The sequence below is a fragment of the Lathamus discolor genome, chromosome 2 (genome assembly GCF_037157495.1).
Source record: "Lathamus discolor isolate bLatDis1 chromosome 2, bLatDis1.hap1, whole genome shotgun sequence".
Classification (NCBI taxonomy): domain Eukaryota; kingdom Metazoa; phylum Chordata; class Aves; order Psittaciformes; family Psittacidae; genus Lathamus; species Lathamus discolor.
This window is the reverse complement of record NC_088885.1, coordinates 35,161,158-35,737,873: the sequence shown is the minus strand read 5'-3', so window position 1 is coordinate 35,737,873 and position 576,716 is coordinate 35,161,158. Positions and strand designations below refer to the sequence as shown.

At 39.1% G+C, this 576,716-nt stretch overlaps 10 protein-coding genes and 5 long non-coding RNA genes across 31 annotated transcripts; 8 read left to right on the top strand and 7 right to left on the bottom strand.

Annotated features, from left to right (window-relative positions):
* The first annotated feature begins 94,700 nt into the window (after positions 1–94,700).
* On the top strand, positions 94,701–205,778 carry AKAP9 (A-kinase anchoring protein 9). 7 transcript variants are annotated; one of them, XM_065666391.1, is made up of 50 exons: positions 94,701–94,902; positions 118,320–118,571; positions 126,884–126,928; positions 134,371–134,538; positions 137,009–137,164; positions 138,076–138,273; positions 139,155–141,599; positions 143,052–143,265; positions 144,035–144,114; positions 145,763–145,901; positions 146,501–146,622; positions 148,548–148,653; positions 149,026–149,224; positions 152,877–152,973; positions 153,642–153,734; positions 154,963–155,328; positions 156,289–156,513; positions 158,106–158,246; positions 158,802–158,905; positions 159,620–159,825; positions 166,487–166,698; positions 171,603–171,765; positions 174,979–175,191; positions 176,168–176,206; positions 177,405–177,637; positions 179,628–179,747; positions 182,451–182,627; positions 182,737–182,841; positions 183,244–183,396; positions 183,640–183,819; positions 186,028–187,098; positions 188,149–188,289; positions 188,677–189,174; positions 189,571–189,634; positions 190,364–190,482; positions 190,888–191,079; positions 191,816–192,004; positions 192,630–192,774; positions 193,499–193,718; positions 194,725–194,875; positions 195,722–196,390; positions 198,062–198,267; positions 199,099–199,207; positions 200,047–200,232; positions 200,843–200,983; positions 201,365–201,597; positions 202,489–202,574; positions 203,333–203,453; positions 204,211–204,350; positions 205,180–205,778. In XM_065666391.1, exons 1-50 carry the CDS (start codon positions 94,855–94,857, stop codon positions 205,221–205,223), a joined length of 11,724 nt encoding a protein of 3,907 aa, XP_065522463.1. In that variant the 5' UTR covers positions 94,701–94,854; the 3' UTR covers positions 205,224–205,778. The 7 variants fall into 7 exon arrangements, with proteins under 7 accessions (XP_065522463.1, XP_065522462.1, XP_065522459.1 ...); XM_065666390.1 differs by having other exon boundaries at positions 200,783–200,983; positions 203,333–203,408; XM_065666387.1 differs by having other exon boundaries at positions 200,783–200,983.
* Positions 205,779–206,078: 300 nt separating this feature from the next.
* On the bottom strand, positions 206,079–217,687 carry LOC136007912 (lanosterol 14-alpha demethylase). Its single transcript, XM_065666395.1, has 10 exons — positions 217,443–217,687; positions 216,590–216,688; positions 215,395–215,571; positions 211,773–211,899; positions 210,448–210,622; positions 210,006–210,125; positions 209,384–209,579; positions 208,700–208,795; positions 207,850–208,018; positions 206,079–207,180 (listed from the first exon to the last, which is right to left on the bottom strand). The coding sequence occupies exons 1-10, from the start codon at positions 217,593–217,595 to the stop codon at positions 207,002–207,004; spliced, it is 1,491 nt and encodes a 496-aa protein (XP_065522467.1). The 5' UTR covers positions 217,596–217,687; the 3' UTR covers positions 206,079–207,001.
* A 943-nt stretch (positions 217,688–218,630) lies between these two features.
* KRIT1 (KRIT1 ankyrin repeat containing) lies at positions 218,631–241,004 on the bottom strand. Of its 2 annotated transcripts, none has more exons than XM_065666383.1 (18): positions 240,932–241,004; positions 239,813–239,886; positions 238,753–238,871; positions 238,134–238,293; positions 236,688–236,780; positions 235,687–235,816; positions 233,451–233,694; positions 233,049–233,164; positions 232,477–232,620; positions 231,237–231,393; positions 230,859–230,966; positions 229,155–229,311; positions 225,661–225,812; positions 224,850–225,016; positions 222,659–222,746; positions 221,249–221,455; positions 220,831–220,947; positions 218,631–220,355 (listed from the first exon to the last, which is right to left on the bottom strand). In XM_065666383.1, exons 3-18 carry the CDS (start codon positions 238,852–238,854, stop codon positions 220,287–220,289), a joined length of 2,211 nt encoding a protein of 736 aa, XP_065522455.1. In that variant the 5' UTR covers positions 238,855–238,871; positions 239,813–239,886; positions 240,932–241,004; the 3' UTR covers positions 218,631–220,286. The 2 variants fall into 2 exon arrangements, with proteins under 2 accessions (XP_065522455.1, XP_065522456.1); XM_065666384.1 differs by lacking the exon at positions 240,932–241,004 and adding an exon at positions 240,700–240,905.
* Positions 241,005–241,423: 419 nt separating this feature from the next.
* On the top strand, positions 241,424–336,944 carry ANKIB1 (ankyrin repeat and IBR domain containing 1). 3 transcript variants are annotated; one of them, XM_065666380.1, is made up of 20 exons: positions 241,424–241,613; positions 277,270–277,535; positions 295,507–295,807; positions 298,208–298,390; positions 305,813–305,930; positions 309,335–309,543; positions 311,812–311,900; positions 313,149–313,293; positions 314,684–314,850; positions 320,281–320,369; positions 321,369–321,499; positions 324,460–324,594; positions 325,752–325,838; positions 325,968–326,034; positions 326,438–326,583; positions 327,424–327,602; positions 328,158–328,209; positions 331,540–331,633; positions 333,261–333,394; positions 333,738–336,944. In XM_065666380.1, the coding sequence occupies exons 2-20, from the start codon at positions 277,348–277,350 to the stop codon at positions 334,488–334,490; spliced, it is 3,267 nt and encodes a 1,088-aa protein (XP_065522452.1). In that variant the 5' UTR covers positions 241,424–241,613; positions 277,270–277,347; the 3' UTR covers positions 334,491–336,944. The 3 variants fall into 3 exon arrangements, with proteins under 3 accessions (XP_065522452.1, XP_065522454.1, XP_065522451.1); XM_065666382.1 differs by having other exon boundaries at positions 331,522–331,633; positions 333,261–333,304; XM_065666379.1 differs by having other exon boundaries at positions 331,522–331,633.
* Positions 299,496–301,902, top strand: LOC136007910 (uncharacterized). Its single transcript, XR_010609905.1, has 2 exons — positions 299,496–299,549; positions 301,309–301,902. It is a non-coding gene; the product is annotated as an uncharacterized LOC136007910 (long non-coding RNA).
* LOC136007909 (uncharacterized) lies at positions 335,932–342,176 on the bottom strand. Its single transcript, XR_010609904.1, has 2 exons — positions 340,734–342,176; positions 335,932–339,264 (listed from the first exon to the last, which is right to left on the bottom strand). It is a non-coding gene; the product is annotated as an uncharacterized LOC136007909 (long non-coding RNA).
* A 255-nt stretch (positions 342,177–342,431) lies between these two features.
* GATAD1 (GATA zinc finger domain containing 1) lies at positions 342,432–346,257 on the top strand. 2 transcript variants are annotated; one of them, XM_065666385.1, is made up of 5 exons: positions 342,432–342,723; positions 342,852–342,977; positions 343,459–343,518; positions 344,979–345,162; positions 345,903–346,257. In XM_065666385.1, exons 1-5 carry the CDS (start codon positions 342,526–342,528, stop codon positions 346,091–346,093), a joined length of 759 nt encoding a protein of 252 aa, XP_065522457.1. In that variant the 5' UTR covers positions 342,432–342,525; the 3' UTR covers positions 346,094–346,257. The 2 variants fall into 2 exon arrangements, with proteins under 2 accessions (XP_065522457.1, XP_065522458.1); XM_065666386.1 differs by lacking the exon at positions 343,459–343,518.
* Positions 346,258–358,736: 12,479 nt separating this feature from the next.
* Positions 358,737–386,033, bottom strand: PEX1 (peroxisomal biogenesis factor 1). 5 transcript variants are annotated; one of them, XM_065666370.1, is made up of 24 exons: positions 385,799–386,033; positions 383,395–383,538; positions 380,397–380,480; positions 380,025–380,139; positions 379,169–379,935; positions 377,549–377,668; positions 375,903–376,026; positions 375,524–375,633; positions 374,069–374,169; positions 373,646–373,778; positions 371,287–371,383; positions 370,602–370,772; positions 369,583–369,737; positions 368,137–368,326; positions 367,777–367,943; positions 366,824–366,958; positions 366,184–366,248; positions 365,243–365,385; positions 365,062–365,165; positions 364,008–364,184; positions 362,251–362,481; positions 360,535–360,744; positions 360,078–360,208; positions 358,737–359,142 (listed from the first exon to the last, which is right to left on the bottom strand). In XM_065666370.1, exons 1-24 carry the CDS (start codon positions 385,925–385,927, stop codon positions 359,058–359,060), a joined length of 3,888 nt encoding a protein of 1,295 aa, XP_065522442.1. In that variant the 5' UTR covers positions 385,928–386,033; the 3' UTR covers positions 358,737–359,057. The 5 variants fall into 5 exon arrangements, with proteins under 5 accessions (XP_065522442.1, XP_065522443.1, XP_065522446.1 ...); XM_065666371.1 differs by having other exon boundaries at positions 360,544–360,744; XM_065666374.1 differs by lacking the exon at positions 385,799–386,033 and adding an exon at positions 385,346–385,762.
* A 130-nt stretch (positions 386,034–386,163) lies between these two features.
* RBM48 (RNA binding motif protein 48) lies at positions 386,164–391,053 on the top strand. Its single transcript, XM_065666376.1, has 5 exons — positions 386,164–386,362; positions 387,065–387,255; positions 387,384–387,529; positions 388,511–389,046; positions 390,660–391,053. The coding sequence occupies exons 1-5, from the start codon at positions 386,168–386,170 to the stop codon at positions 390,744–390,746; spliced, it is 1,155 nt and encodes a 384-aa protein (XP_065522448.1). The 5' UTR covers positions 386,164–386,167; the 3' UTR covers positions 390,747–391,053.
* CLXN (calaxin) lies at positions 390,980–398,626 on the bottom strand. Its single transcript, XM_065666378.1, has 6 exons — positions 398,535–398,626; positions 398,083–398,238; positions 396,514–396,618; positions 394,900–395,051; positions 392,652–392,756; positions 390,980–391,191 (listed from the first exon to the last, which is right to left on the bottom strand). Exons 1-6 carry the CDS (start codon positions 398,623–398,625, stop codon positions 391,147–391,149), a joined length of 654 nt encoding a protein of 217 aa, XP_065522450.1. The 5' UTR covers position 398,626; the 3' UTR covers positions 390,980–391,146.
* Positions 398,627–399,194: 568 nt separating this feature from the next.
* Positions 399,195–415,942, bottom strand: FAM133B (family with sequence similarity 133 member B). Its single transcript, XM_065666377.1, has 11 exons — positions 415,636–415,942; positions 411,811–411,908; positions 409,896–409,974; positions 407,638–407,712; positions 407,432–407,464; positions 406,985–407,050; positions 406,305–406,400; positions 405,042–405,089; positions 403,431–403,526; positions 402,889–402,933; positions 399,195–401,302 (listed from the first exon to the last, which is right to left on the bottom strand). The coding sequence occupies exons 1-11, from the start codon at positions 415,657–415,659 to the stop codon at positions 401,216–401,218; spliced, it is 747 nt and encodes a 248-aa protein (XP_065522449.1). The 5' UTR covers positions 415,660–415,942; the 3' UTR covers positions 399,195–401,215.
* A 3,188-nt stretch (positions 415,943–419,130) lies between these two features.
* CDK6 (cyclin dependent kinase 6) lies at positions 419,131–559,022 on the bottom strand. Of its 2 annotated transcripts, none has more exons than XM_065666368.1 (8): positions 558,812–559,022; positions 556,259–556,750; positions 528,709–528,844; positions 499,740–499,907; positions 463,084–463,193; positions 438,361–438,411; positions 434,344–434,479; positions 419,131–432,678 (listed from the first exon to the last, which is right to left on the bottom strand). In XM_065666368.1, the coding sequence occupies exons 2-8, from the start codon at positions 556,708–556,710 to the stop codon at positions 432,532–432,534; spliced, it is 1,200 nt and encodes a 399-aa protein (XP_065522440.1). In that variant the 5' UTR covers positions 556,711–556,750; positions 558,812–559,022; the 3' UTR covers positions 419,131–432,531. The 2 variants fall into 2 exon arrangements, with proteins under 2 accessions (XP_065522440.1, XP_065522441.1); XM_065666369.1 differs by lacking the exon at positions 558,812–559,022 and adding an exon at positions 558,703–558,783.
* On the top strand, positions 516,426–524,476 carry LOC136007898 (uncharacterized). Of its 2 annotated transcripts, XR_010609901.1 has the most exons (4): positions 516,426–516,578; positions 516,857–516,981; positions 523,611–523,661; positions 523,950–524,476. It is a non-coding gene; the product is annotated as an uncharacterized LOC136007898 (long non-coding RNA). The 2 variants fall into 2 exon arrangements; XR_010609900.1 differs by lacking the exon at positions 523,611–523,661.
* On the top strand, positions 524,484–528,705 carry LOC136007900 (uncharacterized). Its single transcript, XR_010609903.1, has 2 exons — positions 524,484–525,432; positions 527,737–528,705. It is a non-coding gene; the product is annotated as an uncharacterized LOC136007900 (long non-coding RNA).
* Positions 558,362–560,471, top strand: LOC136007899 (uncharacterized). The gene is made up of 2 exons (XR_010609902.1): positions 558,362–558,912; positions 559,825–560,471. It is a non-coding gene; the product is annotated as an uncharacterized LOC136007899 (long non-coding RNA).
* The last annotated feature ends 16,245 nt before the right edge of the window (positions 560,472–576,716 follow it).

The following is a 576,716-nucleotide window of genomic DNA, read 5'->3' as shown; positions in this document are numbered from 1 at the left end:
TGAATTAGTGAAGGAGCAAAGATGTCTCATTGGTACTGAATGGAAATATTTTAGCTGTTGCAAGCAAATTGGAAAAAAGTTTAGCCATTCACTACATTTTGAAGAACTGCAAAACATCCACCCAAAGCTTCTGGAAATTTATCTAAAGCATCTCAGAACGTGAATTGAAGGAAATAGTAAGAAAAAATGTCTTTCTGTAGTTTCCAGCATTTCCTGACATCCTCTAGACCAGCACTGCCCAAAAAAATACCTGTGGTATTTTGGTAATTCCACTTTTGCTCCCACAGATTCCAAGAAGTGCCAACATGTGAGAAAATTTAAAATTAAACACTATTCCTAACCTCAAAAATGTTCATATTTGGCTCACTTGAGCTTCAGGGAAAAGCTCAAGTTAAACGGTATTTTCCATTAAGTATATTGTTCATCTCTGCTTACAACTCCTGTACACCTATTGTAACAATCCCGATGCACTTTGTACCAGCTGAACTTCTGGCACTGATATTTTATACTATTCGAATAAACACATTATGTTTCCCCAATTCATTTTCTAAAAAGGAGGGTATATAGTACAAATCTACCTCTCTTATGGAGGTAGTGATTTTTACTTGGAGACGACCATCAGGTCCCTATCCCTGTCTCAAGCCTAACAACTGCAAAGATCTGTACAATTTAAAAGTCTAGCAATAGATAGTAAATAATTTTGGCTGCAGAAGATACTGACTGAAATCCACTAGTTACGTGTAAGTGTCATATGTTTATTAGGAGGCTTCTGAAATCAATTTGGGCTCCAAGTTCTGCATGTTCAGGACAAAAAGCCTCATCTGACATCATGATGCCATCAACTGCCATTGAGAGTAGGTGGAGACTGGCTGAATGTGGAGCAATTGGAAAGCCTCTTCCATGAGATAGCATTGATGCCAGGGTAGAATACAAGAAAGGTGCCCTAGAGAAAACATTAGCCATTAGTGATCTCCAGTTTAGGTTATTCTGTGACAGCACACAAAGCACAGCAGTGAACCACTTGACACTGATACAAAAAAAATCAATAATTTTATACCAGCTTATAACCCCAACATCATTGTCACTAAAAAAAAATCTTTGAAATAGCAGACAGGTAGACACCTTAGAAGATTAAAGAGACAAGGAGTATTTACTTAAGCAAAGTAAGACAGACATATGTAACATAACGAATGATACCAGCAATGCCAAATGGGCTGTCTTGTTTACTCTTCTTTATTTACCTTGGGCCATAGCACAAGAACAAAAAGGTAACCAATGAAATGTTAAAAGGTAAAACAATGAACACAGATAAAAGCAAATGCTTTTTGTAAAAACATTTTGCACGTCTCTAGCACTTTCCCTTGAATGATTTCAAATCACTTCAATGAAGTTAGGCCTCAGATTCACATTTGAGAAGATTAATACACAAGTAGGTAAATTCCAAAGACTATACAGGAAGTTTGTACGGTAGATGAGAGGTGACCCCATTTTCTTTTATTCTCACCTCCTGCAGACAATTTAGAATTGAACTATAGAGACATTACAGGATACTGTTGAAGTAAATGACATAGAACTTTTCTGTGTCTATCTATTTAAGAACTTCAGATGAAGAATAAGTCACAAGGTACTACTCGGTACACATCCTTGTGCTAGCTTCTACATGATTTTAATCACATGTGTACCATAGAAAAGAGGTAGGGAGTCCACTAAGGAAAGAAACCCAAAGGGACCGATCCTATGAGATTAAGTACTTTACAACAGCCGCCATAAATTAAAGCTGTGTGATTCAATCACAAAAAAGATTCAGTAGGCATTTCTACAGCTATCAATAAATACAGTAAATACAGCCTGTAACACTGTAGAAGAGTGAGGCTAAAAATGAGCCATCATGGATCCTCTGAGTTAAAGGTAAAAGATCTCAGTCTCAGCTGCTTCTTTTTTTTTCCCAAATACTAAAATAAATAAATAAATAAATAAATAGATAGATAACCAAAAGAAAAAAAAAACCACACACACAAAAAAGAGAGATTGAGCAATTTTTATCTTGTGGAAGCAAAAAAGCAGTCTGGAAATAATTTCAGCTTTTGGTGACACAACATATTTTTCAATCCCAATTTATAACAAGTACCGTTCTTACTGGTAAAAAAGCTACTAAGGAAGAAATTAAAGTGTGTAATTAATGTTACAACATTACATTAACACATAAATAATTTCTCTGGCAGGTCATACAATTCACATGCATATTTTATTAAACTGTAAGAAATAATTTTCTGTGTGACCCTGATCTTCCTGCATGCTTTGAAGTTTGAAAGGCAGCAGTATAGCCTATAAGTTTAAAGAAATTTAGAAAGAATTGTGAAGTTAAAAGGTACTTTTGATGTTTGTTCTTTCTCTTCTATCACAAGGGCATTCAATACAGAAGAAGTAGGAAACATTAATGCCTAAGAAATTTCCATGGTGATTGTGCTAATTTAACTCTTTCTAATCACTTAATATAAAAGGCTAGAGAGAGCTATTCGTTTCGAAGGGGTTCGAAGACGGCACTAGGAATCTCCTCTTTTGTTGCCCACAAATTCTCCTCTTACTGTCCTTGCACACATTGCTGGGAGTTTCCTTTTGCGCTGAGAATAGGTACCTTTGCTTGTCAAATATCACAGCAACTTTTCACAGAATCACAGAATCACAGAATCCCAAGGGCTGGAAGGGACCTAAAAAGATCATCTAGTCCAACCCCCCTGCAAGAGCAGGGTAACCTACAGTACATCACACAGGAACTTGTCCAGGCGGGCCTTGAATATCTCCAGTGTAGGAGACTCCACAACCCCCCTGGGCAGCCTGTTCCAGTGCTCTGTCACTCTTACAGTAAAGAAGTTCTTCCTGATGTTAACGTGGAACTTCCTATGCTCCAGTTTACACCCATTGCCCCTTGTCCTATCACTGGATATCACTGAAAAAAGCCTAGCTCCATCATCCTGACACCTACCCTTTACATATTTGTAAACATTGATGAGGTCACCCCTCAGTCTCCTCTTCTCCAAGCTAAAGAGACCCAGCTCCCTCAGCCTCTCCTCATAAGGGAGATGTTCCACTCCCTTAATCATCTTTGTGGCTCTGCGCTGGACTCCTTCAAGCAATTCCCTGTCCTTCTTGAACAGAGGGGCCCAGAACTGGACGCAATATTCCAGATGCGGCCTCACCAAGGCTGAGTAGAGGGGGAGGAGAACCTCTCTTGACCTACTAACCACTCCCTTTCTAATGCACCCTAAGATGCCATTTGCCTTCTTGGCCACAAGAGCACATTGCTGGCTCATGGTCATCCTCCTATCCACCAGGACCCCCAGGTCCCTTTCCCCTTCACTACTTTCCAGCAGGTCAACCCCCAACCTGTACTGGTACATGGGGTTGTTCTTCCCCAGATGCAAGACTCTACACTTGCCCTTGTTAAATTTCATCAAGTTTCTCCCCGCCCAACTCTCCAGCCTGTCCAGGTCTCGCTGAATGGCAGCACAGTCCTCTGGTGTGTCAGCCACTCCTCCCAGTTTTGTGTCATCAGCGAACTTGCTGAGGGTGCACTCAGTTCCCTCATCCAGGTCATTGATGAAAATATTAAACAGCACCGGTCCCAGCACCGACCCCTGGGGAACTCCACTAGTCACAGACCTCCAGCTAGATTCTGCGCCATTGACCACAACTCTCTGCCTTCTTCCTTTAACCAGTTCTCGATCCACCTCACTACTTGATCGTCAAGCCCACACTTCCTTAGCTTATCTATGAGGATGCTGTGGGAGACAGTATCAAATGCCTTACTGAAATCAAGAAAAACTACATCTACCGCTCTACCATCATCCCTCCACCTAGTCACTTCCTCATAGAAGGCTATAAGGTTGGTCATACATGACTTCCCCCTCATAAAACCATGTTGGCTGTTCTTAATGACCCCCTCATCCTTGATATGCCTAGTGATGGAGTCAAGAATAAGTTGTTCCATCACCTTTCCAGGGATGGAGGTAAGGCTGACCGGTCTATAATTACCCGGGTCCTCCTTCTTGCCCTTCTTATAGATTGGTGTGACCTTTGCCATCCGCCAATCCTCAGGCACCTCGCCCGTTTCCCACGACTTACCAAAGATGATGGAAAGTGGCCTAGCAATGACCTCCGCCAGCTCCCTCAGCACCCGTGGGTGCATTCCATCCGGACCCATCGATTTACAGATGTCCAGTTTGCATAGCTGATCCCTAACCCAATCCTCATCTACCAAAGCAAACTCCTCCTTTGTCCTGACTCCTTCTGGGGCTATAGAAATCCGGGGCCCTCGGGGAGAGTCTGCAGGAGTAAAGACAGAGGCAAAGAAGGCATTCAGCACCTCTGCCTTCTTTATATCCTCTGTCTCCAGGGTACCCACTTCGTTCAGCAGTGGGCCTATATTGCCTCTTGTTTTAGTTTTATTTGCTATGTATTTGAAGAAGCCCTTTCTATTGTCTTTAACCCGACTAGCAAGATTGAGTTCCAAGGAGGCCTTAGCTGTCCTAATTGCCTCCCTACATCCTCTAACAACTGTCCTATATTCCTCCCAAGCGGCCAGCCCCTCCTTCCATAATCCATAGATTCTCCCAAGGCCAGATTCGGAGAATACCCCATTGCCCTAAGAGGCATTACCAGTACCTCTGATTACACAAAAAAAAGCATAAGATTGCCAGACAACCTCCACTCCTTTGTCCAAAGAGCCTCCTTATCCCCATCATCCAAAAGACTGCATCCACAATCATGTTGGGCTGCAATGGGACAAATGTGTGAAGCGTAACAGTGACGTGGTGGTCAGTCAAATTTTTAGTATCTTTCTTTCAAAGAGGCTGAAAGTTGAATACTGGCTGATAAATGAGACCAGGCTGGCTGTGCTATGAATACCTTCCCTTTGTCTTACTCATTCCCCCAACTCTTCAAGTCTTGTAGGAGCTGACCCCATCCTCTGGCATATAACTGAGGAAAAAGGTAATGTAAGTAGTAAATGAACACCAGTGCTGCTGAAGTTCACAGGAATTTCCCAAAGGACAGACACTGATTTTACGACTGGTAAATTTGTGTCCATTCTGAATATTTCTCACCAGTAGCATCAGCAGGTGAAAATGCACCATAGAGTAAATGCCTTGATGGAAATATTTCATCATTAAGTGTGGCAATGCCAAAGCTTTGTAGCTAACACTTGACTTTTTTGGTGGTTATTCTTGGAAGCATCCTGAGTTTGAACTGAGAAGGCAAACGCAGCTAGCAAAGAAAAATGTTTCAAGGGGGGATTGCAGAGAGCAAAAGGTTAGAAAAGGAATAAAAAATGCCTCAGCAAAGGTTATAAACCCAGCTCTACTCTGTCTCCTGAGCACAAATGTTTCAAGCAGCCCCACCCACCCTGTATAATCAAGTGCAATTGTCCATTAAAATTGCAGAATCAGGACTTTAAAGGGTCATGGGTTATTCCTCTCTGCGCTGAACTCTATCTAGTACTTAAAGACAATAAGAAACATACCCACAGGCACTCGAAATAATCCCTACATGTATGTCACGTGAAACACCATGAGGTTGTGAAAAAGCACATTTAAATCAATTATCGGTAATAATTTCATAAAGCAGATTTCTCAGAAGTATCGATTTAAATTCCTGCTAAACTGTTAAGTAAAATTACCTGCCCACCAAAGATGAGGCTTTAAGTCTCCCACTTGGTGCAACAGTCTCTGTTTGCCAGCTGTATTGTAATAACTGAAAAGTTAACATCTCTGACTTCATAATTATTTGAATTTTAATGAACAAAATGAATTAAATCTTTCAGCTTAGCTGCTTACGCTGTGAAGCAGCCTGAGTTCCTGAAAGATAAGAAATGGATTGTGCTTATTCAACAGCTTTTCTCTGTGGAGACAGAGGGAGGAAAAGAAGCCAGGTTTCTGTGGAATTTAAACTCATTATTAAAAAAAACATGATAATGGTAATTATGAATATGAGCTGTAGAATTAATTAGTGAGTTGGAGAGCAGCTCTGAAATGAGGTCTTCTACCATGTCCAGGGACAGCGTGCTTTGTTAAACACTGGCCTGTCTGGATATCCCAGCGCACATACACACATGCACATATATATACACTTTTACACATACATATATATATATATATACACATCAGAATATAATAACCTTGTAATCACACTGGTCCAAAAATACAGTTGAAAGAGCATGAAAGAACATATAATTTCTTCCAGCTTTCATTCCTTTTCCTTGTTGCTGAAGCTTTTATCACCCTCGCTGGTATCTACATTTCACACAGAAAATATTCAACATCTTTTAAGTTTTTCCATTTCTCTCAGAATGAAAGGGACTGTGGTATGTCGGTGCAATTTGCCAATAACACTAGCAAACTAAATGGTAGATAAGTAGATGATGAAGCTGGCTCATTTCCAGGCTGTAAATTCATTGTCAGCAAGGCAGATCTTCTAGCCAAAAGAATCAGATCTTCTGCGAGCAACAAAAGAGAGAAAGCTATGAATATTTCTATGAATCCACTTCCCTTTTTAAATTCTGCCTTCTGAAATTAAAACAGGCACAGGTGTATCATATACATACATACAGACAGACATGAAAACACGTGGAAAGGCTGACTCTCTTCAGCCACATGAATGCTGTTCAGCATGGAAATTTACAACTCTAAGTGGGGGATCAGCAACTGCTTAGGGATTTAACCTCATTTCCATGCAAAAATTCCAATCAGAGATTAAATAAGGAGTTATTGATGAGCTAGATACATTTGCAGATGTTTCTATCCAATATTGCTCTTCTGCATTATGCTTTTTCATGTTAAACAGCAGAAGCAATGTTTTAAACAATAGGAAATGTAAGTCTCTGCAATCGTGTCTTTAGACTATGCACACCGCAGTTTTTTGAGTGAGGATTAAGATGTTTTTTGTTGCCTTTTTCCCTATCAAATATTTTTCTCCCTGTGAGATTTTTAGCATGCTAAACACTGCAAAATGCCCTTATTCCCCAGAACTATTAAATAGTCTTGGAAGGGTAAAAGAGCCTCTCTGTCACATACCTTTAAGTTTGAATATTTTGTTTTCCTGTGTAATTTCAATTTCGCTGTGAATCAGAACCATCTACAGTAAACAGAAAGCAGAACTGGAGTTTGCTGATATTATGGTCTGCCAAGAACAGAAGCTGTTATTGCAAGTCTGAAGAATTTTATACCTCTCTGATAGCTTGTATACCATCAGAATCTTATTAAACTGCTTGTGCCTGACCTGGAGCCTGGAGCCTAAGCCTTTATATGTGGGAACTTTAATGCCAATGACAAAATAGACTTTAATGAACCACAGCTTCAAAAAGAAATAATATCAAATTCGAATGACTTCTTGGGAAGGATTTTACTATCAGCAGTGATTAACAAAATAAATAATATGCCATCAAACCATCATGATCTGCTACATTTGCTTGTTTCAGCCTCAAGTTTGGCTGCCTGACCAGTCTTCGAGCTTCTTCATCCCAAAAAAGTGTGCCACAGCCCGAAGCCTGTTCAGCTCACTGTGCAAAATACAGTAGGAGGTCGGCATTAGAGCTACCTGGCAGAACTGGCGTCGTATATACAATAAAATTATCCAAAATGTGCAGATTAATGTACAAGAGAAAACAGAGCTGCGAAACACGGGGTTACATGGCAGAACTACAGATACAGAATTGTTGCTGCCCCTATTGCAGAAAATGTTCAGCCATTCCGTAGTTAAGGTAACACCAAACCTGTAATTTGTACTTATATTAATGTCAGTGTATTATCCTGATCTGCCTGAAAAAGACAGGTAATTTTATAAACAGAATCAGGAGATTTCCTAGCCCATACATCTTTTTCAAAGTTGGATCTACAATCCTTAAGCTATTTCAGATAGAACAGTTGTCTAGTATTTAAATGACTTTCTGCAAGAAAGAATATATTTGTAAAGCTAAAGAAGATCAATCAAATATGTGTAACAGATCATTAAATAATCAACTTGATTTAAAATCCTGACATTTGTCTATCAATCGTAATTTTGCCTCCTTTTGTCAACAAACTACTTGCTATTTACTCCCTGGAGGTTTCCATAATTCATACTCCAGCTGCATTTAAAGATGACAGGCAACAATTTTTCAGAGTCATTATTAATGACAATAGACAACACAGACATTCTGATTTTTTCAAGCTGTTTGGAGTCCTAGACATTGATATCAACAAATCAGAAACCAGCTTGGATGAGCTTTCACCAAGATCAAAAGAGAAATGGTCACTGATGTTGTCGGAGGATACCTATGTGTATGTGTGTGCTCACACATACACACAAACACATCCTGCATACAGGCACGCGTATGTGGATTATTGTTGGTGGACTGACACTGACAACGTAACTAATTTCTATAGCTGCCACACAGCTGTGGTACTCCTTAGCCTCAAGAAATGTCACCAGATCATTTAAGATCATCAAGGGAACTGGACTGTAGAAGCATTGTTTTGGGCTGTGCATTTCCACCCATCATAGTGCCCCTAGTCATGGACACTGAGGGCCATGGCGGCAGTGGGGACCCACAGACAACTTCATGCAGCAATCTCCCATCCACATCTTCAGACAGTCATATAAAAAGGAGAAAAGACTATGCATAATAGCTAGCAGGGCTGAAACAATTTTGACCTGGGAGCAGTAAGCTCCCAGCATGTCCATGTTAGAAATGACCAGCTACAATGTTGTTAGACTTTCAAATAGAAAAAAACCTTTTTAGTCTGATAATTTTCATGCCCTTGAGCACTTTGTTTTCTAATCACTATTTGCAAATAAAGACTTTCAGTGTGTTCTCACCTGTAGCTTATACTGCTGCTATTATGATGCCACAGCAAAGTAACACAGACTTGATTTTTAATCATTGCTCAGTTTTGGCTTTGTGTGAAGTGCAGATGTAAATTGTTTTGTAGTCCTGATATTCTGTGGGTATGCAACATATCCCTTCCACGCTTTCTAATGATAATCAGTTCCATTTACAAGTCCAAATATTGCTGTTATAGATTCTCCTACTGCACACACACACACACACACATCAGAAAAGCAAGCTGTGGTTCTGCCTCCTGCATCCCCAGCAGCAGCAGCAGGAGGGGATTAAGCCGCCCTCCCAGGGCCCCATATCTGTGGTCAGCAGGCAGGAGCCAGGGCTGAGCACGGGGAGTGTCAGAGGCAGCAGAAGGGGTGCCAGCCGGCCTCCCGGCGCGCTCAGCTGCCTCCCCTGGATGGGGCAGCCAGGCACCAGGAGTAGGTGAAGACCAGATGGCACCCTGCGTGAAGAGGGAGGCAGGAGGGAGCCACTGAGCAGACTGGGCGAGGACAAGCAGCAAAGGAGCGTTTTGGAGCACTCGGTTATCTTGGTAAATCTGGGCACTGTTTTAAGCCTTAATCCATTCCTGATTATAGTCAATGAAAGCATAGATGTGCTAGTGACAGGAAAACAACAGGACAACAAGAACAAAAACAACAGGAAAACAAAACTCTAACACAGGCAGCTTTTGGTTGGATAATAAGCATCCTGTAATCACAACTTAATTCACAGACTGACTGCCAACACCAGAGTCAGAATTCAGCTTGTGTGCTACAAGTTTGGAGCCTTTGCCTTCCAGACCAAACCCATATTTTTGTCAGTAAAGCAAGCAGATTGGACTTAAATGCAATGACAGGATTATATTATTGAGAAAGAAGGTACAATTTCTGCATAGCTACTTGCAGCCACAGTTCATTTTCTCCACGCATTGCTGCAAGCTGATTACCACAGTGTCTCAGGAGGCAACATACAAGCCACTGGATAATCAAAGTTTTAGATAAAGAACATTTAATTTTCAATTTGACGATATAGGAATAAACTCTGTGGCCCAGAAAATGGGTTGCAGGGACTCAGTGAATCCTGACAGGCAGACTTACATTTTCAAAGTGGCTGATGGAGAACATCTGACTATTCCTTCCCAGATACTTACATACAACATACCCTATACCATCGACTTCTGTCAGAGGCTCTAGTGACTCTTTACTGTTGTACTTTATTGCGAAAATGGGCATTAAAACCCCCGCCTGGTCAGAGCAGTATAATCCTGATTTACATGCTATTTGTTCTCTTTAATATCTTTTCTTTCCAAACGTGATCCTTTCTGAAATGTTGTTTCCAATACCAGGTTTACCTCCTCAGGAAGACAGAGTGCCCTGGAGTGTTTAGGTGAAGCGTGCCATGGTGCTGCACGCTGGAGCTGAGCTGCGTGGAGCCGGCTGATACAGCCTTCTGCCGTTCACATGGGTGTTTGCTGAATTATGCGACCACCCACAGAATGGCAAGATGCTTTTGAACAAGAAAAAGCACCTCTCCCTGCTACATGGCTTTACATTTGGATTTCCTGTGTAATTACGATTTAGCTGCGAATCAAAACCATCATCAGAAAACAGAAAGCAGACCTAGGGTTTCTGATCTGTTATGTTGTGCCAGGAGTGAGAGCTCTTCTTGCATGTCTGAAGAGAGCTGTAGTCCTGCAGCCTCACATACGAATCTTGTTAAATTGCTTGTGACCAAGTGGAGAGCCAAAGCTGATTTCATGCAAAGTCTCCAACGTTAACCTAAGACAGTCTCTTCAGCAGCAAGTGTGGTGGCTCTGTTGTGGTACCAGCACTGAGACTGTCACTAAGGTCTTCAAAATACCTTCCCTACATTACAGGGTAGCTAAACAGTTCCTGTGAAAATTCACTTTATCTATAACTCAGCAGGGAAGCACTTAGCCCAGGAGCCTTAACTTGTCCCTGTTAACCCAAAAGCACCCAGTGCAGTTTGTCTCAGTCACTTTGTGTTTTAGCACACTGTATGTGAGACACCCTGCCCTCATCCTGGAGCTTCATTATTTATTAAACCAGGAGAAGAACAAAGCTCCCCGTGGTTTGCAGCCCTGCTTCCCACCTTAGCTGGGGGGCAGCTTGCCTTCCTGCTCCTGCTGCTCCACAAACACTGTAAAAACATCCCTTAGACCCTACAGCTCGGATCTGATTCATTCCTGTAGCGCTCTCCCCTTGGGAAGCAAGGTTTTTGCTACCTCTCATTTTTGCAGATGCAGCAAGGTGATCTCCCCAACAATCTGTATGAGAAAGATAGAAAATACACATGCTTATTTCTTCTTTCTTCTGCAACACACACTGCTTTTCAAATTCCTCTTTTCCTCCAGAAGCACAATTCAGGTAGAACCCCATTTCCCACAATACTTCCCAATGCCAGGGGACCGATGCCAATTCACCAATTCCTATTAAATAACTTCCTCCTGACACTTTGCCAGCCATGTTTCCCTCTAAAAGCCTCCAGCTGCACAGATGGACAAATTTCACATGGGGAGGTCTCGATGGGCACGGAAAGAAGAGATAAAGATGAAACGTTTCCCATTCTGCAGGTATCTGGTCCTTTCTTTCATGAAAAGGTGTGTCTGCAGGGAATCTAACAGAAGACCTTGCATCCAAAACATGCCATCACCTCTTTTCCATTCCCTTCTGGGCAAGTCACTCCATATCTCTATCTTAAGAAGTTGTTTACCCTTTCTTGCCCCAACTTCACAGCAGTTCCGCATTACAGCACTGATGCTGCAATTCTGGAGCAACTTTACAGTGAAGTTCCATCAGATTAAAAGACAAATAAGCATGAAAATATTAATTGGGGCATCTTTTACCAAGGAATAATAGAAGAGTTATTAAAAAATGATCCAGCGCTAAGCTGCGCATGAAGTCCTTTTTCTGTGGTGTTCTGGAAAGTATCTAGGATTGTTATGAAATTCAAATGAATCAGTTTCTCTTCTTGCTACAAGACAGATGGATGTTAAGGGACAATTAACCTGGACCTCTTTGCACAAAGGTGTGCCAACAAATCATGTTACAGCACAGACTGAATGACCCAAAAATTATTTTTTTGCTCTGAGAATTAATTCTGAACCTATCTGCCCACAATGAAGTACCATGAAGAAAGAAATCTGGGGGGTTAGGGCAGTGTTATTATTATTTCTGCATCAGTCTGTGTAGGTTGTAACGTCTGAAAATCTATGTCTAGCACAACACGCACTCTCACAGAAGCATTTCCTTGTTCTGTATTACTTGCTTGGGAATAAAGTACAAGAGTCTTGTATGGATTACCAAACCAGACTATTTTATCAGCTTCACAGATGTTAAAACATACAAGGTGCACTTAACACCACTGCAGAATGCCACCATATAAATGTTTTTCACTTAAACAGTATATTGACCTTTTTCTGGGTATATCGAAAGTACTGCATTTTCTCCATTTTGTTTAGAAGCAGAAATAATACTGTACGACATCCAAGTGTGAAGGTGCAGAGGCTGAGGATGCCCAGCACAGAAGCCAGGAATGTGACTATTTACATAAGATGTGTCAGTATTTCAGGCGTCCCTCTCGCTTTCCAAAGTAGATATGGCTGTATCCTATATAAACGTGACATCTTGTTGCTAGTGTGGTGAGAGTCACAATGTATGGGTGATACAATGTAGGTAAACCAAAAGGGTCTAGCTGTCTGATTACTACTGAATTATTACCACAGGTTAAGAAGTTGTACGGAATACATGTGATAAAGAATATACTCTTGGAAGCATACACTTGATCTTTGCAATACCAGCAAATGGACTGTATAGAACAGTAAAATGCATGTGTTTCCTCTGGTGCTGAAAACTGGTTTACCTCTAGCTCTGGGTGAACCTGTAATGGTGGAGAAATAATACTTTGGCATGAAGTAAAAAAATACATCCTCCAATCTGGATTAAATGGAAAATTTGGTCTGAAAATTAAATACAGATACGGAAATGAGTGGCTTTGGTCCAGGGCTGGTTTTCAGACACAACTGGCAATACTGAGATGGCAGTAATCTGTAAAGTAATAGAACGTCCAAAATGAATTTTCACTACAAATTGTTCACCTGGAATCCTGACAACTGCATTTTATTAAATCATGTCCCAGTACTGTGATGATTTTTAAACAGAATTGCAAGGTTTTGGAAAATTTTCCGGTTTTTTTCTGAGAACTATTTGTATATGTCTGTGTCCTTCCCATCAGGTATTCTATGATTCTATGACCTCCAAGCCTCTACCGAGTTCAATGGCTGTCAAACACATTTAAAAGTAACATTCACGAGATTCATAGTTTCAGTCCTCTACAGTTGTCATTTTTCTTTTTATTCCTGCAAATGTTTTCCTTTTTAGTACTTTTCTATTTTTCTTAACATCAGCTATACCCACCAACACATATTTCCACAGTTCATTTGCTTGTTAATTCAAAATACTTCCTTTAAAGTTTTACATTTCCTATATTTCTACTTTATTCAGTATTCCTGCTCTTGTCATTTTAGCTCTCAATATACCTTGTTTGTCATTAGTTTTAGAGTATCTTTATATATAATTACTCTATTTGCTACAGTCAGTCTAATTGTTTATTGCTAAATAAATTTCTTTTTTTTTCGGCAGTTATTTCTACAGAAAATACAAAATTTCCACAATTTCTGTTCTTTGTTTCTGCAGGACCTCCTATGCTTCTAAGAACTTTTTCTCGACATATAAAATCTCTTCATCTTCTGTCTACCTATGTCTCTTTTGGTTTCTTTTCTAATTAGAATTATACAACCTGCGACAGGAAAACATAGAGAACATTTTTCAACATACAGAAACTCTTCATGACCTCTTAGCACAGACTCCAGGAGTTCTTTTGCAGTGTGAGGCTATGCTGAATTTAGAGCCCAGTCATATGCTCAAGAAATAAAAAAGATACTGTTTTCAGTCTGTGCGCTCTTGCTGTTGGCCATAAGGAACTGTCTGCCATAGGCCTGCCAGTGTAGTTACATTGTGAGTTTCTCAAAGTCTTCTGTAATCCTGCCAAATTAAGAAATTTTATGCCATGTGAAGATTTTCTCAGGTTTCCATTCCCTTTTCCAAATGATTAAAAAATGGTTTTAATCAAGATGACCTCATTACAGGCAAAACGCAGAGGTCATTAACTTCATTTTGTTGAAAAGGGACCGTGTTTCTGATCTTTCTCATTTTAGCCAGTTTCTAAGATACAATAGAAATATGCTTCTCATTTTACGATTCTTTTTATTTTCCTAGAAATTTATGAGTGATCTTATTAAAAGACCGGGAAAGTCCACATAAGAGACATTCATCAGTTTTCTTTTATCCTGCTGAAGGAGCAGTAGCACATAATTGCACACAAGTGCAATTGACTTTGCTACAACTATGCTGAAAGTCACATTTTTTACATCTTTTCAGTGATTTATAAACATGTCTTGCTATTTATTTGGGAATTATATGAGCCTCCTGCAATAAACTTGATGATTTCACAAACCCTTTTATGGCTGGTGGAACCAACACAAACGCAAACTCCTGCATGCAGCTGGGGAAGGACAATCCCATGTGCCAGTACAGACTTGGGGCTGGGAAACAGCTTTGCAGAAAAGGACCTGGATGTCCTGGCAGACACCAGGCTGAACATAAACCACCAAGCACCCTTGCAACAAAGAAGACTAAACCACATACTGGGATGCATTAGAAGAATTAGAGCCATCAGGACAAGGGAACTATTTCCCAGTGTTCAGAACTGATGACACCACATCTGGAATATTGTGTCTAGTCCCAAGTACAAGAAAGACTATTGACAAACTGGATTGAGTCTAGTGGATGGCCACCCAGATGGCCAGAGGGCTAGAGTTCAAGGTTCAAGAAGAGAGCCTGAGAAGGCAAGGTTTTGTTTTTCATCAAAAGGGCTGGCTAAAGAAGATATTATTGCTGTTTTCAGCTGCATGGTGGAAGGGTATAGAGGGCATAGGGTACATAGACACAACAGTGAAAGGATAAGGTGCAATGGATAAAATCTGCACCAAAAGAAATTCTCATAGCTATGAGGTGTCACCTGACACTACCCAACACTGCGGGGACAAGCTGGTTCTTTTAAGGATCCTTGGTAGAATGAGAACTAGCTACAGGGTTCTATTATACTTAGAGAGTTATTATTATAGAAAGATTTTAGCAATCAGCATAGCTTATCATTACACAGAATTTCTAGAAATTAGCTAGAAATTCCTGTATTTCCTTTTACCTAAAATTTCAGTTTCCTAGACTTTTTGGTCACCTGGACCCTCTGCAGTTCAGGTCAAATTCTTAATAATCAGTATATGGTACAAAAATCACAATACAGACTCTGACTTTAAAAGGTAAACAAGTCACTCACTGAGCCTGTCAGAGGAAGAGTGATGTATGATGATGAGAGTGTTCCCCTTTCCTTCTCCTTCACAATTTGGGCACTTCCTTGTATCACACTGGGAAACACAAAGGCCTTAGCAGTCCAGCTGCTCTTAGATCCACTCCAAAAGCTTTTTTGACAAACTGATGCTTCTCAGTTTGGGAGTTTGGTGTTTACCATTTCCCTTAGTGGATTCTGAAGAGGCTGCCAGACAGTCAATACATTGCAGGAGACAGCATGCTGCAGGTGGTAATGCCTCCTTAATGATACTTATCTCTTCCTCTTCATTGTCTCCTGAATACTTGCTGCTCTCACTTTGACATAATGGTGATGCTCCCAGAATACATCGGCCTTAACATGAACAAGAGCTGAGTGAGCAGACAGAGGACACAGCCCTGACCACTGGTGGATCATATGCTGTTAACCTTTCCCTGCTCCATAATGGGTGTCACAATATGTTGGCATCACTGCTGCACCATGTGTCAGGAGTAAGGGGCACAAAAAGGGGAACAAAAATCACTGTGAACACTAAGTTGTCTGGAGATGCTGTGGGATCTCCCTTCTTTGAGATATTTGACACCCAGCTGAACATGGTGCTAAGCAGCCCACTCTAATTTCAGAATTGCCCTCTGAACTGAAGGGCTGCACCAGAAGTCCCTTCCAACTGAGATTATTTCATCATTTTCCAGTCCTAAGTAAAAAAATAATTTTAATGAGTTTTTAATTTCAGTGCTGTGGCAGCTACAGCAGTGCCTTTTCCCCTCATCCTACTTCACAGAATCAACATGTCTTAAATGCCTAAGAGGATGATAGCTCCCACATTATTTTGCTGATAAGGAAGGCAGCAAGAATGCTTTGATTGCTTTGATAACAGTTCACAGGCTTCCTGCCTTTGATTAAAAAAATAAATGTTTCCTGTTACTCATTTTCTCCTCTCAAACTTGTTTGCATCTTTCTTGTTTTCCAGAACATACTGTTGTCTTTCACCACTTAGGCCCCTTTCTATGGACTGCTGCTCCATCTTCCAAAGCCACCTGAATAACCAGCACTGCAATTTTATCATGGAAGGGGTCAAGTTTTTCCCTCTTGCTTTCTTCTCTGTTTAGGGATAGGTATGTCTTCTGCTACTTTGACATACTCTGCTTAGAGCACTTAAAGCCTATTCAGGAAACTTGCATTTACCCACTTATAGAATATTTTTAATAATGTGTTCTTTTTCCCTTATTCCCCCATGCTACTTTTCAAAGTCAATATAACACAAACATAGCACATGTTTGGTTTTGTTTGGGTTTTGGGTTTTAGTGTTTTTTGTAATTTGATTCTGTGAAGGAATATGCATTATCATAGAGCAAGCCGCTATTCCCAATATGATGCTACAAAAGATCAAAAAATTCCATTCCCATTTTAGTAGTGGGTTTTTTCCCATTAACATTACTGCTCCTTATTTCTGTAGTACTGAGCTTTTAAGAATATATCCACTCTCCTTGAGCAGCTGTACCTTAAATAACTTCTCTTCACCTCTCTCTGGTACAACATTGACTCTTCAATGTGATCCATGACAGCCATTCTTCCTGTTTATATCCATTTGCTATCCAGAGTCAGAAGTAACTGTGTCACCTTGACCCTGGTGCAATCATTTCCCTTGCCATTCTAGCACAAAATGGTTCCTCACAATGCACTTCCTGCTACATTTCTGACAGCAGAGGGAAATAAACCCTTGTCCCAGGAAAGGGATGACTCTCCACTCCTAATTGTCAGAATACCACACTGCAAAGGGACATGCAATGTCTCCTTACATTAGATGTTGTCAGTCCTCAATCACTTCTCCCTCCATTTCATTTCATTCTGGAAGCTGAATCATTATCCTAATCTCCTCAGCACTCCCAGAAGATCAAGGTGGTAGTGTTTGCCAGGGTAACCAGTGTTGGGGGGTTATGTGGCGCATGTATGTGTTATTATAACATGTTTACTGCAGACTCAGCCTCCAAATGGAAAGAAATTAATTTCCATGCAGCAAAATGAGCCACTGAGCTTGGTGGTAAATTACAGAACAGACATAAATAAATTTGTTTCTTAAACCTCTTGTGAAGACTTGAATGTCATCATTTTTCTTTCACCTTCCTCTTATTAAGTGTAATTATAATCTAACTCATTTGAAGATTTCTTCTTTTTCAAATCTGAATAGCTGTATCAGTTGGTCTAGCAAAAGACACTGGATCTGTCTATGAAACCTATGCAGGTATAGCAATACAGCTGTATTCATGTAGCAGAAAACTATAACATTTATAAATGGCTGGAGACAGCCCAAGATTACAAAATTCACATCCAGAATGGAATTTGTCCTAGATTTGGGTGGTTTCATACGGGATTTATGGCCTGGTGTGTTTCTCATACAAAGGGCTTATCAAATTCAGCAGTTGCGTATGATTTTTTTTTCTTCAGAGTAATGTCTGTCAGCAAACAATTCATCATAATAGATTTGTTTGGAAAAATTACCCTTTCATTTTCCTCCACAGACAGTTTATTTAGATTGTCTCAGACAGGAATAAGTTTGCTAACTGTAGCTGTTCAATATGATTGCAAGTACCTTAACAGAAGACATAACTTAGTATAGAAATTGTATCCAGATTGCAAACAGATAACTGTTTCATCCCAAACTAGCAGCATTTTGTTAATGGGTTTCAGTAATGAACCTCAAGTTGTATTCCTTAAACACTTTTTTTTTCCACTCTAGTTATATGTAATCCTGGGTTTAAATTCATGAAATGGTCAAAAATAAATGTTCACTTCATTCGCTTAACTTTACTGCTTAACAGAAGAACCCAGAGGGGTTTTGCAACAAGACAAATACTTCCATTTCTTCTTTAGACTTCATCTCACATTTGGCATCACATCAGTGCTTTTTAAAAGATGAATATTGCGGTCAAATGTCTTCTCACTGGAGAAAAATGTTTCCTCAGAAAAATCCCAAAGAGGACAAGAAAGGTCATTTACTGGGTGTAAATATCCAGAAGAGATTAAAAAAAATACAAAAAAACAATTTTATTTTTTTTTTTTTTTTAGTTGGAGCATTAATAGTATTTTTCAGAAAAAGACACGTGTTTTCCACAATGCGTGTGCTTTACTTCACTTAGTGCAGTGTGGTAACGCTGAAACCAAATCTTAGTCCTGACTGATGATGTTTGAACAGAGCAAAAGACATCATCTGTCAAAGTCGAATCTATCATGCCTTTTACTATATTTTATAGCTGGCTTTTATTCAACAAATAATCCAAAACATGCACAAAGAAAAGCTGGGAGCCAGCATCATGAAATACGACCTATTTTCAAGAAATGTTTCAGAATACCATTTTCAGTTTTCCCATGTCAATGATTGATTGCTTGTTATTGCCTATGTGACTAATGATAAGCATGATGAGTTGACACAAAATTTCACACTACTTACAGCTTGCATTGCTTGTTTTGTCACTCAGAAATATCCCTGCTTAATGTACCACTCACATAATAATTTATTTGCAGCGCATAATAGTAGACTTAAAAGCAGACATTCCAGACAATTATTCTTTTTAGTGATAAGTCAAGGTTATTTTACTTGATCCAAAATAAAGTATTTCCTTGCTCAGAAATGATATATATGTGACCTGACCTAGAGCATACCAAGTCAGACAGCTGAATGATGCAAAGCAGACAATGGAGCCTACACATGCGTTTGCAAAGAAAAAGCTACATAAAGACAAAAATCACAAAAGACAAAGATTTTTAAGATCTTTCTTGCCAGTCCTTAATTTTCTGCACTGTTTTCCCAATTAATGTAACAGAAAGCATCCTTCACTGAGTTTTCCAAGTGAGAATGCACTTGACTTCAGTGTATATCTGTATATATAGTTACTATGTTCATATATTGCCTCAAAACCTCTCACATGTAAGGCAATTGATACTTAAATTCTGTTTAATCATTAATAAAAGCATCATATGCAGGATCTAGGTGGAGACTATTTTAGCTGCAGCTGGCCAGATCACAACTACAGTATAGAAGCCTGTTGAGGCATTGTACTTCAAGGGAAATTTAGACAAATAGGAGACAGCCAGGAAAAGAATACAAATAAAACAATTAGAAAGTATGACTTTTGTGGAATGTTTAGAAGAATCTTGTCTCTTTTGGCTAAGAAAAAAGAGGACTATGAGAAGCATGAGAATAGCCTTCCAAGAAGACAACTGCTCTCCAAGTGCAGAAGGGGCAGAACCAGAACAAATCAGTCGATTTTGCTGTAAAAAAAAAAAATAAAAGAGGTGACGGAAAACTTTCTAAGTTACAAAAGCAGGCAATCACTGCATGAGAGAAAACAGGAAGGTGATGGTATCTGCTTTCTGGACATTCCTTAAGGGAAAAACCCCACAAGTTATTCAGGGATAAATATCTTGACTCTGTGCAGCAGGTTGGAGTAGGTCATTTCAGTCAATGGTGTTAAGCTAAGACTGCCATGCACTTATTGAAGCTATCCAGAAGAAGCACTGGTGTAAGTCCGGTTTAGGTAAAAAAGGTAAGAGTGGCTGTGCCTCGCCAGACCTGAAGCCTACCCTCCACCATGTCCTACACCCAGACACAGTCAACTGTGACCCCTGGACAGACATTTAAGTGCCAGACGAACTGTCTGTGTCCTTAGTGCACTGACAGACCTGACTTAACCCTGCCCAGCCTTTAGCCCCCCACCCCTTCCCAGCCCTACCCACAGTCCAGGACCCCGTATTAGCCTCCTGGGGCCATCAGTCCCTGCCCCCTGTGATGCCACATCAGGGCTGATCTCCAGCTCCCTACTCAGCCATGAGCCTCGCTGAGGTCCCATCCCTAGTCCACAGCCTCCTGACACGAGCATGAAATAGTGGCACTTTCCCAGACCACTTCTTCAGGATCCAAGCATTTTTGTCTCAAAGACTTGTTCTTCCATGAGCAATCATGGAGTCACAGAACTGGGAATAAAGAACAGAGCTTGCACTCGAAGGGGATGAGACCTTTGGGAGGCAGCAGCTAAATATTTGTAAGTTAGGATTGATTACAGGCTAAACATGAGGCCTCTGTACAATGCTGCATCCAAAGGGCTCTTTGAGCCCTGGATAAATTAAAAAGAACAGCTGGGAGCAAAGAAATCATTCTGCCTTTATGGGTAGCTCTGGCAAGATCAGTTCTGGAATATCAAGTTCATTTCTGGTATCTACATTAGAAAAAGGGTGTTGAAACTTGGAGATGTTACAAAGAAAAGCCACAAAAATAACTCGAGACTTTAAATGAATACCTGATTGAGAATGTTTTAAAGAAGTCCATCTCTTTGGCTCATCAAAAGAAAGATGCAGGAGTTACCTGACACTATTCTTTAAGTACTTACCAGACATTAATAATGTGCTCCTTAGCTTACCGAAGAAAAAGGGATCAAAGACCAACAGTTGAAACAGAACTAGGAAGAGGAAACGTATCTTAAGAGCTATGGGTGATTACTCCTTGGAAAAAGCTGCCAAGAAGAATGAAGGATTCTCCATTTCTTGGTGTCTGAAAATCAAAAAAGAAAGCTTTTCTATAAAATAAACCCAGGCGAACAAAGATACTTACTGAAGGACTAAATGGGTACAATTCCGCATTTAAATTACACATTCTTTCAAAATATGAATTTATTTGGCCTGAACTTGTGCAGTTCTCTGTAGGCAGCAGTCCACAAATAATGTTTTCCAATTCCTTTATTTGTACTTCAACTGCAAAAAGATCTCGATCAGATTTAAGACACAATAGAAAGAGCTGGTAAAGAAACAGAATATGTTAAATATACCTGTTAAACATGTTTCTAAGCCAGGATTGCAACTAGTTATCAAAAGCAAATTTCCTATATCTTTGGCTTACATCAAATGTCAAACTTTTTAGCTTAGGAAAAAGTGATACCAAGTTGTCCCATTTATAATTTGTAATTCTGAAACCCTTTCATTGACATCTGTGTAGAAAAGAAATCTCTAGAGATATATCAGGCAGACATATCTGATAATCCTTTCCACTCTGGCTGTGTTTCCCCTAATGCAGCTAAAGCCAGTCCAGATGGAGGGCTGGAAGCTTTTTTTTGATTGAGCAACCTTTCCCTCCCTTTGATATAGCTTGTCATATCGTGATGAATGCAGTGGCAGCCTTCTCTGAAATAAGTCACTGGGAGACATCTGGGGTCAGCAGAAAGAGCTCAGCCACACATTTCATTCACTAGATGTAAGAATTTCACCATTTCTACAGGCAGCTGGGAAAAACTAGTAGTTTCTGAGTTTAGTTTACCTTCTCATGGTCATTTAACTATCAAGTTTACAGCATGGTGTGAGTTGTAAGCAACATGAATAGTGTGGAGATACTGGGCAGGGTCAGGCAGCCCCTAACAGACCCCTCAACAGCATTAACAGTATTAACCTCCCCTCTGATCTTGACCCAAAGAATGTGCGCAGACACGTCTCTGCTCTCACACTGGAGCTCTGTGCAGAAAAAAAGCTCCTTTATATGGAGCATAAATTTCCCTCCTCTTCCCTGCCTACCCTTTCCAAACATCCTGCACTCATCCATGACAGTGACACCTTGCTACCCACATCCCAGCTGTAGGGCTCCAAACTTTCCAAAACGTCCAAGGGACAGAGGTGTGATAATAAATATTGGCATCATTTACAGGTCATTTTTTCTGAAGAAAAAGGATACACTCTAGAACCATAAAGGCTTTTTGTTTCTTTTGAAAGAAAAACAAAAATAGAGTAACAGTACAGTTGCACTGAAGTGCAAACTGTGTATCTCTTTTTCTGCAAGCTCCTTATGAACTGTATGTAAAATAGCAGTGATCTGAAGCTGCAAAGTGTGTGTGCACATAAAGCTTTGTTATATGAGTGATCAAGCTGGTAAAATTATTCAATATTTTTATTAAATTATAACATACTTATCTTTTATTCCACTCTGAGAAAAATGTCAATGTTAATTTACATTAATATTGTTTAATTATGATCTAATCCATATACATCCAACAAGTGAATTTCCAAAAACATTACTGAAAACTTTACCCAAATTCTTTGTTGTCTTTCCCCCCCTTGTTAATCTCATCCTAAATGTCTGTTGTTCATTGAATAAAAGAAGAGAGAAGGGACAAAAAGAAGTCCAGTATTTGCTACATAAAAGTTAAGGGTTTAATTTTGGCTGGGATTCCTCTCAAATTTCAAACAAGTTATGAATATCTGGGTACCATGGAAAGTCTGGTGATGTCATTAATCTTTCAAAAATGTTATAATCCTAAACAAAATGTGTATGTTTGGTATATGTGTTGTGTATGAATGAAGACCACTTCTGAGGATCCAAATATGGCTATGAATTTCTGATTTTTCCCATTATTGTTTCAGTCTTCAGGAGTCCCTGGCAGTCTTTCTTCTGTTGTGTTCTTTCTTCTGTTATGTTTAAGCTTTAGTAACTGCTAGTCATGCAGCTATTTTTACTCCCTGTTTGGTTTATTCTTACCAACATTTTTATGTGACATTTTGTAATCCAACACAACTTTTTTCCCTAATGAGATTTTACCGAAAATGAGCATAAAACACAAGAACTGTAGCTTTGCACATCCAGCCGCTCCCTCCCATCCACAAAGAGCAGTACAGACAGATGTCAATATTACCCAAACACAAATCTGGTGGATTCCATGTGCTATGACAATTCTTAAAAACACTGTTAACCCTCTAGCTCTGTGACCATGCTTGAGATATGTGGGCCATCATGTCTTAAAATCAAGAGATCACCCATGAAGTGAGTGGCACTGGGAATAAACTAAGCAGTCTTGGTTTTTAGCCAATGGTTAAATTCTCCTCTGGTGCAACTAACTCCATTATTTGTTCCTTTACAAAAATCAAGATGGCTAAGTGAAATGCAGACTTCCTAGAAGTGTTGTTCACTGTGAGCTGATAAAAAAGTTAACAAACACATCTTTAATTATAAAAACTGTTTGCTGTGAGAGTTGTTCTTGCACAACAGCTCAATTCCCAGTCAGTACCTCACATGTATATTAAAATCCTTACCAATTTTAGAAGTCAAAATGATTTATGTCAATTTTGGTTTGGGTGGCAACAAATTATGACTTCACTCAAACAGAATACATTTCCTGCTGCTATCTCTTAAAGACTGCTTGCAGTGTTTAACTATCAACTGCTAGCATCACAAAGACTGGAAGGTGACCAATGGAATGTGCGAAGCGAGATTAGAATGAATTTTTGACGTGTGTTTTCATTTCATAAACTCCAGTCTGTGCAGCCACAAGTTTGTCATTTGTTATGTGTTTTTTTTTTCAAAGGCAGTTTTGTCTTATCTGATGTTGAAACTCTTCCATGAAGCTTTGAATGCTGAGGCATATGAAAGAGAAATCAGTCGGAAATTTGTTCATGTCTACCTCTGTGCTTGACATTTCTCCACTGATAAGGTACAGCTAAATATTGACTTTTAAGTTAAGTTCAGATTAGCTGTCTGGTCCATGAGCATTGATTGTAAACCATTATCTTTTCCCCATTTATGGGCCCCAGTGCTCTAACACAAAAAGATGGAAAGAGAAAAAAGAAAGACAGAAAACAGAAAATGGAATGTAATGGAAAAATCTGTAATTGGCTGTAAAGATGCCATTAAATTTTACTGGGAAAAAATAGAAATGCTATTGATGTTTACCTTCAAAAAGATATCTTTTTTTTTTATCCTAACAGTCACCCCATTCAACTCAGTTTTGACTCACTCAAGGGAAATGTCAAACCAAGATTGACACGAGGACACAAAGCTGGGAAAGATACAAAAGATTCTTCTATTGCTAATTAAGTAAATACAAAATCTGACATTAAATAAGCACTATTAAATGCATTGCTTCATAGGGGCTTAGTGGTACTGCCAATTGTATTTCACTATATTACCTTTCACTGAGGTTGCCCAGAGAAGTTGTGGATGTCCTGTCACTGGAAGTGTTCGAGGTCAGGTTGGATGGGGCTTTGAACAGCCTGGTCTAATGGAAAATGTCCCTGCCCTTGGCAGGGGGGGTTGGAACTAGATGACCTTTAATGTCCCTTCCAACCCAAACCATTCTATGATTCTATGGCTCTATGGTTATCCCACCCCCCATCCCAATCCAGTAGAATAGTTTATGTCAAAATAAGAGCAGATAAGAGAGCAGGATGATGCAACTTTTTCAATTTTTGAACAGCATTTGACAAATTCCCTCCCAAGAGACCATAGATGAAACTAAGAGATCATGCAGTAAAAAGCAAAGTATGCTTATAGATAAGGAATTGGCTAGGAGAAAGAAAACAAATGGGAGAAATGAGCAGGAAAATTTCAGCTTGGTGAAAGTCAATCAATGGGGAGCCCTGTGATTCCACTCCAGAGAGGTGGCACAGAAGGGACATAGCAAGAGAGCTTGTTACTTCAGCTGCCTAGGGATGTGCCTTTGCATGTCGCAGCCAGCTGGAAAAGATTAGGGCAGCCCACAGGGCTCACACACACATGTATTTATTCTGAAGGAGCTATTGCACACTCACTTCACACATTCAGTTAATCCCATCTAATTTGCAAGTGTAGACAAGTATTTAACTTCACTGGGGCTGAAGCTGGAACAGTATCCTAGCTGCCCTGAGCAGGGGAGATGCTTGCTACCCTTAGGTGCGAGGAGGAGGGGAGGGAAAGAGCGATAGGTCTGGGTCAGGGACACAGTCAGCATTAATGCTGACAAAAGCTTTGCCTATTCCTCCAAGACTATAACTGGCCTGACCTGAGCTAATAGTGTCAGCTAATTAGAGCATACATACTGGATTTTATAACTTGAACCCTGCTGGGCAGTGCAGACAAAGAGTTAAATTTGTAATTTTAGTTCCAGCACATCCCATTTCTGTGTGACCTTAAATCAATAAAGGAGATTCTCCCCATAGGTGAAAAGAAGCTGCCCTCAGAGGGGCAGAACTGGCTGATGAATGGACCACGTGTAAAGAGCTCCTTTGATGCTCAGCAGACACCGTAGACTTTAAGGATCCTTTCTGCCGTGAACTACGCTAGCAGTGCATAGTCTTGAATCAGGAACTCCAGGTGTTATCTTGTGTTCCCCCTTCTTCACTCTGCCTGGTTACACAGTTCACATTTCACGTTCTATGCCTGTGAGTTCATTGCAAAAATGATAGTTTAGTTACATTAATTAAATTAAACACTTTACATGGCTTGCTTGTAAATTCAAATACTAGCAGCCTCTAAAAGATGACTCATTTAGAGGCATGATTTTCTCTTGCGAATTTTGATTCAGAGCAGTAAAGTGAAGGGAACCTCAGAATTACAGCGTTGTAGGCTTCATCACATCATTTGGTAGAGCAGAGAATACTGCTGGAGCCACTAGAACCTCAACCTCAAGCACAACGAAAATGTGTGATAGGAATGTATAGCTTGGATATGGTACAGCAAGTATTGTTACAAATACCTCATGTGACATAACATGCAAACACAATGAAAATACAAAAACCAGGTGTGTGTCTTTGCATTTTATTCAAGGACTCTGCTCTTTAGATTTTCTTAATTGCAAGCACACCACATCTTCCACAGAAAGAGCTTGCAATATTTCAGTTTTAATGACTGCCTTTTCAATTACTATAGCATGAATGTCAGCAAAAATACCCAACTTGAAAAATAACTGATTACCTAAAGTCCTTTCTCGCACTTAAAACCAAATGTTGCACCTGTGCCAAGTTTCAGATCAATGCATATTTAAAAACTAAATTCTAAATCCTTAGAAAGATATTCACAACAGCAATGCTGATAGGCTCTCATCTGCACCTACAATCTCAGAAATGAATGCTCTGATCTCATCACATACCACAGGTCCAGGGTTTGGGCTAAGTCAATCCGTAGGTGGGAAACCTCAGTGGAGTTTTAGTATTAATTAGTATTAATGACTTAAAGTCTATTTATCCTGCAAATTTTGCTAAGGTTGCAGTACAGTTCATTACTTTCAGAAAGCAGGAATAGCATTTTAACAGTGCTCCTGAAAAAGAATGCAGAACTGTCAATCTCTAACTGCAGTCATTCTGTGCAACTAGAAATAAGCAGCATAATTAGAATAAGCTGGGGATCTCTTATGGCAATAGGAACCTGTGAAAAGATGTGTTGATACTGAAAGACATTCCTCATTCTGCTCTGATTACCCACATTATGCAAAGCCTTTTTTAAGCAGTTGGTCCCTGCTGGTACAGTGCTCATGCTTGCATATGGCTGGGAATAGTGACTTTATACCCCAGAAAGCTTCTACAGTTCTCCCCAGATGATGAAATGTGATGGGACTTGTCAGGTCTCCTGAGCATAGAGAGGGAGATAAATCTCCCTCTAGATAGAAAAGGATGGCAGAATTACTAGTATGCAAGTGACTCAGCCAGCATCCTGCCTGGAAAACAATGAACTGTATCAATGTGGCATCCTCTTATCATTATCTATCCCTGGCTGGGTCAATAATCCTGAAATCACAGCATCACCAAAGCCAAGTGAGCAAATATTGTGTGTAGATAAGATGTCGAATTGAAGTGGAGATCAAATTAAGTCCACAGATCTGTGGAAGCCAAAAAGCATAGATTCTTCTATGCATGAAAATTAAGTGTGAGAGGATGCACACAAAACCCCTGCAAAACACACATTCTCTTTAATGAAATTGGTCTCAAATATTTTTACAGGGCTAGATAAGACATGAGGAATGGTTCTTCACCAGAATCATCTGAAAAACTCTGCATACCACATGATCCGCAGTCCCTCTTTCATAGCTGCTGAACCTGTTTTAGAGGGAAATTAGTGAGCCTTCTGCTATCTTAGATGGAAGTGCACATGGCACTTGACTGGCATTCACTTCGCTACTACTTAACGTGTTCAAAAGACAAGTATTTGGTCAAAGCTGGCCAGCTAGACTCCCTCTGCACACAGAGAAAAAGAACCAAGGGCAGCTCAGTTCTTTATAGGACAGATATCAACATAAATTGGAAGAATATTCTTGGGAAAGCACTTAAACCCCTACATTGCTTATAAAAAGATCCTAAATCATTACGCTGACTAGAAATGTGAAGTTTATGTAGCTAAAATAAGATTAAATAAATCCCATGCTAGATGGTTGTTGTAGACATTGTAATGGCTCTCCTCTGTTGACCCTACTGGATGCCATGTTGATCCGGAAAGTGCTCTAATTGCAGTCTGTGCCTATAGCAATAGAGCTGTAGACCTTTATTTTCCTTAAACCTATTCCTTTAGGAAGGAGAGAGGGGATGGAAAGAGAGAGAGAAGAAAGAAAAAGAAAAGGAAGTAAGAAAGGGTTGATGGAATAATTTCACGTATTTCCCTTTTTCTAGGGTGGATAGAAGTCTTTACTGCTTTAGGTCTCTCCGGTTTCCCTTTCATCTCTTATTTCCTGTTCTCCTAGAGAGGAAAGGTCAGAAAATGTGGCCTGAACCTGGAATGAAACTAAATTATATTACTTCATTTCATATCTATTTTAAATGGTTGCATTTTGCACAAATCAGAATGCAATAAACTTTTAGCTGTATTTTTAAAAATCCATGAAAAAATTACCATTTTTCAAGCACCCTGTTAGTTGACTGATGATTTCAATTACCTTTCCTCTGTGACCACTAAAAGCTCAGTCAAGGGCTTGCTGATGGTAACAGAAATCTTTCAGGTTGTCACAAAAAGGCTTTTCAACCAAACCCTAAAGGCATTATTTTTATCAGTATTTGTCAAGTTCAGCTCAAAATATTAAAATTAAATGAGAGAACTCCAGGTCTTCAAGGCACTGACGTGAATAAATACCAGAAAATTAAACCAAATTCAGTCATGTCTCCAGCAATTCCACTCAAGCCAGTGGCATTTCAAAGGTTTCAGATAAAGAGAGAATTCGTCCCAGTCACTGTTTTGCAGTCAATTTACACTCAGAGTTCATTGACTTCAGTGGAAATTCCACCATGATAACCATGACAGAGCTGGGAATTAACTTAACCGGGTACAGTTAAGATATAAAGAGCTAATGAAGCATGCAGGAATCAGTTCAATATGTGGAATATTCTCTCAGGACTGCTGGTTAGATAATAATTTAAGTAGATTAAGAGTTATAAACAGGATTCTTCTTTGTCTCTATTTTCTAATTAAATAATGACTAATCTATACTAGGACCATAGTGACCTACAAAATCAATCAAAAGACAATTTAAAGAACATATAAAATTCTCAAGATGTTTTCCCACCAAAAGCGCTTGCCCTTTTGCTATACTTTAGATTTGAAAAATGCAGGACAATCTTGTTCAGAAATATGTGGAGCACTCAAACATATATTTGCTCTCACTTCTCATTTAGTGATGGTCAATATATTGATATACACATTTCAGATTTGTCAGCAATTACTATAGATAATTCACATTACATATATACACACAAAATTAATACAGTCTTGAGAAAACCTTTTTTTTCAATTTCTTTGAAGATAAAAAAACCCTGAGTTTTGGAGCACAACAAACAGCATGGAAAATAATGTGAGGGACTGTTACACTGCCTCCCAGCACTGGCTCCAGACAGTTCTTTGGCAGCTGGGGAATTATTCTTAATTGTGTTCTGGCCACTTCACCCCATTCTGACATGTAATAGCCTTTGACTTAAATAAGAACCTGGACCATCATATCTAACTGAGTTATTATCAGTGATAGCAGTGGAGATGAATCACCTCTGGTAGAACTGCATTGGTGGAAATCTGTGTACATTGTAACTCAGGATTTAAAATATTGTCTTGTATCCCCAAAAGGGCAAGATGCTGGACAGCATTCAGGAGATGGATGACGGATGTTTTCCTGTTTCCAGGCACTCACAAAGAGCCTAGCAGTTCTTTCATGCCTTAATCCCACAGGCAGTCCTAACTCAGAATTTCCAAAGCCTTGCCATCACAGTGAGATGTGGAATGATTATGCAGTTATCTAAATGGAGTGCCATCAAATGCAGGGATGTTCAGAGAACTGGAAAAGAGCCACTGTAAAGAGCAAAACAAAATTATTGAAGCAGAAAAAGCCACCAAATGCAGAAATAATTCAGTTGTAATAATATGTTATCTAAATATATTGAGGTTGATGGTAACAAATACTGTCGTAAGAACTGAGGTGACATTCAACCCATCACAGAATTAAAAAAAAAAACGCAGTCAGAAAGAATCAAGAATCATGACAGATAAGGAACAGAACAAACAGAACGAAGTACTGCTAATCCTTGTTAGGGTAAACAGCCACAGCCTTTTATGATCTCACTGCCAGACACTGCTTTTAAGGAAAATTATGTCTTCTATATCTGATTTTTTCCCATATTTTGTGCGACCAGCATTACAGCTTTCCAATCTCTGCCTTCTCCACTACCTGCCTTCTGTTTATGTGATGATTAAGGACTACCTAAGGAGCAGAGATTTCCATTGTGGCAGCTACAGGTCAGGAACTGGACAATTGTAACACCAGTCATCCAAAAAAGTAAAATTGCTCTCTTGTGCTCATTCAGTATGCTGTAGGCTATAGGCAGCCCATGTCAGACTGCGTGCATAGTCTGAGTTGGGAACAGAGTGAGAAACTAAAACCCTAAACTTACCTGGAAATGCCAACCAAATTGCATACAATGAAAAGGGATGCATGTGTAGCATCACCAGTTGAACCTTCTGTGCTTGTTGCCCTTTATCACGGTATCACCATTTTCCATTCCCATGTTGTTTCATGCAATTGTTCAAGACCATGTTTATAATCACAATGACAACATTTTACCCTTCCCTCAGGACAGATGGGCTGCTGACTCCCGCAGGACGCTAACTGCTATAATCCAGGAAACGCTTAGAGACCACCGTGCTGGCAGAGAAAAAAATCCCCATTCTGTAGAAGCATTCCACATCGTGAATGAACTGCAGGCAGAAAGCTCAGCATCACTGTGAGCCATTTGAAAAGCCATTTGAAGAACTAAGTAGACCTAAGTTTTACCTCTTCTAGCTTTGGGAACAGCTCTGAAAGATGGACTAATCTACTTTCACCTATCATATAGATCCAAAAAGTTGCAGTGACAAATAGGAATGGCAACAGAAGAGGTGGTGTAAGCAGGGATGACTGAGATCTGTCATCCATAGTGTTAGCTGGTTTCTGGTTACAACTTCTTGTTTTGGATCAATAGCTACTTGAAAGAAAACCTGACATGCTTCTGATCTTAGAAGTCCTTACTTTTTTCCTGGAATGAAACCAAAAGCAAAGGTCTAATCCTTGTTATTTAACTGACAGATGGCTATCATTTTGGACATATACAAATAACTTTTCTGAAAAGCAGGTGCCTCAGATATGCATGTCAACTGTTCTTGCAAAGTCCCTTCATCTCCTACACTTTGTGTCTCATAGAAGCCTCCCATCTCTCAAAAACTAAACCATTTTGTACATGGTGGTGTTCAGATCTTTCAAGGCTGATAATTTTCCTTTTTCATTTGCAATTAATTGGCTAAGCAGTAGTTTTGTAATTGTCACATAAAAGTAAAGCCATTTTAGTAAATGCCTAAATGCATTTAGCGTGCATTTTAGTGCACCCTTTTCATTATTATTTAGGATTTAAAATAGTTTAAAAAGTTTCTTACATTACAAAATTCTGATGATGCCACTTGTGAAAGAATTATGGGCATTTGCCTATCTTTATCTGGGACGAATTCACTGTCGCACTTAAGTTCACAAAATAGTGCAAGTAGCACTGCACCCAGTGACACACTTTGTGCAGGAGGAAAACGGCTACTGGTGATCCCAGGACAGCTCTGTTCCTTGTTCTTTATGTACTTCTTTTAGAGGTTTTAAAATAAAAATAAATAAATATTAATTAATTAATTAATTAATTAATAAAACCCCAACAACTTTCATTGAAAAACTTTGTTGAAAGAATTAGTTAAACATTGGGCAACCATGTATTAAATATAAATGGCAACTAAATGAACTGTTTTTTCCAGTTGTATGGTGCCATGGAACCGTTACAGCAGGATATTTCTGCTATGTTCTCTCTTCCTCCCAAGTGACTTCAGAGTTGATTTTTCCATGGTTATTCTTTTTCTATTCTTCATTATTATTTTTTAAATGCAGTTCTTACCTCTTTCTCTGTTTTATGAATGCAAGAGGGAAAAATATGTATTTGCCTTAAAGAACATTTGCCTCATTTTTAATGTACGTTACAGCAAAAGAACCTTTATTAACACTCCATTATCTTAACTGAAAGAGGTCCAGGATACCATAGGTAATGGAAAAATCTAGGAAACATAAGTGCTAGTTAACCACAGATCCAAATTAAGTGTAACTTGGCCAGTGCTGACACAGAGCTCATGAGCTTGTCCTGATCAAGTTGAGAACTCATACAACCCACATCAAAAATGTCCCTGCATGATAGAATCATAGAATGGTTTGGATTGGAAAGGGCCTTAAGGTCATCTAGTTCCAACCCCCTGCCATGGGCAGGGACACTTCACACTAGACCAAGTTACCCAAGGCTTGAACACCGCCAGGGATGGAGCACTCACAGCCTCCCTGGGCAACCCATTCCAGTGCCTCACTACCCTAACAGGAAAGAACTTCTTCCTTATATCTAACCTGACCTTCCCCTGTTTAAATCCCCTACCACTTGTCCTGTCATTACAGTTCCTGATGAAGAGTCCCTCTCCAGCATAGGCCCCCTTCAGATACCGGAAGGCTGCTATGAGGTCTCCACTCAGCCTTCTCTTCTGCAGGCTGAACAGCCCCAACTTTCTTAGCCTATCTTCATACGGGAGGTGCTCTAGTCCCCTGATCATCCTCGTGGCCCTCCTCTGGACTTGCTTCAACAGTTCCATGCCTTTCTTGTGTTGAGGACATCAGAACTGTACAAAGTACTCCAGATGTGCTCTCACGTGAGCAGAGGAGCAGGATCATATTCTCTGTGCCTTAGGTAAGTACCACACTGCTCTCAAAAAGCCTAGGCAGTAGGCAAAAGAAATATGTTGTATAAGCCAGTAGGCATTTCAAGGATGTATCAGTGGTACATGCTTTGCTAAGTGCATCGAGTTGCATGTATTTTCATTAATTCATTATGGTTGATCTAGTTATATAAACAGGAAATGGCAACAGATTAGCTCCCGGAGAGTGTTTCATATGGGATTACGTTTAATGCTGAAATTCCCATAAATTCTTAACTTTTGAAATACTGATAACACTGTACATACTGTGCACTTTTTTGAACACTTGGGCAGTGGATTCCCAGCAACACACTCAGAGCCCTAATAATCAAGATTGAGTTTAGAGAAGCTTAATTTTCATGCTATTAATCTCTCCAGTGGTAAGAGTAATTATTCAGTATTCACCAAGAAGCAATCCCATAACATGCACAGGGTGCCAGTATGTTAGCATGGTTTGAATGACCACATAGTGAGAAGAAATGTTTCCCTTTCACCAGCAAATTATTATGCAGGTCCTTAAAAAGAGTGCAAATTGTATTAGCTAGATGTAAAATTCTCTCTGTTATAGGGATCATGTCATTTCTCTTTACCCCATATGACCTCCAAAGCTTCCTACCTTCTTTAGCATCACCTTTAAGATCTCCCTTCCAAGACTACCTTTCCTTTTATGATTTCTTTTTTTTTTTTTTTTACTGCACACCTTTGTGCAACACTACATTCTTCTAAGGACTTTTACCATTTTACCTATTTCTTATTCCTCTTGTCTCAACTGAAGCCTTTTTAAACCTGTGTATTGAGGCTTTTTAAGCCTCATGTATTGCACAGCCCCCTTCAGTTGGGAAGGCAGAAAGGCAGTATTTAAATAAGGAAGGCACCGCTGAACATTAACTAATGATTTGTCTTTGTGTTGAAGCCATTTCAATTTCCAAGAAGGAAAGATACCTCTTTTTGCTGTGATTTTTCTTTGAAAAGATGCATCCTTTAACCAATTAATACCTCACATTGAAAAAGATGCAAAACAGTGAAAGACTAAAATGGTCTCTTAGAGGACATGCCCTATATCTGTAAGTGACTAAACCCACAACCTAAAGGTTGTATGTGTCTACCTTATCAACCACATATCTCATTGTCTCTTATATTTGTTTACTTCTGCAGTCTCCTGTCATGTATTTTGACCTTCCTGAAGATAAAAATAATCTATTTTTACTGTATCTAGAACATCCTGATTCATGATTCATGATTCAGGCTGTAGAAACCTCTGTCATACTTTTCAGAACAAAATAAGTATTAGATTTGGAAAATTTTTCAACACGAGAGCAGTCTATACTGGTTTTACAATTTGCTCTCTGCACCTGATAGGCAAGTGCCTGGATACTCTGACTTGGATATTTGTTCAGCTACTGTGCGTTTTAGAAGTTGGCTAATGCATGAAGCTTAGATACCATAGCCACATCCAGTCAGTGCTAACTGCCTTGGGGATCTTTTCACTCCTTTTGCCACATAACATAAACAGACAACTATGGTGCCTGGAGCAGAGGCTATCTGATTGCCTCTTCCTTGCCAAATCCTTCTAAATCTTCCTATTTCTAATTACTATTCCACCATTTATCTCAGTTTATTCTCCAGCTGGATCACCTCTCTCCATGTAAACTTTGACTATTTCTGATTCTTCTTCCCCTTGCGCACTCTCAACTCACTCTCCACCAGCTCCTTCAATTCAAAGTTTATCAGAAATGTCAAGTCCTCCAGGTCAGGCAAACATATTTCCTCATCAAAGAGGAATTAACTCATGGATTCTGTGTACCTGGGCTCTCCTCTTGATATTTTAAGGGCACAACATAATGAATAAGTCTATGAATCACATTTGGAAGATGCCAAATTCCTGCTGTACAAGCATTCTTATGTGCCTGAGGGTACTATTATATTTGCTTCAGGGTTTATGGTGATGGTGAGGAGCCAGGTTTTAAAAAAGGAATTATTAGCTGCAATGAGTCTGCCACCTTTGAGGTGAATGAGTGATCCTATAGAAGTCAGTACCACATGCACATTTTCTGGCTTCCCGGTATCCTCCAAAGGGAGCCAGACTCTGTGTCTCCCTTACCAAACAATGCAGTCTAGGATAATATAGTGTGAAAGGAGGGCTCATGGCATGCTCTGAGGAACCAAACCACCACAGCTGTAAATATTATCTTTGAGTCATACAAGCACACATCATACTCAGTGTAGGTGTGTCCTCTGGCTCTGAAGGCTGCTCTGTCCTCTGAGAGTGCTCAGAGTTATGTTAATTCCTTGTACTATGGCTATTACTAAGAAATATTTGTCCGGTTTAAAGTGATATTGTGTGAACTAGAATCACTCATTTTGATCTCCAGAAAAGAAAATGGTTGTGTTGATGCATCTTTACACTGCGAATTTCTCTCTGTATCTGCTGGGAAACACGTCTCCTTGGGCAGGCACTGCCTCAGGCTATGCACTGACCAGAGGAGCTGTTAGAGATGACTGCTGTCAGTAGCTCTCTCCATGCTTTACACCAGTTTATCATATGAGGAGGGCAGGTCCTGGTAATCTGCATCTCAGTGAAGTTATGGGAAAACCTCTGGACCCAGTTTCCGTTTTCAGAAGACAACTGCTCCCTCTGTCCCCCAGGCTGGACTGGCTATCATCCTCCTTTCTCCTGAATCCCCCTGATCTTAACCCTTCCTTGTCCACCACCCCATTATTTATGTCACTTCATCCCTCAGTAGCCTGCCTCTTTTAGTTCTCTCCACATAAACTTTGACTCTTCACTAGACCTCAAAATCTTTAGGCACAGTGTGTATGCAGCTGTGTTCATGGTCAGATCCAAGCTCTGCCTTACAGGCAGTAAGTGAACGTTAATGTGTAAGCAATGAGGAAACCATTGAGTATGACCTTGAATCCCAAACTAACATGACAGTATAAACACAGTCCCAGTTACTGCTCATATGCTCTCTGCCTGTCTGAACAATCTCTCTTTTTCTCTTAGGCTCCCCCATGCCCCCTCACCAAACTTTCATTGCTTCCTCCACCATTCCTCACTTTCACTGTGTGATTGGAGACCTTTTAAGCAAGTTGAATAGAGGTATTCAAACAGTGCAGAAAGGCCACTAAAAAGCACCTGGTCCTGAATGGCTTCACATACACCCATGCTATAATGAAGCTCAGAGTCTGTATTTGGATACCCAGAGGCCTCTGAATTTTTTTAATTAATTGGTCAGTGATTCCTTAAAATTATTTTAGTACAGTCCTTAGTACTCACCTGTGTAAGAGAATTGTGAGTGTCTGTCCATAGTGTCATGATACTGCCCAGTCATCTTCCTATTTGAAAAATCAAAAGTCTAATTATCACAGGTTCCCAAAAATGTTGACACAGGAGACATTTGCACACTCACCTATAGCAGAGGCAGAGTTAGAACCCAGAAGATGCCTCAAATCCTGCTTCACTTCCTTATGGATGGTAGAGGAAAGCACTATCATACTAAATTAAATCATACATAATTAAATAGTGACGGTTTTGTGTCCTGTTTTGCCTTCATAAAAGGTCACCAAATTTCAGCATATTCCCCAGCCATTGCTGTCACTCTTCATTCTGATAATTGTTTTACAGGCAGGAAATCCCATGATTTATTAGATTACTTTTTAATGAACATATACTAACAACTAACAATAAATGAAACTAGAGAAGGCAAGAAGTAGCCATAATCACAGCTATCAATTCAGTCTAAAAGTGCCAGTCCTGATGCTAATTTAATTTGAGATTTAAGAAGATTACACACACTGTATTGTATTATATTAATTTCCATTTCCACTGCCTCATCAGTCAGCTAGCATTGGACAGATGGCATCATAACCAAAATATTTTCCTTGTCCCTTATGCATATTTCCTTGAGTAATTCATTTTAGCATGCTATGGCATGTCTGTAAAAAACAAAAATCATGATGTCAAAAATCACAGTCTTAGGATTGTAGAAAACCGGTCTCAGTTAGGTCTTATATACAGACATATAAATTTCTTTTCCTATGGTCTGTCAAAAAATTACTTTTCAATATCTAGTTCTCAGCAACAACAACAAAAATAAGCTTTATGTCATTGTCTTCCAATAGCCCTCATAAATCTGATTTTCCTGATGGACTACATGTCCTACTTGAGGAAGCAGCAAGAGCTGGCATATTATGGAATAAATAAACTGAGCAATAGAGAATGACAGACCAATAAGAAACCCAACTAGAAATTGTATGGAGTCCCAAACTGCATATTTGAGTTTTGATTTTTGAACAATTTTTATGTTTCAGGTCCCACAGCATCCTCATAGATAAGCTAAGGAAGTGTGGGCTTGACGATCAAGTAGTGAGGTGGATCGAGAACTGGTTGAAAGGAAGAAGGCAGAGAGTTGTGGTCAATGGCGCAGAATCTAGCTGGAGGTCTGTGACTAGTGGAGTTCCTCAGGGGTCGGTGCTGGGACCGGTGCTGTTTAATATTTTCATCAATGACCTGGATGAGGGAACTGAGTGCACCCTCAGCAAGTTTGCTGATGACACAAAACTGGGAGGAGTGGCTGACACACCAGAGGACTGTGCTGCCATTCAGCGAGACCTGGACAGGCTGGAGAGTTGGGCGGGGAGAAACTTGATGAAATTTAACAAGGGCAAGTGTAGAGTCTTGCATCTGGGGAAGAACAACCCCATGTACCAGTACAGGTTGGGGGTTGACCTGCTGGAAAGTAGTGAAGGGGAAAGGGACCTGGGGGTCCTGGTGGATAGGAGGATGACCATGAGCCAGCAATGTGCTCTTGTGGCCAAGAAGGCAAATGGCATCTTAGGGTGCATTAGAAAGGGAGTGGTTAGTAGGTCAAGAGAGGTTCTCCTCCCCCTCTATTCAGCCTTGGTGAGGCCGCATCTGGAATATTGTGTCCAGTTCTGGGCCCCTCAATTCAAGAAGGACAGGGAATTGCTTGAAGGAGTCCAGCGCAGAGCCACAAAGATGATTAAGGGAGTGGAACATCTCCCTTATGAGGAGAGGCTGAGGGAGCTGGGTCTCTTTAGCTTGGAGAAGAGGAGACTGAGGGGTGACCTCATCAATGTTTACAAATATGTAAAGGGTAGGTGTCAGGATGATGGAGCTAGGCTTTTTTCAGTGATATCCAGTGATAGGACAAGGGGCAATGGGTGTAAACTGGAGCATAGGAAGTTCCACGTTAACATCAGGAAGAACTTCTTTACTGTAAGAGTGACAGAGCACTGGAACAGGTTGCCCAGGGGGGTTGTGGAGTCTCCTACACTGGAGATATTCAAGGCCCACCTGGACAAGTTCCTGTGTGATGTACTGTAGGTTACCCTGCTCTTGCAGGGGGGTTGGACTAGATGATCTTTTTAGGTCCCTTCCAACCCTTGGGATTCTGTGATTCTGTGATTCTGTGATTCAGGTCAAAACTTTTGCTTTCCCCTTTTACCCAAATGTTGGTGTTTTCCAGTGAGCCCTAATCCCTTCTTGATATCCTGACTTTTGCTACAAACACCTCATGATTTCTTTGTGCATGATTTCTTTCTATTTTAAACTTTCTTTAATTATATAAGAAATGCTGTAATGTTTCTAGTCACTCAGCCATTCTGTCACAGACAGGGATTATGCTAACTGTTGCTTTCAAAGTTCAATAATTCCAGTAGGCTTGCAATTCTTTTTCCTGGCCACCTGTGGCAAAAAGGAAGTGTAACCAGCCATTCAAAATAAAGAATCTTTTAGCATTTAGATTAGGGTAATGTGCCACCCTTTTTACAAGCTACAGAACGCAGAGCAAACATGTTCTAACTGTACTGTGGTTTAGCAGGTACACAAAAGAACCAGAACTAATCCTAGTTCTGGTAAAGTCCAAGAATACCAGGAACAACAAACTAACGTAGTATTGGCCATGGCAGGTGGCCCACTGGATTAAGTGATACAAGTGAATTCCTTATTGAAAAGGAAAAGAAGAGGCAAGAAAGCATAATCAATATTCGGGAATGTACTGGGAGGAGGAGAAAGACATCTTGCATTTTAGAGAATGAATTGGAGGGAATAAGAAGTAGGCAGGAAAGAAGAATAGGATGAGGAGACAGGCAGAGATTTATAAAATGAGAGATCTATAAAGTTTATGTAAGTGATTCTCAGATTTCAGTTGCTAGAACACCATGTCTGCAGCAAAAAACTCCCAAGAGTGTTCAACATCAAGCAGTTGGTATGGAAACTGAGATACGTATAACTTCAGAACACCACTGAGTCAGAGCAAGGTCTCTGTCAGCACAGTATCCTGCATCTGACAGTGATTAATACCAGTTCCTTAGAGGAAAAGCAGAAGAAAAACAACAGGTACAATGTGACCTCTACCTAGTATGTACTCCCTGCAAGGAGTTGCTTGGAAGGAAGGACTCCTGAGATGGAGGAAAGTTAGTAGTCATGGATGGTCTGTACCTAATTCCCTTGTTAAATAGACTGCATTTGTCTATCCATAACACAGTTTCATATTTTCATTCTGAATTGCAAAAGAATATACACAGGTTTAAATTTTATAACTTTCTGTCTAAAAATGTCAGGGGGATCAGCCTCTATGCTTCATGAATATCAACTTTTTAGTCCATATTACCACAAGTAGGAGACCTTCCAAAAATCGCAGCTCAGATGGAGGCTTCCAGAACATTTGCACCATAAGAAGGTTCAGATTTGGTACCCCTCCTTTGCCTAACAACACACAACTTCCAGTCTGGGCATGGAACCTTCTTCTCCTCTGGATTCATGCCTGGCTTGCTTCTTTGCCTAAGCAAGCTCAAAATCTTCTGACTCATACTCACACTAGCCAACTCCCTCTTCAGTCCCTACATGACAGATAAAATGGCCAGGTGACTGGAAGTGCTCAGATATGAAGAGGCAAGTGTTGTATCAAGGAAGGAAATGAATACATAGATTTATCTCTTTAACAAGTCATTCCTGCTATAGAAATAGCTAAATTGAGCCTAGAACGGGAGCATGTAGGGAGATAACAATCTCTTCTGATTATACTTTTCCTGGTGAACCTCAATTTCACTGGTGAACCTATACATACACACTACACTACAATATACCTGTAATAAGAACATCCCAAACCCGTCAGTCTTCACCAGCACCCTCACAATGTGCTTGGGAAGGATATGGCATCTGGATGAGTTCAGCCTCCCTACACTGCTGCCAGCAGAGTGCTGTTGGGTTCAGCACTCTAGAGTACTTCAGAGCTGACTCTAAAAAGAGCCAGCTTCAACTCCCAACCACTTGTCTGGGCAAAAAGCAAAGTGAAGAGTCAACTAAAACTGGATCACAAGCTCCAAGTTAATCACAGTTTCCTGCTAAGTTACCTCTACTGCTAGTCTGCTGCAGGACACCTTTGCATATTAGCTGGCTATTCAAAGTCAATGATTGAAGATCTAGTGAAAATTGAAAGAGTAGAATAATTGAAAACCATTCTGAAACTGTATTTTTTCTTCCAAGTCAGGTGGTTTTTTCTATACTTTCAGCCATCAATTTTAACATGCCAGCAAGCCTGACTCTGTGAGCAAGCTTCATCACCTCCTTCAATCAGTGCCTTTAAAACATCATAGCTCACCTTGGATTGTCTACTGCAATTCCTAGATAGGCTGATTTCCAATAGTGTCAAACAGACAACCTAAGCAGCAGGCTCCTCTCTTTACTTTTTTACGACTCCAGTGAAAAATTTGTCTTTCTTCCTACGCTGAGCTTGAGGCTGTTAGACAGCTGAATGCTACACCAACCAGCATGACTTCCAGAACCTCATGGCGAGTCATTTATGTCTGAGTGATTGTTTCAAAGCAAACAGTGCTGTAAGTGAGTGGTGCCCAGGCTCCCCACAAAGGCAGGCCACAGGACCTAACTCTATGATTCTGCAGGCACACATGTGCAGCACACACAGAAAAGCCTGCATGTCTACAAAGAGTCATATTAATGGCACATACCACTATCAGCTAAGTTGGCTACACACAACAGGAGTCTTCTCCCCAACATGTGGAGCATTTCACCTTGCCATGACTCACTCCTGACTGATGTCATTGTGAAGGCACCTCCATATAAGCAGGGAATCATTATGGACCCAGTGAATAGCACTGGCATGCTGGTCCCCATTACCACACTTCTGAGGCTCACAGCCTCTCCTGCTCCCCAGTCATGCAGCTTCACACACATCTACAGACTGTATTTGGACATATGCCTTAACTACAGTAAGTACCTCCACTTTCACCAGTGTGAGAATTGAGACTAAGTGAATGATCATGTTCTTGTAGAATTAGCTTTTTGAACACAGATATATTCCCTCATTTTCCTGAGATCCATCACATCCCACTTAGAAAAGACCTGCAAATCAGAAGGTTCTCTTCCCGTTACAGCTAGGAATGCCAAGGGATATGCATAGTAGTCAATACTAAAAGCAACCAAAGCACAGAGGTTTTAGATCCTGAGCATCTGCAAGCCACATAGACTACAAATATAATTTCTCATTTCTCCTTAGAAGTTTGACTTTACCATGTGTCTGTACATAATTAAACACTCCTGATTTCAAATACCACAGTATAATAATCATTAGCCTGTGCTAGATTTCTTTTATAGTAACCACCCTCAGATTTGGATACCATTCTGAAAACTGGTAAAACAGTTTCAGCTATCTTTACAAATACAGTGAGAGGAAAAATGAAATGACATTTACAAGGGAGAATTTCCTTTCCAATAATTCCAGGACAGGCTATTCTTATGGCAGGGATTATAATACAAATAAGAAATGGTATAGACTTAACCCATTTTCATTACAGTCTTAAGACTGCAATTTTGTGGTTGTAATCTAATGTCATGCCTTTGCTATTAGTAGATTTTCTCCAGAGTCCAGACAGAAATAGATGTGTTCAGAAAGACCTCAGGAATATCCTGTTTTTCTGGCACCAATTTGACATACAATTCTTATTAGATTGGTGCCTCTTTTTTAGTAATGATGGGGGGGGGCTGTTCTAGAATTAAATATACTTTACCTTCAAAAGAAATGCTGTTACCTTTGTTTCAAGTGATGCAGAAGTGGCCTTTAGACCCCATTGCCAGAATCAACATTCTGTAATTCATATCTTGACGTTTACTTTGTGATATGGCGATCATCTACCTACAAGTCTGATATTCAAATTTAACAGCGAGGAAAGGAGTGCACCCTGATGTCCTCTCTATTCTTCATATCCAAAATCAGCAGCAAGGCTCCCTGTGATTTCAATGAAAGCAAGACTGGGTCATCAGAACATCAACTTTTGGGCACAGGAAACAGGTCTGTCCCTGCAGTCTGAATGGTGCCAAACACAACAATCATGCCAAGTAAACACAAAACACTAACAGCAATGAGGAAACCACATACAAGTGTTATGGATTTTGCCTGGTATATTTAATAAAACAATATATTTCCACAGATTTAAGGCTGTCTCCAAAACAACCCAAAATAAGGCAGCCCATGTCAGAGGGAGCACTGGAAGGTCACCCTGCTTTAAGAAAGCACAATGTCTCTCTCAGACAGCCCCTGTGTATGGAGTGCCAACCGATTTCCCCTATATGCCCATCCTGCTGCTGTATGGAACCACAGTGTACCTGCTCTCTGCCCTCCCATATTGCCCCCAGCAGGGCAATGGAAAAGGAGCGAGACTGGAACAAAGCCTGCACCTCATAGATGTACAGCCCAATCTTCCTCAAGCACCCAAGCAAATTTTCAAATAAGGTGGAAGTGCAGAGTATCTGTTCACTGCAAGACAGAGTTTTACCCCTTGCTAATGTAATTCTGGGCAGGATTTTTTGTTGTGTTGTTTTTCTCTTTTCAAGCCAGTAGCAGATGGCTCACCAGCCTGATTTCATCTGGCAATTCCTCTGCTCCTGTATTGCCTTCATGGACTACTCCATAGCCACAGTATGGGGCAGTTTCAGAGCTTTCTGATGCATAATTGTCACAGCTCTTCAGAATCATGAAGTGAGATACTGACAACAGCAAGCTATTTCAAGTTCTGGGCTTATTTCTATCCAAGGTTTTCTTCTACATTCAATTTCCTCCTAAGCTGTGAACCATTCAAACTGCACTTTTTATATAGCTGAAAGCAGATTTGATTAATATGATTTCTTTGTGAAAATCTGAGAAGATTAAGGAGCAGTGATGCAGAGACCATATGCCCTTTCTCAACATGATATTCTCTAACATTATACAGAGGGCTGCAGATCCTTCCAGTCATTATATTCTTCCCACTAGTGTTATCCAAATAGAGAAAAAAATCTATCATCGGGCAAGAATTTAATTTTTTCATATTGTAGTTTCAATCTCATGTGCAGGTCAACAAATCTGCAGCTGTGTATCGATTTCATTCTGTAAGTAGGCAGGAAAGGCCACGTTTCAAGGGAGCATTTGCAGATTGTTTTTCCTTTGTGTTATGGGATCTTTTTGTGATGGTCCCTTAGAAAAAAATTAGGATTGACCAGATGACTTCTATGCTCAGTGAAGCAAAATGCCAAATAAATATGTTTACGAGCACATCAGTTAACTGTTCTTTCTCTGTGTGTCCCAGAGTGTTACTAACCATGGAAACAGTTTCTAAAATCAGTGGGGGGGAAAAATCAGTTTGGTATTGATTGTATATGGTTTCTCATCTGTCTTATGACCTTTTCCATCATATGTAATTAGAAATTGAAAGGTCTTAGCTGCATGCTTGCAATACCTGCAGAATACAAATGGGAGGTTTAGTTCAGTGCTGAGATACAATGAAGGCACATGTTCCACAGGTTCTAAGATAAGGCAGTGCCAGTATTTGGTCCTCAAAATCAGAAATACAGCAGACCATACCAGCACTTTCAAGCTGATGCAGGATAGTATCAGTAGGTCTCTTAATTGTAGTACTGCAATATCTTGAATTGAATTGCACATTACACATCATAGAGGATGCAATGGTTTGCAGCCACGTACAGCACAGGAACACATAAAACTTGTCAATTGTATGATACAATCTTTGCTACTTGATGCTGCAGGGATGTTTCTACGTGAAACAGTCAACGTGATTTGCTAACCAGTGTTTAAGGAGATTATTATGATGACTGTTTCTAGAAGCATATATATGAGTCCCTTGTGGTGGGTCAAGCTACTGTTTCTGAAAGTCTAAAAGCTTAAGCAGCCATATTGACCATGGGCTTTTTGTAAGGTTAGTGCAATAGCATTTCTGATTTTGACATCTACACATCTTTGCTTTTGCTTGGGTTTAGAAGGTTTGCATGAATGACATTGTGAACTGACCCTGACTCCATATATACATAAGGAATTATACCCCAAAAACATATGCCTTTCCCAATGTGAAAAGCAGAGATGTTGGTTGTAGGATCACCTTAGAAAAAATAAATGCATTTCACTTTCAGATGCAGCTCTATTTCCATTTTAATGTAAAAATATTCTAGCAAAGTACCAGAAAAGTTGTTATTGAAAATCACTGTTTTGAGGTGGATGCTTTTTTCCTGCATGGGGTGGACTAGTAGATCAGCAGGATGTGTTCCTTGACTCACTATTTGTAGCTCTTTCACAAAATTGCTTAAGAAACTGACTAAGGACAGGTAAAACAGATCTTCAGTATTTAGGATGCTGCATTAGCTCAGATGATAAATAGCTGCCAACATCTTAGGTTGGTTGCTGGTATCTGCATTTCCAAGTTGCCCATACTGAACAGGAAACAACTAACATTGGCACAGACCTAGAGGAGAAGCCATTGCAGAGTCCACAGAATGGGTGGCTGAAGAGGTTGATACAATCTTTGGGACTGTCATCCCCTTTAGAAACGTTTTCCCATAATCTGCATGAGTCCCTGGACTATAGGAGTATGACATCTGACTGGCGGTATCTGCCTACCCTGTGGCTTTCATACACATATAAAACTCACTTTTTAAACCAGCTGGCATTCCTTCCTGATTTCAGGTATCTGCTCAAACCTCGGTGGACTCCGATTAAGCAGTTTGCAAAATGAATATCTCTCCCACTCATTCAGACTATTTCAACTCCAACAAACACCTTTGGTTTCTGGCTTTTAAGCAGGCCCTGTTTCTGTGCTGGAACAGCTTTATTGAGACACCATAAATAAGAGATTTGCACATTTAGTGGCATGCAATTGCCCTGGTTGTGAATTACTGCAATAGAATTTGTAAATTATTTCACAACAGAGTATATACAGGTAGTATTCTAGACAAAGCTCTTCAAATTGTTTTGACCAGAAATATGACTGTATAGAAAAACAATAATAGAAGTATCAGATTGTCAGCAAAGAACACATTTTCAGTAAGGATGAAACATACAGGAATGGTGATTCATCTCATCTATAAAAAAAAAAAATCCCCCGGGAAAACAGCAAAAACCCAAAAACCTGAGTTAGTGGTGTTTGTAAAGCCCCAGTCTTCTTACAGAGGAAAAAATGTTTAGATGGTTTGCCTGCAAAAGACATGATACAATGCCACCTTCTGGTTAAAAATGTGAAATAAAATATACCAGCGTTTTTATCTACTCTTGCATGTGCTTACTAGCCCATTTTGTGTATGATTTCACAATAACCATACCATCAGTTTCTTGGGCCAGTTTCTTTGGCACACCGTAGTATATCCACTACTGAACTTTCTGGATCAGTACAGCCTGGACCAAATGCAGAGGCTTCCTGCTCAACAATTAAAGTTCAGTGCAGGTTTGCATCTTAAGATGAGAATCTCCATTTCATATGCTAGCAACGGGTTTTTGGCTTCCAATTTTAAGATATTTTTGACAGACTATCTGAATTTTTAATGTTTCCTTGTTCAAAGGTGTAATAACTTTGGCAGCAAAACTGTTTTAGGTCTTCATGAATTTTCTCTTGAGAGCCTCGTGTTATTTGGAGTCATAGAGCTACAAACTCTTAACTCTGCAACATGTACAGAAATCTTCATAACAGCTTGGAGATAAGAAAGATTTAAATATTTTCCAGTTTAACCAAAGTAAGAATCAGGGGGCCTATAGGGATGCTGGGGAGGGACTCTTCGTCAGGGTCTGTAGTGACAGGACAAGGGGTAATGGGTTAAAACTTAAACAGGGGAAGTTTAGATTGGATATAAGGAGGAAATTCTTTCCTGTTAGGGTGGTGAGGCACTGGAATGGGTTGCCCAGGGAGGTTGTGAGTGCTCCATCCCTGGCAGTGTTCAAGGCCAGGTTGGATGAAGCCTTGTGTGGGATGGTTTAGTGTGAGGTGTCCCTGCCCGTGGCAGGGGGGTTGGAACTAGATGATCTTGAGGTCCTTTCCAACCCTAACTATTCTATGATTCTATGATTCTATGAAATCAGCATCTCTTTTAAGATACATTCAGTATCTAACTCCTCCAGTCCTTTCAAACTGCAAAGTGCTTTAAAATAGCGACAGGATCAAGGTAAGGATAGTACTACTGGTTACTGAAGTTAATAGTTGGAAGAGACACGAGACACACATAGGTATACACACACGAGCATCCCCATATGAAATTTCTCCAAGACCCTTCCATCCAGAAGCAGAGTTTGGCCACTGCCTTCCACTTTTGAAGAAATTCTAGGACTAACTTCAACATTCTGAAATCTTCCCTAAAACCTCCAGCTATTCCAGGATAATTTATAAGGAGGTCACCTCACTTGTGTATCAGTTCAGGGTCCCATCCCTTCACTCCCATGCTGCATGGCCCCAAGCACACCATGGTCCCCAGAAATCCTCTCTACAGAGACAAGCAAAGAGAGAAGCCCAAAGGGCATTTGAGCAAGAAGAGTAGGGTGGGTGGTATTTCCCACTTCTGTTTCACCAGCTCATTTCAGAATCTCATTTGCCTTATCCATACTCTCTGAATGCACTAAGTGAAGGAGAAAGAGGGAGAGGTGTGTAGGGAAAGGCAGCTGCTACTGCTCCAGAAGAGTAGCACAGGGAAGCTTCATGAAAGCACCAGTATGACCCAGCCCACAGTTACTGCAACATATTTCTACAGCTTTAGACTTACAAATATCAGAATTGCCCCTGATGGGTATTAAATACCTGAACATGAATCTGTGCTCTTTATATGATATGAGAATAAAGCTGATCAATGGAGAGAATTATAGTATTATAAAACTACAGCAATGAGGACACTGTGACAATTATTGTCTATTTATTCAACTGATTTTCCTGGAGGAATTTTAATGAGGATTTCACACTCCATAACCACATGCTTTAGATTCTGTCAGTAAAAATGTTAAATGCTTCTGTTAAAGTAACGTGACACTGCTTTTACTGCACTGCTCCTTGTAGGGGAATGATATTTTAGCAAGACGAGAGCATGACCACTTTTTATTCAGACATCCTGGGAATGTTTTCAATTACTTTATGTTGTGGCTGAATCCCTCAGTATGCCACTGAACCCAGAGAAAAATGACAATGCCAACCATATAGTGGAACGGTTGTGCAAATTCCTTCAGCTTTCCACGTGTAAGTTCCCCCTGTGCTCTCCATGTAGCTGGCAGCAACATTGTGCGTAATGCACAAGGAATGCTTATGGTAGGATTAAAAGTGGCAAAACGCATCAATTCTATACAGGAAGTTCCAAAGTTAAACTAATTTATTTGCAATTATGGCCACCACATGTTATTGATTGTCATGATTACAGAAAAATTAAGCTTTTATTTCCCAATGCTTAGATTTAACCTCATGACTACAAGAGTGGGATCTGAATAAAAACAGGATCAATTAGGAGCCTGGAAACTCAGTTTATATTCTTGACTCAACCACTGCTCGACACCATGACATTCACGGCCTTAATTTTTCTGTGCTTCTCTTCCACTCTTGTCTTGCAGATTTTAAGTAACGTTTCAGAAAAAATTGTCTCATTATGTGTTTCTACTGTGCCTTGTTTAATGAGGTGCCAAATTCGCTGAAGCCTCTAAGTTTAACTATACTATACATAATAACATAATAACCCATAATGCACAGAAATCATCCTTCACAAACTGAAAATTAGAGTTTGTTATTCCAGATTGCCATTACTTTCCTGTGCTGCTGACATGGGCTGCTCTGCAGTTGTTCACCGACATATCCCAGAATTTGCAGACAAAATGGTAGTGTTTAAAATGCAATATGTGAAAATATATTTCCGGTGACCTGCACTAAATCATTCATTGCTGTGGTCATTAAATATTTCCACGTATATGGCATGGCTTGCTTTTTCTGCTTGGAAGTTTAAGGCAAATAATCACAAAAAAATGTAAGTAGAGCTGTGTGACCTCCTTGAACACAACAATATATATTTAGTTTTAAGCAATTAGTGTTTCCATAGATGCTTATGCCAGACCACTGCAACTCACAGCTCTGTGACACACAATGAAATTTCAAGTCGGAGCTTTATATTCCTTCTTGGTGTAATTCTACAGCATTTTATGAGATTACACCAGAAATTAATATAGCCCAGCAGCAGAAAATTACTGTCCTTCACTTTGGGTTTGGAAATGTGCTTGTGAAGGGAAAATGTCTTTCATATTGCAGACTTTAATGTCTCTCAGTTATGGTAACCAAAGTCTTGATCACACAGACATTTCATGTGAATGGCTCTTCCTCATTCAGTTAGTGCCACTGATGCCAACTGGATAACTGGGTAAACACAAGGGAATAAAACCTGCAAGATTTCTCCACATCAGAAGTTGACCACATTAAAAAAAAATATCCTATCAGGGAAGCATCGCAAACTAAAACAGGTGGGGGTGCTTGGTCGGAGAGAATCCTCCCCACTGAAAAAAGGAGAAAAACAAAAGTGAAAATTCTGAATTTTAGTAAGGGCTGAAAGGGAAATCACAGTGACCAATGGTGAAGCAATTAAAAATGCAGTGACTACAAAAAGCAAAAAGTGTCAAAGTAGGTGATAATAAAATATGGCAATTTGCATTTAGAGCAATTATGAGTGAGTCTAAAACTAAGAGTAAACTTCCTCGTGTAAACTATAATAGTGGTTAAGAGGCTTTACATGCATCCAAACTCTCCAAATCTATCTATCTCTAGAAGCTGTGATTTCTTTAGTGGACCCTCAGCACCCTGGCAAAGGTTGATAAACAATAAAGTTCAGTCTGTGTGAACACCTAGCGCAAATATAGACACACATCACAGAAAGCAGCATAGAATTGGGATCTTTCAATTATAAATTGTTTTGGACAGATATAGATTGTGTCTACTTTCCTATGGGATGCAGCTGTCACTCTGTCAGCACAATAAAATGGCAGTTATGGTTTTAGGTATTGGTGATCTAGGCAGACACCTTCAGCCTTTACTACAAGGAAAATGCACGTTGCTACATTCCCATGTATGGCATAGCAGAGGCCAATGAACCAGCCCTCTCTGTAGCTCTAATCACAATGACCACATTCATGCATGCATGTGAACAAGCTATGGGATGAAGCACTGCCCTGCCCACAGAGAGGGTGCAAAACACCCTTCTGGCCTAAGCATGACCCCAGGGATAGGGTGTTGGAGACTGGAGTGGAGCCACCCTGTTTGGAGTGGGAAGAGAGTGGGTGCAGTGTGTGCAATGCCACATGTCTTGGGGTGAAAGGATGGGGTTTGGCCTGTTTGGTGTACTAGCCAAGGGGTTTTCTGTAAGTGAAAAGCATCTCTAATTAGCAATAGCAACATGCCAGCAGTAAACCGGCATAGTATCCAGCCTACAGCAGTGAGTGACTGACATGTGGTGCTCCAAAGGGAAGTGGAAAAAGGGGCTCAGCTCAGCCAGAAGTACCAAGCACTGCATAGTGGGAAGAAATAATAATGTCTATGGGGACTGATGTGTTCCTTGGGCTCATGCCACCTCACAGTCCTCCTAGATATCTAGCTAGGAGAAAAGGGACGACAGCTCTGGCTCATGGGGATACACTCTCTCATGGGGAAGGTGCCTTGCCTCGCAGTTCTCCCTCAAATCAACTTGCAAATTAGCATGTGGGGAGCTCACTCCTCTGCATGGCCAAGTGAGATTAGAGGCAGCATTTCATTTGTGCAGTCCTTTTGGCAAGCACTCACTGAATGATTACTCAAAAAGTCAGTTATTCTGCTGTTAAAATAAACTGCCTTTAAAAAAAAGAAAAAAAAGACCAACAAAGCAATTTTTTCTATGAAAAAAGCCATTAAACAAATTTTGGTTTAAAAGAATTTATCAGCACTGAAGGACTCAAAGAAAGAGAAGAATTAGGGAAACCTAAAAAAGAAAAAGAAGAGAGGGTGGAAAAAAAGAGAAACTGATTTCTTCTGAATGCTTTCCTTAAGCTGAGGAAGACAAAATGGTCATGAAGAAGAAAGGGAAAATGTGGTATCTGCGTTTATCAGCATTAAGCACCTAAAACAAGAAGTTTCAATAACTGCAAATTTAAATTTTTGAACTTGTCCTTTCTATCCTTTCTCATTGATATTCATGAGGCAGTAACCATTATTTGCAAAGATAAAAACCAGTATTTACTCTTGCTGGAAAAGGCAGCTATAATTTGTTATGAATGCATTCAATTTAGTGTGAAGCACTTTGTAAAACTTTCATAACATAACCCAAAACAGAGCTAGACAAACAAGTAGGCTTTTTTGGTTCAATCACTAAAGAAAAAGGAAAACAAAATGTAATCAGTTGAGTTTGAATCAAAACAGACATTGTATGGTTTTGGAAAAATGAGGGATTTTTTTTTTTTTTTGGATCAAGCTAATCTATAATGATTTTTGCTTTCATTTTAAAACATTCCCTTTTTACAGTGGGCCATTATTAGATACTAAAAAGAAGCTATTTTGCAAATGTCAAAAGCAAGCATTCTAAACATTCTAAAATGTAACTTCTTTTCTTCAGAAAATTCAAGAACTAATGCTTCTTTTTTTTGTGTAACATCTGTTTTACTCTTTATTCAGCTGAATTTATCTGCAGATGATTCATATTCACAGTTTAGTCCTCTAAAAAATACTGGGTTTACTGTTGAGGCAAAACATTTCACACAATTTCAGTAAAAACTAGGCGCTACTTCCTATTTGTTTGGAATTCAATTCTGCACCTGAAGATTCAGGATGTATTTTGAAAATTACTGTTTATTTGCTTGGATTGGCTTAAATTCCCTCGGTTGAGCAGAACCAGGCCAAGTTCCAGTAGGTCCTGGAGTGAATTCTGTGTTTTGCTGGACACTTCTGAATGCCTTTCCGATGGGTCTCATGCTGAGTGCTATAATCTCTCAGCAGGTGAGAACGACTCTACCAGTCAGGACTGCTGGCTCTGAAAGGCCCCAAACACAGGACAAGTTCATCCAGAGCTTCTCCTAATACAGACAAAATGGAAATTTACCACCCCAAATTTCAGGATTCAGAGCTGGACTACACCTATCATCAGAGGGGATCTTATGAGAAGTCAGCCCTTATGACTGCTGGTAGAGTGGGGAAAACAGGGGAAAGACTGCTGCTGGGAATGGGCATCCTGTCCCTGACAGCAGTAGAAGCTCCAGGCACCTCAATAGAAGTGAATATGAGTTTTCAAGCTGTGGCAGAGGGAATGTAGGCATATACATATAAGGATGATCACAAGTCATACTAAATGACCATTTGGTTCAGCATCTTGTCTCTAGCAGTGTCCAAGAGAGGCTGGGGAAACATGCAAATGAAGACAAACACTCAGTAATGTTCCCCTGGCTTGCAGTACTCCGTGAGCTCCAAGATTTTCTGAGCCAGAAATGGTTTCTTTGTGCCTTACAGCCAGTAATGGATTCTTCTTTTGTGTATTTATGTAATTCCTTTTGAAGCCATGTGAACTTCTGGCATCCTTAGAATCCTGTGCTAATGCCTGCAAATTTTAACTCTCTTTTCTGTGAAAAAGCCCCCTTTTGCTTGTCACCTCTGCTACTCCATGTCCCTATTTGTGCTACCTCTCTTTTGCTACTCATGATTTCTATTCCCTCCTCCCTTTTTTTTCTATTCTCCTCCTCTCTTTTCCTACACAGGATACCAAGTTTATGTAGTCAATCCTCATCTGGAAGCTATTTCATAACTTTGAGCATGCAGTCACCCTTTTCTAGTTCTGCTTTATCCTTTTTGAGATGTAGGAGACAGGACCACATGCAGCCCTCAAGACATATCCACCTCACAGACTTATGAAGTGCTATATTGATGGATTCTGTTTTGTTTTCTATTCCTCTCTTAATAATTCCAGAGTCAACTCCAGGTGCATCAGTTTACATCTTCCAACACTGAATTATATCTGCCATTTTATCACCCACCCAGCACCTTAAGATGCCTTCAAAACTATTCTGAATTGTTAGTTCTGTTTAAAAAAGCTGAGTCACCTCATTTTGTTGAGTCCCTTAACCAGACATGTGTGTGTTTGAAAGCATAGAGCTCAGCAACGATCTCTGTAGATTTCCACGTGTGCATCAATCAGAAAGGCCAATAAATTCCCCTTTTGGTTTCTTTTTTACCTCCAAAGTTGCTATTTAAACATGCTAGGGCCCTTCATTTTGTGCCACACCACTTAATTTCCTTAAAAACATTTGATGAAAACCTCCTCAAAATCCTTCTGGAAAACCCAGTAGAAGGCATCAACAGGATTTTCTCATCCAGTGCTTGTTGACTCCTTTGAGGAAATCCACATTTTAAAGAATAATTCCCTATGTAAACACAATACTTGTGTCCTACTCAGTAAATCATATTGCATTTGTCCTGTTGCATATGTTCATTGGTTCTGTTCTTTATTGTAAAAATCACATTTATTCATTGTTCATTGTTCTTTTCTTTAGCTACGATCAATTTACTAAATGTGGAGGTCACATTTACTAAGATTTATATATCCTCAACTCCCCTACTAGGTCTTTTTGGGGTTTTTTTTCAAAATTGTGTCTTTTTCTTTTCAGAAGCAAGGGGAAAATTTTAGAAGACTATGCCATGATAATAGCTCACTCAGTTCATAGCTAACTTCCTATGTAACTCTTACCTGAGCACCACATGCTCTAGCTGATCTGTTACTATTTCTAGTTAAAAACAGCCTCAAACTACTGCTAACTCATTATCCATTTTCTTCAAAGACCCTTTTTTTTACCAACATTTCAGTTTATAACAGATCTTCTGAGATGTCCCACTTAAAAATACTCAGGAGCAAGAATCCACTTAGCCTCCCACAGTGAATATGGCTTTAAATAACTAATTTAATGTTTACGCTTTTTTAGCTGGATCATCTATTGTTCCCTGCACACTGGCTCATGTGTGTGAAAAAGCATTTCTAATCTCTTTAGCAAAAAGTGCAAGGATGGTCACTCCATTAACTAAATCAGCTATGATACTATCCCATCTGTGCTATTGTTTTAAATTAACACAGGAGAAAAAAGGGATGTATAAGATATTAATTAAAAATTATTATTTATTTCTTAATGTCTAATGATGATTGTGATTATAGTAATCTTGAGTTCACAGCATTTATTTCCATCACATTACAGCTGTTGACATAGACACCAGAGAAAGCTTGAGTCCAGTCCAACCTGCAATGGAATATCCAGGGAGGATTTGTGGAGTGGATACCCAGTGCACTCTTCTCATTGTCCTTCCCCTCTTTCTTCTTTGAAGAGATTACTGACAATTACTGCATTTTCTAGTTAAGCAAAACTCTTCATTTTATCTTCTTCACCTTCCCCAAATCAGCTGTGAACTCTGAATCCATTTGTTTCATTTACAAAATATGACATCAGTATAAACATTCCCTGTCTCAAGCAAGCTCAGTTTAAGATTTTGAATGGGGTAAAAGGATAGATTAGATACTGCTGAACCTAACTTTGAAGTTGCCATATATAAGTTAAACATTAGTGAAGTCAGAATCCTTCATTTGAAGCAGGGGTTGATAAGTAAAGCAAAAAGGAGTAACAAAGATCAGATTTGAATATGTGATGTTTACACATACTGCTTAGACAAGAGTGTTTCCTGCCACTCAGAGCCAAAGGCATTTCCCTCCTCATCGAGGTTCTCACAGGAAAGAAACTTGGCAGTGTGAGCTAGAACGATGCACTTCCTAATCAGAACGTTTTGAGTAATGAGCCTACAGTGGTCAGAGCCCACTTCCCATGCAGAGGCCAGACAGTGACAGGTACTGGCATTCTGTTTGACAGCTATAGCGTCTATAGAGTTTAGCCATAGAAATGACTCATCATACCTTCCGTCAAAAGCAAGACTAACATATAACAGTGCAGCAAAAAAGTAGCTGTCAACGCGTGGCACATGCGGCTGTGCAACTCACTGTCCTCTTACACACAAATGAATAGCTCTTGTGTGAGAGTGGGGGAAGGTCTTTTCCATTGTGGGTCAAAGTCAATCCCAAATTATGTCATTTATTTTAAGGTCTAAGTTTTGGCTAAAATTCAAGAGCAAGTGAAAATATTTTTGGCATAAAACCTTTCAATGGGAAATGGTCATCTATCTACAGAATAAGTTTCACTTATTTTCATTTTTAAAGAAAACCTTAGAAGAAAGTATTGACTGTCAACATATTTTTAATTATTTTCACCATATCTCTTTATGTCAAACTTGGAATTCATTTATGGTTAAAGTATTAAAAAGAAAAAAACAATACCTATAAGGTCAGAATTGAAAGTATGCATAGCGAACATATGCAACATTTCAGCTAGTGCACTCTGATTACCCATTGAACTATTGTTTCTGTTTAAAAAATGCATTTTTATTTCCCATTCCGCTTTTAGACAAGAAGACTCTTTCAAACAGGGAAAATTCTCACAATTGATTCTCCTCACAACTCCAACTAAAACATTAGTTCAGGATTGTCCACTGCCCTTTCATATCTTTGGCCACAGATTAACATGATGTAGAGCAGAGGACATTTTTATACTTGCAGCTTTTTGAGGGGTAGGAAACACACAAACCCTTATAAAAGAATCCTGAAGCCAAATCTTGAAATTATACACACTGAAGCATTGCATTATTGTGTATACACAGCAATCTGGTATATAACTTTAAATTTAGGAGCCCAAACCTGACCCTGTTGAACTGGATGGAAATTTTCCTACAAGGTTCAGTAAGACTTAGACTTGGCCTCAAATTTCTACATAGAAGTTGCATTGATTTGAGGGTTTGCATTAGCAACATATTTTTATCAAAGTTTCCTATCTCACCTGCATCACCCCGCTGCTGCCCCTGCTGTTACCATGCTGCCCCGTTGCTCACGCCACGATATTGGTTCCCTCTGAAACTGAGATTTGAGTTTAGGATTTTACTGGCAACTTTCAAGTTTCTTCAAGCCTTGACCCCTCTGTTCTTGCATAACCTGGTCCACATTTTTATTCCTTTTCGTAACCTACTTTCTGCTTCTCATTTGTCTCTGGTCTCCCATTACTTTTCAAGTTGACTGTTTCAAAATATGGTGCTTTAGCACAGCTGACCCCAGTGTGGTGGAACTCAGTTCCTCTTGATATCTACAGATTCGGGAGCTAAATTCTCCCCCTCTATCTCTCCAAGATTTCGATGGCCTGTCTCATAGCGTACAAAGTGTGGTCAGGCCATGTGATACAGCTTTCATTCCCCCCAGACCTCCTCCCTCTTCAATTTTTTAAAGTTAAGGGCAGGCTGTGTAAAAGAATCAGAGCTCACAGCAGAATAATTGGAGTCATGTGAGACTCACACAAAGGTCACATAGGTTAGTACTGTTGAGGAATCTCTGATGAGGCAGCGGCTAGGAGGGATTTGTGAGCCAAGACAAAATTTCTCCTTTGTGTCATTTATGGGACAATTTTAAACAAATCATAATAGAAACAAACCCCTTTTGCTGTTGTCGTGGTTTAAACCAAGCCACACAGCTCCTTTTCATAACGTTCATGAGTGCTGTGTGCAATATTGGACATTCAAGTTTCCTGTCCTCTTGGTTTTCTGAAATGCATTTTTAGATGTTGTTACAGCCTAACTCTGCTACTGAGAGCTTTCTTCCCACATAAATAACCTTGAAGACACCTCAAGTATGTTTAAGAATTAATTCCTTCTTGAACTCACTGTCTTTTAAAAGAGCATGCTTTGATTTTGAGACAAATATTAATTAAGTGGGAAAATGATAGTTTCAACACTGTATTAATTTAGCTTAGAAAACCACCCTTTTTTTTACTTGTATAATTTTGTATTTCAGAAAACTCTGGAAACAGTTGCACTGCTCAAACGTTTCTCAAACTGTAAGAAGAAAAATGTCCTTTCTTATTTTTCTTGTATACCATAATTTTTTCATTAGTGTTCCAGGTTAGTTTCATCTTGATTATGAATTTTATGACCATAATAACTAGTCACAGCATGTTTCTCTACAAAGCTAGTTTCTTCTTGCAAATCATTGCTTGCATTACAGCAGATTCTTGAACCAGGACTCCAGTATGGCTCGCACTGAAGAGGGACTGAACAAAATTCTTCTCCAGGATTTGTTCGTAATTCTCTTGATTATTCTTTTTCATTAAGGCAAGTCTTAAAAATTCATAAGGACCAATTCCTAAGTGCATCCTGAATGTGCTACTTCTGCCCTTACCAAAGCGTGCAGTTTTCTATATTTTTGACCAAACTCCATAGAGAGAAGATCCTAATCTAGGTCAGGAATGAAGGGTATATATTGTGGGGCTAAATTTCTTTGGGCAGGAAATGGAGACCCTGGTGTGACTGAAGAACCTGACCAGACTGGCTTGGGGTTTTGTAAAAACAAACAAACAAAAAAAAGAATATATTTGTGCTCCGACCTTAACTTCTCTTAGAAATAACAGCGTGTTTCTCCTAATGTCAGTGGACACTTCTCACCTGATGCCAGCTTGTCATCATATAAATCAACTTGAGGAGTCATGCAGTAGACAAATAAAACCTGCATTCAGATTCCTGGTAACTCTGAAATTAATATAAAGCAACCAATAGTAGTCTCTATTTTGCAAAAACAGAATTCAAACCTCTGTTTCAGCATTTTCTGGAACTCAAGCAATATAGCACTTTCAAGGGTATATTTGGAAAATCAGCACTTTCTTGTCATATATACAGTTCACCTTTCCAGCTGTGCAGTGCCTTGACTTGTGTGCACCATTTCATTGCAGTCAAAAGTCCACAGTGATACAACAAAGCCCAAACTTGCATTGAACTTTATCAATTCATAAAGTCTCATAAGCTCAGGTGATTTGGACCTTTCAAAGAACAGTTTGGTTAAGCTCTGCCTTGGAAAGAACAAAGACTTGATAAATGTTTATCTCTTCATACCACACTTCCCTCCCAAACTGACTGCCATGTCATCAAAAATGAGTAGAAATCCAAATGGGTAGAATTCAGAATTGACTATATCTAAAACATGTGGGTTTTCCCTAAAGAGAATGAATCTTCACCAGGCCCTCACAGGAGGCCTTTACTTTACAGGCACATTTAAGCAGCGCTTCCAAAATACTTTTTCTGCATACTTTACAGGCCTCTTCAGTTATGCAGGCTCACTGAGTTTACTAAGTAGCAAATATATGAGTTGTAAACATTCCTCAGGAGCGCAGCATCCCACAGCATAAAGAATGGCTCCAGGAATTCTTTTTCCACACTCTTTTCCAGATCTTCTGATGTGTAACAGATGGTTGTTATTTCTCTTCTTGGTTTCTATTCCTTTTATCTTTACCCAAAGTATTTCACCACCGCATATTTGTACTGTCAAATTGCACCATGGTGGAATTATGCATGCTTCTGGAATGTGGGATCATCTCTTCACTTTTCTGCCCTTACTAACACTTCCAGATAAATCCTTACTTTTGCTGACATTCCACCTCTGAGAATCATCTTACAAATGCCATTCTTTGTCATTCTCCATAAATAACAATCTCCATAGTATAGAATAATTTTCAGTTCTACTGTTTGTTTGATTGTTTGGTTTTTATTCCTTACTTCTCATTTATAGCAAAACATCTGAATACAAAAATACTTAAAATACACTGGTCTTTATCAGAAAGCACCTCAATCTGCACAAAAGGTATGAACGCACAGAACTTCCATATTCATGTCACCACCAGGTTTATCATTAGTTTGATACCTAGTTTTCTTCCTCTGAACATAGTCTTGTAGTGCTAAAAAGTCTTCAGACACATTTTTCAGACTTTAATTTCTCTCTTTACAGAACTGTGGCTCTCTCCTAGGGAAAACTATCCCGTCCATCATCTTCATAAGGGCTCTTCAAACAGATGCCTTTCAATTATTACCATGTAGTCTGATGCAGATTTTAAAATTAATAGTATTATGGAAAAAATTTAATGAAATCTGAGACATATTCCTAAACCCTGTAATGAAAGCATCGGCTGGCACTCTGTTATTTAAATAGTTGGTCTCCATTTAAACTACTCTATTATACTGATGCACAATTTATCATTGGACTCATTTGTTCAGCCTGGCTATGATCGATTTCACAAATTTCATCATTATTCAAATAGATCTTCCAGTGCATACATGCTTTATTGTAGTCTTATCATAACTGTTAAATAAGCTAATGTATTTCAGCATGAATATTCTCTGTCATTTGCAACTACACTACAAGTCCATTCATTCTGAGCAATAAAGCCAGAAACATGTTATTCAGATCTTACATTCTTCTGAAGATAACATGTTTATCAAAATTGTTATGGTTTTTGTTTGTGGGATGAGGTTAAAGAAATTACACATTCACTTTAGAAAATATATTTCTTCAGAATGCTTTACCCCACTTCTGGTCCCAAGAGCTATGCCTTCAATGTGCTTGAAAAGCTTTCTATATTTGCAACAGGAGCGTGAGTTTTAATTTGAACAAAACAGGTATTACAGAAGAAGCTGGATATAAAAGCAGCAAGAAGCCTTTGAGGTTCAAGAGGCCTTTATTATCTTCCTAAGGGGCCTGTTCAGCTCTGGCACAAAAAGTAATTTATACACATCTAGTCCTCTTTATTTTCATAGGAATAATTATTTCTTCCTGTTACAGTTTTCCTTCTGTTGCCACTTTCTCCCTAGTGCAGTTTAACCTCTTTGTAATATACAGTTACAAAACATTGCTTGCAACATTAATTTCAAAGAGGTATTTCAACCTTCTTTGAAGGTGGCTTTAGTTCAGTATATGCAGTATTTCTCCTGCGTTAAGATTTCTTCCAAATTTAGTTAGCTATTTTTATCAAAGATGAATGGAATTGCTGACAGTACCAGAAGCAGAAAAGACAGGGTCTCACAAATGTGAAAAGGAACAGATCACAGATGACAGCCTGAGCTGTGGGTTACTGTAATTTGTACACACTCCTTTTAGAACTTACCTAATATGCATCAGGACATCCTTGCTACTCTACTTCTACAGTTCAAATGTCAATCTAGCTAGCAAAATAAAGGGTCAAGGTGGCAGCTAAAAAAAAGCCTACAGAAATGGTCTTATGTCAAAGAATTGATGTGAAGATTAGATTAAAAATCTACACTTTTGCAAGATAGATAGATGGATTCATTTGTGCAGGTGACTAATTTCTTGGTTGAAGCTGAGAAGCTGAGAGTAGAATGCAGTGCGTGGCAATTCCTACATTAGATGGCCTCCTAACCAATTCACACAGGGACATGGAACTATAGAAAATGGGAATTTATTATTTTTTTCCAAAGTTTTGAGACTTTTGACCTCAGCTCAGGTTTGCAAAAAGAAGCTAGACATATTCTCTATCTTACACTTTCTTCAACAGCACACAATCCTTCTGTAATTTAAAATTCTCTCATTACTTTGATACTGATAGAAAAAGAATATGATCTACTTTCCTTTTTCTCTAAAAAGCTGGTTTAGATCAGCTGCACAGAAACCAAATCATAAAAATGTGGTTTTGTCAGTTTTGTGCAAGTAGACAGGACTTAAAGACATGTGGGGTTAAAGGCTGAAACACTTCCAATTCATCATCCAGCTCTAGTTCTCAGGTATTCGGCTGTTCAATTTTGGAAGCACAAGACAGCAATTATATGTGGAAATTGAGAAATTAGAACTCTTATCAAGCCTGAGTATTTGTATAAGGGCACAATTTTGGAAAAAAAAGATAAATCCAGATTCAAGGAATGTAAGGGGACATACAAGGACCAAAATATGGTTTAAGAGTGTATCTGCCAAAGACAGAATCTGTTTAATGTTTGATGACCAGAACCCCTGTACGTGCATGTGGGAGGCAGTGGTTCTAAAAAATAAGTCCTTAAATAGATAAGAAATTCTCCATATCTTTATGGGTAGCTGAATTTTTTCTTTGAATATCCACTATTCCTGAGCATTTCCAAGAATTGTCATTATTTGGCTCCATAATGATAGAAAGCGAGTGAAAAGCACTGAGCTAAACGTCCCACGAACATGTATAATGAGTACTTAAGCTGTGAAAACTGTGTTCACCGCAAACAAATGCTAGGTTTTATTAAACTTACAATCATAATCTTGATATGAGGTTGATTTTCAGGAGGACAATTACATTTTGCACTTACAAGAAACTGATGCAATTTTCCGATTAAAAATTTGCACAGGCCTATTATTCCAGGACTAATCTTCCTTCCAAAAATGAAAAGCAGAAGAAGGGTTCAGCTATTAATCAGGAGCTTGAAACTAACCATTTTTACATTTCATCTTCTTCTAGTGTCAGCTCTTACTCTTCTTTTGATCAATAGGTGAAACTAACTTAAGAAGTTTGCCCCCTTCCCAGCTATCAGGAATGACCACCACCACAAATGAATCATCTACAGATTACAGCTCAAGCAGATTTAAAGCCAATAGCCCTGCTAAGCCAGGGCCTCTCTGCATCTTCAGTTCACAGAAACCTCAATTCTGCTCAGAAAAAATGTAGTCAGTTCAGGACAAGACCTTACAAGTTCATCCAGCAACGCATGCTGAAAACCAACAAGCTCTTTCTAAAGACAGATAGACACGTAGATAATTACAAGCTAATTGTTTTTCTACTAATCTACAAAACACCTGCCATGGCCATGTGGAATACAGGACTACGGCAATCCTTTTAATAGGATGTGAAGAAAAAACAGTCTTTTGATTCATTTTACCCAACTGAAGGACTTTCCTTTGGCTCAAAGAATTTTCTTTCAGTTGAGAATTTTAAGACTTGACTCCCACTTTCTGGAAACTAAACTCATGCACAAAACTCGAAAAGTTTGCTTGCAGTGATTGGAAGCCAGTGTCCATATTTTGTCTCATACACTGTCTGTGCAATCTGGGAATCACAGATGTTGCCCCTGGCTTTCTTTTTCATTGTGAATGCCACTCTATTGAAAAAGTAAAGACAAAAAATGTTGCTACAGTGATACGGAGACAGCAAAGTGAATTAAGTAGAAATAAGTACATTAAATCTATTTAAAAAGTCACTGTACATAGCTGACTAGGAAGAGCTGGCATTGGTCATCAGAAAGAATTTAAAGTAAGTTCCACAAAGAAAACCTGTGCATGTTTACAAAAAACAAAAAAAAAAACCAAGCAAAAACAAAAAACAAAAAAGAAAGGAAAAAAACAACAAAAAACCACTACATTATTCTTTATTTGAAATAAATTTATACATTAGAAACAGCATTCACTTAGGAGTGGGGCTATGCATTGCTTTTGTATCAGCTCTAAGTCCTAATGCAGTAGTTCTACAATCAAAAACTCCTCTGCCAGTGTTACTTCATTTGTTCAGAACATCTGCCTAAGGAATACCATCAAAAGAAGAGATTTGACAATATTAACTCTGACTCCATTACACAAATTATACCAGCAAAAACTTTTTCATTTCCTGCTCTCCTGAAGAATGAAGGTTTCCTCTAGAAAGGAAAATGAGCCAAGTATTTGTCAAGTATTCAACCATGTCACAATGAAGCATGGGACAATTTTCAGTCTTCAGAGAAGGGGCAGATTAGGCTGCTGTTAGCCTCTTATCAAAGTTTCTACTGACCGTCCTACTACAGAACATGTCCCCAACCATATGTACTGCACAATGTAAATTCAGGGGCAGAAGTAGCATTCTGCAAGAGGAAACAAAATTCCAGTACAATTCTGAATGAAGCAAATTCAAGTAGTAATACTACTAGATTAGAACAGCAGTAACTGGAACATAGGTGAAAACTTAAGAACAGTTTGGACACTTATCCATCTAGACTCCTCTAAAGCAACTTGCTGTGAATGTAGCATGATATTCTAAATGTATGTTAAAAAGATGGGGGGGAACTCTTTTTGCTTCTTACCATGTTTTCTCAGCTTCATATTTCACTATGGTTATTCAAGGCCCAGTGAAAGCAAAGACAAAGAAAAGGTAAAAAAAAAAAAACAAAAACCAGTCACCAAAAGAATATTTATTTTAGTCCTCTTGAGTAGCCTTAGTTGTTGTTATGTCAATATTTATTCTGTGTACATAATATAACAGCACTATAGGCCAGATTTTTGAAATGTGTCTCAACTCAGTGTCTAGTTATGTGAAGTGAAATCTCTTGCATGTGGCATCAGTCAGACTCAACCAGAGCACAGGAGTTGTGTTTAAAAGATATTACTTGTTAACACAAAATGTAGCTGACAGACATGCATGACTGAGGCATATATGACTGAAGATCATACTAGGTCTCCGAAAATTTCATTTTCACTAAATTTGTAGTAATTCTTTCTCATGCTGTCTGAAGAGTGTTGTAATTGCTCCTTTGTAATTAGCTAGATTTAATGTTGAATGTATCTGGTAGTTTAGATATTTTTATCTTTCAGAGCTCTACATTCAGGACAAAGTCAATGCTGTGGATCCTTCAGCTGTACTGGAAATCTACAGCTCATGAAACACAATTTTGCTTCCTGTATTAAACTTCACCTCTGTTATTGATTCTTTTGATACCCACCCTCCTTAAGGATAAGACTAAATTGCTTGTAGACTTCATTATAAAATTATAAATTGAGGGCAAAAAAAAATCAATGCTAGATACCTCTAAGCAATTAATATGTCACTAACAAACAAATTTTCCCACTTTCCTATGTGTTATTTGATCATTTTGTAAGAGAAACAGAAAAATTAGGTTTAAAAATCTGAAAGCAAAATATACTCCTTTATTTCTGGGGAAGAGAATCCACAAATTTAAATCATTAAACTATAATTATACTTAGAACAGTGGAAGGATTTGCAGAAAAAATATCAGGTTGAGATTAAGTCAATAAAATTAATCACTCGTAACCCTGAAGGAGCAAAAAGGGTTGAAAAATGCTACAAAATTGAAAGCTACCATGAGCAAAGGGACTTGGGGAATTCATTTTAATTCACTGCAGCCAAGTTCAAATACAAGCTGTTCTTTGTTATTCAACCTGAGGTATTATTTTTCATACAGATGCTCACATCTGACCAAGCCATAATCACACAGTATAGAGTTTTCTTTATCTGATCGTAGAAATTTCCTGGTTTAGCTATATATTAACAATGAACTGCATATGGATGAGGTTGTGTCACAGGGTAGACTATATTCTGCTCACCCAACCACATCTATCAGTGTAGTAAGTGCCTCAAAGCTGCGGCTTGAGCAATTGCTAGTAAAGTTGGCCTTAAGTCATTACTCTCTCCCTTACATGAGCCTAACAGGCATTATATATCTTTGAATTCTTTGCTTTTCCAGCAGAGCAGACAGCTCTCCTGCAGTTGCCTAAGAGAAGGCTATGAATTGCAATAAAACTTTCTCTCTCATCTGTGTTTAATGATTGACTGTGCTGTCTAAAATAGTACTTCTCAACCCCCAGGGTATGTTCTACCCATGAGAAACTGCAAACAGCAAATGCAACCATATTCACTCCGAGGATCCACATGCTATGATGATGGGTGGAGACTTCTTAGTAGAAATTATCTAAGAAATGAGGTGTGAATTTAAAGGGTTAAGAAGGACATAGGAAAGGTTGTGTAAAGGACACGTGATCAACCACCTAAGAATTAATTTGTAATTCAGAAAAAAAATGATGGTGCTTTTGGATCTGAAGTGACCTGATCCATCTGCTCTGAAAATCAAGGTTTGTGTACTGTGGGACTGTGCACTATGGATGAATTTCAATTTGGCTGCAGAGATTTAGGTCCTTCCTCTAGCCCCAAGAAAATCAATTAATGAGGTTTCTTTTTGCTTCAGCGTATTGTATTAGATATCTGATTTTACAGCTATGAAAGTGGGGACATCTGTATTTGAAGACTTTGAAGTAATGGAGAAAATTGCTTAATACATGATGTAAAGTAACACTTCCAAGTGAAACCAACCAAAGTTTAAAGAGTTTTTTCAAGAAATGCTTTGCAAAAATACCAGCTCAGGAACAATTTATGTTACCAGAAATAGTGAAGTAGGGGGTGCATGAAAAAGTATATATGTCATTGCCCATTCATAAGCATAATCAAACACCATATCCAGTATTTGCAGCAAAAAAGTTTCAGTGAAAACATAATCTATAATAGCACAACTCCATGTTATTGGCCTGACATGGCTTTCTTTCCAGAATATTGGCAAGAATTAGCTGAAACCTTTGTTTATTTACAAGATTTCCACTGAAGCTAGTTTAAATAGATTTTTTTAAAAGATTTCCAGAAACATACAGCAGCCATCTGCAGGCAAGTTTATTTCTGAAAAGGCATTTATAAATTTACATCCAACATAAATAAAGAGCTGTTAGGCAATTAAGCTGGCAAACATGCATTTTTCAGACAGAAAATAAACATTTGTTTCCAGCCAGTTGATGTACAAGTACCACAATTTAAAATTTGAAAACATAACTTTCTGTTCACAATGTGAAGACTGAATTTCTGCTTGAAAAACAGAATGTGTAAGTGTCCTTGACTGTGGACTTTTTTATTCTTATCAATATGGAAGGTGCTAACCTTCTACATGATTTGAAAAGCAATCTTTACTCACATCTCCCTCTTATTCTTACCCCATATACAAGACCACCTCAATTTTTCCAGGCAAATGGCCATTTCAAGTCAAAGGGAATTATGCTTAACAAGCCTTAAAGGACTTCAGGAGTAAAAGTAATTCCTGGAATTAATTTCTTATCACCTAGGGATATAGGTGGAAATTGAATTTTGGTTTAGGCTGCCAATTCTTAGGTGGAGAGCACCGAAGAATAATATAGCTTTGCTTCTTTCCAAGCCCCTGTTTTCAGCACGTCCCTCAGCTATTATCTTTGCCCTGAAATATTTTACCCTTGTTTCTATCCCCACCAATGTTTCCTATCTTTTATACTCTTCATCTTTGAAGAACATCCAGCTATGCCTTTAGATATACAAGACCTAAAATAGTGTAAGGATATTTATTTAGCTGATGGTCTGTTAAGATATCTTTGGAATAGGCTAGGCAGAAACTATTTGGCTTTAAAATATCAGATGTAACATATGTGCAGCTCCCTGTCAGGAAAATTGTAAATTTTTGTGATAGAAAAGTTGGGAAAGAAAAGAATGAGATACAAGCCATACTGTTTTCTAGGGTCTTGATCCAACAGTTAGTCAGAAGATGACTTTCCACACCTCTGTGAAGCCCCACTAGCATTATTAATAGGAAACTGCATTGATGCATGTATAATCATTAGTCTTAGAATTACACAGGCTCGTGCACTCTTCTGGGAATATAAAATGAGTGACTAATGAGGAATGTGACACAAGGGTGTTAATTCTGTAGTTCATCTGTCTAAAACTGCATTTCTTATGCACAGGAAAAATGAAATGTGGTATGTATGCTGGGCTTGCAAAAGCAAAAGAAAGATAACACAGTTCTTCTGCATATGTTTTTCTTTGAAATAATACCTATAGATTGCTGCTGTGCTCAAAGCCACTAAAGCTTGAAAGAAAAGAAGTATTATAATTTGTTTTAACAGTAGAATTTAGGTGTGGTTCCCCAACCTGCTCATGGAATAAAAATGTGTTTGGAAGGAGTTAGCTAATGCTTTCTGAGCTGTGCTGCACCACTCCCTAAAATCTCTAACAGCATTAGCAGCTAGTCCACATTATTCCACTCTCTATAGTATTAACTTACACTCACATTAATATTTATATCATCTGTGGTATTTACCTAATTTTACTTTACAGATTCTTTTAGATAAAGAATTGGATAGAGGGGGATAGGTCCATTAGTGTCTGATCCATACAGTGATCTAGATGCACCCTCTGGCTATACAAGTCCCTATACAGCTGCTGAGTGCCAGAATCCAGGAAGGTAAATCAGAATAAACATCTTTCTACTCTTGCCCAGTATCTTACACATTTACCCTCAAAAGTCAAAATTGTCCACCATCAGGAGGAGGAGTATGTGCTAGCCAGGTCTGGGTTTATGTGGTCAGACATTTTTATATTCTTAATGTTACCTACATTTTCATAGTACTCATCACAGCCTCAGATAAGGGTCATGACCCCTTGTGCTATATACTGTACAAACACAGAATAAAGTTCCTGTCCCAAAGTATTTAGTAATGCAAAAGATAGAACAGACACACTTTGTCAGAAAGGGTCACAGAGATACCAAAACAGTAAGAGTCTATTTGTTGACTAGATAGACAATGAAATCAGCAAATCTGTTTCAAAGGTTGTCTAACTTATGCTCTCCATTCCCTGTAACATGTTCAGAGAGATGCTGACTAACTGTGATGCTGAAATTGATGTGCACTGTTGACTGAATTTGCACCCCTTGCCTCTGGTTAACAAGAGTTCTTTGCACCATGGAAAACATAAGCTATGTACATCTGTTTGGAAAAGAACAGCAGTTGCTGGGTGGAATTGAAAAACCTGTCTTAAACCACATACGCTGTGACACAAAGGCTTCCTGCTACAGAAACACCCCCAGAGAGGCCTGAGAGTGTTCACACACAGTCCTACCTCCTCAGAGTTCTGCAAAGAAAGATGACAGAAGGCACTACTCCAGCCCAGAGACTAAGATAACTTTGTTCTACCTATGAATTACAGTAATACATCCCAACCTCCAGTCCCCACTTCATTGTCCTCAAAAAACAGTTTGCTCCATCTTTGTGCAAGCCTTAAAATCACACACATGCACACAGCTCTTCTTTCCCTTTAAATCATGTTCCTTATGACAGACAGAGTGGATTTAACCTATATGTCAAAAGATTTTCATGGGAGCTCAGAAACAAAATTATGTGCAGAAAAGACAGTTTCTAGGTAGATCCATGTAATATCTTGAATATCTAGCTCTCAAGCATCTAAATCCTCACTGTAAACCATAGCAAAGTCAAGCTAAGAACAGTCCCCTGATGCTCCAGCATTCCTTATAACTGATTTTCTATATAGATTGCAGAAAAGGGACTAGAGTGTCCATGTGCTTCTTCCTTGTTAAATAAGACTTAAAGTACTACTACCTCCTGAATACACACAAAATCAGGCAAAACCTTCCATGTCTTAAAGAGTGATTAAAGAAAAAAAATCTGGAAAGTTACCTACAAAATAGAAAAAACTAAAAGAAAATGTTGGGGGAAAAAAGGAAGGGGAAAAGAAATAGTAGAAAAAGAAGAAAAGAGGAAAGAAATAGGAAAAAAAAAGAAATAAAAAGAAATAGAAAAAACAGAAAAATAAGGAAAAGAGTAAAAAGAAAAAAAAAAAGAAAAAAGAAAGGAACACCATATTTTAAGCTTTAAATTTTGCATTCCTTAAGAATCCTTCTTATTTAAACCAGACTTTGGAAACCTTGCTGTAGTTTCAGACTGTAAAGCAACAATTCGCAATGCTAAAGATATTTCCTTTGGAGTACTAATCCAGAATGTCCTTCTTTTTTTCTTGATTTAAGAATATTTTAATTGGAAAGATTGTATTTTTTTTTAGTTCACTTAAGCAAGCAGTTTTCTTCTCAAACATCTAGCTTTCTGTTAGTACTGTTAACTACTTCATCTTCCTTCCTATGCACATACACGTCATGTCTGGAGCAGAGCAAAATAAGAACCACATGTTTCATATAAACAGTTAGATGCTTTGCATATAGATGGTGGTTAGCTGGAACAACTACAAAGGAATAAAACAGAAGGAAACAGTAGGTGGAAGACTCAGCATTTTAGTAAGAAAGCAGGAACCTAACCAATTAATCATTAATATGGAAAAAAGTGGACAGCAATAGGAGGTAGAAAAGATTTTGTTAAGCTTTCATTTGAGGTAAGCCTCCCCCCACCACAGTTTGAGTCTTATTTACAATACATGTTCAGGGCAACACTCTGCCTTGATGGAACCAGTGTCAAATCCTAAACACTCATTTTCCAAGGATATAACTAAGAAGAGAATTTGTCCTTTCATCATTCCATAAGTTTGCTGAATTTATTGTTTACATTTCAATTGTTCAAAATTAAAGCCAACAGTGTAAATCAGGATTTTGATCTTAATTGCATCCTGTAAAATGCAGAGTAACTCTACTAAAATAAACAGTGATTCTTAATTCTGTTAAGTAAATGTCAGTAGAGTTACATAGATTTATCATGGTGTAACTCAGATCAAAAGCTAACTTAGTCAAAAGCAGTATTGGAGTGTGTAAAGCCAGACTTGTCAAGCTTCATACTGCACACACAAGACATGCATCTGGCTCCATCCTGCCCTCTTCAGTGCGGTGCTTCAGTCTCAGGCGACCACACAACAACTCCTCAGCTTCCCTACAGCTCCAGGATCCAACATCAGATACATGCTTTTAGACTGCCAGTAAATTATTTGGCAGATGGGATCCTGGATGGGGAACGAGGGTGGAGCATGTTCTGAGGCTGGGAGTAGTTGCTGTTGAAGGAGCTCTCACCCTCTGAGTCCTGCAGGTAGGCAGCAGCTCCTCAGCTGCAGCTTCACACCACTGCCTCTTCCCCATGGTGTTGCAAGCCCCACATTTCCTTTAAAACCAAAGCACTAATGTAGGAGCAAATCTGAGCTCTTAATGTTGATAATAAAAACATTCAAAGAAAATTACTTCAGTGATCTTCATTACAGTGAAATGTTCGATAAACAGAACCACAGGTAAGATGCCTTCATAGTAAGAAATTTTGCATTTTCTTAACATTTTACAGAACATTATAGTTCATAACTGTTGACTTTTCCATGGTGATCACCAGGGCAATGCAGTGGATAGTCTCTGTGAAATGTATTTTCCTCCTAAGAAGAAAACTAAACACTGAACACAACTAAACAGCTAAGGCATATCCTTTTTTGTCTCGGTTAGCAGTCACACCTCGGCCGAACAAATAAGAGACAAATGAAAACCAAAATGTTCTGAGAAGGGCAATCCTGGTACATTACATACATTTACAGCAGCTTTTTCAAGGACTTTTTGTAATGAAGCATAAAAAAGAATGTTGCATTCTGATTTTTTTTCAATATCTACTTGATTAGTGAATATCCCATTGTTGATTAAATTACTAAGCAAAATATTGCTTTATAGCTAAACCAGACTACATAACAATAGTTGTCCCTAGTTACAGTCATACTTTTCAATTTCATTTGCAGAGATAGATTTGCTACTCTGAGATTATTTCCTACAAATAGGAAGGGGAAAAAAAAAAAAAAAAAAAGAAAAGAAAAGAAAAAAGAGATTAAGGATTTGTCTTGCTCCAGGCAACAAAGAGGTTAAGAGCCAGATTCTGCCTCCCTTTTGCCAAGCCTGGGAAGAGTGGGGGCTGGGAAACAGGGCAGGGGTGGAAGCACAGTGAACTTCAGTTACTCTTTTATCTCCGTCTGTTTCATTCATTATCTTCATCACCACAAGTGAAATTGTCTTTTAAAGATAATTAGGAAGCAGTTAAGTTTAGAGCAGCCCTGTGGCTGTCCTAAAACAAATGGTTGGAAAAAGAATGGTAGAAAATAGCCTCATTTTTTCCCTACATGGAAGCACATGGGACTTAATGAAAAATATATAGAATTAGGACCAGAGAAAGTTGAAGATTTCCCAGCTCCTAGTTCTGTCTGAAACCCTTTATTTCTCATCTAGACATAGAGGTACTTCAGAGCTTCATTTAAACTAAAAGCTCTAATGGGAATCTCTACCAGGTAAGGGTATAGGTCCTTGGTCTAAAACTCAGGAGATAGAAATCACTGAAATTCAGCAATGACCTACTTTCCAGTTCACAGTCAATACGGTAAACTAGATTGAAAAAAATATTTGAAGCTAAATCATAATGAGCCCTTATTGGATATTCCTGGAAAAAAAAATAAATGCAACTTTTGGGGGAAAACACATTGTTCAACTTTTTTTCGTTTCAGGGCTCTTACCACCCTTGAAGAAAAACTAAAAGGAAAAGCTTCATGATGATGAAAAGATACATGTCATGCAGTCTGCATCTTACTGATGCTAACCTAATTCATCAACAGCCTGCAAAATATGTGCCTTGACAAAACAAAGCAGATGTGCTCTTAATCCTCCTGAAGTGAACTATGGGATGTGTATCCTCAATCATCCAGGATGGTTTCTCTGGTGCCCTTATGTCTCTTGGTAAAGGCTGAACAGCGTATTTGTCATGGAATCAGACCTTCACTTGAGATTTGTGTACTTTCTAGTCCTTTGATCATACGTCTCATATTTTACCTTAACTGAACCTTCATGGACTTTTGAAGATAATCATTGCTTTCCATTTTTCATCAGAGAGAGCTACTGGGGTGAGCAATCCTCCCTCGCTGCAAATACTCCTCTTGAAATGTAGGAAGCTACTTGCACAGCCTACTGAGAGGCAAATAACATACAGTAAGTGCCAGATATAGGCTTTTTTCAAGTAACAGTTGTTAAATCTTTGCTACTTCTTGTTGATTGGACGCTTGATTAATCTTTCACTGTTCAGATCCAAGAGAGGTGAGAAAACACCTTTAATGCCAAAAATGGAAATAAGCAGGGTTTATTATACCTTGTTTATGACCAAGATACCATGGCTTTTGTAACACAGAGAGTGTGCAGGGTATGCAGAGGGAAGTCACTGAGCTTTGCCTGGCACTCGCTCCAGCATTGTGTATACAGCAGGCTAAGGCAGTATCAGACCATTTTTGTGACAGGGAAGATGCTTTTGCCAGTTTTCAGTGATTTGGGGTTGGGTTTTTTTTTTTCCTGCTTCATCAGCTTGCAAATAAGAGAAAGCCATCTTTGTTAATGAATCCAGATGTCCCACCCAAATGTCTGAAAACACCAAAACAGAATACCCCTTTCATTTAAATGCATATCATGGTTTAAAGCCAGCTGGTAACTCACAACCAAGCAGCCATTCGCTCACATCCCCACACCCTTTCCTCTCTCTGGGTGAGATGGGGAGAAGAATTGAAAGAATGTAAACCCCACAGGTTGAGATAACAGTTTAATAACTAAAGTATGGTAAAATACTACCACTAGTAGTAATAATAATAATAATGACAAGGAAATAACAAAGGGAGAGAATATAAAACTAGAAGGGGAAAGATAAAAAAAAAACAAACCCACAAGTGATGCACAATACAATTGCTCACCACTCACCGACCAATACCCAGCCCAACCTGAGCAGCAATAGGTCCCTTCTGGGTAACTGTCCCCAGTTTATATACTGGGCAAGATGTGCTGTGGTATGCAATACACCTTTGGCTTTATTAAGGAAGCACAAGACTGGACAGCAGGTCAGTGCAGTCAGCAGAGAACCTCATTACTGTGAAGAAAGTATGAGCTAGGGTCAAAACCACAGTCCTAGCACTTCTATCATCAATTTTCTCCTGGACTAGTGTGTTCTTTATCCTTGTCTATTCTGCAGATTCATGAGAACAAGAAAAGAAATACATGTTCAGGTTATTCTGCACTGCAACAAACCCAGACTGATATTTAACTCTAAGTTCCACCAAAGCCAGCACACAGTCATTCAGAAATTCAGAGGTCTATAATGGTGCATTTTCTTGGTACACATAGTGTCCTTGGCAAAACAGTATGTGTAATATTCAGTATAGCAACCTCTTACTTTGCCTGAGAAAGTGTAGCTTTTGTTTGAATATAATATCCTTTGCAAGGTATTTAGAACTGTTGCATTGGATTGATCACAGGACAAACACTGTATCATCACACGTAAGTCCTTTGCTCCTAGGAATAAAAAAAACACAGGGCAAATGACTACTCATTAATATCACACAATGAGATGGGCAGAGCTCTGAAATACAGGTCTCTTGCCACCCAGATCCATGCTGTAACACAACAGTTCCTACAGATTACTTAACTTTTCCATGGTTCATTCTCCCCGAAAATAAAATTATATGATATAATACTCTTTCATCCGTGACACTGATATAAGAGGAGTGCTGATACAGCATACAAATATTCATAGCATACTTTGAAAATGCAAGCTACTATGTAGGAAATCAGAAAAAATATTAATGGTTTACTGCCTGTTTATATAGCAAGAACAAAAACATGGAATAAAACCACTACAGGCATATTCCACAGAGGTGGTACCATAGGAGTCTTCCAAAGCCCAGCCCAACCCAACTCAGTAGAGACAATATGATGAAACAGTTCTGTGGCACTCTGCAACTCCACAACTTTTCTGAACTTGACCCTAATGAAGTAGTTTAGATGTTTACCACAGTTTGACAACATTCTTTATGTAGCTAAAATGTTCAGTGACAAAAGACAGTGTTTTATTGTGCTAACTAGAGAAAATGGATTGGTTTGTACCAAACTGGCCTGTGATTCAGGAGATCTGGATCCAGCTGCCAGCTCCACCACAGATTCCCACAGGACCTGGAGCTAGTCAAGTGTCTTTCCATTCCTCAGCTCCCCATATGTAGCTAGTTCAGCAGAAAAGTTGCTGGAATTGACAAAGACATTATTGGATAAAATTCTACAGTAGGTATTTTAGATTGCATATGATTATCAGGGCATAAGTGATATAAGATCTATGGCTCTGTCTTCCAAAGTCTATTCATCCATTCAGTTTTGCAAAGTTAAAAATTTCAGCTGGATCTATTCAACATTTTTTTGAGCAGACAACTTTTTTCTCTCACTTAGCTGCCAATGTTCTGTAATTAGACAACATTTTATTCTCAAAGCTTTGTCATGTTTTCATTGCCATGTTTTTACAAACTAACAGATGAGATAAATGAAGGCTCAGCTCTCTACGGTTTAAGAAAAAAGAAAAATGCAGTTAAAAACTTCTTAAGAACTAGGCAGAGAAACAGCAAGAGAGATGATTATCTAGTGGTTACTTTCATGAAGTGGTCTTGAAGGATAAATATATATAAGGAAAAGAAAAAAAAGTTCTCTTTTCCCTCAACTGGTTCATTTGTTTTATGAAATAATGATGCTCCATTCTTCTCATCCTCTTTAAATTCCATATATAACCTTCCAAGTCAATTACATGGTACAGACAATGTCAAGGAAACATAATCTTACAGTTTATGCATAAGCCATGATGAATATGACAACTCCAGTGAAGTTATAAAATCATTTAATAGTCATTAAAAACAAAATTTAAGTTTCATTTTTTTTATGAGTTGCCAGAAATTACAGTAAAGCATGTTTTCACCTAAACAGCATTTCTGGTTAGCCATATATTAAATATACTGTCAGACTTTTAATTTAGGTACTCACTGGATTTTGTAATTCAGCGTTGGTGTTCAGACTGATAGTTAGTGTTGCACTTTCCCCATCTAGCTGCAAACAGCAGAAAAGACAGCTAGACAAAGAACTATCCATATAAAAAGCAGTACAAATCTGATTCAACTAAAAGGTAGAATTTACTTTTTCTTTTTACAGAAATAAAGTTCAAGACATTGTGAGTTGTGATCTTTCAGTATTGATTGATAACCCACTTAGAGCATATTCTCTTTTACTTCACCAATCCAGCTGTGGTGCTCCTGTGTTTTACAGAAAAGCTATGTCAGAAAAGTGTTCTTAAAGGTGTGCAGTCAAATACTGAGCAGCTGAGAAATGTAAAAACTAAAATTCTCTAGAGAACTCAGCCCTTTAGTATGCGTGCACTATGTTTCAGACTTTCATCAATACAATCACACACTATCTTCCCCTATGGAAAACCAAATCAAATACAGATAGATCAACAACCTGTTCATCTCAATTCTCATCTGCTTACACAGCAACACTCCCCATGTCCTCTGTGTGCCTCCTTGAGAACTGCATAGTCCTTGCCCCTAGCACACAGAAGAAGGCTCCTCAGCCTATTTCAGTAAGATTTTTATTTCCAGAAAATGCTTCTTGCTAAGAAAGAATTCAAGAGAGCTGCTCTTTCCTTTCCCTTTTCCCATTTGTTCTCACTGTCACCCAAAGAGAATGAAATAATATATAGCAGGGAGAAAGGACCATAGAGCAAAGCAGAACTCAAGAATGAGCATGTTTAGGATGCCTGCAGGAACAGGTCTTGACATGTACAAGGGGCTCAAGAGTAATGGGCATGCTGGCAGTAAGCCATGGGACAAAACAACTGTGTTTGTACAAACTGGTAATATATTTACTTCTGCCTAGTAAAAGGTTATAAATGGTTTGCTGTGCTTTTGTAGCACATTATTTGTCATTTATAGATGGTATAAAGAATAAATCATCCACAGTGAAACAAAATACTGGGGGGGCGGGCAGGGGGAGCAGGGAAGACCCCTACAAGTGCATGGACATTTCTCTAGCAGAGCTATTCTCTTCCTTATCTCAAAATTAGGAGGGGAACACAAGATGTCCCAGTAACACTAGACAGAATTAATATTTTAGAAATTATCTCAGCCAGTCATAAAGGGCATAAGCCAATAAATAATAATTTCATAGAATCACAGAATGGTTTGGGTTGGAAGGGACATTAAAGATCATCCAGTTCCAACCCCCTGCCATAGGCAGGGACACCTTCCACTAGACCAGATTGTCCAAAGCCCTGTCCAGCCTGGCCTTGAACACTGCCAGGGATGGGGTAACCACAGCTTCTCTGGCAACCTGTGCCAGTGTCTCACCATCCTCACAGTAAAAAATTTATTCCTAATAACTAATCTAAATCTCCCCTCTGTCAGCCATTTCCCTTTCTCCTGTCACTACACACCCTTGTAAAGTCCCTCTCCAGGTTTCTTGTAGGCCCCCTTAAAGTACTAGAAGGCTGCTCTGAAGTGTCCATGAAGCCTTCTCTTCTCCTGGATGAACAACCGCAGCTCTCTCAGCCTGACCATCTATTGAGCAAATTACGAAGTTTGCAATCAGATTTAACCAATCTTTTATATTTGTCTAATGCAATCATACATGGTACTAGTAAGTGTCAAAAGACAGGATGTGGGCTGGCAGCGTTATAGAAAAACTTACACAAATTTGATAGAAATTCAAGTTTCATTGTACAGTTACATATTGGAACCAGAACCCAGAGCCTCACTAAGCTATGCACATCACTAGATACTGCAATTAAAATATAGTAAAGGGAAAAAGGTGCCTTTTCATTCCTTCATCTTGTCAAGCTCTGTTGAGTCATGACAATGGAAAGCTTCATCAGGATTGACAAGAGAAGTCTAAGGAATCTGCTCCAATAACCATTTATGTTACTACAGTTCTGAAGTCTCTCTCATTATTTAATCCTCAGCCTAAGACAACTCAAAGTAAAGCAACTTGTCACATCACTATCTTTCAAGTTAGCAGAATAAATTCCAAAGACCTGCTTTCTACAGAAAGATTTCAGTTAAGAAACTGTAAATATCTAGTTTCAAATCACAATTTATTAAATAAAATTTAATAATACTAGAAGTATATTTTTGATACATAAAATTACCTTTTGTGAAAGAACATAGGTAACTTAATGTACTGCTCCTATCAAAAAGCACCGATTTCTTTTAAAACTTTTTACTGAAAATAAAAGAGGTCTAAATTTAAGATGGACCCAGCAGTTAACCAGGAGCTTTATGCCACTGTGCTTTCAAGAAAGCAACCAATCAGGAAGCAAAATGACTTTAGGGAATCTATTCAGAAACTTGATGGCAGAAAAAAACAGCTTGTTGACAGTAAGAAAAAGCAGAGACATACTGTAGAAACCACATCTCAAGAAGTTCCCTTAAATGTGACAGTGGGTGTAGTCTGATGGTATACACAAGTGAGGGAGAGCAGAGAAGCATGTAATCAGGGAAAAAGATTAAGACTATAAACCAGTAACTTGCAATGAGTTCCACATAAAGCCTGAAGAGTGAACAGAACACCCACTGCTGTTCTCATTTGGGAAAGTTTCACCAATAAGAAGAATAAAGAGCTCACAATTTTATTATTTAATATCATCTTTTTTAAAAATCTGCAATTAGTTTCTTTGTTAATAATGGTGGTTGCAATACTGAGCCACATTGGCTTACTTACTCATACCGGGCCATGAAAGTCAGCTGAGCAGGTCCTGTATCAGGAGTGAATTTGTACTGTTGCTAATGAACAGGCGTCTGTGACAGCCTCATTTCCCCTTGTGTGTGAAAATCTTGCAAGACCATACTCTTTTAATACTGATTCCTGCTTCAAACCAGTCCTGAAAATTCCTTCTTCTACAATCCCTGTGCTGAACTATTCAATAGTGAACCCTGTATTTTCTCTTTTAAATGTGGATTTCAGAAGCTTAACAGGAAAATGGAACTCAACAAGAACCATATCTTTTATATACCTCTATTAGCTCCCCATCCTATTCCCTCCCTATTATTGCTTTTTTCCATAACATACTGAGTCATATCGAGTCAACTCAGGTTCCAAATTCTTTGGGACAGTGCTCCCATTTTTGTGAAATAGCTGCTCTGTTTTAGGAAGTTGTACTAAAAATCATATGAGTCTGTCTAACAAAGTGCACACCCAATCCTCTCAGCTAAAGGTGCCATTCCTCCCTGGGAAGCCGTGCAGACTGATACAACTTGATTAAATTTGTCACCAGCGAGCTCCAAGAAGGTAAAATAATAGTCTGCAGCTTCTTTTAGGGTCAGGGTTAAAGGGAAAACAGCCGTGGGAGACATTACTGTGGGAATCTGTTACAGGCAGCCTGATCAAGGAGAACCTGTGGATGAAGCACTCTACAGACAGATAGGAAAAGCCTCACGCTCACAGGCCCTTGTTCTCATGGGGGATTTCAACCACCCTGACATCTGTTGGAACAGTGGCACTGCACGGCACAAGCAATCCAGGAGGTTCCTCAATTGTGTGGAAGACAACTTCCTTCTGCAAGTAATAGAGGAGCTGACAAGGAGAGGTGCCATGCTTGACCTTGTGCTCACCAACAGGGAAGGGCTTGCTGAGAATGTGGTACTCCAGGGTAGCCTTGGATGCAGCGATCACGAGATGGTCGAATTTGAGATACCCAGGAGAGTGAGAAGAGCGTGCAGCAAGATCACTGCCCTGGACTTCAAAAGAGCAGACTTTGGCCTCTTCAGGAGCCTGCTTAGTAAGGTTCCATGGGATATAGCCCTGGAGGGCAGGGGGGCCAAGACTCTTGGTTGATATTCAAGGATCACCTGCTCCAAGCTCAGGAGTGCTGCATCCCAACTAGAAGGAAGTGCAGCAGAAGGGGCAGGAGACCTCCTTGGATGGATAAGGAGCTGCTGAGGAAAATTCAAAGGAAAAAAGAGGATTATATAAAATGGAAGCAAGGACAGGTGGCCTGGGTAGAGTACAGGGATGTTGTCCGGGAAGCTAGGGACCAGGTTAGGAAGGCTAAGGCCCAGTTAGAATTAAACCTAGCCAGGGATGTTAAGGATAACAGGAAGGGATTCTACAGGTATGTAGCAAACAAAAAACAGACAAGGGACAAAATAGGCCCCCTGAGGAAGCTTTTGGGAGAACTGGCTACGCAGGATTTGGAGAAGGCTGAGGTTCTGAATGACTTCTTCGCCTCGGTCTTCACTGGCAAAGGCTCTGACTGCACCACCCAGTTCTTAGAAAGTAGATGCAGGGGCTGTGAGAATGAAGACCCTGGGCCCACTGTAGGAGAGGATCTGGTTCGTGACCATCTTCAAAATCTGAACGCACACAAGTCCGTGGGACCTGATGGAATCCATCCGCGGGTCCTGAAGGAGCTGGCGAATGAAGTTGCTAAGCCACTGGCCATCGTATTTGAAAAATCATGGCAGTCAGGTGAAGTTCCCAATGACTGGAAAAAGGGAAATATAACCCCCATTTTCAAGAAGGGGAAAATGGAAGACCCGGGGAATTACAGACCAGTCAGTCTCACCTCTGTGCCTGGTAAAATCTTGGAGCACATTCTCCTGGACAACATGCTAAGGCACATGAAGAACAACAACGTGCTTGGTGACAGCCAGCATGGCTTCACTAGGGGGAAATCCTGCCTGACCAATTTGGTGGCCTTCTATGATGGGGCTGCAGAATTGATGGATAAGGGTAAAGCAGTTGACGTCATCTACCTGGACTTGTGCAAAGCGTTTGACACTGTCCCACACGACATCCTTCTCTCTAAATTGGAGAGATATCAATTTGATGGATGGACCACTCAGTGGATAAAGAACTGGCTGGCTGGCTGCACACAAAGAGTTGTGGTCAATGGCTCGATGTCAGGCTGGAGACCGGTAACGTGTGGTGCCCCTCAGGGATCGGTGTTGGAACCGGTCTTGTTTAACATCTTCGTTGCTGACATGGACAGTGGGATTAAGTGCGCCCTCAGCAAGTTTGCCGATGACACCAAGCTGTGCGGCCCGGTTGATACGCTGGAGGGAAGGGATGCCATCCAGAGGGACCCTGACACGCTTGTGAGGTGGGCTGATGCCAACCTTATGAAGTTCAACCACGACAAGTGCAGGGTCCTACACCTGGGTTGGAGCAATCCCAGGCACAGCTCCAGGTTGGGCAAAGAAGAGATTCAGAGCGGCCCTGCAGAGAAGGACTTGGGGGTGCTGGTCAATGAGAAAATGAACATGAGCCAGCAGTGTGCACTCGCAGCCCAGAAAGCCAACCGTATCCTGTACGGGCTGCATCAAAAGGAGCGTGACCAGCAGGTCGAAGGAGGTGATCCTGCCCCTCTGCTCTTGTGAGACCTCACCTGGAGTATTGTGTGCAGTTCTGGTGTCCTCAACATAAAAAGGACATGGAACTGTTGGAACAAGTCCAGAGGAGGGCCACGAGGATGATCAGGGGACTGGAGCACCTCCTGTATGAAGACAGGCTGAGAAAGTTGGGGCTGTTCAGCCTGGAGAAGAGAAGGCTGCGTGGGGACCTCATAGCAGCCTTCCAGTACCTGAAGGGGGCCTACAGGGATGCTGGGGAGGGACTCTTTGTCAGGGACTGTAGTGACAGGACAAGGTGTAATGGGTTGAAACTTAAACAGGGAAAGTTTAGATTGGATATAAGGAGGAAATTCTTTCCTGTTAGGGTGATGAGGCACTGGAATGGGTTGCCCAGGGAGGTTGTGAGTGCTCCATCCCTGGCAGTGTTCAAGGCCAGGTTGGATGAAGCCTTGTGTTGGATGGTTTAGTGAGAGGTGTCCCTGTCCATGGCAGGGGGGTTGGAACTAGATGATCTTGAGGTCCTTTCCAACCCTAACCATTCTATGATTCTATGCTTCTTTTACAGCTATAATAGAATTCCAGCTGGTGGCAATTCTCCTCCTGTTCCGGGTTTCTTCCAAGTGAAACAACATTTTATTAAACAAATAACTTTAAGGGCGCATATGACATATACAAAAATAAATGTCTAAGGCATCAAAAGCCTAAAGCAACTTTTATTTTGACTGTGAAAGAAAGTTGTAAAATTTCTTTTTGGCTTTGCATACAAAAGAACCATTGTGAGGCTTTTAGCAGCACTTTCTCTATCCCCCTTTATCTCAGAAAACTAGCATTAATTATTAAAAGTATTTTTTAAATACCATAAACATAGGATTTGTGTGCCAATGTTTCAGCTCTATTAACATGAAACATTTTGAATTCCTTTTGCCCTCAAACCTTTAGTCATCTGTGACAGAAGCCACTGACTAAAGCCTTTTGCTTGTTTTGCCCTGGCTCCCAGTACCTCTGCTAATCTAGAACCCTTTTAATGCATTCTTTTGGACAGCAATTTGCAGGCAAGCTCCTCAAGGGAAGTGAGATCTGGATCTCCCCTGCTGTTGCAACTACTTTTTAAAGGACCTCTCTCAGATAAAGAAGTTCTATCTTATCTTAAACTAAGCTCTTACTCTTTTCTATGATTATTCTTTTCTAAGGTTTATTTGTAAGTAGTAAGTTCTCAGTTGGCATACTGTATCTGGCTCTCTTCTCAAATTTTATTACAGCCTGTGTCAGGGAGAAGCTGACTGTGCATTCATTTGACTGGAAATCAGGGATATTGCTTTCTACAAGAATTCTGCTCTCAAAATCTTACAGCAATAGCTATGTGCTCAGCAAATCTATTATTTGGTGACATGGAGATGTGTTGCTTTCTGACAAACAACCAAGTCATTTTTTATTTATATTATCACTCTTTCTAATGTGGGGAGGGGAAAGAAAAATGAAATCATAATTTCCCTTCTGAGGGAGTTATTTAATTACCACTCATGCCTCTCTTTGCAGTAAATTGGATCTTTCTGAATAGCTAAACCTATATCCAGGACCTTCTGGTAGCAGAGGGGATTTCTACTGCTATACTGTTCAACAGCCTCTTACAAAATGCAGAGAACTCTGGTAGGATACTGAGGTCACTCTCATCTCTCAATTTAACTCCACCTTTATAATTTCTATATTCTAGCACAGAATAGGATTCTCATTTCCGTTGAGAAAAATTTCTTTGTAAGGAAACTTCTAAAAGCTCATATGGACTACAAATTCTAATGCTATTACCACACTGGGAGCTCTGTGCCAACTCTTACCTTTCTCTCAGTTCCAGCTCCAAAGCTTTTTTCAGTGAAAGACACAATGGCTGATCAAAACCAAACGGGTACCTATGTTAGGTCTTTTCCCAGGAATTATGTAATTCTTCATATTTCAATATATTTGTATTTTGTATATAATTCTTGAAAAAAACATCCACTGGGCAGCTTATATTCTGTGTGACTTGGGTGATTCACTTTATCTCATCTGTTCTCTAACACCTGGAGATACCTTTTCTGCAAAACCATCTATTACCAATAACTAACAATGTGGTTTTATTTAGAAGTGCCATATATGCACAAGGACTACGAAGATGCACAATAAAGTCCATGGAACCTCCTCAGTGGTACTCAGTCAAACACAACTGCAGAAAAAAAATCTCTTGTATTTTTTAGGTTTTGGTGCACCAGGCTGGGAAGAACTCTATTTTTACTGACAACTTCTATAGAGATTTTTACATAGAAGGACCTCAACCTTCAAACATGTCTGCTAGCAAAGGTCTAGAACATATGAAAGCAGTTTGGCAACTCTTAGAATTTAGTAAGAATTACTATCTTGCAAGCCAGTTATGTCAGTTCTCCTAGAGAGTATTTGGTTACTTATCTTTCACAGTAAGAAACACCTCTGTCAAATAGTACATGGAGCTGACAGAAGTTTGGCTGATGAACTTCCTTTACAACTCCAGAAAAAAATCAGTGCTATACCCAACTCTTTTCAAGCTGTTTGCTGTAAGAAAGGAAATATTTTTATAAGAATATATTGCGTAGAGGAAACATAGAGGAAACACTCTGCCACTATCATGGGTAGGCTTTTGCTCTGAATTATCTCCAAGTCCAGATGTTTTCTTCAAAACCCTTTGCTTCAGAAACCATAGAAAATTTCCCTCTTGAAATTCATTCTCTGTAGAAAAGGAACACTGCCACTTACCATCTCTGGCTGGCTGGTTTCGACCTTTCTGGCTGTAATATAGGCAAAGCATTCTGCAATAAAAGAAGGAGATTTTTGTTGTGTTTTAATTCTTCTCCATGATTCTGAGACAAAGTGGGCTTAACAATCTGGACCTATATAGATCATTCTCATGATTTATCTTGTGTCTTCTTTAACAACCATATAATTCCTACTCTGTTGCCTCTTTCTCCCATATCACAGCATGTTTTCCTCGGGTGTGCCAGAAACATACTGCCATTCTTCGTTCCAGTCCTTAAAATAGATGTCATCCTAGTAACATTGAAGAGTTTATATCTGTGCTATCTATAGTCACATGGGGTAGAGAAGACAGTAAGGAAAAACGTTCCTATGTTTGGCTTTCAGAATAATTTTTATTTTTCAGAGGAGGTTGGGTTATTCCACTGAAAAAGTTCTATAATGATAAAATATAGTAGGAGAAACCATTCAGGGGCTAGCAACCACCATTTACTAGCTCTGATAAAAATTAAGAGAACTTTACTAGAAATAAAAACTAAAAAGCTTTACCAATCCAAAGTTAGATTGGGTTGCACAGGGCTCTGCCTAGCCAGATAACGAAAATCTGCAAAGAGGATAATATCACAGCCTCTCTGGGCAGTTGTGATGCTTAGCTATTCTTCCTTTTCATGTCTAATAAGAAATTCTCTTGTTGGCTTCTGTCCTTTCACTGTGTATCTCAGAGGAAACTCTGGCTCCATGTTCCTCTGACCCCTATTTAGGGAGTAGTTAGGCTCCCCATCATTCTGTCTTTCCTTCTCCAGGCTAAACAAATGCAGTTCCCTTAGCATCTCCTCATTTGTCAGATGTTCCAGCTCCCTGAATGTCTCAGTGGTTCTACATTGAATTCTCCCTTTTATCAACATCTCAACTTCACTCATAGTCTCAAAACAGTCATATTACCAGTCAAGTATTCATTTTTGTCTTATTACAAGAAAGATACTGAGGTGCTGGATCAGGTCCAAGGAAGGGCAAAGAAGCTGGTGAAGTGTCTAGAGCACAAGTCTTACAAGAGGTGGGTAAGAGAACTGGGGCTGTTTAGCCTGGAGAAGAGAAGGCTCAGGGGGGACCTACAGCTTTCTACAGCTACTTGAAAGGAGGTTGTAGTGAGATGGTTATCAGTCTCTTCTAAATAACAAGCTACAGAACAAGAGGAAATGGCCTCAGATGGAGCCAAGGAGATCCGGTATTAAGAAAAAAAATCTTCACTGAAAGAATTGTCAAGCATTGGAACAAGGTGCCCAGGGAAATGGTTGAGTCACCATCCCTGGAAGTATTTAAAAGACATGTAGATGTGGTGCTTAGTGACACAGTCCAAAGGTGGATTGGTGGTGCTAGGTTAATGGTTGGACTTGATGATCAGGATCTTTTCCAACATAAATAATTCTATGATGGCTTGAGCAGCATTCAGATGACAAAATGAGTCAGGATATATTAGCATCTATGAGATACGTATTTTTATTTTACAATCAAAAGCATCTCATGGGTGATCTTTTCTTACCAGGAAAGTCGTGATTGCTTTGAAGCATACTGTGAACTTTGTATTTCATATGTAGACCAATTAGTTGGAATACAATAAAGGATTACATATTATGATCTACTGCTAACCTTCCAATATAATGACTTTACCCTTTCTAGTAACCAATGGTCAGTTGTTTGGGTCTTTCTTCATTTAAGAGCTACTATTGCTGTATTTTGCCTTCATAAAATTTCTGCTTTCACATACACACTAATAACAGGGAAGTTAGGATTTTTTATTTTTGTCCTCTTTGTTTCTTAAATAAAGAAAATGCATATTCCTTAATGAAAGTTTTGGCCTGGGGTGGAACTTGCCATTATTTGTAATTTATCATTTAATTAAAATATAACTTCTAACAACTAAGCCATCTTTCAAACATATCTCCAATTATTGTCCCAGTGATTTATTATATTAATTCTCTCCCATTGGTAAAAAGGAAGTAATTGCTGTTCTACTCAAGCATGTTTCATTCCAATTTTTACTCCCTATGAATGTGTTACAGTTCTTCTGTTGGCAGTGAGAGAAATTCTCTATAAAAGCAGCATTTACTGCAGTTTCTCTCAGAGCCAAGGAATACATATGCAGCTTGACATTTTGGAGTATCTGTTTTCAAGCATTCATCTACAGTAGTTATTAGAGCTATTGCTCTTACTATTTTACACTGCCTTAAACGTGAAGCTTATGCTGACTTCTCTTGGTAACTTTTATGTTACCATCAAGTAAAAAAATGGCTTTGCATAAAAATAAATGTTGATATGGACAAAAAGCCTTCATGCAGTCACCGCAGGTTTCCAGGATCTTCACTTTTTTAGTTACTGGAAAACAAAACTAAGAGAAATAAAATAAGTCTCCTTAAATTACTGGAGGGCCTTCTTAATTTCATTATGCACCAACTGCAAACATAGATTACTTTCAATTTTAGAAACAAACAATTTATTCATTTCTGAGGGATGTGCATCTGTTTTCTCATATCTCACCTGTCTTCTTAAATAGTAACAGCTAGACAAAAAAAAAGAAAAAAAGAACATTTTTGCACTCTGATTTCTTGTTGTAAAGAAGGACCAAAATTCTAATCATAACATCTTCTGAACCAAATTTAAGACAAAAAGGAATCTCAAGTTCTTGCTAAAAGACAAACACAACCTGCCTCAACATTTCTTCTTTACAGGAATTACGATCAAGCCTTTCAGGTAACCCTCCTCTCCCAAGGCATTCACAACAAGAGGAAATAGAAAAACAATGCCTTTCTTGTTAACTAGAAATTAAAATTATATCTAGAAAGACTAAATATTCAGTAACAAAAGTAAATTGAAAAACCTGTATGCACACAAGTTACTGGATTAGATTTTGTCTAGATTTCTGAGCAAAGACATGCTTTTAGACTACATGCCGTAGTGTGTAAAAAGGAGGAGAAAACAACTTACTTTTACTTACCCCTTTTTTATACTTCAGGGGCATCATGTTACTTTTTTTGTTTGTGATAGGGACCTTCTTAAAGTATTTAACAGACTAGTCTGATCTGCCATAAAGACTGTAGTCTTTGATGTATCTGCCCCCGAGACACTGGGGCAATAGACACATCTTCTTATACCTCTTTCATTCATTCATTACAGTCTGTGCCATTACTGATTCTATTCAAATCCTCAGCAAAGCACAACTAATACACCTCTAGGGGTCCTACACCTTCACAACAGGTCAAGCATCAGAACTCTCTCATAATGACTGCAGAGAATTCCAGTACTGATATCAGAACATTTCTTTACAGCTGTTTACTGGGGGGAGAACAGGACTTTTTCAAAGCAATATAGAAAAGCCTCATTTTAAAGCTTTTTTTTAGTTACAAAATCTGCTCAAGGAATTCTCTCACACAGTAAGTTCTCATAAATAACATCTATATCTAATTAATTAACATACAATGTTTTCATTTTAGCTTCAAATCTTTTAACTAGAGCAAGATTGCCATTTTTATAAAGTTCAGTTATAATCAAGGTCTCGAGTTCTTTGATCCAGCTGCTTAATGCACTTGTTACATAGAATATGAGTTTGTCGTTATATATTTAATGTAGATTTATGGCTGTATGAGATTAACTATTTTATTGTTAAAGTTTCTGGATGAAACAAAAAGAACTTGCAGATAGTTGAGAATAAGTCTATCCACATGTCTTCCAATACAATCAATAGAAGGTAGTTTCTCCTTGATGCCAGTAAGACTCTTTCAATGTGCTCATTAGATAAGTTTCAAATACCAGACACACAACCAGGGACAGCAGTTGTCATTTTCTCTCTTTGAAAGATATCTAGGGAAACTAAGTGCTGTTACTTTCTGGTCCACAGGAGGACAAAGACATTTCTAGAAATGGTCTTTAAAAAACAACTTGATTTTCACTGCATACAGGCAACCTCACAAAGCTGGTATGTAATGTACCAGTTCTACTCTGTTTCAAAATACTTATGGTGTTCTGTTCAATTTGTCACAAATATTTTTAGACATCAACTCAAGAAAGCAAAAGATGGTATTCTTTTCTGCACATTACTGTTACTATGAAAATGAAGAAAGGACTCTGGGCAACTTGCCAGTATCCTTTTAATTTTCACAACACCATGATAATATTTTTCCCAATGTTTTTCAAGAAACTCATAGGATGACCCATGGCTAATGTTAGATGATGATAGTAATGAGCAGATTGCTAGCTCATCTGGTCTTCAGAAATTGCTTCAGGCCCTGCTTGTGTTAAATCTCCTAAGAGCACCCTGTTGCCTTACTATTTCAACATCCACTCACACACAAGCCACATTGCTCTTCATTAACTCTGTACCACCACTACTTTATTATTTTCTTTCTGAAGCCACAGAAAGCACCACTTTGAATACAACCCCCACTGAAAATCCAATAGATAGAAATCATTTGTATTAGAGAAGCAAAGTGTTCTTCATATGTATCAAACATTCGACTGCCTTGGGATTCAGAAGCTGTATATACTCCTACTGCTCTTCTTGCGTGGTTCTTCACTGGAAGCAAGGAAAAAGAAAAACCTTACAGTACAACCAACTTGAATGGATGGAGTATGGTTTTACACAGCATTCTCGTTTGGTGACAACGGAGGTTTTCTCAGTAAAAATGGTATATCACAACACCAAATTCTGGTACACAATACCTTTGTTTCATGGTTACAAAGAAATTATGTATTTTATTTTGTAACTCAGCAATTAACTGTTTTACAAAATCTTATTATTGCAATAAATTAAAAATTTCCTGAGCTGTAAAAAAGCACACTTTTCGGGGTTCCTTTTCACTGTTTTGAAGGAATTTTTATTGTAGGATTTGCTATTTAAGCGTAATGTGTCATTTCTTGGGCTTTTAAGTAAAGTTGGTTGTTTAAAAATCACGTTTTTTAGTTTTCCAGCATGGTCACACAACTCAGGAAATGACGTCATACTCCTAGTGCCAAAAATCAGCTTGGAAGTCCTAAATCTCAGCACACTTTCTCAGCCAGTGACGCAAGCAGCCTGCTGAAGTGAATGAAACCTTTGTCTCCAACCAGGATCTTTCATGGTTCTTTTAAGAACTCTAGAAGGCCTAGCTCCTGAATATGCTCACAAAGTAAGCTTGAAAAGATAAAAATCTCTAAAGTGACAAAATAGGTTTCAGAATAGGATTCAGACCTCTCAGGATTAACTGCTGACAACATCCCTGTGTTTTAAATAGCAACTTATTTTTACTTAAAAAAACAGCCAACAAAAACCACACATACACACACACCCCAACCAAAACAAAACAAAACCACACCCAACCCCCCCCCCCAAACACTATTTAAAATCTGATCCCTCATTTTGAAACAATTAACAACAAACATGCTGATTCTGAACAGCAAATATGCCACGCAGTAAGTAATACCAACAGGAACACTGAGAGGCTGCTTCTTTCCCTAAGTCATATCAATAATTCAGGAAACACTTCAGCTGATAATTCACAAACCACAGCACAGTAATGTAAATGTAGCCACCTATATATGAGTATAATTAATGGAGAGAAAAATTAGAGTCCAATCCAGGTGACTATCCAGTAGGTGTTTAGGGAAAAGCTGTTCACTCTCCAGTATCTATTCATGTTTTTGCAAGTAACTCTTGCAGCATGAGATGGGGAGAGACCAAAAGCTATGCTGCCACCAAAGCAGCACCTCAGGCCACCTGTAAAAAAACCCACCAAGTCATCTTTCATTTCTTCTACAAGTCTTCTCCCCATCCCCAAAATTGTATCAAGCTGGACTCAATTCAGAACAGCTATCAATAATGCTTATGACACTGAATCTTCACACTGTTTTGCCAGCTAAGTGAATTCAGACTAAAAAGCCTTAACAGTCCAGTGACAACGCTTCAAGTGCATGAAACAACTTTAAACAGCAGACCCATACATACATAAATCCTTGTGTATCCACTACTGAAAATAAAACAAATTATTCACAACATCCAGACCACATTGCATAAATCACTGACGAGTCACCACGCTTTTTTAATCAACAGTGAGTGCAGTGTGGGCTACTCGTGTTTGTAAGCTCTTAGCATGTTTCAGTGAAGGTCCTCAACAATACAGTATCAGTGTCTACAGAGCTAAATTTGTGGCACTGCAAGAACATGGAAGTGCCACACATCAACTCCAGCTCTACAACAGCTGAAGAGCCTGTGGGGAGCCACTTTGGATCTTAGACACTGCCATTTCCCAAAGCATACAAAGAACACAAGGTCACACAATATCCTGGACCAACATGATTAAGGCTACTCCTTTAGCAAATAAAAATCAAGTTCTGGCACTCCTTTGGTCTCTCCTTTCATCCCTAAAGCCCTGCAGAGAAGTTTACTAGTTAAGAAATATTGCGTAATTCTCTACACCAGGAACATTTTATTTTTTTTATCTTGTCATGACAACCCATCTGAATATCAGCCACACTTCTATAGAACTATTGCAGTTTATGCCCAAGTCAAATGAGTGGAAAAGCATCAAAGGTCCTTTCATGGAGGTCAGTGAAAGAAGTGGTTTCCCAAACAACAGGTTATCTTTCTCCTCCCCTTAAGCAAGGGCCCCAGACATTGATTACCTGTCTCCGTGGTATTTTCTTTACATTGAGCTATACCCCAAACACAGGGAAAAGCAATATAGGTTGCCCCTGGGCAATCACAAATTGGCCATTTCCAGTGCCACTTGGACACAAAGGGGCACAGCAGCCACCGTACAGTTCTGCTCACCTATCACAAAAATTCACCACTGCCCCCTGTCAACCAAGAGAATCTAGGACACAAAGTACACAATTACAAGGGTAAATATTTATTCATGTGCATAGGGTATCCCAGACAATCTGGAGCACTCCAAATGTCATTTTACACAGGGTTCTTATACCCTTCAAGTGTTCAGGTACAAAACACAAATAGACTGATCACTAACACCCACACTACTGATTACTAATCATAGTAAAACTAAGTCATGCAATTACATTTTTGCAGCATTCTTGCTGCTTGTCTATGTATCCAGATGTCCCTGGAGTCAGTCTTGCTCTAGTTACTTATCTATGATACCAGACCACACTGAGAGGGTTTCAAAGACATGTCAGAGGGGCTAGGATACTGCCATTATCTTGGTTATGCAGGTGTACCCTTTATCCTTAATGGACAGCTTTAAGCTTCCAAGAAGCAAAGTCCTTATTTCCAGGGCCAGGTTGTTCTTTAGTTTGTTTTACTTAAGTGTGAACAATACTAAAGCATCCAGTAAAATTCCACTACATCATTACATTACAGTGTATAATCTGAATATACAAACTAACAAAGTTAATATTCTATCACACTGTAAAGACTGATTGATACAATCATTAGGGAAGGGAATGTTTGTAACACCTCCCAAACGGCTGCGGCTTCAGGCAGGTAGCGGGAAGGCACCTGGACTCACTGCCATCGTTTCTTACACAGGCAACAGCAGATTCTCTCATTTCTACTTTTAACTTGTGCCAGCACAGAAGACTGGTCCCATTTGTAACCTCTTTGCTAGGTTAAACTGTCCTACAGAAACATCCCACGCCTTTACACCAGCCTTTGTCAAATGCCACCGACAATGTATTTTCACCTCACCGACTACAAGCCACAGACCAGAAATCATGGGGCTGTTTTCACGTTGCTCTATACAGCCTCTACATTCAAACTACAATACGGCTGCCCGAGGCCACCGGTGCGAGAAGCCCGCAGTGCAAACCTGTCCTTCCCCTCGGGCCGCTGCCCCTGGCGGCAGGCAGAAAGCGCCATTACGCGAGACCAGCTTTGTTCCCAGGGCTGCCGCCTTGCAGAGCTCTTTTATGACTTACCACTTTATTTGTAATTGAGCCATTTGCCAGGAGATGGCAGCATAAGATGAAATATCCCTGGATTTTGGTCCCGGCTGTTACTCTGAAAAGTGGCGTGCCCGTCATGGAAAAGCGGGCTTCCTAGGGAGCCTTTTACAGTAATATCTCGATTTACAGAAGTAAGCGGTGGGCTACAAACCCCTTCTACTTACCTTAGTTTTTAAACGACAAGGCTGATAGCAGCAGGAAGAAACCAATTTGTTTAAAGCGTGTTAAGGTTTAGTGACAGCAAAAGCTGCAGTTACACAAGGGAGTGTGAGCCAGGATCACAGGCCAGCCACTCCTTTTCCTGGTTGAACTTTGAGGTTCTTGCTAGCCCACTCTTCATCGGGCAGAGTGACTCTCCCTTCCAAAGTGTCCACTTCCCGACTCAGTCTGGTATTGCTGGAAGACTTGGTCAGGGTACACTTGATCACATCTTCCAGATCATTTGCAGAGTATTAAACAGCATTGGGCCCAATATCAATCCACTGGTGACAGACTGCCGCGTTGAAAAGGAGTCACCTTTTCACCACCAGCTCCTGGGGGCAGCTGGTAAGCCAGATCCCCACTCACAGCACAGACCACTTATCCAGACTACATATATCAGTTTCTTGAGGAGGAGATGTGGGAAACCATATGGACAATACCCATCACTCTCCCCACACGAAGTGAGCAGGTCACTTTGTCATAGAATGCAATCAGGTTTGTCAAGTACAATTTGCCCCTACTGAATCCATGCTGGCTTTTCCCAATCACACGCTTCATTTGACTTGTGATAGCCCCCAGGAGGATTCGCTCCATAACCTTCCCAGGACTGAAGTCTCAGATACCACTGGAATACCACCTCAGATACCACTGGAAATTCTGGAATTTCTAAAATAAAAAAAAAATATGGGGAATGCTGATCTGCCAGGTCAACAGTCTGGATAAATTTAAAAAGAAACATCTTCACAACTGATAAACTGGTATTCTGCTGAAACATTGTGCTGTAAATTTTTCCACGTTCTAAACAGAGTTTCATTAATAGCACTTGACCACATAAAATACCAGAACAGCAAGAAAATAACTAGCTTTTATACCTTCATATGCAGTAGGCAGAAGAGAATCATACACTGAGCCTTTATATAAACTTGGGCAATTTGACCAGTTACAAAGAAATGTGTGCTGTAATAGCTGTATATATGACACTAATTTATCAGATTTATGGTATAAATATATCTGATTTATGGTATGAATTAATTTTTTTGTGCTTACCTCAAATATCAAATGCCAATTTGATGCTTCTGGGTCAATTAATTAGTTGTATTAGTTGCAAGCTTACTTAAATTACCATTCTCAATCTATTACGCTTGCAGAATAAATTATTCATCTCACAAAATTTCGCTGAAGAGTCTTTCCTCTTCCTAGCCACAGTATTTACATCAAGGCAACAAACAAGCACCACAGGGTTTGTCTTAATTAATTAAATGATGAGGAATAGACTCAAGTATGCCTAAAAAAAAGATACATGGAGTTTACAATTTGACAAAGTGTAAGCTATACAACTCTGGGATTCAGAAAACAAAGATGCACATCTTTGTGCACGCTTTACAACTTTCTTTTGAGTTATGTTACTGTCTTTTCAGCAGAAGATAAATTTTTGGTTTTGGAAATAAGAAATACACTTTTGTGTGCTGGACTTTAGTGTGTGTGACTGAAGCATGTTAGTAAGCCCACATTTATTCATGTATTAGTGAACGGCTGGATCACGTATTTGTGTGGAATGCTTTAGTGTCTGATTTCTTCTGTCACCTGTTTTAACAAAACTCAATAAGACCTATTTCAATGTAGGAAAATAAATGCATGCTGACTAGTGACAGAAAGCAGTTGTTTGGTGGGACACTGCTAGCAATGGTTTATATAAATTTACATAAATTTGTCTAACTTGATAGCTGCAGGTATAGGTTAAAAATTACATTTTTTGGTAACTGTTTCCCCTTGGGACATTTTATTTTCATCTTCAGCGTGCATGCTTAACCAAAGTTTCATAGTTTTTTGTCCTTTTTCATTTAAAAAAACATACAAGAGTATAGAAATGCCAGGTGTTACATGGGACCTTGATTGTATATATATTCATCAGTTGCCCCATTGATTTTTTTTTCATACAACCATGTTTTTCCACCCATTATTAAAAGACAACAAAACGAAACAACAAAACCACAGCAAGCTCTTTAAATCATGTTTTCCTTATATCTCTAGCTCACCTACTTAACTACCAAACCTTACTGTTTATTCTGTAATGGCATTTGTTATGCCCTGCTTCGAAGAAGAGAACATTTGTCTGTTTCTAAAACATAGTTCAAGGTAATCCTGACATAAACAACATAACCCCAAAATCCCTGAGGTGAAAGTGACTGAGGTCTTAAAAAATGTTTTTATAACATGTTGTCAGACTATGTAAATGTAATAGGCCAGGTTCTACCTGAAATTTGAGTTGATTTGCACTTGCTAACAGCAAATTAATTCGATTTGGTAATCCTCCCTCAGCACTACCTACAAAGGATCCCTGAAATGATGAACTTTACACATTTTACCTAAACCATCTGCCTGCTGCAATCATGCCAACAAAGCAGCACTCGGAGAAACTGCAGCACAAAGCGACGCTCAGTGAAGCTGCAGGGCAGAAGGCAAGGACAGAGCTGGCACAGCACTGGGGCAAAAGCAGAGGTAAATCTGTCAGGTAATATTTGTTTTTTACAAGTTGGTTCAGGGAATCTTTCATGGTTTATGTACGTGTCTTCCATTCTAATACATATTTTTTTTGTTGAAGGACATAAATTATTGTTGGACATTTAAGTGGTATTGCTGATAGTTATGACACCTGAGAACACACAATATCTGAGCTCCTTAGCTGTTGGAAGAGGTTGCATCACCAGTTTAGGCCTGTGATATTTTGGAATTTTTGCATCTTACTTATAGATGCAATTTATCAGCAGCACATTATGATCTGACATCTCACTTCAGTGGACTAGGACAGAATTTGGATTTTATAAATAGAAATTTGTGACTTTATCACACGTGATCTTTAGGATCCATCTTTTGGCTTTGCAGTCTACTAAAGTGCCACAGCAAGAGTCACCAGGCATATCTCCAGTGAACAGTGAAGAAAGGAAACAGAAGCGGTAGGAAGAAGGTAGAGTTTCATTGTTAGAGAAAATGCTGTAGGTGAAGAGGACTCTGTTCTTATTTGCAGACAAACACAACTAAAAACTAGGTCTGATATTCAAAGCTGATTCAGTGCAGTTTTGTATGAACATTTCCAATAATCAATGCATTGGTATATAAAAATAAGCCAAAACACCAGTCATTCCTAATTTGGAGAATGTCCGATCTATACTCTTTACCTTGTTAATCTGGTTCACTTCACATATGCTACTATTGAAAGCAGTTTACCCATGTTTAGCTTATTTGAATTCAATGAGTGTTAGAAAGTTAATCAATTTTTAAAGCAGCCGTTAGCCTGACTCTTGTACACTATCTCACATTCTTAGGCAAGTGAATGTTATTGGCCAGTTCTGAGCATTAAGAAAGCAAGATTAATGCCTTTCTGTAACTGGTAGTTTACTAGACTAACCAAGTTGTGAATTCCACTCAGCTCAGCCTGCAGAAATTATAAAATGGAAATTTAAATAGCTTAAGTAGGAAATCATATTGTATGGATTATTTTTTTTTTTTTTTTTTTTTTTTTACTCCTAGGAGAAAAAGTCCTATTTTTCTAATGTTGAGAGAATATGGAAATATTATTCCCTGGGATGTTTTATCCAGTAGTAATTTCCACAGTGCTCTATTATAGTTTGTCAGTCTGATTTTCATGATGTTCATTGTCATGAATTAGGTGTTTAACTAAAATCCATTAGAATTACATGGATATAAGTCTGTGAGAGGTAAATTAGGCCCATTGATTCTTATCATTAACTCAAGAACCCATTTAATTATGGGATTTGGGAAGTCTGTAATTATCTTTTAAATGGGAAATTTACTGATTAAGAAATTAGTGTCATGCATGTATGAAATTTTACTGACACCTAACAGCTAGTTCTGTGATAGTGGCCTCCATCACCCAAGAGGAATGTTACTGACACAGAAAAGGCGATCTGTTTTTCCCTCAGGGGCCTCTAGGCCTTTGTAATTGTTGGGGAAAACTTCCATTTGGACAGGCTTTGTGTGATGTACTTTCTTTTACTGACTTGAGAACATATTTTTAAGGAATGAACTCAAATAAATTTGGATTTCTATAAAAACATTTCATCTTTAATTAATTCTTAATTTCATTTTAATTTGCCGCTTTTCTCTAGACATACTTTTCCTCTACTGAAATAGCAAAGACTGAGAGAACTTTAACTGAAACATATGTTTGCTTCAGGTATGGAACAAAGTATATACAGACAGTTCTCATTCCCTGCCATGGATGGTGTTTTGTTCTTTTGACATAAATGGTATTTATTTATTTATTAACTAAAGGTTGAGGACATGGTTTTCTAAATAAAAGAATGCACACTATGTGTACTGATCAGCAAATTATTTCAGACTTTTCCATGAAATGTAGTGTGTTTTAGAAGTGGAAAATCCTTAAAAATTCCAGATTGTAGGTTTAGTTTACTTTGACAGTAATATGGCTGTGGAATTCTGCTGCTAGAAGCCCCAGTATTTTCCGTCTTGGCCGTGGTCAGTAATACTGTGCAAATAATGTTTTCTTTTGGCATTTATTCTGTTTTGGGTGTGTGCGGTCTTTGCTGGAAAATTCAAGCAAGGAAAGAATGTATACTAAATGAACTGCATTCAAAGGATCAGCACAGCTGAGATGATTCAGTTGACTGGAAGTTGATTCAGAATGATTTTAGATTTTGCGTATAATAAAGCCGAATGATCCCAAATGCAGAATGAAGATTCTGTTCACATGCAGCTGTTCACTAACAAAAAAAAAAAAAAAAAAGGCTTGCCAAGAATGTGTAAGCCTGTGCCATCTATCATACCATCACAAAAAGAACTGACTTGAGGGGTAGCTGAAAGAAAAAGCACAATATAACATGGAATACAAATAGCTATTAGCCTTGCAAGGCACCCATGTAGTAGACAATACTAAATAGTCCCAGAATACTGCTTTGTACCGAATGCTGAAGTATAGAAGTTGTATTAGCATTTAATTGCCACGTGCCGTATTCCCCACTCTGATTTTAACACACCTATTTCTGGCACGATGGGTGCATATTAAGTCATTTAAAGGGGAAGGGGGAGCGGGCTACACATCCTTTGTTATCATCCTTACATAGCCTGCGACCCACGCTCAGAAAGCTTGTGCTTTTTACTTCCAAGCTTCAGACCCACGCTGTAGGAAGCTTGCAATTTACTGAGCCCCACGCAGGAGCAAGGAAACACTTAGCAAACCAAAACTGTCAAAATTAGCGTTGTAGCCAGCAGAAGGCTGCGCTCTAACACAACTCGGGTACTGCCTGATCAGCCCTTTGCATCAACGCGACAGCAAATTACAGGCATCTCGATGATGCAGTTCTTTTGTGTGAAGAGAAAGCCCCCCGCCCCTCTGTTTGAAGGAGCGAGAAGCGCTGTGGAGAGGGGTGTGCCTGCCGGCACCCCCTCCGCCGCGGCTGTCCTGTCCTGTCCTGTCCTGTCCTGCCGCAGGAGCGTGCTCCCGCTGGGCCGGACGGGGTGCAAGCCCGTGGCTCTGGGGCGGGTGAGGAGGGCGTTTCTATCTGACCTGGGGCTCCGGCGGCGCTCGGAGCGGTCGGGGCTGGGAGCAAGAGGAGGGGCAGGCGGCCATAACGTCACTTTCCCCGGCCGCGTGTTTACGTGGGATGAAGATGGCGGCGCCGATGGCTGCGCCACGGCAGCTGTCGTCGCTGTGAGGCGGGACGGGACAGCGCAGCGAGAGTGTGCGCCCCGGCTGAGGGGAGGAGGCGGGGTGGGCCCCGCCTGCCGTCGCCGGTAACACTCTGCTCTCCCGCACAGGCGCTATGGAGGACGAGGAGAGGCTGAAGAAGCTGGAGGCTGGGAAAGCCAAGGTACGAGGGGGTGGCGGCGCGGCTGCGGGGAGGCTGGGGAGGACGGTCAGGCAGCCGGTCGGTCGGTCAGCCAGCCAGCTAGCTAGCAGGGCCGGGCGGCGGCGTGTGGCTGCGGCGGGGGCTCGGCGCGGGGCTGCGCTGCGAACAAAGCCGCGGGCGGAGGAGGCGGTGAGTGCCATCCTCCCCGCGCTCCCCCCGCCGGCCTCGGGGCGAGCGGCGTTCCGCGGCCGGGGCGCAGGGACCGGTGACAGCGGGCCGCCAGTGTGCATGCTACAGGTGGCCGTCGCAGGGCCCGGCGGTGACAGCCTGGGCAGGGCCCGCTCCGCTGGAGAAAAAGCTGAGGAGGAGGAGAGCTAACCTGCCTCCTGCTTCACACCCGGTGCAAGGATTCCTTTTACCTCTTAAGCCTGGGAAACTCCCTGTAAATCTTTAAGGAAGTTGATAAAACCGACAGCTGTTCTCAGTGTGGTACTAATACCGGGAGAGAGCCTTAGGAGGCAGAGGATTAGAGATGCCGTGAAGTGTGTTTGCGTGTTGTCTGAAAATGCTGGGTAGCCCGTGGGTCACCCGCGGCACTCCACAGCCACCTCAGGGGCTTTGGGCCGGCTCAGCCAGTGCCCGGCGGGCTTCCCCCAGCGTTAATCCGGGAGTTTATCATTTTACTCCTGAAGTATGGCTCAGTGCGCACTGGCTGCAAAGCACTTTACCTTGTGGGCAACAGACTGGAGTTCCCGTAGTGTAGGAGGACCTTCTTTACTTCAAAGAAAGCTTTGGTGTGGTCAATGAGTTAGTTAGTGACATTTGTAGGAAAATGAGCTAAAATTAGCGTTTTAACATTAGGTACAGTCTGGTTCCTTCCAGCAATCTAAGTGATTAGAAGTTGGTCCGTCAGTCATTCATGGTGAAGATAAGCATGTAACTTGTCTGGAGCTGATAGTACAGGCAACAAGAAGACAAGCTAAAGAAGAAACTACAAAACATCATAATTGCCTTGTTTATGTGGTCTGTGGAAATGGTAGTGTAGATTGGCTTAGAAATATTGAACAGGTATTTTGCTGTATTAGACAAAAGCTTTGTAACTTAGTGTTTCCTTTTTCTTTGAAAAAGTGCTCAAAACGTACCTTGAGAAACTCTCCTAGAGCTACATGTTTATATAGGAAAACCTGTTCTGAAATGCTTAGAGCCAGAATGGTGTTTACACAGCAGCACTATTATATGCAGCACTATTAAAAGGCACTGGGATGGATCAGGAACTGGTGTTAGTACAGTCTGTCACACCCAGGTTGGCTAATTCTTTTGCAAATAATTAGAAAGTAGTTCCCAAAGAAAGTTGAAGTAAATTTGCCAGTATGATAAACCACAGAGAAGAATTTATCAAGTGAGTTTATATTTTTTTTGTCCATGTAGGCCTGGAAATAACACAGAAAACGACAGTTACTGAAAGTGAGGCACTGAAACAGGTTGCTCAAAGAAGTTGGTAAATGCTCCATCCCTGGCAGTGTTCAAGGCCAGTCTGGACAGAGCCTTGGGCAACATGGTCTAGGGTGGGACTGGAACTAGATGATCTTAAGGTGCTTTCCTACCCTAACTATTCTATGATTCTATGAAAAGCCAGTACTCTAGCAGGAATTTAGTGGCTCCCTTTTTACTTAGAGAGAAGATGGGTACACACTTTACTAACTTATTTTGCATTTTAAGAGCAGTGGTGTAACTCTCACCCTTCTTCTACTACTAATTTCTGACGAAAATTTAATGATGTTCTTGCAAGTAAGTATTTGCCTGAAGGTTTCTGTATTCTATGCTTTTAAACATCCCTTGTGATTTAAGTCATAATAACTCTTTAAAGCTGTATGTACTTTACATGGGGAGGGACTGTAAAAACAGCGTCAGTTTTTCAGATTTGTCCTCAGTGTTCTGTATACTGTTTGGCCCTTTTTTCACGAGTGATGTAATTAAATGTGTTGTACTGTGGAGACTAGGTCACAGATAGGAAAAAAGAAACTCTGTTAAAGAATGAAAGCGGGAGTTGCTCCTGCAGCTGCTTTTCTTTTTCAAGGATACAGACATGTTCACAGTAGCATAATCAGTATGTCTCCTAAAACTGGTTAGCTCCAAATGAATATTTTCTGCAAACCACGGCAACAGGCATCCAAAAAATTTTTGAACCTAACCACTGAGTGTTGTTTAAATAAAATAGCTGGGAATGTGTATTCAAGTCCGTGTTGTTACTGTGATAAACACACAGATATTGCTATATTGCAGATACCTTGATCATCCACCTGAAATTATACATTTTAAATATAAATAAGATACTATATAAACTGCAGGATGAAAGTAGGTAATTGGGAGACTGGTAAATGAGTGTAGTAGGTGCTGTGGAGGTGACTGGTACATTGCTAACAGTGGAGTTATTATTCAAAATTGGCACTTAGGTTCTTGTTTGGGTTGGTTTGTTGTTTTTTTTTTTTTTTTTAAATCAAAAAGTAGATAGCTAACTACTGCCAAATCTCAGTGTGGGAGTTTTATGCAATATGAACTTTCTGTAAAGCAATCCTTTGGTTGTTTTCTGATCATAAAGTTGACTAAGCAAGCTGTGGAATTTGGGTTTGTGAGGATTCATCTGCAATGGAAATTCTTGATGTCTTATTAAGATGCTGTCTCCCCACATAGATTTTTTTTACAGAGAAGTTTATTACAAATGGATTTTTCTGCAATGGAAATCTCTTTCGAATCCTCCTTTACTATTACTGGTAGTAAAAAGCTGCATTGTGAATCTTACCTTGACTGAAAGGTGCTAAGTGTACTCAAGCCTGGCAGAATGGGGTCTCAGTGCAAACATACAGCTTTCACCTGAGCATCATTTGCAAAATGAAATGAAAAGCTCCCTATAGAGGGTTACCAACATTCATGTGTACCTGGTGACTTTTGGAGACTATGCCAAGTCTGTTATGAAGCAATTGCACCATATGTTGCTGTTCTGTCTGTTTCAAACCCACAAAGGCAAGAGAGGCACAAAGTTAAACCCTGTAAATTACATGCTTCTTTTTCCAGACGTATAATAATTTATTTTCCTTTGTCACAAGGTAGATGTGCTAGATATTAACCCAGCTTCTGTGTCTGTCTCGCCCATTGTAATGGTCTCTCTGCGTCTTTATAGAACTCTCCTCCCCAGATAAGCAATTTCTTCATCTTGGATCCTGATCTGATTATGGTGGAGCAAGAAAAGTGTTTGTCAGAAAGGTCAGTTAAGAGAAATGTGGTTGACTGTGATGGAAGGTGGAAGGAAGATGTGTGCCAGCAGTGGACATATAGATGCTTATTGTTAAGTTGATCAGTGCACCAAAACACAGTGAACTTCAAAAATTTAAACAAGGGAGATTTAGTTTAGATAAAAGGAAGACATTCTTTACTGTGAGTGGTGAGGCACTGGAACAGGCTGTCCAGAGAAGTGGTAAATGCTCCATCCCTGGCAGTGCTCAAGGCCAGGTTGGACAGGGCTTTGAGCAACCTGGTCTAGTGAAAGGTGTTGCTGTCCATGGCAAGGGGGTTGGAACTAAATGATCTTAAGGTCCTTACCAACCCTCACCATTCAGTGATTCTATATGTTTTGTGCCTTGCTTAAGAGATTCCAGAATATTGTTGATGGCCTAAGATATAGCGTAGGTATATCTGGTCTGACAAAAGACTGCAGAGGATGGTGGTTAAACATGTTGGTGCAGTATTGATGGGCACATCTGCTACGCGTGCGTGCCTGTGTGCATCAGTTTGCTTGGAAATCTCATCTAACATTACAGTATATTTTAGTTACGGTGGTTGGGTATGGTAGTTGGGTATTTTAATTTAATGTATTTATTTAGCAGCTGACTTATCAGGAGTTTGCACTGTTCTGATGAACTTTCAAAACTATACACCGTATTTTGCTAGCCTCAGAATACAAACATTAGTGGCTCAGATTTCCATGTGAGAAAATGCCTGAGTGTATTTTGTTACAACTTAACATTTTAAAAAATACTTTGATTTAATTTATACACACACATGAAATGCACAGCTATTACAACTGGTAAAATTAAGAGATATGAAAATAGCAGTGGCAACTCTTACGAAATAGTCCATTTTACAGTACTGAAATTTTATTTACAAAGTATTTAAATATGTGATTTGATCCAGTTTAAATTTGTGTTGAGGAAAGGGCACTCTCGTTAGCTGTGTGCTTTTTTTGGTGTGTGAATGGTGAATGAGGGAAAGACACTAACTTAATTTGTAAATTCTCTTGGGTTGGTCTGGGATTTAAGGTCTAATGTTAAAAGTACAAAATTCAATGTGCTGATTTTCAAAGGTTCTGTATATGCTTGTGGTACATTCTTGTTGCGGTATTCAAAGAAATCACATAATTGTTGAAGAACCTTAAGAAATTAGTGAACTGGTTTAGTTAAGTACTTGAGTAGAGAATAAGCAGTGTTACTGCTTTTGATCCCTGGTGTACCAGGGAATTGCTGAGCAGATGGAACAGTGGCGCTGGTTTGGGAAGTTCTAATGGCACTCAGTGGACATGTATTACAGGTTGTATAACTGATTTGACAAGTTATCTTCACAAATTGCATCGTAAAAGGAAATAATTGCTTATTTTGTCTTCTGGTCACACATGAAAATGTTTCTGGTGGCTGAAGATGAAAGTTGTATGTATTATTAAAATAGCATTGTCTAAGAGTCTGAGAATGTTTGCTCCTTGCATTCTTACATCTTCTTCTTTTGAGGGGAGAAAAAGTTTTTACTTCCTTATGTCTGACCTCTTCAGACTTAGAAATTTTGGATTTCTCAAAGAAAGCTGTTGATCAGGTTTTTTGAAATAAGACTCAAGCAAAGCATGTTATGTGCCACAGTGATTAAAACACTAATTTAAAACCCCAGAATTTAACATACAGATTGTGTTTGTAAAGCACAGTCTTTTTCAACTCCCTGTAATTTACCTGAGGAGGGAAAAAAAAGTAGTATTTTGGTGGTTATTAAGAATTTTTCATCACAGAAGACACATTACATTCACTTAAACCTTACATTTCATTGAAGCGCTGGCCTACTAGCACATCTTCTATTGCTTTCAGGTGTAGACTGTTTATTTTGTTTATCCTGTCTGCCTCAAATAACTTGAACAAAAATAATTAAATTCCAGAATCCTGGAAGTGAGAATTTCCTTTTCAGTCTGCATTTTCTTACTCTGTTTTCTCTTAAAATAAGTTGAATTTGCCATATCCCTGAATTCTAATTTCATCATAAAGCCTTAGTCATGGTTGTCACTGTGTGGAGGAGAGCAGCTTTAGTTCACAGAATGAGAATGATGCTGGGTTATATCTGAAGATGCTGTGTGAGTATTAAAGGACAAGAGAGGAAGCAACTGAAGGGGAGTGTAGGCTAACTCAAGATTCTCCTGGAAAGGTGTGGCTGAGCTTTGGCTCAGCAGATGTGGACAGAAACTGCCTGATTTCTGTTTGTAAGAAAGCAGGAGAATGCAGTGAAACTGTGGGGAAAAAAAAAAAGCTACGATGAAGAACAGTTTTAGGGAGCCTCTTTTCTTGCACATGAAGATCCTCACAAAACTTGTACCTAATTCCTAGGCTTTCCTCTTTCATATTGCTAAGCTGTTTCTTTTCCCAGGTCCCTCTAAACTTTGGGGGTTTTGGCTCTTTTACAGGCTTCAATGTACTCTGTTGCATCTCTGTCAGTTCTAAATGCAAACAGTAGGAGGCACATGGATTTTCCTGTGTGTATTTTGGTTATGAACATGAGTAAGCTTAAGAACTGATTTTTGTCTTGCAGAGGAAATCACAGATACAAGGACTGAATGTTACCCTGGAGAGAAAACACGTGGCTTTAAAACTTTGAGTGAAAGCAGATAGAGCAGAAACTGAGTAGAGATTAAAGAGAAACAAAAAGTGAGGTATTCACCTGACTGTGTATGCTTTTATTTTTGTTCAAAACAGTAGATATCTGCATTTTATTATAGAAAAAAGTTTTATATAAATTTGAAATTTAAATATATTTTATCTATAGAAATCAATATGATTGCTGCTGAGGTGACATAAGCTCAGATGAGAGATTGAATAGACAAGTAATCTGTGAAATTGTTTTCAAGACATTTTGTTTCTAATGGCAGAAAAATGGGGATGACTAGCTTAAATGTTGAGGTTTTTATTTGAACTTGATTGTTCTCTTGAGGATATATTATCCTCAAGATACTGCCTGCTCTTTACAGTTTTCTCTGTGTTCTTTTTTCCTTTTCTCATTGTGTTCAAGTTTCTTCTGGATTTTATTAGGTCCTTATGAAAAAAAAATAGTAGTTGAATTGAAATCTGGGGTTGCAATGCTCTTTTCAGTTAGCACTACCAGAACTCTTCCTATTTGTGTTCTCCATTTTTTTCTTCTGTTGCCTGTTTTTTTTATCTCCATGTCCTTCATTCCACAGATCTGTTCTTGCTTTTGATACAGGGCTTGATTATTTGTTTTTTTGTCAATATACCTTTTGTTCAAAGCTCTAAAGTAGCTGTCTGCCTTAACATAGTAATGCAAGGCAGAATGAGCTTAAACTAACACTTGCTTTCTTCTGAGAATGCAGTTAAATTGCACTTAGAAATAACCTTTGTTCTGTAGCTAGATTAGAGAAAGTTGATCTTTAAGATGCCTGGTGAATTTCTCAAAAATAGATTAATAAGGCAACACAGTATTGTTAGTAGCACTTGTGAAAGCAAGAAGTTGCATTGTAAAAACACAGTTTAAAATGCTTTCTTGCTTTTCATTCCTTGTGTAAAGAGGGGGAGTTACAGAAAAGAAAATGCAAAGTTGCTCTGCTTACATTCAAGACTTTGTTTTAACACTAGTCTCTCCCTTATTTCTATGGTCTGCTTTCCAACTACCTGTTTTTTAGTATGGGTGTCGCAAAAGTGAAAAACAAGGGTGACTGGAACATTTGTTTCCCTCAGTTATAACAGTATCACAATTTTGTTTATACTGATTTGGAAATAAGTTTTGTCACCACCACAAATTCTTTCTAAAGTACTTTCAGTAAAATATGTCTGATACTCCAAGGAAAGCAGATTGAACATATATAGGTGTTACCAGAAAATCCTGTAATTTTTTTTTTTCACGCAGGAAGTAACCAAACAAGTAGGCACTTTTAAACATTGATGTCCAGAGATACTAGCTGAAGAATAATATATGGTGACTGTAGCATCTTAGTGTTTGATTGGAATAGGGAAAAATCTGATGAAAATGAGGACAAAAGAAAAAAGTCTGCTGATGTCCTACCTTATATTGCAATATAAAGATTACATACTGAAAACACACTTGTTGGGAATCCAAATTGAGGGGCTGAAAGCTCTGTCTGAAATATCTGCCCCATAGGTAGAAATTTCAGTGTATATTGCTATGTATTTGTTTCAGAATCCTTTTGTTACTGGAACCAGCTACCATGACACTTTGAATTTGCAAAAACGTGTTGTTAAATGTACCACAGTTCAATGAAATGCATCTGATAATTGCAATCTTTTGACTGCTATGCTGAAACATAAATAGATCTTGAAACTTATGATGATGAGATGCTTGTATATTGACTGCAAAGTGCTGGCATGCCATATTGTGTTGATGGTTCTGGTGTTCCTGTTTCTTGAAAGAAATCTTAATCTGCACTTTTACATGATTTCTTGAGAAGACAGCGTTTTATATTAAAAACTGCGTTTTCTACAACCAGTGGAGAAAAGACAAAAGAAAGAATAAAAATACTAAGATTTCGTAGAATATTTAGTTTCTTGGAGCTAGTTTTCTTGCTTCCCCCCTCTTAAAAGGAACCCCAACAAGCCTCCAGATAGAACAAATTCAATAGTTGTCAGCTGTGCCAAAGAATGTGAGACTCTGGAAACCAAACACTATACTTAGGAAAGTGGTGGAGTGATCAAATCACAGTTGTAACAACCCTAAATTGTAGCATCACCAAAAGCAAAGGAGCAGTAGTGTAATGGACCATGCTTCTAAATATCAGAACATGACAAAAATTTAAGAATCTCCACAATTGGAGATAATAATTTAAAAAAAGAACATATACAGTTTTTGTGACATTCCCAGGGGAAAGCATAGATTTGATGAAAACTTTACTGTCATGCCAAAATTACAGCATATCTCTAAAACTATGATCCTGAGCAGAAGACCCAAGAAGATTGGTGGAGTCTAAGAGGTGGAGTAGATAGGATTCTGGGACTGAGTATGTTCCTGTGCAAACATTGATAAGATAGGTATGACAGCAAATAAGCAGAGTAAGTTGCATAAAAGCTCACTAAAATCTGACTTCACTGGCAGGCTGTGATTTAACAGAAGTGGTTGTCCCTTAATCCTGGTTTTGTTTTTGATGTTTTCAGTTTTTGTTTTTGAGCTCTTACTTCTCTGTGAAGAAGCCTCTTGTGTCCAACCACAAACCAAGGGGAAAATATTTAAATGTACCTAAATCCATTTAATTGTTAAAGTGAAGTAGCTGATTTACCATTAGTACCTTACATTGAGAATATATATATTTTCAATTAAAAGATATATAGGAGAAATGTCTTACTATTACAGGTAATGCTCCATAACAATGATGAAGCCCTGTCTTTGTATGCTTAGTAGTAATTCCTGCTAGCTGGCCTAGTTTGCTGTGTTTAAAGGGAGAGTGGAAATCCTCATACCAGACTCCTCAAAGAGGGATATGATTCTTATGTTTACTTCATTATTTGGAATATATTCCAGGAATTCAATTTTGTTTTCTTTTTATAAAAAAAGTGCAAACCCCAGAGACGAATATGGAATTTTGTGAGCGATATCAGGGTAGTTGTGAACTCACTGTTCTCTCATGATTCAGCAGCATGTAAAAAAAGTAGTAGAAGCCTGTCAAGTCTTGTACAGTGAGGATGGAATTCATGCAGTTGGTTCTTTCCTTATGTCTTTGTTCCTCACAGGGCTGTCACTCACAAACAGTTTGAGGGCTCTGTCCATTCTGTGCCGGGCATGCCACATGGTATGAATTCATGTAAGAATAATATAAACTAGGTGGGAAAATAATGAAGCACAACTGAGTTTGGCTTGTTCTGAAGTATTTTACAATTTATTAAAAAAAAAAAAATTAAGCCCACAAATTTTTTAAAATGAAAATGTAAAATTTTATTCAGTTTCTGTGCTAGAGTTGGCACACAGGACTGGCCAGAATGCCTTCACATAGTCTCCTAAAAACATATGTAAATTATCTAGACTGCTTTGAAAATCTCAACAGTAATGTTTGTGAAAAGATTGCCTTTGACAGCTGAGTGGAAGTCATCACAACACTTGTATTTATTAACAGGGAGTGGCTATTGCTCTCTGCTTATCTTGAAAGGATTTAAGTTGATGATCTGTGTCTGAAAGGCTGTTTGTTTTGTTGCCAAGGATGTAACCTCTTAGATTTTTTTACCAATTCTGTGACACTTGCCAACCTGAAAATAATTATTTGTGCTAGTTATTAATAAAGTCTTATTTAGACATAGTCTGTTCATTCTAACAGTGCCTTTTCCTTTGACTGCTTAGTTAATGAGAAATTAGATACAAGCAAAAGTTATTTCGATCTTACCGTGCTTTATTCCATGCCTTTATATATTGTCTCCCCCTTTTGAAAGGGTTTTTTTCCCCTCCATTTTGGATCTTTAGATATTTATGATATAGCTACATTTTTATTAAAAAGACCACAGTTTGAAGTGGAGGGGAGCAAATCTAGGTGCATCTACATAAATACAACTAATACGGTTTATAGCAGGGTAAGGGGTTTGCTATTATAAATCCTTTTTTTTTTTTTTTTTTTTAGGAGGAAAAAGTTAAATATACATGAATCTTGGTAATATAAGCAGTATCTAGAGACTCAGAGTAAATCAATAGCTGATGCTTTTTTAAACATCCAGAAATAAACTCCTCAGCCCTTTTCAGCCAATTTCTAATAAACACTTCTTCCTCAATTAGTATATAGACTAAATGTTACAGTGCAGGAGGAAAGAAAAACGTGCATTGTTGTGAAGTGTAGGAATCTTGCTGATCAGGAAAAACACACAGTGGGCTGCAGCCCCTTTCTTGCAGGATTGACATTAGCTGCATAGAGAAGGCTGGACAAAGCTTCTTTCAGATACTCCCTGTGCTTTTCATTACATGTCTCAATATCTTTGCATCTTTAAAGCCCTATACTCTAGAAATGGTGGGGTTTTTTTAAAGTTAATGAATTTGAATTTGCAGTTGGCTATTTGCAGTGTGTTATGGAAGAACAAACTATGTGAGCTGGAATAGAGTGTTGATTAGGATCCCACAGGAAACAGTATTAGCCTGACTACAGTTTTCTTTAGACATGTCAAGTTTTTTCTTGGAGGATTCTCATCAGTATTCATGATTTTTGAGAAACATCCGATTACCCCCAACCCTGGCCCCCTGGAAGCTACATTGATATTTGATAATACACCATAACCAAGGCTACAGTCATCAGTGTGATTCTGCATATACTCCATAGGGAGTCTCAAAAGACTGCAGAGATTGCTTTTTAAAGGAAATAGACTTGTCTAATGAATTGTCAACATTAAGGTCCTTGGGGACACAACTCTTAATATGAGAATGCCTTCAAGTAAGTAGGGCTGATTCAGACAGAATTTGCTGAAAGTCAGTGTGGTGTTAAGATTTTTGACAGTTTCACACAGTCTTAGAAACAAACTAAGGACTTGATCTAGGTGCAATCATAGTTTTGCGTTTACAAGTGAATAAAACATTGTATTTTAAGTATCTTAGTGTTTTTTTGTTTTGGGGTTTTTTTTTTGTTTTTTTTATGTCTTGCTCTCAAAGTAGGTGGTCTTCCAGGTGCCTGTGTCACTCAGAATTTACATTATTAGCAGTGGAAAGAATGCATGGTTTTATGTAGACAGTACTAAACTGAAGTGGGTGAAGAGGCTTAGAATTCAAAATTATCTTGACAAACAATCTGGTATAAAAGGACATAGAAGAAATACTTAAAGCTTTCTTTGCCTCTTTAATGATAAGGATTGTCTCTGGGTTTCTCAGGTCCCTGAGCCTAATGGCAGAATTGGTGAGAGTGAAGCATTATCCCCGGTGCAAAAGGTCAAGCTGGGGATGGCTTGAGCAAATCTGATATACACTAATTTATGGGACTCAGTACGATGTATCCAAACATTCTCCAGGAGCTTGCTGCTACCATTGCAAGGCTATTCCCTTGCTCATCTTTGAAAGGTCATTGTAATTAGGCACATCCAAATGAGCAGGGGAAAAAATAAATCAAACATTAGATCCATCTTTGAGAAGGGCAAGAAGGAGGATCTGGAGATCTATAGGAAGGACAGCCTGGTTGTCTCTGGGAAAATTATGAAGCAGATCCTCCTGGAACGTGTGTTCAGACACATGATGGGCAAGAACATGATTGGAATTTATCAAGAGCAAATTAATTGCCCTCTATGATGAGGCAAGTGGCTCATTAGATGAGGAGAGAATGGTGGATATTATTTACTTTGGCATGAGGAAGGCATTTGATGTGACTGAATTTTTGGCTCTTTGCAACCAATCTGGAGATGGGTGATTTGAATAGGTAGACTGCAAGGTGGGTAGAAAAGCCAACACAGCTATCTTGCCTCTCTCCTGCTCCTCACCATGTAATTTTTTCATTGCAGCATATGGTATGTGTGTGGGGTTTCCTCTGTGTCTATTTGCTGATGTTGTGAACCAGCTTTTAGATTAATTTAAGCATATTTAGCAAATATTATGGTTTAGTATTAATTTATTCCAGAAAAAGTTCAGGTCTTAACATTTCCTATGAATGCTATTTTAATTCTGCAAAAAGAGTTAGATACCAATTTGTTCTTTCCAAACAACTTTCCATTGGGAGAATCACATTCAAAAACTTGATTTTATAGTGCCAGATTAGACACAACATAGACCTAATTTAAGAAAATACAAATGCATAAGCATATATTTAGTAATTCAGGTCTATACTACATCCTAAGGAGCTGATCTGGACTGTGCCACAAAAGGATTATATAAACCCTGCATTTTTTGGATGTAATGCAGTGAGATGACAAGCAATTAAGATAATTTCTAATAGTGCTTCTCTCTTTCCATGTTCTCCAAAATAAGTCTGTATTTGGGGGAATTGTCTTCATCTACTGGGGGTGGGGAAAAATACCTTTTTAATTTGGGATGTAGTGTCTATGTAGCTGTATCTCTGTGGGAAAAATGGATTTCAAGTACTTCATTAGGAGCCTACTCAAATTAATGTACAGAATGCTATAAAACTGATGAATGCTTATATTTTCTGGTGATTTTTACGCAGTTGAAAACATAAGCATACTAGTGTTCTGCTTATAGTTGTTTCATAAATAAATGTAAGCAAGTCTGGTAATAATTAAAGCTGGTGCAAGTAGTTTGTATTTAGGATGGTATTATTAGAAACATGAGGATTATTACTTTTCTCCTTGGTGCTTTCTCTTTTCTGGTTTTATAGTTTAATGATAATGTTAAAAGTTCAATCTTTATAAAAGTGTAAAATATTAACCATAACTTTTAAACATATAAGATAATAAGTAGAAGAAAGTGTTTGTGTTACATATGAACTTGCGGGTTGTCAGTAATTTGATCGACAAGCACTGTGTGGAGATGCTGGCAACTGTTGACTTTGCATACTGTTGTATTTTTATAGTTGGCTCTTAATTGGCAAGCACAGATGGCCATAGATCATGATTTTTGTGTGTTTCTGAATTAGAGAAAACATTTGTATGGTATTGTAAATTTCATTGTTTAAATATGTTATAGTAGTTACAGAGTAACTACTTATATACAGAGTTATACTGTATACAGAGTTATACATTATACTTATATATAGAGTTATAGAGTAACTACTTATATACATAGAGAGTATAAGTAGTGTTAACAGAGAGTTAACACTACTCTACATGAATTTTGATTTTAGTTACTAAGTTGTCATATGGGGTTTTTGGACCCAACTATTTTAATATTTTGTTAATAATATGAAAGGTTTCTGTGCCCAGCCTTTGAATAACTGGAAGATATGTTCTCAAGTAACTTCTCATTAAGTAATCAATGTTATTTTGTGGTAGTAACAACTTTTAAAAGTTTTTCATGAAAAAAATATTCAGATCTGGCACTGTCTGGCCTTATGCTTACTGATAATGAAGAATGTTCTGCCTCACAGTCAGAGCTAGATGTTTCAGTGGTACTTCATAAAGCGTTTGGTTCTGCTCTAATGGAGAGCTTAAAAACTATTTTGGAGAGACCCTGGGAACTTCTGTTTGAAGGATCAGCCTTGTTCTGCCCACTCCATGTGTACTATGTAACTTTTTGCTCTGATTCTGAAGGGAAAAAAAAATAAAAAAGAGGACTAAAGTCTGTTTTCTAGGATGTGATAAGTTGCAATTACATGTGGTTAATGAGGAGAAAAATTGTGAAATGCTAGACATGAAAACAAATCCTTCTTTTACTGGAAGGAAACTTTGCTCTTTCCATCTATTATTACAGAAATTTAGATTGGCGTTTAGCATTACTTTGGGTTTAGGGAAAAGAGACTTTTTTGCTGCCTTGTGGTCTTAGGAATGTTTTTCTGAGGTTATTTTTTTGTGGAAGAAGAGCAGCATGTGGAGAAAATTACTGAACAAGACAGATTTATTAACTTCTTGGGTACATGTAGTATTTAATGGCATGGTTTCGTTGTTTTTTAGACTGCTCATATTTTGGAAGACATTTCTTTTGACCTGAGTACTTTTGAGACCTGAATCTAGTGGAATAAACATGCTTAATGCTTAACACTGTAACTGTATTGCAGTTGTTTTCTGAAAATAAATTGTTATCCTGAAAGATCTCCAAGGGATTGAGTCTCCAGCTGTTGATTTAACTTTACATAGTTAAATAGCCAGTATAGCTATATGCTTATTAAAGAACAGGTGCTAAACCAGTTGCTTTAAGAAGAAATAAAGTGAAGTAACTACATAAGCAATGCTCAGATTGTTAGTAGCCCTTTTTTTTAGTGATACGGAAGGTAACATTCTGGCACGTGTCTGATGACTCTACTGCTTTCCAAAAATTAAAGTTCTGTATAATGAGTTAATGCCTATATTTAAGCACTAAGTTTCTACTATGCCACACGAGAAGTGTTCTTTTGAGACCCAGCTGAAGCTTGTTGTCTGTGAATGTCCATACTTCTTTATTTCTCGTCGTCCGTGGTTTTTGCTAGTATGCTTTGTTTAAATAATTAATTGTGAACAGTTCATGAAGTACAGTTCATGAAGTTAGTTCTGTTGGTAAGAATGCGTGAAATCAATACTTGTTTGTAACTCGCTTGACTGCACTGAAATCAGAAATCAACTGCAGTAAATGTAAAGCTTAACACTATAATTTTGTTGAGTCAAACACAATATTGAAAGAAAAAGCAGATACAAAATTGGGAGCTAATACATAATTTTAATGCTTAAATAGCATGGGCACAGTCCTTTTCTTTTTTTTTTTCCCTCCCCCCCCCTTCTGTTGAGGAATGCTGTATCTGCCTTTCGCTTCCAGAAGGTAACTTCTTTTACAAGGTTGATTTCATCAGGAGATGAAGGAGGGAAAAGTACTTTAAAATTCTACTTAAATTTGTAATTGTGTAACCTTACAAAACTGTCAGTGCTGAAGCTTGCTCAGCAGTTCGTCTGTATGAAATATTGTCCTTATTATGGTTTTCGGTCTAATGATTTTTCTGCCAAATGTGTTTTGTAGGCATTACTTCAATCTGTGCCAGTGGCTTTAAGGTGTGATATCTTTTGCAAGTCACAGGCCTTTTTTATTGTTGTTGGGTGGGGTTTTTTGTGTGTTGGTTTATGTTGTTTTTTTTTTTTTTTTATCTTTATTTTCATATGATTAAATTTATCTAACACAAGCTTTGTCTTAGGCCAGTAGAGGATACACAGCAATCTAGTTTCCATTTGGTTGGTGTCATGTGTAGCCTACCTAATTACTACATGCCACCAGTGGCTTAGTTTTATTAGTTATTCTGAAGTTTTAACTTTGTGCCTTTGGGTTTGTTTGTTTGGTTTTTTTCCAGCCTAGTTAAAGAAAGCTTCAGGATCCAGTTTTTAATTAAAGTTGGTGTCACACATAAACGTAGTGGAACATGAGTGCATTTTTGTCAGTGTGTAACTCTTTTGCCTTCTCATTGTTACCAAGCCTTGGAAACTCTGGGCAAAAGCAAAGGATAGATCATGCCTTTTGTGACAGCACCCGACTGGTGATCTCCCTCACTTAATGCAGGGTAAAAGAGGTTCTCTTACATGTTGGCTCACTTGGCCTTGAAGGACAAAGATATTTCAGGCTTCAGGCATGGATGATCTGTGCTTTTTTTACACAACACCATGAAACAAGCTTTCTGTAGCCCTCTCACTTTTGTTACTGACAGCTTGGCCCAATCCACTGATTTTTGTCTTCACTTGGGGGAAATACAGTACCAGTGCAAGTCGGATGTTTTTTTCATTCAGTATGAGGGTCAAGTTTAAAAGTAGATAGGAGCAATATATAAATCATGTATGTAGAAGAAGTTTAGTCAAGAGACTAGTTGAGTAATTTTTTTTAGCAGTTAGCTCGAGGCACTGCATTTCCTGAAGCAGTCCAGCATTGAAATGCATTTGATGTACTTGTCTGTCATTGTAACCTGACTTGAGACTATTTTCATATGCTTAACTTCCATTCCTTGTCCAGAAAATAACCCAGCTGTAATGAACTTAGCTGTCCCGAGGTCTGTTCCTATTTAAATTCCTGGGACATGGAAGAGCAGACCAGATGAGAACCACACTAATTCTGAGGCTTTCCAGTTCACAGTGCCATCTGGAGAGGTTCATTCAAGTTCAGTGTCCTTGGTTATTAGCACTGCCAACAGTACTCCAACTTGATACAGGCTGCTAAAAAGAATAGACTGGTGTGCTATTCCTCTCACTGTCTTGTACAGTCCCTTGTGGCACTTCAGCTATAAATGTAAATTGTGGTAATCCCATTGGTTTTCTTCAGAGTACTGCAAAAGAATGGCTGTCTGGAGCTGAAAACCCTTGTATTTAGGTAAAGACTATAGCATTTGTTCTGGAAATTTTCATAGCCTTATTGGCATCCTCTGAGACTCTTGAGTCTCTCTATAAGGGGAGATGTTCTAAGGTCTTAACACTGTTATTTGGGAAAATCTGACTGTTGAGTGCAACATAAAAATGAGTAGATTAGAAATACCTCATCCCTGGGTAATTATTTTCTCGTTCATTCAACCTGGTGTTTCCCACTTAGTAAATTCAGCATCTGTTGAGTGGAACAAATAAACTAAAGCTCCATTTGCCTCAACAGTTAAGTAGATTGAAACTTGGAGGACATTAATTCTTTACGTACAGTTGGGATTTTCAGATGTGTGGCATAGTTTGTTGAACATACTTGCAAGTTGCTTGCTCGGTTAGCTTTCTGTAGGCTTTTATCTCAGAATTTGGAAAGACTTCTGATACTGTCCAATTTGTTGATTAGCAGAATGGAATAATAGAATCATAGACTTCACTAGAAAGATGTCTATTTATCCTCTGTTTTTGGAAGTTATCCTCTGTTAGTAGAGGCATTAGGAACCTAGAAGACCAGGTGGCACTCTAAATTTGTCTACACTTCAGGAGCTAGTGCTCTGCAACACAACCCTCAGTGCTTAGATCTTCTGGGAATATGACAAAAAGTGACAAATAGCCACTTTCTTCTGTGGTAGAGTTACCAGTTAACCTGTTTGACACCTCTCTAGGAGGCAGACTGTCAAGCTTTTATAAAACTTGTGGCCTAACAACAAACGAGTTTAACAGCCTAGGCAAGGCTTTACTGTCTAAATCTCATTGTTGCTGTCTCCCAGACTCTCTTACTTATCCCTTTTGAGGGCATCTTATGTGCTACCATGGAACATAAAATGTTCCTATGTATTGGAATCATAAAAATGGGTCACAGGTGTGAGACAGATTATGGCAGGTTTTTTTTGGGGGGGGGTTAGTTATCCAGTGAAAGGTGGAATAGATAACCTGAGACATAAACTGCATCTGATCTCCAGCTTCTAAACGGTGTCAAAATTTCAAATTCAGGTTGGCCTTTTTAATTTGTCCCTGTTGGCTTGCGAGACACCCAAGTCAAAACTTTATGGGACGTATCCATACTTTATAGATGATTGAAACAAATCCCACTCCAGGGCCCTGCATTTTGTCCTTTGTGTAACACTGAAAGCCTTTGTAGCAATAACTGCTTGCCTGTGGTCAAAGGGAGTAGTGACCTATCATTACCTATCATTACTAGGGCAGGTGAATCTTAAATTAATCCTTCACCTTTAAAGATGTTAATAGTCTGTCCTAGACTGAATATTTTGGTTTCATTTTCACTCTTAGTAATAATTCAGAAATAATACCTTATTATCAGTCATAAGGATTAGGAGCATTATAATCGGAAAAGTCTGAGCCTTTCTTTCACAAGACTTCATGATCTTCTGCGAGCTTCATGATACATGAGCATCATCTTCACTTGCAGCCGGAGTCTGTCTGAACAATACAGTTTGCCAAAATGCATGTTATGTATTCAGACGCAGCTTAGAGCAGACTTATTAGTATTCAGTCTATACGCCAAATACCCCATTCTCAGACAAATTTGTGGCTTTTGTTTCGGTGTCAAGTCTCGAGCAACACATGGCATTTCACTTTTGACTACCCTTTATGTGTTTAGTTGCAGATATTTCTGTGAAGAATTTCAGTCACCTAGACTGAAAGTTTAAGAGATGTTTTTTGCTGTTAAATGCAACATTTACATTGAAGCACTGAATCTAGGAGTTGTTTGTTAGGCTCACTGAGCCTTTTTCAACTGCATTGTGAGACCAGATTCTCAAAAACAAATGGTATTACTGCTGTCAAATTCCGTTTTACAAAACAGGATCTTGCAAAACATGTAGGGTTCTTTCAGTCATACAGTAAGTAGTTAATTGAAAAACTGGTGCATAGACAGTTTGATTCAAAACTTAGTCTTGTGCTGTGGTAGGCATTGAGAGTAATTTCAGAGAGGTTTCTCACGGTTTATCTTCATTGCTGCCAGGGCGTGCTGCTCACTCATGGTTAGTTCACTCTCCAGCAGGACTGTCAGGTCCTCTTCAGTAGAGCTGCAAACCAGGGCAGTCAGTCCCCAGCTGTTACTGCTGTATGGGATAATTCCATCCCAGGTGTAGGACTTGAGGTTTATCTTTGTTAAATCTTACACAGTTCTTGTTGGCTTAGTCTTCCAAAATGTTGGTGTTTTTTCTGTATGGTGGTTCTTCCTTCTAGTGTATCTGGCTTTCCTGCAGTTTAATGTTATCTATGAACTTGGTTAAGGTGCATTCAGTTTCATCATTCAGATTATAAATAAAGATACTGAATACTACAGGACTGACAGTTTGATTTTGAACTTATTAACCACCACTCTGAACTAGAGACAAGAAAATTCAGAAGTCCTTGTCTTCTGATACTGAGTGAAGTTGTACACTGCTGGTGCAGTGGTTTGTGTTATACCTTAGTTACTGGGCTGTTCTTATCTCAACCCATGGGAGTTACATTCTTCCGATTCTCCTCCCCATCCCTCTGGGAGCTTGGGGAGGAAGGGGAGGAAGTGAGCAAGTGAGTGGCTGCATGGTTCTGGGTTGCCGGCTGGGCTTAAACCACAACAGTGGCCTGAAAAACGACCCCTGAACTGGTCCAGTACAGAACATTTCTCACTGGGTGTCAGACTGAGAGCTTTTAACACAAAGAGCAAGACCTCGTCTGTGAGTAGGACACGGTCAGCTGAAGTTTAAGCAGTATCTGGAACGTCTTTTGAAAGAGAAATGCAAGACCATGAGGTTGATCTCCATTCACGCTTTTAGTGAGCAGTGGAGAAATGGAAAGCAGTAATTACTTGTTTGTAGCAGCTTCTCTAAAGTTTCTGTTTGCGGTCAGTCTGTAAGTTCACAACTCATCCTGCTGTGCTGCTTCTTTAAATATGGGTTAAAAAAAGAAATAGAGATTTTGGACTTAACAAGGAACTGTGAGAGATGAACAGACCCTGCTCTCTCTGTAAGAGGTGCCTATGGAGGACTGATTATGAAATGTAAGCATTTGGTGTTACTAAGTTAAAATTTGAAGCCAGTGATGTTTGTGTAAAGATACATGAAGTGCAACTATATAGCAACAGGATGTGCTACCTAAAAACTTCTTGCCTTGGCAATTACAGGTAGTTTTTTTTTAAACAGTAAGTACAACAAATATTACCTTATTTCATAGCAACCTTATTCAGAGGCACTGAGCAATTTCAGGTCCTGTTAACTCTCTGAATTTTACATCTGAAAATGAGACTGTCCAGACATTGTCTGTGAATATTAATAAGGAATAATAAGCAATCATAAGGTAGCATCCAATTTTAAATGGAGCCTAATGTGTTTGTGAAGTAAAAATATAGCTATTGATGCTTTAGAAATGTAACTTAATTTTCATGGATTTCTTCGGGGGGGGGGGGGGTTGTGCTGCTGTATGGGCATTGATTAAATGTTGTGTCTTTTGTTCAAATGTTTTATGTATTTTTTTGAATGCTTAAGTGGTGATTAAGTTTTGAATCTTTGGAGCCAAATTTTATTTTAACACACGCTTTAATTTCTACTTTAGAAATAGTTCAGCCAGACCATATTTGAAATTAATCGATGCACAGCATATCCCAGCCATCTAGATGGCTGGCATAATTGCCAAGGGTCAGAATGTGCTGAAGATAGCTGAATGAATAAATACTGCTGCTGTTGCAATTATAGCAGCACATTAACTATCACATTCGACACGGTTTACACAAGTAATCCCCACCACTCTTCAAGTTAGTTCCCTTCTGCCTCAAGAGTATTTAATTCCTAATAGCAGTTGATTCTCCTCTGCTTTTCTGACTTTCTGACAATTAGAGGGCATCAGCATTTAAAAGCTAAGTAATGATGTACCAGGTGTCTAATTTTGGTGTAGTCTGTGATGTGGATTGGGGCTAGTATGTTGGTTTGGGATTCATACGTAGAAGGAGATTATAATTACAACTACATAAATAAATGTCCTCTAAATATCTACATTCTAGTCAACTGTTATTTTACTGTGGGAAATGATTTTGAAAAGGATACCCATTATTCTTCTGCATGATGCCTGTTGTAGTCTTGTGATTTTCAGTAAGTGTTTTCCTGTTTATAAGAAGCAATATCTAGAACGACTTGCTCTAGATCCGTTTTCAGATGTGCTTAAGCCTATGGTAAAGTTGCATCATGGCTAAGTTCCTGATGCTTTTCCAGGCTAAGGGGCTCATTCTTTATTGCTTCTTGGACACAGATCAGTGCGGAGAGTCTGTTCTGAGTGTCCTTCAGCTTCTGGTTTTGGATTCTTCTTCCTCCATTAGTAACTCCTGTGTTTATCTTTTGCTGTTTCTTGCAACTTTTTTAACTCAACAGAGAGATGACATTGTTAGTTTCAAAACTGCAGATTCAGAGCTGACAGAAGCAGTGTTAAGTTCTCTGCAGACTTAGTTTTAGCATTATCAAGCTGATGTGCCTGGAAGACAGGGTGAAAGAATGTGTAGTTATATTAGCTTATGTTTGTTATACGTTTTGTACAGACTGGAAAAACTAGTTTTTTGAAATACAAAATCTGAAAGTATTTTTCTCTTTAATTCTAGAAACTTTGTTTTCCATAGTTCCCATGACTACTGATGGACTTTTTCCTGCTTGTTATTGAAATGTAGATAGATCCTCCTCAACTCTAGTTCCTGAGTCCCATTTTCTGAAGGAATTAGCATGTTGAGACTCCCCTGTCTTGGCATGAGCATCACAGAGTGTATCTGATCAGCAATAGCTTTTTGTTATGCTGCTTCTCTCGCTTCTGTTTTATTGTTTGCTTGTTGTTGCTTTTTTAAATTTGATTACAATTTGAAGCTACAATGCATTAGTAGCTGGACAGTTCTGTGTGCATGTGAATGTTCAGTGGAAGAAGTGATATGATTTGTGCATGCATCCACCACTAATAGTGTAGTTATTTCCAAAATACTAAATGCTGGTACAGAAATAATCAGTTGAGGACTTGTGTAACACGCACAAAAAAAGTTTAATTTGCACATGCAGTTAGTTTTCATATGTGCCCATTTTCATCAATGTTTAAGCAGGAAAAAAGAAAAAATAAGGTCTGCTTATAACTGCCATGGTACAATATACTCTGTTAATTCTGAAGAAGTGAAAGTCGACAACTTAATTTGGAAAGGAGAGAAATCTGGCATAACCTGATACTTCAGCTAAAATTTGCAAAATTCTTGAGGAGGGACATGGAGTAGTTCACTTATCCGTGTCCTACACATCTAATTTTGCCGGCAAATCCAGACTGTAAAGCTGCTTTAAGAAAAATCCAACTCTCCATTACACAAGGTTTCAATCAAGTTGGGGAAGGAAATTCTTAACCAGTGGCACTGCATGTCTTTCATTATTTAAAACTAGAAAAAAGCAAAATCTCCTGTAGTTACACTTGAAGTCAGGTTGTCTGCTTCCTGTCATTGTGGCATTTGGACAAATTCTGCTTGTCTTTGGCTAAATTGCAAATAGTTTGTTGAGGTAAAATTACAGTTTTTGGAGAATGTAGTAATGTTGTGGGGAGGCAACTGGAACCTTCACCCTTCCCATTTTTGAGAAGCTAAATCTATAGTTTTGTTGTTAGTGGGGGTTTTTTTCCTTAAACTTTGAAGTCGGGAGGAGACTATCCTTTCTTGCCCTGTTCATAATTTGTGGATTTAATAGATTTTTTTGTGAAATAATGAAAGTTACCTATTTAAAAAATAAAAAGAAATAATTCATGAAGATGTAGTAGGGAAGAAGTAGGTATTAACTATGTAGGTGGGTGTATTTGGCTCGGCAAATCTTCAGGTCTTCCTCCTGTAAACAGACCAGGAGCCATATGCCAAGCTGTTAGTCATCTTGAGAATGGAGAAGAGGCTGAAGAAAGCCATGAAGAAATACAGATAAAGGGATAAAAGCATAAACTAGCCAGAAGTCAGAACTGATCCGTCAGTGATGTGTTTATTTAGACGGGGGTGTCTTAGCTGTCTTGGGGCCAGATGAGAACTAGAGATCGCTTCAAGTGACAGCTTGCACTGCAGCTGAACGGTGACTGGGGAAGGGAATTTGTGTGTCCTGCTTGGTTTGGGTATTGCTGAAGAGGTTGGATGGAAGCCTGGCTTTCTCGATTGGTGAATATCCTAAGCAAACATGCTGCCTTTTTTCTATAGCTTCCTCTTAAAATTGCAGCAGATTTATTAAAAAATCATGATATTTGGTATTAGTTGATGTAAAAAGTATTTAAAGCTTTAGGGTCTTCATTAGCACACTTTATATTTACTTTGGAGCTATGTTTCTAAAACATATTGTGGCACTTAATTAACGTTGGACTCTTCAATTGGAAAATAATGATTTTTGATACCAGATTTTATTGGTAGCATCTGTTTAGTTTTCAGTTTTAATTTAATTCAGTTTAATTGGTAAAACCTGCTCTGCCTGTTTTTCTTGTTTGAACAGAAATTCTGTTCTTGTTAAGAAAAAAGTGTTTTAAATGGATTTTCCTATGTAAACCACTATAAAGTGATTAAAAGTGGTAAGCTCTTCAAAAGGCAGTGTCTTACTGTATTTGAATAGCTTACATACTAATTGGTTTTTCAACTGTGTGCCTGGCTCACCTGTGACTTTTTGTTCATCAGCATGTTTTGCTACAAGGTAGTGTATCTTGTAATTTACTCACTGCTTGTTTCTAGACTTTTTCTTCATTATGCATTTCACTATTTCTTAATAATGTTTTCCAGAACTTGATCTGCTTTTTGAGTGCTAACATAAACTTTTTAAAAAAGCTTTGTATGATACTTGCTGAAAGAAAGGTTTGCTTTATCTGTCTCTGGCATAAAAAAATTAAAAGTAATTTCTGTAAATTGATTTTTGAGGTATTTATTACTATGAAAATTAAAAATCAGAGGTTGTTTCATTGCATTTATCCTTTATAATGACATTTGTACCTTTACCTTTGGATGGTTTGATTTCTAGGTATCAGTTTGTGGAACAGTAACTTGCTATTATGAAACTGAAAAGGAATTCATTATTACATTGTTAATTTATATTCAACTTTTCTTTTAAAGCAAACTATAGAAACAGGAAACCTGAATGTGTCTCAGATATGCCGCATTAACTTCCAACTTGTTTCAGTACTGATTGGTTTGAAGGTTTATGTAGAATAGCTGGTAAGCCTTTACCAAGGTTGTCATTAGTAATAAACAGGAAAACTTTCACCTTTAACAAGATTTTGTCTTTTATGCAGCTTGCCCAATTCAGGCAGCGGAAGGCCCAAACTGATGGTCAGAATGGACCAAAGAAGCAGAAAAAGAAGAAGAAAACAAACATCAAAGATGAAGAATCAATACAAGATGGGACTGATACTGAGCGATCTCGGGGTGGTGAAGCATCCACATGCAGCAGCCGAAGGGGAGCGGGTGCCACTGCTGACTTTGCTGTTATCAGGACTTTGCATAGTGGAGAAATTACCAAACACAGCCAGTCTTACACCATCGAGGTAAGTTAGTTTCAGACTGTAAACAAAACTTTAACAAAACAAAACTGTAAATGAAAGTTACTTCTGGGGGGACAAAATAGTCCATTAACTTTGAGAGTGAGAATAAAGGAATTGCACAATATTTTGGACATTATTTTATTTCTTTGCCTCCTCTGCTTCTCCGTAGTATGTCCTTCTCCTTAGAGAAGGCACTTTTTACCAGCCTCCTTGTGTTTTCTGTGGTAGTCAGTGTACTGTAGATTATGGAAAGTTTGTTGGTACTGTCATACTTTCTAAATAGGTGAAAAATGGTTTTATTTTATTGCTTATTTTTATGCATTGTGTTTTATTGAAAGGTTACAAATTGCAGTGGATTTTTGATCACTGCAGCTATGGTTATAGCAAAATGCAAAACTAAGCATCTTTCATATATTCATAATGTAATTTGAGCCTTTTTGATTAATAAGGAGAAGGAATAAATTTAGAAAACACTACTTAGAATTGGATGGCTTAAAAGACTGAAAAACAAATACCCTAGTTTTACTACTTAATGAAATATAATCCTGACTACTAGTGGCTGAAAGTATGTGCTCTGGGAAGGTTGCAAGATGCCCTGTGTGATATACTCTGGCATTCCAGTTCAGTTCTGAGTGAACATGAATTCATGTAATGTAATATGTTGTTCCAGGTATGAGGGACAGGAGATGCTGATGTATTTACAGAATAGCTTATTCCATTTCCTAAAGCAGTGCTTCTAAAAGGACATGAATGGTATTCTGAAAAATCAGCTTGATGCAGATTCCCAGCTCTGTGCAGGTGAATTTAGTCTTTTCTGAGATACGTAGTATGCTCTGCATTTTGTCCTATGCTAGGATAGACAATTTGTAACTATTTTGTCTCCATTATCTCATTTTCAGTGGCTGAAAAGTAAGAGAAAAATCACACTTTTAAAAAATTTCTTGCATTTATGCAAGAAAAAAGAAGGTTACCCTATTGAAGGAGCAGACTAAGTCATACAAGTGAATAAAAACTTGTGAAGTCATTGATCCGTTTACTTTACAGTGTTAAGTCTGCAGTATATCGGAACACTAGGTATTCTGAACTTTAAGGATACGTGCCTTTAGTATGCAGCTTCTCATACTTCAGAAAGTATTAGGGCTTCAAAACTGTTTAACTCAATAAAACTGTCATTCAACTCAGCTTTTCCTGAAGGAGGTAAATTTTTTTTTATGAGTATTTAGTACCAGAATGACAGTTTTCATAGGTGGAGACGAGTCCTTTTTTGCTTTTTAGGAAAAGAGAAAGGTGTACTTCATGAAATGCAGGAGGTTATCTACAACTAAGGAGAGAGGACTGCAAGGGCAGAGAGCTGTTTAGAGGGAATTGCTTAAGAGTTGTTTTTTTTTTTAGCATTACAGTCTACATAAATATAACTGTATGAATAAACTTTCTTAACCAAATATATTTTGAAGTGCATCGTTACTGCATGTTACATATGACTTTGATGTATTTGCTCTGTCAGGATAAATACCTCTACTACAACTGGAGAAAGAGGGTAAAGTACAAAATCACAGAATAATTTAGGTTGGAAGGGACTTCCAAGGTCATCTAGTCCAGTCCCGTGCTCAAAGCAGGTCTAATTAAATCAGGTTAGTCCTAGTAGCCTCTGTTGATCTCTGAGGGCTAACAGTATGAGACTGATTTTACAAATGGGAAAAGTATCTGTACTGCAATTGCTAAACATTACACACATAGATGTATTCTGAAGATTGGGTATGAGTTTTCTGAGATCTGCCTTATTCTCAAGGGAGATCATCATGTTTAAGTAAATAAATGTAGAGGTGCATTTGGGTTTTTTTGGTTTGTTGGGATTTTGTTTGTTTAGTTTTTTTAATGTAGCTTTAAAAGAATAAGCATGGTGATGAGTATGTACTTGTATTTTGACTCTCCTGAATTACTCATGTCTTAGTGACTTCTGAAACAGTAATCACTTCCACCAAAAAAAGCTGCTCCCAATTGGGAAAGCATTTTCCTTTGTTACATGTTGTATGCAGCCTGCTTCTTTGTGTTAAACAAGTAATGGGTATTTTGGAGTTGGAAGATTATTGCGGAAGTCTCTATCTGTGCAGTATTAACGGAAGAGGAAAAATTCTGAGAGTTTCAGTGAAACTCAGAACTTACTGGTTTTAGTCTTAGAAGTGCAATGACTTGGACAGAGAGCCTGTATTACAGTAATTGGATTAGAGCTTGCTTAGTTGAAGTGGCAGCCAGTGTAATAGGCAGTTTCAGGCTAATCTCTGAAATGGAGAATTAGACAGCCTCTTTGAGCTGTTTGCTTTTTCACCCAGCATTAAATCTTCATAGGCTGCTGTGTCAGGAGAGTAAGGCAAGATTACCAGAGGCATTATGCAGGAATATTTCCTAGATAAATTTTGATTCCAATTACTTATTTTGTCTTTTACTGGAATCCATGTTTAGAATTGTTCCTTCTGTACCACAAAACAGACTTGGAACATGGGACTCTTTTGCCTATCTATCTAAAACCCTGTCAAGGGCTCTTTTGTGGTAGTTTTGTGGATACAAGTTTTATCTCCCTACTGTTTTTCTAGTATGAGTTCACTTAATCTTTTACTGGAATTCATGTTTTGACTTGTTCTTTCTGTACCACAAAATAGAATATGTGACTATATTGCCTAGGTGTCTAAAAATCTTGACTAGGTTCTTTTGTGGTAGCTTTGTGGATAGAAGTTTATCTCCCTGCAGTATTTCCTGGTTAAAGTTTCTGAGTCTTATTTTATGTTAAATGCTTTTCATCTTGGTCTCACAAAGATAATAATATGTTGAGTTTCTGGTTGCCTTTGTTTTTTGTCTTTGTTCTGTTGCACCCTGGTATCTTTTGGTCTTGACATCCATAGTGTCTTTTTCCACAGAGAAGTAAAAATAAACTAGAAGAGATAGCACAGGAAATTAATTGGATCAATGAAACTCTTCGGTTCAGGATTGCTTCTTTTTGTGATATCCTGCAACTAAAAATGGAAGAAAGAAAAAAGCACTTTAAGGGTAAATAATTGCTGAGATCACCTTCTCTGGAAAGTCTTGAAGTGATGCATTGGAGCAGACTGCTTTGCAAGAATATACTAATGCCAGGAAAGCATAAGAAATTAACCTTTGGCACAGTAAAATTGTCCTTGAGTCACCTGTGTAGTAAAAGCTATTATACAAAGCTTCTTAGAAAAGAAAAGTTCAGAGTTCTGTGATGAAAAATACCTGTTAATTGACTAAGGTTGGATTAGTAACTTGTCTTCTGTTTTTCACAGGACAAAGCTGTTTGGTAATAGTTTTAGAATAGCTGAACTGTTTACTCAAGTAGATAATGCAAACATGAACGTGAAGCTATAAACTTTAACTTCATTTGCTAGTGCTTGAGATTTGGCGGGCAGGGAACAGAAGCACAGTAAGAATGAGACACTGGGTGGGATTCTTGAGAAGAATTATGGAGGAAAAGTGACAGAAATATGGAAACATAAACAGTGTGGTGAAACCGAGAGGATGCCTCAGTGAGAAAAGATGTAGGTGGCGAATGTGGGTAAGGCATTCCTGTGATAGCAAAGAGCAATCAAAGGCTTTGACTAGAGAAAAGATATTCTGGGATGTACAGTAAGATAGAGGATTTGAAAAAATAAGTAGATTTTTTCTACATGGATCGTGTACATTCTACTTCATCTGGATCTATGGGTGTATCCCAGGCATCTGACTTAAAATAGATCATCTCTAGAACAGCTAATTCCCTCAGGTACTGGAGGCTTTTCTGTATCGTGGGCCGCTTGCCCGGGTGACATACATCTTGCTTGTAGGGATACTTTTCTCTCACAGTTTAACAAGAGCCACCTCCAGGGACTGAGGATTCATTTCTCTTGCAATCGCTTTGTCAGTTCCCCCTTCCTTAGCAAGTGATCCCAGCTACTTGGCTTCCCTACCTCCTAGTTCATGACTCTCGGCCCCATTGTCCCAGCATCAGAGCAACCAGGTGACAGTGTGCTGCCCTGAAAGATGGCTGAAATCTTTTCACATATTCTGCAGCTCAGTCAAGGACAGGGATTGAGAAGTTACCTCTTCCTCTGATTCCTGTAGTAATTCCTCTCATAATTCCTCACCTTCTCTAGTTCATGTGTTGAGTCTTTATCTTCCTTCACTGCATGAGTTGTTTTTCACTTCCATTTCCTCTTCCTTATAGGGACAACTGATAGCAGCAAGGATTGGTCCTTTAGTTCAACTGCAGTGTCTGTTGCTGGGGTTGGAGTGGCTCCACTGTCTGTCACTGGGGTCGGAGTGGCTGCAGTGTCTTTCATTGGAGTTGGAATGGCTGCAGTATCTTTTGTCAGAGTTGGCGTAGCTGTGGTGCTTATCGTTGGGGATGGACTTGCCACGGTATCTGTTGCTTTGCCATCAGATCCAGAGACATCTTTTTCCCCTTGAGCTTACTGGATAGGGTTGAGTGGGGCTTTGTAGGCATAGGCTAGGCTCCAGCACGTTACAGTTATTTGTACCTCTCTGATATTCCCAGGATGACAGCATACTTTTTCCAAATGTTTTACTAGTTTTTCAAGATTTCACACTTGTTCAGGGGTGAAGTTCCAAAGCACTGGACGGGGCCTACTGGCCTAGGTAATTACCCATATGATCCCATACACCTGCCACTCATGACTCTTGGTGGTATTCTTAGATAATTGCCTAACCTTAAACAAGACCTGAGCCACATTCGACAAAATGATGTTTCCTAGCAAAAGGAGCAGATTGGTTTCAAGGGTACTCTTAAATTCCTAGACAGTACTGTAAATAGCCTGGTGGGAGAGTGAAACGTGTGAGAGCTCGTCTTCTCCGTAGGCTGGCTCTCCATAGGCTGGCACTCCGAGAGGGGATAAAAAAAGAGGTCCAAGTGTTAACAATTCCCATTACATGCCTCCTGAATTACAGAGGTGATGGCCACACTGGCAACGCATACCAGATCAGTTTCATAATCAAGAATTCTATTGTATCACAAGCCATTATCATAAAGTACAATGAAATGAGAACCTTAGCCCGGGCCCCAAAGCCGATAAACTAAAACAGCAAATATTGGCTGCAAGTAAGGTGTGACATAAAGAAACTGAGACCAGGTGCCAACGACTCTGAAAGCAAATAAATCAGCATTGTGATGAGTGACTATTAATTCAAAACAATGAATGCTTATCACAAAGACGATTAGACACACTCTGGTCAGATCTGTCGTTATCTCAACCCTTTGTACCCCACTTTGGGAGCCATAAAGGACTGTTGTGGTTTAAGCCCAGCTGGTAACTCAGAATCATGCAGCTTGCTTACTTTCCCCCTTCCTCCCGCCCTGCTTCTGGAGGGATGGGGAGGAGAATTGAAAGAATGCAACTGTCATGGGTTGAGGTGAGAACACTCCAGTAACTACAGTACAACACAAAACTGCTGCTACTACCACCAATAATAATAGTAAGGGAAATAAGAAGGGAAGAGAATATAAAACTAGAAGGGGAAAATGAAAACAATAAACACAAGTGATGCATTATACAATTGTTCACCACCTGCCAAATGATACCCAGCCCACCCCGAGCATGGATCAGTCCCTTCTACATGACTCCCTTCAGTTTATATACTGGACATGACTTGCTGTCTTATGGAATACCCCTTTGGCTAGTTTGGGTCAGGTGTCCTGTCTCTGCTCCCTCCCTGCTTCTCATGCCCTTCTTCACTGGCAGAGCATGGGAGACTGAAAAGTCCTTGATCAGAGTAAGCATTATTTAGCAACAACCAAAACACCAGTGTGTTATCCGCATTGTTCTGAGTGAAGCCAAAACAGCACTGCACCGTCTACTAGGGAGGAGAAAAAAAGCAACCTGTTATGGCTGGAACCAGGACAACGCTGGAATCTAATGTGTGAGCTCATAGGATTTAAGTCTTTTAAAGTGATTTTTAGTAGGGTATGCATGAATGCCATAGCACAGAAGACAGAGCCATTTAACTTGGGTTTATTGAGCCATCTTTCTCTACGTACCTTCGATAAATCCCTTGGCTAAAATACTAGGTCTTAACAGCCAGAAAACTATCTAGATGCAGGGTTGAAGGAGATATTTTAGAAAGATTATTTGTGCTGCTAACAGATACTGCACACCTAAAATGATGGAGCACTATAGATTTTGATAATTTTTAAAAAATTATTTTAGTGGGTTTTTTTACTTTGGTATTCAGAAAGCACCACCAATATAGTAATTTTTAAAAAAAATCTTACATGTGGCAAAATTACCATTAAAAAAAAAAAGAATTGTTTTCAGTTATCACCTTTCTTAGGGAATTCATATTTTCTCACTATAACCGAAGCTTCAATCTGCAAGTTCTTTGTCTTTTACTATCGTTATCTACTAGGTTTAGTTTACGCTAGTTTTACTACCTAGCAGGTTTAGATACATACTAGATACATTCATTTATCTAGTAGAAAACATTAGAATGCATTAGAATTAATGCTTGTAGAAAGCATTAATTTATCATGTTTCTTATAAAATTCAGAAACATTACAAGGAAGATCTATGTAAAACATCAAATTACTTACCCTTTTTTTGCATGTTGGAGAAGTGCCTGTATTTCATGGAGTATATAAAAAACTTCAAGTCATTGTATCTAATTAAATACATAAATTTATAGGAATTCTTCTGAGCTTCTATAGGAATACTTCTAATCTTTCTTTGTGAAGTCTTCTGAATTGGAACAAACTATTAAAAAAATCTAGGATGATACGGCCATATATATCTTTTTATCTGTATTAGGAAAATAATAATGCGGGTTTCCTGATTTTATTCTTTCCAAGGGGCCTTTGTCTTAGACCAAGGATATAAGTACAAAAAAAAAATGTTTATTTTGGGTGTGTTTGTGTGTATATGCATATATACACAAATATACATACAAGTATACAAAATCTGAATAAAAATACATTCATGTAAAATAAATATTTTTTAATTGTGCATTCCATAACAGAAACACTTTTATCAGCCTGTAGGTTTGTGTCTTATTTAAGGGTGTACCTTCTTAATATTTAGTCATATGGACTGTATGAATTTTAGCTTCCACACTGATATTTTAAGTTAATTTTGTGCACTCTTTACATAATATGTTTGGGGTTTTTTTAGGTTGATTACATTGTGGAGCTATATATTGGATTCAGAATATGTAGAATCAATGATGATGGGGTTATAAAAAAAGCAGATCACTAGTAGGTCTGAATGGCAGATTTCTTTAAAAAAGCAAAAATACAAAACACAGTTGACAGTTCCAAATTTTGCTTATGTCTACTGATGCAAAATCAACTATGTTCCTTTGAAAATAAGCCTGACAGAATTCAGTGTAAAATGGAGACTGATTCAGTGTGAGGCTGGCTAATGTGTTACATGAATTTGGAAAAAGCCCTATTATGTACACTTCTTTTTTGTTAAAGTAGTTTTAACTCAAAATTGCACTTTTAGAGTTCAAAAGTGTACGTACTTATTCCCTGATAGTGCACCTTCATAGATAATTTGAATATTTTGCATATTTTCCTACTAACATTTTGATTCTCAAACCCAATACATTTTATGTTCATCGAGATACTCTGTACTTAATTCAAACATCTTCCATGGCATATTTATGCTTAGTTTGTTAAGGCTTTGTACCTTTAATTGCTCTAATTCATTAGATCACAAGATTTGAGTCTTTGTCCTTGTTCATCCTGATCACTTTTACTTTCCTTGTTTTCTGTTGAAGCTGAAGGAGAGTATGAGTGGTTTAAAATTCTAGTCAATATCGGAAGTGTTGCAGGTATGAAAATGACATTCTATATATGATTATTTTCTTAAGCCAGCAAAGTTCTTCATCAGGTAAAACTATTCTATCAGAAAAAAGTCCTTTTCTTGGTACTACTTATTTCTTAATAAAACCAAAAAAAACCCCAAACCAAATAAATTATAAGTTATATTTCCAAAATGCTGTTTTGTATCTGTAGGTTGTATTTTCAGTAGAAGACTCTCTCAGGTAATGTTTCTATGATCATAGTTGAACAGCAAAGTAACTTTTTCTTTTTTAAAGCTGGCATTGGAAGTAAGGGAAGGTGGCCTTCACTGGATACTTTTATATATAGATATATGTATATATATATACACACACATACATATGCGCTAATCAAATTCATGTGTATCTTAATATTTTCAAGTATTGTCTGAATTCTCAGAAACAGATGAAAAATGTCTTGTATAATATTTTTAGTGTGCCATCATTGTAAATATTTTAATATTTTATTTTAGCCAGAAAGTGAAATTTCCACCACAGTAGAAGATTACAGTTCTGAGGTAAGACTGACGTAATGCTTTTCCTAACTTCTTTTACAAGTTTACTGCAATGCTGTGCGTTGTTTCCTACAAATAAAAAGGAAAGAAAGAGCAGATGTGCTACAGACAGAGCTGTTGCATGTCATTATTGCTCTGATTAATGTACCGTTAAAGCAACCACTATGTCAACTACATCATGGGATGGCTACTATAATCAACAATGCAGTAGATAATGAACTATTGTAACAATGTCATCATTAAGGTTGTATTAATGCTTTGTGTTGCCATAGGAGTTGTGGCTGTGCATAATTTCTACTAATTTTCTGTGGGAAACTGTTTAACAAGTTGATTACGTTTTGATGAGTTCCAAAGCAGCTGCTGCTCAGCAGCTGGCTGGGCATCAGTCTGCTGGTGCAAGGTGCTGAGTGATTGCCTTTGCATCCCTTGTTATTTGGGGGTTTTGTATTGTTTTCTTTCATTTGTTAAGCTCTCTTTATCTTGACCTGCGAACTTTTCTTGCTTTTGTCCTTCTGAGTTTCTCCTCCATCCTACTGGTGAGGGAAGTGACTGGGTGGCAGCCTGGGGACCTGAATTGCCAGATAGGGTCAGCACACCTCATATTGGCATCTACTCATCTCTGTCACATCAAAAGGTCATAGCATATATGGGACTTCGGTCTTGCCAAATAAAACAGTTTATTATAATAAACAGTACACTATCTCATGAAAAAATGTGGGTCAAGAACATGAAATAGCCGTGGAATATCTGAACATAGTGAATATTGTTCTGGTTTAAAAAAATAATTTTTATGGCTAAAACAATTGCTTTCTATAGTGACAATCTGGGTTTTGTTTTGCAGATCTCTGTGCTAAATTCTTCTGTAAAACACACCCGAAAATCTTAAACTTGCCAAGAGGGGATGAAGTAACCAAATGTGTCTCAGTAGATGAAGTAAATTTGGTGTAGAATGCTTTATTCCTGTCTTGATTTAGCCTTTTGTAAGAGAAGGTGACTACGCTCTTCCATACTAGTATTATAGCTGCCTGTTGTGAAAACTAAGGGCATATACACACTAGACAATGTGTCCCTGAACTGGTGCACTGCATGGTGCAAAAGTAAAATCATTATCACAGTGGGCAGTCTAGACATGCCCTGAAAACTGGAACTTTTCTTTCTCAACTTAAGTGCTCTGTCTCCACTTGGCTCCTTCTTCCATCCTATTCGCTTGACCAGCTCTGTGTCTGTTTTCTATCCCCTAGTTTTTTGTAATTTTTTCCATTCTCTGCAGTAGCTCCTGTCAGTCTTTTCAGCTTCCCTTGCCCATTCCCTTTTTCCCTGTGCTTGGTTTCTTAGCTCAGTTTTACTGGCTTTTTCAGCCTGTTTCTAATCTTCCTTTTCCTCAGTCATTCTGAAGACTACCAGCCTTTCCAACTTCATCCAAGTGTTTTTCCTTCTTTCTTCTTTTATACTGTTTTCTCTCTCCCTTGAAAACTTCTTGTCCTTTATTATCTCTCCTTATATTGGGATCTTCCTAATGATCAGGTCAACTTGTCCTAGATGGAAGCATTACTTTTTCTTTCCAACCTCTCTTATCAAATCCCAGTTACAGTTTCCTCCATAGGTTTTATCTCAGCCTTTTTAGTTGAATTCTTTTTCCTGCCCCTCTCCTCCCCAGTTTGACTCTTTCTCTCCCATTTTTTCCCCCATCCTTGTTTTTAACTTGTGTCACTTTCTTCGGGTATGTTGAGGGAAAGAAAAGCATTTGTAAATACAGCAAAACATTCCCTCACATTCATTATTGGCTACTTCAAATACAGAATACTGACCCATATGGTCTGGTCAGTTGTGATCCTTCTTATGGCATGTGGTTTTGTGATGCAAATTAACCCAAACAAAAAAAACCCAAACAACTGAGACCAGCACTTTTGGAGTTAAAGATTCCAGTCCAACTGCTGGGGAATGCTGTAAATTAAAGAAAGAAAAAAGATTTTTATGGAGGGGTGGTTGCAGGGGGTTGAAGTAAACTACTCGGGGGAGGGAATCTGTTTAAAGACTTAAAATTTTTTGTAGGTAAAATGTGGTTTATTTTGTCCAAAGAATTGAAGTAGAAAAGAACAAAAAGAATCTGAGTTAGCTTACTGTATGGTAAGATGGTAAGGCAATATATGCACACAGTTTGCCATTGAGAGTGTAGGAAATACACTTTTGAACAGCTGTTACGATCTTACTGCACCTTTTCAGACTATGCATCACAATGGTATGTGGTTATTATTAAATGGAATATGCAGTATGTAAAGAATGAGCCTTTGAAAACAGTTGACAATGGCATTGATGTTCATGTATTTTTACAAGTGAGAGGTATTTTCTGTGTATGTATATATATATATACACATATATATATATGTATATACACATATACATATATATATAATGAAATATGACTAAGAAATTTTGACCACTTCTAAGGTTTTAGGAAGCAGTGTTGGAGACTGATCGCAAAAGTTCAAGAAACACAACTTTGCACAAGGAGACACAATACAGAAAAGGTGGACAATGCTTCATGGGAATTGTGGATATGTTATGATTTTGAGTGTTTTGGTGTTAGTATCAGTCGGATTCAAAGTTCTCATTTTAAAATGAATTTTCACATCTAAACACTTAACTTTATCCTGCTTCATTCTTCGAAGATCTCTGTAGGTGTCTACAGAGTATATTAGGGATCAATTTTTCAGATAGTAAAAACAATAGAATTACAGCCAGATTGCCTTCTGAATGTGCCTTTTAAAAAATTGCAGATTTCCTCAAAAATGCAATGACAAACGCATTTCTAGGTGCTTCTTTATTCTCATTCCTTCAGAAAGACCTTTTTACCTCCCTGAGAGTTATTTTCTAAGACATAAGTAGGCAACACAAAACTTGTGAATAGTAACATGATACTCGATCTGTTGAACAGATTCAAGTGTTGAGAGCTGCTATCCTTGATGAGCTCTTCTTCATTCCAGTTCATTACAATTGATTGGTATCTGCAGTGAGGAAACAACATGCTTAGGAATGCATGTATTTTAGGAACTGAATTTTCAATACGTTTCATGGTAGCTGTAATGTTACTTTTGTTACTAAACATTAATTACCAGCCTGTAAATAAAGTGTTCTGAAGCCTTTTTTAGTTGAAGAAGATGAGAATAAGTTAATTTTTTTTCTGTAATAACACAATTACAAAGTTGTATGAAATCTTGAGCTTACTTTTTTTCAGATACATGCCCTCCTTTATGGAATACTAAGAATCAACATATTCATAGAAACATAGGTCCCATAGACTTAAATGTAGTTATGACTAGCTATTTAAGGTTGTGGTCTACACTCAGAACTAAGTGAAGTTAGGCTTTTTCTAACAGTTAGAATTTTTAGGGTTTTTTGTAACTGTGTAAGGTAAAATTGCTCATTTTCCATATGCCTCAATTTCACAGTATAACTGAAAAAGTGTTCCACCTGATTCTTTTGTTTGTTTGTTTTTCTCTTACTGACTTTCTTACCAGCTTGCAAAATGTACTTCTGAAAAGATAGTCAACATGAAGTCTACAAAATAGGGGATTTTTTTAAATGTTAATGAAATTCTGTACCTGAACCTTAACCACTATGTAAAGAAATCTTCTCTTGCTGCTGTTAATATACAGAAAAAAATACTAAGCCAGGATATTTTTAAAAGACATCAGTTGTTATCCTTCAGAAGTTACTAATTTTAGTTACATGATTGCAATTATTTTCATTACATACTGAAAGCGGCTTTAATTAATGGATTGTACTTCCCCCTCTTCCCCCCAAAAAGCAAAAACAAACAGAAAAAAAAACCCCAAAACAAACACAAAAAAACCCGAAACCACATACCCCAGCAAAACCAAAATAAACAAAACCCACAGAACGGAACTGAAATTCTTTTTCCCAAGTTGTCCTAATTGTTAGTTTTACCTAAGTTTCATATAGTCTGTTGTGACATAACTAGAAAATTGAAGAGATGCTAAGAACATCGACAAGTGTTACTGGCTGTCGAAGTATTAATTTTTGTGAAGGAATAAAAGGGGGGGGACGACAATGGCATGACACAAAACAGAAGGTAAAATTATTAGTCCATTCCAGAGACTGCCGTATGTTTCTACTACCAAATCAAAGCAATTTTTAAATCGGTGTTTGAACAGTAGATTTATGAGAGCATGAATTTTCTATTTATAAAGGAAAATCTCTGTAGTTTTGGCATTAATGTTATAAGTAATTACACATTATATATTAGTACTGATATTTCTGAGGTACAATTTCAGGTCTTCCAGCATCACAGGAGCATTAAAAGATACACAGTGATTTCATAAATTTAATCCTGACCTCTGGTGGCAGTTGTCATGAATTGCTGCCTTAATTCAGTGATGGAAGTTGGTTTTCATTATGCTTCTCTGGAAGGTTCATTTATCTTAAGCATATGTATTTACTGATGCATAAATTATACCTTTATTTTTAGCTAATAGACCACAAATTATTTTTTACTTTATATTAGTAAATGATATTTCTGTGAATTATTTTGAAAATACAAGCAAGGAAGAAAAGTCAGACAGAATGTCCTTTGAAGGACTTCCGTAACTTTCATGTCTTTTATTCACCAAAGCAGTTGCTAATGTGTATCTAAGTTGTTGTTAAGTATAGTTTTTTATTACTCTTTGGTTTCTTTACACAATTGTATCCAGAGCTCATGTTATTCTTTGCTTCCATTACCTTAAAATGCTATGCAGTTTGATTGTTTCTTTAAATGTTTAATTATTTGCTGGGGAGTGTAACTAAGCACACCAAAAGGCATTAAGGGGTAAGGATATTTCAGCATTAAAGGTAAACTGCAAAGTTTTGAAAGAAGAAACTGTAAGAATCTACATCAATAGTACTTACAGGCTTGCAGAAGATCTCTGTATGGTTAACCTCTGGGACCATGAGACAAAATGCAGGTGTCCAGTGGGCCTTGTCTAGATACTGAGTAACACAATATTGCAGATGAGTGAACAATTAATTTTAAACTAAGATGCTTTGAAGCTAATGACTCAGCCCCAGCTCTTTGTCTGCTCTGACACAGCAGAATTTTTGTCATGCCAGTAGCTGCGACGCTCCTCGTGAGGCTCCCTTCAGCACAGCACCTTGCTGCGGTGGCCTGGCTGCTTTTTCCATAGATTAGAGTGCAGTTCGTTGTATTGTTATGTTTCAACTTGCACTGTAACAGGAGGCATTAGGCATTTGAAAGGAGAAGGTATTAGATGAGAAACTTCATGGACTACCATGTTATTGTGGTTCTCTTTCTGTGATGTCTAAGAGCTCCTGTGAAATAAGGCACGGGATTTATGAAGTTCCAGACAGTTGTCTTGAATGCAGAATCCCTTTTATAAATAAAAGGTCTTTTGCAGAAATTTCAGCTGTGGAGAAGTCTGGAATGTCTAATAAGGCTTTTATGTCTTTCTTAGTACCTCTTGTTGTAGGGCATCTAAGAGTCTGATTGTTGCACACAGAAATAATTCACAGGAAGAGGAGCATGTCCACTGGGTAGATGACAAGAATTATACACTACCTCTTGATCAATTAAGCCTAAATAAAACTGGAGTTAAAAGGAAAAGAACTATTTCATAATAGAGTTTCTTTTAATCTAGTTGTGTTACTAGTCTGGGACATGCACCAAAATCTAAATAAAGGCGTTGATGCCAGGCACTGTGTAGAAACTTGTATGCCTGAATGTGGGGCGAACATCTGGCAATACACTACTGATGTGCAGTGCCTCTATCAGCAGCCTGCTTTTTGCTGCAATTTCTTTTAATTCTTTCTAAAATAAGGTTTTAGTCTCTCTGTGGTGTTTTCCTTTTCACCGAGGAAGTCAGGAATTGAAAGGGCATTGTGTCAGCTCTGCAAATTCTTGTCTAATGCAGGTTTATTCAGTCTCTTAATACAAACTCAATGACTATATTGATCCCATTTACGACAGTGTACTTATTGATTTGGTCAGGCATGTTAGTCCTTTGTAAGTCAGTCCTGATCTGGACTATGGCAGATGCCTGAGCAGTATAGCTTCTTATTTTGATGCAGAGCTAGTGTTTGGGTCTGAAATGCTATGATGGCTTTCCATCTCTAGTACCATTATTTTTCTTTCAGGCTCTGATGTAATAAAGAGCTCTGAGGGGAAATACAGCTGTTATTGCTTTTTCATGTTAAAACATTGGTCTGCTGTTTTAAAAGCTTGCCTGCCTGTCTTGTGGTTGCTCACAAGTGCACAGCATATTATTTTCATTTGATTTGGATTTTTTTGATTCTTTAAGCTGTAATTCCTACTTTGGCTTGTACTTTTGGAGATTGATACCTATTTGTTTGGACAATCTATAGAACCAAAATTCTTACAGAAACTGAACAGGGTTGCAGTGCTAGGTGAGTGAAAGAGGATTTTTTTCAAATGTCTTATATTGAATATATAATTTCTGTTCTTTTTCCATTTTTAAGAAATTCCTTCACATTGAATGTAATAGTCTATGATACTGCCTTTCATCCACTATTGGGAGGTTGGTGACTTTCAGAGCAAATCTTGAGGTGTATGAATATTTTTCAGAAGCATAAATATGTTTAGTAATATATAGAAATAGTGAACAATTTAAGATGTAATAATACTGCATTTTAATAATTGTAACTATAAAGCTTTAAATCTGAATACCTTTGTTTAATCTAGATGTTTGAATTGGTAATGTGGTTTTTGTTCTTAGATAGTAGTGTTTATTTTTGCAGTTTGGGGTGTTTTACCTGTTACCTATGCTTACTTTGATGCAATTTACAGTATATAAAGCTATTCTATATTTCAAATTGAATAAATTTTTGTAGCATAAAATTCCAGTGAGTCTGCAGAAATCACCATATAGGATTCAAATGAATGGAAAACAGAAATCAAGCTTTATTTCAGATAATTTCAGATAATAATGTATTTAGAAATTGTCTTTACGCAGGTAAATGGTTGCAGTTTTATGACAAGAACAGCTGTATCTGCAGACTTAATCAGGGTACAGTTCTGCAAATTGAATCGTAATACTAATGATGAATACTAAAAACCTTAGTTTGTTTTAAGCAAAAACTGTATTGCTGACTAATACTTTATTTTCCATGCTGTTCTATGCCTCTGCAGGTTGCTGTATATTAATAGTGTGTATTGTTAAACTTGAAATGCAAAACAGTTTATTACTTCTGTTAAGGCTAAGTTTATGAAACAACTTGCAGAAACACTTTATGTCTGTGCTTTCATGTTGTGAATTATACTAACAAAGGAGGTTACCATCGCAATAAGATCTGTGATGCTTTATTGTATGTTAATGTTCTAAGGTGGCATTTGATACTGAATTTGATATTTGAGTTTACTTACTGTGATGAAGCGTAAAATATGGCATGTTAAGGAACTTGGATTGATTTAGGAAGAAGAATTTGGAGTTGGAGAGATTTGTTCTGAGCATGGAATGCAGCACTCTCACACGCAGCTAGAGGTGATGGAGGATGAATTGGCTGGGAAACAAGAGATTGAAGAGCTAAACAGAGAGCTAGAAGAAATGAGGGCAGCATATGGTACAGAAGGATTGCAACAGGTATAATTACCTTATGTTGCTTTCTACTTGCTACTCGGTTACATGTAAAAATGCAGAACATCACCTGAAAGAGTTCACACTTAATGGCAGCTGTTCAGAATGCAGTCAGTGTGTCATAGAGAATTACACATAATTTCTGTCAATTACATACCATGCCCTCTGTTGCTTTGCATGGCGTTTCTACTGTGTGTTGTTTTTCTCTGTATTATGTGACTAAAATTCCAGCCTTCTTTCCAGTGACTTTCTTCAGATTGGGCATGGAAAGACTTTTCTTCAAGAAAAGTCCTAATTCTTCACCAGTTGCGCAAACGCTGCATTTTTTTTTAATACCTTCCTCCAAGGTCAGAAAACCCCCAGGTTTTACTTCCCAAAGAATGACATAACTAAGTCGATCCTTGAACCAAAAAGATATTTGTATGTCAGACTTCACAGTCTGAAATACAAGGCAGCTGTGTCAGAATTTTTTAATAAACATCCAGTAACTTTAGGATACAAGAAAGTACTTCTTACTTTAGAAATACCATTGGAATTTAAAATTAGGTTTTAAAGTAAAGATTGTTCTTTGAGTTTAAGCAAGTGTTGCAATGCACTGAAGTTAATGCTTTATCATGCTTCATGTCTTATTTACGTCTATATCTTTCAATTTGGATTCAGGTCATGTCATTGTGGTTTTTCTGGGTTTTTTGCAAAGTACTATAGAAATCAAAAATTGTTCTACTGTTCAGTCATTTTCACTGTTGTTATTGCATGGTTTCAGTTTTTTCTGCTTTCATTTGTATTTATCTGTGAAAATGGATGTGTTTTCCACCATACTAGAGTGATCTTTAAGTGGTTGCTCTGGAGGAGGTGATTTATTGTTCCTTTGTCCATTGGTGAATTTCTGGTGTTGCATTTTAAGTCAAGCTTAACTTCTAATTACTGTGTCTTGTATCTGTTATGCTAAACATAATAGTCATAATTATAGCCTAATAAAGAACATAAACATAATTCTAGTTTCCACAATTGTGGCTGGTTTTACTGAAAAAGCTAAAAGTGAAAATGTTTGCTTTTTTTTATGTCTGATTACTATTTTAAAAATAAATTAAAAATATATTAAAAGAAAACAGGCTGTGGTACAATAATCCTATAATATTTGCAGCATATTTTTGGATGGTGATGGTACAGTGCATAATGTCTCAGTTGAGAAATGTGTATGGTTTATGTTTCAGAAGACACAAAAGGATTTTAAATAGGGAGTGCGAAAGATGTGTGCTTTAGTTCTGCCTGTTTGGTAAAAAGATTGAATTAAAAAAGTTGAAAATTATCGTATAACAATGTGTGGATTGGAACACATAAATTTACTTAGTCAGTTTCATTGAACAGATGTAAAAGGGAAGGTATGACACACGTAAGTGTCTGATCTGTTCCTAATTTTCTCTGTTATAACAAGCATCTAGTATTTCCACTAAGTCCATGCTTTTAAAGTAGGAGGTCACTGCAGTGTTCTGGGAAGAACTTTAAAAATATTAATCAGATTCTTTGCATAGTTTGGCTCGTTTTAGCAACTTTTGTTTTGTATGTCCCATTAAATATTGTCCCTGTCATCTCAATCGGTAAACATTATCTGGAAGCATTATAATTTTAACTTCAAGACTCAGGATATAACCTGGAGAAACTTCTTTGCAGGGACACTGTAAACAAAACAGTTGCAGAAGATGAGTGACGTATTGAGAAATTTGCAATACATAGAGATGAAGTTTCCACTAGCTTTAACAGAGTTCATATTGGCAAAGTGACTTTAAATTAATGTGCCTATATAATTGCACGTGAAAATAGGCCCAATTAATATTGTAGAATTTCTGACTTCCTGAGCGTAATGCTGCAAAAAAATAAAACACTTGCAAAGGATTTTTCCTGTACTTTTATTATTGCTTCATCAATTCCAAAAGTTTCAACTATTGAGTTCACTGTATCAGTTTTGCAGCCTGAGCTGATTTTCTCATGTAGTTATGAATAATTTCTCTATGTTCACTATGTAGGATACTGCCTTGTATCTATTTAGTATGATGAATGCATTTATTGCATTTTTGGTGAGAGTTGAATGTACACGAGTAGTTGTACAAAATTGCTGAAACACTATGAATAGATACTCTGGCTTCATTTACGTTGGTTTGCTTATGTGGTCACACTTTTTAGTTTATATATTTAACTAATCCTCTTAAAGGTTCAGGTTTTGTTCTTTCATAAATTCAGTTTATGGAGAGGTCATATATTGTTAAAAAATGAGGGGAAAAGTCTGTTTCTGAAATATTTATAAATAGAAATTAGGAGTATAAGGGGAATGGAAATATGCTCCAGTAGGTCTGTGTGACTTCTTTTAAATGGACAGGTTAGGGCATATTCTTACTTAGCAAGAGTAAGTTAGTTCTGTTTGGGTGGGCTTTTTTGTGGCTTTGATGTGTACTAATAGTTTGAATATTGTCTTTTGTAGCTGCAGGAATTTGAAGCTGCTATCAAAAAAAGGGATGACATTATCACTCAGCTCACTGCTAACCTACAGCAGGCACGGAAAGAAAAGGATGAAACTATGAGGGAGTTCTTGGAGCTTACTGAACAAAGTCAAAAACTGCAAATTCAGTTTCAGCATGTAAGTTGCAGGACTACAGTAGTTCCTGGGGGTTTGGAAATCAGTGTCACTTGGGAGGGTCCGTAAATGGCTACTTCCTGCAGAAACCGAAATTTCTGTGCATTCCTTTAAGAATTGGTCTCTTAGTACAGATCAGCAGTTACTTTACTGGCACTACAGTTGTCATTATAATACCTGGTTTATTGTATTAATTCACTATAAAATAATGAAGATTAGTCTGCTTTCTTTTCTTGTATGTAGTAATTGCTTCTGGTAAGTACTGAATGATAGCAGTTATCTTAAGGAAGAGTACTTGTGTAATTAGTTCTCAGAGCTTTGAGCAGAAATCCATCCAGTTCCCTTTGAAATCAAAGCAGTCAGCCATCAGCTTTGGTGGGCCATCATTTCATGCTCCAGTCCTTCCTATATTTTGGGGTAAAACCTACCTCTTGCAGTGTTATTAGAAGGTAGTTTAAATAACACAGTTAAGTTTCAGAGAAGGATTTGTTCTAGAAAACACTGGTGTTTGACATGCTATGGACACTTATCTGTGACTAAAGTTTACGGTGCTGTAGTTGAATATTGTAGTATTTTATGCTGATTAAGCACTTTATATAGCTTTTTTTGAACTTCAAGTGGGTTATATTCTGAGGGCTGAGTATTTCCTATTAAAAATCTGATTTTGAGGACAGCAGTTAGAACTAGTTCATTTTACTACTTAGAAATGTTTCTGAGACACTGCTGTCCTGTGCTAGCTCACCATAAAACAATTGAATATTAAATATTTTCCATTGGTTGGCCATCCCAAAAGAAAAAGTATATTTCAGTTCCTCCTAAAAGAACTTACAAAAGTTTGTGATAGTTTGTGTGTAAAGTATGCTGTTTCTGAAAAGCTTGATATACTTTATGTTTGGGTTTTTTTAACATTTAAGTTGCAGGCAAGTGAAGCCCTAAGGAACACCAGCCATAGTTGCACAGCTGCCGATTTATTGCAAGCCAAGCAACAGATAATATCACATCAGCAACAGCTAGAAGAACAAGAATATCTGCTGAAGAATTATCAAAAAAAGAATGAAGAATTTGAACTGCAGATTACACATCTTCGAGACAAAATCACTACATATGAAGTGGTATGTTCCTTACTAGAAAGATCTCTCTTCTTAGTCTTTTTTTCTTTTCAGGATTTTGTGGTTCCATTGAAATGTAAGGGCCAAAGCAGAGATTGTATGTGTGAGTGTGCAGCATATAATGCATACAAAGATCCCGAGTTTTTAAGACTGTTTCTGTCAACTAGCATTTAGTATGTGTATTATTTAAAACTGATTTTTTTTATGTCACTAGTATGCATTGTGTTTTAAAAACTGCAGAAATATTTACAACAGGCTATGAAACTATATTGTGTGTTAGAATGCCTTCATTAAACTATGTTATTTTGATTTTTTTCCCTAACAAAATAACCTGCTTGAACAATCTTTTCTCTTAAGGGAAGAATGAATTATTTTCTTCATATTCCTTTTTTTAATTATCCTTTATAGAAAATATCTTAAATTGTAGAATCAATTAGGTTGGCGAAGACCTTTAAGATCATCAAATCCAACTATTACCTCAGGATTGCCAAGACCCACCACTAAATCATATCACTGAGGGATAGTGACTGAAAAAATTAAGTGTCATTAACGGTGACAAGAGACAAAACTTTCAGGAGGTTGCAGCACTTTTTAAATTTTGTTTTAAATAACAGAGCACAACTGGAAAAAATGGATGTGATTATTTTCTTTTTTGACTTTTTTTTTTGAGGGATGAAGTGAGGGCAGGGGGGCAGGGATTGTCACTTATTCCAAAGGTACAGAAAACCTCCAAATGAGATCAACAAATATTTATACTTACTTTTTATTAGTGATCACTAGCATTCTAAAGAAAGTCACTGTGTTTAAATGGCTAAGTATAAATGTTCATATATGTTCAGTTATCAAACTAAAAATAAGAACATGGTTTTGCTCATTTTTTAAAGGAAAAACAAAAAATTGAGGGAGAAGATTTATGTAAACTACAAGAAAAAGAAGCATTAGTTGAAGAGCTGGAAGCAAAACTTGGAGAAGAAGAAAAAAAATCATTTCAGCTCAATGAAAAATTATCAGATGTCAGTAAATTACTTGAAGAATCGAAAGAACAGATTTCTCTAAAGATGCAGGAGATAAATAATATGAGAGCTGAACTTACCACCTACAAACAGAAAGAAAGACAATGTTCTGATGAAATAAAACAGTTAATGGGAACTGTGGAAGAATTGCAGAAACGATGTTACAAAGATAGCCAGTCTGAAGCTGACATTGTGCAAAGAATGGAATTAGAAACACAAAGGAGACTGGCACAACTTCAGGCTGAATTAGATGAAATGCACGGCCAGCAGATTGTACAAATGAAGCAAGAATTAATTAAGCAACATGCAATGGAAATGGAACAGCGTCTTTTGCAACAAAAGGTAGAATTGGAGAAAACTTCAAGCTTGTGTTTGAATGAGAATGTTAATAAAGATCAAATGCATTTAATGACTATTAAAATTAATGAAATGAATGTAAAATTGCAAGATGCTGATAATGAAAGGAAAAGAATAAAGCAAGAATTGTCACAACAGATGGAAGTCATTTCAGCAGAGAGGTCTCTTCAGCAAACTAAAATTGAAGATCTTCTCCAAGAACTGAATTTTTCAAGAGAGCAGGTTCAAAGAGCCAAACAAAACATAGTGGATATGGAATGTAAATTAAATGAAGCTGCAAAACACCAGTTTATGATTGAAGATTTAAAAACTCAGCTGGCTTCTGCCTCTGAATTTAGGAAGGAATTGGAATTAAAACATGAGGCAGAAGTCACAAATTACAAAATAAAACTTGAAATGCTGGAAAGAGAGAAGGATGCAGTTTTGGACAGGATGGCAGAATCTCAAGAAGCGGAATTGGAGAGACTGAGAACAAAGCTTCTGTTTAGTCATGAAGAGGAACTTTCCAGACTTAAAGAAGATTTACAAAAAGACCACATGGTCAACATGGAAAGCCTTAAAGATAACTTGAATATGCATCATAAGCAGCAATTAGATGAGATACAAAATGAAATGAGTCGAAAGATAAAAGCTGTGCAATATGAAAATGACAACTTACTCACCAAGCAAAATGAGTTGATATTAGAGATTTCAAACCTTAAAGATCTACAGCAGTCTGTTGTAAATTCTAAATGTGAAGAAATGACACTTAAGATCCATGAGATGCAGAATGAGATTGAAGTGCTTCGGCAAGAGGAAAAAGAAAAAGGTACCCTTGAACAAGAAATTCAGGAGTTGCAGCTTAAAACTGAGTTGATGCAGGAACAAATGAGGGAGAGAGAAGATAGCCTTCAAAAAAAATGTTCTGAACTTGAAACACAAAATAACCTTCTTAAGGGGGAAAACAAAACTCTGGAAGACAAATTAAAAGGCATGTTGGTAGGCTCTGAAGAGAATGTTATTTTTAACAGCATTAGCTCTAATTCAGAAATTTTGGACTTACAAAAAAAAATAGAAAAGCTGATTACTGAAAATGAACAACTTAAAAACCAAAATGGTCAACTCCAAGAGGATACTGAAAGGCAGAAGAGTGCCTTTGCGTTTACTGAGAAAAAACTTGAAGCTAGTTATAAAGATCTGCAGAAAGAATGTGCTACTCTTTTGAAGGCAAAAACTGAGTTAGAAGAGGATAAGAATAAGCAGGAAGCTGAATATAAAATCAAACTCAAAGATTTGAATGAAAAGCTTCACTATTTACAAAGCAATAGATCAGTTCTATTTAAAACTGAAACATCTGATTTTGAAGGGAGTAAAGAAATCAAGGCGTCTAGGGTAGACACATTTGAGGCTGGAGAATTTGTTGAGAAAGATGTGACAGAACTGATGGAAAAGCTTGAAGTTGCCCAGCATGAGAAACTGGAATTATCCCTGAGACTTTCCAATCTCTCTGAACAGTTGAAGTCAAAGCATAGTGAAATTTGTCATTTAAATGAAAAAGTTAAATCCTTAAAAGATGAGAAAGAACAAGTTCTAGCAAAATGTAAAGAACTAGAAGTCATAATTAGCCATGCTCAGAGAGGAAATAGTAGTAGTAATTTTCCTAAAACAAAATGCTCTAAAGGAAAATCTCTAAAAACTGCTGCTCCAGCATCTGAAAATAGAAGTAAAACTGCTGGTCCAAGGAATAAAGCTGATGAAGGAATAAATGTAAGAGGAAATCTAGGTTCAGGTAAAGATATCAGTCGTGAAGTGACAAAAAGAAAGGAAGTTCAGCAAATGTTGAAACCGGAACAGCAGTCTCTTGTAGAACATTTGCATGGGATGACAGACAGGCTGTCCGATGGAACATCGTTAATAGCTGTTACCCAGAGTGAAAATAATAATCTTCAGCAGCAGGTGGATGCCTTAAAATCAGAACAGGTACGTTACATAAAGCAGTATTGAAAACAGTTTACCTATGAAAATTTGTAAGCACTTGCACTTGGAAATTTGCATCTTATTTTTAAGTACAGGTGTATGGTCAAATGTGTATGGTAACGTGGCCAGTGGTTGACATGAATGACCGAAATGATAACCACAGTCAATGTGTATGAGGGTGGTTTTTTTTAAGTTAAATAAATACTCTTCCCTGACATTTAATTAAATCAGCAACAACAATAAAAGGTAAGAGGAAGATGTCAGGAGTACTTTGCACTTTGATGTAGCATTTAAATTACTTGAAGGCTTACTCAGAACAAATTTTTTTTTGATCTGTGATTAGGTTTTCAGTTCTCTAAGTACTCACTCAAACAATATAAAGATAGAAACTCTTGACTGCACCAGTCATTTTTTATCAATCTTGTGAAATACTCATCTCCATTTTCAAAACTTTATCTACATGCAGTTTTCACTTCTTAAGACATATATCTGTATGTGCAAATGAGAAATGTGTGCAGATACAAAGTTACACATATTGTGATTCTAACCAGTCTGTGTTTTGCTGGAGAAATTTTGCTTGTAATTTTTGGTATTGTAAATTAGCTGTAGGTAGTATTGAAACAATTGTTGTTTGTCAGTAAAAAAAGCTAAGTATTGCATTACCAGTATTTAATTAGTGCTGGAATCCTGAATCTGGCTTTAAATTTGTATACAATGATGAAGTTGAATAGCATGGTGCAAGAGGTATGCAACTAAGGTTTCTGTAGAAATAGGTGTTAACCAGTCTTCTACTTTTAATTTTTTATTTTTTAGATTTTTTTTCCCCCCATGTTCAAAAAATCCGCCCAACTGTGAACTGATACCACCACTGCCTAATTTTATGTTGTGTTGTAGTTCATTCATTTCCTAAGAAATAAAGTAAGCAAAGCCACACTGGAAACAGTTGTGAAGTTATAGAAAAGAGTTAGAGCTGTATAATTTGGGGGGGTTTGTTGTTGGTTTTTGTTGGGTGTTTTTTTTCATAAGGCTGTGATAACAGCCTTACTATTTCCTGCCTTAGAACTAAAAAATCATCATGGTCCAGAGGTGTCTAAAAACCTTTTCAAACTTGAACTCTAAATAGCTTGTTATTGGCATATCCTAAACATGTTTAGCTTAGGAATAACATCCCCCAAAGTTCATACTAGAACATTGGGAATGAGTGTTTTTAAGGTCTGCTAACAATCGTCTTTTTTTTTTTCCTGTGTTTGGAGTGAAGTTTCTTAACCTTCTCTGTTGGTAGTGATATTGCTCTCACTTCATCTGAGTAAAATTGTGTTTTTATTGCTGCAAAATAGGAATTGAAGCATATCGCATTTTCTTGATTTTAGTTCCGTTTTTATTTTAAGTTGAGATTTCATACTGTTATGTTACAATTTGATTTTTCAAAACTGCATATATGTCTTTTATTCAAAGACTGATTTACAGCTACAGATGGAAGCACAGCGCATTTGCCTGTCTCTGGTTTATTCAGCTCATGTGGACCAGGTTCGTGAGCACTTGAAAGCAGAAAAAGAGAGTGCACTTTGCAGTCTTAAAGAGGAACTTGTACATAGTCATCTACAGGAGATGAATGATCTGAAAAAAATGCATCAGCTGGAGCTCCAGACCTTGAAAATTCAACAAGCAGGTAAACTTGACCAAAATTATGGGAATGGGCCCTTTGATATGGAAAACAGTGTCTTTTTAAAGAAGCACATGTGCATGTAGCTGTCCAGTAAATCGTTTTTATGCTAAAGTGGTTTTGTACCAAATTGTTTACCCATTATAAGTAGTCTGTTACTCAGGGAGTATTTCCTATATCAGGAAATAGGAAGTATTACTACTCATGTTTTGCTATTTTGTATTAGGTGAATTAATCGTAAAGAACTATATAATCGATTCACCTTTAAGGTTGTATTCCTTACTGAAATAATAAGCAAATGCATCAGCAAAATATTTTGGGGCTCTGTTCTCTCAGTTCTCTGTTCTTTGAATTCCTGCACTGACTTCTATCCTACATTAAGTAAGATTCTACTACCTCTTGAAACTGTTTTGCATCTGTGAGCTTTTATGTTGTCATGATGGTTTTCTATCCCTACTTTTTCTGTGATCCCATGATTTGCCCTTGTGTAATATTTTTTGTCATAAGTTCTTTGTCCGCTAGTATGTCTCGATAAAGCTCAACCTTTGTAGAGGTCACGAATGCACAAAACCGTTTCTTTTCACTTACTCCTCTTCAACATGCCGTTCTACCATAATAATTGAATGGACGTGATGGAACAGGAAGGATGGGAACAAAACACACTATGCCTTTCTAAGAGCTGAAGAGGCAACCTCACCGAGGCAGGAAATTAGGCCTTTGAAAAGTTGTTGTGGGTCTCGTGTTTAAAAATAATATGAATAATTTGTATTCATAGATGATGAAGTCAAATCTACACAAAGACTTATAGAAAAGCTAAATGAAGCTGTGACTGAGGAGTGTTCTAGGCTTGCTCAGGTAAGACCTAACAAAAAGCCTTTTTTAGAATGAAAATTTTGAAAATGGAAATTGTGTGTACAGCAAGTCATCCTATTTTCCTACATATTTTTTAACAGGTTTTCATTGCAGCTTTTCTCTTTGCATTAGCCTCAAAATAGACACTGATGAACATGATCTTCCAAAATAACATTGCAAGGGTTTTGTTACTTTTTTCCTAAGCTGTTTTATGTCCTTGTCCAGACAATTCTGCTGTTTTATACTTAGTTTTAATCTTCTAGCTAACGTTTGTCTTATATTTACAACTTCAGAAGTTGGGTTTTTTTTTCTTTTCTATATGTCTTTGGCTGTATGTTTTCGATTTAACAGTGGTCTGATGTCACGCACATATTGACACACAGGGCATCACCCTCATGTTTGCAATAAGATAGTAATTTCTTTCTTTGCAGCAGAATATCTTTTACAGACTTAAAAGTGCCTGAGAATCTAACAAAATTGCTCTCGATATTTTTTCAGTAAATCAGCATTATTGTCAAAAATTGAAGCTTATTTTTAGTCTGTATTCCAATATCAGCCATCAGTAATACTATTTTGCCTGTTTATTGTAGAATACTAGTGATCAATGGCCCTTACAGGTACTTTTTGACCAAGAATCAAGTTACTTTTAAAACTTAATTCTGGATAAATTAATCTACTTCCATCATTCATTATAAACCATGTTTTTCCAATCTTAAGTACTTAAAATGGTTGGGTTTGGTGTTGTAGGGTTTTTTTCCTTCTTTGCTGGACTTTTTTCAACACTTTTCTGAAAAGTGGGTAGCAGGACTTCTTTACTTGAGAGACAGCATTGGAGAGATTAAGCAGGACTCCATGATAGCTCACAGAAAGTAGCAGCTGAATGAGAGTCTTTGGCATTAGTTATTTCACAGCTAGGAAAAACTCTGCCAATCATGATTCCATGTTAAGCTTTTGGAGAAATTATGATTTTACTTCTTAAGTTGAATTTGCTGTCTATTGAGACCCAGATGTTTACATAAAGAATCCCACTGTTTGCTCTGAGTAGGATGTTTCTTTTGAAGTATCATTTATCTTCAGAAATCATACGGATAAATCTTCTGTTTGTCTACCCATTTTAAGTATGGCAGCTATTCTGCTGGCCACATAGCACCAACAAAAGGAGGCAGTCTGTTTATGACATACTTGAGTTTTCTTTTGCCACCCCCTTTTATTCTACTTCTTCAATGCTTAAGAGCAAGATGATTTGTAATCTCTACAAAGATACAAATTTCTGCTATAGGGAATCCTTCTTCTAAATAAAATTGCACTGTACGAGGATGAGACATTTACAATGTAAATTTGCCTTCAGCATTAATCAAGGAGGCCTTTCACTGCCAGATTTTAATACTTGGCAGTTCCAAATTAAATAACAATTCCAAAATATGTGTATATGTTTTTGCTGAAATGTCTTTCCATACTTGTTTCTTTTATCAGGAGTTTTAAACGTTGTCTAGGTTCTTAAAACTCAACAGAACATTTATGCCATTGTTTCCACAGAAAATAATATTCACAAAAACTTTCTTGCCACAATTTCTCCTGTTCTCTTTTTGAATTGTGATTGATAAATTAATTAAAAATTCTTCACTGTTTCATTGTTTCATTTGTTGTATAGGTTTTGTGTGACAATCAGAATGAACATTCTTCAGCTGCTATAGAAGTTGGCAGTAGGGAGCAGGATATTTTCCATAGACCTCCTACTGTGAAAGAACAACTGAGTGTAGAATTACCAGTACACAGAGGTCAAGCTCAAGGTAGTGGCATTGTACTATCACGCTGGTTAAAAATACCTTTTTAAAGTAATTCAGTCTAGCAGTTCTGCCATTAGTTGTTCAGGTGCTAACAAGCCTAAATTGCTGCTTTAGAGACTTCCTCGGTATCAATATTCTGAACTACTTTTATTTCTTGTTATGAGTATTTGCTTGTACTGTTTTCATTACAGTGGAAATTGGTGGAAAAAAATTGGTAGGACTGTAGTTTTATTCCCCCCTCCTTCGTTTGTAGAAGAAGCTAGCAGCTCTACCCAAAAAACCGTACAGAATCACAGAATCACAGAATCCCAAGGGTTGGAAGGGACCTAAAAAGATCATCTAGTCCAACCCCCCTGCAAGAGCAGGGTAACCTACAGTACATCACACAGGAACTTGTCCAGGCGGGCCTTGAATATCTCCAGTGTAGGAGACTCATATCAGTACTATATACAAATGCATCCAAAATGTGGAAGGAGCCTCACTTTTTACAATAATATGTAATGTTTATGAAATAATTCTTTGGTGGAGAACTTATGAACAATTCACCATAATAAAATCTATGGCAAAATAACTGATTTCTCTTTTTTTTTTTTGTTTTTAAGTCCCTGGTTATCTATGTAATTTAGCGGTACAAGAACGTATGGATGAACTTCTACACAAGATAACGGAGGAATACAGTAGGCTGAAAGCACTTCAAACACAGCTGATGAAGGACTGTAAACAGGTAAACTTTTTACTTTTTTGAGGTTTCTGTTTCACGCATTCCCTCTGGATGAGAATAAGAATGTGTTTGAAGTAGTGTTTGTGTGTCCTGGTTGAGTGGCAAAGTAAGGCAGTGGTTTGGTAAAATAGAGAAGGCTGCCCATGTCACAGAATTGTGACAATGGCTGAGCTTAGAAGGCACCTCTGGAGTTCATCTAATCCAGCCACTGGCACCAAGCAGCTAGAGGAGATTGCCCAGGACTATGTCCAGCCGAATTTTTAGTGTCTCCAAGGATGAGGACTCCATAAACCCAGTGGGCAGCCTTGTCTTCTTCAGGTTACACATTCCCAGCTCTCTTAGCCTATCACTGTAAGACACATGCTCCAAGCCTCCCATCTTCTTTGTGACCCTCAGCTGGACTCATGCCAGTATATTTGTTTCTCCCTTCTACTGGGAGTACTGCACTTGACCCAGCACTCCACATGCATCTCACCAGTAAAGAGGAAGGATCACTTCTGTCAGCCTCATGGGAAATGGTCTTCCTAATGCAGCCCAGGAGATTGCTGGACTTTTGTCCTAATGGCACATTGCTGGTTCCTGTTCAACTTGGCACTCACCAAAGCCCTCAGGGTCCTTTCCCTTTCAGCCATTCCATTCTCTGCATGTACTGGTGCACAGGGCTGTTCCTCCCTAGTTTGCAGGAGTTGTCATTTGCCTTTGTTGAACTTCATGAGGCTCCTCTCAACCCATTTCTCTGGCCTGTTAAGGTCTCTTGAAACAGCAGCACAACCATCTGGTGTATCCCAGTTTTGTACAGTCTGCAAATCTGCTGAGGGTGCACTGTTGTCTCATTGTCCAGGACATTAATGAAAAGGTTAAACAGTATTGGCTTTGCTGTCGACCCATTAGGTACACCACTAGTTATTGGCTTCCAGCTGGACTCTGTGTCACTGATCACAACCATTCAAGCTGAGCCGTTCAGCCAGTTTTCAGTCACCATCCCCATTCTTCATCGGTTTGCTATGAGCATGTAGTGGGAGCTGGTGTCAAAAGGTTGGTCAGGTATGATTTTTCCCGTCATAAATCCATACTCACTGCTCCCAAATGGAGAATCTTCTCAGCTTCGTGTGTTGGAAAATGATTTCCAGGATTATTTGATCTATCATCTTCCCAGAGATCAAAGTGAGGTTTACTTGCCTGTAGTTCCTCAAATCTTCCTTCTTTCTCTTCTTGAAGGTAGGACTGCTTTTATCTAGTCCTCAGAAATCCCTCAGTCACCATGACTTTTTAAGGATAATTGAGAATGGCCTCGCAGGAACATAGACTAGCTCCTTCGTCACTTCTTGGTATATCCCATCAGCCACCACCACATAGTTTGTGTCCAGTTTGTTCCCTAACCTTATCCTCCTCCACCAAGGTTGTCTTGCTTGCTTCGAACTTCTACACTGATCTCGAGGCCTTGGGATTCCTAAAGACAAATTTTATTCGTAAATTTGAGGTTAGGTACTTCCATGTGTTAAATAGAGTACACTGACCAATTCTGGCTAGGGATGCTTGCAGGTCATGTGTATTGATGGATATACATGTACAGGGGAAAAAAAAGGAGTATGCGAAAGCTGCATCTTGGGCCTGAAGAAGATATTAGTTACTTCCTCTGCAAGGAGGAGAGGAAGACTAGTGCTTTTGGGGATAGAGGAATTGTGACTTAGCAATTTATATCCAGAGAGAGGAGTTTGAGATTTACAGTGGATGTTCTGTACAGGCTGATCAACTGCCTATAAAAGTATACTTGGTCATTCAGGCTTTAAAATTAAACACATAGCTACACTGCTTACAATCTCTTATGCATTGGCTGCCAATTCTTATACATTTATAATTACAGTTAATATTTTTGCATCATTGCTGGACAAAATGTTGTCATTTATATTTACTTTGTTATTTTTTAGGTCAAAGAACCATGGCTGTCTTCTCCAGAAAGGAGCAAAGAAGAGCAACCTAGTCATAGGGAAACAGGAAAGGAATATATGCAGACCACTTGGGAGGATCTGATGGGTAAAAAGATGCATATGCTTGTTTTAATCTATGTATATTCAGAGAGACAATTACTTTAAATTTTAGCCAATATATAGCTTGCTACAGCTTGAAATATATGATTTTCTTAAATCTATAAAATATTTCAGGATTAAATCTGTGAAATGGTTTTGGTTTATTATTTTTAGGTTTTCCACAGTTAAATTTCTGTTACCCATATCAAATGCAATTTTGAAAAATGGAAGATTAAATTATAATTTTTCTTGTGGAAAAGTAATTGATATGATAATAGAAGAAAATATTAACCACAATAATAATTCAGTCCATCACTGCTGTTAACTTTGGAGAGAGTTAATGTCATTTATTTCCCACCTTCAAATTACCTGCATACAGATCCTGCGATTCAAGAATACTGTTTGAGGGAGATAGGAAACCTTAAAACACAACTTGAAGAACAGCACACTCAAGAACTGGAACACCTCCGGTCCTATTTCCAACAGCAGCTGAAAGAAAGGGAAGAGAGATACGCTACAGAGATTGTCCATCTGCAAGACAAGCTTCATAGTGCTGGGGTATCCTCTGACCATATGAGGTATTATTCGCTACATTGTTTTGATCCTCCAAGAGTTAAGTGTTATGAAGAAATGACATAAACAGTGCAAACTAAGTAGTGTAGCATTTAGAATTTACTACATTTTTATAGTTAATAGAGCAAGATTTGGTAATCAGAAGAATGTATAAACGTCATTTCATATACATGAGCTTTTTAGCAGTAGTTTCGAAACTTCCAACTTAAGAGCACTTTTAACCTTCAAAACTCCAGGCAATGTACTTTACATCTAGAGACACCTTGTGTAGACATAGTTGCATGAAATAAATTATTTTCTAGAATGATATGTAGCGATAAAGTCTGAGAGAGTTGAGGCCCTCTTTAAACTTTCTGGCTTTCACACACTCATCAGCCTTCTCCTGGCCTTGACTATGTTGGCAGTTCAAACCTGAAAGAAGTCTGAGTGTCTTGGGGGGTCCTGACAACTGTGGAGCCTCCTTCTGATCCCTCATTATTTCATAATTCTTTAAAAAAACCCCAAACTATTAACATTTTCAAAATGCATTTTGTGAAAGAGTGCTTCTGTATGTGTGTTGGCCAGGACATTTTATAAATACTCATATATGATTTCTAAATTATTTTAAAATGGGTCATTAGTGTTCTGATTTAATCCATGGTAATTGTTCACATAAAATACTCAAAATTCATTTTCCATACATTTAATAAGCATTTATAGCAATTCTTGATATTTATAAGCTTACTTAGAAGAAAATTCCATGAAGAGTTGCATTCTCTTAAGTTCAGGTTTTAAACATTAAAATTAAACTGGAGTTTTACAGGAATGTTCCTAGACCAGTACATACCTTGGTTGCTAATAGCGTAGTATGGACACCTGTCTCATTATGTCTTAAGCTTGAGGAGGCGTGTCTTTTAATGGTGTAGTCAGTAACCTGCTGAATGATCTGTTACATACTGCTTCTCCATACCTCATTTGTTGCTGCATCTTTTAAGTAGGAGCCTAGCTTCAGGCCAAGCCTGGGGATTTTTTTGGGGATGTTTTAGAATCATAGAATCATTGAATAGTTAGGGTTGGAAAAGACCTTAAGATCATCTAGTGCCAACCCCCCTGTCATGGGCAGGGATGCCTCACACTAAACTGTGTCACCCAAGGCTCTGTCCAACCTGGACTTGAACACCATCAGGGATGGAGCATTTACAGCATCCTTAGGCAACCCACTCCAGTGCCTCACCATCCTCACAGTAAAGAACTTCCTCCTTATATCCAATCTAATCTGCCCCTGTTTAAATTTTAACCCGTTACCCCTTGTCCTATCACTACAGTCCCTAATGAAAAGTCCCTCCCCAGCATCCTTATAGGCCCCCTTCAGATACTGGAAGGCTCCTATGAGGTCTCCACGCAGCCTTCTCTTCTCCAGGCTGAACAGCCCCAACTTTCTCAGCCTATCTTCATACAGGAGGTGCTCCAGCCCCCTGATTGTCCTCGTGGTCCTCCTCTGGACTTGTTCCAACAGTTCCATGTCCTTTTTATGTTGAGGACACCAGAACTGCACACAATACTCCAGGTGAGGTCTCACAAGAGCAGAGTAGAGGGGCAGGATCACATCCTTCGACCTGGTGGTCACGCTCCTTTTGATGCAGCCCAGGATGCGGTTGGCTTTCTGGGCTGCAAGCGCCCACTGAAGCTGCCTCATGTTTATTTTCTCATCGACCAACACCCCCAAGTCCTTCCCCACAGGGCCGCTCTGAATCTCTTCTCTGCCCAACCTGTAGCTGTGCCTGGGATTGCTCCAACCCAGGTGTAGGACCTTGCACTTGTCATGGTTGAACTTCATAAGACTGGCATCTGCCCACCTCACAAGTGTGTCTGGTCCCTCTGGATGGCATCCCTTCCCTCCAGCGTATAAACTGAACCACACAGCTTGGTGTCATTTGCAAACTTGCTGAGGGCGCACTCAATCCCACTGTCCATGTCAGCGACAAAGATGTTAAACAAGACCGGTCCTAACACCGATCCCTGAGGGACACCACTTGTTACTGGTGTCCAGCTGGACATTGAGCCATTGACCACAATTCTTTGCATGTGGCCGTCCAGCCAGTTCTTTATCGACCGAGTGTTCCACCTATCAAATTGATGTCTCTGCAATTTAGAGACAAGGATGTCATGTGGGACAGTGTCAAATGCTTTGCACAAGTCCAGGTAGATGACATCAACTCTCTACCCCTGTCCATCAGTTCCGTAGCCCCATCCTAGAAGGCCACCAAATTGATCAGGGAGTGTTTCCCCTTAGTGAAGCTATGCTGGCTGTCACCAGGCACCTTGTTGTTTTTTATGTGCCTTAGCATGCCTTCCAGGAGAATGTGCTCCAAGATTTTGCCAGGCACTGAGGTGAGACTGACTGGTCTGTAGTTCCGTGGGTCATTCATTTTCGCCTTCTTGAAAATGGGGGTTATATTTCCCTTTTTCCAGTCATCGGGAGCTTCACCTGACTGCCATGATTTTTCAAATATGATAGTGTCTTAACAACTTCATTTGCCAGCTCCTTCAGGACCCATGGGTGGATTTCATCAGGTCCCATGGTTTTGTGCACATTCAGGTTCTTAAGATGGTCTCAAACCAGATCCTCTCCTACAGTGGGCCCAAGGTCTTCATTCTCACAGTTCCTGCATCTGCCTTCCAAGACTTGGGTGGTGTGGTCAGAGCATTTGCCAGTGAAGACTGAGGCAAAGAATTCCTTAAGAACCTCAGCCTTCTCCAAAACTGGGGTAGCCAGTTCTCCTGATAGCTTCTGGAGAGGGCCCAGGTTGCTCGTATTCCATCTTTTATTTGCAATGTAGTTATGGAATCCCTCCCTGTTACCTTTCACATCCCTATGTTCTTCTGGTTGTATATCCTATTGCAACATCAGAAAAGAAAACAGTTACTGCTCTACATTAATCAAATTAGACATGAATGCTAAAAATAATTGGCTGCTTTTCACAGTTTAAAACATTTCAAGTGTTATAAAATTACTGTTCTGGACTCCATTTCAGGATTATCTGAAACCAGCTTCCAGATTTGAGCAAAACAAAAGCTTCATGCTCACTGTAAAACCCTAGTGTAGTTAGGTTTTCTCACAAATGATAAGCTTATCTTCTAACTTAATCTGGTTCGTACTCTTGTCTTTTAGCAAAGTATTTGTTTCTTTGTAGTAGCAGATCACAAATTCTAGAGGAGTTATATTTTTTTAGGTAGTTTGATACTGCATCTTATGCTTTTCTGGTGTATTTTGGTGATGTGTGGTATTATTTTGGTTTTTACTGATTTATAGCATTCTGAGTATATAGAGCAGTTTGCTGGAAAAGACAGTCTCTGAATATATTTCAGCATTTTATCTAAATATAAAATTAATCATATTAGATTTCTTTCTGTTTTCATATGCATACCTCATTATATAGCACAGGAATAAAAGAAAGCAGTGAATCTGTTGATAAACATCAATTTGAAAGAACCAAAATAAGTATAACCACTTTCTAGGTGGTTTTATGACTTTGTACACATATCCATTCTGGTTTCTCACATATCCTTATGACTCAAAGAGGTGCTTTTGTCTTCATCTTACTATGTGTAGTTATTGAACACAAAATATTCTCAGATAGCTTTGAATTAAGTTGTTTGTTTCTTCTGCATTTTTAGTGTATTCACAAATCCGGAAATAAAACTAAAAGAAGTTTTCAGGAAAGTGAAGTGCACTGAAAATCTTCATCAGCAAAGAACAGATAAAGCACTGGAGGTATCATATAATTATCATCTTAGTGCTACTTAGACTATTGTTAGTCCATGTTAGAGGAAAAAGATTAAAATTCTGCTGAGAAATATTTCTGGGAGTTACGTGCAATAAAACTTTTATTGCTCCTGGGTTTTACTTTTTTAAAATCTTATTTGTAAGATTAAAAAAAGACATTTGGTTTGGGCTGGTTCTTACAGAAGTGTAAGAAAAGTAGTGTTCAATTTCTGGGATTTCTTCAGGAGTCTTTAAAAGGTCATGACTTTCCTTTAAACACTAGTTAAGAAAGAAGAGCGATTTAAGTGAAATCTTAGTACTTTTAAAGTGTAGACTGCATGGTTCATGAGAAACATTGAAAAAGTAATCCCAAATATCTTGAAACCCAAATATAAATGGAAGAGACCAAATACGTTCCTCCCCTAGTATTGCTTGAAAACTGGCTCCAAAATTCTGCGTTTTGAAAAATAGCGATGCGGTTTTATACTGTGATCCTGTGCTTTCTCACCTGTTTTCTCTGCATTTGTAAAAATAGTGCTTGAAGAGGAGTAGCTACGGACTCAAAATTTGAAGTTCAGTTTAATGCAGAAATAAGTCTTTTACCCAGTTCTTTTTTGTTACAAAAATTACATTTTTTGTTGTTTGTTTTGTTGTTTGTGTTTTGGGTTTTTTTGCAGCTTCCTAGTGAAATTGAAATGCAGAATGATCTGGATGCTGTTCAGTTGCTAGAAAAACAGTACCAAGAAAGATTAGAAGAAGAAATAGCAAAGGTACTATTTTTCTTTTGGTACTTTACATTTCGTAAGATACAGTAATTTTTATTTGCCATTTCTGACAATTCAGACAATTGCAATATCGTATGCTAACAACCAGTCTATGATAAAGCATGGTTTTTATTTGGATCAGATGACTTTCTCTAAAACATGAGAAGTAAAATTAAGATTTTATAGGTAGAATATATTAAAATGTTTGTGGATTTACTTACTTTTTTTGCTTCCAAAATAGTTTTAAATTCTTTGCAGAATGAAAAAATATCGCTGCTTTCATTATTTCATGGTGTAAATAAAAATCAAATTAACATAAATTAAACATTGGAAAAAAATAGAGGAGTGCTTCTTAAAAAAGTTTGCAGTCAGAGTTAAGAAAGTTATAGCAGCACTGCGTAATCACATTAATTTAAGTAATCCACGTTTCTTGAGTGAAAGTTCCATTTCTCTCATCTGCTGCCAAGAAAACCCTTCTTTATGGGAAAACGAAGTACATGATTGGCTGTTGTTTTCCTAAGAGCAATTTAAGTTCAAAAGACAAACTCACATTTTCTTGAAAGGAAGGATTAGGTGTTTTCAAGTGCAACACTTCTGTATTTATTATTCTAATTTTTTACCCTTTTTGTAGCTTACGCTATAAATGGCTGTACTCTAAATCTAGAAAAGAACGGCTCACATGATTGGAAAAGGGGTTTATTTGTGTCAGAAGCCGATACTTATCAATCACAACCAGCATGTTGTGACTACAATTGAATCTGGTTTATGCCAGTAGAAGTTTCTTTCTGGTCCAGGAAAATTCCTGTTCTGAGTATCAAGCACATGGCTCTGCTGTCTTGATACAGCCTGAAATTTTATGTCAGTGAAAAGGTTACAAAGGATGCTTGGTTAGATAGAGGAGACTTAGCACAGCTGCACTTACGTCAGTATGCCAGGACTTTTACAAGCCACCTGATAGAATCTTTTTTTAAAAATAACTATATAATTCTGTGTTAAATAATATATTTTAAATGAAAATGGCATCATAGTTTATTAAGCTACTATAAATGCAGCATCTCTATATTTTGAGATGTGACTGTTGATGAGATTGGCAATGTCTCTGTTCTTTTACCTTTCTGTTTTCTTCTGGGGGAAAAAAAATCATAGCTCAGAACTTTTAGTACTTATGTTATTGATACTCAGTAATGAGTTTCTGTGAAGCATAAACTAATACAGTCTTTTCTTATTTATTCAGGTAATTGTGTCAATGAGTGTAGAACTTGCCAAACAAACTGAATTGTCAGGAGTTGTTAGGCAGAAGGAAGAAGCAGAAACACAAACTGTATACCAACAGGGAATGCATTTTGAAATCAAAAAGCAATATAATGAAGAAGAGGTTGACAGCCCTTTCAGAAAAGCAGCAGGAAAAGAGAAGAAGAATGAAGAGTTGAAGTCACTTTGCAAGGAACTCAGTGAAGAGTCTGGTGATATCAACACGCTGGGAGAACAGCTTCATCCTAATAGCAAGCCGAGTTGTGTATTAGGACAGACCACACATGAATCAGTGATTTCTGAAGAACTTCTGTCTCACGTCGAAGGTCTTACAGCAGAAGTAACACCAGTAAGTGTTCTTAAGAAAATAATTGTCAGTGTGTAACACCATATCTGAATAATCTTTCCCATGCATTTACGCTTCATTTCAATGGGAAAAACTAATACTGCAGAGAAAGAAATGAAGATGAAAATTTCATTTAAGTATTTTCCTTTCAAAGGGGTGACAACTTTAAACCTGAATTATCTACCATTCTTTCCTTGTGTTCTGCCTGACTACCACAGTATTATGTTATGCTGTGAGGAAAGGAATATGACACTGGATACCTGAAAATAGATTATTCCATTTCATGGATACAACTGTATTGCAAGCCATAAATGGTATTAAGGCTTTTCATAAGCTAGGCTATATTCTAGTGTTTGTACAAGGAACATATTACAAATAGTGCTTAAAGAGTTTGAGTCTCTTGTGATAAAGGACATCAGATGAACACAGAAATCATAAAAGTATTATCTAAAATATACAGGTAACATTTCACAAACATGGGGTGGGGGTAAGGTTGAATAAATACGGTAAAAAGCAGTCATAAATTTTGACTCCATGTTTTCATCCTCAGCTTTTTTGAAGCAAAAATGACACTTTTAAATTTGCGTAGCAGTTAAACATTCTGATTTTGTATTATCTTGACAGTGACAAAATGTAATATTCCTGTTTTGAATGATACTGTTCTCTCAAACTTCTGTTGTTATACACATACTCACACACATATATGTCTGCCACTGTATTTTCTGATGAGATTCCCACCAGCTAAAAAGCATGAGGTAAAGTAACACTTTTCACAGTTACTTCTGAAAACTTGTCTTTTAAATTGAGAATAATTCTAAGCCTGAACCTTCCAGGAAGCAGGCACCAAGAAAATGCTTTTGTGATGGCTACTTTAATTTCTGAAAGTATTTTCTAAAATTTATTTAAATATTTACTAGAAACTGTCATTGGACATAAAATGCTAAAATAATCCCAATATTTCAGCACTACAGGGAGGTGACAGCATCAGACACAGAAACATCAAGTCAGCTGTTGTTATATGAGGAACGTTTGGAAGACATGAGACAGGAGCTGGTAAGGCAATATCAGGAACATCAGCAGGCAACGGAATTACTGAGGCAAGGACACATGCAGCAAATGGAACGTCAAAAAGAAAATCAAGAGCAACTCTTAGCAGAGCTTGAGAGTCTTAAAGTGCAATTAGCTGAGGTAATACGGAGTTTAACACATAATACGGAGTTTAACACATGTTAACTCATTGAGTAACAAAGGGACAGCAGGCAGATTTATATTTATTTATACTTGTATCCCTTGAAATAGAGGCACACACGCATTTGCTATATGCATGTATACATACCCATGTGTGTACACACACCTTATCTATTTGTGTGTGTATATATACAAACACATATATGCATATATGTAAAGGGCATATTTCTCAAAGTTCAGTCAGTGATGGATCAATTTTGAATTCTGTAAACCTGGAGAAAACCTGCAGTGTTGCATAGCAGCCAGAAGAGAGAGTGAGCGAGTGTAGGTTCATTGTAAACCATGCCACCTTGCAGATACATGGCCTTGCACAGGATACAGGCTAACATTGTTTATATCAGTGAAGCCACCAGCCATGGCTAGAAATACTGTAAATAGTGTATAATTCATCATTTTTCCCTCATCCCCAGTTTAAGTCTGAACTTGAACAGTATTGGTGGCTTCCTCCCTTTTTCTGGTGGGTTTTTGTTTTTTTTTTTTGCATGGGAGATGAAGTTAGACTGTTGGAATAAAGAAAGATCTGTGAGATTTGGTGGGAAACGCCGCTGTTTCTTTGCTTTTTAAACTTAACTTGCGGTCACTCTGTAACAGTTCAAAGCCTATGGCAGGTATGGTAATGAAACTCAATAATTTATCTTAATTACTAAGTCTTCAAAAATGTCCTTTATAGCCTTGCCTTCAAGGATTTCTTCCTTCAAAAAGCAAAGTAAACAGAATGAAGAAGAATTTGTCTTGCTCTGATTTACATTCAGCAATGTAACATTACAGAAATGCATGTGAAAACAGTAATCAGCGAATTCTAAAACAGAGCTTTATGCTCCTTCACACCTTATCCAGACCTGGTCCTGTTCTGTTTGTTTCGGCTCAGTGAGATGTGTAATCTAGAGAGCTAGTCACTTGTATTCAAGGTGTCTTTTCCAGCAGTGTCAGGTGTATGATTCTCGTAAATGCTTAGTAGGTGTGTAGCCTGATAATCTTTCAGTATATTCAACCTTTCTCATTTTATCTCTTTGTCAATTTGCAATTGCATCTTTCATCAGGGGTTGCAAATTCCTGAAACTAGTTAAAAGCATTAAGTAGAACTTACGCTGCTGGCTTTATTCCAGTTTTTAATGCCAAGGATGTTTATCCATAAAAACTGCATGGGAACATGTATGCTGTGTTTAAGCCATGAACACTTCTAGGTCTTGTAAAAGAGGGTGTGTCTAGGCTTCTTATAAAAATAATTTATTTTCATCTGATTTTTCTTGCACAAAACATCTACTAACCAGAAATCCCTTCCATTTTTTTGTTGTGACCTCTGTGTTTTATAATGTGCATAAAAATGCTATTAAAATCTTGAAGATGTAAGATGCCAAGAGTATTTATTAGCTGTATTTCATTATATAAAGCTTTCAGTATCTTTGTAACCATATAAAGAGGTGGACTGAAATTTCGTTGTGCAAAATACGTAAAAAATTAGAAGTGACAGGACTCACTAATACTAAGAAGCTTAAAAAATTGTGTGTGCCTCTCTAACATTTCTTTCGTAGCATGTCTCAATGGAAAATGACAGCCTGGTTGCAGAGAGAGAGAGAATGCTTTTAGAAGAACTGGAATCATTAAAACAACATTCTGCTCCCGGAAGAGAGAAGCTGGCTTGTGAGCTTCAAAACAACAGCACACAAACGGAGGTAAATATGGACTTTGACTTTCTTGGCAGCTGTGGCATGTCAAACCGGTAGGATTTCTTTTTGCTGTTAATCTTTTCATGTAATGTATTTTCCTAAAAGATGTTGGGTATTGCTTAAACAGAACAGGTTTAAGAATCAAAAGGTGGTACTGGTAGGCATATTTTTTATTTTTTTTCCGCTTCAGGTAAGCAGAAGGTAGTTTAACAGCTTGAAGGCGGGGTTTGTTACTGTATCTATTTGCCTAGGTAAAGTGATATTTTCATATTGCTATAGCAACACCAACAGAAAATCCAAGGACTGTTTATTCAGCATAACAAAGTTCTAATAGTCCGTGCCTTCGATTTCCTGTTTTGTTTTTATTTGGTTTAGTTAATTTGTCCACATTGGAAGAGTATTTCTTTATCTGCAATTTGGTGCAGAAATTTTATTCACTAAACACAACTAATTCAGGTTTCCAGTTTCATATTCTAGTGCATACAAGAAGAATGTGTTGACTTTGGCATGACAGGATTTCTGTTCTTTTTGTCTTCTCTCCCTCTGCAAAAACTTACTCAGAATGAAAATGAAAACCCAAACGACATGAGAGAGCAGATCTTTGAGAATGAAGATGGAGGAAGAAAGCCTGACGAAACATCTTCAGCTCTTCTTTCTAAAGAAAGGTGCTTAGAACTGTTAAGAAAACATTTTTATTTTTTTTAATTTTGATAATCATATTCTTCTTGTTAAATTTATAATATTTATAAGCTTTATCCTGACTGCTAATGTAATTTTTCATTCTAAATAACCATATTTCTAAGCTTACATACTTTAGATTAAGCAATGTTGGGCTTTTTATAAAGATGAAGATGAAAAAGCATGGAAGATGAAACAAATGTTAGTCTGTTTTACTGTGTCTTTCATATTACACTTGTGTACAATCGTTTATATAATTTATACATATGTATGTGTATACACTTTGTATATACATGAAATAAGCTTATATGAATATGATTGTTGTATTTGGTAATACCTTTTGACTGTTCTATAACATTTTGATCTGTGTAGTGGAACAATCTTTTTAACTGTCACTTTGAGAAAAGAGTAAATTTATAATGAATACCAGGCAAACAGACCTCTGTTTTAAAGGAATAACTAGTTAAAAAACCAAGGTAAAGTAGAACTATTGATAAACAGTTTTGATTTTTTACGTATTTTGTAAAAGGAATTGACTTTTAACACAGATGTGCTTTAATATTTATGTATATGATGTGGTTTTAGTCTTAAAGAAATCATTTAAACTGCAAATCTTTCCTTGTTGCAAGGGTATATAAGGGATTAAAAAGCACTTTGAAAGCAGAGGAAGATCAAAGGATTGATTAGTCTTTGTCCTGCAGGCATGTTTTTCAGAAGGCTAATGAAAAACTCATGAAGATTCTTTTAGAAGTTGTGAAGACAACTGTGGCAATGGAGGAGACAATTGGTTGCCATGTGCTTGGGTTACTGGATCGGTCTGGGAAAGGCCAGCCATCCAAATCAGCTGGATGGGGCACAGAGACAGAGGAATCAGGAAAACCCTGTATCAGTGTGGGATATGAAAAAGGTAATGGTTGTATGGTTTTACATACTTTCTTTATAGATTTAAATAACCTTTAGTTTTGAAATTTTTAATCGAAAATAGGCTTTTAACTATTTTTTATCTGAATGCATATGACATCTCTGCTTAAGAGACAACATTTATGGAGTTGTCTGCATCATGCCGCAAGACAGTTACAACACGCTATCTAGGGTCCTGTTTCAAAGCCTGCAATGGAATGGGAAAGTGATTGAGAAAACCGAAAATAAGTATGTTTCCGTTGAAGGATGTAAAGAGAAAGAGAATTAAATGTAGCTCCATGGTATTTTCCATCATATTTACACCTTCCTCTGTGTGTATGGGGAGTGGGAGCTAGTGCCCAAGGCTATATGCCTACTAGTGCACTAAGTGTACATAGGGATGTTGCTGCTCACTGAGGCCAGCTGGCATGGGGCAGCCTGTATATATATAAGCTCGAGGCCTTCCTTAGCCTTCTGAAGAAGGTGATTGCATGCAAATAGCCTTTGAGAAACAGTTCCAGGAACTTTCTAACTGTCAGGGTTTGCCAATCAGCTGTTTGGAGGAATGCTAGTTAGGACAAGCCTAAAAGGAGCATTTTAATGTTGTAGTTAGTTGCTTATCAGTGTCTTAAGAACTGTCTCAGGTTTAATTTTTTGTGATTGTACTAGGATAGTGTCTGTCCAGTTTACACAAGGAAAAGACATTTTTACTTGAGCCAGTTACATTCTGTTTATTATTTTGAGCCGACTGAAAAAGAAAATTGGGGGACAGAAAATTTAGGTTTAGTTCTACTGGGATGGAAGAATGAAAAGCATTCTAAGGATTAGTAAAATCAGGGTTAGGAATACAAGTGCCAGGGGCAGTTAATAAAACTTGACAGCATTTCTATTTTTCGCTTCTTGTCTGTTATAGGAGCCATCCCACCATGTTTCTGTGATGCCTGTTGTATCATACCCCTGTAGATGTGCAGACATCTGTAATTCCTCATTTGTTCCCCATGCTATGGGCATTTGTATAGAGGCATCTGAGCCGAGCTCCATATGAAGCTGGCTCGTTGGCTGGAGCGGCTGAAATATCTCTGCTTTGCTCCGAGCATTTATTATAGGTGCTGACAACTGACTGGGTGTGTTGGGATGGAATGATGCCCCCCTCCCCCAACACATCTAGTTTAATAATAATAATATATATGTAACTGCACATACAAAGGGCTAATACGTGAACGTTGCCCTTCACTACTCTCATATGTGCTTGCTCTGCATGGGCATGTACAATGCACAATACGTGCATTTTCTTTTTGCTTGTTCCTGTACACAAGTACAATGTGTGTACTTGTATATGTCACTAATTATTGTAATGAACTATTCTTAATACGCATTATTTGCATTACATATATGCAGTTTTAAAAGTGCCATTATTTGGTATTTTGGGTGTGTACAATACAAACTTATGCTTGGCTTTCATAATACAACTGTCTAAATGCACAGGCCCTGTAATTGGAATGTATTGTCGATTTCTTGTGAAGTCTTTTGAAGAAAGAGTACTCTCGTAAATAAACAAGACCTCTCTATTCCATTCTGCTACTGATGAAGGTTGCCTGTTCTAGCTCTTCTGCTTGCTTTTAGTGTATTTTGAAGAGGCATGTAAGGTTTTACTATTCTGTAACAAAGAAATGTCTGCTATTGGAATGCCCTTCTTTGGTATTTGAGTGGCATTCAAGCTGTCCCTTTCAAAATGATCCAGTAGCATCCTTGCTGTGTGCATTGTTCTGCCACTGGGGTGAGATAGCCTTAGTAAGAGTCATGCTGTTCCATCAGCAGAAGTATTTGGTCCTTCAAGAGGAATTAGATGACAAATTCTGCTAGTGTTTTCAGCAACAGGACTGTTGCTGTTAATTTCTTATACTTCTACTGAATGGCCTGAGAGAACATGAGCTTTTAAAAGTTTTTTGCCATTGTTTTCTGGAAGTAAGGAATAGGTAGACACTACTTTTGTATTTTAACCTGTGCATGTTGCTGTATTTTGTAACACCTAGCCAAACAGATGTTTATAGCATCATAGAATGGTTTGGTTCGGAAGGGACATTAAAAATCGTCTAGTTCCAACCCCCCTGCCATGAGCAGGACATCTTCCACTAGACTGCTTCCTTTTTAATTATTTATAAAATTTGTAGGAATAAATTTATACCAATGCAAATGTAATAATAAAATAGAAAATAAAAAATAAAGTGTTTATTAATAAAGTGAATTCTCACTGACCTTCTCAACATAATCTATATTTATTGACAAACGAAACTCAGCTTACTGTTTTTGCCAAGTTTCAGCATTTTAAAAAGCTGAATCAATAAGGTCAAATACTTACAACCACAACCTGATTTATAGAGTGTATAGAGGTTTATCTGGGACCTTGTCTAAGTCATTGGCTATCACAGGATTTTATTTCTAGCAGAGTGAGTAAAGTTCAAATTTCAGTCATAAAACATATCATTGGAAGTGAACAGCATTTGTGTAAAGTAAGCTGGTGAGTTAATTCTGTATGGAGATTTGGATTGGGAGTCATGATGATAGAGCCAGTAGGCATTGCTCTACTCCTCCCTCAAATGTTGTACCTTAAAAGGAATTGTAGCACTGCAGATTGCTCCGGAGAAGCCTGTGTGGTTATGGCATTTGTTGTAAAACGCTTTACCTGCTTTCTGAGTTCCTTGTTTGGGAACAGTGTATCAGGAACAAGGTAGTAAATAGCTTTATATACTGACCCACCATAAAACTGATTTTTTTTTTTTGTTTTTTTTTTTTTTTTTTGTTTTCAGCTTGTAACCCCTAACCTTAATTTTTTTAGTGGAATCCCAGGAGTAAACTTAGATACTAGTTCTGCATGATGCAAAGTATGTATTGCTTCAGAAGTGTCAGTTGACAGTTCACAAACAACTTCTTTATCTGAAACTTGTAAGCACTGTATAATTAAGCACTTTTCTTAAGATTTAGTGGGCCATGACATCTGACATGATGAATTGCAATCTTCGTGGCAAAGGAAACAATATGAGCCTTTGTTGGCTTGGTGTTTCTTTTTTGTTACAAGGGGAGAGTTTACACAAGGAAAAGACATTTTTACTTGAGCCAGCTACATTCTGTTTATTATTTTGAGCCGACTGAAAAAGAAAATTGGGGGACAGAAAATTTGGGTTTAGTTCTACTGGGGCGGAAGAATGAGAAGCATTCTAAGGATTAGTAAAATCAGGGTTAGGAATACAACTACCAGGGGTGGTTAATAAAACTTGACAACATTTCTATTTCTTGCTTCCACCACTGAAAATCTTCCAGCAAGATGCTGTGTACTAGGGCCATTTTCAGGGGAAAGAGATAGAGAGATTTTCACTTTGCAATTAGGAAGACCTTCAACATGAACTCCTGTTTTTACATGCCATTTTGTATAAGTTATGGACATCTACATTTATGATTTGCCATTGATTTTTTCTATTTGAGTTGCCAACCCTAAAGTATAAACAGAATTATTACAGGGTGCATTTGGTACATTCTGGTTTTCCTTGTTTATCTTTGAGGATAAAGTTTAAATGTTCCAAATTATACTTTAGATGACAACTCTTTTTCTTTCCCTCATTTGTTTATAGTTATATTTCAAGTACATTATGATATTCTGAGATTTTTCATGTAATAAAATTATATTGTAACATTGATTAATTTTGCATTTATCCAGAAGAAATGGAAGCAAATTACAAAAGAACTGACATAAGCAAAACAGGAGTTTAAAGTCTTGTCATGCCTTCTTGGAGGCCAAACTGTACTGTTCTGGTCATTGGCTAGAAGTAGTAATAATATTTGTAGTACTAGTAATGTAAGAGACATGTTCTGGACCTGGCTTTTGAAAGAATTACATTCTGAGCAGGCATCAATGTTTTAAGCCTATTATGTTTTAAGTTTCCAGACAGCCAGAAGTTCAGATGGTTTTGTAACAGACTACACAGTTCTGCAGTTATTCTGTATAAAGTTTGGTTTTGCATTTGATATGCACTCATCATTGCACAATTCAACTGTACCACTTGATCAAATGATTTACTAAAATGTAAGGGTTATAGGACATGAATTACGCATTAAACCTGAGAAGGAGGACAGAGACATTACATAGATAATTTGTACTCCATCAGGAAAGAATTAGCTTGTGCAATAACTAATATGTGATTGTTTTATCTTGTTTATAGCTGTGCTACTGTACTGTGGGCTTTTATTTGGTGAGATCTCTGAAGCTAAGCAGGGTCTTACCTGGTCAGTACTTAAGATGGGTGGCCTCCAAAGAGCATCAGGTGCTGCAGTAAGTGTGTCGGTGGCTCAGTAGGGAATATGTTTTCCTTCAACTCAGCCTTTAACTACCTTGGCACAGCATTTGGAAATACGTATGCTGCTGGATGTCCATCTTAAATGAAGGTCCTTTCTACTCTGAGGATATTAAAGCTTCTGCATCACTATTGATATTTTGAGACGCCCAGAACCAACCCAGATTTGGGTGTTGAGAAATCGGAATGCTATTGAATAAAAAATGTGGAATTGTTAATTTTGCAGCCTTCCTTACACTGCAGGGGGGTGAAATATTAGGAGGTTATGGGGAAGCCTTTATGCTGTACAATTCCACTGAGAATCTTTAGTGTGCTGGCAGAGAATGACTGCCAGCCACTGCTAGGGTGACTCCACTATAGCAGTTTGTTCCAAAGTGCAGTATTGAAAGTGCTTTGAAATCCTGTGTAGATGAAAGGTGCCATGTGAATGTGTATTCTATTCATCCGGTTATTCGTTCCATTCATGCATATAGTGTGCCTCTGTTTTTTTCCCTTTGGAGTGTGAAAATAGTTTGTAACATTATTTCGCACATACCTAAAAGGAGATATGAAACAGTAATGATGTAACTAGAAGAAAAAAATTACTAAGTACATCTCCATTTTTAAAATCTTAGCAATTGTAAAATGAAAGTAAATGAAATGAAACCTTTCTAAATTAAGATCGCTCTAGATTACTTTGTTGTATATGGGTCATATATATACAAGCTGCATCTGTAGTGAAGTGTGTAGATATTATTATCAGAATGTTTGCAGGTATAGTAAGTAAGCCAGGTGGTTAATCACGTTGCAACTTGTTAAAAAAAAAATAAAAACAAACCTGAAAACTAGAATCTGACTTCCTTGCTAGATTCAAACAACATCAACAAGAGGATTTCCAATGTTATTTGCATGCCTGGTTAAGAGGCAAGAGCAAGTATAAGGAAATGGTGTCTAGCGTGTACTGACTACAGTTTTTAAAGACAATTTTGTAAAATTGACCGATTATAATTTCATTTCAATCTCTGTAACTAAACAAACTGTTCCAGTTCAGCAGTCACAATTCATAGAGTAACCAGGAACTTAAATTCAGAGATTACCAAGTATTGCAACTTTACTGCTAAACAGGTATTGACCAGTCTGAACTCATTTAGTCATACTGCTGGTTCCCAAAAATAAGGCGGATTTTTTTTTTTTATTTATTTTTTTATTTTTTTTCTAGAAAACCAAAACCAAGATCTAATTGTTGAAAAAAACCCAACACAAAAACAAAGCACAAACCCATTGATTTTAAATCTATTTCAGAAATATACTTCATTAAAATAAAACTGTCATTTTAAATAAACTTTCCACAGTAGCATTTATTTCTGACGTTTCAAGTCAGGCAGCCTAATGACATAACACTTCTTCATTTTTAAAGCACAATACCTATAATAGTTACGCACTGTTGTAATGTTACTACTGTATTGCTATTTCATGCTGAAAGTATGATTTTGAAACACCTCAGGAGTTTGCTTGCATTTGTCTTGCTTAAATACAGCCTTGAATTCTAAATATGGCAAAATTCCTGTTTTCTAGGTGAATTTCTGTCAGTTTAATACCATAGGCAAATTTTGTGTTTCCTGCTTTTCAGCCAAAATGGCAAATGCCCCTAAACTCTATCAGACCTCAGGAAGGTTGAGCAGCCAGCAGGTGCCAGGTGGCACACCAGTAGGGACAGTAACAGTCCCCTGCATTGTCCTTGATTTGTTCAGCTACTCATTTTAATCAATTTTCAGTTTAATAATAATGCTGAATTTTGATGTTCTGTATTCTAGTCTGTTTGTCCTAACAAGTTGTCCGAATTATGTGCGTGTCTTTTGCTTTACTCACTTGAGGCTGTGCTTTTGAATCACTGCTTGAACAGTTAGTGTTAATGCACACTAACATAGCTGGGCATTGGTGAAGCAGGGACCAACTGTCTGCTTTGTTTTGGGTTTTTTTACCTGGTTGTATTTTAAATACAATTTGCAAATTACTATTGCAACTATTATTCAAAGTAGTAAGGGTTACTGATAGTAACAAAGGGTTGAAGGTGGCCTCGAAGATGAAAAGTGTACTGAAAAGGCAGTTAAGCTATTTTCTGTTAGTATCTCCTTTTCTCTTTCCCTTCTGCTTGTTTTTAGTTAACACTTTGTGTATCTTGTTTGTGTAAATTTTAGTATGCAATATTTCCCTGTCTTTGTGACGAATACAAATATTTTAATCATTTTATGACTTGTCTTTCTAATCATAACTTGGATGTGCAATTTTTCATGTTTTGAAGTGCTGAGAGTCTGTGTGAAAAGGCAATCGTTGTTTTTCCAGAGTCCTGTTCCTCATTTCATGGTAGTAGTATGGGAGATGATGACTTTAACATGTGGTCAGGAGCAGTGGATGAAGGACTGCTGAGCCAACATCTTGCAGAAAGTGGAGTGGAAATAGATCCTGAAAATGAAGAACTCATTCTGAATATTAGTTCTCGACTACAAGCAGCTGTTGAAAAGCTTCTGGAAGCTATCAATGAAACTTCGAATCAGGTAGGGTGGTCTGATAGAGATGCATTTTGAAATTTTTGTCTTTTTTTTTTTTTTCTTCTTTATTTTTCTTTATGAATGTGGTTTCTATAAGCCTAAAACCTCTTATAAGGCTCATTCTGAAAGCTGAAATGATACTAAAGGTGTCTACTCCAGCATCATCCAGTGATGAATTTAGATTCGTGTTAGCTCTCTGCTTTGGACTGCAGAGGAAGTCTAAGTTTGGGCATGTTTCATTGCTTGTGTGGGTGTGTCATCTGCCTTCTACTGCGATCCAGAAATGAGACAAGAGGTGTCAGGGCACATTGAGCTGGCCCTTGTGAAAAGGGAGGCTTAAAGGGCAAGTGCCCAGTTCTCTTGACAACCATTTTAACATTCAGTTGACTGGCCAGAAAAGTCACAATATTTGTGTGTTAGGCACATACCTATCTTTCTGTCAGAAAAGGAGTTTGCACTTCCAGCTTTCTGGTATTTATATGAGGTATGTGATTCATAAATACTCTTCAAAAAAAGATGCATTGTATGGCTTACTCCTTTCTGTTTGCTGTCAGGGTGCTTTGCATGTTAGTTGCTGTCTGGGGTTCTTCCCTCTTAACTGAGATGGGAGCTATATGCCTAGCTCAGTTCAAATCACGCTGCTTATATTATGTGCTTTACTTTTACATTATGTACACCTCAGTTTGAAGGTATCAGAGTAAATACTCTGTCTCACTGTACTTCTTAAGCTCTCTTGAAGAACTTTGTCTTTAGAGTCAGCTCTTTAATCTGTTTGAGACTAGAGTTCGAAGGATACAGTGTGTTCTATACTACAGACACATATATTTGTTAAGCAAGTAAAAATATGACTTAAAAAGTCATTGCTTCCGTGTCTCTAGGTGTAAATTACATAAATCCTAACTACTGGAAATGAAGGAGAAAAAAAATCTGTGATAATGAAAGTAATTTGAAAATTCATATTAACTCTAGTACTTTAGAAGTTTTAAGCGTTTAAGTATTACTGCTTTTGAAAAATACTTCAAACATGAAATTGATACTCTTGTTTTCTTAAAAAAAAAAAAGACTCATCTATGACTTACTAAAATTTAAAGTAATTTAAATACAAATTCAGCAAACTCCCTCTGACTTACTAAAGCAAGTACTCTGGTGGTTCTTTTAAGCCAGTTTTTGCATTTCATTTCTTTTCAAACTCATTCTGCAACAGGTCTCTTCTGTTCGAGCATAAGTTCAATTAAAAAGAGATATTTGGCTTTTTGAGGTCTTTTTTCAGCTTAAGACAGCATTACATAATAACAAAAAAGTATACACAGATACTCCAATATATGGAGTTCTGAAAAACCTAGGCATTTGTAGGAAATCTTCCATTTAAAGAGCTGATACAGATAAGAGATGATACAGACAGAGAAAGCTTCAAAGTTTTACAGTAGTTAAGAATTCATGCTGCAATTACAAAAGCATTGTCAGTATATTATTTTTTCTGAATATTTCGTTGCTGCTATTTAAATGCATTTGTTTTATACATAGTCCCAAATTATTTTACTTTTCTGACTTGATGTTTTTGCAGTATTTACTTCTCAAAGTACTGATGAAAGTAATCAATGTATTCTAAGTGGCTTATTTATTGTCAGTTGATCAAGAAAGTTTATTTTCCCTTCATAGCTTTGTAGCTGAGACCTTGCCAGCAACAGAGTTACGTTTTGGCTCAAACACATACACACATTTGTTTCATTAATATAGATTATACAAATATGGATTTATCCCTGATAATCATATCTGTTTGGGTTTTTTAAAATTAATAAAATCTTAAGCTGTTTGCACGTTATCCCACAGTGTTAAATATAAATATTGACATCTTTTCTGTAGAGGTACTTTGCAAGCATTCAGGCTTGTCTGCTTTTCAGTGTCTGTTGTATACTTACTGGGTTATGCACATTCCTATACATACGAAGGGTTTGTAGGTGACTTGACAAATATTCAGAAATTGAACCCTTTATTTTTTCTACTCTGAAATGTTTTATAATATAAAACTAATTACAGCTAGAAACTGTTTTAACCTTTTCTCTTACTCAGTTGTGTTGTGCATATAGACATTTACCCATCTCTTCAAATAAACTTAAAAGAGTGAGAGAAACCTGGCAAAATCTTCAAAGTAACTCTGAGACCTGTCTGAACACTTTCAGACCTGAAGTGCAGTTTGAAAGTTTTCAGGCAAGGCATATAGTGGGTGTATTAATTCAAATTCCACCTGCTGGTGTTATGTATAGGTAAATAAATCAGGCCACTCCCCTGAACTCTTTCGGTTGGGAGATACTGACAGGAAGCCTTTAAACTAGCAGAGCTTGAGAAAGTTCTTCCTTTTGAATCAACTCCAAGATCACGAATGAAGGAAATCAGTGACGTATCTGTATTTCTCTTTCATTTGCCATAGTGGAGATGGAAAATAATTTTTAGTTTCTGTTCTGCTAGCTTGCATGTCTGCTGCAGCGTATCTGTGCAGGTAAAATTACACTTCCTTGCCTTGGAAATTACCTGTCAGCTGCTGCTGGAAGATTTCTGTTGCTTTTTCATGCAAAACTTCTCTAAGAAGGATTTTTAGAAGTGACTACGCAAAGTTTTCTTGCACCTCTCTCTATTCTGGATTAATCAACAACCGAATAACTCTGCTTAAGAATGTGATTTGAGGCTTCCTGCTGATTGTGAGTAGGTTTGTAACCGAAAGTGCTGATGCGTCTCTTCGGACTGCTAAGTAGACATGTTCTATTTACAAATACCTGTTGGAATTTTCTAAAATGAGCCTATTTGGTGCAAAATACCCATGTGACAATTGAGAAGACGGCAACAACGATATTTTTTTGGAATGGATTCTTACCGCACCTACTGGGCATCTAATCTGTTTAGTGGTTTGTGGACTGAAGGACAAGAAGAAGATACGTATGAGGTTGAGTCTCGTGTGCCTTTACCATATCCTTTTCCTTTTACTGAACACTTGGATGAGAATAATTCTGTAGTTGTAAATACTTCAATTTTTCACTTCAGCCACAAAAAAAATGGGCACATTGTAAAGGTTGTCTCTAAAATCTCGTTGCCTACACCTCCCTATTCAGTAAGTATAAAAGTTTTTAAAAGAAAATATATTTTAAATCAGCTTATATAGAAGAGACTACAATGAAAAATGATATGAACTTGTATCTGTTGTTAAAGTTATTATGTACTGCTGACAGGATTTTTTCCTAGTCAGTCTTTAGTGGGCACTGAAAAAGTTTTAATTCTCTCTTTCAATTTCTAACAAGAGAAATTTAGCAGACACAGAAATATGTTGAATTACGGAGATTTGAGATCTCTTTAAAGCACTGCGATGTTACCTTACGTTTTTCTCACTGTCAGTAATTCTATAGTTTTTATGCACTAACTAGTAATATTAACTAGCACAAGCTTGTTAATGGCTTCCAGTGATCCCATGAAGGAATTTTTTGTTCTTGGAAAATCATGTTCATGTTTGTGTGTCTTTTTTGGTTTGCACTGTTATTTTTAATAATGCCTTGAGTTGTTACTGAAAAAAAGATGGAGAATAATTTTTATACTGAGTTTTAGTAGCAGTATTTGATTGCATTTAAGTAAGCATTTTTATTATTGTCTATGTACAGTAATCCTATTATTTATTTCCCTTCTACCTGAGATGGGTCTTTCATTAAACACCTCAAAATGTAAGAATAAAGTGATTTTTAAAGTATCTCAAACCAGTGCAGATATTCAACTGCAGTATTTATACCTTTGTTTAACTTCTGTCAGAATAAATACACATTAATGATGTCCATCTAAAAAATAATGCTGGAGAAAAGAAATCAAGTATTGTAATTCAGTGTATTATAAATGAGAATTTATTGATTATTCAGACATTCTTTTCAAAGTGTAATTTTATTTATAAATGGGTAGTTTTGTGTGCAGTGTTCTAAGAGTATTCCTGACCCATTTTTCTGAGTTTTTAAAGCAAGCTAATCATACTCATTAACTTATCTGGAGATGGTGAGATAGCTCCCCCCCCCCCCCCCCCGCCAAGAAACTGAGAGAAAGCATGTTTCTGTAAAGCAAAGCCACAGATGTTACTATCTTATATATATCTGCCAATATCCGTAATATTAAAAAGGAAAAGTAAAAAGAAAGGGGTGAGAGGATCAGGAAATAAGTGTTATTTCATGTTCTGACATTGGAATATGTTGTCGTATTCTGAAAAAGCCATGCTTTTCAGTCCTGGTTTTGTAGTAGTTGAGTGTCATAGTAAGATTGTGCTACATCTGTGCAGTACATGTTAAGTATTAACCCATCAGACAAGCAGAAAAGAATATTTAAGAAAAAAAATCCTTAATTAATCTGTTAGGTGGACATAGCTGGAAGAAACATTGCTTTACTGCCCTGATGGTCAAAAAGTACGGTGCATTCTAAGTGTCTATTTCCCTGGTGGTCTCATTTATCTTCATTTTAAGGAGAAAAAGAGATGAAGCACCACTTGTGTCAGTTTATATTGAAACTTCTGCCAGCTTTGTGCAATGTCTTTTAGCCATTCTAAGTATTATGGTGGGTGGTAGCTTACTCATATGTAGTGTAAAACTCCTGTGCAAACAAAGGTGAATCTAGTGTAAACTCCTAAACCAGGAATTACCGGAACAAAGACAAGGATTTAGCCAGGTGGTTCATTGAGTTCATTACACTGACAAAACCTATTTGCTTAGACTTTTGTACTAAATCAATCTTCCTGTTGTAGTCTTCAAATGCTTGTCCAGTAAAGTTCTTATACAGTGTCCACTGGAGTTATGTGAGACACTGTAAAGCAACTGTTACTTAAATAGGAATGATAGAAGAGTTGTCGAAAACCCTTTGGTTTATTTAACTTACATAATTTTTACCTGTTGTAGCTTGAACATGCTAAAATTGCTCAGACGGAACTCATGCGAGAGTCCTTCAAAAAGCAACAAGAGGCCACAGAGTTTATCAAGTATCAGGAAGAACTACAAGAACGTCTTAATGAAGAAACCAAAGCCAGAGAGCAGTTGGCTTTGGAGCTTAGTAAAGCTGAAGGTGAGTAGCTTTTTAATGAGTTGTTGAACTTTACATTCACCTATTAATTAGAAGATTAATTAGATCAGTTTCTTCAGAGATTTTTAGAATGTTATCAGCCGTCTAGATAGTTATGGATAAGGTGACCTCCGGAGGTCCCTACCAACATCAGCCAGTCTGTGATTCTTTTTCCCAGTTTTGTCTCAGTATTATCTGACTTACTAAAATTAATAGCTTGGATATGTGTTTTTGCAGACAAGCTTAAATGTTAACTTAGTATCATTAAATGATAAACAGTTGAAGCAGGAAGGCTGCTTCGGAGATCATCTGTTCCAACCCCATGCACAAAGCGGGGTCAGGTAAGAGCAGGTTGCCCAGGACTGTCCGGTCAAGTGTTGAATCCACATTGTCCATGTTTGTCCACAGTGTGTCTGAGCAGCCTTTTCCAGAGTTTTACCACAGTCAAAAGAGGCAAAAGAAAAAACAACCATTTTTTGTGTGTTGAAATGCAGTTTCCCATATTTCAGTTTGTGCCTGCTGCCTTTTGACATTCACTTAGTTTCCCACAAACATGGATGAAAACACAGAACCTTCACTCTGACTTTAATGCTGTGGTGGTGATATGCTTCAGTTAGCACTCTGTTTGAAGCCAGCTTTATAAGTGTATTAGAGCTGCATTAAGGAAGCAATTAAAAATTGCAGGGTATTGCAACAAGGGAAGTCCAATAAACTTCTCTGACATCAGGAAAATATGTTCAAACCTGACAGACACTTAATTTGTTCTTTAGAAATAGCTTTGTTGTCTTTATAGCCTAATGTTTTTATTTCCACCCAGCATTTCTACCATTATCTCTTTGTAATTAGCAGCTGGAAAAGATGCACAAAACACCAACCCTGTAGGTAGGTTGTCTGTAGTAGTAAGCAGAAAGATACTTTAGTTAGTTCTAAAGATCAGCAGACTTCTCTGAAGTCTGTTTTCAAATGGTCGCATAAAGTTTCATAGCCAAATGTTATTCCTTGAGAATGCCACCCTGACAGACTTCATCTTGTTTTTACAGATAATCCAGCATGAGTTCACATGCTGTTAATAGGTGGGACACATAACCAGACAAGGAAATGCAGGTTTCTAGGCCAAGTGTCTAAAATGTGATGTGAGGGACAGTTGGTAGCTTGTCAGTTCACACAGCATAAATGTTGTGTGTCATCTGCACCAGCACTGGCTGCAGCATTTCAATAGCTTTAGTAAAACTGGAAAGGAGGAAAACCGATTTCAGAGGGAATAGATTCAAATCTGAAAGTGGCATTATTAATTTTTTTTTTTCAATTAAGGGTGAAAACCCCCTCATGTAGGTTTTGTTCAACATGCAAAAAAAAGATTAAATCTTCCACCAAAATGTTGACCCAAGAATTTATGTTCTTGCACAGATGTAGTTACAGAACTGTTTAGTATTGGTGAATTTCAGAACATTGGCAGCTTTTATGTTTATTGCTGCTTTTCTTCAAGGATAATATTTTTGTCTCGTTAATTTTTTGGGGTTTTTTTTATTCACACATCTTCTATAGTAAGGTAATACAGACTAACACATTAGGACAAAGCAGAAATGTTACAGTTCATTTTTGTTTAAAGGTAGGAATCTGTCATAATGTCAGAGCCCTCTGCATTAGTTTATTCCTACAAGAAGTAACTAAAAAAAATGCCGGAGAGTAATTTTATTTTTTAAAAGCGCTTATTATGAACTTATCTCTGCTACTTTGTCTTCTGGGTCTGTATTTTTTACATTAGTCAGGTTGTCCACCAGGAACTACAAGCTTGCCTCTTCTTTATTGCAGAGGGTGCATGCATAATTGTATTTAAAGATGACATCCCACAGAGTGAGACCTGCTTATTATCTAATTTTTATTTTCACATTTTTATTTTTGTTGTATTACTACCAGACAAGCAAATAATATAAAATAAGTAGGTTTTTCCCTGGACCAGTGCAATTCTGTCATTAAATTTGCTTGTGCAAACAAACTAATAGCAGCAGAGAACCTGCAGACTTTTACTAGGTGCCAGTTTGTAGAAAATGGGATTGCCCGCATGTAAATGAACAGTTCTAGAGTGTAAGATAGAATCTGATGCTTGTTTTAGCCCTTGCTAGATATATTGCACAGTTGAGCAAATTCAGTTCAGTCTTTTGCAGGAATTCAGCTAATTTGTCCCTCATTGCTTGAATGCTCTACAACCCCTGAATTAATTAAATAATTTTTCATCCTTTTTTTCTGTGAACTTCTGAAATTAATGCACTTCTAAAAGACAGGCACCTTTTTTTTTGGTTTTGATATAATGAAACAAAAATGCCATAGAACTCTCTTTATTTAATTTCTTCTGCTCACTGAACTGAGTTGTGAGCATACTCTGACAACGCCAAACTACATTCTCTCATCAAATGCCTTTGATAGGTATGCAGAAAAATGTCTTAATTCATTATACATCTGATGGTACTCTGTCTTCTCTTGAGATAAAATGTGTCATTTTTGATCATTTCTTTCTTATCACAAAAACTGCTGTGGCTGAGACATTTTCAAACCTCTAGTGTTTTAGTGTTGTCAGATGTGAGTTACCTAATGTGATAGAAATGCTAATGCCTGTTTGTTCACTGAACTCTGACAACCTTCATTACATCTCTTAAAGGAAAAAAAAAAGGCAGGAGTATATACCACAACATGTGATCTTAGCAGACTACTACCTCGTACCTTTTTGGTGAGGGTGTGCACGCTATTTAACCTGGGAATGCCTTCTCAACTTCCAGTCTGTTAAGTACTCATTCTGAACAGCATCTGGTATGATGGGAATAATTACTAGCATTTGTCTTGTCTCAAATTTTTGAATTGCTGTTAATGATGTTTCTAGATCAGTATTTTTTGTTTCAATAGCCAGTCCCTCTATGCAGCTGTGTTCTCCGTGAATCCAAGTTTGGGAAAAAAAGATTAGTCAGTGACACTTGGCTGATATGCATGAGGACCAGACCTGGATTTCTCAGGCTGTATATACAAAGATGACTATTACTTAATTTTCTCCTTTAGGGAACTCAGTGCTCACAGAGTTTTACTTTGGATTGATAACAAATGGAAGCATCTTCAGTTTTTGTATATTCTCAAGCATGTGGGAATACTGTCGTAATATCGCCATGCAAAAAACTCAAATTGTTCTGTATTTCTATTAAAATCTGCCCCAAAATTTCTGTTCTACAGGCCTCATTGATGGTTATGCAGATGAAAAAGCATTTCTGGAAAAACAACTCCAGGAAAAAATAGATGTAATTGACCATCTTGAGCAAGAACTACTGTGTACAGGTAACAAATTACAGGAGTTAGAGGCTGAACAGCAGCAGATCCAGGAAGAAAAGGAATTGCTTTCCAGACAGAAGGATGCCATGAGAGCAGATGCAGGACCAGTCGAACAGCGTATGTATTCTTCACAGTCTTTCCATGAGGTTTTCTTGTACTTTCAAATAAAATAGTAATTTTAGTGGTTCCTCCCCTCATTTGTAATCATTAATAAAAATGTGATAAGGCAAAATGGGGTATTTTCATACTTGATGCCTAATGTTAGCCCAATAACTTTTCTAAATATGTAAACAAAAAAAAAAATCATTGAGGTTTCAGAAGTGTTGAGCAATCACAATTATTCTTCAAGCCAGAAAAAGCTCGATAGCTCTGAAAATCTGCTTTTATTTTTATTATCACTGGAGGTGGAGTATCTTGAAGTTATGGATAAAAATACTGGTCTAAATACTAATACTTTCCAAACAGTATTTTAAAGGGATTAGCAAGTATACCTACCAGAACGTGATTGCCATACTTACTTTAGACACAGAAGATACACTTTTCTAACAAATTCCTCTTTTGAGGAAGAATGGCACAAAAGTTGAATGGTAAGGAAAGCCTGTTACCTACCTGTAATGAAAACTTTCAGCACTGTAGTGAAAATTCCAGATAAATACCATGTCAATGTAAACTAACTGCTTACTCAAAAAATAAAAAAAGCATTTACCCTGTGTCTTTTAATTCTTCCTTAAACTAGTAACTTCTGTGTATGATAGGGGAAGAAAGTTACCATAGCAGTGTTTTAATAATTACTGATCCTTCAAGGACTCCAGTTTAGTTATTTGATTTAGGTTTCTAAGTATTTTAATGTGATTTTCATGTATAACAACTGTAAGGATAATTATATATATATATATATATGTAGGTACTTACATCATGCATACCAGAATAACTTGCCACATTCCCTAAGTTATCTCAACAACGTTATCATTAAATGCCACTTCTATCTTTGGCTTCATTTTCTCTTACATTGTTGCACCACAAGAAAACTGTAGCTGGCATGTGAATTACTTTGCTTCTTTTTTTTGTTTTCTCTCTTTCTCTATTCTCCTAGGCCTAGTAGATGCTGCAGTCGATGCAGCTTCCCAAGCAGGTGTGTTTGTATGTTGCATGGCCAATCTGTAATTGGGTGGAAGACTTACACGTACTGACATTGTTAATCAGGATTATTGGGCTTTCGGCTTACTGACATTACTTGTAATTCTTACTGGCCTGCAGCTTTGATGTTGTACTTCATACTCAGTTTTACATTTCATTAACAACATTTCTTATAATTTCTAAACATGATAAGCAAATTCATGAATAACCATCATCTTATTCACCTATGGATTACAAATACTTAGATAGTATTGGAGGGAGATTTTGTTGCCTTTTTTTTTTCTTCGTTATTATTTCCAAATGCAATTGAGTCATTTATTGTAATAACTAAATACTGTATTATATTGATATATAACAGTTTCCTAGAAATGAGACTTTGTTAAATATGATGTAAGATGATGGTACTTAAAGGATATTTCTTCTATAGTGAAAATTAATTGTATTGTTTCTGTCTAAATATCAATCATGTTTTAAAGATTATCCAAATGTAATTGCACTTTACAGTTTGGATTTTGCCTCCAAGGATTCATATGGTTAGTTAATATGTACTTCAGTGGGCTGTGGCTTCAGAAGCTTAATAAGGTGGTTTGGGGCTTTACTGTGTGTACGCTTGCCTTTTCGTGAGGACTCAATATTGGGCATCCATGCAGTCATTTATTTTTACAAAGCTCCAGTAATAGGTTGATAATTTCCCTCTCTGTCTGCCTGGCAACCTTGCTAAGTCCTTCCATGTTTCCTTCAAATTACTTACATGTATCACATTAAATGATGAAGACTGGGAGTGGATTGATTTTACTGACGCTGGGGATGAGAAGACGGTTGGGTTTTCTGTACTTCATTGTTTGCTTACTCTAGCTGTAGCTTGAACCCATGCATTTTATTTTCTTTTCAATTATACAAAGACCTTTTAATTTGTATGAAACTTAAACAGGCAAGTGATCCAAAAAACTTCACTAACAGTTCTCTGAAGACTAATTGAAGGATAGTGGTTTTCATATGGATTTGATTTAGTGGTTATCTTAATAATTTCTCAGAAGAAAATACATTTTCTAAAAAAGAAAAAAGTAAAAACCCAAACCAGTTCACATCCTTCTGCAGAGTACAGCATGGATACCTTGGGGAGTGGTTCTGCTCCATAACATTACTAACTATTCATATCTAAAAGTAGTGTGTGATGCTTTTATTATAACCAGAATTACTGGAGGAAACAGAGAAGCTGATGAAAGAAAAAATAGAAGTACAGCGTCAAGCTGAAAAAGAATATGGTGACCTTCAGAAGCAAGTGAAAGTCTTGGAAATAGACTTGGAAGAACAGGTCAATCGTTTCATAGAGCTAGAACAAGAAAAAAATGCAGAACTAATGGACTTAAGGCAGCAAAACCAGGCTTTGGAGAAGCAGCTTGAGAAAACAAGAAAATTTCTAGATGTAAGTATGGTAAAAGGCTAGTTCCATGAGGGTGGGTGGGCACCTGTACTGAGGTTTCTTTCAGCAGGAAATGCTACTTTTTTTGGATTCTGAGCAAACATAAAAAAGCACACAATAGTCACAGTGTTATAGCCCAAGAATTTCATTAGTGTTTTAAAAGTAAAAAATTCATTCAAGACACTTATTTAGGACTGCTCTGATTTCTTAGAAGAACTCAGTAGACTTCTTGAATGTTTAAAATAATGGAAAAGTTCTAAAATTAATAAAGAAACATAGTTTTTTTTTTTGTGATCTTTTTTAACAGTTGGTAGCATTTCCATTTTTTTCAATAAAGTCTCTTAGAATTAGTCTAAAGTCTGTGCAAAGTCCTGCGCCTGAGTTGTGGCAGCTGAGGTGTAGTGGCAGCTGAGGCAGCTGTATAGGCTGAGGGATGGACGGGATTGAGAGCAGCCCAGCCAAGAAGGATTTGGGGTACTTTTTAACTGGGAATAAAAAAGCTGGGCGTGAGCTGGATTCACAGCCCAGAAGGCAAATTGTATGCTGGGCTGCATAGAAAAAAGCATGTTCAGCCGGTCGAGGGAGGCGATTCTCCCCCTCTACTCTGCTCTTGTGAGACCTCACCTGAAGCACTGTTTTCAACTGTGTGGCCCCAAACACAAGAGGTTGTGGACCTGTTGGAGCTGATCCACAGTTTCTTTTACAGTCTTCCTTTGTAGTAGCCAAGAATCTTACCTCCCAGATCCTAAGCTGAACCTTTCAGGCAGTTATATTATATGTATTTGTCCCCATTTACAGTGGCAGCGGCCTCTGTTGTACCCAAGTTCTTCCTGCCTGAGGCTGCCTCTGCAATTTTCTTTTAGACTCTAACCCATTTTCAGCAAACACCATCTTCCCCACCTCCTTCTTTTCCCATTTTATTCCTATTAAGTGTCCTGTGCTGCTGTTGAGAGAAATTATCTCTGTGCTTTCTCTATTAACTCTCTAGCTGACAGCAGCAGGGTGGAATAATATTTTTACATAATAAATATAATGCCCTGTGGCACCTTCTCTGCATAATCTAAGCAGTACTAAAGGAGAGATTTTTCCAGATACTTGTTACCACAAATGGATTTGCTATATTTCATTTTCTACAATTAGAAGATTATTTTTTTTACTGAAACTAGTGTGTCATAATAGGCCAAGGTTCAGAAGTAAAAATTCCTATTACAAGTGTCATAGTTACAAATGCATTGTGGTTTGGGATTATCAGTAGCATGAACAGGAGAGTTACCGATTACTGAGGTGAGTAGCTGTTTGTAATAACAGCATTAGAATTCTGCTGTTTCCTCAAAACAGCAGGTGAGTTTTTAAAATCTGCAAATTGTAAAGGTTAAGGTTTTATTCTGGTTTCCTGAATTTTTGCAAAGTATGTGGTTGCTAGACAGAAGCATTCCTCTTTGTATCAGATACTTCAGCTAGTTTATTTTCATGCATCTGATAAGGTTAGTCTGTACTACAAATTGTCATTTAAAGGTGATGCTTCACTTGATATAACAGTTGAAACGGCTTGAAAGTTAAAACTGAAATACAAAATTCAACCATTTATATTATTTCAGTGTTTTTTACTGTTGGCTCCTCATCAATATTAACACAGAGTTAATTTCTATTCTTAAGCTACATATATCAAAGACAAACATTAAAAAAGAAAATTATAAAATCCTGGCTTGTTACCATTCGTGTAGTGTACCTGGAACAGAAGAAACAAAACTGTTATTTTTGTGAAATAATACTGGATGTATCTATACTGTCCTAGTTTTTTAATTAAAAGTGAAATTGGTTGGCCCAAATGTTTAAAGGAGTTTTTGTTAATGATAGTTGCAAAAAAGGATCTGCTGCCTTAAAAATACTGACATACTGTTACCAGCCTCACAGTAACAGAAATACACAGTAGTAATATACTTAATTTAGATTGAAATCAAATGGTGTATCCACATCATTTCTTAACTTTCAGGAGCAAGCAATTGACCGAGAGCACGAAAGAGACGTATTCCAACAAGAGATCCAGAAGCTGGAACAACAGCTTAAGATTCCACAAAGGAGTCAGCCTGTCAATGAACATCAAACCAGAGAGGTAACACATTTTATTACTTGTACTCAATGAATATAAATGACAAGTTGACAGCTGTTAAGAGACCGTAATGAAGCTACTTTATGGTGTACCTAATCTGCATCTATTTACAAAGTAGGAAGGTAAATCCCCTTAGAATGACGGGTAAGGTTTTGGGGGAAAGTAGTGAAACTCTGTTTCCGGGGTTTCTTGGTTGGTTGGTTTAGAAGTAGTCATACAGTGACTTCATAACTTTGAAAAATGTTCTTTCATATGACTTAATTTAGAAAATCCACTTTTTTTCAGAAGCCTGTGGAAACATTCAGGACTACTTTAGCAATTTTACATGTTCTTATGCTGTTTTGTGACATCCTGTTTATAGCACAGGTACACAGCTGAAGTAATTGAGTTACCAAGGTTCAGCACCTGAGATGTAGTAGCGCTGTCTGTGTACACTTGAAGCTCCCCAGTGGAGGGCTGTCGCCACTGAAACATATTTAGTGACTATAGAACAGCAGCTCAGGGGAGTCTCAGAAAACTCTTAGACCCAGCAAAATCAAGAAAAGTTGAAGCAGTGCAAATTAAAGTTCTTCCTGAGGTAGTTCAGTTGTTGTAATTCAATTCTTAAATATTACCAATATTTAGTATTCTGTATTACATAGTTTGGGATCATAGGCAGTAATAGAACAGAAGTTGAAGTGTGTGAGATGTAAGTTGTCGAAATAATTACTTAACAATTCTCAGATTTAGAAGTGTAATTCATAGGGGAGGGTTTATACATTTCAGTACAAAAGTTTGTAAGAAATCTCAGTCAAAGTATTCAGTCAGTGCTGTGTGATATGGCTGTCAGCAGTCTGTAACAATGCATCTTCTGGAATTAGCTGGGTGCATGTTAACACATAGGGAACAATTCCCTGTTTCCTTCTGTTGCAGTTTGTGCGCACACTCCTCTTCTGTTGACACATTCTACAGATGGCAGAGACTTTTTAGCACATGTAGTTTTCCTGAATCCAAATTGTTCATTTTTGAGTTCATTTTGTTACCTGTCTGGTTAAAATTTGGGGCATGGGTAGCATGCGAATTCCTAATTTGATAGCATACTAAAAATCACCCCCCCCCTTTTGTTTTGTACAGAATCTGTATGTAAAAATCACCCCGATCTATACACACACATACATATATGTATGTATCTTAAATTGGCAGATATGCTACAATGAAAATCTAAAGCGTGCTTTAAAACGAAAGGTATCCATAACTGTGATTAAAAATCTGAGATTTGTATTAGATGCTTCTAAATAAGATTAGATAGGTAGAAAGACAGACAATAAGATAATGTCTGCAAAGAGCCGCAACAGGTGTATCAACTAATTTAGAGATACATTAAGAATTATAGAGAGAATTTCCAGTGGCGTATTATATTTACATTTAATTTTTATCAAGTGAGGCACATAGTCTTATTATATAGTATATTTTGATGTCACGAAGTTACTTGGAATATTTAATAAATAGTACATTTTTTCATTATTTCTCATGCTTTTCTGAGGTAGCAGCTTTATTTTTTCATAGTTGTAAGGTTTCTGAAATGCTCTTCTGCTTTGCATGAATGCTGTGAGCATTTTCTGTTGATAACAATTTCTTTTTTACTGTTGTTTCAGCTTACTCTGTCAACTTATTCCAGGGAGGGTTGTTGTAAAGGGACTGCTCTAGACTTGATTTTTCGTTTTCCATTTCTCTCTCAGGACTTTTCTGTGGTCACTTCAGACTTTAATGTTACTCATGGATGGATAACGTCAATAATGCCATCCTGTCAGCTTTTTGTTCTGGGCCTCCTCTCTCCTATCTGTTGAAATACTTTGAGTCTTCTACCTTTTGGCTACATCGTAACTTCCTAACTGTAAATACTGAAATCAGTTTTTTGGGTGGGACAAACATTACTTTTCATGTCTCGTGCTCAGTTGCTTAGTTTAACTCAGGTATTAACTCTGCATCAGGCCTAGTACCATGGATTTGTTACAGATCTTTATCATCTCTAATTTTGATTAATCATTTCTGAAATACTGCTGGAACTGGGATCATTCTTATCTCTATCTCCTAACTACTTCAGTTATTCTTTTAATATACCCTTACAGAAAGTGAAGTTATATCATCCATCACATCTGTTTGGTCCCATGTAATAAACACACCAAGAAACCAAAACTGCCTGATTCTCAAGACCAAAGTATAGCAGTTCTCTTCAATGTTAAAGGCATATCCTAAAACTCAATGGGTCTTTGTGTCACTGATCAACTCCTCCTTATTTTGAATAATTTTGTCACAGATTTTTATAACTATGATATTCCTCAAAGGTGCAAATAGCATCTTGACCTTAGGGTCAAGACATTCCATTTGTAGATGTTACAGGTATTTTTAGTGGGCTTCATAGGGATGCCATACTACTTGCTTTTAACTGACTAGAGAATCTGAAGGCTTCAGAAGACAAGGTCAGTTGTAGAAAGTAGGTGGTACAGCACAGAACATATCACTTCTTAAAAAATGCTGTTTGTATTTGTTGGATGTAGCACTACAGTATCCTAACTTCATATTCTGTTTCACCTAAAGAATAGGAGTTTTGTTCTGAGGAAAAAAAAAGGGTATTTTTTCCCTGTCAAAAATGAGTGCTGTTGCTATTGCTGGCAAACCCTTCCAATCTAGTATAACATATTCATCTTCTTGCTATATTATCACCAGGTTGAACAGTTAACAAATCATCTCAAAGAAAAAACAGACAAATGCAGTGAGCTTTTGCTCTCTAAGGAGCAACTTCAGAGAGATATACAAGAACAAAATGAGGAAATTGAGAAACTAGAATGCAGAATAAGAGAACTGGAACAAGCCTTAATCATCAGTGCAGACAACTTGCAGAAGGTATTGTTTGATCTAAAACTACCATGTACTTGCTACTTTCTTATATTCTTGAACAAAACAGTATATCTTTTTTTTATCTGTTCATTATTACTACTATTTATACTTAAAGGTGGAGGAAAGGAAACAGTTTGGCACTATCATAGTAAAGGGAGAATTACCTCTTGAAGTGCAACTCCAAGCTGAACGAGAAGCTGTGGACAGAAAGGAAAAGGAGGTAAAATACTTGTGAAATACTCCATGTTTCTGCTGATATTTTGATTTGTTGGCTTTTGCTTTCCAATTGAGTTTAGTGAGGTATAAAGGTGAAATTTTTTAATAGGTCGGAGAGACAGCAGTCCAAATGCCTTTGAAATTCCCTTGTGAGCTAAGATAGCTGTTATTATTGTCTATGTTAATGCTAATGACTTACAAGAGCATTTCTAGAACCAAAATTGAGTCCAGTTAATTAAAAAGAGTGATTTCAGCTAATTTTTAGCGAGTTTTAAAATTCCATTCAGTTTAAAAGCACACCTCTGTTTGTGCATACAAAACCAGTTTACTGTAGACACTGCACTTGAAAATTAGGACATTTAATTTTTGGTATGCTCCTTTTCCACCCTTTGTTTTGGAAACATAGGTGACAAACCTTGAAGAACAACTGGAACAGTTCAGAGAGGAGCTAGAAAATAAAAATGAAGAAGTGCAGCAATTGCACATGCAACTAGAAATTCAGCGAAAGGAGGCCACTACACGCTTGCAAGAACTTGAACAGGAGAACAAATTATATAAGGTAGGTGTGTTACAGAGAAGCCCAGAGCTTTGTTCTAGAAATGCATTATTGGAAAAAAGCCAAGATACAAAATTCTCTCTCCAGCCTTTCACAGTTCAACTTGTAAAATATTAATAAACTCATGTAATTTTTATTCCATGCAATTTGTTGATATTAATTGCTATGCCTTATATACTCATACAAGAATATGCAGAAAATGTTATGTACTACTGTAACATGGGTTTGTGGGGGCTTTTTTGGTAGGATGAAATGGAAATCCTGGGACTAGCTATCCAGAAATCTGAAAAATCCACCATAAAGGACCATCACTTAGTGGCTGGGAGGCTCGCTCACATCATGCGAGAAAAGGAGCAGGAAATAGATCATCTTCACGAACAAATAGCAAAACTGCAACAGCAACTTGAAGCCACAACTGATAACAAAGTACATACTTTTGAAATCTTTTTCACAGTCCTACTTTGTGTTGCTAGATGTTTAAAATAAAAAAAACCTCATTCCCCACACCAGTTAAATTAGCTTCCATTGCTGCCTTAATTTAAAAATGCAGATGCTTCAGTTTCAAGCAACTCTTTAACCCTAATCTGTTTTTCCTGTTTTGAAGGGTACTATTTGCTTGCTTTTCTTTTTATTATTCTGCCTAGTTTCTGCTTGAGTTTTTGTCTTAAATTCTTGTTCGTTCCTTATTCTTCTCAACATTCATTCTACTGTCTGCCCTACAAAGACTTTACTTTCAGTGTTACATTTCAGTGACACCTGTTGGGTCGCATTTGATTTTATAGGTTTTTTTAGCAGTAAACTTCTGTGCTCCATGAGCTGTCTAAATGCTTTACCATCCTACCAAAGCTGCCAGCATCTTTAATCCAGTTTGGAGCATGGTGGATGTGCAAAAAAAAAAAAAAAAGCTGTGTTTTGTTAGAAATGGAGAGCAAGAAGGACATAATCAGATTCATCTTTCTTTTATTTACTCAGATTTAACACCTGTAGATTTCTGTTCATATATTCACAATTCAGTTATGGGTATTTATGATAATAAGCTGCTGCTTCTGGATTACTTGCATTTTATGCAGCTATAATGCTGTTCAACAGAATGTGATTTCAACAGAAATTCTACTTGCTGTGCATTGATGTGAGAGCAGAAACAGGCTTTCAGTCTCACTTTTCATTTTTTCATAAAAAGAAAATGGAATATTTTCAGTGGATGAAATTTCCATTCTGGCCACTTTAAATGTGAACATGCATTAGTCATAAGCTTTTACTCCGAAGCAAGTATTACTCAGTAAGGTTAGAACAGTAGTTCTGTTAACCTTCAATATAGGGTAACATTCTACTGTTGAGTCCACTAAAATAGAGCTGCATCCAGGCTGTATAATTTCACCATGATCTTCTGTGCAAAATGAACCACAGTGAATAATGAAAAAACTTTAAATTGGGTTTAGGAAATTTGATTTAGGAAGAATCATACTTTAGGAATCCAGACCCATTCTGCATTATACAATAACCACAGTAATATGGTTACATTTCCTTCTCTTGAGAAAAGTACACAGGATTCACGTATAATTCATTTTAATGACTTGTTTTATTACTTTTAATGACATTTTCCTGTTATATAAAATTTCATTTCTTAATTTCATCCTCTTACCCAGTTATATTTTCCAGGACATTAAATGCTCTGCTTAATTATGAGATCATTATTAAATATTACTTGATTGTTCTTAGGTTAATCCCTTTCCTAGTCCCTTGGACATCTTCATCCCACTAAGTGCTTTTCTTTTAATTACTGTATTTGCCTTCAGTGGTCCTTTATTCCATAATGTTATGAAGAAGAGAAACTGTTATGTTGTTGATAGCAATCACCAGGATCACTGTTCTGTTCTTCTGAAAATTAATGACTTCTTCACATTTTCTCAAGTGATTTTGAGCTTCCTGTATTTTCTGTGGATTTTTAAATATAAGTTCTAGGTTATAAATTCTCTAATTTATATGGTCACATTTGTAATTTTTTTTCATACATACTATACTTATTACACAGGTGTCTTATTATTCTTTTAACTAACTAAGCCTAACAAAGTATTGAGAAATACAGGAAAAAGCATGGCTATTTTAGTAATTAATTTAGTCATCTTTCTTATATTCTGCTTTTTTTTTAATCTTCATATTTCTGAAAGGCCCTTTTAGAGTTCTTACCTCCTGTAGGTACCTTAACATTTTATTTCATCATATCTCTTCCTAAATATTTTTGACAGATTTCCTTCTGCCTTTTTCAGTGTAGAAGCACTGTTCATTTCAGATATCCAGGCATTCCCTAAAGAAAATATATTCACTTTGTTTCTTCCGTGTTTCAGATGTCTGTGAATATTACAAATGTTTCACTTCATTAGATGCTTTCACACCTATTTTGCAGTTCATTATGATCACTGGCTACTTTGTCAGTCTTAGTGAAGATGTCCTGGTGCACATAAAGCTTTACAAGAGACATCTCATCAAGAAATTCACAGAAAACACACTTTCTTTTACAAGGTGTTACAATGATTTATTAAACTGTTGCTGAAGTCCAGGAGAAAAAATATCTGAGGTTTATGTAGCTGCCCATTATGAAGTTCTTCTCTTTTCTTTGTTTTCTTTTTTTCCCAGGTCGTTGAAGAGCAGAATGAACATATTCGGGAGCTTGAAGCCCAGGTAGAATGTTTGAAAAGTGATCAAGAGCGTGTGAAGAAGAAAAATTACGAGGAAGTAGAGCAGTTGAATGATGTTATTGACAAGCTTCAGCAGGAACTGGCAAATATTGAACCAACAGTGCCTGCAGACATTGCCGCTTTTCAGGAAGATGCTGACAGTCTAAAACACACCCTTGAAACAGTTCTGGCAGAAAAGGAAGCTTTGGAGAAGCAAGTAGAAAGCACAAATGTAGAGGCGTCTCGAGCAAAGAATGAGCTTGAGGAAACTAAGTTAAAAATGAACCAGCTAAAGCAAGAAATAAGTATGTTAAAAAAAGAGCATGAAAGAATAACAGAGAAATACAAGTGTGCGCTGATGAAAGGTGATAGGGAAAAAACAGGAGATGGGAGCACTGAAAAGGTGGAAGAAGGCTTATGTGAGAAGATAGGGTTGCTAGATCAATCCCAGCTTGCGTCTTCAGATGAGAACACATTAGTCGCTATTAGCAAGATGGAGGTACAGCTGCAGCAACTTCAGGCATGCATTAAGGAAAAAGATTCAGAACTGTGCCATTCCTACAATGAAATAAAAGCCCTGAAAGAGCAAGGCAAAGCTGAAAGAGAAACACTTAAAAAGAGAATATTAGAACTGGAAAAGATACTAGTGGAAAATGTTGCTGCTGCTCTTGTGAGTCAGGTTCAGCTGAATGCAGTTCAAGAGCAAAGGAAATACATGCAGGAAATGCAGGAATCTTCAAAATATGTAGAGGAAGCAAGCAAGAATGCCCAAACAGAAGGTTTGAGTGATAGAACTGAAAATGAGATGGGATCAAAATTCTCAGTCTTAAAACAGAGGCTTAGTGAGATGGAGGATCAACTGGCAACCGTAAATCAGACCTTGGAGATAGAAAAAGAAAATGTAAAAGTTGCACAAAAGGAAGCTAAAGTGAAAGAAGAAAGACTCTTAGAACTTCAACAATTACTAGAAGAGGTTCAAGAAAAGCATGAAGGAGAGATTCAGAAATACATTAAGCAAGAAGAAGTGCAGGTAGATGCCATTTCCTTTTGGCTTGTTTTCACTAAAATCTGAAAAACTTCTTAATGAGACTAAGTAATAGGAATATTCTGCTGTGTTGGGTAGACTTTTCTTTCTGCATTACTTCTGGTGTTACAGAGAAGAGAAGGATGTTATTTTTAGTTTCCTAAAAGGTTTCCTTTTTGCATTAAAAGCAGTTTGCCTTTCACAAATATAGCATGATTTTAAATTTTGGTCATATACTTTGTTATTGTTTCTTTGAATTGACGTAAAATGAAGTGAACTGCACTTTTACAGTAGAGCAATAAAAAATAAAATGATAATTGATTATATGTGGGAGGGTTCAGAATGGTAAGTGAGTGATAATACTTTGTGTCTGTACAGATTGTTGAGGTTTTTTTTGTGGGGACAGAAGGGACAGTGTTTGTTTATGTATGTTTTGATTTTAGTTTACATTTTCTAGCTTTCCTGTCTTGATTACAAAGATACTTCCCATCAGTGGTTTTTACCAGTATACATTAGTCCTGTTTTCCATCCACCACTGGTTGTGTTGCCTTTGAATTTAAAACCTTCAGTCAAAGTTTACTATACTTGGTAGCCCAAACATGGGCTTAATTGCTGAAACTCTTGAGTTCAGAGACATCATGGAACCCAGTGCTGGACTAGAAAAGGTTCCAAGACCTTCATCCAAATATAGATTGAATGAATGCCATAAATGTCTTTATAGACTTAAAAGTATTATCAGATTTCATTTCCTACTCTGTTGACCTTCTTCCATGTTCTTTCTACGTGGTGTAGCCAATTTCTCCTCGCAGTTCAGTAAACTGTAAGAAGACAGTCTTTCCTCCCATAGTTGTCCAGTTTGTGGGAGTTAATCTAGGAAAATAGTCTTTAAGTCTTATTTTTTTGAGGCTACGTTAATCCAAGTAACGTACATTTGTTTTCCCCTATGGTCTTCTCATTCGTGGCTTTTGTAGGCTGGTGTGAAAGTGATCCATGTTGTTAATACTTGATTATTTCTAAGATTCTTTACCATTTACCGTATCTTGTGTTGCCATGTAGGTAGGGGCACAACTCCTGGGAAGTCAAAAAGAAAATGTGCTTATTAATGAACTAGAGCAACTTAAAGAAGAGGCAGCTGCTGCTAAGGAAGAACTGAACAGTTACAGAGAGAAGGCAGAAAAACTTCATCAAGAGCTAGCAGTAAGAACTGGATTGTTCCATATTGTGTTTAAAGCAAATGGTTATGCAGGACTTCCTGTACAAATATGCATGCTATAGGTTTTTTTGATCTTGTACTGATAATGCCACTAAGAAAAACAGTCACTCAATACCTACTGTTGGTGGAACAGAACTGGTGCTGTAGACTAAACCTTCACTTGTAGCCAAAGTACATAGTTTTACAGGCCACTACAGTGCACCAGCGGATCTGGAGCTGTATTTTTTGGCAGTTGGTATTTGCTACCATGTGTCATAGCTGCTTTAAAATAGGACTAAACCGAGGTCTAATGGTATAGAGGACTGTTTGGGTTTTACATACTTATTTTAAGTATTTGGAAGGACTGAAATTCAGATTCTCCATATTTACAGGTGAAAGAAGCAAGTCTGATACACCTTCAGGAAGACCTGTGCAAAGTCAAAGAGAATCTAGTTCAAGCAGAAGAGAGACTTGCAAGTTACATGAGAAAAGACAAGGCAAAACCTGAAAGCAGAAAGGATGCAGAAGTAGCATGTGATTTGTTAGACAGTGAGCCGACTCCAATTAGAAAAAGCTCATCATCACAGACAGACAAGGCTATGGAAATAAACAGCTGTATCCAAACTTTACCAATCCTTGTTAAAAATGCAGAAATCCAAAATGATCTGCAAAGTGGATGCTCTTCAGAAGAGGTTGCAGAGATCATAAGAGAATTTACTGATAAAATTGATCAAATGCAAGAACTCCATGCTGCTGAAATCATGGACATGGAGACAAGACATATCTCTGAATCTGAAGCATTAAAAAGAGAAAAATTTGTTGCAGTGCAAGTATTGACTGAGGAATGTAATACTTTAAAGGAAGTGATAGAAAGTCTACAAGCTAAAGAGGTATGTATCCAATTTTATATTCATTGGTTCATGCTTTCCCTCCTGCTACAGAAATTCCTATTTAAAGTCTTAAGTTTGAACCATCAGATGTTCATTATAAAGCTTCTAAGTATTCTAATGTTTCTATAGTCTAGGGAGAGATTATGAACCCCTTCTTCAGCAATTTAAGTTGCTTCCATATGCTACTACCTTGGACCTGTCCTGCTCTGTGAAGTGGGGACAAGTGTAGGTCACCCTATTGAATGCCATCATTCTCGTCTCCATTTTGATTACTTTGGTTACAGTGGAAACCAGACAGAGAGGCTTATGTTGTTTCCTGCTCCTTAAAATCAGCTCCCTTCTTGTGAGTGCAAGTGGAGTGATAAAATATTTGATTATTCTGTTTTCTAAATATAGGGGATCCCAGTTTCTGGATTAACACGTTCTCCGCCATATCAAGGTAGAGATGGAGGTTCCAGTGGTAAGAAAGTTACATTCTTTCAAACAGCATTATTAATTAAATATGCTTTTGTAATACTAAGTGTATCATTAGAGAGTTTGTGTTCTAAGAAATAAAACCAGCTACTCCCCACAGTGAAGCAGAAGCCTGCTGAGCTAGCAAAAGATGCTGAGCATGCCGTGTTTCTTAATTTGCTGTGGAAGGAAGGTTACTAGAGTGGAGATGGGTTGCATCAAGGCATCAGATGCTAACTTTTTTATTCACACTGAAGTTCCTACATTCTTCTCACGTTATATTACTTCTTCAGCATAGCTTCATCATCTCTTGATAGAATTTAAAAGCTACAGCTCCCTAGCAGTGGGAGATAATAAGTACTGACTTCTCCAAGAGCAGTAACAATTACTTACATGGTTCTTTTCATAGGCAGAGCCTAAGCATATTAGGAGGGAGTCATTTGACAGAAGTGTTTGTGCAAAAAGTTGTTTCTCATTTACAAATAAACTAGGATTTTTAAGTTTGGGGATTCTTTGGTTGGTTGGGTTTTTTTTGGTTTGGTTTGGTTTGGTTTTGCTGTAACTGCTTTGAAACTGAAAAAGAAACAGTACAAAACAGGCAGTCTCCAGGCTTAAAACCAACTCTGGTGACATGCAACCACCTGTTACAACAACAGACAAAAATAATCGTTTGATGCCTTTTCTTCAAAGTTTCACAGTAATCTAGCTTTCATCTTTCTCTCTTCTTTTATTTTAGACTCCAGTTCAGACTGGAGTCAGGGAATGTATCTTGCTCAGACCCAGGGATCTGACACGGTATCTGAAGGAATAGATGAAGGTGAAACTTCAACAGATTTACTTCCAAAAAAAATTAAGGTAAAATAGAACTGACCATTTTTATTGTGGAGCAAGAGTGATACTGCGAAAAGCTTAGATTAGCTGCTGCTTGATTAGTAAAAAGAGAGACCTTTAGATAAGTTTTGAAGTGTCAGCTATTTTAATACATTTTAGAAAATTTCTGATAAATTTTGTGCATTTTTTGCATGTTAAATTAGGTTAAATATGAGGGGGTTTAACTTGTTTGCAATTATTTTGAGAAATAACTCAATTATGATTTATTGTAGTTACTGTGTGTTAATGTCATGAGCATGTACTACACAATTTTACAGATTGTTATTAACAGGTGTCGAGTTATTTGTTTACTTTTGTAATATAGATAATAAGATTGTTATTACTGTGATGAGGACTGGCATTACTGATTTTTTTATGCATTCATTGTAGGGTTTGCTGCGAGCAGTCCATCATGAAGGTATCCAGGTGCTGTCTCTCACTGAATTTCCATATGGTGAAAGAGAGATGCCATCTCTTAAGCAAGAGCCAGAATCTTGGCTTGAGGAAAGGAAAGCTTTTCTAAGCACCATTTCATCTTTGAAAGACCTAATTGCAAAAATGCAACTTCACAGAGAAGCTGAGGTATAAATAATATCACAAGATTCTATCTAAACAAAAAAAATTGATGATTACCTTGTAAGGCACATTTACAGTTCAGGCTTAAATGGTCTAAATATACTGCTGTAAGGCAGAAGATTTTAAAAATACACAGTAAAACAGCATACCATATTTTCTGGTGATAAAATATATCTTAATTTGTAGCTTGCATTTGTTCTTCATAGCTTTTGAGTGTATAATCCACCTTTTTTAAAATAGTTCTATTTTGCAAGCATGTTTCCAGTAGCCATTAAAGTAGATTTTTTTTAATGTTGTTGTATATTGGTATAGTAAAACTTGGATGCTGTTAAAAAGATTAACTTTATATCAGTTCAAAATTAAATCTTCTTCATACACACTATCTGCACATTACCATGTAGCTCTGTGGGAGCCTAGCAGCGTACCGGTAACATCATAAAAATTAAAAGGATAGTGTCATATGGTAACATAAATATTAACTACATGGGTCTAAGCTTTCAGTTACAAAAAGCTAAATTGCTTCCATCTAAAACACAGATGAAAGATTAGCATTTGTGTATGCAGAAGAAATTGTGATGTGTAGAAAAAATACATCCATTTGTATGAATGAATGTTATTTAGCTATTGAATAAGGAAGGCTCAATATTCCACTGAAAACGCACACTTCATGTAAAATGATAATGACCATTCTTGATGGAAACTTTGAATTCTGCCATTTAAATTACTTTTTATACCACTGTAGATGTATGCAAGTGCTGAATCTCCTGAAGGTGAATCAGACTGGCGAGGAGAACTTCTGCATGCTATTCAGCAGCTTTTTGTGAGAGAACAAAATGTTCTTCTTGCTGCGTTTCAAACTGAACTTGCAGAACTGGGCACAAGAGATGCAGTGATATTGGTGAATCAGTTAGAGCACAGACTGCAGGAGCAGGTAATATAAACCATACTTCAGCCAAAGTGTGTTCGTCTAAATTAGATTTTAATTTTGAATGTATAAATCCACTTTAAAATGTCTGTATTGCTAGTAGTTTTGACAGTATAAGGGTGAAAAGAAAGACTTGTAGGAAGAAGAGGTGCGTTTAAAAAGAAACACTGATGGGGTGCGGGGAAAAAAAGACAATTTTGGATGCACAAGCTAAAAAAACATACAGCCTTCAGAGATCAGTTTTAGTTCAACACAGTTGTCCTGAGCTTGATTTCATTAAGTTAATTAAAATTATGTTACAGTGTCTAAATGAAAAGATAGCTTGTATATGTAAAGAAAGTTGTAAGGAGAGGAGGACAGAGAGGTGTCAGTTATCTCCCCTGGAAGATGGATTAGTGAGGAAAATTAAAATTTACCATAAAAGCTCTTTTGATTCTGTAATTTTGATGCCTACTACTGAAATAAAAAATAACTGTTTCTTCCCAGTATTATAATATTGGTTTATTATGACTTAATTGAAAATGTTTTGAATATATATGCAGTATGAATATCTAAGTAAATGTAATATCTACACCATAGATATTCTAATAAAATCTGGAGCTTTACTTTCAAACATTTCTGATGCTAATAGGCTACTAACCAGAGAGCAGCAATGGACTGTCTTCAGAGTGCAGACAGAAGAAGCTTGCTGATGGAGATTCAAGTCTTACATGCTCAGATGAACAGTAAGAAAAATAATCCAAAGAGAGAACAAGAAATGGATTCAAAAAGCCAAGGTGACTTCTGTGGTAATATATGTCTGTTTCCAAATGCTTTCATGGCAGTGCTCATAAAACAGTAGGTGAAAACTTACAGACTTTCTTTGCTCTCTGATGCTCTTTCTGAGTATGCATACTTTTAATCTTTTTCATTCTTATTGGACTGATTTTGCAAAAATAGTCTGTGTTCTTACTACTTGTATCAGATTGAAAGTGATACAAAGTTATTTCAATTGCTGTAAAAACTGAGCTTGTATTTTGAGGTTATTTTCCATGTATGCACTTCAGTGTTTAGGTTCGACAGCTTTGAAATTCTCTAGGTTGGATGGTCAGTCATAATGAGTAATCTGAGAAGCAATTAGAACAAAAAAAACCCAAAAAGTTCAGAGAACAGGTATACTTCAAAGTCAAGTGATGCTCATTTAGTGTTTTGTCACAAAAATTTGGTCACAAGTATACATCCATACCTAACTTCGGCTATTACTCTATTGTAATCCAACCAATACATATTGGTATGGTTGTGCACATAGTCTTTTAAAAAAGTGTAAGAATTGAAGTAACTTCTCAGAAAATACAAAAGTTATGAAATGATTTTGCTTTCACTCCATTATTGAAAGAATATACTGTTCAAAAATACCACTCTTGGAGATAGCCGTGTGGTCATTCTCTGTGCTAGGGGAAACTACCCAAAGAGTGTTGTTTGCTTGATAAGTAATTTCCGTATTAATGGTACTCTCATTAGAAATGCTGGAGTATAATATGCAGCAGAAGCAGTCACAGATACTGGAGATGCAAGTGGAGCTCCGGAGTATGAAGGACAGAGCAGCTGAGCTTCAGGAACAGCTGAATTCAGAGAGAATGATGGGTGCTGAGCTGAAGAATGAACTCGCACAAGCCAAACTAGAACTTGAAGCAACCCTTAAAGCACAGCACAAGCACTTCAAGGACCTAGAAACCATCAGGTTCAGCTTTCAGTGCCAAACTTTGTGTTAACAGTGAAGATTATCTTTTCCATGTTATCTCAAATCATAATACTGGCTTTATTAAGGAAGTTGCTGTAATGTAAATTGCATGTGCATAAAATAAATGTAAAAAACTTCTCAGTTTTTCTGTAAAACGTATCTGACAAAGAACAGGCTTCTGTTCCATTTGTCAAAAAATGTCATTCTCTTCATTAGGAAGATCTGATTCACAGCCTGATCTAGTGATTTATTAGTATCAATTTTTGGCACATTAGACTACTGTATACAAGCTAATAAGTATACCATACTTACTAAAAGTTTTTCTGCTTCTAAAACTGAATATAGAGAAAAGAATTGCAGAGTTAAGATGACTTTGCAAGTACTTCCATATAAAACTTCATAACATCCAAGTGGTGTTTTGGCATTGTCAGAAGCAGAGGTGACAGGCAAAATATTTAGCAGTCAATAAAGCCATTATTATTTATGCCTTTGTTCAGCTCTGAGATAGCAAATCAAGACAGAGTTTAAATTGGGATTATTTTATAGATTACCTTACAACCTTTACAGTCCATAAGGGGCCAGATTCCTTTGCAAATTGATGCAAAATTTATTTGGGAAAAAGAAAAAAGAAAATTCATGGCATAATTTTCTTTGCGAGACATGGCAGCAAGATGTGTTTCCCCTGCATTTGTACCTGTTTTGGCCAGTGACTGGATTAAGTTAACACTAGCTGCCTCCAAGCCACCAACTAATACTAAATGGCCACTCAGAATTATCGGTATGGTGTACCGATAGTATGGACACACCTGCTGTCATTTTTTGAGTTATTCGACTCCATTTTTATTTTTGAGTTAGGTTTGTTTTTCTAAATTAGCTTTTTGCAATTACTCTACTACACAAGCAGTGTTTTCAGTGCACAAGATGGAATAAATATCAAGTAACTAACGTCACCGTGATGGGGATTAGAGCTATTGTCTAATCCGGAAGTTGTCCGTTTCTCTTTTAGGACTGAAGTTAAAGAAAAGGCAGCTGAGCTAGATGTTCTCAAGGATACAATGGCCAGCGAACAGAAAAAATCAAGAGAGCTACAGTGGGCTTTGGAAAAGGAAAAAGCTAAAATGGAACGCAGTGAGGAAAGAGGAAGAGAAGAGCTTGAGGTATTCTGTAATCCAAAATAGTCCGGATCAAGGAGCACACAGTTACTCTTTCGGTTAACACTTCATCTCAGCTTACGTTTTTGTCCAATGTGTGTCCTGTCTTCAATAGCAGTATTGTATCTTCTGGAGCAGGAGAAAGATGTCTAGAAGCTGTGTGGCAAGCTAAGAAAAAGGCCTGATGTAAATTCCAGTTAAATCAATAGGAGTTTTACAACTGCCAGTTTAGGGCCAAAATGAAAAGAATTCTACTTTGTATAATAGAATCAGATACTCATGGGGACAGGGCACTGCTAACGTGGCTACACCTAGCCCCCACCACAACTTAACTCAAAACATAGTATTTATTATTTCTTTCCACTTTAAAAGTTAAATGTTTCTCCTCATGAAAATCAAACCAAGGACTTTAAGAGAAAATGGACCAGTATCTTCCTTGAGTGAGGGAGAAGAGAGCATGTATCCTTGTGCAAGTATTAAGACAAAAAAGCAATCACTAACAGCACAGATTTATTTGCATTTTAAAATCTTAACTTCCAAAATTCACCTCCACAGTTTTAGAAAGTAAAAGCAGTTGCCTTCAACTTCAGAACTGCAGCTTTTTTATCTCATTAAAAAGTATATGTTACAAATATCCTTTTATTAGATGATCCAGTCCTAGAATAAACACCTATAATAGATTTTAATATTAGATGTAACTGCAGCATTGAGTATTGTCACATTAATTGTGACTAGCAAAACCGTTAAAAGCAGCATGTGTAGAGGTAGCATACTTGCAATTTGCAGGGAGTAACACAGAAAGTGTACACAAATAGCTCTAATCAGTTCTTTTCTTCTGTTTTCTCATGGAAGGATTTGAAATTTTCACTTGAAGATCAAAAGCAGAAGAACTTAGCTCTAACTAAACTCTTGGAGCAAGAGAAGCAGCTGTCAACAGATCTGCAGCAGAAAATTGAATCCCAAGAAGCGCTCAGTGCTGCCCAGCTGTCATGTGAGCGGGGCCGTAATTCTGAGTTGCAGGTGCTTCTTGAGTCAGAGAAGGTTCGAGCTCTCGAAATAAGCAGTGCCCTAGAAAGGGAAAAGGAGCTGTGTGCTCAGCTTCAAAGTGCTGAAGATAAGGGGCAAGCTGGAGCACCTAATCCATCTGAGGAATTACTTAAAGAGCTGCAGAAACAAATGGATGAAAAGCATGACCGTGTAGTGGAGTTAGTAAGTGAAATGGAGAAATATAAACTGGAATCTGTGCAAGTGAGACAGCAAATGGAAAAGGAAAGGCAGATCCAGAGGAAAGCATTACAGGCAGAACAAGATGCTAACATAATAGCACAGAAGAAACTCCATGAACTGGAGTCCAAAGTAGAAGACCTTCAGTGGCAGCTTGGAGAAAAGAAGCAAGAAGTTCTTAAATTAGGGAATGAAACAAAGAAGTTGCAGGAAATAATCCAAGAACTGCAGAAAAAAGAGCAGGAGAATGAAGGAAGGAAGGAAGCTGAAAGGACACCAAGCCACAATACAAATGAGGTACAGTAGAACTGAGAGCAATGTGTAATACTGAACTGTGCAATTTAGCTTTTAACTCTTTCGATCAATTAGCATTGTGTGTCACTGTGCCTTTACTCAAGCTGTAAAATAGGCTGCAGATTACAAAATACAGGCACCAGGGAGAAGGAAAGCATTCCAGTTTTTCTACCTAAAACTGTTCACACACGTCCTCTGAGAATGAAGCTGCAGAGATATGTAAGGAGGAGAGTAAGCAGGAGAAATGCACCTCAGTGTACACACACACTTTGTGCCTCAGTACAGGAGAAAAATATTCCCTGCACGCAGTTGCAGGAATGAGCTGTTTCTGCTCAAGAGTGCTCCAGGTCAGTTCTCTTAAATCTTTAGTTCATAAACCACAAGTGGTTTTTGAAACATTTAAAAATGGTCTCCCAACAACTTCGATAATTAGAAAAGTAAGTAATCAGAAAACAAGTGTATGCATGAATATGTATGTGTTAGCAAACACAATAGAAGAAATCAAGGTAAAAAAGTAGGAATTTAGCCTAATTTTTATATGAATGGAAGTTGAAACCACTGTTGCCTGTGAATTTTTTTTCTCTCGTAAAAGGTTTGGAAAGTTTTCAATTAATTTTGAATTTGTTTTAAAACTCTTCAGAAACTTCCCTGTAAGATGTAGGTGTTTCTGGGTATGTGGTATGATAGTCCTGGAGAAGGTTGACAGGAGACTTGCCTTTTTGCCATCATTCCATACTTTTTGATCTCTGGAGCCAGGAAGGAAATTCTTCATCTAATTTGGCTACTGGCTTAAATCTTCTGAAGCATTGGAAATTACCCCCAGCTAGAGGTATGCTGCTGAGTGTACTGATAACTGTGATAACATCAGCCTTCCTGTCAGGCTCAGTGTGTGCTCCTTGCTCTTCTGAATGGAGGTAGCTGCCAACACTGCAGTTGATGAGCAGTCTTCTCTTGGATCAGGCTGGCAGTGGCTGTTGCGTTTTGATCCTTCTCGGCAGCAGGCAGTATGATCTGCTTTCCAGGATAAGCCCAGAGCTTCAACTAATCAATCGCCTGCTGCTTCCTGCTGACATTTGCAGCATCTTGCTTTTTTCCATTGGTACCACACCATGGTCTGATACCCAAAGGCACAGCAGTAGGCTCATGTTTCCTGGGAAGGGCTAGTAGTTCTTCCATGGCCAGTGTTAGTGAGGATGAGGAGCACATGTTCAGTTCTTCACTTCACTTCTGGAAGCATCAGTGGTATGGTTGCCTGTGACTGTGGACTGACCTCCATGACTGTAGTGGGCTTTTCCAGGCCTGTTCCTCTGGCTATGAATTGGTCAGCAAAATACATGGGCACAGTGGCCTAAATGCCATGCGCAACCGATAGCGATACTGCTGGTGGAAGAACAAAAAGCTTGGTGGCTTCCTGCTGGCCAAATCTGTTGAATGGATTCACGGTGTAGCTGTGTGATGGCTAGATCTTAGACAAGAGAAGCATCACACTACACCATTCACAAATAATAGTTTAGTGGTATGCTACAACTGTAGTGTAGCGTATCACACTAAACTCCTTCGTGTCAGAACTGTTTGTTCTTCAGTTCCTGGGTGTATTTCAGAATCAAATGTTTCCATTTTAAAGCACTGGACCACATGCGTTCTATATGTATATAAACACGTATTTATCTCCAGACTACCTGGGATACACCTAATGATAGAACAAGAAAATGGGTTCTCCAGCAGAAAATGGAAGGAGCGGAGACCAATGAATCAACCTACCCCACAGTGACGGGAGGAGGAGAGCTCTCTGCCGCTAGTGAAGTTCTACAGAACATCAGGCAAAAGCTGCAGAATGCATTTCCAAAGCTGAAGCAGTTGGCTCGGAAAGCTGCTAGCAGGTCAGACCAGTCTTCAGCTACTTGGTTTTGTTAATAGCAACCAGCAAGCTAATAAATTAAATTTTAACTGATTTTAAGGTTGTTCTAGTTACTGCACTGTAAGATGTAAGATAGGATGACAGAGTATCACATGCTGTTCTAAATATTACATGTTTAATATGGTCCTTTTTAAGTTACAGCAAAATTGTCCTTTTTTTTTAATATGAAAAGTGATAAGGTTTATTTGAGTGTTATATAGGTAGATCATTTTAAAATAATGTAGTAAAAAAAAGTGAATTCAGTGTATCAGGACAAATGTAGGGATTACTGCTATGGATCATCACCATTGCTTCCGCCAGAGAAAGAATTTCATGGTCAAGTGAAGTTGATCTTATTGTCTGAGGTTACTATCTCATTAAGGCAAAAAAAAAATAGCATGATACCAGGTCCATGGGAGGTTTTAATCTGTTTTCATTTTGCTGCGATGGTGATTTACTATTATATGTTCATTCTGAAACAATTGGGCAAAGTGGAATGTGTTATATCTTGAAAATACCTAAGGGTTTGCTCCCACGGATTCAGCAAACAAGTGGGAAGCAGGGCCACATTTTGAAATGTGCTTCATGTAGAAAACATCCTTTTCCCCAAATTAGTGGGAACTGTGCTGTGCAAAGTCTTTATAAAAATGGAGCCAATTGCACTTAGGGGTCACCCAGAAGTCTTGGAAACATTGCCTTGTCCCCAGCCACAATGCTGAAGTGACTTGATACCAGTCACAGTGTGTGAAGTCCCATCAGGCTGGCTCAGGGTCTCAGACTGTATCTGCTGCTGAAACTGTTGCTTTTCGTTCAGGTTGCAGTTTGAAACAGCAGATGATGAAGACTTCATCGCAATACAGAACGCTATTGAAGAAGTTATTTCAGAGCTGCAAAAACTGCCCAGGTTGTCCTATCTGGAAGAGGTGAGAGTGCAATGTTGTAACTGGTGGCAGAGTTTGGGTGATGTGAGGGGAAACCAGCAAGGAGTTATTAAGTCTACTTTATAGAGGAAAATCTGCTCCAGTCAGTGTTGTGATTTGGTATTGAAGTGTAAAAACCTCTTTCCATTTTTTTAATTTTTTTTCCATTTTAATTATCTCAAAAGTGAATTTTCAACTTTCAAATTGAAACTTTTCCAGGTGAGTTATAACTTTCAAATATCATGGCGTTTCTTTAATAAAAAAATTTCCTTTCAGCAGTATTTCTGTAACTGAGGAGACTTTGCTCAATGCTTCTCAATATTAGAACCAACATTTAATATTTATTGTGTTGATACAACACATTTACTTGACTGCCTTTTATTTACTAAGGGAAAGGCAGTTGCAGACTGAGTAGTGTGCACCTATGCAAAAAATGAAATGAGGTGATCAGTGACAAAGAAGTCAGCAATATGTGATTTTTGACTGCTTGGCTAGGTCCTTACCTTCACTTTAAGCAAGTGTTTCCAACATGACTTGAAAAAAGCTTTGAGGCTTTTCTTTTCTTCTAAGCTAGATAAATCTTAAACACAGTAGAAAAGCTTTGCAAGTTGTTACAGTTAGTACAGTTGAGCTTGTGTGAAAACACTGTGCTGTGATATACAGGGTAAGAATAAAAGAGAAAGTCACATTAATCTATAGGTTACATGGACACCTGTTTTCTATATATAAGTTATTAGGAAGTTCTGGTCATTATCTACAGAAGTTTTTCACTGTAAGCCAGTTATTTTCAAGTTGCAACTTCAATCTAATACAAGTTGTTTGGTTTTCTTTCCTCCTTCTAGCTGAAGCTAGTGCTGCCCCCAGGGACACCGTCCAGCTTGCTGACTGAGAGGCTGCTGAGACAGAACGCTGAGCTGACAGGCTTTGTCAGCAGGCTGAGTGAGGAAAAGAACAATCTGAGGAATGCTGTTATGAAACTGGAGGAAGAACTGAGAAGATACCAGCACAGACAACTCTCTGGAGACTATGTATGTCTGTAGTGGTGCTCATATGATAATATATATACAGGCATAAAAGCATTATTCATTGTCCTAGTCACCCAAGTGGGAGTGATCAAGCTGTCTGTCTGGCTTGGCTTCCCTCTGCAGAGTAAACGGGCATGACTCGTTCTTGTCCTGTGCTCAGTACATTTCGACTCACGCTGTTTACTGTAAACTTTGTGATTTTACCCAGCTTCTTCTTGATAATTGCTCTTTTCTGTTAAATTGCTCGTGCATCTCTTTTTCATCTGTCTCATCACCGTGGTGAGTGGCAGATAGGTCCAGATAGCTTCAAGGTCATGAGAAAGGTTCCAGTGAGGGGAACTTTTTTTGGAGAAGCTCTGTTTTCCTAGGACATCGATCAGATTTCTAAAGTCACTGCTTCTGAGGTGTTAGGATGCAGGGGTGGCCTCAGATCCAATCAGTGGGTCGTTTTTCTCTCATTAATTTTATAAGCTCTCCATCAAAGCGGTGACAAAAATGACTGCTCAAGCTTTTCCAAACTATGAGGTTCAAATTCAGTTTCTTTTGTCTTCAGTCTTCCAGACACTCATCAGATGTTGGGGTTAATATCGATACTCTTGTTGCTTCCGAGAAGGAAGCCTGGAGCAGAGAGAAGCTGTCACTGCAGAAGTCTCTGAAACAAGCCGATGCGGAGCTCTCCAGGCTGAGAGCAGAGCTCAGGAGCGAAGCTTTCCTCAGAGAACTGGGATCGGATTCTGAAAACGCTGTTTTAAGGGTAGGAAGATTTTGCTGCCCCCATACAAACTACAGCTGTGTTTTTTCATTTTGATTTGGGCCTGTTCTTCACTGTGTTCCCTCTGCTTGTTCTAAGTAAACAGATACTAATTCAGGGTTGAAATTTTCATCCTCAGATACCTGGCTCTTAGTTTTTCTCCCAAGGAATGATCTGCAAGCACCAATGTTGTTGTCTTTTAGTGTGTGTTCTATTTCTTGCTGCTCAGGTGATCCTCAAATTATGAAGCTACACTCAACAAGTGTCTTCTCCGTGACACAGAGAAATGAATAATCATGGAAATGCCTTAGGAGTAGCAGTGTCAAAACTCTTAGAACTGTAATTGTTCTTCAAGCTTATGGGGCCTTTTTTTTCTTGCTGTAGAGAATTTATGGCAAATACCTGCGAGCAGAGAGCTTCCGGAAAGCTCTCATCTATCAGAAAAAGTACCTGCTGCTGTTACTAGGCGGATTCCAGGAGTGTGAGGAAGCCACACTGGCCCTCATTGCACGGATGGGCGGGCAGCCTTCCTACACAGACCTCGAAATCATCACACACCATTCGAAGGGGTTTACAAGGTTTCGCTCTGCAGTCAGAGTGTCCATCGCAATTTCAAGGTGAGCTGGAGGAAGTTAGATTTAGTTAAATCTAGAACTTGCCATGTTCCATCTGTGTAAATTATACATTTTTGGTAGTCATGAATATAGTAGATGCTGTGTAGGGTGAGAAGTTGTGCAGAGCACAGCTAAAGTGAGTAATAGGAGTAAGAAACCTGACTGTAGTTGAAAAGGGCTCTGTATTTGATACTCAAAAATGGATTAAAATTGGATAAAGTCATATTAGAAAAAAATTCTAATTCTAGAATATGCATTTACTTACAAAGGTATTTTCTGCATCGTAATTTCCTTTTAAAGGTTAAATTCTTACACAGAAGTATGATACAGATTTATGAACTGATTCTATCCATCTGGGTGGTTCTTCAAATTCACAAGATTCTACATCTCAGGGTGAAGATGAGTAGGAATAGATGAAGATCAAGTGAATGTTATTACTGTGTAGTACTGCCGTGTTGCTAATAATCCCTCTGTGCAACAGTTTGAACCCCCCAGCTCTTGTGCTTGCTACTGATCAGAGCTTTATGTGTAGTATAAATTCAAGGTACTATTCATGTACCTGTTTCAGTGAGGTTTTTACTCATAGCTTTCAGCAGTTACAATTTTGGGGATGCAACAGGGCAAAAAGTGTATTTAGTAAGATTTTGAAATGCTGATGCCCTGTTGCTCAGGTGCTCCAGCCATTTGCTGGAGCTTATGCAGCTCCTCTGGAATTGCAGAGGTGAAACTGAAAGCAGATTTGGACAAAAGATATTTTCCTTAGGGATGTGTATAAGAATGTTTTCTATTTCAGGTTTTAGATGTGCATCCATTAATTCTGTTGCCTTCTAGAATACAAGCAGCAGAGTATTTCATTTAGCCTGAAATATTTTATTTTCTTTATTTGAAATGCAGAATGAAGTTCCTGGTTCATCGATGGCACAGAGTTACAGGTTCTGGTGTACTGAGTGTCAATAGGGATGTCTTTAGCCAGAACACAGGTAAAGCGTAGTCCAGTAATGGCTGATAAATGGTACCACAAGTCACACCACTGCTTAACGGGGATGAGTTTTAATCTGTGTTTTTCTCATGTGGAATGAATGGGGTGCTGTTCCCCCTTCCTTTTGTTAGAATTGCTTGGATTAACCTATTTCTCAGGTTTCTGAGAGTTTCCATGCTCAGCCCAGACACATACCTGTTTCCTTTCTCTTCAGCCTTGTTTTGCTCCGTTGTGGGTGGGGATTTAAAAACTATGGCACTTTTGCCTATGGAGTGTGTTTGTAAGAGCAGTTTTAGCCACGTCATTTGGTTTCTCAGAAGAGATCTGCATCTCCAGATGTAAAAAGAGGTGCCAAGGACAGTGATGGACAGTGGCAGTAGAGGCTATTGCCCAGCCCTCCCTGGACTTTCCCTCAAGAGCAAAAGTCTGTTGTTCTTTTGTTATAAAGTTGGGAAACCTGATTTTCTGTTGGCTTTTTGGTAGGAGCCTAACAAGAATCAAAAGGGTTTTTATTAATTCCTGGCTATCTGGGTCTGCACTAAAACCCTGTTCTGCTCAGCCTGTGGGAATTTTCTCAATAACATCAGTGAGGCTGCGATTTCACCTCTGGTTTTCTCTGACACAGTCTGAAAGTGGTCTTCTGTTGTTAAACACCATTTTTGTGATGTGCAAACAGAAAACTCATGTTTAAGATTCTCTATGAAGTGCAAAAGGTGTCACTTTGTTTAGTTTTCAAGGCATTGTTTTTTCTACTTCTAGGTAATGAACTGCGGCCTGACTCATTCTCTGGTGGCATGGATCTTTATGGAGAGCAAAGGCATTCCTATAGATCCAGGTCAGACATGGAGTCTCCTAGATCTCCTGTAAACTTTCTGCATAAGTACATTTTATTTTAGATGATTATTAGCTATCAGAACACTAAATCATTGCATCAGTGCTTACTGAGAAGGTTTGTAATCTTTGGTGCTGTAAGATATTTTTTACTTGTTTTGCAAGAATATGTAACAAATTACATCTCAGTCCTTTCCTCTGCGTTTACTCATCATGGTGATCAAGGCCAGAGCTTGCAGACTGCTTCTGTGGCTGAGTCACGGCATCTTCTTGGAGCTGGTGGTAGATTTTAGCCGTTGTGGGGTTTCATTTCTAGATAAACCACATCAGCATTCTTCAGCTTGTGACAACCATACCAGTTCAGTAGGGCAAAAAGGTTTGATCTATTATGGCCACTTTTGACTTACAGAAATTAACAAAGAGAGGCAGAATCCTGTAAAGGTGGCTGTGCCCTTGTTCATGCAAGGTTTTTAATAGAAAAGCTAACTTGAATCTGCCATGGCTTCTGCTGCAGTCTCAATAGGAGTTTGCTGGTCAGCCTTTGTCCCAGGGAAATGCAGCAACAAACCAGGTGCAGTACAAAGGAGAAGACACTGGGAAGAGTGGTTTCTCTGGGGGAGGCAGTATGGTGGCTTGGGCAGTAAGCAGTAGGGAGATTACATGGGTCTGACGTGCTGGCCACTATGTGGGTGAGCGAAGGGTTGGTACGATGTCCCTACATACCACAGTTTGCTGCGTCTGCTGACACTTAATGTCCTACTTGAAGCTGTGCTTTTTTTGACACATGGGTGTTGTTCTGCCCCCAGGTTTCCCAGTATGCAGGCGGACTTCAACCCAGCCTCTTTTGCCTGTTCTCAGCTGCAGAACTATGATCCTGAGAGAGCTTTAACAGATTACATCCACCGGCTGGAGGCCCTGCAAAGACGACTGGGCAGTGTGCAGTCAGGTGAGAGCTCAGGCAGTCCTCCCTATGATTCCTGAGTAGTGCAGGCTGTTCTAGTTGGAAAGGATGCAGTGGTTCTCCAAAATACGGAAGGAATCCCATTGTGTTTAGGCATTTTCAGCCTTAAACAAAGAGAATATTTTGAGCACATTAAAAAAAGCTCCGAGGTAAAAAACTCATTAAAAAGAAAATGGTAAGATTCTTTGAAGGGAGACAGACATAGAAGTGTGTTTTAAGTTTATCAGTAACACTTCCTCTTTCCCTGATCTCTAATAAATGTGCAGCAAGCATTCAGTTGGTATCTTGTTAAGACTTTAAGCTAGATGGAGAAAAATCATAGAATGGCTTGGATTGGAAGGGACCTTAAAGCTCACGGGCAGGGACACCTTCTGCTAGACTGGGTTGCTCAAAGCACCATCCAGCCTGGTCTTGAACACTGCCAGGGATGGGGCAGCCACTTCTCTGGGCAACCTGTGCCTAACTGCACCCAGAAGACTGGTATGTGGGAGTACAGGGGGAATTTCTCCTATCGCTTTCATTACAGAAGTTGCAGCTCTTTTTGTCCCGCAGATGATGGTAATTCTTGTGCTGCAAAAGGAATGTAGCAGGAAAATTGTCAGGTTAATAGGGCATTATTTATCAAACTTAATTTTTGTGGTTACTGTTGTAAGGTCTTCCTTCAGCATAAAATCCATCATTTGAGGAAGTTTTGTTCTTCAAAGATTTTACATGTAAAATCTTTTATGCTTGTTCAGCTGAGCAACCTATCATTGGTTAGTCCGCGTGTACTTATTCCAGGCAACCTTGACAAAAATCTGTCTCCATCTTACAGGTTCAACTTCCTACACTCAGCTGCATGTGGGTATGAGAAGATAATACCCCAGTTCCACCAGCTCCGGCACCGGCAGTGATGGTGTTCATGGATTGCCTTCCATAAATCCGTGCTCTTTCCCTGCTTTTTATCATGTGTATATTTTGGGACCAAGATGAACACAGCTGTACAATTGTATTACAGGTCCATCCTGACACACCCCACAGACTGGGATTTATGTATATAGGCACTTTGTGTTCATGCAAAAAACACCCCAAAACCAAACAAGAAACCACCCCAAAACAACCTGGCCCCCTCTCCCCCCTTAAATTACATGTATATTTGTGGAATGCTAATTTAAGTGATTAACTTATGAAGTGTGTATTTATCAAAAGGGTGCAAAGATGAAACATGTATTCATGAAATGGAGCTACATTCAGCAAAGTTTACTTGCACTTTTTCTGGCAAGGCTACTGAAGTTACATGATTCCCGTACTATTTGCTACCGGCAGTGCAGACAGAATATCACTTGTAGAGACCTATTTTTGTAATGGTAGAAGTTTTGAATTTTATGGGTATTTTGTCAAAGTACTGAAATAAAGACAACTTCATGCTTCTAACTGTGTCCCCCGCAGAGCTTGCTCCTACGTGCGCTCCTCCTGCAGCTTTACTTCTCACAGCTCCCAAACTCCTGCTGCTCATGAGAGGAGGGGACAGCTACAAGCCTTGTTTCTGAAGGCCTAGTCACACCTGACAGGACAGAAAGGGAATATCCTGCACTCCCTCAGTTGCTGTATTGCGTACAAACACAAGGTTTTAGAACAGTTACACCTGAGCTTAGAAGAGGAAAGACAGGCAAAGCTCTTGCTGCAGTGAGAACTGATGATGGGGGGAAGCTCTCTGCATGACTGACCTCATACTTATGAGACAGAAAGCTAGTTTATTACAAGTTTACTTACAGAAGGTTTCCAGAATTGACAGAACTGAGCACAGAAAACTTCCAGGAGAGGTTTGGTTTAGGTTTCATTCAAAGTTACTGTGAGCCAGAGCTCATGACCATTCATCTTGGCCACTCTTGACCCAAACGCCATATAACAATCCTGTGTGAGTCAGTGCAAAGGGGGACAAGACTCAGCTGTTTCACTTCATTTGTGTCCATTTTATACACAACCGTGTTATTTGCAAAATTAATGTTGTTTGTAACATCACACTGTTACTTTCACACTCACATCAAGCTTCCAGGAATCACTACTTTCGGAAGTACTTCTTAGAAAATCTTTTTGTTGCATTTTACAACTGCTTCCAGTTAAGCCATTTAAGTTGTTTATTCTCAGAAAAGACTTTTCTCTTTCTTTGAACATTCTGCAGTCTCCCTACTGCTCAGCTGGACAGTAATATCCTTTTAAATGATCAGCATCCATCCCACTGTGGTGCTTGTTTCCTGACAAGATTTCCTGTAGTTGGATGCAGAGGTAGGGTATGCAGGCTCACCCCCTGTTATCTGGGGAAGGTAATCATTATTTTCAGTTATGTTTCCAGAACAAAGAGTTCCATTTATGGAAATTATGTATTTCTTCAGAGAGCTGGCATGCACCTTAAAAGTGTTACACCAATAGAAAAGACACTTTTTCTTTAAAAGCACAACAAGAAATTTGTAGAACACGCAGTTATACACAGCAGCATTCAGTGGTGTGTGGGCAAACAAGAAATGCAAAGACTTTGCACGTGGTAGATTATGGCTGCTTCCCTAAGAGCAGTTTCCATTTGCCTCTCATTCCGTCACAATTTTAGTTAAGTCTGTTAGTTTACACAATTTAAATAAGTAGGGCTTTAGCTCCAGAATTTAAGGTGACCTCCTTTTATACCTGATAATGGGGTTATTAGGAGTATGTATCATTGTTGTGTAATTTATAGTCGGAAAATAGCCATTGACAAGATCAAATTCATACAAGCGAAGCAAAGTAGACCAGATAGTCTTAATCTGAACATAAGCAAAGTTTTCTCCGATGCAGCGATGCCGGCCTGCAAGGGAAGCCATGAAAAGCAGTTAGAATACTTGGTTATTACATCACCTCTGACAACAAGCTGGCTTTAAAGGTTTTATGCAGACAGTAATTGCTTCTTTCCAAACATGATGCTGCATGTACACCATTGTGGAGCTCCATTAAAGTGTTGTTGGTTTTATAAGCTGTCACTGCATAAACAAGACTTGACTTAATTAGCAGTGTGAATGAGACTGTGCTGTTCTGTCCTCACCTGAAGCGTTAAATTTCCAGATCACCAAAGAAGCTTTTGCAACACTAAGATACCAGCCCTAACCCTACTCTGGTGATGTCTGCGAACTGTTTTGGCAGCTGTGATTAAATGCAGACTTTTCCCTGCCTTAAACTGACTTTATAGTACCAGGCTTTTACCTTGACTTGAAAAGACTTGAGTCAAATTTCACACATGCTAACCTGAAGATTTGACTGCTACTCTGAGTGACATACATACACAGCTATTACTAATGCAAAACTATCATCGGCTTCATGCCTTTAACAGCACTTCCACAGCAAGAAAACTTTCAGGCAGGCAGTGAAAGAACAAGTGTCTATTCTCAGAGGCTGCAGCGTGGGGTGGTGCCGTACGAGATCACCACTGTGAGCCACTCCACGGCCAGCCCTCAGGAAGGCACTGCCTGTTCTTACTCACCAGCACCAAATGGAATGTATGCAAACTTCTCTCCAGCTGCTGGGTTATCTTGGAGATACCGGTCAGGCTTGAAGTCTAGGGCATCTCTCCAGGAGTCCCTGAGTCTGTGGTTAACAGTGGGAGATACACAGACCTGATGGCCAGGGGGAATATTATATCCAGCAACAGTCTACGAGAGAAGAAACAAGACCCAACACCTCATAAAATTTCTCCATTTTTCTTTTTAAAGTGTTGCCCGAAGTGCTGCATCATGAGGCTTCAATTTCAGAAGAGGTTTTGGCTAAGCTCATTTAAAATTAATGCTGCCTAAAACTTTACTGTTTTACTTGTACAAGGCACAATGCTCAAGTAGTTACAGGAAGCTTTCAGCTGCTTTAACAAGGTCACAATGCTACACAGAAAGGGTTTTCTAAGAAAATGAATGAACTTACCATGTATTGAAAGCATTTGCCATGAGGGGGGCATTCACTTAAAAAATTATTTGACATTCTATCTATCTTATTTGTACAAACAGCAAGATTTCTTTTGGATTTACCTTGCTTGTGTTAAGTGCAAGCCAAATTTTTCTAAGATAACTATTAAAAATACATGGCAAACAAAAAATGTCTTTAAGTGGTAGCACCAATCTAAGCCCGAGTGAGACCAATAGCTATACTTCCGTTGCTTCCTTCAGTCAGCTCCGGGTACAAGCCCACTGATGCAGCCCAGGCTGCCAGTAACTTTTGTCCCTGCCAGTAAACACCGCTCCTTTGTGTTCTCCTCCTGCCAGTGGGGACACCCCTCACGTGGCCTTTTCCCACCCTATTGTAGGGAAGTGAAGCTCACCCCAATGCCTGTAGGTACAGCCTACCTGGGGAGTCCTGGCCATCCTCATCATGGTCATTATAGGAGGTCTAAGCCTTAACGTTTCTTTTAGACAGCGATCCAGCAAACTGAGATCCTTGAGCTGAAAATACAGAGAAAATGATGTATCAGGACAGACAAGTTTATTCAATGCAAACAAAATGGTATTTTATACCATTTTAAAACAAATTCAAATTAAAAAATCAAAAGAGTAAGCAGCTTGTATTTGCACTTCATTAGCTACCCTGATCATTTCTTTTTTCCCCATTTGATTCAATTAAGAAGGGAAAAATCTCTGACCAGTGCCATCGAATATGACTAGTTTCTTACTAATTTGTCTCAGGAGTGTTTTCTGATGCCTAATTAAAGAACAAGGCCACACTGCATCCCTTTCCTCAGTGGAAATATGAAGATCCTCCTCTACAGAACAATAATTTCTTAAATAGACATCATAGGAACTGTAATTTCCTTAACACTGGTTAAAAAAAAATAGTGGCAAGCTAAAATTTGCTTTGAGAGGAGACGGAGGAGATAGATACACTGGCACATAGATAGCGTTATCACAGAATGACTGTGCCAGATTATGATTCTAACACAAAGCATGTGACTGTATTTGGGTTTGGTTTGGGTTTTTTTAAATAATCATGTAAAAGCATAAAAATACCCAGTAGGAATAACGTAACACACAAACCTGGTCATAAGTTAATGGTGGCAGATCATCCCCACAGACTGCTTTTTGTTCTGCATAGCACTGCTCTTGTATGGATTTGTCTCTGGCTATGAAGAAGCCAAGCCAGGCGCTGGTGGTGGAGGACGTGTGCTGCCCCGCCAGGAGCAGCCCGATGAGCATCCCAGCAATTTCATCATCCGTCAGCGGACGCCCATCCCTGGGTTGAGGGGTGTTACGTTAGAGCTTCATTTATCAGGCTTCCAATTACAGAAGCACTTACAATTTATTCTAATGTACTGCTTTTCTCCTCTTTTGTTGCCTGCCCTAAATGGAGCAGTGAAAGCTCCAGGGATAGGGAGAGAGACTCTCTAGGAGTCTGGAAGAAGATCATTACCCAACAGCCAGCAAAGAGAAAGGAAGCCACCTTGTGAACACTGATGAAAATCTCAGAAATCTGAATACCCATTTACACATACGGTGTTTAAGTTGTTTTTGAGAATACAGCCAGGACCAATTGCTGGCAACTAAACCAGCTCAGAACATGAGGGAATATTTCTTACTCTTTGGAAGATCATTTTAACTGAAAAGATCAAAGCTCAAGTAAAACATCTATAAATGACAAGTCTTCAAACCCTTGGCTTACTTGTATGAAGCATCTAGTAGAGTTTGGAGCATGTCATCCTCCTTTTCCTCAGACTTCCGACGTTTCTGGATAACCTTGTAGAAAATATTTTTTATTTCTCTGTGTGCTCGGTCTCGACGCCTGCAATTCAAACCACTATTAGCAACTTTATGCAAAGTAACACACAAAATCATGGAATGGTTTGGGTTGGAAGGGACCTTAAAGATCATCTAGTTCCAGCCCCCCTGCCAGGGGTAGGGATGCATTCCATTAGACCAGGTTGCTCAAAATGCTTATAAGGAGTTACTGGGATGTCCTAGAATAGCTCATAACCAAGAAACCTTGGGGGGGGAAGGGGGCAGGGAAGGGAGAGGAAGGGGAACAGGAAGGTGAATAGGGGTATCCAAACAACAAAGAGGTTTATATAAAATGCTTAAGTTGCTTCATCTGTCCTTTCTGGTACCTGAAGCTCGGCAGAGGAAGCCAACCTGGCAGAAGCCAGGCAGCATGAGTAAAACCCCCATCCAGGTCGGCATACAGCTGAGCCACCTTCTCATTCAGCAAGCCTCTTATTTCTTTCCCGTGTAAGCAGTGACTCGCTGTCAAAATGATAAGTTCTGAAAGGGCTTCAAACAGGTCTGAGGGAAGATTTGAAAAAATGTCACTGAAGATGCATTTCTGACAAGACGTTCTGTTCTATGTATTTGTTTTGTAGAAAATAAGTACCTGGACACAGATAAATAATTTTAAAGAGAGTTGTAGATTGTTTTACTAGAAGAATGAAGAAACATCTGATTTTAAATCTGTGTGTCTATCAGGTCTCTCTTGAAGCAACTTTTTAGTAAGAAAAAGTTGTTGAAATCTATGATCTAAGTTGTTCCTTTCTAGAAATTTTTCTAGGAGAGCTAGGAATCCTTCCAAAGCAAGCCATGCAGCGCAAGCTCAACCTTAAACAAAAATCATAAAACAACCTTGAAATTCAAATCCACGGGAAAGCAGTTAGTTTTGCTGCTCCCTGAATTATTTTTATATAGTAACATCGATACTTTAAAATATAAAATTATAGATTCTATTATTTATTACATATAAATTATATACTTACAAAATAAATATTAACCATAGTACAATATGTAAGTATTCCATCTTATAGAAAGATTGCACATGTAACTATAAATATATAATTACAAATATTTATTATATATATAAATGTATATTATATTTATGTTTAAATAACTTACATTTCTGACACTGCTATGCCACTGCAGGCTTGCAACTATGGTAATGGGCTATGTCTAGCAGGTGTGTTGGGAAAGACGTGGGAAATGAAAGAGGAATTCCACTGAGATCACTAACAACCCTATCAGCTTCAAGAATGTGGCTTTTCAGTGCAGAAGATCCCTGAGCTGAGACCTCTGACAAGCTCTTAGAAGCAAGAGCAGTACTTTTTCCAAGGGACTAAGAAGGGGTTATGCTGAGCCCACTCATATCATGCAAAATGAGCCTGATTCAGCCAGGCAACAGATAGATACATTCTGTGAGGTGACTAAGAAAACTAAACATGGTCCTTCACTCCTGTCAATGATTTTCTGAGCAGCTGTCTTCTCCAATAGCCTTAACTTTGATTAAACAAAATCTGCATTTTGCACATTTCTTCTGATGTTCATACAATTTTACCTATGTCATTCTTCATTTCTATAATATTACAGAAAATCTTTTACAAAACCATACTGTATTTGCCTTAACATCTTCCCAGAAAATCAGAGGAAAAATGCATCTGATTTTACTTACTTTTTTCTCCACTCTCTCCCCATGCTTTGAAATACTCTTTTGTTTCTTCTTCAATCACCGATACATGCTGTCTAAACTGGGCAATATTTAGGCCAGTTTTGAGCATCTTCTTCTGTTCCAAAAATACCTAGAGGAACCAAGACAGAAAAATTAATCAGTACAAGGATCATCAGAATGTAATTAAAAACTTATTATCATTTGTACTGTAAGAACATACAGAAGTAAAAAGAGATTATGATTAGGACTGCAAGCTACAACAGATACTCAAATTTAATTAATAAGTAGTATTCTGGTTTCCACCACCTTTGCTTTTCAAGCAAGTTAGCAACATCCAAGTGAAACACTAGCTCAAGGGAGCTGCAATTCTCTCTTTTGCAATACCGAAGCAAAAACAGTTTTATTGTTGTCGTTAAACTTAATCTCTGAAGATACAAGAAACATTAAAGACTGAAACATGGAATGCACTCTAGATCTTTAGATACATAATCACGAACATAATCAGGTCTGTCCTTGCAAAGTCTGGATTCAGCCTGTGATCCTCGTGATGTGGCCGCCTTGCTTTCTCCCTCCTGGAGCAACTGCATTCTCTCATGCAGTAATTAATACCTTACCTCTGGTCTAGAGGTGCACCATTCCTTTAAGAGGCACTCTGATTTCACTGCTCAGAAAGTCAGACAAAGAAACAGGAAGCAAACTGCTTCCTAGGAAAATGGTGAGCTTCATGTCTTTCTTACCTCTTCCTTTTTTAGTTGTATAGACTCCTAGCTAACAAATCTACTGGTAAAAAGCCCTTTATTGTACGAGAACCATTCACTGGATTGACAAAATGTTGACTCAGAAAATTATTCAACCCATTTTTAAACCTAAACTATGAATAAGACCATCTGTCCTATAATTCTGCACTGTACCATGAGTAATATACTGAAAATTGTCTCCCCACCAAGGGCTCTGGATGTAGTATAAAGTTGTTCACAAACCAAAAGGCACAAAAAGAAAGGTTACTTCCTGGAAACTTCTGGTTTCAGAATGTAGTGGGGACTCAAACAGTCTATCAGATCATACACATGCTACAGAGCAGAGAGACAAGCACATTTTCCCTTGCAACATGCTAGCCAATCTCCAGCTCAGTGGAGACAGGAATGGCACACAGGAATGAACCCAAGCCTCTGCCATTTCAGCTCCTCTTGGCACAATACTTTCTGCATACAGACTTGGAGGGAGCAGACAATGAACTTGAGTTGATATATAGACTACGCATATTAACAAACTAATTATCAGAATTACTGGTAAATAAATAACTTCTTTTTAAAGAGTAAGGGGTAATTCTTCTAAAAACATGACTGAAAGTTACTATTATACTGAAGAGAGAGAGGCTTAGCAGCTTGAGCAGGAAGAAAGGAGCCTGAAAAGTTCTGGATGACCCATAAATGGCAGAATACCAAAGAAAGTTTAAATGGCTCTCTAAATGCCTTCCCCTACTAAAATGTTTTCGTTTCAGTAGATGTCTGAAATGAAATCCTGGTGGTAGCACTATGCAAAAAAAAACCAGCTCACCTCTAGCGCATCTTCTGGCCAACCGGACATATCACCTCTCTAGCTTCACACAGAGAAACATACAACTACAGCTAACTAGTCTATGTCAATAGCAAAGCCCCTGCAACTCCTAGCTGTGGGAAAATATTAAAAGGATGAAGTCCTCCTAGTGTGAAAGGTATGATTCAAGTACACGCATCCACAGACACCCAAGACTTGCTAAGTAATATGAAAAGATTAATCTTTTGACTAAAACAGAACTCAAAAACACTCCAGGGAAAAAGCTAGTGTAACTATAAAAAGAGCAGTACTTGGTGGACCACTGAGGTAGGTCCTAAAGAACATAGTTGTGAGAAATGCCCATTTCCAAGGAGCTTATAGAAAATTCTATAAAACTCCTGAAAGACGAAATTAGATCCCATCAAAGAACTAGCTCTTGAATGAAGACAGACATTCAAATCATCTGTAAACTGCAGTGTGAAAGTAGAAGGCAAAACACCTGTAAGAACTGGATGAACTTTCACAGGATAAAGGACAAATCAGCACCTTTCAGTTTCAAGCAGGCATCCCACAACAGTCAGAAGCCAAAGAACAAGCACAACACAGTGAAAATCTGGCCAACTCTGCAGTCTGTGCCCGACTCATAAGGCACTTTTCTGAAACTACTCTATACCAGAGAAGAGCTGAAAGCTGTATTGCAGAGTCATGTACCCTCTACACTTTAGCACCTCCAAAATGCATCCACAACTCCCTCCCTGACTTTTTGAGGAAGACCTCTTACTTCCAGAACTAATATGCACAAGTCTGCTAGAATGGCCTCACTAACGAAAGAGGTCTCCCAAGACACAAGAAACAATCTCCTGCTTCTTATTCAGGCTGCAGTCCTGCTGGCTTCATTCACAAAGTGATGAGAAGAGCTCCTCAAGACCATCAAGTGCAAAAAAACCCTCCACCCGAACAACCAATCCTCCCTCCAAACTTTATGACACCATTTATCCATGATTTAACACTCCCCAGCAAAGCAGGAGTCAACTAAGTTCTCCTTTACTAATTTATGAAGTAGCAAGCTGTTAGTCAGTTTTATATGAGATTTTCAAAAGAATAGGGTAAGTGGGCTGGAACTAGATGAACTTAAGGTCCTTTCCAACCCTAACCGTTCCATGATCCTACAAGAACAACATACATACTTTGTCAATCACTGCAAAATGCAGGTGTGGAGGAGAAGAGACTAGTGATTACTGGTCCACAGGCACGTAATTAAGAAGGCAACAATCACTGCGTGAGGGAATGAAGAGGCATACTAAAGAGGAAAAGTATCGATGGCCACACAAACTATTACCAGTCAACTTACTGGCATTCATACAAACAAAATGAAGTCAAACTGAAAATCCAAACCTAAAGTATGTCACTATGGTGTTTCTGCCACCAGACTACTCTGCTGTACAACAGGCTGCTGATGTCAGCGTACACTGAATCCAGAGTCCCAGCAGAGCAAGTCTGTCCACAGAAAGTTGGTTTCTGCAGCTTAGGAGCCTGTCATGGCAGACAGCATGCACAAACAAGAAAGCAGCCAACGCTTCACTTGGAAATAATGCCCCATGACACAGCCACTGTACTTCCAGACCCATGCAGCCTGTATTATACAAGCACCCAGAGACTGATTTCTGTCTGAGCAAGACAAATCTTGTGGTGCAAACTGCCAAATTAATACTCCTGTATCTAGATACGGCATGGCATAAATGAAAAATTATCACTCTTACAAGTCTCTCAGAAGGAAGATCTGAAGTTGCTTGTAAGGGAAAAGTAGGTGCAGTCAGTGGCATAACGTAAGCAAAAGAAAAAGAGACTCGCCTACTAGTTTTAAATCTATGGTGGGATTAGATAGTTTCAAGAACAAAAATAGCATCTAGATGAACAAATGGCCAGGTGACAATCTAAACATATTCAGTCTTGGTTATCACCTCAGATCATTTACCAACTGCAATATGCCACAACTGCATACAAACACCCAACTCCACCTCACAGAGCCAACAGCTCATGGCTGCCTACTCAGAATGTAAATTAAGCAACTTTTATTTAAAATACATACCACATTAGGGACATCATAAGCAACGCCCTTGCCAAAAACTGGTGTGGTTAACCGAGAGTATACATCCTCTGCATTCAAATCTTCATTTTTACTGTTGAAGAGTAGAGCAGCAGCATCACTACCCAGTAAATATGTGAATGTCTTGCCAACCATAGTGAAACTGAACACAGGTCCATACTAAGAAAGAAAAACAAATAAATAAAGTTTATTTTAAATAAGAACATTACAAATCATTAAATTGGTGTCTCTTTATGTACAGGATTCCATAAATCACTTTCTCTCCTATAAAGTATCCAGCGATTGAAAAAGACAGAAATATTTTAAACCACATTTAAGTTCTGTTCTCAACGTACTTACTAGTGATACCTAATGTTGTAACAAGCACAGAAGATCTTGCACATTTTAAAACCATTTAGCTTAAAAAATGTAAGTAAAATACCAGTTAAAAGTACAAAAACCAGCAGGGATATTACAGCCCATACAGCCTTCGGTAATCCACAAACACTGTTACAAAAAATCTTGGATTTGGACTTACGCATAGGAAATTAAGAGCAAGATTTTCAAGTTTAAAGGCCATGTCCAGCAGATCTTCATATACTGCATTTGCCTCTCTAAGCAAAGCAAGCTAAGATTTAAGCTTATGACTCTAAAATGTTTTAGACAATGTGAAACAGATCAACAAATCTTATTTCAATGGAACGAAGGGTCTACTGCCTTAGTCCAATCCTTTTGGGCTGTCATAGTATAAAACCCATTGAAGTTTTATACGCCAGCCCTTTAAACACTGGAGAGGCCTTAAAATTCATCAAATTGCCTACACAGTTGGTCAGATGCATTCCAGCCTGGTCACAGATTAAAGAGTGAGATTAAAGTTCCCAATTAAGGCAAGAAATAATGTCATTAAAATAGCCTTTTAATTAACTTGTGTTTCAGCATTATCCAAACATAGAGACGTACTTTTTTTGAATCTGAATCACAAGAGGGATGTCAGAAAACACTATTTTTCTAACAACAGTGTACATAGAAACCAGAGCCTACGTTGCATTCATTGTGCACATTGTGCAACACGCCTCCGTTCCATATTCAAGGTGGTAAATGAGAATTAACCAATTTTAAACAGGCTCCTGATGCAGAACTGGATAGATACACAAAAACGTTTTAGCAGATGCTCAACTGATCATGGGGGGAAATGTACCTTGTCATAAGCATTCTCCAAAAATTCAATGGGACTCTTCCCAAATGCGATTGCATGTCCAAGGAAAGGGATGCTCGATGAAATGTACGGTGGGTATTTCTGAGGAAGAATAATAAAAACAATTACTGATTTTTCTTCAGAGAGCAATAAAATAGTGTCCCTTTACATAAAAACCCAGCACAGAGGAAGCTTAATCCATGTTTTGTTTAAACACTTTTGTGAAAAGGCCAACTTCGGACAACTGATCATTTCTTTGAAACAGAGTAAGAGTGGGCCACATTTAAAAGCAGCAGGGGTTAAAATAAAACCAGTGCAACGAAGACTCTTGCTAACCTGCCTCTGAAAGCCAAGCACAAAGATGCTGCAACGGGAAAGAAGGCAATCAGAAACAGAACTGTTGGCAATTTGCTAAACAGTCCCCAAAGGCACGAACTTCAGCTCAGCGATGAGTTTCACACACGCGTGGGTGCCTTCGTGCAAGCTGCTCTGACGAAAGAGTCCAGGGCACGGCCGCTGCCTCTACCAGACACGAGCACCAGACCCACGCTCCGTGTGCTACCAACAAGCCGGGCGGCGGGACGCGCCAGCGCCACGCTCCCTCAGAACCCGCGCCTGGGGCGGCTGCTGCGAACGCTCCTCCTCGCCAGAGCCCGCTCCCGCACACCCGACCCCACCGCCCGGCTCCCTCCGCTCCACAAGTGCTCTCCGCAGGCGAGAACCGGGGCTCCTCCGCACCCCGAAGGGAGGCCGCCACGTTCCCCCCGGCCCTCACCCTCTCCCCTGCGCTCGCCCCGCGGCGCCCACCCCTCCGTGGGGTCCGGCCCCCCGCCTCCTCCCGGCCTGAGGCGCCTACCGAGTGCTCGGAGCCGACGTGCCGCCGGTAGCTCAGCTGGAACAGGTAGCCGAGGCTCAGCACGCAGGCGGAGGCGGCCAGCACCAGGGACAGGGCGTTGCCGACCGCCACCCGCTCCAGCAGGGACCCGCCGACCTCCATCAAGCCCAGCATCGCCTCAGCGCCCCGCGCCGCGCTGCGGGCACCCGCGCGACTGAACCGTCCCCACGCGCGCGGCGGGGCGAGGCGGTGCCGGCGGCAGCCACGCCCCCTCCGCGCTGGGCTGATCTCTGCCCATGTGACGCTGCCCGGCCCGGCAGCCAACCGGCGGCCGCGCTGCGCGGGGTGACGGCATCTGCCGGGCAGCGAGGGCCGCCATTGGGCGGGAGGGGGGCGGGGGTTGGCGCCACGCAGTGACGCCGCGCGGGGGCTGCCGCGGGCGAAGCGGGACCGCCCCGGGACCGGCTGCTGGGGCGCGGCCGCTGTGAGGGAGGGCGGAGCCGCGCATGCGTGGCTGTGTTCCTGGGGCGTGTGGGGCCATAGCGGCCCGTCGCGCTCCCGTGGGGCTGCTTGAGGGAGCTGCTGAGCTCCGGGCTCCTCGGCGTGGCCGTGAGCGCTTCGGTAGCCCTTGCCTCCTTCCTCTGAAGCACCGCGCACGCCTGCGGCGCTGCGGCAGCAGGCTGGGGGAAGCGCCCCTGGGCAGTGTGCGTGGGGGAGAGATCCGTGGGTATGAGCTCATGTGGGGATCGGGTGTGTCAGCCCCTCCTGAGCACAACCTACAACACACGGGCTTGGGCTGGGGTGGCTGGAAAACTGCCTGGTGTAAAAGGGCCTGATTGACGGCTGCTGAGTATGATCCAGCTTGTGCCCAGGTCGCCAAAGCCAACAGTAGCCCGGCGGGTATCAGCGGTAGTATGGCCGGCAGGGGCCGGGCAGTGACCATCCCCCTGTGCTGGGCACTGGTGAGGCCACACCTCCAATGGTGTATTCAGTTCTGGTTTGCCATGACTTAACGTTTCGGAGTTTTCTTGATGAATTCTGAGCTGTTTCTTAATTTGTAGTCATCCTAGGCCCCTTGCTACGAGCCTCTCTTGCCATCTTCCTACATACCTTGCAAAGGTAAGCCTGTTACAAAACACTGCTCTTTCCAAGTAACACACCTGCTTGGTAAGACATACTGCTGGCTGCAGTAATAAACAACAACAAACATTACTTGTTGCAAACAATTTATTAGGTAGTAATAAATAGGAAATTAGCAGAAAGGACTATACAGCAGTAAGGCATATTAATAGTATTGTTAAATATGCAACTGACACATTTTAACATACTTCCTCTAGTTTTCTAACAAAGTGCTATGTAGAGAAGTGTATTTCTGATGCCAGCGCCAAGTGATAGCCAGGATGGCTGCATTACAAAGGACCTGTTTTATTATTTACCTTAAATATAACACTCCATGAAGAGTTACTGTTATTTATATGCCAGTGAGGTTTAAGTGAAAAAGTATAGCTTGCTAAGAAGATTACAAAATGTCTCCTGTTTACTTAACTGCTTACTACTTTTATCTCTTAAACTGCACTTGCTAGTTGTAAGGTGTGAGTAAAGTTACTACACAAGAGCACAGCTTCTAACATTCATTTTTGCTTTTATTTGAAAACTTAGAGGCAAGTGCTAATTTTCATTGTTTAAAAAAAAAAAAAAACTTTTTTACAAAATATTGCACACTGGTTTAGCATGCAGTTTACATGGAAGAAACAGTCAAGTGCACTTAAAACCCTGAAATACAACCAGAAATTTTGAGGAGTTGTGTTATGGATACTATTTTAATGTAGAAAGATATGTTTCAGATTGCATAGAGTCCCAGCTCATTGAAACCCAATCCTGACTCTGCACAGACCAGGCAGGTGCTTACCAACTGTGTCTGACTTCCTTGGAATATAAATCTTCATTCCTGCATCCTGCACTGCTTGTAGCCTCAAGAAACTTACGTAATCGGTAGGAAAATTAGTTTTAACAGGAATAACTTAGTACCTCCTATCCGAGTTTTTATTACTGCATATGTGCTGCAAACCAGGGTAAGATTTATTAAACTTTCTGAAGTCCTCTGAGTAAGATTCATTTGTAAATCTGTACCTCCCTCTCCTCCATATACACATTTTATATTGCACAGCAAAAGAAAAAATCCATTATTTAAAAAACAAACCAACCCAAACATGCTAAACATTTTATATGGCTTCTGAGTGATTTAAAGTTATTTCCCTTTTGACATCCTCATGCAGTATTTTAGAATAAATATGAATATAAAGTATGAGAAAGTTAAGACTAAAACCAAAGCCAGCTGTAACGTTTTTCAGAAATCAAATGAAAGGCAAGTTTATCAAAAGTAGTTGCTCAAAGGTCTAACTGGTCACGCTTATCAACAGTATCTTAAAAAGTGTGTCTACAAAATACTGTAACATATACAGCCTCCTTGATGTTCCACAGAACAACATGAAAGGTAAATAGGTTAACTGAGACTTGCTTAATGGCACTGGTTGTCCCACAGTCCTATGGGAACAAAAGCCTTACGTGATTCATGCTCATCCATCTCAGTCAACCATTTACATTTCATTAGCTTTATTGGTTAAGCTCAAGCCCTACAATAGCTTATGTATGAACCACAAAAATATTTATAAAAATAATAGATACATTGTATAGGATTTTTTTAAAAAATAAACCATGCAGCTTCTGTACAAAGTTAAAAAACTGTACAAACAGACTTCTGTATTGTGTAAAATTCATGTACATGGAAGCCTTCTGTTACGAGGAGCCATAAGTTGGTTTTTGCTTAGCCAGCAGATGCAGTTCCAGAACTACTGTTCATTTCCATCATTCATTTCTGTCACTTGGCATTAACTGGCCATTTAATTTCATCAAAAGTTTCACGACAAGACCTGCCTGTATAAAGGTATAAAATTAAATTCTCTCAGCATTTCGGAACTGTGAAGGATCAAGTGTATGACAAATGCAACTAGATAAAAGTAGTGTTAGAAGTTGCATCATTTTAGAAATAAGGAAAATAAACCCTAGATTTTTCTCAGCTATCAAAAAGTGCTTTTCAAAATACTCAGTCACTTCCCCTGTAACCACTTTAATACATAGGAATCAAAAGCAACTACTGTGAAAGTATGCAAAATACTCAAAAGGAGTTACACCACATGTTAACACGGCATACTACCACGCATGCAGACTACGGTAAAACAAGCATTTTCCTTCAGACATCCTCAAACACTATCAAAAGTGGCTGGATTTATAGGGATGCGGCTTAGGCTTCTTTTATCCTGTACAAAGGTGGTCAGTCTCAAGAGGAGAGGCATGCATCTAGTTTAGGAAAAATAATTGAACATAAATGATGAAAAATGACAATGCTTACCTGTTTGGTATGCACAATAAAGCTCATTTTGTTTTCCAGACTGTGGATTTGAAAACATGTATCTCCATCTCCCAACTGCCACATAAAGCAACCATACTTGAGGCTGAGGAGTAAAGCCTACAATGAAATGTAAAAAACTGTCATTCAAAATATTCACCATACTAACAAATGAAACTTTGTTTAGTTCCCTTAGACAGGATTCTGATTTCGTATATTCCACAATCCAGTTGTAGCTTATAAAAGGAGTAAAGTGGAAAAATACAGGGCTTTCTGTTAGTAGTGCCTTATGAAAATCTTAAAATCTTGGAAATCTTCAGCAGAGTTTAAACAGTTGGATGTGAAATGACTATTAGCACAAAGAATATAAGAGAACAGAATTAAGCTTAACAGTTATTACTGGCAGTTCACTTAAGCTGACCTTTGTTTCCATGTTGAGGAGGTGCAGCCCTTTTACATTTACTCCTACATATACTTTAATCACTTTATGGCTACTTGAACTTGCTTTGGTGAATATCTGTCCCGTGAAAAAAGCTGCTCCGTAAGTAGGAATTTCCCAGCAATTCTGCAAGAACATGCGCTGAAGGTGGTGCATCTCTTTACTTACACCTTCGCTGGTGCTGAGATTCTAGAGAGAAAAGAATAGCAGCAATCAAAAAGTCTTCAAACAGCTGTGGTTATTTGAAGAACATCCATTATAGTGGAATTCCCATCAAACAAGTGTTCCCAAAACACTTCCCCAGCAACCATTTTCCTACATCTACACTAAACACCCACAGAAAGGCTGAAATGCCAAAAGAGACTGAGTCAGAAAGCAGATACCTGTATGAGCCTCAGAAACCTGAACCACAGACACCTAACCTCTGCAGGGCCTCAGAGTTTTGCCTCTCTCAGCAGTATGCCAGACTCATCAGGCATAAGCTGCTGTGCACCCATCTGATACTAAATGCATCTGATACTAAATGCATACCCCAAAATAATGGCCTAAGAGCAGAGATCAAGAAAGCAATTATCATTCTTGCATACTGTCTGATACAAGAAGGAGTAGAAACTAGTCTGCTATGTCCTCTGCTACACCATGGTCTTAGGAAGACCAATATGATCCACTCCATCTGTATTAGAAAGAACATGAATTATCCACTGGTTTCTGACAAAAATAAAAATAAAAAGGGTATGCACCAAAAGAAAGTTTATGATTCCATAACCTCATCTCAAAAGAGGGGCAAGGCCTGAAAACATTCCCCGAGTGCCTCTGCAGTGCTCCCTGGCTGCTACCTTTAGCAACGCATGTCAACCGGTATGGTTCTCTCCCTTACACACCTCATTTTCCCCACAATTTTTTATGAATTTTTTCATGAATTTCATGTTCAGGTGTCCCTCCCCCCTGTGGAATCCACAGCTCTCAGTTAGATGTCATTTACAGAACTAACCCACACTTACAAATTTGGCTCAGTTAACTGCTCTAGTCAAAGGAGTTTGTGTGAGCACGTGCACATCAGCAGCATTATCAGACCCCTACCTTACCAGCTATACTGGCAAATGGACTTTGTGGATCTATTGCTACAAGTCAGAGTAGATTTTTTTACATGTATGCCTGATTTGGCCCCAAACACTGAAGATAAATAGATGACAATCATTATTTACTTCTAAAAACCAGATCAAATGTAGCGGTGGCAAGACAAACAGCATTCCAACAACCCATACAAAAATTAAGAACATACACATTTCCAGCTTTATATACTAGTATTTTTGTTCATTAACTGACAACCAAACAGTTGTCAAAAAAAAATCTTTAAGACAGGATTTTCTACTATGTAATTATTTCTCTCACCTTGTATTCATGAAGTATCCTGTTTGTCCAGTGAGGAGCTTTACTTTTTAGTTTAGTGATTGGTACTATAGATTTAAGATTTTCTTCACTAAGAGAAAAACAAAGAAAAATAAAGTTTTCTTCACTAAATAAAGTAAGGAGAAAGAACAATGTCTGCCCATTTGTATCTTCAAGTCTATTTAGCTAGACAGCTCCTACTCTATCTTGCTTCATTAGGTGAAAAGCTAAGGCTTCCTAAGATACAGTGTAATTCTCAATTAATGGAGATCTAGCTTTGTGTTATACACTTTGTGTGTACCACAGACACAGCAAGGAGAGGAAATGCTGGCAGCAGAACAGGCAGGTCTAGTCTTGATTACAGACCAGTTTGGTGAATTCCAATTTGGAAGCCAAAATTATATACAAACAGCCATTCACACCAGAACATCACATACTCAGAGAAGATGACACCTTATACTCTTCCCTTCACTGCTGTATCAGAACCAGTGGCTTCGCCCAATTAATTTCCATATGAAAGTTGTGTATTACACAACATGAAAGTGGAGCTATTTATATGAAGTGCCTTTTTAAACACAAAACCACAGAAAAAAAAATACCACTAAAAGGAAGACTTGACTGGTTTGCTTTTATGCAAAATTAAAATAGTCTCAGAAAACTAGTGATGTAACCTATTTAGTAATTTTTAAACTATATTTCGCAGTAACTGCCCATTATACCAAGCAAAAAATCTATCTAGGGACAATACATCCAGATCTTTGAGGTCAAGGGTACTCTCATACACACAACAGCCTGGATATCTATGTCTTTTAATAAACATTTATGTTGATTACAAAAATAATAATAATAAAAAAAAAATTATCAGAATATCTTCATCTGAAGAAGAACAAGTCAAGGTATTTTCCAACATCTTGAGTTGAATACAAATGGAAAGTTTGCCCAAATGTCCATAAGGCTTATTACCTGGCCCAAACTACCTTTCCAAGTAGTCCTGTATATAGAGTCACAGATTTCCACTGAGCAGGATCAATGCAGACTCATACTGCTAATTTGCCCCCCTGCAGCTGCTAGGATTCAGCACAGGGTAGTTTCATATTAAACCTGTCTGTGTTTAAATACACACTCCTGCAGCTGGGCAGTCCCACTTAAACCCAGTTCTCTTCATGCTCAATCTACCAACTGTGTAACTGCAGGACTCAGCAGCTGAATCTACCAAACACCCCACCCGAAAGTTTTCCAGTCAGTGAGCTCATTCACCTGGCATACTCTCTAATGGTACAGTCTCTACACCTAACAGAAGGAAGAGAAAGGAATGAACAAGTGCAGTCAATATAGCCAGCCCTTTCAGAGGCAGCTCACACTTACATCAGAGTAACTGTAGCAGAAAATGCACCCTGATTTACTGATGGTGGAGAGCACAACCAAAAAACAGCAAGCCAAGACAGCTCAGTTGATGCTGTGAATGAGAGGAGATGAGAAGTATAGTAGCATTCCAGAATACCACAGCTGCTGTTAGATGAATGAACTGAGGTGGAGATGGTGGGGAGTGAAGATGCACACATTAAGAGAACTGGAATCCTGATGTGCTCAGATACTGATGTAGAAATGTACATGGGAGGACAAAGCCATACCCCAGAACAGCTTAGCTTCTGTTGTGCTGGCAAGCAGAGAGAAAGGGAGAGAAAACCACCATCTGGCAGAGCCCTGCTAGTGCTATATTTCTGATCAATCTAGTGTAGCAGTTCACACACAAATGAGAGAACAGGAAAAGTATCTCTGCATGGCCTGTCCTCTTCAAACAGGGAGGAAAGCCAGTCCCAGAAGTTGGTCTAATTGGACACAGTAAGAGTTTTCTTCATCATTGTCCAAACTCTCAGTCCTGTCAAAACCCTTGAATCACATGTATACTATTACTCACTTTTTGGCATTACTGTACCTTGGTACAGACTTACAGAATACAGAACCCTCCATCCCTCTGCCTGGGACTACAGTAAGTAAGATTAAATGTTTTTCAGACCCCATGTCCAGCTTCTGTTAATGCTACAAGGGTTATGTGGTTACTGTGAACTATTGCTCAGTGATGGAGAAAAATAATTAATATATCATGCCTAAAATTTGAGAATTCCATAGTAAACACTACCTAAAAATACTTAATCTAAAACCGTACTTTTAAATTTTAAATATATATACTTACTTTAGAAAGCCCTGTTTATGTTTCTTGCTCTCATAATTTCCATAGACTATTTGTAGAAGCAGACTGGCCAGTGTGATCAGCTTGGCATCAGGTGATGTATAAAAACCTTTCAGTAAATTATATCTGGCTTCATCAAAAAGGATAAGAATAGCCAATGGATCCTCAATCTGTTAAAAAGATTTAAATAATATGATCTATTTGTAAAAGCACATGAGCTTATAAACTATATATATATAAGCTATAATTACAGTTCCTCACTGATCCAGAGACAGAAAACAAAAAACTGAGCCTGCCTAAAGTATACATTTTACTAATGCTTTGTACTAGAAAAAAAAAAAAAAAAAGACAGTTTCATGAACTTAATCCAACACTTCATTGATCTAACACACAAATTAGAGGTGACTGACATACTGTTCCCAACCCACAGGTTCACAGAAATACTGACATCTGTGTTTTTTTTCTCTCAAGAATGTACTTTGAATAATATGTTTGAGTAACTCCATTGAAATTGACCAATTAAATATCTGAAAAATCACTTCATAGGAAGAAAAAGAAAATTGGGCAGGTTGGTCTTAGCCGTATGACAGATAGAGACTGAGAGACACAGACTTACAATAAACCGAACAGTTGGGAAGGTGAGAGAGAGGGTGGGAATACAAGGTGGAAAAAACCTGAAGACTCTGTTACAGAAATGAGAGGTCAGGTTTAAATAAGTTTGGAAATTACTAAGGTCATTAAACACATAGCATGTTGATCACCAGAGTGGTCTGACTCTGACCATGATTTCATGCTACCACTTCCAAGTGCAGACCTTTTTTTCTATTTCCAGTGGGAGTCTCACATCTCTTCTCAGGAAAAGCTGTGAAGTTTCCCTTTGAGGATCCAAGTTTGTCAGTTCAGTGAATATTTCAGGCCAATCTCGAATATGCTGCAAAGGCTTGTGATATGGCTTCAGTTGGAGGCCTGAAAAATAACAGGGTGTTTTTTTCTTAAAGAAAATAAACAGAATAACCCAGCGTACACACGCACACATATATACATGATTATTAAATACTGCATTAAAACCAGAGTATTTGAAACAGAGGACTCATTAACATTTCACTCTGCATTTTCTAAACTGTTATATAAAAAAGGTTTTGAAGATGTGGATTTACTGACAAAACTCTCAGCATCAATTCACTAAATGCACTAGCGACGAACCTTCATTATTTTCAGCTTCTCAAGAGTGAAGTGGCATTTAAAAATTTAATGGAATACCAAGATGGAACTTAGAACAGTAACAAACCACTAGAGACTGTTCTCTCATTTATTGTGGGAGAAATACAAAGTCCAGTAATCTTATTTTGGGCAGAAAAATACAGATACAGCTTATCTGATAAACATATTTTCTATTTTTGGGTATGTATAAACCATAAACTTCTCAAAACATGCTTTTTTTAAATCTGTAAAACATCTTGATTCTTTAAAGGCTACAGTCATCCAATGCTTCATGTTCTCCTGCATACAAGAGAGCTGAGAAATTAATACAGAGCTTTTGACTACAGTCCTATTAGATACATATATTCAGTTACACTCATTCTCTTACTCTGCCTGTCCTTGTGATTATTGAGTGGCTGTTTTATAGTAATGAGGAACTAGAAGGTTGTATCTGCCTCATCCTCACTGCTCTGGCTTTTACACTGTGACATTTCAAATTATATGAAAACCTTCAAATGACATGTTATAGTACAACATCTTTTCACTAAGAATCATCAGTTCACTCAATTCATCCACCTTACATTCAAACACAGAAAAAAATATCTGTCCTACAAAGAAGAAAACTATGGTCGTTACAGTGGTACACAAACTGCAAGAAATACATTTTGTAATGAAACTTGTGCATTAGTTGTTTGAAGCCAAATCAGAAGCCAACTCATTTTCAAACTTATGCTAAATATCTAAGGAATTACTTCGGATAACATAAATAATGTATCCTCTCAATTGCAAAGGTGATACTTCAATGATCTGAGTAAAACATGACATAACATTTAGAAAAGGCACAAGCAGCAAGACTTAAACACTCAAACACTTCCTTTTCTTCCAGATATTAACATCTAAGTTTAACTGGAGGCTACAGTAGTCACAAGACACACAGGGAGAAAAAGATTTAAAAAGCATGAAGAAAAGATTTCCTGCAATATTTACAGATTAAAAAAGCAAAGTAACAATGAACAATGCCACTGTAGGGGGAATTTACAACAGTAAATAAAATTTTAAATGCAAGGCTTCTGTGTTAATGGTACTGTCACAGCATTCTACCAGACTTGAATTGTGCTTTGTAAATGCACTATAACGTGTCCCACAGCTATGCTGCTGCAGTACTGTTTATCGCATTTTCTGACAAAACACAAACAGAATCATTGACTCTTCTGTGGTTTATTTTTTGCTACATATCTCAAACTACAACTATCACCTACTTTTTATTTAAATCAGAAAAAAATATTAAAAAACAAAACAAAAAAACCCAAAAAAAACCCACCATCAAATATAGTAATAATGTTTTGCATGAGAATGCCCTCCCACCAACTATAAGGATGCTGGGGAGGGACTCTTCATTAGGGACTGTAGTGCTAGGACAGGGGCTAATGGGTTAAAACTTAAACAGGGAAAGTTTAGATTGAATATAAGGAAGAAGTTCTTTACTGTAAGGGTGGTGAGGCACTGGAACGGGTTGCCCAAGGAAGCGGTGAATGCTCCATCCCTGGCAGTGTTCAAGGCCAGGCTGGACAGAGCCTTGGGTGACATGGTTTAGTGTGAGGTGTCCCTGCCCATGGCAGGGTGGTTGGAACTAGATGATCTTAAGGTCCTTTCCAGCCCAACTATTCCATGATTCTATGATTATGTATCTGAAAACTCATTTACCAAAAATCATTTTGGTGCAAAACATGTGAAAATTCGTATTATTAAAGGACCTAATGAAAAAAAGCCCAAATCAAACAACCAAAAAAGAAAACCCAGAAGCTATCAGGAGAACTGGCTACCCTGCATTTAGAGAAGGCTGAGGTTCTTAATGACTTCTTTGCCTCAGTCTTCACTGGCAAATGCTCTGACCACACCACCCAAGTCTTGGAAGGCAGACGCAGGGACTGTGAGAATGAAGACCTCGGGTCCACTGCAGGAGAGGATCTGGTTCAAGACCATCTTAAGAACCTGAACGTGCACAAAACCATGGGACCTGATGAAATCCATCTGCAGGTCCTGAAGGAGCTGGCGAATGAAGTTACTAAGCCACTGGCCATCATATTTGAAAAATCATGGCAGTCAGGTGAAGTTCCCAATGACTGGAAAAAGGGAAATGTAACCCCTATTTTCAAGAAGGGGAAAATGGATGATCCAGGGAACTACAGACCAATCTGTCTCACCTCTGTGCCTGGCAAAATCTTGGAGCAGATTCTCTTGAAAGGCATACTAAGCCACATGAAAAATAAGGAAGAAGTTCTTTACTGTAAGGGTGGTGAGGCACTGGAATGGGTTGCCCAAGGAAGTTGTGAGTGCTCTATCCCTGGGCAGTGTTCAAGGCCGGGCTGGACAGAACTCTGGGTGGCATGAATTTAGCATGAAGTGTCCCTGCCCATGGCAGGGGGATTGGAACTTGATGATTTTAATGTCCTTTCCAACCCTAACTATTCTATGATTCTAACAAACCAACCAATGATCATCTTTAATCTACTAGTTTCAAACAGGTTAAACATTGGTAAAAACAACTACATGCATCCAATTTCAGAAATTCTGGGAAGAAAAATACCACTAAAATAAGGGTAAGTTAGCAGTAAGGCATATGACAGAAAAAGTTAATGGCAATGCGTTTGTGACAACAAAACAAAACGGCAATGTGGACCTGCCTCACCTCCCCAAATGAAATACATTCTAGATCCCCCAGTGATGTGGGGTCAGACCTATTAGGGGTACCCAAAATGGTGGCTAAAATGAAGCAGCTTTCTATAGCTCTGAAAGCACAGTTGCGAGACACCAGGCTGTAAAGGCTGGCAGTTGATCTACTGGAGGAAAGCTTAAGCAGAGGGAATAGAAAAACTGGCTTCACTGACTATGTAAAAGATACAAAGAATGAGACGCATGTGTATTAAGGGTCCAGATACATACTAACTCCTAAAGGATGGCTTTTAAAAGCAGAAAGAAAGAGGTTAATAGTGAACAGTCAAAGAGCATGCTTCTCATTTTCTTTAGAAAATACTATTTTTTCTAAACATAAGAAGTACAAAAACCTATGATAAACTCTCAAGTATAATGACATTCCTTGTCACTTACTGAGGTTTTCAGAACAGATCCAGATAGTGAAGTATTGCTGAGTTTCTTGAGACAAACGCATCCCCTCCATTATCTGCTGTACAGTAGTATTGTTTCCATGTTTCAACTCAACAGAACGGTAAGACCCATCCATACGATAAATACGTGCCTTTTCATACTATATAAAAATTAAAACATATTAAACAACTCGTTAAAATCCTTTCTGTTGGTGCTTCTGGAGAAAAAAGCAATTTTACCATACTGCTGAGAAAAAGAACATAGCACAACTCCTGCATATTTACTATTTATCAAAACTGCTTGTTTCATGTCCTACACAAGTCCTTATACTGTGCTTTTTACCACAAGTCCAAGAAAGACCTTATTGATATTTTGAGGACTTCATTTCTGTTGAACTTAAAGGCAACCAGGCATTTAAAGTCCCCTGAGAGATTTGGGCTCAACTGCCTATGCATAGCCTGAAATGTCCACTTTACTATTATTGACAAGTTATGAATTATTCCTTTTCATTAGACTATAATAAAAGACTTCTTAAGGGGAAACACCCCAGTACAATAATAATACACTCTCAATGACGATCTTTTGAAGTTCTGTAACAGAACTCCAATAGCTTTCACTGAATTGCGTGTGGGCTCAGAGTATGCCTCCTGAAAGACGTACTTAACATAAATCATGTGCTGATTGCATACAAACAAGTCATAAATCTATGAAACTTCTTGTTTTCATCTCTCTAACAGGTTAAAGTTTCAGCTGCTTAAATCAAAAAGTTGCAGGAATCTGTTATTTCCCTTCTTCAAATCTACTCAGTCGTCAAGAACTGATTCCTAAAGACTTCTGGAAAGATTAATGCCTTGGAAAATGACAGCTTATTGAAAATGAGGCTGGATGGAAAACATCAGTCTGTTTTTGCTGCAGTAGTCACTGTGACTTCTGTTTAAGTGGGTTTTTTTAACATTTTAATTCAATAGTAATAAGTGACAACATAGTATCACCTATTATGCTGTGAAATCTACTTAAAATATGTGTATTAGTCTTTTAGAGTCATTAGACACACATCTGCTATTTAATCAACTGCATAAGAAGATCCTTAAAATACAGGATGTCAGTTCTTTCATTAACTGTTTTGGAAGACTCATTCATACACAGTGAAATTCAGGTAATTTAAAACATCTTGAAAAATTGACAGGTTTACTGCCACCTACCTACAGAGATACAAATTACACCTGAAGTCAAAGAAAAAACCAAGGGGTTTTATCTCATTTGGCTAATTTTAAATCCACTTCAGGATGACAGAAATCACAAACTAAATTTTGTTTACTATCCGGGCTAGATCTTCACTGACTGCCCAGGAAGCTTACACCGACTAAGTGATGTAAAGCTTATTCTGCAGAAGCCTACATTTAGCCAGCTCCTGTTTAACAACTTGTAAGATGACAATGCAAAGAAAGCTTATGGTTGTATGATCAAAAGTAGACATAAAATCAGTAGCTGATATGATGCTCCTACAAATAAAATACCATGTTTAAAATCTTCCATGCATTTCTTAAGCAATAAACATAGAAACATTTAAAGACACAAAATGATTTACACTAACAATTTCAGTACACTGCACATTTCCAGTAAGAACTATACATGAGCCTCTCTCTTCTACAAGTTTAGGTATAAATTAAATACAAGCTTTAAACAATTTAGAAAATAAACTCATACAGGCTTATTTATGGCTTCCTTCAGCAGTTTTGCAGCTTCTTCCCACTCATTCTGTTTGTTCTCTTCACACACATTCAGTGGAGATCTTCCTTGTTGATCAGTAATGTGCTATAAACATAAACACCAATAGTAGTTTTCACTGGAGATAGGTAAACACATACCCATTTTCTGAGATAATTAAAATCCTTGATCTTAGGGCTCAAACACTGAACTGACAAAAAATGGGAAAGTAGCAGTAATGAAAAATAGTTAACCATTATTTTGTAATCTCTCAACAGTATCAGTGTGCTTACACACTGTGATCTGGACAAAATATTTCACATACACAGTTAGCAGCTGTTGCTAAGACTGCTATTTCTATACACAAACATAACTTACTCTGTCAATTTCTGGATGATTTAGTAGAATTTGTACTATTTCAGCATGCCCACCTCCAGCAGCAAAATGAAGAGGAGAACTGAGCTGGCCATTCAAAAGATTGGGATTGCACTTCCCTTTCTCCAACAGCATTCGAGTGGCTTCAACTTTTCCATACCTGAAGACAAATTTAAATCAGAACAGACACAGCAAACATAAGATCTTTTTTCAAACAGTCCTAAATATGGAAAGTGTATTTCCATGCTCAAAAGTTTTCAGCTTTGAAATGACACCAAAGACAATGGAACATTGGTGAGTTTGTAGAAATTAGTATCAGTTCTGCACTTCTTTGGTAACGACTGGTCTAGTAACCATTCATTGGATTCACTACAGGCAAACAGAACCTTGCTTTAAACTAGCTAAATTTGGGTAGTTGCAGCAATTAAGTTATAGCAAAACAGAGTTCAGCCTTGCCTGAAAAAAATTCCAAAACATAATCGTGTGAGAATCACAGTAAAGCTTCTGATTGTCATACAGATGGATCTCAAGGACTCTTAAGCCTCACACTGGTAAATGTTGCATATACTATCTATGCAAACTTTCTGACAAACACTAAAAATCAAGTAAGTTGGGTTGTGGGTTTTTTTATAACCAAGTTTGATTTTCATGTTATTTGTTGATATTGATTCATTGATATTCATGTTATATAGACTTTACAATAAATGCAAAGACTAACTTGAATAAAGATAAAACAAAAGCTTTTTTACAACTCAGGAAAACTCTCAAGCACTTAGATTAAATCATCACAGAGTTACAGTCAGACAAGCTGATCTCTGTAGACCACCTAGTCCAACTTCCCACTCAAAGCTTGACTGTCACCAAAACATGCTGTACTGTAAAACTGCTCACAGACTTTAACCAACAAAGACTGTAAAAGTTACCACCCTAAACTAGAACTAGTATCTGCAACAAGAACAGGTGCTTCAGGACAGATAAAGAAGGCAGTAAGTGTTTGATGATACAATCTCCACACCTGGTCTCTGAAACCATACAGATTGCAATTACCTCAAAACCTGAAGCAATCTTTCCCTTCAGAAAGTTGACACTAACATAAACTAGAGTCAAAGCATAAAAGGTCTAGAGAGGTTTTGATGATTTCTCATTTTTGAGTCTGTATGATAAATTACAGAAATAATTAAAACTAAAGAATCATGACAGCAAGAATATATCTGATCGGCAAAACTATATTCATCTGACTCACCAGCATGCGTAATGGATAGGTGCCCAGTGGTCACTATCTAACTGATTAACAGAAAACTTTTTATCCAGAAGGTGGCTTAGTAAATCAGAGTCGCCTTCACAAGCACTGCGGTGGAGAGGGAAATCATCTACCCACTGGTGTTCCCTATGAATTAAAACGGCAAACATGAGGAAAACACAGTTCAGAAATATTTCACTAGTTGAGAACATTGACTTTTTTAAAATTAGTAATATAGCACTAACTGCAGATCTACATGAAGAATAAAAATGAAGCTCATACAGTTAAATTGTGCCAGTATTCATACAACTAGTATTTTTGTCATGCAGTAGTCAAACCACAGCTGTATTCATTATGCTAAGAAATGCTTCTCTAACATTTATAATTTAAACCTTTCTTGATCTGTCCTTTAATTGTTGTTTCAGTACGTACACACTTCAAACAAAATATTTTTTAAATATATATTTATAAAGTCCCACAGTAACAGGAATCTCATTCTGATCAAGTCTACCAAGGACTACTGTCATAAACAAAACAAAATTATCTGTTAATGAAAAAGGAATGTAACATAATACTTGTCCTCCGTGACACTGCTCATGCTACGTTGCCACTTTTCTCTTTTAGGAATCTGAATCTTTGAATAGTCTGGAGCTCCAAGACCAAAGTATGGATTTATTACCACTTTGTCAACCTGCAAAGACATAATTTAAACACAGCTGAAAAAATATCTTCCATAGATTTGGCTGAACAATCCCCCATCCAGGCTGAGTATTCTCTTGAAACCAAATTTCAATAGTAACATTTTATAATTAAAGAGAATTATGTTCGAATGTAAGAATTTGAAAACCATTTAGCAGTCAGTGTGCAATAAAGAATTCTGACTATATTAAATATAAAGCAAACATTTGTATCAAGTAAATGAACTGTAAAACTAAAATGTATGTTTCATGAATATAAAATGAAAATATAACTCTTACCCTATTAGTATACTGAAGGTCAGAGCCAAACAAAGGATTATAGATACACATATCTGCTTTTTCCAGTGCCAGCATTTTACTCTTTATTTCCAGGGCAGTATAACCCATGTGCAATGAGCTCTCTGTCTGACCAGGTTCTATAGCATAGGCAGGGTTTATTACATTCGTTTTGATTCTCTCAAGAGGAGATGGTCTGAATAAAGCTGGGATGGAGTGAGACTGGGTGTGCCGCTCATCCAACCACCTGCAGGAGAGAATGGGCAAGTAATTAATTGTCAGGTAGAAAAGGACTATTTTGGTCATGCCTGTTCATTATTCTGTTTAATTAAGGGCTGAACTTATGATAATTGCACATTTCACTAACAATTATTATTATAATGTGTACATCCAAATTTATAGGACTAAATTAATCCTCAGATGTGATTTTTTTTTTAACCAAATGTAGTTAAGCAAATATATTTGCTCAAACACATTTCCTGCAGACTCTCAAAGAAAATGAAACTATAAGCTAAGGTAAGAGTGTAACACTGGTTATAGTCAAAACACTTAACCAAACTAACATGTCACCATTTTGCTTACTTTCAGTTTATCAGTATTACTACCCTCAAGATACAAATTTTGAAATATAAAGCAGTTTTTTTTACAGGATGAGTTGAAGTTTCAATATCTGTGCTTCTAATCCACATGTTTCATCAGGGAGAGACAGGAAAAGGCAAAAAATCAGAAGGTCTCTTTTAAGTATACTCCTACTGACAGTACAGAAGGGCTTTAGAGCCCCCTTACTCTGAGCTAGTGTGGTCAGCACAGCATACCTGCTGCATTTTTCCTGCCATTTATGCAATATAACACAGGGCTCAGGACAAGTTATTCATCACAGCTTTTGGATAAAGGTATTTTCACTAAATTGCTACATTATTTTACTTTAAAAGTGCCCAGTTCAACATTACACTGAGGACCAGGTTTGTATTTAGGTTTTTTCACATTCTCACAAGCTTGAGTACAGAGCATGTACTCTGCTAGAACACAGCATCTAGTGATTTAGCCTGAAAACACAGAAGTACATGCTTTGGAAAGACAGATCCACTGACAGACCACTTGGATCTTGTCTGTCCCAGAACCACATGTAAGCACAGCAGAGCATGGCCTGTAGTTCAATGCACGTGCTTAGGCCTGGATTTTTAAGTCCCAGATCCAAGCCATCATGTGCTGCAAAATCTGTATTCCCTCCACTTATGGTCCTGCTGGGAAGGAGGACTGTAAAATTGTGGTCATTGCACTATCAACATCCTCTTGTCCCTCTGAAGTATTTTCAGGCATTTTCCCTACACAGTTGGTAAATAGGTTAGTTATGGCAATTTGAATCTTTGGTAAGTGTGTTTCAGACTATACACACAGAGAATAATCAATATAAAAGATTTTTCTATTGTATTTCCAAGGCTTCTCTCACAACTGTAAGGCTCATAACACACTTTAAACAGAGCTTAGAGTCTGAAGACATTTGGTAAGCAGCAAACAAATACAATTGGCACGATGGTATACATGGAAATACCACAACTCTACTATTAAACTGTAAAAATCCTGCAGTTTTAGGTAGTAGCCTCTGACTTAGAATTTTTCATTAGTCTGGAGTTTCAGCTAACTTCATTAATGCAAATAAGTTCATACATAAGTATGTCTGGTATTTCTTTGTTCAGGGTACCTAAGAAAGACTAAAAGCTGCTTACATATTCCGTTTTCAAACTACTATAAACCTGGCTAAACAACTAATCACCTTTCTGAAAGTTAATTCCCTACTACAAATACATTTGTATGGGTGGGAAAGATACACTCCCTTTCTATAAGGAGGTTTAATTTAAATGCAAATCTTAATGGTATACAATTAACAGGGTATTTTTAATACACTCTGGCAAATACTCTTAAAGATTACAATTATGCCATTTACAAAAGATTAAACATTACTATTTCATATGGTTTTACAAAACATTCACTGTAAGCAGGAACCTCCAAAAAGACACTTGATTTAGATAAGTACACCACTAGAGTTTGCAAAAAAGATTTTCAGAAAGATTTTGAGATTTGATGTCAAGGTTTCAGCTTCTGATTAACATGAAGAAAATAGCACGGTATCACGACTTCCTTCTTAATCACAAGAATGCTACGAAAACTGTGTGCTACATCTACAAATTATCTTGTTTAACTTCTATTTTAATGTATGTTTACGGATGGCATTTCTTACTTATCCAAGGCAATTAACATTTTTGCAGTAAGCGTAGCAAAATGGGTGCTGGATTCACTGCATACTCTCATGATGTCTTGTAAACAATAGAACACAGGGCATCCAGGGCTATAAGCATATTTCGTATTATCTAAAAAGGAAACATTGTTAAGAAACATCAAAGAGAAGAAAAATCATATTTTCCCTTCTACAACTTTGTAGTTACACATTCCCAACTAACTGAGCGCATATTCTAACTTTAGACTAACTTAATTTTTCCAAATGGCAATTGATGGAAATTACATACAATCCTTACGTAACAATTCACAACTCAACAGGGTAGCCTTAGAAACTGTCAAGTGTTCAGTTACTTTTCCATCAGTGTGATCAGATTCATCTGAGGAATTAATATTAAAATATATACTGTTGTCAGAAAAAAATAGCAGTCGGGACTGGAAGAAGTATTTATACATTGGCAGTTACACAATAGTATTTATTTGATAGCTTTTATCCCTAAGGCCTATAATTAACACAAAAATGAAGAAGTTTCCCCAAAATCACACAGGCATTTTCTTGAGGCTTTTTTTTTTTCCTGACAAGCAATTTACTTTGCTTTCTACAGATTTAATTAACCATTCCTTATTCAAACCTGTTTACACACTTCAATAAGCATTCTTCTCCAAGTAAAGAACAGTGGACTACATAGGATGTCTTTCTCACACTTGCATTCAGTAAATTCTGTGCATGTTTTGAAACAATCAACCGAACACACACAGCTTCAAATGTTAGTGTGCTATCGTTACAGAAACGAAGGCAATATGGTAAAAACAAGGGTTTTTTTCCTTAACTTTAAGTAACTTTTTCAAGTTTTCACGCACACAGAGAGGTTTCCACCTAAATGCAACTTTTAATGTTTAAAATGCAGAAAACGTCATCTATCATATTTATAAAAATTCTTACTAAACCTTGAACTAAACTTCTGCTAAAATGGATGTAACTTCATAAATTATGCTCAACGTTACCTTTCACAACAGTTGGAACAATGTAAAGTGATGCCTCCTGGCCTGCCTTCTCTCCATCAAGAGGAAACTTCTTCATTAACACTACACGCTTTCCTAGCACAGTATTAAAAAAAAAAAAACCACAACAAAATTATTAACCAACAAAACAAACAGTGTAGAGCTGGCTCTCTGAAAGCTCACCAGACCCAACCTTCCTAATTTCTAAGAAGAAAAAAATATTGTAAGATATAAACTAAATCAAGCTAAGAAAATCTATGTACATATGAAAAACTAAGTAACACATACATACCCATTAACATGAAAAATTACATGAATGCAACCCCTTCTTTCACAGCAACTTTTCTATACCCCTGATTTTTTGCAGCTTTCACTCCCCAAACCACCTATCTTGATGTTAAACAAGGTTCCTTCTGAAATGGGAAAGCACAGCTACGTCTCTATTGCGTGTCAGGGTGAACGCTTTTTTCATAAAGTGGTATGACAGTATCTTCCATGTTATCCTCCCTTTCACCCTTACAGAATTCAGCATTTTTGTTTTTCTGACCTCAACTACATTTCTTAGCAGTGGCCACACTACGCTGTGCATATTAATGCTTGGGGCCTCTGTGCAAGTCAATTTAGAACTCTCTAAACTGCGTAAGAAACAGGTTTTGCTTTTACACAGTATTCCTCAATGTGTATTAAGGCTGTTATGTCATGTTTGCTGCTCAACTAGCTTTGTTAGGTCCATCCAACTCCAGTCATTGCCACCCACAACATCTATGCAGCGAGCTATTCCTTTTCTAAACAGTTAGCACTGCACTGTCTTGTCCGTGCTGACAACCTTCCCACTATAACCTTGCTTACAAAGCAGAGATGAGGTACACACACACACACACACAAAAAAAAAGCGCTTTAGTCAGTATAGTTTATACCAATCTGGAAATGAAATGTGCCGGGAAAAACAATTTTTGTCAGCATAAGCATGAGGTTCGTTGCCAGAACAGCTATGCAAAAACAGTGAAAAAGAAGATGTACTAATTGAATTGTATCTGTAACACAGTTATAGCAGAAATATTTTCATGTAAATACCGTCTACTGAATAATGCTGGCTTTAGAACAGACTTCAGAGGTGATCAGTTCACTAGTTCTTATTTAGGGTAAAATTAAGGATTAAAAGCTACTACAATCTGGTTTACCAAAGTTCAGCCATAAATCTCAAATTGAGGTAAAGAAGTAGTGAAGACAAGCAAAGTTTCACTTTATAAAGCATTTACAGAGCTGGAAGGTAAAGGGAAACAAAGGTTTTAGCTGTATAGTTGGAATTTTTTTTTCCATGAACCTCAAAACATACTTTATTTTTTAAAAAACTAATTTCATGCTTTTCCATAACCTTTCCACACCCATTTAACTTTAAGAATACTTTTACAGAGCTATCAACAACAGATGAGATTAAAATGCTTTTACCTTTAATACCCTGATTGGCTGGTGAAATTGGTTTGGTGGCTTCTAACACATAATCCAAGATGCTCTGGGTTATCTCAGTGCCTCCCTGCAGTTTAGTTTCCAGCAAAACTTTCTTTCTTTTTTTCTTTTGGCCTTCAATGGGAACTTCAAGCAACAAAATCTTTCAAACAATAATGAAATCAAAGGAGTTTAAGTACAAGTGAAACAAGCACAGAGGTTTGGTTTGTTTTGTTTGGGGGTGGGGGGGAAAGAAGGGGAGAGAAATTATTGTAACACTATAAAAGCAGTAACAAAATTCAGGAAGTATTGAATGCGGAGGAGCAGGATGGTGAAGTCAAAATGACCTCCTTAACAGTAAGGTTAAAGACAAAAAGACAAGGCTGCACCCTTGTGCTGAGCAGCCCACAGGGCAAAAGGCCCTGAAAAGAAATGAAACACAAAGATATTACAAGACTGCAAAGTGTTCAAATACCATAAAGATAGGGCAATGCACAGTAGGTATATGACATACATAGACATTATTTAAGTATTCTTATTGTCAAATTTAGTTTTCTGCTACAATATATTTACTGTAATTTATTATTTTTAAAAGTTAATAAATTAAAAAATATAGTTTTACTTCATAGGATTTAGCTCGATATTCCCGAGAATTCAGGCTAGCAGTATTTTTTGGACGAATCACAGCAACATACGCATCTCCAATGCTTTCTGGGTTTCCCATCTCTCCTTCTTTTACCACTGGAAAGAATGAATAAACAGGAAGTAAAGGGCCAGTTGATAAAAATTACAAGAAAGATAATCCAACAGCACACTGAACTTCAGGATGCAGTAATCCTGCCCACCAATCCTTTCCATTATTCATTTATTTTTCTTTAGCTGGAGAAATACCAGCGGTTGCTATAATTCTGCTTTCTTTTAATGAAAGGGGGAAATCCTACATCATACAGATTTAATACAAATAATCCTGTTCTCTAACCCACTTTTAAAATAAAAATAATGGTTGGGGTTCTTTTCCAGTTTGTAACTATTTTCCCCAATTTGCAAACCAGACAAAAGGCCAAAGAAATTTAGCACTCTTAAAAATATATGAAATTTAAAAAAGAAAACCATTCTAAAGTGGCAAGCACTATAATTTATAAAAGTGCTGTAACAAAGTACTGCATTTCTGAGTTCCACAGGGATTTCAAGAAAGTACCTGATTTTCCAATCCCTTCCCTGAAGTAGAACACAATCTCTACAGCCCTAGTAACTAAGCTGTCAAAAATATGCTGCAATATGGATTCATTTACTTTGTTTTACTTCAGTGGGACTGCAAACTGGTGCACAATTCATCCAAACACAGAGTTTTTGAAGGAATAGATCTTCAGTTTCCACAAAAAAGGGCAGAGGTTTTTAGATTTGAGGTAAAAGTTTGCTTACCTTTCCGTTTAACCCAAAGTGACAATTCCTACAATTATAAAACTTAATGAAAATGGAAAAGGGAAAACCTCTTACAGCTCAATCACTTCACCTATCAAATTTGAGAAAAAAGGTCATATCTGGCCATTAACACCTTCCAGGTAATCATTGTCCTCATCTGCAAATGAACCTTTCATTCCACATCATCAAACAAACACATGCTTTCTGCAGATTAATCCCTCCACAAAGATATTTAACATTATCGGTTCTAGCTTCTTCACCTCTTCTAGGAGAAACAGGTCTTCAGATTGCCATGCCCCTACTCCATCCAGTATTTTTGCTGGGATAAGACTACCTGAAAACATATTAAAAAACAAAAAAAAAAAACAAAAAAAAACCCAAGAACCCGACATAAATAACAGCATGCATATTTTCACTTTCAGTTTAGATAAATGCATTAGTTAGACGACTTAATGATAGTATGTAAACAGTAATATCCGAATAGAAACATCTATTGATTTACATTACAGTAGCACCTAGAAACACAAAATCAGCTGTGTCCCGAGATCATACTTTGGGACATCAGAAGTTTTGAAAAGAAGAAGAAACAGCCATTCCTTAGAGGCAGCTGGGAAAGGCATGCTTCCTCGGTTTCCTCAGGATACATAGATTTGGGTCACAGGCTTGTGTGGAGAAAAACTGTACAGGCAGGGCGATAGGTTAGGATGGGGCAGGTGAAAGAGCAGAGAGTGAACTCCCTCTGCTAGTGCCATGCCCTAAACCCGGAGTGGGGTGAGGTTGTCTGGGAAAGGCAGCCCAGAGAACTGCGATCTAACTCCAGAAAACAAAAACCGAGAGTGAAGAGGGGTGGAGTTGCAAGGATGTGACAATAAAGATGCCCAGCTTCAGAACGCACCAAACCCAGGTGCCAAAAATGCGTCCCCGTCCCAGCGGACACAAGTCTGGAAAATATGCCTCAGCCGCCGGCGGCCCTCCCCGCCTCCCACACCGCCGCCGCGGGCCCCCTCAGCAACCGGAGACACGCGACCATACCACCCCGCAAAGCAGACCATCCGGCCCCGCAGCTTGCAGGCCCCACCACCAAGGAGGGGACCGGCCTCCCCCGGACAAGCACAACGGCCGGGAAGCGACCCCGCACCTCCCGTACCTCCCGCTCCTGCGGCAGCAACCACGCCGCCGCTTCACGCCTCACGGCCGAGAAGCGCCCCCTGAACTTTCCTGGTCGCGCCCTGGAGCCGGCCGTGCGCCGGGACCTCGGGGGCGGTGCTCACACCGCAGCCCCACGGAGTGGGAAAGGCTGCCGCGTCCGCGGGACCGCCCCTCCGGGGTGACGGACAGCGCCCCGGCCCTCCCGCTCGTTGCCTCCCACTCTCCCTTGCCTTCCTCCGTGATGCCGGCCGTCGTCTCCCCCGGCGCATCCTCCCGCTTCACACGGCGCCCAGGCCCCGAGCCGCGTCCCGTCTTGCCCTGCTCCGCCCCATCCCCGCCCCGCTCCCTCCCCCCGCTCGGCGGATCCGCTTCCCGTCAGAGCCCCGCGGCCCTCGGCTGCCGATGAGTTTCCGGGTCGGCGGCCTGAACTTGTGCTGCCCCCGCCGCCAGTTGTTGACCGCGGGCGGATAAAGAGAGAGAAAGAGAGAGGAAGAGGCTAGGCTGTTGGGTCGGGAGCATGAGGCTATGCTGGCGGGCGGGGAGGCGTTAAAGTGAGGCGGCTGCCTGGGCTCGGGGAGCGCCGCCGGCAGCTGTCAGCGCCGCCACGCCGCCAGGAGCCGCCGGTGAACAAAGGGGTAGCGAGACGGTGGCAGCCGCAGCGCCCTGCCTGCGCGGAGGGAGCCTCGCCGCCGGGGGGGCGGGCGGGCGCTGCTTACCGCTGCTTACCGCTGCAGCCGCTGAGTGACTGCCCGGCTGCCCGCGGACTGGAGACCCGGCGGAGTGCGCACTCCGGAGGGCGCCGCATCCGGAGCGGAGCGAGGGAGAGAGAAGCGGCCGTTGAGCAAATGGAGGCGCCGAGTGGCGGGCGCGGAGGCGCCGGGAAGGGCCGGGGAGAGCCCCTGTGAGGAGCCGGTGAGTGCCCAGCGGCGCTGGCCGCGATCCCGGCGCCGCCTGTGGAGGCTCGGGTGGGGTCGGCGGGCCTGAGAGCTGGCGAGATGAGGCGAGCTCGGCAGCGGGCACAGCCGGGAGACTTCGCACATCTGGGCGGTGGCAGCCCGTCGCATCGCGGGTGGGGCGGGACGGGGGCATCTCGGCTCCGTCGGCAGGCGAGAGGAGCGGAGCGGAGGAGGTGAGAGCAAAGGGTAACGCGGGCGTGCGGACGTAAACAGCAGGCTACCGAGGCTGGCCGTCCCCAGGCGCGGCGGCGATTCTGGTGTGGGGACGCGCCCCCGTGGGCAGGGGGCTGTGGGGAAGCGTAATGGCGGGAGGTGGTGGGCCTTCGGCTGGGTGGTTTATGGGGGGAGAGGCCGCCTCTGGCCCAGGTCCCCACAGGCGCCGCGCCCTGCGGAGGCGGGGGTCTCTGCCCGAAACCCTCTGGGTTGGGGGCTACCTCGGCTGGGACCTTGGGGAAGTTCGGCGCTGCCCGATGGCCTGGCTTCATCCAGCTCCCGCTGTTAAGCCCATGCCAGCCTTGTTCGTAGCTTGGAAATCCTGCCTTGAAGGCAAAAGGGAAGAACTGCGAGTTGCCAGACCGGCAGCATGAGCTGCTGGCCGAGCTGTGGCAGCGTAACCTTCCTTCAGGCTGGGTAACGCCGTCCTGAGTGGTCTGTCGTGAGTGAAATTGAACGCTCACGGTCTCAAAGAAGAAACTGAGTCTTGGTGCTGTGACGGTTTTATGTAAGTATCAGTACCACTCTTCTAGGCAGGTCTAAACACATACAGGAAATTGAGCGACTTTGGAAGACAGCCTTGGTAATTCACGACTGCTCACCCTTTTATTTACGGTTTCCAGATAGTGTGCAGAGCGAATGCGGAGTCACGAAAACATGCTCTGTAGAGTAAGGCACGAATACCACAGCTTAAATTGTTTGCATGCGCCCCTTTATCGTTACTAACCATTGTTGATTGTGCTTTCTTTCAGTGCTTTTCTGTGGTTACCAGTTCCAGAAATGGAGTTTTAGTTGTAGACATAACATCAGTAGGTGTGCTGTAAATAAGCACTTCCCCTAAAGAGAGAGACCACTTTTGAACGAATTAGCTGTAGAGGTTAGCAGTGAGAAGAGACTGTGTCTTCCTTCCATGTATGAGTGTTTCATCCTTACTTTCATCTCTTTCATTTTCAGTATGAAGTGTGGTGGTTTAATTTCTCTTTAATCTCACTTAGGTATATGAGAAAAATACTCTTCCTTGAAAAAAAAAAAAAAAAAGAAGGTTTTGGTCATAAGGAAAGCAACAGCATTTTTCAGCTTCTGAGAACATGTGGCTTATTTAGTTGGGGTGTCTACACAGAAGTGAAATAGTAGAATTTGTAGCATTTTTTCCCCCCTCTCTCCTCCCGACATGGAAAGGATAAATGCTGTCCTTACAAATAAGAGGCCAAATTACAGAAGAGGCTTCTGGAAACTTGCACTCAAGCAATTCCAACTTTAATAAATTTGAGTTTAGTCCTTAAAAGAATAAAATATTTCAGTACTACAATATGTTATTCCTGGGTACAGATACTAGAAATCTACTAAAAAGCTAAACAATGTTGGTGGTGCCCTGTCTTTATATATATATATATATATATATGTATGTATATATATATGTATATATGTATGTGCATCTGCAAAATATTATGAATGAAAATTAATTAGAAAAAATAATAAAAAAAAGCACTGGCACTGTCATATCAGTAGGCAAAACACAATTTAAGCAAGAAAGCTTTGTACAGTCCGTCCAATTTTTACTTGTGCCATGCACATCTCTATAGCACTAGGTAGTACATACCTAAGTACATGATTAGGTTTATTGTAAAAACAATTCTTTCCTAGACATAGTTACATAGTCGATGTAAGTTTACATGCATCTGTTCATATATGTTGCCATCAGGTATACAAACTCCAGAAAATTAAAGGAAACTAAGCATACAAATTTAAAAGGGAAGACTTCTCCAGCTGTCAGCTTTGGTTCAGTGGAACAACTACAAAAAAAAACCAAAACATGGGGTTAGAAAATGTCATTATGTCTTTGTTCGCTGTATAAGATCTTGTTAACACTACTGCTGATTTAATCTGTCCTGAGCAGTTTCTCACCTGCTGCTCTGTGGCACCTCTGCTGTGATTGATTAACACTACATTGCTTTTTGTTTCACTAAGAGGGTTTTGTTTATTAGCTGTTAACTGGTTTGGCTAGCAGGGTTTGTGGTGACTTTTATTTTTTTATTTTTTTGGTGGGATTGGGGGGGGTTTGGCATTTTGTTGTTTTTTTTAGTCTTTCTTTTGTTTCCTGTATGTGTGGCTTTCTGTTGGGTTTCCTGTGTGTCTTTGGGGTTTTGTTAATTCTTCTTTATTTTAGCTTTACTGGTTAGATGTCATGTAGTTACCAGTTAGTTGACTAGTTAATTAACTTCACCTTGGAATCTGAAAACTCGAAGTTGCTCTTTGCAGTTTTAACTGTTGGAGTTTTTCACCTATGCTAAGGTGACTCATGCCAGTAAGAAAGAAAATTGAAAAGCTGGATGTTATGAATATATGTGCTGAACCAGTTATGTTTCTAATCACATTATGGTGTTTGTATAATTGATAATGATACATAACAAAGATCTGTTTTGCTTGAAGAGCAGCCCTGTGGAAATTCTGCAGGGTTGGATATGACGCAGAAAGCTGTGTTTTCAACGCCATTATAATCAAACAATACTTTTACTGCTTTCCCTCCCTCCTACCAAAATACATGCCACATACTTTTCCATGGAATGTTACTAAAATCACACATACATTTACATTTTAGGGGCAGATGATATTTCATGCAAGGTTACATGCAGGGTTACAAGTTCAAGATTGAAAAGTCTATGTAAAGTTTAAAATCTGCTAGTTTTCTTTGGAACCACTAAATATCTTCCAGATTTTAAGTGGAAACAGAAATAATAGTCTTTACTGTTGTGGAAGGCCAAGTGCGAAGTCTTCCACCTGGGCTGCAGCAACCCCCAGTGTCAATATGGACGGGGGGATGAAGGGATTGAGAGCAGCCTAGTAGAGGATTGTGGATACCAGTGGATGAAAAATTGGGCATGAGCTGGCAATGTGCTTTTGCAGCCCAGAAATCTAATAGTATCCTGGGCTGCATGAAAGAAGTGTGGCCAGCAGGTCAAGGGAGGTGATTCTCTGCCTCTACTCTGCTCTCATGAGACCAACCCTATCTGGAGTATTGTGTGCATTTCTGGGGCCTCCAGCATAAGGGCATGGAGCTGTTGGACTGGGCCTAGAGGAGGGCTACAAAAATGGCCAGAGGGCTGGAACACCTCTCCTATAAAGAAAGGCTGAGAGAGTTGGAGTTACTCAGCCTAGAGAAGACTCAGGAGAGACCTTATAGCAGCCTTCCAGTATATAAAGGGTGCTCAGAAGAAAGACGAGAATTATTACCAGGGACTGTAATGTCAGGACAAGGAGCAATGGTTTAAAACTGAAAGAGGGTAGATTCAGGTTGGGAATAAGGCGTTGTTTTTCACTTTGAGGGTGGTGAGACAGGTTGTCCAGGGAAGCTGTGCATGTCCCACAATTAGAAATGTTCAAGGTCGGGTTGTATGGGGCGCTGAGCAACCTGATCTACTGAAAGATGTCCCTGCCTGTGGTAGGAGGGTTAGATGTGATGACCTTTAAAGTCTCCTTCCAACCCAAACCATTCTGTGACTTTTTTTTTTTCTGAGGATTATTAGTGTGTCTTCTCTAGTATCAGTAAAATATTATGGTTTGCATTCCAGATTGCCTTAGTTTATATTTTCATATGCATGTGTGTATCTACTCATCCGTCTTATCTCAAAAAATACTTGGCGTGTTGTACAAATAAGCATAGCAGTAACAGAATAGCTTCAGTTCATTAGTCCAAGAATCATTTTGGAAAAAGATGTTAGTCAGTTGCTTTGCTATCTCTTTTTAAACATGTTTTCTGAATTTCCTTTACTGTCTGTGCTTTGTTAAGAGTACAGTTCTTATTCTCTGCTTGTTTTTAAACTCACATACCTTAAATTGTACTATGAAAATAAAAAAGTGTCTGTGTAAAATCAGTGTTTTCTTTTTGGTATTCAGAGGTGGTCTGAGGGAGTAGTTGTTATTGCTTCAATCCTTTTCCTGTATTCTTGATTTTGGTAATTGAAAGTAATTTTCAGAAGTTGCAAACATCTGATATATGGATTAACATTTGAATTTCATGTTTGTGTGTGTCCTTGATTCTGTTGTTTTCCAAACAAGAGAATCGCCATAGTTTTAGATAAAACACTTCTTTTGATCTAAAGCTAATTTGTAGTACTGCTAGTATCCTTGAATATTCTTTAAGAGGTTTTGTTGGAGTTAGTTAAGAGGTACTCTCATTTGGTGGTTTTACTTTGATTTATATTTTAATGCACATAAATTCTGAACTGTTGACTGTTGAAGGGTAATTGCAGTAAAAATACAGTAGCAGGTTGTAAATGGATTACTGCAGGGAAATAGAAGGGCCTCTCTGCTGAATGCCTGGGATCATTCCTGGCTTGGGTGGCTTGACAGAGCAGCTGTGTGACAGTGTTGTCTGTAGAGTTCCTCTTGTAACTTTTCTCATTCATTTCTATACCGACTAGGAAGACGGGGACAAAATGAATTTTTTAAAAGTAAATTTTATGTCGGTATACCAGCTTGCACCTAGGAATCAATGTTTGCACACAGCCTGCAGTATAGTAATGTTATTCTTTGACAATAAGGTGATGTAGTTTAAATATCACATTGTGACAATTAGGCAGTGTATTATTGATTATATATAACATATTTCTTATGTACAGGCTTCCATGTTGGAGAAAGCCTTAAACCTCTTGGGGATTTTCCTTACTTAACAGAGTTTCACAGTGTCTTGTGCTTGCCATTTTGACATACCTGAGCAACTTGAAGGATGCACAATAGAGAGGATTCCCTGTCTTCTTCCTACATGGCTAAACACAGTGATCTAAGGGATGGGGGCAATGGTGACAAGTTCCTGCCTGGTGCAGTAGCTGCATCTCCTGTGTGACTATGCCACCTTCCCAGGTGGCCTTGCATAATACTTATGAGTCTCTGCAAGTGGAACGGAACAATAATTAAGTCAATGGTTCATCTAGCTCGGAGGTGTCACCGAGGTTAAGTCAACCTGTGCCCTGCATCAAAACTGCTCCCATAAAGAAGAAAGATGGGTTATTGTTATAGGAGACCCCGTTCTGCAGGGAGCAGAAGGCCTAATATGCAGTCTGGTTCCACTTCTTAGGGAGATCTCCTGTACCCCTGGTTATCCAGGGTTAAAGATGTGAAGAGAAAGCTTCCTACCCTGGTATGGCCCTCAGATTATTATCCATTATAGATTTTTCAGGTAGGCAGCAATGAAGTTGCAGCAAGAAGTCCAAGGGCAGTCAAGACAGACTTTAGGGCTTTGAGATGACTCGATAGGGGATCAGATGTGCAGGTAGTGTTCTCCTCTGTCCTTTCAGTTGCAGGGAATAATGAGGTAGGAAACAGGAAGAGCCAGCAGATCAATACCTGGCTCTGAACCTGATGTCACAAGCAAAGTTTTGGGTTTTTTGATCATGGGTCAGTTTACTCGACACCAGGCTCATTGGTGACAGACTGGGTGCCCCTTTCTCAAAAGGGGAAAAGGATCTTTGCACAGGAGTTAGCAGGGGTATTGAAAGAACTTTAAACTGGATTTGAAGGGGGAGAAAGTGTAAAATGAGTCTCACCAGATGCCTGTGGATGTCATGGCAATGTTTGAGGGATAGTGTGAAAGCGAGGTCCTTCAGTCTGCCATCTCAGTGCAGACAGGAGATGGAAATCCATGCAGCAACAAATACACAAGGGTTATTAATGTGTTAGAAAGCATGGAAGTGCCTGTGAATTGTCATGTAGAAATTAGGGCTTCTCCCTCAGAAAGGTGCTGGTATCAATAGCCCAACTGAAGTGCATCTACACCAGTGCATGCAACATGGGCAACAAACAGGAGGAGCTGGAAGCCATTGTACAGCAGGAAAATGATGGTATAGGTGCCATCATGGAAACATGGTGGGATGACTCGCACACCTGGTGTGCTCAGAAGGGCTACCCCTCAGAAGGGATAGGCAAGGAAAGAGAGGCAGTGGAGTAGCCATGTAGGTTAGGGGTTGTCTAGAGCTTAATGATGGCTGCAGTAGGGTTGGGTGTTTATGGGTAAGAATCAGGAGGAAGGTCAACAAGGCAGGTATGGTGGGAATCTGTTGTAGACCACCCAGCCAGGATGAAGAGGCAGGAAAAACATTTTATAAGCGGCTGGGAGAAGTCTCACAATTGTTAGCCCTTGTTCTTGTGGGGTACTTCAACTTACCAGATGTCTGCTGGAAATATAACAGACAGGAAACAGTGTAGGAAGTTCCTGGAGCATGTGGAAGGTAACTTCCTGACACAGCTGGTGAGTGGGCCAACTAGGGAAGGCATCCACTGGACCTGTTGTTTGTGAACAGGGAGATTTGTGGGTGATGTGAGGGTTGGAGGCTGTCTTGGGCACAGCGATCATGAGATTATAGGGAAGGAGGGTCAGTCCACTTTAGACTTCTGGAGGGCAGACTTTGGCCTGTATAGGAGACTGATTGACAGAGTCCCTTGGGAGGCAGTCCTGAGGGCAAAGGCATTCAGGAAGGCTGGACATTCTCCAAGAAGGAAATCTTAAAGGTGCAGGAGTAGGCTGTCCCCATGTCCTGAAAGACAGATCAGCGGGGAAGAAGACTGGCCTGGCTGACCAGAGAACTCTGGCGGGATCTCAGGAAAAAAGGAGTTTATGACCTTTGGAAGAAGAGGCAGGCAACTCAGGGGGACTACAGGATGTTGTGAGGCTTTGCGGGGAGAAAATTGGAAGGGCCAAAGCCCAACTAGAATTTAATCTGGCTACTGTCTTAATAAAAAGTTTGTATAAATGCAACAAAAGGAGGGCTAAGGAGAATTTCCATCCTGTATTGGATGTGGGAAGAAATATAGTGACAAAGGGTGAGGAAAAGGCTGAGGTACTTAATGACTTCTTTGCCTTAGTCTTTTACATTAAGACCAACTTACAGTAAGTTGTTCTGTGGGTACCCAGCCTGCTGAGCTAGAAAACAGCAAGCAGAATGCAGCCCCCATATTCCAAGGGGAAATGGTTAGCTACTTGCTATGCCACTTAAACACACACGTTTATGGGTCTGAGTGGGATCTACCCAAGGGCATTGAGGGAACTGGCAGAAGAGCTCGCCAGCCCACTTTCCATCACTTACCAGCAGTCCTGGCTAACTGGAGTGGTCCCAGTTGACTGAAGTTAGCAAATGTGATGCCCGTACAAGAAGGGCTGGAAGAAGGATCTAAGGAGCAGCCTGTCAGCCTGATCTTAGTGCTGGGAAACTCATGCCGAGTGCCATTATGTGTACAGGACAACATGTAAAGGACAACCAGATAATCAAGCCCATTCAGCACAGGTTTATGAAAGGCAGGTTTTGCTTGACTAACCTGATCTCCTTCTGTGACAAGGTGACCCACTTAGTGGACGGGGGAAAGGCTGTGGATGTTGTCTACCTAGACTTTAGTAAAGCCTTCGACAATTTCCCACAACATTCTTCTGGAGAAGCTGGCTGCTCATGGCTTGGACAGGTGTACTCTTTGCTAGGTAAAAAAACTGGCAGGATGGCCAAAAAATGGTGGTGAATGGAATTAAGTCCAGTTGGTGGCTGGTCACAAGTGGTGTTCTCCAGAGCTCAGTGTTGGGGCTGTCTCTGTTTAAAATCTTTATCAATGATCTGGGTGAGGGGAGCAGGTTGAAAAGAGGGCAGTGAGGCTGGTGAAGGATCTGGAGAGCAGGTCTTATGAGGAGCGGCTGAGGGAAGTGGGGTTGTTCAGTCTGGAGAAGAGAAGGGTGAGGGGAGACCTAACCACTTTCTACAACTACCTGAAAGGAGGTTGTAGTGAGGTGCATGTCTGTCTTTTCTCCCAAGTAACAAGCGATAGGGCAAAAGGAAGCGGCCTCAGATTGTTCCAGAGGAGGTTTAGATTGGGTATTTGGAAAAATTTCCTCACCAAAAACGTTGTCAAATGTTGTAACAGGCTGTCCAGAGAGGTGGTGGAGTCGCCATTCCTTGAGGTATTTAAAAGATGTGTAGATGTGGCACTTAGGGACATGGTTTAGTGGTGGACTTGGCATTGCTAAGTTAACGGGTGGACTTGATCTTAAGGGTCTTTTGCGACTTAAATTATTCTATAATTCTAACTTCTGTGGTGTAGTCTGTCATGCTATATAGCATTCTGGGGAGTAAAAACTTAGTCATGGGCTGCTGCTCCTCTACATCTCTGCTGCATTTAGGTTTTATTTTCTCTCCAACAAAAATAATGACAAATAAAAGGTACTCAATTTTGACATGTGCTGTTACTGTGAAAATAGCACCCTAGAAGCTTGCAAGTAAATAAATCAAAAAGACTTTTGGAAATATTGCAGTCACCAAGTTCCATGGAATAAGGACTGTCATGTGGTAGCCAAATGGTATATATTCATTTTAAAGGAGTATTTTTAAATTGCTGTGAACCACTTAGCCCTTGCTTTGTAACAGAGGTCGTGGTTAAAAAACACAGTCTAGGCATTTCCAATTCACCATGCTATTTTGAGTGAATCCTTAAGTTTTTTGGAATGATCTGAACTGTTCCATGTATATTTACAGTTGATGGTCTGTCAGGCATAGACATAGCCCTCTCTCACTTTCTGAAACAAAGCACAGTTTAGAGGAAAAGATAAAGAATGATCAATTTCTGGATCATCTGCAAAAATGTATACAGTACAAGTCGGTTTGAGAAACTTGACTTCTGGTGGCTGGACAATAGGTTTTGAAAACCAAAAGAACTTAGAGAGAATTGGTTTGCTATCAAAGAGACCAACTGGTTGTAGGTTATTCACTGTATTAAGCAAGAAAGTAGGCTATCACCACTTGTATGCATCCTACATATGACTTGGAGAAATGCTTGTAATTTTGGGCCATTTTTTCTGTAATCTGGAGTAAGTTCTTATATTTAAGTGTGTTGGCGTTTTTTTCAGGAGTCACTATTGGAGGTATAGATAATAAATGCTTATTGAAGTAACGCTCAATTCCTTATTTTCCAATTCTGAATTAACTTAAGACACTAAAATACATTTAATGGAGGCAGATTTCTTTCTTCAGGTAATATTTCTAAATCTCATGCACTTAAATCCTTTTCCATTTAGGCAAGTTAAGAAAGATGTAACATATTGATAGGAGGTTTATGTCTTTGAACCATGAAGGCTACTACTGTTGATGTTTGTGTTACTTCTCTTCTGTACAGTCTCTGCCGTATCTTGTATTAGCTGTTCTACCTTAGTCTTGTGTTGGTATGTACTCTGTATTTGCTTACATGATGTTCTAGCTTCTAAATATTTGTTACTATTTTCTTACTTTTCTTTTTTCCATCCTTTCACCCTTATTTTTCTGATTGTTTTGGTTTTCATTGTGGTCTCATCTCTCTTGAAGGAAAGGTTTGTGTCTTTTGTAGACAATGTAAATGGCTTGTAGTTTCCAACTGCTTTTGCAGAACATTTTTTATGGAATCAGGATTGTCTTCAGGATCATCTGCTGTGATAGTTGCTGGGATGCTATGATATGCTTACCTGATGCTTCTGCGTCGTGAAGTTAATTGGATGAGTGACACCTTTTTAGACATGCTGTGGTGTCAAGGTTGGTTGGTTGTGGTGTTTTTTTGACCACTGTTAATGAATTGACACTTCTGTGCAAGTAGAAATTCTAAACAGTTCTTGACAGATGCAAACATAAGAAGAGACATACAGTCTTGAATAGGCTGTGAAACAACGCACTAGCAAGAAATAAGATACACTAAGGGAAAATTAAAGTCAAGTGGACAAGTTCCTATGTGAATGCCAACCTGAACTGAAATTTAACTGTAATTGACATAGAATTAGAGGTTATAGAGAGGAAACATAATATTGTTTCGAGCTGGTTTGAGTGAGACTCTGATAGACGATGTCAGCTAGCGGTAACCCGTGAGATAACTTACTTGAAAAATGGTAAAAGCATGGTTGTGGCTAACTGTGAAAATTCTTACTCAGTTTGATTCTGTGCTAATTGTTTTAAGCAGTTTAAATACTGACTTTTGAAAAATGTGCTATAGGAGTGTTGGTGATCTGCCCCCCATCCCCACCCCACCCCCCCTTTTTTTTTTTTCCCTATGAAATATGATTCAAGGAAAGATACAATTTTGGAGTTCATTTCAAAACAAAGCCATTTTTTCAATGCCACTTCTGGGAAAATATACTTACAGTTTACATAATGCTGATTATGTATATATTAATGTCATATTTCTTGACTGATTTATATACTCTGTATTCAGTTGCAGTGAAGTATAAATGTAAGTCAGAAACTGATTCTCTGTACCAGGTACTTCACCTGATTGTCATCACTCTTCTTGGAATTTAGCATAGAAAAGAATTAGATTTTTCTAAATACAATTCAGCTTTAGAAATAGGCTGTGCTTGTTCTTTCAAGGTACTTTAAACAACTGTAGGAACATCATGTCCTGTTTGCATGCAGCTGTTTTTGGTCCTAATTGTAAGTTACTGCAAATGAAATAACTTGGTGGAGAAAATTGTATTTGTTATATTTATTAGTTTTAGCTGTGTTTACAGTCCACTTAAGCCCTTCTCTTCAGAGAGCTGTCACAGATGTGAATTAGGGTAGTACTATCCCCCCACCTCTTTTGTTTCGACTGGACTTTTAATAGGAATTTTGAAGGTAAAGTTAAAAATTATATATTTCCATGAAAGCTGCTGCATAGAAACTCAAAACCTTACTGTATTAAAAAGAGCATATTTTTGGGGATGCACAGATGAAGCACTGATAATGATAATTGAAATATTGTGAATGAGTTATGAATGAGCCTTTGGAGAAATAGCTGAAAAAAAATGAGAAAGTTCATGGTACATACTTTTCTGTGGTTTTGCACTACCACTATATTAAATATCAGTTCTATTAAAATTTGTCATAGACTTAAGAATAGGAATTTTAGGGCTGCTATTATTTACTGATGAACTCTTCTCTTTACCAAGGATTTTATTATCACTGTACTACTGTAGTGTGCAGTTGTGTGTTTGTATTTTTATTAGCTATTATGTGTGTAAGATACAAAAATAATTATGCAAGGCTAGATGCACATCAGGACTAATTTTCAACATTAACAACCCATAAATGCTGCAACAGGATTTTCCTCTGAAATGTTCATTTTCCCATTACCTTGCCTGTGTAAATTACTTGCAGAATTGTCACTTTTTTAAGGATTTTTTTCTTCAATCCAGGTGGCTCTGCTGTGCTCTAGATCTCAAAGCAGCTGGTGGAAAAGCAAATGTATTAATCTCCAGTTAACTGTTACGTTGAAAGACTACAGATAGACATATAGAAATGTCCTGGCAGTGTAGAGCCCAGCAGATTTGTTGGTAGTCTGTCAAAATGGTGAATTTCATCAGTGGCTTGAAGAAACTGCAAAAGTGTGTAGCTACTAAACTGTGAAGACCAAAGTTCCAGCTGTGCTAATACTGCAAGTTACAAGTTTCAAAATTTTGAAGGACTTACTGATGGTGTTTCATTCACATTTGCTAAGCAGACTTCATGATGGCAGAGCATGTGGTTCTTCCAACACATTTATTCTACAGAAATAATTCTACTACAGAATTGCAATACCAAACAATCTACGCCTGTGCAGCATTTTAGAATTTACAATTCTAAAACAAAGTGTTTGTTCTTATGAAAGAGCTCCAGTTACTTGCATTCTCTGAAGTCTTGGAAGTACACAGCCTGAGATGTTACTAACAGCTCTGTAGCTGTTAGTACAAATATACAGTGGTTCTTAATTTAGGCCCTTTTCCCTGACTCTTTGAGAGTCACTGACACAGATACTTTACATATTTAGTTCTCCATATTTAGAAGGATGGGTTGGAGAGAAATCTTTCATTGGAGCTATTTCAGTGAGTCACCAAGAGCAAACTACCCATTAAGAAAAAAAAATACTGAAGAGGCTTTATTTGGTGGCTTGTGTATTGAAATACAAGTCCTTTGTAATGTCCCATTTACCAACATGTTAATTAGTTAAAATTAAAACTACTTGTAAGTCCTTTATCCTTTTTAGGATGTGATAATTAGTATTAAGGTTAAATCGTGCAGGTTTGCATTTACAGTCTTTATTAACTACCTGGATGAGGTGATGGAATGCACCATCAGCAAGCTTGTTGATGACACCGAGTTGTGTGTGCTGGAGGACAGGGCTGCTCTTCTGAGGGACCTCGACAGGCTGGAGAAATGGGCTCACACCAACCTTGTGGTGCTCAACAACAAATCTGAAAAATTAAACAGAATAAGCCTACACAGTGGTACAGGCTGGGAACCTGTGGCTGGAGAGTGAAGTTGCAGTAAATGACTTCACTTTCCTGGTGGACACCAAGTTGAATGTGAGTCAGAAATGTGCCTTTACCTAGCCGGAGTGAAGCCAGTAGCTGAGAGAAGTGCTGTCAGCTTGGCGTTTGTGTGACTGCATCTGAAACAATGTCTAGCTTTGTGCTTCCAAGTATGGAAGAGATACCAGCCTAGTGGATCAGGTGTAGAAGACTGCCAAGATTATTAGGGAGCAGGAGCACATAATGTAAAAAGAAAAGCTGGAGGAGCTGGGTGCTCTTGGTGTTCAGAGAAGACTGGGGAAGGATCTTGTTTTCAATTAATGGGAGGGTACAGAGAAGACAAAAACAGACTCTGCTTGGAGGAGCTGGCTGACAGGGCTAGAGGCAACAGAGAAAGTTCCAGCAAGTGGTGTTTCAGTTAGACACTAGGAAAAGATTTACACCATGGGGATGGTCAAATGCTGGGACAAGTTTGCCCAGAGAGGTTGTGGGGTCTCCATCTTTGGGGATACTCTGAGAACAACCTTGAGCAGCCTTTGAAGCCTTGAAGATTGCACTGGGTAGAGGATTGAAGCATTTGACCTTCAGAGGCTCCTTCCAATGTAAATAACTCCTTGCTCCATATCAGATGGTACGGTTGCACATCCAACTGTTCTCGCTCCCTCTGCATGCAGCTGTTTCTGGCCCACCTGAAGCGTGTGGCCCAGAGGGTGGTGGAGCTTTGTAGAACAGTGTGATTATCTCAAGTAAATTCTGCTTTACAGCTCAAACCCTGGTTTTTAACCTGCACAGTCAAAGAGTTGAAGTGATTAGTGCTTTGAATTATCATGTCTTAATGGAATGGACTAGTCCTGAATAAGGTATCTTCTTTTCTGGGATTTTGGTTTTTAATAACAATAGTTGGGGGGGGGGGGAGGGGAGGTGGGTCTGTAATATGCAAAAAAACTTTTCCTGCTATGCAGAAGTAGTCTGATTTCTTGTGTATCCTTTCAGGCAATTAAACAAATACATAACTATAATTGGAAACAAGCTTATTCTGTTTCTTTATTGAGGTTGGGGGTTTTTGGTTGGTCATTTTTGTTTGTGGGATGCTGTTTGGTTAGGGTTTTTTTTATTTTGTTTGTGTTGTTTTGGGTTTTTTTCATTCATAAGTCCAGACATTTTCATAAGCAGGCTGCCCGAGGTTTATACTTAATAAAGTTAAATTCATTTGGAATGGGAGTTAGACAGCATGTTCTAGTATAAAATACTTTGTTGTAATGTGTAACTCAAAAGAGATAATTTGGAAGTTTCTGTTTCTGTCTCTGGATGTTATTACAATGTAAAATAAGCAAACCTGAATAAAATAGTCACATAATTTTACTGTAAAGGCAGTGTAAAGTGCCTATTGATTTGGTGTTTGTTTCATAGAAATGTCTTTTAATTCTCTCTGAGCTCAATTCAGAAATCCTGTTGATTTATTTTTTTTCCTGCATGTATCCTGTTATATATATAAGTGGAGAATCAGTATGGAGAACCAGCGTTTTAGAATCAATCTTTAAGAAGGCAACTAGTTAATTATTTCCCCTTCCTCCCCCCTGTGTTTTACAGTTTTCTTAGAAGAGAATGAGTCATATTTATCCTAAATTAGTCACAGGCCTTAAAAGTATATTGAATTAACTTTGGTTTTGGAGGTTGTAGTATCAGGGTAGCCATGAGGAGCTACAACTAATAACTGTGTCCATTATTTTGCAAGTTCACAAACATACTCAATATTAGCATCTGCTTATGAGTGCAAGGGAAGAAATCCTAACCTCCAAAATAAAGTGTATTCCTGGGAATAAATTCTGTATGAATAAGAGAATTTCTAGCAAAACCAGATAGTATTTTCTGGGTGTCTTCAGCATGCTTTAGTTCCTTCAAAGTAATGATGACATGCAGATCAAAGCAGACTGGGCTAGTGCTAAATGGAGTTGTTTAAAAAAAGTTTCTTTTTGAAACTTAAAACCTTGGTATGAACTTTGAACATTAAAAAAATATTCTCAAACCAGTCTACCCACAGCTTACTGCGAAAATAAATCCTTTCACATTCCTAACACCAGACAGTCCACCCTAATCATGCCTTGCTTTACCTATTGTATACTTTATTTTCCCTAGTACTGCCTGGGTCTGCTTACTTTAACTCTGCTTGAGGATTTCCAGACTGCCCACCCAGCTGCTGTATCCAACCAGCTGTAACCAAGGGCAGCCAAGAAATGTTCTGATGCAGTAATTGTACGTTATGGCACCAGTTCCCTACAACTGAGGATGCTTCTGATAAAGAAATTGTTTATCTTTCTATTTGTGTGTTGCATTCTTAAAAATGGCAGTGAATTTAAATGTCTACATAGAATTGAAGATCTGAGAGCAGTATTCTGTTTTCAAAATGGATTCAGTGGGACGTGAGTCTGTAAAATGCAAAGTTTGGGGCTTTTTTTAATACAGTTTGCAGTTCTAATTGACTAAGGATATAAGATTTCCATGTTACGCAGACACTCGATTGCATCCTGAAAATGAGCAAGCTATTGCGCAGGTGGATTATGTTCCATTTAGAGTAGGTGGTTCCAGTATCCCCGATTCCTCAAACATTCTAGCCTCATGCCCTTCTGCTGCAATATGATATGTTGTCATACAAACCACAGTTTGAAAAGGGAGTCTCTTATATTTCATCTCTTTATAGAGGTATGGGGTTTATTGTTGTATATTGTTAGTCATGGCTGATCTTAAAGCTGTTAGGTGTTTGCTTCAGAGATGCTTCTTACTGTAATACAGATAGGGTTCTGTTTCTCTCATTTCTTGTCTGTTGTGCTTTTTCCCTATCTGAATCTTCTAGAGAGTTGTTTAGTGCAGTTAGGACATGCTTCTTGCTATGCAGGATGTTAGTTATGTGACTGCATAGGATAGATACCAGGGTAGATTTTTAAAACCATTTGTGCCTGTTTAAATTTTCAGAAGACCTTAAATCCTCTCATGAATACCTTGACCCTATTGATAAAGTATTGTTGTGTCTACATATCCATCAGCAACTGAAAATCTGGTCCATGGCTTGTTCCTCAGCAAGTTTTAAGTCTGTTATGAAATATGATGCAACAGGATATGTTATAAAGGAGGGAAGGAGGGGATAAACATCACCCTTTCGCAATGTGCTAGAGGATAGAGACTACATTAGACATATTTCTCACCGCCCCCTCCTTCAATAGTGTGTTTGTTCAGAAAGCTTTGTGCCAAGTTGGTAGAGTTTGTTTTCACCACAGTCCTGCTGGGCCTCCTTGCAGCTAAATTAAACACCTTTCACCAGTACCTTCTTGCCTCACTCCTGCTTTTTAGCTGCCTGGTTGCACAGATTGGATGCGTTTCCTCTCTAGTAAACACAAGCTCACCTGTGTGCTTTCACTGGCCTGTTAGGCAGTGATTTTAGTTGTCTTTTCACCTAGGTCTTACTTGCCTAACATCAGGCACTGGAGTAGCATCTGCTGCTATCAATGATCATCTGGTTTTGTGCATAATGAGATTAAAACTGGGCACAGGTACCAGCTGACATCTGTTGAAAGGACTGGGGTGAACTTGCTGTATAAGTGTCTTGTATCCTGATGCAGTTTGATACTCCTTTGTATACTGCTCAGCATGGGTACTTGAAAGCCTGGGTGCAGTTAGTGTTGCCTCTGGTGCTGTGACGCCTGCTCTGAACATGCAGTCTCCCACTTCACACAGCTGCATCTGCCAGTCTGTGCTCCATCCACCATCCCCTCTGAATGCACTGCTGCTGAGTTGTAGCTGATAAAATAATGCTCGGCTACAAGAGAAGTTTCCTGAAAACTTCTCTGACTTTAATTAACGCGGTGGTGCTGGTGTACTCCTGCCTTGCCTCAGCACCCAAACAACCGTGGGCTTTGCACAGGTTGCACATTGCTGGTGTTTCTGCTTCTGTCTGCACTTTAGTTTGAACAAACGCTGTTTTGAAAGTATTTCCACTCTTTGCAGTACGCACTGGTACAAATAATCTTGCCTCCCTGTCACTGCTGCCATGCTCTGGCTATTTGGACCATCAATAGCCAGGGAAAAAAACCCAAAGAGAGAACTGATCTGAGTTACAGCTATTCTGTTCGGCAGTCACAAAGGCACATGCCAGTGAAAACCACGGGAAAGTGCAGGAATATGGATGAACAGAAAGGGTGGATCAGAAACAGGGCAGGATCAGCTCTGGTGCAAATTAAAACAGCTTTAGAAACTGCAGGCTGTTTCTCAAACAACATTAGCGTCATAAAAAGATAGTGAAGGCAGATTTCCAGCTTGCTAAGTGCATGCTTCATAATAACTATAAAAATTACTTTGTAATTTCTGAAGCTTTCAGGGAAGTCTGGTTGAAGTCACATGGTGATCTGGGCAGCAATAACAGGGACCTGGACCTGGGGGAGGAGAGCAGCCCAACACAGGAACAAGAAGTGTAGGGGAAAAAGAAATGCGCTTAATTTGCGTGGTGGTTTGTGGGGGTTTTTTTTCGGGGGAGGGTGGGGGTGGAGGGGTGGGGTGGTTCTCTTGTGGTGCCTTACAAGCAGAAAGAACTATTCTTAAGTAAGTGCCTGTGTGTTACATTGGCACTGCAGCAGGATTTCCATGAAGTGGTCACCACATGGTTCATGAGCATTACAACTTTGTGAGCTTCTCAAGGTAATACAGTTTGTCCCCCCAGCTTGTCTCATCTACCACTGCTTGCTTTTGCTCCCACAGATGTGTGCAATCAACCTGGCAATGGGATTCTTCTGACAAACTCTGTATTCTTGGACCTTAACCCGGTGGATTTCTGTCTCGCTTTCAGGCAGCCAAATACAAGTTCTACCAGTACCTAGGAAATGCTGGATCGGTAATTGAACTTTTCCTTGTGATAGGTCAGGCTGCTTAAGAGCAGCTTTACTAGTCCGGGTAGAGGAAGATAAATACGCTTGTCAAGCTGAAGTAGAGACATTGTGACTTGTTCAAGAGCAGTAAGTCTGCTCTTTTACGTAAGCAGGCTGGATTGCATAGTCTCAGGTGGCCGCATGTCATTTTCGGCTGGGTGTCTGCTGTCACGGTTTTGCAGCCAGGTTTGGCAGACATCAAAGTAAAAGTCTTCCCATACTTGTGGAGGCATGCCTAGCTATGGAGGTAGCAGGAAAGGGATGCGTGTCCTTGTCACAGCAGCATCACCAGGGTGGGGAAAACCCATGTGCAGATGTCCTCTGTGACTTTGTGAGCGACGTTCAGAAATAGCACTGGCTAAGAACCTGCTGTGCGGTGTCACTGACATCTCCCAAGTCAGGAGGATGACCTGGATCTTTCTGTTCTGCAGGACCTCTCTGTCTAATGTAGCACCAAATAACAGACACAGGTACTAACAGTTGCCTTACCTAACCAGAAGTACCCAGTCCAATGGTGAGCTAGCTGTGTTTGCAGCACTGTCAATCATTCTTTTCTTCTAACCCTGGGAACTGTATGGAGCAGACATGGAAGGAACAGAGTCAGTGATGAACACAGCCAAGGCTGCACTAACTCTGAATGATATATTTTGATATTAAATTGACTCATGGGCAAGCAGTATTAGAAAGAAAGAGTATGTAAGTCTAGTAAAATGCTGCTTTTCAGAACACATGCTTGCTGGCACAGTAACTGGCTATAAAAAGAGGTAAGGTAGCAGCTTTCCATCAAAAAAACAAACAACCTGCAAAAGCTTGGGCAGTATACAAAGTTAAATTAGTGAACAAGGCATAAGATGGTGTGGCTATTGGATAGCAAGCCAAAGGATTTTTCTGAGCTGGGGGCCATTACATGACCGTTAGCAATCTGCTATTGAACAGGCTTAAATCTGGTACCTCAGATGATCCGGTTCTATGACAGTCCAGCATAACTGTCAAATTATAATCTGAATCTTTTTATAATTATTCCCTTTTTTTAGATTGCAGTGTTCTGGTTTAAAGCCTAAAAAGTAAAGAACTTCCTGATTAGTATTAGACTATATAATTAGTGTTGAATGATTAAATCTGTTTCTGGATGAGGAATTTTCTCCTTCACATGGGGGAGGCGAAGTTTTTCAGGTATCCTTTGGCTATATAAGTGTCTTATGTGAGGAGATATCTTGTTGTTCTTTCTCAGCAAGCATGAACTGGAGAAGAACAGTAATAAGAGTAACAAGGTTTACAGACTACAGGAGAACATGGGCGCAGGAGAATTGTGGAGAGGGGGCAATTTAGGGTGGCAAGTTTCCTTTTATTTCTTGTTGCTATGAAGAAGAGAGGAGTAAGGAGATGCAAGGTCTGTGTATGTGATACCATAAACATTATCAGGGTAGGCGAAAAAACACGCAAGACTGCTTATGCTTTCCTCTCTCTCTTTTACAGCATCTGGCTACAATCACTCCTTGATAAATCACCATCTTTCAGAGAGAGAGGTCTTTTATGAGAAAATGGGAAGTCTAAAATAATTCAGTGTTCTTAAAAGACAGAATATCACTCCTCTATCTTTATGTAAAAAATATTCTAGATATGCTTTACATATTTCCTGCATTTTGACTAAAACGAGCAAGGTAAAAGGAGATTAGCATAGACACCATCCCTTTACCAAGTATCATTTGCCAAAGTGAGATGTACTTATGTACATGTACTTGGTGATGAGAGCCAGGGTCTAATTTTGTACATCTGATCTCAGAACTGTCAATCTGTGTTGAATCTTCTGGAAAAGCTTTGGAGACACTGTTTCAGGTTATTTTTCTCAATGCAAATATGGTTTTCTTTAGTACACTTTTTGATAATTAAAACTGTGCCAAAACCCTGCATTTTGTCATGTTTAATCTCTCTCTTAAGAACTAACTTTGTACTGTATTAGTGGAGGTGAATTAACATAATGGAGTTTTAATTTGAAAGAATCCAAGACAGGCCTGTGGAACAGCAGATGCATAAGCCTGGTGCCTGTTGTGACTGAAATATTAGCAGAAATTATGTAATAATGGACCAAATTAGTAGATGCGTGGATAAATGTGATGTTCTGAGGAACAGTCTACATAGCATTGTAAAGGAAAGTCTCGTTTCTCAGACTTAGTTATCAGGGAAAATGCAGTTGATGTAATCTACTTGGATTTTCAAAGAGCACTTCACAAATTCTTCACATGATTTGGGAAAGAGGCAGGGTCCGTTGCATGCAGAAGTCACTGGTTAAAGATAGGAAATGGATAGAAATAAAGAGATATTTTTCACAGTGGTTGAAGGTTATTGATCGAGTCCCAGATAGATCAGTGCTAGGACCTCTGCTGTTTACTGTGAAAATAAATGATCTGGAAGAGATGGTAAGTACTAAGATGATAGCCTCTAGACAGTGCTACACAGTGTCAACTGCACAATAATTTTATGAGATGCAATGGGAAATAGCATATGAAACTCAATATAGCTAAAGGTGAAAGGTTCACATTATCTCGAGGTTATAATAAAAACTGAAGAAAATCAGCTTAGTTGTTAGTACCAGTCCAAAAAGTAAATCAGATATTGAAAGAGTAGAGACCATGCCACAACTATGTAAATCCATGCATTTTGCATGTCATACATAGCTCCTCATATTCTAACTCAGAAAGGTGTTAGTGGCACTGGAAGTAGATCAGAAAAAGCAGAATGGATCTTAAAAGTTGCACTGAAACCATTCCTTGAGAATTAGGGTTAATCAATCTGTAGAAGAGTAAAAGATTGGTATGACAGAAGGGTAATCGCCTGTAAAACATGATATGATGGTGGTCTCTAAAATCAGAGGGAGTAAATAGGAAAAGTTTTTGCTCTCTACCTTTCAGTTCTCATATACAGTGAAAATGAAATTTAGCAAGTGGCACATTAAAAACAGATGTTTTCTTCACAGTGAATAGTTAAGCTGTGAAATACGAGAAGACTGTGGCTGTTAAAATCTCCCATAGATCAGGGAGGTTTTGAACAAATTAGTGGAAGAAACAATAAGATTATTAATATAGAAACAGCACATCAGGCTCAAGAATTCATCAAGTGGTAAATTTCCAACGAGTGAGAGAGTGTTGTGGAAAAGTATCAGTTCATGTTTGCCCAGTTATTTTATATTGGTATACTCTGCTCACAGCTCTCTGGACAAGGTATTAGATGAGAAGCATCTGATCCAGTGTGGCCATTGTTGTAATAAGCTTTGAAAACAAAACGGGGGAAAAAAATGCATATATTGGTAAGAGCAAGCTTTTTAAAGAACTAAAGTTATGTATTATCTATCTGTTTGATTTTGTATCTGTGAAGTCTAAAACGAGTGGAAATTTTGCTGCAAATCAGTTATAATTCCATTTCATGAAAGTACACCATAAATTGTATTAATAAAACATTGACATATAAACAATAGAAGTGCTAAATGAGATTGTTAGATTTGAAGAAGTAATCTAGCTGTCATTAATAACATTTGAGTATATATAATGAAAAATCATCTTCAGCATTCTTTAAGCTAATGTTTTGAAATAGAATTGCTGTTAGGGATAGAATTCTTTCGAGGTAGGAATAAACTAGTTTTTCTCCTATTTAGAATTTTGGATATTTAATCCTAAACAAAGTTTGCCTTTATTTTTGAGGCTCAGCACTTGGTTTCTTTCTAGTCAGTCTGAAATACCTTCTGAAATAGCAGGCTTTGTCAGACCTACAGTCTTTTTTAATGTAGCTACAAAGCTCATTAAAGTTTTTACGTTCTTAGGTCATTTTTCAGGTTTACATATTGAATATCAATTGAACCTCTTATCTCAAGAACACACTGGCTTCAAGAATCTATTACAATTTTTGGAGTACTGGACGCCATGGAATCAAACAGCAAGAACCTTCATGAGTAAAGATGAACAATGAAGGATTTCAACTTCAGAACAAGTTCAGTCACTTAGTTGCTGGACTAAAGAAATATCTTCCCTTAGCAGATTGTTCATTGTCTAAGCTTTTTACAGTTCTTGCTTTAATAAATAGGACTGACCAGTAGGAGAAAAGATAATGGATGATACCAACTTCTAAGGTTGCAATCTAGGAAAAAAGTTAGAAGGTAAATAAAACAGGAGTTGCAACTCCTGTAGGTCTTCAAAGTCTTTTAAACTCATTCTGGTGTTGCATCCAAAGAATTCCCATGGATAAGATAACTGAGATTCTGCTGGAAGTTCAGCACCATCCTGATCCTTTCTGATTACTTAAATCTCAATCCTGCAAGCACAGGGATAGGAGCCCTTATTGTCATCAAGGATCCTTCTTTTCTCAGTACCCAAAAGCTGCTCTCTTTCTTCTGTGAAAAATCATGGATTCCTTCATGAATTTGGGTCGTAGTTTTCATCCAGAAACTGTCACTCTACATCTTTATCTTTTGCTGTATCAGGTAGGCATTTACTTAGGTCACACATTCCTTTGATATAACAGTTTCAGATTATCAAATTTGGTTGATACTGTGTCTTGCCCGAGATACCTTTGAACAGCTTCTTGTGTGCCGCCTTTTAGCTTTTAGCACAACTGCAGGATGGTGTCCAAAGACATGTCTTGATGTTGTTTAATCCAAACTCAGGGGAGTTGCTGTTAAATTACTGCACTGGGGACAAAGAAAATTTTCAAAATACTTTGTCTGAAGGAAGAATAATTTGATTATATGGGCTGGTTAGTGAAGTGTGGTATGATGTCGCCTGTGTGCTAAGCCAACAAAACCAAACCATTCCTGTCTTTCTACAATAGTACTGTGACAATTTAAAATGAAACCTACTGCAAACTGGTTAGCCTTAATCAGTACAAATGCCAGTGGATTTGTTGGAGCACAGATGCACTTTTCTTGTTATGACACATTTCTGCATGAACAGAGAGTTTTTTGTTTTCATGTGTAATAAGAAATTGAAACAGTGGATACAATAGTGAAATGTACCAGCAGGCGCAAGATATAAGAATCTGGTCACCTGAATGTTGGGCTTTAGAATATAAAGAATGGGGTCTACATCAAAGTTTTGCTGTTTAAGGAAGACCATAACAGACAAATGTAACAGAACTTTTAAAAGAATGATTAAAAAACAAGTAGGTCTGTGTTCACTAATATTCTTTGGGCATGGGAGCTGAACCATATGCCAGGCAGGAACGAGCAGAAAATTCCCTGGTTGATGCACACAGACTTCTCAGCAATATTAGCTGTGAAAAGAACATAGAAAAAGTGAAATTAAAAATTATTTTCTTTCTATCATAGAACATCTGCTTTCTTATGGCTCAGATTTTAAAAGTAAATATTAATTTTAAAGCTCGTAACATACATTTTTCTAAAGCTTGGATGTCAGGAAGAGTAGTAATATTAATTGCTTGCTTGTGCTTCTCTTTGTTTCTGAAGGAACCTTCATTGTGCTGACTGGAGCATTGTATGGACAAGTAGCATTGGTACACACTGTTTGAGAAAGTCTCAAGAAAAGAAAAATCAGTGTAAGAGACTTACACAGCCTCTGTCACTTCCTAGAGAAGAAAAAAAAAAAAAAAAAGCCAGATAAGGCATTATTTGGTCAGGAGAACCACAATCCACCTACATGTGTAGGCCCTGTATTAGTATGTCATTTAGTTTAAATGAACACCTACTAGTTGTGCCTTATTTAGCTTGCATGACAATTGCCCATGGATGCTGAAGGTTTTGCATTGTCCTTTCTCCTTTCTGTTTTACTTTCCACCCACTGACTACTGCAAACTGCTTTTCCTTGTTTCCTGCAATTTTCTTGCCCCTGGCAATCCAGCCAGGCTTGTTACTCCTGCTGCTCTTTTTTACACTGCCTTATCTGGTTGCCAGCCAGAATAGTGAGAACGTAGGAGAAACAAAATGGCATTACTGCTGTTACTGTCTTCTTTGTCTAGCTTCAGCATGACCTGTGGATGTGATCATAGTGAAAGTTCCATTAACCATCAAGCACCATGAGCTATTTTATGATCCCAGTGTCTGTACAGTTACTTCTTGTGGAAGCTTCAGGTAAATAAGAAGATCTGAAGATCTCAAGTACAAAGATTTTATTACTTGGGTAAAGCAGAATATTTCTTTCTTTAAATGTTCTCTTGAAAATCTTTGTAACATTAAGCCTGTATACTCTGTTCCATTTCATGCAATTTTGATGCCAAATGGGACAGATTTTGCAAAATGATGGACTCTGGTAACTTGAATTTCTCTTTGCTCTGTTCCTTGCTTTACATAGGAAAGGTCAGTACTAGTATTCTACAAAGAACTGCAATTATTTGTGTTGCATTAGTGTCCACCTCAGTCACTAGGTATGTTGATTTTGTTAATAGGAGAATTGAGAAGTGATCTAATAGGAAAACTGCAAGGGCAGGTTGAGGGTGGTGATTCTTCCTCTCCACTCTGCTTTCCTCTGGTGTGACCTCCCCTAGGGTACCGCATTCAGCTCTGGGGCCCCCAACATAAAAGGGACATGGTCCTGTTAGAGCATGTCTAGAGAAGGGCCACAAAAATGGTTAGAGGGCTGTGAGACAGGCTGGGAGAGCTGGATTTGTTCAGCCTGGGGCAGAGGAGGCTTCATGGTGACCTATTTAAAGGGGGCTTTACAAGAAAGAGAGACAGTCTTTTACCAGGACCTGTAGTGACAAGAGAAGGGACAATGGTTTTAAACTGAAAGATAGTAGATTTGGATTGGACATACGGAAGATACTGTTTTGTGATAAAGGTGGTAAGACATTGGAACAGGTTGCCCAGAGGAACTGTGGCTGCCCCATCCGTGGTGGTGTTGAATGGGGCTTTGAGCCACCTGGGCTAGTGGAAGGTGTCCCTGTCTGTGGCAGGATGGGTTGGAACTGGGTGAGCTTCAAGGTACCTTCCATCCCAAACCATTCTGTGATTCAAGCTCAGGTTTTGGATTTTTTCAGTAAGCTTTATTCTCTCTGTGTGTTTTCTTTGGCTCAATACTTATTGTGAAGCCAAAAATCATTATAATGCAATAAGGTTGTGTTTCGTTGTATTTATACTGGAGTCAAGAATAATCTTCATAAATACAAACTGTAAGTGACACACTATAATTAAATTATGTTATCCACAGCCTTTATGTAAATGATCTAACAGTTTGTTTGCAGTGGGAAAAATAGACCAGTATTTTAGCAGAGGTGTTCTGGCCAAAGTTAAAAATATGCCTTTAAGTTACGTGTTTGTGTAAATTAAGGTTAGATTAGGTCCAGTTTATCTTTCGCAATTTGGCACTGGGTATATTAAATGTTTTATCAGAAATGCAGCAGTTGCAATTATGCTAATTTTCTGGTATATGTAAGGTGCAAGTGTTGATTCTTGTCGCTGCAGTTACCTGAATGGCTCATTCTTACCAATGTTGACTCAAGATTCTGGGAACAAGCAGGATGTATACCTCTTGGGTTAGAAAGAGTTAAAGTGTTCCTAAAGTTGTCCCAGAAATGTCATAAAACGCTTGTGAAATACTGTGTAGAAAACTTACTTTGCTATGGGAATCCATCTCATTTTAGACATGCAATGATGTCCCACAGTCTTGTGTTTAGACCTTAAATGAATGTGTTGCTTTGAAGAAATGCTGACCAGTTAAATTACCTTTCTGTTAAAAGGAAATTGATTTGTTCATTCATCTAAAAAAAAAAAAAAAAAAAATAAGATCTCTTCGAAAGATCAGTGGGGTCACATTGTCTCTTAGCTTTACAGACAGAAAAGCTTCCAGGAAACAATAAAAGTATATGCGTGTTTGTTTCTAGTTCAGTGCTTTTTTGACCATTGTTCGTCATCTGTCTCTGACAGTTTAATCTGCTTTACCTCGCCTTTCACCTGAATAGCACAGAAAAGGATACTTCTTTAATGTAAGTGGAGTATATTTTACAAAGTTCCATCCCATATATATTTATGAAATGATTATAATGCACCAAGTAGAGATGTAGTCTGTCACTGTTTTAAAAATAGCTTGCTTAAGTAAAAATAGGGAATTCTGCATACAATCCATATTCCTTGAAATGGTATGTATTCAGTACTTTCAGTTATTTGGATAATAAAATTACAGTAAAGTGTTGCCTAGTTTATTCAGAATGTGCAACCTGCAGACTATCAGCAGTCTACAGCTAGAGCACTGGTCCTCTCAGTAGTGTAGTTATGAGTCAGGAGTCAGTGGTAGGGTACTATGCTTGTTGTTTTCCTCTGACAACCTGAAATACGGCATGGTATTTTGGGAGATTCTGCAATGAAAAATCTAGGTTGGTTTGTTTGCTCATCTTTTTACCTTATTAAAAGTACATTGTTTTTTATAAAACCAGTAGGTTTTGTGTTGAAATGCACTGACTTCAGATATTATTTCTAAATGCAGCTGTATGCTTTTAGAAAGTGGTGGAACAATGCTTACTGTGTACAGTCTGCAGTTGTTTGACCTTGTGTACTAGCTATCCTTACTTTTAAAGAACCACCATGTAGTCCTTTTCATATTTATGAGATCCAGTGACAGTGCGACCCTAGCAACTGATACTCTTCCCTATGAAAAAAACTTCCTCAGACTGAGATACTTCTCCTTCAGGAACATCCTAAGGTTTCTAGATGTGAAAGTGAATTTACCATGCAGGAGTGTGTTTGATGTCAGCTCTGTGTTGTCATCCTCTTGTTTTTTGCTTTCTGTGGATATGCCTTGGCAGGCAAAAAGTTTTGTTCTCGATTTTTATCAGTGCAACACCACTGAAAATGAGGTTCACATTAAAGTTTCTGGCTGGTTAGAATCTACCAGAGGCTCTCTGGAGGGTTGGCTTTAGGCTGGAGTGCAGCTTCAAACTTGTTTACCTGAATCTTAACATGGGTTTTAAACTGTGTTAAGCTGAGCAAACATACTTGAAAGGTACATCTTGGACTCAGTCAAGGCCAGGGTCAGGGAGCATTGTGCCCTGTTTAGATTGGGCAGTCATACTCCTCATAGGGTTTCCTGTAGCTGTTCGCATTGCTGCATTCATTCCTGCTTCACGTTCTAGCAGTGCTCTCCAGTACTGGTTGCTTTACCCTCAATTTTTCTAAGCAGTTCAGTCTGATAGGATTTCTTCAGATTTTTTGCTCCGTATACAGTGTCAGTCTGTTTATCCCATCTGCCTGTTATCTGTAAACCATTGCCTTGTAACTCTAGGTGGTGCTTTCACTGTGTTCTTTTTGTCTGTTGAAACTGATTTTGGAGGGGACACACATTTGTCTTTAACTGAACAGAGCTGGGTTGTTGCTTATCTTAAACAAAGCATGTTTGAGTCTTTTTTTGCAAAGAGGCTTCCGTCCCAGCTGACACACTAGCCACGTGTGTGTAAGGGTAAGGAGAAACCAGAGAAGCATTGCACTACCTGAACAGGGGTTTTCATGCTGCCAACATGAGGGATATTGCACTGGTTAAGAGCACTTCCAACCTGTGGTTCATGTTCTTTAGCTTATCACTGGTGCTATCGGTTCTGTGAGTCATCAGCTGCTGGTACTTCTTTATATAGGGACTGGGTGATATTTGTTCACTTCTGCTTGATGAAACAGTGGTGCTGTCAGCATTGACCTGTGGTAGAAAAGTCACTTTTATAGATGTTCATTGAACTAGCAGTGCCTTATGCACTGTATCAAAAGTGTATTGTATCTTTGGTCAGTGGAGCAGACTATAGTGAGGTTTTTCAGTACAACAAACAGTGTGATCGAGATTAAAATGCCAGAACTATCAAGTATATCTGTAATTAGCTTGACTTTCTAATGAAATGTCAGACATTTCTTCTCATGCCTCTTTGCCTTCTGATCTAGAGAAGGTCTTAGGGTGATAATGTCAGTATTACAGTAGGTACAGATTGTTTTACATTTGGTTAGTCTACTTAACCTTAAGAGTGAAGAGCTAAGCCCTAAGAGAGTTCTGCTGTATTTTATGACTGGAGCCTAAAGATTGTTATGAAGAATCTCTCTTGTATCAGTAACTAAGCTGCCACAAATTAAATCAGATTATTAAGGCCTTAACAGACGGTTGCATTGGGAGCAACTCCAAAGTTATAGCTGGGCTTCAGAGAACTTTGAGGGGGTTGTTATTTTTAAAATAATTTTCTAAAAACGTGGTGCCCTGGAATGAATACAAAACAATCTGCAATTGCAGGTAAGACTGCTGGGTATTCCAGTGCATGGTTATAGAATGATACTTGTTGTGTTCTGTCTTACTGAATTGCTGCTCCCTAACAATTAAAAAAAAAAGATTAAATGCACCCAAACAGATGCTCCTTTTAACTTGTGCTGCTGTTTGGCTGGGGTTTTTTTCCATATCTGCGGGGATGTTGTCTTTGTCTATCACAGTATACCTTTGATTTGGCTCCTGCCATCTGCGTATATACCTACCCCACAGTGGATTTACCACATTTCATTTAGATGATGAATGCAAGCACTGTAAACACCATTAAAATTAATGTAGCAATTACTTCAACTACATCTGTGCAGAATTCTTCCTTGAACTGATAACTGCTTCTAGTCTGTGCTGCAGCTGCCCCTGTTGAATCCCTGTATCAATGCAAAGACGACCAAAGCCATACTTAAAATCCTTTTTTTTTCCTCCACAAACTGGAGTTATGAAAGAAGTGTGTCTGAAAGAAAATATTCCACCTGGATGAAAGTCTTTGTGCCTGAGTCAGTAAGCTGAAGTCTCAAATTACCAAGTTGAGCAGTAACTTTAAGCCTTCTACTTTTCTGGAACTTGTGCCAGCATAAAAAGATTGTAACATAAGTTGCTAGACTCTCTATCCCATAAACATATAAATGAGGAAATAATTAATTCTCTCATTACCCTACACTATGTTTTATTCAAATCAACTCTCAACAATATTGCTACTTTTCAACCTTGGTATTTAAAACAGCATTACATTAGTGATCGTTCTACAAAGGGTGAGATGTTGGCATATCAGTTGTTTTTTTTGGGCTGTACTTTGACGTGTAAAATGTAACACTGAATTTGATAATGTTGAGTTCTACTCACAGAGGTTTAAAGTGGCAGAAGTGCTTTCATCATTTCCTGTTGATGACTTCCAAAGTTTTGGCACAAACTTTAGAAAATTACTGTTTTTTAAAATAAATTAAACAAACACCAAACCCAAACAAACCAAAGCAAAGCAAGTCCCTCCGCAACCACTTCTCCATAACTTGTATCTCAAGCTTTGCTAGTGCATTTGTTACGTAAAGCTTTGAAGACATCTTCCTGCAGATGCAGGTATCCAGCAAGAGCCCATTAATTAAAATTTGGCAAATCTTTAATCTTTACTGTAAACATGTAAAAATTAGCTTTAGCCTAACTTTTTCTGATGCACCATAATTCTAGCCATCTCTCCCAGGCGTACATAAAGTATGTATGCATGCACATTTGAATGTTTCATTTTTAATTTTGGTCTCGTGGCAATTTTTATCTCTGTGGTGCTCTTTACTTTGCGGAGAGGGGAGTGGTCAAGGGCAGAAGACAAGCACTAACCAGCTGTGTTTGGGAGAGGGCTTGGTATCCTGAGATTTCTTGAACATGACTTTCTACTTGCTTCGTTTGTGTTAGTCTATCCTGGTAGCAAGGATTAAAATTACCAGCATCATGACGTGACTCTCCTCCTCAGTATACCAGGTTACTAGGCATTCTTCTAAACCATGAAGCTATTCATAATTCTGCAATAAATTATGATTTATAATGTAGGACAGACTCTGTAATAAATATTTTAGAAACTCACCTTTTAAAAATGAGCGGTTCAATTGCAGTATCCAAAACAAATAAAATAGTTACCTTTTGAGCTAACTGCTTGAAACAGAAAATGCTTTTAGCAAAAGCCAGGTACTTTTGAAAAACAAGCAGTTTTGGTATCTTTTTTCTTTATGCTTTTAGTGAAAGCAGTTCATTATCACTTGTCTTTCCAATGATGCAGAAACCATGTAATGTACACTAATTTAGGTCAATAATGTATTCTATTTTAATAGTATTTTTAATTGTGAGAGACTATGCAAAGTCTTATTTCTTTGAGCTTGGCTCACTTAGCTATTCTACAATAATGTTTACATGAAAAACTGCTTTTCTCAAATAAAGAGGAGACTTTCTTTTAAGCTGCAAAATGTATTCAGACCTTTCAAGGTTAAACTGTGGATGTACACACAGTATTATATTGTAAAATAATGGTTGCAGATGATGATTAGATCCGTTGCTGATCTTTGCTCATTATATAGACAATAGATTTTTTTTGGTGCAGGAAATACATAGCATTTTCTTCTCATAGTTAAACCTGAGTATTTTTTTTACTGATTTTTATAGCTTTCCTAAGCAGTGCAGTGTAGTACAGTATGTCTCCCTTTTCTTCATGCTCCCAAGATATAGAACAGCTGCTGTGCGATCACGTGCTAGTGCTATATTCAGTGAGAAATTCTGCTTCAGTATTAAAGCATTTCAAATGTAAATTGAGAGGTACGTCATCTCATGAAAGATTTGTGTGTTCAATATGTGCTTCCTAAAGGAGTGTTAGGAGCAGGATGTTTTAAAAATACTTACCTGATCCCACTCATACAATATTTTATCATTCATTATAAATTTCCAGGAAGCTCTGTGGCAGTATTTCAAAGGAGGAACTCCTTCTAAAATCCTGTTAACATTACAGTTGTCCTTCTTCAAACTCACTTCTACGATGGTGCCCAGGGAAGAAATGGTAATTCGACAGCTGGTGCGACTGCTCTTAAAATCTCGTTGTTACCTTGCTCTACCCATGTCTTTCTGTACCCAACCTTTTTTCATCTTGTACGCAGTCTTCAAGCTCCTGTGAGAGTGGTTGTCTCTTTGTTAAATATTTATAAAGCTGTGATACCGAAGTGTTGCTTTTAGCAGTGTTGCTAATAAGCTCGCAGAAGATTTACTGTTCATTGCCAAAGCAGAAAAGTGTGATGTCCCTAACTGATTTTATGAGACTCTTTCCTTAGTCTTTAAAAGGTAGGTTGTGTAACCAGTATTCTGTATTTTTGTTTAAGCAATGTGTTTTTTTTTTTTTTGTTTTGGCAATGGTAGATTTACAACAGTAGAAACACAATTTCTGATTTTGAATGAGATAGTTAGTGTTTGGAATTCTGTAATAATATGGGATATAATTAGCAAACATTGCATTTAGTTTTTGCTGTATTGCTTGGTGTAAAAGGTTATGATATTTGTGGTTATTATAAATGTTATGAGGTTATGGTAAAGGTTATGACATAACACTTCTGTCATCGCAGAACTTGAAAATTTAGTGAATAGGTCTGCGTGCCAAACTGTCTTTGTCCTGTAAAATTCTATACAAGTCTTATTTTATTGCGATAAAACACTTGAAAATTGTCATTTTAGTATTGTCATTATTATTCCACTATGGTATCTTTATAATAAGGCACATTAAAAAAATACTCTAAGGATTTTAAATGCTGGGTTTATACAAAAAGCAGAGTAAGACCAGTGACATTGATGCTGCACACTACCCATATGAACCCGGGAGCTGGTGAAACTGCTTTGTGGCAACCTAAGTTGCTGAAGCAACCCTCAGGAGCTTTCCAGGTCCAAGGTTGTGGACTGGCTGGACCTTTCAGGCCACTTCCCTGCCACCTATTTCCCCCGTTTTATGAAGAAACACATGTATTTCATGCTCCTCGCCTTCAAAACCAAGAGGTTGAAAGAGCAAACCCAGATTCTTTTCTCTGAATCACTGCCTGGTTCCAGCATTGGCCTGATTAGTTTCCTGTCCTCAGAGAGCACGTAATGGGTTGGAAGCTCTTAATGGAAAAGAAAAAAAAAAATCACAAAAAGAAGGCAGACTGGGCCTCTTTCAGCCATTTTGAGATCCAGACATTTGTTGCATTAGCTCATATTTTGTCCTTTTTCTCATTCAGTCGAAGTAGAAGCTTCTTTGGTGGTGGATGTAATTGGTCTCTTAGCTGAAGAGAACTGAAGACTGCAAATGGGCAGATCTTGAATATTTTTCAGCAGGGCACTCATGAGCTGTGGCAGCTTGAGAGAGGCAGCAGCTTTCACATCTTGGTTTCTTGTGGACTTCCAAACCGGCTGGGAGCCAGCTGTCACAGCCAGAGCAATGAGGCAGCTTCTCCCCCGTCTTTCTGTATTTCTGCTGGCATGTTTAATGGCTTGTTCAGAAAAGAAAACTAGAGCGTGGCCCACCAAATTTCCAAGGCATAAGACTTACGCCCGTTGCAGTGTTAAAGGTTAAAGACCTTGTGGATACTGTATGAAGGTGAAGGGCATTAGTACAGTTTATCATATCGTGTATTTTAAGTAGGGAATTGCTTTCTGAGTTAGTTTTGACCTTGTCGCTTCTCTCCTTGCATTTTTCTAGAGGTTGGTTTCTTGATACCACATCAAATATAAGCTGTTTGCCTTCAGCTGAAGGGCTTTCATGCACTACCCCCGTTTTATCATCTTTCATTTTATTTTGATAATGTGATGATTATAGTTGCAATTGCCATTTGATAAATTTTCCCTACCTCTGTGCTGATTCTTGTGGTTTTGGGGAGTTTCTCTTGGGGCTGTTCGAAGCCACATAATTGCTCTGTTTCATAATCTTTCTTCATTTTTTTCCTTTCCCTCGACTGAGAATCTTTTCATTTGGAGAGTGTCCTGTTATGCAGACAACTATCTTACTCTTTTTATTTTATTCACGTTTCTATATCATGTCTGTATAATATATAACCCTTTATTGTGCACAAGGCTGTAAGTTTTCTTAATGGGAGCAGACATCACTGTTTTGTTCAGTGACTTGTGGAGTACATGCTGCATATTCCTACAATTCCCAGATGTTATAATAGGGTAATTGTTCAAGCAATGTGCCTACATCTTTTATATTATTAGTTGTTGAAGACTCTTCTGCCATGTGATACATCCATATTCCATCGAAAATAACTGAAGTTTGTTCAGTGTGCAAAAGAATTAATGGCATTCACAATTTTTGCCTTTTCTGCATGGCAGTAACTTGAGGGTTTTAGTTCTGTAGAGCCACCCTACCCATTTCTCCTCTGAGAAGATGAGAGACCCTCATTTCTCCTATGCATTTCCAGTACCCTGCCTCAGTCCATTCAGATCTCATCTTCAACATCTCTACAGTGCCACCATGCCCCAGCTTCCTCTCAGACTGCCTGAAGGCACCATCGTATCTCCTTATACTCTCAACACCCTCCCTCATGTTTGATGTTTGCATTTTGGGCAAGAGGCAGCATGTTCTGCAGCTGACACAAGCTACCTGTGTACTCCAGAATTAAGTGCATGGCAGCTGGCACTGTAACCTTCTAATTTCGCATGATGGAAGAAGGTTTTGTATTTTTCTTGTTGTTATGGGCACTAGTGGGATCTTCATTGTTGATTTCTAGGAACATATTTTTCAGGCCCTTGTTCTTGTCTAATCTATTTTATAGTCTCAAGAACTATTGGTGGTCAATAGGTTTTGAAAGATAATATACCATAAACTATTATCATTAACAATCTTCACTGAAAGTTATTCTTTCAAGTTAGTTTTGAGATCCCATCTGTTGAAGATAATGTGAACTGCTGGTTGATTGAAAAGAGTGTAGAGTTTTCCTTGGGTTTGTACAGTCTTTCATTAAAGCTTGAAACTATCCAATATTTAGAGTAATGTAGTCTGTGTCTAAAAACACATAAAGTGCTACAGCACTGAGAGCTGTGACAGGTAATGTGAACATGCAGTGGCTTTCTTGAGGAATCAAAAGGAGCATGACCAGCAGTTCGAAGGAAGTGATCCTGCCCCTCTGCTCTCATGAGACCTCACCTGGAGTATTGTGTGCAGTTCTGGTGTCCTCAACATAAAAAGGACATGGAACTGTTGGAACAAGTCCAGAGGAGGGCCACGAGGATGATCAGGGGACTGGAGCACCTCCTGTATGAAGACAGGCTGAGGAAGTTGGGGCTGTTCAGCCCGGAGAAGAGAAGGCTGCGTGGGGACCTCATAGCAGCCTTCCAGTACCTGAAGGGGGCCTATAAGGATGCCAGGGAGGGACTCTTCATTAGGGACTGTAGTGACAGGACAAAGGGTAACAGGTTCAAACTTAAACAGGAGAAGTTTAGATTGGATATAAGGAAGAAGTTCCTTACTGTAAGGGTGGTGAGGCACTGGAATGGGTTGCCCAAGGAAGTTGTGAATGCTCCATCCCAGGCGGTGTTCAAGGCCGGGTTGGAGAGAGCCTTGGGCAGTTGGAACTAGATGATCTGAAGGTCCTTTCCAACCCTAAACTATTCTGTGATTCTTTATCTGCATATTTGTATTTTAAAATATAGGGATGACAGATATAAAATGCTGCAGAATCCTTACTGTGATTTAAGAATCTGAGCTTTGGCTTGTGTATATAACTAAACATGTGAAGGGTGTGCATTTGCTTTTAGATGAATGCCTACTTTATTATTATTATGAGAAACTTTTGGCAACCTAATGCTGTTGCTTATTCGGTAACTGGTCACAGGAGAACGTGGGCAACATGGTTAGCATGTTCAGTCGGCTGATTCAGCAGTGTCATTGTTAATCTCACACAATGACATCAAAAGGTAGGACGCAGAAACTCCAGAATAAGGGTTGTCTTACCAAAGTTTTATAGGAAAATGGATGAAAATGGAGCCCACCAAGGCTGCTGCTCTCCTTCTCAAATGGCCCTGAGGGCACTGGTGAGGTTAAGATGGAAATGGTGTTTTCCCTCCCCTTCCCAAAATGACCTCTCAGAGGAATTCCAGGGAGGAGACAGTGCAAGGCTCCTGCTGGTAGGATCTTGTGCAGAATGGGCAAAGCTGCTGTAAGACTGCGATGCAACATGGTATATAAATTCACACCACTAGCTGAAAGCAGCTTGTATGAGGACTACTCTGGGAAACAGAAATACGTCACTGCAGTTCTTCCCAAGGTTTCTCCAAATCCTTTTCACATGAATTGCATCTGCATCCTGATTTCCTTGGATTTTCTGCAGCTCTAGACCCCTTGGATTCCTATATTTTTTCTGTCTATAAGGTTGTCTGGGCACCAGTAACTGTGCTGGAAAGCCAAAGTAGAAATAGAACTTTTGAGATAGTTTCAACAAGTTGAATATAAGGCATTAAGTATGAAGCAGCTCCTGGCCTGGCTCATTATATGTGCCCAACATAATAAATCTCTATTTCCTAATCTGCTGTGCCTGGCATATTTGGATGCAGTGTTTGCTTTGTGGGGTGAAAGGTCTGGCATGGAGCAGTCTGGATGGGATGACTCATGCACAAAAGAGACCTCCTAGAAGGTTCAGTATGCTGCCAGCTGCAGACTGGTGCCGAATCCCCTGCCTGTCCCTCTGACATAAACCATCATGTGCTCTTCCTGACTGCACAGCCTGATAAGCTTCTTGTGTCTCCTGTGATGAGCGGAGATGCTGTGTCTGCCTTGTCTTAATGCAACTCGATCTGCTGGTCCCCTCCATCCGATACAGGTGAGAGGCTGGGGAGCATAGCAGCTAGGAAATAGTTTTAAGTACTTGTAAGGTGCAGTTGGTTTGTGTCAGTCTAATGCTTGGCATTGTATGGACCCGTCCGCTGTTGGTCTCCAAATGTAGTTTTAAGTATTTTTAAGAGTCTGCTTAGCAGAACTGTTAAAATGGGGCTATGGTAATTCCTGTGTTCATGTGCATTTGTCTTGCTGGCAAAGAAGGGTGCTGGTTACACCCACCCACACAAACACAGGTGCTTCGAGTGCATTTTTACATCATCTTCTTTAAGTTAAACTGATGTCTGCTTTCTTGCATGCCTTTGAAGAATTTTAGCTCCTTGTTTAAGAATTTTGCTTTGGTTCTACTGTGTTTTGAAATTGCTTTTAATTCACTTCTGATTCATGAAGAATCAGTGTTCATCTGTCTTCTAATACAGGTGGATGATGGCCATTTTTGTGTGTTCTAAGAGTATAGGTTGTGACAATGTTTGCACAGGGGCATGGCACAATTTATCAGAGAAATAATCTGGGGAGAACTAGGAATTTTATGTGTGTTTACTGAGAAGGACTTCAGCAATTCATGAGTAGAGATTACAGGCCCTGTGTACTTCTTTACATGCCTGCTTTCAGTGCTGTAGCTCTGGGTGAATTAATCTACAAAAGGGTGTTTTACAGAATAACTGAAATATTGTTTGTCTTTTTAGGCTGTGAAGCATGTTACAGAACTGTACAAGTGAATGAAGGGGAAAGGAAAAAGTGCCATTGATAGCTAGGATAGCAACATGGGAAATACAACCACCAAATTCCGCAAAGCTCTTATAAATGGAGATGAAAACTTGGCCTGCCAAATCTATGAGAGCAACCCTCAGCTAAAAGAAACTCTTGACCCAAATACTTCTTATGGAGAAACGTACCAGCACAATACTCCACTCCATTATGCTGCTAGACATGGAATGAACCGTATTCTGGGGTAAGTAATCTTCTGAAGTTTTGCTTCAATGTGAATAGCTGGCCTAAGAAATGGAGGAGTCTCAGCTAGGTTATAAATACTTCATGTGTGTGTACGTGTATGTGCGTATGTATGTGTATTGCAGACACAGAATTTATAACATGTTCAAGTATTAATAAAAATCATGCAAATTAGTCTCTAATCACAGACTGGTATAACAGTTTTTCATCTGATTTTTAGTATCTTTGTTCCTTCCTTGTAACATTAGTTTTGGACAGTTTTAGCTGGCTTCCTGAAGACTCCTATACCACGGTTCTTTGCAAATAGTGCCTGTTCTGCTGGTTTTGATGTGCTTTCCTGTCTTAAAATAACCTGCTTGTAAAGCCGTACTTAATGGATACCATACTGATTGTATCTAATTCCAATAGCCCAATATACATTTCCAGTTCTTGTGTTATTCAGACAGCTTTTATTTATTATTTACATTTTATTTATTATGTTAATATCTTGATAATGAGTATGTTTATTACTGACACAGTCAACATGCACAGCAATCCCTAATGTTAGCTACTTCCATTCTTCTGTACTTTTGTCAGTGCTCTAAGATCAATTAAAGATTAACATCTTATCCATGTCTGGACATTTCAGGTACAAGCTGTTCTGGTCTAATATTTCATCAAGCTAGTGCTGTGTAGACATTGTTAAACCTCTTCTTCAGCAGGTAGTAAGTTAGAGAGGATTTCATAAATATCCTCTTCCTTATGTTTGGAAACAGAACAGAAACATTACTAAACTGTATTGTTAATATTCTTTTCATCTCTGTGTTTATGTCTACTGATGGACCTGTGGTATTCATAAGATTTATTTTGTCCCTCATATGCTGTAACTTCACTAGCTGTCTGGCCTCCCACCATAAATTCTTCCACAGTATTTTAGATTAACTTAACAGTTTTTAATACTTTATAACCTCTCGTATATCTTGATTTTTGCTAAATATTTTTCTGTCTGCCCCCATGTATACTCTGTTTCTATTTTTAACTGATGTTTTTATTTCATTGCTGAATTTGTTTGTTTCTTAACATCCTCAAACTTTCCCCCATTCCTGGTTCTTGAATTAGAGGGGAAAAAAAAACTACACTTAATTTTAAATAGCACCCAGTTTTTAATTTACATTTTCTGTGTGATTTTTTTTTTTTTTTTTCTGTGAGACTTTTCAGGTTATTTCTCTCAAGAAAATATCTCTTAAGAAAATACAGTCTCACTGAAACAACAAGGACACATGAAATTGTTTGCACATATGCAAAGAAATTGAGTCATTATTCCAGACTTCTGAGCAGTCTATTACTTAATTCATATTGCACTGTTACGATGAGATCTCACATAATTGCTTTGTGTTAAGTAAAAGGTAATTTAGAAATGACATTTTACTACTGCATGGGACCTTTAGCATCTACATCTCAGAGGACAGCTCAGTGTTATTTACCTACATTGCAAACAAATGATCAAAGGAATAATTCTTTTTTCTAGTTCAAGTCCAAGGTTTGCAATACATTTTTTGCCAGTGAACATAGTAAAGCTGCTGTTATCTGCTAGAGTCTGCATCTGAAAATCTGAACTGTTGTCACTGTTGCTAGGAATAATTTTCTAAGGTTTTTTCACTATTTAGTTTTCTGTTGTCTTTCTAAGGGCTTTTTTTTCAAAACCCTTGTCTAAGACATGCTGCAGGAAAATATAGCCTTTTTATCTAAGCAAAGTAGTAATAGTGAATAAATATCAGACTTGCAGTATGCCCATTTGCAAAGTTGATAGTACAAAGGGTGCGGGTGATTTCCAGTTAAGCCTCTTCCTTCTGATACAGAAAGTCCTGGTTATGGCAGAAATTAAATAAATTGAATCTTAAACTTAGTGCTTTGATTTACTGGGGAAGTACAGTAGCTAAAAATAAATTAATTTTAATCTGTTTCAAGAGAAATTTACAATTATGAGATATCCATAAAACTATAATATTTTATATGTATCACTTTATTAAGCATTTTAAATGTCTGGGAATCTGTAGCTACATTATGTGTAGTACAAAGCCCAGATGTTACCTACATGTGTACTATGTCATTCAACTTTTCCTTATAGGCTGATATCTGTGTTACTGTAGATGAATATGAACTGACATGTTTTGCTGTGTGAAATTTTCTCAGAATAGAGTAGTGTGATGCCGTTGTGAGTGCAACTTCTGCATAACAGAGCACACTGAGAGAGATAGTCTGGAATGTTTAGAGATAACCTATCTGACAACGGAGTTACCAAATACTGAGGCAAAGAGACATACTGTATAGATGGCGGGTGGTGACTCCAAAAACACAGTGAAAGCACAGGCACCAAGTTTGCAATGAAAGAGGGTTGGGAACATCCTGGTGTAGCAGTCTCAGAAGTGGAGAAACAAGAAACTGGAGAAGAGGTGAAAGTGTCATGAAGCAGAACTCCTGACCTGAACAAACTCTGTATCATCCAGCACGAAGTCTGCTGGCAGAAACTTAAGCCAACAGAACTTTCTCAACAGTTTTGAGCTGCACAGTTGAACACTGCAGGTGTTGAGTCATCTGGGTGCTGCACCTTTCATCCAGTATTTAGAGCCCAGGAACTGGATTTTGTATATAAACTAGCTGTAAAAATTGGAAAAATTGCTGTTCATATCTTTCCTCTTCACAAGATTCAGCAAGAGTGTGTTAAAATACTGAGATTGTGTCATGATTTAAGCTCAGGCCGTAAATCCAAGCCATGCAGTCTACTCCCCCCCTCCCCTTTTTCCCCTCCTCCCAAAGGGATGGGAAGGAGAATTGAAAGAATTTAACTCCCACGGGTTGAGATAAGAACAGTTTAATAAATACAGTATAATACAAATCACTACTGCGACTACCAATAATAATGATAAAGGAAATAACAAGTGAAGAGAATACAACCGCTCACCACCTGCCGACCGATAATACCCAGCCACCAGCAGTGCACTCCCCTTTCCGGGTAACTGCCCCCAGTTTTACACCCTGGGCATGACGTGCTGTGGTATGGAATACCCCTTTGGCTAGTTTGGGTCAGGTGTCCTTTCTCTGCTTCCTCCCAGCTTCCCCTCCTCCCTGACAGAGCATGAGGCTCAGAAAGTCTTTGGTCAGACTAAAGGTTTGAGCAACAACTAAAACCATCAGTGTTATCAGCGCTGTTCCCAGGCTGAAATTCAAAAACACAGCACTGCACCAGCTACTAAGAAGGAGAAAAAATGACTGCTACTGCTGAACCCAGGACAGATTGTTTCTATGATAATTTTTCATAAGTATTATAGATTTGGACTATTAGAAATGTTGACATAAAAATGGAAAATAGTTAGACAGTCCCTGAATATATAACTCCTGTTCAATCTGCAGCCCTAAATAATGCTTACCTGGCAGATCGGTTTATTTTAACAGATCATTTAATGTTCATAAACCAAAAATTGCTGGTCCCATCTAATTAGCACAAACAATAATTTTTGAAGCACTGCTTAGAACCTGCTGGTTGCCAGAGGTTATTACATTGTGCTCAGCGGTTCCCTGATGAAGCATTATCAACAGACCACAACCCCAGTTCCCTAGCTGTCACTGCTTGGTGGAGGAGGAGGTAGAAGAGTCAGGAATGCAGCTGAGACTGGGCAGAAGGGGGAATTAAAGAACAGTGGGTTTAGTTTTGGTTTTATTTCTCACTATCCTGTTCTGTTTAATTAGCAAAAAATTCAGTTTCCCAGTTGAGTCTGTTTTGCCTGTGAGTAATCTCTCCACAAGCTTCTTTGTTGCATTTTCTCCCCCAGTCCTATTAAGAATGGGAGTGAGAGAGCAGGTGGGTGGGCGCTGAAGTGAAGGTCAACCCACCACGGAGATGAAGGTGGTTTGAGGAGGAATATGCTTAGGATGGTAGAGCAGGCGCTTAAAAGGGGCTACTGACATGGAAATGGGTGGCTTGTTAGACCGTGATGTTTATCTGACCATGCCTGATCACCACAGTCTGTCCTCATTTAACTATTTTCTCAGGTGATAGAACTGTTGTGTGTGCATATTTGTGTATGGAGGTCTAAGTACCAGCAACTGAAGTAGGCACCTCATGACAGAGTGGCCTCTGAGCCTTGGGTGCCAGCAGCTGGAGAGACCAAACTGCATGCATATGTTAGTACATATGTTGACATGTAATGTCTGGTGAACATCAAGCTGGCCTAGCCAGTGAGTAGCGTAAGTGGCCTGGAAGCCATGTTTCAGATCAGTATTAGTTCCACAGGTCAGCCAAAAGGCCTGTTTGAGGCAACTGGAGGATCCAGCGGTCAGGTACTGGTAGTGTCTGAGGCCAGTTACTGAGGATCAGTGTAACATCAGTGTGCAAGGTAACTGGAAGGTCCAGTTCATCCAGCACCAGCTACAGGATAAACAGCAACCAAGGGCAGTTGCTAAAGGAAAAAACAGGAAAAACATTTCCAGTTACAGCAAAAACATTCTTTATATGCATATTTTTCCCAGTACCAGACCTTTATACTGCTCACCTAGAATGAGGCTGCCAGTGTTGTTTGTGGTCATGTGAGTGCTGAGTGTTTCTGTCCACATACATCTGTGTGAACCACCACCTATATGTATTGCTTATGTATGTTTGCATGTGTGTCTATTGAGAATGCAGCCCAGCCTCTCTACTGGCTGGACCTGGGGACGTGGAGCTGCAGCAGCCTTGCTTACTTCTAAAAGTCTGGGGCCTTTTACTAAAAATAAAAAGATACAGAAAGAAAATATATGCCTTGAAATCTCCAGAAAACATGAGATGGTTACTCTTCAGTTTGGAAGCAAAGAACTGAACATTTCAAGTTGTCTTTATTGAACTATATTGTAAATACTGCAGGAACAATTTGAGTGTGATTTACTCAATGATTTTCTGCTCTGCTACAGTCTCTAGACATCTGCTGGTGGTGCTTAAATTCAGCACTAATGTTAAGAGAAGTTCGCCTTTGTTGTTAACAGCTCTAGTTCAGAAACGTGTCACAAAACTGTATAGATGTGGTTATTCAGACTGTTCACTGCAAGCTAACAAATAGGTGGTGATAGGTAAGGCTTCTGGAAGAGAAAAAAGTTCCATAGCATTCAAACATCAAAAGTAGCAAAAGATACGTAGCACTCACAGAGGGATTTTGAGAGCTTTGTACAACATTGGTCTTACTCCACTATAAACATTTATCACAAGTCCCTGTGAATGAACGTCTTGACAGAAGATTCCTGTTCAAGAGGATAGTTAAAATTTCATGGACAAAATTGGTGTAAACTATTACAGAGAAAGAGCACACAGGAAACCTGTTTCCTTTAGAAAAAGTAGTTTTCAGATGATCAAGCAGCTTCGATGCCCTCAGGATTTTTTTTGTCTAAGGTACACCTCAGACCATCTGACTGCTCAGTTTGAAAGGGCTGCTATCAGTGTGGTTGGGCTGTTGGTGAACCACTCATGAAATACAAGAGGATAGGCTTTTCCAGAGAGCGACTGAGATGGTGTGGCTGGAAATCATGAGGACACTACTTGTGATTGAAAGGAAAAAAAAAATCTTGGATAAATTGTCATTTTCACAGTATGTTTGTGGTATGACTTTCAGTGTTGTAGCCTTGCTGGGAGGCTTTTTAGATCAGTGGTAGGTTTTCTTCGTTGTGTGCTTCATGGTCCTATGTCTGAGCACTTTGTGAAGATTTAAGCCAGAAGTGGACTGGTTATCCACCTATTTTCTCTTTCCTTCATACAGCAAAAGAATTCTACACTGTTTTAATAACTTAAAATATCGCAATATGTTATAATAATTCGTCTGAATAATTTATTAGACTGTTATCGTCTAGATTATTTGTTTTCAAGCAACAAAAAGCTTGCTTCCTTTTAATTAGCAGTGATTACACAGATAAATTTAATATTTAGAATATAATTTTCTTTAAGACTAATTTTATTCATAAAAGTAAGTATGTCTGCGTTGGAATTATTCATGCTAGAATCTCTTTATAGTCAGTGTAGACCCGGGGAATAAATCTAGTCAGAATAATTAGTGAAGATGACAGCACAATTCATTTTATTGTGAAGTTGACCATAAGATATTAAATTGATTGTGCGCTAGAAATGCCTGTTTCTTCCCATTTATTATAAAGGAAATCTAAAAGAACTGAATCAGCTGTAGTTGTCTGCATTGTAGATCTCCAGTGCTGATACAATGAATCTCATCTTAGAATATGCTAAATCTCATAAAATCGAGCTCTCAGCTCCTGCAAAACTGTAAATTGAACACTTTCATGGTTGTACAGTGTCAGACATGAATGCTGTTTGTGGGAGAAACTGTTTGTGATATAGTGTTAAATGTTTCACTTTCGTGGTCTGTGATGAATGCTAAGTGCAGTGTTTGGATCTGAATTGTATTAATATGAATGTTTTGTTGTTGTTCCACTCAGCTGCTGAAAAAATACCTGGGTTTTGGTTCTGCAGGACCCTTTCCAGATTAGTTATTTTATATGGTTATGAAGCTTGATCACCTACTAAGTGCTTTGGAGTATGAAATATCAAAGGGAGGTTTTGATCTGATGTAGGCCATCATACATGAAGAACATGATCTGACCAGGCTTTTGTGGGAGCGTTTTGTACAGAAGCAAGAGGACTAAGTGAACTGAAATGCCCATGACTTAAGGAGCAAAGCGTGTGACTGGATGGTAGAAAAAAGTTGTATGTAAGCTCATTTTCATGGTACCTAGTCTCAAGAACAGAATGGAGGAGTGATAAAATTAGGAAGCCTTTAAAATTGAACAAGCTCTTACTGTGACTGGATCCTCACTGGAGAAAAGTGCCAAAGACAGAAAACAGTGGGGACACATAGAGGAGCAGCTGCAGACCTGAGGTAGCAGCAGTAGTGTTTGCTAGGTTTCTTAAAGGCTGTCATCCAGTTGGGCACCATCTTCTAAAGTACAGCTAAGGCAGGCTGAAAAACTCAAACCCTTGTCTGACTTAACACCCTTGGGTTTTTCTCCTAAAGCTCAAAATCTAATTTAAAAGCAGGCTTCACTGACGAGATGTGTGGCCTCGCTGATGCTCCTCGCAACTTCCTCACAAAATACAAGGCAGTGGGTAGGCTTTATCTTAATTAGACCGTCATGAGACAGGTTACTTTTACCCTACTGATGATGTGTTGTTGCAATAGTAATAACGCTCAGTACGAGAGGAACCGCAGGTTCAGATCCCTGATGCGTGCACTTGGCTGAGGAGCCACTGGAGCGAGGCTACCATCTGCGGGCTTATGACCGAATGCCTCTTAAGTCAGAATCCTGCCTAGATGTTTTACCCTACTGATGTTGTGTTGTTGCGACATTGGTCGCTCGAGATTGACCCAGGAGATGACAGTCTTGTTGGGAACTGTAATAAACATGGGTAAAGCCCTTCCCAAATCTTCATTCGCGAAGCCAAACCATCTTCACACTAGCCTTCGGTCAGCCATCCTAGGAGAAGGAAAACTAACTTCAGACCTGGGCAGATGGAGCTCATCTAGCCCTGTGAGGCCTTCCATCTAAGAGAAGGACACTCTAACCAAACCTACGACCTGAGGACTTTGCTGTCACCTTCCTAGCTCGCTAGGCCCTGGCAGATAAACCTCAGGTGTAAAGGGTGGGACCAGTTCTGCGCACGCCGTGCCTCACCTAAAAAGTCCACTGTGCAGGCCCGAAGGGTTTACTCACGCTTACAAAGCCCTGTAGCGACAGGCGAGGGATGAGATGGCAGGAGATACGGTGCACTGGAAGCCGCAGACCCAACCCTGCATGCAGGCAGTTCAGGACATTGGCTGCTCGAGATTGACTCAGGAGATGACAGTCTTGTTCAGAAACATCCTGAATGACCAAGCAGCCTTCTTTCCAACTGGATTTGGCTATCCCACATTGCCCTTTTAGTCATCATCACGCTTGTAGTAAGTGTGGGTAAAGCCCTTCCCAAATCTTTGTTCACGAAGCCAAGCCATCAATCAATCAGTCTGGCTTACAAGCAGAGCTCAAATGCCAGTCAGCTTTGTTTTCAGCTCCTAAAACTGACCTTTTTCTAGCTGATTTCTGAATATTTTAACTTTAATAAGTTGAATCTATATGACGCCTACAGAGTTCATCGGTCACAACACAGACTTGCTTTCCAGTTACAAGTGCCACTGTTGTGTGTGTTGATTTATTGCCGCTTCTTGATACTACGTTTTTCTGCGCCCTTAGGAAAGCAGGAACCTTAGGTTGCAGTGCTCTTCCCTGCACGTTTGGACACTGTTTAAACACTTACTAAAATGGTCATCTATTCCCCACATTGTTCTTATCTTTATTTCCTTGGAAATCAGGTACTGCAGAGTGAGGTAGCTTCATTAGAGACTGGTGAGATTAGATGTATTCATGCAGTATGTTATCAAAGATTTTTTTATTCTGTGTCATCCTCCTTAGTATAAACCTTGTGAACATTTTACTACAGGCAAAGTAATATTATATTTGAGTTGCAGAGCAGCACAGCTTTGGTCCTTGCCAGCCAGGGTGACTTGAGTATTTATTTCAGCTAATTCTGTTGCCAGGTAGAGTTTGTGACTTTGTCCAGTTGATTGGTAACTGCTGAATCATTGTGTCAAATGACTTGGCTTCACCCTGGGGTTACAGGTACATGTGGTTTCCTTACCAGAGAGGTCTGTTGGCTCAGTAGTTACTGGAATAATGACTGAGAGACTTTCTGTTTCTAGTAACAAGAAGTAACTTTCTCAGAAATAACTGATTAACTTTTATAGCTAAATGCAGTATCCAGCTAAAATATTCAGTGATATTGTATATAATCTCAGTTTTTCTTTTGGCCAGAATACAGACTGTGGATTATTTGATTTTGTAAAAAAATTATTTTTTTCAATTCAAATGTAATAAAATTACTTCATTGAGACATTTAAGGAAATTAAATTTTGCGTCATGAAATATCAAGTAACATACAGGTTGAAGGGATTCTTTCTGGAGAGAGAGGAAGATGAGACCATTTCTGTAATACATTCATAGTTTTTAAGAGATAGAATAAAGATGATGCAAAGCCTGTTAGCATTTCCTGTGTAATTTCATCATTATTGCTGATACATAAATAATATCAACACTAGATGTCATACACTGCTAGGTGATTTACAAGCTGATATGTTGATAGTTGTCCATGTGCAGAAAGGCAAAGCTCTGTGCTTAAACAGTGCTTTGTAGTTTCATGCTTATTATTTCATCTGACAACTGTCTGAAACCAGTCTGAAAATAATAGTCTTACAGTTACCTGAGAATTCAATGATGTGGATAGTCCTTCTAGAAAAAAACTGTGTTCAAAGGAGGGATTTGGAGAGATGGCTGGAAGGATGACACCTAAGTTTGAGAATTGGCTCTAGCTGTAAAGAAATACATAGAAGAAAAGGCCAGTGGCAGAGATGAAAATCACATAGATTTTGCATCACAGAAGACATTAGTCACAAAAGCTGCTGGTGAACAGCCAGCTCCAGTGGAAGCCACTTCCAGTTTGGCGCTCAGCTCTTTTGCTTTTGAAATCTCACTCAGAATATTGAAATAAAAGCCGGAAGTGCCATGGGATCATGGAAACAGTATTCCTAACTCTCCAAGGGAAGGCCAAGCTCAAGTCACTCATAAATAAATACAGTGGCTTTCTGGTTAAGGATAATTTCAGGGTGTTGTTGATACTTTTTTGCATCAGGAATGGTTTAGTTCTGTGTTTCAGTACTTCTGTTCCTCCTAACAGGCATAGGAACTATATATAAAGCATGATTTTTTGGGGCCCCAGTATAACAAATGTAAGGATTAACCAAGTTTTATGGTCCTCAATTTTAGTGTACACTATCTTTGGATCAGTGCTCCACAATTTAATTGTATCCCTTTGCCACTCCTGCACATTGTCCTTCTTGTTTTTTTGTGTTGTACCAAGCCACAGATTAGTATCTGCTGGTAGAAGGTCATACTTAATCACACTGGCTGACACAAAACCAGTAAACCAAAGAAACTTTTCGAACTATTTGCATCTTTATGGTAAAGAGAACAGCAAGTTCCTTATTGATGCGTATTTTTATAAGGCCTTTCTTAGGTGTCTTTAGGTGATGGGCTATTATGTTAACATGAGGCAGTCCAGAATTGAAACTCAAGACTCTCCTGATTTGGGGCTGGGATACAGTTAATTTTCTTCCTAGGAGCTGGCGCAGTGCTGTGTTTTGCTTCAGCCTGAGAACAATGCTGATAACACATCAGTGTTTTAGTTGTTGCCAAGTAGCGCTTACCCTGATCAGGGACTTCTTCAGTCTCTTGTGCTCTGCCAGTGAGGAGGAGCACAAGAAGCCGAGATCTTTAGGCACAGAGACAGGGCACCTGACCCAAACTAGCCAAAGGACCATTCCATAACACAGCACATCATGCCCAGTATATAAACAGAGGGAAGTTACCTGGAAGGGACTGGTCACTGCTCGGGTTGGGCTAGGTATTGGTCAGTAAGTAGTGAGCAATTGTATTGTGCATCACTGCTTTTTTTGGGGGGAGTGGGGTTTACTCCTTTCTCTCTCTTTATTCACCATCATCGTTATTATAATATTTTACTTTTATTCCAATTATTAAACTGTTCTTATCTCCACCGACCAGTGTTGGCTTTTTTTCTCATTCGCTTCCCCATCCCACTGGGGAGCTGCGGGGTGTGAGCAAATAACAAGCGGTACTTAGTTGCCATCTGGGCTTAAACCACGACACAGACACAGTGCAGACCTACCTTTAATCACTTTTATAGTCTTTTGGAAACAGGCTATTTGGGCGAGCAGTACAGTGAAAAGATTGTAAAGCTTTTTAGAGCCAGTTTAGGAGAGAGTGAAGACAGTGTTTTGAGTTCTAGGCAGTATTTTTGTACTGAACATTACATTATGTAGGCCCAGAAGAGTGTATGTTGGCAGAATCAAAGATTTCCGTTTGAACCTTCAATTGCTGTAAGTAAAAGACGTGATTCCTATGTGCCATAGTCTGGACTTGCTTGTCAAATTGGTGGTTTTCTCTGAAAATCAGCAGAAATTGTTTGAGTACTCAGGAAATAGATTTAACCCATTTTGCCAGATGTACTGTACTTGGGAGGAGTCATATGGATGAGAACAAATGGGAGGCGTTTCTGTTTAGGAAAAATACAGAATTAGAGGCCACAGCAGAATATTTGACGTAAGGGATCTTGAAATGTCTGTAAAGACTTAAAATTTGAGGACAAGGAATTAGCTGTTCTCAGACTTTTATCACCAGTGGAGATGGTTCCATTGGCATCCACTCTGATGTTTTCTTTGCTGTTAGCCCAAATCACCACTGGTATAACTTTGTTCCTTGCTATAGCAGGGTATTACTAGTGTTTATGGGAATTCTGGTAGTGGAGTAACAGTTCTTAGGCAAGGAGCCAACTGAATTTAAGGCTTACAAAAAGTAAGGATAATAGTCTCTGTTTTTTTCTTTGATAAATTGTCAGTGATCTGTAAGGAGATTCTTTATCTTAGAATAGAAATAGTCACTGTCTCCTGCCCATGTTTTTGTTGCATGTAGGAGGTTCCTGGGCTGTAAGAGAAGCTTAAGAATCTTAATGAAACAAAGAAGAACCTGTAAATACTAATAAAGAAAATCATTTCACTATATAATGAATAAAAATATTAATAATTACTTTTGCTAGATGTGGTTTTCAACATCAGGTAAATAATACTAACTTCACAAAATTGTTTAAACCAGCTTATACTTCTGTAGAGCTGTCAGTAATGACTAAAAGGATTTCAAGTACTTGCAACACTGTGGTTGTTTTGTTTGAGTACAGAAGTACTTTGAGTTAATGAAATTACCATAATGATTCAAGGTTTAAGCTGAATGATTCAATAATTGTATGAATTAATTCATTGCATATGATTTTTAAATTACTGGCTAACAGGGCTTGGCTTTTGTGTATGTTGTTGTAACTCATGGTTTACCCATACTTCTCTTCATGCTCAGAAAGCTATGAGCTTTAGGTTTATACCTGCACTGGAGCTTGCAGTGTAGCTTTTCTAATAGCAAGGTAGACCTACATGGGCTATCTAACCCAAGGACCAGAGGGGATGTTATGAAAGGGAACATGGACAGATTAGTTTTCTTTGTTGCTGCAGCTCACCTTTTTTCTAGTACCTTACTTGTCTTGCTTAGAGAAACAGTGCAATTTGATGTGTAATTTATATAGTATACAGAAATGCTTTGCATTCAAAACTCAGTACATTTCACTGTCTTTGAACAGATTCAGACTTGCTTTGGTCTCCAACTGTCAGAATTAGCTTTATAAATTAATTTTCTATGAGTTTTTATTTTGGTTTTATTTTTCTATATATAGGTACATTTTCATACGGTTTTTATATGCATGGATATGTATCGGTATACATATATAGAGCTATAATGTATATAGCATTTATTTAAAGAGACAAACTGTAAATATGGTGGGTTTCATGTCCCTAACAGGAAAGAGTTTATAAAAACCTGAGGAAATGATTGTATTGATGTTAGTTTCCCGAGCGAGGGAATGTGCCAGTTGTTTAGTATTCAAGTTCACAGCCTTGTGATCTTGAGTCTCTTGCTGATTTTCTGCAAATACAGACAGTAGTATGTGTGAATGTTACAGCCCTTTCTTTTTTTTGTCACTTTTTTCAACACTACTCTGATGTTTTGCCACCTCAAGTTTGAATTCTGCAAAGAGCTACAGCTTGAAGCGAAGTCTGGAAACTGCAGCTAGAGTAAAGTCTGGCTGCCTTGTGGTTTAGTGGTATTTCCCATAGGCAATGCATATTTTCACTCAGTACATTTCCAGGCAAAATTTAGCTTTTCATACCTATTGAAGTTGGGAGCCAAATTGAAGGGGTCCATAACACTGCTCTGTGAAAGTCTTTACACACCAAATACCTGTGATAAAAGTGGACCCCTGTCAAATAATGAATTTGTGATGTAAAATGTATTCATTTACCCTTTTTTTGGACTCTAGTTATCACTGACCTTTAACTCATGGGTTCAGCTGGGCTTTTCAGTGTTGGCTTGATTTTCCTTTACACTGGTCCTTTCTTTAATCTCTTTTGGAGGAGATTAAGGAGTTAAAATGGGGTAATAGTGTGGCACTTTGAAACCTGTTTATGTGTTCAGAGTGAGGTACTGGTTGCCTTTGTTTGCTCTGGTGGTTGTCACACCCATTTATGAGATGCAGAAGTTGAGTGACAGGCAAAAGAACAAGTAATCAGACCTGTTTTATCCCCAAGCTCAAAAGTGTTTTTTTACAAATGGCACAAAATTGTTCTCAAAAATTTGTGTATGGTTTTTTCTGAAGTTTTCCAGGTATTTAGAGATTGTTGGGAAAATTTTTTAGCAGTTAACTTTGGTAGAGGGCGCAAATGTTTGGCTTAGGCAATATAATAGCCTTCTAGGGAGGATTTCTCTCTCTGCTGCAGGTTTTGAAAATCTACCTTGCTGATAGGCTTATTTGAGTAGGGATATTCTTTGTGCTATGGAGTGATGCTAAGCACAATGATGTTTTATTTAAATCCATCCTGGAACATTTCATCATTTGGTTAATAGAGAAAAGTGCCTTTCTGTTTAGTAACAGAGAATCTTCAAACAGGCAGGACATAGTCACTTCTCATTTTAGATTAGGGTACACGTAACTTCTTAAAAGTTAAGTTTTACTAATAGTTGCTTACTAAGAAATCTACCTTTTAAACATTGGTTAGCCCTTCAAAGAGAAATTTAGAGTTTAAAAAAGGGTACTAGTTAGACATCCTTCAGATTCTACTTTTATGCGCAGAGTTTCAGCCTCGGGCAGACCATCTCATCACTGAACTGTAATAGATAAGATGAAATATTTACCTTGAGCTATTGGAGAGCATCTGTATCCATTCAGCATTTGTGTCTTCTGCAAAGGTTCTTCTATAAACCTACATAAATCTTAGTAATAGAAAACTAATAGAGTACAACATACAGTCAGTCAAATAGGGATGAAATCACTGTAGCTTGGGATTATTAAAGAGAATTTCAACTGAGTTGTTGGGAAAAATATAGTAAGGCTTTTCAAAAAATAATGTTAAGGAGCTGAATATAGGCAGGATGTTCTCTTTAACAGATATAATTCAGTTAACCTTGCTATTATGTTAGCCAGGGTTATTTATATTTTTGTTCATGAGTAAAATACTGCTTTGTTATACCAAGTGTTTGATTTATGACTTTTACAGGTCACAGAAAAAAAGCATTGTGCTATTCTGAAATCAGATGCACTGTAACCTGATTCAGGAGGGAATCACATGCTTTAAAATACTACAGCACGGAATTCCACTGATGATAAAGAGCTAAATATTGAAAACAGTAACATACATTGTGATATTATTAAGTCTAGAAGATGGTGATTAGATAGCTAAACATACTAGAGAAACTTCATCTGGTTTTGGAGGAGACAGTGAAGGTCATCTTGAAATTAAAAAAGCTCAAGCCCTCGTTTGGTGTCATACAGAAACCACAGACAGTTCTTCACTGAATTTTAAAGCAACATTTTACTCTGAATTAGAGAGGAAGCAGGAATCAGTATGTTGAATATAAAGCAGCTTGAAGTGTGAGGAAAAGATGTGGTTAACAAATACCCAGAGGACTCTCCTGACATTCCAGATATGCAGGTCTAATTAGCGCAACTATCCAGCATGTTATACAGTCTAAGTACAAACTTTAAAATCGAGTTTTGGCACTTGATGTGAAAGACAAAGTCCACCCTGTTTGCAATACTGAATTGTTTCTGTTAGCTTTGTACAGTGAGCTTGCTGCTATGTATGCCTTTGTGCCAGTGGAAGCCTTTAATCTCAGTACTTCCTCAGCTGTGTGTCCTCAGGGATTCCTGCTGAATGCTTCTGCATTCGAAAAGCTGGCACTTTTGCTACCATACCACAGTCCTCTGTAGTGACTGCTGAAGGGTTCTGGTCCGTTCTTTATCACTTGCTGTTCTCTTCTCATTCCACAGTGAATTTGAAAGTACCAAATGTCTGCTACCTTTACAAATGTCAGGTAAAACTGGGCCTTCTGGCTTGTTCATCAGTGTTACCTAGTTTTAAAAACTACTGAAAAAGGAGCCACACATGAAGTCTTTCACAATCTTTAGCCACTAGCTCTTCCCAGTGCTGTGGTCTCTACTGTTGTTTCTTTTTAAGGAAGATGCAAGAATTTGGGGATGAAACATCAGGAGACACATGGACAGTAAATGCTGTGGGTATGGGAAGGAAGGAATAATAAAATAAAAAACCTTTATATATTCTTTACTTGGGGACTCTGAATTGAAAAAATAACAATTTCACATTTTTCTATTCATACTGCATTGAAGGCTAAATTAGGAGTGATATTTGCTTCAAGTAAAAACATAACAAATTAAATTGAATCAAGTTGTGAAATGAGTAAACAGAAGAAAAGATACTGGTGTACCATAAATCAGATTTTATTGTAAAAATAGAGAAACTCAGATTTTAGTCAGTCTCCAAAGTTACATCTCACAGGGACCAAAATTACTTAGATTTAGCCTTGTGTTTTCTATATCCAGGTTTTTCAATGGGTACCTGCAAACCCTCGTATCTAAGGCATCTAGCATTCTCATATCTAAGTGCCTCTATAGAATTAATCTCCCAGCTCCCAGTGAGTTCTTTTCTTCCTGCTTGCTTGCCTGCCGGCCTGCCTGCCTGCTTTCCTGCCTCCCTCCCTCCCAGCCTCTTCCCCTGCTTTTGTGTCTTCTTTTTCACTTTATTTCCCCTCCTTTCTTTTAATTTCTAGTTTCATACTATGTAAAGCTTATTACAAGCAAATTCATATTGGATAGTGTTTGATACTGGTTAGTCTTACCATTTAATGTAATTGGCTGTGAAGCATTTTGCCTGTGTTGCTAAATCCCTTTCCTCTGAAAACATTAAAAACCCAAGCAAACAAAATGTGCTGTCACTTTTTGGCAACGTCTTTAATCTGAATTTTGACATATTCATATTTCCTAACAAATGCATCTATCATGTCAGCTATCATGGAATGAAAGAGATTTCTCTAAGGAACATTTTGGCTGCCAAAATAGGGCAGCACAGAGGAGACTGGTTTGGTTTTATCTCTTCGTCTGAATACTTTGTTGTCAGTTATTTAAAAGAACAGTATTTTAGTAGTAAGTTTCATTTTAAACTCAAACTGTTCAGAGTTTTTCAGAGGGAAGAAAGGACAGAAATGCAGCTGGCCAAACGGCTGTCATCAAGACATGCTTCCATCCATCACAGGATCAGATCAACTGTGCCTAAGTTTTTCTACTGAAATACTTGTCCAGTCTATTTCCAATAATTTCCGAAAGGGAAATTCCACACCCACACTGTGTAGCCTCTTCCTTTATTAATAAAATAGTTTCAGGATTATTCTTTGTCCTGAACAAAGCATGGGACATCTCTGAGTGAGAGAAGAGTGTAGTGCCTGGTGGGATGCAGTCAGGGACAAAGGGAGGTGGCATTTAGACTTGTAACCGTAGCATGGGGCAATAACTGAGGTAGATAGCATTTTCTTTTGCCAATTTGGTTACCAAGTTCTTCTGCTCTGTGCTGTTCACCAAGAGCAATATGGTCTGATTTTATATTTGGTCAGGGCCTGCCTTCAGGTGGCTGAGCTGCCTGTTTTAAACTGGAAGTGATTGAAACTGTTTTAACTTAGTCTTAGGGGTGAGGGCAGGGAGGGTGGAAGCTGGTCTCCTGCATTGACTTAATGAGGATTCCAGAATAACTGTTTTCTTCATAGCTTAAGCTGTTTGGAGTCAGGGAACAGCCTGGAGAGGAGATGAACAGTGACTTCTGCAGGGTTTATGTGTCAGGAGTCTTCCAGGAACAGTGCAAGTATTTCTGCAGTGACTTCTTGAAAGTATGTGCCATGCTTCTGATTTAGCCTGCTGTTACCTTTCTGGGAACTGTTCTTCCTACTGTCATCTGGCATTTTTTCACTGTTGCTGTCTCTGACTCCAGTCCCACAAAGAAATGGTGTTCTCTGCCATTTTCTGCTATTCACTCTCCCTTAAGAAAAAGGTTATTTTAGTATACCTCAAAAGGCTAAAGCCAGTTTGGATTCACATAACTTGTGTGATATGTCTCAGTTCTTCCATTTCAGAACTGGATGGTAACTTCTATAATTCTTTGTTGGCAAGAAGCAGCAGAGAGCTGCATTGTCTCAGGAGCTGTCAGGAATCAGTGTTGTAATTCCAGGAATCAGTCTGTTGTTTTCCTTTCATTCCTAAGCTGGTTCTTCTTGCTGGCATGGTTTATTGTCAACTTTGAACTACCTTGAAGCATTGCTAGTCTCTGTCAGCTGCATGTGTGAAGGTTTGCATTACTTTGTATTTCCATATATTCTAGAGTGAGAAAGCAAAGGAAGTCTTTCCTTAATGCATGCAGTGCTAGCAGGAAAAGTATTTTGTACATTTTCTAGAAGTAATGAGTTCTGCATTGACATCTGACAGGATGGATACAGGAAAGGAGAATGAATTTTTAAAAGTTGCTCTGGCATTATCTGTTTTCTAAACTACCGAATACACTGCTATTTGGGTCGTAGAGTAGAAAAAAAGAAAGTATCTGTTTCATCAGTCTTGTGGTTTAATAACATTTATTGCAGTACAACACAGAACTGTAGAATAAACTTTGCCAACTAAAATTTATGCCACCGACTGACTGTTATATATGGTCCTTAATGATATTTCAGTAATTCATCTAGATCTTCGCTCTTGACTCCGTAGAGAAATGGAGGAGAGCTGTCCAGTAGTAATTATCTATTAAGAATGTTTAGCACTAATGTCAAACTCTTGGCAAGAAGAAGAGAGCTGTCATAGACCCTTCCCTCTTCAAGGAAATGAATGGAATTGTGTGCTAATTATTTTTCTTCTATTTTCCCACCACTTGCAGAACTTTCCTTTTTGTTAGAGACGGCAACCCAAATAAACGGAATGTGCACAACGAGACATCTATGCACTTACTGTGTATGGGACCTCAGATCATGATCTCGGAAGGAGCTCTTCATCCTCGCCTGACACGACCCTCAGAAGACGACTGCAGAAGAGCAGATTGCCTGCAAATGATCCTGAAGTGGAAGGGAGCAAAGCTGGACGAAGGACAATATGAACGAGCAGCCATTGATGCTGTTGATAACAAAAAAAATACACCTTTGCACTATGCTGCTGCCTCAGGGATGAAAACCTGTGTTGAGGTAAAAGTTCATACATAATCACAAGTCTTTATACTGCTATTAGTAAATGACATGCAGAGTGTTCTACAAAGCTGTTTGGGGGGAAAAATCTGATATAGTGTATTGGATTAACTTTTTAATTCTATTTTTCATTAATTGGAAAAATTACAAAGATAAACAGCCCAAAACATACACTGTCTGTAGACAGCAATGAAAAAATGGATTATATATGCATTAACTTCATGACAGAAATTCCTCAGCATGAAGACTCATGTAGGCCTATAAAAATTGAAATAATTACAAGACTGTAACACTGAAGAAAAAGCTTTAAAGGTAAGCATAGGCGTATCTATATATGTAAAGAGAAGTGAAATAACTGCCTGAAAGAACAGTAGAGCTCTTTTTATTCCACTCTGTAGCTGAGACTGGAGAATGCAGTCTGTGCATCAAGAACAGGTTTGATGCGTAACTTACAGTGCTCAGCTTTCTTAGAAGATACCACACATCTGTGCTAACATAATTACCTTTTTCACAAATTAAAAATTAATGTTTGTGAAAGTAGTAGCTAGTAATGAATAATTGGGAATCATGATGACTTTGAAGGTCTCACATCAAATTTATTTTCAAACTATACCAAGTAATGAGGACTAGTATTTAATTGTGCTGGTAATTTAATTTAAAGAACACAAGAACAGGCCTCTAACATTTTCAAAACCAGCTAACATTTTCATGAGTCTGACTATTATAACTTCAAGATTTGTATTTTGAGTGGTAACAATTCAGAGTTCAGCATTTATATATATAGTGAAGATTACTATTCCTATGTGTATAACTTCATGTTTGTTGAGACTACATTTCACTCATTAACAAGTATCACAACAAAGGTTATTACCTCATCATTCACCTGCTTTTCTAGATAACTTCTGTATATCTTAAACAGATCTCAGCACCTGTGGGACTTCAGTAGTGACCTCTCTCTGCAGTAAAAGCTGACACTCTCCCTGTATTCTCACAATGTTTTCTGGGGTTATTTTAATATTGGTGTTACTTTTGCCACCTTCTAATCTTGACCATGACAGATTTAAGCAGTAAGTACTGTGTTCAGCTTTGGGAACCCCAACATAAGACAGACGTGGACCTGTTAGAGCAAGTCCAGGCCACAAAGATGATCAGAGAGCTAGAGACCTCTCAATGAAGACAGGCTGACAGAGTTGAGGTTGTTCAGCCTGGAGAAGAGAAGGCTCTGGAGAGACCTTAAAGCCTCCTCCCAGTACCTAAAGGGGGCATACCAGAAAGCTGGAAAGGGACTATTTGTGGAAGCGTGTAGTGACAGACACAAGGGGTTGTGGCTTCAGACTGAATGAGGGGAGATTTAGATTAGATATGAGGAAGAAGTTCTTTACTGTGAGGGTGGTGAGACACTGGCACAGGTTGTCCAAAGAAGCTGTGGCTGCCCCATCCCTGGCAGTGTTCAAGGCCAGGTTGGATGGAGCTTTAAGCAACCTGGTCTACTGGAAGGTGTCCCTGCCGATGGAAGGGCATTTTGGAATTAGATGATCTTTAAGGTCTCTTCCAACCCAAACCATTCTATGATTCTTTATTATAATAAATAGTTCAGAATTTTCATACATGAGTTCCATTAGGACTCATGAACAGGTACCATGGTTCTGCGTATTTATATTAATATTTGGTTTATTGGATTTTATAGAACCTCTTGTGCTGAAACTTCTAGTTTGAAACAGGCTTGCTTTTGTATCCTTCATAAAGCGTATATGATATATCCACAAAGAATCTAGATTCCAACAATTCATTTTACTTTTCTGGCTTATGTTATTTGAGATTGCTTTTGCATTTTGTCCAGCCACTGACTTTACAAACACATTGACAGATCTACTGTGTGATGATTTAAAATTATTTATTCTGAGTTCTTACGCACTTGGCACACTGCTCAGAAAATACTCAGAGCCTTCTTTATTGTGGCTATGTTGAGAAAAATGGTCAAGTTATACCCATATACAAAGAATATTTAAAGGTGTCTCTAGCTCTGTCTTGCCAGGTACTTGAGGACCTCAGGCCCCTCATTTTCTATGGAACACTGACCATATCAGTAGAGCAGAATTTTAGTCTTTAAAACTTAACAGAGACAATTGTACAGGGTTGCCTTGTAACGTATTTCTGAGATTTTGTGGTTCCATGGAATTGTTGTGGCTATAGGTATAATTATGTATGAAATCAAGTAGTAATTTATTTAATAATAGAGATCGTTGTTTCCCAAAGACCATTGCTATTGTATTTATCTCGTCTTTTCGTTTTCCTTGCTCATATGCTTTTTTGTTCTCTTCTTAACTGACATGTCTTTTCTTCAGGGTATTACTAGAGTTAGTAATTAATAACTGTTTGCTTTGCCATTTTACTTTTCAGCTTCTGGTAAAACATGGTGGAGATTTGTTTGCAGAAAATGAAAATAAAGATACCCCATGTGACTGTGCAGAGAAACAACACCACAAAGAGCTGGCTCTTAACCTGGAATCTCGAATGGTATTTTCACGTGATCCTGAAGCTGAAAGCATTGAAGCTGAATATGCTGCTTTAGACAAAAAAGAGGTCAGAGGATACTTTAAAGTCAGGCTATTTTACACTTTTTTTTTTTTCTTTTTTTTTTTTTTAATCTGTAGCAGTTACATTGTGACAAAATTCTGCAAAGTATTTCACTAGGTACTGAAATACCTTGTACTGTGTATTTGTAAACCATTTGATTTTAACACAGCTCTTACAGCTTTCAAGTTAAGCTCAGAGAATATAACAAATACATTGACAAAACTAAAGACAAGTTTCATTCATACACCTAATTACATGGACTGTCTTGAAAGTGTTGCAAACTGTGAGGCTATAGAAAGTACAATGGGGGCAGTAAGCTGGGGAACAGTTTCTCTAAAATAAAAGTTTTTTTACATATTTCTTAAGATGCCTTTCTGGATAAAAATGAAAGCAGGAGAAAATCTGTTAGATAGAATAGGGGAAATGTTCTGGTGGATCTTCCCAGACTGAAACAGGGTTGGATGTCACCAAGAAACAGCTGAGTAGTGGAGGATTTCAAAACAGTGCATTTATTTTCTTGTTTTGTAACATGATGCCTGAAGCTGCTGCATTCTGGAGCTTGAATAAAAAACAGGTGATAACAGGTGGTGTTATTCTGACGTCCATTTTTGAAAGAGAGAGATAATTCACTGACACAAATTTGCTTGAATTCTGGTATGCCTTACAAAAGGCTGTGATTTGGTAAGGATAAGTTGACTAAAATGATACTGAGCAAAAGTTCCTTCCCCCATCCGTTATCAGATTTTATTCGACTAACTTTCTAAACAAGAATATATACTTATATCCTGTGATTCAGTGAATACTACTAAATAATTCTGTGTAAATTAAAGGACAATAGATTTCTATATGGTTACTCCTTTGAAAAGTAGCATAGCCTTGCCTTTTACTAGCTAAGCCCTCTTACGACCTAATGAGGCTTGAAAGAGAGTTAATTCATATTTAGATACGAGTAGGCTTAGGTAACATTTAGTGTTTCCCTGCAAAATGCCACACATGGTCACCTTTATTTGGCAGTAAGAAAGTCTTTGTACTGTTCAATTAATTTTCTGACTAATTTTCTTGAATAAATTCAAATATAAACAAGCTTAATTAAATTGTTTATTCCTAGATGAGAGGTTTTGAGATGAGTTTTAATATACTTGAATTGTACCTTGAAACAGCAAAGGTAATTAATTCATTTTAGTTTCTCTGAATATTCCTATATTGAGACACCCAAATTGTTGGAAGAGTATAGTTTGTAATTATATTTTCTCTGTTGGCAAAACCACTTGTAAAGTCTGCTTCAGTTTCCTGCCGCAGTTGGAGTTTGCCACTCCTTTGTGGTTGTACAAGTAGAACTCTTTGGATGATTATGTTGTTGACTGGATCATAGCAATGATTTGGCTAAAAACAAAAAAGTTTTCAAGATGGTGATATATAGTTATTTTATTTAACCTAAATAATTTTTATCATTATGTTTATATCATGGCTTTGCTGGCATATACACCAGCACAGCTCAAAGAATGGTGAACTTGCAAATATGGGTGGGGCAAATCAAGAACCACTTGAACAGGCTTTTCTGCAAGAGAAAATAATGTCCCATGGCTGTGTAAGGTAGATACTTAGAGCAGTATCAGCTTAAAGACTTGATGGTTACAAGGGACTCGAGTAAAAGGTGATTATGTTAGTTTGGGGTTACTTCACTGAGACTGTTCAAAGATAACAGTTCTGTTCCTCATTTGACTTGTTTTTAGCAAAGCTGTTGAGCGTGAGAACTGAAATACAGGCAGGCCTGCAGACCTAGATCCATCCGACATACCAGGATAGCATTCCCACGTACTCTAAAGATTCACAAGCCAAAAAATGTCAGCCTGGAATCTGGTACACTGATTGGTGGTCTTGGGGCTTCACATAAAACAATCCTCTATTCGTGTGCTCACTTCCTTTTTTTTTTTTCTTCCTCTCTGTGCCTTGTTAGTGGGATAAGTTCTCTAACTTCCCATGTAACTGTAGCAGCACAAGTGCTAGCACAAGAGATTCCAAGAATATGTAGCCAGGGGAAGTTAATTTTTCAATCTTAGCTCTCAGATTGGTCAAAAACATTTGAAAAAGAGCAGCCTTTTGAAAGACTAGCACTGAACTGCAATGCAGATGACTACATGGCTTCATCCTCCAGGTCTGTGGACAAATGTGTGGGATGGCAGTGAAAGCTGTGCTTAGCACTGGCAGTGGTGATAACCTCCAGCTGTTACCTTAGTGGGGCATGAGATGTGATCCAGAAGTCTTCTCCAGAACACATATTCTTCACCAAAATACACCGCTCAAAGATAGTCCTCTAGCTTTTTTTCTCAATTTCATTTTTGAAAAATACTCAACACTGAGGGAAGTGCTTGTGCAAAATGCTTGTTTAACGTGGTATTTAGATTGTAATTGTTGGGTAATGCCCTTTAACATCCTTCCAAAGCATAAAAAAAGAAATTCATAAAGAATTAAAAGAACTTTAGAACATCAAGAAATGCATTTGCAAAGTCATTTCATCTCTTAGATGAAAGTTAGAGGAAAAGATAAAACATTTGAAAACAATGAGTAGGATTATTTCCCAGGCAATACAGCTGAACGAGCTTAACTCCAGTGTTTATGATATACACAATAGTATCCGGAATGATAGTACCCAGTACCTCACCTTCCAGACCTGCCATGTTTACAGCAGAAAATAATCCTGCTTTTCATACAGAGCAAAACATTTTTGGAGTGCTCTGTACAATGTCATTGAATTAAGTGTGTGTAAAGTAATAACAAAGAGTTGTTTCTGATGTTGAGAACCAACTCATTTTGTTCTTCACATTGAAATATTACCAGGGAATTACACCAGTGCTCATGTCTAGAATTGAAACACTTGTGAGTAGTGAAAAAAATAACTTGCACAAACCTTTCTTTGGTTACAGAGGCTCTCAAGCTGTCAAGAAATACAGGTTGCTGAGTAGGCTCATGTTTCAAGCTTCAGAGCCCAGCAGCAAAGCGATGTCCATCTTCCAGCACTTCAGTTTACTCCTTCCAGAGGGTTTCTGAATAAAATCTGTTTCCATTACAAAGTTACCCAGCCTTTTAAGATCTTATTTTACTACAGTGTTTCCTGAAGCGTATTTTTAAAGCAGCATTTCTGTTTTATTTTGGGTTTAGTTCACCTCAGACTTTTTCACTGATCAGATTAGAGACTGCAGTTAATAATTTCAAAACACAAACAACACTGTTGAGTGTGTTTCCAGAAAATGCAGTTTGAAAGAAAGCGATGTACCAACATACACATAATCTGTATTTCTCTGTATAAAATGGAAATGCTAAGTAATTTAAGAATGGAGCGTAAAGTGTAACTCTTTTAACACAAAGTTAGTTGTAGCAACAGAATCCATTTATGATATGTTAGCAGTATTAGAGTACTAGAAAACAAGACCAGGAGAATATCTAGGATTACTTTTTTTATCTTGATTCTCTTACTTTGTTGATGAAAAATCTAAAAAAATAAATATTGTTATATAAAATCTGTGTTTATATTTATCTTTTTAATTTATCTGAAATTACACTATTTTTAAACTGCTTTTATAGATTTTTGTTGTTTTATTTGCACAGTCTTCTAATTTGCCGTTTATTCTACCATGGCAGCATATTTGTCTGGTTAATGTATCCCTGGAAGGTAACAGGCACCTTCACTTCAAACACATCATACCATGTTTTAAACTTACTTAAGAAGCACCTGGGAATGAGAAATACTTCAGTGCAGATCATCCAGGACAGATTTGGCTCTCAGTCAGATTCAGTGAAATACATTGTGCAATAGCAAAGTATATGTCTTCCTTAATTTTACATATGTGCCACTGAATACTGTAGAAATACACTGCTACTGAATGATTTATTGAATGTATAGTAGTTGGAACAGTTTTCTTCAGTTCCAGAATTGATATTATATAAATATACATATAATGTAAATATAAATACAAAGAGTTATCTAAAATGCTTAAAATGTACTTTGTCTCTACAGGTAGCGAATGGTGTATTAAGTGAAAAGAGAGAAGGGGACCACGGGTAGTTATACCTGTGTATTTGTACATATAATGCAGACACTTATGCTTGAGTGAGTTAAATGGAGTATAGATTTCTTTTTTAATGTAAGACTTCATTAACAATAGAACTCCACCCATAAAGGAGGATATTTACATGAAGTATATGTGACACCATTTAATTATATAGTCATCATTGTAGCAAAGAGTTTCTTTGCCCTTGCCTATTTTAATGGTACAAGTGAAGAAAATAATAATAGTTTGAAATTAATTGTTAATCAGCTTACATATTAAAGTATTTCCATGAGAAAAATAGTTATATAATTTATGGTATCTAAACATTAGTGGTAAAAGCTTAAGAAGAAAACAGTTAAAATGAAGGGCTCCTGAGAATACCAAAGTGCTGAAATCTGTAATGAGAAGCTCAGCAGTGCATTAAATTAGTAACTCATATAGTATATTCCAAAATCATTATATAGTTAAATGATGCTAATATTGAACAATGCCTTTTTCAGAGGACATCAATAAAGAGCTCCTCCGTAAATGAATATTAAAGGAGGTCATAAGCTGTAATCAAAATCCTTTACAGTGTATGGCAGTGCAGAGATAAATCATCAGTGTTTGAGGCAGTTAAACCTGTGGTATTACACAAATTATATACATCCTTATAACTAAAGACTGTGTCTTCATAAGCCTCTACAAGACTTCTACACATTAACATTTTTAAGTGTTCTCATTGTATAAAGCCTTCATTCTGGATTTAAGTCTTAATCTTCAGATTAAGCTGCTGCATAGTGCTATCTTAAAATTTCCTTTCTTTCAGCTTCTTCTGTGTGCTCATATATCATTTTATGAAACAAATGTCTGAAGTTTCAAACACATTCTTGAGAAGTAGTTTCCTCATTACTTAAAAAGATAAAATTAGGATTCTTTAAAACCGCAGTATCCAGAAATCCCTGCTGAGTTGTGTGGAATGCTCCAGCTGAGATAATATAATAGTCTGCTGCTCACAGGAGATACTTGCCAGTGTTTGACCTAGAACCAGTCAGTTAAGTATAATTTTAAGCATATCTGCATTTCAGAATAAAATACTAGGGCTAAAATACGCACATATGCTGCAGGTTTAACAGAAAAGACATTTATTTTTATGATATGTGTACTGTTCCAAGAATTGAGTACTGTTGTGCTGACAAAGCTACTTGTTTTACAATTGCAATTCAAAATGCAGTTCACATTCAGTCAAGACAATTTAGTCTTTGCTTCCACTTTTGCAGTATATTCGCACAATTATAATCATGCAGGCACCCAGCTGTTTGTGTCCCTGTCTCTCTGACATGTTTTTATAAATGATCTCTTTTGTAAGAAATTAAGTAGGTCAGCCAAATTCCAGCATGCTGTGAATCAAGTGGCCCAGATTTATTTCGGTGCAAGCCATTAACGTTCAGATTGTCCTTTACTGAGTCATGCATGATCAGCAATGGAAGGACATACAGAAACTCCCTGAACTTGGACAATCAAGATGAAGGTCAGGGCACTCACAGGCCATTTCTCTTCTGCTTTTTGTGCTTTCTCAAAAAGGACAAAGACCCAATGAACCAAAGCCATAGCACCGTTACTCCTGCCAATCACAAAGTTTCTAATATAGAGAAGTTCCTGGATTTTTACTGACTACCTAATGGAAGAGGTCCTTGAGGGGAGTTAGTTAAATTTTTAGTTGCATTTAATAGAGTTTGTTATGATACCTACAATGTAGGAAGCATGTTAAGTTTTTAGAGTAGGTGTCTCAAAAATCCAAAATTACATAGAAGCCCAGGTTATCCATCTCTTCTGCTTTCTGCTTGTTCTCCTCAAAGGGTTGTGTGCACAGTGGCCTTTTACTTAGATTGTAAAATTCCAAGGACAGAACCAGTCTCTTGCTTCATGTCTATCTATGTACATATGCAGGCATATGTGTGCATATTACCTAGTACTGGAGAGTCCTGGACTATGTTCTACATTAAAGCAAAATAGAGATGGTAAATAATAATGATGTGTGTTCTTACCTGTGGTTATCCATTATTGCTGCTTCTCTGTGTACTTTCTTTTCCAAATTGGTGAAGCCAGTTGGCATTTGGTGGCCAGGTTCCTGATTAGTCCTGAGCACATACCAGTTTTCTATCAAACGCTTTAAATCTTTTGTTAGCTATCCTTTATATAAATAAAATCAGTGCACGTAAGAGTAATTTTTTCACATACCCTTTCTGTGTCCATTACAGATGGACAGTATATATCCTCCCACTTGTTTTTCTCTTTCTACCTTTTGGGCATTTTACCTGTGTAACACTTAACAAATATGTTACTTGCTTTCATGTTCTTCCTTTCTTAGTTTTAGAAAGGAGTCTGCAAAATATGTGTATGCATTTCTGGTACCTTGGTTGGAGCCAATTCAGAATCCTAAAATTTCTGCCTTTTTGTCTTTCTAATTTGACCTTTTTCTAATGCTGTAATAAAGGGACAGAGCCCCAGACCACGAAGGTAGCTGAATGATCTGTTCTGTGTAGGGTTATCAGAGTTGACCATTGCTTCTCAAAAAGAGTTTTAACATCTTTGTGTATAGTGACTCCCCACTATCTCCAAGATACTCAAAACCCATGTGGACACAGTCCTGGGCAGCTGGCTTTAAAGGACCCTGCTTGAACAAAAGGTTGAACAAAATAACACCCGCAGGTCCCTTCCAACCTCGACCATTTTCTGTTTCTGTGAACCTCTAACTGCACGTCTCATCTGTCCTAGTCATATCCCAGTCTCTGCTTCTGTGAGGGTGGATATTGCCTCAAAAGGCCCCACCTGATTCTGTTCACAAAAGTATCCCTTCTTACTGTCTAATGTCCAAATGTATCCTCCTCGAGATCAATTCAAAGTTACTGGGTCTCAGTTAATACATAAATTTAGAGTCAGATAATCTATATGCAGCGTATGTTAACCTGTCCGTCCTTTTGTTCTCTCCCGAAATCCTTAGTTCAAATCTAGTCATGTGTTTTCATACCAATTCCTTCAAAATTCAGCTGGATTCTTTGACAATCTAGCACTTTTTGAGAGAGAGAACGAGAGTCAACATTAGGGTAGTTCATCATTTGAATGTGGCCTCCAACTATAATGGAGAATTCCAGAGATATACTGTCTTTTAGAGTTTGCATGTACAAAGATCATACTATAAATACTGCAAAATGGCTGTGTTTCAGTATAGCTTTGCGTGCTCATTGGTCTGCATAATGAATAAATTTTGTCACATATTACCTCACACCTAGGATGATGGTCAGTAACAGTGCTTTGAATGTTTTCATTTTAATATGGCATTAGAGACTAACTGGAAAATACTGCTAGACATAAGTTGTCTTTCTTCTTCTTCTCAAAGCCATATGAGGGACTAAGACTTCAGGACCTGCGAAGGCTTAAGGATATGCTGATCGTAGAATCCGCTGACATGCTCCAAGCCCCGCTCTTTACTGCAGAAGCTTTACTTCGGGCACATGGTAATCCAAAATCTTAAAAGCTAAAGAAATTGTTTTCTGCAAAATCAAAATTGCGGTTGTATGTGTACTTTTTATTTTCAAGTAAGCAACAAGTAATGATTAATCAAATACCAGGAAGCGGCTCACACAGTACTTCAGAAAGAAGTACAGCTGCAGTCTGTCAAAAAAAACATAAAGGCAGACAGGGGAGCTGATAGGAAAGTGATTCAAACTAGGAGTTATAATGGAAGACATTTTAACTTTAGCAGTGTGGAGAAACAGAACTTTCCTATTTCACGCCATACTTCAGAAAGAAGTATAGCTGCAGTATGTCAGAAAGCACTGAGGCAGTCAGGGAAGCTCATAGGAAAGTGATTCAAACTAGGAATTATAATGGAAGGCATTTTGACTTAAGCAGTGTGGAGAAAGAGTTTTTATATTTTGGACAGAGACAGAGGTAGATCTTCTATGGTTTTATATGTCAAAAAAAGTCAAATTCATTGGGCCCATTTTTGTAAGACAGTTGGTTTTCTGCCTCTATATATTTGTGTGTAAAACCGGATCAATTTTTATTTACTTATTTATTTATTTGTTGCAATAAAAGCAGTCTGACCATTGTAATAAATGGTTGGAAATTGTCTTGGGGTTTAAAGTATACAGGTGTATGTCCTTTGAAGGATTTTTGTAGTTACTCTTTTTAACACAAGGTATACTTTTCCATGTATTTGTCTGTGAGTACTTTAATTTCACTGAAATCAGTCTGTGCTCTTGTCATGTAATTTAAACTGGGGTTGTCAGAATGGGGATATACTGAACTCAGTGTGTTCACTCCAGACAAAAGTATCTCTGAAACCCAGTGGAAGCTTTTTAGGCTTTGATTCAGTGATTCAAAACTTACGCTTGCTGAAGCATCTACATTGTTACTGTATGCCAAAGGAACTACTCAGGCATCTAGTGGTTTGCATGCTCATCACTGTATTGCTGGGTTAAGCTCTCATACACTATTATTTTTGTGTTCTCCTTGTTAAAATAACAGGGAGAGGGAAAAGTGAAATAGGAAAACATTATTTTATACCCACAACATTTGGCAGACTTTCACAAGGATGTATGGTACCTGAAACTTACCTCTTTTTACATTACTTTCAATAGCTGGTATTTGTGTTTCTTCTAACATTGAATTAAGTCAATGTGAACTTATGCCACTCTGATGGTATTTAAGGCACAGTCTTTGCGTATGTTTTTAAACACTGATTATTTGTTTATTTTTATAATGTATTTATAATGTGTGCAATATTTGAATGCTATTTTTGATTCTCAAAATACTCTTGCTAAGGCTGCATATTACTAAGCATTTTGCTAAGTGGGTAGGCAGATTGTGTAACCTGTGCAGATACTTTGAAGAGGAAAATTATGGCAATGCTGTTCAAACTTGCAGCACCAGCCTGTGGTTAAGTCCGAAGGCAGCAAGGTTGATGGAAACTGTGGAGAAATGTCTGCCAGCATCTAGCAAGCAGGGATTGAAAGTTGAGAAGAAACCAGTCTGTGTTAGAAAGGTCATTCTACTGGTGTTGCCCTAGTGATGTAGCGGTAGCTTAATGCAATTGGCCAGTATGGAGAAAAAAGCACAGACAATTTGCAAGTCATGAGAAAGTCAACAATTTTGCCTGTAGCTGTAGTCATACAGTGGAAATTATTCAAAGAGAATTTATTTTATTTGAAATGAAGACATAGAATTGGTTCAGTCTAGTAAAGGGAATAATTGAGCTATTTACAAAGGCTTAGACAGCTGGGAAACGTCAAATGGCAAATGTAATGTTTTTGCATTAAATCTTGAAATTCATAAATGTGAAATCTTATCTTAATGTATGAAAAACATGTTTTAAATTCTTGTAAAGATCATTCTTCTTTACTACTTTTAATAGTTAACAGATGTGTAGTATTTAATCCAACAACCTTTACTTTCTTTCATAGTACAACTATAACAATTTACTGAGACAGGCTGTAAGAGCTGAGTTTTCCTCTTTTTTTCGTTTTTTCACTTAGGAGACAGAAGCATGCAGAGTTAGAGCCAAGGTTAAAAACCGTTGTTATGGCAGTCAAATGCTAATAAAAATATGTAGATATGTTCAGGGTCTGCATCTTTAAACAAATTAAATTAAACTAAGCCACGATATGTGTTAGCTTAAGTAAGCACCTGATCACTAAATCATCTCCAGGTCAAAGGCATTTTTTCGTATTTGGAGACAGTAGATTTTAGTGTGATAGAAACCATTATTTGGCAGAGGCAGTATATTTATGAAGTTCAGTGATTAGAATATGTTTGTTGTGGGTTTTTTCCCCCAGCATTAATACAGCACCGGAATACAATATATCTTTTTTTACCAAATCTAAAATTCAACAAAAGTAGGACAGATCATTTGGTTAATAACATTGAGTTTCCCATGGAAGTAGCTAACATTAAAAAACCCCAACAAGAAAAAATTGGCAAATTTCTCTTTTCTTCTGAAATTCTAGTTCACCTGAATTCTAGTTCACCATAGTGTTGATAGTCTTAGATTCAAATGCATGTAGGAATTTGATAGATTTACATTTAAATGAAAACTTTCAAGTATTTTTAATAGAAAAAATCACTATTCCTAAGATAGCTTTAGTATTCCTATTAAGAATCAGAAACAGAAAACATTTCAAACAATAATTAAGAAAAATTTTATTTTATTCTAAGATCTGCGTAATAAAATTTGTTTCAGTAGTTCTTTTTTGTATATAAGCAGGCAATGTTAATTATGAATAAAAAAATCATTCACTAACAGTTACAGAATTAAAATGGAATAAGAATTTAAGAATATACGAAATATTGGGTGAAGGGTTCCCCCCAAAAATACATCACTTGTGCTATAAACACTTGTAACTCATTAGGTCGCAGATCTTCTTGTAATCCAGTTGTATATTGGTCTTTTTCCTATGTTTATAGCACTTCGCTTCATCTTCTTAACGAAGCACAAGTGAATCCATATTGAACAATTACTTTTTTCATAGAAAGTTAAAATATTAAGAATTCTGTGGTGCAAGGGCTGTTATACTTTGATCTGTGTTTGCAGGTCACTGCAGTTCTGGTTTCTGATTGAGTCTCCCAGCTACTACAATTGCTGTAAATAAATTATAAAAATAATTTTACTTAAGACAGATATTACAGGGAAAGCAGATGCTTACAGTTCATTTATTTACATAAATACATTGCATTATGTGTTATCTTGGAATGTGTTCTGTAAAACTTAATGCCTAAAGTTCCATTCACTTACACTTTTTCATATTTTTTTCTACATTTTTTAGCTTAATGTTTATATTTCGTTTAGAGGGTGCAGTTACAAAATGTATTTCAAACATTACCAGATGCATAATGTCCTCTATCTGTATCTTTATTGAAGACTGGGACAGGGAGAAGTTACTTGAAGCATGGATGTCTAATCCAGAGAACTGCTGCCAGCGTTCAGGGGTTCAGATGCCAACTCCTCCTCCAAGTGGATATAATGCCTGGGATACACTCCCTTCTCCACGAACTCCACGCACTACTCGCTCTTCTGTAACTTCCCCTGATGAAATCACCCCCTCGCCAGGAGACATTGAGACAGCTGTGGTAAGGTTATAAATAGGTCTGAAACTAGTAGGACAGAAGAGCTTATTTCTCATCATAGCACACCTGTGTGGACAGGAGGGCTGCATTGTGGTCTCATTCTGAAAATACATTTGTAAAGCTGTAAGGTGTGTTGCTTTTTCCAGAAGTGGTGAACAGAGAAGTTGATACCTTACACATTCTATATAATAACACAATTGAGCATCTGGCTACTAAAAAGCACTCTGTTTTCACAATGGCTGTCACTCACAAAGTAGGATTTTAGCCAGCCACAGTCACATCAAGTGCATTTGGCTCTTTTGAGCTTCTCTTCTCATCTCATACTTACGAAGATGTTCACTCTCATTGTATCCATTTCCCTGAATGTACTTAGTGCTGTGAACCCTGCCTTTTGAAAATTTTTTCTTTAGAAAACAAAATTCTCTTTGTCTGCATTTTGAAATGTCAGCCCACTAGTGTACTGAAGGCTTATAATTACTTTTACTATGTGTGGGCTGCTTCAAGCGGTTTACAAGGCTATTGCAAATTTGAAATATGAAAGCGCCTTTCATTAAAATCAGTGTGGTTCTTTTGGAAGACAGAGTTCTCTTTTTAATAATCTGCAGCTGCAGCATTATAAAACTTTTGCTCCATGACCTAAGCATTTTTCTAGAATATTATACAGTCTTACAAATGGATCATCCCTAGATCTCACATTAAAATTAAGATTTTGCCTTCCTGCATGAAATCTTTCATATCTTTAATTACAAAATGCTGGGAAAGAAGCTGTATATCATATATTTATTTACATTAGCAGTTAAAATATTGTCCAGGAATATTTCTTAATTAAAATGCATAATGAAAGATTACATGTCTTCACTTCTACATTGTATGTTTTGGTTTTCATTGGTGGTCCATGTGCCAGGAATGCAGGTTTGGATAATGATGAACATTCTAGATCTGGCATGTCTAAGTCAGAATACAGAGTTACACATTTAGGGTTGCTGTTAGTTTAAAAATCTTATAAAGAACTATAAAAACAATATTTTCAAAATGTTATTTATAAAATAATACATTTTTCTGAAGTCTCTCTTCAGAAAAATTAAAACTAAAAGGACTAGGTAAAATAAAACCACCCGCTGTAAAACTTCTTTTCAGATTTTGCATTTACATCCTATCTTATAATTAAAACTGTTTCAGTAAATGTTCTGTACTTGCTATTTTGAACTCAGAGCTTCATGAAATTCCTTATTTAAAAGTTACATTTTAAATAAAATTGCAAGCTCATATCAATTTAATAATAACATCATGCATTGTCAACTTCTAGAATATTTAATTTTGGCAAGGCAGTAAGCTGAACTAACTGAACCACCAGTAAATGCCTTCATCAAGTTTCGCACTTTAGAGGCCACCCTTTTTTGTTTGGCTTTGTTTTGGTTTTAAGACAAATGTTTTTTAAACAGTGGCATACCATAGGCTATTTTTTTGAAAGTCTTGTGTCTGTTCAACATCTAATGTATTGAAAGCTGAAGTACGTTTACATAGAATCTTTGTTCTAATGGAAAGAAAAATCTGTTTGTACTACTTGAAGAATATTAATATTTATTTTCACACCTAACCACAAGCAATGAGTAGTTTGATCCCTGTGCTTTAAATGTTTTCAGAGTAAGAATCTCAATATTCAATTAAATATTCAATATTCTATAGTAACCAGTTATATAAAATTCAGCAGTTGTGTCTTCTGTTGGAATATTTGTAACTTATTCTTTATTTTGATTGAAAGTCTCAAAAATATTTAAAAAAAATAGTATTTATTGTAGATTATTACTAAAAATATTTGCTGCTGTTGCACAACCAAATTGCTCCACCTTGATTTGGACCTGATTGTGTGAGATGCTAAACATTTGCTGTAGCCTCTGTAATCTCCAAACTCAATTTCTGGCTGCCTGAAAAGCTGATGAAAGATCCAGGTCACTTTTGTTCCTAGAACTCTATCTCCAAGAGCCCAGTGCTCTGCAAGGTGAGGCACTTACTGAGCTGGAGGACTCACCCATCACTTTGGATGACAGGAAGCACACTAAAATGTGCTGTTTGATAAGGGAGGTATAGAAACCAATATACCTCATCTTTCTCAGTTTTGTGGCTCAAATAACTTTTTTTCTAATTGCAGTTAGATTTTTTCCCCTACTGAGCACTTAAGTTTTTGCTGATATTTTCCAAGGTAACATGTCCTGCTAACAATATGAAAGTCTTTAAGGTATTTCTTAACCAGAAGTATTTTTTCATCTATAGTGTGACATTTGTATGTGTAATATATCTGTATTTGAAGACCCAGTGGATATGCCTTGTGGACATGACTTCTGCAGAGCATGCTGGGAGGCGTGAGTATATGTACTTTTCTATCGTTTGAGAAACTTTCATGCTTGCCATTTTGAAGACGAAAAGTCAGAGACCATAAACAGCTAATGTTGAAGTACTGCTTGGGTTTCAGAGGTGCTGGTTAGACCCTATCAAATGTTGAAGTTGTCACTCAAAGTGTCTGATGACTGTACCACTGTATTGTCTTGTTACAGTGTCATATCAGCACAGCTAACCAAATTTATATGAACCCATTCCTCCTATGTTAAGGAAGAGCTCTTTCTCTTCCATATGAGCTTTTAGAAGGCAATTCGTTTCAAGTGGCAAGTAAAGTAATAGTCATGCTTCTGTCTTGCAAATTGTTATGCAGCAATGTAGAAGTTACCAAGAGAACACTGACATGGTGATTGTAGTTTGGGTGCTGGACTATGCATACTGTGATTTATGCATGCACTCGGAGCTACAGTTCAATGAAAAGCAAGTGTTTGCAGTGTCACATCTAGGGTGGGATTCATCTTTCTGAACCCCAAGTGGCAGTCATTTCTAACTTACTCAGAGCATAACCAGGGCTGAGTTATATTCTAAGAAATAAATCTAAGATGAGATGAATTGGTCTCTCTACCTTAACTGTTAAAGGATTCCAGGTGGCTAACTTAGAATAGCTGACTGTCTGGCCTATAGGTGATTAAAGTTAGATGAGTAGCATCGTTGATGTCAGTGGTAAGTTACAGCTTTTAAACTAAGTAGCCTTGTGCTCTGTTAGTTGAAGTCCAGCTTCCTGCAGATATCTGAGATCATTCTGTCTTGCATTCTGGTGCTTAGGGACTGTAAAGGTCTTAATTTAGAAATTTGTTTCCAAGAGCAGACCTATTTTGACTAGCACAGTTGTAAAAATTAATTGCATATCAAATTAATTATTTCCTAGATTAATTACATTTACATGTTCCATTTCTAATTTAAGTTAGAAATAATGCTTAGTTTAATTAAATGTCGCGGAGCTGTTTCTGTTAAATGGCAAGGATGGAAGCCACAAACACATAGGGCTAGGCATAGCTGATGATGCTCAATTTTGGACCATGACAGTGTTCTTTTATTTTCTTTTTTATTATGCTGTTCATCAAATCTGTAGCCCTTTTCAGCAGAAAGGAACAATTGCTATTCTTTGTTTAAAAAAGGATTAATGTGAATATCCGTAAATCTAGCATAAAGTATTTATCATATTTTAATTTTTACTTTTTATTCATGAATACTGACTGACAAAATTCTGGCAGATTTTTGAATCTGAAAATTCAGGAAGGTGAAGCTCACAACATTTTTTGCCCAGCATATGATTGTTTCCAGCTTGTGCCTGTAGACATCATAGAAAGTGTGGTTTCCAAGGAGATGGACAGAAGATACCTTCAATTTGACATTAAGGTAAATTATCAAACTGTTCTTACATTCCAGTATTTAGCACAGAAGCTTGAAGTTGCTCTTTATAAAACAATAGAGTTCAGGAGCATATCTGTAACTTTACAAGTAGAAATTCATAAATTAATATGTGTGTTGAATTACGGGCTGACTTATATGCCATAATATCAATGTTTGTTATACCACTGAGAAAAAAGAAAGAGTAATGTATTTATTCCTTAAGCACAAATGCAGTACTTTCATAATGTGTATCCTAATGCACTATTAATAAAATGATCAGATCAAACTAATGTTTGTAACAGGTCATATGAAGCTTTCCATCAACCAGCCATGTTTGTGTTGGCCATCTAAAATTTTTGAGAGCTTTTGGATTATTTGTATTACCAAGAGACTGTTTACGTGCAGAAATAGCACCTGTTTACATTTTTAAAATTTATTAGTACAAGTGAAGTAATCTTTTTCCATCCAATGCTTGATACAATAGCTATATATAGGAAGGGAAGTAGGAAAACCTTGATTTGATTTTCCAGTTTGACATTTTAGCGTGCTTGTTTCTATCATTGCAACTTGTTTTTAAAAGCAATCTTTTAATTCACATTTTTTCTTTTGTACTAGTGTAGTAATGAACTAATTTCAGTGTGCTTCTTTACAATGGTGGCAAGGCATAAGAAAGTAGAGAAATATTTCTTCATTTATGATACATTATTTTCTCTGTGTGACAGGCCTCTTTAATACATAGTAGCAGACTCTTTGCACCAGTAAGATGCAAATTAAATCACCAGATCTGATGAATCTTTTGCATCTTCGTGGCTGGTGATCAGCATAGGTTTGAAGCAAAGTAGTGAAAGTTCCTTTTTCTTCTCATTTATTAGATGTAAGTTCTACAAAAGAACACCTACTATCTTAACCAAAACAGATTGGAAGTAAATTCCTGAATTAGTCCAGTTTTGATTTCAAGTTTCTTGCAGATAGGTTATATTGTGGGATTTTTGTTCAAATCAGTAAGATTTTAATTCTTTTCAGCTACAAGAGTCAGTTTTGTTAATGAGTATATTGGTAGTGCATATGTAGTAGAAGTTTATAGTAAGCCATACCACAAAGGATTTGACTTGCACACATGGAATATTTTGTTTGGGATGTAAGTCATTTGCATCTTAGCACAAGTTGGGAGTACTGTTGTTAATTCAAATAAACAGAACATTTTTAAGGTGGAGATTAAATTATCCCCTTTGTATAATTATTTTTAAAAGCTTATCAAAGTAGCTGTAAGATTGTCCTTACGCTTCTTGGCTTTGTTCCTTCAAAGGAAGATTATGAATACAGATTGGTTTATAACAGTGATGAAATCTGATCTTATGTAGTAAAATATTTTCCTTTTTTCCCTTTTTGATCCCAGGCCTTTGTTGAAAATAATCCTGCTATTAAATGGTGTCCTATACCGGGCTGTGAAAGAGCAGTAAGGCTAACAAGACAAGGATCGAATTCAACAGGATCAGATACACTTAGCTTCCCTATGCTAAAAGCCCCTGCTGTAGATTGTGGGAAAGGACATCTTTTCTGCTGGTTGGTACTAGAAACTTGCCTACATCTACGTAAACTAACAAGTCGCTGCTATTCCAGGGATTAATTTGAAAGTCCCACTTAGTATCAAGCATGCAACAAAAGTTTGTATGGATGGTATATGACTACTATCCTGTGTCCATGCACTGAATCGCCTCATGTGCACAAATAGTTTAGTATTTTGGGGCACAACAAAGGTTTATAATACTGTCTTACTCATTACTGCCTCAGTTAGATGCAAAAAAGTGGTATGGCGTGTTGTGTTGTTCTGAGGGGGCAGAGGAGAGGTGGGATACTGGTGGAGGGATTTCTGTGTCTGCTCTGGATTGCTGTAGTATAATAGAAACACTGCACATTATGTATTACAGTACAGAAAATGAGCAATTTTTAGCTCTTTCTGAATTTTTTGTAGAATCAGGTCAAAGAAGCTGGTGTTTAAATAGAACTATGAAGGACCTTTTGCTTTATAGTTAGCTGTTCTCTTTGCAGGATCACTCCAATCATTGGTTCGCTTTAGGACCAGCACATTTTCTTTATGTTATCTTCTGTTGAATCTTAAGATGAATACAGGCTCAAGAAGGAGTAAAAAACTGTAAAATATTTAAAAAACATCCCTCAGATTGCTTACCTTCAGCACTTCCAAGGAAAGGACAACAGCAGCATCAACAAAAGCAAAAAAGTGGTTAGATAGTTTTCTGTAGTGCAGAGCAAAGCCCTGTCTTAATTCCTTAAGTTCCTGCAGTACTATAAATCAGAAAGTTTTGCTGAGGACAGCCATATTAGTCTTCCAGTACAAAAAACCCATACATGAGTGAGTTCCTCTGAAGAAAATAAAGTGTATTCCCAGTTCAGAGGGTTTTCATCATTACTGTATGTGTAAAAGGAGCTTGCATTATATCTTTAAAGTTCAGTCAACACATCACACAGTTCTATACTTACATAAGTTCTCCAAGTTTTACCCAGGTAATCTGCAGCTTAGCCATTGTAATAGCAATTGATACTGCATTCCCTAAGAGATTCACCAGAATTTATATATTAGAGTCTCACTCTGCAAGAGGCATCTCTTCAAGTGCACTTGGGAAGCCAGTTAGAGGTTGCAACAGTGTTCTGCTGGTTTGATTCAAAACTCATTATATGGTATAAATATTACCATGAGGGGAAAAAAAATCCAGAACTGCATTCTTTTTGGATGATGCTTTTCACCCTTACATGAATTTAACTTGTTGAAACTTAGTACATTTTATTAAATATATACTGCACCTTCAAATAAATCACCCTGCTGAATCATAGAGTCATAGAATAGATAGGGTTGGAAAGGACTTTTAAGATCATCCAGTTCCAACCCTGCTGCCATGGGCAGGAACACCTCACACTAAACCATGTCAACCAAGGCTCTGTCCAACCCAGCCTTGAACACCACCTGGGATGGAGCATTCACAACTTCCCTGGGCAACCCATTCCAGTGCCTCACCACCCTTACGGTAAAGAACTTCTTCCTTATATCCAATCTAAACTTCCCCTGTTTTAAGTTTTAACCCGTTACCCCTTGTCCTATCACTACAGTCCCTGATGAAGAGTCCCTCCCCAGCATCCTTATAAGCCCCCTTCAGATACTGGAAGGCTGCTATGAGGTCTCCACGCAGCCTTCTCTTCTCCAGGCTGAACAGCCCCAACTTTCTCAGCCTATCTTCATATGGGAGGTGCTCCAGTCCCCTGATCATCCTCGTGGTCCTCCTCTGGACTTGTTCCAACAGTTCCATGTCCTTTTTATGTTGAGGACACCAGCACTGCACACAATACTCCAGGTGAGGTCTCACAAGAGCAGAGTAGAGGGGCAGGATCACCTCTTTCGACCTGCTGGTCATGCTTCTTCTGATGCAGCCCAGGATACAGTTGGCTTTCTGGACTGCGAGCACACACTGAAGCCAACTCATGTTCATTTTCTCATCGACCAACACCCCCAAGTCCTTCTCCGCAGGGCTACTCTGAATCTCTTCTCTGCCCAACCTGTAGCTGTGCCTGGGATTGCTGTGACCCAGGTGTAGGACCTTGCACTTGGCTTGCTTGAAGTTAATGAGGTTGGCATCAGCCCACCTCTCAAGCGTCAAGGTCCCTCTGGATGGCATCCCTTCCCTCCAGCATATCAACCGGACCACACAGCGTGGTGTCATCGGCAAACTTGCTGAGGGCACACTCAATCCCACTGTCCATGTCAGCAATGAAGATGTTAAACAAGACCAGTCCCAACACCAATCCCCGAAGGACACCACTCATTACTGGTCTCCAGCCAGACATTGAGCCGTTGACCACAACTGTTTGTGTGCAGCCATCCAGCCAGTTCTTTATCCACCGAGTGGTCCATCCATCAAATTGATGTCTCTCCAATTTAGAGACAAGGATGTTGTGTGGGACAGTGTCAAACACTTTGCATAAGTCCAGGTAGATGTCATCAACTGCTCTACCCCTATCCGTCAGTTCCGTAGGCCCATCCTAGAAGGCCACCAAATTGGTCAGGCAGGATTTCCCCTTAGTGAAGCCACGCTGGCTGTCACCAAGCATGTTGTTGTTTTTCATGTGCCTTAGCATGCCTTCCAGGAGAATGTGCTCCAAGATTTTACCAGGCACAGAGGTGAGACTGACTGGTCTGTGGTTCCCTGCGTCATCCATTTTCCCCTTCTTGAAAATGGGGGTGATATTTCACTTTTTCCAGTCGTAAGGAACTTCACCTGACTGCCATGATTTTTCAAATATGATGGACAGTGGCTTAGCAACTTCATTTGCCAGCTCCTTCAGGACCCGTGGATGGATTCCATCAGGTCCCATGGTTTTGTGCACATTCAGGTTCTTAAGATGGCTCAAACCAGATCTTCTCCTGCAGTGGGTCCAAGGTCTTCATTCTCACAGTCCCTGCGTCTGCCTTCCAAGACTTGGGTGTTGTGGTCAGAGCATTTGCCAGTGAAGACTGAGGCAGAGAAGTCATTCAGAACCTCAGCCTTCTCCAAATCCAGGGTAGCCAGTTCTCCTGATAGCCTCTGGAGAGGGCCCACATTGTCCCTTATCTGGTTTTTATTTGCAATGTAACTATAGAATCCCTTCCTGTTATCTTTCACATCCCTAGCCAACTTTAATTCTAACTGCGCCTTAGCTTTCCTGACCTGGTCCGTAGCTTCCCAGACGACATCCCTGTATTCTTCCCAGGCTGCCTGTCCTTGCTTCCACCTTTTATAAGCCATTTTTTTTTCCTTCAAAGTTTCCTCAGCAGCTCCTTATCCATCCAAGGAGGTCTCCTGGCCCTCCTGCTGCACTTCCTTCTAGTTGGGATGCAGCACTCCTGAGCTTGGAGCAGGTGATCCTTGAGTATCAGCCAGTAGTCTTGGGCCCCCCTCCCCTCTAGGGCCATATCCCATGGAACCTTACTAAGCAGGCTCCTGAAGAGGCCAAAGTCTGCTCTTTTGAAGTCCAGGGCAGTGAGCTTGCTGCATGCTCTTCTCACTGTCCTGAGGATCTCAAATTCGACCATCTCATGATCACTACAACCAGGGCTGCCCTGGAGTGTCACATTTCCAACCAGCCCTTCCCTGTTGGTGAGCACAAGGTCAAGCATGGCACCTCTCCATGTCGGCTCCTCTATTACTTGCAGAAGGAAGTTGTCTTGCGCACAATCGAGGAACCTCCTGGATTGCTTGTGCCGGGCTGTACCATCCCTCCAGCAGATATCAGGGTGATTGAACAAGGTGGAGAACAAGGGCCTGCGAGTGTGATGCTGTTCCTATCTGTCTATAGGGTGCTTCATCCACAGGGTCCTCTTGATCAGTACTGAGGAACGCAGTCCAGGCAGGCTAAAGCTGTTAAGTGTCACAGCTGTTTGGTGTTAGTTCTCTCCATTCAGTGCTGTCAGTGAGTCTATCCAAATTACAGCTTGGTTTCATAAAGATTTATGAGCAATAGAATCAGTGCTGTTACTCTAGTAAAATGACATCCCAATATAAAAATTCCTGGTTTGGAGTGGGCTGAGGAAAGAACTTCATGAGAAGTTGTTCTTCTATGATAGTCTCTGTTATGACTATCATATAGATTCATTTAGAGATAGAGATACATGAGATATATATGTGATTGCACTTTATTAAAAATTGACAAATTTACAAATTTGAAAACATAAAAACTACAACCTTCCTCCCAGTAATAGATTAACTAATCAGCTTTTAACTTAAAACTAAGGTTTTTAAGTTAATCTTTGCTAGTTTCAGTCCTTTCTGGGATCAAAATTGTCTTAGAAGTCTTGGCTGTCTTGAAGCAAATGATTTACATGTACTGCTGACCCACAGAAGTGGAAGGTATCAGTGTTTAACCACAGCTGAGATTGCCATACAGACTCGTTCATTCCAGTACAGTCTTTCCTAGTTACAGATCTGAAGTATCTTGAAACAGGGATCCTTGTGTAGTGAATTTAAGCTTGTTTGATAGCAGACTGGCTAGTGGGAAAACGGTTGAAAATGATTGCCATGACCTTTCCTTTTTTCCTGCTTAAGAGGGATCAGAAGAGTATTGCTGCAGGCACTGCAGAGAGCAGTTCATCACTGGATCTGCAGAAAACTTGTGTATGTTCTGGTGCAGCTGGTGCCCATCTGAAATGTACTCCCTCTGAATTTTGTTTGATGTGGCAGATGTCTGAGGCTATTTGCTGCTGTTCCAGTAAAAAAAGGGAATTGTTATTAATTTGGAGTCCGTATTGGCACATCTACACCAAAACACCACCAGGAAAGCATGTATCTATCTGCCACTGGCTTGTAGTGATTGCCATCCTGAAAGCTAGTGGTAACTTCAGAAGAAGCTCAAGAGACTCATTTCTCCACTATATCCATGTGACGAAGTTAAAGCCCCCATTTAAGATATTCCGGTGGAAAGAGTAAACATCCACAAATACTTAAAGTTGGTGTTGAAGGGTTTGGATCTTGTTCTAGATTAAAAGCTCAAATCTACTTAAAGATTAATTATTACAACTGAATAGATGCAAGTAATTCTACATAAAATGCATTTCAGCTATAGCAAACTACCTACTACTTTTGGATAATCTCTTTATTCTGGCTTACCTGTATCACAGGAACTACACTAGCACATTCTGTGGCACTAAACTAGTATCCAGGCGTAAATCCAACGAAGTGCAAACCAGCCGATTTATTTCAGATTGTGATTTTTAAAAGCTCTTTTCCTTTCCTGTCTCACGTCAGTGTTAATAGTGGTCAGCTCTGCTTGTGAGCAAATAGTCTAAAAGCATTTTAAAATAATGTTAATTGGATGGCTTTTTATCTTCCTGACTTCATTAAAATTCAAGTGTGTCTTGAAAAGTTTCCAAGCTTTTTAGCTTGAACCAATTGTAACTTTAATTTTTAATCTCTAAATGGTAAGTAATCATTTATACACCTTCATTTTCAGGGAGTGTCTCGGTGAAGCACATGAACCTTGTGACTGCCAAACCTGGAAGGACTGGCTACAGAAAATATCTGAAATGAAACCAGAAGAACGTAAGAGCCATGCCAGGGCAGGGGGAGGGTGGTGTAATTTTTTTGCTGTTGTTGTTATCTTTTGGGTTTAGAGGAATTTTTTAGTTCCATTAAGTAAAAACTCTACATTGGTTGAAAAATAGGGTAAAAGGGAAGAAAATTAAATCACTCAGTGAGAGGCTGCTTCATACTTTAACTGCGTATTGGGCAGCCTGTGGTTCTTCATAAACCATTCCTCCCCATAAATCCACATATGGTTCAGTCATGGCATATGAAACTCTTTCCCTTCCTCTTACAGCTTTGTTTCATTAATTAATTGATTTATTCCTGAACACAACCTTATTTGTCATGGACAAATTTGAAATCTTTTAGCCCAGTCTGCACTTTGTGTTGTGTTCATTGCAGTTGTTTGTGTGCTTTAAAACTAATTCAGACCAACAGGTGATAATAACAGTAAGGTTGAGGGTGAATTGCAAGGGAATTGTGGGGGATGGCTTAATGATAAATAATGTTTACTGAAAAAAAACTAATAAAGGCTGGGTTACACAGGACAGATTCTGTTGGTCAACATTAACTAAAAAAATGAAAGATTGACAATAATTCAAATAAAAAACAACTTGGTTATCGCAGCTCAGAGCCTTTGCATAGTGCATTATAAATATTCTGGAAAGCATAGAAAATGTTATAAAGAGGCAAAATAGACCATGTCAAACCCTGCCAATTTTACTCATATAGTATTTGCTCATTTATATATTATAAATATCATTTATAGTACATACAAATTTGTATAGAAATATATATGTGGAAATGTATATGCATTATATGTGTAATAATTTTATATATGATATTTATAAATGAGCAAATGGGTATGTTTATATTTGTGAGAAATATATACAGTGAACAATTACAGTATTCTGTCAAGAAACAGATCCTAATCTGATTTTCACAAAAGATTACACAAGTACAATTTCAACATCTCTGCTTTTGCATGCTCCATATCCTCCTGTCACCCTCATAAAGTTGTGGGAGTGAGTGAAGCTTATGAAGATGCTGCCAACTGCCTGTGGTTACTGACGAACTCCAAACCATGTGCCAACTGCAAATCTCCAATTCAGAAGAATGAGGGCTGCAACCACATGCAGTGTGCAAAGGTAAGAAAGACCCTTCATGTAATTTGTTGTGAAACATAATTCAGGTTACATATGTCATGTATATGTTTTAAGAGCCCAAGTGTGCAGAGGTCATGCCTGAGATCTGGTGGAACCTGCTGGAAGAATTAGATCATTTGCAAATGGCAGATTACATGTATTTAGAAAATGTTTAATATTTAGTGAAATCTGGCTGGCTGGGCAGTAAACACTGTAATGATCGAAATTCATAAACACTAAGAAATATTGGCAATACAGTATGGAACGTAAGGAAGTGGATATAATTGATACTTAATCATCATTAATGATGTAGAAAGAACATATTTAGTTGGCAGAAGATAAAACATTTTAAGGAATGATAAGCTCTAATGAAGGTTTTGCCTTACGAAATTTTTCTTTTGCATTATTTCTCTAACATAACAACAAAACAGAGAAGTTTAAATGGAAAGCTGCAAACAGGAATTAATCAGAGGAAATAGAAGACAGCAGAGAGTCATTTCAAAAGAAACTTACTGGTGACAGCAGCTAAAAATTTAGTCATGAGTTTGCACTATACTACTAAAATAGAAAAAATACTTTTTGCCGTGAGTTCAGTATCATTTGAGAAAGCATTTTCTCTCAAATTAGTTAAAAGCAGCATGTTAGAATACCATCTCTTTATGTCAGAACTATCTTCTATAACTACAGCTAATACCTCTTTGAAGAGCATCATTAAAAATAAGAAAGAAGCACATGCTTGACATAGTTGGCTGCCAATGAAAAGCTAAGAGACTTAGAAAGTAATTTTATTTTTCTGGAGAGGTTAGTCTCTTTCCATTGCTATGCAAATCCGATTTTCTTTATATTCTCATCACATATTCTCTCCTTTCTGTGATATGAAGATTGAGGCTTTTTTTAGTGTCATTTCTTTGTTTTTGTCTGTTGCAGCAGAGAACAGATTCTCCTCCACTTTGGTTTATGCAAAGTTTGATGGGGTTTGTGTTGGTTTTGGGTTTTTTCCTTACATGATTTTGAAAAGAGCTCCTAAATTCTATAGTGCTAAAAACTGTAAAAGGTATGTTCATTGCAGCTTTTGCCACTTAGCTCATCTCAGTGGAAGAAAATATGGCTTCAGGCTGGAGAACACATTGGCCATTAAACACTGTTGAATGTAGATAATTGAATTCACCGCCAGTCTAAGGCACCAGCTGACAACCACAGTTCTCTTTTATTCATTAATGTTGTAGTTAATGAACAGTTCCAGTTGTCCTTAAAGCAGTGAGATTCCTTTTGTGGTGGAGAAATCTCTGCAAAGAGAAGCTGCCTCCCCTCAGCCTAGTGAGAAAGGAAAGGAAGTGTATCCTCAAGCACATTGCAGGGCTCAGAAACAAGGTATAGTGGTCACCTCACTTCTTTTCCTTTGCAGCCTGTGACGAAGGTTCTGCATATGCTGCAGTAAGATCTGCTCAAGCCTACTACATGATGAACTCTACAACTGCCTCTTAGCAGCTAGCATGTAGTAGACTCCTCCACACCACTCTTGGTGTAGAGGAGGATACTCTTTACTCATAAAATCACATTTCTGTACTAAGTAGACATTTTCCTGTTTTATGAGCCAGTTTCTAAGGAGACAAGGTTTAGACAGTCCTGCTGTCTCCCCAGCCTGCAGTAGTTTTTAACCTTCTGGGTACTTCGAATCAGATATGAAAGAACAGGATGGGGTTCATGGATATTCAATTACTGCAAGTTTCATGGAACTTGGTAGCTGTACGGTGCAGAGACTTAATTTGTACTGCCATGAAGAGAGAGGCTGAAATACCTACTCAGCAGTTACCTGTTCTGCATGGCTGAGACAGTGGTTGGGCAGCAGATGCAATTTGTTAAACCTAGGCAGTGCTGCTGCATGGCTAAGTGATCATAAAGGCACATAAAAAAGAGCTAGGGTTTGGGAGATGTGTAGAAACAAGTGATCTGGTTTGAAAGTTTAATGAGACTGAGGTATTGGAGGAGGGTCTGGGAACTTGGATCTTGGGCTTTTTCAGGAGTCTTAGGGAGATGCGAGAGATTAGAAGATACATATAGAGTGGTCATGGAGTGAGATAATTTGAAAGAGGTGAGATTAGTGCAGTAGAAGCATATATATATAAATTATTATGAAGTTCAGCTTTATTAGTTCTGTTGCTTGTGAAACAAATATTAATGGTTTCATATTAATTAATGTAAATTTTTGCTTGCCTTTTTCAGGACTTTTCTTTGCTCATCTGTAAAACAGATGAAATAAACACGATTCACCAAGATGAAGTCTTTTGCCTGTCCATCCGTAAATAGCTTCCAACTATTTTGAAATAAAGTAGCTGAGAACTTGGTGCTGAGTTGAGAGTATTTAATACAGTTTGATCTTCTCTGATGCAGAGAAGCCTGTATAAGTCACATCTTGTACGGTGTTACATGTTTTGAAAACTCTTCTCAGTCAAGGCAGAAAAGGCTCACCTTGAAGTAATCACTCTTCAAAGCTTATGTTCTGGTTTCTTCTCTGTTGCTTTAGTAGTTGTTACTAATATTTTGCATCAGGAACACCACATGACAAAAACACTAGTAATCATATTTTTAAGTGATATTAGGAGAAAAAGTAACATTCATTCTCATGAGCAGTTTCTGTGTTACATTAAAAAATCTTTTTTTGAAAACGATAACAAAACCAGACCAAATGATAAATATCAGCTGTATTTATCATTTGATTAATTTGTCCACTTGAAAACGAACATGTAGATCCAACACAGTCTTGTGATGCAAGGAACAAAAGTTATGATTGACGTGATTTGATAACCCAAATCTTCTGTAGTAGGTAAAATAGGAAGGAAGCTCCTCAGAAACTTTGTTTGACCATAAGCACACTCAGAATGCTGTTAATTCAGTTGTTCCTGGGGGAATAATGATGAATAACTGCAAATCTACAATGTATCAACTTTTTTTTTTTTCTGAAGTGCAAATACGACTTTTGCTGGATATGCTTAGAAGAATGGAAGAAGCACAGCTCTTCCACTGGAGGCTACTACAGATGCACTCGCTATGAGGTTATTCAACATGTGGAGGAACAGTCCAAAGAGATGACAGTAGAGGTAACAAATGAATGTGTGTGTTTGAAAAATAGCGCTAAGGCTGCAATTTTCTGTTTAGGAGAAGTTTCACCAAAATTCTTCCAGACCCAATTTCTGTATAGGAAAATACAACCTTAAATATACGAAAGAGACAGAAAGAAAACACTGCTTTTTTGTGGCTAGAAACATAGAATTTGGTTCTGCTCTTGGGCTTTGGTAACAATCACCGGTGACTTGACTTCCTCCGTTTTTTTTCTCTGTGTCATGGTTTTCTTTTGTAAAATGGATATGCTAGTACTGTAATTAGCTGCTGTGCACTACAGAAGACATGCATTAATTTTGGCTTTTGGAAAGTATCTTTAAATAGCATGCACACACAGTGTATCAACTCTTTGGCTACAGTATTTACAGACTTGTGAATTTAAAAATTACATTTGTCTCTTTACTTACATGGCATTTGACAGCATTGTGTGCAATAGAATCATATAATCATATTAACAACTAGTTCCAACCCTACCTCCATGGGCAGGAACGCCTCATGCTAGACCATGTCACCCAAGGCTCTATCCAAACTGGCCTTGAACACTGCCAGGGATGGAGCATTCGCAACTCCTTGGGCAACCCATTCCAGTGCCTCAGCACCCTCATGGTAAAGAGCTTCTTCCTTATATCTAACCTGAACTTCCCCTGTTTAAGTTTGAACCTGTTACCCCTTGTCCTATCACTACAGTCCTTAATGAAGAGTCCCTCCTCAGCATCCTTATAGGCCCCCTTCAGGTACTGGAAGGCTGCTATGAGGTCTCCATGCAGCCTTCTCTTCTCCAGGCTGAACAGCCCCAACTTCCTCAGCCTGTCTTCATACGGGAGGTGCTCCAGTCCCCTGATCATCCTCGTGGCCCTCCTCTGGACTTGTTCCAACAGTTCCATGTCCTTTTTATGTTGAGGACACCAGCACTGCACACAATACTACAGGTGGGGTCATGAGAACAGAGAAGAGGGGCAGAATCACCTCCTTCGACCTGCTGGTCACACTCCTTTTGATGCAGCCCAGGAAACTATATATACTTTATATGTAGAGGGAATAGAAACAGTTGGTTATGTAATTGTATCTACTGGTGATTGCTGAATTAAGTCATAAGATTTATTTTGGTTTCTTTTGTTTCCCCATTTTTTTCCAGGCTGAAAAGAAGCATAGAAGATTTCAAGAGCTTGATAGGTTTATGCACTATTACACAAGATTTAAGAACCATGAACTTAGCTACCAGGTGTGGGTCTAGCCATTTTTACCAATTTTTGTTTCTGTTTTGATAGAAACAAATTTTATTTTAATCCAAAAATAATTATGTTATTATATTTTTTTTATTCTATTTTTTTTTTTTTTTTTTTTTTTTTAGTTAGAACAGCGCCTTCTGAAAACAGCCAAAGAAAAGATGGAGCAGTTGAGTAGAGCTCTCAGCGGAAGTAAGTATTTGCTGTGATCTATGAATTTGCTTTGGAATAAAACCAGCTTTGTTACAGCTAAGCCTTTACTTTTGGGTAGTGCTTACATCAGTCTGCTGTGTGATGTGATCTCTTCTGTACTCCAGTGCTAGAATTCATAAACAGAGTAGAAAGCTAAGTGTACAGTAAATCTTACCTATTCCAAATTCTCAAGGAGAAAGTAGCATTAGTAAGGGAAAAGGCAATACTGTGCACTTACTTCTTTTAGTAAGAGCACTGTGTAGTCATTGTGAACCTGCTGCTGTTCACTTGCCAAATATTTAACTGACATGCACATAAATTTACTTTGGAGGAAAACTCTTACGCTAAAAGAATGCTGACATCAGCAGGAAAGTATTTTCACAATGCTTGTTTCATCTTACAGCTGAGGGGGGCTGTCCTGATACCACATTCATTGAAGATGCAGTGCAAGAGCTTTTAAAAACTCGCCGCATTCTTAAGTGTTCTTATCCGTATGGATTCTTTTTGGAGCCTAAAAGCACAAAGAAAGAAATATTTGAACTTATGCAGGTAATGCATGCATATATTTTGCTTTTCTAATGTTCCTTTTTTTTTTTTTGTACTATTAGTTATCAGTGTGGTTTTGCCATTTTTGTGGTGTAAAACTGATATACCTGTTTTGGTGTGTTTGGAAAACTAGCACATTTTGATTACTCCATGAAAAGGTAGCTTTTAGTTCAGTTTTAGAATGAATGAAAAAACACTTTGCTGCAAAAGGAAAGGAGTAAGGACTGGTGGAAGGGGAAAGAAAGAAAATAATATACTGTTAATCTTCTTTCTGAGGGTAACATTTTAGCTTCAGTCTTCATCTTCTCTAGCTCCTCTTCCTTGTCTTTCCCTATTAATGTGTCTGACAGGTGGGTGGGGGCAGAACTGGGGGATTACCTGGGTGGCAGTAGAATAGGCAACAGGAGCTGCTGCCTCCTTTCCTTTTGCCTTTCCTTTTGCCTTTCCTTTTGCCTTTCTTTTTACCTTCCCTTTTCCCTTTCCTTTTCCCTTTCTCCTCCTTTCCTTTCCCTGTCCCTCTCCCCCTCCCTCTCCTTCTCTTTTTCTCTCTGCCTCTCCTTCTCCTTTTCCCTCTCCCTCTTCTTCCCCTTTTTCTTCTCCCTCTGTTCTCCTTTCTCCTTCCCACTTTCCTTTCCCAGAGAAGCCCAGCTGCAAGCTGAAGGGCAGCATTTAGGTTGATAAAAGACTAGGCCAGAGGTCAGATATTTTGGGGGTATGTTGGTATTTCAAATGGTATTTTCAGGAAAATGGTTGCCATTCTGCTCAGTATTTATGGTGTAGAGCTCTGCCTGATTCATATTTCACTGTAAAACTATTTTATCCTGTATATATTAACTATTGCAGACAGACTTAGAAATGGTCACTGAAGACCTTGCACAGAAAGTGAACAGGCCTTACCTTCGGACTCCTCGCCATAAAATCATCCGTGCAGCTTGTCTTGTGCAGCAGAAGCGACAAGAGTTCCTGGCCTCTGTGGCCCGTGGTGTGGCTCCTGCAGACTCACCAGAAGCACCCAGGCGCAGGTAATCCAGATGAAGTGCTGTGCACATCAAACAAGTTACTTTGGTAGGTGCCAAAGTGGCTGAAGCTACCGTCATTCTTTAACAGAGAGGTGGTGTGGAGCTGATAAGCACAGTGGTTGCAAGTCACCAGACAGTGATATTTTCTTGGACATCTGATCCTAGTGTAATTACAGCTTTTCACTGAAGAAACATATATTTGAGAATACATGTCTGTATGTTGCAACCTGAGTTGCTTTCCCATCTGTGATACATTAATGATTTGATGATTTGATGTCATGGCTTCCATTTCACTTTTTTTCCTTCAAGATTGGCACTAAATACCTGGTATGCTTTAAAAATCTGTATGTCTTTGCTAAAAATCAGGCAGTTCTGGAATAGTCAACGGTTTAATTGTATGGTTTTCTAAATGTGTTGCGAGGTAGGAATTAATGCAAAAGACTTGTTAACTTTAGAGAGTTGCAGTTGCACTGGTTTTTAGATGTTGATAGGTTTTGAAACTCTGGAGGATTTTCATAGTTGTTCTACTTCTAAACTTTATGTCTCTTAATTTTATAGCTTTGCTGGTGGAACATGGGATTGGGAATATTTAGGATTTGCATCCCCAGAGGTAAACTATTTCTTTTTAATTTCTTTATCTTAGTTCTGCTTATTCTAGAAACACAGGTATGATTGCAATCTGCATGAAGTGCTGCCTTATTTTGGTTCAAGCATTTCAAGTTGGTCTAAGCTCACCATTTTATTTATTTTTCACAACAGAAGGAAATATATTCGTAGCTAACTGTGCAATGATCTATATAATATAGTTAATTTAAGGTGGCGTTAGACAAATTACGTTGCTTTCATCATTTTCCAAGCACATAGCCAGTTTTAAAATCATATGTAAATTGCTGTCTATGTGCTGGGGAACCTTAAAGTAATAAATATATGGAACTGTGTAGAGTACTTTTGACCGCAATGTCAGTTCAGCAAAATTTGACAAGAAGTCTAAGAAATTTCCATCCTTCTGTCACAATCTAAGACAAACATACAGGCATACACTTAAATATTGTTAACTATTTGAAATGTTTCTTTTTGGGTTTATGTATTGAAGCAGGATGGAAATTGCATACTCAGATGAGGTGAACTTCTGCTACTTAACCAAGAATGAAAATTATAATTTTAAAAATCAATATTCCACTATCTATATGTGGGAAAAGAGTGAATAATTTTCAAGACTCTGCACAAAAATATAAGAAGCTTCCTTTATCATCTTTTATTTAATATTTTGAGAATATTGATTAAAGCCTTCAGTTAGGAAAGAACCTTCATTTCAACGTTTCCTTGGTGCCATTTTCATTATAAAAGAAATGCTTTCTTTATAAAAGAAAACTTGCTGTTTTCATTTTAAAGCCTCCTGGAAAACTCCACAGACTTCTATATATTTCCTTTGCTGTTGTTGCTGGTGAGCATCACACTGCTGAGAAGATAGTTTGCTTCTCTACAAAAAATCAGCTTGCTTCTCTTGTCTAGTTCCTGTAGTCCTTTCTCTTGAAATAATTCTACATTTGATAATACCAAGCTCATTGTGATGTTACTGTGTCATCAGTGGAACTGGTTGTGAGAAAAAGCTGATGAGAAATATGTTGATGAGCTGTTTAGCAGTAAGTGCCATTGCAGTTGTGCTTAGATGATTGCTTATGAGTTTTTATGATTTGCGTGAATGTGGCACTGTATGATGCAAGTTGGTTTCTTTGCTATGTAGCTGTCAAAAATACTTGCAACCACCAATGCTAAAGGAATTTTCTAGAATTAATAATGGTCATCTGTGTTTATTTTAGTGAATTTCACTACAAAATTTTTTATAGAGAATGACTGAGTCTACCAGATTATTACAGAAACCAGATTCTTACTGGATTTAGTGAGGAACACTGCTTGTGGCAGACCAGTGTGTGACACCTTAATGTTCCTACCCAAAAAGACTAAAACTTCTTTTGCTCACATATATAAAATTGTTCCAAGTAATCAGAAATAATTTTTTGTCAGTAGTGATTAAGATGTCTTTCTGAAGGTTAAAAAGTCACCAAAAGTGAAATAACTATTGGGAAAATCTAGGATTTTCTTGCAAGCAGATAAGAAATAAGATCTGATACGATTAATAAATCTTTGTGTTCAGTGATCACTTCCCATTATTCCTTGGCTGATTCATAGTGATGTAATTATATATTGTTTAAATAATTTAGTTATACTGTTCCATATCAAGTTTTGATTTTCTCTTGTTTGGAGCACAGCCTTCCTTTTAGAAAATCTCTGAGCTCTCATAGAAGCTGGAAGAATATTTTAGATAAGAATCACTTCATGTTTGCCCTATTTTTTTATGCTGTCCCATGGGCTAACAAGCAATACTACTAACCACTGTTGAAGACAGTACTGGGGTAAATGGAACTTTTGTCTGGTCAAGTACAGACAGCTACTTTGAGCAACCTGGTCCAGTGGAAGGTGTCCCTGCCCATGGCAGCGGGGACTGGAACTGAATGATCTTTAAGGTCCCTTCCGACCCAAACCATTCCATGATTCTATGATTTTTATGTTCTTACAATTTTCACGGATCATCTTAGATCAAAATCTGTCCACACTGATGATTTTGTGACTTCTTTTGGCTTGCATATGTTGTTATGGATAAGGGTTTCGTCTGAAAGAGTTCATGGAAAGACAACAAGCCATCATAGAATCATAAAATGGTTAGAGTTGGAAGGGACCTTAAAGATCATCTAGTTCCAACCTCTCTGCCGTGAGGTCATTGGGTGAGAGAAATGACACTCTGTAAGCTTTACACACTTCAGATGCTGAGATATTCCAGGATGAAAAGTTAATATAAGAAAAGAAAGCTAATTGTAATGTTACCTTTCTAAATTCATTTGGCTAAATGAAGTCTTTTCCAGCTTGGGGCTCAGGGAAATAAATAGCAGTATTATCTTCTGAAGAGAAGAGCTAATACCTGTGTGTATGTTTTTATTGCCTTGTGTAAAAACTGAAATGAAAGATCTTACCTACACAGTCAGGTTCAGTGTCGGCTGTACTGACCTTAAAACATATCTGGAAATTAGCCTCTTAGTATTAAGAAAGGTATGGAAATCAAAACATGTATTTCCAAGTATTAAGATAATTAACCCTTGGGATGCTAGCTTGATGTGGTCAAAAATGAGGCTTTCCCATAAATGTTATATAAACTATCTTGGGTAAATACATAGTACATAAGAAATTCCAGGCTGCAGTTCAAATCTATATGGTAATGCTCATTAGCAGCTCAAATTAGACAAAAATAGAGGAGGTTTGTAATTCGTAGAATAAAAGTCCATCCAAGACTGTTCAGTAGAGGTGTATCAGCTGTGGCTTAAGAAGTTCCTGAGACATAGTGTCCTGGAGGCTGGGAAGAGTATAATAAGTCCCAGTGTATGTCAGCCAGCTTTCTGTAGTCTTCCTAAGGTTATTTTCTGCTGATAATTGCTGGCAACAGGGACTCTGAAATAATCTGTTGGTTCCATTCAGATTAATTATTTTTATGTTCTAAAATCACTAGCTCTGTATCTATGAAAAAGTGTGTTGATGTGTATGTATATAAAATTTGGCATCAAAACAAAAACTGTGTACTTGTAATTCTTTAAGAAGGGGGATTGCAAGTATTAATATGTTGGTAATATGTCAAGTATTTTTCTTTGCTAGTTCATTTTTTTATATATTTAGGATTACTTTGTGGGGGGTTTTTTAGTTATTATTTATGTTAAACATTGCATGATACAACTTGCAATTTATTTTTCTGAAAACAGGTGATTTTATAATAAACATATAAAATCACACATTTTTCATAAAAATGTGGTGCTTATTACATCAGAAAAATATTACTGCATGCTGCCCTGTATTTTGTAACCTTTGGTTTATGCAGGAATATGCTGAATTTCAGTATCGGAGGAGGCACAGACAGCGTCGACGTGGAGACATGCACAGTCTGCTGAGTAATACTCCAGATCCTGATGACCCCAGTGAGAGTACACTAGGTATGTTCCTGCCTGGGCCTGTTCCTTTCCTCTTCCTGCTTCAGAAATTGCTAGTAGTGACCGCAGTGCTCGTTCTTCTGGGGATACACTTTAAAGAAGCTTCAAATACATTGCTGTATTTTCCAGGATACAACATAAAGGCTTATTTTTGCTTTTTCGTATGTGATCTTAGAAGTGTTGCTGACTTCTTTGTGGCTGCTTCTCTTTTTAAAGAGAAAGGCATTGATCTTCCCACTAATAACTTCTCAGCTGTTTAGAGCAGGTTTGCTTCTCTGAAGAAATTCTGAAGGGCATATACTTCATATGACAGTCTTATCTATGTACCCGCTCCTTTATGCCAATTAAAAGGACCAGTTGTGCATAAAGCAGAGGGTGGATAGAAGAGGGTTCCCCTGCTGCAGGCCAGCCAGAAGATAGTCACAAGGCTGTATTCCAGAAACCCTGCTCAGAAAATCCTGTATTGGCAAAGTTGGCATGGGTTGTGACTTCCAGCATATGGTCTTCTAAGCAGTGCTATGGCTGGTAGCGCAGTCCCTTAAGGTCATTGTAACTTGGCTGTCTGGGCTGTCTCCATTCTGCCAGGACCTTTACAAAGGTACAAAAAATAGCTCAAATCCAAATCGTACTATGACACTGTTTCTTCAGAGCTGCCAGTGGCGTGCTCTGTCTCTAAGCCATGCTGCACAAACTCTGATCGCTGTGTCTCATGAACTTAAGTCCTATACATAGCTTGTCCTTTAAAAACAAAAGGAGAAATTCTCTGCTGAGGAGAAATAAACACATTCTTTGTTTTAGAAACAGTAAAAAGAATTTTGGTGAGCTTCAGGCCTTCCCTATTACAAGTAAAATGCAAACCTATCGTGTTAGTTTGAGGACTCCAATTTGACTGAACACTTGGATATTGCAGTGATGACCAGGACATACTGGTAAACCACACAAAAGAGAATTAGTTTGTCTCACCTTAGTTCGTTTTAAGTTTTGAAGTGGAAAATGCAATTTTCCAAAGTCAAAAGAGTTACACTGATTTTTATTACAGGGCAGTTTTTCTGGAAACAGCATTTTAATTTTATTTCTTTTTGTTGGTTGTTTTGAGAAAACAGCAATGTCAGTAATTGCTGAGGTTACACTACACTAACGACTCTTACTTGTGCTGCAATGTTATGGTAAATGTAACGTTAACATTACAGCTGAGTTGTTGTCTTTGAAATAATGGAGAAATGGGCAAATGTTGTTTGTAATCCACCAGTAAATGCACCCTGTATTTTGTCCATGTGCAGTATTTTTCAGAACTTTCCCTAAATCATCTGTGTGCCTTAAAAGCACTTTTGCCCCTCCTGCCAACAGGCTTATGCTCCTGATGGCATACTCCATCCTTTCAGAGACAAAAAGAAGGGCATTGAGAGCAGAAAAGCACAAACGATCCAGGCAGTCACTCCTTAAACAGTGGGACTGGGGTTTTACTGGTTGATGTGGAAGGAGTGTTCTGAATTATTTCATTCTGAGTGAATAAAGGAGTAAAATTAGACAGACGTAATCCAAAAGGAAGGAAGAGATTCTGCCAGTAAATGATAGTGGGGAAGCTTCCTTGCTGGTTCTTCAACCGTTTTTGTTTCAATTGCCCAAACAGACACTCAGGAAGGTGGCAGTAGTAGAAGACATGGCACCTCCATGGTGAGTTCAGCTTCTATGGGTATTCTGCACAGCTCTTCGCTTCATGACTATACCCCTGTCAGTCGCTCTGAAAACCAGGATTCTCTTCAGGTATCTTCCCTAATTTCTTTTCCATTCTCTCTGCTTTGCTTGCCTTCCTCTGGTCTGCTTTTCTGTGTCATTTTGTCTCTGCAAATTGTCTTAATTCTTCAATGGGAAAGGGAGAACCTAGGACAAGAAATTATACATTTGCACTGGTAAGAAATGCTAACCAATCTCTAATGTAAGTCACCTTTTAAATTATGTTGTCAGCTGTGTCAATAAAAATTGATTCTGATAAATGACATGTATGAATAATGAATGAATTTGAGATTTGAGCCCAAATTACTTTTCACCCAGAATATGTAACAAGATGAAAGTTTTATTCTGAAAGCAACCTTGTGTATTTCCACAGGCTCTGAGTTCTTTGGATGAAGATGACCCAAACATTCTGCTAGCTATTCAGTTATCATTACAAGAATCTGGCTTGGCCATAGATGAAGAAACTAGAGACTTCCTAAATAATGAGGCATCTTTAGGAGCAATAGGTACCTCTTTGCCGACAAGATTGGACTCTGCTCCCATAAGTATAGATAATCCAAGAGGCGCTTTGAGCAGCTCTGAGCTGTTAGAACTTGGTGACAGCCTGATGAGACTAGGGGCAGGCAATGATCCCTTTTCAGCTGATCGTCTTCACTCACACCCTTGCAGTGACATAAGAAGTGGATTATACTCAACATCCAGTGATGCCGATTCCAGCAGTCAAGATCCCAATACCAGTGAAAATCTACTTGGAAATATTATGGCCTGGTTTCATGACATGAACCCACAGAGTATTGCTCTGATCCCCTCAACAAGTACTGAAGCAGATGAGGATTCACAGCAACCCAGTACTGAAGATGGGTCAGCAGGTCAACCAAATCTTACAGACACAAGGCTGGAGCCTCAGGAGGAACATGCACTATTTGAGGATGCACTCAAAAATGAAGGCACAGGAACCCAAACAGAGGAAAGCACTTCTGAAGAAAACATTATTCCAGGTGAAATGGTATCACAAAGTGGTGATAGTAACAGGGAGGTAACAAGCATGCTGGATGCTTCAGGAGATGCTTCAAGTCAGACTCCTCAAGCCTCAAGTGAATGGATTGAACATGTGCATCTGGTATGAATAAAAACTAAATCTGGAGTAAATGAATGGCGGTGACAGATGGTACAGTATGTGGAGTAAGCATTATGGAGGCTTTGATCCACATAATTACAGCTCAGCTGTAACCACTGATGTAACATCGGATATTTAGGAGTTCTCTTGAATTGTAGTTCTTCATAATAATGTGAACCTTTCAAGGAATATCCTTTGCATTTAATTAGGTAGTACTTGCCTTTTTGCTCACAAGAGGAAGGAATAAGTAGGTTGTACTCCACATTCCTAATACAATGCAGCATCTGTTTAGCCTTAGGTTGATGATCCTTAACTTGAAAGTATGGATTAAAGACTTACACTGGTTATTTTGGTTGGTTTTCCTAAGAAATAGTTTATTCCATGTTTTAGAACTCATTCTTTCACCAAAATAACATTTAGCAGTTTGTTTGCATTTTGTTTTTGTTTTCTGTAACTTTTCTTTACTCATTTTTCCTTTTCGTTAGCAGTGTGAACGGAGGTATTTAATGCTTCTCCTTAGTACTGCTCCAGGAACAAGTTTTAGGGGATATTCTTTCCCGCTAAAATCAAAGATTTTTTCATGTCTATTTACAGTCCAAATGTGCCAAACTGTGCATAGTTAACTGGCAGTAGCCTAACAAAACAGTGCAGTGTTACTCTATGAAACTAATCCCACAATTCTTAGCAGTGAAAGAAACCACTGGGTAGCATTGCTTCTCTAAATTAAACTGGCATGTGTTGCCATGGTGACTGCATTTAATTAAATGTAGCCTGTATCTTAAGTTAATAAAACCTAATGCTGCTGTTAAACAGTTATTTTAAATATTAAAATACAGTGAGTTAGCCATAGCTATGCTGTATTTTAAGAGACACTTTAATGGAAGTGCAATCATAGTTCTTTCTTTTCATAATTCTACAAAGCATTCTATGCACTAATAGTGCAATTACTTTTAATGATAACATTTTATAAAAATGTAGGAATACAGAATTTTCATATATCAGCCAGTCCCACAGTTAAAGTTCAAATAACGCATTCTGCTCAACATGTTACGGTGCCTTTGCCTAACCCCAACTGGATAGTTGCCACAGTTAAACAAGTAATTCAAATTCAGTGTCTGTTCTGGAGTAACTATGCTATTAATTGCAAAGACCTCCATAAAACCACCCATGGCCTTGCCTTTACAGTAAATAACTAAATGTTCAGTCAGTGTTTTCGCATAAACAAAACACTGCTAGGTATTTGTTCTATTGCACAATACTCATTTGCTGTGTGATTACTGTTTAGTGTAAAAAAAATAAAAGTAAAAAATAAAAAAGCAACCACAAAACCCCTTTTCCTAGGTGTTGTACCGTGAAAAAATAAAAAATACTGGTTTTAGATTTGCTTAAAAGCATCAATCTGCAGTTAGTGAGATACAATGGTACAGTATGTAATTACAACTAGAGTAAGTTGTTCAAATGGCTGTTTTAATTACATATAATCAAAACTTGTCATAACACAAGCAAATTACATACACTCCATTTTAAGTTTTGCTTAACTGTTACCAGAGATTTGTTGATATGATATAAAAGTTTATTACTACTGAGTGTGTATAGGCAAGTGTCATAATAGCAGAGTTTATGTATTGATTCCTGTGAGTTCAAGTGAGTGTTTTGGTAACTAATTCATGCCAATCCAGCTTTTGAACCTTGAAGTTGCAAGGTTTGTATTAGTAAAAAATTAAATAAGAATATTTTACCCTTACCCATAAAAACCTTGTTCATTTTGCAAGCATCTTTAGAGAGAATGGAATAGAATAGTCTCAAATAACTTCAACTTTTCCTCTAGCTGCCCTGTTCCTGAAATGATAAAAATCCTTTGGATATCTTTGAAAAATACCTATTTTAAATTGTTCTATGATATAAAATCCTTCAACTAAAACAATTCTTGGTGAACGGTCATCATGAATTGGTCTGAAAGTTGTTTGACTCACATAGCTTCCTTGAATTGTAATTTCTGAACAGAAAGATTCTCACAAAAAGATCATGTATTGCAGTGAGATGTCTTGCAGAGTTACAGTAAGATATGTAAGAATGCTTTCTGTGAAGATTGTGAAGTCTGTGGGTTCTGGTTTTTTGTAATTTGGTTAGGTTGTGCAGTATATCCATTGTTTCCGTGTTACTCTTATGAGCATGAAATTAGCCTATTAAATTTGTATTTTCTTGGTACTTATTTTAACACCATAGTCATTGACTTTACAATTCAGAAATAAAGTTTGGCAAGACTATTTTGTAAACCTGTTAATTTTATAATGTAAAAAATTACTCTAACCTTGAATTGTTATTTGCACTTTCATAGTCTATACTTGATACATTCCCACTTTATATACAACTAGGATACTACAACCATGTAGATGTTTGGCCAAATGAATGCTGTTAATAATATGTAAAATTCTTTGATTAAACATTTATTACTTAAACTAATTCCATTCTGTCTCGTTACATCTTAGACTTACTGTAGCAGATTAAGACTGATGACAGACATTATTAGGATATGTTCAGTCCCATGCCAGAGTAGCTGGGGACCACATAGTAAGTTGAATGTTTTGACTTGTAAGTATAACGTACCTATATTCATTAAGCTTCTAAAACAAAATCTAAAATAGACAATTTTGTCTTAATTGCTCCAGGAATATTGTGTACTTGTTTTTTGTGAAGAGTAATGCCTTGTCATTACAAATGGTGCTAAAGAGAGTGGGGGGGCTCATTTTTCAGGCAGATCCTGTTAATTAGTGTTACTTAAGTGCCACTTAATATCCAGGCTCCTTTTTTGTTACCAGGAAATTCCAGGTTACGTTAACAGGCACTAAACTATTCTGTTAATTGCTACAGTAATTTAATTAGCTTCCTCCGACAAGACAAGCATGCCAAGATGCGGGAGAGCTTCTGAAGGCTAATGTATGAAGTTGGATTAGTCACTGCAAGGCACTTTCCATCACCTGCTGCTGTGGTATCACTGCATATGCTGTAGTCAGCAAAGACTACTAAGATCATGAGTATCACAAGAGAGATTTTTGGGTTTATGGCCGCTAAAACATACTAACAGACAAATCTAAAACATAGGTTCTGAGGTGTTTAAAATCACGACAGCATGCTTCAAAATTAGACACCACTGCAGCCCAGTTTCAGCCATCCATTTATCAGGGTAAATTTCACCATTGCCTTCACCTCCTTTTCTGCCCCTCTCCCAGCATGCACAAGGCATCCCACTGTAATACCCAAGAGGCTCTAAGAATGGAAGCCAAGCATGGGTGTGATGATAGGTAGTTTCTTTACCAAAAATTGTCTAGACAGTCTACGCAGAATTAGACAGTACATTCATTATTATCCTTACTACTCTTCCGTAGGCCAGACAGGTACAGAAACTGGGAAGATGTAGATATGATGCAAAACTGAGGTAATTTTAACCATCTCATCCTTCTAACTGAAGAGTAAAGCACAAGATGTGCATAAAAAGGAGATGGATCCCCTGCAAACATTGCACAAACCTGTGTTCGCTGTCAGTCTTTGTATGAGGACAAAGCTTGGCTTTCTGCAATGGTATACTTCCGTTCCACTTCAAAAATAAGCAAGTAAAGAAGTTCTACTGTTCTCCAAATATATAACATCACAAAACAATTTAAGTAGTTCATAAAAAATAACTGAAAATAGAATAATGGAGTAAAAAACCATGTTTCCTATCTTCACTGCAAAGCCCTTTTTTCCTCAGCTCTTCATAGATACTTACTGTTACATCTCACCAACAAAAAGTTAAAGTTAATTGTTAACAAGATGATAGTGTTCTTTTAAAATTATGCTGCTCTTGACCTTTACAGAAATCCTTTCTGCAGTGAAATACAGACTTGAGAAGGTGTTTTGCATGTTTGTGGGTTTTTTTTTTTTTCTTTTAGATCATTTGTGTGAATATCCAGATAAATGGAATACAAGCAAGAAAATATTGAATATATCCAGATAGATGTCCAGTACTGCAGATGCATCATCTTCAGCATTCAGATGATAGTGGTATTTTCATCCAAGCAGAAGCATCTTTTCCACAAGATACCAGAAAAGAGATGGGGAATTTTATCTTGGGGGTTTTACGTAAGAATTGTTCACTATGTAAGAATTATTTACGTAAATAGTTTTAAGGAGTATTTATCAGTTTATGAACCCAGGGGGTTTCCTGTGAGCAACAGTGAGTATAACTATGCAAATTATTCATCAGTTATATTTTGGCCCCTGTAACTTATGCTCTAATTATCAGATCAATTTTATTTATCATGACCTACTTGAAAATAGATCTTACTGGGACACCAGCATTTTTACTCTGCAGAGGCCAGAGGCAGTCTCTACCTTTTTTAGCATGGCAGTCCATGTAGCCAACATCATCACCTTCAGGGATGCAAACAAACAGCAATGTCATCTTAATTAGCCATCCGAGATTCACTAAAACAATTGTAAAGACTACTAGGATTTGTACATGTTATAGTAGAAAACTTCACATTCTGCAATTTAAGAACAAATATAACAAACAAAACTTATTTTGAAAAAAAGTATTTGAAATTTCTGGTCAGGCATCTAGACTTGGAGGCCCTCCTGACCATGATGTCTTTATGTATAATTCAGCAGCAGACACTACTTCAGGTAACAGTTCAGGGTTTTGAAGCTCATACAGACAATGTTACGGAGCACAGCAGTCCAAATTCTTCTTGGCTGTAATTTAGCCATCCAATCCCATACTGTGTTGTTTTAGATTAATTCTGTCCTGGAAGGCAGAAGAAATCAGTAGTTTCTTTAATGATCTAAATAAAGACCACATTTACTCTATTTGTACAAAGTGAGCACAATATACATTGCACAGAAAGGAGCTTTAGGATGTAGGCCTTTATGATGTCTATAATGTTTATTCATTATACAAAGAGATATGTAAGAGATTTAGATGAAGTAACTTCCCCTTGAATAGAGCCAGGCTTGAGGGACTTTTGCACTTTTTGCTACTATATAGCTTTTCTCTGCAATTGTGTTAGATATTAGATATACTATCAAAATACTGAAGACTATGTTTCCAATAAGAGGTAGCCTATTTGTAGTTACTGTTAAAAAAACAAAGGACAAATCATTTTTCATAACTGATTTTATTCTTCTCTGTAGGCTTAAATTGGAAATCTTTACACTGAAACAATAGCGATTTGTTAACATAATGAAAATGTGTCCTCTCATAATTTCCTATTACATTGCTATTTTCATGCCTGTCAGCCCTTCTAAGTTTTGCAATGTGCTGCAAAGCTTCATGGAAAATGAGGTATACTTGTAATTGCCTCGTACTCACAATTACACTTGCTGTTGCAGGATGGCACAAAGAATGCCAAAGGCCAGAGTGGCTGAGGTCAGAACCGGGAACAGTTCAGGGACTACAGTGAAGTCCCACTGGAAATACTAAATGAAACTCTGGCTCAGTTTATTCCTTGCTACAGCAGGTTCCTTTGGCTAATGTATGAAGAGAGAAAAAGTCGAAAAATTATACCATGGGCCTGCCACCGCTCAGGAACTTGGAAAGGCTCCAACTACATGGCTCCTTGGAAACTGGGACTCCCCATGCAATACAGAGAACTACAGCCACGGAAGGACTTGAGCACCACTTTAAAGAACGCAGCTGAGACTGCATCAGAAGCAGTGGGGCTTCATAAAAACTGCTACAGTGACAATCCCATGTAACCTGTTGACTGAAAAGGACAAACTTCTGGTTTTGAGCTATAGAACAGTAATAAACTGGCAATGGTAAATAACTGAGGTTGCTTTGCACTTCATATGAAACTTTCTACAACTGGCAGGTCTCCTTTATATAGATTTAGTAATTAATTAATTAATTTTTACTGATTAATTAAAGTCTATATGAGTAACAAGTTAATTTACATGCACAGTGGGAATGTGCATGTTGTGCCTTCAGGCATCTGTATTGGCTTGCAGCTGTCATATTGGCTTAAAATGGAGACATGAAAACATTCTGTAACAAAAATTGTGCATAAAGAAAATGAACTCCCGTAGTCACAGTTACCAGCAGTACCTACTTTTGTCACTAGTGCAAAGAGAGAATCCCAACATCCTAAGTGACGTGGTTACCCAAGGACCACGTCATTGCATCACCATTGGAAAGGCTAAAACTAAGCCTGAAATGTGTTTAGTGGCATGCAATTTGGCTGGAACCACCACTTCAGATCCTGATCGAGGACTTACCCCAAAACTGATCCAAGATCCTCAAGAACTGTTGCAAATGAAGCACAAATAGTAACCTCTGAAGATAACCTGTTAAGCAGGAAGTGTGTACAACAGGATCCCTGTTTGCAAGAAGACATAATAGTGAAAAACTGTTAGTTGTTACCAAAATACGCCCTGAGAACCTGAACTGACAACATATGACGAGTGCGGAAGAGCTGACTTTTGTTAAAAAGTGCATTTTTGCCACTCCTGTATCACAGAAGCATTTTAGACTACAAATAAAGTAACTCGAGAGACAGCTTTAATGTTCTTTAAGAGAACAAAGCACTTGTAGTCATGGTATGTTATCTCTGCTGTTGCATTACCTCGCCATGTCCCACAGGGCCAAAACCCAAACCTCACAAAGTCGGGAGTTAACAGCCCAGGAACTAGGAACAACTTGAAAGGAGATTGCAGTAAAATAGAGTTACGTTCAAAACAAGGAAATAAATTTGGCACCTGAGACAAGAAAGGCAAAGCTGGTGGAGGAGTGCAAGAGGTTAAGTGCCGCTGCCCATGAGTCAGTACCAACCCAGGCAAGCCCTCCAGCCACTGCATGAGGGGAGCATCTGTAAACAGATCCCTGCAAATAACCTCTATTAATTATGCAGTTGTTACCATAGCACCAGTGAGTGAAATACCCTCTATTTTACATGAGTTTTCTTTTAAGCAAGATCATCTTCCTTTATCTAAAAAATGTTCGTTACTAAAGAAGATGATTTGTTCCTTGTGTTCACTGGGAACAAGTAAAAGGAAATCAACTCAACTTCCACCAAAGGTTTAAATGCTTCCCAAGGATGAAGGCTGAGTAAGGAAATTAAAAAGCTGCAAATCCTCACGCATGACTGGGCATTTCTTTCATGACATCAAACTAGAGAAATATCTACGTGGCATTTAAGTGGCACTGGTGTGAGGAACGACTGTTACATCCATGGTTCCCGCATTTAGCTCTGATAGGGAACCGAGGGTCCGCGTGAGAGGGAGTGTTGGCTTCATGACGGCTGAAGCTCCTGTGTGAACCACTGTCACTGTCCTCCTGAGCCATGACAACATTTGCATCCCTCTCCTCTGATTTTCTGGCGGTAGGAAGGGTGACAGCTGTGCACCTTTGGGCGATGGGGTCTGACAACCCTCCGCAAACAGGAAAGGAACAGGTACCAGCGGCAGCCGCTGTGCCTTGCTACACTCTTTGGCTGTCCCGCTTGCCTGCCGCCGGCTCCCACCGGGACTGCTCTCTTCTTCAGGGCTTCTGCTGAGGCAAGAGATGTGCCCTGCCTGGAACACGAACGCCTTCTCTTGGCGACTGAAGCCAGCGCCCGCTGCCTGCCACTTCTGGCAGACACAGCCTTCACGACGCCGAGACACGGACCCCCATGGCGCTCCGCTCTGCCCTTGAAGCCTGCCCGGCAAGCCGAGACCCCGACCCCGACCCCGACCCCGGCTGCAGGGGTGGGCCGCGCCTCAGGCAGCCTCCGCCAGGGCCCACGCGCGGCTGGCCCCGCAGCCGGCGGTGCCCCGCGGGGCTCGGCGCGGCAGGCGCAGGGCCGAGGTGAAGCGAACGGGCTCGGCTGAAGCCCCTGCCGGCGGCGGCGAGCGCCCCGCAGCCAGCAGAGGGCAGGGCCGCAAGGCAGCCCGGCCGCTCCTCCCGCCGAGCCGCAGCCACATCCGCCGCCGCCGCCGGGAAGGGAAGGGAAGAAGGGGCCGGCGTCGGCGCCGCATCCCCGCCGCCGTCTCGGTAGCCGGGGCCGCGGGCCCCGCCGCCGGCCGCAGGATGCCGCTGGGTCTGAAGCCGACGTGCAGCGTGTGCCGCAGCACGTCCTCCTCCATGTGGAAGAAGGGCGGCCAGGGCGAGATCCTGTGCAACAACTGCACGGCCCGCTCCGCGCCGCCCGGGCCCGCCGCCTTCGCCACCACTTCGTCCGCCGCGCAGCACAGCAACGGCGGCGGCGGCGGCGGCGCAGGGAAGCAGGTGAGGGCGCCCGGACCGAGTTCCCCGCGTGGTGCCTGGGTCCCGGCGGCCGGGGCAGGGGCGGCACGGCCGTGCTGGCGCCCGCGGCAGCGCCCTCCCTTGTGCTTATTCGGCAATTTCCCCCCAAGAGCAAGCAGGAGATCCACCGGCGGTCCGCGCGGCTCAGGAACACCAAGTACAAGTCGGCGCCCGCCGCTGAGAAGAAGGTTTCCACGAAGGGCAAGGGCCGGAGGCACATCTTCAAACTGAAGAACGTAAGGCGCTGCCAGCGGCGCGGGGGGCGGCGGGCCCTGTCCCGGCCCTCCGGGGAGGCCTCCCGCGGCCTTGGAGCACAGAGCGAGCTTCGCACCGGGGGCACCCCGGATCCTGGGCGGGACGTGGTTATAATCGCGGCCGCTTTATTGCTGGGTAGCACGGGCACGCTGGGCTGTGGTGCACCGGTCCGCGCGGCGCCCGGGCCTTCGTGCTCGTTTCCTGAGGGAAGGAGCTGTGTGTAACTAGAAACAAGCGAAATGAGGCCTCACGGCTCCGCTCGAAATCCCCGGAGTGGAAATGTTGGCTTTATTTCCGATTTTAAAGTGCAAGCGTTTGAAGTGTTTGCACCTGGTTCTTTGCCTTTACTACCAGAAGGTAATGTATCGGCATGTGGGCTAAAAGGGAAAAAAATCCCTCTGGAGTTACATGTTTGGCCTGCTTTAGTGCTCACGATTTTGCATTTCTGCATTATTTTTTCAGCCCATCAAGGCTCCTGAATCTGTATCCACTATAATTACAGCAGAATCAATCTTTTATAAGGTACGGTTTATGAAATTTGTTTGCAAAAAAGACCTTGCTGTTCCTCTTTCCAATTTCAGGAATTGCCACTGATAATGAAAGCACTGAGGGTGCTTTCCTGTGCTTCCTTGCCTAGCAGATGTGGAGGATTTTGCTCTGCCTTATATTATTAGGTTGTCTTGCGGGGTAGTTTACTACAGTAGTTTACGCAGCTGTCATTCATTGTCCCATTTTCTTTCAGGAAAGAGATGGATCTGGTTTCGTTAGTGATGATTGCAGTCAGGGTTTTTAAATCTCTAACTTCTGCTTTTGTGCACAGGTCGAGCAGAAGAGACTGTAGCTGGTTACTTAAATCTGTGTGATGTTTCCTACCTTAATCGCAGAGAATGTTGCCTGTAGAGGGGATGGGTTGTGCTGCCCTAACTAGTCTAAACTGGCCCCTGTTCAAAGCCGAATCCAAGCAGCCTCCAACACCCTCGCAATAAGATCTGTTGACTACTGCAGTGAAAGCAGAAGCAGGCCTTCACACATGCCTGAGAGCATTTTCACCAGCATGATGACAAGGTGTTAGTGTTTCAAAGTTCTGAAATGTGCCTTTGTTTCCTGGTAGTACAAACCAACTGTTTGAAATGCCTTTTCCTCCAAAGGAGAGGTCAGGATAGCCAATCGGAGACTGCACAGCAAGAAGAGAAGTGGTACGCTGGGCTGTATATGCTGTGGGTACCTGATGCTTCATGTGTGGCATCCCAGATGAATCTCTGCTGTTGACTAGTTCACAAAAGAGTTAATGCTTTTTCTTGTGTATTTGGGGGGAGAGGAGGGTTGTTTGTTTATCAGAAATTCCAAATAATTACGTCAGAAGTCTTATTTAACCCAGTCTGTTTATGCAAAACATTTCTATTGTGGTACTTTGCTGTGTTGTCAAGGAGGTTGTTTGGGGGTTTTGTATTTGTGCTATCTTAAAACCCTCCTGGCTGATTCTTGGCAAACTCTGATTTTGATCTGCATTGTGCAGTCACTGCAGTGTGCTGTGCAAAGCTATTATAGCATGAAGTGAGTTGCCTTCGCTGCACAGCCTCACACATCACAGAGCACCATAGAAGGAGGTGGATGTGTGTTTTGGGATTCCTTTACATTCAAGTGAGTGAACTTCATACACAGACGGCTGCTTTCCCAGCACACACAGGGAAATTACCTCAGTTACTTGTTCTGGAAGGTGGTGTTGCATCCTCCTGCTTACAGAATGAAACTGTCTCCTCTGCATGCTCCCAGGCATGGGGTGACCGCACACAGTGTTGATGACTGCTTAGGTGAGACAGTACTCAGCCACTGTTCTTTTGCATGTGGCTGAATCAAGGCTGTCTTTCAAGATTGGGGTAATTTCAGATAATTTAAGATACTGGTACTTAAGAGATGAATCATGATTGCGAAGTGAAGCTTCTAAAATCAAACTGTTTAATTATTGCTTGTGTGTCTTCTAGGGTGTATACTACCAAATTGGAGATGTTGTTTCAGTGGTTGATGAGCAGGATGGAAAAACATACTACGCTCAGATCCGTGGGTTTATTCAGGACCAATACTGTGAAAAGAGTGCTGCGCTCACCTGGCTCATTCCTACACGAGCCAGCCCCAAAGACTGTTTTGACCCAGCCTCCTATATCATAGGTAATCTCTAAGCCTTCATTTTATACAACTACTTACATGTGCCAAGACTAATGCAGAGTTGGTTTACTTTAAATGAACTTTTTAGATTGTCAAGATTCGCATTTTAGACCCTAATCCTGTAAGCATCTCATTTACTTCAATAACCTTTATCTTTTTTATGTATGTAAAACGATGAGCGCTGCTGCAGTGAGTGTGATTACCTGAGTGTTTGTGCTCATGAGCGTAATTATAGTCTTGCAACTTTAAAGATCAACTTAATACTCCATAGGTAGAATCAAAGTTATCACAGTATAAACCTGATGTACCAGTCTAAGCTGTTTCTTTAAAAATTACCTGAATCAGATGATCTCCATCTTGGTTGCTTAAAATACATAACAGTGCAAGCACTGCCATATAGAGTGTTCTGCTGTTGATTATAAAATGAATAATAATTCAGAAAAGTCCTTTTGACAGGCAGGCCACAAATAGTGTCTGTTTAAAAAATATTGACTAAAGTACTTCATTGAAATAAGTGACCGCTTCAAATGCAGGGGGAGAAAGACACAAAAAGCAAAAAATAAAAGGTAGAGGTTTCTTCTTGCCTAGTATTTGAGGCTACTGTCCCAGAGAAGTCATTGGTTGAAAAGGCACATTCTCCAAGGGATATTGGCTGCTGTTGAGTGTTTTTAAGTAACTAATTCCTGCATTTTCCATTTTATGCCTTAAAATTTTGTCTTTGAAGATTATTTCTTTTTCCGTAGGACCAGAAGAAGACCTCCCAAGGAAAATGGAATATTTAGAATTTGTTTGTCATGCACCTTCAGAATATTTCAAATCTCGATCGTCTCCCTTCCCCACTGTTCCCACAAGACCAGAGAAGGGCTATATATGGACTCATGTGGGACCTACTCCTGCCATCTCCATTAAGGAAACTGTTGCCAATAATTTATAATTTGTTAAGGAACACTTTGGACACGAGTTACTTTGGGTGTATTCGCAGGTCTGTGAACCCCATACAGGAAGTTTAAAAGAATTATAAAATGTTCATTTTACTTTATGGATAATGGTATTTATTTTAAATTATATCCGATTTTTAAAGTAGAAGTTTTCTTTCCATTTCATGTGTCATTTGTGTGCTCTGTTCTTCAGACGTGATTGCTCATTTTGGGGAAACCCACAAGCATCATGTTAACTATGGTGAGCAAAATTCTGAAAGCTGCCTTTAGTGTTATTTTCTAACTTATTTTCCAGAAAAGGGAGTTAAAGACAAACTCTTAATTATCCAGCACTTTGTGTACTTATTTTAGTTAATCGTGACTGCAGTTCTTGTTTACCTCTTGAATTATTTAAGACTAGCTTCAGATAAGCACTGAGCTTGGTCAGGGATGCAGTTAACAGTTGTCTGTTACACTGGACAGGAGCAATCTTTGTACATTTCTCTTCTCAGACAAAAATCTATCATCCTCAAGGCAGTGCTCTGTTAAACAGTCACCTTTTAAGGGGATTCTGTTGCACCGATATCTATAGCTTCCTGCTGAACTTTGCTTATCTAAGGGGATATATTTATTGGAAAGCTGGTTGTAGATTTAAAGATTAATGATATTTGGCTTTGCCATCCTGGCATCCCTGTGGCATAAATATATCTTGTTTCCTGAGCAAGCCAGCACTGACCCATGACTGGAGTTTCACATTCTTACTGTGAGTGTATTAGCTTGGTCTCTTAAAATTCATTTTGAATTGTTGGGGGTTTTCTTCAGTCTTTGCCATTAATGATGACAAGAAACGTAGCCCCAAGTAATTCAAATGAAAAAGAATTGCTAAGGGAAGTAAAGACTCATTTTATATATTGACAGTCTGAGTAGTACCCATGGAAATATTTAAGTAGCAGAACAGGCAAAATGCCACATACTAAATAGCAATGGTAAAGTTTTCTGTACTGAAACTTTTACAAGCCAGTCAGCTCCAAACACTCTGAGATGGGCTTGTGTGGCCCAGATTCGCTGGGGTTGATGGCTACAACAGTTGCACTAGGCTTGTGTTTAACTTCATAATAAGCTTTGATTTAAGATTAAATGTATTTTGAAAGTCTCAAGTAGTGATAATTTTAGTATGGTGGGACTTGTGACAGCAGGAACCAAATATATTGGTTTCAGTCTGCAGCCTTAGTTCTGCCCTCTTCAAAGACAAGAAAGAATAGTCAACCTTAAGGGAGTAGGTGCTAAACTTAACTTAAGGGGTACTGTCAATAGTTAAAGATGCTCAGAAATTAGCATTAGATGGCTAATACAGAGTTAAGTAACTTCAGTTGCTGCATCCATGAGATGAGGTGTGCACCCATGTTCGGTGTGTTGTAGCAATTAATCCCAAAGTGACCTTGCTCCTGATATTCTCCTTTCTCTCACTTCCTCCAGATTTCTGTTTTGCTGATTTATCTATCTTTATTAAATTGACATAAAACAGTAAAAATAACTCTTAAAAGGTATGATCAGGGGACTGGAGCACCTCCCATATGAAGATAGGCTGAGAAAGTTGGGGCTTTTCAGCCTGGAGAAGAGAAGGCTGCGTGGGGACCTCATAGCAGCCTTCCTGTATCTGAAGGGGGCCTGTAGGGATGCTGGGGAGGGACTCTTCACTAGGGACTGTAGAGACAGGACAAGGGGTAACGGGTTCAAACTTAAACAGGGGAAGTTTAGATTGGATATAAGGAAGAAGTTCTTTACTGTAAGGGTGGTGAGGCACGGGAATGGTTTGCCCAAGGAAGTTGCGAATGCTCCATCCCTGGCAGTGTGCAAGGCCGGGTTGCACAGAGCCTTGGGTGGGATGGTTTAGTGTGAGGTGTCCGTGCCCATGGCAGCGGGCTTGGAACTTGATGATCTTAAGGTCCTTTCCAAACCTAACTATTCTATGATTCACAGTAGCCAGAGTGACTCCCTCTACTGAATGTGTTCCTTCCTTTCTCTGCAGTTCGCAAGGTTTTCACTTGGGATCACTGTAAAGTCTCTGTGCTGGTTATGCTTTGGCGTGATCCATGGCGCTGTACTCTTCTGTTGGCTGACTTCTTTAAAGTTCAGCAGCTTTCTTTGTCAAATCCTTGTAGGAAGAGGGAAGAAAATGATGCTCATATTCACTCTTGGGTTTTTGAGTTTCTACAGTTTACACCAAATGAAAAGTACTTGCTTGCCATTTGCCTTTTGTTTGTCAATGAACTGTAATATCACAGGGACAGTTTAGAGAGATACCAGTGTGTGGATTGTGATCTGAAGTGTGTTTCACAGAACAACCTGCTGATGCATAGGTCTCAGCACCCTTCTACATCACACAGCAGGTCATACTGACTGCAGGCTTGCCTTAGTAGTTTGAAAGCTTGAGCAAGAGAAAAGAGTTTGGAGCAAGATAATGTCTTATTCTCATGAAAAATAGTATGTTGTATAAATATTCTACTTCTAGTAGCAAAGAGCAGAGCTCAGGTACAGGATAGAAAACCTGGAACTTCTGTAGGAGGAAGCAAAGAACTGTGAGCACTGCCACCATGAAATGAAAGCAGAAATGTCATCCTTCGCTGCATTTGTATCACCAGCAGCACTAACTTTAAGAAGGGTGTATTCTGATCTGATTTCAGAGGGAAAAAAAATGGATAAAGAACCACACTGTAAAAGCTAAACTATCAAATAATGTAGGTAATGTAAAACAAAGGTGAATCTGCTTCAGTTCTGTTGCTCACCTAAGAAAGGAGGTCTGCACTCAAACATTTGTTCCATTTGCTGCAGGGTGATACACAACCAACTGATACTCCCCCTGACAGAGTGATTACAGGTATTGCATGGTATGGGGTAACTCACATTGGTATATCTAAGGAAGTGCACATGGAGTTGCTTGAAGTGTTTGACATAGTCGTGTCTGTCAGTGTTTTCTGGGGACACCAAGCACAGTGAGACTGTCTTCAGCTGCAGCTGGCCAAAGCATTCTGAACCCCCCGAAGATCGTTAGGGATGGTGATTAACAAGCTAACATCAGTGACGTACATAACGATAAATCCTGAAATTGCTGCAGCTGAATTAGGTCCCTTTTGCTCCCTTTTCAGGTCTGTCAGACGAGTATTTTGTTGTGTATAGAGATAGTCACGGATACTGCTACAAGGACTCTCAAGATAATAAAGGCATGCGGCAAGAGAACCAGATGTCTTCTTTCAAACTGCTGTGGGCCTTCCTCTTGTCAATGAGGCTTGAGAAATAGGTAAACAGCTGCAAGAGAAAACATCTAAAGGAGCCTCTCAGGGTTTAATACTTAATTTGATATGAGAATATCTGAAATACAAGGAGAGGGTAAGAACCAGGACTGTTCAGCCTGGAATAGAGAAGGCTCAGGGTGGAAAGTATTCACTTTACATCTCGAACACCTGTCTGTATCTGCATGCTAAGTCTTGTTTGAGATCAGAGAGATCTCATGAACATACAAAAACATCTCGCCATCAGCAAAAGTTTAGCAAAATTTTACTATCACCTGATTCAGTACTTCAGTATTCTGATTAAAATACACAGTCCTTAACAGAAACATGCACAACCATTATACCAGTGTTTCAGAATTTCATAATTCAACAACTGTGCAAGTATGTATCAAGACTCACTGATTCCACTGACACATAGCACACTTGAAAATGGAGTAAAACCAAGTGCTGTGCTTCACGGGTGAATTTTGCTATATGCAGGAGGTCCATTTTCCTTAAAATTCAATTTTGCGAAGTTGACTTGTAAGATTATTAATGCCAGGTCACAGCATTAATAATCACTTTTAATAATTAATTAGCACACATAATTAATAGAGTGTTATGCAAGGTTACAGGCAAAAATACTGAAGTCATACACACCTGCAGTAACCATAAGCCTGCTGAATTACGTGAAGTCATTACATGCATGTATGAATTTAATAGCAAGCATAGTTTTTAGCAGGGAGACAGCTTTTCCTGGTGTGGTTGAATGTTTGGCTAAAGAATCTTTCTGGACTGCATAAAGCATCTGCAGTAGCAGGTAACCTGTTTGTGACTGGTTCAGCAGCATAACTACAACATTTGCTCAAGTCTCTGAATCCCTGGGAGAAGGAAATACTGACTGGACATACAGAAAAAAATTCACCATGGGAGCGATGAACCACTGAAATGGGTTCCTCAGGGAGGCTGGGTAATCTCCAGCTTTAAAGAGTCTCAGAACTTGACAGAACAAGGGCACACACAACCTCCTCTCTGACTTAGAAACTGGCCCTTCCTTGAGCAAGAAGCTGTAGTAGATGACCCTTTCAGTCTACATTATTCTATATGCTTCACAAACACCCACTTTGCCAACACTCATTCAAGGTTAAGTATTGTATAGGAGAAGAGATGGATGCATTTTTCATATCTAACACGAGCCATATAAAAATGAGAGATGGTGGAGAATTCCCACAGGTTATAAAGCATAATTTAAAAGAGTAAAAATTCTTTCACGTAAAATCTGGTGCCTTACTTCTGATAGAGCAAAATTACAGTTTAACATTAAACTCTGAAGGCTTTAGAGGTTTAACATAATCCAACATAAGTGCTTTGTAACCTATGCTCTGGGCCAGTCTCATATTTCTCAGTTCATACCAACTCTAAAAATGTCTCTCACAAGCTGAGAGAGAATAATTAGGTTTGAACTTATTATTATTTAATGTTTCTTAGAACGTGTGCCAGGTTCATAGCAATAAAAAGCTTTTCCAGGACTAATCAGGAGCTTTTTATCAAGGCGCTTCTGCCATAATTCAAGTTCGTCTTCAAATGTCTGTAATTTTAAGAACTAAAAGAAGAAGATATTTTTTTACTAATAGTCGAATAAGTCCATAAATTCCCTGAAAAGACTTCCCAGAACTCAGTGTATAACTGGCCTGGTTTTGGTTTAAACCACGACAGTAACAAGAGGCACAAGTAATTTTTACACTTGCAAGTTTTACATTCTCACCCCTTTTCAAACTTCTTACATCCTTTCCTGAAGTCTGCCCACACACAGAGTCCTCCCGAACTTTCAAGCACAGGTGCAAGCCCATCCGCAAGAATTTTCTGTGCTGCTTTCAGCTACTTTTTGTTGGTGGGAAAAACCACATTATCCAACCAAGCACCTATCAAAGCAAGGAAAATAGAATTGGGGTTTTTCCCACCTGCAATGGGAAAATAAAACAGTTCAATGGAAACATTTTTAGTGTGGCTAACCTCTGTCCTTAAGGAATTGACTGAGAACACGCTGAACAGGTCCAGGACAGCTAGGGAAGACAGCCAGTTGTTGATTCACAGCTTTATTTGCTAAAAAAATCCTGACTGTACACTGATATAAGCTATATGCAGCAAATGCATTTTTATTGTACACAGTCAACAGTGCAATGACTACAGCAGGAACTTTCAAAACTTCAAACACACCAACATGAGGAGCTGCCTTATTGCTTCATGCTTGGGATAAACCTGAAAATCCATTATTACTTCTTGTTTCTGGGGTTTTAGAAAGCCTGACCCATCACAAATTCTCACTCCACCCAAGCCTCCTGCAAAGGATGTTATTTGCAAGGATCAGTTCCCAGGGAAGCCCAGGACATAAAGTTCAGTGATGAGGAAGCCCTGGTGTTTACTTTCTCTGCCATGTGCAGCTTGTTAGAGCATTAATAGCTTCTGTAAGCAAGAACTTTGCAAGAAATGAACTGTCAGTGTATTGCCTTTGATTTCAGCTACAGGAATAAATTGAAAACAAGGCAAGATGCAACTACTAAGCACAAAAAGCTGTTCCACAAATACTCCTTGCACAACAGCATATTTAGTGTATTTGACATTTGACGTGTGTTAAGCAGAAGATGTTGAGCAAGGCATTACTTTTCATAGAACAGCAGCTACTGTGGGACAGCAGTTTCTCGGTTGCTGTTCTAGTCCAATTCCTCCAGCTATTTATGATACCACAAAGCAGATACTTATAGTGTTATTTATGAGAACAGTTTCAGCCCTAGAAGGCTGACAAACACATGCAGATAGATCTCTGAAGAGCTAATCTGGTCTGTGATCCACCACCTTGTCCATCCAGCCCATGTCCTCACAGACACTGCAACACTGCAGGGATGCTAGCTGCCTCCCTCTGCTAGGATCAAAGTGACAAATGTCTGAACGCTTGGGCTCATGTGGGCTGGCAAAGGCACAGACAGGTGACAGAGACGTACAGATGGTGTCTAAGTATAGGCACCATGCTGATCAAGCAATTAGCTAACTAGGATAGCTTCAACATAGCTATAAAAAAATGTCTTGCACACATTTGTCTGTATCCAAAATACCTGCTTTTTTATATGTGACCTTCCTTGTAACTATATGCTTTACCTCTTGTTAAACCTCAATTTTTATCCTGGAAGACAATACAAGAAGTCTACCTCAATACCTGTTCTGAAACATTACCACACCTTTGGTAAAATGTTTTACTCTTCAGCCTGTGCCTCCTCTGTTGGATCTGTTCAAGGAAGAACACAGTTAAGTGTAAGTGCATTTATAATTTTCTATTAAATGAGTGCATTATGAATATCAAGACAATAAGAATAGGAAACATTTGAGCCGGAAATACTGGTGTATACTATTTTGTGGACACTCACAACACCAAACATTTCCATGGGGAAAAAACTAGTTCCAAAGACAGAGTGGAATGTGAAAAAAAGTTGTATGTGACAAGCCATAATATTCTCATTTGTGCAGCCACAATCAGAATAAAAATCACTGAACATGAAGTATTTTGAAGTAGTAAAGTTTCCGAAACTCTGGAAAAATCACGTTTGTAATTTCTTCTCTCTTCTCAGGGTCAGAACAGTTGCTTCTTTACAACACTTTGAATTCCATTAAAATCTACAAAGAAATTTGGGTCATGAAACACAATGTAAGGTCTGTTCTTCATTAAATTGAGTCAGGGAGTTTCTCTGCATTTTGTTACAGTGCCCAGATTCTAACATCAATTCAGCTCCTGCATCCAGAGTTGGACCCACCTCAGTCAGAAGACTGAAAATCTGCAGAGATGAAACTATACCAATGCTGAGAACATACACTGCTTGCGAAGCAACTAGGAAAACTGGAAAATCAGAAATCAGTGTTACTGATACCTGCTTTTAGCTCTCTGTAAAGCAGCTTCTAATTTTTCAGCTGTTAACTGGAAAGGGTGACTTTCTTTGGCAGTCACCTATAGAAGACAAAAATCAGGAAGAATAAAAATATATAAAATATATTAAAAAATAAAAAAAAAAGAGAGTGAAGAAACACTCCCACCTCGTGAAAATACAATTGCTACTGGCTTTTCTAAACTACAAAAGTTAAACAGAAGAGGTTTCTCTCTAGTTGCACTAGTTCAAGAAGGGAACACAGCAGTCTGACAATACTATTATCACCTCAGAATCTGAAACTAAGATCAGTCTTTTCTATGTAATTCAATTACTTTGGTTTTAAACGCTGCCCTTACCCAAGACTATACTATCAGTGACTTACAGAGAACTTGTGTACCTTTCTTTTCTTCAGACTGTATGATTTGGTGTTATAAAAGATGCTACCCTCCTTAGACTTGCCTCACGGATCACTGAGCTTTCAAAGGGGGGAAGAACCAGTGTTGCACAACTCACATGGTAGATACATCTTCCTAAGGAGAGAAATTTGCAAACCAAATTTACTCATAGGAGGAGTGACAGACTCAGGGATGACAAATTGTAGTTCAGCATGTCAGTGCAGTACATCCTGCACAAAGTGAGTGTAATCCTCCACATCTGATGACACCAACCTCCTTTCATGCTGCAGACTGAGAAAACAACAGGCTGTCTCATCTGAAAGTGCTAGACTGGTCCCGTCTCTTCAGCTGGACTCAGTTTGCATTTTCAGGGCTTTTTTTATTGTTCCCTGTGGAAAGTCTGTTAATGTATTTGAATAGCTTTACCACACTGAAAAAGGGCACGTGAACGAGCTGTATTTTGCCCTATAGCCATAGTATGGAGCTGGAATAAAGATAACAGTCTAAAATCATTGAAAAATGAAATTAACATTTCTAATAAGCAATTATTTCATGATAAATGACTAAACTGACAATCAAAGAATTTGACATCTGATTTATTCTCAAAGCCTTCACTGTGGCCTAAACCAGTATTTAAACAAAACTGACAATTTATCATGTTAGTCAACCCAAGATTCTTCCTTAGCATTTGCAATAGCAGATTTGACAGTCATATATGCTTTCAGTAAAAGGGAATGGACCTGATCAAGTACTTTGTTTGGTTTTTCATTTAAACAGTAGTGACAAATAATGATCTTGCGGTCAGTATTTTTGCTAATGCACTGTTACCATCAAATTTTCACCGGGATTTGTTGTAAACTTCAACTACTTCTGTCTGGTTGCCAAGGTGCTATCTCACAGCCCGGGTGCCTACAGCACCGTGGAACTTGTTTTCCTCCTTACTTTTGTGCTGTAAAGTAGCTCCAGGCTGCCGTTCTCCTGGAGAGATTGCAAAAGCCCTGTGTGCCAGGGTTTTCAAGGGGATGGAGTGGGCATTCTACATTAACAAGGGGATAAAAAGGAGACTGTCAGCATTCAAGCAGGAGAATTCCTATTAAAACTGTGCAAATATAAGGAAATCTGAAGATATTAAAAGAGAAATGGATACAAATAGCCTTCAGTAAACACTGTAATTCAAACCTAAGCAAAGCTCATTGGTTACACAGCACTCATACCACCGATATACTGAAGTAATTGCACCATGTAAGGCTACATCACGCTACCCTCCCCTCAAACGTACCAGCAACAGGGTGCTGGGGGGGAGGAGGGATGTGGCACAGTCTCCTGCACACGAGGCCACCTAAGTCACCCTGCTGTCTTCCTTCCCTGGAAGGGCATCTTGTCTTTCCCCATTTTCTGCTGTACTGCAGGCTTAGTCTGCTTTCCTCAATCCAAACCAGAGAGGAAACTGTTTTCCCTTGCTGAGCTCTTTTCTCTCCTACTGCTTACTTCTGCTGTAAGCAGATTGCTTCCCAGGACTCCAGTCCTTCTACTTTGCATTTCCACCTCTGCTTCCTTCTCACCAACACCCTTGTTTGACCAGGTGAAGAGGTGACTTCACCACCCTCTTTTGCTGCAGCTCCATTCCAGTGTCCCAAATTCCTTCTACGTGCTTTCTTTACCTGGCCACCCAAGCTTTCTCTGGGTCCCAGCTTCAGCCCAGTGCATCTCCCTCCCTCCAGCTTCCACCATGGTTCACACTGCTTTTCCTCCTAAGCTTTCAAAACACACTGAATTCTCTCCTCTTCCTGTAATGCTTTTAAAAAACCCTATGGACTGCATTCCAGAAAGTGAGTGTGTCTGTCGATACCTCCAACATTTTCCACAATTCTAGAAATAGAGCCACGATTTCAAAGACACTCTGCCAGTGACAAAGAAATACCATGCCTTGCTTCATTCAGGCAGTTTGAGTAACAGCAGGCTGTCAGAGGCCACAATACAATTATGTTCACTGCTAACAAATGTTTCTAAGTAATCCAGTTTTTACCCACCACCAGGGTCACATAAATACAGTTGACAGAGTAGCAAAACCAGAACAGCACAGTCATCTGGAAGAGGTAGTGCAAACTTATATTTAGCAGTGAAATATTTAGCAAAAGTATCAGCAGTTGTTTACATTCCAAAACAGGGTGAAAAAGCCCCACCACTACACCTGTAACACTAGTCCTTGATGTTACACCTTGCCCACTTCTTCAAACGGAAAATTAACACTATTAAAACTTCTGCCAATCTGGCATATATCCCTCCGGTAGTATCTTGCTGATACCTGTGTTCAGATTTACTCACCTTTATCAGTTCAAGAAAAATACGATGCAAAGATAAAGCAATTGTCTTATGTTCTGGATCCAGTGCTTCTGCAGCTCTGGCATAGTCAGAAATTTGTCATTCTCTCTCTTCTCTGAAGCTAAACCACAGAATTAAAGTCAAATATGCCAGCATGTGTTTCTCAGGGGCAAAAAAAGGCACAAAATACACACAGAGGAATGAAGCTTACGAAAAAAAGAACAAATGCATAATTCGTTCTGTTATGAAAGCCTTGAAGATTTTGTTTAAATAACAATTTCCTCAGATGCCCAGTTGTGCTACATTTTATGAGACACAAGAACACAGAAGCCATCTGTTACCTTGAATAACAGTGACTGTGACTCAACTATTATTGCTGTATACCAGAAAAATGAGAAAATAAAGCATCTCTGAGCCCAAGTGGGACTAAATTTTGGAGAATGGACAAGAATTTGGGTCAATTTTATATCAAGACAGGCTTTCAGCCCAAGTGAAGGTGATGGTGGAGTTCTCATTGATCTTCAGGAAGCCAGTATTTCATCTCTACTCTTCACAGCCCCCCGAGTTTCAGTTTACCACTCACCAAGACTAGAATGAATCATGCCAGGAGGGATTCACCACATCCGTGATTCACCACACCAATGTGTGCACCCCTGCATGCCAACAAGCCCCTCTTTTACCTTTGGCATTCCGGGTCTTTGTGGCACCTTGAGGGTGGAGAGAAAACCAGAACAAAAATTCAGGAAAGTGACTCCCACACAGGAACCCAAGAGCCTGGAAACTGGCAGGTAACAGTGACAGACCTGTCCTTTGGGCTTTGCAAAAGTGAAACCGCACCCAGCTTCACAGAACCATGACTAGCACTGGCAACAAGGGGTGCCATAAATCAGAAAATGAAGTTCTCACAGTCTAGTGCCTTGCATGTCAGAATGCTGGAAAAGATGAGGCTTCAGATAATTCATGTCCAGTCTTAAGAGCTAGTGACATAAAAGAGGGGTACTGTAGAAATGCAGTGCTCTCGGGAGTTTCTGTGCTGCTGTAAGCAGAGTTAAACTTGGTTATTTTAAAAACCCCACATTATTCGGTAACAGTAAGGAAATGGAGAATATAAAAATTAATGAGTTACAATTATACTTGTATTTTGCATTTCTATGTTTTAGTTTTAAGATACTAGAAAACAACATTAAAACATCATCAAAATGAAGGAAAACAATGAAAGAACTTTTATTGTATTCTGTCATGTATTAAAGAGTCCTGAATAGTACATTGAAGAAAAGCATCCCAGCTGTACCTAAGAGATTATGCAGCCACTTCTGAGATATATCAGTGCTAAAATGCTTGCAATATTTCTGATATCAGCTTTTAATTCACATCAACTTTTATTAGCTTCTCAACCAACAGAAGAAAAGTGACAGCAGCTCTATCTGTTACAGAAGAAAACAGAAAGAAGCTTTACTACCGGCAAGTGGCTTTCTTCTTCTCAAAACCGGTGCCCGCCCTCGTACCCCCAGAAAACTGGCTCAGCCCTATATGCACTGTGGTATCAGTTTTGGTTTATTCCTATGAAAAATAATTCTCTCCAACTGACAGCACTAACAGCTCATCAGCCAACCAATCCATACATCCAGTTTAGGCCTGACCCTCTGTCACAAGCATTGCAAATGCACTAGCAGTTGCACTAGTGCAAATTCATTACCTGGTGGTAGTAGGAAAGAGAAGGCAGAGGTAACTGGCAAGCTGCAGGATCTGGCCTGGTAACTGGGTCTTCATTTTGCTAGCACACAAGACAAAACATGTGCTGAGTAGATCAACTAACTACTGCAGAAAATACTGCCTTTAATAAAGGTGCAGTTTTGCCACAGCTGTGTTTCAGAGAGTGGCTCTCACTGTGGCACACAGCAGTGTAATGCTTAGGCTGTAGGCAGCAGTGAACAATATAATCATATGGTCAAGTATGGTATGTTTTCCTAATTACTGACATAGGATGATACATTTCAATGTCAAAAATAACACATTGGAACATGTAGTGGGACCATACAATCAAACACTGAGGAGCAGCCTGAGGAAGGATGGACATCCAATTTATTAATTGAAAAGAGTAATAATGCCCAATGGCCCAAAGGAATGTAGGTGTGAAAAGGCACGTAACAGCCATGAAAAGCCACCAAAAAACCCCATCCAAAACTCCCTAAACCCCAATGTTTTCTGATTACCTCAGAGAGGTAACTAGTGTGGAGGGAAGGAAGGTTAGTGAAAAAACAACCAAGCAAAAAACCCACTATGGGCAACATGTTGTGAAAGGGTGCTATAGACTCACAGGAAACATTCTTCCTTTCCTGCCTGCTCCTTCTTTCCTCTTCTGTTAAGATCTCCTTTCTCTATGTATCAGCTGAGGAACACAACTTTTAACAATCTTCATGTAAGGCAGTAGTTCTGAATAATTTCAGAATGTAACATTAGAAAGCTTCCAAACATCAGAGATGTTTTTGAACAGTCTCCAAGAAGAAAAGATAGAGATAAGAGGACACAGTTGTGAAATGCAAATTGATACTGCTCTCATTAAAAAACTCTGGCAGAAAACCAGACACAATCACCTTCTTTTGTCTGGGTATTTTTTTGGCTATAGTTATTCTGGGAGTATTAGTCTATCTGCCTACCAATCAATATATGAAGTACTACCCTTCTAGAAGCCCTCCACAGGCCGTTAGAGAATGGCCTTATAGAAGTTTTAAAACACATTTCCACCATTACCCGTTAGAGTTTATTTGAACTGAATCTATTTGTTGTGAGGAAATAAGCAGGGATAGGAAATCACTGTTAGGTTTTGGCAAACATATTGATAAACCCCCAAATTTTATGTGCTAAACAAATGGTCAGAATGTCATCAGTGTTCTCTCAAAAATTTAATACCAATCTGAAGACAATCAAAATAAAATGTGACATAATTATACAGCATGTTAGTTTAAAAGAAACTTATCTTCAAGTGCTGTATTAATAAATCCATATGAATATAAACAATCTGATTTAATTAACATTTGTCATTCCCAGTTACATTTTAGCATTTACAGCAAATATAAGTTACTATGCTAGAGTCATCTTTTGTCCTGGTCTGAAAGTTGAGCCAACTTGTCCTCTCCTCTTCTTGGGATTCTGAAAATTATCATACCTGGAAACAGAAAAAGGAATTAGGAAAGTCTTATGAAAAGCCTTTTTTTTTTTTTTTTCAGATGCCTCTTAAGAGGCACATGAATGCAACACAGAACTACAGATGTTTATTTTTATGTATATGTGGAAATGAAAGTGTATGTCATCTCAGAGCTGGGCACCTGGAGGAGTTATCACCCACAGATCTAACTCAGAGGGCTCTCTGCCCTGCTTCCCTTTTATTTTTATTATTTAGTTTTATTTTGGCGACAAGGCAAGGAAGATGTGACACGGAACACAAGTGGACAGGGTGGTACAGACTCCTGGGAAGCGTCTCTCATTCTCTTCTTTTCCTGTTCCTTCTTTCTCTTTCCTTTGCTTTAAGACCTGCTGATCTATGTATCAACTGAGGAAAACGAATCCTTAATAATCTTCATGTCAGATGAACTCATTGATGAGGTCACAGAACAACCCAATGCCAGTTTGCAGCTTTTTTTACTCCATTCATTTCCAGGTCTAAGGAGACACATTCTCCTTTTCAGTATGTTTATCCTTCTCCATATTATTGCTTTTTCCCCAAACACAGCAGCTAGAAAGACAACTACAAAGAGTCAAAACCCAGCAACCTGAAAATACGAGGGGCTACAACTCAGTGGGAGGAGGAAGGACATAGCTCTAATTCTTCAAGAATCAGTGCCCCTTTGTACAGGTATAGCTCAACATAATACAAGAATATTCTGGTCTGTGATTAGAAATCCTAGGTTCCACATTAATAAAAACAATAAAAGGTTATGTGCGGTAAAATAATTTCCTTTTCCCAGTCTGTAATTTTATATTTCTCAAAAACAAAACAAATTCCCATTCCCCACATTAAATAACTATTGTTTCTGATGAATAAGGAATGTGAAAGACCAAATCTCCACTGGATTCACAATTACTAAAAAATGTAAGACTCACAGTTCAGTAAAGTTCTTCCAGTCATCTTGGCTAATGGATGGTCTTATACCCTCAAGTGCAGTCATCAGATGGGACTGGGTAATAATTAAAGTGTTCTTGGCCAGCACTGACTGATTCAGGGTGCTGTCCTCCTTGAAAACAGAGCCATGAACACACAATGAAAAATTACCACAGAAACAAGTGTTATGAATATCAGTAACTCTGAAGCCTCCTCATTTTACATAGAGACAAATGTATAAGAAATACAGCCACAACCTTCCCCCTTCAGTGTTAATAACAGAGAAATAACTATTTAATGATATGTATGTTAACATCTGGCTTATTTTTCCTAAACTAGGTATCATTTTTCTTTGCTATTCTTGTTAAATTTTATTTACTACTACTGCAGAGATTACTGAAATATCAAGAAGTGTGAACAAACAATAGAAAAGTGTTCAGACGAAATAATAGAAAAAACCTGCCATACTCCATTCTTGCTTCTGTAGTTGGCTTTGATAGCATTGATTTCTGTCCGCAAGTGCTCTATTTGCTGCTCCTGGTTATGTTCCAAGGAGTCTTCTTGAGAAGCTGTTCTAAGCATTGAGGGTTGTGATGATGCTGCATCTCTATGAGTCATGCTGGTAAAATCATGAGTTATGGAGTTTGGTCCAGACAAACACAAAGAGCTCTAAATTTACCACAAGGAGAAATATATTAACTCTATGGATCCAAAAGAGTAACTCCTCCATTAAGATTTAGACTCTTATTTATATCTTGCCCCCACTGGCAAAAAAAGTGCTTCCTCTTAAAGATTTATCACACACATAACTTATTTAACAGAACAATTAAGGTTAATTTCCCAAGGTGGTTGGGGGAAAGTAGAGATTTGAAAATGAAGTATTTAAAGTATTTTTTCAATAGACTAAAAAGGCTACCAAGTCCATTGTTTTATTTACATATGAAAATCAGTGGTTCTTAAATCTGGGCAAGTTTATGTAGTTACCTTTGGAATAGCTTATAATTTGAATATTCATCACCTCCTAATTCTCTGTGCACTTGATAAAATATGCAACTTTCAAGTTCAATATCTTTAAGAGATCAAAGCACCAGCTACTAAGAAGGAGAAAAATCACTGCTACAGGTGAACCCAGGACACCTTGCAAAAGAGCTTTCACAATTAAAAGGAAAACTGAAGTCTCTAAAGACACATTAATTGAACACTATCATCTATAATGCAAGATGTAACACACAAAAGCACCCCACCAGTCAGTAATTAGCTCTCCAGTATCAAGGTAAGTTATTTTGGGGTTTAAGAATCAATGTAAGGCGGTTTTGAAAACAAGAGTCTAACAACTTTGATAACTACCTGCAATAACAGTTCTACAACAGATCTTGACAATGAATGCTGCATGCATCCCATGCAAATTCTGAAATCATCGTTCACCATAAGCGGCTTGGAGGCAGCAGCATGACTGCTTGGCTCACCTGGCATTCAAGGGAGATAAGCTGGCCAGGTAATCACCACACAGGGGCTGGGTAGCCAACCAGCACATCCTACCTGCTAGCTAGCCAGAGGAAATAATGCTTTCTGTGCAGTGTGATACTACAACAGGAATTCTGCTTCTTAAGAGCAATGATGGAAGCTAAGGTTTACTTCTGTTATTAACACAATTCCACAATCAGCTTATTCCATTAATGAACACTCTACTGGAAACTGAAAAATGTTTGCTGATTCTCCATAGTACAACTTGATTCTTGAAAGCTGGATGGTCATTCTTCAGTAATAAAAGTAAGTTTAAAAAAAAACAAACAAACAAACAAACAAACCCCAAAACAAACCCACCAAAAACTGTTTTAGTGTTAAACTTTGGGAGGCAACAAGCCATTAGACTATAGACGGTGAGGTCTCATATGAATGCAGTTAGCTGGATTATCAGCAGTATATTAAGCAGCATTTTGGTTTTTTGATTTTAAAGCCTTGCAAAGTTGTAGGGAAGCCCATACTGTATTTTGTCAGATCACATCCTTCCATCTTCCTCCCCATGACTGACCACAATATAATAGGCTGAAGACAGTTTGAAGGACAAAGCAGACGTAATTGTATTTATAAACCCATACCATTTTCCTAGTGCAGTTTTTCTGCTTCAGAACTGACAATGTTTAGAAAATTCAAAATGTTAAGTGAGTAATTTACCAGTTCTGAAGGAGTCCCATTTCCCAGCTCTGATTCATAAGAGCTTCCAAAGTAAAGACGATACATGTTGGACCTTGGATCTTCAGGAAGCAAGTCAGACATGTCTAAAGAAATAAGAGAATGCTCTAATCCTACTTCTCCATCTACTGCTGAATCATCTGAGCCACTGCTGTGGTTTAGAAAAACCATGGAAGAGAGACTGAAGTCACTGTCAGAACTAGAAACAAAATCCTGTGAAAAAGAACAGAATATTAGAAGCATTAACTCATAATGAATTGCAACCTGAAATACATTAAAAATACTCATACAGTGCAAATTAAAGTATTGATTTACATCTGATCCTAGTAATCTGTCTGCCTCTAGGACTGTATTTCTAAACATTTTGCTAAGAAAATCCAATGCACTTAAGCAGAACTTTGTGCTAGGAAAATAGTTTGAGGAGATAATCTTAAGGTTTTATGTTTGCTTTGAACTGCCTCACTCAGTAACAGCAAGTATTGGGAAACTTCATGCATATTTTCTGTTGTAGAACTGTATCACTTCTGGTTCAACCATTCCCTCCAGGCAATTTAGTATCTTGTGTAAAGTGCTCTACGAGTTGTGGTGAGTCTACTTCTATTGTGCCTTACTGCTGTACTCATCTTCAGTCACTGTTAACACATTCCAAGTGCTGATGTGGAAATCAGTCATTGCTTTAGAATGGCATCTGCAAAACTTTTGATTGTACGCCCATATCAGTAAAAAAATTTCTGAGGATACTCCACCAAATATAAGCAAATTTACTTATTTGTAATTTATATACATGTACTATTGAAGTTCTATTATTTTCTTGCTGCACTTCAGTGGATTGCCTTGTGCACCCCCTGGGGTGGGCGTACACCAGTCTGAAGACCACTGCTTTAAACAATGGCCTCCTCTAATAATGGATAATCATCAGGTATCCTTACAACTACTTAGTTACTGATGCTACAGATGAAGGCATTGTTAGGAAAGATATGCTGGAAATACCTTTCAGTACTAAAAATTGCATCCTCAGAGTCCCATTCTTGATAACAACTGGGGCAAAAAGAACCCAAGTGGTCTCACTGTTTTTGCACCCCTGACCCAATCCTTCCCATTGACCTCCAAGTACTGGAAGCCATGCCTGCCCCCTTCTAGCTAGGACCAGAAGAGAGGTGACTGAATAGAGGTTAAAAGAGGTCACATAAGGGGTATAAACCAGGGGTGGGATCCTGCACCTTGGAAGTGTAAGTAATAGCTGGTGCCTGGAAGATGATCCAGAGCAGGACACTTCAGGTATCACCATCCTCTCGCAACTCCTGACCTCAGATCAAACTCAGGCTGTTGGAACAGCTCCACAAACCACAATTTTTTGGTTCCTCCATCTTCCAAAATATGCCACTTCAGAACTGAATTTGCTAGCTACTCCTAAGAACCTCGGAGTGGGATCCCTCCTATTGATCTGTCAGTCATGTCTCATAACAATGATAAACATAAATGTACTCAACATTAAACATCTATCATAAAAAGACAAAATCAACTTGTGTTTAAGAGGTATTTAAAATAATTTGTTATATCATTCTTGCATTTTTCTGCAAACATATTAATATTTTAATCCCCTATATACAAATATAGGAAAATGAAATCTTATTAAACATAATTTTGCTAAAAAAAAAAGTGGATAAAATTAGCCCTTTCAAACATATCAACATCAAAACAAGAAGAGAAGAGATTTCTTTTATATCAGTTTTATTTACCTGTGTTGAACCTGAACCTAAATTAGTATGGATTGCCTCTAATTGGGCATTGTACAATAAAGCTTTTAGGTCAGCCCCTGTGAACCGTTCTGTTTTTGCTGCCAAGTCCTGAAAGTCCACATCATTTGCCAAGGACAGGGAATGACTGAGAGCTTTTAAGATTTCATAGCGTGAATTCTGTAAAAAAAGGGACGAAAAAAAATGTCAGTAAAGCAATCTGTTACTTATCTTGTCCTGAGAGTGCTAGATAGTGCTTTGGCCCTGTCACAAGCAATCTTCTCCCAGCTGAGGGAAGAAGGATCTTTTTGAAAGAAGATACTACCCCAGTAATAGTACATATAGGATATACTGTACAGTAATCAATCTTTAAAATATAGGCATATATCTTGATATGTTTCCTAACTAGTGACACATCTGACTTAAAAAGTGCTTCAATATTCCAAACTAAATTGGTTAGGGTGGTGAGGCACTGGAATCGGTTGCCCAGGGAGGCTGTGAGTGCTCCATCCCTGGCAGTGTTCAAGGCCAGGTTGGATAACGCCTTGGGTGGGATGGTTTAGTGTGAGGTGTCCCTGCCCATGGCAGGGTAGTTGGAACTAGATGATCTTGAGGTCCTTTCCAACCCTAACTATTCTACGATTCTATGATTCTAAATGTGGGTAAAGAGTGGGATCCACTGAATTCGGAATAAAACTGCTCTGAAAACTTCAGATAATTCAAGAGCTAGAAATGACTACGGTTCATCGCTTCAAGCAAACAGCAGATCCACTGGACTCATAATTCAGAGGACACAGAACATGATAAACTCTACCTTGCACCCAGTTATTTTCTGAGGACTGTGGTAAACAGCCTTGTTTTGCCCACTTTACGTGAACACACTGACACTAAAATCAGTGAATTTCTACTGCTGTATAACTGGAGCTGGGAAATCAAGTCCACTTTGTCCAGGTTTTAAATGACATTAAATAAAGAAAAGGAGAATAAAGCCTATTAGTTTGTGGGGGTTTTTTTGGTTGTTTATCTTGCCTCCCTGTAAAGTGTTTTGTTTCCTCACCTGATCAGGAGGTGGACAGTACAGGCACTTATCCAGTCGACCTGGCCTTAACAAAGCAGGATCAATCAAATCTGGGCGACTCGTAGCAGCTAGCACATAAACCCCTTAGGAAAGTACAGAAAAATATCATTAGCATCTGCTAAACTTTTGCATAAAAAGCAGCACACAGATGAATTATTACCTTGTAATCCTTCTACACCATCTAGCTGAGTCAACAGTTGGTTAACCACTCTGTCAGTAACTCCTGTGTTGTCATGACCTCGGCGAGGAGCTATAGAATCAAACTCATCGAAGAAAACAATACAAGGCTTAGCTGCCTGAGCTCTAAAAGGCAGAAAAAAAAGGAAATACTTAAATTCTGTTTAAGTTTAGGTCACAGATGAAACTCCTTAGAAATATTAAAGGTAATTGCTTTTTACTTTAGAGAATAGTTATCTTTATTGAAAGAATAAAAAAAACTGTTTTCTGTAGAAATGAAGTTCTGAAGAACTGGACCACAATGGAACTATTGCTCACTTTTACGTCGTATCTTGCACTTGCTTTAGAATTTCTGTATTACTCTACTGTCATGTTCATATACATGAAAGCTCTAAAATCCAGTCACTGCAGAGGAGTCTTGACTTACCTACATATCTAACCCAAAGATTGCCTACACTGTAAACCACATGAGAAGCAAAGGCTGCTTACATTAGTGAGCACTGAGGAACAGTAAAAGCAGATTTGTAAAAACAAAACAACTGGCACTGAGGACCTCAATACTAAGTCTCATATGACCCTATGTCCTGAGTGTTCATTACTAGCTGGGCACACCTGACTGTCTCCTGGAATCATCTGAAAGGAATTCAGCATGTGTTTTTCAAGACAGTTTTGTGATGTGAATGTAAATGGAGAGAAATGGGAGTTCAGCTTCAAAAGTACACTCCTCATCTGATCCAAAAAAGTTCAGTTCTTAAATGACAGTCAAGTTGAACTTGCCAACATCTCAACACCTGCTTTGGCAGAACTCATTATTTCAGATGCTTTTATGATCTAATGCCATGCCTCTCCTAGGGAACAAAATTATTTCTTGGAGCTTCAAGCAATAAAATGAATTGATACCATCACAAATTTTTACAAGCCAACCTGTCAAAGATATCTCGAACTGCTTGCTCGCTTGCTCCAATATATTTGCTGAGCAGCTCTGGTCCCTAAAGAAAAAAAAATAAGCAAAGAACATTTATTATATGCTTCTTAGGTCTAATGTGTAATTTAACATCAGCATAGTTTTTATATACCAGAGTGAATTGTCTTGTAACTAAAAGACTGCCATCTCTGAATAGAAGAGCCAAAGGGTCTAGATCAGCTGAAAGAATCTTCCAAGCATTCCAGCTTATTTCAATGTAATAATTTCAATTTTTCTACTATAATAGAACATGTGTTACAGTATCACAAGGGAACAGCTTACACTGCATTTTGAAAATACATTTAAAATGCATTGCTCAACTTCGTTGCCCAGTGGAACCAAAATCAAGTATCTTTTAGGACAGTAAGGACATCTAATTAAATTTCATAATTCTGCATAATGCATTATTACACAAAAACAAATCTCAGTAATATAATTGTGAAGTTCCAGAAGTCAGATGGTGGGATACCTAGAGACATACTAAATTTTTAATGTGAGTTTCTTTCTTCGGCATTTTGCCCTCACAAGCACATACTACTCACAAGTATTATGTTAAGCTATTTCATTCAGTTAATGAATCAATCTTCAAAATATTGCTACCTTGATGCTGATGAAATTCATGCCACTCTCTCGAGCAACTACTCCTGCTAACAGTGTTTTTCCTGTTCCAGGTGCTCCATAGAGCAAGATTCCTGATCTCTGTCGTATGGGCAAGTTTGCAAATAATTCTGGATACTGGAAAAGAGATATAAAAAGACATGTTCTATAAACAAGAGATATAAGAAGACATATTCGAATATGTAATTATTCTGCAGTGTAATGTAACATCAGTGACTTGCACTGATTTCTGTCTAAACAGAATGTATCTGATTTCTTTTATCCCCATTATTATCACAAGAGCTTATCTGGGCTGTTAGTTTACTTGGGGCTGAAATGAGTTAGGCTTTGTACCTACTTAAATACAAATAAATGTAATTTTCTCCTAAGAGGAAACAGGACAGAACAGGGATGCACTAAAGCTTTATGATGTCCATATTGGTACTTCTAAACTCCTATTTTAATCACTGACTGATATGATCAAATATACTGTTCAGTTATTTCTCTGAAGACTGAAATGGATGGGTCATCTCAACGCTAGAAGTTTTAAGCAAGGCAGAAAGGCCAAAGTAAAATAAAGGGGAATTGATGGACTAGTATTCATCCAAAAGAGAACACTCCTCTAGCAAAATCACTGCAGAAGACAGCTGGAAATGCTGTCTTTACAGAGCCTAATCACAAACCCTACAACAGAGGGTGTAGCAAAGATTATGTTAGCAATACTGCAATATTCTAGAACATTTCACCTGTAGAAAAGCATAAGTTATTGCCTTTTGTATTTGGAAGAGGGAAGAAGAAAGTTTTCCAGTAGAGGAACAGACTGGGAAGCTACAAAAGTAGCTTAAAATCATACCTGTCATCTTTCTGTCAAAAACTGTGTCACACCTTAAAACTCATTCTTCCCCTACTAGCATTACATACAAAATTCAAGTAACTAATTTAAAAGAACATGGTACCTTTGCAGGTAACATGATGGTATCCTTGAGTATTTGTTTCACATCTTTTAAGCCACCAATCCTCTCCCATCCTACGTCTTTAGGTTTCTGAAGGTTAACATTTCTCAGAGCTAACGGAGTAAAATCTTTTAGAGCTTTCTGGAAATCCACAGTTGACAAATTCAGCTCTGCTTAGAAAGAGAAAAAAAAAATCCTGAATAAAAGAACAGCACACACAGCCACCAGTAACAAATTCCTCACAATATGTAACAATTAAATACATTTTAAACATAAAACCTGGCTTTTTATTTCTCTATTACTCTACACGTTCTGGATATCAGAGGTAAGACTATGACATAAGAGATTTTGTTGTCAACATACCATCATTTTGAAACTCATTCTGGCTGGAAACACAGGCATGAATGGCACGATCAACCAGCATAATAAAATCTCTAGCAACAAAACCTTCTGTTTCCTTTGCAATACACTGGAGGTCAAGATCAGAGAACCTGCTTATATCATAATTCAGTCTTCTTTTTATTATGGAACACAGCATTTCACATCTTTGCTTCTGAAAAACAGAATTGTGCAGCAAGTATATATTGAGGTTATTATTTATATGGATTTCAGAAATGCGAAACCTAAATACAAAAGAGTAACTAAAATTTCCTCAAATGCTTACATGCCACCAAACCTTTAAATATAACAATTTGAGCATGAATATAAACAAAAGTTAGTTCTTCAGCTGAATTTCAATAAATTAAGTACTTTTCTAACTTTAAATGTTCACGTTGTCACAGCTATCTGAAGTCCAACAATAATAAAAAATCTCTGTCCCCCAGATTCTACTGTTTTATACCCAGTTTTTCTATTTCACAGGAACAGGAACATCTTTCTCTTTGCTGGTATGAGCAGAATATATTTGAGATGAAATATACTTCATTAGACAAAAATATATCTGATAATTTAGTGTCTTTTGAGATCCTGATTTTTTCCAGTGATGTCTCATCCTTATTCATGCATTAGTATTAAAAAAAATAAAGGCAGATTTGCAGGAGGCAGCAGAAAACTACAGTGTATCTAATGCAGAATCCCCTCCTCAGTGGCTTTTAATTGATAGCCTGTAACAGATGACAAGCAGGCAGGAACACCTCCTGTTAAATACAAGTAAATTGCCGCATCTATGTCATGTCATTAGGCATGCACAGGTACAAAGTGTCTGCTTTCTTCTGCAATGAAGTCATACTGTTTATTCTTCCCTCTTTTTACTTTGCAAAATGTACTATATTCAAAAGTAGAGGGCTATAAGTAATATAAAAAAACAGCACAAAACCTTCCCATAAAATTACCATTTAGTTTTAATAACACCTTTAAAGTACACATTCTAAGGACATACTTATTTCTCTCAGCAGTGAAAAAGCTTAAGTTTAATCTCATTTGTCTAACTGTAGTGACACGTTTTTTTCAAAGCTGCTCCTCTAGAATCCCTTACAGGTAACAAGGAGACATGCATATCTCACCTACGTTAGACAATCTTGACTTGTTTTACACTGAACAGAGATGTCCTCTCAGTACACCCTTCTCTTGCCACCGAAGATAAGGACAGTGGGGCCAACTGGGAGTTTTCACTGGATTTCTTTTATTTTTTTAAACTTTATACTGTCAGATATAAATTCTGAGGTGTTTCAGCATCATGAGAGAACTTGTAAGATTTCAATTTTTTTTTTTGTGCATATTCAGGCGTAACCTACTATTTCTGCAGCTGTTCCAGCAATTTGGGGCTGCAGGGAAGGCAAACAACATCGTAACAATTTTCCCTGAACTTACCTGATCTGGAGATTGGATACATCTGAAGCACTGAAATATATGAGTTCCTTGAGCTGAAACCAGGGAAGGATGTAGGGAATGTTCAGACTGACTTGTGGCAATTAATGCAATCAAGCTCCCCATGGAAATAACTTCCTTTATCAGATCTTTCAAAACTAAACACAGAAGAGATTGTTCCATTAACTGCAAAATAACAAAATATTCTGCATTTCATAACAGATGTTTCTAATGTACTGGAAAGCAGCATCAGGGCAAACAAAATAAATATATAATAAGATGTTACATTTCCACGTTTACAGGCTTTCCAGAAAATAAATAATAAAAGAGATGTATTGTTATTTCTCTAGGACAGTACATTCCATTACTAAAATGCCATCAGGAATGTTCTTTAAAGCTAAATTTGTAGTATCACTGATCGTGTCTACCACAGGATATTAAATGTGCAATTTTATGCGTTATAATCACTGTTCTCGAAGTATTACTCAATACAAACAAAAGAGGGACAGCTATAAGACTAAAAATAGATGTTAAGCCTAGAAAATAAGCAGTCTAAGAAAAAAGTAATACAATAAAGTTGAAGAAATTATGGATGCAAGGTAGATCTTCAAGGAATAATAGTTAAAAACTCTAAACCTCTGTTGTATGCATTATACCTGCAATTAAGAAACACAATTCTGCAATTAAGTGCACCTTTTTAACAAAGAAGTTATATGAAGATTTTCTGAACTTCAAAAGTAATTTAATAAAAAACTATGCTAACTCCTTCAAACTGAGCTAAGAAATTGAAGATTTCCACTGTAAATAACTACTCCAAGCTCCAGAGTGGACTATTTTGGTTCAGCTGGTGGTCCACAAATGGTCTATATACCATAATTTGTGAATCCCTGCCACAGAATACCACATGGTCCAGAGGCAGTAATGATAAAAGACAGAATTATCCAGGTGATATAGTACAATTCAGGGGCAAGAAATTCTAAGTTGCTTATATTTTTATCCAGACACAGGTAGCACAATATTACCATAAGCAAGTCTATTGCTTTGAACAGCTTCAGGACTGTTCTCATGCTCTGGTGTAGAAGGTACTCCAACAATGTGATCAAGATCATCCATCAAAAGAATGGATGGTTGTCTCCATGCTGCCTCTAAAAAAGCTTCTTCCATATTTTTCCTTATGTTTGCTAATCTTTTTCCTAAAACAGAAAATACAATTTTTATGTAAAAAAAAACATGTCAGGAAAAAAAAAAAAAAAAAGAAAAAATCGGACTGACTGCATATTGCTTACATGATACTACAATGCTTGGATTCATGTAGCTTAATTTTACTTCTATAAATCCAAGTAGCAAGCTTAAACCAGAGTCAACAGTCAGTAAAGAGTCATCTCTCAAAAAAATACTAGGAGGATCTGCCTGTCTGAAGAAGAGGTTAATCATCTTTCACTAACCACTCTAGAAGCCTATAGGTCTGATTTCCAGACAGTTAAAAATTGAGTAGTACTTCAGAGCAGCACTCTAAATTGGTGGTGCTACATGGGGCAAAAATTGATAAAAGCGTGCTTACAGCAGCTGTATTTTCAGACTGTTGAATATGTTCACTGTGGAGCATCACATACCCTTGCAAAAGCAGTAATAACACTAGAACAACTATTCAAATGTGCTTCTTTATCATACATCAAACACTTGAGATTAAAAAAAAAAATATCATACCTCTTAAAGCTTTACAATCAATTACTTCTACATGAGCATCCAGTCTATCGAATGCCTCTTTACAGATAGCCTTTGCTAATGTTGACTTTCCACTTCCCTACAAAAAAAACAAAGCGAGATAATTTATATTGCCAGAACTAGTTTCTTCTGTGGAGTGTTTGTCTCAGTATACACCAATGAACAACCTGGAAATGCTGTACATACACTGGTTTTATTCCTCAAAAAAAGTATATGGAATATATATATGACGATGAATATATACGGAATATATACACTGGAAAAAGGGTAATATAACCCCCATTTTCAAGACGGGGAAAATGGATGACCCAGGGAACTACAAACCAGTCAGTCTCACCTCTGTGCCTGGCAAAATCTTGGAGCAGATTCTCCTGGAAGGCATGCTAAGGCACATGAAAAACAACAAGGTGCTTGGTGACAGCCAGCATGGCTTCACTAAGGGGAAATCCTGCCTGACCAATTTGGTGGCCTTCTAGGATGGGCTTTGGAACTGATGGACAAGGGTAGAGCAGTTGATGTCATCTACCTGGACTTGTACAAAGTGTCTGACACTGTCCCACACAACATCCTTGTCTCTAAATTGGAGAGACATCAATTTGATGGATGGACCACTCGGTGGATAAAGAACTGGCTGGATGGCCGCACACAAAGAGTTGTGATCAATGGCTCAGTGTCTAGCTGGACACCAGTAACAAGTGGTGTCCCTCACGGATCAGTGTTGGGACCTGTCTTGTTCAACATCTTTGTCTCTGACATGGACAGCTGGATTGAGTGCGCCCTCAGCAAGTTTGCCGATGACATCAAGCTGTGTGGTTCAGATGATACCCTTGGGGGAAGGAATGCCATTCAAAGGGACCTTGACACGCTTGTGAGGAGGGCTGATGCCAACCTTATGAAGTTTGACCATGCCAAGTGCAAGGTCCTACACCTGGGTCACAGCAATCCCAAGCACAGCTACAGACTGGGCAAAGAAGAGATTCAGAGCAGCCCTGCAGAGAAGGACTTGGGGGCATTGGTCGATGAGAAAACGAACATGAGCCGGCTTCAGTGTGCGCTCACAGCCCAGAAAGCCAACCGTATCCTGGGCTGCATCAAAAGGAGCGTGACCAGCAGGTTGAAGGAGGTGATCCTGCCCCTCTACTACTCTGTTCTTGTGAGACCTCACTTGGAGTATTGTGTGCAGTTCTGGTGTCCTCAACATAAAAAGGACATGGAACTGCTGGAACAAGTCCAGAGGAGGGCCACAGGGATGATCAGGGGACTGGAGCACTTCCCGTATGAAGACAGGCTGAGAAAGTTGGGACTGTTCAGCATGGAGAAGAGAAGGCTGCATGGAGACCTCATAGCAGCCTTCCTGTATCTGAAGGGGGTCTACAAGGATGCTGGGGAGGGACTCTTCATTAGGGACTGCAGTGACAGGACAAAGCGTAACAGGTCCAAACTTAAACAGGGGAAGTTTAGATTGGAAACAGGGGAAGTTTAGATTGGACACAAGGACACATGGACACAAGGTTCTTTACTGTAAGGGTGGTGAGGCACTGGAATGGGTTGCCCAAGGAAGTTGTGAATGCTTCATCTCTGGTGGTGTTCAAGGTCAGGTTGGACAGAGCCTTGGGCGACATGGTTTAGTGTGAGGTGTCCCTGCCCATGGCAGAGGGGCTGGAACTAGATGATCTTAAGGTCCTTTCCAACCCTAATTATTCTATGATTCTATTCTATATACATATTCTGTCTTTTTACCACTTGGTAGAGACCAAAGTTCTAGAGTGAAAAAAGTATAAACAAATTCAGAGTGGATACATCCACTACAGATAGTGTTCTGATCCCACTGTGCTCAGTGTTAAGTCATCTGTTAAGTTTCAGTGGAATCTGGCATTATATAGATCACTGTAAGAAGCAACAGCAAAATAAGAGTATCAACTGCACTGTCATTTTATGTTAGAACACTGGAGAAAATACTGTATTCTTATTTTCATTCTAGTATTTCAGAGACATGAAGTGCTTATTATACTGTAAACCAAAACAGATTAATCACCTGAGGGAATAAATTGACACTGCATTGGTAGCAATCTTTAAAATTTATATTACACGTATGTAATATATATACACACATACAGGAAATGCGAATATGTATTGATGAAGTGCGCATACAATGTATGCACCTATACATAATATTTGACTAATATTTGACTGATTTAAGTCTGTTACCTGCTCTTTTTTTCAGCTTGTTCTTTAATTCTTTGGAATTCGCATGGTAGTGAAGAAAACTAAAGGAAACAATTTTGTAACTATGGAAAACAATGTGGGAGGGTTTGCAAGTAGAGAATAGTGAAGCGTGTACCTTTCCTCCTGTGAGAAGCACCCCTCCACTTCGCAGTCCCACAGCAATAGCAGCCAACTTTTGAGATAAAGGGCGCCCCAGAAGACTGTGGCTTATGTGTTCAAATGAAGATGCTCCTAATTTGTCCACTCCTCTGCAGAGCAATAAGACATTAAATGGCCTAGAGCAGCATCAGTACCCATGATGTAAATAAGTAACAGCCTGCTGTATGATGAAGTTTCAGTGCTGACATGTTCTGGCACACTTCACGTTTTCAAGAAAAAGCTAAAGATGATTCTATCTGAAGACACAGCACCTTTTCTCATAGAATCATAGAATAGTTAGGGTTGGAAAGGACCTTAAGTTCATCTAGTTCCAACCCCCCTGCCATGGGCATTCTCATTCCCATTCTCTCCCATGTTTTCTCCTACGAAATTGTCTCACCCTAAATCATTTAGTTTGTGGTAGGGAAGTTTCTTGTCTGTATCACATACAGGTGGCTGGCTATCACCATCAGCTTTTCTTGTCACAGGATGTAAAAGAACCTACAACAAAGGAAAATGTTAGTACTTAACGTTAAATGTAACTGCAGAAGTAGCATACAGAACTAGCCATTTCTGGAATTGTGTAAGGCAAATGCCTTGTGTATGCTTTGCTGAAGCTTATTTCCTTGAAAGAAAGATGCATTGGTAAAATGGCAGAGATGCAACTATTCCCAAAATACAATCCACTGTTTACAGTGATGTTACAACCGCTGATTAGATGTTAGGCCAACACCAGACTATGCAGGCCCCCCTCACTTTCCCTACTGTAGCTGCTTGTTCCTTCTCCTGTGCCCTCCCTCTCCCATGATCACCTGTGAGGCAGGATAGTGAATCAGATCAGGAGTCTGACCTGACAAAACACCTGGCTTTTTTCACCTGCACAAATTTTTCAGTCTAGTTCACTGGGGAGCTGGTATGGAAAACTGGGCAGGCAAACTGGGCCAGCAGAGAGGCCCACAGATAAGAACAGGCTGGTAGGTTCTCACATGGCTATGTAGAAATGCATTTTGCCCTTGTCTTCTTGTACCTATCTAGTATCAAAAGCTCTTGGTTTAGTGTTGGGTTTTTGTTTGTTGCCTTTTTTGTGTGTGTGTGTGTGTGTGGGGGGGTTTATATATTTGTTTGGGGTTTGTTTGTGTTTGGTTTTGTGTTGGGTTTTTTTTTTTCTTAACAAGAAACCTAAATTTTGGAGAAAAATTCCATTCTAAACAGCCAAATGAGAACATAGTCAAAAATTAACTGTACCAGTTTAAAAATGAAGAACTGTTATCCCACTCCTAGAACCATAACCCTGGAGTCATTCATGGGCACTGGTTCAACCAGAATTATTAACGGAAACAGTAGCCCTGCTATTAAATACAAATATTTATTCTCCTGAGAAAGTAAAGACTAAAGAAAGAGAAGGCACAGAAACTATATAAAAGAGAAGGCAGTCTGAGCTTAGTAGGTTGGAATGGGGAACATGTCTCATCTTTGTCAGAACAAGTTACTGTTCCTGCCAGATACACTGTGAAGTGATTTGCAGTGATTTAGGTATTAGGGATTAAGGGAAAGAACAATTAAGTATAAGGATAGTATGTGCAAACTTGGACAGTACTAACTTTCCTCTGCTCTAATTGATTTTCTGAGTTTGATGTACACTATGAAAATTCAGTGCTAAGTGTGGTGTATCTAGAATCTCAGCAATGCCTCAGGCTATAAAACAAGATAAAGAATGAAGATACCATTTAATGAACAGACTGACATTATTAATTTAAAAAGGGAAACCCAAATACATTATACATATAATGCAATATATTTTTAACCAAATATAACAATTTAAATTACTTGATACCTGATACTATGTGATATTTACTTGTATATTAGTCTTTTGCAGCAAACTGGGACTCAGTATAAAGATATTCTCAGATTTATTTTCTTCCATGTGCACAGGATGCACTACACTAAGCACAAACTCCTCCATTCCTGTAAAAACCCAAGGCACAACTATTAAAATTCTAAACAAATTCATCACAAGATTAAATAGATTAGTGCATTTTGACATAATGCAAAATAAAAGCATATAAAGGTTAATAATTATTAAAGCATAATTCATGCTTACAGCTTTACAGCTTCCATGTGAAGAGATATCTGTATGTTAAACAGTGTATACAGAGATTGAATGGCATATTTCTTAATTAAATTCCATACTGTACAGTTAAGACAGTTACAGCACAGGACAGTGTTATCCTTACCTTCTTTAACAGGCAGATGTATACAGTCTGTACTTGTCATTATCCATGGGTGATCATCAGTAGTGGAATCCTGCAGCCAAGAACTGAAAGCAGATTTAATATCATCTTCATGTATATCTGTATGCTAAACAGGAAAAAAGAAAAAGGGAAATAAAACAAGGTGTTTGTAAGTAAAACTGCTTCATATGCATGAGGCATTTGTTTCTCTTATGGAACAGAGAGATGGAAGAAGATACAAGAATTGTATTTATTTAGAAAACAGCACTTTGCAACAAACACTATTTCTATCAACTGCTCTATGGAAAGCACCTGTCTAGCCCTTGCTACAGCAACAGTTGAACCTTCTTTGGAACACTGCTGTGAAGGCAAGCGAAAGCTTTTATTCTTGTTTTAGTTATCTGTATTGCCAGATCCAAGAGCACTACTCAAAATCTGGGTTTCAAAAAGCACCCAAGGTATGCATCAATATTGACTCATGACTTCTTTTAGATGCTCACTACACCCTTCTCTTCCCTGTATAAACTGCTTCCTGTATAAAGAACCCTGGGCTCACCCAGGGCAGGGGCACCACCAAAAACTTCAACAGACAGGCAAAGAGACCAAATGACTTACCCCAGATTGCCTAGCTATATGGAACAGGAAAAGAAATCGAGTCTAAGTTGTATATCTCTTGTCTGAGATCCTAATCGGAGAAGCATAATTCCTGTCTAAAAAAGGGGAATCAACCAAGACCATAGAAGCAGTATTCAGAAAGGAAAATGAAAACTACTGTCATCTTCTGCCTGCATCTGTCTTGCTTTTTTCTAAGAAATAAAAGAACTTCAACCAAATTACAAAAGAAAGGGAGAAATCTGTATTTAAAACATACAAACGCACACATAACTATATTTCACAATTTTAGCATATTACTGCCAGAATAATTCTTTTAACTCCACTAAAAAAAAAAGGTCAGTTTTACCATTCCTCTGTAGGTAAGAAACCAAATTAAGATATTGGGGATACAGAGCAAACCTGCAAAAGCTTTGCTATAATGGGAAGTGCTGTATTTAAAGTTTTGAGGGGCAGCTAACATGCCAGCTCAGCTGTATCAGGCCAGTGTCACAGAAAGAAGCATAAGGTACATTATGAAGATATACGTTGTTCCAGAGCTACATCTGAGACTGGGAGAACTAGTACTGAGTATGTTCTTACTGTCATAAATGCTTGCTCAGAAGAATGGATAAGTCTCATTTACAAAGGGATTCAACAATATAACTTGAGAAAATTAAATATTTAGCATGGGAGAAGAAAATTGTAAAAGGAAGCACTAAAAAGAAGTAAAAAACAGAACAGCACACAAAATTTATTACTCTACTGCAAGTGTATTTCTGAGGAAATGCACTGGGCACTGTAATGTTTGAAGAGTACAAACATGTTTTCTCCCAGAAGACTTAAAGTGGATATTTCCTCTTTAACTCCACTTCTTTTTCTTTTTTTTTGTATTTATAGGCTTAAATGTATAAAATGTGCTAGGTTAGAACCAGTATTCATGTACTGTAGATGAAGGTCTGATGCAAAATTATGGATTACTGCTGCTGGTTTGGCAGCAATTGTTTACGATTAAGATCTAGTTGAACAGAAAATGTATTTTTTCCCTACCAACTCACCAAGTTCTCTTTAGGTTGCAGTGTAAGAGATACAGGGATTTTAGGAATAGATTCAATCGACTTAATTTGGACTGTTGAATGTATTTCAATACGTAGTTTTTTTCTCAGACCATCTGGAATCTGAAATATTTAAAATAAAAGCAAAGAAAAAAGCAAATATTAGAAAATAAAACAGTTATAATGTTGCATATATAACACAACATCAGTTTCTTTATCACTAACAGAACCTTTATGTTTGATCATTGATCTGTTTATTGGCTGTAATCTGCAAAAGAATTAAGAAGGAAACCATAGAATGGATAGATGGAGTCCAAATCTTGTTCTCTCATGCACACTTCTAATTGCTTTTTATCTTATTTGTAAAAGTGCTCATTACAGTTGACCACACAGTAACTTCTTTAAATAAAACCCAACAGGTTGAAAAAGAATTAGCAAGCATTCCTAGAATGTGGCAAGAAGGCTTTTAGTATAGAAGCAAAAACATCTCTACTTTCCTTTGCTGATCTTTAAGGTCTCTTCCAACCCTAACCATTCTATGACTAAAATTAATTTTACATGGGCAGGTAAATATAAATAGGTCATTATACAGATCAGAATTAAGTATATCTGCAGCCCAGTGAGAGAAAATCCAGTCTCCCTGAAGTGTATTACTCAATTTGCCCTTTTAAAAAGGAAACTACTTTTCAAATAGTCTGTGTTATTTTAAACATATAACCAAATTGAAAACATCTTGCAAGTGTTTAATAACTCTGGAAGACTTCATGGTTGCTATCATTTGGAAAACTGTTACGTCCCTCAAAAGGCTTAGTGGTAAAGACCACTGCAGGCTTTTGCTGTCATCCTCAACAAAAAAGTAAGAGAAAGGTGAGAAGTATATTACATCAAAACAGTCAAACAGTGATTTAGATTGCATTTTGTCTATTTTTGTTGATCCTACGTATGGTTACAGGAAGGGAAGAATATAAGCAGACTGTAGCTCTACCAGAACAAGCTGAAATGTACAAGTGTCTGTACAGTGGGACTTGTGCCACCTTGCAAAATATTATAAAAACCCTAAAGTAATTTAAATTATAGAATATATATTTATTTTTTAAAGACATATTTTAAAGAGTATATCTAAATGGACTCACAAGCACTAGGATACACGATCCCATTACAGTTTGATGGCATCCAGAGTCCAAAGCACATTTAGCCACAAAGTGCTAACTGATGAAAAAACCCGCATTATGCAACACTGAAGATATGTAAGTAGATACTTTCACATCTTCAGGAATACAATGACTACCAACAGATTTTGAATAAAGCATACATTCCCTCCAGAAACACTGCAGAATTTCCCCCATTTGGTGAAAAAATGCTAATGGTGCAGAAAACCAGAGTATACTGTGCATCTTGGAGGATGACAGTATACATGATGTAGTTCAGAATGAGACAGCTTAGAAAGGCACAACTCTAGTAAATATTAAATGATTCTAGTATAATCTTCTTGAGAGCTTAACACAAAGGCTATATCCCCAAACTGATTGTTAACTGCCCAGTTCCACATTATTCCATACTCCACAAATTATTCAACAGAAAATATCAAATAAAAAGCCCAAAAGAGAGTGTGATCAAACTGACCCAAACTCTTCCAACATGTAGGGCTTCCCCACTGTGGCCATACTCTACGACACTCTTCAGGTCTTCAAATCCATTCCAAACGATTTGAACAACAGATCCCTCACTGGATGCTTGACTGCTATCAGAATGACTTTTGTCTTGCGTACTAGTCAAATGCTTTTGCTTTTCCAACGGCAGATTCTGCTTTGCTTCTTGATGACGCTGTCTTGGGGAAATCAGCTCATTAATTTTCCCATAAGATACTACAGGATTTGGATCCAAATCAATAAATTCTAAATTCCATGGAAAAATATGAATAGCATTGCATTTCAGAAATGGATAAGTGGCAGATGCATTCTGTACGCTTGGTGGCTGGGACTGACATACTCTAAAAATGGAATCCATGTGAATTTTGTTCAGCAGCTTGTCTCTGAAGGTGCTCGTTTCATCTTTATCACACAGAGTCTTTTGTTTCTGCTCAGATGTATGAGAGAAAATGCTCCCTAGGAAATTCCATATATTTGGGAGAACATTTGAGACAACCGTCATGTCTGCATCAGCCTTACTCTGTTCAAGGACTCCTTGCTTTAAGTAAGGTTGTTTGCCAAAAGGATCCTTTAGTGCTTCTTCTTGTTCCATGTTATTTTTCACAAAACTTCTGAGCAAGTGGTCACTTTCCTTGGAAGGCGTGCTGGTGATGTTTTCCTCAGGTTCATGTGGTTTGGGACATACCAGAAGCTCTGTACACGGTTCTAATCTCCCATAGGGGGCTGCTGGCATAAGTGCACCTGAGTATGAACAAATCAGGTCAATGAATGCATCCACTTTTGCAAAAGAGCTTACTCAAGGGGCCACAAGAGCCTTCACTGCTGCTTACCAATTTTAATGTAAACGTGAGTGTGCTGTTCAACCCATACAGGAAAGATTGCTTTTGGAAATACTATTCGAATCTGGTCAAGAAAATGTTTTTCAAGAGAGGAAGCGTGCAGCTCCTGCAGAAGTGCAATATCATTATAAATTAAATATTGCATACATTTCAAACATTTGTTTGAAGATAAAAACTTCACATCTCTTTCTAACACACCATTTGAAGTATAAAATGCAATTAAACCCCACCACATTTGGTATTTCCTTAGGGACTGAAAAGAATGGGGCACTGGAAAAAAAAAACCGACCACCAAACACCCACTTTTGTCAGAATATGTCATCTGTAAGAAAAGGACATGAACAGAGGTCAGGGCTTTATTACCAGAATTTCCCAATCATCTGCGGAGAGAGGTTCCACTTCTACTTGCTGGCAGGAGGAGACGTGGGAACAGGGTTCAATAAATACCTGGCAAAAGTAACACCATTTCAAAACATTTAACATCTTGTTTTTAAACACATAAAAGCTCCATCTTTAATTCAGCCAGAAAAACTGACAGCTGTTCCATTATACATTTCACTACACTAGGTAATTCATAAGCAGATGGATGTTCAACAGATTGGAAATGGACTGCGTTGGGCATGCTTGGGGACTTCAGCAAAACACGAATGGAAATGAATGTGGAAAGCATCAAGATTTTTATGAGCTGATAACAAACCATCAATTTTTAATGCATGTTGATCACAATCACCTTTGTAGTTTTAAATTTTTAAATGTTCTGGAGCTTAGAATGCTGAAAAAAATCATTGAGTTGTGCACAAATTTTGATAAGGCAGAAACAGCTCAAAAAAAAGATGAAAAAGTACAATACAAAAGCAAACCCAGCTCCTTTATGAATGGCTTCACAGGAAGCAGCCCTATTTCCACAGAACAGTTTGAAGGTCTTGTATCAGGAGGAATGATAAAAGCTTTTGTGGCTTAGGCCTTTCAGAAAGCATTAAACATGTATGTCAAAGGTCATTTTTTACCAAAGGTTCTATTTGACAGGAAATAATGATTTTCAAACAATATCATGTCACATATTTTTAAAAAAATGTAATTATTTTCTTCTTGAGATAAAACTAGTTAAATGTTCTATAACAGAGATTTACTTCAGGTTAGCTTTTATAGAGTATGAATCAAATTTAAACTCCTCTAGGTCCTGTCTGAAGCAAAAGTCGAGAGGAATATCTTCCTCAACATGGTAAACAGAATCATAGAATCATAGAATAGTTAGGGTTGGAAAGGACGAAGATGATCTATTTCCAACCGCCCTGCCATGGGCAGGGACACCTCACACTAAACCATGTCACCCAAGGCTTCATCCAACCTGGCCTTGAACACCACCAGGGATGGAGCATTCACAACTTCCTTGGGCAACCCATTCCAGTGCCTCACCACCCTTACAGTAAAGAACTTCTTCCTTATATCCAATCTAAGCTTCCCCTGTTTAAGTTTTAACCCATTACCCCTTGTCCTATCACTACAGTCCCTAATGAAGAGTCCCTCCTCAGCATCCCTATAGGCCCCCTTCAGATACAGGAAGGCTGCTATGAGGTCTCCATGCAGCCTTCTCTTCTCCAGGCTGAACAGCCCCAACTTTCTCAGCCTGTCTTCACACAGGAGGTGCTCCAGCCCCCCTGACCATCCTCATGGCCTCCTCTGGACTTGTTCCAACAGTTCCATGTCCTTTTTATGTTGAGGACACCAGAACTGCACACAATACTCCAGGTGAGGTCTCACAAGAGCAGAGTAGAGGGGCAGGATCACCTCCTTCAACCTGCTGGTCACGCTCCTTTTGATGCAGCCCAGGATACGGTTGGCTTTTTGGGCTACAAGTGCACACTGAAGCTGCCTCATGTTCATTTTCTCATCGACCAGCACCCCCAAGTCCTTCTCCGCAGGGCTGCTCTGAATCTCTTCTTTGCCCAGTCTGTAGCTGTGCCTGGGATTGCTGTGACCCAGGTGTAGGACCTTGCACTTGGCATGGTTAAACTTCATAAGGTTGGTATCAGCCCACCTCACAAGCGTGTCAAGGTCCCTTTGAATGGCATTCCTTCCCCCAAGGGTATCATCTGAACCACACAGCTTGATGTCATCGGCAAACTTGCTGAGGGCGCACTCAATCCAGCTGTCCATGTCAGAGACAAAGATGTTGAACAAGACTGGTCCCAACACCAACCCCTAAGGGACACCACTTGTTACTGGTGTCCAACTGGACACTGAGCCATTGATCACAACTCTTTGTGTGCGGCCATCCAGCCAGTTCTTTATCCACCAAGTCGTCCACCCATCAAATTGGTGTCTCTCCAATTTAGAGACAACAGAAAAGCACATTATTATGAAACACAGCAAGCACACAATTCCTGAATCCAAAACAGTGGCAAAACACTCAATTGTTCATGTATTAATTTGATTTTACAGATGATTATTTCCAGGCAGCAGCTGGGTAAGGTTTTCCTAAGTTTCTTTTGTCGATTGTTTTTCTTTTGAAGATTATTAATTGCTAGAACTATAAAGGGTAGTTGCCTTGACACTGAACTAGTAAATTTTTGCAAATAGATATACCATTTCCAGAGATAATATGCTAAAAAAGTAAACAAGGTAAGATAACACACCGCTTTAGAGCCGCATTCTTTAATGTTTTCTATTATGCTGAATAAAATTTTCCACATGAAAGGAGTGTATGAATATACTACACAATAACATTGTGTAGAGTAATACTTTATTATTCTCGTTTGCTTAAATCTCTACCTATCAATATATTAAACAATGTGATGTTAATAGTCCCATGTCAGAAAGCTCTGCTGCCTCTTGGGCATCTCTTCAACTTCCACCCAATGAAAGAACCATTTAGAAAAAGTTTAACAGCATCCAAGAGGAAGAGGCCAATTTAAATACATGTTCAAAGAGAGAGAACACACAGAGATATGTGCTGAAGGGGGGGAAGAGATGAAAAATTTAAGCCTTAAATAAGTCAAACAGGATGAAATATGAAGAATCAGTTTAAAATAACAGGAACTCCAGGCAAAATATTCTCATGAAATAATCCCCAAACTGTTTAATTGCTTTAAAGTGTATATTCTTAAAATTAATGGCACTACAGATAGTGGCACCAGCCCTGCAAAGCCCTACCTATAAGTCTATCCAAACGATATTTTATTGTTAATGATATCTTTTAGTATTTGAGACATTTCATGAAGGTTAACTTTTCTTATGACCAGATATAAATGAAGTAATTGTCTAAATACATGAAACAAGTCATAGCTAATTGTAAATTATTACCTTTTCAGGTGTCTTATAATATACTCTTTAAACAGGAAAAAAATTTTGTGCTTCAAACCTGTTCTCCATCTGTAATGCCAAGTTTCTCTGCTAACAGTCTGTTAATCTCCGCAATATTTTCACTCTGGTGACCTCGATGCCTGATTTCCATCCAGCTCAAAAATATAGGCTGGTGACCACAGGACACTTTCACAGCTTGGCCCTGTGAAGTTTCAAAGAGATATAACTAATGTCGAACAAGCTAAATGACTATTAGTTAATCAAACTATATTTGATTAGACAGATCAAAGGAATTTAAAAACATTTTTTGGCTATTACATGCCCTATTTTAATGAATATTCCCTAACAATAACTTGCAGCATTCACAACAGGTTAGTAAAGGGTGTTTCTATTAGCAATAAGATTTGGATTTTTACCTCCAGAAGACTGGCCAACTTCTTACTAACACCTTTAGAATTCTTCTCCACATTACCTATTTGCACAACCCTCAACACAGAAGCGTGTGCTGGTTTCAGCTGTTAACCAGTTAATTTTTATGGACTATTTTAAGTAAGGAAAATAATTCCTCTTCCCTTCTTCTGCATTAACGGCATCAAAGAAATCATAGAATATCTTACAGAAAAGTGTAGCAATGCATTTCTATTTCCCAAATGAGGAACAACAAGCATATGCTTAAAATTTCACACGCATTGTAACATTTGCACAGATTCCAAGAGTGCTTTCACAAGCTGGAGAACATTTAAAGTGAGTTACAAATAACCTCAACTTAAACAGAAACGATTTTATCAATCTGTTTCAGAACTGCTCACTTATTCTGATTCTGAAGAGTCTTAACATGCTCAGTCAGCTTCCATATAGAGACTATTCCATATAGAGACTATAACCTACATTGTACCACTCAACTGATGTTTTGGGTTTTTTTCAAAAATTACTATTTTTATGAAAATCAAGTGAGCGCAACAACGTACACTGTGTATATACCACAGATGCACTTGTTAACAGTGATGCTTTCTGTTCTGCTGTCAACTGTAGCCTAATAAATTCAAATATTATTTGACTTTTCAGTTAACTCTGTAAACAATTTCAGAGAATATCTACAAAAAAATATCTTTTTTCAAACATAATTATTTAATTTACAGCTCTTCCCTGTATTCATACGGGTAAAGCTCCTCCCCGAGTCTTGATACACCACTGAGTTTTGTAAACCATTTTGTCACCCAGGTGTCTAATACCTTCAGCAATCAGATTTAGCTTTTGATTCCACTTGATTTTTTAAGAATTATTTACTCAGTGTAATCTATTGAAATCATATTAGCCTCCTTTTAAACATCTTTATCCAAGAGATTTCATTTCACATGCAATTTCCATTAAGATTTGGGAGCTCGTAACTTTTCTTTTTGTGGGTCATGTTAAGTAAAAGAAAGAACCCACCATAACCTAGTATGTACAGAATGGCACTACAAAACTTCAAAGCAATTGCACTCCTTTTTTCTCCCTTAGCAGCAAATCTGTAAAACTTCCAGAAAGTATAGCAGAACAACAGCTAACATTTATACCAGATTTGTTGCAGCTCCATTAACCTCCTTCTACTACCACTACCCACCCCCCCTCCACCTCCCCACCCCCCCAAAAAAAAGCTGCTTTTTGATTTGGCATTTGTGGAATGTCCTTTTTGACCCTGGGAAACCAGCAGGTTACACAGGTTGGGTGACGCTTTGCCAGGACTGCGGCTGCCATCTCCTCTTCCCCTGCTCACTCTTGCCATGCTGCCCGTTCTGCGAGTAGCCCCTGCGGTTCTGGTGCTCACCGCACACGAGACGCATGCAGGCTTTGCTCTTGTTTTCATGTGTGAAATGTTATTTAAAACCCAAGGTGTGCTTCCTGCACCTGATCCATGCACTTAATGGGACTTTGCACGACAAGAACCCTTTTCTGTACAGGAATATATAGTGAAAGATCTACGCACATCAAGCAATGACTCTGCTCGGATTTATCACCTCACCTCTTACCTGAAAGATTAGTTTACACGTAATTCAGTTATCGCTGGTTACTGCGAAACCCCATATAAAATAGTGGCGAGACACAGTGCCAAACTGGGCTGTGGCCTAATTCCACTCTTTTCCGTATTTTATTAAGGAGAATGGATGACAGAACCGGCCAGCTACTGAAGGGGGACTGCGCGACGGGCCGCCAGTGAGGGGTCGCCCGGGCCCCAGCACAGCGGCGCCGCGGGGGCAGGAGGCGGGGCTCCCCGCTGCCGTGACCAGCGCGTCTCCGTGAGGGGGGCTCCCCAGCTGGAGGGGGAAGCTCGCGCGCCCTGTCAGCATTGCGACACCGCGGCTGGTGGCTTGGAGAACTGAGGGGCGCTTCATGTCACCATAGCAACGAGATGTCGTGCAGCGGTGAACGGGGGGGTGGTGGTGCTCTCCCATAATCCACCCCGCGTGGAGCCGATTCGGTACCTGCTGCAGGCGGAGGTGAGAGGCTAGCACGGGAGGCAAGTGCAGGAAGCAGTCCCGGGTCCTGCTCAAGACGACCGTCACCACGGCGGCTCCAGTTCCCCCTCCGCCGGGGTTGCCGCTGCCCCACATACTGGCCGGGCGCCACAACCCAGCGCCACTGCGCGCCCGCTCCGGCCGAGCTGTGAGCTGCCTACTAGGGGGGCGAGCGAGCCAGGCCTCCCCAAAATCCCCCCTGCAACCTCTAAGACAGTGGTATAACCCACTGCTGGCCAATGCGGGCACGGCATATACCCATCCTTTGCTTCTGATTGGCTTCTCTATCGAGGGCTTCGGCTCTTTCTGTCTGGCTGATCACGTCAGCGAGAGCCAATGAGAGTTCTGTGTGTTGACTGGTCCTTCGGCGAGCAGCTGGAGCTGCCTGAGCTGGGCGCGGCGGGCGATGGGAAGATGGCTGCCGGCAGCAGCGGCGGCGGGCTGGGCGATGCCTGCAAGCACCACACGCAGCTCGGGGTCTGCGAGTCGCGCGCCAAGTACCGGGAGGGGCGGAGGCCGCGAGCCGTGAAGGTGGGGCCGGGCCCGGCTGCGGCCTCTCGGGGCTTCAGGTGCCTCTCAGCCGGGCTGATCCAGCTGTGGCGCCGCCGGGCTCCTCAGTGCTTGTCCCCGTTCGGGTGGCTGTAGCTCTTCTCCCCTTGCTGCGGGGTGCGTCGGTGCGAGGGCTCAGGAACCCAGTAGGCGCCCGAAGGAAGAGTTGGGTCTGGTAAACCTGCTAACTCCGCGTTACGTTTTGTAAATCAATCGTGTAGGAATGCGCGTGGCGCGAGTAGGCTGGTTGCGTGCGAAATTCAGACCCAGAGATGCAGAGCAGCGCACGGAGACGTGATGGCCAGCAGGAAGCTAGGTGCACAGGGCCGCTGGCCTCGGCTGCTTTTGTGCTGAAGATCTGGTGCCCAGCGGCTCCAGGTGGGCTCTGCTTTCCGCATAGGAGGAGCTTCTTGTCACAGCAGCAAGAATGGTGGACTTGCTTTTTGTGTGCGTAGTTAACGTACAGTGCACTGAACGGCACCTTCTAGGGCTGCCCTGAGAAAGAGAGCTCTTTCAAGAGTCTGAAGTCATAACAGTCCGGGGGGGGGGGGGATGCGGTTCAGCATGCTGAGAGGATTTGAGGAACAACAGAAAACATAGAGAAAATTGCTTACTTCGGCAGTGAAGCAATAATGTGAACACTTTGTAATACTCGGGTTTTTTGTTTTTCTTTTCCCCACCCAGGTTTATACGATCAACTTGGAATCTCGTTATTTACTAATACAAGGAGTTCCTGCATTAGGGGTTATGAAGGAATTAGTTGAACAATTTGCATTATACGGTGCCATTGAAGAGTATCATGCTCTAGATGAATATCCAGCAGAGCAATTTACTGAAGTTTATCTGATAAAATTCCAAAAACTGCAATGTGCAAGGTACTGGAGACAGCAGTATTTGCCTCTTGCTTTTTTAATCATTGTTATACTTTATTTACAATCCATTAAAATTCTGGAGAGTTGAAGTAAAATCCTCAGTTTTGCCAATTCCATTTAATTCCCTCCAGGGTAGCCAAGAAAAAAATGGATGAACGAAGCTTCTTTGGTAGTTTGCTGCATGTGTGCTACGCTCCAGAGTTTGAAACAGTCCAAGAAACTAGGGAGAAGCTGCAGGATAGAAGGAAGTACATCGCGAAAGCAACAAATCAAAGAGGTTTGTAATTAAATTTCTGTGGAATATTAATGTCTCACTTCAGGGGTGGGTGAGTGAGGTTTTGGTTGAAGTGCCCATTAAAGAAAGCACTTTTTAACTAGCTAACTAGTAAACACTGTTTTACAGATGCATTTTCAGTATGTTTGCAGCAGAATTGAGACATTTTTCAATATATAGAGGGCTGGATCTTTTTCAAAGCAACTTCACATTTTTGGTTTAGACTAAAAGAAATGCTTGAGCTTTAATAATTGAAGTTTTCTTTTCAAAATATTATCAGGAATTTCAAGCACTGGCAGGAAATTTGGGGTCATCTTTTTCACTTTTGTTCCAGCTTATTCAGGCATGCTCAGAGGGAGAATTTTGTAAGGAAGGGGACTATTCCAGAACTTTCACAAAAAATTTCTCCAGCCTGCATATGGGCACTGGAGGAATGCCAGGAATGGACTGGGTTTACTGGGGCTGCTGCACTGCAGACTTGCTAGGCAGCACTGAAGCCTGGGCCAGTTAAGAAATCAGCAAATTGCTGAGCACCCTTTTTTGTGCTTATGTACTTTGCTACTATTCATTGCATGAGGATGTTGAAAGGGAGTAAAATCACTGATTTTTAACATCAAAACACCTATTTTTTTTTTTTTTTGATGCTGCAAAACAGCCTGTCCTTGAACTCATAACTGAGGTAAAAATCACTGATTTGCAACATTAGAAATACTTCCCTTGTGTTCTCAAAACGGCAGAAATACTTCTGCTCCAGTGTTCCCTTGCAAACCAGCAGAGGGACTGGGATGGGAAACTCCAGCTTGAAAGGTGCCACTTGAGAAAAAAGAATCACAGAAAGGTGGCTGAGAATTGAGTATTACTGGTACTGCTGGTGTAATTGTTTTAAATGGGTTTTATGTGTTAGAACTAATAATGACATTATAATGATGATAAACATAATAATGACAAAAGCAATACTGCTTTTTTCTTGTTGTTGTTTCAAAGATTGCTTTCTGTTAAAGCAAGTAGATGGGCCTAAGAAGACAGTCCCAAAGAACTCCCAGCATGACCGTCCATGGAGTACATCAGGATCACATGCAGCCAGTAACTGTGATCCATCCTGCTTTGCAAGTTCTCCTGGGGTATCCCACAGCATGGGGTATCCCTGTGGGAATCACAGTCAGAGCCTATTGACATTTCCCCAGTATGATAACAATTCTGCTGAAACTTCTGGGCACTTTGGTCTGAACACATCCCTAACAATAAACGCACATCCAGTAGAACATATTCCACAGAACTCCTTAATGCAGCAAAGGACAGTTCCGGTTGATAATGGAATCAATCGGTTTATGCCTCGGACAACTCACCTGCAAGAACGTAAGAGGAAGAGAGAAGAAGGTACAAAGTTTTCCCTCATTGGAACAAGTATGGACAATACTGAAGTCATCATTGGTCCACAGCTACCAGAAATACCTAAAGTGGATCTGGATGATGATTCACTGAATACCTCAGCTACATTAATTCGAACTAAGTTGAAAGAGGTATGGGTTCTGCAAGTTCTGATGTTTTCATTTTCAAACACAGGTACCGTGTGCTTTTTATCCATAAAAAGACTGTAAGAAAAATGAAATTAACACTTACACAGTATTATCAATTTATCTGTCACTTAAAGCTAGCGTTGTTACTGTTTAACTCTTCCATAATGCAGAATATTGCAGGCAGTTCTACTCCATACCTCTGACACGACACTTCAGAAAGTACAAATGTCAGTGCATGGTCCTACATGATTTTTAGTAAACTACACCTTTTTTTTTTCCACGTGGGGAGGGGAAATAACTTTGCAGGTAGTCCTGCTGAATCCAGTGTGACACTTGTACCTGGTTTCTGATTGAAAGGGAGTGAAAAATAATGAAGTCAGAGTTCAATGTAATTTTGCTCCAACACTACTTTTGGCATTAAAAGATGTACAGAAGCACAAATTCTACTGTGAGAAGCTTGTTTTAAGCTATTTAGTCTTTTATGGAAGATATTAATCCATTAGCAGGTCAGGCACTCCTGCTATAACCTTCCATTTAAATTAAGATATGAAAAAGCTTTCTTGACTCTGACTAATAGACTGATTTAAAAGAGCTTATCTCCAGTCAAATTGATAAATAAACACCCCTCATATTAAATACACTTCTAAAGTTCATGTCAAAATATGTACCTGAGTTTCAAAAGCATACTAAACCTTTGAAAACACCTCTGGTAGGGAGAGGGGTGATAACATACAAAACACTCTTAACACTGACTACCTGAAATTTGTTTGTGTGGTTAACATACAAAAATGGTACTGTGAGCACTTCCATTTTCTGAGTTTCACCTCTTGTATTCAGTGCTGCCTCTGGTGCTATTTTTTCCCCTTTTCTGGCAGGAAGATTCAGTACATACATGATTGTAGTAATATATCCCTCCCAATACTCAAATTTTGGAGAGATGGCCTCTCGTGGTTTAAACAAAGTCAGCCATAAACCACACAGCCCATCCACTCACTCCCCCGCTTCTTGCCCTCCCCCTACACCCGGAGGGACGGAGAGGAGAATCGAAAAGAATGCAACTCCCACGGGTTGAGATAAGAACAGTTTAGTAACTAAGGTATAACACAAATCACTGCTGCTACCACCAATGATAATAATGATAAAGGAAATAACAAGAGGAAAGAATACAACACCTCAACATGAGCTGACCAGTAAGTTGCCCCATTCCCCCCAGCCGAGCACTGACCGATACCTCCTCCAACCCTGCAGTCCCCAGCCCTTCTGGGTAACTCCAGTTACATCCTGGGCATGATGTGCTGTGGTATGGAATACCTCTTTGGCTAGCTTGGGTCAGGTGTCCTGTCTCTGTCTCTGCTTCCTCCCGGCTTCCCCTCCTCCCTGGCAGAGCATGAGGCTCAGAAAGTCCTTGGCCAGACCAAACATTTGAGCAGCAACTAAAAACATCAGCGTTATCAACACTGTTCCCAGGCCAGAAAAACAAAACACAGCACTGCACTAGCTATTAAGGAGGAGAAAAATAACTGCTACTGCTGAACCCAGGACATGGCCTTACTCTAAAACTAGCATAAAAGAGTGGTTACAGTTTACTAAGACTTCTTTTTTTCTTCCCAATTTAGGTAGCAGATTCTGTGTCAAGAACATCTGTGGAAAAGCCAGAGTGTAGCTCAGCCAAACCACTTGTAAAGCAGAGAAGAAGAATATAGATCCTGCTGGCAGCATCTTCTTACAGTCCTTCTTTTTCCTCAATGGATTTAGTTTAAAATACTTCTTTTATGTCAATAATAAAATTATTTTATATTGTATTTCCAGTTCTCTGTTAAAAATTGTATCCGTTTGTTTCTTGGAATGAACAAATCATTATAATGTACTATCATTGCACTACAATCTTTCCCTGTGTACCTCATACTGTAACATATTTCATAACTCATTGAAGAGATGTGTTTAGGTAAAGTAATAGAAGTAAATTCTATTTATTCATTAGCTTTTACAGTAAAGGAATATAGAAACTTAGTATGAGTTTCAAGTTGTTCCTATTTTTACTATACCATGCAGAACAGTGAAGAAAAAAACCTCTTACAGCAGTATTCCACTGGGAGTTACAGTTTACAAGGTTTCCCGGAAGGTTTTCTGCTCAAATGCCATACGGCTCTGTTAAAAAAACAAAACCAGAATTCATTTTCAACTAACTGAAGGATTTAAAGACAGTCAGAAAGGATGCTGAACTGAATTGTGTAAGCAGTGCAAGTCCGTGCAGTTAGTTAGGATAGCTCTTGCTTTTTGGCTTAGAAGAGGTAAATTCATTCAAAGTTATAGCTGAGGGGAAATTCAAATTGTAACTGTTCAGCTGTGGTAATGTGTGACCAAGGAATGATCTGGCATGGAGGGCAAGAAGGTCCAGCTGCAGAATGAGTTAAACTGGCTGCAAGCAGGAATGCCAGCAAGTGGCATGACTTAATGTAAAGGAGTGAAATTTCTCTTGGTGATGGGACAAATACCCACAGCATTGTGCTGTAACAATCCTGGAGTGCGAGTGCTCGGGTGCCACCTCTGGGCAGCAGAGCTGGTGCTGGGGGGATGAACCCAGTGCTAGGTTAAGGTTACAGAAAACTAGTAATTTTTCTGTGCTGATTAGCGAATGTGATTCTGTCCAGAAACTTCAAAACCCTTTTCACTGGTGTACAAACCCAAGTACTTCCCTGTTTTTTCCCAAACCCTGGCAAGTCTGCCAGCAGTCTGGCATTTTGGAAACAGCTGCTTTGCAGATGACATGATGCAATGCCCCCTGCGATTCTGGCTACAAGATGACTTCCTGTCTTCTATCCTGCCAGGCAAGTGAGCTGGCAGGATATAGAGGTTTCCAGTGAATGAAAACTTGCTGCATCTCACCAGCATTACACAGCTCCTCTGTTTCTAGGAGCCACTGCATGTATTTCAGAGTTGTGCTTTTACATCTCTATGAAGGCACAACTTTCAATATTTAAAAATGACGTAAGTTCAAATAGAATAACTATTATTGGATTTGGGAAAAAGTTCTTTGTTCTAGAGCAGAAATGCTCTCCACAGTTGAGCTTAACACTGAGGAAGTGAGCATCTTTCCCCCCAGCCCTCCCAAATAAACCCCAAAACAACCAACAACCCCAAATTAGATGGATCGTTAAAAAAAGCTGAGTTAGGTGTAATTAAAAACCAGCCATGCCACACTCGGAGATGAACACTCAGAGATGAACACTCTCAAGGTATTAAATGACATGATGGAAGAAAAATGAAAGGAGTTGTATTTCTTTAGATCTTTGGCATAAGAAGTTCAAGAGAATGATCTCATTTTCTTAGTCTGAGAAGATGTTCACTGAAGATCATTCTCTATATTGTTGCCCTGGGACAGATAAACATTGAGTAACTGTGTTCTTACGCTCTTTTTGTACCAATGTTTGTGTAAGGAAACATCAGTGCCGTGAAAGGTAGGTCAACTTGACATACCTCACTCCATATCTCACAACCAAAGCGTTTATCACTTTCAGCAGCCCCCAGGTAATGACAGTTGATTCCATGCTATGTTCACCTCCTTACCAAAAGTACAGAGTATTGCATTTTTGTTTTTGTTGATGTACCTTTATGTCTGCCAAACATGGTCCAAAGGCTTCTAAGAGAAGATTTTCATCTCTGACTGCTTTTTCAAAGTCCTTAAAAGAAAGCTTGCCATCACGATCATAGTCCTACAAAAGGAAGGGAACTTTTCAGCAAAGGGCAATTACTTGTAGGAACAACTTTTGTTTAACAGGTGTTTTACTGACATGGATTCTGTTTTTAGTTTGATAGTATGAAAGTATTATTTTCTTTGGGCCATGAGTCTCTGCTCACACAAGATCTGTATTATTTGCCTTTACCTCAGGTATAGAAGGGGGAGCAAGCTCAACTATCATCTCATACGGCTTTGCTAACAGAATTCCAGAGAAGACCTAACTTTATCACAGGAAGAGGCTGAGCTGATAATTGCACGGACAAATCTCAATCACAGTTGGCACTGAGATAAATTACAATTAGGAGACTTAAAAGGAGGAGAAAATGTTACAATATATTCTGTGTGTCTATTTACATAATGAGTACATTCTACATCTTATTCATGAGGCTGGAAATACTTTACCCTGGTGGTTTCTATAGTACACTCCTGCCCTGTCTTTTACACATACAGCACCCAGAAACATATGGTGGAGTATACTGATGCCAGCCCACTTCTTTTGTACTGCAGAATCTCAGCATAGCAGAATATTCCTCGAGGTGTAAAAAGCAGCCTTGTGTTTTCAGCAGTTCTACAATTTGAAAACCTGTTTCTACTGACATGGCAGCTTAAAACACCAACAAATCCTACAGTGAGCATAAGTACTTCTTTAAACCGTATAAAATTAAGGTGTTAAGTGAAGACTGATGGGTGGGTATGATTTATGTTCAAGGCAAAGGGCCAAATAAAAATTTTTGAAGATCAAGCCATGGAACCATCACAGCTAGTGAATGCGCAGGGAGCACAGGTTCTAATGGCCAGAAAAGCAGAGGCAAGGAGCTATGTATGCAGAGATCCCTGAACAAGAAAACCTGCCACTGGATGCTTCAGAGAAACAGAAGTGGCTAGGTACCCTCTACCTTTACACCCCTCAACACAAGGGAGAGGAGGGCATGAGCATATCCATTGCAATGAAAACAGTATCATGTGACTGAATATACGCTTAGTCACAGTGCCATGGTACCTACAGGCAATTACTCAGAGCAACTTTTACTTCTTTGAGTGATGGACTCCACAAATGCATTTTTTGATACCAAGTTGGGCAGCAATATCCTACTGGGACAACTGCCCAGCAGCCAAATCAGATCTGGACATTCTTCAGACACATGTCAGAGCTTTATTATGTTCTTGTGGAAAAACTGAAATGGGATTATGTACATGATTTGTTCATAATGTATTCTTACACACATGAAGATTCATTATGTCTAGAGTATAGTGCTTGGACTAGCACAGCTCACTTATCAACTGCCCAAGACATGAGGGTGTTCATTCTGGAAACAGCCTGCAGGAAAGCTGTGCATGTAGGCGGCTCCAAAACTGAATAAATTGCTGAGTCATAGCTTGCTTTCTGCATAAGACTAAGCTCAGCATGGTCAAGAACTATGGATAAGATGGACCTTTCACTGAGGGTGTGCAAAAGGAGTGGGTTTGAAAAATAGAAAAGACGGGGTTGAATAAAAAGAGTTGAGCATCAAGATCTGGTTTTAAGTCAGATCTTTTAAACACCACCACAGGCAGGGAGGTTATATTTCTTGATTTGATGAAAATGTTGAAACAGTTCCTGGCTGATCTGGATAGCGTAAATTAATCATAGTAAGACATATTTTACATTAATAACCTTGAGATTACTATTCTAATAGAAGATACCAAATTGGCAAAAGGCATTTCAGGAGCAATTGTTAAAACACATTTACTTAATAATAAAGCTATTGCAGATGCCTATCACTGGAATAAATGCAGCTCATGCATTTGAATTTTCCACTTCTGACTGGGCTCGTTTTGACTGGGCATACACGTGTATGCACGCATACACATGCTAGCTTATACACAAAGTTTGTAATGCATTCACATAATAAATAAACAGTTTCATGTGAGGATACTGGACTGGGACTCATTAGATCTGGATTACATTTCTGGCTTTCCTTAGGAGACTTGTTTCTGTCAAGTACATAACTAACTCTGAGGTGCAGAATCCCACTGTAAATCAGACCCATTAATTTTGTTACCTGATAGGAATGCTCAAAGGTTCAGTTAATAGATGTTTGAAAGACACTGAAGTATCACAATAAGTAAATACTTGCCATTTTCTTCATTGCTATGTCTACCAAGTCCTTAACTCCCTCATCAGGATCTTCTTCGGATGGTTGTTTGAGAAGACAGTTTTTCAGCATTTGAAACATTTCCTCTCTTGAAATGTATCCATCACCATTCAGGTCATAAACCTCAAAACAGTCTTTTTGAAAGATAAACCAATTTTAGATTCATACATACTGTATCACACACCATTAAAGCTGTCTAGACAGAAAATGTGAATTGTATGTTGTACAGAATATTTGTTGAGCCACATTTATCATATATAATACTTCATACACACTGCTTATTTGTCTTTTATAGTGAAAATCAATTTTGCTTAAATAAATCGTCTTCAGTTCACAGGAACCATAATAACTTACAGATTTTAACTTCTCTGAAGTTGTTTATTTAGAATATAAATAAGGTTCTGGTCTCTGACAGGGACCAGCTGTCTGTATCAGACAGAATTTGCACATACAAAGCACATCTTTGTTATTTTAGAAACTGAGTTAGGAAAGTAAAGGAAAAGGAAGAGTCAGGTGTACTAGCACAAAAAAGACAGCTGTAACTTACCTGCCTAATTGTTCCTACCTTCCTGGAATCAGAAATCTACAACCATAATACCCTTTATGTAAATACTATTTACTTTATGTAAATACAATTTACATAATGCACTTTTATCTCTCACAAAACTTATTTAAGCAAACAAACCAACCTCTTCAGTTTTGGAACACAAGAGGTTTGTGGGTTTTTTTCCTGACAATGTCTGCAGTGAAAAACTGTACTGGTGTACACTTATAATAAGCAACACCGTGTATCACTACACATTAGTGTATGCTATAGTGCAGGACTGCATATTTTACTGCTTGTGGTTGTATTGATACACTGACTTTTATCCTGGGCATACACCCTGGTGCTGTGACATCCCAGACCACTTTCCAAATGGATTTATCTAATACATTAGGGATGGCTGTTGCTACAACATGGGAACTATGGAAACAACATGCTGACATTATTCTTTTTCTATTACTTTTTTCCACCACATGTCCTATTATTTTTTTTTTTTTATTTATTCTTAAAACTCTGGAGTTTCTGTTATTCTATCTTCCCCATCTTTCTCCATCATTATTGTAAAGGTTATCATGACCATCTTACAGACTCAGTTTTTCCATCCATTTTTCCAAGCTGAAGAACTGTTGGGATTAATGCAATCACTGCTGTGTCCCCATTGCGCCGGTAAATGAATGTTGGCACAGGTCTTGGTTGGCTTGACACTGTGCTATGTAGCCAAACTTCCCCTTTAGCTCCATCTGCTTCTTTCTAATTTTGTGTGTGAATACAAAAATCTGTCAAAACTGTGTGCTGTAGAACAAGTTCAAATGCTAATTTTTGTAAGCAACAAAATCAGGTGGCAGCCATGATAATGGCAGTTTACACAGAAAAACCTCTGTATCAGAGAAGCCATTTCAGAACTCTGTTTCACTGCATTAAGCTATACAGAAGAAAACTTTTCAATCACCAAATACTTCATAAGAGTAACTACTAAATTCTAATAGAAGCAACAAGTAATAATCACAAATTCAATGATTACTACTAAACACCAGCACACAGATAAATCTTACATTTGATCTTTTCTTCCAGTGTCCCCCGAAGAAATACTGATAAGCCTTCCACCCATTCCGTCGCACTGATGCAGCTGTTGTTATCTCTATCAAAAGTGCGGAACACTGGGAAGTGTATTAGATACATTTGAAATGTATACAATAGGGAAACACAAAGGAATATTTTCTTAAATTCAATGAAAATATAACCCCGTATTTTTTCTGAAGATGTTTCTCCGTTTTGACCAAGGTATGATAACCCTTCTTGGATCTTTCTAAGATGTAACAACAAAGGAAATTTCACCCCTCAGTTTACTGATCTGCCATTCCAGAATCCTACTGGGATAAGACATCTTGTTTGATCTGTTGCTTTCCTGACTTAAACTACGACAGGAAGTATGCTTCCATGCAGATGTAAACCAAATAAATCACAATACCCCTTGCACTGAGGCATCTTTGCAATACAGGAGAAGATCTTAATTACTAGGTTTTGTCACAGAAAATCTTAGAGAAAGTAATCCTAGGAACAGTACATAAGTATTTTAAATATACAAAGTAAAACAACCTCCTGTCTTTCTTGTACCAAAAATCTTTTTTTCTTCCCTGAAATAAAAACCTTTCAGTCTTGCAGCTTTACTATTCATACAGCCAGTAATATAGTACTTCAAATACCAGGTATGATTCAAAGCATCAACTAACATCTATAATAATTCGTATTTTAGAATGTTAATTAGTAAGCTGGCTACTAGAACACCCTACACCCAGAGCCAAGCATTTTGGAGTTGGAAAACAATAGGTTTGCTTTTTCAAACTGAAATTAGGCCCTCTGCATGTAAGCATTAAAATAATTTTAAAGAATGTGTCCATGTAAGGTATCTTCCAAGGCACACTTACCTTGCTGCATAAAATAGCAACAAGTTTTCATTTTATGGTATTTAAATATCCCTCCTGCTAGACAACAGGAGCAAGCTTAACCAAGGGATGACTCTTGGCAGCCTGAAATTGAAAAGAACAGCAGACTAATGCCTCTTCATATCCTCCTCTAGGCACCTGTACATCAGATATCATCCATGAGATTTCCACAGCAACTGCTGATGTGGCCGTCATGTTATCAGTCCGTGAAATCGCTGTATTTTCAAGGAGTTATTTGGCTCATTACTCTCATCTCCCTCTATTGTCTGCCTAGCCCCCTCTGTGCTGTTCACAGCGCCTCTATTCCAGAAGTCATCCACTCTATAGGCGTGCCTAAGACCCCCAAGTCTGAAACAGCGCCGTCCACCAGCGGCAGCGACTGCAGGTCCCGGTGGAAGCACCGGGGAGGCAAGTGACGCCATGCTGCCCTCTTCTGTCACGACCCTACAGCGACTGGGAGAGAAACAGCCACAAGATAACGCAGTACAACTGCCTCTGGTTGGCCTCCCTCGTGCAAGCAAGGAAAACTATCCCTCATAAGGAAAAAGCAGCTCCTGAACACAGCTCTCACTTTGCTGTCCTTGCAGGAACAAGATGGCTCTATCTATCTAGGCATGCTGATCAGGTCAACAATGTAGAACTAGAATCTTCCACCCTTTTTAGACCCACCAGTCTCACCTCTGTCCATGAGCATCTCATCCGTCATGCCAAATGCGCTGTGCAGAATATCTCTGAACATGTTACGGTCAAAGCCGGCTGCAGCAAAGCGGCTGCTGGACTCGGCCACCAGCTTGTCGAAGAGCTTGATCAGACATTCCACTTCGCTTTTATTAACTGCCCAGGCAAAACACAAGCCAACGTATTTTATCACTTAAGTGGGTAAAAATGCATGCCAGGCACAGCGGAGCCACAGGGCCGGGACACCTCGGGTGCTCACCGTAAAACCGATGCGCCTCACTCTGCTCCACCCCGTCCCCTATTCCTAAGGGCTCAGCAGGCATTCCCCTCCCTCCCCGCGGTGGGTGGTCAGCAAGGCCACCGAACGAGCACAGGCGCAAGGGGAGGTGGCCGCCTGCCGCGAACGCCGCTCAGGCAGCGGCGGCGGCCTGTCTCCCGCAGGGGGGACTCACAGTGCTTGGTGGAGTGGCCCAGGGTGTCCACCAGCTGCTGCAGCCTCTTCCTGCTCATGGTGAGGGGCCGGCCGCTCACTGCGGCCGCCATGGTAACGCGGGCAGGCGGGCCCGAGGCTGGCAACAGCCGCCTTGCGGCGCCACTGGCGGGTCATAGGTAAACACACATGCACGGAAGCAAAGGGAAACTGGTACCGTACGTTTGAAAATAGCAGCTCCAGAAAAGAAAATAACTTGATTTCAAACTTGTAAAAATGCTTTCGGAAAGAAGAGCTAGAAGCAGACTACATACAACAGGAATCTATTAAAATACTTTTATCCTCACATTCCTACTTTGTCCCACTGCTGAAGCTTGGAACACGCATGGCGGTTGCCTGGCGCCACTTGAACCCACCGAGTGTAAACAAAGGGGAAGCTGGAGGGTTGTAACCAGCCTCTAACTCTTCCTTCAGGAAGGATGCAAGAGGAATCACGTTTGTTGATACACTGAAAACCAACCATTTCACCTCTGGCATTAGAGCAGCTTTGTTGTGAACCGACAAAGTGTGTAAGCCCCTTAAGCAGCCACACCACTTCCAAAGCACAAGAGCAGCATTTCAACCCACAGCTGACCATGACAAGTAGTTAATATCCAGACAATTCAAATGACATACCAGCATCTGTATTTGGAAGACTAGGGCTCATTTCGATTTTTATTTCTTTCTGTTGCAGGTAGTTGAGTAAAAGTCAAATGAGGTATCTCACAGGACAGAGCATTTATGCTATAGTTCATTACAGGCTCTTTTACCAAAACTGCAACACCACAACTTAAAAAGAAAACAAATCCACAAAACCAACCACAAATCCCAAACCAAACCCCTACTGTTCACTTCATCTTGCCTTTATTTTAACCTCAACTGACAAAATGATGTCTAGAATCAATAACATCAAGCTCAACAGTATAAAATAGTTGATCAAGATATTCTTACTATGGTTTAGAAGGACACTGCTGCAACTCAGTGGCTGTATTTTCCGCAAGAACTTAATCTTAAGTAAATTTCTCCGTAGAATAGCAATATAAAATCATCTTTCTCCTCTAGTTTTTAGTTATGGGTTGCGGACTAATAATGTAATCAAGGTCTTAAAGGTCTTGAAATTCTTGGCAATACAATATTTGAAACATCTGCGTGCAACAGAGGTTAGTTTTAAGTTAGCACCTGTGTAATGAAAAAAGGGGGCATCAAGAGTACAACCTACAGTTGACCACTCAGGATGGATTGGCAGCAGTTAAAAAGCCAACAGTACGCCCAGCAGTGGCTATGTCAGTAGAAGATATAATGAGAAGTTCATGTAAAAACTAAAATTGAATGGTTGTGTTTTCTTGTGTGCACATTTAATTTATAAAAGCTTTCTTTTTTTTTTGATTTCTAAAGCAACTAATTTAAAGTAAAACGGGTTTATGATTTAGGTCAACGCTCTGTAGCCCTCAAGTACAAAAATATAAATACAAACTGTTTAAACAGTATCTTTAATGAGATTCTGGCAGTAGTTTGTTTTATCTAACAAGACACATCACGCAACAGGTCTGCCACTGAACTTGCTTAGAGTAAAATCAGCTTCAATATGAAGCTGTTTAGGTATCAAAACCCTGCTTTTTACATGCTAAATATCTTCAGCAAGTGTGCACTTAAACACAGCAATGAACTTAACTATAACAATAACTAAATACATACATGAAACTCTGTATGTGGAACGTAATTCATAGAACTGGTTATAACAAACGACTACCGGCATTTCATTAATTTAAAAATGGTACAAATCATGCAAAACAATTCTAAAGGTAATGCAAAGAAAGCTACCAGTGCTTGCCAGATGTGTTCAACTAAACCAAAATGACACTAAATGAAATATGCATATTTACTAGCAAAGATATATCGCTATTTCAAAGGAGCAGAGGTAAAATCTTCAGGTTTTGAATGTCAGTTAAACTGCAAAATGCCACTGCTCTTGCTTAATGCAGAAGCACATGCTTAGAAGCCCAGAATTACTTATTCATAGGAAGTCTGCCAACAACAGTTCTGGCTTCCCTAGAATCAGAGATGCAGCATGGATTAAAAATAGCAGAGATTTGCAAGGATCAAAGGCACCCTAATCAGTTAGCCAAAATGGTAGCATTCCCTTTTTTGTAAGCATGAAGACAGTAATGGGGCAGATAAACATTTCTACAAAGGTAGCATTTTAAATATTATAATTAATTTCCCATTTTGTAAATGCCATTAGCAGACACCAGCTTCTAACAGTTTATGTATGATATCAACCTGCAAGATGAACTTGGGATTTTATTTGTCCTGATTTACAAATAAAGACTATTAATAATGCATTGAAAGACTAGTTTTACTATCTAAAAAGTTTAACTCTTCTTTTTCAATATTTTACACCTCAGCTGGACTACCATCTCACATTGTTTCAAACATCTAACACTGCTTACTGGAATTTTATAAAAGTTGTACCTCATGTATTAAGCAGCAGGCAATAACAATGGTCTTTCCCAGCACAGCTGCACCTGGCTGGCTACTGAAAGATTGAGAGTATTTCAGAAACACAGGAAAACTCATGCAGTTTGGTAAAGTTTGCTGTCATTTCACAGTTTAAGTTTCCTTTCGTCATTGCACTTCTGTCGATAGTCTTGGTTTTTTTAAATATTATTCTGAAGCTGAATTTGAACCAGCAATCTTCTTTTTCTTCTTCTTACCATGTTTCTTGTGCTTCTTTCTCTTTCTTGTTTTATCCTAAAAAAAATAAAATTAAATGGAAGCTACTATATAATAATATTGCCATCTATTAATAGTTAATGCAAAATGAGAACACAGAATATCTTCACAAAGACATTTTGAAAGATATTTCTATAAAAGCCTACTGAGAAATCACAGAAAGAAAATTCATTTTTTACCCAATAATCATCACTAATATGAACAGTCTTCAGTTTACCTCTGTCATGGTCTGACTGTTTCACATCTTTCATCACTGTCACCATTACATTTCTTTATCTTTAAAATGTTTTACAGTGCTTTATAGATTTCTGACAAAGTAATAAGGAAGTGCTTTGACAAGCAGTTAAACGTTATTTATGTGGGAATAACTACAATGTTTACAGAATTTAAAGTAAGTGCTTATATTTACTGTGCAAAATTAAACAGTTCAACTGCACTTGACTAGAATCTCCAGAGCTTGCACCTTGTTTAAAATAAAATTGCATTGGAACAGGTTGCCCAAGGATGTTGCAAATGCTTCATCCCTGGAAGTGTTAAAGGTCAGGCTGGATGGAGTCTTGGGTGACATGGTTTAGTATGAGGTGTCCCTGCCCATGGCAAGGGGGTTGGAACTAGATGATCTTAAGGTCTTTTCCAATCCTAACTATTCTATAATTCTACAACAATTATGATCTCAATTATGAATATGAATACACTCAATTAACCCTACTGGATTCAGTACTGAGGTTATTATCCTGATCAGTGTAGTACAGACACTGAGAGACACAATCTTGTCTTTTTGCAAGCAGAATTTCAACTGGAATTGTTGAGTAGGTGTGATATTACAAAACAATCCTCATACAAAAGCTTTGTTTTATACCTGTTACTTACACACACAATTCTATGCAAAATACCAAAATCAATCTCTAAAAATTTTATGGCAAACAGCTTACAGGATTCTGAAAAATCAAACAAGTTCCATGGAAAATGTGTATTATTGCTCTTAACTCCTATGCATATTTTTCAGATGACTACTGTAAACCTTCTCTTCGCCCAATTCACCTAGACAGCTGAGATGTCTAATTAGAAACATTGCTGCTGACAGGGGAGAGAGAGAGACATAGAGACTTCTTGAGTGGGCATTTAGGATCTCAAAATCACTATACTCCTAATTGAGGAGCCTCAGGTATATGTGATGAATCTGGGTTCTATATAAATCACCACTGAACCTTCCTCTCACTTTCACCAAATCAACAAAATTGAGAAAAGTAACAGGTTGCCGACAGCTTTTTATTTGGCAGAAGAACTATACTAATGTAGATGTTGCAACAATTATGTCCTAAAGCCCTTTTCATGGTCTGGTACAGGGGCTTACCAAGGAAGAATTATACCCAACACCAACAGAGGAACAGCACTGATGTGCTACCTTTAGTTTTGCTACCTTCTACCTTTAATTCTACGATTGAAAAAGTGACTTCAGCAGGTCAATAGAGAAATTGTTAATTTAGATTCATGTGACAGTAGACTTTTGCTATAAAATATCTGTATTATTGAAAAATGTGAAATGGAAATTAACCAGGTACAGAGTATATATATCCTAAAACTAGAGTAAGAAGGATACTTGCTGTTTTATCTTTATCCTCATTGTTTTTCTTTTTTTTCACTTGCACCTAGAAAAAAAAAAATCCAATATAATGGGAGAACAGCTTTGGCAATGCTACTTTACATAGAGCTTTTGTTGCATATAAATGAATGATGATACAACAGTGGTAGAACAGACTGAACAATAATCCATGAAGAAACACTGGTTATCTGTATTATATTCTAGAATATGCATTATCCTATAAACACCCAATTTGGAAATACACTCTGCTTTTTATACATAGAATAAGAAAAAACAGATACAAAGGTAGAATTTTAGCCATCTTGAAATCTGCCAACCTATTCACTAACATCAGGCAGCAATCTTGCGAAGGACACTACACCAACCACTTAGCCTCATTTCATTGAGTCCTTACAACTTTGAATATACTGCACTCTTACATCCCTATGTACAGAGCAGAACAATTTCGACAATATATTAAACCTAAGCTAAATCATTCATTCACTCATGCAATTCAGTAAGCTAAAAGCATTATAACATCTGAAATTGAGGTTTCATACTTACCTCCTCTGTCTGATCTGATTCTGATAAAGATTCTGATGATATGGGTCCATCACCACGATCAGCTTTCTTCCTTTTCCTGCGGTGAGTTTTGCCTTCCTACACAAAGTAATAGCACTTGTGAGTAAAGCCAGGCCTTTCAAAGTTGCATGAGATTGCTCTGGTGAGCTACTTTTCAACCCCCATCCTTCTCCTTGCTCTGGACCAGGCAAACTTTTCCTAAGACTGAAGCTGTTTTCTTCCAATTTCTAAAGCCAGAAACTGAAATAAATTCTTGCTAATCATCTTTCTGCAAGGTGGAATCACACATCTCAGCTGTGCTATTTAGTCCATTATTGGTACCTCAATCCTTTCCCAAAAGTACTCATGAAAAGTACATTATAGCCCATTTGACAAATGGGGGATCTTCAGGTAGGGGAAGACCTCTAGTCCCCAGAAGCTCTTTGCTTTCAGAACATGTGTGAAAGTAGCAGTACATTAAGCAGATATCTTAGACACTTAGTCTTCAAGAGAAGCTACTCAAAAGTTAAAACACATGGCTGGGAAATTGAAATCCTGTGAAAAACAGGATCTAAACTTAAACAGGGGAAGTTCAGGTTAGATATAAGGAAGAAGTTCTTTACTGTGAGGGTGGTGAGGCACTAGAACAGGTTGCCCAAAGAAGTGGTAAATGCTCCATCCCTGACAGTGTTCAAGGCAGGGATGGACAGGACCTTGGGCAACATGGTCTATGAGAGGCATCCCTGCCTGTGGCAGGGGGGTTGGAACTAGATGATCTTAAGGGCCTTTCCAGCCCAAACTATTCTATGATTCTACAACATGTAAGCTAGAGCAAAGAAAATAATAAAAAAGAAAAAAAAATCAACATATTTTTCCTATACAATGTTGACTGGAGTGATAGAGGACAATGAGTTGAGAAGGGTAACTAGAGAGAAAGATGAGGGTGGACTCTGAAAGCACGGTTAATTTACACATGAGGTAGAAATAACTAAAATTTAGGTCAACAAGATTGTCTGCATTAAACATAATGGAAGGAAGAAAGTCCTCTGATGTGTGTATGAAATGGTGAGGTGGTGGGAAGGAGACTGTTTTCATGTTCTGAGAAAAGACAGAAAAAAGCAATTTCTCCTTAAGCCAATACACTTTTCTCTGCAATTTTTCAAAGCTGCCATAAGTACAGTATCTATAATTATGTCTACATTTTGATAAATATATCCTCTGCTTGATGTTCCTTAAGTTACAGATAAGCCAGTATCCTACCAGGCATGCCACTGAAATATCATCACACATATTTTTAGTTCAATGTGACTGCTCAAGATAAAACCAAAAATACTAGAATGCAACTGACCTACTACAGCAGAATAGATACTTTTTTCCATTTACCTTCATAATAAGAACAGACCCAGCCATTTTCACTAACAGCAATTACTAAAACAGGAGCTGAATCAACTAAAAGTCTGCCTCAGATTAGGGGTATTGAATACCTTCTGACTGTGTAGTTTTGGACAGAAAATTTCCATAGGTGTTATTTGAGGCACTCAATGTTAGAGAGAGCATGCTCCATTACATATGTAAAATGCAGTTCTGATACAAGTATTTCAAGAATAAAAATACCTTCTCTTTTTCATAATCTTCCTTTGACTTTTTCTTTTTTGTGCTGTCCTAAATAGAAAGGAAAATAGAAACCATGAGAAAATTATTTTAGGTAAAAGGTAGAAATCCCAGAAGTAGTCTGACCCATTGTCTTTTCCTGCCTATTGAAAGTCATTCTTCAAAATTGTTCTTCCTACCTTGTAGTTAACAGGAAAAATATGAAAAAGCTGCAATTTTGGTGCAGCTGCTGATTTCCTGAACCAGCAGTGTGAAAAGGTCTGTATAGAATCAGGTAACAGAATACTCGTAAGTACATGCAGACAGATTCTAGAAAGGATACCAGCTATCACTACTATAACCACATATAACATGTCTAACACATAGTAGTCCCAAGTCTTAATTCTCGATCCATGCCCATCTGTGCTGATTAGGCAGGGGTTAAACAGATATTTCCATGGAGTTTTCAGCCTTTCAGTAATAGCAGTAAGGGTCCTTCTGCGTCCCTTTACATAGCAAAAGTTTTCCAATTCCCATTAGCAGGAATTCATAGGTATATGCAAAGAGTGATTCATCACAATTTATACCACACTGAATTAGGTATACACAGAATAAAAGTCTACACACAGAATTTTAACAACTTGCTGTATTACTAATACTTAGTCAAGAAGTGCCATTACTATCCACTGCCTCGTGTATCTTCTCCACTGTTTTGTTCATTCACTATGTCTGTGTATCTACATTGCTCTACTTTCAGAAAAGGAGAAAGACACCCTCAATTTAATATGCATTTGGGAAAGACTTAGTTCTCTGACAGTAAACTACTTAGTCCACAGGTATTTAGAAAGACAATATTCTGGCCACTGATATTCTGCAATACCTGTATGTTTTCACAGACAGTGTTCAATTAAACAGTATATTCACCAGAATTTCACAGAACACTTGATTTTTCTTTTTTTAAGTGTTAATGTAGTATTAAATGTAGTATTAAAACTAAATATTAGAGTAGCACACAAGCTGCATGTCTGAATTTAGAAAAACAGCTAAAATTGCTGGAATAAACATGTTCATTTTCTAAAGATCACATTCTTTCTGGCAGGCATTTAAGGCAGTGGAGTTAGATTCCTCACTGCATCTGGACGATACAAGTGCAGCCCAGGTATGATAATGCATGGCTTTAAATTTTGAAGGTTAAAAAAAATATTGATATGCAAAAGTCAGAAATGTTTATGTCTTTGTAACACAGCTCAGGAAGACTTGCCAAGGGTAACACATCTGCATAAGTACCTTGCTGTCTGACTCAGATTCAGAAGTTGAGCTTGCTGAAGACTTCCGTGAGGAGCGATACTTCTTTTTCCTTTTCTTCTTCCCTTGTTTTTTATCCTATCCACAAATATTGTAGACAAAAAGGAAAATACAACTCTGAATTTATTCTCACTAAAGACTTACATTAAATGTAAAGAATGAAAATGTTATCATGTTCTCTTGAGGAATAAAGTATACTACAATTGCTTCTTTTAGTGGAGGACCTTCATAACTCTTCTGCATTGAAAAAACCAGAAAATGGTGAAAAATCCAGGTTCTCTCCATTCTGCTGATTATTTCAGTGTGTGCTGTAAAATCTCATTATTTGTAACAAAGATTTTTGCTAAAAAGTAAAAATAGTACATTTGAGTTTTTATTATTAGATGGGGGATTCTATGGAAATGTTAATGGGATTCTATGGAAACTGGAACCAGAAATGAATCCAGTTTACAAGCTAGCCATGCAGAATTTGTTGTGTTCATGAAGAAATTCTTCAACAGGTATATATCTAAAATTCACAACTTTATTATATGTACCAAATGCATTAAAATTAAATAGTTTTATGCAAACCAGGAACTCAAACAATATTCTAAAATATATTACCAAAATCTGTGTTAAATAAGGCTCGCGAACAAAACATGTTAGAATAAGTTAGTTCTTACCTCATCTTCTGAATCAGATGAACTGCTGGAAGAATCAGAGCTTGATGAAGAGGAAGATGAAGACAACTTGACCAAACACAACAAAAAGTGAAGCTTGTGAGATGCAGCATTTTGTCTGGCAAACAGTCAGAAGTCCATCTAAACACTCCCTTTAAAATCTTTTCATTTGCAAAGTGCCATCAATGGAGTTTTACTTCCAAGAAGCTGGTCTTACATATTTTCTTAAATAAAATGGTGAAAAGCAACTTCTAACATTTTTCTTTCAATACAATCTATTTAATGCTCTTTTCTTCTCTCGAAGCAGAAATAAAAATCTCCTTACAAAATGTATGCCACCCCCTCAAATACAAATCAGTTAACAGCTAAATTCAAAATTACATTTCCAAAAGAACTTATATGACAAATAGGAACAACCCCAAAGCTTAGAACACTGAAAATTTTGCTCACCCTATTAGATTTCTTCTTTTCCTTTTTCTTTTTCTTAAAAATAGAATAAAACAAATGTTACTTTGGCATCATATTCTTCTGTTGTGCATTTAGGTTTATCTACTTTGATGCTGGCTTTTAAAATGTATTTATGAAATTCTGTATTGGCAGCATCAATGATAAATCCACTTCCAAGCACTGACTGTATGAAATTGAAAATAACTTACCTCTTTCTTTTTGGACGAACTCTCATTTCCACCCAGCAATTTCTCCCTGTGTTTTTCCAGTTCTTTCCTCCAGTTCTGAAAACAAAACCGAACAGAACAGTGACACGAGTGTCATTTCCAAATAGCTTTCTTTCAGAGACCTTTTTTGAAATCCTGTCCTCTACCTGACATCATAGTTTCTACAAAAGCCACAGAAATTAAATGACATATAATGTTAACCAAGGCTATAATGCATTTGATTTTACATAATATTAATATTCATTGAAACACCATGTCAGTCCACACCTTAATGTTTAAGTTCTTTGGACCCAAGAGATTGTCATTCATCTTGAAAGTCATCAACTGTGATGTATCACAGTGTTCATTATAGAGTACTTTGTGAAGCCAGGGGATACTACCAGAAAAATTGCTATTTTGTCTTAGATTTAAAATCACCTGCAACAAAATTAAAGTCAAATTCTTCTGGCCATTCTTCAATGTATGGGTATCTCTAGTGTCTGTTCTAGGCCCTCTCAGTGTCAACAACGATACACACATCTTCATAAAAGTCTCTTATTTTTGTTAGGCCAAGCACACGCTGCATGGATAAAAGTCTCCTCTCATTCCTCCTTTTCAATCCCTCACAAGATCTCTGGGTCTATCTAAAATCCCCTCTTCATGAGCTCTGAAACATCCAACCCACACCCACTAGACTGAAAAGCTGCTGGCTTCAATCTGCACTGTTCCTGCTTCCTGTGTCAGACCCACCACATGCTACCTCCTTTTTTACTCTTATTCTGATCCTCCCCTTTTGTCACAATGAAGCTGTATTGGTATTGTATTGGCAAAGCAACAATAATCCACATATTGTGCTGAAGAGACAGAAATAGCAGGACTTAAGTAAGATTATACCTGTGCAATACAGTATGATACACAGATCCCTAAGTCAGCATCCTGTGAATTTGCTGAACAGTGCTGCTGAGGCACGGCAGATGTGCCCAGACACAGTGCTACGTGTTATGCTTTTCTACAGCTCAAGGTAACATCTGTGCAATATTGCATACTTTGATACACCAGCTATCCAGAGCTACCCCACGGGTCTCTAACAACAGCTTCTACTTTATCAGGCAGGTGTTCTCTTCAAACTATTTTAACTCTGTGCTAGTGTTACGTTGTAAATAAAAAAGCACAATGTCTGTAAGTAAAATAGGAGACAGCACCTCATTCAGAGACTTGTAATCTTTTCAACCATTCACAGATTTGTTCTTAGGAGCTTTATGGTGATTTCACAACTCCCTGAATCCCTTCGTACCCTTCTGCCATACTGAAAGGCTGTTATCTTCTATTCATGCCAGTTCCCATTACTTCACATTAAAACAAAGATAAAACAGGAATGGAATACAATAGAATACTAAACTGAACTCACCAAGCTAAAACTCAGAGTGCTGAGCAACCAATCCTCTCAGAATAGCACCCCATGACCCTCCAAATACTGGTATATCTTCTTGGGCAAAAAGGTGTAGCAAGAGTACTATGGGACTACACCAAGAGGAGGAGCACCATCTACTTCAACAAGAAACTCACAAGGATGAGAAGTACTGCTTGAATCCTATCTCAAGATACCAGGACCCAAGAAGGAACAGGAACTGTTGAATTCATTGTATACTAATTTCTTCCTATGTTTACAACAGGAGTTACATGTGAAACTTTCTTATACCATGCTGCTCTCCAGCAGGTACTGAACACAAGCATGAGAACAGCTGCGTTTATAGCAGGGAACTAGTATGGGATGTAATCAGTTTAGGATAAGTGCAAAAGAAGTACTTTATAGACCTATCTGTACCTTGAAGGCCATTCTTTGTGCCTTCTCTCACATTAATGTTATGTGTACATTCCTTGCCAAAGATGTCTGTTCCCAGTAACAAATTCCCTCTTTTCAATATATTTGGATTGCGTGACCTTAAACAAGTGAAGATTAGCACAACAGACTTTGGTTTATCATACCTGAAAACACAGGAGTTTCATTTATTAATATAAACACATGCATTTGTGTAACTATATTTACATTTATGAAAAGTCTAAGCTTTATTCAGCAGCAATTTTCAAAACTTTTAAGATAAAGTTTCTCTGAATTGAGACTTAGCTCTTACTGGTTAAGTGGTAACCTTAACTTCTGATACGAATAAACCAAAACATTTACTCATTAAAAGCTTCAGTGAAGTGAAATATTATGGATAAAAAGTAGCATATAAGAAGAATCTAATAGTAACATTACCAACCTCGTTCATCTTTTCTTCAAACTCAGCCAAAGCCCTGGATCCTTTCTTTTTCTTTTCTAGTTGCTCTTTCACTTCTTCCCTACGTAAAAGAAAACGACAGACCATGATTTTCACAATTAAAAATACCTTCTTCAGTGTCTAACTTTTCATAGTTTTTTTTGAAGTTTAGCTTTGGCTGAACTTCCAACAGAAAGAAGAAAGAAAGCATCTTTGATGTTATGCATATGGTAACTTAAACCTAATAACTTAAGTACTGTAGCTAAATCCTTCTGAAAGATCTAAAGCTAACTTTGCAATTAGATAAATTGTTCTCTAAGTCTTAGGAGAGGAGGCAAAATGGACAGAAAGTAAAGTAAGTTGTTGATAACATCTCAAAGTGATGATTTCCTTCTCTCTAAATTGGAGATATCAATTTGATGGACGGACCACTCGGTCGATAAAGAACTGGCTGGATGGCTGCATGCAAAGAGTTGTGGTCAATGGCTCGATGTCTGGCTGGAGACCAGTAATGAGTGGTGTCCCTCAGGGATCGGTGTTGGGACCAGTCTTGTTTAACATCTTTATCGCTGACATGGAGAGTGGGATTGAGTGCGCCCTCAGCAAGTTTGCTGATGACACCAAGCTGTGTGGTTCGCCTGATACACTGGAGGGAAGGGATGCCATCCAGAGGGACCTCAACATGCTTGTGAGGTGGGCTGATGTCAACCTTATGAAGTTCACCCACGACAACTGCAAGGTCCTACACCTGGGTCGGAGCAATCCCAGGCACAGCTACAGACTGGGCAAAGAAGAGATTCAGAGCAGCCCTGCAGAGAAGGACTTGGGGGTGCTGGTCGATGAGAAAATGAACACGGGCCGGCAGTGTGCGCTCGCAGCCCAGAAAGCCAACCGTATCCTGGGCTGCATCAAAAGGAGTGTGACCAGCAGGTCGAAGGAGGTGATCCTGCCCCTCTGCTCTGCTCTTGTGAGACCTCACCTGGAGTATTGTGTGCAGTGCTGGTGTCCTCAACATAAAAAGGACATGGAACTGCTGGAACAAGTCCAGAGGAGGGCCACGAGGATGATCAGGGGACTGGAGCACCTCCCATATGAAGACAGGCTGAGGAAGTTGGGTCTGTTCAGCCTGGAGAAGAGAAGGCTGCATGGGGACCTCATAGCAGCCTTCCAGTATCTGAAGGGGGCCTATAGGGATGCTGGGGAGGGACTCATCATCAGGGACTGTAGTGACAGGACAAGGGGTAACGGGTTAAAACTTAAACAGGGGAAGTTTAGATTGGATATAAGAAGGATATTCTTTCCTGTTGGGGTGGTGAGGCACTGGAATCGGTTGCCCAGGGTGGTTGTGAGTGCTCCATCCCTGGCAGTGTTCAAGGCCAGGTTGAATGAAGCCTTGGGTGGGATGGTTTAGTGTGAGGTGTCGCTGTCCATGGCATGGGGGTTGGAAATAGATATCTTGAGGTCCTTTCCAACCCTAACTATTCTATGATTCTATTTTGCTGGGTATGATAAACTGTGTTCTAAGAATAGACCAGCAAAATGGTGTGTTTGTTTTTGGTGGTTTTTTTTTTTTTTTTTTTTTTGGGATTACTTTGTTTAAGAGCTAAATATATCTGCATGCAGGCTGTAGGTACTGGGATTTGTGACAGAGGTAAAGTGACCAAAGTTTTCCTCTTCTGAGAAACTGTCGCCAAAATATTTAAAGACAAACAAGAAATACACATTTTGAAATGAAATACTGTTTTTAAGAGAGGGGATTGAATACATTTTTTAGAAAAGAACACTTTCACCAGACAAGGAATCTTTCAAAATCTATTTCTGAGTATTCAGAGAGGAACTGGGTACAGTATCATCTCAGTCAGAGGGAACAAATCTTTTACTCCAAGGGTCAGAAGGGCAGACAAGTATTGCTACTTACCATGTTGGTCTTGGCCTGTTCAAATAGTCTTGTATTGTTGGTCCTGAATTTGGGGCAGGACCTCGTGCTCTGGCCATAGCTATGGGATTCATATAAGCCTTTAATATTAAACAACAAAAAGAAATATAAAACTTATCAGCTATGCTGCGATACCAAAATCTGTCCTTTTTGTTCTTCGCAGACATTTTTCCCCACTCCCTGACAAACAATTCTGGCTTGTTTCTACAAATGTAAACCAAGTTGATTTGGTCTGGCAGAAAGGCTCAGGAGCTTTCAGTGCAAGTTATATTGTAGCAGAAAGAACTCACTCACAAAGAGATCATGTTCCTTTCAGTAATTCCCCTCCCTGAGCAATGCTTTTGCAAACTGAGGACAGTATCCTGATTGCTGAAATACTCTTCCTTGGGAAAACATACTTAAATTTCAGCTCTCATTCTCTGGGACAACTGATCCTATGTCTTTAAAGTTCTACTGAAAATTGACGACAGTAGATTCCACAAATTCTGCATAATGTTTCTTGCTGTAACACCAAAGCAAGCAAGTGGTGGTGCTTCGCTCCAATTACACATGTATGAAGATTCTGTGATTTAGGGCTATTTTAAGAAGGGAAAAACCCCCACTGTTATGAGGTGTTCCATCTTTCAAATCCATGCATCCTCTTCATAGTCACTCTTAAAATGTAATAGGTTATAAAAAAAACAATTTAAAACTTGGATTCCACAATCCACCTCAGCAGTTTATGGAAAAACTCTAATCTAGCAACCAGTTCATTTTTTTTTTAATGCTAATAATATTTCACTCTTGTAAAAGGGAGGCACATATCTCCCCTTATGTCATGAGGTTTTGTCACTATGCCATCCCAACACTTCACAATTTACTTTTGCAAAGCATAACACATGCTGTTCTTACTGTCTGTAGTTTGGAGATGAGAAAATAAAAGTAAAATCAGATAGTAAAACCTATTACTAACTTTGGTTGCCCAATCTGGAGTACAGCATTCTGCAGATTGAAGGTAATGCTTCGACCACATCTGCAGCTCTTACATGTCTGACACTGCCTTTTATCAGTCCATAAATTAAGCTTTCAGAAGCCACCATGCACAGTAAATGACCATTTGTGACAGCTGCCAAAAGCAGCAGCTGCTGCCTCCCTCCCCTCCTGCTCCCTCAACTGGAGCAGCAGCGGCCACAGCCACTCTAAGTTTCTGGACTGCAAGCAGGCTGGTGACATCAGCTCTTCTGGCTACATTTAGCCTTGGAAGAGGGTCTCCGGGCTGTGCCTGAGATGAGCCAGAGGGCAGCACTCCCCACATGGAGGTTGGAGCAGCTGCACCACACTGAGCAACCCAACGACTCTTTCAAATGGACCATTTTTTGACTCAAGTTGACTCTGCAACTCTTAAGGGTGACATTTGCTGCCATTTCTTGGGGCTTCGCTTTGTTAAATTCATACAAACAGACTAAATAACATGGTCAGGTAAAGCTGAGGTATTCAAATTTAAACCAGTTAAGTCTCACCACCTAAGCTTGGAGCCTTCTCTTGTAGCCAGCTGGATATATACACTCAAGTAGTTACAGGACTTAAAGATACATATTCACATTATTAACCCTAACATTTTATTATACTACAAATCCACAAGTGAGCCAATATTCATTTGAATTTAGCTTCAAGTAGAAAAAGTATTACTCTAGCAGTGCAGGAAAACAGTATCTGAACACTGTTTTCATTAAACAAATGCAATTTCAATGTACTAGATTGACCAGACAACAAAAATGTAATTTAAGAATTGGCTTACTCTAGAGAGTAAAGTGCATCAACTCTTTTTGGATACCATTTCAGAACTTAGATGGGAAAGCTCTATCTTCTCATGTAATTATTATTCCTACAAACAAGGTCTCCTGCTGCTCTTAAATAAAAATTAGCTACTTTTTCACCTGAGCTTACCTGAAATGAACACCCACCTGCCTCCCAGCAAACCTCCTTCTCTACCTGCAGAAGAGGCTATGACTCCCAAATACTGTTTTTCTACTTCCTCAAACTGACCCCAGGTTAACTACCTAGGAAGCCTCCTATTCAGTGGCTTGCTTTAACTTTGCAGCAACAAGCACATGATGACTGTTTCACCGTCAGGAAATTTATGTCTTAAACTACATTCTTATAATTTCAAACAGGTTTATTTATGAATAATTACTTCGCCAATAACCATTTCTTAGAAATATTTACAATACTTTGCCAAACTGCATGTCATGAGCCAGGGAGAGCAGAGAAATGTGCCCTCAGTAAAGAAAGTGCTTGTCTGCACATTCATTTTCTTCTGCTGGCATTTTGCTCAACAGTTATTAAAAGGTACTTTTTATACAGCTTTCATGCTCCTGAAAAGCACAAGGCACCTTCAATCAGCTTGGGTTCTCTGGGCAAGCAATACAAACTACCACCACCATGAGAGCATACTGAGGATGTAAAATCCCCCAGATTAATTTTCCATCTCCAAATAGTTAAAATGATGGTGTATTTTAAGAAGGGACCTGGGAAAAAAGTGACAGGTAGAAAGCTCTATGATCACAGAAGAGAACCAAAGGGCCCTATAAGTTGTCTGAACTGGCAGCCATCATGGCATAATGAACCTTACGTAAGAATGTAAAAAATTTGATGGCATAGCTATATGCATCCCAACTGCCCTACGGAAAAGAAAATTAAGAATAAATAACTGGACACCCAAATCCATTACAAGAGAGGAATACATTTCAAGCATTGGCTGGATCTTGCAATCTAACACTGTCAACTCTTTCTCAAGTAGATTCAATTATTTTGGTGCCTCAATAAAGCAATCATAACTATCCATTTGCATAATATGTATGTCTATCATGTCTATTACATATTATTCCACCAAGGTAAGCAAAGACTTTCCTCTGAATGGATCTGAGTATGAATTCACAGTACATACTAGGAGGAAAGAAACAGGGAAAATAAAAAGTATCATGTTTTTAATCATAAACCTCATTAACTGTAAATTTGTAATGCCTACATAAAACATGAGCATAAGGTGAATGGCTAACTGGTACAAAAAAGTTTAAAGAAAAACACTAGGAGGAATGAATGTGGTGACAGTATAAAATCAGGCTCTGCAATCAGGTGTGTCTAAGTGCATTTCTGGCCTTCTGAATTGCTGTCTCCCGAGGTTAGCAGCGCTCTGCATAAAGCCACATTTCCAGTTGCTCAGGTACGGGTGAACGCTAAGTTTAAGGCAATGCGGCTCAGTAAGGACCAGAGCTACTTCAGCGAAAGCTGCAACTCCCACTGGGAACGTTTTATTTGCGCAAGGACCAGGCCAGCATCTCAACCATCTTCACTAGCAGCTCACAGGGCGGGCACCGGTTACGACCGCAGCCGGATTTAACAAGGCACCCGCAGCAGCCCGCCCCACACGGGACCCCCGGCACCCGAGCCGCCCGTTCCGGCCGGGCGGGGCCGCAGGCACGGCCGCCTTTGTTGTCTGGCGGCACGAAGCCCCAAGGCCGGCCGGGCCTCAGCCCCGACCCTGTGTAACCGGCCTGCCCTCAAGTGCCTTCCGCCCGCCGCCACGGGGCCCCTCTCCCCCCAATCTGCGGCGGCCGAACCCTTCTGCCCTCCCCGCAGCGCCCGGAGCACGGCAGCGGGCCGGACAGGGCCGGCTCGGCCGCCGCCGGGGTGCGGCTGCCAGGGCTGAGGCAGCGCCCAGCTCCCCACAGCCTCCCCTCCCGCGCTGCCCGCGTCCGTCGCGGATCCCAGCAGCGGCCGCCCTGCCTCCCGCTGGTGCCTCCCCGCCGGGCTGCCCGTGTTACTCACCACCCGGTTGTCCCGCTTCCCCATGGCGCCGCCAGGACCCCTCGCCCACGCCCGCCGTCGTCGTCTGGGCCCGGCTCAGGGCCCCTTCCCCGCGCTCGGGAACCCCTCACCGCAAGCGCTTCGGCCCAGCCCGGCTCCGAGCAGCTGCCGAGCTGCGGAGAGCGCCGATAGCCGCGGCCACACAGCGCCGCCTGCCGGAGCCGCGGCGCCACCGCGGCCGTAGCGTCCCCTCTCTGCCGCAGCCGCCAGCGCCCCGCCTCTGCCCTGCTGGTTCCGCTGGCCCCTCGGCGGCGAGGCAGGGCTGGGGAGCGCCGGGACGGAGCGGGCGGAAGAGGAAGGGCGGGAGGGGGTGATGTGGGAGGGGAAGCTGTAACGCGGGGCGCTGCCATAATGGGGTGGCGGCCCGGGCTCTGGCGGGGTGAGTGCTGTCGTGAGGGGTCAGCACCCGGCCTGCCTGGGGGAAGATAGCGCTGGGCCGGCCGACGGGAGGGGAAAGGCTCTGAGAAAGAAATGGAATGTCAGCGTGAAGTTGTGTCCCGGGCGCAGCACCCGTCTGGAATAAACACCCCGAGAGGGGATGAATTCTGTTGTGAGAGGTTCCTCCCCCCTGTTGATGCACCTAGTCACAGGTGGAACAGCAGTGTTTCCTTTTTCCTTCAGTAGGTGCATAGACTAAGGTATTGTGAGCTAGCAGCCTGTCCATTCTGTGAAATGGGGCTCTGTTTGAAAAGAAAAAAAAAAGAAAGGAAAAAAGTGCATATTAATCACTTACCAGCAGTCTGCACTTCAAAATAAAGAACACGGTAATATCGACAGGGCTATTACTGTTTTAGGTTAATGGAAATGAGGAGAGGAGCCTGGGAGTTACCAATATGTACCAACTCAGAATTTCAAGTGTCTGTTTCTTAAAGAGTTACCATTACAAATCACGTTAGTTATAGCTTTATAAAAGCGAAGAAAGGTAAGTGCATGTTCCTACATTATTCCTACAAAGCAGAAATGAGCTTTGCTTCTGCAATAGCATTGCTGTGTTCATCCTATTTGAGAAGAGCTGGAAAAATCGGTGAGCCCACGGGGGTTTGTGGTACCACATTCCTTAGTAATATCCAAGAGCAGGCTACCAGGAACTAGATGCAAACCAAGAAGGTGACGGCAGCAGAACTGCAGCTATTGACTGCTGAAGATTGCAACGTGGTGTGTCAGGGAAGGGGTAACTTCAAATCCTCAGAAAACAGTTGGTTATGTCCTGAAACAAGGATGGCCACTGTGGAAATGTGTCAGGCCCAAGTTCTCACTGAGCTGCCTGTGGTGCTGCAGGAGTACACTCACGACAGAAGAAACAAACTGCATTGAAATACATAGAAAATAAGATGAGGATTATTACTAAATGTATCATGATAATGTTTGTGAAGCATGGGGTTGTCCTCACCCTGGGCACACTATCAGGTGTGGGCCATTTTAGAGCACCCCATTGCAATCCAGTTCTAGGTGATTTACACCACTGCCAGGCACCCACCCGTGCAGGCTGTCCCCAGCACTGCTGCAGCCCTTGGTGGCACAAGGGTGGCCCTGGCTGTGGAGGGTGCATGGTTCTGTCTGTTCCTGCCTGTCACTGCAGTGACATGGTGGCAGGACTGCAGGTCCCTGTGTACTTCAGCTCTGCTGCAGCAGAGGAGGCGATAGCTGAGCCGTGTTAGGTCTGCCAGAACAGAATTGCCTTCAGAAATGGGAATTGTGAGAGTTTATTCATTCAGTGCTTTGCACCGTGAGGCTGCAAATAGGAAGATGTGCCACTGCGGGAAGGCAGGGGTGCGGGTCCCTCTGCCTGTGGAGGCAGTGGGGAGGAGGGAGTCCTCCCCTGCACACTCTGGGGTATTTTAATTAGACTCTCATTAGCTTTTCTTCCCTGGCTGTGAAGGAAGCTCGGGAGTCCAGCCAGAAATCCAACCAGCTAAGTCAGATGGCTAAAAATGGATGAAAATACTTAGGGAAAGTCTTCTGAGTGACAGGAGGCTGGAAGATGACCTTGGTTACTGAAGGGGGAACAAAGCAACACAACAGAGGGGTGTAAAATGAGGAGTGTCACAGACACTGTAAATCCTGCTTTCTGCGTGTCAGTAAATGGCAGGCAAATGACAGGCAAAGGCAGTGTTTAAATCTTTTAAAATGAACATTTGTTTCTATGGCGCTCATGAGGATGTGACATCTAGTGTCATTAGATAATTTTGAGGCAAAGAAAGAGGATGAGAACATTAATGTGAATAATGAGAAGAGTAACATTTGTGCTTATTTCTACAAGGTTGTTAGTATTCTGCGTAATGCATTTCTTTTTAAAATGCAATTTTCACTTCCATAACTGGGTTTTATGAACTTCATGCAGGGGTAAGTCACCTTCTCACAGACAAGGGCGAGGAAAAAAATACCTGTATGAAGAATTTATGCTGTAATTGTCCACAGGCTGTTGGATTTTCTTCTGTGGTACCTTGCCCTGAGCACTGTCAGAAATAAACCACTGGATAGTATCCAGATCTGTATGTTAGCTCCCACTTAATCTGTTCAATAGTTCCATGACTTTCTCCCCTTTTCACAATGCATCAGCTGTGGCAAAAATGGGTATTTATGATGCTGACTGTTCCCAGCCACAGGCCTAACTGCAGCTGATTTTGTGTCTGGACTGCTGCTTGTAATCTTATAATGTGCTTAAAGCCTGATCTGCAGTGTCACATGAGGTAAAGGTGGCTGCTGTTTCTATTTAATGCTGTGTCGCACCTGCAGCATATGTAACTATGATTTGTAAAGGACTTTCATGGCTCCTTATAGTTTCTAGGGGCAGCACCAAGTTTTGCTTCCAAGTTACAAGATTCTTTGTGGTGTGGTAAACTTTGCAGTCATTTCTGCATTCACCCAGAAGCTGAAATCTGGATGCTTGAGCTAATAGTTTTTAGGTTTCTATGCCTGGTGGCTCATTGGAGGCCTCATCAGTAGAAACTACCTGATCCTGCTCTAAAGAGCTCTTAATGGTCCTTACACTAAGCTGAAGCTTTGAGTTGTTTCAGTGAGGATTTTTTGGTTGGTTGGGAGTGAAGACAGGAAATACGCATCTGGTTTTAGTTTAATGTTGTGTCATTCTGTGCTTGACTCAAGACATGCACTTTTACCATTTCTATGATGCTAGTTACAGCAATGTTACTAGTCATATTTGTAGTCAATAAAGAAAAAACAATCATCAAGCGTGCTCAACTTCTTGAATGAAGGAAAATGAAGGCAGCAGAATCTTTAGGAACACACAAATACCACACATATTAGTGCGAAAGCCGAATCAAGCAACATTTGTGGAAAATATTGCATTTCAGGAATGACTGAGAGCCAGTATAGTTGAATTAAAGCACAAGTGGCCCAACCCAAACCAAAGATTTCAGTAAAGAAACCAGTGCTGAACCATACAGTTCACAGCAATTGTACTCATGTTGCGCCTTTGAAAGAAAAAGGGATCACTCGGTTTTGTATGTTTTTTAATGCAATTCATCCTACATAAGCAATGAAGTAGTTCAGAAATGAGAAACCAGGACAAATGTGGTTAGATTTCCCTAAAACTGAAGGTGTTTGTATGGGAAGGGTGTGCACGCACTTAAGGTCCTGTGTCTGGATGTGTGTGTGCTTGTTGATTCTCTAGAGTACCCATGGTGCTGGGAAAAACACTTGCAAACAGAAAAACTAGAGAGCACTGTTGCTAATTTTCTGTATTTAATATACAATACTTACTGCATTTGTATTCATTTTACATTTTTAGATAAAAGACAAATATAGCTAGAACGGTGAAGTAAACCTCAGGAAAGCAGTCTTAAATACGAAACTAATTTTTTTGCCTTTTTACTTTCCACTAGTTTGGGAACAGCTAAAAAGAACTTGACACCATGAAAATTTTTATTATATTGATTTTCATTCTGAACCCTCAGCACCCAACAATAAATACACAACTTTGCTTTTCTTGCACTGCCAGCAGCAAAACGTTCAGTTCCAAAGGACTGTAATTCTGATATAATACAATAGTGATAACCTTCTGTGTGCCTTAATTTAATTTTGCTGTATTGACACATGATTATTTTTGCAGTCGACCATCTTTACAAATGTGTAAAAGCAAAAAAGTATGTTATATGGTAAGGTGCATGCTCTGGTGAACTTCAATGCAGTCAACGTAAAATAGCCCCAGCTTAGGGTGCTCTTAAAGCGGAAGGCCCCAAGGGGTGCAACAGGGGACACAGAGCACGCATGCAGTTAGCTCAAAGAGCTGCTGCGTTTGAAAGCTTGCAAAGGGAGCTCTAGAGCTTCCAACGTGGCTACATGATTTCCCAGCCACTCTGTACAGCAGAAACATACTTTTCCCCAAGGCGGATACGGTAATCAGCAGCTGTGCAAGAAGAGGAGAGAGAGGCTGCAGGATTTCATGTACAGTAATGGTGCAAGGCTTTTGTATACCAGAGTTTGCACGTTGTATCCCCTTGATGGCATATTGGTGACCAAAAGGTAAACCAGTATATTTGAGTAACAATTCAAGAAGTTACTGTTACGTTTATCTGTACCTCTGTAGGTGATACTGTGTTTTCACATACCGGTCGTTTGAAGGCTGAATGCAAAGAATGTAAAGAACACTGAATAGTAACTATTAAGCACACAGAAAAATAATAATAATAAAAAAGATGCACCTTTAAAAGAAACAGTAACACACGCACCTTTTCATGTTTGTACCCTGATTAAAAGAACACCATGAAGTTCAAGTATGAAGTGATACAGTGAAATCATGTCCTGTGAGTAGGTATCAATGGTAGTCTAGGTAGTACAGTTTGCATCGTAGGTAACTTTCCACCTTGCAAAATAATATCCTACTGGATGTGTAGGTAAAGTGACTTGAAATGCTAAAACTCAGTATGCTAGCTGTTCGGCTGGTATAAGCTGATAGAACACTGTAGAAGTCAACAGGACTGTGCTGATTTTCACCAGCTGATTATATGCCCTAAGGTGAATGAAACAAAAAGTATACTCAAAACTGCTTTGCATGTTTGCCTTGAATTACCAAATCCTAGACACCTCCAGAACAAATCCTCTTCTATTACAAAAAAGGGGAAGAAAAAGAGAAAAAATTAAGCCAAACAGCATGAGAAGCTGTTTTAACTTTCCAAATGCTTTTTATGTTCTTTTTTATGTAAAATCATACCGAGAAACAAAGGTACAGAGATGGACTTTGTTTGCTAATGGATGTTGGTCTGATGTCATATGAATGAAGTTAGTCTGGACGTGTCTCAGAAGCTGTCCTCACTGTCCATGGTATTCTGTAAACCTGAAACCCCACGTTTTTATTTTCTTTTGAGAACGTAACTTTTTTTGCAGATTCTGAAACCAGTGTCCCATGAGAGTTACTAACAGGCTTAACTTTCTACATGTCTTCTGTTAACTTCAGTGGAATTTGTAACATGTAAGGTAGGCACAAACGGAGTGTCTGGAGCAGTAAGAATTGAATCTTTTTTTCTGATACATTTCTGTACCAGCATCACGCTTTTTTCCACATGTCCCGATGCTAAGAAGTGCACTTCTGAACTCTTGTATAAAGTAATGAATAGAAATGTTGAGAGAAATAATGTTACTAGAGTTAAGATTTTTATCACACATTACCATTTATATAGTATTCTTGCTGATTTACTTAGCTTAAGTATTTTTATATAGACCTGAGCTTCCTGACACTGAAATTTGTGGACTTACAAGGTCAAATTCTTGGCTTAATGTAACTGTAGCCAGTGGAGTTACAACAGAAGTAAATTATGCTAGATAATTTGAAATACTTTGAAACCCCAGTCCAGTTTCATGCAATTGTGCATGCACAAAAAATTACCTAAATTTGCTGCCTTTATGCTTTTGTTTAGCCAACAATCTTACTTAAAGCCCAGATGGGCAACTTTATCGCTGCAAAAAACTTTCTTCAGTTACAAGATGCCACACAAACTTGGCCCCTGGCTTAAGCGTCTGGAATCGCCAGATACCTGCTGGACCTGCTACAAACAAAATGAAGCCAAAGGCAGCCTATGTAATGTTTTCTAACTTTATTTTTTCAGACAACATTCCCCCGCTATGTGTAAGATTAGCTCTACAACAGCATTTCAAAGTAATCTGCTTATTCCTTTACATACTTAAACAAACAAAAATACCCTAAAGCATAAAACATACTACATCTGAACACACATACTACCCTAGCTGCAAAACTCGATGTACAGTATGAAGCTTTATATTTTTTTTGACTGATCTAGCTTTCTGCCTCTCTACGAAACTAGCTTAACTTCAACAACCAAAATGTATACTAAATGCAAATAAACAACAAAGCAGCAAGACTCAACACATTTTTTTGGCAACTACCCTTTCACAGGACTAGTGTGTTTTCATCAGAAATAATATACTGAATTATAATAGCAATAATTTAGGTTAATGTCAGATAACTTGCAGATAAAATGTGTCCACATCTTTGATAAACACTGACCCCATTTACTGGTGTCTTGGTGCTGTTATTAACCATGTGTCCTCACAACTACAGTCAACTGCTAAAGGAAAGCCTTTTTCTGCAAATACTTTCTCGTGAGCAACTACACTCCCGTGAGCAACCCCGCTTAGCTTTGTGCGACTGCTCAGGCGAGGCACAGTATTCATGTATTTGCATTCTTAGGCCTTCAGGATGGAGAGGATCAAGCTAGTGAGGAAATACAAATACACACTGTTACACTGAAAGTAGAAGACAGACATACAGACAAAAGCACCCTGTGATGCTTTCAGGAGTTATAATATAAACACTATTTCCCAAGTATATAGTTGAACTTCTAAGACATCATTTTGAGGGTATAATTTTTCTTTAACTAGAGCATTCAAAGACATTATACTTTTAAAGCTGTTCAAAGTAATGCAGCTAAATATTACATTAAAAATAAAACTGATGATTCAGTGGCAGACACAGACCACTTAAATGAATTGGAATGAAATGGACCATAAATACATTAACCTGAATGCTTGAAAGGAATTTACAAAGAAATTAAAGACTAAAAGAAAAGAAGAAACGGGTGCCCATGGGCTTGGTTTCAGTGCCAAAATCATACGGCTTTGTGTAGAAAACAGATTCTACCAGAAAAATAAATGGCATCTTTACATTTTCTCTATCTAAAGTACTCTAAAATGTGTTTCTCACCTGAACAGAAGTAACTGCTTTGTATGTGAAAGGTGCCTGGCTAAGAGTCCTTGAGACTCATTCTTTACTGAAAAGCACTGCCATAAACTTCTTATGCCTACACTGTCATGACTCTAGGTGGGTTGTAGGAGGGGAGTTCAGTCTCCAGAAAAAGATTTTGAATACTGTGGAGAATGACAGCAAGGTTATTAGACAGTACTGAAGGAAGATGTCATGGATACTGAATTCTGCTTGTTGGAATCTAAACAGGGAAACTGATTCACTTAATACTGACCACCAGAGAGCAATCAAAACTTTTAGACAGTGCTGGCCTGCTCTGATTTTTGAGCTGGTAAACTACAGTAATGCTTTTCTATTCAACTTAGTATGCACAATAGGAAGGAGAAAGGTGGTGGTGGAAGTGAAATAAAACAAATTGAAGCAGAACAAAGCTGGAAAACCACTGGTTTGCCAGACATCTAGCAAGAAAAAGGAAAAGATGGATCGATCTTTGCAGTCCTTTCAGCCTGTAATCTCAGGACACTGCAGGCCTTCTGTCAAGTTATGACAGGCAACTTCAAAATAAGTAAGTTCAAAATGCACATGTCAATCAATACTTCCAGATGAGCACATCCACACTGAGCTTCTATAAGCTACCTTGTACTTGTATCCACAAACTTCTTGCCAGCATCCAATTTCTGATGTGCTTTTTTGTTGTAGTTGCAACCCACGGTTACAGCCACCTTTGTTGCAAGACAAAGTCCCTGCAAGAAATCTTGATGGATTTTGTCTTGCTGAAAAAAGACTGAGAAACATGGTCAGATTCACAGTCATCCTCCTTGTGTAGTGAGAGAGCTTTCTTTAGGAAGTTCTTAGAAATGGAAAGAAGTTGACTGTCAGTAAGGATACTGTCCCTTCAAGATCCTGGAAAGACTTCTCCTTGGGAGAATATATTGGGGGTTAAGGTCCATTTGTGCCTACTACTTGTGGCAGGCTCTTTCCTCAAAGCTGCCATAGAAAAAAACGAATGAGTGTGATTGCCTGCGTGTGTCCAAGTTATTTTGAGAGTTAGGGACCTTGATAAAGTAACTATTTTGTAGTTGCTCTGCCTCACACTGGAAGGAAACCTCTCTCTGGGAACAGTGATTTTGGGTAAGTGGAAGGAAAAGGGAGGGTAAGCAGTAGATTTGCATCTGTTAAAAACTTCTGTATAACAGAAGCACCATTGGCTGCTCTTGTGAATATGTACATCACAGGCAGTTATTCAGGGATCTTCTATACTTAGTAAATAATTTTTTGAGATAATCTTCTGAATCAAAAATTGTTTTGGCTGATCAAGCACATTATGTTCAGTCCAATCTATTCTAGCTCATCTCTTTGCCTGGAGTAGAAGTAGCTCAGAGTTTCCCATATTGTACTGTAGTATATCCCAGTTCCAAATGAGAAACTAAGAAAAATTACAGTACAAGTCATTGAAAGGGGCTGCAGAATCACAAGGTAGTAATTTAAAAGCTCACAGCTTCTTAAGGGGCCATGGAAGTACCAGGAAGGATCAGACACAAATGATAGGTAACTGTCACTACAGTGAGAGGAAGCAGGATGTTGAAGGACTGTTGAGGAGTAGACAAACCCAGGGCTTACTTTCATAGTGTCACAGTAGGATGATCTGGGATAAGGAAAGGACAACTTGAGTGTCTGAGTGATCCATCACTGTATGTATTTAACAAATGCCAGAGAACTACAGTGTAGAATTAGAGGTTTCCCATTCCTGAAACGGTGAAATTTGTCTCTGTGCCAAGCTCAGTTGCTCACACTTAGTGGAAGGACCAAAATTAGCTGCTCTGCATCAACATACCCAGCCACTCCTACACATGGACTAAACACAACAAAATGCCATACAGGCCTTATTTTCTATGGGTTTTGGAGGTGGCATAACAATAGTTAAGGGTAGCTATCAGGTTGGCAGAGCAGCTTAGGAAGTTCCATTCCTGCTGTACAACCTTCAAAAAGACTTCTTTCACAGCAGATGGTTCTGCAGTATTAGTTACACTGGGTGTTGGACAGACTTGCTAGGCTCTCAGACTTGCTCCTGTAAGATGGTGAACCACCTGCACAGCAAAACCTGCATTCAGATAATCTTATCAAAATCCAGGTGCTCAAAACCATGCTATTCTACATTGCCAAAGGGTTCTCATTTTGTGACAGGAGTCAGCTGGACAGGACTAACAGGTCACTAACAGGACACAGTGATGCCCCTGTGTTAGAGCTGTGTGTTCTCCACATCTGCAGCTGAGCTACAGGCAGTGCCTGTGTGGCCAGTTTAACCTGCTCTCAAGCTGTCTCATAAGACTTTTATTTCAATATCTACACAGAAAAAACCTCTAGCTTCCTCCAATTGTGGGTTAAAAAATAGAGCTGTTGCTATGCTGAAAAACTGCACTGGAGCTCATGACTTGAGTTGGCATAATAAGTATCTGGAAGTAAAATCTCATGCAAGAGTCCTGCTTTATCATCTGATGCTTATGAAAGTGAATGACAAGTGAATGAAAGCAAATGACAGAACAAAAGATGTGGAAAAAAAAAGTCTTCCCCCTACACTTATACATAACTTTTCCACATACTTAAATTCACTTGCCAAAATTGTCCTGAACTCTCCTAATCTCTGCTCATTTTCCTATCTTTGCAGCACTTCACGATTTTCCTCCCTCATCTAGCTACTCAAAACTGATCCTAACATTCAAGAACTGTTTTTTTTCTTTCAAAACTTTCTTCTTAAAAAAAAGAAAAAAGAAAAAAAAGCTGAGGATTGCATAACATGACATACATAAGAAATATGGAATTCCAGGAAAGGCTGCATACTGTAGAACGTTAATTACAAACTCTTTAGGAGTAACTGCACGAAGGAAGCTGGCAGTCTGTGACAATCCATTTTCCATTCAGTGGCAGAGACAGTGCTCTTTGGCTGGGTTTAACATGAGCATGTCAATAGGAGCAAGTATCCATGTAAACACTAGAAAATGTGTCTGGCATGTGGATGGGTTTAAGGTATAGAAAGCTAAACAGTGTGGATGTAAATGTAGCTCACTCGAAAACGGACAGTGAGCTCAAGAGCTTTATAGCAAAATAAATCACAAGTTAAACACTACCTGTTCTCCCCTCTCCTTTCAGTCAAATAACATAGGTTGCGTTAGTGCAAATGAACATTAAAATGGTAGTTAGAGTAAGTTCATCCTTGGATGCTTTTTTTCCATAAAACCCTATCAACTTCGCAGGGTCAGTGAAAAAGTATCAGTTCCAATGCATATTTAATATACATTGTTTGTATTTACATTTTTTTTCACATTATAAATAGGCTCCTTTTCACTTATCCCAATAATATTTTCCCAATAGTTCCTTAAAATCTCCTTATTAATCTTTTCTGCAGTTGTTCATTTGTTTTATTGAAAATCATGCAGTATCATTTCTCTGATCTTTTTTTGGAAACAAAAAAACTACCCTACCACAATCACCCCATTTCAAAATATCTACAGCAGAATCTCTTCTTACTTTCTCTAGCCATGCAAAAGCCTCATTGACAACAGGCTGGATGAAGCCCACCAATACATTCTAACACAGATAAAACATTTAATCTGAAGGAAAAAAATTGGCATATGGTTATGGAGTTTTGGTTTATCTGAGCTGCTTTGTACAGTCTTTCAGTGAAGGATGGAAATACGAATATTGCAGAAGCTCTCATAGGACTTTATTTAAGTCAAGGCATATTTTCCACTAACTTTACTTGCAGCAACCTTGTGCTTTTCTGCCCAGAAAGTAGAAAGCTCATCTAAGCATGGTGCTGGCTGATTTCAGCTTCTGATGAACACATAAAGATCTGATGGTATCCACTTGACTTTGCAGAATCTTTTTTAAGCACAAGTTCCTGTTTGATTCAGTTCTGTTTGGGTGCCTATCACTGTCTGGATTTAAAACATATACATAATTTTTCAGGAATATTTAAATGGAAAAATACATCAGTTTCAAAATTTTGACTGTTACAGCCAAAAGAATGATTTTCAGCTGGTTTCTGCGTGAACCTAATGAGCGCTTTAAAATTATTATCTATGCACACTACTCCTAAGTGGGTTTTATGGTTCTTATTTTGTATTTATATCGCATATCAGTATGCAGTATTTGCTAAGCTTAAAACTAAAGGGAAGAAATAACACTTGGCAAAAACATATTTGTCAGTTTGTATGTCCACATCTTTCATCTTTTAATGGCCTAGTTAATTTAAATCCATGAGAAAGCTTCTTATTGTTTTACATAAATTACTGGGAGTTGATGGTTACAGAGTCTGGTCCAGAAACTAGAATTGTATTACAGCCATTATCTAACAATTTGAAAACCAAAGAGATAAAATAAATAGCTCACAAATAAAGCTTCTATTTAAGCTGTACAGCCTGTTAGACTGTTAAAACTGCAGTCATGTTTTTGCACACCTGAACTGTATTTGAACAAAGAATTTCGGTATGAAAATGAAACTTGGAAGGTTAAACATATAAAATCCCATTTACTTTTTTTGAGATTGTTTCTGATTTTCTCTTTCCTTCATGGAAAGTAATCTGTATACTCTGATACTTAGTAATCAAAAAGAAGCAAAAGAGATAGCTTATCGACAGTTACTGAAGATTTCAGTATATAACATGTTATTATTCTCTGTGAAAGTAAAAATACATTTCTTAATTTTTCCCACACAACTGCAGCTTGGGAAAATGTTTTTTTCTAATATACTAATCTCAAGAAAATAATCATTTACACATTAGGAGAAGTGTGAAATCCGTTAACATCAAAAAAGACCTTGGTATTTAGAAGCAGTTTTGTAGCAATAAAATAAATATGTTAGGTTCCTAAGCTTGTGTTCAGTTCAAGCTCCAAGCGTAACACAGCAAAATCACTCTAATAGCCTAGAATCTTCTAATTCACATTGTATATAAAAATCAATCTATTCCTGAAACTATTGTATATGAAAAAATACTAGCAAAGTGGTTCTATAAAACAGAGTTCTTAGAATAAAATTCCTCCATATTCAACTGTATCTTATACACGGAACACAATTAATTTATGTGGCCTTTTAAACCAACCTGTGTGGTTTATGACTCATATACCTATTTGACAACTGATGTGTTTTCAGCTGTGAGTCTGATAAGTGCTCCAAATTGGTTGGTTAAAAGACCAAACAAGCATGATTTCTTTTTATTTTCCATATTAAAGTTGACCTAATACCTAACAGCAGAGAGAATCATATGTATAATAAAACATGCTTCTCAAAGACAGGGAGTGAACCTGTGAAAAGTAGTATGGTATTTTCTTCTTATTCACCAAAACAACCATTGAGTGTAAAAACCACACGAGAGTTACTTAAGATGCTGGGTACCACCCCCGACGCAGAAGATGCTCAAATACTACAACTTACTGATTCATTTCATGTAAAAGGCTCTGTATGCATAGCACCAAATTTCAGTATTTTGCAAACATTTTGTCCCCCTTTTTTGGTGTGTTTTAGGACAGAAACAACAAAGAAAAGTACTCTAACATTTACTATTGTGGACTAACAGGTTGAAAAAACCCTGGAGTGTGGGCGCAGCCAACACAGAAATATGCAGACCCTATTTGTAGAATTTCACTTGGAGCACAGAAAGCAACATAGGTGTATGCAGAACTAAGGGTAAGCAAAGAGGTGCACAAAGAGAATCTTTCTAAATTGTTGGTTCTGGACTAAATTGAAGCAACACTTGGTAATACACTGATACTGGGTAGCTATGGAAAATTTGGAAGAACCTTGTTGGAAATAGCACCTGTGTCACTGAAATCTGTTTCCATAAGGAAATTGAGTGAAGAACTAAAAAGCTAGAATGAGCGTGGAGACAGGGTGAAAAGAGAAAAGGGCTGCTTCAGATGTATTGCAATTAGCACTTCACTAGCTGGCTTTGGTGACTTTTTTCCTTGGCTACTGGGTCTGTTTTTCCCGCATAATTATGTAGTACTGATAAAAAAAAAAAAAAGGTTGGTGGGAAATAGAAATCACTCCTTCCATTACTAAGAACACCCTGTTCTCTGCTGAGGAGAGCACAGTGCCTGGCTGTGGGTGCTCTAGAAGCTGAACATCTATACTAATTTTTATGTATCTATCTTTTGTTATTCAGTGGTTTTTAGCTGCTGTTGAACTGCTCCTGTAGAACACATACAGGCATAGTTATTGCTACAAAAAATTGCACTCCAAAGTCTTATTTAAAGGGTGCATGAAGAGTTTGCACCACAGTCTGGAACATGTGTGTCCAGAAACACTTTCTTTTTCACTGACACAATTCCAACATCCTACACATGGCAGTAATGAGCAAAGGTACACAAATACTAGGGCTATACCAGTAAAATAAGAAGAGCAAGGCACATGCTCAAGCACAGTCCCACAGTTGTATGTACTGTCTAATTATGAGCATGATTCTTGCCATGATTTTAGCCAGTGCCAGCACTTTGCCCAGCCAGAGAATAGGCTTTCTGAGTTTACTAGTGTGAAACCCCATGGTTTAGCAGGGAAGACTGGAATATGAGCAAGCCTATGGCATGTCAAATGGAATTTCTTCCTGAAGATATTTTTGAAAGGAAGTCAATTGAAAAGTTGTTGGTCCTCGGAATGTAGGACCTTGCTACTGCAATGGTCCTATTGGATAAATCTTGTCCCTAAACCCGACAAGACAGAACTTAAGTTTTTTTTTCTGTTCCTGCCATTCCCACTGGATATTCCAGAATATGACCATTAATGCAGCCCTTCTCAAGCTGTTCTCCCAAATACCCCCACTTATAACCTTATCCTGTATTAGACAACATACAGCACCATGTAGTAGAAGCTCTGCCTGTGATTCTGTAAGCCAGCTCCTGCTTTTCTCCACTGCTCTCTGAGCTCTTCTTCTGATACTACTGATTGGGAAATACTGCTCCAATAGTTAACTTCCTTGTGATTTCTACATTCTCATTAGTTTTTGGGCCAACATTAACCTTTGGCTTAAAATGTTCTCTTCCCTTTGTAGAACAGATGCACACCTCTATCTGAGAGTTTTAAGCCTAATTTGAAAATGCCCTCTCCTCCCCTACATTTTCACCTATGTTTGTTATTGGAGACTTCTGGGAGAGTTCCCTGACAGTTGCTGGAAAGCTGCACCAGCTGAATGCCCTGATGAAGTATGTTTGATAGCCTGGAGCTAGGTAAAACGTGGAATGTTTTTAAAGATGCTAAACTGTGTCAAAAATGTTCTTGTTCGTTACTGTCACAAGATTCTCCTGAACTTTGCCTCTGTTTGTTGTTCTAATTAGGGTTTAAAAATGGTTAACAAAAATTTCACTCTGGCCCATCCTTTCCTATGATTGTTAAAACCTACTCACACTCAGGTCCATTGACACATGGAGGAATAAGGCTGGGACAACACCAGGGCAGTGAGTTCAGTTACCCTTCTATGAAGGAACAGAGAGAATGACAGAGGCAAGGCCAAGATTAGAGGGTTAGCTGCCATGACGGCTCCCTGGCTTTCAGCTTGCTGCTCACAGAGCTTCCAAAATCCTTGTCTTTTGCATCTGCAGTATCTCTGTGGGCAGATGCCTTGTGCATGCTCTTGCCAGGCCTAATTTGCAACTTGCCTGTTCATGCTAGTAGGTTTTGCATAGGCATCATCCTGCACATGAAGAAAAGCACAGGCCACTGCATGCATGCATGCAAGTGGTCCTTTTAAAATCTGGCTTATTTAAAACAGACCTGATTTAACCATATGTCTCATACTTACATGTCTAACAATAAGGAAAAGCTTTATCCAAGAGACAGATAAGTTCTACTCACTATGCTAGCAATGGACCATCTCCCAGACAGAGTTAACAGTGAAGTTTGCCACAACAGCCAGTCTATCACAGGACTGAGTACCTGCCAGGGGGATGGCTACAAGTTCTCATGCCACAGCTGGAAAAAAACTGTATTGCTCAACTCACTGCTGAGGACCTGCTTCTGCCAAGCATGTTGTGAATGAGGATATAATGCTGGCTCACTAGCTACACAAGATAAAATAGAGATGAGGAAGAGAGAACCCTAAGGGACTCTGACAGGAGTAAGCAAAGCTAGCTGCCTCACTTATCATCAGTTGTGCTGCAATCGTGTATATTTATGGTTTTATGGTAAGGGCTAACTCATTGGACCAATATTTTGGACCAATATTTTCCCCCAAGCAGGTAAATGAATGAAAGTCATGCTAGGGAACAGCTTTTATGGATTTAAAATATTTCTTTTTTCTCCAGTACAGTATTAAAAAAATAAAAACTTTTTAAAATACTGAAAATATATTTTAGTTAAGGTAAAAATACTAAATATAAAAATTTAATGTAATATTTAAAATAACTGTGCTATAAAGACATGTGAATTGCTTAGTTATTTTGACATTCAATAATGGCACATTAACCCTAGTGGAGAAGCATGTGCCAGTATACCCACATGGTGGTTTAGGAGAGAAGCTCATGCATTTCTGCACAGAAAACAAATCTGCTTAATAAATGACATCTGAGGGACTTTGAGACAGTAATATGCATGCGCTTATAATGCATGGGTGGGTGTTGCAGGTAAGGCAGCGCAGTAGACAGTATTCAATTCTGCACAAATACATATCTGTGCTTATCACAGGTACAGGATTCTCTGCTTCTGAATCTGCAATTTCTTTCTATTTTCCTTTTTGGCTGATGATCAGAAAAGGCTGAAGGTGAAAATCTGTATTGATTTTCATTAGCTGTGCTCATGTCTTCTGAGCTGCATAGCAGAAAAACTGGAATGAGATAAAGCGAATGTGCCTGCAGCTGTTTCCAGGGGGGAATGATAGGTTAGAACAAGGGCTAGGATGTGTCTGGATTTCAACACAAACCGACCATTTGGAAACCAAAAGAGTCTTTAAGAACAGGACTCTAGAGGATTTTTAGAATACTTGTTTTTTGCAACATGCACACAAATGTAGCTAGATAGTAACTCGTTTGTGTGTGAAAAAACCTAGAAGTTGAGACATGTATTATGATGACCATCATCACTGTTATTTTTATAGAGCAATGAAATGATTAAATAATCCATCCAAGTTTTCAAGTGGGGAAGCACCTGCACGTATGCCATGAATGAACAGTAGCTGGATGTATTAATGCACGTATCAGTTAACTGCAGGTTGCAGAGATCTGGTATTTCAATGCCGTTCCTTAAATATCACTGTAAGAGATCACATAATAATAGTTTAAAAAGTACCAAATCATGCTTCAGCAGCTAGAGAGAGAGATTGCATCATGTTTTGGCAGTGACTCGATCATCGTACTCCACGCTGGCAGCATTCGATATTAAAAGGATAAAATGGCAGCAAAACTGCTCAGCAGCTTCTTTTTGTCTGGAGTCTTCCCAGGTAGATAAACAAAACAAAAACAAAACAAACATAAAGCTGCAATGGGAGCAGGTCAAAGCACTGGCCCTTGCGTTGCTCTGATGAAAGTAAACTAGATTGATTTTCTTGGATAAGCATATCACAGTCCCCAAATAAACGATAAGTGCATAAAACCTCCAAATAATGATCTTCGCTAGAACAGCTATGTGGTTTGTATGGGACAGTGGCCTTGTCAGCTACGCATCTTGTTCATTAATGGTTCATCTTCAGTCAGCATTATGATGCATTCACCTCACTAGAGTTTTGGCTGGATGACATGTGAGAGTCCAGATTCTCCTTGCATTTCTCCAGATCATGGAAATATGGGTGAGAGAGGGCAACATAGGCAGATATTCTCTTGGTTGGGTTGAATGCTAAGCATTTCTGTAAGTATGAAAAGAAGTTGGTTTTAACTAAAATGTACAGTTAACAGGGCTAACATTGCATATATACATTGATGCATGCCACCTTCAATTTATGATCAGTATGAGACACAACAGGGTCTCACTATGGGCTGTTATGTTAACATTACCATTCACATTAAAACAAGCAGTGCTGGCATACTGTATGAATATGGCATCCCCAAAGCTAATTGAAAATAACAGGTTAGAAAATTCAAGTATTCATAGTTTTGGAAATTCCATAATTCAGGTTTTCTTGAATTCACATGCACAGAACACCTGTCTCACAGGCTGCAGGGAGCAGCTATTCACAAACAACATTTGCACCCCTCAGTGTTCAATGTACTGTTCTTTTGTGGTTAGACAAACACAGATGGCATAGTAAGGTTCATTCCTCGGCTTAGTATGTCTATAGGCATTGGGTCTTTGACTTTGTAGCCTTTGTATGCTAATGTCTTGTGTTTAGTTTCTGCCTCTTCTTCCTATGTGTACTTTGCTCGCTATCTTTCCAGATCCTTATCCCAGCCTCTGCCCAGACAGCACTGAAATCTCTCCTTGTGTGGCCTTGTGTTTTATACCTTGTTTTCCTCTTTTTCTTTATTCACCTCCAGATAGTATTTTCCCCACTATTCCTTATCTAAGCACTTCCTACTCCTACTTTATTTTCTTGTATCATAATTTCTGTCATTAACTTCTGAAATTCAATTCAGTGACTACCAGTCCTGCTCTCCCCTTTCTTCTGTGGCTGGCTCCCAGTTCTCATGTCTTCGCCTAACCCTTCCCACTTTACTTTCTACACACAGATACTTGTCTTCTTCCTTCCTCCCATCATGCTTCACACTGAGTGCTCTGCTGTATTTATTCCTTGTTGTTCTCAGAATCTAATTCTTGTCCCATGTCTAAGCTTCACTTTCCAGGCTGCAAGAACAACAGATGTGCTTCTCCTGTCATTTCAAGTGCCCAGATGTAGTCCAGCATTTGTTCCAGAGAACAAATTTAGCTAGATTTCAACAGCACAGCAAAAGGCAAACTGAGGCAAGGCCATTCCCTATATTCCATTGCAAGACTAAACTTGAGGATTGGGGTTTATAACATACCTATAAAAATTACAGAAACAATTTAATTGAATTCAGTGTTACCAGTTGTGCCAGCACAATTTGTTTGCTTCTGTTCAATCCTGCCATTTGTAAGAGGCAACAGCTGCTGAACTCCAAATCTCAAGTTTTCAGCATTCACTAGAAGGCATGCAGCTGTAATCTACCTCTACAGCTTACTTTCTGCTTTATACTGGCTCCACTAAATCATGCAAAATGGCAGATCAATTTTTTGCACTCAGGTCCATCTTGTACTATGAGAATGGCTGAATCAGTGGCACAACTGTGTTTAGCAATGAGGATCTAAGCATAAGCTCTAAAGACAAGTCAAGCAGGCGCTTCCTTGACATGCTTTTCTAGTCTCTAACTGTTCTCATCTCTAACACCTCGAGTGTTTTTGTGCTGATGTTTCACAGATTTACATGAATTTGTCTACCTAATTTTGAGCTTTTCTTTAATAACTTCGTTAAAAGGAAACATAAATATTTCTTGGCACGCTACACGTGCAATGGGAACTATCAGTCATGCATCCTGGAGAACAAACAGCAACTCACAAGAAGCAAGTCTTTGCCCAATTCATCAATATCTGGCACAAATTTTTCAATAGGTTGTGCGGGTCTGGAAGTGAAAGCATTTCTTGGAAGGGCAACGTCATTAGGCCAGTCTTCTTCTTCTGGGAGTCCAATTACACTGTGAAAGGAAAAACATAATGTCAGGTCTGAACATTTTATATTTTATATTTATATTTATTTTTATATTGATTACACTGAGTGGCAGTTTATAAGTCTTGTTTAAATTAGATTAATTGTACAAGTAGTACACTGATCTCTGTGCACAGAGGCTAAGTTCTCTGTGTGTTTGGTAGAAATCATTCTGTGGCCAGCACAATTTTCTGGCCTACGTCTCAATTTTCTGTGTCTTTTTGTTGAAAAGGGGCTGAGTGCTTTGGAAGAAAGTTGCTCAGCTCTTGACTGGATGGTGCAACATATGTCACTCCAGGATGATTAAAAGCAGTAAGTTTCAAAGGGGAATTGCATGCAAGGACCTTTATTCACAAGAATAGAGACTGAGAGAAGAGTGTGGGTCAAGATGAGGGTAAGGCAATAAAAGGGATGTTTCGTAATGCTTCAAAGCTATGTGCAGTAATTGTTGCCCAAATTTAAACAATTTATTTGCTTCACAATACAGGTTTTAAAGTCTTAGCTCTGAAGGGGCATAGGACTTTAGTGTCTTTATGTGGTTTTTTTTTTTTTTTTTACTTTGTATTTTAGTTCTTCTTTACCCTTTAAAAGAATATTTTTATTTATTTTTATAATTTCTTTATTCTTTAAATTTTAGAAGGTATTTATACTCGCTAAATAATCATGCTAAAGTTTAAAAAACAAATAAATGAAATAATAGGTAAACCTCCAATGATGGATCATGTCTCACAAATTTTGTGTTTAATCTGATGCTAATATTGGGGGTGTTGAAACAGCAGTTTCTGAAGGAAATTCTTTACAAGAGTATGCATTACTTGTCAGGCTTCAGGAAAAATCATTTTTTACAGCCTGTAAAATCGAGATTTTTAGTGGAAACACCGACAGAGTAAGACACGAAGAAACACAAAAAAACATCACTGAATACTTGGGGTCTGCGCTAAACAAAATGCCGCTAGGGAGCAGCATTGACCTTCTTCTAGCTGCAGCTGGCAGTGCGACTAGGCTATTTACATCAACATTTTAATGTAAATCATAGGTTACCTCAGTGAGCTTAGTGGAACTCCACATCTACCTACATGTATTTTAGATTGTAATTTTGCTCACAGAAAATACCTCCAAAACCTAGTATGTCCTCAAAACAACAGCATGGCTAGAAGGGCAAAGCAATTAAAATGTTAGGACAATGTGATTTTCCCACACCTGAAGATACCACAGCTTTTGGGAAAAGATAAGTTAAATCTGTATGAAAAAATAAGTTCTTCTTTTATCACCACAGGTATAGTGGGGTATGGGGCAATTCCCTTGGCAATGGTGGTTAAAGCTATGTAATTATCTATTTGAGGGTCTGGACCCGTATTAAATATAATGCAAAGAGCACTGTAGGATAATATGGGAGTTAAATGTTTTAAATAACAATGATGTTTCACATGCCATTCAAATGTGTTTGGTTAGTCCCAAATTTTTAAACATTTGCATGAGAGATCATAAACAGGGCAGAGTAAGCACAGGCAAAGCTAACAAAAAGAAACAAGGAGGCAGACTGTCAGACAGGTAGGGTGGACAAGACCAAGAGTGGAAAGAAGAGACATTTTCAGTTATACACTCATGTAGTACCCAAAACTCTAATAATGAATGTCAGAGTAGGTGCCCTCACTCTGGTTTGGTAGCACTACCATTTCAGTGACTAAGTTTGAGAGCATCTTGGATGAGTTTCACCTCCTGCCAAAGGTTCAGGCCTGGTCTTGAGAAAAGCCAAATACTTTCCACTCCCATTGATCATAATGGGAGACAAGTCTGCTCAAACCATTTCAGCATTTAGCCTGAAATCTGTGAGGATATCCCACACTCTGATGGTGACCTGGAAAAGCAGGAAAATGTTTTGGGCTGCCTCTGAGGGATTTACCCTCATGTACAGTGGAATTTTACCTGATGCAGATTGGAATGCACTGGTAAAGCAAAGGTAGACCATAGCAGCCCCATTATCTGAAAGAATGCAACAGTCCAGATCACACAAAAATCCCAAAAGTACTTTCTGTCCAAATTAGTCGGCAGAATGAGTCGATACTGTAGAAAGAAACAACCCTCCTACAAAAAGAGCTATGCGGAACTGTAGGGGGTTCTCCAGTTGTGAAAACACAACATAAATACTATTTAACATAAGCCCCTCAGAATCCAAGAAAGAAACTTTCAAACTATTTAAGGAGAATTGCACAAAAGAAGGAAAAAACAAACTTTAAGTAGATATGTAATAAGGAATTTCTTCTACAATTAGCACAGCATTTTCTTGATGAATTCTTTTCTGCACAGGTAATCTCAGCCCCTAGGGATGGAAAGATCCCCGTTAGAGGCTGCTGCTAGCAGCTGTGTATTTAATCCTAGCCCAGTTCATTTTGATTTTTCACCTTAAACATCACAAAAATCCTTCAAAAAATCACAGCTATGTCCTTTTTAATTATAAATTATGTTGTTGTATCAAAACTGTCTTAATTTAATAAAGAATATTGTAGGACTAAAGCAGTAGCTTTGGCAGAAGAAGAATAAGTAAACTTTATGGACTCATTTTTCTGGATTGGGCAGGAAGAGCTATTCAGCGCATGACAAATTAACCACGCAAGTGAGTCACATACACTGGTATGGTATGCAGGAAAGGGAAGTCAACTGTGTGAAATCAAGACCTGCAATTTGTGAACCACATATTTAATAGTGAAAATGCTTAGAAACAGATCTGTTACGATTTGAGAACTGGAAAAATGGTTAACTGAAGAAATTCAGTATTTGTTCTGTTTAAGCACTTCTTAGAAACTTTACTGTCTTCTCTTTGGAATATCTTCCAAGAGAATAGTATTTCAGCCTTCTCTCTCTGGTACCTATTTCTTACTTCATCTGGATTCCCGAAGCCCCTCCATATGAAAGAGAAGACAGAGATACAGAGGCAAATCAGTATCCATCCTCTGGAGTGGGACCAGCCCTACGTGGCCTTGATTTCTTAAGTACATGATACATATATAAGATCTAAAATTTACATGGTTCTTCTAAATTCAGCAATGTCCCTTGCTCTGAAGAGCTTTTAAAAGAAAAAGTGATATAATCCTACTTGATTATCTGTAAAATCAATAACTTATTTTTTTGTTTTTTAACTAAGAACATATTTTGAATGAGAATTATTCTCCCTCAGAGAGCCTAGAGCCTCCCCACCTCCCAGACGTCTGATATCTCTGACGAAGAAAAGTACAAACTCCTAGAACTGTAAAATGGTTTTAAAATAAAGCAAATTAGTTAATCTCTGACAAAACACGTTAAAATGCTGATATTCCTTCTGTTCTCACAGTTAACTTGACCAAAATATGGACTGTGAACAGTCTACACAGTATATTTTAAAAGCTAAAATATGTTCTGATGTACAGAAGTCTTTTATTCAAAGAAGCTGTTGGCAATAATCTTAGAGATTTCAGTTGAAGAACAATTTTAAGTATACTAATGTTGTTTTCTGAAATACACAAAGAAATTAATGAAAAATAAAACCTTTGCATTTGCTTATGTGAAGACAATCTCTTGGATTAAATCGTTTAGGAATATGCATGAATGGTACACGTGCAATGTGTTTGAGAGATTTAAAAAGTCCGAAAGAGAAGTTCCTCATAACTTCCTGATAATGGCTGTTAATTCTGCAAAACTATATTCCATGTTGCTTCCTCCTCCCACTCTGACACAGAATACACGGAAATATCATGCTGCATACGGTAGCAATAGGAAATATGTTCTAGGAATACTTTGTTCTAGTCACATTATTGCATAAAAACATGGCAAAGAAACCTCACAAAGTTTCAATGTTAAACACATACTGATATAATGGAAGTAGTTATTACTTACTCAAAGATTTTTCCTAGCTGATCAACATCTGAATTTCCACGGAACAGTGGTCTGAAAAAATAAAGAAATATTTTTAAGATGTGACTTGGTTTAATTAACAATGAATTTATATTTTGTCACTGACACCTGCCAACATAGGATAAAACATGTTATTTTTTTTGAGAGCTCACTTCTTCTGCCTCCATGTTTTATCCAGTCTGTGAGAGCACCAAGTTTCTACTGAAACTGATAATAAAACTGACAGATGAGACATAGTTTTAAATACACTACTTTTGAAAATGTGTGTCCTTTAACACGGATTAAGTTATTTTCTCTCAACTAATACAATCTCATGAATTACATCATTAACAGAATAATCTTCACTGTAAAGAACATACTCAAATAGCTGTTTAGAGAGACTAAAACAGAGTGAATGCCATGCAATTCATTAAAATATAATAAAATTAGAGATGGATTGTAATGGATATAAATTTAAAATGAAATTTCTTGTATCTGCATATTGGAAATGTGCTCCTAGGTTCAAGGGCTCAAATAAATGACAATGGATTTATGAAGGTCTGTAAAGAATGGGGTGTGAGACAGTACAGAATTTACCTTGAAGGAGAGGAATACTTCTGCTGCATAAATAAAGATATGTGCAGGAAAGAAACAAATTAATAGGCTGAATGTCCAAAGGCTTTCAGAAAAAACAGTGACTAAAAATACTTTCAGAGTGGTACACACTTCTCTTCAAAGGGCAACTTAAAATATTTTCACTCATCATTTATAAAATACTGTCACTCCATCGTGCCTAAGTAAAATAGGAAATTCAGGTTTGTATGGCTGTATGGCCACCCTTGTGTTGAATTCAGTACGGTGTGATAAACAGTGCAATTTTGTGTTCAAAATCCCAAGACAGTCCAACAGATTACTAATGGATGAAGGATCCAGCCAAGAATGAGGCCATCTGTGAAGATCAGGCCTGAGGTGTTGCTTACCATTTTGGTTCAACAAATGGTAGATTACTTCAGAAAACACTGTTCAGATACACTGAAAACTGGATACTAATTTGGGTCGACTGACAGCCAGGCTGCCCTTCTCTTCTGGAGCACAGCTCAGAGTACAGGGCATGCTGTAAACTTCCAGTTTCCAAACCCGTTCAGCTGAGACCTGGTGACTTAAACAACGCGTATTCCCATGTTTTCACTGTCAGCCTTCAGTTACAGGGAAACACTGGTTTTCCTGCCTGCCTCTGCCTACTCCTTTTCTTCTGTCTGATACAGGTCCTTAACAGCAGTGATAGCCAAAGCCATTTCACTGTTGCTGTTCCAAGAAGAAGACCTCTCCCATCTACACTGGGAGAACAAGAGGGACTCAGCTATAGTCCTTCCCCTCTCATTGCCCATATGCAGGAGCAGGTGTAGAATCTGGGAATCCTTCTGCTAACCACAGGTTATTTCTGAAAAATGGTGTTTTATATCTTGACACTCTCACACAGACAAGAGCTCCAATGTCATTGCCTAACTTGTGGGTCCACACCAAACACAGGAAGTAGACCCAGAGCACCGTGACATTTCTCAGTTAAACATAATAATCTGCAGAAAGCATGCCACGAAGAAACATCTGGTCTAGTGGAAGGTGTCCCTGCTCATGGCAGGTGGGCTGGAACTAGATGATCTTTATGGCTCCTTCCAATCCAAACCATTCTATGATTCTATGATTCTAAAAAAAAAGCAGAGCAATAACTGGAAGACATGCTGACCATCTTTGATGGACTGAACATGCATTTTGTCTCCTTCATGCTTACTGCCATTCAGGTCATGTCATATTGACTTACACTGCAAACTGCTTTGCGCAGGGACACTGAGAGAACAACTTCATCAAGTCCAATTTGAAACCATATGACATCAGATTGAAATGGACAGGGTAAAATGCAGTAGCCTCTTGTCCATAAAGGCCTTTATTTATTTTGATTCTGAATAAATAATATATAATGGAATACACTGCTTCCCAGATATACATGATATTTACTGACTGCAGGTATTTGGAGGTATATAATGGAGGTATTTTTTTAAGTTTTAAAGTATTCAGCAATTCTGGCTTCTACAAAAACCCAGCACTTTACTCAGACAGGAGCATCTATTGCTGCTGTAAGTTTTGAGCCCAATTTTCAAAATGGTCAGCAGCTACAATCCCAGTATTGTTTGTGGCAGCAGACACACTCCTTATCTTCCAAAGACAGACAATACAACAATTTAGACATTTTTTTGTTTGAATGGCTACTTAAATTTATTAATATGAAGTTAATTTGCATATTTAATTTTGGCTTCAGCATTAGAATATTTAGGCCCTTTAAACTAACAAAATCTACACAATCAAATAATCCTATCCATGGAAATGGAAAGCTGATTCAATGTTTCAAAATGTTTGCTGAACCTTGCGTTAATGTGAAAGCTTGGCAAAGTCAGCCTTGTTTGCAAATCACCTTAGGCAGTGTCATGCCAAAACAAGTATAATTCTTGGGATTTTTAAGGGAGGTTTTTCCCATCATTGCTGCTGTCTCAGATTCACTGGGGGCTGAAGCAAGAATTTAAATTCTTTTGAATATATAATTATACAACACAAGGTGACCTTCCAACATACTTTGATATTTCATCATAATGAAGTGTTATTAATTCATCTTTCAACCTCCTATCCATCCCACCATCATGACTACAACAGATTGCCAAGCCCAGGTTAGGCACCACTAATGTAATGAAATTTGCCTCATGAATTTTGGCTGGAGGTTCAATTGGAATACTGGACGGATGATTGGGGAAGTAGATTCACTTAATCAGCAGCTGTATGAAGATCTCGTCTCACATTTTGGCACTAGTTACTCTTTAGCAATGACTTGCCAGCACTGCAAGTCCAGTATACATAAAAACTTTCACCTCAAGCTGATTGTTTCTTTAAAGTCTATTCTTAAAGGTGCACGTCAGCTCCACCAGTACCATTGAACTGGGACCAAACCCAGCAGTCACAGAAATGCAGAATTTCACTTTTGTTCTTGGTATCTTTCACTTGACTCACTCACCCATTCACCCCCTGAGGTTTATTTATGCAGACTCAATCCAGAAGTCCTTACTTGGGGATATGTTTTCTCTGTGATGATAATCTGTGTAAGACTGGTTGGACTCTGAGAGCTGATTTGTGGAATTCCTTCTCTTTCCCTTGGGAAAGGCTTGGAGCTGGGTTTGTCTCCTGTGGCAGAAGGTGTGTATCCTCTGACTTCAAACAATTTCTAAAATCCATGTGTTCAAGTGTCTCAGGAAAGAGGGATACTCCAAAGGAGGAAAGGGCTATCAACAGGGATACACTTGCCTTTTGTGTTGTTCCTTGATCCTCTCAACCTTCCCTGACTTTACTTGCTACAGAATCCATGCTCTTGAGGGCTCCAACACTATTGCTGCTACAAAATACACACTTGAGCAGGGAAGAAAATGGGATGAAAAGACTTACAGTGTACCCAAGACATTTAATTTCCCTATTTGCTCAAGAAGTCTTAGTTCTATGATTCTATGATTTTATGATTCTATGTTGCTGTGTCTCCATAACTTCCTATTTTTGTTGGTTGTTGCTTTTTTTATTTTTTAGGGAGAGAGGAGGAAGAAAATCAGGTTACAGGTCAATGGTGCCCAGTGACAGGACAAGAGGCAATGGGCACCAACAGAAGCACAGGAGGTTCCCTATGAACATAAGAAAACACTTCTTTTACTGTGAGGGTGACTGAACACCAGCATAGGTTGCCCAGGGAGGTTGTGGAGCCTCCTGCCTTGTTGATACTCAAAAGCCATCTGAACATGATACTGGGCAACTAGCTCTAGATGGGCCTTCTTGGGCAGTTGGGGTTGGACCAGATGATCTTCAGAGGTCCCCTCCAACCTCAACTATTCTTTGATTCTGTGATAATGCAGAAATAAAAATACAGTTCATGACATAAGGTTGCAATGTAAAACCTCACAAATCCTGAAAAAGTTACTCTCTGCTTACAGTTTAGAAGGACTTGCACCACTAATCTTCTGGCTGAAAAGCTCTCATGCGTTTATGTAGCTGAACAAATTAGATTTCACCATTTACCAATCTGAGGCTCTTTTCTCTTGTCCAAAGGAATATACTCAGCTCATGTTGTTGTTCTGTGCTGAGTCTCACCTTCACTGAACATTCTGTCTATCTGAACCGGATATTGCTGTCTGAAAGGTTGAGTGCTTTATTTTAGCTCTTTATTATAGACACTGTGTTTCATGTCTGTGCTACTGAGTAATAACTAAGGTATAAACATTTCCTAAGCAAGTCTCCATGAAGAAATTTTCCCTGGTGCAACTCCATGGACATGCCAAAGCAATGCTAAAAGTATTGTATACAATGACAATGCAATGACACCCAAGAAATAAATAAATGAGGTTTACCTGCAAAGTGGTCACATTACTTCTAGGCTTTACTTTCAGCCATTAGTCTACAAAGCAAGGAGGTTCTGTGACCTTTTGTAAGAAAAGTTAGGATTTTCATAGATTGGAATTAAAGATACTAATAAGCACTGCTCTGGTCTATCCTGCAGTGCAGATGCCAGGAAAAGAACAGTCAAACCCATGTGCATTGAGACACAGGAAAAGATGTCTGCAGGGACATTCTGAACCAATTAGTGATACTTTAATCGGAAAGGCATCTTTCAATTTCTGACATGGAGTTATTGAACTACATGTAAAATAGATACATGGAAGAAAGGTCATGTTAAGAAAATCTTTAGTGAAGAGGGGGAAAAAAGTTTAGAAATTCACTTTCTAATCAAAACATATTACAGAGCCTCCATGATAATTCTAGGGTTGCCAATCCAAGTGTCTCCAAGGCTAGACAAGCCTTGTTTCCTTCCAGATATGTAAAAAGTAACTACCAACATAACTATCTAGTTTCTGCTAGTCCATTTGCTCAGTAGGATGACAACAGCAGTTGGGAATCCCATCCCCTTTCATGTTATCACAGAAAAACAGTAATGATAATCTCTTGATTGCTAACTTGAATATATACAACATTCTCAGTGAAAAGTCTATATTGGCAATCCACATGTACTCAGTGAAGTCATTCAAGAACTCCCTGCAAAGGAAAGAGCATCATGAGTGGGAAAGTACAACTTGCCTTTTGCGCAAGTAGGGCTTAGACAGTCTGGTTGAAGAGACAGCAAGGAGAAGTGATGGAAAGAACAGTGGTTTCAGAACAGATAGCTACTGCCTTTAGACATTAGACAAGATGGGGGAGGTGCTGAAAGAAAGTCCATGGCAATTTGACATAGTGGAGCAAAAAATGTAATGGGAAAGAATATAGCAGCAGTTCATGGAAGTAGTATGAGGAATTTTAGAAGCTGGTAAGGGTATATTGTATAAGTTTAGAAGTTTGTATATCTATGTGTGTAAGAGGAACAAGGGGATGGTGAAGAAACTAGAAAAGCTAAAGCCAAGAAACATTTGCCAAGGAATCCTGCATCATGCCACGGGAAACCTGCCAAGCTACATAGTCAGATACACATTTAAATGATTTTTTTTCTTCTTTCTTTTCATTTTACAAAATGTGAATAGCTGGCAAATAACTTGTCAGATTATTAGCTACTTGTTATGAAGAAAATATTTTCATTTTTAGAATTAAAACCAAATAAGACCTAAAACTAGAATTATGAGATGACTAGAAATAACATGACCTGGACTGTCCTGTGGAAACCTTTATTCAGAGCGATTATTTCTGAGCTGATTCCTCACTCATGTTCCCACTACTGTTTCTCTTTGACACATCCCCTGGACAAGTCTGTACTGCAGGCGTGGAAAGAGAAACTAAGGCAAGACAAAAGGAAACACGTATCACTGCTTAAAGATGAAGATCACTGGCCCTTCTGATAGGTAAGATGAATATGGCATAGTATAAAGCTTTACTCTGAAAATAGGCTACGGCTGACAATGTTGCACACTCTGGACAGTTACCCACTTCCAGTCATAAGCGCCTTGCCTCAGCTGTTGTGCAATTCAGAGTTCTCATTTTAAATGTAACATTATTTGTACTTCTCCCTCTCTTTTCCTTTTAATAATATCTTTGTGTGGGTGGGTGCCAGACACAGCATAGGAAGAAGTTACTTCATGTAGAGCTTATTATACTTGATCACAAATTGCTCAAAACTTTTAAGAAACTTCTCTCTTCCTACATATAAGTAGAAAGATGACATAGATAAACATTATGACTGAGGAAATGCTCTTCAGCTAAAACCTGACAGAAAACAGATTAGCCATCTTGAGTTTCTCATTTTAGCTTTAATAGCTTTTTTATTTTACTTACATCTATCATTCTTCAAGTAGGACAGTACCACGATTATGAATAACATCTCTAAGATCATTTGGGCTATGTCAGTATTAAATTATTATTAGAATCAGATCTAATGCATCAAAAGAATTGCAGTAATTATTTTCTCTGGAGTTTCTCATGTCATCCAGCAGACAGAAGCACATAAACAGGTAGTTTCTGAAAAGCTACTACAAACTTCCAGTGCTCCCCATTGCCATTTAAAATGATGTAAGTGAATTCTAAATCTAAAGATAATATTCTGACTCTCAAATGCACATGCAGTCTAGTTCCTAAGAAACATACGGGATTTCTGAGCTGTGTGTAGGTACAAACCAACAAGAGAAATACCCAGCTGGCACAGCGAGCTTTCAGGACACTCTTCATGTACAAAGCTGCTAGAAATAATGCTGGAAGCTGCAAGCTACTGCTGTGCCAGGGGAGGTAAAAGGTAAAATAGAAAGGAATATTAATATTGAAGGAGAAGACACTAAAAAAGATTTGGCACCATTTTGCCAGTCCACTTTGAAGCTAGGATTGATCATTAGATGAATGTTTCCTCGTGTGGGTTTTCACCATGGGAAATTTGCACCGCTTCGCTGCAAATGACTGTATTACCTGGAGATTGCTGGACTTTCTCTGGGTTTTTAACATACAGGTTGTCAGCCTGGGAAGAGCCAGAGTTGTAAAGTGGACTAATCACAAGAAACTTGCAGATGGATATGCATGCATAACTGAAAGGGAAATGTTAGCAAAAGGGAAACCAGAGGCACAGTGTATAGCTTTATGACCAGTGCAGGGCCAGCTACTGTGTAATTCACTTGTTGATTAAAAATGCAACAAAAATAAATAAAACAATAAATAAATAGATAAAGAGAAATCATAAATGAGAGAAAATGCAACCATCTTCGAAGATCCCTTAGGAACTGGGCAATGGAAGACCTTTTTTCTGGGTGCTCAAAATTTTCTTGACACCTTTCATGTAAAGCATAGTGTTTTAAAGTCCCTGGTGTCCTTGGAGCAGGATGATGGGTCTCCGTTGCCCCATCACTGACATGAAAGGGAGCTTTATCACAGACATCAATGATGCCAGGGCCAAGCCAAGTGAGATGTAGCTTCACAACCTCTTATAGGAATAAAAAGGTGCTTCAACAGAAGGATACACACACACACACACACACATATATATTAAAAACCCGGAAAATTAAGGCAAGTGCGGATATTATCTTTGACCATATGCTCTAACATGGGCAGATCTCATCTGTTCCCAGGCAAAACTGCTTTCGCATTCATTATTAAATTTTTAAACGGAAAAGCCTTGATAGTTAAATGTCCTTCACTTAGTCCCTCAGCACACACGTCACAGTTCTCTTATCTGTGGACATTTGCTTTTCCAGAAGATTTGTAGGTTTATTTCACCAGGGCTTTAAAAGTCATTATCTCAGCTCAGGGAGAATGATATAACAGTGGCATCTTGAAAACTGTCCTAACATTTGAAGCAAGTTCTGGAACTATGTACACAACTGACCTTGGAAGAAGGAAAAGGGAAGAAGTGTATGGTCTCTGCTCAGAGTAGAAAAAGAATAAATCTTCTTGTTTGTATTGACAGTTCTACCAGCAATATGGTTTAACTCCATGTGTGTCAAACACCCACCCCACCCCACACACAGTTAAATTACTTCTACTGGTCACCAGTTTGAAGTTTAATTGAACTGCAGGCTTCTGCATTTTTATAGCATCCTGAAAGAACTACTGATATGACAAATGTAGTGTGGTCATGCTCTTCCCGTGATCACTTACTTAGTTTTCTGTATTCCCTTCTCTCTCTTGAGAGAGAAAAATGAAGTAACAGTGGCTGTGTATGGACAGTCTATGAGACTTCAGATGAGAGCTCCAACAAACATCAAATTTTCGTATTTGAAGGAAACATAGAATTCAAAATGTTCTACACAATCTGGAACCTAAAATTCTCAATAGAGAATAAAATTCAAGCATAAGGAATTAGCTTTTTTTTTTTTTTTTTCCCTCTGAGCAAACATTAAAAGCTAAGAGAGAGAAACCTTGGGTTTTCTCTCCAACCGGGCTTGAGTTGCTTCTGTGTGGTACTGAGTACATGTTTTGATCTATGATCACTTCTGTTGCCCCTGTATTAGGTGTTGATGGCACCTGTTGCACTAAGCCTCTTTAAATTCTCAGACAAAGCCAAAACATCAGAAGAACTGCTGCCCACTTTTCCCCCAGCAACTAATAGGTCTCATCACCTTCAGCTGTAATAAAACACTCCTGGTCAGAAAAAAATCTCTGAAAGCAGATTACAACCCTTCAAACAAGAAAGGCAGGGAAAACATTTCAGTACCAAACAGTAAACTGTTATGTGAGCAGACATGAAATTTCAGCTTCAACCTTTTTCTCCAGCTGCTGAGTCTGAGTGTCAAAAGACATGAAAGTGGATTAGAAGAATGGTGTGAAGAAAATACCTTCATTTTTAGCAGCTGTGCTGGTTTAGAGTGAATTAATAAACACCTACAGAAAAACTTAAGCACTTAAAGTAGAAAGTATGTAAAGCACGTATGCAAGGAAAACTGACAGAGTTTTCAAAGGCCAGTTAAACTAGACAGAACTTTGCCCCACTTTGTCTCATGAAATACATTCAGTTACTCAGGCTGGAGAAGCTGCAAGATTTACATTCACTGGCCCATGACAGTGCATAGTATTCTGAGTTCACCTATTGAGAGCTCTCTAGTTACTTATCCTGTTCAGCTATTACTGATTTCACATGAAATCTTTTTTTCCCACTTGAATCCTGACCACAGGGAAGAGTAAGTTAATTTCTTACACTAAAGAGAAAATAAACAAATAAAGAACTTCTAGGTGATGATTCTGCTCAGATGCCACCCACCGCCATGCAACTGCAGCATTAATACACTTCATGCCGTACATTTGTGTGTTTCAAAGCTTCCCAAATTAATGCTGGGAAAACTTTCATGCTGTTACCTCTGCTTTGCCATTACTGAGCCACAGCCCTGTTTCTGTGCTGCCCATGGGACAAGTCTATTGGCTTTTGACATTACTTTAATGAGAACAGCATACAACTGTCTTTGCAAATCAAATGTTTCCTCAGTCTCTGAAGTGCTGAGCACCTGCAGCTCTTTGAGCCACCCCACATCTTGAACTTTTTATCCTCACATTACCAGGTTGTTCACCACCTTTATGTCAACTACAAGGATTTCCCCAAGAGTTGGCTGTTTTCACTGTAAAAAAAAAAAAAAAAGTGATTTGCTCAGAATTAAAAAAACCAAAACAAACCACAACAGAATCCTCTTCTGGAGCACGTGAATAACTGAGTAAAACCTTCTTTCCACGGTAAGCAATTTATGCCTTGCTTTTCATACAGCTGTGGCTGTAGTGTTTGCCAAAAATGGAGTTTACAAAAAACTCTGGGCCCTCTTTAAACTCTGCTCTCACTTTCCAGCAAAATGCCCTCACCAGCAAACTCTTAGTAAGATCTAGCAGATGAGCGACACCTACCTCTCCTTTCACAATTGCTTTCTGGAAAAGAAAAACTGATCCAAAGGGTGGAGAGAAGCAAGCAAGCTTGTTTCTGTGCCTCAGTGTGTAGGACACCCAGCTAGGATGCACTTCTGATTTTGTACATACACTCTTCATTGCTAATGGTCTGATGAGATCTTGTTGTAACTGGGTATCTTCATTCTTACAGCAGCAGAGTATGAGTCATCACTGCCAAACAGGCTTAATTTAACAGCTACAGATAGGAACATTACTGAAAAAATCTCTTGCTATGTATACTTCCTTTAGATGCTGAAAGATTGCACTCCAATTATTTGGATATAAAGAGCACTTAGAAAATTATTTAATTGTATAGAACAGTGTGTGTGCTGTACTGGCATAATAACAAAACCTGTTTCATGGACATAATCTAATAAAAAAAGGTCTGCTAATTCACTGTAGTTGGTCAAATTCTGGATGATATAGCTGACTGAGTCATTTATCTTTAGGTAACTGATCCAGACTCAGTCAAATCAATAGTAACTGAATCTTCATGCCAATTTACTCCAGCTCAGTAGAATAAATTAGTGGAAATGAAGTAATCCCTTGGATGAAATTCTTATTTGACAAATGTCTATATTCCAAAAGCACTTATTACTGACAAACCTAGATATGTTAGGAGAGAAGCTATGAATATACAGAATATTTAAGTAAAAGAAGAAATCCTGCATCAAAGTCTGCCTCAGAGCTGCTTCTGGACAGCATGCATTCAGTGCATCTATAAAAGGAAAGCAGAGCACATTACACACGAGTTTCTGGAAGAAGTCATACAGTTTGACCATGCATAGCCAGACTGTCGTTTCCTCAAAGACTGCAAAATGAAGCATGCCGCCAGCATAAGAGGGCAGCCAGGCATGTCACATGCTGACATCAGGAGCTCTCCACTTGTCAGATCCTGGCTCTGTCTCTCACAGAGTCAGTGTACTGTGGTGGCTGTGTCTCACAAGGACTCATGTGGACAGGGCCAGTGTGTCAGCAGGTCAAGCAGAACATGGAAGCATATGTGATGACAGTGCCACAGGCGTTGTGCAAACAAAAATCAGAAGCAAGGCAACAACGTGTGTATTCATATCACAAGGCAAACTGTGGCTTCAGAGGAAGAAGGGACAGGAACTAGTGTAAGCTGTATCCTGCCATGCCTATTCTCTATTTTTTTAGCCAACACCAGGACCATGAGGACTGATGGCAAAGATGACTCCAGCCACACGTGGGTACCATGTACACTACTCTGTGGCAGTCAGCACATAAACGCAGGAGATGCTGTGGCCATCTCCCTTGACTAGGACTCTAGGTCTTTGACATCTGCAACTACAGCCAAAGCACAGACTCACAGCCCAGCTGGCACTGTTCTCTGCAGTGGTCTGAACCCTGTGGTGTAGGTAAGCTTTTCCACAAAGGCAGTGGGGAGCTGCCTCTGGGCACTGTGGTTCCCTTGGAGAAATGGTTTTCCAGAAAGTTAAATATCAAATTTTCTCTTGCTTTTCTCTTTGACATTTTGAGCTTTTCTCTCACAGCCAATTATTTTCCTGGTACAAAGTAGTACAATGTTTCAGAAAGATGTTTTTCTCTGCTGTCTTTAGCTGTTTTTAAACTCCTACTGTTGCCTGTACCTTTAGCGCACTTTCCACTTCTCTCATGCAGATTTGTATGTGTTTTTAAATGTAAAGAACATCTAACAGCTTTGGTGAGCATATAGATATGGAGCAGTAGTATGAAGCTGTTGAGAAGAAAAAACACAAATGCGAGACAGATTTGTGGAGACCTCATAGGAGCCTTCCAGTATCTGAATGGGGTCTACAAAGATGCTGGAGAGGCACTCTTCATCAGGGACTGCAGTGACAGGACAAGGGGTAGTGGGTTCAAACTTAAACAGGGGAAGTTCAGGTTAAATATAAGGAAGAAGTTCTTTACTGCGAGGGTGCTGAGGTGCTGGCACAAGTTGCCCAAAGAAGTGATGAATGCTCCATCCCTGGCAGTGTTCAAGGCCAGGTTTGGACAGGGCCTTGAGCAACCTGATAGATATCCCTGTCTGGCAGATGGATTGGAACTAGATGACCTTAATGTCCTTTCCAACTTAAACCATTCTATGATTTCATGATTCTCTATACTTCTAGACTATTACACACCATTTTTATGACTGACCAATGGTAGCTAATTATTACAGTGTTGTGGGTTTTTTTTTTTTTTTTTTCCTGGACAATCAAATACATAAAAATCAGTAAAGCTGCCCAGATCAGAATTTCTGACTAGACACTCAACTTGAGAAAAACCCACACTTGGGAGCTCAGCAACATGAGCCACAGTTAAAATCTAGTCTTTCTCCCCCCTCTCTGGAGTGCACCAGTGTCCAGGAAATGATCCCAGGAGTTTAAATACCTTTTTGTAGCCATTTTCTTATGAAAGAGAAAAGTAAATAAAAACAATGTTTAGTTCTATTACAAGTCAAGCAAAAGTACACAGAGCTTCCCCTGGCCAAACTTTAGGCGAAAAGCAAAGCCTCTCTCAGCCAAGTTCCTGAAGAGGAAAGCTGCGTGAAAGAGCCAGGAGACCCTTTCAAAAAGAAAGTCTTTGGGCAGTGTACAGCTGGCTATCCCTCTCCAGGTTGGAAAGGAAGGGGCAAGGGTTGCTTTGCTTCTCTCCTGTTCTCTGGCTGGTTATGTGACTGCTAAAAGCCATCTGCAGCTGGGGTTATCAAAGCAGCCCTCAGGCTGCTCTGGATTATCCCAGGAATGAACCTGTCTTTGAGATGATCCAGAAGACACAAAGGTGGTGCATCTTCACATGGACTGGCTAGCAGCATCTCCAAATATCCATTACAAACTCTGTGATGTAATACCAAGGACTTAGAAATATCTACATTATGACTGATATGTTGTGGTCTTTCTCCTAGCCACAAGGTCTCTTCCTCTGACCTCTGGCCAGGCTAACTCAGATTGTCAATCTGGAATACCACACCTCTAAGGAATGTATGTTTTTGTACGGATGATGTGTTCAGGAGGATTCCAGACTTGGGCAGTGTCACCTGCACATGAAGAAGCTATGGGAAGCTTTCCAGGAGGGGACTCTCTCAGTTCCTGCAGGGCTTGAGCTGCCAGCTCAGAGCCACCCAGTCCTGGTCCTGACATGACATGCCTGCCTGACGTCACCCCACACCTGAATTTTAACAGTCAAATTAAACTTGGTCAGCTAACACTGTTTCTGCAGGTCTCCTTACCCATGCCTCAAGGTTCCCTTCTGTTTTTTTGTCATGGGTAGTGACAGTTCTTGGTTTCTATGGTTTATCAACGGTTTCCTTTACCAACCGATCTATTCCTCTGACTGAAAGTCTGGCACAGCTGGAAACTAGAAGGAAAACCACAAGTGAATGGCCTGGCACTCACTTACCAGTCATCTCCAACCACAGACCGATACAGTTAGTGGATTTGACTAACGGCTATCAATCAGCCAGACTGTAGACACTTAGAAAGATACGAGTTAGAAAAGGCTTGAGGAAAAATGTGAGCTAAAAACCAACAAGGTATTTTAATGGGGTAATGCTGTCTTGGAAACTCACATCTATTTCATACTTCATAATTAGTGGTATTATTCTGACTGTTCCACCTTCTCTCCATTAATGTGTGCTTGTCCACTGCCCAAAGCCAACGGGAATTCTGCCTTGGAGGTCAGATTAAACAGAAAACAATCCTGCCTACCCAAAAGTAAAATAACATGAACAAGTGCAGTCTCCTGCCTTCCTTTGTTAGTTAAGTTTGAAGCAAAATGTCATTGTTGTTCCATCAGATCACTAAGGTCACTAAGCTAAATTGTGGCCTGGGTCCACTCAACTCAGAAAATGCTTGAAGAAAATCTTTGTAATAGGCTGGACACTTATCTGGGGAGGAACTAAAAATCCTATTTTATTAGGTCTGGTTTGGAAAAACCATCAGCCTCCCACACACTCATATGCACATGAATGGCAGAAGAATAAAGGCGGAAAAGTGCAAAGCACAGAATCTTGAAAGCTGACAAGATCTTTCCAAGGAACGAACCTTCTCCCAGTACAGTTGGTCTGGACTGTGGTGAACTTTTATGGCACTTGCAACTTAAATCATTCTTGTAACAAAACAAGATAATTTCCAAAAATGGCAAAAACAAACTCACGCCAGAACTGTACAGTACTTCAGTTCAAAGGCTACAAATCCAGCTATGCAGGTTATACAATTCTAAGCTGCAACATCCACCTTTGCTTATTAAAACAAAGACAAAACAGAAAGGGGAGGGGGGAAAGGGGGAGAGAAAGTTGTTTTAATTTTCCTGCTACCAAATCTAACTGTGAGCAAGTAGATAAGTGAATGATTACACTTTCAAGCTCTTGGTCCACTAGATATGTTGGCATAAGGGTCACTGGAAAACACCAGATAATATGATCGCAAAATCTGTATTTAAAATTTCTGCATGATAAAGAGAACAGTTCTCTCTTTAACCACATTTAAGATGCTTGCCAGTTTATACAGAAAACCCAACTAATAAGCAACATTCATGGATGTATTTACATAGCTGGTTTTTTGCCTAGATGTCTCTACTGTCTTGGTTTTATTATACCCTCCCTCCCAATACCCAGTTCTACATCCTTTTTTGATTTCACATGTTCCTCTTCTACTCCCTCTACTTCTCTCTTCTTTCCAACATAAAGAAGATTTGAAATACATTACAGCTCTCTTCTCTCTCTGCTTTTGAAAGGTATTTTTGAAATGTGTTGGAAATAAGAAAACAGAGCACAAAAAGGGAGGGTTAAGCTTAGAGCTGAAAAAAAGAGAGAAACCTTACGATATGGAAAAATATAGGCTCTAGTAGGCAAAGCAAAATATCTAATGCTTCATAACTACCGTGCCCACCTAAGCCAATGGGGACTAAATGATGAGATAAGCTGAAGCACAGGAAAATAACTGACAAAGAATTAAAATGCATCTAAAATGAGACAAAGCCATGTCATACGGGTATGCTTCACAATTTCTTACGTGGCGGTATTCATATAGAATCATTGAATCATAGAATAGTTAGGGTTGGAAAGGACCTCAAGATCATCTAGTTCCAACCCCCCTGCCATGGGCAGGGACACCTCACACTAAACCATCCCACCCAAGGCTTCATTCAACCTGGCCGTGAACACTGCCAGGGATGGAGCACTCACAACCTCCCTGGGCAATCGATTCCAGTGCCTCACCACCCTAACAGGAAAGAACTTCCTCCTTATATCCAATCCAAACTTCCCCTGTTTAAGTTTTAACCCGTTACCCCTTGTCCTGTCACTACAGTCCCTGACAAAGAGTCCCTCCCCAGCATCCCTATAGGCCCCCATCAGGTACTGGAAGGCTGCTATTATGTCCCCACGCAGCCTTCTCTTCTCCAGACTGAACAGCCCCAACTTCCTCAGCCTGTCTTCATATGGGAGGTGCTCCAGTCCCCTGATCATCCTCGTGGCCCTCCTCTGGACTTGTTCCAGCAGTTCCATGTCCTTTTTATGTTGAGGACACCAGAACTGCACACAATACTCCAGGAGAAGTCTCACAAGAGCAGAGCAGAGGGGCAGGATCACCTCCTTCGACCTGCTGGTCACGCTCCTTTTGATGCAGCCCAGGATACGGTTGGCTTTCTGGGCTGCGAGCGCACACTGAAGCCGGCTCATGTTCATTTTCTCATTGACCAGCACCCCCAAGTCCTTCTCTGCAGGGCTGCTCTGAATCTCTTCTTTACCCAGTCTGTAGCTGTGCCTGGGATTGCTCCAACCCAGGTGTAGGACCTTGCACTTGTTGTGGTTGAACTTCATAAGGTTGGCATCAGCCCACCTCACAAGCATGTTGAGGTCCCTCTGGATGGCATCCCTTCCCTCCAGCATATCAACCGGACTACACAGCTTGGTGTCATCGGCAAACTTGCTGAGGGCGCACTCAATCCCACTCTCCATGTCAGCGACGAAGATGTTAAACAAGACCGGTCCCAACACCAATCCCTGAGGGACACCACTCGTTACCGGTCTCCAGCCGGACATCGAGCCATTGACCACAACTCTTTGTGTGCGGCCATCCAGCCAGTTCTTTATCCACTGAGTGGTCCATCCATCAAACTGATATCTCTCCAATTTAGAGACAAGGATGTCGTGTGGGACAGTGTCAAATGCTTTGCACAAGTCCAGGTTGATGACATCAACTGCTTTACCCTTATCCATCAATTCTGTAGCCCCATCGTAGAAGGCCACCAAATTGGTCAGGCAGGATTTCCCCTTAGTGAAGCCATGCTGGCTGTCACCAAGCACCTTGTTGTTTTTCATGTGCCATCCAGGAGAATGTGCTCCAAGATTTTACCAGGCACAGAGATGAGACTGACTGGTCTGTAATTCCCCGGGTCTTCCATTTTCCCCTTCTTGAAAATGGGGGTTATATTTCCCTTTTTCCAGTCATTGGGAACTTCACCTGACTGCCATGATTTTTCAAACATGATGGCCAGTGGCTTAGCAACTTCACTCACCAGCTCCTTTAGGACCCGCGGATGGATTCCATCAGGTCCCACGGACTTGTGCGCGTTCAGATTTTTAAGATGGTCTCGAACCAGATCCTCTCCTACAGTGGGCCCAAGGTCTTCATTCTCACAGTCCCTGCATCTACCTTCTAAGAACTGGGTGGTGCAGTCAGAGCCTTTGCCAGTGAAGACCGAGGCAAAGAAGTCATTCAGAACCTCAGCCTTCTCCAAATCCTGTGTAGCCAGTTCTCCCGATAGCTTCCTCAGGGGGCCTATTTTGTCCCTTGTCTGTTTTTTGTTTGCTACATACCTGTAGAATCCCTTCCTGTTATCCTTAACATCCCTGGCTAGGTTTAATTGTAACTGGGCCTTAGCCTTCCTAACCTGGTCCCTAGCTTCCCGGACAACATCCCTGTACTCTACCCAGGCCGCCTGTCCTTGCTTCCATTTTTTATAAGCCTCTTTTTTCCTATCAATTTTCCTCAGCAGCTCCTTATCCATCCAAGGAGGTCTCCTGGCCCTCCTGCTGCACTTCCTTCTAGTTGGGATGCAGCACTCCTGAGCTTGCAGCAGGTGATCCTTGAATATTAACCAAGAGTCTTGGCCCCCCTGCCCTCCAGGGCCATATCCCATGGAACCTTACTAAGCAGGCTCCTGAAGAGGCCAAAGTCTGCTCTTTTGAAGTCCAGGGCAGTGAGCTTGCTACACGCTCTTCTCACTGTCCTGGGGATCTCAAATTCGACCATCTCGTGGTTGCTGCATCCAAGGCTGCCCTGGAGTACCACATTCTCAACAAGCCCTTCCCTGTTGGGGAGCACAAGGTCAAGCACGGCACCTCTCCTTGTCAGCTCCTCTATTACTTGCAGAAGGAAGTTGTCTTCCACACAATCGAGGAACCTCCTGGATTGCTTGTGCCGTGCAGTGCCATCGTTCCAACAGATGTCAGGGTGGTTGAAATCCCCCATGAGAACAAGGGCCTGCGAGCGTGAGGCTTTTCCTATCTGTCTGTAGAGTGCTTCATCCACAGGTTCTCCTTGATCAGGCGGCCTGTAACAGATCCCCACAGTAATGTCTCCCACGGCTGTTTTCCCTTTAACCCTGACCCACAAACTCTCTGTAAACTGCTCACCTGCCCCCAGACAGAGTTCCATACTCTCCAGCCTATCCCTAACATAAAGGGCAACTCGCCCTCCCCGCCTGCCAGGCCTGTCTTTTCTAAAGAGCCTGTAACCTTCCATTCCAACACTCCAGTCATAGGAGCCATCCCACCATGTTTCTGTGATGCCTATTATATCATACCCCTGTAGATGTGTACACATCTCTAATTCCTCTTGTTTGTTCCCCATGCTATGGGCGTTTGTATAGAGGCATCTGAGACGAGCTCCAATTGAAGCCAGCTCGTTGGCTGGAGCAGCTGGAATATATCTACATTGTTCCGAGCATTTTAGACTCCGAGATATTTTAGACTCTTCACTATCTTTAGAGTCTCCTTTTAGACTCTGTTCACAGCACTATTCTTGTATGTGCAGAAAGGTAAAGCAAAATGAAAGTCTTCACTACTGTCAGTCAAAGTTGCCTTCTCTTTTGTTCAATATAACCAGGATGTCACCTGCAATATCCATACACACAGCAGTAAGTTAAAAACCTTGTTGGGTGGTAGTTCACAACCATGTGCAAAACAATTCTTAATAAAGGTAATTCAAAAAAGACAAGGAATATAATCCTTCCCTACAGAAATCCTGCTGATTTCTCCATTATTTCCCACCTGACATAAGTCATGCTAAGTTTATCCACTGATTTGAGACAGTTTTGTTTATGGTGTGTTATATGGAGATGTGGTCTCTCTCTTCTGGTACTGTCCAAACTGAAGTACCTTCAGTCATATTGTAGCCTGAATTGATGAACTTGATCTATGGCAAGAGTTACGTACTGCACCTAGAAAAACAAGCTTCATATTAAGTTGCGTAGCATTTTGCTGTTAAAGTTCCAATATATCATAGAATCATATGATACTTTAATATCAATTACAGGCTTTAAACAAATGTTTCTGCTCCCCCAATGCTTTGAATAATTGAACAATATTAATGGAAAACAATTTTAAGAGATGACATGCTGTCATTTAATTTGAATTGAAGGTCACTTAGTACCTATAAATCCTTCTGTCAGGTATGCATTTGTAAAGTTACAGATTCTTTGCCTGTTTCTCAAGACCATTCCACAGTAAAGCAACTCATCACAAGGAATGACTAACCCAGGGTATGTCTGGAGTAGAGGACACAGTACTTCAAATTTCCAAGCAGCTCTCTGCAATTGCAGAATTTCTGGGAATCACCTTCCCCAGAGCCCACTGTCCTCTAATTCATTCTCCAGATGAAGAACATGCTTAGGCAGCTGAGAATATGCGATTCTGCTGTTGAACATACATCGCCAGATGTATACCTAATTTTTCCAAAGTGCAACCTTAACAGACTACATCTGTAAGAGGTTAGCACCTATAGGAACTGCTAATTCAGACCACATGATAAAACTGATGCTAGTTAGAACAGATTCACAGATGGACTGGACTGCAGATCAATTCTAACACAAAAGCTGCCTGTCCCATTCAAAGCATCAGAGAACCTGCAGACTCTGTTACGAGCTATCCCTTTATTGCCTACTGCTAAGAAATGGGAGTACGCACCTCCTTCTCTGGATAAGGACATGCATACGGTAGCTCACCTACCCATGGCCTAATTTCCTTTGAAGATACCTTTTGTGTGTGTGTGTGTGATATTTTAGCAGATGGGCAACAACAATCGTACTAGCAGAATGTCTTAAGTTATTGTAAAAGTAGCTTGAACACTCTTTTGCTTGTGCTACAGAGTCTCACAAAGACCTGAAGAGTTGTTCAACCTTATGTGGAATCACAATCTTATGGTCTTAGGGAGTTACCTGCTGAGGGTTATTTCACAGATAAGACAATCAAATACTTGTACAACAGGATCACTAATAAAAGTGCAAAGAATGGGAGTTGGGACAACACTAAGAAATGCTCTCTCCATGGAGATCATTCCAACTAAGTGCTGCACTGTGCACATTAACAGAGATTAGCTCTGCCACTCCTTGCACCACTCTGCTGGACTGAATTGTTTCTAGAGAGGTTACAATTCCCTTTGGAGTCAGGGTTAATTTCAACAGTGATTTCAGGGGAGCCAAGACTTTACCACATGATCCAGCTAAAAACAGTTATTCTTTTCACTCAGGTACAGAAGTTCAAAGTTTCCTATCCAGCTTCAGGTTTTGGAGACAGCTTAAAAACAGGTGTTCCTCTGTTACACTTGGCTATTTTCTTCTGCAACCACTTGACCATATTTATCCCACAAAACATTAACTGAAATGTAAGCTGCAGACCTGACTGCTCTTCCTTCACTCACAAATAGAGGAAGAATCCAGGGGCAGGTGGGTGCCACATCTCTGTCCACAGATCAGATCCATCCTACCATCTGGTTCTGGAGTTGACACAGAAAAAGTGCATGCAACGTGTCTGGTGGCTGCATTTTAAACACTTGTAAAAACCTTTGGCTTATTTGGAGACGGGAATAAAGTTACACTTATTTTTGTGTGAACAATTCTTTACAATTACTTTATACTGTAAGAATATGTGTCTAAGAAAGTGTATGTGTATATTGCTAGGTTTTCTAAACCTGTTAAAAGTTTTACGATTAAGGTCCCAAATCCAGAGTTCACATCACAGCCTGATCACCAGATGAGGCTCTAAGCTTTGATTTTATCACATCTGTGTACTTAACCTAGAGCAACAAAGTCCTGGAATCCTGGCTTTTCTACACACAATGGTGGAACTCTAATTGGACAAATCTATACCATTGAAAGATGGTATAAATACACGCCTATAGCTGGTTTCCTTACGCCTGTTGTTTGTGCCCACCAGGGAACTCGTCCCATCATAGGTGTTTTAGTACAGCCACACATCTCTTAATTGCTGCTACAATTTTCAAGCATGGCTGGTACGGCAATAACTGTCTCACATATATTAGGAGATGGCAGAGAAAGCTGAAAAATGAGACAACTGCTAAAAAATTATTTAATATTTAAAAATGAATAATAACCTCGTTCTATTTGTGCCAGTCATGTGGCTTATGAAATTCTGGGACAGCAGGCTGATTAAAACACCATGAAGCTGGTGCATGGATGGCCTCAGTAAGACGCCCATGTGCCTCGAATTAATTTCTCTCAGCTGGATGAAGCTTGGGGCTCTGAGATAATACTGTTTTATTTTCGGTTTGGGGAGGTGGAAAAGGTTTTTGGGAGAGGACTGTCTCCCAGTTTCTGGGTTTGAATTGGTACCTGTAAGGTTCGTGAAGATAGTGCATTCAGCCACAACACTGGCCACTCTCAAATGCATGACTTCTTCAGCTTGAATGGGCTGTGAATATAGCATCGGCTACAAAAACTGGTGATCTCTTCTGATGATTTTTAGCTCTATATTTACTACAAAGGAAGACAAACTCAGTTGTTTGTGCAGTATTACAGTTAAACTTGTCTAGCTGGTATTACTATATAGATATCCAACTGATGAGTCCTACATACACACACACTAACACCCTCGTGCGTGCAGGATCGAAAACTTACAGGATTGTGATTTTGAAGACTGGGCATGTACAGATGCACTAAGAGCTAACCATCAAAAGATTTTGACAATTTTTCTCATGACTGCCTACATTACTGCCTGAGCCCAGGACTGGTGATCCCAAAATTCTTTCACCCAGATTCAGATCCCAGTTTTCTTTCCCTCTCACACTCATTCAAATTGATTAAGTATTACCTAATCCAAGCAAGAAGAGAGACAGCTCCTTCTTCCCAAAAATACTGGTCATGGCTTCCTGCTTTGGAGCCGCCTGCAGTCCTTGAGCCAGCTGGAAGTTTTATGTGTCCAGACAGAAGTGGATGCTACTCCCATGTCTGCCTTTCTCTTTCATGAGTTGTTCACTAAGTAGGAGGTACAAAGCCCTTTCCTACTGGCCAGGAAAATGCTCAGCCTCAGAGTGAAACCTTTTTATAAGTAATCCTTATTTTACCTAAACGTTAAGAAAACATAATGCTAATCTTCTTCTTGTGCCAAAGGCCGCCCCCATGCTACTGGGCCCTGTCAGTCCTGTCTGCTGCACCTCTGAAAGATTTTGTGATACGGCAGCAAGCCACAGCATACCTCATAATTTTCCTTACTGGTTGTTATTCTTACTGTACCATAGCTTTTGAATCACAAAGAAAACAGTCACTGTGACAAATACATTTAGGCTTTTGTTAGGTAAGGATAGTCTGTCCATATGTATCTAAAAGTCACTGCAACCTACTTAATTAGACAGGAGATTTTCAAGTAATGCTTTATTTGTGGGTGATCTCATCAGCAGTACACATGAACAGATGATGCACAAACCAGAACAGTTTTTCATACATAACATACACCTGACTACTGAGTGATTTATTGTTGAACTGTAAGTAGAGTAAGATCCTTAGGAATCTGTGTGAGGGGTTTCAAGATACAACCTTTGTGCCTTCACATAAGCAGAAGCCTACAAATCTCTACCATATTTAAAGTGTGTACATTTTAAATATAGCTATGACTTTTACAAACATCAGATTGCAGGAGGACCAGAGTCCTCAGCGGAGAACTGTCATTTGTTTAGCTCCATCAGCCAAGATGAAAGAAATGTTAAAATTTACTCTAGGTGTATCTAGAGAGAGATGTATTTACTTTATTTTTTGTGCCTATGAATTCCTTTATACACTTTTGTGTATTTTAGATGTATTTCTTCGACAAACATTTTGTTTGCATTTGTCTTAGATGGCTTTAGATTCAGGGTGATTTAAATTAAATGAGGTGCCTTCCACTTGGAGACATAGCAATTCGTAACACAGGACTGGAACATTCATACAGAACTGACATCTCTCCTATGCTTGTCCAAACCTATAGCAACTTGGCTGTATTTTCCTACAAAATTATATTCTAGCAAACTCAAACTATCAACTGTAAAAAACTGTAAAAAAACTCAGAAGAGCCTCAGTACATTTCTTAAAAATTACAGAGCTTTAAAACCTTTCAAAGAGAAAGCAAAAAAGAGTAGAGAAAGAAGGCAACAAGTACCCAGTACCACACTAAAAAGAAAAGGTTGTCTTAATGTCAAACCAACATCTACTTCTAAGCTTTAGCCGCATTCTCATAATCTTATCCTATCAACACCAGTGGAAATACAGATCAGTGATTACCCAAGGGCACTACCATTTTCCAGCAGAAATAGCTCTTGCATTTATTCAATCTTTTGGAAATAATCCATGGAGTTTGCAAAATTTTACAGTTTACTGCTACCAAGGTCACAGTAACATGGGTTTTCTTTTGCAATCCATCAGGAGAATCAAAAGACAACATATATCATATAGAGAGTATTGCAACATTAACCCCATACAACTGTCCATGGAGATAGCACTTGGTGCTGTTCATTGTGGCTTTATGGCAATGTGACTTGAGAGTAGCCTTCCAAATCATGCTTGTATGTGAAAGTCATATTGTTTCCAATGAAATAACATAGTACATACAGGCTTGGCAGATTCCTGACCTCTACGGTTTTTGACAGACTCCAAATTTAGGACTAAGAATGTCAGACTGACCCTGCATTTGGCAAGAATAATACACATCCTGGTTTTATCAAACCCTGCCATAAGCCTGATCTCATTTCCATAAAAAAATGTATTAATGTAATATTTGCATTTGTAATCAGGTAGAAAATTGAACTGTCCCTAATTTAATTTACTATGTTGGACTTGGAGAGTCAGTGAGGCTTATACATCATAAAAGGAAAAGCTAAATGAAATTGGTGGCGTGTGTATATGGCAGTATTTCGTATCTGTCAGAATACTGCAAATTACATGAGAAAAAATATCTAATAAAGTTCTGAGTTCAGTTGTTTGTCCTGTACTACTCTTATTGAAAATGTATTAAGCTGTTGACTCTGCTACTCAAATTAGAAAAAATATCAATGGCTTAATGCTATTATGAATCTGGCAGTACATGGGATAAGACTAAATCTTTAAAAGTTTGCAATGGAGGGTTTAATTGATTCTCCTAAATCCACATTCTTTTTCTCACACTTTCTGACCTCATTTCTGAGTCAGAAGCAGAGAGGGTGGAGTGTAATAATTCTACCCAGGCCATTTGACCAGGCAAGAAGCCCAAGAAAAATGATTTTTCCATATACTAACATTAATAAGTAGCAGAACCCTAAAGTTATTTTTCAAGACTTCAATTAGTATTTTGAATGTAACACTGTATAAGTTAAATAGTTTCGCAAGGCCCTTGCAGTATGGCTTCTCCTTGTAAATTATACTGATTTTGGTTCTTAGGCTACCCAATGCATCATTTTCTTTCACATTTTCTTTATGTGTATTTTTTGATTTTACAGTGGGTGTACAAAATGCTATAGAGTTTCTAGATGGAGATCACCCAGGTGATGACCACACACACTTTTTGCAGTAAGCTCAACCAAAATGCATGTGACTGGGTTAATACTGAGACAGATTCATCTTGTTAAGGTTCCTGAGCGTTTGTTCCTCTCCAAACCCTACATGGTACAACCTCCAGATTAGTGTCCTCCCATGGGGAAAGATTAGTACACAAGTGTCCCTCTCATATTCACAACTCTGCATCCAGCAGTAACATTCTGCAGCATGATAGTTCTGATAGCCAATTTAATTGAATCAGCTCCCCCAACAAGTCTTTTATTTGCCGGATTTTTTATTTTTTTTTACTACATTTAACATTTCTGTTACCCTACACTCAGGCTAAACAGGTTATTCTTTAAAAAATCCTACCTTTGTTTCCTACTTCTAGAAATCCACTTTACAGTGACTTTTGAGATCTCAAATATGCAAAGAGGAGACTATAAGCAAACACCTGATGCTCCAGTGCACAAACTCCAGAGTAAGAAGACTGCTGACCATCATGCCCTGCTTTCCTCAGGGTAAATCCTTTCTAGAACCCTGCTTTACTTGATCAGCAGCCTCTCTAGCACACTTTTAATTGCATTTGGACTTACATGTAACAAGAATACAGCAATGCTGACATAGGCTTTACCAAAACTTGTATCAGAAAAGAAAGATCCCAAGATAGCAACAAGTATGAATTAGCAATGGGCATTTAAATGTTGCACTGCAAATAAAACATCCTATCAGGCCTTTCCGGTATAAATGTGATCCAGTACTGTACCAGACATTGCTGCATATTTTTAAAAATTTCAAATGAAACCATGAAGAAAATAAAACTGTCTTTCTTACTTTCGACGGAACATTTCTGCAAATATGCAGCCAACACTCCAAAGATCGACTGGTGTTGCATAGCTGGACTGAAGCAAAACTTCAGGAGCTCTATACCACAAAGTAACAACCTGTAAAACAAAAATGAACATAAAAGAGAGTATGCTTAGTTACATAAGTACAACTTCATGAGTGCTGTGTATACAGCTCCCATTTAGTTTAATCCAAATCATAAATTTCACAAATTAGGGCAAACTGGCTTGGCCAGTGAATAGAAAAGGGCCCTGTAAGGAAAACCTTAGTATAGAGAGCTGCAGTGATGATGAGTTGGGAAATGAGACCACTTCATGTCAAGAACAGTCCAGTTCAGGGTACATCAAAAATACAGTAACAGAGTACAGTGTTGGTGTGATATCACTATATCACAGCACACTATGAGAAACACTGACACTTTTGCAACTTACAGGCCTCCAAACACTTTCCAGTGGAGATCTGGATTCTCCATAGAGCAAATGTTAGTCTACTTAATAAGTTCTTAAACTTTTGTGGATCCCTTAGATGTAGTCACCAGAGCCAAACTGGAAACAAATAAGCTAAGGAATGACATGGGTTTACCCACAGGACAAATCAGAAACTTGTCTGTCCTATGCCCTTCATAGTCTATGTGCTATTTTTTGTTAAAGGAAGCAGGTTAGCTCAAGTGTATGGGCCAAGCTGGGTGAACATGTCTGGGGCCAAGCTGGGTGAACATGTCTGACCCGTCTCAAAAGTTCTTGCTGAAGAAACAACTTCATTTTTTTTAAATCAATTTGATATAGATTAAGTCAATCCTCAAAGATGTTCCTTATGAAAGGTATTCAGTGTTGTCCACTGCGGCTTCCTTACACACTAGAGGTACCTCAAACTCAGTTTTCAACTGAGCAACAGAGCATAGGGATCACTGGCAGATTCCTGAGCTTTCTAACTGTGTGAGAGTCTCTGCCCATGTGCTACTGGTTAGACCAACAGTAACTTCTCTCAGAATTTATTTCCGAATGACACATTCTTTTCCCAGGGACATAAGCCACGTAAAGCGTCTGCTTTTAGGCTGTTCTTGTCCTGGTGGTCATGTTGCAACATGCTGTAGGCATCCAGTGGGAATTTTACTGGTACTGCTTAATCAATGTACTTTGATGTGTCCTGCATATTGGACCCACAACAGAGATGGGACAGTTTATATTTACTCTTTTGTTTCCCACACGTAGACCAAATACAGACAAAGCTGACTGTATCTTCAGTGTATTTACAGAAGAACACAAGGACCTTCTTCAGAGTCCTGCCTGATCTATTATGTTGATGGAATATAATCTCAGAGCCATGGGAGTATCCTGCTCCTGAAAACAGTTACAATACAGCCATAACAACACATGATCATCAGCTAAATATCAGTATTTTCTTACTGTGTGCTATAATTTAAACCTCTGACTATTAATCTGGGAGCACGGAAGGTCTCAGCAATTATTGCTGTTTCTCCTATAGTCACAAATGTTGGAGATGCAGCATTCAGAAGGAGCATGAAAAAAGCAAAAACACTGAAAAGGAGTAAGTGCAAAGACAAGAATAACTTTAAAAAGTATGTTAAGTAGGATAGTGAGTTCTGAATTTCAAGACCAGTACAAAGAAATGCGTAAGAAGAGTGGGTTTTTTTTAATGATAACAAAATAATTGTCTTCTAAGCAAAAATAACAATGGAAGTAATCAGCCGAATTTGCTGGTCAAAGCCAGCTGAAACAAAAGCAAATAAAACATTTATTACAATCATTACATGCCCTGACAGCCTTTGGAACTCCTGAATGGCTATTGAAGGGAGGTTCACGGATATTTGCACAAGTGGTCATATTTGCTAACAGTCCTCTTAAACACTTTGATCTCTATTCATAAAATTTGTCTTTGAAACAGTTCAATAACACAGTGCAAAGTACTGCACTGGCAAACTAGACTTCCAGGTACCTGTCCACAGAAACAGACTCCTGCGTGGAAGCTGGGCATTATTTAACTCCATTTGTCTTGTTCCTGATTTGGTACCATACATACCACTGGTGCTTTTTCCAAAATACTTCTCCTGATAAAAACCAGGAAAGTTTCTTCAGAGATGCACTCCAGGGAAAGAAGACAAAGGTACAGTAGTTTAGGGATTTTACTGGAGCTGCCCTACCTGAGTCACATGGATTTCCTCCTAAAACACATACGTATTTTTCCTGATGCAGATATAGCTCTGAAACTGAACTGCACTTTTAGTCTCCCAGTATATTTGTGGAAAAGCTTACTCAAGAAGCATTGCTTTGAGAAATTAGATATAACAATTTCAACTCATTATTGTTTGTCAGTGGCTGGGTGCGGCGTCAGAAGTAAGAGCTCTGTGATCTCTGATCTGTGGGAATACCGCCAAACCTCATGATTCCTGGTTTGAGATCCACATGGCTCTTCTCACACAGAGTGAAAGGGTGCTTTACTTTCCCCAATCCCCTCAGCCCTACCACATTAAGGCTCTGCGCTCTCACAGGCAAAGGATTAGGGGATGCATGGTTGTGTCTGCACAGTCTGAATACTTCTGACAATGTATGCTCCAAACTGCAGTCTGTTTTCCAGGGAAGTTGCTTGTTTCCAGAGAAGACTGTTGCAGCTTGTGGCCAGTCCCCAGGTGCTGGCTCAGGGGGCACAGTGCTGTGTTCAGAAGGCTGCAGAAGCATGCAACACGTTAGCTGCTTCTCCCACGTGACCACGTACTGGCATAGCTCCCCGGGCTTTTGTACCCTGTAACACTCCATGCACGCATATACAGGGACCTGGAGATTTTACTTCTGAGTAATTTGGAAACTTAAACATTTTCAAAAAAATATGTATATATTTCCAAAGTCTCCCAGCTAAAATTCCAGCAAATGCCTAATTGCTTTATAGTCAAAGAGGAAGTAATCTGTGTTGAGCTGAGCTGTTTTGTTATAGTCCGTCATAACTGTGTAATTATAAAACTGACCAAGTAACCTTTGTGGTTTGTAATAAGTAAGTCTGTGTTTCAAAATGTGAACCTGAAAAGGATCAAAATGTACTGAATGTCAGTTTGCATACAAGTAATGCTATGGATGACCCCTCTAGTGGTCAGGGTCTTCTCCTGAAAAGCACAGGATGATGCAGATGATGCAGTGGTTTTGACACAGAGTTTCACACTCTCTCTTACCATAGAAACCAAGAAAATATTTGTGGATATTCTATTAACATTTACAGATAAGTAGAAATGAAAATTATTCTGAACACAGGATATGGTGAGACTGAACAACTAGATCATCATTTCCTCTTTAACACAGTTCTGACTTAGAATGAAAAAATGCTTTGCTTAGGTAAGCCACACCACCAGTGAAACAGGCTCTCCCTGAGAGATACAGCACTTGATAAAGAGCTGCTTGATAAAGTCCCATTTTTTGGATGAAAAAACCCAACCACCTTCACTGGCACATTTCATTAAATTCTGTCTCTCCTGAAAGTCTGAGAAACATGTGATGTGGCACATGGTGATCTCTGTAGGAAAAGGAGTTCATGCACACATGTTGACAGAGATCCTAAATTCAGTGCAAGACTCTTGAATACTTGAGAGGTTGTAGGTTTTAGTGACCATGCCGCATCTTAGTCCTCCCATCAAATAAGCTTCCCTCCTTTGCCTCCTCCTTGCTTCTCCTCACCCTGCCTGGTCTATTTTGCTCCTCTCTTACAACAGCCAGGTTCCCCCCAGCTGTCCCCTGCCTCCTGGCTCCTCTCCCCTGCCTCTGCCTTCATACCACACGCCAGCGTACCCCCTGACAGTGTCACCCAACATGACTAACTCCCCCTGTTGCTCATGTGTAGACACTCAAGTGGACTCAGCCTGCTGCCCCACCATGTCCTGTGTGCTCTGCCTTCCCTCACATTCCCTGTCTGCTTCCTTCACACCCTCAAACTCCATGAATTTCACACTGTCCCCTCTTTTTCCAACTGCCTCAGAAAGCTCCTGGGTCAGATTAGCTCCTTTTCCTCCTTTAGCTTCTCAGCCCACTCTGCCTGTCCTGAGGATACCCTACGACATTTGTATTTCATTGTCTGAGCAACATACAAAAGAGACTGAGAATAATTCATACACTGGAAGGACTGCATACTTAAAGGAGTAACTATGCTCCTTTTCCAGTGCGTATTTGTGTTTTCACTACCCAGATAAGATGGGATGATGTGAGATAAAAACGGTATCAGTAGCTGCAGATCACTGGTTCTAATGATTTAAATGTCAATAAAGGCAGCACTTCAGGATGCAAAGAAATTAAATGTACATCTGAGAGGTATTAGAAAGGAAAAGGACATCTGCAAAAGTCTACTGAGACTGTGTCTGACCCCCTAAAGAAGGAAATGTGCTCAGTGAGAAGCAAGGGGACAGCTGCATTTAGAGTCAGAGAAGAAAAAGAACTTTATTTTGAATTACAGCTTTCTCCCTTATCATACATGACAGATTTTGCTATCCGGGATCAGCTAGCCCCAGGAGTTTCAATCCTGCAGTTCATGGTACCTGTTCCTGATGAAAAGTCAAATTGGTGGTAAGTATCTGCTCACTAGCAAAGTGAACATAAGACCTGGGCATTGTGTCAGCAGAGCAGATTTTAGCTTTTGGAAAACTGCTTAAGTTAAATGGATCTCACAGTACACAGCCCTTTCCAAATATAGTTGCTGTCTGAATAGCATACAGTTCAAAAAAGACAAACAGAGGTTTAGGGATGGGGTTGAGTAACATAGGCACAAAAGACTACATTTTGGTTTGCCACAGACTTTAAGTACAGACCAGTGCTCAGTTGCACAGCTACAGGAACAAAGCAGGGATCAGACTGTAACACAGCGGCTATGTCTGTGCTAGGAAATTAAATGGGACAGGAAATGTTCCTTTGGCACTGAGACCAACAGGCACAGAGTGGCCTATGTCCATATTATTAAATTCTCAGCCCCTCAAAAAAGGTGACCGCATGCAAACTGCTTATTGGGAATGATGTCTGGACCATGCCTAACTGTGCCTAGGAACTGTCTGGGGAAAGGCTGGTTGGCATGACTTAAAACCACGCCAGGAACTATTCTAATCATTTAGCAGTATAGACAATTGAGCTCCAGTACCCATGAACACTTCCTGGCACTCTTTAGTCAGGCACTCTTCAGCCAGTGAGTCACACTGTGGCCCTGGGTCTTCCTTTCACTCCAGAGAGAAAGCGTTTTGCTATGCTTCCCTCACCCCTGCTGATTCAGAAGGGGCTCCAGGAGGGCAATGGGGTGTGGGAGGCATGGCCCACTCCTCATCTCACCCAGCAGCTAGTCTTATCTTAAGCATGTTGTACAGGTCAGATGAACAAATGCTGCAACTGCTTGCTATCTATGAGGAGAATTTAACTAACTGGCCCACATGTAGACATCTTCCTTTTAGAGATCTAAAGCTGGAGGAGATTAATTCTACTCTAATTAATTCTGAGGGGGCTTTGAAGAGGCCTATAAATCTTTTAAAATACTAGCTTTCATAGAAATCATGCCACAAAGGCAATTAGCAGGATGCTTAAATTCATACAAAGCATCCTTGAATCCAAATAATATCCTTCCAAATATTTTGCTTTTGTGATTGTGGTTTCTACTGTACTTCTTTTGCTGCCGATTTTGTTAATTATATTTGCCATTAGACACTGGCTCATTTCATTGCTTAAAGCATTAAAGCATTTCAACCTCATGAAAGATTATTTGGAATTTATTTTTTTTTAAGTTCCCTAATATGGTTTTTAAACTCAAGTTATTTTTTTTTCAGTTCTCACTAACAGGGTTTTCACATTATCTTTGTGGCATGACTCCTTTTCATTTATTTTTGTCCTTTCTTTTTGAGTAAAAATGAGGCAATATACCTTATATATGTTGTAGTATCTAGAATATGGCTCTTTAGTGTTGCTTCATGGTCTCCCAACTTTACTTCAAATTGTTCAGGAGGATTCAAAGTGGAATCTTTCCAACTTCATTATGGAACTGCTACTGCACCGCTTCTGCTTCAGGTCTCAGACTCTAAAATGAGTTGCAGAAGCCTCTCCAAGCTTTGTAGAAAATTTCTCCTTAGATGTATAACTAAGCCTGACATTCGTCGTAGGCTAGCTGGGAAGGACAGAATTACAGATGGCTAAAAATCTGGGCTTGCAGCCTTGTATATTGATTGAAACCTGGCTTTATTCTTCACTGTGGAGAGATTCTCTCTCCCTAATACACCTCCCTCTTGCTTGCTGGAAACAGAGCACTGAATCTCCACAGAGTCTGAAAAGAAAATTTGTAATTTCTTCAATGAACCTGCTTAAAAATGGCTCTGATCTGACAGTGTAACATTACTTAAAATGAAGTCAATGTAACATCAAAAATTGCTTAGGAAGAATTTGCCACCAAGTCCTCCAAGGACACTGCAAAGACCAGTGGGAGCAGAGCACACCTGTGCCATATAGGGAAACTTTTCCGATGTGTGTGTTCCAGGAGACAAGAGAATGGGTAGTCTAAGGTGTGCTAGAGGGGGGAGCAGGGAGAGAAGATATGATGAAGGAATGGAGGGATGATGCCTCACTGCACCCTGCAGCACATCACCCAGCAACCTCCAGCATGGGGAAAGAGCTCTTTGAAAACCCACCTGTCCAAAAGGTGTAATAAGGCCAAGACAGGTGATGGTAGTGTAGGCTTTTTAGCCTTCGTACAATGAATTCAACACATTCCTCAATCCTAGTTTGAAAGAGGAGTGTGTCTGCTTCATGTGATGGCGACTGTTTTACTGTATTTTCCCATCACTATCCTTAAATCACTTACTGAACATTATGCATTTATAAAGCAAGTCTGGGACTCTCTTTATCTCTTAATACCTACCTATTACTGTTTCTTACTGTGATGGAGAAGGTAATAATCACTAGATTATAAAATGTACTTTAGTTTTCAGGGATAATTTCAGCTCAAATAATTATATTTGTCTAATCACTTTTTTGAGTACTGGTTCTTCACTACTGTAACTGTTTTCAGTTCAACTGCAGAGATAGGTATGGCTGAAAAGAACATTTCTTTCTTAGAGAAACATGACTATATTTTGTCTGTTTATAGAAACATTAAAATAGTTTCCCTTTTAAAGTAGAAGTGTACACTGGCTTTTAGAAAGCACTTTATTTTCTGATAAAAGGTTTAATATACATGAAAAATACATCCTTTCAAGTTCTGTGTGTCTCATGAAGTGAACATTGTAATAGCAATTTTATCTCTTTCAAGTTCTGTGTGTCTCACGAAGTGAACATGGTAATAGCAATTTTATCTCTTTATTCACATTTGACTCTTAGGTACAAGCTTTATTAACTGCTTTGTAAAAAACAGAAGAATTGTTGTTATTACTTCATTAAATTGTCAAGAAAAAAATAGCTATTTATAGAAGATGCAAATTCTGATCACATGTACCACCCACTATCACGTTATTTTAGAATGTGATCTTCTCTTTTTGATGGTAAGACATCTGTGCTTTGAAGAAAGAAAGATTTAGCATCTACTGCAAGATAACTTGACAAATAAAGAAGCCATTCATTTCTCTGATACACACCAAGGTAACCAGAATTTTGCTTTTTTTATTTCCAGGAAGAACCACATAACCCAGTGTGATGGTGCTGCTGAAGAATATTTCTAGGTACATCCGTTGTCAGTAGGAGTGCATGTGTGTTTGCACATCATGTGTGCACATAAAACACTAGCGGAAGATACTTTTAACTACATCCAGTGGTTTTTACCTCAAAAGTCCCTGTGCACTAAGCAGTTGTGTGCAACAGCTACTAGAAAGGAAAACTGGCTCTTGAGGTAATATTTCCAAACATTAGTGGTAATTCAGAACTCACCTCACAACTAATACAAGGAAATATTTTTCCATTAAGCAGGATGTTTCATAGAATTCTCTGCTGACACCACACAGAGAACATTTCTAAGAGAATTCACTTGAAAAGTGTTTTATCTTTATACAAAAAGTAAAAAGCAAAAATATTATCAGCAACACTGCTGTACCTGATCGAGAGCCCTCGAAACAGAAAGAAAGACTTGCCAGGGTTTGTCATGTATAAAATCAAAACCAGGACGCCCTTATCTCTGAGCAGAGCAGTCTTCTATGGAATATGGGACACCTCAGTTCTTTAAAGAAGTGGTTAGCCCTGCATGCAATGAGGCTTGTGCTGATATAGCAGTGTATTTACATATAGAGATACTTGACAACACTGAGAGGGACAGGCTTTTAAGAAAGTAGCTATTCTTCAGTCACACTTCAAGACTCAATAATCAAAATTTGTAGACAGAAACAGCAATTTCTAATAATCTATCTCAGAGCTGAAAAAACCACAATGGCATTAAGAAATAAACACCACTGACTTCTTACACTGATCAAGTCACACATCTACTGTAAGAAAGAATTCTGTCTGCAATACCAGAAGAAACAAAACATTAAAAAGGTGGCAGCCTGTGACTGTGCCTTCTAATACAAGTCTTGTTCTGGATCTCGACACATTTCCACTTGCTCAGTCATCTGTTGCTATTAGTTAGCTGGGGGAACACTCATATTCTTGAGTACCAAATCTTGGGCCTTGTTCCAGTTGCTTTGTTCTACTCTGTGTCTTTAGGTAGCCACAAAACCAACACACCTAGCACCCTAATATTCCCACTGGGTGGCATCCAGTTCTTTTACAGTCTCCCACAGCACTTACGCCCAGCCTCTGAGAAAAGGAGAACATGTAGCTCTAACTTGTGCCAAGGACCAAATCATGGTCGGCTGCATGTTAAGATGCCCTGAAGCTGCCCTTGTGATTGCCTGGTCTCTTCCCAAGTTCATCAGACTAGAGAATCTGAGCCTTACCACTTACAGTTTGGCTTTATAATGAAGACCAGCTTTCCAGTGCTACTAGAAAACCAGAGTCTGGTTAACAGAAAAAGTCTTCCCACTTCCTTGGGTTCTGTGTCAGACTTCAGTTCTGAACAGAAAAAAAAGTAACTAAAGCAAAACCATGAAGGCCACCACAGACCTCTCTCCCATGGAACTTGGGCCCATTTCTGCTTCAAACCATGTTTAACAAAAGGAGATGATGCAGAAAGAAAATACTGCCTCAAACAATGGGTTAAATCCTGCTGGTTCTCCAGGTGAGAGTCTTTAACGCGGAGTCTACAGCTGCTTCCAGATGAGAAAGAAGATTGAATTAAAAAGTTTTCAATGAAACATGACCATCAAAACTAACCTGAACAAATGAGTCACTCTCAAAAAGAAACAGTCTATACCATTTTGAGGCAAATGTAACCAATGGGTCAGAGTTTAACACAGACTTCGGTTAGCATCCTGAACTGATACAGACTACTATGAATAAAACAAAGTTTTTCAGCTTAGACTCTAAAAAATGGAGAAACTTGGTGCAAAAGCCTACTACAAGAGACTGTTTTCAATCAGTTGAGAATGAAACTTACAAACTAATGCCAGGATTTGAGTTAATGACCAGAGCTGAACAAGAAAGTAAGGATAAAAACAGCAATCGGGGCATATAAGTAAGAGAAGTGTACTTGTCTGCATACAGCAGGGTGAACACAGGATATGTGTGCACGAGTGGGTTAGCTGCTGAGTAAGGGCTTACCAGAAGGCACAATGAACGTAAAATAAGCTCAGTCCCAATTAATCTGAAAATATTTATCCAGATGTCTTTTACCCTGAAAGTCTGACATGGACAAAAGTAGTTTCTGGCACATCTAAAATTAAGATATTTGTCTGGATAACTTATAAAGCCGATATGGTTGGACTCGATAATCTTAACAGTCTTTTCCAACCTAAACAATTCTATGATTCTATGATACTTATGAGAAATTTCATATCTCTACTACATTTTAGCTACAGTTGTTAAAAATTCTTGTTGTAACTTTGGGCTCTCTTCACTTCTATGTCCCATCAACTCCTAGGAGGAGCACTCTACCAGCAGCAATAAGAGCTGTTACCTTTCCCCCACAGCACAGCATGGTATGGTGGGAGCTCCTGTAGCACCTGATGTAGTTATCATGCAGCCACACAGCTCTCCTTCCCCGTAGCAGACTGGGACTGTAATCCCCTGTTGGAAGTGCAAACTTGTGATCCTAGTGATACAGATGCCAGTGAGGTCTGAGCAGAGGCCTGAAGGCAAATTACCAATTTCACTGATAGCCTGGTATTGCATACAGCACGGTATATAAAAAGGCTGGTGGAGTAACATCTGTCAGTGATGCTCATGTGAAGCAATAGCTTACAGTTAAACCTCCTGTATTACAGGAAAACCCAAAGAGAACCCAGGGTTGCAAAAAAGGCAGCTTCTCTGCAGTAGAAGCTCCTCTTGGGATGTACCTGCCCTCACTGGTTCACAAAGTGCACACTTCAATCCTACTGTCACCATGATGGCTGACATTTATTCCTAAGGTGCAAAGAACTTGGGCAACTTTAAACACTGCAAATACATTCTACATTTGAAATTGAATGCAATAGACTTTACTATGCTTTTAAATAAATGTATGGCTTTGAACTAAGGAAAGTAAAAATGTAAATGATACTACAGAGATGAAACACTTTTCCAGGGCTCCTTGAAATTACATTTGGGAAACCAAACCCTCAAGAAACATCTTTCTTTCTAAAACAAATGAGAAAACAGGTTTGGAAATACTTATTTCCACCAAAAACAAATAAATAAAAAAATCCGAATTTTCTGAATGCAGATGCAATATGTAGATAGGTGTATGTGTTTATACATACTTAAACATACCACAGATCATTTGAAATAAGTTTTAAAGTAAATACCATCAGGACAAGGACCTGCTGCAGACATGTAATTTCACAGCACAACCAAGGACAGAAAGGACAAAAAGCCTAAGGGAATTCTTCAGGCTGTCTGAATCTCATATTTAAGTATCTCTGTGAACTTAAGACCAATAAAATGCCAGGCACTACCTGCTGACTTCCCAAGGCTATGAGCTTTGTAGGCATCTTTACTCATCAAATGCCTCTTTTTATTCTTAAAGTGTCTGTGGGTCTGAAGTGTAGCTCGTCACACACATTAGAAAGGTCTGTGCTGTAGAAACAAGCAGCCTCATTTCATCTGAAGCACTACTGTGTGTAATGCATATTTAGGCAGACAGATTTCTTAGGTACCAGGATATTCTCAACAAAAGTCAATATGGAGTCCTAGCTGGTAAAGCATGCAACTAGAGTGATGGTGGAAGCAATGTGTATTTCATCCTCATGAACATCGTGTACAAATGTTATTATGTTAATCTCAAAGTGGAAACTCACCCTGAAGGCGACTTAATTGGCACCTTCTACATCTACAAAGCAAACACTTTGACCACCAGGCCAGGGATTTTTTGGGTGATAGATCTTTCCCTGCCTCTGCTGAAGCCAAATCACTATTCTGCCAGGAGTATATGAGTCATGGGGCAAGACTGTGTCTGAAAGTAGCCGAGTGCTTAAGAACAATCAGCTGGAAGGGGCAAGGAGTCGAGTTTCTGGATACTGCTCTCTGGAATGTGTATGCATTTTACATTAGACCATCACTGGATAAAAATAAAAGCAGGCATTAATTACATTAACCAGGCTGGATTCTACTTTGGATCTAGGCAGATTGTATTCCATCTCTCTGACTTTAATGGATAGGATTAATAAAAACTCTAGAAGAAGAAAGCACTTTGTTTTATTCTGTGGAGAAAGAAGCAGCATCTCCTCCCTTGTTACTTGATACACTACTCACCAGCCAAAACTTAGGATTCACAGTACAAAGCGAAGCCCAAGATCTGTAAAGAACCCAAAAGAAAATTTCCTCCACTTATAAACACTACAGGATTTTATAAACTGTTATTAAGTATCTGAAGATTTAGCAGAAATGATAAATCAGTTGGTCCAATACTAGGACTAGGCTCTATTTCCCAATTTAACTTTAAAGTATGATTAATTTACATTATTTTCAAGAAGCCAGATTCTAAGGGAAATTAGTTAGAGATAACATATTGTATCAATTGGATGAAAAAGATCTGAATTAGTCTAGATCACTGAAGACTCTACTCCAAAGTGGTTATAGATTTATTAGAAATATAAATGTTCTATTTGTGAAAATAACGTGGTAGAACAGACTTCTATAGATGATGCATCTCTCTCAAAATTGATACAAAGCATCCTATTCAAGCTAAAGAGATAATAGCTGAAGACAATACAAACAGGAATGTTCAAGGTAATGAGTGCTTTCATGTTACAAGTTCTCATGTCTGAGGGCACTGCATCAGGCTAAAGGACAATGAGATAAGAACAATATTGCTAGTTACTAACAAATAGCAGATAAAAGAGCTCTTCTGGATTCTGATTAAGTGACAGCATTCTACACATTCCTGTGAGTTGAGAAAGTTTGCCTGAGAACAGCAGCTATGTTACATGTGAAGTACCACTAAACAAGCATATCTCTTATGTTTTCAAATTCCAGCATGAGTAATGGCTCTTTCCCTCATCTCTTCAACTTGAACAGAAGCTCCCTCTCTCCTTCTGGACATGCAGGAATAACTTGCTGTGCTTCAGTTTCCATTAAAACATATAAATGTATATGCTGAAAGTAAAGAGAAGTTCTGTAGGCCTCCATGGCTGCACGCCAATGTTTACAATCCCCTGGGTGGGAAATGACGGGTGAAAGGCTCTCCATGGCAGGCTGCAGGAGTCTTTGCTGTTGCCGCCAATGACCTTCCGCCTCTGTTTTCAAAGTAGCTCCCTTGTTAACCCCTTGCACACTGTGTGCACTGAGGCCTTAGAGAGGAAACACTTCCTCTGAGAGTCCAAATCCACTTCCAGGCATGTCTTTGACAGACTTCAATTTCAGCAGTGGTTAAGTGATTGTGGACTAATGTATGTGCTCTGCATCTGCTGTTGGAGCTGTGGCATTGAGACGTAATTTTAATAGTCCAGAACTGGGTTTAGCTGTTCTGAATGTTACAAAACGAATGTTCTCACTTTCAGGCAATCACATCAGTTTATGGGCACAGGGGTTGTAAAACACTGGGTGTTCTGAGTCTCCAGGAGAGAAGGAAACAACCAATTTACAGAGATACGTTTTAGTTCTCTCTGGACAACAAGTAGCAATGCTGTTTGCTGGTAGCAGCAATACCTTCTCCTGAGGTCTCCCTGGGAGAGAAGCGGTACTTAAAATTGAAGACAGGCTGACCTGCTATTGGTGCAGTGGACCACAAGGGAGCACCTGGTGTGGAATGGTGGAATGGAGATCTATTGCTTTAAGAGGCTTTGCCCCACTCCTGGCTGAGAATAAAATACACAATATTCAGGAGATCTCCTCCTGTGTCACATCCCTTTTGCTGCTCTGTGAATCATTTATGGCTCCTAACTGTTCAGGAAGAGTCCTTATAAAAATGATAAAAATGGATAGAGAAAAAAGGCTTTCTAAAATGTTTATTGCAATATGTAATCCATTCTTGAAAAGGGAGAATAAATCAAATGGGAACTAATATTCAAGAACTAGTTTAAATGTTTTACTCAGAGAGAATGTCAAGAGATCTTGCGGTATCAGCCTTACTACCAGCTGACCTTGGACTAATCTGTTTCATAGTCTATATGTGTTTCCCCATCATCATCATGATGCTTGTCCATGCCTTTTCTCCACAAATATCTGTTCTCAGAAGCAATCATTCCATGCAAGAATCTCCCTACATATTCCCTGCAAAGGAATAAGAGTTCCTGCCACCTCCAGAAAACTTTCACAGCATTAACAGCCGGATAAGGATGGCAACATTCTACTCCCCTCCATGAACTTTTAGAGGAAGTCCTGTAAACAATATCCTTATACAGTCAGGAAATCCTTCGATGCATGGCTCTAGAGATGCTGAGCGGTACAGAACAGAGAAGCAGTGCTAGATGCTAGAACTTCTGCACAGAAACCAAGCTGAAGTGCCAACAGCCCTAGGATTGACACAGACCAACAGAACAAGCTGATAGGACCTCATCTATTCTTCTGAGGCAAAAGATGTCATGCATCTTTTGCTAATGAAAAGGTTAATGTTATTAGGCTGTGTTAAAAAAGCCAACTGGACATCATATGAAGAGCCCCAACCTAACTCCAAATATGCATGTAATTTCTACTGATTTCAGTGGAAGCTCTGGGTGGTTAGAGGAAGACGTCTTCAGATCGTGGAATCATTTATATTTAGATCTCTCCTCATTTTTTATTTTTCAGTATTTTAAAAAGTAGGTTTAGAAACAAGGAATTAGAAATAACCTATGTTTTCTAGAAAGTATACAATTCCATTTAAAAATACTATTTTTTCTAGGAAAGTGGCAATTAGCAAGGAAAAGGTATTTTTTATGACAGAAAAAAAAAAAGAGTACTTTGTTTAGAGTATTTTTCTTTTTTGTTAATATCATGAGGTTAAGTTACTGCTGTTTAAAATCATTAATGACTGTAGGATCAGAAACTAAGTGCTTTCAAGAGCTAACAGTAAGACTGTTTTCTAAAAGGATACTCTCAGGATGAATTTAGACCAAGTTAGATTTTGTAATATAAAGTTTTTACAAAACAGGGGGCTAAATGACCCCTTCTTAAGCTTTTTTATTTACAAAGCATCTTTAAAAATCAGATAAACTTTGTTTTGTTTTCGGCTACTGCAAGAAAATCTGAAAATAAAACTTGCTTGAAGAGAAATGGAAACAAGACTAAAATACCCATTAACATAATCCAACAAGGAAAACAGAAGTGAACAGCACAACCAGTAAAAAAAAAAACAGAATAGATTTTAAATCTTTTCAGTTACAGTAAAGGTGTTACTGGGAACAACAAAAGAGCCCTCTAGTGCTTCTTCTAAATCACTGAAGTCTTGAGGAGGGGCTGAGGGAACTGGGGCTATTTAGCCTGGAGAAAAGGAGGCTCACATGAGACCTTTCCACTCTCTATAACTACCTGAAAGGAGGTGGTAGTGAGTTGAGTGTCGCACTCTTCTTCCAAGTAACAAGTGATAGGGTAAGAGGAATGGGCCTCAGGTTGCGCCAGGGGCGGTTTAGATTGGATATTAGGGGAAATTTTTGCACCAAAACAGTTGTCAACAATTGGAACAGGCTCCTCAGGGAAGTGGCTGTGTCACCATCCATAAAGCTATCTAAAAGACATGTAGATGTGGCACTTAGGGACACGGTTTAGTGATGGAATTAGTAGTTCTAGGGTAATGGTTGGATGCTATTATCTTAAAGATCTTTTCCAACTTAAATGATTTTATGATTCTATGAAGTGTTAGTCTAGAAACCTGCCTTGAAATCGATTATGTAGAGACTCACAGTATGTCTTAAAACAATTCTGGGATGTAATCTTCGGGCTGAAAAATAATGTAGAGTCCTGTGGATGACCTCTTAACCATCCTGTTGTTCCTGTTCTAGGACTGGGAAATGCTGTATACATGAATGCTGTACGTTGTAGCTCACATGTCTTGTACAAACGTAGTTTTAATTGATTACATCTCAGGCAAGTACAAAGTAGATTACTTATCGCTCCCATAATAAGTGATTTATAAATCACTTCTTTTCCAAAGTTTAAAAGACTTGCCTTGTCCTTGACTGGAAAAGGAACCAGTGTAGTTATGGGAAATTAAGCCTATTCTACTTAATCTCTTTTCCAGTTAAGTTTTACATATTTTATGATAAATAGTAGCTCACTAGGTTGCATGATGATATGATTTTTCATTTCATGAGAGAAAAAGACAAATTTGTAATTTGGAAAGGAATTTTGGTATCAGTACATTTATGTTGCTAAGCATAGACCTGCTCTTCAACTTTGCTGACTTCAATGGGACTTCAGGAGTCTCATGCCTGTCAGTGATCAGTAGTTAGCCACACTCACCTCTACCACAGATTTGACACTTTCCTTCATCTAGTGTTTTTACACCACTTTGATGGCTTGTTCCCAACTGACATCCCTAATTGTGAATAAATTACATTTATAGATGCCATTAGAGACTGGAAATAGATAGAGGTTCTTTAAAGCGAATAAGAATTAGTTTCCACATGTGGTAGGATACGCAATAGTTGGTTATAAGGGTATGAAGAAGGCATCAATACATAGGAAACAGCACATATATTAGTGAAAACTGAGTGATTTTGCACCTTGGCTTTTACTGAGGGAAAGAGTCCTTAGAGACTCACATTCCTTCTGGAAGGGGACAAGCATCAGAAGCATCATGTATAATACATTCAAGCTTCTCGCATGACCTGTTACTGAAGTCATCTGTGTAAGACCCTGTTTTCAGCAGTTTTGAATGTCTCCAGCATTTCACTGATTACAGTAACATTTTCCATGCTTGATCTCTCTGGAATATACTCAGGCCTATTGGAATATTTCAGCTGAAGCTGTTAGGGGGTTTCCATGAGTGAGGCTAGGGAAAAATACATGGTTCACCCATCTTAAATTCTGGTGACCTTCTTTTTGAGAAGCTCTGGTGCTCTCATGTTTTAGAACAAGGACTATGGAACTTGGCCTCTATGTCAAGGAGGTGCCTCTTGCCATCCTTTTAAAACTTGGCTCCAAATTTGGCCATGTCATAAATTTGAAAACCAGCACATGCTCAGTAAGGATTTATACTGGTTTAACTACTGCACTTCCAGGTGGTTTTGCTTGCAACAGGTATGCTTCAGGCCAGCTTCAGGGGGCTCAGTGGGACTTCATGGCATGTCAAACTTTTGACTGAGTGCAAAAAGCTTGTCACTCTATAAATGATCTGTGCCATATTTGAAGAGGAACCTATCAGACTCAGCCACAGAGATGAAAACAGATGGACACACTGTGGGAGGAGAGTATGAAAGCCAGATTAAGAGAAGAGATTAAGATATCCCCTTGTTGGGCTGAAGAACAATGAGGAGTGAGAGTGTGTGTGGAGAGCTGAGGTAACTGACACTGACTGAGAAAGAAGACTATGAGCTATGGAGAGAAGGAGGAAAAATGACCAGTCAGATGTGTGAGACTCGGATCACACAAAAACTTTTAAAGGAGATAGAAGCTGATGAAAAGCCTGCAGCTGAGAGCAGTGGAGACTGTGAAGCTGTTGAGGGGCATGTCAGGAGCCCCTGAGTGGGAGGGCAGACTTCACAGAGGGTTTGGGGAGGGAGCTAGATTTAGTAGAGAAAGGAGACTGGCTGAAGGAGAGGTAGAAATACAGGCTTGTGATGAAGGAACAGCAGTAGTTCTGTGTTGGAAGATGAACAGGAATCTGGGAAATCCACTGGCAAAGCATCCTGCCTTTTTCTAGTGTAATCAGCTATTTATGACAGCCATCCACTACAGCTACATATTCTGCTAGCTCAGACTGAAGAATCTATGTGACTGATCCATAGGTTCAGCCCTGCTGGTAACCAGCGGGCATATGAATATAATGCCAAGTGAAGAAAGTTAACTTTTAAATATACTTTTATTTTCTTACAGAAAAGAACTACACATGCACAAAGAAATAATGGAATATATGACTTCCATATTTTGCAGCTAAGACCAATCACAAAAAAATCTGCCCTAAAACCAAAAACACAAACAAGAAAAAAAATTATGTACCTAATGCCAGGAAGAGCATGAGAGTTGAGAAGTGAAAACAAACCTGTGGCAACAAGGGCCACTGGTCACTGGAAGATGTCCAAGTACGTCCAAAAATGCTGTATAAATATATGACAATTTAAGCTCCTAACAATTATTTCTTCCCCATCAACTGAACTAAGACCTGTTGAAGCTGCAAACCCTGTCACTGGCTAGTGCAGTTGGTTCTCTTCTCTATGCATATTGATAGTTTTCACACCAACTTTCATCTTTCTTTGGAGAGGCTGCCTAATATCTGCAAGGCTATTTTACCTGTAGAAGAAAAGAACAGCAACCTGTTCTTGTTTCTTGTCTTCTTTGCTGTGTACTAGTAGTAGCAAAATCATTTACGACATTGCATATAGTAAATCAGGAGTATAAAACTTCCTTAAAAAGATGCCAATACCTTAACTGTTTATAGCTAGAAAGGCAATGAAAATAGAAACCCAGTATCAAACTAGCATGTTTATGCAGCCTCCTGTTTTTATCCAAGTTGTAATGCTATACTGCGGCTTTTCCCTAAACCAGATAACTGTAAGGACTGATTTCATTGATGAGTTTAAAAAGGCAGTATTCACTGCTACTGAGGGTCTCCTCCTTGCAGCTGTTGCTGTGATGGGCTGTACTTAATGAAATTTTCTCCCTCTTCCCTCTGAAAACTTAATACCTATAATTTAACATTTAAAACACAGCCTCCATTTAAACATCTTACCACAACAAAAATGCATATGCATTGACATAATTTCATTTCTTGTAACAAAATCATTAGATTCATGCAGCAACAACTGAACTGCTCCATACACAGTATATAGTTAAAACTGCACAACTGAAGCCAAAATATGCACAGCTAAAAGGAATGTTACAGGGGGGCCTCTCTTAGTGAACAAAGCAGGCTCAGTTTGGCTCTTTTTCCCTAGCGCTACCACATCCGCACATCGTTAGTTGGAAAATTCCAGATATATGCTGTAATTTTTTGTGCTTTTTTTTCCCAGTACACTTGAGGCTTTAGTGTCCAGATGCCATTTTCCCCCCCTTATCTGTCCCTGCTAGTTTGGGTCCTTGCCAGTTGTGGTCAACAATTAATACAGCAAAAGAAAAATACAGTACACTCCCTGGCAACTGGCAGAGGCTCACAGGAAATACCAAATAAAAACTTTATTATGTATTGTTTAACTATTTTGTTTGCCTGTGGGCCACCCTGTTGTTGGTGTAATTTAGAAAAGCATGCTCCATCTGGATGATCTGTGCGCAGGCTCATTGTTCCCAGAATCTGTCACGCACAATCACTGCTTCAGCCTGTGGCCCTCTGCAGAAAGAAGCAAAGGCATGGCAGCCCTCCAGCCTGCATTCCTTTTCATTAGACAACTTGTGACCAAATGTTAGAATAGAAGAGTAACCTTTTAATATTCATGTAATTAATTTACTTTCCCCTTTAATTATAAACCTTCACGTGAAAAGAAGAAAATTAAAAGACTTCCCTTCATGATTCTCCTCCCTCCCCCATCCTTTCTATTTGCTTTTTGGGACACGGAAGGTGCTGGGAGCTTCATTATAAATAGGTACCAGTACCTCTGTCTATTGAGAGATTCTCATGGTCCTAATACATCTGTGGGTTTTCACTTTAGGTATTAATTGCACTGGTACATGGAATTGATTCTGAATTATGATAAAACGGGAAAAATTAAATTCTTTCCTTCAATATGCCCTTGCAGCATCTGCTTCCTTGTCTTAATCAGTGGGGTAATCCATTGAACACAAAGCCATTCTTCTATATTTGAAAACACAATAGACATCTAACTGAAATTCTCTTTCATAGTAAGGTCAGCATATGACTCAAAATACTGTGTCAGCTGGGATTCTGGCTGTGCAGGCTTAGGTGCACAGGCAGCGCTTTGTCAGTTCTGTCTTCCTGGAAAACACTGCAATTTTTTTCATCTGTGGTTAGACCAATGCTGGACTGGCTAATGTCATGCAAAAGTTTGCTGCCCGCAACTTCAAAAGTGCATTTGATAGCCAGGGAAAGTATCTGATGCTGTAAGGTCCCACCATATGAGTTAATTTCAGCACACTGAACTGGGGCCCTGATTTCTGTGTGCACAGTTTACCTCTTCATTGCTGCAGACCATTCAAAGGAATCTAATTGTAGCAGGTTGAAATTCAAGTAAATGAAACTAAGATAGAAACTGCCTGTCTTCAAGTCACAGCATTTAAGTTCTCATTGCCTGATTTTGATTGCACTTTCAATAGGCGAAGAGGACATTAAGGACTCTCAGAAAGCCACTTGGCATATCAAAGGATGGGGGCCCAAAAGCAGTCAAGTTTTCTATATAAGATGGAATGGTTTCTATGGTAACTGAGGAAACGTTACTGAACTTCACTCATTTTTCTCTTATTAAATAGGTGTACTGCCATGGTAAGTCTGCAAGTGATCAACATAGATGTTAGTGGTTTTGATTAGGTCATGCACTAACCTATCATAGGAATGGAAAGTAGCATAAGAGATTTCTGTTGTGCCCACGTGGGCTCAAAGATAATGTAACAAGTCAGGGTGTTTTAGATGAGGGCAAGACTTAAAAAGCTTCTGGAATGTCTTTTACGTAGCTTTAAAATAGCACTAAGTTGAGTTGGAACGATTCTGCCTGTGAAGCACCTTTAGCAAGGAATAGAAAAAAACTGATGTCATTTGTCATATTAATTGCAAATTCAGGGTATAGTATTTCACATGTTCACTGGGAAAGAATTTCAGCTATGTGGCAAATTAAACTTCTTGCACAGAAAAAAGTAGCATCTTCTGTCCAGAAGGCGAAGCAGCAACTGGAAATAAAAGTGAATTCAAACACTCCTTGGCCTAAAGCAACAACAAATTAAAAAAACCCAACCAAGTAAAATGCAACAAAAAAAAAAAATCCTTGTCATTGTATTTAGTATGGCCTCATTTTCCCTGTCAGTGCAATAACTATCCCAGTCTTTTTATGTCTCCTCACTTTCTTTTTGCCCTCTTCTCCTCACTACTTCTAAGTACTCTACACAGACTGCTATGGATGTGCCATCAAATATACAATATTTGCTGGAAACAAAGACATTAGAAGCTGTGCTAAGTAGAAGTCAAAGAAAGAGATGGGATGGGATGGGCTGTATTGTAGCCAGAACACCACAATTTAAAAACATATTACAGTATATTTATGAGAAGTCATGAGAAGATGAAACAGAGGTCAAGCTCTGACAATGCCAAAAGTCTCCCTTATTTTCGCTTCCTGACCAAATGAATATTATTGCAAAAACTCAGTAATTTACATGACTTTACATTATATTCCTGAGAAGACAAACCCCTGAGAATGAAAAGCAATATGCGTAACTACACACAGATGCTTACAAACATCAAAGGAGAGTAATAGACTCACACAAAGACATCCTTCCTCTGAAGATTAGGAGACACTGTTCAAATCCTTGATTAAAATAATTACATTGGCTACTAAGAATAATTAATATATTAACTAGGAATTTATCATACTGGAAAAAAATTATTGCTTGGCCATAAATGTATAATGTCATAAAATCCCTTCAAAAAGGGCTATGACAGACAACTAGATCTTGATTCAAATTTGTACAGGTCTTAACAATGATGTTCTGTTCCATGATGAGGGAGCCTCAAAGAAATCATGTCTGCTGAGGGAATTATGACAGCAAAAGCTTAACTGTAGACAAGTTCTTTCCTGATGTCAGAACATAAATGCATAGTTTCTCTGAATGAGCTTAGACTCACAGGACGGTCCTATAACTTCCCTCATTTTACAGCCCTTCATCCTCAGTTCCACTGACTAAATCTAGAATCCTTTACAGTGCTGTATCTATACATATACAAACCATGCCATGGGAGATTTCCTGAAGACTGTGCTGGAAGCACGCAGGAAGAGTTCTGTTGAGCTCCTCACTTGGACAAGGTGCCTATACAGACACCGTAATTGTTGGAAATACCCAAAGCAGTGTTCAGAGCAGGTCATTTCAGTCTTGAAATTAATGTTCAACCAGGATTAAAGGGCTTCTCTTCTCTGTTTTAGCATGTGCCTCACCAGGAATTACTGAGAGATTTCTGCTCACGCCCCTGAATGGGTTGCACAGCCTAAAGGACATGCCGGGGATCCTCAGAAGAAAATGATAGCTCCAACAGATATGATTGTTCGCTCAATACTCATGCTGTCTTTTCAGGCTTCTGGGCTTAATTACAACTACTGTTTACTGAGTCATTCATGTTAGTAATCTAATGTAAATCTAATATGAACATCTTCTCAAGGTACAGAATAAAAGCTTCTCTGCCATGACGATTTGACTAGCAACACTGAAAAATAAAATTAAGACCAGGATATAAACTGTATTGAACTCTTAACTCACTTTAATTTCACAGAGAGCAGCAAGTCCACAGAGAGCCTATTTCAATGAATATTAAATACAAAATGCATGGTTCCCTTCACCTTCATCTGTTCCTCAGGATAAAGTAAAAAATGCCTTCCATTTTTTCATACCAGTTATCTGTGTACTGTAGCCTACTACCACTACTTGTGAGGTTATTGAAGGTATACACGGAAAAAAAAAAATCTCTTAGATTTTTAATATGACTTAAAAAGCTTCAGGTATTTTGCATATTTTTGAATGTATGTGCCTATGATATGGGAATATGTTCATAGGTCTCTTATTAAAAAAAAATAAATAAAAAATCATCCATTGGTGTGAAAAATAAGAAGAAAAACTTACTAGTGGAGTACCCAGGAGGAAGAGTGACACAATGAACAAAGTGATATGGAATACTCAATATAAATAAGAATCGCCATCCACTTATTATGAACATTGTTATTTCTAGTCAATCTAATAGCTTCCTCGATTCAGTATGAATCTAAGAGGTTTTGGAAAGATTTATGCATGTTACTTGCTAATAGTGTGAGGGTCAGATTACACTTGCAGTGCATCAAGTACAGAAAAGTAAGTTCTGCGTAAGCATTGTAGTTTCCCTCTCAGACAACTTGGTATTTGCACACTATCCTGCACATTAATGATGTAGAGAAAGGTAAATAACAGGTCCTTAATCCCTTCCTGGTGAATCCATTCTTGATAATATAACTTATTTAAAAAGGTATCATTGCCTGTAAATTCTAAACACAGCTGTAGTTTTTGTCCTTGCTTTTCTGTGAGTTACTGGTAATGTCCAAGACTACAGAAGGGGATAAATCTGTGCATACATTCGGAGTTAACAGTGTAGAGCTCCCACTCTCAGAACCGGACAGTTCGACACTGGAGCAGTGCAGTAGTCTATCTGTCACATGTGACTATACACAGAAAATGCACAGAGCCTTCTCACAGCAGGGTGGGAACTCCACCCCCTTTAGGGCCTCAAGAAATCTCTGCAGGATAAATATACAGCTGATGTAGTAAACACGAAGTAGAGCGAGACAGAATTCAGGAAACTCAGGCTAAGCTCAGAAGATGTTTACATTGACTATAAAAATCTGAAAACGGTGTTTACACTGAGAGAGGCTTTCTTCTTTTCTTGCCTAATACAGATTCTTTATCCAAACTTGTCAAAACCTGAAGTACTCACTTTCTAATTTTTAATCTGAACGTTCCTGATGCATATTTTTTTCTTTGATTCACTTGCTTTACGTAATGCTGCTATTTAAACAGCTGCATCTGTTGATGTTGAATTTAATTTTATAACACAGAAATGTACCATTTCAGTAATTTTGCAGTTACAGACGTATTTTCATTTTTATGCAGCAATGACTGCTCTGTTAGTGGACCTCAACTGGATACTATAGTTTTTTAATGATGTACCCAAAGTATTATTCAACAATGTCTTCCAATGTTATTTCATATTCTTGAACTGTTGTAAGAGTTTTCATTCACTCTTGCATTAAAAAAATGCATCACCTGCAAGGCCTTGAGAATTTTAATATGTTATTTTGATGCTGTTGTGTTAACACTAGGTAAGAAAAAAAAAGAGGTTGTATTCTACAAAGTACCTGCGAGAATTCTGTGGCAAAGGCCCGTGAAATGAGTATCTTATATCAATGGCACTTATATCATTCCCGAAGGTCATTGCAGTTTTCTGTATACTCCACTCCTCTAAAGCAGCCTGAATATTTGTTCAGAGCAAGTGTCTGTGTTTTTCAAATAGAATGTGAAACCCTGGAATGAGATCCTGGCCACAGTGAAGTTAAAGGGATGTTTTCCACTGAATGCACTGAAGGTAGGATTTCATACCATGGACATTCAGTAACAGTGTGGCGGTTCACCATGAGCTGAATTTGAAGCTAAACCCAAAATGGAGCTATTTTCTTGCTCCGTATTTTTTCCTCTTCATTTGTATCAAAGGATTTTTGCCAGCCAAGTGACTAAACCTGAAAATACCAAGCTTCATTTTTGTAACTTCGCTCATACTATAAACTCAGTTTTACTATAAACTCATGTTTCTTACATTTTCAGATATTGACGATAAGACAAATGGCCTTCATTTCTGTCGAAAATTAGACACTGATCCCATACATGATCTGAATTTATCTGGCTACAGTATAGGACACTGACTGCTTTTAATGCCTTGAAATTATGGTTTGAACCATGTTTAGAGCTCATGGTTCCCACAACCCAGAGTAGTCCACACTTAAATAACAATTTTTTTTCACTTTGTTCCATCTACGTATTTATTTCTCTAGAAAATCTAGTTGCATTTTTTATAAACTGGTTATTTATTTTTTTTTTTCACAGACTGGTGAAAACTAGTTTTCTGGAACTAGGTTATGCACAGCCTTTGGTCCATTTAACAAGGTCAGACTGTTTATTCTTGACCAAATTCTTTCCCACTGTAAAAAGGTACTTTTAAAGGCCACATTCCAAAACCAGTGCCAGTAAGTCACTGAAGCATATTTTCCCACAAGAACTGATACCGTGTACAGGCCCCTCCTTATTTAATTCTTCTGGTCTTTAAATTACATAAGGTGCAGGGTATCTTTAGTGTCACAAGTCACTTAGATCTATCCATAACTTAGTACCACTGAATCTACACAATGCCAGCTGTGTCTTTATTAACTTAAATAGTCCCTTTCATTTCAAAGCAATAGCGCCTGAGTAGCATCAGACAGCAAGAGAAACGAAAAGGACAATTAAGTATAAAATTTAAATCTAAGACAAAAATAAATCAAAACCAAAGAATTAACTGTTGATTTAAAGACATAACCTCTTATTTGCCTTATAAATTGGCTTAGTTCGATGAAGCCGTGGTGATTTATACCAGCTGAAATATGTAGCTATCATGATCTACTGCAATAGCCATAAGAAAATGCAAACCAGTAAAGCACTCCTGATTTTTAAGCTTGGTTTACAAGCTGGTTTTCATCTTGGGAAGCCAGACTACAAACATGTAAACAAAACTAAGGAAAATCCCATTTCATTAAAAAGATACATATCTACCCTCTCTGTTTAGATGTTATACTGAGGCATGCTTAGAGATATGTTGTTTTCTTAATGTAATGTGGCACCCAGATCAATCCAGCACACTAAACTGCACACCAAGATGTTTGAATTTTCCAGCAATCATCTTCTGCATTTTAAGAATGACTTGACTGGTTCTGTTCTTGCAAATGCAATACGAAGCAGAACATGTAAGAATCTGTGAAAATTGCATATCCAAATAAAGCAGGGCTAAAAAGCATCAGTGAATCTTTTTCTGAGATATACTGTCATTGAAATCACAGTACCAGTGATGAAAGCATATTCTTTGAAGTGATCAATTTGCAAGGTAGCCAGAACTGCTCTGCCTCTAAGAACGTAAGAAATACATATTACTCTTGTGAATATTAGAAAAATTTACTCAAGTACTCACACTAAAGCTGTTTAAAAATACAGAATAGTCAGGAAAAGTGTGTTTGATTATACTTTGATTGCAAGAGAACTGAAAAAGTACCCCTCCCTCCCCCAAATATAAAAATACTCAAAGGCTCTCCTGTTTTTTCAGTGGAATTTCAAAAACTTCAGCATGACTGTATGTGCTCTACATGAAATCCATGCCATGCTCCTTTTTTGCCCTTAAAGAACACAGTCATTGCACTGTTCATCAGAAAGCACTTTGAAAAAAACCCCAGAAACAACCGCGTTTCCATGAATGGTCTTCAAATTTAACTCTCCCTCCCCCCCCCCCCCCAATCCCCAGCCCGACCTACTTGTTTTCCACACTTTGCAGTGAACCCCGTAAAGGAGCTAAAATTTTTTGTTCACCACCACCTAAGAATTGCCAGACTTTATGCCAGTGTGAACTAAACAGCTAGTTTGCTTGTACCATGAAGCCAGTCAGTAGAAGTGGTACTATCACAAAATAGCACTTAGTTTGCATCTATCTTAATGCTATTGATATTCCAAGTGGATTAAAAAATACTACTTAACTATTCTCTGAAAACCATTGCTGTAAGTGGTATTATGAGATATTCATACCAGAGAAAGCCTCCACTGATTTACAGTACTCCAAAAGACACTGGCAGCTCACAATAGCTTTCATTTTCAAGCTGATACCCTACTTTTAGGGGTAGTAAGATTCTCACAGAGTTAGGCCTTCCTACTGATATGTGTGACTTGTATGTGTGTATGTATTTGCACACTGCTTCCCATTGCTTCTTTCACTTTCACAGGTATCTTCTCAAACACCACTGGCTCTTCTGCATTTCCATTCCGATCTCAGTCAAACCTGCTCACCCACATAGCTTAGATTCCTAACTGGCCCTGCATGTGTTGTGTATTTTGGGTGGTGGTGCTTATTATTTCAGCTATATATTCCAGAAAAAAATGCTTAATTGCTTTTACAGATTTATCTGAAATGTACCACTGCTATTACGCTTCAATTACACCTCATTTCACCAGGAGCTGTCTCAGCTTTGCTCATATCTTGATGGAATCCTTGATAGTAATGTTCTTTATGACTCACCAAGACCCCAAAATTATGCTATCAGGATAAGCTTGGGGTGGATTCAGCTCAGTTCACTTCAGATCTAAATACCATGTAGATATTCACAGGGGTAATTCTCGCCCTTGATGGTCAGTGGAAAGAAGTGGGTACTTTTAGAGTCTGATTCAGCTGACCTATGTTAACTGTCTTCTTTGAGCTGAGATAGCTAACTCTTTGCTTCACTGATTAGGAGATCTCCTTTGATTACTACTAGGCTACTTATTCAGCGAAATTGCTTAGTTAGATGTCTACACTTGGTCAGATATATCTCACACAGTATTTTTATGTCAGGAGATATTCATACAGCCTTACAAGTCCCCTTATAGTTTTTCCTCCCTTGCAAAATTTTCTTTCAACTATTTCCCAGGCATCCCCAAGAAATGTTTTTTGCTTTTAACAATAATAGGTTGTCTGGGACACAGGGACACACCTTGATAGTTTTATCCTAATTGGGAATTTATCAGTACTATAGTTCTTTCAACTTTCTTTTGGCAACATGTATATATATTTGATAGCTGCTCAGTGGGGATTAGCCGGACAATGCTGAGCTTACTGTGGGATCTATCTAGTGGTTTCCTATTCACCACGTCACTTACTCAGGCCAGCACTGGACAGTAGTTTCTCCAGTACTGATTTCTACCCTCTAATTTCTCCTAACCCTCTGGGACAATATCAACTCTCCACCCCCCCTCCCTGCCCCCCCCCGTAAAAGCTTTGGCACATGATATAAATCACTGAGCACTTTTAATTTATGAGAGAATATCAGTTTTTCCTCAGAAAGATGTGAGCTCTTCCAAATTAGGCCAGTTTCTGCACTGACCAAGTGGTCAAACTCTCTCATTCCTGTCAGGAGAATAATGTTTCCTGCAGATCCATGCAGTGTGCATGACGTAAATGCATTATCATTAGCTCATAACTAGACATAATGAATGCTGAGGCACAGTATAGCTTTCATGATGTAGAACACAGTGCTCTGTACAGGTGGGTGGCTGTGGAGCTGACAGATCTGTACAGCTGCAAGTTTCTTTTCTTTAGTGGAAACTCCCCCATTCACAGACTGTGCGCAAGGCAAAAGACCTCTTTTGGAAGCAACTCGCTATCCACTAGATTACCACTAGTGATCCATGCTTCCTCCTGTTAGGCAAAACAGAATATATGTCTTTTCAGATAGTCTCTGCTAGGAATAAAGCTGTTTATGCCAATCCATCTGACCTGCAGAAAGCTGTTTCCATTCAGGATGGAGCTCATGAAGTGCACCTCTTTGATAAAGCTGACTATATAAGTGCACGTGAAACCTTAAAGGGGCAAATACAGAGATACAGAACTGGAAATGGGCTGCCTCAAGTCATCAAGATTTCCCACTGCATCACAGAAATTCATCAAGCTCTCAGTTGTATTTCTTGCCTGCACTGGTCCTACTGTAGGCTGCTTCAGAATTACAGGTTGTACTCTTAACATCCTGCCTCAAGTTATCCAAGTTTAAGCCAACTAGCTCTCACGCCACCATTGTTTTTTTCACTCCTGTTCTTCCTCTCTGGCTCCTTCCTGGTGTTTTTAGGTATCAATTGTATCTACTCTCATGATTCATTTTATTAAATTAAGTCAGATTCTTCTTGCTTCACGGAAAATATTGTCTCCCCTTCCCCAATCATTAGACAGAAATCTGAACTTCCCCAAATCTGTTCCTGCCCTAAATCATCTCTCAGCCACAGGGAAACTGAATAGCTCACAGTATTGTAGATGAGGCTTGATCAACTAGTTGTGGCATCATTTTTTTCCTATTTCTAATAAAATGTCCTAAATGGAGAAGTCTAGATTTCCATTTGCTCTTTTCATGCATCTAAGCAGTGACTCAGAGCCTGCCTGTGATCTCTGCAGCTTGTTACCAAGCTATTTGTAAGATCCCCAAAACTGAGGAATTCACCTTGTAGCTCAATAATTCTTTTAGCATAACGTATTTTCCTCTGGATTTATCTATTTAATTCTAGAAGATGGGAAGTCTAGAGCAAACTAGTTTAATTCATTGGTACCCTATAATTTACTGAAATCTGGATAATCTATACTTTCACTGTTTACCAAATGAATTATCTTTTCACGTTTTGCAGAAACAAATGTATACAGCAATATGGAACTGATTTCTCTAATGCAGGGAGCCAGCTACAAGACACTGGCCATCTGCTAGCATTCAGCATTTAATAACAAAGAATATAACGGAGTTAAATTAAGAATGGGAAATAGAAGGCTGGACATCAAGAAAACCTGAGAGTGATTATATAGAGGTTTTGGAACAGGCTCCCATGGGAATGGAATCCCTATTTCTTGGCACATTTAAAGTTAACATGGGCAAAACATTAGAAATGACATAACAGAGAACAATCCTGCCTGATTCACAAAAGGACTGGATGATTTCATGTCTCTTCTGCTTTTGAGCGCTAGAATTCCAGGCCAGCATCACTGAACAAGTACTAAATATTGTTAGGCTAAGAGACGCTTCCTTGACTGTACCTGTACAAGGGAATTTTCAGTTAGAAACACCTTCTAAAGCACAACTTTGGCCAGTGTGCAGAGAAAATTTACAGATGCTTCCCTGCCACTGCAAAAACATGTCAACAACTCATTTTTATTATGTATTAGGCCCTAAGAGCATTTCCATCAGCAATGCACTGGCACCTGCCTTCACTCTGGAATAGCATCAGCTCCAGGGAGAGTATGCTGTTTTCTCTGCTCCTCTTCCTTTCACTGCCTCACATTCAAGTACCATACAGGCCCATACCTGCTTATTTTGTGTGCTCTGATAAGAGCATAACCTCAGGCTGTATTTTAGTGTTTCAGGATGGTCTGAAATTATGTGGGAACGGTTTTGTAAATACACAGGGAGAGACCTTGTCAAACAATCAAATTGTTTTTACAATCCAGCCCACTCAATTATCTCTGGGAGTAGATGTAAAAACAGACCAGCTTAAATCAACAGAAAAATCGTATAAAAAAGATGTAAATCACTGGGTGGGGGAAATGCACTACATATTTTTATATCTGAAAACAGAAGATAGAAGTACAGTCACACAATAGCAGGATACTCATTTATAGTATAGAAAAAATACACATTAGTAATTTTCTACCTTTCCCCCTTTCTTAACCTCCCCCACCATTTTTTAGTAGATTAAGCACAGCTTGTTCTTTATAAATTCAGTTCTTCTGCATCCTAATGCGCATTCACCAGATATTTGTATGAAAACTGTAAGCCAGTACTGTACCACTAACAGTATCTACTGTATCTTCCTAAGTGAAAGAGAAGGAAAATAAAGGGAAACAGAAAAAAAGCATTTAATTTTATTTTCACATCACCATTTGAAGGCCTATTTGCACAGTGTACATTTTCTTGCACAAACGGAACTGTACTGCTGCAAAATCGTACTAAATTTTACCTGGAGGTGAAAAGGGAATGACTCACAGTGATCCAGATACAATCTCCAGCACTGGAAATCACTACATTTCTGATTGCTAAAAGCTGATTCTTACTCCCCTTCCTAAGCATCCTCTGCTGGCTGTTATCCTTTGATAGGGCACACAACCAAACTTTGGTCCAGCCCAGCAGAAACTTCCTTTGTTCTGATATGATCTGTGTTCAAAATTGTACCTTTTAACCACTTTTCCACCAGCACAAGATAAATTTATTCTGCAAGGCTGCACTGGTGCAGTTGCAGGGATGCAAAACATGATCACCTCACTGCAGACAAACTCTGTCATCACATGATACATACTGTAATGTTTGCAGCTCTGAAAAGGAGTTTTCTGGCACAGAAAAATATTCTTATGAGGAGCCAATTTGCTTGTTTACTGTGAAAAAATTTACTTTCTTTGAAAGATTAAAAGATAGACCTTTTATGGTTCATGATAAACCTGGGCCTGAATCAGAGCAGAGGGCTGCATTCCCTGCATTCCTGACAGGTCTCGAGGGTGAGTTGTGGCATCAGCTGCGGAGGAACAGCACAGACCCCTGAACCCAGTCCTTGGCAGTAAAGGGGTAAGAAATACTTTAAACATTGATACAGATACTCTTAGAAGTTTTGTTAAAGTCGGATAAGTAGATAAGACTTTAAGGAACCAGCAACTGGCTCATCTAAAATCTTCAAAACAGTGTAAGTCAGCATCAGCTGCAAGGTTTTGAAAAACATTTCCGCCTTTGTGTTAGTTTAGTTATTCGAGTCCTTAGCTGAAGACTTTGGATGTGGTTTCATAACTGACTCCAACAAATAAGACGGTGTCTGTGGAGTGGACGACCCCACCTTTCTGCTTATCCTCTCTTGTGCGTCAGTGCTTTTAACTCATGTAGCCGCGCAATGATCTGCATCTACTAATTCACCTGGAAATGAATAACTGCTTTTTATGGGGCTCATTTTCAGTCAGACTGCAAGAGCTCGACCACCAATGCCAATGCAAGGGAAGTGATGTGAGTGTGTGGTCAAAAGCAGGGCCATCATTTCAGCAGCAGGAGGAATGTTACATCTACTTACGCTGACTGTGAAATGGCACCCTTAGAATATTATCTCTAGGATGTGTTCCTAAAAATAACAACCTTGCCATAAATCCTGTCTGTCTACAAGAGCAGCTAGTACTGCTCTTCCAGACAAGTCTTACAAACTTCAAAGTTTCTCAAGATAGCAACAAAAATTGTCAGTTTTGAAAATGATCTTATATGATCATAATGCAGATGAATAAAAGAAACTTCTAGTTTCCTAACTTTCTCCATGTGTACTTCTGTATTGCCCTATGACATTGAGCAATCTGGTTTTTCGTTGTTATTTTCATAAAAATCTGAGCCCTCTTAGTGAACATATGATGAGTAAAGTCAACATAAATATACATTAAAATGCTTTTAGTCAGCTGCAGACTTTACTGTCAATGCGCTAATAATGATTTTTGTTCTTAATATGGCTTTGTAGATAAATGACTTATTTTATGTGATGGAAATAACTTTCCTATAGAGTGTTTGGGAGGAAACAATAAAGATTCCTACAGCTATCCAGATGTTAAAACATCAGAGAAATTCACTAATTTCACAAAGCCAGATACATGGACTTTTTATGCATAACTCTGTTAGTAGGCAAGACAGATTTCGCTTAAATAAGCCAACAAGTTTAATCATACTGCATTCCTAAATAGCCACAACGTTTCAGCAGCAGCACTGACAAGCTCACCAACACATATTTTGATCTTCTGTCTGTGACTCATTTTCCTTTTCAGGGACATTTGAGTGGACTGGAGCAATGCACCATGAAGAAGGAACTGGAGATTGGGTCTCAGATCTAAGGTGATGGGCTTCCTCACAAGAGTGAGGACTCAGTGCATACCAAACCAATGTCACTTCCAGCCGTCAGAGGGAGGAAGATGTATGCTCTAATGAAATTATGTATGAAATAAATTCTAGTGTCACTGTTCTAATTCCATTAGAGCACTCATTAACGCAGCCCAGATTTTGACTTTGATTCACCAGAGGCATGTGCTTCATTAATTCCCATAGGTCTACTCCTATGTTTGATATTAACTGTGAGCTTTAAATAGATCACTGAATCAGGTCCATTTTGGGATATCCAATGCATCTCAGGTTAAAGGTGTGCCGCAACAGGCTGCATGTCTGCTGGAACATACCCAACATAGGAATGGACTCTGCAGGGTGGATTCCATATGAATAAATATATGGATTTTTGAAAGCAGAGCATCAGCAAGAGGTGGCCATAAAAATGTGGGGGAAAACCCCCAAATCAAGGCAAAGAAAAAAGAAAGTTGACTGTGCTCTCAACTATCGTATTAGCTCAGATGAGAGTTTACATTCACATTATCTACTAACAGGTGGCATTTACTAGAAAATTACAATGCAACAGTAGACAGAAAACAGGAAAGTGCTCGTTCCTTTTTGGAAGAGGATATTTCTATATTTTTTGTTGTTGTTTTTGTTGCTGCAACTAATTTATACGTTTATTTTTATAAAGCAAACCCAGTTAGTGAAAATTATTTTATGCTCCCTTGCTACTATACCAACAAAATGAAATCCAAGTTCCTGCATGATGTGACATGTAAACCATTTGTGCTGAAGTGACTGCCAGAAATGGATGGAAAGATTTTATCCTGAAGAAATACTCAAATAAAATGCTAGTGTAATCTAAAATTATTCACTGATGGCAACTGCAAGATTTTTTTGTGCCTTTTCAATCATCAATTTAGCTGAGGCTAGTATTCAACAATGTAAAGCATCAGCAAAGAAAATGATATTTTCCCTTCAGTAAATCTGAAAACAAGTGATTTTTTTAAAGAAGGAAGACATAAAACACTTTTGCTTGCATTTCATGGGAAAAAACCCATCAGCAGCACTGCCATCTAAGGTAAAGCACACACGTTTTCACAGAAAGTATTATGAGTGTGTGGCAAACCCTAACAGTTTACTCAGATCCTGATGCAGGTCAGGTTTAAAAACTGGACAGCCTCAGCTCCACCTAGATGCTGTGATCACAACTGCGTGCGTTTATCTCATTTAGCACTTTCTTGTGCCGTGATTCAGCTCCATTTCCTTTCTTTAAGGCAGTTAGAAGTCAACAAAAATAGATTTTTCTATTGCTTTTCTTTCTATTGCTCTTGCTTTTTCACAATCTAACTTCAGATTTTCCAGACAGCCACTTGCTCCTTTATCCACAGAAAGTTGGAACTGAGTGCCCATTTTTCTGCATCAGGAAGAAAAGTGACAGTTCATTAGCTTTTGCTCTCAAACTCTAAAATTACAGTCACATCAATCCACCTCCTCTGTCCTATGGAGCTGCTCTATTATCACAAAGCCTATTCAAAATTTCCCCAAGGGCCAAGACCAACACTTGAAAAAGAGCCTAACTTTGTACAAAACCAAAAGCGTGCCCCATTACCCAGCATCTGAGACACCCCTGCCTGACCTCCTTCTTTCTAGTGCTGTTATTTCAGACCTGTATCAGTTCTCAGTCTCACTACGGCTGGGAGTAGCGATCTCCACCCTGCCCCCCCAAGCCCACGTAACATTAATTTGAATCTTTCATTCATCCACTGACAGAAATATCGAGAGGTTTCTTTAAATGACAGCAATATTCCCGGATGACTGATCTGCCAGAAGGATTCTTTAGCACTGTGGAAATAAATGGCTATCAGAGAGAGACTGCTTTGAAGTTACCATTTGCAGTGCCCAGAGAACTTGGGGTGAATCAGTTTTTACTGCATTATTTTCATGGCAAGCTCTTTTTGTCCTATCTGAAGGGTTTCTTTGTGAGCAATGAATGAGGGCGCATCTTGGGAATGATCTGATACTTCAAAAGATGATTCTTGTAGTTTATCTTGCAGTAAGCTTCTCTTCTGAAGGAAATGCTGCAGAGCCCTTGTACTGATCACAATGATAGCGCATGCAATGTGCCTTTTATCACTGGACTGTTTGCACTATCGCTTTTCAGTGTAACTCAGAAGCAAATCCTTGCAAGCTAGGACTTTTATTAATTGATACATATGGAGATATATGCTATCTTTTATAATGAAACATTTTTTTCTACATACACTTCAACTGCTCCTGCTGAAGTCAATGAAAGCTTGCACACTGCCTGGCAAAGAACTGCAGTTTAGACTATTTCAGGGACAGCAAAATTGAGAATACCTTTATGTTTAAGAAACTGAAGGTTTTGGGGTTTTTAAAAGTTTGGTATCTTGTATTGAGTTTAATGGAGGGGAGAAAGAAGAAAAAATTGCACACCAAAGCAGCTAGCCAAAGGTAAAAGTTACATTCAGAAAAAGGAAAACTGGTGCCCTGTGTCAGCTAATACACATTTACACATTTAGTAAAAGTTTCTAACCAGCACTCAGCCTGTAGGAGCAATGAAGACTGACATTTAAAACCACACCATGTTATCACATTGTAAGCAACACTTGCCTATAAGTTTTGGTGTACTGAGAAAAAAGTTGATTTGGAAGGTGTTAAAGACTAAGTGCTTTAAAACCAACAGATTTTTAACTCAAAAAAGCCGTGGTCATAGCTTCTTTTTTTTTTCTTTTAATAAAGTAATGATAAACTAAGCTCTAGGTGTGTGAAAGCCATTATTCATGCCTATGCCCATATAATTTATTTGTCATTGGTCATAGAATAATTCAATTATTTTAATACTCTTTAGCATAGCTGCAATGACAGTTGCATGCATGTATGAACACGGTCCAAACTTGCACATGGACAGTCCCTTAGTCTGAACAACTTGTTCACAGCAACATCAAGGGTACTAAGTAGTGGGTTCTGAAGCATGATTTCTAGCATGCAAGTATTAGGTACTTGAGCAATTGCAGAGCAATTCTGGCAATGTTCTCTTACAAGCAGGTCTTGGTACATTTTTGCCTCAGTAGATGCATTCTATTTCTGGGTCTTTTGACCTTCCTTCCTATGTAGGCTACATGATCCTGGACAAACTCCTGCTCAGTTCTTAGATAATTTTTTCCTCATTTTATGCAGAACTTCTGAAAAAGTGCCCCGCTGGAAACTATACAACACTGCAGATTTAGCTTAAAGAATTTTATGGATCAAGAGAAACACTCACTGAAGCTGTTACAGTGATAAATGGGAAATGAAAAATTGCAGCAATTCAGGAACAACTTTTCTCTCATTTTCTTCAAAGTTCTGTTTTGAGTTACAAAACGATCAATCCTGACTGACCTCAGCAAAAAGAACCTTTCAGCTTTGGATTAGGCTACATCCTACAGGTAATGAAAAAAACCAGCCCCAAAACACAAGTTTGCATGTTTTATGTGACAAGGATACGTTCCTGTGTTTAGCAAGATGATATCATTTGCTGTTGCTTTCTGCTTTCATTCACACTGAAGCCAGAACCCAGGATGTCACAGTTATGTCACACAATGACGGGAAGACTCTTACAGTAACTACTAATAATAATGGAAGGCCAGGTTGGACAGAGCCAAGGTCTAGGGTGAGGTGGCCCTGCTTATGGTGGGGCAGTTGGAGCTAGACGATCTTAAGGTCCTTTCCAACCCAAACCATTCTAAGATTTTATACTGTGAGCCAGCCTGATTTCTACAAGACAATGTAAAACACAAAGCGGGCTCCTTTCAGTTTCTTTTCTCAGCAGTTCTCCCTTTTCTGTCTTTACCGTAAGTGATACTGCAACAGTAGTTATGATACTCAAAATAGGAAATGGAAACAAAAAAAGTTCTTGAGAGAGCAAAATCAAATGACACCCAACACAAATGCAGCATGGCTACTCTTCAGTACATGTCAGAGATGCTGTGGCAAGCAAACAGCAGCTGATTCTGGGGGCAAGGCCAGCAAGTGTGGAAACGGTGTCAAAAAGTGAGAAGCTGGCAGGGCTTCTGCACCAGCATTAAGGCAGGAGAGGGCCAGACCTTCTGGGAGTGAGCTCATATACAAGCCAAGGACAACCAGGAGAACTGCTGGGAGAGTGGCAACAGTGGCACGGGGCCTAGTGATACTGGAGGTGCTCTTTAACAACTGCCTTGGGAAATAGCTGCCTCCAGCACAGCACTATTTGAAATCATCCCGTAACATATGGGAGCAAGCATCAAACCTATATTCGCAGAGGTGGAAAATCAGAGGCATGACAGTGTGGCATTTTCATGTATATCCGTACATTTTTTCAGGCAAGATACTTGGGGATCAGCAAGACTTTTATCTTAAAATAAATGGATACTTCAGAAACTTTCACCCTACCTGTCTGGTTTGATATGCAAAAGATGTCAGTATCACGACAGAAGCTAGACTCACGGCATTTCTGAAAACTAGCATGTCCCTATCCTTCAGTAATTAGTCATGATTTAATTTAGAACCAGTAATCAGTAATTGATTACTTTTATGAAGTAATCACCAGAACTTCAATGCTCTCTGGAAAGCAACTGTGTTTAGAGACACAAGTAACTCCAGTTGCAGAGATAATTTTAGAAGCAGCATTATAATATGGGATAAAAAGCTGGGAACATAAAGAGTAAAGCACACTGGTGCATTAAACAAAAAATAAAAGCCTCAAGAAACTTACCACTGATGTTAGAGCCATCTGAAAACTGTAGATTCGTGCAAGGCCAAAGTCAGCTAACTTTATCTGCCCGCTGCTGGTTACAAGGATATTTTGGGGTTTCAGGTCCCGATGTACCACACGATGTGAATGCAGAAAATCCAGTCCCCGAAACAGCTGAAGCATCATATCCTAAATATAAAGAAGAATTCAATATGTAATTATAAAGACAAGATTGCAAACAAGCAAACTACCTGTCATAATCTGCAAAACTAATTTAATAAATATTGACTTAAATATGTGCATACGAGGTAAAAACAGTTATTAATATAAAATGGTCAGGATGTTGCTAAAACCAGCTGACATCAACAGATGTCCTTATCAAGTTAATGTATTGTTTCTAGTTGAATTACTTGAGGTTGATTGATTGACAGAAGCATAAAGGCTGGTCAACATACAAGAAACAGCAAAAGCATGTCTGTAAATCCGGAGACAACTTCAGAAGTATGCTGTCCAAGTAAGAAAAATACACAGCAGCTTTTTGCTCTTAACTTTAAACCACACACCACTTTGCATCTCACAAGTTTATGTTTTATCCTGCCAGAGCAAAGTGAAATTTTATCATTCACTTCACAGGCACCGGATCTGTTTCAATTAGGAAAGCTGTTTAAATGACAAATTTGTCAGGGTTTAATGTTACAGAAGGGAAAAGTTTACTTGGCAAAACTTGTTGTATAGAATGTACTGAGTAGGACAGAAAGTACCTAAAGATCAAAGTTTAGCACTAAATCATTGTAATAATAACAGTTATTAAGTAACAGTTCTCATTTTTTTTTTCTGTTTTGTTATAGTGATGCAATCTTCTATAACATTTCCACAGGTGAAGAAATTATTTCACCTGTACTCATGTGTTCACACTAATCTTAGTAATATGAAAAGAATGAACCAACAGAATTAAAAACTAAATAGTAGAAATCCCCCTGAATTCCAAACTAGAAGGATACTGTCAACTTGAAAATTATATTTGCAAAACACGCAGTTACATGAAGATGCTGCAACAAGTAAGAAACAAAAGGGATAAAGTAAAAAGATATTTTCTGTATGCACTTGAACTGAGTTCATGAAACTCCAGCTCTGTGTTTGCCAGTGACATATGCCCTTTCTGTAAGCCATGCAGCAGGGTGTCTGCCAATCCTGTAATTAGCAACCAAAATGATTTTGGAGAGGTGGATGGCATGAAACATGAGAAAAGGGAAGATGGATAAATTGAAGTTGGTGGCTTTTGTTCTTCTCTATGGACTTGGACACATTTCAAGTAAATGTCAAGGCACACTATTAAAAGGAATGATATCTGAAAATGGGTTTAAAAGTACCTCAAAATATTCAACTTGATCATATTGCTTTAGCTGGATGCACTTCACAGACATCACTATATAATTTAACACAAAATTATTGCTTTCATGTAAATGTTTCCTGATATCTCTATCAAAAGTATTATAAAATGCATAGCTATTAAGGCTGGAAACTCTAATCTGATTTTTAATAAAACATGACACATGAAAAACAAAGGCACAATGAAAAACAATTTCATGTGCCTAACATGAAAAACAACGAGGTGGTTGGTGACAGCCAGCATGGCTTCACTAAGGGGAAATCCTGCCTGACCAATTTGGTGGCCTTCTATGATGGGGCAATGGAACTGATGGACAGGGGTTGACGTCATCTACCTGGACTTATGCAAAGCGTTCGACACTGTCCCACACAACATCCTTGTCTCCAAACTGGAGAGACATCAATTTGATGGATGGACCACTTGGTATATAAAGAACCGGCTGGATGGCCGCACGCAAAGAGTTGTGGTCAATGGCTCAACGTCCAGCTGGAGACCAGTAATGAGTGGCGTCCCTCACGGATCGGTGTTGGGACCGGTCTTGTTTAACATCTTTGTTGGTGACATGGACAGTGGGATTGAGTGTGCCCTCAGCAAGTGTTCCAACGACACCAAGCTGTGTGAATCAGATGATACACTGGAGGGAAGGAATGCCATCCAGAGGGACCATGACATGCTTGAGAGGTGGCCAATAACAACCTCACAAAGTTTAACTAAGCCAAGTGCAAGGTCCTACACCTGGGTCGGAGCAACTCCAGGCACAGCTACAGGTTGAGCAGGAAAGAGATTCAGAGCAGCCCTGTGGAGAAGGACTTGGGGTTGCTGGTCACTGAGAAACTGAAGATGAGCTGGCTTCAGTGTGCACTCGCAGCCCAGAAAACCAAACTTATCCTGGGCTGCATCAAAGGGAGCGTGACCAGCAGGTCGAAGGAGGTCACCCTGCCCCTCTACTCTGCTCTTGTGAGACCTCACCTGGAGTATTGTGTGCAGTTCTGGTGTCCTCAGCATAAAAAGGACATGGAACTGCTGGAACAAGTCCAGAGGAGGACCACGAGGATGATCAGGGGCTGGAGCACCTCCCGTATGAAGACAGGCTGAGAAAGTTGGGGGTGTTCAGCCTGGAGAAGAGAAGGCTGCGTGGAGACCTCATAGCAGCCTTCTAGTATCTGAAGGGGGCCTACAAGGATGCTGGGGAGGGACTCTTCATCAGCGCCTATTACGCCCATCAGGGGTAATGGGTTTAAACTTAAACGGGAAGTTCAGGTTAGATGTAAGGAAGAAGTTCTTTACTGTGAGGGTGGTGAGGCACTGGAATGGGTTGCCCAAGGAAGTTGTGAATGTTCCATTCCCGGCACTGTTCAAGGCCAGGCTGGACAGACCCTTGGGTAAAATGATCTAGAGTGAGGCACTCCTGCCCATGGCATGGGGGTTGGAACTAGATGATCTTAAGGTCTTTTCCAACCCAAACCATTCTATGATTCTATGGCCATTTCTGTATATAACTCTGCCAAATGATAGTAACAGTGGGCTGCTCATAAAGTAGTCAGTGTTTATTTGTAAACTCTGATAATGGAGATATTACAATGGAACTATGGAAGCTGTGACAGTGTTTAATTATTATCAGCTCTGAAGGATGTCGGTAAGCTGAGAACTCCATTCCTTGAAGCTGATGCCTTGTATTCCCTTTGTTTCCCCAGGAAAAACTGAGATCTGATAATCTGGTAACTACCTTACTAGGGTTTACACCTTTAAAACGATTATACAAATTGTATTGAATCCTCTTATATTTATATAATTTCCCTTTGCAATTCAGAAACATATGGAAGAGCTAGGACTACAGCTCTGCAGGTTTCACTAATCAGTGGAATTAATATGTGTCATAAATGCTCACTCTGTGCTATTATAACTTAAATCAAACACCAACAGCCTTTGGATCAGTCTTTCATATGCAAAGAACATGTCAAGAACATTTAAGTACTTGGTTATCTCAAGTTAATTGTTTCACTGAATTTAGGTCTAATATTTTTATTCCAAGTAGGCATAATACCAGATTAAATAAGAAAATGATTTAAAGAATTTAAGGATTAGTCAGTAGACCCTGGTGAGTCCCTTTTGGGTGATATTTCTGCATCCGACTCATTTGTCAAGTATGTAAACTCATTCCTGCCGCTACTAAACATATCAAGAATGGGTTTTTTCCCACAACTGATGCTGATTTTATTTCAGCTTCCTTCCTCAAGCTCAGCAAATTCAATCCTGCTCTCCTAGCTGCAAGTTGCAAGCAATGTCTTCAGTTTCGAAATTCAGAGCCTTCTTCCAGGCACAGGTGAAAAATGAAAATATTTGGAAATGGAAAATGGTATATCTTTCCCTCCCCCCATAGGGCTCAAAAGATGAATACAGTTTACAGAAGTTCTCTTCACACACAAAAAGAGATGTGCCGTAGAAAAGTGTACCAGGAAAGTATAAATTTAAGAGGTATTAGGAAGAAGTAAAACTGGGAAAAGAAGCACTAAGTTTCGTCTTCCAGTAAATCCGAAATTAGTCCATACAGGTTATTCTCTAGTATTCATTTTGGATTGTTGATTATGCTCTTTTGCTATCTCTTATTGCTTAATACTGCACATACAAAAAGACCTCAGTTCAAAAATATCTTGCAAGAACAGCCCAAAGACTCATGTGTGTACAGAAGGGCATTTTGATATAAAAAGACCATTTGATATTTGTGATTCTTTATTGTCCTGTTTTGAAATTCTCAGCCAGTTATTGAAAAGGGCAGAAACCAAAATCAGATGATACAGGCTTATTATTATGCACTTTAAATATAAAATACTAAATTGTGCAGCTCAGAATTTGATTTGCTTGCACAAATACATTTTCAATATCAAAGCAAACAAAAGAGAGAGCTTTTAAATTACTCTTATCCATAATGAATCATTAATTTTGTGCTGTACATAAGCCTAGTCAAAACCCATTAGGCCTTGCATTTGGAAAATCACTTCATATTCTTGGTCAGGCACTTGCAAGAAACATCAGACTCAGTCTGGGCTGTGTGTTTTCTTTGATACCGTAACTAATACCAGAAGATACTAACCTTTGCTAGCAAATTGGATAAAGGCCATAAATATGCACAAGCCAGATCACTAGCTAATTAAATCAGGGTAATTCTACTCATCTAACAGAAAAGCATCCATTTGTATCACTGATGACTGCCCAGGACTATCTCAATTACCAAGATCTAGAAATAACTGCAAGACAGGATTCATGTGTATCAAGGATTAGCTTATAACATGTCTACTTTTCTCTGAGAAATTTTCTTTGGAAAATTGTTCTTTCCATACATTGGAATTACAATCATATTACAAAAGTTAATTGAAAAATGATCAATTCTATCAGACAAACAAGAAGATTCATGTCTTGGTAGATTTGAGGAACAACCTCCAACGAGTCATGATCTATCCTCTACTGACGTCTATGAGATTTCTTTGGATATTTGAGGCTTACAAACATAGACACAGAATAGCATCTGTTGTTGCTGATTACAGATTTCTGCCATGCTTCTAATATCACAAAACCCACGACGGTTCTTGCCTGAGTTGAAGATATATACATTATTTCACTGTGATTACTTTCAGATAAATGTGACTTCGCAATGTTTTCCCTTTTCAGGCTAAGTTTTCAATGTGGTCTAAGCACAAATCTCAAATATTTATCTATAACTCAGTTGAAAACTGAGCTATTTTGGGATACAGTGAACAAATACACTTTCCTTAGAGGCAAATACGTAGCTTTAATTTTGTAAAACCCTCATAATGGAAACAGTTGGGAAAAACATTTGTTATGTGAATGCTGCATCTTTTGCATGTTGCACCATATATGGCATCAGTGATGGCATTGCTCAAGTCTGATATCCACTTAATTTATCAGCAATGAATGTCAGGACCAAATAACAATGAACTTCTCAAGCAGCACCATATTATGTCATGAGTCTCATGACATAAGAAGTAAGTCCTGCATATTCTGCCTCTGGTGTCAGCAAAGATGGAGATAGGCTGGGTTAGGCTGAGCAGCTGCTGTCATGCCTCTGCCACAGGGAAGATCATGGCTCACATCTCCCAACTCAGGGGCATCAGGAGCAGAAACCCTTGATTTTCTGCAGACTTTTGTCTCCTCCTTGTGCCCTCCCCTCTTGACTCTACACTCCGCTCACCCCTCATAACCCTCCTCCAGGTTCTGAACCATAAATCTCTTCCAAGCCACTGGTTTTCAAAATACCATCCTGATCCTTTAAGAGTCACCCACCATCTTGACTTCCAATCTGTCAATTGCCTGCAATAACTTACTTGTTGTTTTAGCACAGCCAGATTCTCCAGAGTACTCTGCCTGCCTAACCTACGAGAGGATGGCATGGCTGTTGATCAAGTAATTCAAGTATCTACTCCAGGGAAACAGGAACTATGGAGTTGTTTTGGGTGCTGGTGCCCAGGCACTGGCAGCTGGGGCTGCAGGGGCCTCTGTCAGGGGAGACCGGGGGCTGCCCCGTGCCAGACACATCCGGCTCCAACAGACCCACCAGAGGGTACAGCTGCGCCTGTCAGCCAAGATGGCAGTGCCTCCATGAAAACATACCTAAGAAAGGGTAGAAAATGCTGGCCAGAAAGAGGAGGAGGAAACAGAAGGAGTGAGAAACAGCACAGGGAACACCAAGTTGAGAGGAGAAAGAGGAGGTACTCCACGGTGAAGCAGAAACCCACGCTGCAGCCCCTGGAGGACCTGCATGGGAGCAGTTCCTGAGGGAACTGCGGCCTATGGAGAGGACCTATGTTGGAGCAGGCAGAAAGCGTGAGCAGGAAGGAGAGGCAGAGAGTCACTGTGGGCTGACCACAGCCCCTCAAACCCCTTGGCCCTGTAGTGCTCGGGGTGGGGGAGTCAGGAGTGAAGTGGAGCCTGGAAAAAGGCAGGGAAAGTGTTCTCTGAATGCATCTTTTTTTTCCCTCCTACTAATTACCAATTAAATATGTGTCTTAACTGACATCAAACTAAGATCGTTTTCCCCAGGGTGAGTCTGTTTTGTCACAGTACGCAATCTCCCTGTCTTATCTCAGCACGTTTTTCCTTGTTCTTTATTTTCTGCAGCTGAGGTGGAGGAAAGGAGTCAGTGGCTAGGTGGGAGTTCAGCTGTTGGGCTAGGCTATCCCAGCACCACAGTAAAGGTACAGATGCTAGAACTTCCCTTGGTAAAGGGGGACACAGCATGATGCAACCTGAAGGAAAACACCAAGAACAATACTCCTTCAGAGAAAACCTCCACCCAGAGGTAACATACACATTTGAATGGCTGCTTACCATACAGAATCACAGAATCCCAAGGGTTGGAAGGGACCTAAAAAGATCATCTAGTCCAACCCCCCTGCAAGAGCAGGGTAACCTACAGTACATCACACAGGAACTTGTCCAGGCGGGCCTTGAATATCTCCAGTATAGGAGACTCCACAACCCCCCTGGGCAACCTGTTCCAGTGCTCTGTCACTCTTACAGTAAAGAAGTTCTTCCTGATGTTAACGTGGAACTTCCTATGCTCCAGTTTACACCCATTGCCCCTTGTCCTATCACTGGATATCACTGAAAAAAGCCTAGCTCCATCATCCTGACACCTACCCTTTACATATTTGTAAACATTGATGAGGTCACCCCTCAGTCTCCTCTTCTCCAAGCTAAAGAGACCCAGCTCCCTCAGCCTCTCCTCATAAGGGAGATGTTCCACTCCCTTAATCATCTTTGTGGCTCTGCGCTGGACTCCTTCAAGCAATTCCCTGTCCTTCTTGAACAGAGGGGCCCAGAACTGGACGCAATATTCCAGGTGCGGCCTCACCAAGGCTGAGTAGAGGGGGAGGAGAACCTCTCTTGACCTACTAACCACTCCCTTTCTAATGCACCCTAAGATGCCATTTGCCTTCTTGGCCGCAAGAGCACATTGCTGGCTCATGGTCATCCTCCTATCCACCAGGACCCCCAGGTCCCTTTCCCCTTCACTACTTTCCAGCAGGTCAACCCCCAACCTGTACTGGTACATGGGGTTGTTCTTCCCCAGATGCAAGACTCTACACTTGCCCTTGTTAAATTTCATCAAGTTTCTCCCCGCCCAACTCTCCAGCCTGTCCAGGTCTCGCTGAATGGCAGCACAGTCCTCTGGTGTGTCAGCCACTCCTCCCAGTTTTGTGTCATCAGCAAACTTGCTGAGGGTGCACTCAGTTCCCTCATCCAGGTCATTGATGAAAATATTAAACAGCACCGGTCCCAGCACCGACCCCTGGGGAACTCCACTAGTCACAGACCTCCAGCTAGATTCTGCGCCATTGACCACAACTCTCTGCCTTCTTCCTTTCAACCAGTTCTCGATCCACCTCACTACTTGATCATCAAGCCCACACTTCCTTAGCTTATCTATGAGGATGCTGTGGGAGACAGTATCAAATGCCTTACTGAAATCAAGAAAAACTACATCTACCGCTCTACCATCATCCCTCCACCTAGTCACTTCCTCATAGAAGGCTATAAGGTTGGTCATACATGACTTCCCCCTCATAAAACCATGTTGGCTGTTCTTAATGACGCCCTCATCCTTGATATGCCTAGTGATGGAGTCAAGAATAAGTTGTTCCATCATCTTTCCAGGGATGGAGGTAAGGCTGACCGGTCTATAATTACCCGGGTCCTCCTTCTTGCCCTTCTTATAGATTGGTGTGACCTTTGCCATCCGCCAATCCTCAGGCACCTCGCCCGTTTCCCACGACTTACCAAAGATGATGGAAAGTGGCCTAGCAATGACCTCCGCCAGCTCCCTCAGCACCCGTGGGTGCATTCCATCCGGAGCCATCGATTTACAGATGTCCAGTTTGCATAGCTGATCCCTAACCCAATCCTCATCTACCAAAGCAAACTCCTCCTTTGTCCTGACTCCTTCTGGGGCTATAGAAATCCGGGGCCCTCGGGGAGAGTCTGCAGGAGTAAAGACAGAGGCAAAGAAGGCATTCAGCACCTCTGCCTTCTTTATATCCTCTGTCTCCAGGGTACCCACTTCGTTCAGCAGTGGGCCTATATTGCCTCTTGTTTTAGTTTTATTTGCTATGTATTTGAAGAAGCCCTTTCTATTGTCTTTAACCCGACTAGCAAGATTGAGTTCCAAGGAGGCCTTAGCTGTCCTAATTGCCTCCCTACATCCTCTAACAACTGTCCTATATTCCTCCCAAGCGGCCAGCCCCTCCTTCCATTTTTCCTCCATTGACTAGTATGTGAAGAAAGAAAAATCTTTAATCAGATTGCCCTTGCTCATGGTCATAGGAGTTGCTAATACCAGAGAAAGTAAGCCTCTGGAAATCCACAAATATATATACTTGTCATATCACCAAATAAAAGCAACACAGTACAGACCCCTGTCAGCTACAACAGACCCTAAATCTGCACTAACACACAGGCTTTTTATGGCTTTTTTTTTTTTTTTTATTTTTTCCTCTTCCTGCTCAGTTTATGTGCTAAGATTTGGTAAAACACAGCAATCTTTTGCAATGTCTTAACATTTCTCCTACTCCTCTGTGGAGTATCACATGCATCTGCACAACCTGTACCCTTCACCCAGAGCTACTTGTAAAGTGTTTTTCTCTTTTTGCTGAATGGAATGGAATGTCCCTATTTTGGATGGCAGGTGTTGGGATACTTGTCCTGAACATTTCCTGTAAGAGTGTTTGCATAAGAGACAACTGCAAGTGTAAACAAAGAGGACGAGTTTTAGACGGCAACATGTAATGCGTCAGGCTACTTTGACAAAAAGGTGCACTGCCTCTCACTGAACAGCAGGGCCTTCTCTGAGCAGATGAAGAGCAGGATGAGGCTTCCCTTGTATCCTACAGGATTATACAGAACCCCCAAACACCCAATTGCTTTCAATTTAAAGGGCACTTTTTAAACATGCGGGAATGAAAGTTTAAAGAGTTTTCACATTCTCTGGGGCCTATTTTTGAAGCACAATAACTACAGCACTTCTATGGTTATACTTTGTAACAAACAGTCAACATTAATTAATGCCAAAAAAACAATGGCATTCCTGAGGAATTACACAGTACAGATACATGAATAGCAAAAGACATGATTAATGTTGTTACACTGAATCTCAGAGGCATTAGTAATAACGTAGTGACTCCCTGTTAAATGCAGTTATTTTCTTTTCTAAATCTTGTCCTCATGCTGGGCTGGGAACCCATCACACCAGCCCATCCAGAATGCCATGACTGAGATGGTGGGGGCAAAGAGGCAATTTGCCACAGCCTATGGAGCTGCAGGATGCTCTTCTCCATGCAGCTGGCTGGGTGCAGTGGCTGGGACAGAGTAAGAAGCAGATAGAACCCTGCCCTCCTGCCCTTTTCCTTCTTCTCTCAGGAGAAAGCTATTCTGTTTGGTCTCCCTGCAGGGTATTCAAAAAAGGGAGGAGGAGGCTGTGCTCTTTGCCTTTACCTAGCCAAACTATAGTCTCTCAGAAGTCATCCATGATTCAACCCAATATACACCCAGGATACAGAGCTCTTCCTCTGCCTTATATTGTGTGGTAGTTTATCTCAGAGTAGTCCTATTGTTTTGCATGAAAGTATTTATAGGGTAAGGTTCATCCGTCAGAAGACTGCTGTGATATTCCTGTCAATTAACTAGAGTACCAAAAGAATGTGAACTTCACAGCATTTTCAATATAAATATGTTCACTGTTTTGATAAGAGAACAATAAATCCAAATAACCCATTCACTTTGCCGTATTAATCAACCTCACTGTACAAGACAAAATGTTCATTTTCTGTTTGCAGAATAAAATGCTGTCCAGAGAGAAATATACAGCAAATTCATTTAGTGTACTATTAGGGAACTAATATCTGCCAGGCTTATGCAACGAACTGGTCTAATAATTGCTGGGAGTTTTGTACTCTGCTACCATAAATGTAAACAATTTGTTGACAAATAAATGCCAGGTTTAAGTATCTTTAAATATGAGGTAAAATATTTGCATAATTATTTTTGAATCGTAAAATTATTTCAATTATATTAAAGATACTTCAATACGCTCAGGGTAGATTAAGGGATGTTTTAAAATAGATTCGGATAAACAGTTTTTGATTCATTTTAAACTACTTTTGTAAGACAGAAAGCACAGCTCAGGCAAGTGATTTCTGATTATCCAGTTACTAGGATGAAGAACCTTCCAGACATGCACACTCACAACAGTATTCATGGATGTATACATGCATTTTGGTATTTTGAGTAAGCCCATTGGAGGCAATATATCCACACTAGTCAACTGCAAAAGTATAAACAATGAATATAGTTTTGTTTGCTTGCTTGGGTCTTTTCAATTTGTTTTGGGATTTTATGGCTAGAACTGTTTGTATAACAATTTAAAAGATACAATATCTGAAGGACTGGAGTCTCTAAAACACAGTTTTGAAGACTATTTTCATTGCTATTAGAAGTAGTAAGGTAACCAAGGTTAGAAAATTCTAAATAAATTACTGCAACTGTGAACAAGACGCAGAAAAAATGCAAAATTTTACCTGAATTATAAACGTTCATGGTAGTCTTTGAAAAAGCTTGAGGCTGATCAACGCTATTTGCAATGCCATAAGATTATGACTGAATTTTACACAAGGAACTATCTTCCTTTTACTGTCATGCTGCTGTTGGTAGACTGAATTCAATTTATAGCTACCACAGCAGGTTTAACGTGTTCTGCTCCCTTTGCCTACACTCACCAACTGTCCCTTCTAAATTAGAAGGGAACCACTGAATTTTTACTGCCACAGGTGACCCTGACCAAGCATATTTTGGCATGCTCCAAACACTACTCAATCACCAGTACTCATCAGCAGCAAAGGCAACATAGTTAAGACAAGACTAAGACAAATGGCTGCACCTAATTTTGTTCAAGGAACTGTTCTAAGTAACCTTACGTGTGCCCTCCTTAAAACAGAGACCTGCATTAATATTTTAGAAGTCTTTAAAAGTGTCAGTCTTAGCACATCTATTTTACCAGTATCTTAATACTGCCAGATTTGCATACTGATCTCAGTATTTGTGAAGCAAATTCAGTATGTGAAATGTGTACTTAACACCTGTGGGACACATGCATATTACACGTGCATAAGCATACATGTGGATGTATTTCATTTCAGGCAGATCAATATTAATTTAAGTGTAAGAAGTCCTCCCACACCAATTTCTCATTGTGTAGCTCAACACCTCTCAAGTCAGTTTGCAATACAGATCTTTCAAGTCTGACTTCATCAGCTGCAATTTTTCATATTTGACGAGAAAGACTTGTGTGGCTGAAAGGAAACCTATACAACTTACTTATTTTCAGTGATTCAGTGTACCAAAAATTCCAATCAAAGTGGAATTACCAGACATGCAAATGAAGCACATAACATTTTCTACCTGGCTATTGGTATTTTTAAGAGAAAATACATGCAAATTAAATGAGAACAGAGGGGAATTTTGGTTTAACAATTTGACAGAAATTAGCAAACGTGCTGTACTGTTACCAAGACCTGCCCTGGCTATGGAATTTTTACAGCAGGTAAATGTAACTTTGTGATCAACAATCTTTTTTAACTGCTCAAAATTTTCCACTCTTTTGCCCAGTACAAGACACAGTAGAAGGCACAGCTCTTAACTGAATTTACCATTTTTGAGCCTGGAGAACAGAAGGCTGTGTAGAGACCTCACAGCAGCCTTCCAGTATCTGAAGGGAGTTTACAAGGATGCTGGAGAGGGACTCTTCATCAGGGCTGTAGCAATAGGACAAGGGGTAATGGTTTAAACTTACACAGGGGAGATTTATGTTGTATATAAAGAAGAAATTCTTTACTGTGAGGGTGGTGAGGCACTGGAATGGGATGGCCAAGGAAGTTGTGAATGTTCCATTCCTGGCAGTGTTCAATGGCAGGTTGGACAGGGCCTTGAGCAACCTGGTCCAGTGTGAAGTGACCCTGCCCATGGCAGAGGGGTTGGAATTAGATGATCTTCAGGTTCTTTCCAACCCAAACTATTTTATGATTCTATAATTCTATGATCTGAGCCTAGATAAGCAAAAACCCAATTTTTTTTCCCTGTATCCCTGGATGATATCATCACAGTTACGTACATCCCCATATATTTTGTGGGAAACTTTCTCTTAATTACAAGCTTTTCATAAAACTGTATTTGAGACAGCCTCTCAGAGCTCATCTTGGTTGTTACCTCTTTGATTCCTCATACAGTCTGAGAACGAGATGAGGACTAAAATGAACCAAGAAAGCCCCCAGACTTTTTACTGGCTCACCCAGTTGGTTGAGACTTGAAATATCCTCTGTGATTTGTATGCATTGGCTCTAAAGCCCGTTCTGGCATTTGGCTGGTGACTGACAGCTGTCAGAATTTGGTATCTAAGCATCACATCAGATCAAGCTGGATTGCTGGGGCAGAGCTGTAGTTTGAATTCTGAAGTACACTTCTCATATAGTTCCAGCTTCTTTAATGGTCACTGTACTCAACAATGACTGATGTTGTGAGCCTGTTCCTTCTGGGGTAAAGCCCAGACTTTCACTTGACTAAGTCAGTCTATTCTGGAGCACTCTGTACACTCCTCTATCACCTCTCAGTAGAGCATAGATTTTTGATTGCTTTTAATAGTACACACTTCCTTCTCTCATCATCGGACATCATTGTCATTTCCTCTTCATAGGCTCTGCTTCTGCATTCCCAAGCTGTATTTTGGGACATCCTAAGCATATCACCAGTTGTTTCAGTCCTTGTGGAAGCTCTCCTGATGTAATCAGAGAAATTAGTCCACCCAGAAAATCTACAAAGCTGGATGAGACTTCCTTCAACTACTTCAGTTTGCTTCTGGAAGGAGTTCAGAGAAACAGTCTCACTCCTTGCCAGAATCTACAAACTACAGTACACTATCAACCACTGATGGACCAATTCTGTGACACTGGTCCTTACGAGGAATGGTACCAAGAAACAAAACCCTTTCCCTGGAGGAGAATGCTGGTCAATCAGCACTACAGCTATTTACTAGCACCTTCATGATGCTGTTGGTCATAACAACTCTTTAATTTACTCAAACTCTATTAAGGGTTAAAAATATGGCTTATGTTGACAGCCAACACTCCTCACTAACAGGAAAGACACGTTGCTGTGGGGCCCAGATCTCAGCTTCTCCTTCGCTGCAGCTGTCTGGGGATAGCAGCTAATTGTATCCACTTGTTTAACCTCAAGGATAGCGTCTGGAGGGGACCAAGTGCCACAAGCATACTTTTTTTTTTTCCAACGGTCATTTCCTCTCTGGTGTAACTTGCATGACAGCATGTGACAAGCAGAAATTAATGGGGACACTGCTGTGCCAATATCTCTTGAATTGCTTTGACACTGGCTGCAGGCTGCCTGCTTGGCCACCCAGCCAAGACCTCACATGAAATGTGGCAAGGGGCCCACAGCTCTATTCACTAACAAGCCAGCTGGTCAGTGATTAGAAAGCTGAAACAATGCTGTGCACATACATCAAGAAAAATGCTTTACAAACAGCTTTGGACTTCAGAGGTAAAGTCTCCTAGAAGAAGAAATCTGTAAATTTATCATCTGGGGACTGCTACCTTCAGCTAACACTACAGATAACGTGGAAGGTCCTGGAAGATCACTGTCCTACACTGTCACCTGAGCAGAAGGGCTAATCTCAGAACAAAGACTAACATCTCAACATGCTCAGTATCATGTGCAAACAGCTTAGACCACATGGATTGTGGTCCAGAGGAGCATTCAAATTATGTAAATACATAGAAATTTATGACAGACCACTCTTCCTAATGGTCTATCAACACCTTAGCAACATTATTGACATTTCTGCAGAAATTTTCAGTGGATTTGTCTGCAGTGTGCCATCAAGAAGGATGAGATTTGTTTATACGCTGATACATAACAACAAAGGACGAGACTTTAGAAGCATCCCAGGGGATTTGGATGACCAGATCTCCTACACCCAAGGCAGCTTTGATCATTTCAGCCAAGCATCCACTAAAATTCATAGGTTCTTTATGAAACACCTACATGGCAACAAGAAAATAAGTCATGCTTTTTTTTGGACCATGAAAAAAAGCAGTCAAACAGATCATCCTACAGATTAGAAACCCCAAACATCATTTAAAATCAGTAGGGCTTGGGCACCTAATTTTCATGGCTCCCTTGAAGTTACAAACTCTGTCCAGCAATTTTTAATAGAAAACACTTGTTTAAACATCACCAGCATGCTCTATTTCCTGATACACACATATCAGGACATATACAGGTACATATGAGTTCAAGGCACTGTAAAAGAAGCTGGCAAGACAGCAGTCGCTTTGTGAATTAGAAACTGGGGTTACTGTAGAGTTTGGACTTTAGGCCTCATTAATTTTGACTGTTTTCATCACAAAAAATCTCTAGGAATTCAGCAGTCATGAACAGCACTTGCATACTAAGGAAGAAGATGGCCTTATATTAGACCCAGATAAAGCCCAGTGAACTCACTGGGACTCTGTCCATCAATTTTCAAAGATGTGAGTTAGTCCCACTGCTTTTAAGTATCTCCGTTCTCCTCCCTCACTCATCAGGTCTAGCAGGACCTTCAGAAAGATGCAGATTCACTTTTTAGAAGCCACTCTTCAATGATTTTTTGGGTTGTAATATACTTGCATGGCAGAAGCATTGTGATGCTCATCAGTGCTGTACAATGGCTCAACATCAGGGTGAACTACTACCTGAGCTGTAGTTACAGGAGTTCATTTAACTTTGCTGCCTCTCTTGCTCCATATTATAAATTCAGGGATAATGGTTAACTACGTCATGAGCGTTGCAAAGATTAACTGGTTAATGTTTTTTAAGTACTCCAAAGATCTAGAATTTCCTTTCATTATAAAGGAATGACAACCTTGAAGAAAGCCAAGGATAAACAGAAGAAGAAAGATTTCTTGTAAGTTATGGGTGGAAATGGGCTTCAAGAAAGAGCCGAAAGGGTACAGTGGCCTACTGAAACCAGCTTGGCAGGAGCCCCAATCCAAGACTTGTACATATAGCTTTGCAATGCTGTTATAGCATTGTATGAATTGTCAAAATAGGGATGAGAATCTTACTGATGCCTTAGTACACCTAAATCAAAAGCAGCGAACAAGACAACTGTTTTTTTTAAAGCACTCAGCAGATTGTGTTGTTCTACATATTCACTGTAGCAATTCATTTGCAATTCTATTATGCTGAATTAAAAAATCCATAGCTCTTGAACCAAGAGCATTACAAAGGAAACAGGCACTCTATCCTACAGCCAAGCCATAGTGATGAGGTCTTGCAAGAGGAGCCAAGCAAGTGCACAAGACCTTTTGTTTTCACAAAAAGCATGAGAAATTTGCTGACAGCACCAGACTAGGGGAACAACTGCTCATTCCCTTCCACTCACATGGTCCATCAACTTTCTCCTTTCTTTTCTTTTAAAAGTAGGGTTTACTTTAAAAAGCAGAATTTCCTACCTTTTTCTTTACTTCTTTCTTTCCTCCCTTCATGCACCCTGTTTCCCTTTTCTGCCCCATCCCCAGTTCTGACCCTTCTCTCCTTCACTGCACCCCATCCCACTCAGCCATCTCCTCTCCCACTGAACTCACTCTCAGGCCTTGTGGTCCTACTCCATCTCTTTGGTTGCTGCCTCCCACAGGCCAGGTGATTACCGATCAAGCTAGGTCAGCAGAAGATGCCAGCTATTAGCATTAGCAGCTCATCGCGGATTTCTGATATAACAAACCTTAACAAGTAGTGATAATGTGTAAGATGTTTGCTGTGCCTGCAGTGGTGGGAATGGTCTCACACATCTAAAGAGTCTCTCTGAAGTTCCATGGGCCATAGCCCCTCCAGTTCTGATCAAAATTGACACTGATCTACATTAGTGTAAATTAGAGTAAACCTTGCCTTGTTTTCATTTGAACACTTGACTGGTTCTTAAAAAAGCGGGCATCTTCGACACAATGAGTGATGAGCCTACTTATTTCTCAGTGTTAGGACAACAGACAAGAATCAGCTCTGCTTTGGGGATGAGGGTGAGTCTTGGGGATGGAGGGAAAGGTGTAACATGAGAGTCAATAGTCTTCTTGGGAGAGGAGAAGATTGCCTCCAGAATCTTTTGACAGTAAAGTGTCACAAGTGATGCATGTGACAAATGTAGCTTGTGACCTATGCATCATTGCTTCTCAAAAGGGTAACTTGTGACAAGCAAAGTAGTACGCTGTTTATTATGTAAGCCAATCTGGAAAAGAAAACAACATGTCTTCTTGTGTGTCTTCACTGTAACCATTCACAGAAAGCCTATGAGGATGAAACTACCTACAGCCTAAACTGGAGCACATACGTTTGTGTTTGCTGAATCAGGCCTTAAAAAGGTAAGTCTTTTGTTTTCCCTATCAACAACAAAAATATTTACAAATTATGCAATACAATATCAAATTCTATATTATTCCAAAATGACAGTCGATTAAGTATAAACAAACTGTATCTTCAGAAGGGCAAGTGAGAGAGGCTAGGGATCACTATCAAAGGACTTTTGTTTTCTTTTGTTTATTAAATAGCAACTGTATTATTTACTGCAGCTTTGCAAGCTAGTGAGCAGCTGGGTGTAACACATTTCCATGCTGTGTAACCTCTCCTTATGCTTCGTTAGATTCCTTATCAGGACCAGAAGAAAAGAAATCTCTCTGTTACGCTTTTCCTGTGGCAAAGGAAAAGACAAGATGATGACTTTCCAGCTCATTTCACTTGTACAACATTCTCATCAATCACCATGGGGTAGGTCTTTGTTATTTTCACTGAAGGACTGTTCTTAGTTTTCTGTCACAATAAAGCATGACTCCACTAATTAGCAAATCAAGGTTACCTCCACCACATTTGCAGAAGAACAAAATGCACACATAAGACTAAAGCTGCTTCTGAAATATTTTCCAAAGCCCCAGTTTCACAGACATAAACCTAAGTTGAAATAGGTCTAAATTCTCTGCACTGAAATGAAGGTTAAAATCTGAAACACTCAGAGTAGTTGAGGTAAGGAAGCTAAACTAACCATTTCATCAAGAACCAAAAGTTTTCTGCTTGTTTTGCGACTTTCTGCTCCAGAAACCAAGCAAAGAAACTGTGGTTTATTTTTATTTTAAATTCCCTGTCAAGTATGCATCTCTTTGCAGTTTTGGTTCACTATAGCCCACGCAGCTTGGCCTCTATTCCCCCTTTCCTATGTCTTCAATAAGCCCTATAGACATCAGCAGGAATTACATGAGCAAACAAAAAGCAAGAAAGGGATATATTCTCATCAACCCAAAACCCTAATAAAAAATGCTTTCTAAGATGGTTTCTCCTCCTTTAACTTCATGTTTTTATACGTCTTTTCCTTTTTGGTCTGTGTTGCTTCTCACCGAATGACAGTTATACACAACATACTATTGTAATAACAAGCATATGGCTCAGAGATCGCTGTTGATTTTCTCAAGTCTCAAATTAGACATTTTTATTTAAAATACATGAAAGACATCTGTATACTCTTTCATTAAATGCATTTTACATTTGTAACATCCTACGTATTCTCTTGGAACCATTTCCATTAAAATGCCGACTCTGGGTTTGGATAGCAAGCATTTCCTTTGTAACACTAAGGGAGGAGTATGTTACTGTCAAAACTTCTCTCTAAAAAGTCCTTGCTAAAATATTTACCCTGCTTGTCAGAACAGGAATATGTGCAGCTAATTCCAAATGAAAGAATATTTTAGAATGAATCATAAACTAGATGTTAAAAAAAGGCAACACTGCCATTCCAGTGCCCCTTCCCTGCTGTAAAACTAAACGAAAAATGACTGTGTTTGCACGCACAGAATATTGTAACATTTTGGAGCCTTCTGAGATTCCTTAATTGTAGTTATGCAATAGAACTGTCATATCCTAAAACAAAGGACAAACATTCAGCAGCTGAATTTATTGGCTTGGAAATGAAATGCTCTTAAGAGATGGCTAACATGTCTTCTTGATTATTTTTGGCATTTTAAAGTTACAGTGCAATGCTTCCTATTGCACAGACCAAAGAAGTGGGACATTTCAGAAATACTTAGAATTTTTATGGCACTGTTTGTAAAGTCACATATTTAGCAACACTGAAAACTGCTGAGCAGTAACTTTGTTTGCAATTAAGCCACTAATTTCAATGCACCCTTTATGGTATAAGGCACTGTTCAGTATTAATAAGGATATAATGTGACATAATGTTATAATGTGCCGGCTTCTAATGAGCTGGCCACGATGGTAAAAAACAGCTGCTTCTTTTAAGTGGGTATTCTCAAGAGTCACGATTTTCAAAGAAGGCAAATGGGAAAATTCTGTGGCCAGAACAGTTATGGTATTAACGAAAAAAGAAATAAACAAACCACTCTGTCAAACCTGTGATCCTCTGGAGCCCTTTTCCAGGACTGAGTCAGTTTACTGCGATGACCAACTATGACACACTTTTGTGAATAGTCAGGATTTGGGCTCCAAAAGTACAGACACTGCTTACACGTAAGTTTTGAGGGAAGACTACTTCCTCACTCTGACAAAGCATTTAAACACAAGCAAAATGCATGTTTATGACTAATCTGAGACTATAGAAACAATGGTTTCAATTCTTCTTTAACCCTGGAATATATCAGGTTATAGTATAGGGTAACAACTGATTCTCCTCTGTTACCTCTTCTAATTCACAGTCTTTCAACCCCACTTCTAAAGCTGAAGAAATCTGTTTACATAAAATTAAGCAGAAGCTTAAGTGCTTTGCTGGAGCAGAGCCTCTGCTCCCTTTGGGGTTTCTCTGTTAAGGTCTACAGTTGAACCACAAGGTTCAGGTATATATTCTAGCATGAGTTTAAATGTTTTAAGTATACAGACATCAGTGGTAGTATTGTATAGCAGTAACGATAACAGAGAAGTAAGAAGAACCTAAAATACTAATGTTTATGAGTCTTTGGATAAGGCTTCCAACCAAAAAATTAAGGACAAATTTGATCTAGGAGCTAAAACCGTTGTTATTTACTCTTAATTGCAAACTTTGGAGGAAAACAAATGAAAGGCTGCTTGCTAACTGATGCTAATAGCATTGCACCACATGCACCCCTGGAGGAACCTGAAGAAGCCCACAATTACATGACAGAAAAATTTGACCCATAGTTGCACTCTGGGGTACAGACATGGGCAAATATTACAAAACCATATCTGTTTTATTAGAACTACAAATAAATTAATCATTTTAATTTCCAAGTATTTTCCCCTGCTGTCGCACCAAGAGCAAGCAACAAACAGTATTTCTGTTATTTTTCTCGCATTTCCATTCTAAATTTTCTGTCTTCTGGCAGCTGCTTGCAAACTTACTAGTAATGTGTGTCTTTGTTTGGACTTCTTAAAAAGAAGGATATTCTCAAAATGGAAGAAAGCTCATTTTATCTATCTCACTTTGAAACCTGAGGAACCTGTAACATGAACCATCTGCTGATTACAGAGCACTGATATATAAAGGAAGCAGTTGTGTAAATGTGTGAAGTGGCTGTGGTGGGGAAACAGCAGAACACAGGAGAAGCACAATTTTAGACAAATAATGCTGTTGTAGGATCTGATTATTATGACTCATGTTTAACAAGGTATTGTGTAAAGGCCAGTCAAAAAGGAGGGCCTATTATGGTGAGCCCTTATACAGTCAAGGGTTTTCATGCAACCTCTTCCATTAAAAGCTTACAAATAAAATGGACAAGACAAACCCCAGGTGGAGAAATGGTGTGACAGTTCCATGACATTACTTTTTTATGGGAGTAGAGTCAGTTAGGAAGGAATAAGCAAAATGGAAAGAGAAGTGATGGACAGAAAAATTCTGGAGGGAGGGAAAGAACAAAAGATTGCTATACATTGTAAATACAAAGTGGAAGTGAGGCAAAAAAATGAAGATGGAAGGGAAGGATGAAGGAAACGGCTGGGAAAAAAAAATGCGATCAGCACAGGCAGAGAACACGGAGTTAAAATCACTGAAAGTTCTCTTGAGTGTCAGAGGTTTTGGCTTTGGTTGCTCCAGCAGCTGAGGGTAGCTGGCTGATGCCACTGGCTGGTGCTTCTCTGCCTTTTTGTCCCTGACAGCCAGAGGATGGGAAGCTGGAAGGAACCATGTCTGTTCTGGTATCTGCAAGGGCAGGTGGGATGGAGGGTCTCCAGGTGACTCTGATCTGACACACTACGTAGGAAGGAGAGGCGCAGCCTCAGCTGGGTCCAATTTCATTCCTTCCCCGTAACTGTAATAGCCCTCATTCCAGCTTGGCTGTATCTGATGATGAGCTAACATAAGCCTATGGGATGGACTCTAGGAATCAGTAGAAATACATGTGTGCACATATATACCCATGTATGTGTATGTGCAGTATGCATTCATGTGTACACATATAAAATAAATAATCTACACCAAAGCACTCCCTAGACATAGGAAGAGAATTGGTGCTATCTCTTCTGTGTTCTTGAACTGTTGATTATTCTCTAAGCATCTGAGTTGACAGTTCTGGCCTCTTTTGGCTCACATCTATTTCGAGATCATGAACTTCATAGACAGTAGAGTGATGATCATCAAGTTTCCCACTCCCTTTCTCCCACTTGCTCAAATAGCAACATTCTTTCTGCAAATATGCCAGAGGACTTTTATAATAATTGTATGTATAGATGCATGTCTTTATGTGCCTATATATATAATTCTTATATTCTTAAAGCTAATTTTAAGTTGTAGATACGTGAACACGCAATACAAAAAAATTCCACCCCATCCACTTGTACGGGACATTGTTCTCTGTCATAAGCTAAATACATCTGTTATAGAGGAAAAGAAACAAAGTCAACATACCTTGATTATATCAGTGTGCCAATAAAGTAACATGCTTCAAATTAATTTTTACTGTGGGATGAAATAACCTGCCTATTCACTGGCATATAAGCAGTGCATGTAGCTAGTGCAAGAGTATTAAATTTCTCTTGGGCTAGAATAAAGAGTTTTATAACGAATAATTTGTTTACTATATTATCTTCTATCAGCTATGAGTTGTCTGTGGCCAACTTCTGAATTATTTTACACTACAGCTGTATACTTGCTGTGAATAAATATGGACACTGTGTGAATATTCTAGTATAGGGAATCTGAGCTGCAGTAACTTGGCTGAGATGGGAAATTGAGTTGGCCGAGTTGGCTATCCTGGTGCAATGCTTCTTGTCCCAGATCAGCTGATTTCCACCCTTAGAATCTAGAGTTCAACAAGAAAAAATATGTTGGCCAGGTTTCCCAAGTATCTGTCTTGTCACAGTTTGTGTCATTCAGTCTCCCCTTCCAAATTAAGTATAAAAATTCCGAAAACGGGTGAAGTATAGCTCTGTGGATATGCAGAAGCATAGGGGCCTTATTTCCTTCCAGTGCAGAAACTGGTAAGAAAGTGATTTCTATCTGCCCCCAACTTTTGTTGATCAAGAATAGATCTTTGAACATCTCCTCTTTATCTCACATATGCTGCAATCTGATCTTCAAATTACTTGTCAAAAATGACATCGATTGTAAGAAAAATTCAGAACATGAGTAAATCCAGACATTTCAGTCTATTGTTCTGCCACCACTTTACGTACGCCATAAGCTGCAACAGCTTTCTCTTAATTGCTTTAACTGTGGCATCTCATCTTTGATGAAGAGAAAGACTCTGAAAACAAGAGTGATGCTTCTGCTGATCACTGAGGTACTTGCAGAGCAAGTTGTGACTATACACCACTACTGAGGCAAAGGAAAGCATCTTGAAAATACTCCCCCTTCCAAGGAATGGCCACAAGCTCGCTGTGGAACAGTACAGCACTGTCTCTGACATGCTGCCTGCCATGTAGCCCCACTTTTACACCTGCTTGAGCATTATCCCTACCTCATGCTCTCTTTCTTTCTTCAGCGGCATCAATGCCTTTTACATAGCAATTGCTACCACACTGATGTTCCAACAGCAAAACTGCAGTGCCACGAATAATCCGAGAGCATCTTCAGAAAATCTGGAGCAGTAGGATCCATAAGGTTTCTTTTTTGCATCACATCAATGTCCAGCTCTGCAGAACTAGCAGAAATTAAATAAGCTGATAACAACATTTCACTTCCAGTGTTTGTAATACTGCCATTTTGCAATGATTTGATAATAAATTCTGCTCTACCAAAGGCTCAATCTCCATCCCTGCCCACAATTCAGAATCTTTTCAGTTTCCTAATTCCCTTTGACTTTCAGAATAATGATGATTTCTGGCCCTCCATCTATTGAAAACAATAGCTTCCTTCTGACTTCAGAAAGCATGTGTCCCTTAGAGCCCTATTGGACTGAACCGCTGCCTTGAGAATTTGGGCCATTAAAAGAAAAGTAGGCTGAGATGTCTATTTAGAGTCCTTGACTGACATCTTTTCACAGCGACATTTCTAATTCAGGGTCATTGTTTTGAAAGGCTAAAATTATTATTTCAGGCAGGTTGCTTTTATGAATTATGCCACAATGTTGCTTGACTGCCTTCCAAACTGGAACAACTGAAAAAATGTGAAGTGCTCCAATGATTTTAAATCACTCTAGACAGGACAGAGTGACTGAAAATTACTGGAGTGCCTCACATTTTTATGAGCCCTCAGTTTGCAAGCAATGGAGGTCTAGGCAGTCCTGGGCTACAGCACTGCAAAAAACCAACTACACGTTATCACCAATTTGAATTTGCAAATGGCAGGAATTTGAAGATATTTAATGCCACCATAATTAAAATCAGAGGCTGTACACTGACTGTATGGGAAACAAATGACAACACCCACAGCAGAGGGAACCGCTACCCTTTGGAAAATATCCTCTTTTTAAGGCTTAGTTCCTCCAGAGCTGTCACTTGTGCTGGGCACCTGCTGTCTCTCCTGCAATCCTTCCACGAAGCAGTCCAAACCCTAGCAGTACGATAACAGAGAAAAAAATAAAAGATTTATCTCACAATAATATATCAGTTCAGTCCTTTTGTTTTTCATGTCTTTTTAGTGGCAACTCTTTCATTCATAATACAGATTTCAAACAAAACTTATTGCAAAATATTCCACAAAGAATGAGGTCCTCAGCAGCTGTAAATGAGCATCATTTCACTGAAGCTAATGGATTTACACCTCTTAGTATCAGTTTTGGGTCTGATTCATTATTTTTGGACTCTAAATTCCTCACTAAGTTTTGCTTCTCTCTTTACCATGAAAGTACTGACAGGAAAATGTTAGCAACAGCTCTTATTCTTAGTATCTTTCTTATTAATTTGAGTAGGCTCTTTTGATGTTGTTAAATATGGCCACACTCTGAAGACTCAAAGTACTGGCGAACCTATTTTCCTGGAATATCTTGTGTTGTTTTCAGAATTGCATGATTGTGTGACATCTGCTCCACATCTCATACGTGATCGAGCGGGTAGGTACAGCCGTGGCAGATGGCTGATGACTCACCTCACAACACTGAACACTGGTTTGCCTTCTGAGAAGCAACATCTTCATATTAATTTTCTAAGAGTCTTGCAAAGATATGACTGGTGTGCCTGATCTGATAGCAGGTAATGTAAGTTACAGGAAATGCACAGGGATGCAACTGCTACATTTATTCTAGGACTGGGGGTAATATTTTAAAATTCAATGTATGGGTTACTATCAGATAAATCCACAAAAGGAAATTAGGTTCACTGCTGTACTTTCTCAATTTTAGGCATCTAAATAGCAAAATCTGGATCCCTGAATCAGATGGAGACCTAGGCTTCCTATACATAGAAGAAACAGAATAATATCCACAGAAGCAATTCAGGAGGAATCAGGAAACACCAGATAAAAAGATATAACTTTGATTTGTCTGCCCTGTTCCAGGCTGTGGGGGAGCACCTTGAAGATTAACAAATCACAGACCTGGGTAGAAGGACATTCCCAGCTCTTATAACATGCCACGACAGATAAAGTATGCACCTGCTGTTATTGGAGATATTTGTTCTGCTCCCTCCTCTGTTGACTGTCACATTGAAACGGGCCCAGCCCTGTTAGCATGTGTAGCTTGGGCAGGCTAAATTTTGATCAGTTATGAGAAAACTACTGCAAGAAGCCACAACTTAACTTACAATGACATTACCTTGTAAAGGTAACTTGCTTCATCGCTAAAGTGAAAGAAACAGGCTAAAAGCTAGGTATCCCCTCTTATTTTTCCAGACTCCTTGGCCAACAGAACAAGATGACTGGGGGGAACTCCACAGAACAAGATGACTGGGTGGAACTCCAAAGAGCCATTCCTAAACCACTTAATTTACAGCTCTATACACCAAGCCATCACATGCATATATTAATTTAAAGCTAAGTATTGTTATATACCTTGAAATAGCTTAAATCAATAAACATCAGTTTGTGTGCACATGATTTCCATATTAAAAACATAATTAGCGTTATAACAAACATATCCAAATCCTTCAGGATCAAAAACCCCATGCCAGCCTCACAAGCATCTCCTCAAAATGTGATCACCTCAAAATGCTTCAGTCCCAAAGACCAACACATCAGAATGCTTTAGTGGCCTGTTAACATGTTTTTTTAAGACTTTCTGTGGCAGTGGTGTCACTCCCATTTCCACTACCCTTATGTCAACTAACAAAAGTTCCTAATGAGCCAAGTCTCTCGGATGCTCAACTGCTAATGCCATTTACATTACCAAAGACCTGTGCATGACTAACAGCTGTGTCCTGAGGAAACTGAACTCATACCTTCCATTTCCACATAAACTGCCCTAATGAGTGTCCCAGGAAGAAAAGAAGGGAGGATACGATGGCTAGAGAGGAAAGAAGGAAGACGTTGTCATTGCCGATTCTGATTCATGCCATATGGAACATATATTAACAAGGTCTGACAGAGCAAGCCAGCAAGGGTGAGCAAGACTATAACCCAGCAGTTATAAAGATGTATTAATCAAATTAAGGAGTTGATCACAGTTCTCTTTCAAAGGTGAATGCCATGTCCATAAGTATTTGGAGTCATGTTCTTCATCCCTCTAATACACTCCATGAAAAAATAGTGAAAGTGCTTCAGCAAAAAAGATTTAAAATATCTCAGTCCAGAATAACCTGGAACTCAGCAGCCAGCTTCATAACCAAAGAAACGGATTACTGCTACAGGCAACAGGGAGAGGAAGTGAGCATGTCTGCTCTACATCCTAGGTAAGTATTCCCACTAGCAGGCAATGCCTCAAAGGGCAACTGCCCCTCTTCTATCACTTCATGGGCACCTGTGGACATGTTCCTAAAATACCCTGTATGGTGACTTCCACCGCAGGACTTTAGACATTAGAAAGCATTGCTGAGCGGCATTAAGACAAAAGCTTTAGTTATGTTCAAATGATGGATATGTTTAGTTTCTCCAAACAGCTAAAGTCTGACTACTATCTGCTAAACATAAAGCAAATCCTTAAAATGGTACTGATGTCACTTATATTCCTTGACAGTTGGTAATTAAAAGCCCCACATGCCCCAAACCAGCAAAAGCTAAGTCTCCCTCCCCCAAATGCTATGTAATGATGGTAGTTAATTCTCACAGAAAAGATCTTTTGGGGCTGATACTTCTCTCATAGTAATTTTATGTCATTCAAGTTCTACTAACAACTGTTGAGTTTACACCATGATGCCAAAGAGGTATATTAGATCCTTCAAGCTACCCAGAGCTTATTCGGCTCTTTTGGCACCTCTTTGTTGCTGACACATGCAGAACTTTAACAGATGGTGTTACAATACTGGCAGTTGTTTTGTACTGTGCTAGTGGTGAGGGGAAATACTCTACACAAATTGTCTGCAATTCTGGAAAATAAATGAAGTACAAATCCATATTAACCTCAAAAGCCAAACTATAAAAAGTCAGATTAGTCATTTAACGATGTATGTGCTCTGGGTTAAATGCTCAGCTGCTGCAAAATGGCAATATTTCCCTGTAGCCAGGAGAACTATAGTTTGCTTCAGTTTCTATCAGGAATATCCATAAAGACTGTATCATTAGAAAGGTATTGAAATGTATTAGGAATAAGCCTTGAAACCCTTCCTCATGTGATCAGCCCTGACTATCAGCTAAAGTACCTCCATAAACTGTATATTTTCACATAAACAGTGAAACAACATGGTGCAACTTAGGTTTATCATATCTTTTTTTTTCCCTGTGCCAAACAGAATTCAAGAAATGCACATCAGCTACTGTGCAAGTGTTGAAATCAATAGCAATGACCGAGTAAACAGCAATTTTTTGTTTTTCCTCAGATATTTAAAAGGAGCGGTACGTACCACAAGCTGAATTTTACACTCACTCATTTCACCGGCTGCAGCAGAGCTTGTACTGCACATAAAACATCAGGATTGCTCCTCCTTATTTCTGTGTGGCTAAATTTTTTATTGTGCCAAATTATCAGATATATCAACTGGGTTGAACTAGGGAACTGTGCATGTGGAACAGTGCTTTCCAAAAGTAAATCAAACCATTTCCTTCACCAGTGTTTTACCTCCATGAAATATATGTTCACAATTATGTTTTACAGTCTACGAGTGCAAATTTAGAACAGGTTTTAAAAAATCACAGATGTTTTAGTCCAATCATCACCTCTTCTATTCCCTTTAAATGAACATAGCTTGAATGGTGCTTAAAATTGACATTTCAGAGGCCTAGTCATTCAGTTCCCAACCATTTTAATGTAGCCTGGAGAAGAGAAGGCTGCGTGGAGACCTCATAGCAGCCTTCCAGTATCTAAAGGGGGCCTATAGGGATGCTGGGGAGGGACTCTTCAACAGGGACTGTAGTGACAGGACAAGGGGTAATGGGTTAAAACTTAAACAGGGGAAGTTTAGATTGGATATAAGGAAGAAATTCTTTACCCTTAGGGTGATGAGGCACTGGAATGGGTTGCCCAGGGAAGTTGTGAATGCTCCATCCCTGGCAGTGTTCAATGGCAGGTTGGATAAAACCCTGGGTGGTATGGTTTAGTGTGAGATGTCCCTGCCCATGGCAGCGGGGTTGGAACTAGATGATCTTAAGGTCCTTTCCAACCCTAACTATTCTAAGATTCTATGTATTTAGATAGTATGTCAGTCACCATGTATGTTATTTACATAATGCCAGTTACACTGAGATACAGTTCCCTAAGGTAGATTTAAAGCCTAAAAGGAAGTAGAACCCTAAAAGCATTATCATAGAAGAGTCCTTCAAATGCAAGAGCTGTGTTCCAATCTTCTGCTGGGACTGAATCACAGCTGTATCCATTTTTTTATTTTATCCATTAAGGCTGCTTTAAAAACCATGGTTGCTGGAACTGGCTGATATTACACATCTGTGACTGATACAAATGAAATAACCTTCATCAGTTTTATGTCCCATTTTATACTGAAAGATCAAGCAACACCTAAGTTCGGAGCTGTTAACAAAAAAGTAATAAAATACTAAACCAACTAAATTTCAGATAGGTTTCATGTTTTCTTTTCCTCCCTCAGGACTTTTGCCAGACTAAGATGACATATTTCCAGAAAGTGCTTTCACAAATGCAAGATTATCTGAAAGCATAAATTATTTCTCCTCATGAAAGAAAGAAAATCAAAAGAAATGTTAAGCAGACAGTCCCAATATATCAACATCAATACCTCTTTCTCTTCCCAGGCACAAACATTTTGCCAAATATTTCAAGCTATGATCCTCAATGTAGCACTTTGCTGGAAATTCCCAAAGGAGAAGAGGGGTTGGTATACATATTTTAGTACAAATAATGCAAGCACATCCTATCCTCGGAAGAGGTCCTCCCTTACAGATGCAGAATATGAAGCAACATGATGGGAGAACTTAGTAACTTCCAGTTACTGAGTGCCTTCCCAGCTTCTACAACAAAGGTCATGGGTACCCCCTTCCTTTAAGCCCATGCTCTGCAGAGCTCACCACAGATCCATTTATACATGATCATTTCCTGCTCTTGGAACATATAGAAACCTTCCTGGCAAGAGGGACACAAAATTAAAGGAATCTCTTGGGGAAAAGACAGAAGGAAGGTGATAGCAGCACAGGATTTATTTTATCCATTCTAATAACATTCAGCACTTTGCCAGACACCTTCTGGGGAAGGCTCAAGTAGCCTTGGACTAAACAATAATGAAACCATCTGTCTACAGCTGCAATTAAAGGTCATTCTTAATGATCTGGAATGCTGTATTTAGTAAAATAGTATGGATTCAGGAGATTTATAAATCTAAAAGAGAAAAAAAAAAACAAAACACAAGTGCAACATTTCCACAAGGAGATTACATCTGTTGGTGAATACAGATCTTCACGCTGCAACTCATGTCCCAGGCTGGGCATTACTCTATTTTGATATAACAAAATCCTATGGAATCAAAACACAGTTTGTCTTTGTGATTTATCTACTTGCCTATCTAGTATTTTCTGAAATAAAAAACAACATTTTTCTTCTTAAATACCTTTATAGTTTCTGTAGGCACTCCAGGCTCTGGAACTTTATCCAAGTAAGTAGTCAAGTCTTGATCCACATGTTCAAACACTAATGTTAGTTTGGTCTCTCTGTCTGTTCGTGACACCGTGCACACATCAAACAATCTGAGAAGAGGAAAAGGAAAGGTAAGTACACAGGAACCAGTGTAGACATCTGTACCTTGCAGCTCATACGTGTCTATTTAAATTTCTTACAGTATATAGAATAATAGAATCATAGAATGGTTTGGGTTTGAAAGGACCTTAAGATCATCTAGTTCCAAACCCCCTGCCGTGGGCAGGACAGCCCTGCTACGGGCAGTATAGAATGGCTAAAAGAGTTTTCCAAAGACAGAGCAATCTTTGAGCTCTTGATCATCAGATAACTACCGATACACCAATAATAGCACTCTTTACTACCGATACACCAATAATATTTCTCTTTCATGTGTGGATTCTGAAATACAGTTAAATATTAAAAATTCATCAGCTGTTCAAAGTCAAATAATAACCTGAAAAAAATTCTTTTGGGTAGAGCAACTAGAGTTAATACACAAAATTACATGATATTTATCCACATTCTATGCTGCAGCACTTAGAGTCACTTTAAAAAAGAATTGCAAGAAACATGCTTGAGAAACATGGCGTTTGCATGCACCTTCTTCCCACATAACTCCCATGCTCACCATTACACCACTTTATAATTATATCTCCTTTGGCAGGAACAGGACATTTTTGCTGATTACTCATGCAAGTTCCTGGATGCAAGGAATACCTTCAGTCAGGATGCAGTCTGGAAAAAAGCTTTGTGCACAAGATGCCACTGCTGAGAAAGATTTCCTCTCTCATCACTTTCTGCCATTCTTTTGCTAAAATTTTGCTATCATTTTACCTTGTTGCACAACATCAAACTAATTTGCAAAGCTCTTCATAATGTCACATTCCTGTCTGATTACTCTATTTTCTATTGTTTTCTCTATTTAATTAGGATTTCTCTCATCTTCTCCACCTCGTCTACCGTCCCAGCTTTAATCACTTTTATTTTTTTCACAAATGTCTGCCCATCCTGTTGTGCTTGACACCTGCACTCATACCAGTGACTTTCACCATCCTTCCCCAAGTCCCACTTCTTCAAAATCACAGTAGGAAACCATCTCACAGATGGAAGGATGCTCTTCCCCCCTCACATACTTTACTCATGTGTTTATTCATTTAGTTTTAAATTGTACAGACCAGATTTCCCTTCTCTCTGAAGCATGGCAGAAAATCAACTGCTACTTTAATTACATGATATATTGATTTAAAAAATGTATGAATACAGTCATCAAGAAAAAAGTCTATCAGTTAAACTGAAGAACTTACCACCGATAACAAACCAAAGTAGTGTTGATACTACTGCTTATTTTGGTCAACACCACAGCAGTTATGATGCCTTATTACATGCATTTTTCAACCTCTTTCTTAGTATAACTGCTTCCTTATTTTGTACAAACTGCAGGATTTCTGATCAAGTAGTATTTTTGTTCTTTGCTGAAGGACTAGAGGCTTTGGAAACAGGATCTGTTTATACACAGGATCTGTAGACAACAGATCACACGCAAAGCCTTGAGGGTCACTGCTTTTCAAAGAGGACATCTGACGAACAGACAAGGAGAACACTTTATAGTGAGTTTTTACTTCTTACCTTAAATCTCAAAACATTTCACAAGAGAAAGGAAAAATTGGCATGACTATCTGTGAAGACTGTAATCTAGGTTTAAGAGAGCAGTATGCTCACTTGAGATGATAGAGATTTAACATGTTAAGGCCATGGTTCCACTTCAACAGCATTTCCGAAATAATCCGTGGTCAGACACTTAAAAATTGGTTATTAGCTACCAAGTTTTGCAAATGGATGAATGTGTGTTCCTTTTAGCTTGAAGAGGTTTTTCAGTGGGAGCCGGAATTACAAAATATGGAGGGACTGCCACCCTACCTCCAGGGTACTGTCTTTGACTAGGAAGACAAATCTGTACTTAACCTGTAATCATCATATGAACAAATATTAATCATTATGGTAACACAGAGACCATAACAGCAAATGTCTTGGCACATTTCTCATAAAGACAAATACTGTTCTCTTTACTATTCCCTTAATGGGGTGTACACAGAAGACAGATGTCCTGTACACAGTAAATCAGTTTTGTGAAAAATCACAAACCTTCCTGAAAAGTGCAATTTGCTGGTATTTGGCTGGAGGTTAATAATCTGCAATATATTTATATAAATCAATGTGGAATGTAGCCGGACTGCCTATAACCCCAACACATGCAAATAGAGAGGAGCCAGACAGGTCTGAACATCTGAACATAAACACTGGAAAATATTTCCAACTGTATGATTCCTTTGTGTTGACCTATATTTACCTAAAAATGTTCTAAAACACCTTTTTTGCCAGGTATTTAATACACTGGCAGGATTATCTTTTCAACTATTGCAGAATTGTAACTCAAGAAAAGAAGGAAAAAAGATTTTACTGTATAGAATATAGAAGGAACATGTAATTTACAACTCATTGTGGAGGGAAATGCTGATTCTCTGTTTAAGTCTTCTGTATGTGGCTTACTTTGATTCTGGCATTTTCTGGCACAGCAAAATAAGGAACTCAGAGGAGTGCGATTCTAGTCACCTATTATTAAGTAATAATTTTATCACTGAGTAATAATATTATCTTTCCTACTTATACACCCTTTATGTGAAACTCTAAAAGCTTTACTGTTAATAATAAAAACTCCACACCCTGCACTAGGCTGGGTGGAAGCACATTGTGTTTACTCAGAAAAAAATACAGCTTCTGCCTCAGAAAGACAGTAATTTAAAGCACAGTTTGTATGAATTTGTGATGTTACAAAAAACAACATCCGGCACTGCCCATGCTCGGCATTCTGCAAATAGAATGAGAAAGACACAGCCTATTTATTTAGTACTTTCCATAGGAATAAAAATACTTTTAACAAATCATATTCTTTCATATCCACTCTGAGAAAATAATCCATGAAGTTGTCTTCTTTACCTGGAACATCTCTGCCGTCTACAGGGAACATCTCTCAAGCTACATCCTCATGATTTTCTGTACGTGACATGTAGTTTTGCATGTGATTGCCCCTCTGGAACAGGCAACAGTAAAAGGCCTCTGATTTAAATAGTTACTATGTGGATGCTGTCCTAAGTGAAGTAAATGTACCTCAATTAATACAGGATTTCCATACTGAACACTTTGTAAACACAAACCCTGCCCTTCTATTGTACTTACAAAAGAAGCATTTGAATTATTTGATTAAAGTAAGATCCGCTATGGGAAATCCTGCAAGTATTTAACAAGATGTTTGGCTGGGAGTCATACACCGCCTGATGTGTGGATCCGAACTGGAACACTGTTGAACAGACACTTAGGGAGTACCTGCGTTCTAATGCAGACTTTTTTCCAAGTTGATGGAAAGTAAAAAGTTACAAGTAAAAAAAATTTATCAGCTACAAATCTATGTCTTTTACGTGTCCAGCGTCCAGTGCCTAGTGGATCTTACTGTAACCTAGCAGAATACCTGCCTTAATACAAAAATACTCTGGTTTTTTTGAATGCAGAAAACCAGATGATGCACGTTAAAGTCTCCATAGCTTCTTATAACAAGTAATTCAACAAATACAACCTCAGTTTATCTTAATTTTACAATATACAGGCTGAACACTTAAGAAGACAGTTGCACCAATTCCTGTGAGAACTATTGCATCTACTGACTGGTACTAATTTGGTAACTGCTTCTGGAAAGTCCTTAAATGTTACTGTACTTGCTCTTGGGATTCTCTGAGACCTGCTATAAAGTTACCCACTTTCACGCAGAATAAACAATTTTTTTCTGAGCAAACTTAGATAACAACAACAGAGATCAAACCCATCAGCTCAAGCCACCTGCAAGAAATAGTAAAAATCAGATCTGAATGTAAGACCTGAAAAACTCTAGGACATAAGTTCTCCTGGCTATTGACAGATGAGTAAGTACATCTGGAAAATTAGCTAGATCATAGTCAAAGGGAAGACCAAAGAATTACATACTTGCTGCCAATGCATCCAAAGGCTGTTATTTTTACTGCAGTAGGACTAATCCAACATGAACACATATCCCTCTACTTTGCTGGTCACTCACAGCACTGAACAAAAACACACACCTTGCGCTCTAAAGTTATGTATGGATTAACTTCAGTTTTCTTGGGAACAGTGTCTCCCTAGCAAGCATTGCTTCCTGGTTTATGTGTGATGCAGAAAGAGAACTAGAACCACTGATTTACCAGTAGGATAAATGTTTTAAGATGACTGTGATGTGGTAAGTAGTCATACAGTAATATGCTAAAGCTTTCAAGATTTCGTAAGTCTGGACAGAGACTGAGATGGAAGGAGTTTGGTGGTCTCAACCTAACTCCAAAAGGTATTTATCCACATGATGGAAAACCAGCATAGAATTTATGTATGATTGACAGTGTTTACCCGAACACCACAAGATTGGGATACCAAGACTACCACAGGTCGTGATTGAGCTTTATTGACAAACAAGTGAGGGGGAGCCTGAACAAGTTCTGTTTTCAGTGCCTTTGGCTCAGGTTAATCCTATGAGTCATAATTTCCAAGGGCACAGAAAATTTCAGCCTCTCATACCTACAAGCATTGAAGAGTATCAGTCAGGCATCCTTTGAGTCCAAATTTCAGCAGCAGCCTTAGACTCCTCTGTTCTGTGGAAGCCACACAGCAGCAAGCGCTTCGCTCACCCCAACTTCTTAAACTATGTACTCCTTGAAAAAAGACCCAGGTTTCCATGTACTTCTAACATTAACTACCATCTCCTTTCTTGTCTCTGAAGAGGAAAGAGACTCTACTAACAGAAACCAGTCCTTTCTTGGAATCATATATATCCAATGTATTGTAATAAAGGGGTCATATTTCAAGTGAAGAAGACAATAACTGGGCAAGTGCAGTGGAACATATGCATTACGAGAATTGTTTTCCACATAGCGATACAGGAAATAGAACTTCACACTCTAAAACATATGACAGAACTCCTTCCCTTTGTTCAGGACATGCTGCTTTGTCTCACCTTAATCAGCAATCACCTACTCCTCCATGTCTCTGAAAGCTGGTATCTCAGACACAGATTTTTCTTGTTCAAAGGAGTTCTAGTGAAGCACTTTTAGATGAAAAAAGAGTGCATGCAGATGAACAAGTCACTAAATTTGAGTATCTCACATTCCAGTGCATTTTTGGGCAATAACATTTCTAAAACCATGTAGTAATGCAAGACCTACGTTCCATTCTCAAAAGCATATGGAATCTTCAGGAGCTTCCCAATGTGCTTGTCATGCCAGCTGCAGCTGCACCAGTGTTCATCAATACTTAGGCTACGCCCCTCTTCTTGTCTTCAGAAGAAACTTCTTTCAGGCAAATAGCAGAAAAGGGTAGAACAGAACATCAGATAAAATAAATGAATTTATCTAGGACAAGCAGATGTTATACAGATAGATGTTTCCAGCTCTGCAGTCACTCATTCATTATCTGCTGGGCACAGAGCTACCACAAAGAAGCAACTGCATGATGAAAGCAAGACAGCAGATAGTCCTGTCCTGGAGACTTACACCAGCAGAGCCCAGCCAATATTCTTGCTTATAGCCCACTCACTCACCAGGGAGGTTTAAGGGAACGAAGGGGACATTAGGATGACAAGGCAATCGTTCATCTGCAAGCTGAGCTTTGTGCAGTAATTTTTTCCAGTCTCTCTCCCTTTCTGACTTGGAAAAATTATTTAAAATGCTCAGCTGTATAAAAGAGGTTTTTGTTCTTTAAGTGTGTGTGAGGAAGAGAGACAGAGAAAGTGACAGAGAGAAATAGATGCTCTTGAAAGTGAAGTAAATAGCACTGGCTAAAGTCCGATAGTGTGGGCTGACTGGGCAAGCTTTCAACACTCAGTACTGACTGCAGCCCTGACCTGCAACACCCCTGCTCTCCTGCTCTGGGCCCCACTCAAGCAACGAGGAGCCCTGGTGCCAGACTGAATGGTTTTGTGATGCAGACAAATGTCTGCTCCGATGAAACCACCAAAGCTAATTTTCATTTTCAACAGAAGCCAAGATTTGTGCCCCAAAGATGAAAAGGCCAAGTACACGTACTCACTGCGCCACCCAAGTCACTAGGAAGATGCAGTTGTTAGAGCTTTACTTTAAGGAAAAATAAGCCTGACAAGACATTCTCTGCACCTCTCTGTTTACAGCAGCATGCTGTCTTTTTTAGCCTTCACACTGCCATTTCTTGTTCACCTTTGCAAAGGGAGATTATTTTTAATAGGCAATGACCAGAAATGGATCTGGGAAGTCTCTGTAATTCAAACAATATCCTGCCTTGCAGAACTTCACCTTCACGACTTGTCCTACAGTTCACCAGTTTTTCAAATACTAAACTTCTCACCAGTCCATTAACAGCTTCATCTCACTGCAACTGATTTTAAATCCAAACTGGCCACACACTGAATAACTGCCATTACTGAGGGAAAACACCAGCCTGCTGGTGCCTATGCTTACTCCTGTGTGCTGCTGCACTGAATAGACAGTCAGATTCTCTCTGTGAGGGACAGGCCAAGTCACCCCCAAATCAGAAAAATAACGTGGCCTGTTATGAAGACAGTCGCTGACAGATTGCTTAGGATCAGCAATAGCTGTCTGACCTATTCATAGTGCTCTCATGTGATCCTCGAGCAAGCAAATGTACACTGCCTTTCAGAGTCATGTATGCTGCTGTTACACAGTACTGAGAGCTTCCAGTAGGCTTCCATCAGCTCCCAGTTTGGAGGACAAATTAAAGATGCTCTGATTCATCGGCAGTGCATGTGCACCTTATTGTTAAGAGTTCTACATTTTCTGTGGAACACCTTCCTCACAGAAAGCCGCCTTTCTTTTTGTATTTTCTAAACTGCTCAACATGTAAATAAAACTTATGTCCGAATATTGATTTTGTTTCATTCAAACGGAGGGAGCACAGAAATTGCTCTGGACTCCCAGCTGTACCTGGTGTAAGATGGTATACAACAAAATCCAGTCTTTACTCATGTGTTACTCACAGTCAAACTGATCATTACAGACTCCACATTTCATTTTACATTTTGTATTTATGCTTGTGCCAAACCTACAGGATCTAAAAGTTGATCACTTTTCTCCTAGATTTAAAAAAAATTAACAACTCATCTTTGGAAGATTTTACAACAACATAAGTTATCATTCATTCTTTAGTAGCTTAATAATCCACCTATACTTGAGACTTAACACTGATGCCAACATATAAAAAATAACAAAGGAAGTAATATCCCTAAAGTCCATATTAAACATATTCACAGCAAAAACTGAAATGTCCTGTTTGATACTCTGTACCACCCCATGTAATTTTTTAAACCCCTGCAATGTCGCAGTAGTTCCTGAGGCGTTTAATTCAGCATTTTTAAAGTTGTAAGTAATTCCAATGCAAATTTGAGTCCAAGCTCTTGCTTTTTAGACCTGTATGGGGAAACTTAAAAAAATGAGCAGCAGGTACTGTAGAAGATGACAGAAGAGGTCTACTGTTTTGATGCTTACCATCAGTTAAGGGACTACTGTTCTTGAATGACCTCCAAGTTGTTCTACAGCCACAATTCTACCAGTGAATGGTGGCTGTACACAAAACTCAGGTTCTGTCTGAATCCAAATTAACCTCCTAGCATACATGAAGCCCTCAGAAATCACAGTCTGTCTGACTACTTCTGAAGGGCAAATCTAGTTATCAGAGCCATTGAACGAGTAAGGTAAAGTGGCTTGCTGAACAGTGCAAATATACCTGAGTCCTGATGATTTTGCTACTACTTCCTAGGAAGAAGAGCCAATACTGGCACCAGCTGCAAGAAGCCCAAAGCTGGTATGGTGATGGTGATGAGGAGGGGAGAGAGGGTACTAGATGCAGAATGTCTTGCTGTGTGTGGTTCTTTTACTGGCATTAACGACAGTTTTGCCTGAGGCCAGCAGAACAAGTACTGTTGTAGTGATGTGTGAGACACTGACACATTAAAACCTAGTTAAGAAAACACATTTCTACAACATTTCATAGGTAGAGATGGGACAAAATGGTCTATGTTTCTCAAGGAAGGATGAAGAGCTGACGTTTAGAAAGGGAAAACTTCCATGGTTCAACTACTGTGAACTACTGTGAACTTGCTGTATATCCATGTATTAGCCTTAAAGCAATTTATGTATGTATATACGCAGAGGTAAAACACAGTAGAACATTGCATGGTTCACTGTCACACCCGTTTGTTTATATTTGGGTTTACTATTATGTATCATTTCTTAAATACAATGTTCTTGGTTCTCTAGATGATATTATAACAAAGAAAACCCTTGGTAAGAGAATGAAACAAGCACCACTCTGGGAAATCAGGGGCAAACCTGCTACAGGTCCTCCATTCACTTCAGCAAAACCTGGAAGGGAGCACAGTGAGCTCAACCGACCTCCCAGCGGCACTGTACTGTGTCCTGTTGCCACCATTCAATGCATTACAAATCACATCCCATACATCCAAAAGTAAATGGCACTCAGGTGAGTTCCCAAAATCAAAGGACAGGCAACTGTCCACATGAGTAAGAAAAACAAAAAGGATTTGGCCAGGTTTTGGGAGGCAGGCAGATTTATGCACCTAAACACTGCACTCCTCTTTACATGTTGCATTCTAGAAGAAAAACTCAGTGGTAGCAAGTCATATGTAACTTTACAAGATAAAAGAAAACTGCAAAGGGTATTTATTCTAAAACCAAAGCATCAAAACTAAGGGAATACACGCTCGGCTGCTAGAAAGGGTGATTTCTGCCATGGCCATGTGCACGGTGGCATTTCCTTCCTCACTGGATCAGGCTGAATCCGGGCCTGAGACAAACTTATGTTCTTGGTCCTCATGTTTCCAACATACCAGGTTGGCGTAGCTCTCCTTGGGCAAATGGAAAACTTCAGAGAAAAAAGGTTCTGAAGAGAATGATCAAAACCATATTTTTTGGGTGTAGCAATAAACAGCCAAGCCAAGCCTGAGCTACATAAAAGAGCTGCTCAGCATGGCTGCCACTTGGTGTTTCTCAAGGTCCTAGAGAAGACAACAATCAGAAGATAGGGTAGTGAGGGGGGGAAAAAGCTAAGTTAATACTTAAATATTGCACATAGAGAAGGTGGATTTAAGGCTTGCAAGAAAACTAAGAACTCCGCTGAATGTAGCCATCTTTGGCTACCCATCATGCGACAGTTCAAATGCCATCAGTCTACACAACACTCTAGAAGAGCTCACGGAGCTCCAAGTTCTCCTCTCAACTGTCATGGAAGAGATGTAGCACATGCAATGGACCTGCTCAGGTGGTTGGTGGTTAGCCTGAACAGGTCATATAAGCCTCCGTATATTCAAGGGAAAGAAGTAGGTTGGTTGAATCGCTTGGTGTGGGGGACACTGTCTCCCCCTGCTTGCTATGGAGGTGACCTGAGTACTAATTTAGACAAGTTACTTGCATTTAACTGAATTAAGGAGAGATGACTCTTTCCCAGGAAGACTGTAACTGAGCAATTTTACTTGGTTGGATCCCCAGGTTACATTCAATTGATTTTTGAAGATATTAAAAAATATTATTTCTCGTGAGGAACTTAAAATGAGAGAGAAGTCAAAACTAAAAGAGACTGAAAACTTCTCAGCCCTATTCCCTGAACCCCCACAGACCAGGATTAATCCTAAAAAAGATCTGCACACAAGAGCCTCTACCTGAGCCTAATGAAGCCAGTAGTTAACTGGCTTTGGCTCAGGTCCAGAATTTCCTATAATTTGAAAGGGAGTTCCACCTGCAACAGACTTGCAGGATTGAGTTTAATATTCATGTTGTACAGAACAGAAACAAATGGGACTAATATATCTTCAATAGAAATTTACAAGATTTTCCTAGCTTAATAAATATAGCCAGAGGGCAATTGCCCTTAAACACTCAATACATAAAAGGGGATCCTTGTTTCCATTAGCATGCAAATTCCTTACACGTTTCATCAGAATTAAAGACATTCCATCTTACAAGTTTTTAAAAGCGTGGACATCATGGCTGCCCTTTTTCCTGTACAGTCATCCCCATGTGGCCACACAAGCTCCTTGGCTGTCATTTCTGTCTTTTTTAATATTAAATTAATTTATAGCACATGCAAAGAAAATTAAAAACTAGCTATTTCTGTTAAGATTCCCAGGTGCTTTCATCCTCCAGTTCTCGAGGTGGACGTCTAATACATGTTTCCTCCTTTTCCAGCCCGTTTAGATGGCACTGTGAGCTAGCCATTTAAAGATTAATGCACCATAGTGAAGTATTCTGCAGCCTGCACAGCCCTTTCAGTATTTCCTTTAAGCTCTTGCATGCATATGTAAAAGAAAACAAATTAAAGATTATTTGCAGAGTTTGGCAATGCAAATGAGGTGTTAGTAACATTTTGAGCTGGCAATAAATTTTATTCGACTGTTTTATTACTTTGGGGCAAAGGCAACTGTTTCTTTTGGGGCATCTTTTAGCAGCATGAGGGTTTACGTTTTAATGTAGGAATAATTTTGAAATAAATGCAGAATTTTGCAAATTGTAGTGTATGTCAGATGTAAATACATGCCAAAACTCTGTTTCGGCTCTTTTGCAACATCATCTTTCACATTTCTGAAAGAATGAGCAAACTATAATAAATCTCACAAAACAAGGTCTGGTTCCTGAAGCACTAAACCATCTTTACATCTAGGCAAATGAAAACAAGTCCATGTACCCAAGCTCTGCAAGCAGAGGACAGTGTGCTCTGTGACATCCACTGTCAGCCCCTGCGGAGCTCGGGAAGATCGGAGGATGTAATGGCTGAGTCTCCGCAGCGCTAACATGGCTACATGGCTTCCAGCTGGCTCTGAGCACCGGTAGAGTGGGTAGGCATCTGCCTGGGAATGAGGCAGGGCTGGCTCACATCTGCTTGCAAATGCTGCAGGGATTTACAAAGCAGTGGATGCAGATTACTTAAAATTACAGAGTAGCTCAACGACAAAACTCTTGAGCCTTCATTTGTCAGGAATTACCACTTCAGGTCTGTCCTGATCTTACACTGCTCCCTAAGATATCTCTTCTTTCTCACTTCAGAAAAATACTGGGTGAGGTGGATATTGTTCTAACCCTTTCTAAGCCACATACAGACTGTTTTATTAGTGTAATTATTTTTATTTCAAGAATAAGCTCAGAGGCATCGAGGGCTAAAGAAGAGCCATTATTTTCTCTAATCCATCCCAAACCCTACAATCGTCCTATTTACCTCTGTTTGGAGAAACAGCGCAGAAACTCACACCACAGCTGATGGTCTTGAGCCTTTGTACAGTTGACTAAAGAGGCAACACTACACACCATACAGGGCGCACAAAATCAGCATGGTCTACAAAAGCGCTTTTGGGCTGTGATCAGCTTGCCCGTTCCAGTGACACGCTACTATTTATTTCTTTCAAATTTCCATCTTTTTTTCCATCTAACAGAAACAACTGCCCTTCTTTGTTCTTCTTCAGAGCTTCCGTTTATCTTCTATTTAAACACATAGTCAAGAAAAAGACAAGTTTTTTGCACTGTGAAAGGTATGTAAACATACTGGACATCATTATATATATACGATTTTTATATGAACCATCATGCCTATCGCACCCCGGGCTTTTAATTGAAGTGTCACTGGCCTACCAATTATTTCAACTGTTGTAGTGTGTAACAACTGTGTAGGAGTGAACACTTACCAGCGGCACTAGCCCACATGGCCAATATGCAATGGAATAGCAGGAATTACAAAATAAAGTAAGATTCCAAACTCAAGGAGTCAAGAGTGATTAAACTGAACAGATACAGGGAACACATTAAGGAAATGTATGATCTTAGACAGTAAAGATATGGCTGCATTAATTGCAAGGAGAAAAAATGACATCATTAAACTGTCAAGATAAGTTAAGTGATTCAGGAACCGAGGCCCCAAATTACAAAATAACCCAGGTATTCAAGGTCATCAGTACATTTGAGAATCACTTGTTGACCAAAGTGTGACTTCTTGATGATTTTCAATTAGTATCCCAATGTCTAAATCCTGATAACACAGGATTTTAAGAAAATAATGAGACTAGTTGTCTGCAATAATAAGCACCCATGCAATAGACATTTATGAGGATGCGCAAATACTGCAGGCCATGAGATGTTGCCTATCATTCCACACCAAACGCAGAGCTAGTACAAGAGCTATGGCCCTGGAGCTCTTCCTCATGATGCATTTTAGCTCAAGAGCCTCACCATCACCCCAGGTCCCCGCAGCAGTAGGGTATTAGTGAAATAAAACTCCCAAGTTATTCCAGGAAGCTGACCTCTACTATTTTACACAGGATATTAAATAGACCCCAGCTGTCTCCACTTAGAAGTGACTTAGTTCATGTGTTTTATAAAGGTCCATTCAGCCGCTTTCTGAGTTATCACAGAATTGAAGTGACTTTCTGTGAAAAAAAGTCAAATGTGCTGGTGATTTCCCTTACCTACTTGTCATGCAGGCATGTCTTGGTTTTCAAAGAGCACAACTGGCATCTGTACATTCTGAAATGAAAATCTGTGTCTGAATTATGAGAAGATTTGACTGGGAAACAACTGTCTCAAGTCCATTTGGAAGAAACATACACAGCAGAGCTTACTTTTGTTTTTTTTTCCTGAATAGACGGAGTCACAGTAGTCTTCATTTCCATGAATGCCTCTGTACATTAGTGCCTATGGCATATGACTATTGCTGTACATGCAGTACAGTCCATGTGATTTCATTCCCGAAGGCAGAGAAGCAACATGGATTTAGATTTTCTGAAGCATATGAATACTTTCTCAGACTTCTGAGAGTGACAGTGATCAATAAATTAGAAATGCCATGATAATCATGTCCATTCTGTAAAGTTCAGTAAATTATGTCAAGAACTCAACAGTCTTTTTAAGAAGAGCTTCCATTTAAAAGCTGAGAAAATGCTATCGAAATATTTTTGTATAAAGGATGTGCTCTGGAACTGGGTGAATAATGCAATTTAAGGATGGCAATTTCATGTTTGAAAGAAGAAAGATCAAAGTGACCTTAAATTTTACAAGATTTGAATGATTTTTAAAGGGGTCAATATTAAAAGGAGACACACACTCCCATCATCTAACTATTCCCTAAAGCCTTTAAAACTATGTATTTGTACTGAACACCAGAGCAAAAAAAGCCATCTGTTTAAAAAATTAGTTTGCTGCTTTTAAATATTGACATCCCCTGTTGAATTGCCTGCTGCAGCGGGCTGTGCCCCAGTTAGGTTAAGCCATTAGATGTTTACTTTTCTGGATATTGCCTGGGCTCTTTGCCACTCACATCAGGCTTTATAATTTTCATTTACTCTTTCCAGAATACATTTAACAGAATTTACTATTTTATTATACTTAGGAGCGAGATGGCATTTCAGTTCCAAGTTCCAATTTTCAATGTCATGTAACTTTTTAAAAACAATTAGCTTTCGCGATGTTTTTTTTTCCTGGCTTGCCCTCATTCCCTTTTAATTTTTTTCTTTTAACTTGAATACAGAAAACTGTCCAAACATTTTTAAAGCACAGACTTTAAACTAATTGCAGCCCTACATGTTTTACAATCCCCATCCATGTTACAAAATAGGAATTCTGAACTTCCTGCTATAACTGCAATAAAATCTAAAGATTTTCATGGTTTTTCTTTTCCACATGCACACACACGTATGTAATACACATATCCAAACAACTTAATAGAGCAGATTATTTGCTTTACTAAATCATATTGTCTTTGTGGTTCCATAATAAAAAAAGCTGTTTCAAGCTCTGTAAATTGAGCCATTAAAGAACTGGCTCCAACAGACAATCAACATCAAAAATGAAGAGCAAAACCTGACAGTATTACTGATTGATGTTAATTGTGCAGACTATTACCAGCAATGTGGGTTGACACATTCTGAGGTTATGGAAAAACAAAACTTCAAATTAAAACAAATATTCTAAGAGGCAATGGCATTGTACCACCGCTTTCCAAGCACTCAGGTCTTGGATATTCAGAGTGGAATATATGTTAGACACCAAAAACTTCAATTTACTCGTAATTGTACAATCACATCATTTGCTGGAAAAGAAATCTGAGGCAATGAGAATATGTGTAGCATCAGAATTTTGTCAATAATGAGATAATTATCCCACTTAGTAGCAAATTCTGTATGAGACCAGGATGGCAGACTGAAGGGGAATGAGAAAAATATACAAGAGAAAATGCATCTGAGAAAGCTTTGAAAGATGCCTTAAACCACTCACAGACTGTGTAACTGGGCCCGTCCAACCCACATTCAACACTCTTCTTCTTGTAAAACGTTAGTAAGTTTTGACCAAAATGGCTTCTGCTGGAGTTTAAAGTTGGATACAGGGTAACCAGGGAATGCCCACCCATTCCAGCTACTCCCTGTTCCCCTTAGTACTTTAATGCCAAGTGCAAACTAGAAGCAGATTGTCTGAAGTCAGTACATTTCATACACCCTGCTATTAGGAAAAGCACATAATTTTTGCCAACTGATAAAAAAAAGTGTCTTGTACAAACCCTTACCATCAATCCATAAACTTCAGTAAAAAAAATAAGCTCCCCTATAATACTGATTCCTCATTTGATCTTTCTCATAGTTCAAGTACCCTCTGATTTCAATAGCAGCTTTTTGTTCCCCCACCCCACCAAGTAATTTCCTATTTGCTTTTGTAACTTCTCTTATTTGCTGGACAAACTCCCTGCTAGTGTTTCCACTTTCCACCTTCAAAAGTGAACCATACTGACTGGCATTAATCTCATCCAGCTGTAGCAGGCTATAGCTGGGTGTCCACTCTGCATTAGCCATCTGGGCTCTCTCTGCAGGCAACAAGAGAGAAGCAGGGGTTTCCAGAGGGCAACTCATTCTGCTCCAGGGTGGGCATGGAGGGTGAGTGGGATGAATTATTCTCAGAAAGCTAATTCTCTCTCTGCACTCATGATGGGGAGACTATGAATGACTTGGATGGAGTATACTTTTAATATTCAGATGGTTAAAGTTAGATGTCTGCTCACAATTATCATACATAGCTGGTTTATTTTTCTATGTATGGCTATGGGTACCTTCTGTGCATCCATCATGATACCCTGGTGCAGAACCATTTAAGGGATAGACGAAGTTTGGTGTTTCCCTTTGCCATCCCCCACCCCTCTGGAGAGTTTGAGAAACCAGAAGTGTTTAAATTGTCTTGCTGTATCTAGCACCCAGGAAGAGGCTACAGATCCAAAGCAGCAGGTAGGATTTCCAATGACTCAAAAGAGCATCACACCAGGGAAGGTGTATGACCCAAGTGACAAGATGTGCTGCTACAAATCTCTATTTAAGTACCTCCAAGTTAAATCTAAGCATTTTCATGTCCTTCCTCTTGACTGTTCCAACTTTTATTACCTCCTGTTTCTTAATCTCTCTTTTCTAAAGCCTATTGTTACTACACCAAGCTTGGGAACCATCCCTCTCCTAAAAATACCAGATTTAATTATTGCGGCCATTACAACTGTGTGTCTTGACTATAAGAATTTCTTAATCCAGCTATTGCAAGTTACTTCAGGCTATGCAGAGAGTGATCTCTCTTCCAGTATTCCAAGAACAGCTGCTTCGTTGATGGTGTCTGTAAGTTATGTCTTTAAACCTTGTCTGATTTGCCCACTTTATTATGAACAGTGGTTGGAATTGTTCTTTATTACTGTTTTAGTAAGTTTAGTCAACTGCCCAGCATCTTCCAGAATTATAGGCTCAATATCCTTTCACTAATCTAGAGTATGGCAGAATATTTAGATCTGCTTTTTATGACTTACGCTTTGTTTCTGCAGAATGGTCTCAGCTTCAGCTTCTCAGTCTGAAATGTATTTTCTTACAGACATCACAATATCCTATTGATTTGAGACATTACACTACACTTAAGATGTCTTCTAAAAAGACTCCCTCATCAGTGTTATTCACCTATCGAGGTTTTATCTATAGCCACAAATACCTTTCATTTTTAGTTAAATGAGTTACCTGACTCTTCCATGCAACTCTGAACTATTCTTGCTGTTGTACTGCCATGGTTTTCAGTTTCAGTCTCATTTCCATTTGTGCTTTTTTCACTGCTTCATTAATATTTGCTTTTGAAATAAATGACAACTCTAAAAGATGTTTTAATCTCACCAAATAAAATTAAAATGTAATAAAATTTCTTGATTTCTTAAGTAGAGAAAGCCGTGAATAATAAGCAGTATAGAATTAGGTAATGCCATTTAACTCTTCCTTTTTTTTTTTAAATGCTCTTACAAACATAAAGGCAATGTGATGAACGGGATTCCGTGCAATGAAGAGATATAGGTGCTCACTTCTGCAGAAGTACTAACTTGTCTGGGCCCTTACAAGACTGCCAAATCTTTTAAGCTTGATGAGATATGTAATTCTGATTTTCAGACTACAGTCATTGATTCAAACCTGTCTGGATATGGGTATTATTGCTTTGATTAAAACTTGTTGCTCAGCATTCTATAAAAAAACCAGATGAACACGAAGGCAACAACTTGATGAGAGATGTCTGAGAGGAAACCACAATGATCAGCGGTAGGCCTATCTTCATTAACAATCTAGAAGGTTATCTAAGGATAAACAACATACTAATTAGAAGTGCAGATGCTGCTCAATCTCTATGTCATAAAGATCACACACACAAACAAAGTATGCTGTTAGATAAAATTAGCAAAATGAGATTCACCTTATAACCTACTTCCTAGTAGGAAAAAATAATACAGGGCATTAATGTTTACCACCCTGAAATCAACAATAAAGGTTCTAGCACTGTGCTAGTGAATAACAAGTTAGAAACTTTAAATGCTGTACAGCATTCAGGAAGTCTCTAATTGTAGCTATAGGAGCATTTTCTCTTGAAGCAGGGAGATGTACATAGCACTGAAGTGACCATGTGACCTGGAGTCTGGGGGTAAGCACAGCGATGTACAAATTGCCTAGGTGACAACAAGGGATAGACATCAAACACAACAGAGGGTACATACTAAGGTAGGGGGTGCAAACAGGGAATGTAATTAGGAGGCGTGAAATGTATCAACAGAAACTGCCCATCTCACTGAAAAATCTTCTAATTAAAGAACTATTTTTATAGCCCAGTTTGGTGAACTCAGTAGCCGCAGCATCTAAAAATCTGAATGGTAAAGTCTCAAAGTTGTGTGCCTGATGGGACACGTCTGCACAGACTGCCTTTCCTAATGCATTCTTGTTCATCTTAACATTAGGAATTTCTGGTTTGAACAACTAGAGCTGTTTGAAACAGTGTAGCTCTATGGACTTTAACTTCACCAGCAGAAACTCAAGCCTTACATTTACAACAGCATTTTGGATTAGCTGGAAGATGTGGATCCAATTCCTCTGTCAGTGGCGAGTGTTAGGCTGCTCACATAGATGAATAGTTAACTGGTTTTCAGATAATACAAAAATAACCAGAAGATCTTCCTTCAACTGTAATTTTCTGGTGAAAATATCGTATATATGATGATCCACTACAGCAAAGTCAGAGCACTTAAAGAACAGAACCATCTTTTCAGGAGAATACCATCTGACTATGATTTACTGAAGTTCTGACATTTATTAAGACACACACTGATACCCTAGACAGCCACAAGAGTTTTTCTAGGAAAATAATTTGATCACCACAGAGGGCAACTGAAAAGCATAAATAATACATAATACTGTAAATCTGAAGAATCTAATTTAATCTTTAATATGCAACATAAACCCCCATCACAATATATTTATATGATGAGGAAAGGGGTAGAAAGCCAAAGCTAGGAGAATGACAGGACGTGGGAATCTCACTAAGACTTACTGGAAGTGATACAATTTTTACAGCGATACAGTATATCTATGAAAACCCCACCATATATCTATTTACATTGGGGTTTAATACAACTTTATTCAAAATGCTGTTTCTATGGATACCTGAGTTTGTTGTAAATAAAAACAACCTTCCGTACCCTAATGTTTTTAACATTACATTAAAAATAAAAAAGTATGGTTATGTACTTCTATGCATTAAAGGCTTCCAATTTTCTGTAGGAACACTCGCAAGGATTCCAATTCCTTGCCATAATGAGTGAAAGTTAAATGTGACATTCAGTGGCTCCACAGCCCTCCCTTTTTATGGGGAAGGAGCAGAATGGGCAAAGTCCTCTAAGGTTGTTTTACTCTGGCAGTAGCTGTGTGTCCAAACGAGTCCTCCCCCAAACATCTAAGCACAGTCAGTACATTCCCAACTCCTACTGCCAAGTTAAAATGAAAACGGTCTTAGTTCAGAAATGATTGAGGTGGTTTGCTCTAATCAAATTAAACCAGCCAAATGTTCTTTTCAAAGGTAACTGTCTACTCTGCAGCTGTATGCAAAATACCACATCAAATGTGGAAAAAAAAAAAAGTGATAGAATTCTATCCTTACAGTAGAGCACTGGCTCCACAGATGAAGAGAAACAAAAGCACCAGCGCAGCTAGGAACTACATTCACAGAAAGCTCCTGGAAATATGCTAAGTTAAGAAACAGTGAACAAAGTACTGAAATTTCCAGTTTATAATTAATTGATTTCAGGGAAAAGGGAATTCTCTGACATTGTTAAACAGCAACAGACACCTTCAGTTATTTGTCAGTGACCACACTTTGATATTAAAAGACTAGCCAAAGCTTCACATAAAAGAGAGAAAAAAACCACACACAGGCTTTTCCATTCTATTTCTCACTTCCTTTCCCTGTTTCTATCAAAATATGTAACATTCTGCACTGACTAATGTTGCAAAAGTCTCAACTCAATAGGTTTCATTTAAAGTCAGTGTGATTCATCCGTACTAGAATCGAGTTTTCAATCACTAAATGTGGGGAATCCCTGCAAAGATGAATTCATATGAGTTATTTTTTTATTTTCTTTTCCTAAAGAAAAGATCGGTCACCTGTTAATGACAATACAGAGTGATAACTAGTCAGTGTTAGTAGTGATAAGTAGTCAGTGTTAGCAGGGATAACTAGTCAGTGTTAGCAGGAATGCTTTTAAAACAATATGGAACTTAGGTTTTGCTAAGTTTGTAAACTGTTTGCTAGGTATGTCATGGGAAACCTACCCCAGGGCAACTCTACCCATACCAGCAAATTGGCACATTCCACTACACCCTGTATTCGAGGTACCTGAAATCATCACCTGGTCCTAAAATTATGTAGGATGCTTCTTGGAGAAGAGACACATCTTCTTCCAAAGCCCTAAGAAGACATCTAAAGCATCATATGGAAGACTTTCTTATCACTCATATAAACCATTCTTTTTTCCTCCTAAAGAAAACATAACCATGTTGTTAAAATTTTAAGGCCTGATCTTGAAAAGATTTTTTCATGGAATATTTCCTTCTGAATATTTCCTGAGGATGGAACAATTTTTCAAAGGCTAAGGGTAAATAAATATACAGGAAAATCAATACAATACTTTGGATGCAATGAGCTATCTTGAAACAGTTCAGAAACCAACAGTCACATTTCCACACTGATACTCATCTCATCAAAAGCTTCCTAAATGGAGGTTTCCCAAATGGAAAATGTCCAAGTACATGACGGAAAAAAACATTCCCTGGAAAATTCTAAAGTGGTTTGTTTATTAGTTACAAACGCTTTACCGTTTAAAGGTATGGCTGTTAAATAAGCATGCATGTGTAATTTAGACTGGTTTTCAGAATACAAGAAAAATATATGAAGAACTGATATAGGAGAAATTTCCTTCTCTGAGTGAAAAAACACAGCTTAGTTGTATACGTATATAGGCACAGCAATCTTTTGATAATTTTATAGAATCATTAAGATCAACTTGCTCATCAAAACTGGAAAACAGACGGATTTTGTACAAAGAGTAAAAACCAAATGCTCCACATAAAGCTGCAAACTTTGGGATGAACAACATGAAATTTTATGAAAATAATTTTAAAACTTCATAACTAAATAATGTCAACCAAGAATTACTATGAGAGCACTCGAGGCCAACTTCACATTACTGCTACATCAGGTTAGTTACACTATTTATTCTGCATGATTTAACTTTTAATAGAAAAATTCTCTAGAAGTAAGGCTTCAGTTAATGTAATACATGAATAAGAATCAGTATCTGTGATTCATATCCTTATAAGTATTGTCCCTGAACTCTATTCAGTAAAGCATTTTAAAATTCAGTGCATAGTTACTATCATAGCTATTTCTGTTCAATAATGCACTTACATCTGTGCTAAAGCTCAAAGAATGACTTAAATCCCACCGAGTGACTCACTTAGTGCTTTGTTAAGTCACAGCCTCAAGCCTACTCTCTTCCAAACACCTGGGAAGTCAGCACTTACCTTCTCCCTATTCTGTTCCTTTCCTTCTCTCTGTTCTGTTTCACACTTCAGTCAGGGGTAGGTACCATGAAGCAAACTGGAAAGTCCCAACTAATCTACCCTGGCCCCTGTTTTCTGGGGTGGACCATCCACTCTCCTGACCTTTCAAAATACCTCATTGCATCCAAAGTATTGTATTGATTTTACTATTCATTTATTTACCCTTAGCCTTTTAAAAACTGTCCCATCCTTATGTTCACAAGGAAATATTCCATGAAATAATCTTTTCAAAATCCTAGACCCTGCTCTGTTAACCCAGGGGATGCCTGGCAGTTATGACCTCTCGCCAGCAATGGTTGTGGCAAAATTTGTTGGGTTTTCCATTCTGGGCAGGACCTAGCAAAACTAGATCTCTCCAAGACACAACCATCCACAGATTTAAAGAAGGAATGGAGCACCGGACATAATCTAAAATGACTAACATTCACTCACACAAAGACTGGAAATATGTTTTTTGTAAAAAGCTTAGATTCAGAAGAAGATAAAATACTTTTTGAAGAAAGCTTGTACTCACTCCAGAAACTGAATTTCCTAAGGCTCTAAAGCCTATTCCATATTCAACCCTTCCTTCCTGACATGCTCTTATCTTGTCCTGTTTCTGGCAGACCATGTATCCAAACTAAATCATCACATCCATTACTAATAAACAATTCATATCAACAGGAAGAATATCACTTATTTTCCCTGTACGTGCTTATTCTGTGTACTGCAGGGCTGCAAGTAGATGACGACAGGCCTGCATTCATGTGCAGTCACTTCACAGTGTCCTCTGGCAACTTTACAGATTTCTCCAAATCCTACCTACTGCCAAACCCTGTTCAGTGTCAACCACATCATTCCCCTTTGTCGTCTTGCCATCGGAGAAGCCATATTTCCAGGTAGGCAGTCCCTCCCTCCACAAGACCTTTGCAGCATCCTCCTTGCTGTGCCTGGTCAGTGCAGGAACCATCTCCCTTCCCCTCTGGCCATCACTGCTCTCCAGCCTGGAAACGCCTCTCTCTCGCCAAGGCACTTCCTGTCTTCACATCTGTCTTGAAGACCATCCTGTTTGTGTTAGCCTAAAACCGACTCTGAAGCTCATTCAGTTTTTCCTTCCCATTACTCATCCACCTCTTCTACCTCAGCTGAGACTCATCTGCCACATTAATCCCTTTAAGCTTGGCAAGTTTCAAGTTCAGTTTCTTCTGCTTCACTCCATCCCTGCATCTTATTTTACTCTTTCTGTGTGCAACACAATCCCTGTACCTAGCAATATAGAGGTAACCGTTTCTTTCTCTCCAGGGGCCTGACAGATGCTGTATGAGTGGTACTAAATAAAAATAAAACTGCATCACACAACGCAGCACACTGCTGATCTGCAAGAACTATGTCACACACTACAAGTTTAACATTAGCTTGGCAGAAAAAGGAAGTAAGGAAGGAAGCAGAATTCACCGGAGACAAACACCCCTGAAAATAGAAATGTTTCACTTGACGGGATGGAGTATCTGAATGATTCTGAGAAGATCATCCTTTAAACTTAAGAACAGTACAGTAATAAAGCCAGCAGCCAGTATGAGCATCACCACAAACTGGAAAGAGAAACAAAATTAGCTACTGCATTTTGAAATTATTTTCCCTCTGTATGTTCCCATATAATTTCAGTTTGATACAAGTTCAAATTGCCTTGCAAAAGGTTAACTAGGTATTGCTGGGCTGCTACAGATACATTCTGAATGCTCTCTATAATGTTAGAGAATTTAAACACAGTTATAAAAAGACACCTTCTGAGTAAAACACAATTTTAAGCACCAAGCCATTACACAGTTCTGGGACCCCTGCGCAGAGTCAAGCGCTGGTCTTTATGTGAGGACGCACAGGGATGGGGAGTCATGCATGCCCCCTCCAGTTCCCCTCATGCTCAGATTGCCTTGCTGAGGGAATCAGTTGACGGGTTCCATCAACTCAAGTGCAAACTAAGAGATAGCAACATGGACCACTGGACTGAAAATGCAGGGAAAAAGCAACATGAGAGTTGTCATGTTGTGCCAGAGAGGGCAGCTTATAGTGTAATTTATGTTTCAATGATATAAAATAATATAAAACCTTGAACATTGCATAACTGTGCAAATACTCATCATTACTGGGTTCCACCCCCTCACCCCCTAAACTGATCTGTGTACCAAAAAGACTGAGGAATATAATTCCAGCTCAGTGGTTCACCCTGTTGAACCTAAGTCAGTTAGCTGGGGCACCTATTCTACATTAAAGGACAGAACTAAGATTAATTCTCTATCATATGCTGATGATGACCTTGAATGGCAAGATTTCTGACTCTTATCTTTGAAATAATAACCCAGATTATATTATATTCTAATAGATTATATTCAATATAATTTTGGTTATTTTAAATTTGAAGGCTTACTAAACCATGAAAATATTTAAAAAGTTGTATTTATCAAAAAAACTACAAGCCAGGAAGCAAAAATATACAGCTTTGCAGGTTTGCTCTATTTGCTTAAGGTTGAACACTATTAAAATTGTTAAATACATATATATGTTAGAAAACAAGCACGGCAAGAGTTACAGCATTCTGCCTTTTACATCACCTTCCCAGAGTGCAAATTCACAGTTTGACGTATGATTAACATTAGGGGAAAATTATTCATCTGATTACCAGCAGGAGAGAGATAAAATGAACACAACATATTGCTGAATTTAGCATTATAATCACAAGAAGAATTTTTAGAGATATATTGCAGCAGGGAATACTCCCAGTTTTACACACAGGAATTTCCTGAATCTAGTATGTCATTTACTCCTGGCAAAGTCTGTCCTTTGTCTACATATATTTCATTTTTCCCAAACAGAACAGCACTAAGCTATATAAGTGCGGGACCAACTTTTGCCAGCTTTGATTACCGTATATAGTAAAGCTTTACTAAAGCATTACATCCTATTATCTGAAAGGTGAGCTAGCAGAGCACCTCAATCATCCTATCAGTTACAAAGGACATTTCAAAGAATACAACATACCTTATTTTAGAGCAATTCGCAGTAAGATTTACTCTTGAGGAGTCTATCTTTTACTTTGCTTTGTGAAGATAAATAAAATAGACTAAGGTGTCCTTGACGGAGGGGAACTTTAAACAAAGGCAAATGTGAGTGGGAGAGGATTTTAAGCACACAGAATTCACGCTTTTAACTGTATTTTCCCCATGCCTTTCTGTGTGCTGTTCTGACAGTCTGACAAAAGTTTGGACCAGTCCTCCAGGCCTTATTTCCACCATCACAGTCAATAGTCCGGAGTCTTTCACTACCACCACTTTTCTGACGATTAGACTTCCTTTCACTCCTTGTTTTGCACCTCATTTTATTTCATTCTGCAGTGAAGTCTTACCTAACTTCATTATCTATCACTGTAAAAGCAACTGCGCTGCAAAAAATGTGCCTCTTCTTTGTACGAATATGGAAATGACAGACTTGGAGAGAAGGAACATGAAACAAAGCTCTCATAATTAGCAGTAGCATGGAAAAATAGGGTAAATATTTGTTTAAAATTATTCTGCGCTATTTAGACATTTCCACTTTATGGAGAAAATTCCCTTCCATTCCAAATGCCAAGCACTGGAACACTCCAGTGCTCCAAGCATTTCTCAGGCTTTTAGAGGAAGGGAATCTACAACGGCCACAACAAACCTAGACTGCAGTACCAGTGCTGGTCCTGCATCCTGGCTCCACGACCAACAAAGCCACTGAGCTCTACCTCTGCCTAGCAAGTACTGGGTCTCTTCCTTACCAAATTATACTTCACATTCAGCATTACTTCATGGAGACAGAGAAGCTCTGGACTGCTGAGCTCTGAACTTTACCCTCTGGAGACACCCTGACAACTGAGTGAGATCAGCATGTCCAGCATAACTTCACGTGGCCTATAATTTCTGCCATTGCTGCCAGCTGATGCCAGAGTACTGCAGCCAAGCACAGGGGTATGCACCTCATCTGTCTGAAGTCTGTCTAAATTTTGACTCACAGGATGACTGCATTTGCACTAAGCAACGCACATGCCATTACTCATAGTGAACAGATTCAACCTCAAATTTGCAGTTCTCATTTCTTTCAGGCTAGTTGCTTGTAATATTCAGGAAAAAAGCTAGATGTCCCTTCAAAATAAAAAAAACCCTTTGATTTTAAGTATTTGTGTTGTTATCCCAGTGCTCTGAAAATGATGTACACTTTAATCCAGCACGTAGACAGTGCACTTGACACTATTTTTACTTAGTAGCCTGGCCTTTATACCAGTTTCCAGAATGCATGCCCAAACAATGAGCATTTTTGTGAGCATAACATGCTCAATAATTAAGCACAGCTAGGTCAGCTGCTTAAAACTGCAGAGCTCCTTTTGTAGTATTTCCTTTTCTGAGTATATTTACATAATACAAAAATAGACCTTTAATTTTGATAAATTGCAAACTCTTCTACCGTATTTTGTAACGGACCAGGGGCATTTAAATATTTTCAAATAATCTTTCATATAATTTGAGTCACTCCAAAGTGCTACTTACAGATTCATCTGCTCTGCAGATTAAAAACATGCACAAAGGAGTTTTTAAACAGGATTCTTCACATTTCAGAAGAGAGAATGTTTGAAATTGCTTCTTATATTCCCCTGCCTGTTTGTGGGAAAAGGTGAGCAGTCAAGGTCTCAAGCATCCCCATACATCACAGACCAACCTTCTGTGTCTGAAATGCTGCTTATGGCAAAAGGCTTCCCAACACCATTGTGAGGACCTGGAACACACTTTCAGGGATTTTTATATTGAAACTACATTCTCATATTGCTGGCTGAAATCCTGCTTGCAGAGAATGAATTTTCATTCAAACTTGTAAAAATATTTTAAGCTTCAATGTATTTATGCAACGTTATGTCAAGATTGCACTACACTTAAGCCCAAGCAAAACAAGCTTGCAGCTGCATAGTCAGTTCATCAAATAGCTCTTTGGAAAGCAAGAACTTCAGTTTCAAGGTTTTGCTGAATTCAGGATTAAAGAGCTCTTAAAAATCTTTTACTTCATATGGAAAGATCCCAATGGCAGACAAAAAAAATCGTATCGTTATATTGAATTATTCCCAAACAAGGTTCACAGTTTTCAAATACGTAAATGTCTAAACCTGGACAACTCAATCCTCACTTACACTCATAAATTACTGGGCTGGATTTCAGAAACTCTGAGAACTCTCAATTATCTCTCTACTGCCAAGGAAGAACCTTGTGTGCTCTCCTCTGTAAACCAAGCCACTTGGATTTGGTGATCAAATACAACACGTCCACACAAATATCCCACCACTTTGAAATTTACTGACTAAGCCTCTGGCATTACTGGGAGCCAGTCAAAATAATGCTTCTTACCCAAACTGTGGATTTGTTTGATACGCAGTGGGAAAGTGTGAGCTGCAACCTGTATCCCATTGCTCACTGCACTGAGACTGATGATGTGCTCTCTATTATCAGTATTTCAGAATACATGTTTTGCCTATTCAGTTCAGACATAAATCACAGAATCATAGAATGGTTTGGGTTTGAAAGGATGTTAGGATCATCTAGTTCCAACCCCCCTGCCACAGGCAGGGATGCCTCACACTAGACCAGGCTGCTCAATGCCCCATCCAACCTAGCCTTGAACACAGCCACAACTCCCCAGAGCAACCTGTTTCAGTGCCTTACCACCCTCACAGTAAAGAATTTCTTCCTAATATCTACTCTAAATCAACCCTAAGAGAAGGTAGACTGTTGTATTATGCTTCCTTGAGATGAACAAAAATTACTTCAGCTATGTACTTTGTATTTTAAATACTATTCTTTGTCTCACCTTTCCTTTTGCACCCACTATAAACCCCCTCATCTCAGACTGTAAAAGAAAAGGTTCACAGCTACAAGCCATTTTGAGGGTCTTCTCTAGCTTCAGAGTATCTGTTTCTCTAGGACTGAAAGAGCTTTGGTGTTAGTGAAGTATAAAATATTTTCCTTTTTCTATGCAATATGTGTATATAATAACACAAATAGCAAGAAATACTCTTGTTACTATAGCACCATTAGTAAGATGCTGATCAGTTTCAAATCACTGCATATCTGGGCATCTGCAAAGTGAAGCTTACTTCTTCAAGTTTGTAATATTAATAAAAGATGCTCACAGGCTGCTGGAGGTTTCCAGCCACATAAAAACTGTAAGAGGCTACAGTAGGGCCAGCCTTACCACTGAGAGAATTTGTTCAAGAACACAGGTCATTTACCCAGGGTTTTTGCTACCAACACAACAGAAAGGACATCCTGGGGCCATGGCCACCATTTTGCAAGCAAGGCCTGACATCTCTACTGTTGCACTCTTGGCAGCACAATCATCAGTACACAGTGAAATTAGTACCAGCTAAACAGTATTCAACTACAAGGCTGCCTGCAAAGCTTGAAGTCTTAAGCTGTTACTTCTCTTTAATATGATAATCTACAGTTCTCTGTAAAACCATCTAAAAAGGTGGAATGCACATTCCACTACTGCTCTCATCTTTGCTATTTCAATAATGAATAGAGCTGCTAAAAATCAGCTGCAGCTGGCAGAACTAATACTTGAGACAAAACCAGGGAGACTTTTTTCTCATTCTCTCTTATGCCTGAGGAAATAACATATACATGGCTCCTTGCCCATCCACTCAAACACTTAAGTCACACACCTATGCCTCTGGAGATGGGTGTTTGTGTGTGTGGGAGGCAATGCACAGGGATGAGGTGAGGTCTGGCAGGCAGCACCACGGCCTGCTGAAACCTCAAACCACATTCCATGTACACAGTTTAGTGCTCACTTCATCCACAAACCCAAACGAGTGTCCAGTCCATTTATGTACCCAAACTCTTGCTTGGCGAATTCATGTACTAAAACCAGGATCCCACTGATGGGGACACCTGCCTCACTTCCTCACCTGACCACGTTGGGGTGCTCGAATGTCTCCAGGTGCCTCAAAACTGCCACCTCTCGGATGGTGGACAGTGGCATCCCCTCCTCGCTGGTCTGCACCCGTACCCGCTTCAGAGCAACAAAGCGGCCACCGTTCTTCAAGTCTCGGGCTTTGAACACCTTCCCATAGGCTCCTTCCCCAATCTCAGCCACACATTCATATTGCTGGTCAGCCAGGCTTGTGCTGTCCTTCTCCATGCTGACACCACTCCTCTTCCTCCCGTGCTCCAAGTATCTTGGGGTGGCTCTCACTCTCGCTTGCTTTCTGACAATTAGTACGTTGTTCACGTTGGCAGATATGCCACACACTTTGTACCTCTGCCAGAGGGGCAGTAGGAAGCTCTTGCCCTCCTGTTCTCGGTCCTCTTCTGTAAGGGCCCCAGTGTGCCTCCTCTTTTGGCCACCAGGAATTATCATACAGTCTTTGGGAGCATTGTCTGTGTAAAGCCAGTTAGATCTGGAGGACAAATCAAGCAAGAAGTGAATTTAGTTTACTTTGTTACTTAGCACAGTTCAAAAAATGAGAAAATTAAGCTCATATAGTAGGTAACCGCATGCAAAGCAAAACCATGGTGCAAAGGAAGACGTGAACCAGCAGGGAGACATGTGTATCAGTGTCCCTGCATGGCTGATACAACACTACAATGTTATCACAGTTTGCGCAGAAGGCTGTAACATAGAGCCACAGAGTGTTGTGGGATCTGACTGGGCAATGGGTTGAATACGATGACCCTCCAACACATGGGTGATGGGGATGGCAAAGCTAACTATGCAAGGCAGTCATGCCCAGCAACTCATGTCAGGATTGCCGGTTTCTTGAGTGCATGCAGTGGAGTCTTGGGAATATATCCCATGCTATATCACTGTTACTTATTTGTAAATAACATTTGCAGGTTTCGGCCTTGATTTGCTCTCCCCTGTGCTAAGCCCTTCATGAATACATTGCAAGAGGCAAGCTCCTACCCTGAAGCACGCGTGCACAGGAGCAATATGTACATATTGAACCGACAATTATAATATGCTACCAAGCATCATGTGCTGAGGCAGGTTCAGAAATACACACTTCAAGAAAGTTACTGACACGCGAGGATTTCATCTGTGGACACAGCTACTGCTGCCCGTGTAACTGGCAGCTTAGCTCCCTCCAGAGCAGCCCAATGAGACATGGTCTTCAGGAACAGCACGCTCTGCTGCGCAGCACATGAGGCTGGAGGGCAGAAACGCTTCCTCCTGTACCCAGTTTGCCTGTATCCAGGTCCATCCACACTTTCTACAGAACTGAGGGCAAATCCTCCCCCCTCACAAAACTCCACATCAACGCTCTCCTTTTCCCTTGGTTCTTTTTAATATAACGATACGGTGACCTCCGGGGCTGTAGCCCTCTCCGACGCTGCGTTTTCACCAGGCTAGGGTTAAAGAGCCCCAGACAGCTTAGTCGGGGCTCCTCTACCCTGAATCCACGCATAAAGCCAGAGGCACTTTGCACCTCTGTGCTGATCTTACACCTTATTCGCAGAAGAAAAGCAGAGCAACCTGAAGAAAACCCGTGCCAGCTGCTCACCGCTTTTCCCCGGCTGCAGCCTGAAGCGACCCCGACCCCTTTCCTCACGCCCCCTTCCGCCGCCTTCCTCACTGACTCCAGCTGCCACCGCCGGAGCTGCTGCAGCCGCACCGCCCCGTGCAACCCGGCGCCCCCCCGCAGCACCGGGCGGCACCGAGCGGGGACCACCGCCGCTTGCCCCGCCACCGGGACCCGGACACACAGACCGACAGACACGGACAGACACCTGCACAGGAGACCCCGGCCCGCAGCCCGGCCCGCGCCGCCGCGGAGGGCGCCCCCGAGCGGCGGGCAGGGGCGGGCAGCGGAGGTGCCCGTGTGCGTGGCCGCAGGGTCGGCGGGCCTGGCTCGGCGCGGCCGCGGCGCCTGGCGGAAAGTCACCGCTCGCCTTCCCCGGGCACGCCGGGACACCGCGAGTGCCCCCCCCGCCACGGCCCCAACCCCCCCGCCTCGGCACCGAGCTTCCCTCCGCGGGCGCCCCACACGCGGCGGGGGGTGGCGGCGGGGGACACGCGGGGAAGCGCGTACCCCCGCTTCCTCTCAGGGGACGGACGGGGGGGGGCGGGCTGGGAGACCGGCTCGGCCACTTGGCAGGACGCGGAGGGGACCCCCCCGGTGGCTGCGCAGGAGGGCAGCCCCTTCCCTCGCGGTCCCTTCGCGGCCCCCGACACGGGGGACGGCCCCACGCCGCCCCCAAGGCGTGCTGCGGCTGCACGGCGTGGCGAGGTGCCCCCGGCCGCCGCAGGGACGCGTCCCCGGTGCCGTCCCAGGGGGGTTGTGGGCCGGGGGCGGCTTGTGGGCCACGCCGCCGGGCCGGGTGCGCGGAGCACATGGGCGCCCCGCGTTACCTGGTGTGCGCCGCGGCCGCCTGCACCGCCACCAGATCCCCAAATAATCCTCAGCCCCGAGGGTGTGGGGGGGTGGAGAGGGAGGGGGTGAGTCCTCCCTAAAACAAACCTCCCATTGAGCGAGGCGGGGTGGAGAGCCGGCCCCGGGTCTGCCCCTTCACATGGCGATGTCTCCGGCAGGTCCCGGCAGCGGCCGCCCGGGCCACACAGGTAGCTGCTCCGCTGCTCGGCCGCCCTCGGCTCGCATCCTCCTGCCGCCGCCGGGCTGCACCTTGGCGCAGAAGGCAGCTCGCACTCGTTCCCCAGCCCGCTCCGCCCGCCCCCCCCCCCCCCCCCCCCTTGTGCCCGGGGAAAACGAAAACGCGAATGAAAAATCGCGGCCGGCGGCCCCCGCGGAGCTGCAGCGCCGCGACCGCAGCCCCGCCGGCCGCAGCCTGCCCGTGCGGGGCTCGGCGCCGGCCCTCGGCGCGGCCGCTGCTCCGGCGCTGCGCTGCGCTGCGCTGCCTCCCCTCGCTCGCTGCCTCGGCCTCTGCTCAGCCTGGGAGCAGCAGCAGCTTGCTGCCTTTTTTTTTTTTTTCTCCCCCTCTCCTCAAGTTTTTCCCTGCTTTCCCACGCTGGCTGAATGTGACTTGACCCCGTTTCAAAAAAGTTTGACATAGTGCTTCAACATTTCCGCATTCCTCCCCGACTACAAAGGCTGCAGCCGCCTCCTTCTGCTTTCTGTCTCTGCTCTCTGTCTTCACACTCAATGAAATCCTTCATGTGCCTCTGCCAAAGGCAGCCGCATACCGCAAGGGTCGCCGCGAGCGCCGCGGCCAGGCATGGCCCGGGGCGACTGCCCCGGGGGGTCCCGGCAGGGCCCGGCCCCGGCCCTGGCCCCGCCGCTGTGCTCGGAGCTGCACGGGCGCGGGCGCAGCCGGCTGCGGCAGCACTGAGGAGCCTGACTCATTCCTGGGGCTCGGCGCTGGGAAATAACCCTTTAGGGGGTTGTTGCTTTTTGGTTGGTTGGTTGGTTGGTTGGTTGGGGTTTTTAGGTTCTTTTTTCTCCGTTCCTGGGAAATAACATTCCCACCCCCGAAAAACGCGTATTCAGCTTTCCTTTTTGATACTTTCCATTCACAGAGCGCAGGCAGGAAGTCAGCGCCCATGAATGCTTTCGGGAAGCATCAAGAAACTTCGTTGCTGCAGACCCCCCACCCCCAGCGGAGTCCTGTCTGAGCAGACTTGCGCTGAAGCTGCGCGGGTCAGGGTGTGCAGGGGAGCTGGGTACGCAGTCAGCCCGTTCTCGGGTGCGGAGGACGCTTGTTGTGGAGCCAAGCCCTACAAATACTGAAGTTGACCACACTAAAAAATAACCACCGACCTACCCTGTCTCCGTGGGGGAAAACACACACCTGGAGCCTAATTCCCAGTTCTCCCAGCCAGTACCCTCCAGCTTATGCTTTTCTGGACCTCGAGGATGATTATCGTCCCACTCCAGAACCAGCTCTTAACGGTGGTTTAATTGGGAGAGAGTGCAATGGTAGCATAATTTAACTAAGTGGGTTTATAACTCAAATAGTGCATGTCCAGGACTTGGCATCATACACCGATCTGGAATAACTAAAAAAATGCATACGCTGCTGTACAAACTAAAATAATTCGTATCAGAAAAAAGCATATAATTACCCTTTCTGGACTCACAGTGCTGCAGAGGGTAGGACATACATCCTACAGAGGGTATATGAAATCCTATAGCTTCAATAAAATTTGTTTTCCTTGCTTCAAAACTGACACCAGCAATTCCACATGCCCTTCCTATTCCTGAGAAGTTAGAAATAGCACCTGGGGGGCTGGTGAGGGGCAACTGCCTGAGAGCAGAAGGGAGACCTCTGATTTCTCCTGGAGCAACTGGGGGGGTTGTATCACTCATGCCTTCAAGCAGAAGGCCAGGGGCATGTGAATGTTTGCAGGAGACCATGTGTACTTTGCAAGAACTTAAGTTATCCTCATATTTTAGTTTAAATCAAAGAAATGCCTCAACAACTTCTGAAGTCAATGATTTATCAGAAAAAGATGCTGCAGTTAATGGCAAAGCCCATAACCTTTAACTGCGAAATTCTAATACACAGGTCAATTTTACTTTTTTTTTTTTTTTTTTTTAATGTGAAAAATCACAGCACATGGCCAGGTTCATATGTACAATACACTACCTCCCTCCTCTCTGGTTTGTAATATTTATGGTTTTCTTAAGCCTTTCTTTCTTAAACCTTTCTTTTTCTTCCTCTCTCTCCTTTCTTTTCTCTCCCTCCCCCCCCCCCCCCCCTTTTCTCCCCCTATCTCTCTTAACCTAATATTTATGCAGCTGTAACAAGCTTGGTACAGACAACCCTTAGGTTCCAGGGGTGTTAGGGCTCTCACTTTACATGTAAAAGGCTTTACTTCTGAAGAAAGAGCAGCGATGTCTTGGTTGCTGTCACCCCCTGAAGATCTCTGGATCTCCACACTCCAGCTAGGCTGGGGTTAATTGCTCTTTTCTCAAAGAGGGACTGAGGGGCACCAGGTCCTCTGGCCAGGTGAAGGTGCAGCTCCACATTCAGGATGAACATGGGAGATTTCTGCAGTCCCCTGACATTTGCCTCTGTGCTCAAATGTGCAGTTTTATAATTCTCCTAATAAACGGTGTTCAGCACAAGCTCAGCCTTTCGTCCGCTATTCTCCCAGTATTCTGGGGGAGTATGTGTAATGGTTCTTTCAGAAGTGTTTATCTGCCTACCTATGTGGTGCTGTCAGTAGGGATTGCCATGGGAGATTACACTGCTCATGCTATCACACCGAATGAATTCAAAATATGGAAGTGCCACATAGTTACTGTGGCTCTACATGAGCCTCAGATTTTTTTCAGGGACTTGTTTAAAAAATGATATGAGTATTTTTTTCTTTCGCTCCACGTGCGGATCTGGGAATCAAAGTGCTTTGTCTCCCAAAGCACAGAGTTCAAAGAAGCTCTACAAACCTCTGAAGTGACCCAAACCAATTTTCTCAATTTTCTTTCCATACAAGTTAAATGATTTCAGGAAGAAATTTCCAAACATGACGGAATATAAATATCAGCTAAAATGGATGATATTACAAATAATTTGTTGTAGAGGCTGAAATTACTTTCCTAAACTATCAAAATATTCTTTGAAAATATAAGATCTACTCTGTTTGTTTCAAAGTTCAAAGTCAAGAACATTTCAGATAATACACATTTTAGAAAAGTTCTAAATAATAATAAAATAAACTTTAAAGTTGTTTTTTTCTTTTTGTAAAATCTTTAAAAATGTTTAATCTTTTGTTTTCATGAAAGCAACATTATCCTTTTAACATTTCTGAGTTAGAACAGATAAGTATGCATTTATTTTTTATCAAGAATGGCTGTTTACCCATACAGAAATTAATAAATCCCTTATTTCTTTTATAATTGAAAATCGATTTATCTTTAGAAATTTACAGCTGCATTGAGAAATTAATGTTTTAAAAAGCTTATTAAATGTTGTTATGAAATGAATTCCAAATGCTATCTGTTGCTACCTCTAAATTTACTCAATTCTAAAGTATTTTGTTTTGTACTGGAAAAACAACAATTTGGGAATGTGTATCGAAAATTAAAAGAAATTTCTTTCTACATCACTCTTTGCCTATTTTCCATCAACTTTTCCTTTGACAAAATATGTTTTTCACTATTTTTCAATTCCAGTATTTTGAAGTTTAGTGTTTTTTTAAAAGCACAGCAAAAAGGAGAAACAATTTATACTGAAGTGCATTTAAAAAGAAAAATTTGAAGGCAGTATTTGAATTGGAATTGGATTGCAATCAAACTCCATTCACACTAGAAAGAAATTATGTTTTATGCTGTGTACAAATCATTTTCATAAAATGAGGTCTGTAATGTTTTGCTGGAAGTAATGAATAAGCCAGTGGTGTGGGAATGGCTAACAAGCAATTACCAGAACGACTATAAAGCAGTTGATTAAAATAAGCTGGTAGTGGTGGGCAATACCAAAACGTGGGATGAATAGACTAAGACTTTCAGAAAGGATGAGACACAGTGTATTGTTTTGCTTTGTGTATTTTATCTGTTTCGGGAACAGCTGAGGTTCTGCTGGGGATTCACAGTTTGCTCTTACAAGAAGTGTTCTGCAAAACAGCATGAAATTTCCTTTTCAAACTACAGATTTTCATGCAGCTTTTGGAAAATAATTTGCTGTGATTGTGGTGGCGTTGTTGGGGTTTGTTTTTTCAGTTGCATCTTCAGCCTCAATTCACATGGTTTTAAACCAATTTTTTTCTGGGCATTTATCCTCAAGAAAACACCTGAACTGAGGAGAGACCAGCTATTGTTGTAGTAAAGAGGCATCAGGCAACTGCTGTGAATATGAATAATTAGAACCTGCAGTGGCCAGAATTTGTTCTAAAATGGTAGCATAAATTATGTCTTTTTAGAAGTTCCCTTTAGCAAGCTGAAAGAGGTTTTATAGTAAAACAATAAGTATTTACACTGTGTAGAAAATGATTCCTGAAAGGATATTTCACATGTCACATCTCATACTGAACTTGGGAAAGAATTGTTTTCTCCGGTCATTAGCTGTGTTGTATGTGTGTGAAAATGGACTGTAAATATTTAGTAAATATTTTAAAGCTACTTTTAATGAAACAGACATAATGAGAAATGTGCTATAACTGAACACTAAGAATTAATTCTAACATGAAATATTGAAATACTTTCCATATGTACCTTCTTAGATACTTGAACAAGAACACACAAAATCCCCTAAATAATATTTACAGAAAAATAATTCATTAACATTCACATACTGTTTAAACCAATTCAAGTGAAAGTACTAATCCATGTAAAATGTATGCAGGCACTGCATAGCTGGCAGCAAGTAAGGCACCTAAGCCAATTACAGTATGATGGTTTAGTTTATTTTTCTTTCAATCAGAGCCTTAGTTTATAGCAGATAATATTATGTTTTACAAATTGTATCTTTCCGTTATTACAGTAATAAACTATACTGTGGGGCTATTGTTTCTTAGTACAAAGAGCCATAACATAATGTTAGGCATTTAAGCATACACATATTTGTTTATGTATGCTTTAGTAATTACCAGTCACAGGAGTGGCCAAGAAACGTGCCATGTGAAAAGCATGCCTGAAACTAACACAAGCCTGTTTGCTTCAATAGTCTCTAAATACTCCAAGGAACACACCTGAGTGAATCAACTAGTGGTGTTTTCTTCTCCAGCTCTTAAAGCAAGAACCAGTGAACTTCATTGGCTTTCTTTAGAAGGCTGACTTTTGGGGATTGTTGTGCAATGGAAGATCAAGAGCAAAGTGTATACCGGCTGTCAAGAAAACAGCTCGCTATTTGTATTTGCATTGCTCAAAGCTGTAGCTGGGAACTGTGTCCACTCCATGCAATGCAACGTCATACTGAAAGGCAGTCTGCACCAAATTGCCTGCTATCAGAGCCAGGGAAAGGGAAGAATAGAGAAGGGAAAAGATTTGCTGAAAAAAATCACCCTACAGATCAGTAGGGGAAAAAACCAAGATGATGGAGATTTCTGGAGCCCTGATCCTATAATCTAGCAGAGGGGTAAGAAAACTATGTCATGCGCGCTGCAGATGGTGTGCAAGGTGGAGGTGTTCCAGTGGCACATATGCCACAGGACTGGCAGCTAGGCTGTGCTGCTGTGGAAGCTGTGAGGAACCCAAATCCCTAACAAGAGTGACAGTGGGGAAGCAAGCCATTGGGATCTGGGGAGACAGGCACTGCCAGCTCATCCCAGGACCCTGCAGCATGCAGCATGAGGTGGGACTCCCAGGGAGCTGGTGTCATCTCCCATCTGTAGTCTCTTATTGGCACTCTTCCTTTCATCACAGTGCTGAGCAGAGGGATATCTGTCTTGGCCTCAAGATTAAGATTTTATTGGAATGGGGCTCATAGAGGCAGAAATATTGGCCACCCTGAAGTTGGCATTAGCTAGCGATTGAGGGACACAGTAGAGAAGGGACCTGTGTTTTGTTTTCTTCCAAGTGTTTTCCCTAATCTGCTGTCATTGCTCGTTAGCATTATATCTTACACTTCTTTATAGCAGTATTTGGCATGGGTAAGATTCTCCTTCAGTTGTCTTGGTGGCCTTCACATCTGCTTCAGATAAGTGTATTTACATCTGTGAATATATATTCAGTGCATGGCCATTTCTTTTTTTTCTTCATGCCTGTTGTAGAATGCTTATTCTTAATCTGTTTTTCACTCAGCGTACGAGAGAAGCAAACAGATATTTAGCGGTGAAAACTGATGTTGTCTGTGGAAGCTTCCAAAGAAAACCCTGTTTGATTTGTACATTGTAATCCTAAACTTGTTGTGTCATTCAGGTCTTAACAAATGACTCACAGTATGACTTAGGGTGTAGCTGTGATCAGGAAGGTTGGCCACAGAAAACAGGACTTCACTCAGCTGAAGTGGCCCTGAGTAAACATAGTCTCATCTGTTGGTAACAGTGACTAATACAAGATTTTATAAATTTTTCTTCTGTTAGTGTTTCACAGAAAGAGAGCAGACTTTGAATGTAGATAATGCATGGACCAAGTTCTTAAACGTGTCCCGCTTGTGGGTTTCCTTCTGTCATGCAGAAAGTACCTACCTTATCCCAGAGCTCACACGGCATTAGCTGGAGGGTGGCCAGTAAGCCTTTTGTGCTGCACTTGGGAATTAAGCAAATTTGATCTGGAAATCACCACTTCACCCAGAACTCCAGCATACCATCTGTATGGTCACATTTTGGAGAGAGATTGCATATTTGTTCCTGCTTAATGAAAAATGCAGTAACGTGAGTCATAATGTGCTAGAAAACTTGGTGTATGAGATAGGAACATGCCCAAAGTATGGTATCACTGTACGTTATTGAACATTTAGCCAATAAATGAAACAGCAATAGGACCACATGTAATATCTGGTGTCAGTCAGTAAAAATAAATGTAATGAAAATTCAGGTGAAATTATGTAGTGTTTGACAGGAGAAAAAAATAATAGTGTGAAACTGCTGGGAGCTGGTAAAAACCTGCTGCTCTAAAGCACCCAAGAAGCATCATGACATATCAGTCAAGTGATGGAGGGGATAAGGAATGGCTGTTGTTCAGCTACAACAGGGAGCTGTGGTTTATTATGCAGAATAACTGAGAGTTAAGTTGCATTATTGATTGATTTATATGGGACTGTAAAAACTGTGCTGTTTATTGATCTGTATCAAGAAACAATTGGCTTAATTTACACCAGAGATCTCTGTTAGACATTAAAAAAACACTTTCTAAGACAAGTATATATTTAAGTACAAGTATTTAGCACAGGGTCAGGCACCACAAGAGGCAAACATCTTTTGGAAATGATCTAATTCTGCAACAGAGAGCTAGGATGGACTAGGTCATTCTGAGATCATCTCCTGACTAGCTGTGTGCATTTCTGATCATGTACTACTGTTCCTGAGTACAAAGACAGTAATAGTATATAAGCATTACAGCTGTCACAGAATGCATAACATTCTGGATAAGAAAGTGATTTTACATATTCTGAAAAAGTTGGAAAACATGGAAACCCTGTTGCTAACCACCCTTTAACATTCAATAGCAAGTGTTTAACACTGATCACTCTGTCTTCAGTGTTACATCAGTGCACCTGCCTCTGTTTCTTCCCAGTTAGCTGGTAAATATATAGTAATGGTTTGGAAAGGGGAAAATTTGGTCTGCCTTACACAATCCTACATGGATTAGAAAGCCAGGATAAGAAAGAAGGCAAAACTTTAAGAGCAACAAAAATTAGTAGTCATGACAACAAATTATACTAGACAACAACATATAGCCAGTGTAAGATACCTGTATTTGTCATTCAGTGATGGCACTTACGTGTAAACTGTCATAAGTGGCAAGCACGGTGCTGCAAATGTTGGTAAACAATGTCAATATGCTTACCTACTACATCATCTAAACTACCCATGCACTCTATTAGATAAAGGTATGTAGTTATACATTATATACATTTCACTACCTACAAGATCAACTATATTATTCTTAAGTTTACGAAATTTTATCCATGTAATGTTGAAGGAATGGTTGCCTTTTCCAGTGGTATGGAAACTGTTGTGGATTCTTCTTCTCACCCTGCTGCCATAACACAGGGACTGATGGCTTCTGCTAAACAGTTCTCTAATATTGTCCATGACACAGGCTTAGAAATACAGTGTCATTGAATCCAAATTGTCATTATTACTAATTTAATTATACTGCACATTTGTGTAGACCTCAATATGTCTATAGTCTGCACAACATGCAATGTATGCTGAAGTCATGTAGATAACAGTGGCTATAAAATATTGCTGTCTGCTGTTTTAAAGGAAAATTAGGCTTTGCAAATAGTGGGCAGGTGTGTTTTCAGGATAAAAACACTTCTGCCAGGATTCTGTAGAGTATAATGTGATCTCATTGCACAAAGATTTACAAGCATAACTTCTATTAAAATTAATCAATGTAACTTGCATAAATGCCCTTGCTTGTCCACAGGAATAATGTATCCCTTAAGGCTGCAATAGTCTAATCTGTTCAGTAAATGTAATGCAATACTACATTTTCATACTACAGTATGAAAAAGACTTGGGAAACTAATGTTGAGCATGCACTAACTCATTTTAGGAACATTCCAGATTCATAAATACATGAGCTGTCTATTATCCACACATACAAGAAAGCTTCTATCAAATATAATTATGCAGTAGAATATGTACAACGGATGTCTGCCAGTATTCATTACTTTTATGACCACTGTATAGGATGGTCAGTTCTGACTATGCAGTCTGGCCTTCATCAAGAGATGCTCTTCTTAAGCTGCTGCAGAAGATGAAGGTTTTTGTTTTCATGCCTGGTGCAAGCAGTAAGCAGTTGCTATCAAAAGCCAACACTGATGTCAGGATGTCACATTTCTAATTTCTATATCAAGCAGAGGAGGTAAACATGGGATTTCGGGTACCATATGATAGCAATGGACAATTAAAAAAATAAGAAGATGAACATCTATACTGGGTCAGAACAAAGATATCTGTAGCAGTCTATGACAGTTAATAATGTTAATAATATCTGTCTGGGGGGAGTTTAAGTGTGGCAGTAGTGGTTTCCTGCTCTGCTATTACTTTTTCAAGATAAAGGAAATAGTCTCATGCCTCGAACTAGGGATTAAACCCCTAAAGTTCAGGTTCCTAGCCTTGCCTCTGCTATTAGTACATAAAGCTGAGCAAATAAGAAACTGTGTGCACTAGCCCAGCCATTGCTGACATGATTCCCTTATCCCTGTTACACAGGGTGAAGACTTTGAAGGGTCCTGCACAAGGGAGCACTGCCTTGACTTATGATAGTGAAGTAAAGCCATTATTTATCTCTTCCCAGCTAAGAATATCCCAAACTTTAATGGGAAATTGCATCACTTTTCAAGCGTGGGTGTATATAGGCATACATGCGTGTACACACACAGCTCAAATACTTTGCTCTGAACAAGATCTAACATCGCTGACAAAACTTCACCAGGTATTAAAAAGAGATGACATTAAAAGGCAAAATAACTACCTGAGGGTTAAACTCTATAATTGCATGTTTTGTGATAATGTAAATATATTTAAATCAGATTTAATAAATGACAAAGTTATGAACAAAATTGTACCAACTACTTGGGCTCCTTCTAAGCTGAGAGACCTGGGAGTGTTGCAGTACTCCATGTCAGGGCAAGACCAGGGTGTGTACAACTACCTTTTCTTCCTTCTGTCTCTATTCTCTATGCCCCACTTTCTGCAGAAAGAAAACCCAGATTTCTGGGCTGGACAGGACCTGCAGCATCTTCCCGCCAGGACATAGAGAGAGATAAGTGACTTAATGGGTTTCCTCACTGCAGGTTGCCTTAGATGTACTTCTGAGATTTCTCACACCCAACTAACACAGCTTTTTATTTAATTATTATTATCTATTTATTTAATTCCTAAAAGATTTGCCTGTCAAAATTTACTGTGTATGTTTTCTGAGTAATCAGGGAAAAAACCAAACCAGAACCGAGAACGGAAGCCAGTAAAGGAGATAGGTCTATACAGCCTGCTTCATCCAGCCCGTCCACTACTGGTGCAAGAGCAGCTCTTACTAAAATCTAAGCCTCTCTGCTTCACTGATTAAACTTCCCTAATCTTGGTTTTATGTCACAACTGCAAATGTCGACCAGATCCCTTTGGCACAGTTCAGAAGTGAACCTCTCCATACTAATTCTGTGGCTGAATGTTTCAGTTTATTCTTACATATAGCTCAATTACAAGAAAGACTAAGGCATCAACATGTAGCTTGCAAGGAATTTGGATGTCCAGATTTATAATCACAGTCTTGAAAACTCCCACTGTTCTACTGCCTAAACTGAAGTACACGAAATTCAGTAATTCGGGTTTCTGCACTGGGGGATACAGCTGCTTCCAGAAATGCCCAATGGTACTGTAGTACAAAAGTCATGAAGACAGTAATTCTAAAAATCTACAAAGAACAATAGGCTTCTCATAAGTCTATCTGAAGTCAGAAGTTAGACTGGTTTCTTTCCAAGTATACGTTTACATATGGTTTTCACAGTCCTTGAAAGCTCTTAACGGTTATGAGTAACAGCTTTGCCATAACACCTGCCATTCAGAGAAAACCAGATTGTTACAGTTAAAAACTAGAAGTGTTTTTTATATTTATTATATGGTTACTTTCCCATACTTAAACCACTGCTTACCAGAGACTAATTCTCCAAAGGATTTTATTGCAAGATAAGAATCTTATTGCAATTTTCACTTTTTTTATTGCATGAGCACGCAGCAGCTAGAATACAAACATGCTGTGTTGGACTGCTTTTTCTCTTGAAACCATGCCTAATGGGGGCGACGGGGTGGGAACCCAAACCCAAAAGTCATGTGGCACCACAAAAAATAGTGCTTCTGCCAAGGTTCCTTCTATTGCTTTCAGTCTCCCTATGAAAAGGTGAATCCTTTTCTACAGTTCTAAAAACGATGTAAAAGATTGGGATCATGTTTGGTTTTTTTCTTACCATGCTTTCCATCACTGAAGAATGTATCCCCTCACCTCTTCTCCTGGCCACACTTGGTTGAGAAAGGTGTAGAAGATCAGTGATCCCTGCCAGTGTTGTTAATAAAAAAAATGAGTCAAACCCCTGAATTAGGGAAAACTGGTAAATACCTGAAAATTATTAGATTAGGGGGCTAGGTAGAGATACAGTGTGTTTTGAAGCTCAGACAATGATCATTCATACTTAACCTCAATGTAGTTTGTAAAGACACTTTGAAGCCCTGCGAAACTGCTAAACTCAGTAAAGACCCTGCATGAAATTTATGGGTAGGAAAACGGAGACAAAAGGACTGGTACAAGGCAGAGACAAGGGAGGGAAAACTGAGTCTTGCACCTCAATCTGTGAGCACGCTGCTCCTGCCACAGGAAAGGGAGCGGCAGGGATAAGGGACGAGCTAGGACAGGACTCTGCAGAGCTGAGCTGGATCTGAGCTGGATCCTGAGCTGCCACTGCAGGAGGGAAGGGGAGGGAGAGACAGAGGACCTGCAGTGCCTGGGGGCCAGTTGCTCAGCACAGCTACGAGCACTGCCATCACACCCTCTTCCTGCCTGGTTGTCCCTTCTGGTATAGTTAGAAGCAGGCAGCAAGGCCACAGATGTTTTACTGCACCCTTCCTCCCCTCGACCCCCACTTTGCCATTTTTCTATGTACTAGGCTTTATGAATGAAAGTATTTCTTGATAGCCATGCCCCCCTCTTACTGTCTTAGTGATCTCTTGCTGCTGTTTTAACGTATCTCTACCGTATATACATGCTTTCCAGGACACAGAGTATGTTTTCATCCCCAAAACCCAAATTATTCTTAAGTATCAGAAACTACAGTTGTAATGACAAGTAAAGCCACTTTCTGAGAGATGGAAAGAAAAGGAAAGGGCACTTTTGTATGTCAAAAACTCTTTCACTTAATACAGGGCCCAGCAATGATGCACTAGAGTAAAACGAATCTTTCTTGAAGAGTTTGGGTTCAGCCTGCCATAAAATTGTGCTCAGGGGAGTCTCAGAGTTCAAGGAGGAGCTGAACTCTGATTCACTGAAAGCAAAGAAAGTTCAAGGTTCTTGCACCACCAAAAAGGCTCAGTACCTTTTAGGACGGAACCAAAAGTTAATGAATACGGCTATTTGCATTTATAGTTATGATGTTTAAAAAAGTTTATCATTTTTTAAGTAGAAACAGCTATAATAAGAAAGCACAGAGCTGCCTGAAAATCTACAGACACCAGGATGCCTCAAAAACGACAGCTTTTTTGTATGGGATGTGACAGCTCCTCTAAAAAAACTGTTTAGGGTTTGAGGGAGAAAAGCATGCAAATGGGATGCCTGGTTTTCAAAAGTCCATCCAGCAGCTTGCATGAGCTTCCAGGGGAGCTGCTGGGAACTCAGAGGCTTTCAAGGACTCTAAAGATTTTTAAAAACAGGTCTATTATTTAGATGTCTAACTTGAGGCTCCTGCTTCCAAAGTCATGTGTTGTATCCCCATAACGGCTCAGGGACTTATTCATGCACCAAAAGAAAGAGATCTGAGGGTAAAGATTACGGACTAATTTCACTTACTATCCATCAATGGAATACTTGGTACTCATCATCCAAAAGAGCAAATTAAAAAGGTGGAAATTTAAGAGTGCTGCGAGAGACACACTGTTCAGTAATGTTATATCAACTCTTAATGATTAAGCCCAGAAAAACACATAGGAATGAAACCAGTAACTGTGCTTATCACTTATCAGCTGCACAACAAGAAATTTGACCCAGCAAAGTAAGCTGTCAGTGCCACACACATCAGATTAAGCTCACAACTGCCTTTTGCTGCATGGTAATAACCAATGTACAAACTTAAAATGAAACTACAAAGTGGTTACTCTGAATGCACATCATGGTATTAAAAAAAACCCCTAAATTACTGACATGAAGTGCCTTTGTCTTCCCATGCGCTGGAATTTGGATATTTGGAAACTGATTTTTATTTAGTTGTTCAATCCTTCAGCAGAAAGGAAAAATTTACACTGGTCTTGAAAAAGATGGAGTTTGTGAGTTGTTGCTAAGTTTATCCATTGCGATGAATCTGTAAAATTATAAAGTAAACTAACAAGTTTACTGTGAATTCAGCATTTTATTTGGCAGCAAAAGAAGCCTAAAAAAAAAGACTCGTGCAATATACCTGTACCAGGCATTCAGAATATAGAAGTTAAGCAAATTATTATCTGTCTTTCAGTTGGAAACAGTATCACTAGAGATCTGTGTGGTACTATTCAAAAGCCTGCAACTGCAAAAGCTGAATCTATGGATACGAGAAAAAGGGGATCTGGATAGCCATGAGGTAAACGGGTCTGTTTAAGTCCACAGAAGTCAAAGGCTCAACCTTTCTTGATGCTTCAGAAATGTATTGCAGCCTTATTTAATTGAAATAGGCTTGGAGGTACACAAAAATAACTGAAATGGAGAAAAAATGCAAACTTAGTTTCTTTAAACCTCAGTTTCTCCATCTGTGTTTTAAGGTCCCAGGATTAAAGATAAGATATAAATAAATATTATGAAATAAGTATTTTAATATGTTAAGGAGTAAAACCAGATCTTTGACATGTATTCTAGCACAGCGCATACATGAGTTAACAAGGAATTTGCCATGGATTAACAAACATGCCTTCACCACATTCAGGAGCTGGTCATTCCCTGTCACGCTAGCAAAGACTACTTTCATCAAGCAGAAGCACCTAAGAAACGTTTTTTTTTCTATATTTGCAGATTATCGTCTGACAGGAGTTAACTGCTTACATAGCTACTCTGAAAGTCATGCAACAGTCAGGAGAGGTCCATCTTCCCAAGTGCTGGCTAAAATTTAGGCATGTACTCTAAAGAAAACTAGCTAGTCTCCCTCCATAGGTACTAAAGGCTAAGCACTTTATACTATTCATACCACATTTTTATCTATATTTTAGATCAAAATGACTCATGCTATGAGTATCTCCCCCCTCTCTCTAAATTGAACACTTATCTTTTAGATCTCCATATGTAGGTGAGATGAATGCCCTCTTTGGTGTAGGGGTATATGCCTTTCCTTAAGGGAACTGTGCCTAACCAAAACCACCATGAATGCCCTGTGCCCTCCAAGCTGGAGGCGGAATTGTGGTGAAAGGCAACTAGTCCATGTTTTTGGGGTGGGCAAACTGTAGGATTTAAAACAGGAAACCAACCTGAGCAGTTCAGCATTGGAACGTTATCATCAGATGCTCGACCCAGAGCCCCCAGTACCTGAGGTATCACTAATAACGCTGTGCCTAGGAGACTTAAGGGTAAGTTGGACCACTGGAAATTTTTAAAACCAACTAAGTAGACTAATTATCCCAATGCAAACAAAATGTTACTAATGACTGCAGTCTGAAAATCTTCCAGACTTAACAACGTACAGCATGAAAAAATAACGCATGATCATAACTCTAAAAACCAAATAGATTTTGTTCAATGCCTAAAATTAGGTTATTCAGAGTAGCCTCTGGGATCCTGTGCCCAAAGCCTTCTTTAGTGTTCCGTTCCCTTGCCCTTTCAGGCATCTCTTAATTCTGGGCTGTTTCTGATTTTAATTAAAGGGAAGTAATGATACAAGGTATCTTCTTTCATGAACCCCAGAAGGGAGAATGAGAATTATAAAAGGTAAAGGAATACTTGAGACTTGAGGAAGTAGAGATTATGAATTACAGGAAATATACTATTATATTAAACATTCTTTTAAATCAGCATGGTTTGTTTCTTATCAAAGGCTTGCTTTTAGCTCCTAGTTTCACTAACTACCTTTTGAAATGGATGCCAGGACTCTCGTTCTTTTTGAGTTTGTTCATTTTATCCAGGGGTGGGAGACTAATGATAGAAAACAGGAAAAAATACTTTGCCTCAAAGTGTGCCAAAAAGGTAGCTGAATACTAGCACTCTATGGGCAAAAGTCTGTACTGACTGCATTTCAGGCAGATCCACCGACTGGATAAGAGTTGGAATGAGTACAACTCAAAAGTCGACTCCAGTTAATATGAGAAGGGAGCCTTTTCTGATTTGCAAGTATTTCTATAAAAAGTGTAAACTGCAATAACCGGTGTAAATTAGGTTTATCATAATTCAATTTTTTGTTGATATTTTTTATTGGAAATGCTTTATCTAAGTAAAGCCTTTAAACAACAGGGCCCCTCAGTTCAAGCCTTTTGTCCGTGGTGTAGAAACCAGACTTCTATGAAAGTAATTCCTTCAATTGGGTTATTTTTCAGTGAAACTTACAGGGTAGCAGTTGGAGATGAGAGACAGTCTTGCAAGATTTGATGACACTGCAAAATATTGTGATAATTCAAAACACACGGCTTAGGAAACACACGGCTTAGGAAACACACAAATTTTGTATTAAACTGTAAGGTCAGTTTCTTTGAGCATCTGTTGAAGTTGGTATCACATTCTGTGATCAGCTTTGGGAAGAAGCTATATTCCAGGTGAGTCTTGCTATAAGGTTGGTCCAGACTCCTCCTCAGCCCCCTTGATCTAGAAATCCCCCTCCAATGCAGAAAACATAGATTTCTAGGTATTCCACAGTTGCAGCTGGGTCAGAAATGCCCTCAGAGAATCATTCTTGTGGCATTTTGAGATCTGATATCTAAGGCAACTAAGCAGAGAAGCTAAAACTAAACAAAAATCAAGAGAAGGCTGAAGATATTTTTCAAGATTGTTTTTCTCAACTTGTTTTTTACTATAATTCCCTTTCTGTTTCAATTAAATCTGAATTATGTCTACAAACTGAAGTTGCTCCTTATTTACCCAAAGAATCACAGAATGGCTGAGGTTGAAAGGTGCCTTTGGAGGTCACCTGTTCCAACCACACCGCTGAAGCAGGGTCACCTAGAACTAGTTGCCTAGGACCATGTCCAGATGGTTTCTGAAGCTCTCCAAGGATGGAAACTCCACAAGCTCTCCAGGCAATCTGTAGCATTTGTTCATGAAAAGAAATTAATGAAAAGAAAGACTTTGTTCTTGGATCCTGCCAGGACTCACGAAAGTACTTCTCACTTCTGTGAATCAGGGATCCAGGGTGAATTTCACTGGCTGCTTCTTTCCCTCTACTTCTTCACACTTGATTGATATTGCTGACCTTATGGTCCCGAGACAAAGGGAAAACTGATTTTAGTGAACTTCACATCTTATTTCTTAAGAGGGAACACTGAGTCCCACCACACAAAATAATACTGAGTCTGTGTCTCTGGAGCCACAAATACAGCTTCAGGGCATCATGTGTGGCTCTGATGGAATCCAGAGGAGCTGAAGGAATTCCTTTCTGTGGTTGGAGACTGCTTGAGAACTGTGCTTGTTACAAGAGTGATCCCTGTGACCCACATAAAACAGGACAGGGACAGCTGAGAAAACACAACACCAGGGAGAAACCTTCCCCACTTCTTTAAGTGGCCAAAATAAGGAGAAGGACAATGATGAGAAAAAAATCCATGCTGTAATAAAGGTTTGGAGGTGATACTAGGAAAATGAAGATTATGAGTAGAAAAGCTTCTTATTCCCTGCCAACACCTACAAAAGAAGGTGGGAGTATGATGAGTGGAGTGGTTGAGATCCACGATAAAAGGCTGAGCTTTGCACTATGGCATCTGTGCGTCTTCTCCAGGTCTGATGATCAAAGGTCAGTGCATTCTACTCTTTGATGGTACTTTGCATAACAGTGAAACTTGAGGAGGACAATTCTTATTATCCCCATTTCTATGCCCCTATGCAGATCTATTGTGCAACAATTATTTAAAAAATACCCAAACCAAGACAACAAAAAACCACAACCCAGCTTTGAAGTTGGTGGCAAACAAATAATAATGTTTTGCTCTCTAGGCTCCCTCTTCTGGCTCTGGAATAATCATTTTCTAATGAGCACTGTTCCTGGAATCATATTGATTTCTGTTAACTGAATGGTGACTTCAGTGCAAAAGAAATACAGAGAAAATATTGGGGAAACAGGAAAAACTTCATTCATGCCCAGAAGAACTAAATCAGTATCCCCTAAAAAGCTAGACATTTTTTAAGGTATGGTGGCAAAAGCAATTTTAAAAGCACAGAAGTACTCTTCTAGTTATTAGTAAATGTAAGATATGCTGCATGTTAGATACGATGAATGTTTTAGTTGTAATACATTGAACTAGTAAATGAATGAACCAATATCCCTCAAGAGCTTCTGTGACTTATCTATCAATAACAGTTTACTAGGACTGAAATATTTCTATAGCTGAAATATGGCTTTTCCACAGTGGCTTCAGTAGACCACAACAAACTATTATAGAATCATAGAATAGTTAGGGTTATCAAGGACCTTAAGATCATCTAGTTCCAACCCCCATGCCATGGGCAGGGACACCTCACACTAAACCATGTCATCCGAGGCTCTGTCCAACCTGACCTTGAACACCTCTAGGGATGGAGCATTCACAACTTCCTTGTAGGTCCCCTTCAGATACTGGAAGGCTGCTATGAGGTCTCCACGCAGCCTTCTCTTCTCCAGGCTGAACAGCCCCAACTTCCTCAGCCTGTCTTCATACGGGAGGTGCTCCAGTCCCCTGATCATCCTCGTGGCCTCCTCTGGACTTGTTCCAGCAGTTCCATGTCCTTTTTATGCTGAGGACACCAGAACTGCACACAATACTCCAGGTGAGGTCTCACAAGAGCAGAGTAGAGGGGCAGGGTGACGTCCTTCGACCTGCTGGTCACGCTCCCTTTGATGCAGCCCAGGATAAGTTTGGTTTTCTGGGCTGCGAGTGCACACTGAAGCCGGCTCATCTTCAGTTTCTCAGTGACCAGCACCCCCAAGTCCTTCTCTGCAGGGCTGCTCTGAATCTCT

Coding starts and splice junctions, on each gene's coding strand:
- ANKIB1 (XM_065666379.1), top strand. CDS start 277,348: ATGGGAAATACAACCACCAAATTCCGCAAAGCTCTTATAAATGGAGAT. Junction 277,536..295,506: donor GGAATGAACCGTATTCTGGG/GTAAGTAATCTT, acceptor CACCACTTGCAG/AACTTTCCTTTTTGTTAGAG. Junction 321,500..324,459: donor ACCACATGCAGTGTGCAAAG/GTAAGAAAGACC, acceptor TTTTTTCTGAAG/TGCAAATACGACTTTTGCTG.
- AKAP9 (XM_065666387.1), top strand. CDS start 94,855: ATGGAGGACGAGGAGAGGCTGAAGAAGCTGGAGGCTGGGAAAGCCAAG. Junction 134,539..137,008: donor GTACAGAAGGATTGCAACAG/GTATAATTACCT, acceptor TGTCTTTTGTAG/CTGCAGGAATTTGAAGCTGC. Junction 152,974..153,641: donor GAACAGATAAAGCACTGGAG/GTATCATATAAT, acceptor GTTTTTTTGCAG/CTTCCTAGTGAAATTGAAAT.
- FAM133B (XM_065666377.1), bottom strand. CDS start 415,659: ATGGGGAAGCGGGACAACCGGGTG. Junction 407,051..407,431: donor AAAAGAAGAAATCTAATAGG/GTGAGCAAAATT, acceptor TGTTTGGTCAAG/TTGTCTTCATCTTCCTCTTC. Junction 406,401..406,984: donor CATCTGATTCAGAAGATGAG/GTAAGAACTAAC, acceptor ATTTGTGGATAG/GATAAAAAACAAGGGAAGAA.
- KRIT1 (XM_065666383.1), bottom strand. CDS start 238,854: ATGGGAAACCCAGAAAGCATTGGAGATGCGTATGTTGCTGTGATTCGT. Junction 222,747..224,849: donor CATAAACAGGGCTTTCTAAA/GTAAGTATATAT, acceptor TTTTTCTCTTAG/TGAAGAAAATCTTAAATCTA. Junction 220,356..220,830: donor TTATTGTGCATACCAAACAG/GTAAGCATTGTC, acceptor ACCTTTATACAG/GCAGGTCTTGTCGTGAAACT.
- LOC136007912 (XM_065666395.1), bottom strand. CDS start 217,595: ATGCTGGGCTTGATGGAGGTCGGCGGGTCCCTGCTGGAGCGGGTGGCG. Junction 208,796..209,383: donor CACCATTAACTTATGACCAG/GTTTGTGTGTTA, acceptor CTGTATTTTCAG/CTCAAGGATCTCAGTTTGCT. Junction 207,181..207,849: donor ATACATTCCATTTGGTGCTG/GTGAGTAAGAAC, acceptor CTTCCCTTGCAG/GCCGGCATCGCTGCATCGGA.
- GATAD1 (XM_065666385.1), top strand. CDS start 342,526: ATGCCGCTGGGTCTGAAGCCGACGTGCAGCGTGTGCCGCAGCACGTCC. Junction 342,724..342,851: donor GCGGCGGCGCAGGGAAGCAG/GTGAGGGCGCCC, acceptor TTTCCCCCCAAG/AGCAAGCAGGAGATCCACCG. Junction 343,519..344,978: donor CAGAATCAATCTTTTATAAG/GTACGGTTTATG, acceptor TGTGTCTTCTAG/GGTGTATACTACCAAATTGG.
- RBM48 (XM_065666376.1), top strand. CDS start 386,168: ATGAGAGTTCTGTGTGTTGACTGGTCCTTCGGCGAGCAGCTGGAGCTG. Junction 387,256..387,383: donor CAAAAACTGCAATGTGCAAG/GTACTGGAGACA, acceptor AATTCCCTCCAG/GGTAGCCAAGAAAAAAATGG. Junction 389,047..390,659: donor TTCGAACTAAGTTGAAAGAG/GTATGGGTTCTG, acceptor TTCCCAATTTAG/GTAGCAGATTCTGTGTCAAG.
- CDK6 (XM_065666368.1), bottom strand. CDS start 556,710: ATGATAATTCCTGGTGGCCAAAAGAGGAGGCACACTGGGGCCCTTACA. Junction 434,480..438,360: donor CAGCTAGGAAAAATCTTTGA/GTAAGTAATAAC, acceptor TTCCTTTCACAG/TGTAATTGGACTCCCAGAAG. Junction 432,679..434,343: donor TGGGCAAAGACTTGCTTCTT/GTGAGTTGCTGT, acceptor TCATACTTACAG/AAATGCTTAGCATTCAACCC.
- PEX1 (XM_065666370.1), bottom strand. CDS start 385,927: ATGTGGGGCAGCGGCAACCCCGGCGGAGGGGGAACTGGAGCCGCCGTG. Junction 368,327..369,582: donor GTATCCAATCTCCAGATCAG/GTAAGTTCAGGG, acceptor TCTGTTTTTCAG/AAGCAAAGATGTGAAATGCT. Junction 365,166..365,242: donor TGGTGTAGAAGGATTACAAG/GTAATAATTCAT, acceptor TACTTTCCTAAG/GGGTTTATGTGCTAGCTGCT.
- CLXN (XM_065666378.1), bottom strand. CDS start 398,625: ATGGCGGCCGCAGTGAGCGGCCGGCCCCTCACCATGAGCAGGAAGAGG. Junction 398,239..398,534: donor GGGCCACTCCACCAAGCACT/GTGAGTCCCCCC, acceptor TTGCCTGGGCAG/TTAATAAAAGCGAAGTGGAA. Junction 396,619..398,082: donor TGAGATGCTCATGGACAGAG/GTGAGACTGGTG, acceptor TACACTTCCCAG/TGTTCCGCACTTTTGATAGA.